Consider the following 576716-nt stretch of genomic DNA (forward strand, 5'->3'; position numbering starts at 1 on the left):
AATCTGGGTCCTAACCCATTAGATACTCTATAGGCATTCAATAGAAAATACAAAACAAAATCCCACTTCCTGGATGGATTTTCCTCAGGTTTTCACCTGACATATCAGGTCTGTTATACTCACAGACATTATGTTAACAGTTTGAGATGTTAGTGTTTCCTATCCAAATCTACCAATTATATGCATATCCTAGCTTCTGGGCCTGAGTAACAGGGAGTTTACTTTGGGCAGGCTTCTCATCCAGACGTTTAAACACTGTTTCCCATGCTTGTTCAATGAACCATAAACAATTAATGAACATGCACCTGTGGAATGGTTATTTAGACATTAACCGCTTACAGACGGTAGGCAATTAAGGTCACAGTTATGACACTAAAGAGGCCTTTCTACTGGCTCTGAAAAACACAAAAATAAAGATGCCCAGGTTCCCTGCTCATCTGTGTGAACGTACCTTAGGCATGCTGCAAGGAGGCATGAGGACTGCAGATGTGGCCAGTGCAATAAATTGCGATGCCTTACACAGCGGTATAGGGAGACAGGACGGACAGCCGATCATCCCCGCAGTGGCAGACCACGTGTAACACCTGCACAGGATTGGTACAGCCGAACATCACACCTGCAGGACAGGTACAGGATGGCAACAACAACTGCCTGAGTTACACCAGGAATGTACAATCCCTCCATCAGTGCTCATACTGTCCGCAATAGGCTGAGAGAGGCTGGACTGAGGGCTTGTAGGCCTGTTGTAAGGCAGGTCCTCACCAGACATCACCGGCAACAACGTAGCCTATGGTCACAAACCCACCGTCGCTGGACCAGGCACGACTGGCAAAAAGTGCTCTTCACTGACGAGTCGCAGTTTTGTCTCACCAGGGTTGATTGTTGTCAAAGGAATGAGCGTTACACCGAGGCCTGTACTCTGGAGCGGGATCGATTTGGAGATGGAGGGTCTGTCATGGTCTGGGGTGGTGTGTCACAGCATCATTGGGCTGAGCTTGTTGTCATTGCAGGCAATCTCAACGCTGTGTGTTACAGGGAAGACATCCTCCTTCCTCATGTGGTACCCTTCCTGCAGGCTTCCTCCAGCACAACAATACCACCAGCCATACTGCTCGTTCTGTGCGTGATTTCCTACAAGACAGAAATGTCAGTGTTCTGCCAAGGCCAGCAAAGAGCCCAGATCTCAATCCCATTGAGCACATCTGGGACCTGTTGGATCAGAGGGTGAGGGCTAGGGCCATTCCCCCCCAGAAATGTTCGGAAACTTGCAGGTGCCTTGATGGAAGAGTGGGGTAACATCTCACAAATCTGGTGCAGCCCATGAGGAGATGCACTGCAGTACTTAATGCAGCTGGTGGCCACACCAGATACTGACTGTTACTTTTGATTTTGACCCCCCCCCCCCCCCCCCCCCCCCCCCCCTTTGTTCTGCGACACATTATTCAATTTCTGTTAGTCACATGTCTGTGGAACTTGTTCAGTTTATGTCTCAGTTGGTGAATCTTGTTATGTTCATATAAATAGTTACACATGTTAATTAAGTTGTCTGAAAATACACGCAGTTGACAGTGAGAAGACGTTTCTTTTTTTGCAGAGTTTAGGTATTCCTGTTGTCCAGATGCAGTGTGATGGCAATTGCATTGACTGTGGACCTATTGGGGTGGTATGCAAATTGCAGTGGGTCTAGGATGACAGGTAAGGTGGAGGTGATATGATCCTTGACTACTCTCTCAAAGCACTTCATGATGACAGAAGTGAGTGCTACGGGGCAAGTTAGTTCAGTTACCTTTGCCTTCTTGGGTTCAGGAACAATGGTGGCCATCTTGAAGCATGTGGGGACAGGAGAGATTGAATATATCCGTAAACACACCAGCCAGCTGGTCTGCATATGCTCTAAGGATGCGGCTAGGGATGCCGTCTGAGCTGGCAGCCTTGCGAGGGTTAACACGTTTAAATGTCTTACAAACGTGGGCCACGGAGAAGGGGGGACCGCAGTCCTTGGTACGGGCCGCGTCGGTGGCACTGTATTATCTTCAAAGCTGGCAAGGAATGTGTTTAGTTTGTCTGGATGCAAGACGTCGGTGTCCGTGACATGGCTGGTTTTCTGTTTGTAGTCCATGATTGTCTGTAAACTCTCCCATATTCATCTCATGTCTGAGCTGTTATATTGCAACTCTTCATCCCTATACTGACGTTTTGCTTATTTGATTGCCTTGGAGGGAATAACTACACTGTATTTGGCCATATGCCCGGACATCTTTCCATGGTTAAATGCAGTGGTTCGCACTTTCAGTTTTGCACGAATGCCGCCATCTATCCACTTTTTTTGTTAGGGTAAGTTTAATAGTCACAGTGGGAACAACATCTCCTATGCACCTCCTTATAAACTCACTCAATGGATCAGCGTATGAATATATAATATTTTCTGAGGCTACCTGGAACGTGTCCCAGTCAGCGTGATCAAAACAATCTTGAAGCGTGGATTCCGATTGGTCAGACCATCATTGAATGGTCCTAGTCACGGGTACATCCTGTTTGAGTTTCTGCCTATAGGAGGGGAGAAGCAAAATGGAATTGTGGTCAGATTTGCCGATCGGAGGGCGTTGGAGGGCCTTGCATGCATTGCGGAAGTTAGTGTAGCAGTGATCCAGAGTTTTGCCAGCCCGGGCACTACAATCGATATGCTGATAGAATTTATGTAGCCTTGTTCTCATATTTCCTTTGTTAAAATCCCCAGCTACAATAAATGCAGCCTCTGGATATATGGTTTCTAGTTTGCATAGAGTTCAGTGGAGTTCTTTGAGGGCCATCGTGTTGTTGGCTTGGGGGTGGGGGGGGGGGTATCCACTGATCTGAGTCGTTAATCATGAAACATACACCCCCGCCTTTCTTCTTCCCTGAGAGATGTTTATTCCTGTCGGCACGAAGCACAAAGAATCCCGGTGGCTGTACCAACTCCGAGAGCCATGTTTCCGTGAAACACAGTATGTTGCTATCCCGAATGTCTCGCTGCAAAGCAGCCCTTGCCCTGATTTCGTCTTCCTTGTTCTCTAGAGACTGGACATTAGCGAGTAAAATTCTCGGGAGTGGTGGGTGGTGTGCGCGCCTCCGAAGTCTGACCAGAAGGACGCTCAGTCTACCTCTCCTGCGGCGACGTTGTTTGGGTCAGCCTCTGGAAACAGTTTGAATGCCTTGGGTGGTTTGAAGAAAGGATCCCCTTCGGGAAAGTCGTATTCCTGGTCGTAGTGCTGGTAAGTTGACGTCGCTCTGATGTCCAATAGTTCTTCTCGGCTGTATGTAATGAAACATAAGATTTTCTGGGCTAACAATATAAGAAATAATACAAACTAAATACTGCTTAGTTTCCTCAGGACTAGAAGCGAGGCAACCCTCTGTCGGCGCCATCTTGCAGTCGCTTTGTGCCCCCGGCCATTAGGGTTCTCAACTTACTGTTGAAATTAAGAATAGTAGAATACACAAGGTGAAAGTTCGAACACAACAATTTGTGTATCAGCAGTTTCTCTCTTGTTTTGTCACTCACTCAATTAACCATGTCAGCTGATAATTTTTAGATTGGTAAGTTAGTCTAGCCATTTATCTAAACTTGTGGTAATCATGGCCAAATACCAAGGGGCCCTGAACTCCAGGGGTTCCCCATTGCTTTTGTTAGTCACTCTCACTGAGATGTGTAGAACTGCAGAAAACATGCTGTAAAACTGCTAGAATTTCTCTGCTCTGTCATGTCGTTGGCCTGGGGGTAGGTTTATGACAGTCATAAATACCTCTTCCCCCCCTTTTCCTCTCTCTACCCTACTGATGTTACATTTGCAAAACCCTTGGTTAACAGAGATTCTGGGACCATCAGAAGGTGGGGGGAAATGAACTATATTCTGGTAATCCGACCAATTGAACATACATGTATGTGTTGGTACTTTATGACTATGATGTCAGTTCGGTTGTCATCTGAGACATTCTAATCAATGATAAGATGACAAACTCTACAGTGGATAGTCTGCACAGAGTTATCGGATTCACATGAAATATTTGTTCAATTGAAATGTTTGAATATGAAATTATTTGTGATGGGATGAAATGTGATTTTAGCTTCTAAAATGTGAGAATTGGGTTTTTATAAGGTTAGGGCTCTGCTCAATCAGTGGCCCGCCCCTATAAACATGCCCTCCTCTCCCTTCCTATATAAAGCCTTGACGACAATATAACCTCCTCTTCCGAGGATGTGAGGACGACGGTCCGATGTCAGAATGGTTCAGATAATAACTACAGAATGAACCCAACATCAGCGTGAGCTTTGGTTGCGAATGGTATGAATTTTGAACTCTTATTCACTACAGAAGTGATACCTCCCATCTGTTGAGTTAGCAACAGCAGCTGCAAACACAGGTTAGGAAAGAACAGACAGAGTATTCCATTACCACACAACGACGTTACTACAACATATCCAATTTACCAGCAGATACATTCTTCAAAGGACAAAGGACTCGGTTGGGTAACACGGCCTTCCATCTCCCACCAACCTACCGAAGCGCAGCTCAGAGTAAATATTTTTTGCATTTTCCTTTTCCAAATGGGCGGTAATTTAGAATGCATAAGATACTGTATTTATGATAGCACAGCTTCACCCTTTCTTCCTCAGTTTTCCTGCTCTGTCACTCAAACCCAGCGCCTTTTCTTTTGTGTAACAAGCTGTCATATCTGTTCCGCCCGCAAGGGACGTTTTCCTTTATGATGTAATTGGTAATCAAGTTATGATTTAATTATGTGTATGTGTAATTGTCTAATTAGTTAGGTATTTAGTAAATAAATAATTAAACCCAATTTTGTATTGCTGATTCAACTTGTTAGCCAGGGTTTGTGCAGATAACCAAGAATTTACAACTTTCAGATGAGACTGAATTAAGATGACGATTAATATTGACTGCTATTGATGTAAAATATTACTTGGTCTTTAAGAGTTCATTCGGAAGATAACAGTTCTATAAATATTATTTCATGGTGCCCCGACTCTAGTTAATTACATTTACATGATTATCTCAATCAGGTAATATTATTTACGGATACATTATTTTATAGAATAGCATGTCATATCACTTAATCCGGCATAGCCAAAGACATGACAGCTCCATGGCAAAATTAGCAGAATTGCATGAATGTTATAAAATTCAAAAATCCTCTCTCCCCCGATGACAACATGTGTAGAACTGCAGAAAATGTTTTTCTTTCCGCATTCAAACCAAAATGTTTTTTTCACTCCTAAAAGGCTAGAGCCAGCCCTGGCAATTCTTATCCGAATCCAACCAGAGAGGATATCCAACAATTATATTATTTTATCACCTACAACCTGCTATGGTGGAAGACCTAAAAAAATGTGACTACCTAAACCATCTAAACTGGAACAACAATCTCAGTAAAAGGTGAAAAAAAACGTACATTTGGGTGTTTAGAAATGTTGTTCTTATTTATCTTTGTGTAGTATAAAGATTAATGAATCAATAAACTGCATGAGGAAACAGATTTTAAAACAAACTATAATAAAAAAAATCTACTTGGAACAAAGCTTGCAAATATGACGAGGCCTCTCCCACATATTTACTCAACACGGTCGAGTAAAAACAACTCAAATGTCCTGTTCAGTTATGCTGAAATGTAGGTGAGGTGACACACATTCCTAACGCTGATCTGAATAAAAGCTATGGAAAGTTGCATACATTTCTAATGACTAAATGCACTCTAAACAGGATGGGAAAGTAAACACTAGTGTTTAAAATCTGAACACTTACGAGATATATAGTGCCTTCAGAAAGTATTCATACCTCTTGCCTTTTTTCTCACCAATCCACACACATTACCCCAACATGACAAAGTAAAAAAAATACATTGCAAATGTATTGAAAATGAAGTACAGAAATATCTAATTTACATTAGTATTCACACCCCTGAGTCAATACTTGTTAATCACCTTTGGTAGTGATTACAGCTGTGAGACTTCCTGGGTAAGTCTAAGAATTTAGCACAATGTTTTCAAATTATTAAATTCTTCAAGCTCTGATTTAGTTTCCCAGTGTCTGTTGGAATGCAGACGGAACCCGGTTTTCCTATTGGATTATGCCAGTGTTTAGCTCTCTTCCATTTATTTTATCCTAAAAAACTCCCTAGTCCTTGCCAATGACAAGCATACCCATAACATAATGCAGCCACCACCATGCTTGAAAATGTGTACAGTGGTACTCAGTGATGTGTTATGTTGGATTTGCCCCAAACATAATGCTTTGTATTCAGGAAATACATGTGATTTCTTTGCCATATTTTCTGCAGTTTTACTTTAGTGCCTTATTGCAAACAAAATGCATGTTTTGGAATATTTTTATTCTGTATAGGCTTCTTTCTTTTCACTCTGTCATTAAGGTTAGTATTGTGGAATAACTACAATGTTGTTGATCCATCCCCCTAAAAAATCCTAACACAGCCATTAACCTCTGTAACTGATTTAAAATCACCATTGGCCTCATCCAAATTGTAATTAATAACTTCACCATGCTCAAAGGGATTTATTTTTACCCACCTACCAATAGGTGCCCCTCTTTGTGAAGCATTGGGAAACATCCCTGGTCTGTGAATCTGTGTTTGAAATTCCCTGCTCGACTGAGGGACCTTACAGATAATTGTATGGGTGGTGTACAGAGATAAAGTAATTGAAAAATCATGTAAAACACTATTGTTGCACACAGTATAACACCATACACATCAATACACAATAAAGACATTAAACTACACATTCATATACACAACAAAATACATCTTATTATAAACAACAATACACGGAAAGCAAAACACAATAATAAAAATACATTCTTCAGCAAAAGGGTCCCCTAACAACCATCTGAAATGCCTGAGGCACCAATTCCTTCAAATTTAAAGTGTATTGTAAATAATTTGACACGTACGGTGCAATGAAATTAAAGGCTGATTTATCTAACTGGAGACACCAAAGGCTGCACTACCCATCCCAGATCCGGGAGAATTGTCATCAACTACACTAATTAGCATAGTGCAAAAAATATTACTAGAAAATATTCATATCATGAAATCACAAGTGAAATATAGTGAAACACAGTTTAGCCTTTTGTTAATCACCCTGTCATCTCAGATTTTGAAATTATGCTTTACAGCCAAAGCAAGACAAGCGTTTGTGTAAGTTTATCGATAGCCTAACATAGCATTATGTCCAGCAGGAAGCTGGAAGCAGGAAGCTTGGTCACGAAAATCAGAAAAGCAATCAAATGAACCGTTTATCTTTGATGATCTTCGGATATTTTCACTGACGAGACTCCCAGTTAGACAGCAAATGTTCCTTTTGTTCCATAAAGATAATTTTTATACCCAAAATACCTCCTTTCGTTGGTCACGTTGTGTTGAGAAATACACCGGAAAAAGCCGAAAAAAATCCAAATTATGTCCATAATATCGACAGAAACATGGCAAACGTTTTTTATAAATCCATCCAAGGTGTTTTTCAAATATCTATTCGATAATATATCAACCGGGACAATTGGCTTTTCAGTAGGAGCGAGAGGAAGAATGACTACCTCTGTCTTTTACGCAACAATCACTCTGAGAGCCCTCAGCTGGCCACTGACGCAATGTAGTCGTTTATGCTCATTCTTCAAAATAAAGGCCTGAAACTACGTCTAAAGGCTGTAGACACCTTAGGGAAGCCACAGAAAAAGGAATCTGGTTGATATCCCTTTCAATGGGCAATATGGATGCATAGAGAGACAAGGGTTTCAAAATAAGAGTCACTTCCTGATTGGATTTTTCTCAGGATTTCACCTGCAATATCAGTTCTGTTATACTCAGACAATATTTTTACAGTTTTGGAAACTTTCGAGTGTTTTCTATCCTAAGCTGTCAATTGTATGCATATTCTAGCCTCTGGTCCTGAGAAATAGGCGGTTTACTTTGGGAACGTTATTTTTCGAAAATTAAAAATAGTGCCCCCTAGTTTCAAGAGGTTAAGACCATATTAAACTCTCCCACAATAGAGTCTAGTGTTGCTTGTAGAGTTGATACATTCTTCTGTATATTTTCAAAGAAGTTTGTATCATCATTATTTGGACCGTATAGGTTAATAAGACATGTTTATTGTCCAAAAACATATTTAAAATAATCTACTAGAGGTCGACCGATTAAATCGGAATGGCCGATTAATTAGGGCCGATTACAAGTTTCCATAACAATCGGAAATCGGTAATTTTGGACGCCGTTTAATCTGTTTTTTTACTCCTTTATTTAGAATCATTCTTGTCAGTTAAGAACACATTCTTATTTTCAATGACGGCCTAGGAACGTTGGGTTAACTGCCTTGTTCAGGGGCAGAACAACAGATTTTTACCTTGTCAGGTCAGGGATTTAATCTTGCCACCTTACGGTTAACTAGTCCAACGCTCTAACCACCTGGCTCACGAGGAGCCCGCCTGTTACGCGAATGCAGTAAGAAGCCAAGATAAGTTGCTAGCTAGCATTAAACTGAATCAATCATAATCACTAGTTATGGTTGATGATATTACTAAGTTATTTTTCTTGTCCTGCGTTGCATAAAAATCGATGCAGTGCACATTCGCGAAAAAGGACTGTCTTTGCTCCAACGTGTACCTAACCATAAACACCAATATCTTTCTTAAAATCAATACACAGAAGTATATATTTGTAGACCTGTATGTTTAGCTAAAAGAAATCCAGGTTAGCAGGCAATATTAACCCGGTGAAATTGTGTCACTTCTCTTGCGTTCATTGCACACAGAGACAGTGTATATGCAACAGTTTGGGCTGCCTGGCTCATTGCGAACTAATTTGACAGAATTTTACTTAATTAATTGTGCGCCACCCAATGGGCCTTCCGGTCACGGCCGGCTGCGACAGAGCCTGGACTCGAACCCAGAATCTCTGATGACACAGTGCCTTAGACCATTGCGCCACCCGGGAGGCCAGATATGCATATTCTTGGTACCATTTGGTACCATTTGTAAGGAAACACTGAAGTTTATGGAAATATGAAGGGAAGGTAGTAGAACAAAATAGATTCAGTAAAAGATAATACAAAGAAAAAAAAACTGTCACTGTCTTTGTGTCTGTTTTTCCTTCACGGGTTTGACTTTGTGAGCACCTCTGGGTGTTAGCAAGTCCTCATGAGGCGGAGCTAGCATGTTGGAATAAACGGCTGTTTGTGAGAGGCTCCTGCAACTTTTTTGCAAAATAATCTAATTCAACCTACTTTATGGCACATTTTACTATACAAACATCTCTTTCTAATACAATACAGTAACTTTCTATGTGAAAATGCAGAGTAATAAGCGACCAAAGGACAATAAATCAACATCTTGGGTCTACTCCCCACCAAACAATGAGACAGACATGGCGGAAGGCACACGTGACACTTACAGAACTTACCAGGGCTTTGGGAGAACTACGTGTTGCCATAGCTGAGGATCTTAAGGCTACTATTGCTGAACTGGACACCAAAATCGAGAGCAGCATTTGAACAGTCCCTTCGCAGGGCCAGAGTATTGAGAAAGCATCTGAATTCAACACTGGTAGGATCGCCGAGTTAGAGAAGCTATGCACGTCATTGCAGGATAGTGTGCAGAGGCTTTCTGTGAAAGTGGTCGACCTGGAGGGCCGATTCAGACGTCAGGCTAGCTCTAGCCCCACCAACTTCTTCGCCAAGCTATTGAGGGATGCAATGGGATCGGAAGTTTTGGCTTTGGATGCCCAGCTGGACTGTGCACATCGCGCCCTTGTCCCAGTGCCTGGACCGGGCCAACGTCCTCGCCCAGTAATCATCTGTTGTCACAGTTTCAAGACCAAGGATCTTATCCTGCACGAGGCTCGAATGAGGGGTAACCTATTACATAAAGTGCACCCCTTCCGGGATTATGCGCCCGATGTGGCAAAGCATAGCGCCGGCTACGGAGATGTCATGACCAAACTCTATCTTCGCCCAGCCTTGCTCTTCCCTGCAAGACTCAGAATTACCCCTTCCGGTGAGAAGATTTGGCTCTCCTTGGTTTTGGACGCAGTGAAACCGTATTAAACGGTCTCAGCATGGGCTACCGAACATGTAAGATGCTGAGCTGACCAATGGAGGGTGGTCAGAGCTCTGATTTAACGTTAATTTCACTTTTATTCCGGCTGGGTCCAGAGTGATGCCTGTTTGGGTGACCTTCCAGGTTTGATCATTGACACTTTGATGGATATACTTATATTCCCCCAATTTTGTTTTGTTTCGTTATTTACTTTTAAATTCTTACATTATTCTTATTACCATGCCATTTATTTGTTGCTTGCAGGGGACTTGGGTGATGGTTGGAAGGGGCAGACGTAGATACCTGGATAGCAAGTTGCCGTTCTGCCTTTGTCATAGCCGTGGGCCGCTCTCCCGATTAGATTCCCACCAGCCCTCTGTGGTGCTTGGTGTAGGTGTGCGTACATATAATTATTATTTGTACTTTATTATTATTTTATCTCTTAGCATTTTAGTACTATTATGTATGTGTATATTTTAAATTAGTGTAGATTATTATTCTGGGGGTATGAATGTTTCTGAATGTATGTGTATGTGTGTGTCTGTATACTGTATATATATATATATATATATATATATATATATATATATATATATATATATATATATATATATATATATATATATATATATTGTATGTGTGTGTATATCTTTTCTTTTTTTTGATTGGGGGGTACATTTTATTTAGCAAAATCCTTGTTCCGATCTCCTAACCCACAATATGTAAATGTACTGCTGTCTATGTTGATTGCTGATGGTTTATGCTTAGACCGGCATTGCTTAGCAATATAATCTTGTAATGCTATATCTTGCTTATCTCAGGGATTGACCCAAGATGATGCTTAAGTGCCGTGCTTTTTTGGCATCGGCCAGACAATGTGTTTATTATTTTTATTTCCCCCCCCCCTCCTATTTGTGTATGCCTGTTAAATGTGGGTTGATGGGGGGGTAGGTAAATGTTGGGGAAAGTAGGGGGACAGGGTGGAGAGTAAAGGTGCTTGCCGGGGGGGAGGGGTTGGTTGGATACTGCTTGGGTGTAGTTGCTACATATGATGATCGTGATGGTTTGGTGAGGTTTCTTACCTTTTTATTGCGTTACATGACGGGCCATCCCCAGGTGGTGAAGGTAGGAAACACCTCTACTTAGCTGATTCTCAATACAGGGGCTCCACAAGGGTGTGTGCTCAGCCCACTACTATACTCCCTTTTCACCCATGACTGCGTGGCCACGCGCCCCTCCAACTCAATCATCAAATTTGCAGATGACACAACAATGGAATGCCTGATTACCAACAATGACGAGACAGCCTACAAGGAGGAGGTGAGAGTCCTGGCGGAGTGGTGCAAGGAAAATAACCTCTCTATGAACGTCAACAAAACAAAGAAGCTGATCGTAGAGTTCAGGAGACAGCAGAGGGAGCATGTACCCATCCACAGGGCCGCAGTGGAGAAAGTGAAAAAGTAACTTGTTTGTGTATAGCCGTGTATAAGACAACTGCTGGGACTGCCCAAGAAAAGCTCCTGATTGACATGTGTACTATGTTGCATTGAGTTGGTTGGAACCTCTCCAGCGTGCTGACCAATAAAGAAGGATTCATTTAACATAGACTTTGAGTGTCCCTGTGTAAGAATTTCCACAACAAAGCGCTATGAATAAACTGTCTCTCATGAGGACCGCCACAGGAAAGGAAGACCCAAAGTTACCTCTGCTGCATAGGATAAGTTCTGTAGAGTTCTCTTTCTCCCTCTCTCTCTTCTCCCAGAGGACCTGAGCCTTAGGACCATGCCTCAGGAGTACCTGGCCTGATGACTTCCTGCTGTTCCCAGTCCACCTGGTCATGCTGCTGCTCCAGTTTCAACTGTTCTGCCTGTGGCTATGGAACCCTGACCTGTTCACTGGACGTGCTACCTTGTCTCGGACATGCTGTTTTGGATTCTCTTCCGCAGTCTCTACTGTCTCCAACTCTAAATGATCGGTTATGAAAAGCCAACTGACATTTACTCCTGAGGTGCTGACCTTTTGCACCCTCTACAACCACTGTGATTACTGTTGTTATCTGACCCTGCTGGTCATCTATGAACGTTTTAACATATTGGCCATGTTCTGTTATAATCACCCAGCCCAGTTAGAAGAGGACTGGCAACCCCTCAGAGCCTGGTTCCTGTCTAGGTGCCTTTCTAGGGAGTTTTTCCTAGCCACAATGCTTCTACATCTGCATTGCTTGCTGTTTGTGATTTTAGGCTGGGTTTCTGTACAGCACTTTGTGACATTGGCTGATGTAAAAAAGGGCTTTATAAATACATTTGATTGATTGGTTGATTACCAGCCTCGGAAACTGCAGCCCAAATAAACGCTTAAGAGTTTCTCTGTCACACCCTGATCTGTTTCACCCGTCTTTGTGATTGTCTCCACCTCCCTCCAGGTGTCACCCATCTTCCCCATTATCCCCTGTGTATTTAGACTTAGGTTCTCTGTTTGTCTGTTACCAGTTTGTCTTGTTTGTTCAAGTCAACCAGCGTTTTGTGATGCCTGTTAACTCATTAGATTTAGATTTGATGCCTGTTAACTCATTAGATTTAGATTTATCAATGCGCATCCACTGTCCCACAGCCCAGCCAGTCAAATTATAAAACTATGACTATGGCATTACCCATAGTCAGCCTCCAGGATCCAAACAACCCGTTTTATAACTGTGCTATTGCCGTATAAATTAAGATGAGAGTGTTTGCCTTTGTTATGTCTAATGTACTGTCTTCACATTCTATAAGGTTGAGGAGTGCAGTGTCAACTCTACTATAGCATGAAAACGCAAGCCCCTGTGATGCATCTTTTTGTAATTAGACAGGCATGGTCTACCCTGGGCATCTCTCATAGGCTCTTTTGAGAACTGTGGTTGGTAACCAGTATGCCATAACCATGACTGACCTCTTCAGCAAATGGGTAATTGCTGAACCATTGGAGGGTAAATCGGGAACAGAGATCGCTTCAATAATCACCAACAAACGTATTGATTTTGGACTTGCGGACAACATCGTCACTGACCGGGGAAGGGAGTTTGCGAACGATGTACGTAGTCACTGACTGTCACTGATGACAAACGTTGGTTCTAACACTTAAGAATCATAGCCATGCAAGTGCTATGTCTGACACTTTTTCTTTCCCAGCTCAACAGATCCATATAGACAAGGTTTGCCCAGCAGAAACTGTGAGTAGCAGAAATGGAGATCAAGGATGTGAGTATACGAATGTATTAAAGTGTAGTAATTCATGTAATGTCTAACGCAAACTTCTCCCCTTGTACACAGTCTATTAACAGTGTAACAAATTCTCTCAATAGGTGAACCTACTTCCTGTATGTGTATTAATATCCTGGCTGCACAGCCAGACTAACAGCAGACATATCCATGAACATGTCCTGTCTTGTTACCTGAAAGTATGAAATGCAGATTGACTGACTTTACCACCTTTTTGAAATGACTGCACTCTGATTCATATTGTCATTTATTTGCAAAGGTATTTAAATCCTGATAAACTCTAAACCAAACAGGATGTTCAGAGAAGTAGGTCCTTGTTCCTCAGTGTGTGGGAGCTGATCCTGAGAAAGGGGACCATTACATTCCACATAATGATGTATGGATACATTGACTTAAGACTAATTTCCATGTCATTCAAAATGGCTGGCGCATGAGGTCTCGTGAGATACACGTATTTAACATATTCGACAGGTATTCAATGGCACTTCCAAGCAGATCAGAGTGTATGACTCAATGGGCCCCTGCCAAGGAATCGGGTCAGAGGGTCTGGACTTGCTGAGGTACTTCAACCCTCTCAATGAGTCAATTCCAAAACACATAGGAGGTTGTGGTATATTAACCCGTTACACTCGTGGAAATCGGCCTATATGGATAGGGCTAAACTGAAATGTTTCTTACAGAAGAAATATGAAAAGCATATGCATAACCATGGGAAAAGTTGAGATTTGGGGAAAGTATTAAATCAAAGGACACAATAAATAGCAGAAGCAGAAATATTAACGAAATCTGAAAACACTCTGAATACAATCAGTAAAGCATTAAGAATGTTCTTGGAATATTTCAAGTAGGTGCAACATAATAAAAAATACAAGTGTTTGAGGACTAACTGGCGTCTCCAAGTGGCCACACCTCTACAAAGTGTCCACAGTTCCGAAGTAATTTCAATGCACTTTTATGACTCAAAAAGTCTTCAACTATAAGTTGTTTTTTGCTTTCCTTGCTGTGCCGTTGAGGAAATAGAGCAAGCGCACTTGTAGTTTTGTTTGGGATATCCTCGCCATCGCACAATTACTGTTTATGCAATCGAGAAACAGTCCATTATAAACCACAATCTGGGTCAGGTGGGCATCATTTTAAAGCTTTTTCTATTGCCAACATGACTAGCGAAGTTATAAAATATGATATTAATTCAGGAAAACAGATCATAATTAGGTGCTGTGGTAGACAGGGGGGGGTTGGTCAAGAAGTTTACCCATATCAGACACAGAAGGATTAGCTCAGTTTCAAGGGTGTTTATTTAAATAATAAATCAAAAAGAAAATGATAGGTCTCCCCTATGAGACCCTCTCCGGGAAGCCGTCTTCTGGTATTCCGGGTCTGGCACAAAACTGAACTCTCTCTGCAACCGTCAAGAATAGCACAGGAGTCCTTTCTTCCCCCCATTCCCCCTGTGTGCTGCCCTTCTGGCAGCTTTATGGGCCTTGCACAGCTGGTGGATTCCCTTGATTGCTCACCAGCTCCCAATCAGCCCCAATTAGTCCTGCCTGGAGAGCCCGTCGAGACCTGGCACATCCAGCAGATGGAGCCATCGCCTCGTGATGTATACACCATCTGTTACCAGGCCTCGACGAGTCTCCCCATGGTGGCTAACCTGCTGTACGCCACAGTGCATACAGCAAGGAGCCATTATTAGAATTTTTTTAATTAATTTGTTATTTTTATTAGGATCCCCATTAGCTAACGCCGTAACGCTAGCTAATCTTCCCGGGGTCCAACAGCAACTGACAAGACATTACAAACAACCACAATCAAGACATCAAACATTCAACAAGTAGACAATAGAGATAATTAAAATACCTGACAGGAAACACATTTAACATTCAGTTGATACTCTCTATTTTCTGTCCAGTAATATGGTCTATCGCATTAGATGTTCTTTTATTTTTTTCTTGAAGGTGGATTTACTTTTTGCCTGAGAAATATGGATTGGTAATGAGTTCCATTCCACTATGGCGCTATACAAAACTGGAGATTCCTAAAGAAAATCAGTAGACTAGATTAGTAGTAATTTGTTTTTAACATGAAGCCATGAGAGATTCTGTTGCATTTGGATAATATTTATTCCCTTAGAGCAATGAAGAGATAATCTGGCAGCCCTGTTTTGAGCCATTCTGAGCTTTTATATATATCTTTCTTTATGAGTGCATTCATTATTTTGTATTTTATTTCACCTTTATTTAACCAGGTAGGCCAGTTGAGAACAAGTTCAGTTACAACTGCGACCTGGCCAAGATTAAGCAAAGCAGTGCGACAAAAACAACAACACAGTTACACATAAACAAACAGAGTCAATAACACAAAATAAAGATTTTTCTATTTATGTACAGTGTGTGCAAATGTAGAAGAGTAGGGAGGTAGGCAATAAATAGGCCCTAGAGGCTAAAATAATTACAATTTATCATTAATCCTGGAGTGATAGAAGTGCAGATGATGATGTACAAGAAGAGATACTGGTGTACAAAATAGCAAAAGGGTAAGTAATAATATGGGGATGAGGTAGTTAGTCGGGTGTGCTATTTACAGATTGGTTGTGTACAGGTACAGTGATCGGTAAGCTGCTCAGACAGCTGATGCCTAAAGTTAGAGAGGGAGATATAAGACTTGAGCTTCAGAGATTTTTGCAATTCTTTCCAGTCATTGGCAGCAGAGAACTGGGAGGAAAGGTGCCCAAAGGAAGTGTTGGCTTTAGGGATGACCAGTGCAACATACCTACTGGAGCGAGTGCTACGGGGAGGGGGGGGGGGGTGCTATGGTGTTGCTATGGTGACCAGTGAGCTGAGATAAGGCGGGGCTTTACCTACCAAAGACTTATGACCTGGAGCCAGTGGGTTTGGTGATGGATAAGTGTGCGTTCTCTAATTCTCTCCTTCTCTCTTTCTCTCTCTCGGAGGACCTGAGCCCTAGGACCATGCCCCAGGACTACCTGACATGATGACTCCTTGCTGTCCCCAGTCCACCTGGCTGTGCTGCTGCTCCAGTTTCAACTGTTCTGCCTCATTATTATTCGACCATGCTGGTCATTTATGAACATTTGAACATCTTGGCCATGTTCTGTTATAATCTCCACCCGGCACAGCCAGAAGAGGACTGGCCACCCCACATAGCCTGGTTCCTCTCTAGGTTTCTTCCTAGGTTTTGGCCTTTCTAGGGAGTTTTTCCTAGCCACCGTGCTTCTACACCTGCATTGCTTGCTGTTTGGGGTTTTAGGCTGGGTTTATGTACAGCACTTTGAGATATCAGCTGATGTACGAAGGGCTATATAAATAAATTTGATTTGATTTGATTTGGATAAGTAGTGAGGGCCATCCAACGAGAGCATACAGGCCGCAGTGGTGGGTAGTATATGGGGCTTTGGTGATAAAACGGATTGCACTGGGATAGACTACATCCAATTTGCTGAGTAGAGTGTTGGGGGCTATTTTGTAAATGACATCGCCAACGTCAAGGATGGGTAGGATAGTCAGTTTTACGAGGGTATGTTTGGCGGAGGCTTTGTTGCGAAATAGGAAGCTGATTCTAGATTTAAGTTTGGATTGGAGATGCTTAATGTGAGTCTGGAGAGTTTACAGTCAAACCAGACACAGGTATTTGTAGTTGTCCACATATTCTAGGTCAGAACCGTCCAGAGTAGTGATGCTAGTCGGGTGGGAAGCAATCTGTTGAAGAGCATGCACTTAGTTTTACTAGCATTTTAAAAGCAGTTGGAGGCCACAGAAGGAGTGTTGTATTGCGTTGAAGCTTGTTTGGAGGCTTGTTTGTTAGCACAGTGTCCAAAGAAGGGCTATATGTAAACAGAATGATGTTGTCTGCGTAGAGGTAGCTCAGAGAATCACCAGCAGAAAGAGCGACATCATTGATATATACAGAGAAACAGGACAACAGGCCCTCTGATTTGACACACTGAACTCTATCTGAGCAGTAGTTGGTGAACAAGGCGAGGCAGTCATTTGAGAAGACAAGGCTATTGAGTCTGCAGATAAGAATGCGGTGATAGACAGAGTCGAAAGCCTTCGCTAGGTCGATGAAGACGGCTGCACAGTACGATCTTTTAGCGATGGCGGTTATAATATTGTTTCGGAACCTTGAGCATGGCTGAGTGCATTCAGGTGTGTGCTACGGTGAATTTTCTTCATATCAGGTTCATTCTGTTACACCCAAGGTATGGCACCATGTCATCTTGTAACTGTACATCAAACATAGTGATCATAAACATTGACACTGTATGACAAGAGTTTTATGATATGGAAATGTGCACATTTGGACTCACGGGTGTTTTGCTTGCTTGTATGATGTCAACGTGGTATTTATTATAATCCTCAACATCTCATCTTTCAAAATGCATAGTCCTCTTAAATTTACAGCATTTGCCTCACTCAGACAACAAAACGCTCGCAAAAGTTGCCGGGTACAAGCACAAAGGGTTACATAACAAAATCCTGTATTTTATTGCAGCAATGCCTTCAGGAACATCTGGGATCTGAGTGAATGAACTGTCGTGTACCCATCACAATGGCGCCAGGCTCAAACGGATTCTGACAACTGGAGTCTTTTTTTCTTCTCCGTAAGTGTGTTCCAGGTTCTGAACCAAGAGTCTAAATGAAGATGTTCAATCAAATTGTTACTGATGTATTACAGATGGCAGAACTCGAGATTCACGGCCTTGTTGTGGAGACACAGGAACTTCGATAAGTCAGCCTTGTGGTTGACTCATCGTTGATACCATGCCGCGTCTCTGGCAGATTATGTGGCGACGAAGATGACATATGACAGGTATGTAATTAGAGTCCACCTCATAGTTGATGCATCATTTTGCAATTGGAATCCAACGTTGATGAATAATTTATTCATATTATCCAGAACACTTGCTCTCCACCGCCACCTCGTCATTGATGCCCTCACTGACGAAGACATTGAGGTAATTTTCTTGTCTGAAGAAATTATGATTTTCTTGATGATTCTGGGCAAGGACTTTGACGCAGACACCCACTTCTACTTTATTGTAGAAGTTATGTTCTGTGAGATAACGAAATGTGGTATTGGATGTTTTTGTGTGTTATAAATGTGTATGTTGCAGTCAATGCACTATCACTATATGCATTCTTATCTTAGAGGTCACAGTGTGGATTCTGCAGGATTCTGCAACCCATGTATGTATCGAATCATTTTGAAAGGGAAAGATGCAAATCCTTATTAAACTTAGTTTTTTATTTTGTACATATGTAATGCCACCATCATATTGTAACACCAGAACACCGTTCTTATGGTATGTCTCGCTCATCATGTCAAGTAAATCTCATCAATGTGTTATAGTTGCACATAGGATTTCATAACTTTGTTTTCTTAAAAGAAAGCTTATATTTCTTATTTTCTTCTCACTGTTTAGTGGTCTGCTTCTTGTTACTTTGTTAGCACTTATTCCTATCTCAAAGTAGCCTACGGCTTTGTTTACTTATATAATGATAAGGTCAGACACACACTGTATACACTAATCATTTAATGCACATGTATCAAACTCATTCCACAGAAGGCTGAGTGTGCATGTTTTCGGTCTAACCCGTGGCCTAGTGTCTGCAGGTGTTTTGTTTTTCCCTTTCAATTAAAACCTAGACAACCAGGTGAGGGGAGTTGTTTACTAATTAGTGACCTTAATTCATCAACCAAAAACAAGGGAGGAGTGAAAATCCACAGACACTCTGCCATTCATGGAATGAATTTGACATGCCTGATTTAATGGAAAGAACATTTCAGGAACCTTCTTCAGGAGGATTGAGGAAACCACATAGTGCTGAGTTTACACAGGCAGCCCATTTCTGATTATTCTCCTACTAATTGGTCTTTTGCCCAATTATTGTTTATGCCAATAGTTCAGAATTTGGCTGCCTGTCCTGAACCTTGGTTCATTCAATTATCCTAAATGGTTGGAAGTATGCAGAAATGTATGACTCATTTTGTTGGTCGCCCTCCAAATACATCTCTGCTGTTTTCAATCAAGATCTCAGCGATCACTGCCTCATTGCCTGCATCTGTAATGGGTCTGCGACCAAACGACCACCCCTCATCACTGTCAAACGCTCCCTGAAACACTTCTGAGAGAAGGCCTTTCTAATCGACCTGGCCGGGGTATCCTGGAATGACATTGACCTAATCCCATCAGTAGATGATGCCTGGTTATTCTTTAAAAGTGCCTTCCTCGCCATCTTAAATAAGCATGCCCCTCTCAAAAAATGTAGAACTAGGAATAGATATAGTCCTTGGTTCACTCCAGACCTGTCTGCCCTTGACCAGCACAAAAACATCCTGTGGCATTCTGCATTAGCATCAAATAGCCCCGTGATATGCAACTTTTCAGGGAAGGTAGGAACAAATATACACAGGCAGTTAGAAAAGCTAAGGCAAGCTTTTTCAAACAGAAATGTGCATCCTGTAGTACTAACTCCAAAAAGTTCTGGGACACTGTAAAGTCCATGGAGATTAAGATCACCTCCTCCCAGCTGCCCACTGCTCTGAGGCTAGGAAACACTGTCACCACCGATAAATCCACTATAATTGAGAATTTCAATAAGCATTTCTCTACGGCTGGCCATGCTTTCCACATGGCTACCCCTACCCCGGTCAACTGCCCGGCACCTTCCACAGCAACCCGCCAAAGCCTCCACCATTTCTCCTTTACCCAAATCCAGATAGCTGATGTTCTGAAAGAGCTGCAAAATCTGGACCCCTACAAATCAGCCGGGCTAGACAATCTGGACCCTCTGTTTCTAAAATGATCTGCCGAAATTGTTGCAACCCCTATTTCTAGCCTCTTCAACCTCTTTCATATCGTCTGAGATTCCCAAAGATTGGAAAGCTGCCACGGTCATCCCCTTCTTCAAAGGGGGTGACACTCTAGACCCAAACTGCTACAGACCTATCTATCCTACCCTGTCTTTCTAAGGTCTTCGAAAGCCAAGTTAACAAACAGATGACTGACCATTTCGAATCCCACCATGCCTTCTCCGCTATGCAATCTGGTTTCAGAGCTCGTCATGGGTGCACCTCAGCCACGCTCAAGGTTCTAAACGACATCATAACCGCCATCGATAAGAGACATTACTGTACCGTATTCATCGACCTGGCCAAGGCTTTTGACTGTGAATCACAACATTCTTATTGGCAGACTCGACAGCCTTGGTTTCTCAAATGATTGCCTCGCCTGGTTTACCAACTACTTCTCTGATAGAGTTCAGTGTGTCAAATCGGAGGGCCTGTTGTCCGGACCTCTGACAGTCTCTATGGGTGTGCCACAGGGTTCAATTCTCGGGCAGACTCTCTTTTCTGTATACATCAATGATGTTGCTCTTGCTGCTGGTGATTCTCTGATCCACCTCTACGCAGACGACACCATTCTGTATACTTCTGGCCCCTCTTTGGACACTGTGTTAACTAACCTCCAGACGAGCTTCAATGCCATACAACTCTCCTTCCGTGGCCTCCAACTGCTCTTAAACGCAAGTAAAACTAAGTGCATGCTATTCAATCGATCACTGCCCGCACCTACTTGCCCGTCCAGCATCACTACTCTGGACGGCTCTGACTTAGAATATGTGGACAACTACAAATACCTGGGTGGCTGGTTAGACTGTAAACTCTCCTTCCAGACTCACGTTAAGCATCTCCATCTCCAAAATTAAATCTAGAATTGGCTTCCTATATCGCAACAAAGCATCCTTCACTCATGCTGCCAAACATACCCTCGTAAAACTGCCTATCCTACCGATCCTCGACTTCGGTGATGTCGTCTATAAAATAGCCTCCAACACTCTACTCAACAAACTGGATGCAGTCTATCACAGTGCCATCCATTTTGTCACCAAAGCCCCATACACTACCCACCATTGCGACCTGTACGCTCTCGTTGGTTGGCCCTCGCTTCATACTCGTCTCCAAACCCACTAGCTACAGGTTATCTACAAGTCTCTGCTAGGTAAAGCACCGCCTTATCTCAGCTCACTGGTCACCATAGCAGCACCCACTCGTAGCACGCGCTCCAGTAGGTACAGTGCCTTGCAAAAGTATTCGGCCCCCTTGAACTTTGCGACCTTTTGCCACATTTCAGGCTTCAAACATAAAGATATAAAACTGTATTTTTTTGTGAAGAATCAACAACAAGTGGGACACAATCATGAAGTGGAACGACATTTATTGGATATTTCAAACTTTTTTAACAAATCAAAAACTGAAAAATTGGGCGTGCAAAATTATTCTGCCCCCTTAAGTTAATACTTTGTAGCGCCACTTTTTGCTGCGATTACAGCTGTAAGTCGCTTGGGGTATGTCTCCATCAGTTTTGCACATCGAGAGACTGACATTTTTTTCCCATTCCTCCTTGCAAAACAGCTCGAGCTCAGTGAGGTTGGATGGAGAGCATTTATGAACAGTAGTTTTCAGTTCTTTCCACAGATTCTCGATTGGATTCAGGTCTGGACTTTGACTTGGCCATTCTAACACCTGGATATGTTTATTTTTGAACCATTCCATTGTAGACTTTGCTTTATGTTTTGGATCATTGTCTTGTTGGAAGACAAATCTCCGTCCCAGTCTCAGGTCTTTTGCAGACTCCATCAGGTTTTCTTCCAGAATGGTCCTGTATTTGGCTCCATCCATCTTCCCATCAATTTTAACCATCTTCCCTGTCCCTGCTGAAGAAAAGCAGGCCCAAACCATGATGCTGCCACCACCATGTTTGACAGTGGGGATGGTGTGTTCAGCTGTGTTGCTTTTACGCCAAACATAACGTTTTGCATTGTTGCCAAAAAGTTCAATTTTGGTTTCATCTGACCAGAGCACCTGCTTCCACATGTTTGGTGTGTCTCCCAGGTGGCTTGTGGCAAACTTTAAACAACACTTTTTATGGATATCTTTAAGAAATGGCTTTCTTCTTGCCACTCTTCCATAAAGGCCAGATTTGTGCAATATACGACTAATTGTTGTCCTATGGACAGAGTCTCCCACCTCAGCTGTAGATCTCTGCAGTTCATCCAGAGTGATCATGGGCCTCTTGGCTGCATCTCTGATCAGTCTTCTCCTTGTATGAGATGAAAGTTTAGAGGGACGGCCAGGTCTTGGTAGATTTGCAGTGGTCTGATACTCCTTCCATTTCAATATGATCGCTTGCACAGTGCTCCTTGGGATGTTTAAAGCTTGGGAAATCTTTTTGTATCCAAATCCGGCTTTGAACATCTTTTTGTATCCAAATCCGGCTTTGAACATCTTCACAACAGTATCTCGGACCTGCCTGGTGTGTTCCTTGTTCTTCATGATGCTCTCTGCGCTTTTAACGGACCTCTGAGACTATCACAGTGCAGGTGCATTTATACGGAGACTTGATTACACACAGGTGGATTGTATTTATCATCATTATTTCGTCATTTAGGTCAACATTGGATCATTCAGAGATCCTCACTGAACTTCTGGAGAGAGTTTGCTGCACTGAAAGTAAAGGGGCTGAATAATTTTGCACGCCCAATTTTTCAGTTTTTGATTTGTTAAAAAAGTTTGAAATATCCAATAAATGTCGTTCCACTTCATGATTGTGTCCCACTTGTTGTTGATTCTTCACAAAAAAATACAGTTTTATATCTTTATGTTTGAAGCCTGAAATGTGGCAAAAGATCGCAAAGTTCAAGGGGGCCGAATACTTTCGCAAGGCACTGTATATCTCACTGGTCAACTCCAAAGCCAATTACTCATTTCGTCGTCTTTCCTTCCAGTTCTCTGCTGCCCATGACTGAAATTAATTGCAAAAATCACTGAACCTGGAGACTCAAATCTCCCTCACTAACTTTAAGCACCAGCTGTAAGAGCAAACCACTGCACCTGTACATAGCCAATCTGTAAACAGCCCATCTATCTACCTACCTCATCCCCATACTGGTATGGGTTAAAGAATGCTCCAGCCGTCTTTCAATCCTTTGTAGACGAGATTCTCAGGGACCTGCACGGGCAGGGCGTGGTGGTATATATCGATGATATCCTGATCTATTCCCCCACACGCGCCGCGCATGTGTCTCTGGTGTGCAAGGTGCTTGGTCGACTGCTGGAGCATGACCTATACGTTAAGGCTGAGAAGTGTGTGTTCTCCAATCGAGCCGTCTCCACCTCGGGGGTGGTGATGGAGTGTGACCGCGTTAAGGCCGTGCGTAATTGGCCAACTCCAACCACGGTAATGGAGGTGCAGCGGTTTTTAGGGTTTGCCAGCGGAGGTTTATCCGGGGTTTTGGCCAGGTGGCGGCTCACTGCTGAAGGGGGGGCCTGCGTGTTTACGGTGGTCGACAGATGCGGACAGAGCCATCAGTCGGTTGAAGGCGCTGTTCACTGATGCTCCCGTGTTGGCACACCCGGACCCCTCTTTAGCTTTCATAGTGGAGGTGGATGCGTCTGAAGCTGGGGTTGGAGCCGTGCTATCACAGCGCTCGGGTAGAGCGGCTGTTACGGTTGGAACCTGCGCCTCCACAGTGTCCTACAGGTCATAAGTACATGCCGCTTGGTGTTTGTAATCAATTGATTCGTGGGCTCACACGCTACCCTCTTCGGGTTATCCTGGTGGGGCGAGGACAGTGCGGGGTCTTAGGGGGCAGTACTGGTGGCCCACCTTAGTTAGGGACATGAGGTTCTATGTCTCTTCCTGTTCGGTGTGCGCTCAGAGTAAGGCTCCTAGGCACCTGCCTAGAGGGAAGTTACAGCCCCTCCCCGTTCCACAACGGCCATGGTCTCACCTGTCAGTGGACTTCCTTACCGATCTTCCCCCGTCTCAGGGGAACACTACGATCCTGGTTGTTGTGGATCGGTTTTCTAAGTCCTGCTGTCTCCTCCCGTTGCCCGGTCTCCCTACGGCCCTACAGACTGCGGAGGCCCTATTTACCCACTACGGGGTGCCGGAGGACATCGTCTCTGATCGGGGTCCCCAGTTCACGTCCCGAGTGTGGAGGGCGTTTATGGAGCGTTTGGGGGTCTCAGTTAGCTTGACCTCTGGTTATCACCCCAAGAGTAATGGGCAGGTGGAGAGATTGAACAGGGAGGTGGGTAGGTTTCTGCGGTCGTATTGCCAGGACCGGCAAGGAGAATGTGCGAGGTACGTCCCATGGGCGGAGTTGGCCCAGATCTCACTCCACCACTCCTCCACGAACGTGTCACCATTTCAATGCGTGTTGGGCTACCAGCTGGTCCGGGCACCGTGGCATCAGAGTCAGACCGAGGCTCCTGCGGTGGAGGAATGGGTGCAGCCCTCTAAGGAGACCTGGGGGGCCATCTAGGAATCCCTCAAGCAAGCCGGTGGACGGCAGAAGAGGAGCGCTGACCGCCACCGCAGTGAGGCCCCCGTGTTCACACCGGCGGACAGGGTCTGGCTCTCGACCCGAAACCTGCCCCTTCCGCTTGCCCTGCCGGAAGCTGGGGAGGATAAACGAGGTGTGTTATAGATTACAACTCCCTTCCTATTATCGCATTAACCCCTCGTTTCATGTGTCTCTCCTCAGGCCGGTAGTAGCTGGTCCCCTGCAGGAAGGTGAGGTGCCGAAGGTCCCTCCGCCCCCTCTGGACAATCGAGGGGTCCCCGGCATACACAGTACGTGCTGTTCTGGACTCTAGACGCCGGGTGAGGGGCCCGCAGTACCTCGTGGACTGGGAGGGGTATGTTCCGGAGGAGAGGTGCTGGGTACCGGTCACTGTTGAGGGATTTCCATCGCCTCCATCCGGAACGCCCTGCACCTCGCCCTCTGGGTCGGGGGGTACTCCCACCGAAGGTGGCTCCTCTTCCTGTTCGGGCGGCGCTAGGCGGTCATCGTCAACGGTCTACTAGCTGCCACCGATCCCTTTTCCCTTTTCTGTGTGTGGTAGTGTGTTTCAGTTTTGGTTTTTCTCCGGGCTGGTTTGGTCCTGGTTTTGGGCCGGTCGTTTATGTGCGCCCTGTATTGGCGTGTACTATTTTCTCTGTGCCAGAGATTAAAGCATTGTTCTGTTCCTTTTGCCTCCTGCGCCTGACTCCGCACCCACTACGCCTAAGTGCGTCACAACGTTTGGCCACTCTCCCATAAAACCCAGATTGGTGAAGTGCTGTAGAGACTGTTGTCCTTCTGACAGGTTCAATCTCAGCCAAGGAACTCTGTAGTTATGTTAGAGTGTTCATTGGTCACCTCTCTGACCAAGGTCCTTCTTGCCCAGTTTCTCAGTTCTAGGCAGTCTAGGTAATTCCGTATTCTTTCCATTTCCCAACGATGGAGACCACTGTGCTCTTGGAACCATTCAACATTCTAAAAATTATTTTATACCCTTCCCCAGATATATGCCTCATCACAATTCTATCTTGGAGACCTACGGACTTGTTCCTTGATATAGTTTCTGCTTTGATATGTACGTCAACCTTATGTAGACGGGTGTGTTTCTTTCCAAATCATGTCCAAACATTTTCATTGGCCACAGGTGGACTGCCGTCAAGTTGTAATGACATCTCAAGGACGATAAAAGGAAATATGGATGCAACTGAGCTCAATTTAGAGGGTCAAATCAAATCAAACTTTATTTTTCACATGACCTTAACCAACCCTTAACACAAGCCCTTAACCAACAGTGCAGTTCAAGAAGAGTTAAGAAAATATTTACCAAGTAGACTAAAATCAATGTAATAATAAAAAGTAAAACAATAAGAATATCAATAATGAGTTTATATACCGGGGGCACCTGTACCGAGTCAGTGTGCAGGGCTACATGTTAGTTGAGGTAATTTGTACATGTAGGTGGGGATGAAGTGACTATGCATAGATAATGAACAGCGAGTAGCAGCAGTGTACAAAAGGGGGGGGGGGGGGGGGGGGGGGTCAATGTAAATTGGCCGGTGGCAATTTTATTAATTGTTCAGCAGTTTTATGGCTTGGGGGTAGAAGCTGTTGAGGAGCCTTTTGGTCCTAGACTTGGCAATCAGGGAAAAAGTTCAATTTTTCATAGCAAAGGGGTGTGAATACTTTTGTAAATAAGATATTTGTATTGCATTTTCAATAAATTTAAACCATTTACACTGAACATTTTACAAAAACAAATTTACTGGAAGAACTGTGCAGATGCAACGTTTGGTAACAGAATTTTGGTAAAATCTCCCTCAGTTTATGTGGCCACGTTTCCCATCAACTCTGTAAAATATCTGCTCTGAATTAAGATGCAAAGATGTCTGCGGAAAAGAATGTCAGCTACGACATGACTTCACTTTGAAAAAATCTCTTTCGCTTATTGAACTATAGTAAGTGAAGTGGATTTACACCGGTAACAGAATTGCGGTAACGGAACTATATGATATGATTATTACTCTTCATGGCGATTTTTTTAACGTTCGGTGTTTGTTGGTAAGGATGCTAGTTACAGTTAATGGAAAGAGAGGGGGCTCATGTGCAGGTGTCAGTAAGAGCTGGAGGAGGTGACATTAACTGGAGAGAGAGATAAGACAGAGAGCAAGGAGTTGTCTAGACTGTTTTCACACTTGCTTTGACCACCAGATAACAGAAAGAAAGCAATTATGAGCTGAACATAACAGCATGCCAGTGGAAGGGAAAACTGGACTACTATTCCAACTCAGGAGACGTGCACACAATCCACCGCTTCTGAGTATATTACTCTCTGGATAATAAAGTAGACGAGCTCAGGGCGAGGATCTCCTTCCAGAGTGACATCAAGGATTGTAACATACTCTGTTTCACGGAAACATGGCTCTCTTGGGATATACTATCCTCATCTATAGAGCCAGCTGGGTTCTCAGTACATCAGACAGACAGGAATAATGAACTCTCTGGGAAGAAGAAAGGCGGGGGTGTATGTTTCATGATTAAATACTGGTGTGATAACATACAAAAACTCAAGCCCCTTATTACCTCCAAAGAGAATTCTCTTCAGTTATAGTCACAGCCGTGTATATTCCCCCTCAAGCTTATACCAGGACGGCCCTCAAATAACTACACTGGACATTATGCAAACTGGTAACCACATATCCTGTGGCCACATTTATTGGACTAGTAACCGAAAGGTTGCAAGATCGAATCCCCGAGCTGACAAGGTAAAAATCTGTTCCGGGTAGCCTCTGAGAATAACATCGACCAATACACGGATATGGTGACTGAGTTCATTAGGAAGTGTATAGGAGATGTTGTACCCACTGTGACTATTAAAACCTACCCAAACCAGAAACCGTGTATAGATGACATTATTCGTGCTGAAAGCTGAACCGCCGCATTTGACCATGGCAAGGTGACTGGGAATACTGGTTCCCAATTGGGGATCAACCCTCCCACGTTCAGCTGAAACGGTGGCGCATGGAACGCAAAAATATTCTTAAAAATATTTAACCTCCACACATTAACAAGTCCAATAGCTCAAATGAAAGATAAACATCTAGCCAGCAAGTCAGATTTCTAAAATGTTTTACGGCGAAAACATAGCACATATAAAACCACCACCAGACACAGCTCATTTCAATAGCCAAAACATGCAATCAACAAACGTAGGATTAAAAAATAAATCGCTCACTAACCTTTTGAAAATCTTCATCAGATGACAGTAATATGACATGTTACACAGTACATATTTTTTTTTTCAATAATATGCCATTTATATCCATAAATGTCCATTTACAGTGAGTTCACCTTCAGAAATTACTCAAAAATGCCCGCAGGAAATCTATGTAGCGCGGCAAGATAACGTAAATAGACATCATAAACTTTGACTAAATATACATGTTCTACATATAGTTAGAAAGATACACTGCTTCTTTATGCAACCGCTGTGTTAGATTTATTTTTAACGTTACAGAAATCGCACACTATTCCATATGCTGAGACAGCGCTCAGTTCCAAGCTACATTTCCACGTAATGTTGGAGTCAACAGAAACACAGATTTAAGCATAAATATTCCCTTACCTTCGATGGTCTTCGTTCAGAATGTTCTGGAAGGCTTCATACTTACCCAATACATCGTTTGGTTTCAAGTCTTGCGTCTTTGTATTAGCTACTGCTAATAACATCAGCTGAAATGCACCCAAAACGTCCTCTGGTCCGGAAAAGTTGCGCATCAAAACTTCAAAATTACACATTATATGTCGACTAAACAGGTCAAACTAAGTGCAGAAGCAAGCTTTATGATGTTTTAGACACGCAAAACAAACTTCAATTCAATCGGCCATCGTCTGCCCTTCTCTTGAGTGCTGGAACAAAGGAATGGCTGGGACCAATTCGCGCCCATACGCACAGCCTATTCTCTCGTGGCACGCACTAATTTCACTCCCATAGGGTCAATTCCCGCGGGATTTGAACGATTCAAAGCTCTAATGAAAGAGGACATCTAGCGGAAGAGAAAGAAAGTGTCCCCAGAATCATAACTGGTTGGGAAGGGTGGGGGCCATGACGTCAAAGTTGCTCCAACTTTCATGGCCACAAAAACTAGTTTGGAAGAATGCCTGCCCTGTGAGTTCTGCTATACTTACAGACATAATTCCAACGGTTTTAGAATCTTTAGAGTGTTTTCTATCCAATAATAATTTTTATTTGCATATATTAGCAATTTTTGACAGATTTTTTTTCCAGTTTACTAGGGGTACCCAATCTCTCCAAAGGGGGCGTATGTCTGCCATATCCTTAACAAATTAAAAAAGGCAAAACGTCAGTACAGAGACAAAGTGGAGTCACAATTCTACGGCTCGGACACGAGACATATATGGCAGGGTCTACAGACAATCACAGACTACAAAGGGAAAACCAGCCACATCGCGGACACTGGTGTCTTGCTTCCGGACAAGCAAACACCTTCTTCGCCCACTTTGAGGATAACACAGTGCCACCGACGTGGCCCGCTACCAAGGAAGACACTTAAGCGTGTTAACCCTCACAAGGCTGCCAGGTCAGACGACATCCCTAGCCTCGTCTGCAGAGCATGCGCAAACCAGCTGGCTGGAGTGTTTACGGACATATTCAATCTTTCCCTATCCCAGTCTGCTGTCCCCACTTGCTTCAAGATGTCCACCTTTGTTCCTGTACCCAAGAAAGCAAAGGTAACTGAACTAAATGACTATCACCCCGTAGCACTCACTTCTGTCATCAAGAAGTGCTTTGAGAGGATATTTAAGGAATAAATCACTGCTACCTTACCTTACACCCTAGACCCACTTCAATTTGCTTACTGCCCCAATAGATCCAGAGACGATGCAATCACCATCACACTGCACATTGCCCTATCCCATCTGGAGAAGAGGAATCCCTATGTAAGAATGCTGTTAATTGACTATAGCTAAGCATTCAACACCATAGTAACCTCCAAGCTCATCATTAAGCTCGGGGCCCTGGGTCTCAACCACGCTCTGTGCAAATGGGACCTGGACTTCCTGACAGGCCGCCCACAGGTGGTGAAGGTAGGAAACAACCAGTGGTGGAAAAGGTACTCACTTGCCATACTTGAGTAAAACTAAAGATACCTTAATAGAAACTGACTCAAGTAAAAGTCACCCAGTAAAATTCTAATTGAGTAAATGTCTAAAAGTATTTGGTTTAAAATATACTTAAGTATCAAAAGTACAAGTATAAATCATTTCAAATTCCTTATCTTAGCAAACCAGATGGCACCAATTTTTATTTTTGAAATTTACAGATAGCCAGAGGCACACTCCAACATTCAGACATAATTTACAAACAAAGAAGGTGTGTTTAGTGAGTCCGCCAGATCAGAGGCAGTAGGGATGACCAGCGATGTTCTGTTGATAAGCGCGTGAATTGGACCATTTTCCTGTCATGCTTAGCATTCAAAATGTAATGAGTACTTTTGGGTGTCAAGGAAAATGTATGGAGTAAAAAGTATAATATTTTCTTAATAAGGAATGTAGTGAAGTAAAAGTAAAAGTAGTCAAAAGTATAAATTGCGAAGTAAAGTACGGATAGCTACCTTTAAAGTATTTTTACTAAAGTATTTTACACGACTGGAAACATCAACTCCACTTCGTTGATCCTCAACACTGGGGCCCCACAAGGGTGCGTTCTGAGTCCTCTCCTGTACTCCCTGTTCACCCACGACTGTGTGGCCATGCACACCTCCAACTCAATCAGACAACACAACAGTAGTAGGCCTGATTACCAACAATGACGAGACAGCCTACAGGGAGGAGGTGAGGGCCGTAGGAGAGTGGTGCCAGGAAAATAACTCTCCTTTAACGTCAACAAAACAAAGGAGCTGATCGTGGACTTCAGGAAACAACAGAGGGAGCACCCCCCTATCCACATCGATGGGACAGCAGCGGAGAAGGTGGAAAGCTTCAAGTTCCTCAGCGTACACATCTCTGATGATCTGAAATGATCCACCCACACAGACAGTGTGGTGAAGAAGGTGCAACAGCGCTTCCTCAACCTCAGGAAGCTGAATACATTTGTCTTGGCCCCTTAAACATTCACAAACTTTTATAGATGCACAATTGAGAGCATCCTGTCGGGGTGTGTCACTGCCTGGTATGGCAACTGCACCGCCCATAACCACAGGGCTCTCCAGAGGGTGGTGCGGTCTGCCCAACGCATCTCCAGGGGCAAACTACCTGCCCTCCAGGACACCTACAGCACCCAATGTCACAGGAAGGGCAAAAAGATCATCAAGGACATCAATCACCTGAGCCACGGCCTTTTCACCTCGCTATCATCCAGAAGGCGAGGTCAGTACAGGTGCATCAAAGCTGGGACTGAGAGACTGAAAAACAGCTTCTATCTCAAGGCCATCAGACTGTTAAATAGCCATCACTTGCCAGCTTCCACCCGGTTAATCAACCCTGCACCTTAGAGGCTTTTGCCCTACATACATAGACTTGGACTCACTGGCCACTTTAATAATGGAACACTAGTCACTTTAATAAAATGTACATACCGCTTTACTCATCTCATCTATATATACTGTATTCTATCCTACTGTATTTTAGAAAATGCTACTCCAACTGTGCTTGATCTAATATTTATATATTTCTTAATTCCATTATTTTACTTGTAAATTGTTAGATACTGTTGGAGCTAGGAACACAATCATTTCGCTACACCCACAACAATTTTGGCTAAATATGTGTATGTGACCAATACTATTGGATTTGATCTGAACTATTATTATCCCCCCTCCTTATGAGGGAGAGAAATTCGAAAATACCTTAAAGATGTATGTGTTTTTGGTAACCGTATTTCAAGGCACAGGGCAAATTTTCTTAAACTTACAAAAGGCAAAATGTATCCAAAAGTAATTATAAGTGTTGATATTAGTTAGCAGGGGACTTTATCTCAACATTATTTTGTTTTGATGTATTTCTAATACCTTTTAAGAGTTTTTCTGGAATATGTTTTTCATCTGTTTGACCAGAAATCAAAGCCTCCTAATTTTTAGGACGGAAAATGGTTGATCAATGTATATAGGCCTTAATTAAAAAATACAATATATTCTCATCTTAGATTAGACACCCAATCTGACATGAGAATATGAGGTTCATGGATCCTTTTACATGGAAATCCTAGATTAGCACTCCTATCTTGAGATGCTTTATAAATATGGGATGTCTAACCTTAATTACCTGAATTAGGTGTTGATTGACTGAATCGGGTATTATCTTAAGTATCTGAACCAGGTGTGTTACAACAGGGTTGGCGCAAAAGCCTGCATACCCTCTAGTTCTACAGGAAGGGGGTTAGCTAGCCCTGGTTGACAGGAATCTCTCAAAACCTCTTTCTCATCTAAAAAACCTGTCCTTTCCTCAACTCATCTCCTTCATTACAGATCTGAAAGAACAGCCTTGCAGCCTAATGATGAGCTTCCATCAAGTATTTTCCAATCAGTGCAGATGAAGAGGAGGAGACGAGGAGAGGACCAATTTCTCACCAATTGAGATAGAATGTTGATACTTATTTTTTGGCTCTATTTCATCCAACAGCCTCGCTGTGTACCAGCATCTCATCCACCTGTGAGTTGTCACTAATCCAGCCGTAAATAAACAACCCCTCCATTAACGGCTTTGACACCTGGGTCGCCGAGCGGATGGGTGTTGACACCTGGATAAATGATCCTCTCTTTCTGCTCAGTTGATGCGGTGGCGAACACTCCGCTAGCTCCCGGCACCTGGAGCACAGCTGGTCCTGCTGGCACTGGTTCAAGCCCAAAGACAGGGGATCATGGGCTGGCGGTCATCAGCGGTCATTCGCAGTTGCGTCAGCCTCATCTGAGTTCTCTCAACGGCTGCACCCTTCACTCCGGCACCGCAGCCCCAAACCGCCATCTGCTCCCATCAGTGTCACTGTGGCCAGCGACCAGGAGATTAATGTGCTGCCTGTTAAAAGGTAATGCACGACTCATCTACCCACTGCTCGTGTTGGTGAAGTAAATGAAAGACTCCTGTTGCATTTTCGCATTCTGCGATTAAGATGGCTCTGCTGTTAACAACATCTTCAAAATTGCGCACTCGCTCCCAAAGGGTCATAAAAGACTATCAAAGCTGTGACAAGAAAAATGTAAAATGAAACCTTGAACTTAACTCATAACGTATATAACTAAATAGCGGGAAACAGATTGTACAGGGAACTTAAAAAAAAAAACACAACAACAAAATGGCCACTATACAACACATTCCCCAAGGTGATCAAAATATGGTTTCCAATTGTTCTTAAGGGTGAATGAGGCTCTCCAATTGATGGCTATACATTTTTTTGCAGCAATTAGATCTACATTACAAAATGTAGTCTGATACTAGGTTTTCATCCAATTGGCAACAGATTTTCATGTGAATATTCTGAAATATACATAAAGAATATATGCTAATTTCTCCACCAGTTGTGTGTTTCCACCAAACTGAAAAATCAGTGTGTGATGACAGTGCACACAAAATTTACTTTTGTTGCTTAAATTGTCATGTTCAATGCGTTTCCATCGCATTTTCAACTCTACTGATAGTTTTGTCACAAAAACTGTAAATGTGCCCAATCTGGTCTTGGTAAATGTGCTCTAGCCAGAAGCTTGCAGATACAGTGCGGGTAGGCTAGTCTACATGATGACATTGTTATAGATAAGAGTGATAATATTGTATTTGTCAAATGGCCGTCAAGCATCATCATGTCACCAGAATAAGACCCTCAATATTTATTGGACAGGAGCGTCAAGATTACTGTGCACTTTCACCACCCTGTGAAGTTCATCGTAACTTATTTATTCTGTAGCCTAATAAACTGCATGGTTTCCCAAGTCGTAGTGGAAGGAACACACACCATATCATCCCGTGACTCATTTACTTCAATATGATGGGTGTAATTTCAATATATGCGCAAAAAGGCTTTTCCTCCATCATTTCTCGCATAATTAATTTAACAGACACAAAAAGACCACCATGTTCGATCTTGGTGGGTTACTGATCAACTATATTTACGTATATTTCTCAACAGACATAATCACGGAGATGAATGGATATAAATTCCTAGACACAATGAAATGATAGCACATACTGTACATTATCCCACAATGGTGTCTGTTTGTTACAGGACTACAGCATATGTAATTGGGTTCCTTTGTGATTTTTGCATCTCCAACAGAGATGTGACATTTCTGGGTGCATTACATTCATTATAGGAGTATACACTCAAACAATTAGGGGGTCAACAAGGGTTCTTTTAAGATCCTCAAAGTTTTTCGAATATCCTTAGGGATCTAGGTGGTGGGGTTCATCGAGGAGCCTCCTTAGTTGTTGGGGGTTCCTGCAGGAACCTAACTGCCCAACTGAAAAATGATGGATTTGAATTGAAAGGACAGCAGCTGCAGGCAAAATGTAATGCATGATCTACATTTATATTGTTTTATGATGATACCATCTATCTTTTCATATTTGTGCAAATCTTTATAAAACAGAAAATTCAATGGATATCAATCCACAAACAGGTAAAACATATGTTGAAGGCTAGCAGTATTGGGTGCAGATGACTGAACTGCTCCCATTTGTGTCTGTAGGTATACAGTGGGGCAAAAAAGTATTTAGTCAGCCACCAATTGTGCAAGTTCTCCCACTTAAAAAGATGAGAGAGGCCTGTAATTTTCATCATAGGTACACTTCAACTATGACAGACAAAATGAGAAAAATCACATTGTAGGATGTTTAATTAATTTATTTGCAAATGATGGTGGAAAATAAGTATTTGGTCACCTACAAACAAGCAAGATTTCTGGCTCTCACAGACCTGTAACTTCTTCTTTTAGAGGCTCCTCTGTCCTCCACTCGTTACCTGTATTAATGGTACCTGTTTGAACTTTTTATCAGTATAAAAGACACCTGTCCACAACCTCAAACAGTCACACTCCAAACTCCACTATGGCCAAGACCAAAGAGCTGTCAAAGGACACCAGAAACAAAATTGTAGACCTGCACCAGGCTGGGAAGACTGAATCTGCAATAGGTTAGCTGCTTGGTTTGAAGAAATCAACTGTGGGAGCAATTATTAGGAAATGGAAGACATACAAGACTACTGATAATCTCCCTCGATCTGGGGTCTATGCAAGATCTCACCCTGAGGGGTCAAAATGATCACAAGAACGGTGAGCAAAAATCCCAGAACCACCTAGTGAATGACCTGCAGAGAGCTGGGACCAAAGTAACAAAGCCTACCATCGGTAACACATTACGCCGCCAGGGACTGAAATCTGCAGTGCCAGACGTGTCCCCCTGCTTAAGCCAGTACATGTCCAGGCCCGTCTGAAGTTTGCTAGAGAGCATTTGGATGATCCAGAAGAAGATTGGGAGAATGTCATATGGTCAGATGAAACAAAAATAGAACTGTTTGGTAAAAACTCAACTTGTCGTGTTTGGAGGACAAAGAATGCTGAGTTGCAGCCAAAGAACACCATACCTACTGTGAAGCATGGGGGTGGAAACATCATGCTTTGGGGCTGTTTTTCTGCAAAGGGACCAGGACGACTGATCCGTGTAAAGGAAATAATTAATGGGGCCATGTTTCGTGAGATTTTGAGTGAAAACCTCCTTCCATCAGCAAGGGCATTGAAGATGAAACGTGGCTGTGTCTTTCAGCATGACAATGATCCCAAACACACCGCCCGGGCAAAGAAGGAGTGGCTTCGTAAGAAGCATTTCAAGGTCCTGGAGTGGCCTAGCCAGTCTCCAGATCTCAACCCCATAGAAAATCTTTGGAGGGAGTTGAAAGTCCGTGTTGCCCAGCAACAGCCCCAAAACATAACTGCTCTAGAGGAGATCTGCATGGAGGAATAGGCCAAAATACCAGCAACAGTGTGTGAAAACCTTGTGAAGACTTACAGAAAACGTTCAACCTCTGTCATTGCCAACAAAGGGTATTGAGATAAACTTTTGTTATTGCCCAAATACTTATTTTCCACCGTATTTGCAAATAAATTCATTAAAAATCCTACAACTCTCAACCTGCTCCACTACAGCCCTGTCGATGAGAATGAGGGCATGCTCGGTCCTCTTTTTCCTGTAGTCCACAATCATCTCCTTTGTCTTGATCACGTTGAGGGAGAGGTTGTTGTCCTGCCACCACACGGCCAGGTCTCTGACATCCTCCCTATAGGCTGTCTCGTCGTTGTCAGTGATCATGCCTACGACTGTTGTGTCATCAGAAAACTTAATAATGGTGTTGGAGTCGTGCCTGGCCATGCAGTCATGAGTGAACAGGGTGTCATATTCATTTGTATAAACATGCTGAATTATAATTGGATGCATTTTACCACCATATGTGCTGTGCTATGATTGGTTAAGACCACCCAGATGGTTAAGTCATGGTCAGTTGATTATGGTTGGAGATACGTGAACATGCAAGTTGTAGCTAGCTAATAAAGATCTACGTTAAGAAATATCCTGTAGTACTGCATTTTGTTATTTTGTACAAAGCAAGACACAGGGAGTACAGTAGGGGACTGAGCACGAACCCCTGAGAGGCCCGTGTTGAGGATGTGCTGTTGCTGTTGTTTAATGAAGGAACACACTAAACACAAACACTACCAAAACAATAAACTTAACGAAAACCGAAACAGCCTATACTTGTGTAACCTAACACAGAACAATGACATCAGGACACTAAGGACAATCACCCACGACAAACTCAAAGAATATGGCTGCCTAAATATGGTTCCCAATCAGAGACAACGATAAACACCTGCCTCTGATTGAGAACCACTTCAGACAGCCATAGACTTAGCTAGAACACCCCACTAGCTACAATCCCCATACATACACACCACATACAAAAACCCATGCCACACCCTGGCCTGACCAAATAAATAAAGATAAACACAAAATACTTTGACCAGGGTGTGACAGAACCCCCCCCCTAAGGTGCGGACTCCCGAACGCACCTCAAAACAATAGGGAGGGTCCGGGTGGGCGTCTGTCCATGGTGGCGGCTCCGGCGCGGGACGTGGACCCCACTCAATCAATGTCTTAGTCCCTTCTCCTCGCGTCCCTGGATAGTCCACCCTCGCCGCCGACCATGGCCTAGTAGTCCTCACCCAGAACCCCACTGGACTGAGGAGCAGATCGGGACTGAGGGGCAGCTCGGGACTGAGGCAGCTCGGAACTGAGGGGAAGCTCAGGAGTGAGAGGAAGCTCAGGAGTGAGAGGAAGCTCAGGCAGGTTGATGAATCTACCAGATCCTGGCTGGCTGGTGGTTTCGGCAGATCCTGGCTGACTGGCAGATCCTGGCTGACTGGCAGATCTGGCAGATCCTGGCTGACTGGCAGATCTGGAAAAGTCTGGTCGACTGGCAGATCTGGAAGAGTCTGGTCGACTGGCAGATCTGGAAGAGTCTGGTCGACTGGCAGATCTGGAAGAGTCTGGTCGACTGGCAGATCTGGAAGAGTCTGGTCGACTGGCAGCTCTGGCTGCTCCATGCTGACTGGCTGCTCTGGCTGCTCCATGCTGACTGGCTGCTCCATGCTGACTGGCTGCTCCATGCTGACTGGCAGCTCTGGCTGCTCCATGCTGACTGACAGCTCTGGCTGCTCCATGCTGACTGACAGCTCTGGCTGCTCCATGCTGACTGGCAGCTCTGGCTGCTCCATGCTGACTGGCAGCTCTGGCTGCTCCATGCTGACTGGCTGCTCTGCCTGCTCCATGCTGACTGGCGGCCCTGGCTGCTCCATGCTGACTGGCGGCCCTGGCTGCTCCATGCTGACTGGCGGCCCTGGCTGCTCCATGCTGACTGGCGGCCCTGGCTGCTCCATGCTAACTGGCAGCTCTGGCGGCTCCTTGCAGACTGGCAGCTCCTTGCAAACTGGCAGCTTTGGCGGCATCCTGCAGACTGGCAGCTCTGGCGGCTCCTTGCAGACTGGCAGCTCCTTGCAGACTGGCAGCTCCTTGCAGACTGGCAGCTCCTTGCAGACTGGCAGCTCCTTACAGACTGGCAGCTCCTTGCAGACTGGCAGCTCCTTGCAGACTGGCAGCTCCTTGCAGACTGGCAGCTCCTTGCAGACTGGCAGTTCCGAACAGGTGGGAGACTCCGGCAGCGCTGTAGAGGCGGAAAGCTCTGACAGCGCTAAACAGGCGGGAGACTCCGACAGCGCTGAAGAGGAGGAAGGCTCTGGCAGCGCTGGACAGGCGAGGCGCACTGTAGGCCTGATGCGTGGTGCTGGCACTGGTGGTACTGGGCCGAGGACACGCACAGGAAGCCTTGTGCGGGGAGCTGCTACCGGAGGGCTGGGGTGTGGAGGTGGTACTGGAAAGACCGGACCGTGCAGGCGCACTGGAGCTCTTGAGCACCGAGCCTGCCCAACCTTACCTGGTTGAATGCTCACGGTCGCCCTGCCAGTGCGGCGAGGTGGAATAGCCCGCACTGGGCTATGCAGGCGAACCGGAGACACCGAGCGCAAGGCTGGTGCCATGTAAGCCGGCCCAAGGAGACGCACTGGGGACCAGCTGCGTAGAGCCGGCTTCATGGCATTAGGCTCGACGCTCAATCTAGCCCGGCCGACACGCGGAGCTGGAATATACCGCACCGGGCTATGCACCCGCACTGGAGACACCGTGCACACCACTGCATAACACGGTGCCTGTCCGATCTCTCTAGCCCCCCGGTAAGCACAGGGAGTCTGCCCAGGTCTCCTACCTGGCGTAGCCATACTCCCTGTTAGCCCCCCCCCAAAACATTTTTGGGGCTGCCTCTCAGGCTTCCATCCGCTACGCCGTGCTGCCTCCTCATATCTGCGCCTCTCAGCTTTCGCCGCCTCCAGTTCTTCCTTGGGGCGGCGATATTCTCCAGGCTGAGCCCAGGGTCCTTTACCGTCCAGTTCTTCCTCCCATGTCCATTTCTCCAGGTGGTGCAGCCTCTCCCACTGCAGCTGCTCCTGCTGCTGCTGCCTCTGTTCCTTCTCCTGCTGCACCTTGGTGCGGCTACACTCCCCTGGTTTAGCCCAGGGTCCTCTCCCGTCGAGGATTTCCTCCCATGTCCAGAAATCCTTACTATGTATCTCCTCTTTTCGCTGCTGTTGCTGCCTGTTGACACGCTGCTTGGTCCGTTGGTGGTGGGTGATTCTGTAACGGTTTTCTATATGAGAAGGAGAGTCGGACCAAAATGCGGCGTGTCTATTGCAATCCATGTTTAATGAAGGAACACACTAAACACAAACACTACCAAAACAATAAACTTAACGAAAACCGAAACAGCCTATACTTGTGTAACCTAACACAGAACAATGACATCAGGACACTAAGGACAATCACCCACGACAAACTCAAAGAATATGGCTGCCTAAATATGGTTCCCAATCAGAGACAACGATAAACACCTGCCTCTGATTGAGAACCACTTCAGACAGCCATAGACTTAGCTAGAACACCCCACTAGCTACAATCCCCATACATACACACCACATACAAAAACCCATGCCACACCCTGGCCTGACCAAATAAATAAAGATAAACACAAAATACTTTGACCAGGGTGTGACAGTTGCCTACCCTTACGACCTGGGGGCGGCCCGTCAGGAAGTCCAGGATCCAGTCGCAGAGGGAGGTGTTTAGTCCCAGGGTCCTTAGCTTACTGATGAGCTTTGAGGGCACTATGGTGTTGAACGCTGAGCTGTAGTCAATGAATAGCATTCTCGCATAGGTGTTCCTTTTGTCCAGGTAGGAAAGGGCAGTGTGGAGTGCAATAGAGATTGCAGCATCTGTGGATCTGTTGGGGCGGTATGCAAATTGGAGTAGGTCTAGTGTTTCTGGGATAATGGTGTTGATGTGAGCCATGACCACCAGCCTTTCAAAGCACTTCATGGCTACAGACTTGAGTGCTACGGGTCGGAAGTCATTTAGGCAGGTTACCTTAGTATTCTGAGATTTTTGAATTCTGAAACTATTTTTAGCAAGGGGGGTACTGAGTTGTCAATACTGGTCAGGTATATCAGGAGATCATCTAAAAATAAATGTAGTTTATATTCATGTTTACCAATACTGATAATTTTATGTTTGGGTCCTGTCTAATTCTTTCTGCAAGTAGTTCAATTGCCAGTGCAAACAGGAGGAGGAAAGAGGACATCAATGTTTTATGCCCCTTTCTAAACCAATTTCATCAGATAATGTATTATTTGTATATATTTTTGCTTTAGGATTAATATTCTATTTTTATTAAATGTATTATTTCAGCTGGAAAGTTGAAAGCTTCCAAAGTTTTGAATAAAAAAGGCCATTCAAGACGGTCGACTATTGATATCTATTTTTTTTTGCCGATTAAATAGAATATGTTATTGTATTTGTTTGTAAGTGTCTATTTTTAATAAACCCTGTTTGATTGATATGTATCAATTCTGGTAAGACTTTTGCCATTCTATGGCTTATGAGCTTTGTTATTATTTTATTGTCATTTATTACATTGATGGGTCTGTAATCAGCATGGGACTCCAGATTTTCCTGGTTTTAATATAACTGAAATAACTGTTTGATACATTGAACTAGGAAGCACTGAATTGAGTTTAAGTCGGAAGTCATTTAAAACTAGTTTTTCGACCACTCCACAAATAACAATAGTTTTGGAAAGTGCATACAACAAGTCATTTTTCCAACAATTGTTTACAGACAGATTATTTCACTCATAATTCAATGGATCACAATTCCACTGAGTCAGAAGTTTACATACACTAAGTTGTCTGTGCCTTTAAACAGCTTGGAAAATTCCACAAAATTATGTCATGGCTTTAGAAGCTTCTGATAGGCTAATGGACATCATTTGAGTCAATTGGAGGTGGATGTATTTCAAGGAATACCTTCAATCTCAATGCCTCTTTGCCTGACATTATGGGAAAATCAAAAGGAATCAGCCAAGGCCTCAGAATGTTTTTGACCTCCACAAGTCTGGTTCATCCTTGGGAGCAATTTCCAAACGGCTGAAGGTACCACGTTCACCTTTACAAACAATGGTACGCAAGTATAAACGCCATGGGACCACGCAGCCGTCATACCGCTCAGGAAGGAGACACATTCTGTCTCATAGAGATGAAAACGAGTAAAACGAGTCCTATATCAACATAACCTGAAAGGCCGCTAAGCAAGGATGAAGCCACTGCTCCAAAACCGCCATAAAAAACTCAGTTTGCAACTGCACATAGGGACAAAGATCGTACTTTTTGGAGAAATGTCCTCTGGTCTGATGAAACAAAATAGAACTGTTTGGCCATAATGACCATCTTTATGTTTGGAGGAAAAAGGGGGATGCTTGCAAGCCGAAGAACACCATCCCAACCGTGAAGAACGGGGGTGGCAGCATCATGTTGTGGGGGTGCTTTGCTGCAGGAGGGACTGGTGCACTTCACAAAATAGATGGCATCATGAGGCAGGAAAAGTATGTGGATATATACAGAAAACAACTACCCACAACTCAAGGGTGAAACCAGGCTGCCTAAGTATGGTTCTCAATCAGAGACAAAGATTGACAGCTGCCTCTGATTCGGAACCATACCAGGCCAAGCACATAGAAATACAAACATAGAACAAAACATAGAATGCCCACCCCAACTCACGCCCTGACCAACCTAAAATAGAGACATAAAAAAGGAACTAAGGTCAGGACGTGACAGTACCCCCCCCAAAGGTGCGGACTCCGGCCGCAAAACCTAAACCCATAGGGGAGGGTCTGGGTGGGCATCTGTCCTCGGTGGCGGCTCTGGCGCGGGACGTGGACCCCACTCCACCTTAGTCTGGGCCAAATTAGGTGGCGCCTTTGAAGCGGCGACCCTCGCCACCGACCCCGGACTGGAGACCCTTTCAGCAGGCCCAAATTGACGGGAGACTCTGGCATGGCCGGAGTGAAGGGCGACTCTGGCATGGCCGGAGTGAAGGGCGACTCTGGCATGGCCGGAGTGAAGGGTGACTCTGGCATGGCCGGAGTGAAGGGCGACTCTGCCATGGCCAGAGTGAAGGGCGACTCTGGCATGGCCGGAGTGAAGGGCGACTCTGGCATGGCCGGAGTGAAGGGCGACTCTGGCAGCGCAGGAGTGAAGGGCGACTCTGGCAGCGCAGGAGTGAAGGGCGACTCTGGCAGCGCAGGAGTGAAGGGCGACTCTGGCAGCGCAGGAGTGAAGGGCGACTCTGGCAGCGCAGGAGTGAAGGGCGCCTCTGGCAGCGCAGGAGTGAAGGGCGACTCTGGCAGCGCAGGAGTGAAGGGCGACTCTGGCAGCGCAGGAGTGAAGGGCGACTCTGGCAGCGCAGGAGTGAAGGGCGACTCTGGCAGCGCAGGAGTGAAGGGCGACTCTGGCAGCGCAGGAGTGAAGGGCGACTCTGGCAGCGCAGGAGTGAAGGGCGACTCTGGCAGCGCAGGAGTGAAGGGTGCCTCTGGAAGCGCCGGAGTGAAGGGCGGTTCTGGCAGCTCCTGACTGAAGGGCGGCTCTGGCATCTCCTGACTGACGGGCCTCTCTGGCAGCTCCTGACTGACGGGCAGGTCTAGCAGCTCCTGACTGACGGGCGGCTCTGGCAGCGCCGGAGTGAAGGGCGGCTCTGGCAGCTCCTGGCTGACGGGCCGCTCTGGCAGCTCCTGACTGACGGGCAGGTCTACCAGCTCCTGACTGACGGGCGGCTCTGGCAGCGCCGGAGTGAAGGGCGGCTCTGGCAGCTCCTGACTAACGGGCGGCTCTGGCAGCTCCTGACTGACGGGCGGCTCTGGCAGCTCCTGACTGACGGGCGGCTCTGGCAGCTCCTGACTGACGGGCGGCTCTGGCAGCTCCTGACTGACGGGTGGCTCTGGCAGCTCCTGACTGACTTACGGCTCTGGCAGCTCTTGACTGACGGGTGGCTCTGGCGGCTCCGGACAGGAGGGAGGCTCTGGAAGCGCTGGACAGGAGGGAGACTCTGGAAGCGCTGGACAGGCGGAAGAACCTGGAGGGAGGAGACGGAGAGACAGCCTGGTGCGTGGGGCTGCCACAGGAGGCCTGGTGCGTGGAGGAGGAGCCTGATGGACCGGACCGTGGAGGCGCACTGGAGGTCTCGAGCACCGAGCCCGGCAAGTGCGGCGGGGTGGAACAGACCACACTGGGCTGTGCTGGCGAACCGGGGACACAGTGCGTAGGGCTGGTGCCATATAACCCGGGCCAAGGAGACGCACTGGAGACCAGATGCGCTGAGCCGGCTTCATTACTCCTGGCTCGATGCCCACTCTAGCCCGGCCGATATGAGGAGCTGCGATGTAGTGCACCGGGCTATGCCTGCGCACTGGGGATACCGTGCGCCTCACGGCATAACACGGTGCCTGCCCGGTCAACTTCTGACCACGGTAAGTACGGGGAGTTGGCTCAGGTCTCCTACCTGACTTAGCCACACTCCCCCAATACATTTTTGGGGCTGCCTCTCGTGCCTGTTGCGCTGCCGTGCTAACTTCTCATATCGCAGACGCTCGGCTTTAGCTGCCTCCAGAGACAGCCTCCAGAGACAGAAAACAACTACCCACAACTCTAGGGTGAAACCAGGCTGCCTAAGTATGGTTCTCAATCAGAGACAACAATTGACAGCTGTCTCTGATTGGGAACCATACCAGGCCAAACACATAGAAATACAAACATAGAACAAAACATAGAATGCCCACCCCAACTCACGCCCTGACCAACCTAAAATAGAGACGTAAATAGGACGTGACAGTTAAAGCTTGGTCACAGATGGGTGTTCCAAATGAACATTGACCCCAAGCATACTTCCAAAATTGGGGAAAAATGGCTTAAGGACAACAAAGTCAAGGTATTGGAATGGCCATCACAAAGCCCTGACCTCAAACCTGTAGACAATTTGTGGGCAGAACTGAAAAAGTGTGTGCTAGCAAGGAGGCCTACAAACCTGACTCAGTTTCACCAGCTTTAAATCATTCTCTCTACTATTATTCTGACATTTCACATTCATAAGATAAAGTGGTGATCCTAACTGACCTAAGACAGGGAATTATTACTAGGACTAAGTGTCATAAATTGTGAAAAACTGAGTTTAAATGTATTTGGTTATGGTGTATGTAAACTTCCGACTTCAACTGCAGATGTGAGTGAGGGGTGGTTATAGCACTTCCTTCACATGTCCCATCAATTTAGACAAGTGTGTCAGGTAAGCATCATCTAATAAGGATAAACTATTTATAAACTATTTTTATCTGGACACTTTCTGTTTCTGATATTACAGGTATGCAAGTACTATCACTGTACCGTTTACACCTTCTGTATCCTGTGCATGTGACAAACAAACTTTTTATTTTATTTTGTGTGTGCTTACCACATGACCTCACATGTGAATCCTTAAAGAGATGGGTGGGACTAAAGTTTAAGAGGGTGTGAACGATGCTGAATGGGTGTAGACAAACAAGAGCTCTCCAGTAGGTGTACCATAACACTGAAGGGCCATTTTCTCAAAAGTGGGGTTACAAGTTTATCAACTTCCAAAGCAGAATTACTTTCCCATTGTTTCTCAACTGCAGTGTATGATGTTGCATTTCCTTGCACTGACTTTCTACTTTTATCCAATGTAAAAAACACAATTTCAAATTTTGCTACATAAGACCGAATCGAGGCGGTCGTTCATATATTTCCCCCTTTGAATTGTCTTTTCAGTGTCAATGTAGCCTATTGTTAAAAGAGGCTGCGAATTTTTGCAGCTTTTTGTTAAAAATCGCGCAAAATTTCAACGTACTGCTACTCATGCCAGGAATATATTATATGCATATGATTAGTATGTGTGGATAGAAAACACTCTGAAGTTTATAAAACTGGTTAAATCATGTCTGTGACTATAACAGAACGTGTTTAGCAGGCAAAATCCCAAGGAAAACTGTTCACAAAAAAAAAAAAAAAAAATCCTTCCGCCAGTCTCTGTATTGTCTATGGCAAGGGCAAATAGATAGGGCCCAGTTTACAATGCCTACAGCTTCCACACGATGTCGCCAGTACTGTCAATTGGTGAAATGAGGAATAGGCACTTCCTGTCTTCGGGTACACCGGAGGAAGTTATGAAAGAGAGAATGTGGACCATGATTTCAAAACGTGCTGCTATTGAATATAGATCGCCCCGTGATCAATTTGATCGATTATTAACGTTTACTAATACCTAAAGTTGGATTACAAAAGTAGTTTGAAGTGTTTTGTCAAAGTTTATAGGCAACTTTTTTAATTTAAAAAAATGACGTTGCGTTTTGGAACGGTGCTTTTTCATGGATCAGACGGGCTTCATAAATGGATCAGACGGGCTTCATAAATGGACCTTTTGGGTATACATGGATGGATTTAATCGAAAAAAAGACCCAATTGTGATATTTATGGGACATAAAGAACAACAAAGAAGCTTGTCAAAGGTAATGAATGTTTTATATTTTATTTCTGCGTTTTGTGTAGCGCCGGCTACGCTAATTATTTTGTTTACGTCCCCTTTGGGTATTTCGGGGGTTGCATGCTATCAGATAATAGCTTCTCATGCTTTCGCCGAAAAGCATTTTAAAAATCTGACATGTTGGCTAGATTCACAACGAGTGTAGCTTTAATTGAGTACCCTGCATGTGTGTTTTAATGAAAGTTTGAGTTGTATCGAGTACTATTAGTTGTCACTCTGAAATTTCCGCTGATGTTGATCCCTGTACATTTTGCGCTCATAGTTTTTTCATACTTCGACCACTTCTCAGAGCAGGGGGCTCTCCTCTTTCAACTCAGAAGGTTTCTTGTAGCTTTATTAAGGCGACTGTGAATTACATTCTTTGCGTTCCCTTCCATACCCACAGCACTGCCGGAAAGCGGAGCTGTGATCCGATCCCCCCCTCCCCCAGCGACCTCGAGTGGCCCTTGACCTTCCTTCCCCCCTGCCCCCAGAATGCGCATCTTGCTCTGATAATTCCACAGCTTGAAGACCATCATGTATCGGCATCTAGCGCTCTTCTGCTTCACGCCTTTCCTATGGCATCGCTCCAGATCCCCTGAAGATACACCCATGTCAAATTCCTCTGATATCAGTTTGACCACGCAACTGAAAAGGTCTCCTCACTCCTCGTCCGCCAGTAAGGACAATATCCTCATGTTGTTTCTGCTCATTCTGTTTTCTTGCTTGTCCAATTCATCTTCTAAGGTTTGCAACTTTCTTTAGAAAAAGGCACATTTTGTTATCTTGTTTGTTCATGCGTACAGCTGCTTTTTTTTCAGAGCGAATCTACTTTTGTAATAACAGTTTGTTTTGGTGTGCATTGAGAGCATTTTAACTATGTTTTCCTGGATAGTCTTTAACCTCTTGAACCTATAGGGGCGCTGTGTCATTATTGGATAAAAAGACGTGCCCGTTTTAAGCGCAATATTTTGTCACGAAAAGATGCTCGACTATGCATGGAATTGACAGCCTTGGAAAGACACAACTCTGACGTCTCCAAAACTGCAAAGATATTATCTGTGCGTGCCCCAGAACTAATGCAACAGGCGAAACCAAGATGATGTTTCATACAGGAAATGCCCCGGATTCTGAAGGCGCTGTGTTCCAATGTCTCCTTATATGGCTGTGAATGCGCCAGGAATGAGCCTGAGCTTTCTGTATATTCCCCGAGGTGTCTGCAGCATTGTGACGTGTTTGTAGACATATCCTTGGAAGATTGACCATAAGAGACTACATTTACCTGGTGTCCCGCCCGGTGTCCTGTGTGCGTAATCAGTAAGTCCATGCGCGTTCCATTTCTTCAGAATTGAAAGTAAACTGCCACGATGGATTTTTTCGTCGATAGATATGTGAAAAACACCTTGAGGATTGATTCTAAACATCGTTTGCCATGTTTCTGTCGATATTATGGAGTTAATTTGGAAAAAAGTTTGCGTTTTAATGACTTTTTTTTTTTCTCTTTTTTTTTTTTTCTTACCCAAACGTGATGAACAAAACGGAGTGATTAGTCGACACAAATAATATTTTTTGTAAAAACGGAACATTTGCTATCTAACAGAGTCTCCTCATTGAAAACATCTGAAGTTCTTCAAAGGTAAATTATTTTATTTGAATGGTTTTTTGTGGAAAATGTTGCATGCTGAATGCTAGGCTTAATGCAATGCTAGGCTATCAATACTCTTACACAAATGCTTGTTTAGCTATGGTTCAAAAGCATATTTTGAAAATCTGAGATGACAGTGTTGTTAACAAAAGGCTAAGTTTGAGAGCAAATAGATTAATTTCATTTCATTAGCCATTTTCATGAATAGTTAACGTTGTGTTATGCTAATGAGCTTGCTGATAGATTTACACAATCCTGGATACAGGGGTTTTTTCGTAGCTAAACGTGACGCAGAAAACGGAACGATTTTTCCTAAACAAATAATCTTTCAGGAAAAACTGAACATTTGCTATCTGAGAGTCTCCTCATTGAAAACATCTGAAGTTCTTCAAAGGTAAATGATTTCATTTGAATGCTTTTCTGTTTTTTTGTGTAAATGTTGCCTGCTGAATGCTAACGCTAAATGCTACGCTAAATGCTACGTTAGCCATCAATACTGTTACACAAATGCTTGTTTTGCAATGGTTGAGAAGCATATTTTGAAAATCTGAGATGACAGTGTTGTTAACAAAAGGCTACGCTTGAGAGCTAGCATATTTATTTCATTTCATTTGCGATTTTCATGAATAGTTAACGTTGCGTTATGGTAATGAGCTTGAGTCTGTATTCACGATCCCGGATCCGGGATGGGGAGATCAGAAAGGTTAACTGTTCATTGCTCTTGTTTGTGTTTCTAACTTGGTCCTTGTCTTTTCCTTGGAGGAAGTCATGACCTGCTGGATTCGTGTCACCACCCCGCTTTACCAACAGAATGGTTCGCTGTTGTACACAACTGATCACTCACACTCTCTCAGTTGGTTGGGGATATGTTGATTTTTCGATTTTAGAGGCTTAATTTAAAATGAGTTGTCTGGTTTCTACATATAACCATGAGCAACTCCTATCGGTACGTGCATGCGCCTCCCCTTGTTTTACATTTCAATAAAGGATTTCCCATTCACTCCTGATTGAATGCCTGTTATTACTCTTTGGCTGTGTTTACACACAGTCATGCTAAGAACCCAATTCTGATTTTCTTTCCATATCTGATCTTTTTGTCTGACTCTCCACACTCAGTTTAACATGTGACTCATCAGATTTGTGCCATCACACTGATGTAGCCTCTGAAATAGCACACAGACGCAATAGTAATTTCATATGATAGCATTTTCACATGCAAAAACCACACCCCAGAGCAAAATATATCAGATCTGAGGATCCAAGCAGAGGTCGTATATGATTGAAAACCACATAAGAATGTCGTATATATCGGAAATCTGATTTCATGTGGCTTTTTGCTGTTTACACATCAGGGAAAAGATCAGAACTGTATCAGAAATGCCAAAATATATTTTCCTAATGTGTAAACAGCAACAACTTCCGATTTATACCACCTCCATATGTGGATCTGTCTGGATGCTCAGATAAGATATTTTTGCTTTGACGTGTTTTTTTTGTGCACATTACCTGCTGTTACCATGACAACGGCCCCACAATTTAAAGAAACAGTGACAGGAAATGAGCATTGCATCTGTGTGCTACTTCAGAGGCGATATCAGTGTGAGTAGGCAAATCTGATATGCTCCATCCTGGTGGCACAGTGAACTAATTCCATGGATAGAGAAGAGAAGGTTAAAATCTCAGACACTGTGCCACCATAAAAAATAAACTATACAAGGTGTTAACAGTGTTATTAAAATGCTAAATTATGACTAAGCATTACATTCAATTCTTGACCTTCAGTTTCGATGCATCACAGGAAGCTGTAACATTAACTAGGCTTGCTCTGATAATAACAAACACACAAGCCATCCTTTCCAAATGATGAGTGATTGAATCATCATCCCCCTCCCTTTTCCCCTCTTGAATTGGTCCATAGTCCCAGACTAATTTTCATATCTAAAAGGAAGGCGCGATGAGCTGATATTCTTGTGTGTAAATGCTGAGCCGTGAGCCTGTGATCAAACTCCGCCATTGAGATGCAGATTTAAGCTTAGATCATCACTTAAGAGGATGCCGCAGAGGGTTTTCCCGCTCTTTGTGTGCCTTTAAACATCAGTGGTGTGTTCACTCTGAACCAAATGGAAGCAAATGGGACAACACTGGGCGTGGCCTAACTAAATTTGTACAAAAAGAAACTCTCGTTTTAGTTGTAAAATGTTTTGCTACGATGTGCAGTAATGAATACACCCTAGCTGTGGGCTAGGTGATAGAAGGCACACTGCAGGCAGCAGAATCCTCCTCATTGAAAGCAGCTGTTTCATTGGCTTTGTTTTGAGTCATCAACTAAACATGTTGCCGGTAAAAGTGAATATTATTATTATTTTTTTTGAATTTCACCCCTTTTTCTCCCCAATTTCGTGGTATCCAATTGTTGTAGTATCTACTATCTTGTCTCACTGCTACAACTCCCGTATGGGCTCGGGAGAGACGAAGGCTGAATGTCATGCGTCCTCCGATACACAACCCAACCAGCCGTACTGCTTCTTAACACAGCGCGCATCCAACCCGGAAGCCAGCCGCACCAATGTGTCGGAGGCTACACCGTGCCCCTGGCAACCTTGGCTAGCGCGCACTGCGCCCGGCCCGCCACAGGAGTCGCTGGTGCGCCACAGGAGTCGCTGGTGTTTTACTATGGTTCCCTGAATGTTTCCTGGTAGGTTTTATTAACGTTCTGAGAGGTAATTAAATCATGTTCTGAAAACATGTTTCAATAAGACTTTTAATAGTAGATAAAAAAACATGAGCTGGCTCACACCCAGAAAAAATAGTTTGTGTTGGGGTGCTGAGTAATGGCGAATAAATTATAAACTATCAAAAACAAAGAAAGTCGCACAATCCATATATAAACTCCCGGCAATTTAATGGGTATTTACCAACGTTTCGGCATCACTGTGCCTTCCTCAGGGTAATGTCATGAATACTTGAACCAGGTTATGTAGACAAACAGTGCAATTAGTTTAACTAATGACAATGGTGAGGAATGTGTCATATTGATTAAGTTTAAAATTAATGAGTGAAACTGTTAAAAAAAACAATAGTTTATGGCATATTAAATACATTACACTATTGTTATCATATAGAAACATAATTGAATACCGTATAACAAATTAGTATTTGTCAGTCTAGGTGATGTGGGTAAGGCGGAGTCAGGCGCAGGACACAGAGATGAGTAATAATAGTAACTTTACTCAAAATAATCTTCCAACAAGGAGAACGAAAATCCAGAATCACATAAACGAGACAACTGACAACAATAAACATGTACAAAACCATGATGGCTCCAGAGGGTTAAATACTGAAATAATTCAAACTTAATGGGAACCAGGTGTGTACAATAGACAAAACAAATGGAAAAAGAAATGTAGATCGGTGGACGCTAGAAAACCGGTGACGTCGACCGCCGAACACCGCCCGAACAAGGAGAGCCACCAACTTCGGGGGAGGTCGTGACAGTACCCCCCCCCCCCCCCTTGACACGCAGCTCCAGCAGCACGCCGACACCTGCCTCGGGGATGACCCGGAGGACGAGGCGCAGGACGATCCGGGTGGAGACTGTGAAATTCCTGCAGTAAGGAAGAGTCCAGGATGTCCTCCACCGGCACCCAGCATCTCTCCTCCGGGCCGTACCCCTCCCACTCCACGAGGTACTGAAGGCCGCTCGCCCGACGCCTTGAGTCCAAAATGGCTTGCACAGTATACGCTGGGGCCCCCTCGATGTCCAGAGGGGGTGGAGGAACCGCCCGCACCTCAGACTGCTGTAGTGGACCAGCCACCACCGGCCAGAGGAGAGACATATGGAACGAGTGGTTAATACGGTAATCAGGAGGGAGACTTTACATGGCCCCACAAACCGCGGACCCAGCATCCAGCAGGGCAGGCGAAGGGGTAGGTTTTGGGTCGAGAGCCAGACCCGATCCCCCGGTGCAAACACCGGGGTCTCACTGCGGTGGCGGTCGGCACTCGCCTTCTGCCGCCTGATGGCCCATTGCAGGCACATACGGGCAGTGTGGGCAGCGGAACCATGAGGAAACCTGTAGGAAACGTTATGCTGAAGTACTGAAATTCCCAGAGATTCCCAGAGATGTTTTCTGAACATTCTGAGAACATGGATGTAACTGGAACCATGAGGAAACCTGTAGGAAAGGCTTTTTGCCTGGTACACTCTGGAATTTTTAGAAGTCAGATGATGCTTGGGTCAAGGCCAGGAACACAGGCTTAGGCCTGGACTGGCAAGCATTTGAGCAACTGAGGAATCGTTCTGTAAAACAAATCAGAAAGGCTAAATCTGATTTATGTTTTATTTCATCTGGCTATCTCTTAAATATTACTTCTAAGCATATTCACAATGATGTTGATCTGGATGCTGATAGGGAAAACTTGCTGAATGATCAGAGAAATGGTAGTCAAAGCTTTTCTTTTAGACTATTTATAGAAAAATAAGTCCTGGATGCTCTTCTAGAAGTAGACAACAAGAAATCCACAGGGGCTGACCAATTGGATGCCGGTCTGCTTAAGTGTGCAGCGCCCATCATTGTTGGCTCAATAACCCACATTTCAAGGTCCTTGAGTCGCCTCCAGACCTCAACCCCATAGAAAATCTTTGGAGGGAGTTGAAAGTCTGTGTTGCCCAGCCACAGCCTCAAAACCTCACTGCTCTAGAGGAGATCTGCATGGAGGAATTGGCCAAAATACCTGCAACAGAGTGTGAAAACCTTGTGAAGACTTGCAGAAAACGTTTGACAATGACTGCCAACAAATGGTAAATAACAAAGTAGTGAGATAATCTTTTTTTATTGACCAAAATACTTAATTTCCACCATAATTTGCAAATAAATTCATTAAAAATCCTACAATGTAATTTTCTGGATTTTTTTTTGCTCATTTTTTCTGTCATAGTTGAAGTGTACTTATGATGAAAATTACAGGCCTCTCTCATCTTTTTAAGTGGGAGAACTTGCACAATTGGTGGCTGACTAAATCTTTTTTCGCCCCACTGTATATACACCATTGATCAATTTGTTAAGAAGGAAAGAAAATGTTTAACAAGGCACCCCTGTAAATTAAATGCATTCCAGTTGACTGACTACCTCATGAAGCTGGTTGAGAGAATGCCAATAGTGTGAAAATCTGTCATCAAGACAAAGGGTGGCTACTCTGAAGAATCTCAAATATAAGATATTTTGATTTGTTTAACTTCTTTGTGAATGGGGGGCAGTATTGAGTAGCTTGGATGAATAAGGTGCCAGGAGTATACTGCCTGTTACTCAGGCCCAGAAGCTGAGTAACATGGGACTTGTGACATGGGACCAGCGCTGATTGTTCTAATCTTGTTGTTCTCCATCTACTTCACTACAAGATGGAGGAGGAGAAGCAGATGACTTCCTTGGGAGGCAAGTTCCAGGTAGGGCAGGCCATTCAGATAGGAACAGATGACAAGGCAGGGACACATCCATCAGACCCGAGGAGCATCCAGCCACAGGAGTTGAGAATGAGAAAGTTCTAATTAGTGTTTTCCCCATAAATTGCGCAGAATTGAGATTTGCTTGCTAAGTATAGCCACCTCATTCCTATAATTCTCCACTAGCAAACAATTGTCGCATTGGAACTCTGAATTGTCAATGTTGTCCCGGACAAGAGCGTAATAAACACAGCTTCTACAGCCCTGGTAACATTTGTTAAGTATTCCAGGCGAAGCGGACTCCAATGCAACCTATCAGTAGTTATCAAGTGTCCGTTGTCACACTAGCTACATAGCCAAGGTCATTGATGATGAAAAAGGAATGATGATAGGTCAAAGGTGAACAAATGAATGTCAGACGTTTCATATGCTATGGTATGTTAATGTAATACAATCTTGATCTTTAAACACTCAATATGTTGTCATCTGCCACAGGACAACATCCTACACACCAAACGAAAATGTTTGTTATCTTCAAGCTTATGCAGGCCGCAACATTCCATTAATCCATCATTCTGGCAGTTTCATTTCGGGAGATGTTTGAGTCCCAGACAAAACGCTGGGATTTGAGGAATTATAGCAGGGGTTTGGCTCAGCAGACCATGCACAATCGGGTTTGCTGTACTACAGCTGCATTCATCTTAATGTCTGAGCTCATCTTTCTATCATGTCAAGTCCTGCAATCTCTCTGGCAGTGTCCGAAATCTGGCTTGCCAACTAATTGCTTAAACTGCATAACGTGCACCATTCATTCAGCTGTTGTCTAACACGTGGGTTTCGAAAGACAATTCTCTTCCTCAATAGTGTGCAGCAAATTCTACTATATGAAAAGCCTAAATGAGTATGACATCCTGGCATTTAAAGCATGCTCCATTAAAAAAAAAAAATCATATACTATAAAACACACATTTCCTGGAGAGGCTCAGACCGAGGCTGACCACTCTAGTCAACAGCCAGCCACATGTGTACTCAAGAACTGTCAAGGTCTGCAGCTGAACATTTAGACTTCCCTACAGAAGTCATTGATGTTCTTCAACATTTAGGGGATGTTTTCTCTACACACATCCGAGAATCAACTGCAGAACATCCACCATCAGACGCTTTGTTGTCAGGAGCGGCCTAGACTAGAAATAGACCCCAACACACTGTCAAGTTGTCTGGAAACATTCATGCCTGTCCTATGGTTAGTTGAGCTCCATGGAGTCTCCAGGAGTACCCTGCAACATCAAATGAATGAACAGAACCTCTATGTTAGAGCTAGGTATTCTGCTATCTCTGATTAATCAGCATGGGAAGACCATTAAGTCCAGGATTCCACATGCTGGTGACAGACTGATGAAGGGTAATCTGCACGCTATCTGGCACAGTGTGCAATGGCGAAGAATCGTGTCCTCCATGAGTCGGGTGGATGGGGCTGGAGTTTTGGCTAGGTTATTGCAGCTGGGTACGGTAGCTCGCACAACATATTCTGTGCCAGCTCCATTGTTCACATTGACACAAATCACAAGTTATTCAGTCTTGTGCTCTGTAGAGGATTATTATCAGGTCAACAGATGGTGAAAAGTGCTCTGAGAGCAGATATTGACCACAATCAGTAAAGACCTGAGGGCACACACCTAATGTGCTGTGAAATCTGTTGTGAACTTATTGTAATGTTTTTAAAATTGTATAACTGCCTTAATTTTGCTAGACCACTGGATGAGTAGCTGCTGCCTTGTCTAAAGGGGATCCATAACAAATACAAATACAATAAATGTCTTCCTGAATGATAGCAGTTATCACAAATTATTACAATATGTAATAATATTAATTTTGCATGATTCCTTGAATGTAACAGAAAAACACCAATGTTTTATTTGTTGCCATGTTCAGTTGACAATGTTACTGCCACGGTAAATCACCTTATATTCTTAGGTTCAACATTATGATATTTGGAGGTATGCATGGATTTTCATGGAAGCTAAAGTTATTTTTCCTTTGGAAACTGCATGTCATTTTTTTTAAACCAAATGGTTAATCTATGGTATTTTCTGAGGACAGATGACTGTGGGAAATGTTGCCTTACTATAGGGGAATTTAACTACTTGACTAAATTATACATGCGCCTGTTATTGCTACATCTATTTGTCATGATATCAACCTCATGGTAAGGTTTTTTTGAATCCCAAAACACAACGACATGTGTATCATTTATGCAGCCACAAATGAAGGCCTTAAATTGACAACATGTTTCTGTTTTGTACCTCTACTGCTGGAAACACAAAACAAGAATTGCTTTTGCTTTTTTCCTTGATGAAGATTCCAAGTGTTGGTGGCTATCAAGGTAAGAAATCATAACACAAACTACTTAGTCTAATTACAGTACCAGTCAAAAGTTAGGACACACCTACTCATTCCAGAGTTTTTCTTTATTTTTACTATTTTCTACATCGTAGAATAATATTGAAGACATCAACACTATGAAATCACACATGGAATCATGTAGTAATCAAAAAAGTGTTAAACAAATCAAAATATTTTTATAAATTTGAGATTCTTCAAAGTAGCCACTCTTTGCCTTGATAACAGCTTTGAAAATTCTTGGCATTCACCCAACCAGCTTCATGAGGTAGTCACCTGGAATGCATTTCAATTAACAGGTGTGCCTTCAATTAACAGGTGTGCCTTCTTAAAAGTCAATTTGTGGAATTTCTTTCATTCTTAATGCATTTGAGCCAATCAGTTGTGTTGTGACAAGGTATATTTGATAAAAGACAAGTCCATATTATGGCAAGATCAGCTCAAATATGCAAATAGAAATGACAGTCCATCATTACTTTAAGACATGAAGGTCAGTCAATATGGAACATTTCAAGAACTTTGAAACTTTTTTCAAGTGCAGTCACATAAACCATCAAGCGCTATGATGAAACTGGCTCTCATGAGGACCACCACTGGAAAGGAAGACGCAGAGTTCCCTCTGCTGCAGAGGATAAATTCATTAGAGTTACCAGCCTCAGAAATTGCACCCCTAAGAAATGCTTCAGAGTTCAAGTAACAGACACATCTCAACATAAACTGCGTGAATCAGGCATTCATGGTCGATTTCTGCAAAGAAAGCACTACACTGATGAGAGAGGTCATGTCCAGATGAGTTCCCACATTTGCCAGCATGTTTTAGAGTAGATTTAGAGTTAAACAAACTTAGATTTTTTTGACAGGGACAAATACAGGATGCTACCCTAAACAACATAACCTTCACTCTAAATCAAAACTCCAAACCTATAACCTGAGGTTGGAAGGAATTACCTGGAATTAACCTGGAATGCTTCCCACACCCAAGGATTATTATTCCCAAACTATACAGCAAATGCTCTGGCAAACAAGCAGAGACCTGAAAGCACTACTTACTTTCAAAAGCTTAGAAGAAAAATACATTACAATGACATATTTTAATTTATAAGGACTGACTGCTCAGGCTACCAAGCTTGATATAAAGACTTCAATTAGCACTGACGTGTGAAGCGAGGGGTGTCAAAGCCTTTGAACCCAACAAATGGCAGGCTACCCCACAGGCTATTTTGCTATTTGCCTTATGACTCCTGCATGCTTTGTTGACTATTGTTGGGGAATAATCAGAATTAGTTGGTAACATAGGTAAGATGTTTTATATTCATCATATGTTTGTAAGTTACTTCTCATCAGAATGGTTATTTTTGTATAATACTGTGGCCGGGTTTGCAGTTATCTGTTCTCTGTCAGGACTAAGTTACTTGGGCCGGAGAGAGGGGAGAGGTCAAGCGTGTATCTCTTGGCTCCACAATGTCTGTGTGCCAGTCAATGTGTCTCTGTGATCTTAGGGTGGATTTGATATATGCCTGTTGATATGAGGATTTGTTTTATGGTTCTGAGTTTGAGAAAATAACATAGTTTAGGAGACAAAGCTGAACGATAAATTATGGCCAATGCTGTCTGGCTATGTGTGTCTTTGCTATAAAGGTTCTCAGTTGCAATGTGTAAGGGACTCTCAGAGAATTCATTTATAGACACTGAATTGATCTGAGAGTCACAGGGTTGTGATGGAGCTCATATAATTAAAGATGGACTTTGTGATAACTCTGGTTTGTGTGTGGTTTGCTCTCATGATTTGGTAAATACAGGAAATTTCCACGACACTATGAACTTTCTTTATCCAACCGTGGGACAGACTTTGTTCCAACACTCTGGACTCTGACTCTCTATTGGTTACACAGACTTTTGACCTTCCATTCCATTCTAACCACCTCTTGCCGGCTTTGTATTCATGTTGCCTGATGAAATTGCTGTACAATATGATCTTGTTGCCATCTAACGCACATTCAGATGTCATAAATCAGCATTGTAGAGCTCTCCCTGTCCTATGCCGTGCCTAGATTGTATTACTGTTCATGATATCTGGAAATGTGGATGTACACCCTGGCCCATCTACTGTTGCTAGCTCCAGCTCTGATATCTGCTATACTGATTTATGTTCCCGTAAAAGCCTGGGATTTCTGCACATTAACACTAGAAGCTGATTACCTAAAATTGATCAATTGAATGTTTGGGTTTAAAGCGCCAATCCAGATGTGTTAGTCATTACTGAGACGTGGCTAAGGAAGAGTGTTTTGAATACTGAGGTTAACCTTTTCTGGTTATAACCTTTTTCGGCAAGACAGATTTTCCAAACGTGGGGGAGTGGATACCTTCAGTGCTCGGTTGTCTCCACCAGGTTTGACCCCAAACAATTTGATTTGCTGGTTTTAAGTATTACACTTTTAAATAGCTCTTTGTTGGCTGCTGCTGGGTGCTATCGTCATCCATCAGCACCGGCCTGTACCCTACCTGCCCTAAGCACTCTCCTGGCCCCTTACACCAAGTCTGAATTTGTCCTGCTAGGTGACCTAAATTGGGACATGCTTAACCCACCTGAGCAAGCACTAAAGCAATGGGACTCCCTAAATCTTTCTCAGATTATTGCCAATCCCACAAGGTATGACTCCAAACACCCAGAAAAGGCTACTCTTCTTGATGTTATCCTTAAAAATAATCCTGATAGGTATCAGTCTGTGTTTTCTGTAATGACCTTAGTGATCACTGTTTTACAGCCTGTGTTGGTAATGGCTGCTCAGGGAAACAACCTGTCCTGATTTGTCGTAGACACTTGTTAAAAAACTTTAATGAGCAAGCCTTCCTTCATGATCTGGCCTCTGTAAAATGTTATAGAATCAGCTTCATCCCCTCTGTCGAAGATGCTTGGACCTTCTTTTTTGGTATTTTCAGTGGTATTGTTAATAACAAACACGCCCCCATAAAGAAAATGAGAATTAAACACAGGTTCGGCCCCTGGTTCGACCGTGATCTTGCAGAGTTACTCCACCTCAAGTATTGCATTTGTAGAAAGGCTTGGCACACGTATACTCAGGCTGACTGGCTCTTGTTCAGGCAAATGAGAAATAAGTGCACTCAGGCTATCCGGAAGGCCAAAGTTAGTTACTTTAAGGAGCAGTTCTATCTCTATGGGTCTAACCCCAAGAAGTTCTGGAAAATGATTAACTTCTTGTGACGAGCAAACCCGTATCCGGGAGCGTAATCATAGCCTGAAATGCATTAGCATAACGCAACGGACATAAATACCCCTAGAAACTTTTCCTATTCATGAAAATCGCATATGAAATAAATATATTCAAACACAAGCTTAGCCTTTTGTTAACAACAGTAGGTGTACAGTGTTTCCTACGACACATTTGTGCGGCTGGCTAGCGAGTTGGATGTGCACTGTTTTAAGAAGCAGTGTGGCTTGGTTGAGTTGTGTTTCGGAGGACGCATGGCTCTCGACCTTCGTCTCTCCTGAGCCCCTACGGGAGTTGCAGTGATGAGACAAGACGGTAACTACTAACAATTGGATACCACGAAATTGGGGAGATAAAGGGGGTAGAAAAAAACCTGGAGAATAAACCCTCCTCACAGCTGCCACTGTCCCTTAAAGTTGATGTGGTTGTTACTGACAAGAAGCACATGGCTGAGCTCTTTAATCACCACTTAATTAAGTCCGGCTTCCTATTTGACTCAGCAATACCTCCCTGCCCGTCCAACATTTCCTCATTTTCTACCCCTTCTAATGCGACTGTCCCCGTTGCTTCTCCCTTTTTTTCCCCTGCCCCGCTACAAACTTTCTCCCTGCAGGCAGTCACTGAGTCTGAGGTGCTAAAGGAGCTCCTGAAACTTGACTGCAAAAAATATCTGGGTCAGATGGTTTAGACCCTTTCTTCTTTAAGGTTGCTGCCCCTATCATCACCAAGCCTATCTCCAACCATTTTAACCTGTCTCTTCTTTCTTGGAAGGCAGCCACGGTTCGTCCATTATTTAAAGGGGGAGATCAAGCTGATCCTAACTTATAGGCCTTTTTCTATTTTGCCCTGTTTATGAAAACTGTTGGAAAAACTTGTCAATCAGCTGACTATAGTATTCTCTCTGGTATGTAATCTGATTTCTGCTAAGGTTATGGATGTGTCACTGAACCTTAAAGGTCCTCAATGATGTCACCATTTCCCTTGATTCTAAGCAATGTTGTGCTGCTATTTTTATTGACTTGACCAAAGATTCTGATACGGTAGACCATTCCATTCTTGTGGGCCGCCTAAGGAATATTGGTGTCTCTGAGGGGTCTTTGGCCTGCTTTGCTATCTACCTCTCTGAGTGCAGTGTATAAAGTCAGAAAATCTGATGTCTCAGCCACTGCCTGTCACCAAGGTAGTACACCAAGGCTCAATCCTAGGCCCCACGGTCTTCTCAATTTACATCAACAACATAGCTTATGCAGTAGTAAGCTCTCTCATCCATTTGTATGCAGATGACACAGTCTTATACTCAGCGGGCCCCTCCCCGGATTTTGTGTTAAATTCTCTACAACAAGCTTTCTCTACCCTTAACCTTGTTCTGAACACCTCCAAAACAAAGGCCATGTGGTTTGGTAAGAAGAATGCCCCTCTCCCCACAGGTGTGATTACTACATCTGAGGGTTTAAAGCTTGAGGTAGTCACCTCATACAAGTACTTGGGAGTATGGCTAGACGGTACACTGTCCTTCTCTCAGCACATATCAAAGCTGCACTAAAGTTAATTCTAGACTTGTTTTCCTATATTGTAATCGCTCCTCTTTCACCCCGGTTGCCAAACTAACCCTAATTCAATTCACCATCTGGCATGACCAACCATGCCAGATTACGGAGACAAAATGTATTGATCGGCAGGTAAGAGTGCTCTCGAGCGGCTAGATGTTCTTTACCATTCAGCCATCAGATTTGCCACCAATGCTCCTTATAGGACACATCACTGCACTCTATATTCCTCTGTGAACTGGTCATTTCTGAATTCCCGTCGCAAGACCCACTGGTTGATGCTTATTTAAAAAACCCTCTTAGGCCTATCTGAGATATCTACTGCAGCACTCATCCTCCACATAAAACACCTGTTCTGCCAGTCACATTCTGTTAGCTATTCCCTAGCTAATCAAACAAGCTAAGCGTCAGTATAGAGACAAAGTAGAGATGCAAATCAACGGCTCAGACACAAGAGGTATGTGGCAGGGTCTACAGTCAATCATAGACTACAAAAAGAAAACCAGCCCCGTCGCGGACCACAATGTCTTGCTCCTAGACTAACTAAACAACTTCTTTGCTCGCTTTGAGGACAATATAGTGCCACCGACACGGCCCGCTACCAAAACCTGTGGGCTCTCCTTCACTGCAGCCAATGTGAGTAAAACATTTAAGCATGTTAACCCACGCAAGGCTGCATCCCTAGCCGCGTCCTCAGAGCATGTCCACTGGGTCCTGGACTTCCTGACGTGCCGCCCCTAGGTGGTGAGGGTAGGAAACAACATCTCCACCCCGCTGATCCTCAACACTTGGGCCCCACAAGGGTGCGTTCTCAGCTCTCTCCTGTACTCTCTGTTCACCCATGACTGCGTGCCTGGCACGCATCCAACTCAATCATCAAGTTTGCAGATGACACTACAGTGGTAGGCTTGATTACCAACAACGACGAGATGGCCTACAGGGAGGAGGTGAGGGCCCTCGGAGTGTGGTGTCAGGAAAATAACCTCACACTCAATGTCAACAAAACAAAGGAGATGAACAGCAGAGGGAGCACCCCCCTATTCACATCGACGGGACAGCAGTGGAGAAGGTGGAAAGTTTTAAGGTCCTCGGCGTACACATCACGGACCAACTGAAATGGTCCACCCACACAGACAGCGTGGCGAAGAAGGTGCAGCAGCGCCTCTTCAACCTCAGGAAGCTGAAGACATTTGGCTTGTCACCAAAAACACTCACAAACTTTTACAGATGCACAATCGAGAGCATCCTGTCGGGCTGTATCACCGCCTGGTATGGCAACTGCTCTGCCCACAACCGTAAGGCTCTCCAGAGGTTAGTGAGGTCTGCACAATGCATCACCAGGGGCAAACGACCTGCCCTCCAGGACACCTACACCACCCGATGTCACAGGAAGGCCAAAAAGACCAGCAAGGACAACAACCACCCGAGCCACTGCCTGTTCACCCCGCTATCATCCAGAAGGCGAGGTCAGTACAGGTGCATCAAAGCAGGGACTGAAAAACAGCTTCTATCTCAAGGCCATCAGACTGTTAAATAGCCACCACTAACATTAAGTGGCTGCTACCAACATACTGACTCATCTCTAGCCACTTAAATAATTGGGTGTAATAAATGTATCACTAGCCACTTTAAACAATGCCACTTTATATAATGTTTACATACCTTACATTACTCATCTCATATGTATATACTGTACTCTATACCATCTACTGCATCTTGCCTATGCCGTTCTTATTCATTCCCTTACACTTGTGTGTATAAGGTAGTTGTTGTGAAATTTTTAGATTACTTTAGATATTACTGCATGGTCGGAACTAGAAGCACAAGCATTTAGCTACGCTCGCATTAACATCTGCATGGTACCCAGAATAAACACATCCCTGGGTCTAATGAGTCTAAATTTGGGATTTTTGGTTCCGACTGCCGTGTCTTTGTGAGGCGCAGAGTAGGTGAATGGATGATCTCCGTATGTGTGGTTCCCACCGTGAAGCATAAAGGAGGAAGTGTGATGGTGTGGGGTTTCTTTGCTGGTGACACTGTCTATGATTTATTTAGAATTCAATGCACACTTAACCAGCATGGATGCCACAGCGTTCTGCAGCTATACGCCATCCCATCTGGTTTGCTTTTAGTTGGACTATCATTTATTTTTCAACAGGACAATAACTGGACACACCTCCAGGCTGTGTAAGGACCAAGAAGTAGAGTGATGGAGTGTTGCATCAGATGACCTGACCTTCAAAATCCCTCCACCTCAACCCAATTGAAATGGATTGGGATGAGTTGGACTGCAGAGTGAAGGAACTCCTTCAAGACTTTTGGAAAAGCATTCCAGGTGAAGCTGGTTGAGAGAATGCAAAGCTTTCCAACTTTGAAGAATCTCATAAAATATATTTTGATTTGTTTTACAATCTTTTGGTTACTACATGATTCCATATGTGTTATTTAATAGTTTTGAAGGCTTCACTATTTTTCTACAATGTAGAAAATAATAAACATAAAGAAAAACCCTTGAATCAATAGGTGTCCAAACTTTTGACTGGTACTGTATGTAAATTAGATTTCTGTGTTTCATTTTCAATACATTTGCAAAAAAATTCTAAAACAGGTTGATGTTTTCACAATGTCATTATGTGGTATTGTGTGTGGATAGGTGATAAAAAAATATATAAATTAAATCAATTCATTCGCTTTGGCTATCTACTTAGATTTCAGAGCTCTCACGTTAGTGTGCCAGACTGCAGAATTCGAACCCGTGTTAGTAAAAGTTGGCAAAAAAGCGTAAATTCTTGCCAGCAGCACAGTTGCAGTCACCAACGCTCTGGATAACATAAAAACAGTGTAACCAGCTCTGCTAGGGCAAGTAAAATGGTCTGTTTTCTCATTTGTGTCTGGAAGTAGCTATTCAATGTTAGCCAGTTAGCTTGGGTGCTTGACTGCTGTTGTTAGGTCAGCTATCTAAAGTTACATCTATGATCTTTGTAGTAATATTATATATATGTATCTCAGAGCCATTTGCTTTGCTATTTACAGCCTCATTTTAGCTAGCAAACATTGAACCTGGTTGGCAACATCCAGATCCATGCAGTGTAGTAACGTCATGATTTTGGATTATTGTTTAGCTCTCGTCTGAGTGTGCTAGCAAGCTAGCCAACATTATTCAGTTAGCTTGATTGCTGTTGTTAGGACAGAACGCTCGGATCAACCTTTAAAGAGATGGGTGGGGCTGAAGCTTAAGAGGGTGTGAACGATGCTGAATGGGTGTAGACAATGAAGAGCTCTCCAAAAGGGGAACCAAAACATTCAAAGGCCATTTTCTCAAGTAATCGTTGTTCTGATATCCAGAAGCTATTTTCGGTCATAAGAGACTGTAGCAGCAACATTATGTACAAGTTAAGTTACAAATAATGTGAAAAAGCGCAGTTGGTTAGGAACCCGTACAACGGCAGCCATCCCCTCCGGCACCATTACTATGAGTTTTTCCTATTCTTCAGATCCTCTCCAACTCTATCAGGTTGGATGGGGAACATTGCCGGACAGCTATTTTCAGGTCTCTACAGAAATGTATGACTGCGTTATAGTCTGGGCTCTGGCTGGGCCACTCAAGGACATGCAGAGACTTGTCACGAGCGCTCTGGAGCAGGTTTTCATCAAGGATCTTTCTGTACTTTGCTCCATTCATCTTTCCATTGACCCTGACTAGTCTCCCAGTCCCTGCCACTGAAAAACATCCCCACAGCATGATGCTGCCACCACCAGACGTGACGCTTGGTATTTTGGCCAAAGCGTTCAATCTTGGTTTAATCAGAAGAGAGAATCTTGTTTGTCATGGTCTGATAGTCTTTAGGGGCCTTTTGGCAAACTCTAAGCAGGCTGTCATGTGCCTTTTACTGAGGAGTGGCATCTGCCTTGCCACTCTACCATAAACACTTGAATGGTAAAGTCCTGCAGAGATGGATGTCCTTCTGGAATGTTCTCCCATTTCCACAGAGGAACTCTGGAGCTCTGTCAGAGTGACCATCGGGTTCTTGATCATCTCCCTGACCAAGGCCCTTATCCCCAAATTGCTCAGTTTGGCCGGGTGGCCAGCTCTCGGAAGAGTCTTGGTGGTTCCAAACTTCTTCCATTTAAGAATGATGGAGGCCACTGTGTTCTTGGGGACCTTTAATGCTCCAGAAATATGTTGGTACCCTTCCCTAGATCTGTACCTTGACCAAATCCTGTCTCGGAGCTTTACGGGCAATTCCAGTTTTTGCACTGTCTATTGTGTGACCTTTATATAGACGGTTGTGTACTCCAATCAAGTTGTGGAAACAGGATGCACCTGAGCTCAATTTCGAGTCTCAAAGCAAAGGGTCTGACTACTTATGTAAATAAATGTTTGTTTTTTATTTTGATACGTTTGCAAACATTTCTTAAAACCTGGTTTCACTTTGTCATTATGGGGTAATGTATGTATATTGATGAGGATAATGTTTTATATAATCAAGTTTAGAATAAGGCTGTAACGTAACAAAATGTGGAAAAAGGGAAGGGGTCTGAATACTTATGTAAATAAGGTATTTGTTTTTTATTTTGAATACATTCGCAAACATTTCTAAAAACCTGGATTCACTTTGTCATTATGGGATATTGTGTGTATATTGATGAGGATAATGTTTAATATAATGAATTTTAGAATAAGGCTGTAACGTAACAAAATGTGGAAAAAGGGAAGGGGTCTGAATACTTTCTGAATGCACTGTACATGTATATTATAGATGTAGGGGCTCATTCCAACACCCACCATACTTTATAATGGATAGTCTTACTAAAGACTGAAAATTGGCTCTTTTCCTATGAATTTTGTGTGTTTAAAATATTTTGTTAAAGACAAACAAAACGTAAAGAAAAGAAAATAGCAGCAGATACAATTTAAAGGCACAGTTAGTACAAATGTCTTCAAAGATTTTAGACGCAGATAGCAGCAGATAATGATTACATAGTACAGTTAGCAGATATATTTTCAGATATTAGCATTAGATATAATTTCATAATACTGTTAGCACATATACAGTATATAGTCCTACGGAATCTCTTTGATTGTGTCCCAAATTGAACCCTAAGCACGTATAGCGCCTATTGGCCCTTGGCAAAATTAATGCACTATGTAGGGAATAGGGTGCCATTTGGGATGAAGTATTTGGCTTCCAGATCAAATTGACTGATAGGCAGTGCATGGTGGTGCATGGTCAGTGACCTCAATGTCCTTGTCATTAATAGGTACTTGGCACTCCCCTGGAACTCACTAATGTGGCACTACCTGGCACTTCAGGGGACGAGAAGCAGAATGATGTAAGGGGTATTCTGGGCAAACAATGGTTAAATTGGGTCAAATGACAGCTCCAGATTAAGCTGCCAAAGGGCTCGTCTGACATATTTAAATACATCAAATGAGAGTCCTAAAACAACAATGGAAGCCCTGCTTCTACTGTAACATGTTTTACTAAGAGTTGCTTTATTTTGTTCTCCTGCAAAATTGGTAAAATGTCAGTTATGTTCCCTTGCCCTTCAACCATATACAAGTCTAGTCTGCCCATATGAGAAACGAGAAAGATTGCAATTCCTCAACAATTTGGCGAACCATGTGAACCAAACATTCCTTAAACTAAAAACTGTCTTTACCTCTACCATTTGGGGCGGCCTCTTCTGAACTTTGGCGCATTTTCAGCCGTGAGTACTTCCTCACGTCTCAGAGGAAAATGTCAGTGTTTGAAAGCGCCCCTCTGGTGACAGTCTCTCTGATTTAGTAGCGCTTGTATCCAGGGGATACACACGACCAATGCAGTCTCTTCTTCATTAAAAGTGCTAGTGGGAATGATCAAAGAGTAAGCCCATTATCTGTGGCTCAAATAAAAAGTGTCTGTGGGATTTGCCCTTAATACTTCATAGTTACCATGGGTTTACACACTGGGCTTGGCACCCCTGTATAGAACTTGTTCCCTCGTGTGTCATCTCTGAGAATGCTGTTCATGTATCTTTCCAAGAGGTCTATAACGATGTCGTATTATTGACATCATTTTCTGTCTGTAAGCTGGTTTTCTGCCTGAGTTGGTGGTTGATGACTTGGCAGCGTGGTAGGCACAGCTTGTCCAATAAATGAATCATAAAATTGAGGAGTAGCTGATAACTGTGAAACAAACATTCTGGATAATATAGAGAACATTGAACTATTTATTGATCAGCATTTTGATATGCTCAAAAAATAATCAGATACAGGGCTCACTGTTTCGGTGGCAGAGGGAAGGGAAGGCCCGCTCGATCGCAGCTATGCTAACTCACTACAAAATCAAGATTGCCTTGTTACAACTGGGTAGGGAACTGAAGAACACACCATTCTCTATTAATGAACAATTTCCCCATGAAATAGTGGAGAGGCAACGTAACCTGTTCCCACTTTCAAAAAGCCCAGAGCAGAGAAGCAGAATGTTTGTCCAGCGGTCGATAAATTGAATGTAAACAACCAAATGTTCAAGGACTCGAAGATTACAACGTGGCTGTGAGTGATAGGTACCTCCTGCTAAATTAATCTCCAATATACCGCATTACACAGTACAATTATGTATTCATTCGTTTTCCCAAAAATAATTTGCATGACTCTTGTTAATAATTTTTTTAATCATGCAGTATTGAACCGTGGCCCTTGTTTGCGGATCTAATGTCGAGGTAGGATAAAGGATTCTATAATTAAATCTATTGGAGTAGGCCTATACGACCCTAAAATAATTTGTCATTATCCATTTACATTACAAAAATCCATCTCAATGTTAAAAATGTAAAGGACATATTATTGTTCCGATACAAACCGGCAAATGGATTGGGTATTGTCAACAGGGTTGTTGTCTTTATTAGTGTGTGGCGGGCTGGTTAACACTGTGTTAACGGTAGAACCAACACAACAAATGGATTATGGAAGCACTAAGCAATAAGTATATTATATATTTCTATTTGAGCTATTTATGCTACCTTTTATATTCTTGATCCTAATGATACAGGCCTAGATGTAAAAAAGCCGAGGTGATAGAGCAACAACCCTGGAATAAAAACAAAATGTGTGTGGGTGGAGCGAGGGTTGGTGTTACCGGTTTACTCGCTCTGGATTGTCAGCAATTTGATTTGCATTTTAATGAGGGAAATAAGTATTCAACCCCCTCTCAATCAGAAAGATTTCTGGCTCCCACGTGTCTTTTATACAGGTAACAGGCTGAGATTAGGAGCACACTCTTAAAGGGAGTGTTCCTAATCTCAGTTTGTTACATGTATAAAAGACACCTACCCACAGAAGCAATCAATCAATCAGATTCCAAACTCTCCACCATGGCCAAGACCAAAGAGCTCTCCAAGGATGTTAGGGACAAGATTGTAGACCTACACAAGGCTGGAATGGGTTACAAGACCATCGCCAAGCAGCTTGGTGAGAAAGTGACAACAGTTGGTGCGATTATTCGCAAATGGAAGAAACACAAAATAACTATCAATGATAATGAGAACGGTGAGGAATCAGCACAGAACTACACGGGAGGATCTTGTCAATGATCTCAAGGCAGCTGGGACCATAGTCACCAAGGAAACAATTGGTAACACACTACGCCGTGAAGGACTGAAATCCTGCAGCGCCCGCAAGGTCCCCCTGCTCAAGAAAGCACACATACAGTGGGGCAAAAAAGTATTTAGTCAGCCACCAATTGTGCGTTTTCTGTAAGTCTCCACAAGGTTTTCACACACTGTTGCTGGTATTTTGGCCCATTCCTCCATGCAGATCTCTCCAGAGCAGTGATGTTTTGGGGCTGTTGCTGGGCAACACGGACTTTCAACTCCCTCCAAAGATTTTCTATGGTGTTGAGATCTGGAGACTGGCTATTTATTTATTTTACCTTTATTTAACTAGGCAAGTCAGTTAAGAACAAATTCTTATTTTCAATGACGGCCTAGGAACAGTGGGTAAACTGCCTGTTCAAGGGCAGAACAACAGATTTGTACCTTGTCAGCTCGGGGGTTTGAACTTGCAACCTTCCGGTTACTAGTCCAATGCTCTAACCACTAGGCTACCCTGCCACCCCTAGGCCACTCAGGACCTTGAAATGCTTCTTCACCAGCCCGGCTGGTGTGTTTGGGATCATTGTCATGCTGAAAGACCCAGCCACGTTTCATCTTCAATGCCCTTGCAGATGGAAGGAGGTTTTCACTCAAAATCTCACGATACATGGCCCCATTAATTCTTTCCTTTACACGGATCAGTCGTCCTGGTCCCTTTGCAGAAAAACAGCCCCAAAGCATGATGTTTCCACCCCCATGCTTCACAGTAGGTATGGTGTTCTTTGGATCTAACTCAGCATTCTTTCTCCTCCAAACACGACGAGTTGAGTTTTTACCAACAAAGTTATATTTTGGTTTCATCTGACCATATGACATTCTCCCAATCTTCTTCTGGATCATCCAAATGCTCTCTAGCAAACTTCAGACGGGCCTGGACATGTACTGGCTTAAGCAGGGGGACACGTCTGGCACTGTAGGTTTTGAGTCCCTGGCGGCGTAGTGTGTTACTGATGGTAGGCTTTGTTACTTTGGTCCCAGCTCTCTGCAGGTCATTCACTAGGTCCCCTCGTGTGGTTCTGTGATTTTTGCTCACCGTTCTTGTGATCATTTTGACCCCACGGGGTGAGATCTTGCGTGGAGCCCCAGATCGAGGGAGATTATCAGTGGTCTTGTATGTCTTCCATTTCCTAATAATTGCTCCCACAGTTGATTTCTTCAAACCAAGCTGCTTACCTATTGCAGATTCAGTCTTCCCAGCCTGGTGCAGGTCTACAATTTTGTTTCTGGTGTCCTTCGACAGCTCTTTGGTCTTGGCCATAGTGGAGTTTGGAGTGTGACTGTTTGACGTTGTGGACAGGTTTCTTTTATACTGATAACAAGTTCAAACAGTTGCCATTATTACAGGTAACGAGTGGAGGACAGAGGAGCCTCTTAAAGAAGAAGTTACAGGTCTTTGAGAGTCAGAAATCTTGCTTGTTTTGTAGGTGACCAAATACTTATTTTCCAACATAATTTGTAAATAAATTCATTAAAAATCCTACAATGTGATTTTCTGGATTTTTTCCCCCTCATTTTGTCTGTCATAGTTGAAGTGTACCTATAATGAAAATTACAGGCCTCATCTTTTTAAGTGGGAGAACATGCACAATTGGTGGCTGACTAAATACTTTTTTGCCCCACTGAATACTTAAATCCGAAATGGTTCTCTAGTAGATTATTAAGAAAGGCTCATCCTTCGTTCAAAATGTGCCTTTTTGCCTTAACACAGATTACAACTTCTAATTTATGACTAATTGAATATAACATTTTGTTTCATGTATCACTCTTAATTAAACAAGCAATACAAAGCTGGTTACAATTTCAGTTTTATCCTCCATAAAAGATAGAACAAATATACTGATGAATAAAAAACTATGGTAAAAATGTTTAGAAATGGTGGAGTTATTTCACATATGCAGCTCTCGAAAATATATGGCAATGTCTGCTCAATCGAAACTTGAACCAAATGATTGCATTATTACCACAAAATTGGAGGATGCAAGTGGAAGAGGGAGAAGGTAGGTAACTTTTTTCTCTGCCATATATTAAAGATTTGGCTTAAGTATAAAAATATACCAGTTTCATTGGAGGACCAAAAAGTTGACAGCTGCACCATATAGGTTGAAAAATAAAAGGGAAGAGATTTTCGAGGAGCCGATTCCATGGCACATGGTTTATGAACTGATACAAAAAACACAACTTGATTCAGAACCTCAAATTTAAATATTTAAATTATCATAGAAAATTCTTGCCACCAACAGAATGCAGAATGCTTTCGGAAAGTATTCAGACCCCTTCCCTTTTTCCACATTTTGTTACGTTACAGCCTTGTTCTAAAATCTATTAAATACATTTTCCCTCGTCAATCTATACACAATACCTCAGAATGACAAAACAAAACCAGGTGTTTTGCAAATGTATAACTATTCAGTCCCTTTGCTATGAGACTCAACATTGAGCTCAGGTGCATCCCGTTTCTACAACTTGATTGGAGTCCACCTGTGGTAAATTCAATTGATTTGGAATGCATGTCAGAGCAAAAACCAAGCCATGAGGTTGAAGGAATTGTCCGTAGAGCTCTGTCGAGGCACAGATCTGGGGAAGGGTACCAAAATAATTCTGTAGCATTAAAGGTCCCAAAGAACACAGTGGCCTCAATCATTCTTCAATGGAAGAAGCTTAGAACCGCCAAATTGAGCAATCGGGGTAGAAAGAACCCCATGTTCACTCTGACAAGGCTGCAGAGTTCCTCTGTGGAGATGGGAGAACTATCCAGAAGGACAACAATCTCTGCAGCACTTCGCCAGAGGGAAGCCACTCCTCAGTAAAAGGCACATGACAGCCTGCGTGGAGTTGGACAAAAGGCACCTCAGACCATGAGAAACAAGATTCTCTGGTCTGATGAAACCAAGATTGAACTCTTTGGCCTGAATGCCAAGTGGCACATCTGGAGGAAACCTGGCAGCATCATGTTGTGGGGATGTTTTTCAGCAGCAGGGACTGGGAGACTAGTCAGAATCGAGGGAAAGATGATTGGAGCAAAAAACTGTCTGAATATTTATGTTAATTAATGTGAAATTTCCTGCTATCAATTTGCAAAAATGTCTAAAAACCTGTTTTTGCGTGTAGATTGATGAGGGAAAAAAATCTCTATTTTAGAATACATAACAAAATGTGGAAAGTCAAGGGGTCTTAATACTTTCCAAAAGCACTGTATGGGGCTTACAACAATCTCAGCTCTGTAGATTTTGCTGTGAAGAGACAATCCCTCGATCATTTATTCTGGTATTGCCCCTATGTAGCTCGTCAGGAATGGTTAAAAAAATCACAACATTCACTTAAAATTAACCTTGCAAAGTAACCTTGTAGGACGATTTGGAAAGCCATAGTCAATAAATAATGTAATAATACTCGTAGGAAAGGTTACCTTTAGCTCACAATCTGTGGATACTATATGATTAGAAAGGTTCAAAATGTATGTAAAACATCACCAAAAGAGGGTGGTCTATGGTGACAGGTGGGATGAGCTGAGAGTGGCTGAGGGGTGGGATTAAAGAGCTTATGTTCGGTAATGTATTATTGTTATGTGATTGCTGTATATAAAATGTATGTACGTATATGATGCAAAGAGGATAATAAAAAATAAATCAAAATTACCTCCTTTTTATAGGCAATGTCATCATTGTCGGTGATCAGGCCTACCACTGTTGTGTAGTCAGCAAACTTAATGATGGTGTTGGAGTCATGCACACAGTCGTGGATGAAAAGGGAGTACAGGAAGGAACTAAGTACGCATACCTGAGGGGCCACCATGACCGAGTTGCTGCCATCCAGGACCTCTATACCAGAAAGTGTCAGAGGAAGGATCTAGAAATTGTCAGACTCGAGCCACGCAAGTCACAGCACGGCAAGTGATACTGATGCACCAAGTCTAAAACCAACAGGACCCTGAACAGTTTCTAACCCCAAGCCATAAGACTACTAAATAGTGAACCAAATACAGTGCCTTGCGAAAGTATTCGGCCCCCTTGAACTTTGCGACCTTTTGCCACATTTCAGGCTTCAAACATAAAGATATAAAACTGTATTTTTTTGTGAAGAATCAACAAGTGGGACACAATCATGAAGTGGAACGACATTTATTGGAAATTTCAAACTTTAACAAATCAAAAACTGAAAAATTGGGCGTGCAAAATTATTCAGCCCCCTTAAGTTAATACTTTGTAGCGCCACCTTTTGCTGCGATTACAGCTGTAAGTCGCTTGGGGTATGTCTCTATCAGTTTTGCACATCGAGAGACTGACATTTTTTCCCATTCCTCCTTGAAAAACAGCACGAGCTCAGTGAGGTTGGATGGAGAGCATTTGTGAACAGCAGTTTTCAGTTCTTTCCACAGATTCTCGATTGGATTCAGGTCTGGACTTTGACTTGGGCATTCTAACACCTGGATATGTTTATTTTTGAACCATTCCATTGTAGATTTTGCTTTATGTTTTGGATCATTGTCTTGTTCCGAAGACAAATCTCCGTCCCAGTCTCAGGTCTTTTGCAGACTCCATCAGGTTTTCTTCCAGAATGGTCCTGTATTTGGCTCCATCCATCTTCCCATCAATTTTAACCATCTTCCCTGTCCCTGCTGAAGAAAAGCAGGCCCAAACCATGATGCTGACCTCTGAGACTATTACAGTGCAGGTGCATTTATACGCAGACTTGATTACACACAGGTGGATTGTATTTATCATCATTAGTCATTTAGGTCAACATTGGATCATTCAAAGATCCTCACTGAACTTCTGGAGAGAGTTTGCTGCACTGAAAGTAAAGGGGCTGAATAATTTTGCACGCCCAATTTTTCAGTTTTTGATTTGTTAAAAAAGTTTGAAATATCCAATAAATGTCGTTCCACTTCATGATTGTGTCCCACTTGTTGTTGATTCTTCACAAAAAATACAGTTTTATATCTTTATGTTTGAAGCCTGAAATGTGGCAAAAGGTCGCAAAGTTAAAGGGGGCCGAATACTTTCGCAAGGCACTCATCCCAGAGTGTGGTTACAAATTTATCAACTGTTCCTCTTCTGCAGTGACCATTTTGTAGCTCTCAGTCTGTACTTTTATCCAATTTAAAATGTTATCACATATGTACATACAGTTTCAGAGAGTATTCATACCCATGAACTTATTCCACATTTTCATGTGTTACAGCCAGAATTCAAAATGGATTAAATAGATCTATTTTGTCACTCATCTACACACGTCATTTTTAGAGAATTTATAAAAACCATCTCATTTGGCAGCGATTACAGCTCTGAGTCTTTGTGGGTAAGTCTCTAAGAGCTTTGCACAGCTGGATTATACAATATTTGTACATAGTTTTTTTAATTCTTCGAGTTCTGTCAAGTTGGTTGTTGATCAATCAATCATTCAAATGTATTTCTAAAGCCCTTTTTACATTAGCCGATGTCACAAAGTGCTATACAGAAACCCAGCCTAAAACCCCAAACAGAAAGCAATGCAGATGTAGAAGCACGGTGGTTAGGAAAAACTCCCTAGAAAGGCAGGAACCTAGAGGCTCTGAAGGGTGGCCAGTCTTCTTCTGTCTGTCCGGGTCAGCAAGGGTGGTTTGTCGCTCCAGTGCCTTTTCGTTCACCTTCAAACCTCTGTGCCAGACTACACCCAATCATAGGACCCACTGACGAGATGAGTCTTCAATAAAGACTTAAAGGTTGAGACCAAGTCTGGGTCTCTCACATGGATAGGCAGACCATTCCATAAAAAATGTAGCTCTATAGGAGAAATCCCTGCCTCCAGCTGTTTGCTTCGAAATTCTAGGGACAATAAGGAGGCCTGTGACTTGTGACCATAGCGTACGTGTAGGTATGTACGGTAGGACCAAACCCATGTAATACTATGTGGGTTAGCAGTAAAACCTTGAAATCAGCCCTAGCCTTAATCATTGCCTTATTTCAGTCTCATTCTGAACATTGCAGACTTCTTGAACCTGCACAAACACGAGTCTTACATATCATTCCATATCACACAAATTGATTTGAATATTTATTTACTAGCAAACTAAAAGATAACACAGGATACACACAGTATAGGTTATTGATTAGAAACTTAATACGATGAAAATAGGTCCCTAGCGGACTAACTCAATATGACGAGTTCAAGAGAAGCAACACTTGGATAAATTTGGGAACTACCCTCACAGTAACCCTTGCCCCGAACTGCAGCACTTTGGGTAAGAAGTAATGCATGTATTTACATGTTGAAGGTTCATGTGGACCTTCTCCTTCGGATTGCTAAGTGTAAGTCTCTGATTGTCCCCAAGAGGTCACAATGTCTTTCTCCTTAGTTGTCTGTGTTTACTTTCACTCGTTCTGGAAGAGTGGTCTTCTGAGGACAGCTAATCAGCCGTGTCGATGGTCCCTAGAGTTGTGATGAGAGCAGTGTAGTCGACGATGGTTTGAAGAGAATGACCAGATGGTCCTGCTTAAATTAACTTTCTTAGATAAAGTACTTAGAACAGCTACTCAGCCGTAACATTGATTTTTAGGGGTTCCTTTGTCTTCTTCAACCTAGCTGCAGCTGGTGGTCCTAGTAGTCTGGTATGTAAATTCTTAACTCAATCTTTTATACCCTCAGGTAAAAAGGGGCGTTTTCGTCATGCGCACACACTCTCTGAGCTCTCTGGGGCGTGGCTATTTATGAGGCAAAGATTCATCATTGCTTTGATCTTGTTAGGAAACTAAAATCAAATTCCTATCTTAGCCTCATGGTGTTAGGGGGCAGTATTTTCATTTTTGGAAAAAAACTTTCCCATTTTAAACAGGATATTTTGTCAGGAAAAGATGCTAGAATATGCATATAATTGACGGCTTTGGATAGAAAACACTCTAACGTTTCCAAAAGTGTAAAGATATTGTCTGTGGGTATAACAGAACTGATGTTGCAGGCAAAAGCCTGAGAAAAATCCAATCTGGAAGTGCCCCAGGTTTTGAAAGCGCTGGGTTCCAATGACTCCCTATTCAGCTGTGAATGTACCATCAACAAGCTTACACGTTCTACGTATTCCCCAAGGTGTCTACAGCATTGTGACATAGTTTTATGCATCTCTGTTGAAGAATAGCCGTAGGCAGCCACATTGCGTAAGTGGTCACATGGTGGCTCCGAGAGAAATTCTCACGTAAAATACAGAGGTAGCCATTACTCCAATCGGTCAGAGTGAAAAACGAATTGTCCCGATTGATATATTATCGAATAGATATTAGAAAAACACCTTGAGGATGGATTCTAAACAACGTTTGCCATGTTTCTGTCGATATTATGGAGCTAATTTGGAATATTTTTCGGCGTTGTGGTGACCGCAATTTCCGGGCGATTTCTCAGATTTCTCAGAAGAACAAACAGAGCTATTTCGCCTACAAAAATAATATTTTGGGAAAAAATGAACTTTGGCTGTCTACCTGGGCGTCTCGTTAGTGAAAACATCTGAAGTTCATCAAAGGTAAACGATTTAATTTGATTGCTGTTCTGATTTCCGTGACAAGTTTAACTGCTCCTAGCAAGGCATAATGCTATGCTATGATAAACTTATACAAATGCTTGTCTAGCGTTGGCTGTAAAGAATATTTTGAAAATCTGAGATGACAGGGTGATTAACAAAAGGCTAAGCTGTGTTCCAATATATTTCACTTGTGATTTTCATGAATAGGAATATTTTCTAGGAAGATTTATGTCCGTTGCGTTATGCTAATTAGTGTCATATGATGATAACGGTCCCGTTCACGGGCTGGTCGTCACTACAGGTTAACAAAAAATATTCTCTTCATCCTTGATATTTCCTACAAAACGTAAAGGATGTAAACCTGATAAACACAGTGTGAAAGCTCTTCAAGTTACTGACAACACAAAATAGGCATTAATTTCCCATATTCTGTCTCTCATCATTCCCCTCTTGCCTAATTTACGACCGAGTGTTAAGGATTCAAAACCCCCCCTTCCCCTCTTCTGTGGGTAAGATGGTCTATTTACCAAGCTGATCTGAGGTAAATAGACTTGATTTAATCCTCAGCCAGGAGTCATGACAACAATTAAGGGTTTCCAATCTCTCCAAATGAATGTGGTGATCGATGGTGTCAAAACTAGCAGTGTCTGGTGGAAAGGAGACAAAGGATTTTGCCTGTGCTTAGCTCTATTCCATTTATTTTTATTTTAAAAAACTCCATAGTCCTTGCCGATGACAAGCATATCCATTACATGATGTAGCCACCACCATGCTTGAAAATATGAAGAGTGGTACTCAGTGATGTGTTGTGTTGGATTGGCCTCAACATAACACGTTTTTTTTTGCAATTTTACTTTAGTGCCTCTATGTTTTGGAATATTTCTATTTTGTGCAGGCTTCCTTCTTTTCACTCTGTAATTTAGGTTAGTTTTGTGAAGTAACTACAATGTTGTTGATCCACCCTTAGTTTTCTCCTATCACACCCATTAAAATCGGGAACGTTTTTAATTGTCCACATGATGAATATCCTGAGTGGTTTAGTTCCTATCCGGCAACTGAGTTAGGAAGGACGCCTGTATTCATACATTATCCAAAGTGTAATTAATAACTTCACCATGCTCAAAGGGATATTCAATGTCAGATTATTTTTTCAACCATCTACCAATAGTTGCCCTTCTTTGCGACACACTGGAAAACTTCCCTGGCCTTTGTGGTTGGACCTGTGTTTGAAATTCACTGCTCTACTGAAGGATCTTACAGATAATTGTCCAGTATGTGCGGAGTATAGAGATGAATTAGTCGTTCCAAAATCATGTTATACACTATTATTGCACACAGAGGGACTCCATGTAATTTATTATGTGACTTGTTAAACCCCTAGAGTCGATGTCAATCAGCATAATACAGAAAACCCCATTAAAATCCGTCAGTTTAAGCTAGCAATATCATTTCTTTTTGCATGGACTCTATACACCGCATCTGCCCATGTCGCCCTGCTGCATCTGCGGTGTTGTCAGACCATGAGACGTCCCATTAATGGGTCTTCTCACAAAAACGTCTATAGCGTCCAAACGGTTTGGCCTACAATGGAAAGATGAGATTCGCGAACATACATGTCGGTTGTTTTGCTCTAGGACGCACACAAGCCTTGACATAATGTGGTATCGTGTGTAGGCAAGTGACACAAAATCTCAATTTAATACATTTTTAATTCAGGCTGTAACACAAATTGTGGAAAAAGTCAAGCTGTGTGAATACTTTCTGATGGCACTGTATCTACCTCAATTACCTCGTACCCCTGTACATCTGCTCGATGCTGGTACTGTGTATATAGCCAAGTTATTGTTAATCATTGTGTATTTATTCCTTTATATTTTTGTGTTTGCATTGTTGGGAAGGGCCTGTAAGGAAGCATTTCACTAAGTCTACACTTATTATTTGCGAAGAAATGACAAATACAATTTCATTTAATTTGAATCGGTCTCTGTTACAATCAGGTAAAGAAGTGTTTTCATGAAAAGATGAAAGAAGACAACATTTAGGAAAGATGTCATATTCTGGTCTTTTCAGTTAACAAGGTTAAAACCAAATGAAGACCTCTCGATAGAAAGACATTAACAAGATGTTCTTGTGCAACCAGTATACAACTTGACCATGACATCATAAAAAACATCAGAATTACGTCATTGCAACCACTTTTGCACGCTGGGACACCTTTTCAATGTACAGTTTTTTTCCTGTTTTGGAATTGTGAAGTCCTAACCTTTTGGTTGGCATACTGCAACAATTTGCCTTTACCACAATGCAGTTTCTATGTTTATAAAATGCCTCAACCTATAAAACATACATTAGGTCAACATCATCATGAACGTGAACTTATGTCAATGTCATGCTCCCACATTGTACAGCAAGATGTAGTTATTTTGCCTAAAGCTTTGTTATAATCCCTATCCAAAACACAGACGCCTCAACCTTGCCGCCTATAATCGTCAATTATACTCCTTGTCATTCTATCAGCAGTGCACAAACTCCTGTAAATAAAAGTAGGACAAACTGTTTTCAAGAAGTTGTTGTCCTTTCCGCAAATCTCTGCCTAATCGTAATTGTTTGGGCATTCAATTTCCCTGTCAGGGGGCGGATGCTTGGTATGACAAGGCCCAAACAGAAGACAAGAGAACGACAAGGGAGCCGGTGGCAAACAAAATGGAGGAGAGCGACGTGCAACATAGCAGGTCATTTGGAACAGCTGTCGTAATTAGACGCTGCTCCTCAGTCCACATTGTTTGGGGGCCCTAATTAGGGAGTGACATTTGAGAGGGAGCCTCAGGGTGCAGTGTCATCCCTCCCCTCACTACCTTCTCCCTTCGCTTCGATACAACACAAACCACCACTAAATATGTCCATTAATCAGCAGATATTGCCATTAGTGCTTTCCCAGGGGGGTTTGCATCCAGAAACACAATGTAAAATGTGAAGATAACGAGTGGCTGTCATTGTGGGGGAGTTAATGTAAACATAGGTTTATGGTGATCTCAATTCGAGTGGATCGATGCTCATCAAATGAGTTGTGAGGTCACAAGCAAGCGTTTGAGAATTGATTTGTCCTGCCATACACGTTTAGAATGCTGTACAAATCATAGCTTCCAGCCACTGTCATTGTGCCCTTGAGCAAGGCACTTAACCCCCTACATATCTCCAGAAGCGATGCACTGTGATTGCTAGTGTTCTCCTACCAAAACAATGGGTCATGTGGGGTTCACTAGGGGGTTGGTACCCATGAAGCAAAAGACAAAATGAATGTGCAAGAAAGACAGTTGTATTCTACACTGTTATTACTGTACGATGAGTAACCTGCTGGACAGAGTGGCAATGCTGCCAATTTGGGATAAGTATGAGGGCAATATATAGCTTGGTTAGGGCTTGACTGGAGCAAGGTGACAATGGAACTGATGTAGGATTATGTGTTTAGTGACACCACATATGGCTCACTGACAACATTGAAGACAACTGACACCAGACTGAGTCTCTCACTGCCCCAGCTCTCTCAGTTCAATAATGAAGAGAGAGCGAAGTGTGTGTGTGTGGGGTTGAGGGCATGTTTTTGTGTGTCATAGCTCTGGTTGTGTGTATGTCAAATCAAATGCGCCGAATACAACTGGTGAAGACTTTAACGTGAAATGCTTGCCCTTCCCAACGCTGCAGAGTTTAAAAATAAAATAGTGACAAGAGGAAAAAATTAAATTGCACGAATGGAGCTACAGTATATACAGAGTATTTGTACCATATCAATGTGTAGAGGTAGTATTTAAGGTAGATATGTACATGAAGGCAGGGTAAAGTGACTACCCTTCAGGATAGATAATAATAAGAGTAAAATAAAGGACAGAGTAGCAGCAGCAAAACATTTTTTTTTAAACTTTACCTTTATTTAACCAGGTAGGCCAGTTGAGAACAAGTTCTCAATTACAACTGCACCCTGGCCAAGATAAAGCATAGCAGTGCAACAAAAACAACACAGACTTACACATGGGATAAACAATTGTACAGTCAATAAACAATAGAAAAATCTGTATACCGTGTGTGCAAACGTAAGAACGAAAGGCAATAAATAGGCCAATAGCGGCAAAGTAATTACAATTTAGCAATGTACACTGGGAGTGATATGTGCAGATGAGGATGTGCAAATAGAGATACTGGTGTGCAAAAGAGCAGAAAAAATAAAAACAAAAATATGGGGATGATGGTTGGATGGGCTATTTACAGATGGGCTGTGTACAGCTGCAACGACAGCTGACACTTAACATTATTGAGGGAGATATAAGACTCCAACTTCAGTGATTTTTGCAATTCATTCCAGTTATTGGCAGCACAGAACTGGAAGGAAAGGCGGCCAAATGAGGTGTTGGCTTTGGGGATGACCAGTGAAATATACCTGCTGGAGCGCATGCTACAGGTGGGTGTTGCTATGGTGACCAGTGAGCTGAGATAAGGCAGAGCTTTACCTAGCAAAGACTTATAGATGACCTGGAGCCAGCAGATATGACGACAAATATGTAGCGAGGACCAGCCAATAAGAGCATACAGATTGCAGTGGTGGGTAGTGTATGGGGCTTCAAGAACAAAACGGATGGCACTGTGTTGGAGGTGTTAGGAATTTTTTTGAATAATGACTAAACAATATCTACATTTTAAATAGAACTATAATTAATGAAACTTATACTCTGTTTTATTATATCTGATAATAATATAAATTCATAAGGGATTGTGGAGCATGAAACAGGGGGTAATTAAATAAAATAAATACCATTCCAGCCAGATTGGAGAAGACTGGAATTGTGGGTTTTTAAGTAAGCAAAAAGGGTTGTTAACCTATGGTTGAACCGACTCAACTTAGCTCTGGGATGTTTAGATAAGGCAGAGTGTTTTCCGTTATCTGAAACTGTCTTCTAAATAGTAATGGATGAAGGTGAAGTCTTCAGAAGTTTAATCTCGATTTAACTGTGTCTGGAGTGAGAGAGAGAAGGGGTGGTAATAAACTTTTGAACTGTTGGGAGAAAGGACGTTTTATAACCTATGACGTCATATTTTGTACATAAACTGTTGTTCGTGGTTACATGGCAGCGCGCTCCGAGAATAAATACTATAATTTTGATAAGACTGGTCTCTGTATATTTTATGCAAATAAGAATCTTACAAATTCTCATAAAATAGACTAAGTGGATTCAATTAATGAAAACACATTAACAGAGGCTATTATGTAAATGACATCGTCGAAGGATATGCAGTTTTACGAGGGTATGTTTGGCAGCATGAGTGAAGTAGGCTTTGTTGCAAAATAGGAAGCAGATTCTAGATTGGATTGGAGATGCTTAATGTGAGTCTGGAAGGAGAGTTTACAGTCTAGGCATTTATAGTTGTCCACATATTCTAAGTCGGAACCGTCCAGAGTAGTGATGCTAGCCGGGTGGGCAGGTGCGGGCAGCGATCGGTTGAAGAGCATGTATTCCTTTTCACTAGCATTTAAGAGCAACTGGAGGCAACGGAAGGAGTGTTGTATGGTGTTGAGCTCGCTTGGAGGTTTGTTAACACAGTGTCCAAAAAAGGGCCAGATGTATACAGAATGGTGTCATCTGTGTAGAGGTGGATCAAAGAATCATCCACAGCAAGAGCGACATCATTGATATACAGAGAAAATAATTGGGTCGAGAATTTACCCTGTGGCACCCCCATAGAGACTGCCAGAGGTCAGGACAACAGGCCCTCTGATTTGACACACTTAACTCTATCTGAGAAGTAGTTGGTGAACCAGGCGAGGCAGTCATTAGAGAAACCAAGGCTGTTGAGTCTGCCGATAAGATTGCGGTGATTAACAGAGTCGAAAGCCTTGGCCAGGTCGTTGAAGACGGCTGCACAGTGCTGTCTTTAACGTTGGCGGTTATGATATCGTTTAGGACCTTGAGCGTGGCTGAAGTGCACCCATGACCAGCTCGGAAACGGTACGGTGGGATTCAAAATGGTCAGTGAACTGTTTGTTCACTTGACTTTAGAAAGGCGGGTCTAGACTGTCTCCCCCTTTGAAGAGGGGATGACTGCGGCAGCTTTCCAATCTTTGGGGATCTCAGACGATACGAAAGAGCGGTTGAACAGGCTAGTAATAGGAGTTGCAACAATTTCGGCAGATAATTTTTAGGAAGAGAGGGTCCAGATTGTCTATCCCAGCTGATTTGTAGGGGTCCAGATTTTGCAACTCTTTCAGAACATCAGCTATCTGGATTTAGTTGAAGGAGAAATGGGGGAGGCTTGGGAAAGTTGCTGTGGGGGGTGCAGGGCTGTTGACCGGGGTAGGGGTAGCCAGGTGGAAAGCATGGCCAGCCGTAGAGAAATGCTTATTGAAATTCTCAATTATTGTGGATTTATCAGTGGTGACAGTGTTTCCTAGTCTCAGTGCAGTGGGCAGCTGGGAGGAGGTGCTCTTATTCTCCATGGACTTTACTGCGTCCCAGAACCTTTTGGAATTAGTGCTGCGTGATGCAAATTTCTGTTTGAAAAAGCTAGCCTTTGCGTATTGGTTCCTGACTTCCCTGAAAAGTTGCATATCGCGGGGACTATTCAAAGCTAGTGCAGTACGCCACAGGGTGTTTTTGTGCTGGTCAAGGGCATTCAGGTCTGGATCTGTTCTTAGTTCTACATTCTAGGGGCATGCTTATTTAAGATGGTAAGGAAAGCACTTTTAAAGAACAACCAGACATCCTCTACTGACGGGATGAGGTCAATATCCTTCCAGGATACCTGGGCCAGGTTGATTAGAAAGGCCTGCTTGCAGAAGTGTTTTAGAGAGTATATGACAGTGATGCGGGGTGGTCCTTTGACACATTACGGACGCAGGCAATGATCGCTGAGATTCTGGTTGAAAACAGCAGAGATGTATTTAGGATGATATCTATGAGGGTGCCCATGTTTACGGATTTGGCGTTGTACCTGGTAGGTTCCTTGATCATTTATGTGAGATTAACCAGTTACGGCGAGCAAACCCGGATCCGGGATCCTATTTATAGACCTAAGCTCATTACCATAACGCAACGTTAACTATTCATGAAAATTGCAAATTAAATAAATATGCTAGCTCTCAAGCTTAGCCTTTTGTTAACAACACTGTCATCTCAGATTTTCAAAATATGCTTTTCAAACATAGCAAAACAAGCATTTGTGCAAGAGTATTGATACCTAGCGTAGCATTTAGCGTAGCATTCAGCATGCAACATTTTCACAAAAACAAGAAAAGCCTTCAAATAAAATCATTTACCTTTGAAGAACTTCAGATGTTTTCAATGAGGACACTCTCAGTTAGATAGCAAATGTTCAGTTTTTCCAAAAATATTCTTTGTGTATTAGAAATCGCTCTGATTGGTACATCACGTTTGGCTACCAAAAAAACCTGTATCCAGGAGTGTATTTATCCCTGCAAGCTCATTAGCATAACGCAACGTTAACTATTCATGAAAATCGCAAATGAAATGAAATAAATATGCTAGCTCTCAAGCTTAGCCTTTTGTTAACACTGATCTCAGATTTTCAAAATATGCTTCTCAACCATAGGAAAACAATCATTTGTGTAACAGTAGCTAGCTAGCGTAGCATTTAGCGTTAGCATTTAGCAGGCAACATTTTCACAAAAACCAGAAAAGCATTCAAATAAAATCATTTACCTTTGAAGAACTTCAGATGTTTTCAATGAGGAGACTCTGTTAGATAGCGAAAGATTAATTGTTTAGGAGAAATCGCTCCGTTTGGTGCGTCACGTTTGGCTACCAAAAAAAAACGAAAATCCAGTCATCAATACGCTGAACTTTTTCCAAATTAACTCCATAATATCGACTGAAACATGGCAAACGTTGTTTAGAACCAATCCTCAAGGTGTTTTTCACATATCTCTTCGATGATATATCCTTCGTGGAAGTGTGCTTTCTGTCCTGAATCCCAGGAGAAAATGACCGCAACTGAAGATTACGCACCAATTTAGACAAAGGACACCGGGCGGACCCCTGGAAAATGTCGTCTCTTATGGCCAATCTTCCAATGATATGCCTACAAATACGTCACAATGCTGCAGACATCTTGAAGAAACGACAGAAAGCGCAGGCTCGTTCCTGCTGCATTCACAGACATATAAGGAGACATTGGAAAACAGAGCTTCAGAAATTCTGCTCATTTCCTGTTTGAAGTTTCATCTTGGTTTTGCCTGTAGCATGAGTTCTGTGGCACTCACAGATAATATCTTTGCAGTTTTGGAAACGTTAGAATGTTTTCTTTCCAAAGCTGTCAATTATATGCATAGTCGAGCATCTTTTCGTGACAAATGGGCACGTTTTTTTATCCAATAATGAAATAGCGCCCCCATAGATTCAACAGGTTAAGGGCATCTAGCTTAGATTGTAGGACTGTTATGCATATCCCAATTTAGGTCACCTAGCAGCACGAACTCTAACAATAAATGGGGGGCAATCAATTCACATATGGTGTCCAGGGCACAGCTAGGAGCTGAGGGGGTCTATAACAAGCATCAACAGTGAGGGATTTATTTCTGGAGAGATGGATCTTCAAAAATAGAAGCTCAAAATGTTTGGGCATAGATCTGGAGAGTATGACAGAACTCTGCAGGCTATCTCTACAGTGGATTGCAATTTTGCCCCCTTTAGCAGTTCTGCCTTGGCGGAAATGTTGTAATTGGGGATGGAAATATCAGAGTTTTTGGTGGCCTTCCTAAGCCAGGATTCAGACACGGCTAGCACATCAGGGTTGGCGGAGTGTGCTAAAGCAGTGAATTAAGAACTTAGGGAGGAGGCTTCTGATGTTAAAATTCATGAACCCAAGGCTTTTACTGTTGCAGAAGTCAAATGAGAGTGCCTGGGGACACACAGGGCCTGGGTTAACCTCTACATCACCAGAGGAACAGAGGAGGAGCAGGATGAGGGTACGGCTAAAGACTTTAAGAACTGGTCGTCTTGTGCGTTGGGAACAGAGAATAAAAGGAGCAGATTTCTGGGCGTGGTAAGATAGATTCAGGGTATAGTATACAGACAAGGGTATGGTAGGGTGCGAACCTAGGCATTGAGTGACGATGAGAGAGGTTGCATCTCAGGAGGCGCCAGTTAAGATGGGTGTGGTCTCCGCATGTGTGAGGGGTGGGACAAAGGAGCTATCTGAGGCATGTTGAGAAGGACTAGGGGCTCCAGCAGGCATCGGCTGTGTAGCCGAGATATCATAGGGTCCAATGAGCAGCAATAGATTAAACAGGGAACCTTTCGGTAGTCGATTACTACATTGAGCGAGCGGGCGACAAGGCGTTCAGGGAGCTAGCAGGCTGGGGATAGCAGACGGATCATCACCAAACATCCACGACGCATAGGCCGGTTGAGAGCACATCAGTGAGTGTGTAATGTGTGTTTGTGTAGTGTATGTGAATGTGTGTGGGAGTGTCAATGTAGTGTTTGCGAGGGAGTGTTTATATGGTGTGTAGTGTGCAAGTGTGGATGTATCGCTGTGCATCTGAGTGCACTGTACCAACCTTTGTGCATCTGTGCACTCAAGTATGTACAAGGGTTCCTTTGCTTGCTTCTAAGTTTGTGTGGATGGATTTGTGTCTGTACACACTTGCCAAAATGAAACGTCTCTACACCCATCCCTTGCAAACTATTTTTCCTTTGATCTCACTATCTAAGGCTGGGTGAAACAAACTTGTCTCTGTGTTTGGGTGCCACTATCCAAGGCCTCCTTTCAGCTGTATCTTTGCTGTCTCACACTTCAGAAAGGTCAACTGGCCGTAACATTTTCTTTCCCCTCCACTCAACGTTTATCCATTTAATTGCACGTTTTTTGTCATGGATGCTTCCCAAGTGTCACACAATTCCCTATATAGTGCCCTACTTTTGACCACGACCTACAGGGCTCTGTTCAAAAGTAATGTACTATGTGGGAAATATTTTTCATCAATGACCTGCCACTGGCATTAAACAAAGCCTGTGTTTCTATGTATGCTGATGATTAAACCCTACACAAGTCAGCAACAGCACAGCTAGTGAAATCACCGCAACCCTAAACAGACAGTTTTAGAATGGGTGGCTAGTAATAATCTAGTCCTGAACATCTCTAAAACTAAGAGCATTGCATTTGGCACGTATCATTCCCTAAATTCTAGTCCTCAGCTGAATTTGGTAATGAATAATGTGGTTGTTGAGCAAGTTGAGGAGATTAAATTACTTGGTGTTACCTTGGATTGTAAACATATTGATTCAATGGTTGTGAAGATGGAGAGAGGTATTTTTGACACCACACTCCACAAAGCAAGTAATGCAGTGTCTAATCTGATTTTATCTTGATTATTGCCCAGTCATAGAGTGGGTTGCGAAAGTATTCACCTCCCTAGGCATTTTTCCTATTTTGTTGTGTCACGGATGAATAGTAGTGGAAGGTAGGAGTCAGGTGCAGAGAGCAGAGGGTTCGAGAAAATAGGCACTTTATTCCAGCACAAACGGACATGCTCAAGCACAGGGTGGAAAACACTGACCAACCCAAAACTGTCACGACTTCCGCCGAAGTTGGCTCTCCTGCCTGTTCGGGCGGTGCTCGGCGGTCGTCGTCACCGTCCTACTAGCCACCACCGATCCCTTTTTTGTTTGTCTGTTGGTTTTGTCTTATTAGTTTCACCTGTGTGTATTTTAGTTTAATTGACATCCTTATATGTAGTAGGTTGTCCCGCCCTTGTTTTGTGCGGGATTGTTTGGATTCATGTATGTTGGTTAATACGTGTGTGTTATTTTCTCCGATAATATTTTGATCCTGTGTTGGATTATTTCACCCTGTATATTGGGTTGACCGTGTTTGGTTCACCGGAGAATAAAACTATCGACTCACTGTAACCTGCTCTCTGCGCCTGATTCCACCCACCTTGATAATACGTGACAAAAACACAAAACACAAAATAATCCCGCACAAATTAGAGCGGGCCTAACAAGCTTAAATAGGCTAGAAAATCAAGAAAACACAAATAGGGACAGGTGCAACTAATAAGACTAAACTAACAGAAAAGTAAAAAGGGATCGGTTGCGGCTAGTAGGCCGGTGACCGCCGAGCACTGCCCGAACAGGCAGGGGAGCCAACTTCAGCTGGAGTCATGACAGTACCCCCCGACGCGCGGCTCCGAGCCGCCACCGGCCACGAGGCGGTAGAAGTCCCTCAGAAGTGAAGGGTTCAAAATGTCCCCCACCGGTACCCAGCACCTCTCCTCCGGACCGTACCACTCCCAGTCCACGAGGTACTGTAGGCCCCTCACCCGGCGTCTCGAGTCCAGAATGGCACGTACTTTGTACGCCGGGGACCCCTCGATTACCAGAGGGGGCGGAGGGACCTCAGGCACCACCACCGGCCTGAGGAGAGACACATGAAACGAGGGGTTAATACAATAATAAGTAGGAAGTTGTAACCTATAACACACCTCGTTTATCCTCCTTAGGACTTTAAATGGCCACACACACTGCGGCCCCAGCTTCCGGCAGGGCAGGTGGAGGGGCAGGTTTCGGGTCGAGAGACTGTTAGTGTTCAAAAACTGGAGAGTTGAGACCAAATCACGGACGCTGGACAGAGTGGATTTCAGTTGTAACAAAAGACAGTTTTAATGAGTCAGAGATATCTTGTCCCGCAGTTTTACGTGCACGGACCTAGTTCACATAACTCGGCAAGGAGCCAGGTGAAAAAGAGGCCTTATACTACGGTTACATTCATTTTTATACATAGAATAAAGTAGGTGGAGTCTTGTCGTTTCGGTCTTCTTGACTGGTCGGAGGGTTGGAGGCGGGCCTTGCTCTAGCCAGAGCGGGCCCCATTGGTGCACAGCAAAAGTCCTTTGCTCTTGGGACCGGCCAGTTAGAGGGAGATGAGATGTGTGTTTATATAAGGAAGAGGGGGTCAGTCTTATGGCTGGGTGTATGTGTTCTTACGACGGAATGTCTTTGTTTATATGAGCTATGTGTATGAATATTTATATAACAAATCCCCCTCTTCACATCTATTAGACGTGAAAACTATAGCAGAAAGGTGGCGGTTGCAATCGTGGGTATACATAAGGTGGTGCTCCTAACCTTGTCTGGTTTGCATGGTGGGTCTGTAGGTGTAGTGCTACGTTTGGGACGGGAGTGATTGGAGGGAGTGATATCAGGAAAGGAGTTAGGGACATGTGTAGGGGTTGGTGTACGTGATGTGGCAGGGTGAAATAGTTGTTCAATTAACCATGTGAAAGTCCTAGGGTTACTCCAAATATCAGTAGGAATATCACAAATAAGGGACCAGATATCCCCAGCCTCACCCAGAGAGGGAGAAATATCCCTCTAACTGGGCGAGGTTCCCTTCTCAGGGGAGGCGGAGTTTGATGCCGCATCACCTGAGGAAGGAGTGTCTTCATTTGGAATCGAATTTAGGCCGCTCAAATCAGCTCTGACTTCAGTCAGTGTTCTAGAAGGAATTGGGGCTGGGGTGCAATGTGTAAGGCGGTGCCAAGGTGTGCCTGATTTACCTTTGACCTGGACTGAGTGTGAAGTAACCTCCTTCACTTCGTACGGTCCAGTCCACCTGGGTTCCAGCCACTTTCTCTTGTGGACTGTAACCCTCACCCAGTCACCAACCTTTACCTTCAGTAGTGGCGTGTCCCCCGGCAGCTCCCCCTCCTGGACCTTGTGAACCTGGGTAGAGAGTGCTGCAGAGAGAACCGTCAGTTTTTTCACATAATTAGACATTACAATTTGTTGTACATCAAGGGCGGGCATATGACCTCCCTCCCTTGGTGGACCATGCATGACTCTACCAGTCATTATCCCATGAGGCACATACTTTAGCTATCTTAGCTTTTGCTTTTGGTTTGACGTTCCACCAGATTTTGGGATTGGGGCCTGTACACAGATCCAAATCTGTGGGTTATGCCAAATCTTTCTTCCACCTGTCTCAGGTGTTTGTTAAATGTAAGCCATTTGTCAAATTTGATTTGTCTTGGGATGCCATACCTGGGTATTAGTTTGGTTTGTAGCCACTCAAAGACTGACCTAGCATCCTCCCCTTTTGTTAGTATTGCCTCTACCCATTTGGAGAACCTATCTACTATGACTAGGAGATAGAGTTTGCCTTTAGATAAATTTTCAGGGCCCATGTCGGTGTAGTCTATACTAATATCCTGAAAACATGCATTAGGTATTAAGTATGAGCCCATTGGTGTTCGATATGGTTTCTTTGGGTTGTGTCTGTCACAACCATTGCATTCGTCACAAAATAAATCATTGTCATAAAATAAGTCAGTCATATTTTTTATGTGAGGGTGCCACCAGATGTGCGAGGCCTTTTTGGAGGGTCTTTAGTTTGCCTTCGTGTGTGGGGCCATGTGTTTCTCATAAAAGTTCTGGGTCCATCAGTGTGGCCTGCTTCATGGGCATGGGCTGAGTCTGTATAGATATTCAGTCTTTCCTTTTCCTCAGGATGAGGACATGCGTCAATCCGATGATTTCAGCTAATTTGGCCGATGCTGGTTGAGGGATGATGGCTGATTGAAGGGTGACATCACGAGGTGAGCTGTTTTTTCAATAGCTTTTGCTACTGCAGCAACGTATCTGGAGCATGTTGACTGTCCTACCTCAATGTGGTCAAGTTTGAAGAGTAGTACATCAAGACCCTTCTCTCCCCCTCTTGTTTCTGGAATAGGACGGATGAGGTGAATCCTTCCCTTTCAGAAACATCCAAATGGAACTTGTTCTTGTAGTCAGGTGCAGTCAGAGCTGCTGCCGCTGATAGATCTGTTTTCAGGAGTGCTATGGCTGTTGATGCTTCAGCCGTCCAGGCCAGAGGTGCATGGAGGTTCCTTGATCGTAGGATGACCGGTGCTGCCACCCCCTCTGGGCCACACCCAATGGTACAACACCTGATAGGTGGGGTCAGGTGCATCATGTCTTCGTCCCAGTCTGCAGTGTAGAGGCAGTCATCAGTTTCTGTTGCATTGAGTGTGCAATGGATCTCAGCTTGGGGAGTCTTATATGGGTGCAGAGTGTAGATTTGAGCTTTCATTTGGTTGAACTTAAACTGGATGTGAGGGGTGGCAGGCCCTGTGGGTAGGCATTTTAGCCAGTACACTTCTTGGGCTTCAGACAGTGTGGTCATCGGCAGGAGTGGCATCCTCATCATTCTTACTGGGTGATCAGGTGTTGAAGTGGGAGGGTTGGTTGTAATCTTGCTGCTCCTGCTGCATGTGGCTAGATTCTGGGTGGTTGTATGCTGGCTGTTGCTGATGCATGGGTGTGGGTCCTGGTTGCTGATGTTGCAGAGGTGGGTTTCCCCCACTTCCTCTTGCTCTCCATTGCTGTTGCTGCGGGGAGAGTGGTTTCATGCAATCTCTGGCAAAATGACCGGGAATTCCGCAGTTAAAACACTGGTAGTTTCCCCCTCTGTGTTGTCCAGTGTAGGGACCCCGTCGAGCCCATACTGGGTGTTGTTGTTGCAGGATATACTGCTATGGGGGAGGGTATTGGGGTGGTTGGGCCCCCCTAGTGGCCGTGAGTGAGGCTGCCTGCTGTTGGATCATCTGAGCGACAGTCTGGGCCACTATTTGGGAGATGTCTGTTTTGGTTCCCGGCTCCTTCGTTTCTTCCGCCACCATCTGTTTCTTAGGTTTTTCTCCTTGTTGTGCTTCCTTCAATTGGAGTTTCAGGAGTTGTACCTGGAGGGACTGCACCTGGCTCTCAGCACCCCCTCTTTCCTTGTTGTGCTGGGTCACATGGTGGTGCACATGCGTATTGAATTGGGTCAGAGGAAGTGCAATCAACCCTACCGTTCCTCTGAGTTTGGTTTTAACATCTCCAGGACACCCGTTGACCACCATTTCCTTCCACATGCTGAGTGTGGTATCAGTGTGATCGAATGGTTCTTCGTGGACCGATCTCCATGTGGTCTTAGCCCTGTCCAGGTATGCTGCAGGTTGCTCACCTGGGTTGATTGTGAAGGAGGATAAGGTGGCATGGTTTCTTTCTGTAGGGTATGCTCTCCGTAGAACTTCCCATAATCTGGTACGGAAGTGGTCTATGGGCAGTGTTGGGGCCCGCCATCCAAGGTCAGCTGCTGTCATGAGGGCCTCCATGGTTCCGTGGTCGGTGGCTCTTGCTAGAAGTGCTTTCATGTCTCCTAGGCAGAGTTGCAGGCCTGACGTAAGTGTCTGCAGTTGAAGTAGCCACGCTGAAGCTCCTCCATGTAGGCTAGGCATCTGTCCCATCAGTGTTGTTAAATCAGTCATTTTCCAGGGCTGGTACTCCACAGTGTGTGCATCACCTGGTGTCGGTCGCAGGGGGTACTGTCCTGCCATCTCCTGCTCTCGCTCTCTTCTATCAGCAATTCTGGAGGACTGACGGAGTGTTTCGGACCCCATTGATTCGGTAACTTTGGTTACTGTTCCTCTCATTATGCCTTCCACACGGTAGGCTCCCTCTCTGTTGTTATCTTGGTTAGCTATTAGCTCCCTGAGTTCCTTAGCTCGAGCTATTGATGATTTCAGCAGCTCCTGCATCTTAGTCACGTTTGGAGCTCCCATCGGAGCTGGGGTGAGCACCATGTCAATTTCTTCTTCGTTTTCGATATCCATGTTCTGATGACAGTCCTCCCTATCCGTCTGATAGAAGTGGTTTGAATCTAATCTTGTTTGTAGGTGTCCTCTGGTTTCAGAGGTGAGAGAGTTCACAGAGGAGCATTGCGGCCTCCGTTCCTGGGGGAGGTCTCCTGCTCCTGGAATCCCAGTTTCGAACTGTTCACATACCATATGGCCAGCCGTTATCCCCAGGGTAATTTCCCCTTTTAACTCCCCTTGGTCTATTCTCAGAACTGGAGCCTGTATTGTGGGAGGTGCCCTGGGCAGCAATGGGTTGTGTGACGGACTCCGGTGATTTTGTCCCTTTGAGTATGGCGGGGGCTGCACTGCCTCCATTGTCAATTGTGGATATAGTGAGGGAGAAACGGCCACAGGGGGAGCCGTGGGCAAGTTCTCAGGCGGAGCTTTAACATCCCCCGACGCCACAATAGCCACGCACATCATGTCTGGTGTGTTTTTTGGTAGTACCCTCCTACTCTCCTGTATGGCCCATGTACCTATCTTGAGCTCCCCCTCCGCTCTCTCTCTCTCTCTTGTACCTACTTTTTTGAACCTGTGTATCTTGTTTCTCTCCGCCTCACTCGCCTTTGCATGCTCTACTGCGTCCTCTAATTCTGTCTGCATATCTTGGAGTTTCCCCCCTGTAGGTGGTCCTCCGCTAAAATAACCTGCTTGTGTCCATCTTATCCGTAATCCTTTCCACACTTTCTCCACTTTCCCATACTGTTCTTTACCTCCCGCTCTATCAATCATACTCTGATCTAAATATTAATTGAATTTTAGTTTGGGCGTGGTAGCTGCAGACATTTTATCTAGTTCGTCTGATGTGTATAATGCGTTATTTAGGTATATTCAATCCTTACTATGTGGTGTTTATTTCTATCGTTGTATGCTTAGATATACTGCTGTACTGGCAATGGCTTATCTCTTCTACCCCCACCCTCGCATACAAAGGGGGTTATCAGTATGTGACGCCCGCCACGTGTCTGTTTCTCCGGTATTTTATTTGAATTTGTTCAGCGATTCGTTTAGGTATTTTCTAAAAATGATTCGGCGATTTCCTTTTGGAACAATATATCAGTGAATATATGCGGTTCTATAACAATTTTCAGAGTAATTCTAGCTCTTTAGGAAATATAGATAGAATTTCTAGACAACTAAGAGTTGTTCAGTGAATTATTTAAATACTTTCTGTAAACAATTCGGTAAATTCCTTTATGAACTTATATCAGTAAATTCGAGCGATTCTATAGCAATTGTCAGAATAATTCTATATCTTTAGGAAATATGGATAGAATAGAAAAACCCAAAAATCAGTGTGTAGCTTTTAGCGTCTGTCAAACAAAGTCTGTACTAAGCTCGGCGGCTTATTTAAATACTTTCTAGAAACAATTCAGTAAGTTCCTTTATGAACTTATATCAGTAAATTCCAGCGATTCTATAGCAATTGTCAGAATAATTATAAACTTTAGGCAATATCAACAGGAATGAAAAAAAACGAAAATCAGTATTCCAGCCCGGCTGCTGTCAATCAAAGTTGCACGGCCATTCGATACTAAGGTGGCTTTGTCTATCAGCACGTGTGCCTAATAGCCCAGTTACGTATCCCAACCTACTCCGCGACAAACGTTTCTTTCAATTTAATTTCCCCCATCTCCAAATCGTGGAATGTCAACTCTGGTTCATATTATGTTTATTGTTTGATGTGCAATAGCCACCTCATTCCCGATCTCTGTCTTGTGGAACGCCAAACTTACATATCCTGTATCTACTCGACTACACCTCTTACAAAACCTATTAAATAATACACAGCTTTTTTAATAGGGCATTTTTCATGCAGATTCATTCAATCCAACCACACCTCCACAAGACCTATTCGATGTTATATGTATCAACAGGAGATTTTACTTGCAGATCCGGTTCATCCATAATTCAACTATAACCACACCTCCACAAGACCTTTATTCGATAGTACAGAACGTATCAAAATAGGACATTTTTACTTGCAGATTCGGTTCATCTATAATTCAACTATAACCACACCTCCACAAGACCTTATTCGATAGTACAGAACGTATCAAAATAGGACATTTTTACTTGCAGATTCGGTTCATCTATAACCACACCTCCACAAGACCTTATTCGATTAAAATAACTGAGTATAGGCCCATTAATAAGAATATATATATATATATATATATATTTTTTTTTTACAAAACAAGATATCTTTAATCAATGTCTTAGGTTCTTATGTAAAAAATGTGGGCACCGATTCATACTCACGCCCAGTACTTTCTGATCAAAATTTGGTTTAGGCTATAATACAATATGCAGATTTCGATATAACGGGCTCTGCTCACCTTTATATAGAGCGCTCCGATCAGATTTCCTGAGGCAAGATGAATGGCTGGGGAAGTCACTCTTCCGTCTGATTTTTTAGCCGTGATCAGTCTCGTCCTCTCACACTAACTTATAATAGATCGAATTCAAGAACAACCAAACTCTGCTACCAAGTTCTGTTAGTGTTCAAAAACTGGAGAGTTGAGACCAAATCACGGACGCTGGACAGAGTGGATTTCAGTTGTAACAAAAGACAGTTTTAATGAGTCAGAGATATCTTGTCCCGCAGTTTTACGTGCACGGACCTAGTTCACATAACTCGGCAAGGAGCCAGGTGAAAAAGAGGCCTTATACTACGGTTACATTCATTTTTATACATAGAATAAAGTAGGTGGAGTCTTGTCGTTTCGGTCTTCTTGACTGGTCGGAGGGTTGGAGGCGGGCCTTGCTCTAGCCAGAGCGGGCCCCATTGGTGCACAGCAAAAGTCCTTTGCTCTTGGGACCGGCCAGTTAGAGGGAGATGAGATGTGTGTTTATATAAGGAAGAGGGGGTCAGTCTTATGGCTGGGTGTATGTGTTCTTACGACGGAATGTCTTTGTTTATATGAGCTATGTGTATGAATATTTATATAACAAGACAGACCCTGTCCCCCGGTGCGAACATGGGGGCCTCACTGCGGTGCTGGTCAGCGCTCTTCTTCGGTCGTCCCCCAGTCTCAACGATTCCTGGTTGGCCCTCCAGATGTCCCTTGAGTGCTGCACCCATTCCTCCACCGCAGGAGCTTCGGTCTGGCTCTAATGCTATGGGGCCAGGACCTGCTGGTAGCCCAACACACACTGGAAGGGAGACATGTTCGTCGAGGAGTAGCGAAGGGACTTCTGAGCGAGCTCTGCCCATGGAACATACCTCGCCCACTCACCAGACCGGTCCCGGCAATACAACCGCAGAAACCTACCCACATCCTGGTTTACTCGCTCCACCTGCCCATTACTTTCGAGGTGGAAACCCGAGATCAGAATGACCGAGACCCCCAGCCTCTCCATAAACACCCTCCAAACTCTGGACGTGAACTGGGGACCCCCGATCAGAAACGATGTCCTCAGGCACCCCGTAGTGCCGAAAGACGTGGGTAAACAGAGCCTCCGCAGTCTGCAGGGCCGTAGGGAGACCGGGCAACGGGATGAGACGGCAGGACTTAGAAAACCGATCCACAATGACCAGGATCGTATTACTTCACTGGGATGGGGGAAGGTTGGTGAGGAAGTCCACCGACAAGTGTGACCACGGCCGTTGCGGAACGGGGAGGGGCTGTAACTTCCCTCTAAGCAGGTGTCGGGAAGCCTTGCTCTGAGCGCACACCGAGCAGGATGAGACAAAAGACCTCACGGAGTGTTTCGGACCCCATTGATTCGGTAACTTTGGTTACTGTTCCTCTCATTATGCCTTCCACACGGTAGGCTCCCTCTCTGTTGTTATCTTGGTTAGCTATTAGCTCCCTGAGTTCCTTAGCTCGAGCTATTGATGATTTCAGCAGCTCCTGCATCTTAGTCACGTTTGGAGCTCCCATCGGAGCTGGGGTGAGCACCATGTCAATTTCTTCTTCGTTTTCGATATCCATGTTCTGATGACAGTCCTCCCTATCCGTCTGATAGAAGTGGTTTGAATCTAATCTTGTTTGTAGGTGTCCTCTGGTTTCAGAGGTGAGAGAGTTCACAGAGGAGCATTGCGGCCTCCGTTCCTGGGGGAGGTCTCCTGCTCCTGGAATCCCAGTTTCGAACTGTTCACATACCATATGGCCAGCCGTTATCCCCAGGGTAATTTCCCCTTTTAACTCCCCTTGGTCTATTCTCAGAACTGGAGCCTGTATTGTGGGAGGTGCCCTGGGCAGGAATGGGTTGTGTGACGGACTCCGGTGATTTTGTCCCTTTGAGTATGGCGGGGGCTGCACTGCCTCCATTGTCAATTGTGGATATAGTGAGGGAGAAACGGCCACAGGGGGAGCCGTGGGCAAGTTCTCAGGCGGAGCTTTAACATCCCCCGACGCCACAATAGCCACGCACATCATGTCTGGTGTGTTTTTTGGTAGTACCCTCCTACTCTCCTGTATGGCCCATGTACCTATCTTGAGCTCCCCCTCCGCTCTCTCTCTCTCTCTTGTACCTACTTTTTTGAACCTGTGTATCTTGTTTCTCTCCGCCTCACTCGCCTTTGCATGCTCTACTGCGTCCTCTAATTCTGTCTGCATATCTTGGAGTTTCCCCCCTGTAGGTGGTCCTCCGCTAAAATAACCTGCTTGTGTCCATCTTATCCGTAATCCTTTCCACACTTTCTCCACTTTCCCATACTGTTCTTTACCTCCCGCTCTATCAATCATACTCTGATCTAAATATTAATTGAATTTTAGTTTGGGCGTGGTAGCTGCAGACATTTTATCTAGTTCGTCTGATGTGTATAATGCGTTATTTAGGTATATTCAATCCTTACTATGTGGTGTTTATTTCTATCGTTGTATGCTTAGAAATACTGCTGTACTGGCAATGGCTTATCTCTTCTACCCCCACCCTCGCATACAAAGGGGGTTATCAGTATGTGACGCCCGCCACGTGTCTGTTTCTCCGGTATTTTATTTGAATTTGTTCAGCGATTCGTTTAGGTATTTTCTAAAAATGATTCGGCGATTTCCTTTTGGAACAATATATCAGTGAATATATGCGGTTCTATAACAATTTTCAGAGTAATTCTAGCTCTTTAGGAAATATAGATAGAATTTCTAGACAACTAAGAGTTGTTCAGTGAATTATTTAAATACTTTCTGTAAACAATTCGGTAAATTCCTTTATGAACTTATATCAGTAAATTCGAGCGATTCTATAGCAATTGTCAGAATAATTCTATATCTTTAGGAAATATGGATAGAATAGAAAAACCCAAAAATCAGTGTGTAGCTTTTAGCGTCTGTCAAACAAAGTCTGTACTAAGCTCGGCGGCTTATTTAAATACTTTCTAGAAACAATTCAGTAAGTTCCTTTATGAACTTATATCAGTAAATTCCAGCGATTCTATAGCAATTGTCAGAATAATTATAAACTTTAGGCAATATCAACAGGAATGAAAAAAACGAAAATCAGTATTCCAGCCCGGCTGCTGTCAATCAAAGTTGCACGGCCATTCGATACTAAGGTGGCTTTGTCTATCAGCACGTGTGCCTAATAGCCCAGTTACGTATCCCAACCTACTCCGCGACAAACGTTTCTTTCAATTTAATTTCCCCCATCTCCAAATCGTGGAATGTCAACTCTGGTTCATATTATGTTTATTGTTTGATGTGCAATAGCCACCTCATTCCCGATCTCTGTCTTGTGGAACGCCAAACTTACATATCCTGTATCTACTCGACTACACCTCTTACAAAACCTATTAAATAATACACAGCTTTTTTAATAGGGCATTTTTCATGCAGATTCATTCAATCCAACCACACCTCCACAAGACCTATTCGATGTTATATGTATCAACAGGAGATTTTACTTGCAGATCCGGTTCATCCATAATTCAACTATAACCACACCTCCACAAGACCTTTATTCGATAGTACAGAACGTATCAAAATAGGACATTTTTACTTGCAGATTCGGTTCATCTATAATTCAACTATAACCACACCTCCACAAGACCTTATTCGATAGTACAGAACGTATCAAAATAGGACATTTTTACTTGCAGATTCGGTTCATCTATAACCACACCTCCACAAGACCTTATTCGATAGTACAGAACGTATCAAAATAGGACATTTTTACTTGCAGATTCGGTTCATCTATCATTCATTCATTCGTATGAAATTCTCATTGAATTTCCAACATCCATAATTGTGTCCTTTACGTGTTAAAACACAGCCACTATTTAACGTCACCTCTATACACAACCCAATACATATATAATTAGGACAGTTTTCTATGCAGATTTCAGAACAAATAGGGTCCCTGGAGGAATTTAACACATTGGTCAATCACAATTCACACATTCCTATTAAAATAACTGAGTATAGGCCCATTAATAAGAATATATATATATATATATTTTTTTTTTACAAAACAAGATATCTTTAATCAATGTCTTAGGTTCTTATGTAAAAAATGTGGGCACCGATTCATACTCACGCCCAGTACTTTCTGATCAAAATTTGGTTTAGGCTATAATACAATATGCAGATTTCGATATAACGGGCTCTGCTCACCTTTATATAGAGCGCTCCGATCAGATTTCCTGAGGCAAGATGAATGGCTGGGGAAGTCACACTTCCGTCTGATTTTTTAGCCGTGATCAGTCTCGTCCTCTCACACTAACTTATAATAGATCGAATTCAAGAACAACCAAACTCTGCTACCAAGTTCTGTTAGTGTTCAAAAACTGGAGAGTTGAGACCAAATCACGGACGCTGGACAGAGTGGATTTCAGTTGTAACAAAAGACAGTTTTAATGAGTCAGAGATATCTTGTCCCGCAGTTTTACGTGCACGGACCTAGTTCACATAACTCGGCAAGGAGCCAGGTGAAAAAGAGGCCTTATACTACGGTTACATTCATTTTTATACATAGAATAAAGTAGGTGGAGTCTTGTCGTTTCGGTCTTCTTGACTGGTCGGAGGGTTGGAGGCGGGCCTTGCTCTAGCCAGAGCGGGCCCCATTGGTGCACAGCAAAAGTCCTTTGCTCTTGGGACCGGCCAGTTAGAGGGAGATGAGATGTGTGTTTATATAAGGAAGAGGGGGTCAGTCTTATGGCTGGGTGTATGTGTTCTTACGACGGAATGTCTTTGTTTATATGAGCTATGTGTATGAATATTTATATAACAAGACAGACCCTGTCCCCCGGTGCGAACATGGGGGCCTCACTGCGGTGCTGGTCAGCGCTCTTCTTCGGTCGTCCCCCAGTCTCAACGATTCCTGGTTGGCCCTCCAGATGTCCCTTGAGTGCTGCACCCATTCCTCCACCGCAGGAGCTTCGGTCTGGCTCTAATGCTATGGGGCCAGGACCTGCTGGTAGCCCAACACACACTGGAAGGGAGACATGTTCGTCGAGGAGTAGCGAAGGGACTTCTGAGCGAGCTCTGCCCATGGAACATACCTCGCCCACTCACCAGACCGGTCCCGGCAATACAACCGCAGAAACCTACCCACATCCTGGTTTACTCGCTCCACCTGCCCATTACTTTCGAGGTGGAAACCCGAGATCAGAATGACCGAGACCCCCAGCCTCTCCATAAACACCCTCCAAACTCTGGACGTGAACTGGGGACCCCCGATCAGAAACGATGTCCTCAGGCACCCCGTAGTGCCGAAAGACGTGGGTAAACAGAGCCTCCGCAGTCTGCAGGGCCGTAGGGAGACCGGGCAACGGGATGAGACGGCAGGACTTAGAAAACCGATCCACAATGACCAGGATCGTATTACTTCACTGGGATGGGGGAAGGTTGGTGAGGAAGTCCACCGACAAGTGTGACCACGGCCGTTGCGGAACGGGGAGGGGCTGTAACTTCCCTCTAAGCAGGTGTCGGGAAGCCTTGCTCTGAGCGCACACCGAGCAGGATGAGACAAAAGACCTCACGGAGTGTTTCGGACCCCATTGATTCGGTAACTTTGGTTACTGTTCCTCTCATTATGCCTTCCACACGGTAGGCTCCCTCTCTGTTGTTATCTTGGTTAGCTATTAGCTCCCTGAGTTCCTTAGCTCGAGCTATTGATGATTTCAGCAGCTCCTGCATCTTAGTCACGTTTGGAGCTCCCATCGGAGCTGGGGTGAGCACCATGTCAATTTCTTCTTCGTTTTCGATATCCATGTTCTGATGACAGTCCTCCCTATCCGTCTGATAGAAGTGGTTTGAATCTAATCTTGTTTGTAGGTGTCCTCTGGTTTCAGAGGTGAGAGAGTTCACAGAGGAGCATTGCGGCCTCCGTTCCTGGGGGAGGTCTCCTGCTCCTGGAATCCCAGTTTCGAACTGTTCACATACCATATGGCCAGCCGTTATCCCCAGGGTAATTTCCCCTTTTAACTCCCCTTGGTCTATTCTCAGAACTGGAGCCTGTATTGTGGGAGGTGCCCTGGGCAGGAATGGGTTGTGTGACGGACTCCGGTGATTTTGTCCCTTTGAGTATGGCGGGGGCTGCACTGCATCCATTGTCAATTGTGGATATAGTGAGGGAGAAACGGCCACAGGGGGAGCCGTGGGCAAGTTCTCAGGCGGAGCTTTAACATCCCCCGACGCCACAATAGCCACGCACATGATGTCTGGTGTGTTTTTTGGTAGTACCCTCCTACTCTCCTGTATGGCCCATGTACCTATCTTGAGCTCCCCCTCCGCTCTCTCTCTCTCTCTTGTACCTACTTTTTTGAACCTGTGTATCTTGTTTCTCTCCGCCTCACTCGCCTTTGCATGCTCTACTGCGTCCTCTAATTCTGTCTGCATATCTTGGAGTTTCCCCCCTGTAGGTGGTCCTCCGCTAAAATAACCTGCTTGTGTCCATCTTATCCGTAATCCTTTCCACACTTTCTCCACTTTCCCATACTGTTCTTTACCTCCCGCTCTATCAATCATACTCTGATCTAAATATTAATTGAATTTTAGTTTGGGCGTGGTAGCTGCAGACATTTTATCTAGTTCGTCTGATGTGTATAATGCGTTATTTAGGTATATTCAATCCTTACTATGTGGTGTTTATTTCTATCGTTGTATGCTTAGAAATACTGCTGTACTGGCAATGGCTTATCTCTTCTACCCCCACCCTCGCATACAAAGGGGGTTATCAGTATGTGACGCCCGCCACGTGTCTGTTTCTCCGGTATTTTATTTGAATTTGTTCAGCGATTCGTTTAGGTATTTTCTAAAAATGATTCGGCGATTTCCTTTTGGAACAATATATCAGTGAATATATGCGGTTCTATAACAATTTTCAGAGTAATTCTAGCTCTTTAGGAAATATAGATAGAATTTCTAGACAACTAAGAGTTGTTCAGTGAATTATTTAAATACTTTCTGTAAACAATTCGGTAAATTCCTTTATGAACTTATATCAGTAAATTCGAGCGATTCTATAGCAATTGTCAGAATAATTCTATATCTTTAGGAAATATGGATAGAATAGAAAAACCCAAAAATCAGTGTGTAGCTTTTAGCGTCTGTCAAACAAAGTCTGTACTAAGCTCGGCGGCTTATTTAAATACTTTCTAGAAACAATTCAGTAAGTTCCTTTATGAACTTATATCAGTAAATTCCAGCGATTCTATAGCAATTGTCAGAATAATTATAAACTTTAGGCAATATCAACAGGAATGAAAAAAAACGAAAATCAGTATTCCAGCCCGGCTGCTGTCAATCAAAGTTGCACGGCCATTCGATACTAAGGTGGCTTTGTCTATCAGCACGTGTGCCTAATAGCCCAGTTACGTATCCCAACCTACTCCGCGACAAACGTTTCTTTCAATTTAATTTCCCCCATCTCCAAATCGTGGAATGTCAACTCTGGTTCATATTATGTTTATTGTTTGATGTGCAATAGCCACCTCATTCCCGATCTCTGTCTTGTGGAACGCCAAACTTACATATCCTGTATCTACTCGACTACACCTCTTACAAAACCTATTAAATAATACACAGCTTTTTTAATAGGGCATTTTTCATGCAGATTCATTCAATCCAACCACACCTCCACAAGACCTATTCGATGTTATATGTATCAACAGGAGATTTTACTTGCAGATCCGGTTCATCCATAATTCAACTATAACCACACCTCCACAAGACCTTTATTCGATAGTACAGAACGTATCAAAATAGGACATTTTTACTTGCAGATTCGGTTCATCTATAATTCAACTATAACCACACCTCCACAAGACCTTATTCGATAGTACAGAACGTATCAAAATAGGACATTTTTACTTGCAGATTCGGTTCATCTATAACCACACCTCCACAAGACCTTATTCGATAGTACAGAACGTATCAAAATAGGACATTTTTACTTGCAGATTCGGTTCATCTATCATTCATTCATTCGTATGAAATTCTCATTGAATTTCCAACATCCATAATTGTGTCCTTTACGTGTTAAAACACAGCCACTATTTAACGTCACCTCTATACACAACCCAATACATATATAATTAGGACAGTTTTCTATGCAGATTTCAGAACAAATAGGGTCCCTGGAGGAATTTAACACATTGGTCAATCACAATTCACACATTCCTATTAAAATAACTGAGTATAGGCCCATTAATAAGAATATATATATATATATATTTTTTTTTTACAAAACAAGATATCTTTAATCAATGTCTTAGGTTCTTATGTAAAAAATGTGGGCACCGATTCATACTCACGCCCAGTACTTTCTGATCAAAATTTGGTTTAGGCTATAATACAATATGCAGATTTCGATATAACGGGCTCTGCTCACCTTTATATAGAGCGCTCCGATCAGATTTCCTGAGGCAAGATGAATGGCTGGGGAAGTCACACTTCCGTCTGATTTTTTAGCCGTGATCAGTCTCGTCCTCTCACACTAACTTATAATAGATCGAATTCAAGAACAACCAAACTCTGCTACCAAGTTCTGTTAGTGTTCAAAAACTGGAGAGTTGAGACCAAATCACGGACGCTGGACAGAGTGGATTTCAGTTGTAACAAAAGACAGTTTTAATGAGTCAGAGATATCTTGTCCCGCAGTTTTACGTGCACGGACCTAGTTCACATAACTCGGCAAGGAGCCAGGTGAAAAAGAGGCCTTATACTACGGTTACATTCATTTTTATACATAGAATAAAGTAGGTGGAGTCTTGTCGTTTCGGTCTTCTTGACTGGTCGGAGGGTTGGAGGCGGGCCTTGCTCTAGCCAGAGCGGGCCCCATTGGTGCACAGCAAAAGTCCTTTGCTCTTGGGACCGGCCAGTTAGAGGGAGATGAGATGTGTGTTTATATAAGGAAGAGGGGGTCAGTCTTATGGCTGGGTGTATGTGTTCTTACCACGGAATGTCTTTGTTTATATGAGCTATGTGTATGAATATTTATATAACAAGACAGACCCTGTCCCCCGGTGCGAACATGGGGGCCTCACTGCGGTGCTGGTCAGCGCTCTTCTTCGGTCGTCCCCCAGTCTCAACGATTCCTGGTTGGCCCTCCAGATGTCCCTTGAGTGCTGCACCCATTCCTCCACCGCAGGAGCTTCGGTCTGGCTCTAATGCTATGGGGCCAGGACCTGCTGGTAGCCCAACACACACTGGAAGGGAGACATGTTCGTCGAGGAGTAGCGAAGGGACTTCTGAGCGAGCTCTGCCCATGGAACATACCTCGCCCACTCACCAGACCGGTCCCGGCAATACAACCGCAGAAACCTACCCACATCCTGGTTTACTCGCTCCACCTGCCCATTACTTTCGAGGTGGAAACCCGAGATCAGAATGACCGAGACCCCCAGCCTCTCCATAAACACCCTCCAAACTCTGGACGTGAACTGGGGACCCCCGATCAGAAACGATGTCCTCAGGCACCCCGTAGTGCCGAAAGACGTGGGTAAACAGAGCCTCCGCAGTCTGCAGGGCCGTAGGGAGACCGGGCAACGGGATGAGACGGCAGGACTTAGAAAACCGATCCACAATGACCAGGATCGTATTACTTCACTGGGATGGGGGAAGGTTGGTGAGGAAGTCCACCGACAAGTGTGACCACGGCCGTTGCGGAACGGGGAGGGGCTGTAACTTCCCTCTAAGCAGGTGTCGGGAAGCCTTGCTCTGAGCGCACACCGAGCAGGATGAGACAAAAGACCTCACGTCCTTCGCCAACGTGGGCCACCAGTACCTCCCCCTAAGACTCTGCACTGTCCTCTCGATGCCAGGATGACCCGAGGAGGGTAGAGTATGGGCCCAGTAAATTAACCTATCATGGACACCCAGGGGCACGTACTGATTCCCTGCTGGACACTGAGGGGGTGCAGGCTCCAACCGTGATGCCCCCTCGATCTCCGAGTCCACCTCCCATACCACCGGTGCCATGAGACATGAAGGTGGAAGGATGGTGGTCGGCTCGATGGACCGCTCCTCGGTATCATATAGGCGGGACAGCGCGTCGGCCTTCGTGTTTTGGGAGCCTGGCCGGTATGAGGTGGTGAAACGGAACCGGGTAAAGAACACGACCCATCAAGCCTGAGGCGGATTCAGTCTCCTCGCTGCCTGGATATACTTGAGATTACGATGGTCAGTCCAGATGAGGAAAGGGTGCTTAGCCCCCTCAAACCAATGTCTCCACTCCATCAGATCCTTGACTACAGCTAACAACTCCCGGTCCCCCATGTCATAGTTTCGCTCCGCCGCCGAGTAATGGGAGCAGCCACCTGACCAAAACACTGGATAAACCTCCGGTAGTATTTGGCAAACCCTAAAAACCGCTGTACCTCGTTTACCGTGGTCGGAGTCGGACAATTACGCACGGCTGTAACGTGGTCACACTCCATCACCACCCCAGAGGTGGAAGTGCAATAAACCAGGAAGGAAACGGCTTGTTTGGAGAACACACATTTCTCAGCCTTGACATACAGGTCATGCTCCAGCAGTCGCCCAAGTAGCTTCCGCACCAGAGACACGGCGAGTGTGGCAGAATAGATCAGTACGTTGTCGATGTACACTACCTCTCCCTGCCGTGCAGGTCTCGAAGAATCTCATCTACGAAAGATTGGAAAACGGCTGGAGCACTCTTCCACCCATATGGCATGACGAGGTACTCATAGTGGCCCGATGTGGTACTAAACGCAGTTTTCCACTCGTCTCCATCCCGAATACGCACCAGACTATACGCGCTCCTGAGGTCCAGTTTTGTGAAAAACTGTGCTCCTTGAAATGATTCCACCGCCATATCGATGAGAGGTAGTGGGTAACTAAACCACACTGTGATGGCATTTAGACCTCTATGATAAATGCACGGACGCAGACCTCCCTCCTTTTTCTTCACAAAAAAGAAACTCGAGGAGAAGGGTGAGATGGAGGGCCGAATGTACCCCTGCCCCAGAGATTCCGTGACATATGTCTCCATAGCCAACAGCTGGTGCAGGGGGAGCCTCCTCCTTCGGTACCCCTCGGCACGGCCCCCCCATCTCCATAGGAATGGGAGCAGGAGTGCTAGGTGGTGGATGAACAGGACCCTCTCCGAACACCCGCGGGCAGCCAGCAAATTGTCCAGCCGGATAGATATGTCTATGAGTTCATCAAGGGAGAGAGCGGTGTCCCGACACGCTAGCTCCCTGCGGACGTCCTCTCGGAGACTACACCGGTAGCGGACTATCAGGGCCCTGTTGTTCCACCCAGCCCCAGCGGCCAAGGTCCGGACCTCCAACGCGCACTCCTCTTCTCCTGCCTAAGGTGGAACAGTCGCTAACCCGCCGCTCAGCCCTCTGGAGGGTGATCAAACACGGCACGAAAGTGGCGGGTGAATTCTGGGTAGTGCTCCTTCGCCGAGTCTGGGCCATTCCAGACCGTGTTTGCCCACTCCAGAGCACGACCCGTCAGTCAGGAGACGATGACACTCACCCTCACGGTCGCCAGGTACAGTTCAAGTTGGAGCAAGAACCCCTGACACCCCGTCGCCGCTCCATCATAATCCCTCGGGAATGCAAGATGGACAGAGCGAGAGGCGAAGGTGGATCCAGCTCTGGAGGAACCGAAAGTGCAGAGAGAAGACCACTCCTCTCCCATCGGTCCATTCTCTCCATCATCTGGTACATCGCCGGTGGTATGGTGGAGGACACGTTCCTCCATCGATAGGAGGAGGTTGGAGGCTGCTCCTGCTGACTCCATATTTAAGGTGCGGGATTCTGTAACGCCCGGGTGTAGTGGGGAACAAGTCAGACACAGGAAGCAGAGAGTTCAGGGTAGCGCTTACTTTTAATGCACCACAACGGTGAACAGACGCCAACTTAACCTCTCTAGGGTACGTGGGACGCTAGCGTAATAAGTTTAACGATTAAATTCTTGTTAAAACAAAACACAGTGTCATATTTATAAAATGCTTTTCGGCGAAAGCATACCTAGCCCAGAACATAGCCCAGTTGACAAATTATTATAAACAGTGACCAGCCAAGCAGAAGCGTTACAAAACTCAGAAATAGAGAAAATGAATCCCTTATCTTTGATGATATTCATATGGTGGCAATCAGAAGACATTCATTTACTCAATAAATGTCTCTTTATATCCAAAAACCTCCGTTTTGTTAGCACGTTTTCTTCAGTAATCCACAGGCTCAAACTCAGTCAAAACAGACAAAAAAAATCCAAATTGTATCCATACAGTTCATAGAAACATGTCAAACAATGTTTATATTCAACCCTCAGGTTGTTTTTTAGCCTAAATGATCTATAATATTTCAACAGGACAATAACGTCGTCAATATAAAAGGTAAACAAGAAATGCAAATGCACCTGAAAAAGCTCTGCGACACGTTAGGGTCCACTCGTTCAGACTGGTCTTACTCCCTCATTTGTAAGAATACAAGCCTGAAACGATTTCTAAAGACTGCTGACATCTAGTGGAAGGCATAGGAACTGCAAATGGAGTCCTAAGTCAATGGATACTGTAATGGCATTGAATAGAATACTACAAAACCAAAAAAACAAATACTTCCTGAATGGATTTTTCTCAGGTCTTCGCCTGCTTAATGTTGCATCTCTAGGGGCGCTATTTCATTTTTGGATAAAAAACGTTCCCGTTTTAAGCGCGATATTTTGTCACGAAAAGATGCTCGACTATGCATATTCTTGACAGTTTTGGAAAGAAAACACTCTGAAGTTTCAGAATCTGCAAAGATATTGTCTGTAAGTGCCCCAGAACTCATTCTACAGGCGAAACCAAGATGAAACGTCAAACAGGAAATGAGCAGAATTTCTGAAGCTCTGTTTTCTAATGTCTCCTTATATGGCTGTGAATGCGACAGGAATAAGCTTAGACCTTCTGCCGTTTCCCCAAGATGTCGGCAGCATTGTGACGTATTTGTAGGCATATCATTGGAAGATTGACCATAAGAGACTACATTTTCCAAGTGTCCGCCTGGTGTCCTGCGTTGAAATTGGTGCGCAAAGCCAGGTGCAAGTATTTTTCCATTTGATTGAGAGGAGAAACCATGCTTCCACGAACGATATATCATCGAAGAGATATGTGAAAAACACCTTGAGGATTGATTCTAAACAACGTTTGCCATGTTTTCAGTCGATATTATGGAGTTAATTTGGAAAAAAGTTCGCGTTTTGAGGACTGAATTTTCGGGTTTTTTTGGTAGCCAAATGTGATGTACAAAACGGAGCTAATACACAAAGAATCTTTTTGGAAAAACTGAGCATTTGCTATCTAACTGAGAGTCTCCTCATTGGAAGCATCCGAAGTTCTTCAAAGGTAAATTATTTTATTTGAAGGCTTTTATGTTTTTGTTGAAATGTTGCGTGCTGGATGCTAACGCAAATGCTAACGCTAAATGCTACGCTAGCTAGCTACTTTTACACAAATGATTGTTTTCCTATGGTTGAGAAGCATATTTTGAAAATCTGAGATGACAGTGTTGTTTACAAAAGGCTAAGCTTGAGAGATGGCATATTTATTTCATTTCATTTGCGATTTTCATGAATAGTTAACGTTGCGTTATGGTAATGAGCTTGAGTCTGTATTCACGATCCCGGATCCGGGATGGGGAGATCAGAAAGGTTAATCAGTTCTGCAAACTTTAGAGTGTTTTCTATCCAAATCTACCAGTTATATGCATATCCTATCTTCTGGGCCTGAGTAGCAGGTCGTTGAATTTGGGCATGCTTTTCATCCAAAATTCAGAATGCTGCCCCCTACCCTAGAGAGGTTAAACAGTCCAGCAAAACTCCCAAACACACGGACAGCCGTGTACACATGTACATCGAAATAATCCCGCACAACCAGCAGGCAGGCTGGCTGGTAAAACAAGCCCAACCAATCACAGGTGAAACCAATAAACAGAAAAGGGGAAAAAGGGATCAGTGGCAGCTAGTAGGCCGGTGACGACGACCGCTGAGCGCCACCCGAACAGGAAGGGAAGCCATCTTCGGTAGGAGTCGTGACACCTGCACAAACTAGAGCGGGCCTAACAAGCTAATAGGCTAGAAAATAAAGAAAACACAAATAGGGACAGGTGCAACTAATAAGACTAAACTAACACAAAAGGAAAAAGGGATCGGTGGCGACAACCGCCGAGCACCGCCCGAACAGGCAAAGGAGCCAACTTCGGCGGGAGTCGTGTCATGTTGCCTTACAACCTGGAATTAAAATAGATTTTTTGTGGGTTTGTATCATTTGATTTAGACAACAGCCCTACTACCACTTTGAATGGTGCAACATATTTTATTGAATGATGCAACATATTTTTTATCGTGAAACAAACAAGAAATAAAACAAAAAAATGTACCCCAAGAGACTTGCCATATCTAGCCACTGGGATTTTTGCCCATTCAAGGCAAAACTGCACCAGCTTCGTCAAGTTGGATGGGTTCCGCTGGTGTACAGCAATCTTCATGTCATTCCACAGATCCTCAAGTGGATTGAGGTCTGGGCTTTGACTAGGCCATTCCAAGACATTTAAATGTTTCCCCTTAAATCACTTGTTTTGCTTTAGGAGTATGCTTAGGATCATTGTCCTGCTGGAAGGTGAACCTCCATCCCAGTCTCAAATCTCTGGAAACTGAAACCGGTATCCTTCAAGAATTTTCCTGTATTTAGCGCAATCAATCATTCCTTCAATTGAATTGAAACAATAGTTGTTGATGACTTTGCATATGCTATATAGGTCTAAATAGCATCATTGATGATATGATATTTGAGTGATAAAGTATAGTCCGATTTAATATGCTCCGTTAAACCAACCCTTTACTTCGATAGCAACAGTAAATATACAACGTTTTTAATTAGAGATTTCTCAACAATCATTCTCATGATAGCACATTTGTAAGTCAGTGACAAATATCACAGCTAACAAGGGTTGGGCTTGGTTACAACCCTGGATGGGAGACCAAAAGGTACTGTAACTGTAGATGGATCAATTCTCCAGTAGGAGTTGCTGCCCAGCCTAAAGTTTTTTTTTCTGATAGTGGATATAACATTGAAGATCTGATGGTGTTTAAAAGGTAATCCTGTGGTTGAAATTTCACCATCAAAACAACAGTTTTGATTACTTCAATTCCAATAACACAATCCACTGTCTCTTTCAAACAATCCCCTTGTACACAGCTAAATGCTACCTAATGTTACATATGAAGATTACACATGATCAGGCCTACTGTTGTGGCAGACCAGGGGGTTTGGTCAAGACGTTTACAATGATCAGACACAGACAGAGTTGGATTAGCTCGGTTTCAAGGATGTTTATTTAAATAACAATCAGCCCCTTGATTACTCATGGTGGGGTGATCCTCTCAATTGTGTACCTGGGAAAGGACGACCCCTAGTCACATGCATCCGTGTGGTACAACATCGGCACCTGGAAATCGGGCGTTACGAGAATCAGATGGGAGCACAGCGCTTAATTCAGGCACCTGAAAGCCGCTTCGGTCTCGCCCATCCATTTCACTGTAATAGGGAGGCAGTGCGGCCCTGCTTCTAGGAGAACACTACCGTGTTCCAATCGACGAGCTCCCTGAGCGCTTGTTTTTGTGCCGGGTCGAGATCCTCATTGCTCTGAACCACCACTGGTACCGTTGGCATCCTGGGTCCCGACCACAACACGGTTAAGGCTGTCCTCTTGTGCCACTTCTTCAACAGGTTCACGTGGTACATCTGTTGGGGTTTCCGTCTCCACGGCTGCCGTAAGCGGTAATTGACGGGTCCCAGCTTCTCTATCATCTCGTATGGCCTGTGCCATGTTGCCAGGAACTTATTTCCGGCCATGGGGATGAAGACCAACACCTTGTCTCCCACCTGGAATTCTCAGGGCTAGGTTCCCAGATTGCAGACCTGGGCTTGAGTGTGTTGGGCCTTCTCCATATGTTCACTGGCCATATGGCTGTAATCCGCTCCCTCATCGTCTCCGAGTGCTCTACCACACTGCGTAAAGGGGTCTGTTGGGCTTCCCACACCTCCTTGGCGAGGTTCATCCGTGGAGGAGTTAGAAAGGGGAAAAACCAGTGGAAGACTGGGGTACTTCTTGGATCGAGAACATTAGGTGGGGTAGTAGCTGGTCCCAGTTCTTCCCGTCCTGCTCAATGGCCTTCCACAGCATTTCTTTGAGCAATTTATTGAACCGCTCGATGAGCCCATCCGTCTGCGGGTGAAGACGGGGTCTGGATCTGCTTGATCTGCAGGAGAGCACACAAATATTTAATTAGGTGGGACATAAACTCAGCTTGGGCTATCAGGATCTCGTTTGGGATGCCCACCCGGCTAAAGAGATGGAACAGCTCCTCCTCATCCCAGGCAGAGATCCATTCCCGGGTCTTCTCCATTCCCAGGTGCACACCAACAGGTGGGTGTGGGCTAGCTGAAAAACGGTTCCCACGTACCGTCGTGGCAGCAACAGTACCTCCTGTTGGCACGACACCTGATACAAAATGTTATTCTTGATTTGGAAATGGGGGTATCGCCAGTCACTAACCCCCGGAAGTAGCTGTACATCCACGGCTATCACTTGGGTTGCGGCGGCAGCTTTCAAGTTCGAATCCTCCCACTGGGCAGTCTCGACTGGTCCCGCGAAATCGAGAAGAGGGAGGATGGGCCCCTCCAGTGGTTCACCAGGGGGGTTGGGTTCCGGCGCCACCTCTGACTCTGGACCCGTAGATACAGGTTTTTCAACCGCTTACTTCCGGGCTGCGCAGGCGACGGGTTGTCCTTGCTCTCATCTTCGGCCGGCTCATACATTTTTCCTCAGCTCGTGCGACCACAGTGCAGCGAACAGAGGATAATCTTGTCCCACAAGGAGGGGTACCGGCAACTCTGATACGGCACCCACCATCATCTGGCAGCTCCCTTGTGGCGTCACGATATTGGACCATCCGGTTGGATACCGCTTTGTGTCACCGTGGACACAGGAAATGGACATCTTAATACCACGTTCGGTATCCTGGTTCAGCAGGCTCGTGGTTACGAGCGTAACCATACTTCCGGAGTCTAATAGAGCTTTCTTGTCGTGTCCGTCGACCTAAACCGGGACCATGAGTGCCGTTGATTCGTCGTACTTCCAACAGGAGGTGACATAGTTCACTGCGGGGCCCACCTCACCTCCGGGGCTTGCTGATGGCATCAACTACCCTCGAGCCGGGCAATTCCACACTCAAAACACCTCCATTGGTCCCCATGTACCTGGGGTCGTCGGTGGCAGGTTGGCTCTACCCCAGCCGTCTCTCAACGGGTGTAAGGCCCTGCCGACTGTCGGTTTAGGGTACACGGCGGTGGGGCTGTCGTCCTGTCCACTCGGACGTGCCCCCAACTCGGCCCGGCTCCCACTCATTAGGGCCTCAGTGTGCTGATGCGTCTCCACTGCCTCCAGGAGGACCTCCAATGTCGCTGCCCTCTTCATGTTGTGGGCTAGCAGCCATAAGAAGCGATCCAGGACCACTTTGTCTAGAATAGAGAGGGTGGATACGTCGGTTAGGAGCCATGCCCTGTTGACACACAATAGGTCGCGGCTCGGGGGATGCGTCAATCATGAACCTCCAGTTGTGGAACAGTTGGGCACGATGGGCCAGGCTGTACACATAGAGGCTGAGTATCGCCTGTTCGTCGTTAAGGTCCCAATACGCCTTTTAGGCATTCCCTGGAGAGGAGCGGGGCCAGCAGACTTGCCCACTTTGGCCTTGGCCATCCAAACATACAGACGTATGTTTCGATGTCGTCATCTTCCGTTAGCTTGATTAAAAACTGGTTTGGATGTGATTCAGTAGGCACTCCTCCTTGTAGCTTCCTGATTTCCTCAACGAGGCAAACATTTTGTAGCCGCTGTTCCTTCAGCGTTCGTTCCCCGACGAACTGAGCTATCAGCATGACTATATGGGAGTAACCTCTCTTCCCCTAGCACCCCTCCCTGTGTGCTGCCCTTCTGGCAGCTTTATGGGACTCGTCCAGCTGGTGAGCATTCAGCCGATTGATTACTCACCAACCACAATAAGCCCCAATTAGTCCTGGCCGGAGACCCCGTAGAGACCTGGCACATCCAGCAGAGGGAGCCATCGCCTCGTGATGTCTCCAGGCCTCGATGAGTCTCCCCCTTGTGGCTGAACTAATGTTTCCCACACTGTAGAAATTATTGTTGAAAACAAGTCTAGTTTGGAACTGTTGCTGATATTTTTTGAGGCAAACACACTCAAATAGCAGGAAGCGGTCTACTGCCTGACTGGGAAAGCAGTAGATATTCTGATCCAGTTTGGCACCACATACCTATGCGAGTCCTATGTCGTACTTAAAAAACAAGTACAGAAACAGACTAATGCTGAGCATGACCTTAGTGTTGCACTGTCATAAAACTGAGCCCAGAATAGACATACTTGTTGAAAACTTCATCCAGCTATACACCTCGCATTAGGTGTTTGTGTATGTTTGTTTTCTGGTCTACATCTGTGTGACGTAATCAGTTTATTCCAGTTCAAAATACAAATTATATATTGTATTTTAACAGCAACAGTTCCAACCTAGACAGATAAGTAAGTGTGTTTTTAATGGGGGAAAACATGAATGGCTATTTATATGGGTATTTTATTTCATTGTTGTCTATATTGCATTTATTTTAGGTATAAGGGCAAATAAATGTACCAATATTTACTTATAATTTGGATCCCTGGCTTAAGTCCTCTTAAGGATTAGCCCCTTTTTTCAATTTTCTCCTAAAATGACATACCCATATCTAACTGTCTGTATCTCAGGCCCTGAAGCAAGGATATGCATATCCGTGGTACCATTTGAAAGGAAACACGAAAGGAATGTAGTAGAATACAACACAATAGATCTGGTAAAAGATAAAACAAAGAAGAAAACCAACCGTTCTTTTGTCTTTGAATCTTTGAAATGCAAGAGAAAGGACATAATGTATTATTCCATCCCAGGTGCAATTTAGATTTTGGCCGCTAGATGGCTTCAGTATATGTGCAACGTTTTAGACTGATCCAATGAACCATTTATATCTGTTCAAAATGTTCTATCAAGACTGCCCAAATGTGTCTAATTTGTTTATTAACCTCTAGCGTCGAGCAATCCCGTATCCGGGAGCGTAATCATAGCCTCAAGCTCATTACCATAACGCAACGTTAACTATTCATGAAAATCGCAAATGAAATGAAATAAATATATTGGCTCACAAGCATAGCCTTTTGTTAACAACACTGTCATTTCAGATTTTCAAAATATGCTTTTCAAACATAGCTACACAAGCATTTGTGTAAGAGTATTGATAGCTAGCATAGCATTAAGCCTAGCATTCAGCAGGCAACATTTTCACAAAAACAAGAAAAGCATTCAAATAAAATCATTTACCTTTGAAGAACTTCGGATGTTTTCAATGAGGAGACGTTCAGTTTTTCCAAAAATATTATTTGTGTAGGAGAAATCGCTCCGTTTTGTTCATCACGTTTGGCTAAGACAAAACCGAAAATTCAGTCATTACAACGCCAAACTTTTTTCCAAATTAACTCCATAATATCGACAGAAACATGGCAAACGTTGTTTAGAATCAATCCTCAAGGTGTTTTTCACATATCTATTCGATGATAAGTCATTCCTAGCAGTTGAGTTTCTCCTCTGAAGAAAATGGAAAAATACACTTCAGGTGGAGATTACGCAATAATTGCAACGGAGGACACCAAGCGAGCACCTGGTAAATGTAGTCTCTTATGGTCAATCTTCCAATGATATGCCTACAAATACGTCACAATGCTGCAGACACCTTGGGGAAACGACAGAAAGTGTAAGCTCATTCCTGGCGCATTCACAGCCATATAAGGAGACATTGGAAAACAGCGGCTTCAAAATCTGGGGCATTTCTGGTTTGAAATTTCATTTTGGTTTCGCCTGTAGCATCAGTTTTGTGGCACTCACAGATAATATCTTTGCAGATTTGGAAACGTCAGACTGTTTTCTTTCCAAAGCTGTCAATTATATGCATAGTCGAGCATCTTTTCGTGACAAAATATCGCGCTTAAAACGGGAACGTTTTTTTATCCCAAAATTAAAAGAGCGCCCCCTATATCAAAGAAGTTAATAACTTTGTTCAAAATGATGCACTTTCCTCAAACAATAGCATGGTATTATTTCACTGTAATAGCTACTGTAAATTGGACAGTGCAGTTAGATTAACAAGAATTTAAGCCTTCTGCCAATATTAGATATGTCCTTGTTAGCTCAACCGTCCCGTGGAAGGGACACCGACCCATTTCTCCCCTCTTGCTGCATCTCGAAATAACAGAAAAATGCTGTGAAAACCAGCGTGCTGCAGCACATTTCAATGGGTAAATAGAAGGGTTGGTTGTTTAGCAATGAAACCAACGTGTGGAACAAAACAGACAGGGTTGGCTTAGACTGTTAACAATATGTAAACTATATTTAGTATCCAAATGTTTATTGAAAACATAAATACATTTGCACAATGAGCACTTGTTGTGTCTCAAATACATAATTCCAGTTGATGTGTAGCTAGCTAGCTAAATTGAGCCATATTAGCATATCTGTCAAAACACCTCAAAAGTAGATATGGTATCAATAACAACATACAGCTAGCCACTTATGATTTTCCACAAGGCAGCTTCTTGTCATTGTTGCTAGCTAAGTGATCTTGCGCTCGTATCATTTTTAGTGACGTTGTCAGCCAACCCATCTATAGCATTCTAAAATGTTGCATGGTGGAAACAGGCAATTGAGTGCAGCGAATGAGGAGGACGACGATGAAGAAGGGGTGAGATGTCAGTCAGGCAGTTTATATGGAGCTCGAGATAAAACAACCGAAAAAAGGACAAAGTAGTAGAGACGCAGGACAGTGTTTCTCTGTTATTTCGAGATGAGCTAAAGGTGCAGCAAGAGGGAAGAAATGGTCTAAAATGCTGGCCATTACAATATTTTTAATTTTGACGTTTCTGGAACGATATTTGGTTGTGTTCAGACTAGCACGAGGGACAAGAAAGTAGCTAGCCACAATGAGGTTCGATTTGAGAAAAGGCATCTAACCTTGTAAGGTACCTAGGTATAAAGCTACTAGCTAGTTCAGTTTCTCTCACGATTGTAAAGCCAACAAAATGCTGATAAAAACAGCATATTATTGACGTAAAAGGTTAGCTGTTTTAGCCCAGTCTCTAGCTTATCCAGGGTCAGTGATACATAGAACAACCATGTACTGTCTATCTATGGGAAAAACTGCAAGCAACATTGCTAAAATTAAGCTCATAATATGTTACCTGTAATGTTAATCTCCTGTAGCCTAATTGTAATATTCTTACTTTCATTCTGTTCATACTGTAGGGTTGGATTTGCACTAAACTATTTCATATGTCAGCAAATCTGCTATGTGGTTTGCCTCATATACTGTACATTGTCTACTAGTATAATTTTAAATTGAGAACATATAGCAACATGTAAACAATGCTATTTAATGCTTCAGATGACAAGAGGTGCAATTGTAAATATCCATACTAATCATATTGGAGATCTTACTACAAAACATAAAGTAAATGTTAATTTCAGAATAACAGACACATTAGAGACACAACCCCTTCCCTCTTTATTGCAGGATTGTGATCTGTGACTAATTAATATTGGCACTAGTTCATGAACATTTTATTTGGGCCTTACCGCTTTTAGTCCAAGCAAACACATTGAAGAACAGAGTCGCTCTCCCCCCCAACAAATGTTGTTCTGAAGAGTCTATCCTATATCAGAGAGATGCAGTGCCTTCAGAAAGTATTCAGAACCCTTAACTTTTACCACATTTTGTTAGACATATTCTAAAATTTATTTTTTTAATCCTCAGCAATCCACACACAAGAACAAGTTTAGAATTTCTGGCAAATGTATTAAAATAAAAAAAAAACGGACACTTTATTTGTTAATCATTTCAGAAGCTAGGTGTATGTCGCGGGTCACTACTTCACAGGAGAGCCATTTGAACGTAAACTTTTTTGGTGGCAAAATGCCCTAAATGGAACATGTGCCTTAATAACAAACTTGTAAACCATATATAAATACAAATAAAATGGTTAAGTTACTAGCCTAGATGGTTTAACAATAGAAAAAGTCAGCAACCTTCCCACTATCAATGAATAATGATTGGGCTGGACATGCTGAGAGATAGCAAGCTTCCGTGTAGGTAATCCTGTCTAATGCAGCTTTCCCCAAAAAATAAATCTTGTAGTAGAACTGCATAAGTGTTGCTCTCTATTTTCTGGAGGAAAATCAGTGAAATTGAAATCAGTGGAATTAGAGTATGATAGCTAAGGAGATGTCACCTGATTACATGTTTAAACTAAAGGAAACCATGAAATCCATGACGTATATGGGTAAGATAGTCTAGCTAGCTACATGGTTGGTTAGCTACCTGCAGATTCATGCAGCGTAGTAATGTCATGAGTTGGGATTATGGTAATAAAAAAAAAACCTAGCTAGCTTGCAATATGTCTTAACAAAATACTCTACTAATTGTATGTATTTTTATTTAACCTTTATTTCACTAGGCAAGTCAGTTAAGAACAAATTCTTATTTACAATGATGACCTACCAAAAGGCAAAAGGCCTCCTGCAGATACGGGGGTTGGGATATCAAATACAAATATAAGGACAAAACACACATCATGACAAGAGACACCTAAGACAACAGCATAGCATGGCAGCAACACATCATGACCACAACATGGCAGCAGCCCAAAACAGGGTTCAAACATTATTGGGTACAGACAAAAGCACAAAGGGAAATGGTTACTAGAGACAATGGTTACTATTCAAGTAACAATTTAAATAGAATATCACTGCGACAACTGTTGATAGACATAGCTGGTAAATTCGCTCTCGCTATCTACTTTGATGTCTGAGTGTGCCAGAGCACAGAATAACTGACACATTACGAATGCTCAACACCCGGTGAATATGGCCAGTGCCAGTAAATGTTGGGAAAAACGTAAATTGTTGCCAGCAGCAGAGTTGCAGTTACCACGCTCTGGATAACATAAAAACTGCCTAAATCAGCTCTGCTAGGGCAAGTAAAATGGTGAGTGAGATGTTCTCTCATTTGTGTCTGGAAGTAGCTAGCCAACGTTAGCTAGACTGCTGTTGTTAGTACAGAATGCCCGGATCATCCCATAAAGAGATGTGTGGTGTGAATGATGCTGAATGGGTTTAGACAAAGAAGAGCTCTCCAGTAGGTACCCAAACATTTCAAGGTCATTTTCTCAAAAGTGAGGTTACAAGTTTATCAACTTTCAAAGCAGAATTACTTTCCAATTGTTTCTCAACTGTAGTGTAAGATATACCGTTTTCTAGCTCCGAGTCCCTATTTTTATCCAATATAAAATGTTGCTACATAAAACCAAATCTATCCGGTCAGTGAAATTTACTTAAGCATTCGGACCCTTTGCTATGAGACTCGAAGTTAGGTTCAGGTGCATCCTGTTTCCATTGATAATCCTTGAGATGTTCCTACAACTTGATTGGAGTCTACTTGAGGTAAATTCAATTGATTGGACATGATTCGTAAAGGCACACACCTGTCTATATAAAGTATATACAGTGCCTTGCGAAAGTATTCGGCCCCCTTGAACTTTGCGACCTTTTGCCACATTTCAGGCTTCAAACATAAAGATATAAAACTGTATTTTTTTGTGAAGAATCAACAACAAGTGGGACACAATCATGAAGTGGAACGACATTTATTGGATATTTCAAACTTTTTTAACAAATCAAAAACTGAAAAATTGGGCGTGCAAAATTATTCAGCCCCCTTAAGTTAATACTTTGTAGCGCCACCTTTTGCTGCGATTACAGCTGTAAGTCGCTTGGGGTATGTCTCTATCAGTTTTGCACACAGTTTTTGATTTGTTAAAAAAGTTTGAAATATCCAATAAATGTCGTTCCACTTCATGATTGTGTCCCACTTGTTGTTGATTCTTCACAAAAAAATACAGTTTTATATCTTTATGTTTGAAGCCTGAAATGTGGCAAAAGGTCGCAAAGTTCAAGGGGGCCGAATACTTTCGCAAGGCACTGTATATATATAATGTCAGAGCAAAAACCACGCCATGCATGAGGTCGAAGGAAATGTCCGTAGAGCTCCAAGACACGATTATGTCGAGGCACAGATCTGGGGAAGGGTACAAAACATTTCTGTAGCATTGCAGGTCCCAAGAACACAGTGGCCTCCATTATTCTTAAATTGAAGAATTTTGTAACTACCAAGACTCTTCCCAGAGCTGGCTGCCCGGCCAAACTGAGCAATCGGGGGAGATCGGCCAAGAACCCGATGGTCACTCTGAAAGAGCTCCAGAGTTCCTCTGCGGAGATGGGAGAAACTTCCAGAAGGACAACAATCTCTGCAGCACTCCACCAATCAGGCCTTTATGGTAGAATGGCCAGACAGAAGCCACTCCTCAGTAAAAGACAGATGACAGCCCAAGCTTGTAGCGTCATACCCAAGAAGACCTGAGGCTGTACTCACTGCCAAAGGGTCTGAATACTTGTAAATGTGATATTTGGAGGACCTTCAGACGAGTCTTGTGAAGCCTGTAGGTGTCCTAGAGCAAAACAATGTACATGTGTTCGTGAGAGTCTCACTTCGATTTTAGAAGGGGGGGACATAACCTGACGGGGGGGGGGGGGGGTCTGGTGGTCCTCACCCAGAATTGTTTTGGGTATCTAAAGCTAATTTAATGCAATTTTACACAAACCAATATGCTGTCTCCATTTAGAACAAAAAGTAGGCAAAAATGGCCACAGTCATCAAGCTAGGTAAGAGATCAATAAGACTGAACTAGATCAAAGGTGATTCAATAATACATATTGTGATGCATCCCCAATAGCCTAACAAATGAAAAACTCTTGAAAAAATACAGACTTTATATTCTCTATATTAAATACCAGCCAGGCTGACCAGCCCGAGCCACCTGCACGTCCGACCCCCACCAGTCTAGTCAATCACTCAACTCTCTCCCATCACAATTTCCTTCCAGTTTCACACCTTTTAGTTTTTTTTTTATTCACAAGGGAAAGGTCAGATGTTTTTTATTTCAACTTTATTTAACCAGGTAGGCCAGTTGAGAACAAGTTCTCATTTACAATTGCGACCTGACCAAGATAAAGCAAAGCAGTGGGACACAAAAGAGCAAAAGGGTAAGTAATAATATGGGGATGAGGTAGTCGGGTGTGCAATTTACAGATTGGCTGTGTACAGTTACAGTAATAGGTCAACTGCTCAGACAGCTGATGCTTAAAGTTAGAGAAGGAGATACAGTATAAGACTCCAGGTTCCGAGATGTTTGCAATTCGTTCCAGTCATTGGCAGCAGAGAACTGGAAGGAAAGGTGGCCAAAGGGAGTGTTGGCTTTGGGGGTGACCAGTGCAATATACCTGCTGGAGAGCGTGCTACGGGTGGGTGTTTCTATGGTGACCAGTGAGCTGAGATAAGGCGGGGCTTTACCTAACAAAGACTTATAGATGACCTGGAGCCAGTGGGTTTTACGACGGATATGTAGTGAGGGTTAGTTTTACGAGGGTATGTTTGGCGGCATGAGTGAAGGAGGCTACTCCTTCACTAAATAAACACCAACCTCAAATATACAGTAACATACAGAAACAGCTGTCTAGAACTGTGTCATTACCCACACCTGGTCCCCATTTCCTTGATTAGTAATTGTATAAGTGTGCCCTTCTTTCAAAATGGTCTTGTCGATTATTTTTCCCATGTATGTTGGTTGTGTAAGGACCTATGTGTTTAAAGAATGTCACGGCCATAGAGAGGCTTTTATTCTCTATTTTGGTTAGGCCAGGGTGTGACTAGGGTGGGCATTCTATGTTAATTTTCTATGTTTTGGATTTCTTTGTACTTTGGCCGGGTGTGGTTCTCAATCAGAGGCAGCTGTCTATCGTTGTCTCTGATTGAGAACCATACTTAGGTAGCTTTTTCCCACTGGGTTTTTGTGGGTAGTTGTTTTCTGTTTTTGTGTCTGTACCAGACAGAACAGTTTCAGTTGTCATTTTTGTATTTAGTGTTCAATGTCAATAAAATAATATGAACACGTACCACGCTGCGCTTTGGTCCTCATCTTCTTCCACCAACAGCCATTACAAAGAAAGAAAAAAAAATCACCTTTATTTAACCAGGTAGGCCAGTTGAGAACAAGTTCTCATTTACAACTGCAACTTGGCCAGGATAAAGCAAAATAGTGCGCCACAAAAAACAACTCAGAGATACACATGGAATAAACAAACTTACACACGCAGCACAGGCGTTGTCTCAGCTTGTTTTGTGCATAGTGAATTACGGGTCTCATCCCGTCCCATGTCTTCTACAAGGTTTCCCCTCAATCTTTTGATTGGGCACATCCCAGTGTTTTGTATATGTGTTTGTTTTGGGTGTATTAAAAACCCAGATGATGTATTGCTGTGCCTGTCTCCAAATCCTTTAAACCAGCATGACAACAAATGCTCCATATAATTAATTTCGTAGGACTAATAGTACTGTAGAGCTATTTTTACTTGCACACAATATAGCTGGGTCGCCCTGTCCTGTCCTTAGGGGTACCCTGCAGGGCCCCAAACCAACACACCCCCAAAAAAGAATATGGTCTTTTCCAGAATTCAGCCAGCCTTCACAAGACCATAACATATGCAAATATGCCCCCTTTAGTTTTTACACCTCCAGCAAAGGAAATACATTTCTGAGTGTATGTAATTCAGTTTCACTGGCATATACAGTTGAAGTCGGAAGTTTATATATTCTTAGGTTGGAGTCATTAAAACTTGTTTTCAACCACTCAACAAACTATAGTTTTGGCAAGTTGGTTAGGACATCTACTTTGTGAAAACTGAGTTGAAATATATTTGGCTAAGGTGTATGTAAACTTCCGACTTCAACTGTAGTATGTTCTATGGATGGCCTTAAACTGCAGTAATGTATGTCTGGGCATTCAAACATATCTGTATCCATTCCATCATCATCATCAATAGCTTTCTCCAGGTATTCCTCACATTTTTGTTTTACATGTTTTGTGTCATCAACAAAAGCCTCGATCAACTCTTGATACAGTTTGGAAATTAATTTTGGAGGTTTGTCAGTTAAAATAGCTTCTGACTTGTCCAGTGTTTGCTGCACAGAGAGAATAAAGTGTTCACCTCACCTTCATCACAGACTGGTCTTCCCTGACTGGCTGACCCTGCTGAGACCCGATCATCATCCTAGAATTATGTATGACAAAGAATTACCTTGGTGTAGATTTACACATTATATTATCCAAGACTAGAATCAATGTTTCCATAATTGTAATGACCATTATTCCCAGATCCCAGACTAACTTTAAGCTGCTGTAGGTCTACCCATCAACTCAAGATAGAACTTTGTATCATTCACTGATATTGTTAATATAAGCCTATTGCAAAATGCACCTGAGCTACGTAGACTGGTCTTCCCTAGCTGTCTGACCCTGCTGGGACGCCTGTCACCATCTGATCAAGTCAAGTCTTACTCAAGTTATTGGCGAGTTCCTCATGCTTGTGACATTATGCTAGCTAGCTATCTCCAGTTAGATCATTTGTTTTCACTTGTCGCATTTGTGCTTGTTGCATTTTCCCTATGCTTGTGTCATCGAACACTCGTCAGCTGCACGCTGCTCGTTCTAAAAATATAACTTTTGGTAATCAAAACAGTGGCAGCAAGTGCAGTAGAGATTCAGTTTGTCTCTGTGGATGGTTGTCCTCTGACAAATCAATGGTACGTTTCGGTGTTCCTCAAGGTTGAGTTCTAGGACCACTATTGTTTTCACTACATATGCTACCTCTTGGTAATATCATTCGGAAACACATTGTCACCTTTCACTTCTATGCAGATGACACACATCTGTGCATTTCGATGAAACAGGGTGAAACCCCAAAACTGCCTACCCTGGAAGCCTGTGTTTCAGATGTAAAGAAATGGATGGCAACAAAACAGAGATGCTGTTATTATGATGTAATTATTATAGTTCCTTGGCTGAGATGGGAGAACCTGCCAGAAGGACAAAAGTCTCTACAGCAATTTACCAATCTGGGCTTTATTGGAGAGTGGCCAGATGGAAGCCACTCCTGAGAAAAAGGCACATGACAGCACACCTGGACTTTGCAAAAAGGTCTTCAAAAAACTCTGAGGTCTGATGACACAACAATTGAACTGTTTGGCCTGAATATAAAGCGCTATATCTGGATAAAACCAGGCACAACTCATCACCAGTCTAACACCATTCCTACTGTGAAGCATGGTGGGGGCTGCATCATGCTATAGGGGATGCTTTTCAGCGGCAGGGACTGGGAGACTGGTAAGGGTAGAGGGAATATTGAACGGAGTCAAATACAGGCAAATCGTTGATGAGACCCTGCTTCAGGGTGCAAATTACCTTGGAGTGGGGGCAAAGATTTATGTTCCAACAAGACAATGACCCCAAGCATATAGCCAAAGCAACACTGGAATGGCATCATTATAAGAATCTGAAAGTCCTTGAGTGGCCCAGTCAAAGCCCATTGACAATTTGAGGAAAGACTTGAAGATTGCTGTTCACCGCCGCTCCCCATCTAACTTAATAACAGAGCTTAGGAAAATCTACAATGAATAATGGGAGGAAGTCCCCAAATCCAGATGTACAAAGCTGTAACTCAGGGGTGTGAATACTTATGTAAATTAGATACTATTTCTGTTATGTATAGTCTGCCACAGTGGACGTGTCATAATACCCATAAAAACACGTCAATGGTTCCAATGGTTTTTCCTACATTCATTTTTCACATTGTGAATTTTACTAAAAGTTTGAATTAATTGTGTGTTTGGTGTCAACGCTAGCTTGTCCAAGAGAGATTTGCGTGGTTAACATTTCTAGAGGCTCTGCTATGTAATTGCATGAGAAAAGAGTTTTGATGGGCCTCTATTAAAAAAAGGATGATCCCATCAGCTATAGGCTTGGCCTACTATATTTATTTCTCAACTTTCCTTATATTAAGCACTTAAAAAGAGGAAGATCCCATCAACTTTCTATAAGCTAGGCCCACTATATTTATTTCTCAACTTTCCTTTAAATTAAGCACATTAATCCGCTTTATAACCGGTGTTGCCTACCTGGCATATTTAAAAACGTAACTTCAGATAGCCTCCATTCTCTATTTGAGTGCAGGCTACTGATAACATGATATATTTTGTGGGCCATTCTAAATAAAAAATAATTTCACACAGTCTACATTAGTAGGCTATATGTAAAGACTAGATTACATTGAGAATAGTCTGATGGGTGAGAATATTATCAAGTGCTTGTCAAATTGTGAAAGAGACTGATGAAGTGTGTGCAGCCTGCGCAAGACACAGAGCAGAACACATGGCTTTCATGCAACTTTTTTCAAATAATCATTAGATTTGCATCATGCAGCCTTAGAATGTTTTAGAAATCAAAACATATAGCTTAAAGTTGGTATCACAACTAAAGCTGCACAAACAACTCAAAATTAAGCATATAGACCTGTTTCAAATTATCACTTTGTTAACCGCTCAACACAGAATAGCTGAAAATCATTTTGGAAACATATCCTTTCTATTTTATTCAGCTATGTACAATTGTATTCTTCTAACTATAAAATAATTGTAAGAAAATATTGTCTGCTAAATTAACTAATGTATCCCACAGCCATTTGGCATAGCCAGATCAAGGCCTAACATTCTTCTGAAATAGGCTGCATTTTCTTAAAATCCTAATGTTTCTTTGGACCTGACTAAAATAAATAATGGATTTATTACATTAATTTAGGTGTTCCAAAGGTCTGCATCAGTGGCTTGTAGGCTATGCATTGAAGCCCAGAGATGCTAAACCTGTTTATGTTAATTATTAATCAATTACCGTGAGACTGGCTGTTATTTCCATGATCGTTGCCTGCTGACTTCGCCACAGCCCTACATACAATATCTCCTCCATATTTCTATAAGGAAATGAGTAGCTGACGTAAAAAAAAACACACCATAACACATATGCCCAAACACACACAATCTTTCTCTCCTTCAAAACGTCTGTGACGTCTCACACACACACATTCTAAGCAAACAGAAGTGGCAGCCAATAACGGAAGCCCATTAATTGGCCATTTTTGGCATAATTTAATTGATGTGCCACCCGTCCTGTGTATTCACAGCAAGTGTGACATCCTATCCTAGAGATGAACCAAAATAGCCCCTCAATAACTAGGAGCTTCTCCTGAACACACGCACTACACAGACCTGAAGTCACAATATGTACATATTCCAATGTATCTATAGAAAGGGAGGTGGGGACAATGAGGGAGAGATGACTCACTTTATTGCTCAACTCGCAGACACTTTCATCCCCATATCCTGATATTGACACCCTGATAATAAATTATTTCTCACACATCATGCATTAGTTGTGACTTGTCGGATTCTAGGGCAAATTGTAGGCATGTATTAGCGTTAGGCCAACTGCTATTGTTTCTTCCCTCTATTGATATCATCATCACAGCCAGGATTAGGTTTGTGAGTGATATATAATTTCGCATCTATTTAATCACATCTGTCCTCATACGTATTGAATATAATCTAAAATATTAGAATATAATAATATAAATTAGAATACATGTTATCAATAAATCCTCTTTTCATTTTTGTAGGGGACTCATCACACCTAGCCTCGCCTAATCCCATGACAAATGGGAAGAGTAGAATTGATACTTATTTTTACACGTTGTTTTTTCCCTTCCAGTCTGCTCCTCAATTCTTGCCCTAATCCTTTCCGCTTCGCTCCACTTGCTTTGCAGTCAGTGCCTTATGTCTGTTGCTGCAGCAGTCAGATGAGACAAAAGGAACGCAATAGAGAGAGAGGATGGTCTGACGTCAGCTAGACACATATGACTTGCTTCGCCCTACCTCCACTGACCAGCAGCTTTGCGTTCTGCAAATGTATTTCATACACTGCACACTCAGCCTTAGTATCAAATCAACCACACGAGGAAATACTGGGCGACATTCTTTTCCCAAAGCCTACCGATCCTATTTTGGAAACCGTCAGATTTCTGCTGGGTAAAGCCCCATTTCGTTGGTGTTTATAATCTAAATTGAACGGAGGAATTATATTCAACTGGAAAGACGCAGACTGCAGCTGTTGCTGTAGGCAGAGTTGCGTCTTCTTCTGGCTCTCCCGCCATCCGACGCTTCTTTCACCAGGTGTTGCATTCATCCACCAACCCCGAAATGATGATGGGGGAGGGGCGCGTTGCGCGTAGGGTCTCCAGCTCTCGACGTTGATCTATTCTCATCAGAGCCTCTCAATGTGATGCCAAATCATTCAGGCGACGCGTCTGGTAATGTTGAAGATTACGGAAATCCTGGACTATATTCATTCCACTCTTCAGCTGACTGGGCACGCGAGACCATTACCTTAATGTAAGGAAAAACAAAATATGCTTCAAGATTTCGGTTTCATTCCATGAAACACTCATTGTTAAACGAATGGAAAAACCAGGAGCAGGACATGCTGCGTTAGAGACGCATGAGGCAAGCACACTTGTATACCTGTCAACAATATTACAGCATTATCTATATTCTGTGTCCTCTCATATGCAAACATGAGTGCACAGGTGTGTTAAACTAGCTTTTTTTGGGATGTGAATACTGTTCATTTTGCAGATGTTATAATGGTGTGGACCGTTGGCACATGGTGGCAGGCACTGTAGTTTCTGACACCTTGCCTAATTCATTATGCATGTGCGATTGAGCTGCATTGACAGTGATGAAAATTATCTTTATTCAAGAGACCACTTCTTGAATTTTTACGTGACTGCTGGGTGCGTGACAATGACCAACAAGTGCACTTTTTCAATTCAGCTCGACACACCCCAAGGAAACCATGCCAGCTCGATTCGATGTGCACAAGACATGTCCCCAGATTCGCTGAGCTTGGCTAACATCTAGAAAGCAGATCACCAACCACGTTGAAAACAATGGAATTGTCTGAAGTTCGATGTTCCAGTGCAAGCGAAGAACTCTACACCATCAACAGGACGCCAACCAGCAACAGCAGCACGCGACCCAAAAGGTTGTTGTGGCAGAACGCGGTTCGACACATCACTGAGCAAAGGTTCATCCATGAGCAGAGCGAAGCGAAAGGCATCACACCAGATGAGCACTACGACCAAAGCCTACGGAAACAGTCTGCGGGTAGAACCTCGGTAGGCGACAGACACAACAATGGGGGAACCAAAGTCTTCCCTGAGCGTGCGAGCAGTGACCTAGGATTTCTCCAAATCGATTGCGCTCCGAGCAACTCAGACTTTTTCTTGAACTGGGGCTACACATACAGAGGCGTAATATTCCCCACTCTACGTAATTCTTTCAAATCTCGGGACCTCGAGTGTCTGTACCAACGCTACTTTTTGGGCCAGCGGCGCAAATCGGTGGTGGTGATGAACATTTTGGATGTGGTGACCAAACTAACCCTGTTGGTTTTACATTTAACTCTTGCGTCTTCGCCAATGGATCCCATCAAAGGAATGCTCTTGGGCTTTTTTACTGGCATCGAAGTGGTCATTTGTGCCTTAGTGGTAGTCCGAAAAGACATGACCTCTCACAGCTATCTGCAATACAGCGGCGTGGTGACGTGGGTGGTCATGGCCACGCAGATTTTGGCGGCTGGATTGGGCTACGGACTCTTGGGCGATGGAGTCGGATACGTGCTTTTCACCCTCTTTGCCACTTACAGTATGCTTCCCTTGCCTCTCACTTGGGCTATTCTGGCTGGTTTGGCCACCTCAACACTCCACATTGTTGTACAGCTATTCATCTCCCCAAATGCACAGCTCTCCACAAATCAGGTATGTGACATAGGAATAAGTCTACTCCACCTGTTTCCTCCCTACACTTTTTGAATGAAATGAAAATGTATGTTTTATAAGTCAATCGCAATGTGGTCACCGCGCATGTAGATTAGGCATTATCATCCTATTTTAACAGTTGTCTTTCACATATCATAGTCGACTGAGCATTCTAGACTAGACCTAGTTTAATATTATTTAGACAGTAAGTGGTATTACAAAAACCTGAGCTGTGTTCGAATACTCATACGAACTGGACTATTTCCATAATGCAATTCTTCAGAAAATGGGCATGGCTTCACAACATTTTCAGATTTCAATAAAATGGCAGAAAATATGCAGACGAGAGCGGATACATTCATTGCTTTAACTAATTACGACAAATGTTAAGACAATGTTGAGAAATGTAATAAAGTAACGTTACATGTTATGTTGGCTGACAATTTGTTAGCTACGCTATCCTTACGAATCGCATAGCATTACAGAAGTATGTACTGGTATGTTAGCTAGTTAGCGAATGTTAGTTGGCTACTAATACATCAAACTTGCCAGGCAGTATATTAACTATCTAACTACCCAACGTTTATTGACATCATTCTTAGCTAAGTGGAATAGTCGTTGTGCGTTTCAATGGACATTGTTAATGATGTCTATCTACTTCGATTTCAGAGCACTCTCGCACAGAATAACTGATGAATTTACAAACGCTCAACACCCGTTGAATATGACCGGTGTCAGTAAACGTAATTAAATTGTTGCCAGCAGCACAGTTACAATCCCCAATGCTCTGAATAACATGAAAACAGCCTAACCAGTTCTGCTAAGGAAGTAGCTAGTCAATGTTAGCCAGTTAGCTTGGGTGCTTGACTGCCGTTGTGAGGTCAGTACGCTCGGATCAACCCTACTCCTCGGCCATAGTGTCTAGTGTGTGCTTTGAACTTTCTGAGAGCGAAATGCTCTGAATTTACAAATGGACATTCTGACAACGCCCAGGATTTACGAACGGCCAGAGCACGCTCTGGTACTCCAGATTGTAAATTCAAACACACCCAAAATCGTAAAACAGCATCAACTTCCTGCAGACAGGCGAAGCTCTAGTACGCTCAACTGAAACGATACCGATAAAATGAACTAATAGTATATAAGCAAAAAAAGAAACACCCTCTCACTGTCAACTGCGTTTATTTTCAGCAAATTTAACATGTGTAAATATTCGTATGAACATAACATAACATAACACATTCAGCTACTGAGACAAACTGAAAAAGTTCCACCGACATGTGACTAACAGAAATTGAATAATGTGTCCCTGAACAAAGGGGGGGGGGGTCAAAATCAACAGTCAGTATCTGACAGCTGCATCTCCTCCTCATGGACTCCACCAGATTTGCCCGTTCTTGCTGTGAGATGTTACCCCCACTCTTCCACCAAGGCACCTGCAAGTTCCCGGTCCATGACAGACCCTCTACCTCCAAATCAATCCCGCTCCAGAGTACAGGCCTCGGTGTAACGCTCATTCCTTCCGACGATAAACGCGAATCCGACCATCACCACGGTTGGGACAAAACCGCGACGGTTCAGTGAAGTTAACTTTTTACCCGTCCTGTCTGGTCCAGCGATGCTGGGTTTGTGCCCATAGGCAACGTTGTTGCCGGTGATGTCTGGTGAGGACCTGCCTTACAACAAACCTACAAGCCCTCAGTCCAGCCTATTGTGGACAGTCTGAGCACCGATGGAGGGATTGTGCGTTCCTGGTGTAACTCGGGCAGTTGTTGTTGCCATCCTGTACCTGTCCTACAGGTGTGATGTTCGGATGTTACGATCCTGTGCAGGTGTTGTTACACGTGGTCTGCCACTGCGAGGACTATCAGCTGTCCGTTTTGTCTCCCTGTAGTGCTGTCTTAGGCGTCTCACAGTACGGACATTGCAATGTAAGGCACGTTCACGCAGACGAGCAGGGACTCTGGGCATCTTTCATTTGGTGTTTTTCAGAGTCAGTAGAAAGGCCTCTTTAGTGTCCTAAGTTTTGATAACTGTGACCTTAATTGCTTAAGCTGTTAATGTCTTAACGACCGTTCCACTGGTGCATGTTCATTAATTGTTTATGGTTCATTGAACAAGCATGGAAACAGTGTTTAAACCCTTTACAATGAAGATCTGTGAAGTTATTTGGATTTTTACGAATTATCTTTGAAAGACAGGGTTCTGAAAAAGGGATATTTCTATTTTTTTGCTGAGTTTAATATGTAGTATATACACTCGTGAATTATGTAGTATACAGTATGTTGTTATGGGTACCCGAACACAGCTCTGGTCTATTTCAAGCACCAATTTGTAAATATCAGATTCTCTTAGTGTAAAATCTAATTAAAGCCGTTTAAACATATGTTATTTGAATTTTTGTATCAATATATATTTTCTTTATATCAATAAATAATATATAATAAGCATTATTTTAGACTGAAACCCAATGATCTTTAAGTGCCTTGAATGTCAATTAAGTATTGCGTGATTTATAAAGAAGTGGATCACAGATGCATAGCAAAGATTTTCTCCACATGCGGCCATGTTGCTCACCTGTGTATTCCAGTCTGTTGGAGCATGCACATGTAATCCTGCCCCCATGAAGGTCATTATCATAGAATGTTTTATTGAAAGAAAAAAAAAAAAATATATATATATATATATATAGTTGATTTTTTTTACATAAATGTTCTTGCTTTTATAACGATAAATACTTTTTTATATGAACAAATTCAATTATTGATATAAAAGAAATCAATGAATATATGTTAAAATGGCTTTCCATATCCAAATCTGGCCATTCATATAGCTTCAGCTCCGGTCGCTGTCCACTCCAGTCCACAGGTGCTGAAAGTGTTGCTTTTAATAAATTACATCCTCTCCAACGGTTTAGTGCCCCCTACTGGCGTTTATGACCTAATAAATGTGCAATGCTTTTTCCTGGGACAGGTGCTTCAATATCAGGCTGTTTTGGAGATCAATAAAGGTCATATTTATGCAAATTTAGGAGATACACTAAACTCATGTCAATGGCGGTTTAAATTAAATCCCATCATGAAAACATTGCAATACATGAGTCACTCATTTAAAGGATTTTAACCTGTTTTTTTTGTTGTATCTTTACTTGCGTTATCATCAAACTTAATGCCAAATAGACACTACACTTGCAAAAAGGCATTTTTATCCCAGATAGCTGTGTGTCTGAATATTAGTAATGCATAATGATTTGTACTTACTGCAGTGGGCTTAATCAGTCACACAGAGGGTTTCTTGATACTTAAATCTACTTTGGAACAAAAGTATACACCTCACACACATGGTTATGGGCTTAAAAAAAAGGAGACATTGTGCCATGTCAGATGAAGAATAGAAATGTATTACATTTTGAGTTTACATCCCAATATTACACTATGTACATCACAGAAGACTGAAGTATAACAAAACTGTTTCACATAGAAACACCAGATTTTATGAAAAATATTAACATTCCACCCATGAGGTCACTAGAGGGTGATTTGGTCATTTGACTGCAGGAAAGGGCTGCTGACTCCTTAATGAAGTTTGCATTGGGTTAGCTCTCCCCTTAGTCATATGAATATCTGTGATGATTTGACAATGCTGTCAGGGAAAGGGTTGGTCCACTTGTATCGCTCTGAGCTCAAACTAAAATGGGGGGTCTATAGTTCAAAGTTATCAGATAGTGCGGCTAGACATGGCAACCGGGATGTAAGGTTACTACCTAAATATTGTGTACCGGTACGTTAGTTTCACACTACACAATATCTCTCCACTATTGCGTTCTCATTGCACAATGACTAATGAATGAACAGAATGTATACTTTCCTAGAAGTAGGCCTACAGTGCATTAATTGCTAACTGCTGTGGAGATGTAAACAACAATAGAAGGGTTGCAGTTGACGTACGCCTCCTGACAGCCATGTTGAAAGACCACCGCATCAATTCTTTCAACAACAACAGCTGAGTGGCTACCCCAAGCTGCATGATAACAGTGCCTAAAATGAGTTAATTCATCACCACGGTCAATTTCTGTGCATTATTTGGCTGCTCTAACGAGGCAGGAAAGACAACATGATTACCTGCAATCATGAAACACCAAGGAGATAAGACAAGAACCTTTTGCCCGTCAAGACCAGCACTCAGAAAGCTGTCAGTACAGGTTCTACTCCGATTGTTTCATCACTGGTAAGTCTGATCCATTTTGAGTTTAGTGTAACTATTATGCTAACCAGGTGTAAACGACAAGACTAAGTTAGCTAGATAGATAGCTTGTAGTCTAGCTATTAGCATGTGTCTCTTACATAGAGTAAGACTTAAGTTTTGGGGAAGCAATTTTCTCACAATAAAAATGCACCTTTTATAATAAAGGATTGTATGCATCGATCATCAAATTTGCAGACTGATGAAAACCTACTATTCCTAATGTGATGAGTAGATTGGATCATAATGTTTGCTATTAATGAGTGTTTAGTGGCATAGGCCTATAGGCTATATCAGAGACATTTCCTTTGCATGCGAAAAATGTGGCTACACTACATGACTGGAGACATTAGCAGAATATTTTTTAATACGGTAGTATAGGCCTATTCTGCTGACACTGACGACAGATCAATATAAATCTAGGCCTATGAAAGGGGCCATTGCTAGAAGGGATACAGCTTTTGTAAAATTAATGGCAAAAGTATTTTTTTTGCATTTGAGCTAACCCTAACCCTTTTCTTAACCCTAACCTTATGCGCAAGTTCTGCTAGCCTGCTTCGAAAAGTCAAATCTGACATTCATTTTGCAAAGGCTGGAGACAAATTGTACAATATGACGTCCATATAGCCTGGAGGAAGACATTATTGTCCCAAGAAACAATACTAATTTGTTGAGAACTTTATTCATAAGAGGTGGGAAAATGTATGGACATTACAGAATAGGACAAAGGCCTCAATGAGATATGACAACCTGCTGTGTTGACTATTGGTTGTTTCATCCCAACAATAGATTTGATCTTTTTATGACACTTAAACACCTTAGTGAATTAAACACAAGCAAACAATCAAGAGCCCTGATGGGATAGGTGACCTGAAGAAGTGATATTCTGACATCAGGTCTGCTTCTCATGTGTTTATGTACTGTAGGTTCACCAGTTGACCTCTATCAAGACACCCATGTCGACTGGATTGCCACTGTGAAGATGAGCGACGCAGAAGTTTCTACTTCTACTACTTTGTCCTTATAAAAGGAAACATAAAATAATATATTAAAGGAAACATCCCTCAGTTATACAAGATGGTAGTCATATGCTGTGATTTGGTCAATCTGAATGATTCTGTTGTGCCATTTGAGTAGAGGACACCTTCACCTTGTCGTTATGACAAAAGTGCCCCCTTAAAACTGTAAGAATATATACAATTCAATTTGAAACCAATATAAAATACTATTGTTTATGATATTGTAAACGTACTGTACTATGTCGTCTTATGCAAACCATCTTCATTATCACAGTAGCATTTCCAAGTGCCACTCAGACCTTCTGGGGAAAAAAGTATCTGACATTAATTTTTGGTGGTAGTAGATGTGTATGTTGAAGCTAAGGATCCCATCTTCCCCTACTTCCAGACATTTCACTACCTAGATAACAAGGGTTGGATTTGCACTAAGCAATTTCATGTCAGCACAAGGCATGTACAGAATTGAGTGTAATGATTAGCCTCATATACGCTGAGTGTACAACAGTCTTTTAAATGTATTTTACCCTTATTTAAGCTAAGTTGACTGAACACATTCTCATTTACAGCAACAACCTGGGGAATAGTTACAGGGGAGAGGAAGGGGGATGAAAGAGCCAATTTGAAGCTAGGGATGATTAGGTGGAGGGTGCTGAGGGGAGGACGGCTGATAGTAATGGCTGGAATGGTATTAACCACATGTTTTGATCCAGTTGTATTTACTAAAGTGACTTAATTGTCCAAACGCACCGCCTCTTTCCCACTCTATTGCTATAGAATGTTCACAAATGCCTTACTATACGTCATTCCCAAACATTCTATACATTTGTGAAAATGACCATATCTAAACAAAAAGTGTCATTTTTCCTTGGGGTGTATAAGAACAGATTTGAATAAGATTTAATGTTGCTGAAATGCTTTCAGTTCCACTTTAAGCTTGCCATAACAAAGGGGTTGAATACTTATTGACTCAAGACATTTCAACTTTTCGTTTGTAATTACACTTAACAAAAATATAATTGCAACATGTAAATCTTGGGTCCCATGTTTCATTAGCTGAAATAAAAGATCCCAGAAATTGTCCATATACACAAAAAACAAATCTCTCATTTTGTGCACAAATTTATTTACAACCCTGTTAGTGAGCATTTCTCCTTTTCCAAGATAATCCATCCACCCGACAGGTGTGGCATATCAAGAAGCTGATTAAATATGTTTTCGTCGTTTTGAGGAGACCAAAGCGCAGCGTGGTGTGAATACTTTTAATTCTAGACGAAAAAAACACGAAGTACACTAAACAAACAAAATAAACTAACCAGACAACGTAACCGCTATAGAAACTGAGTGCTAACATGCAACATCAGACAATAACCCACAAACCACAATACAAAACAGGCTACCTAGATATGGTTCCCAATCAGAGACAATGACAAACACCTGCCTCTGACTGAGAACCATATCAGGCCAAAACACATAGAAACAGACTAACTAGACATGCAACATAGAATGCCCACTCATATCACACCCAGACCAAGCAAATAATGGTCAGAGTGTGACAAAATAGCATTATCATTACACAGGAACGATAAAAGGCCACTCTAAAATTTGCAATACCACAGATGTCTCAAGTTTTGAGGGAGCGTGCAATTGGCATGCTAACTGCAAGAATGTCCGCCAGATAATTGAATTCTCATTTCTCTACCATAATCCGCCTCCAATGTTGTTTCAGAGAATTTGGCAGTATGTCCAACTGGCCTCCGCAGTCCACGTGTATGGCATTGTGTGGGGGAGTGGTTTTCTGTTGTTAACAGAGTGCCCCATGGTGGCGGTGGGGTTATGATATGGGCAGGCATAAGCTATGGGCAGGCATAAGCTACGGACAACAAACACAATTGCATTTTATTGATAGCAATTGTAATGCACAGAGATACCGTTATGAGATCCTTCGTCCCATTGTTGTGCTGTTCATCTGGCTCTAGAAGGTTCTCGGACCGAGAAACAGCCTCGCACATTTGCAATGACTTCAATTCATTTTCACCATTACGAAAATTACGACATTTAGAAAAGTCCCAGAGTCGCAAGACTAGGTGCACTGAAACCGGCTCGGCCCATAGAGACGGACTCCAACGTTTCTGTCCGATAGCTCATTCAAGGACCCCGTAGCAAGGCATGGAAAAAAGTGGATTTTCAGCACCAATTAAGGTCTTGCTCGGGCACCAAATGACTGATCGAGCCGGAACTTGGGATTCGGGGTCACCTCACATAGGCGTACACAATGTCAGAACTGGACCCACAGCTAGAACGTAACTATGTGTTTTACGTTTTTATGATGTTTTAAACTGAAGGCGCTGTGAATTATGGGCCTGCTCTGAAATATGTGATAGTTGGCTTCTAAACGAGTTGGAAAAAGTGGGTTTGGTGTCAGATGGTATCAGTTTGGTGTCAGAATTACATCTAATTGACTGATGGACACTGACTTGCTAGTTGCCTTTGTACATTTGCAATATGTTTAACAGAGAGGGATCAACACTAAAAATGGGCACCACCATAGTCCCCAGACCGTGTCGAGTTCAACGAGACGCCCCGCTTGACCGTAGCGCGCTCTGAGTGCAGCAACCGTGAAAAAAGCAGGCTCAAAATGAAGCCTGGCCCTAAATTTCAGGAGGCTTTTGGGGGACAGCGGCGGAATCGTTAGGTTTAGAAGGACAATTCAACCACAGGAATGTTCCTAAGGTCACCTGATCAGTGCAAGCCTACCTTGACCATGTGGCATTAACAGTTAAACAGGGTTGTTTGATCTCACAGATTACAATGACTTCTCTCCCCATAGGAATACATTGCCTGCTCCCCTAAATTCAACCTGGAGCCTATGTGGGTTAATAATGCCTTATGAACCTGTCTTCAATGACAATCCATCAGGCCACTATGAGGTCTACCTGTGTCGATTCTAAGCTTCCTGGAACAGCCGGAAGTTGTTAAATTCACCCAAAAGGTGTTTTGATGTACATAACCTGCAAAGGTGAATATGACTGCCTTCAACCCTGTGTAGATCAGTCAATTCTTAACATAAAGACTTTAAACTCAGGATTCTGTAAGAGCATACCCCAAGCAAGATATTTCTTTACTTATTGCTTCCTGTGCCAACCGGAAGGGCTTTTAATTGGGGTCACAGTGCTTGTTTCGAAGTTGTTGAAAAAAGTCACATCTTTCCAAAACTTCATATGTGTGACTAGGTAACCCTCATGAACTGTAAATCAGTAATTTCTCCCAACAGATGTCAAAGAAAAACCTCACACACACACACAGCAAGGATGGAGTGACAAAGTGCGGTGCTTAAAGACACACAGAGCCTGCAATGGCATTACCATAATCTCTAGGCTGTGCCGAGTTCAACGAGATGCCCCTCTTGACCATAGCTCGCTCGGTCTAAGCACAGCGACCATGAGAAAAAGTTGGTCCAAAATGAAGCCTGGCCCTAAATGTCATTTGCTTTTGGGTGACAGTGAGATAACCGTTAGGGTGAGAAGCACAATTTGACCTCAGGTACGTTCCTGAGGTCCTCCCAATCTGTGCAAGCCTAACCTTGACAATTAAAAGAAGGTGTCTACATCAAACAGTTTTCACTGACTTCTCTCCCCATAGGAATACATTGCCTGCAACCCTAAATTCAACCTGAAGCCTATGTGGGTTATGAATGCCGTATGAACCTGTCTTCGATGACAATCCATCAGGCCACTATGAGGTCTACCTGTGTTGATTCTAAGCTTCCTTAAGCAACCGGAAGTGATTAAATTCACCCTAAAAGTGTTTTGATATACATAATCTGCAATTTTGAAAATCACTGCATTCAAATCTGTGTAGATCAGTCAATTCTAAACATAAAGACTTAAAACTCAGGATTCTGTAAGAGCCTACCCCAATGAGGATATGTATTCACGGTCAGCTTCCTATGCCAACCGGACGTGCCTTAAAATGGTGTCATAGGTGCTGTTTCGAAGGGTTAAAAAGGTCAGATCTTTTTAAAACTTCATATGTGTGATTAAGCAACCCTCATGAAGTGTAAATCAGTCATTTTTCCCAACAAATGTCAAAGAAAAGCTCTCTCACACACACACACACACACACACACACACATCAAGGATGTAGTGACAAAGTGCGGTGCTTAAAGACACACAGAGCCTGCAATGGCATTTCCATACTCTCAAGGCCGTGCCGAGTTCAACGAGATGCCCCGCTTGACCGTAGCTCGCTCTGAGTGCAGCGACCGTGAAAAAAGTAGGCCCAAAATGAAGCCTGGCCCTAAATGTCATTTGCTTTTGGGTGACAGTGAAGGTGAGAAGCACAATTCGACCTCAGGAACGTTCCTGAGGTCCTCCCAATCTTTGCAAGCCTAACCTTGCCCGTGTGGCATTAACCCTTAACAGTAAATAATTTTCTTTGATCTCACAGATTACAATGACATCTTTCCTTATAGGAATACATTGCCTGCTCCCCTAAATTCAACCTAGTCTATGTGGGTTAATATTGCCTTATGAACCTGTCTTCGATGACAATCCATCAGGCCACTATGAGGTCTACCTGTGTCGATTCTAAGCTTCCTGAAGCAACCGGAAGTGGTTAAAATCACCCTAAAAGTGTTTTTCCATACCCAAACTGATGTTTGATAGAAATAGTGAATTCAACCCTGTGTAAATTAGTCAGTTCTTAACGTATAGACTTAAAACTCAGGATTCTGTAAAAGCATACCCCAATGAGGATGTGTTTACTTTTAGCTTCCTGTGCCAACCGGAAGTGCCATAATAGGTGTCATAGGGGCTGTTTCGAAGGGTTATAAAAGTCACATCTTTCCAAAACTTCATATGTGCGATTAGGCAACCCTCATGAACTGTAAATCAGTAATTTCTCCCATAAAATTTCCAAGAAAAACTCACACACAGCTTGGACAGAGGGACACAGTGTGGTGCGTAGAGACAGACAGTGCCTGCAATAGTTACCTTTGTTCAAACAATTAAAGAACCGTCAGACCTAGAGTTCTGAAACTTTAGAAACCTGTTCTAGAGCTCAGGTCGATAGTGTGTGGTGTGTTATGTGGCTCTAGACAGTTCTCAGACCGAAAAACAGCCTTGTACATTTGCAATGACTTCAATTCAGTTTGACCATTACGAAAATGACGACATTTAGAAATGTCCCAGAGTCGCAAGACTAGGTGCATTGCAACCGCCTCAGCCTATATAGACGGACCCCAACGTTTCTGTCCGATAGCTCATTCAAGGACCCCGTAGTAAGGCATGGAAAAAAGTGGATTTTCAGCACCAATTAACCTGTTAGAGCTCTAGGGGCGCTATTTCATTTTTGGATAAAAAACGTTCCCGTTTTAAGCGCGATATTTTGTCACGAAAAGATGCTCGACTATGCATATTCTTGACAGTTTTGGAAAGAAAACACTCTGAAGTTTCAGAATCTGCAAAGATTTTGTCTGTAAGTGCCCCAGAACTCATTCTACAGGCGAAACCAAGATGATGCATCACCCAGGAATTAGCAGAATTTCTGAAGCTCTGTTTTCCATTCTCTCCTTATATGGCTGTGATTGCGCAACGAATGAGCCTACACTTTCTGTCGTTCGCCCAAGGTCTTAGCAGCATTGTGACGTATTTGTAGGCATATCATTGGAAGATTGACCATAAGAGACTACATTTTCCAAGTGTCCGCCTGGTGTCCTGCGTCGAATTCGGTGCGCAATTGCCAGCTGCTTCTACTTTACCATTTGATTCAGGGGAGAAAGCATGTGTCCAAGAACGATGTATCAATGAAGAGATATGTGAAAAACACCTTGATGATTGATTCTAAACAACGTTTGCCATGTTTTCAGTCGATATTATGGAGTTAATTTGGAAAAAAGTTTGCGTTTTGAGGACTGAATTTATGGATTTTTTTTTGGTAGCCAAATGTGATGTATAAAACGGAGCTATTTCTAATACACAAGGAATCTTTTTGGAAAAACTGAGCATCTGCTATCTAACTGAGAGTATCCTCATTGAAAACATCAGAAGTTCTTCAAAGGTAAATTATTTTATTTGAAGGCTTTTATGTTTTTGTTAATGTTGCGTGCTGGATGCTAACGCTAATGCTAACGCTAAATGCTAACGCGAAATGCTAACTCTAGCTAGCTACTTTTACACAAATGATTGTTTTCCTATGGTTGAGAAGCATATTTTGAAAATCTGAGATGACAGTGTTGTTTACAAAAGGCTAAGCTTGAGAGATGGCATATTTATTTCATTTCATTTGCGATTTTCATGAATAGCGATTTGTCCTAAACAAATAATCTTTCAGGAAAAACTGAACATTTGCTATCTGAGAGTCTCCTCATTGAAAACATCTGAAGTTCTTCAAAGGTAAATGATTTTTTTGAATGCTTTTCTGTTTTTTTGTGTAAATGTTGCCAGCTGAATGCTAATGCTAAATGCTACGTTAGCCATCAATACTGTTACACAAATGCTTGTTTTGCAATGGTTGAGAAGCATATTTTGAAAATCTGAGATGACAGTGTTGTTAACAAAAGGCTAAGCTTGAGAGCTAGCATATTTATTTCATTTCATTTGCGATTTTCATGAATAGTTAACGTTGCGTTATGGTAATGAGCTTGAGTCTGTATTCACGATCCCGGATCCGGGATGGGGAGATCAGAAAGGTTAAGGTCTTGCTCGGGCACCAAATGACTTATCGAGCCGAAACTTGGGATTTGGGGTCGCCTTACCTAGGCCTACACATAATGTCAGAACTGGACCCGCAGCTAGAACGTAACTACGTGTTTTACGTTTTTATTATGGTTTGAACAGAAGGCGCTGTGAATTTTGGGCCAGCTCTGAAGTATGTGATAGTTGGCTTCTAAACGAGTTGGAAAAAGTGGGTTTGGTGTCAATTGATATCTAATTGACTGATGGACGGTGACTTGCTGGTGACTTTTGTCCATTTGCAATATGTTTAAAAAGTGAGGTACCATCACCAAAGTGACATTCTGAAATCAAGCAATAGAGAGGAACAAGAATCACTGCCCGGCCATCCCGAGTTCATCGGGCCAGTCAATTTCGCATTCCTGCATTATTTTTGAGCATTACAAATTTGTGATGGTAAATGCCCATTGAAACATATTGCAAATGCACGTGCATTTGCAATATGATTCAACAGTGAAAAACAGCACCAAATGAACATGATGAAATCAACACAACGAGCGATGGAGAGGAACCACTATCACTGCCTGGCCATCCCGAGTTCATCAGGCCAGTCAATTTTGCATTTCTGCAGTATTTCTGAGCATGTCAAATTCGTGATGGTACATGGCAAATGGACATAACATCCTGATTTGGCACTTTCAAATCTTCCATATTGCATTTGGCCAAAAAAAGAAAGTGACTTTTGACTTCCTATGAAATCATATTGCAAATGGACAAAACATGTGCCTTATGCACAAGTAAAAAATAAAATATGACAAGTATATTGATACAGTTCTTATACATGTGTAATTGACACAAAAATCTAAAGAATTTTGAAAAAACGGTCCAGAAAGCACTTTTTTAAGGGGGTGATAAGTTTTTGAAAAAATGTTCAGTCTTTCAAAATTTTACTTTTGGGTCTTGACTTGTGTTACATTTGCAATATGAAAAATCACCGTGGAGGGCACTTGGCATTTTGCAATCAACTTTGAATGAAACGACGCCGAATTGAGTGGTATTGGACAGTGCCAATGACTTCCCATTCATTTTTGTACATTTCAGGGGGGTGTTCCCTTCCATAAGTATTCAGATCCTTTACTCAGTACTTTGTTAAAGAACCTTTGGCAGCGATTACAGCCTTGAGTCTTTTTGGGTATATGCTTCATGCTTGGCACACCTGTATTTGGGGAGTTTCTCCCATTCTTTCTCTGCAGATCATCTCAAGCTCTATCAGGTTAGAGTTGCTGGACAGAGATGTTCGATCGGGTTCAAGCCCGGGTTCTGGCTGTGCCTGAAGGACATTCAGAGACCTGTCCCCCCCAAAGCCGCTCCTGCGTTGTCTTGGCTGTGTGCTTAGGGTCGTTGTCCTGTTGGAAGGTGAACCTTCGCCCCAGTTTGAGGTCCTGAGTGTTCTGGAGCAGGTTTTCTGCACTTTTCTCCGTTCATTTTTGCCATGATCCTGACTAGTCTCCCAGTCCCTGCCGCTGAATAACATCCCCACAGCATGATGCTGCCACCACCATGCTTCTCCGTAAGGATGGTGCCAGGTTTCCTCCAGACGTGGCGCTTGGCATTCAGGCCAAAGAGTTCAATCTTGTTTCTCATGTTCTGAGTCTTTAGGTGCCTTTTGGCAAACCAAAAGTGGTCTGTCATTTGCCTTTGACTGAGGAGTGGCTTCCGTCTGGCCACTAACATAAAGGCCTGATTGGTGGAATGCTGTAGAGATGGTTGTCTTTCTGGAAGGTTCTCACATCTCCAGAGAGGAGCTATGTCAGAGTGACAATAGGACTCTTGGTCACCTCCCTGACCAAGGCACTTCTCCCCCAATTTCTCGGTGTGGCCAGCTCTAGGAAGAGTCTTGGTGGTTCCAAACTTCTTCCATTTAAGAATGATGGAGGCCATTGTGTTCTTGGGGACCTTTAATGCTGCAGAGATTTCTTGGTACCCTTTCCCAGATCTGTGCCCCGACACAATCCGGTCTCGGATCTCTACGGACAATTCCTTATGGCTTTGTTTTTGCGCTGACATGCACTGTCAACTGTGGGACCTAATATAGACAGGTGTGCCTTTCTAAATCATGTCCATTCAATTGAATTTACCGCAGTTGGACTCCAATCAAGTTGTAGAAACATCTCAATGATGATCAATGGAAACGAGATGTACCTGAGCTCAATTTCGAGTCTCATAGCAAAGGGTCTGAATACTTAAATGAGGTATTTCCATTTGTTTTATTGGTATTTAAACCTGTATTTAAATCTAAACCTGTTTTCCGTTCGTTATTATGGGGCATTGTGTGTAGGTTGAGGATTTTTCATTTATTTAATCAATTTTAGAATAAAACTTCTGGAAAAGGTCAAGGGGTCTAAATAGTTTCAGAAGGCACTGTAAATGTCTGCATCCTAAATAGCACCCTATTACCAACAGTTGAAGTCGAAAGATTACATACAATTTAGCCAAATACATTTAAACTCAGTTTCACAATTGCTGACATTTAATCCTTGTAAGGATCACCACTTTATTTTAAGAATGTGAAATGTCAGATAAATAGTAGAGTTAATGATTTATTTTAGATTTGATTTCTTTCATCACATTCCCAGTGGATCAGAAGTTTACATACACTCTATTAGTATTTGGTAGCATTTCCTTTAAATTACTTAATTTGGTCAAACGTTTAGCCTTCCACAAGCTTCCCACAATAAGTTGGGTGAATTTTGGCCAATCCCTCCTGACAGAGCTAGTGTAGAGTCAAATTTGTGGGCCTCCTTGCTCGCATATGCTTTTTCAGTTCTGTCGACGCATTTTCTATAGGAATGAGTTCAGGGCTTTGTGATGGCCACTCCAATACCTTGACTTTGTTGTCCTTAAGCCATTTTGCCACAACTTTGGAAGTATGCCTGGGGTCATTGTCCATTTGGAAGACCCATTTGCGACCAAGCTTTAACTTCCTGACTGATGTCTTGAGATGTTGCTTCAATATATCCACGTACTTTTCCTCCTCATGATGCCATTTATTTTGTGAAGTGCACCAGTCCCTCCTGCAGCAAAGCACCCCCACAACATGATGCTGCCACCCCCGTGCTTCACGGTTGGGATTGTGTTCTTCAGCTTGCAAGCCTCCCCCCTTTTCCTCTAAACATAACAATGGTCATAATGGCCAAACAGTTCTAATTTTATTTTATCAGACCAGAGAACATTTCTCCAAAAAGTACAATCTTTGTTCCCACATGCAGTTGCAAACCGTAGTCTGTCTTTTTTTATGGCGGTTTTGGAGCAGTGGCTTCTTCCTTGCTGAGTGGCCTTTCAGGTTATGTCGATATAGGACTCATTTTACTGTGGATATAGATACTTTTGTACCTGTTTCCTCCAGCATCTTCACAAGGTCCTATGCTGTTGTTCTGGGAGTGATTTTCACTTCCAATTATGTCAATCAGCCTATAAAAAGCTTCTAAAGCCATTACATTTTCCCAAGCTGTTTAAAGGGACAGTGAATTTAGTGTATGTTAACTTCTGACCCACTGGAATTGTGATTAAGTTAAATAATCTGTCTGTAAACAACTGTTGGAAAAATTACTTGTGTCATGCACACAGTAGATGTCCTAATCGACTTGTCCAACACTACAGTTTGTTAACAAGAAATTTGTGGATTGGTTGAAAAACGAGTTTTAATGATTCCAACCTAAGTGTATGTACACTTCCGACTTCAACTGTACATAGTGCACTACTTTTAACCAGAGCCTTGTGCACCCTGGTCTAAAGTAGTGCACTATATAGGGACTATGGTGTAATTCGGAAAATAGCCTATTTTCTCATTCACAGACCTGCTATTGTATTGACTTTGGTCAATTTTGGTCACATTTCATTAAGTCCACTTATTTGCTGTTAAATGAACACCCTCCTTTGCTTAATAACTGATATGGCTAAGGAAGGAGGGGGGATTGGCGCAGATGGTGAGCAACAGAATGAGTCAATACGATATCCTATCTGTCTGTCCCCTGCATATGTTCCATCAATAGTGCACGTGTCCATCATTCCCAGAACAGCGGAGTGCTGTTCCTGAGGAGCCCCATGTTTTAACCAATGATGACCCCTTCTTCTGCTCATTGCATTTCCCTTTCAAGGTCAAATGCAGCAGTTTACCTGGATGTAGGGGGTGAGTGTATGAGGGGATTGCATATTATCAGGAAAACGCTTCACTTGAAGCGCTCTGTCATTGCAGCCAGACCTGTGCTGAAATACTATTTTAAATAATTTCAAATAATTTATCTGGGATTGATTGAGCTTGTCTGTAGCAATGGAACCAATGGAAAAGGGCAAACCCTGCCCATCGAACTACAGGCAGAGTGAACGCTAAAGGTTTTTGAAATATTTGGTTGCCATGGCGCTGTGAGGTCGCCTAAGCAGGAGCTCCTGTACGTTTGTAAATATTTTGCAGTTTTAACTGTTTCTAAATAGAGTTTTTCTATAAATGGTAGTAACTTGTTGAGGGTTAACATTAAATATCTGGTGGTTACTGATGGAGTTGCAGGACTGGTGATGTCAAGTCTGTTTTAAGTGGCCTAGCTCAGCCTTCCTACAGAAATGAGCTGAACTCATAGATGTCAAAGTGCCTGATGAAGAGTTCCTGACATTTCTCCCTGGCTGCAGGCCTACCATCTATGCTCCCCCCACTTAAGCAACTGCCTATCCTTAGCGCCTCAATCGCCCAAGAATCTTCCCCAAAATCTGCTCAAGGTTCTGCCATCTGTTCTTGTTAGATTTTTAAAGTGACTTTGAAAAACGGCATATAAAATAAATATAATATTATTATAGGTTTGATAGTAGCAAGACGTGTTATATGGCAAGAAGGGTTTTAACCATTGATTTTAGCCTGTTGTAACATGTTTAGCCAGGTGAAGTGGAAAAGCATAGAAGGATTGCATGTATTTTGGAAACACTTTACTTGAAAGCAACCATTGTCAATACTACTACACAGTACTTGTCACAGCCAATCAGGACAGTCAAGCATGAATGCTTTTCATAACCTGTCCCAACGTGTGTTGCCAGGTGAAATGTTAAATTGTAATATCAAATCGTTGACCGCCTTATGCTTCTCAGTTGGTTTATATAATTTGGAGGGTGGTGTTAGCTTTGAGGTTAAAGAGGTAGGTCACTAACCGCAGGGTAAATATGTTGTGGAAGAGGAGGTAAAATTGCTTGCTAAGCAAGTAAAACATGTAAAGCCATGGTCTATTAATTAAATGTTGTCCCCCTGCCCAGGCAATCTGATACCTTTAAAAAAGTGTCATCCTTTTCCCTTTTAAGATAATCACAGATTGGACTTGATTAGATCTGGAAGAGTAATATGATGGAAACCTTCTCATACAACCCCCCCTCCCATTTAAGTATATTTAATGTAACATAAAATGTATTTAAAATACATATAGTACATATGTATTCCATAAATGCATGGGTATGATGATATGTGACCGACCGCCACAATTCAGTCTTATGTAGCAACATTTTAAATTGTGTTTTTTACATTGGATAAAAGACTAGAAAATTGTATATCGTACACTGTTTGGAACAATGGGAAAATAATTGTGCTTTGAAAGTTGAAACTTGTAACCCCACTTTTGAGAAAATAGCTCTTGAATGTTTTGGTACACCACTGGAGAGCTCTTCTTTGTCTACACCCATTCAGCTTTCTTCACACCTTCTTAAGCCTTAGCCCCACCCATCTCTTTAAGGATTCACATAGGAGTCCATGTGCAAAACAGAGTGAGTAGTTTAGTAAACAACCAAAAATGTCAAGACTAAAAGCGGTAAAAGTACCAGCCTACAATAACAAACTCGAGGCCTATATCCTAGTCTGACTTTGGTGCAAGTCATGTTCTTCACATTACTGTCTCTGGTAAACACACACAAAATCAAATACAATCAGAGTTTATTTGTCACATGCTTACGATACATAAGGTATAAACGGTACAGGGAAATGGTTACTTCCATAGTAGCAATATCAAAAACAAAGTGTCCAGATAATTAAAAAAAAAATATTTAAATAATTATTAGATAGTTTACCCGACACACTTGTCTAAATTGATGGGTCATGTGAAGAAAATGCTACAACCATCCCACACCCACAGCTAGCTAAGTGGATGGGTCGCTAATGTCTACACATGTTCATGAAATACGATGGCTGTAATCACCCCCAGACACACCTGGCTAACTTGATGGGTCATGTAATCATCTGGTGAAGTGGAGTCTCTTGTTTAGATTGTAGCTAGCTAGCTAAACAATGAACCGGCATAATCCCAACTCATACTACTACCAATACAAACATTTTCATAGCTGTAGTATGAATCTGCAGGTAGCTAAAGAGCTAACCAACTAGGTTCAATGTTAGCTAGCTAACATTAGGCTAACTAGCAATGCAAATGGATTTCTGAATCATTCATTGCCTCTTTTCATAGATGTTAATGCACTCATGAGTTCTTCAAGACTGGGGAGTCAAGGAATCCAGATTGCTCTCTATCGAGTTTGGAAAGGTTCAATGATAAGTGCGTCATCTTACTATGACCAGGGTCTGCCCCTGACATATATAATTGGCAATAAAACTGCCTAAATGTTGCATTCATTTTCTGCCGGGTCGTGTGATATATTCCCAGTTGAGGTTTGAATTGTATTGTTACAGGAAAAGGCTTAATTTAGCTTAAGACTTGCAGCCAAAAGTCTACTAGCTTTCTCACCCTCCGATTTGTTTCTGCAGCAAAGTTGTGTTCATTGCCATCTTCTGGCACCTTTCTGTTTGGAGCTGTCAAGTCAGATACTATACATGACAGCTCCATGGTCAGAAATGACTATGGGGAGCAGCTCAGTTGTCTGAATACACCTGTTTATATAGAGATATTAAAATACGGAGTCTTTCCATGAAAATATATTGTGTCTTGAAGAAAGAAAGTATAATTCCTTAGATGCCAGACATCTGAAATATTAAGCTCTGCAGCAAACTATATAAGATCAAAGGCCTGATCAGTTTGAGAGTGAGATGAAACATGATACCTATCTATCTGAGAATTTCTTACCTGATTTAAAATCTCATCCCACAACAAGTTGGTATTCTGAAAGATCTAATAGTCTTTTAGAGATAGAACTAAGGAAATTAAAATCAGATATGTTTGGACAGTAGATTGAGGCTAAACACATCTTAGTGTGATTTATAACGGTAGTTACAATTACAAGACGTCCTGCATCATCATTATCAGAACCATCAACCTGAACACAGTTTTCTATCAAATAATAACACCTTTGTTTTGTTAGTGGCTGAGGAGTGAACAACACATTAATAGAATAGGTTTCTTGTATTCGGGCGATATTAACCTTTTTGCATCTGATATATTGTAAGCATTTGGTGAGCTTGACAGCAGAATTCAAGCCATGGGATTTAATGACATTACGATGAGCTCACGGTTCATGTAGAATGTATGCATGTCAGAAATAACCAAAAATTGAATATACACCTACTTCAATATAAACAGAAAAAAGTGTTTACCATTATACATATTTGTGAACAAACTCTTGACAGCTGGGTTTTAACAATAATATAAATATTTTAGCCAGCTAACATTTGCAGCCTGAACCAAATAATTATCCAGCCAGCGAACTACGTGCCAGCCAGCTGCAGCTGTCACGTTCGTTATAATGATTGGACCAAGGCGCAGTGTGCATAGAGTTCCACGTATTTTAATTAATAGAAACTGGAACAAAACAAACAAGCACAAATGAAACGTGAAGCTACTGGTGTGTGCACACAGGCAACTAATTGTAGACATGATCCCACAAAGCACAATGGGTAAATGGCTACCTAAATATGATACCCAATCAGAGACAATGATAAACAGCTGCCTCTGAATGGGAACCATACCAGGTAATTCACCTAGATAACCCACCCTTAATCACACCCCGACCTAACCAACATAGAGAATAAACAGCTCTCTTGTCACGTTCTGACCTTAGTTCTGTTATTATATCTTTGTTTTAGTATGGTCAGGGCGTGAGTTGGGTGGGCAGTCTGTTTGTGTAATGCTCCGGGTGTCGTGGGTGTGGAGTCAGACGCAGGAGACAGAGAGTGCAATGCTGTGCTCTTTAATGCACCAACGCACCACAGGGTGCTCACAATAATAATGGCCCCAAACACGGGGAATGAAAAATGTACAACTGAAAATTCACGACCAGGAACAAACACGTTCCTCTACTACACAGCCGAAGGTTACAATAATTAATCCCGCACAACAAACAGGCGGGCCGGCTGTCTAAAGAAGCCCAACTAATCATCACAAACAGGTGCTACCAATAAACATTCAAGGAGGGGGAGGAAAGACAATCAGTGGCAGCTAATAGGCCGGTGACGACGACCGCCGAGCGCCACCCGACCGGGAAGGGAAGCCACCCTCGGTCGGACTCGTGACAGTTTGTTTTTCTATGTAGGGTTTTTGAGTTCGGCCTAGTATGGTTCTCAATCAGAGGCAGCTGTCAATTGTTGTCCCTGATTGAGAATCATACTTAGGTAGCCTGGGTTTCACTTTTGGGTTGTGGGTGTTTGTTTTCCGTGTGAGTGTTTGGTCCACACGGTACTGTTTTCGGTTTTGTATATTCACGTCATTGTTTGTTGTTTTGTTCGAGTGTTCTATTGTCTTTATTAAAAAAACATTATGGACACTTACCACGCTCATCAGAAGAGGAGGACGAAAACCCTTACATCTCTGGTCAGGAGCTTAGCCATATAACCAGTATGCCAACAGGCAAGTTAACAAATCAACCAATCCCCTCATACTAAGTTATGTAGTTCAATAACAAATAAACATGGTTAACGTTAGCTACTTATCTTAGCATTAGTTGTGTCCATCTTACTAGTTAAGATGGGGCTTCATGCGATAGGGTTTCCAAGGAAGGAGGGGGGCTGTAGTTGTCTGGTGTCTCTTTCTTTGTTTGAGACACTTTTAGGCTTCCCAATGCCTTAGTTGAGTGTCCTCGGTCACGTAGGTCCATGTTATTAAGCATTTTGAAGGTTCAGAGGCAAGTTGCCAGGAATTTATTACGATTTTGGACTTTTGAGATGGTACTCGGAACTACACTCGCATCTCTGCCAAAACACAACCGGAAATCGCTGAAAGTGACTTCCTGACAAAATTAGAAATGTCTAATTTCTGGAAATATAGCTAGACTCTTACATGAATGAACGCTTCACGGCAAACTGGAACCATTTAACTTTTTTTTTTAGTTTGGCCAATGTTGTGTCAAGTCACTTCGGTTCACACTGACTGTGGTGTGTGCAGAAAGTAGCCCTTCACTTTTTCCAACTGATATGTCAATTGTGCCTGCAAAAATCAGGGCATCAATGTTGAGAAAAGTGGCATAACTTTTGTAGTTCTCAATGGGTCTTCATATTCTGACTATCTCTGAAACTCATGTAGATAATACCTTTGATGATACAGTGGTAGCAATACATGGTTATAACATCAACAGAAATGCCAACAGGGGCGGTGTTGCGGTCTATATTCCGAACCACATTCCTGTAAAGCTTAGAGATGATCTCATGTTAAATACTGTTAAAGTAATATGGCTACAGGTTCAACCCCATTCTTGTGGGAAGCTGCTATAGACTACCAAGTGCTAACTGTCAGTATCTGGATAATATGTGTGAAATGCTTGATAATAAATGTGATATCAACAGAGAAGTATATTTTCTGCATGATTTTAAATATTGACTGGCTCTAATCAAGCTGCCCATTCAAGAAAAAACGTAAAACTGTAACCAGTACCTGCAACCTGTTTCAGGTTGTCAGTCAACTTACCAGGGTATTTACAAACAGCACAGTAATGGAATCATCTTCACTAATGCTGCAGCAATTTGCTTTAAAGCAGTATCCAAATCCATAGGACATAGTGATCACAATATAGCCATATCTAGGAAAACCAAAGTTCCAAAGGCTGAGCCTAATATAAGAGGTCAATAAGAGGTCATACAATATGTTTTGTAGTGATTCATATGTTGATGAAGTAAATCATATTTTCTGTGTGAGCAACCAGATGCTGCACTTTACACATTTAAGAAATTGCTTATTCCAGTTACTAATAAGCATACACCCATTTAAGAAAATGACTGTAAAAATGGTTAAATCCCCTTGGATTGATGAGGAATTGAATAATTGTATGGTTAAGATAGATAAGGCAAAAGGTATGGGAAATAAGTCTGGCAGCCCAACTGATAGGAAAAATTAGGAAGTCATGTGACTAAATAAAAATAAACTATAATATGAAACAAAAACAAAATTATATAAAAGAATGATAGTAAAAAACTTTGGAGCACCTTTAAATTACCTTTTGGGAAAAAAGGCAAACTCGGCTCCATCTTTCAATTGAATCAGATGGCTCATTCATCACAAAACCCACTGATATTGGCGACTACTTGAATTACTTTTTCATTGGCTAGATAAGCAAACTTAAGTATGACATGCCAGCAACAAACGCTGACACTACACATCCAAGTATGTTGACCAAATTATAAAAGACAAGAATTGTACTTTTGGGCCCCCCGAGTGGTGAAGCGGTCTAAAGCACTGCATCGCAATGCTAGCTGCGTCACTACAGAGCATAATTCTCAATTATAGTGGATTTATCGGTGGTGACAGAGTTTCCTATCCTCAGTGCAGTGGGCAGCTGGGAGGAGGTGTTCTTATTCTCCATGGACTTTACAGTGTGCCAGAACTTTTTTGAGTTTGTGTTGCAGGAAGCAAATTTCTGCTTGAAGAAGCTAGCCTTGGCTTTTCTAACTGCCTGTGTATATTGGATACTAACTTCCCTGAAAAGTTGCATATCACGGGAGCTGTTCGATGCTAATGCAGAACGCCATAGGATATTTCTGTGTTGGTTAAGGGCAGTCAGGTCTGGAGAGAACCAAGAGCTATATCTGTTCCTGGTTCTAAATTTCTTGAATGGGGCATGCTTATTTAAGATGGTGAGGAAGGCATTTTTTTAAATAACCAGGCATCCTCTACTGACGGGATGAGGTCAATATCCTTCCAGGATACCCGGGCCAGGTCGATTAGAAAGGCCTGCTCGCTTGCTTAAGTGTTTCAGGGAGTGTTTGACAGAGATGAGTGGAGGTCGTTTGACCGCTGACCCATTGATTGAAAACAGCAGAGGTGTATTTAGAGGGCAAGTTGGTTAGGATGATATCTATGAGGGTGCCCGTGTTTACGGCTTTGGGGTGGTACCTGGTAGGTTCATTGATCATTTGTGTGAGATTGAGGGCATCAAGCTTAGATTGTAGCATGGCTGGGGTGTTAAGCATGTCCCAGTTTAGGTCACCTAGCAGCACGAGCTCTGAAGATAGATGGGGGGGGGGACTATCAGTTCACAGCTGGGGGCATAGGGTGGTCTATAGCAGAGGTGAGAGACTTGTTTTTAGTCGTTTGGGTACAGACCTGGATAGTAGGACAGAACTCTGCAGTAGATTGTAACACTGCCCCCTTTGGTCGTCCTATCTGGTCTGAAAATGTTCTAGTTAGGGATGGAGATTTCAGAGTTTTTGGTGGTCTTCCTAAGCCAGGATTCAGACACGGCTAGGACATCCGGGTAGTAAAGATAAAATAAGTAGAAAGTACTGATGTCATTATTCTGTGAGCTGCCCCGTGCTAAAACCAGTTGAGAGCTGCACACTCTTGCTGCCGGCAGATGATATTCCGCTGAAACTAGGTTGTGTGCGTAGCATATGTGAATTTATTTCACGTGCTTTGCGATTGTGTAGTCAAATTTTGTGCATGATTTCTCTATTGTACTACATACACTATATTTACAAAAGTATGTGGACACCCCTTCAAATTTGTGGATTTGTCTATGTCAGCCACACCCGTTGCTGACGTGTATAAAATCGAGCACACATCCATGCAATCTCCCTAGAAAACATTGGCAGGAGAATGGCGTTACTGAAGAACCGTCATAGGATGCCACCTTTCATACAAGACAGTTCTAAAAATGTCTGCCCTGTGAGAGCTGGTGAAACTTCCTTTTTAAATATTTATTTCAAAAGAAACATTGAACATCTGATAGTCAAATCATAGAGTAAACGCAGGTGAGCTGGTTCTAATCTTTTCTGGTGTTTTGTGGTGAAAAACTGAGCGTGTCGAGCATAACTGGGGTCGAGCTGCTGCTTCTGCAAAAGCAAATGGGGATCCAAAATAAACAACCTAACAACATTGTTAGATAGGCTAGAATTGTTTCAAAAATTTAAATTTAAATATTTAAACAAGCTTCCATTCCCCCTGTCACAAAGCTTGGCAAAACTATATTTGGGGAGTTTCTCCCATTCTTCTCTGCATATCCTTTCAAGCTCTGTCAGGTTGTATGGGGAGCGTTGCTGCACAGCTATTTTCAGGTCTCTCCTGAGATGTTCGATCAGGTTTAAGTCCGAGCTCTGGCTGGGCCACTCAAGGACATTCAGAGACTTGTCCCCCAAAGCCGCTCCTGCGTTGTCTTGTCTGTGTGCTTAGGGTCGTTGTCCTGTTGGAACATTCATCCCAGTCTGAGATCCTGAGCGCTCTGGAGCAAGTTTTCATCAAGGATCTCTCTGTATTTTTTCTCTAGTCTTCTTTCCCCCGATCCTGACAAGTCTCCCAGTCCCTTCCACTGAATAACATCCCCACAGCATGATGCTACCACCACCATGCTTCACCGTAGAGATGGTGCCATGTTTCCTCCAGATGGGACGGCACAGCCAGAAGAGGACTGGCCACCCCACATAGCCTGGTTCCTCTCTAGGTTTCTTCCTAGGTTGTGGCCTTTCTAGGGAGTTTTTCCTAGCCACCATGCTTCTACACCTGCATTGCTTGCTGTTTGCTCGCTTGGCATTCAGGCCAAAGAGTTCAACCTTAGATTCGTATGGTCCGAGTCCGTTAGGTGCCTTTTGGCAAACTCCAAGCGTGCTGTCGTGTGTCTTTTACTGAGGAGTGGCTACCGTCTGGCCACTCTACCATAAAGTCCTGATTGATGGAGTGCTGCAGAGATGGTTGTCCTTCTGGAAGGTTTTCCCATCTCAACAGAGAAATTCTGGAGCTCTGTCAGAGGGACCATACCGTTCTTGGTCACCTCCCTGACCAAGTCCCTTCTCCCCCGAGTTTGGCCAGGCGGCCAGCTCTTGTCCAATCATTTTAATTTACCACAGGTGGACTCTAATCAAGTTCTAGAAATATCTCAAGTTTGAACAATGGAAATAGTATGCACTTCAACTCAATTTCGAGACACATAGCAAATGTTTTGTTTTTTACTTGTTATAAATGTGCAAAAATGTTTAAAAACCTCTTTTCAATTTTTCATTAAGGGGTACTGTCCCGTCTCCTCCCCAGTCATTTCAAAAGGTGGTAAAGTAATTAAGTTCAGTCAATCTGCATTTCATACTTTCAGGTAAAAAGACAGGATACGTTCATGGATATACATTCTTGGATTGGTCTGTTGTTAGTCCAACTGCACAACCATGATATGAATGCACACACAGGAAGTGTGTTCACCTATTGAGAGAAATTGTTAATAGACTGTGTACGAGGGGAGATGTTTGCAATAGACATTACATGAATTACTACGCTTTAATACATTCGTAAACTCACATTCTTGATCTCCAATTCTGCTACTAGCAGGGCAAATCTTCTGTCTATTTGGATCATTTGAGCTGATAAAGAAAAAGTGAACAAACAGCACTTGCATGGCTATGATTCGAAAGTGTTAGACTTTTCATGACCAATGTTTGACATCAGTGACAGTAAGACTACGTACATCATTTGCAAACTCCCCATCCCGGTCAGTGATGATTTTGTCCATAAGTCCAAAATCAAGAAGTTTGACTATTAAAGCAATCTCTGTTCTCTATTGTGTACTCCAAGGGTTCAGCAATCACCCATTTGCTGAAGAGGTTACTGGTTACCAGTTGCGTTTCTCTTCTCAAAAGGGATTATGAGATGCCCAGGACAGACCATGCCTGTCTAACTTCGATAGGATGCATCACATGCATTTTCATGTTATTGTAGAGTTGACACTTCTCAACCTGAGAATTAGAAAATATAGTACATTAGATATAGCACAGGCATCTTTCATGGTAATTTATAATAACATCAATATGCACAGTTATAAAATGGGTTGTTTGGATCCTGGATGCTGATTGTGGTGCTATACCTCCTTGCTATCAGCCAATCTCCACATTCCCTAAACCGGGACGGTTGTTGCTAATGTGCTCTAATGTGACTAGAATTACATTGTATACAACAGCCAACTTTCCGGGACATAGACATGTCTTATATGGGCAGAAAGCTTAAATTCTTGTTAATCTAACTGCAGTGTCCAATGAACAGTAGCTATTACAGTGAAACAATACCGTGCTATTGAGGAGAGTGCACAACAACAACACACTTTTTTCACTGCAACTGGCTTGATACATTCAGCTCTTAAGGTAAATAATAAACTTACATTCAGTAATCTTGCTCTGATTTGGCATCCTGAGGGTTCCAGAGATAAAATGTAGCTTAGTTTTGTTTGATCAAATCCATTTCTATATTCAAATGTAGGAACTGGGGTCTACAGTTTTACCCCACTGCTGTCTCTGGCTCCACACCCACCCTGCCCTGCTAAATCAAATCAAATCAAATCTAGATGTGTGAAGTTAGTGTATAAGCTAATGATCCATCATGTATGACATTTTTTATTACCATAGCATTTTTGTATGTTCTCAAAAATGTATCAATTGACCAATTCGGCACATTTGGGCAAACTCCTGGCAGACTTGATACAAAATATTGTGCAGTAATGTAATTCTTCACTGGATCAGTCCGAAACTGTGCACACACACTGCTGCCATCTGGTGGCCAAAATCTAAATTATTCCTAGACTCCTATCTGAAAGTTTGGCCTTTGACCTGCATTTCAAAGATGGAACAATATTTATTTTTTTGAAAACGCATGTTTTTTAGTTTGTATTAACTTTTACCAGATCCAATGTGTTGTATTCTCCTACATTAATTTCAAAGTGTTTCCTTTCAAATGGTATCAAGAATATGCATATCCTTGCTACAGGCAGTTAGATTTGGGTATGTCATTTTAGGCAAAAATGTATTCGATCCTTAAGAAGAAATTGATTTATCCATTAGATTGGTCAACGCCCATCCACTGTCCCACAGACCAGCTATTCAATTTATAAGCGGCATCACCACGGCCCCCTTTTGTAGGCCCGCAGAAAAATGTCCAAAGACAAAAAGAAGAGGAAAAATAATCTATTGTTATGACAGCCCATGTCAGCTAAAACATTTTAGATTGGTAAATTAGTCCAGTGGCTAGCTATATAGACTTGTAGTAATCATGATTGAGTTACCAACCAGGGGCCCACGTTGATTTTGTTAGTCACTCTCACTCAGATATCATATTGAAAGCTGCAAATATTTATCTCCACCCTATGTCAGAATGTGTAGAATTGCAGGAAATAAGCTGTAAAACTGCAATTTTTTCTCTCTGCCCCATGGCAAAACGTGACTGACATTTTTGGGATAAAAGTAGACTAGGAGCTAGAAAATGGTCAATCATACACTACAGTTTAGGAACAATGGGAAAGTAATTCTGCTTTGAAAGTTGATAAACTTGTAAAATAACTTCTGATAAAATGTCCCTTGAATGTTTTGGTATTCATACTGGAGAGCTCTTCTTTCTCTACACCCATTCAGCATCGTTCACACTAGAGGTCGACCGATTAATTGGAATAGCCGATGAACCTCTAGTGACACCCCATCCCGTGAACGGGACAGTTGTCATCATCTGACACTAATTAGCATAACGCAACGGACATAAATCTTCCTAGAAAATATTCCTATTCATGAAAATCACAAGTGAAATATATTGGAACACAGCTTAGCCTTTTGTTAATCACCCTGTCATCTCAGATTTTCAAAATATGCTTTACAGCCAAAGCTAGACAAGCATTTGTGTAAGTTTATCGATAGCTTAGCATAGCATTATGCCTTGCTAGCAGCAGGCAACCTTGTCACGAAAATCAGAAAAGCAATCAAATTAAATCGTTTACCTTTGAACTTCGGATGTTTTCACTCACGAGACTCCCAGGTACATAGTCATTTTTCCCAAAATATTTTTTTTGTAGGCGAAATAGCTCCGTTTGTTCCTAAGCTGAGAAATCAACCGAAAATGCGGTCACGACAACGCCGACATTTTTTCCATATGGACAGAAACATGGCAAACGTTGTTTATAATCAATTCTGAAGGTGTTTTTCAAATATCTATTCGATAATATATCAACCGGGACAATTGGTTTCTCAGTAGAAGCGATTGGAAAAATGGCTACCTCTGTATTTTACGCGAGAATTTCTTTGGGAGCATCAGGTGACCACTTGCGCAATGAAGCCGCCTACGGGTATTCTTCAACATAAATGCCTTAAACTACGTCACAATGCTGTAGACACATGGGGGAATACGTAGAAAGCGTAATCTGGTTGATAGGGCATTCACAGCTCAATAGGGACGCATCGGAACGCAGGGCTTTCAAAAGATGAGTCACTTCCGGATTGGATTTTTCTCAGGTTTTCGCCTGTAACATCAGTTCTGTTATACTCACAGACAATATTTTTACAGTTTTGGAAACTTTAGAGTGTTTTCTATCCTAAGCTGTTTTCTATCCTATATGCATATTCTAGCATCTTGTCCTGACAAAATATCCCGTTTAATTTGGGAACGTTATTTTTCCAAAAATGAAAATACTGCCCCCTAGTACCAACAGGTTAATTACGGCCGATTTCAAGTTCTCATAACATAAATTTGCCTATTTTTTATTTTTTATATGTATATACCTTTGTTTAACTAGGCAAGTCATTTAAGAACACATTCTTAATTTCAATGACGGCCTAGGAACGGTGGGTTAAATGCCCCGTTCAGGGGCAGAACAACAGATTTTCACCATGTCAGCTCGGGGGATCCAATCTTGCAGCCTTACAGTTAACTAGTCCAACACAATAACGACCTGCCTCTCTCTCATTGCACTCCACAAGGAGACTGCCTGTTGGGCGAATGCAGTAAGTCAAGGTAAGTTGCTAGCTAGCATTAAACTTATCTTATAAAAAACAATCCATCATAATCACTAGTTAACTACACATGGTTGATGATATTTCTAGATATTATCTAGCGTATCCTGCGTTGCATATAATCTGACTGAGCATACTGACTGAGCGGTGGTAGGCAGAAGCAGGCGCGTAAACATTCATTCAAACAGCACTTTCGTGCGTTTTGCCAGCAGCTCTTCGTTGTGCGTCAAGCATTGCACTGTTTATGACTTCAAGTCTATCAACTCCTGAGATGAGGCTGGTGTAACCGAAGTGAAATGGTTAGCTAGTTAGCGCGCGCTAATAGCGTTTCAAACGTCACTCGCTCTGAGCCTTCTAGTAGTTGTTCCCCTTGCTCTGCATGGGTAACGCTGCTTCGATGGTGGCTGTTATCATTGTGTTGCTGGTTCGAGCCCAGGGAGGAGTGAGGAGAGGGACGGAAGCTATACTGTTACACTGGCAATACTAAAGTGCCTATAACAACATCTAATAGTCAAAGGTTAATGAAATACAAATGATATAGATGGAAATAGTCCTATAATTCCTATAATAACTACAACCTAAAACTGTTTACCTGGGAATATTGAAGACTCATTTTAAAAGGAACCACCAGCTTTCATATGTTCTGAGCAAGGAATTGAAACGTTAGCTTTCTTACATAGCACATATTGCACTTTTACTTTCTTCTCCAGCACTTTGTTTTTGCATTATTTAAACCAAATTGAACATGTTTCATTATTTACTTGAGGCTAAATTGATTTTATTGATCTATTAAGTTAAAATAAGTGTTCATTCAGTATTGATGTAATTGTCATTATTACAAATACATTTTTAAAAAATGGCCGATTAATCAGTATCAGCTGTTTTGGTCCTCCAATAATCGGTATCGGTATCGGCGTTGAAAAATCATAATCGGTCGACCTCTAGTTCACACCCTCTTAATCTTTATCCCCACCCATCTCTTTAAGAATTCACATGTGAGGTCATGTACTAAACAAACAAAGATGTCAAGACTAAAGGCTGGTTTGTTTTTAAATTTAATCTGGAGTGCCAAAGTATTTTCTGGGCGATCGTAAACTCAGAGTGTTGTCAGATTGTCCGTTTGTACACCGTACACTCTGGCCGAGGAGTAGGGTTGATTCGAGTGTTCTGACCTAGCAGCGGCAGTCAAGCACCTAAGCTAACTGGCTAACTTTGGCTAAATTGTAAGCAACTTCCGTACACAAATGAGAGAACAGCTCACTCTGATAATTTTACTTGTCCTAGAAGAGCTGGTTAGGCTGTGTTTATGTTATCCAGAGAGTCGGTGACTGCAACTGTGCTGCTGGCAACAATTTAATTACTCTTTTTTGACAATGTTTACTGACACCGGCCATATTCAACGGGTGTTCGTTTTTTATTTTTTTATTTTTTTTTACATCTAGCTAGCTAGCTATACCATAATCCCACCCTGCATGTATCTGCAGGTAGCTAACCAACCAGGGTGAATGTTGACTGACATTAGACTATAACTAGCAATGCAATTGGCTCTGCGATACAAATAATATTACTACATAGATCATAAACGTAACATTAGCTAGCGAGCCAGCTAGCTAACAGTACACTTTAACTTGAAATCAAAATTACTTTCTGACAAAATTTGAAACATGTAATATTTGAAAATGTAGTAAGCTAGACTATCTTACTCATATACATGAATGCACTCTTCACCCTCTCTGTCACGGATGCAATGGTTGCCCTTAGTTTGAAGATGTGTTATCTTTTCAACTCTGTCTGCATATTTGCAATCAAACGCCAGAATTTTCTCCATTTCCTTAGCTATCATACTCTAATTCTACTGATTTCAAAACTCAGTCCCCCAGACAGGGGAGAGCAACACTTATGCAGTTCTACTACGTTATATAAATAAAAGCTGTGTTAGACAGGATTACCTACACATACTGACTAGCTCAAATAGACATAAACGTGCTACATGGCAGACCAATCCGAACTCATTTCTTGGCTAGCGGGAAGGTTGCTTACTTTTTCTATGGCTAAACCAACTAGGCTCATAATTTAACAATTTTATTTGTATTTACAGATGGAATACACATTTTTTTTATTATGGCACATGAAGGTTTACATGTTCCTTAAGGCATTTCTGCCAAAAAACACATATATATTACTTTCAAATGGCTTTCTTGTGAAGTAGTGATGCGCGACATACTTCTAGTTTCCTGAAACGAGTCACAAATTAATAGAAGTGACGTGACTTTCATTAACTTCTTAAGGTATAGGGGGCAGCATTTTCACTTTTGGATAAATAGCGTGCCCAATTTCAACTTCCTGCTACTCATGCCAAGAATATAAGAGATGCATATTATTAGTAGATTTGGATAGAAAACACTCTGAAGTTTCTAAAATTGTTTGAATCATGTCTGTGAGTATAACAGAACTTATGAAGCAGGCAAAACCCAGAGGACTAACTGTTCAGAATAGTTTTTTTTGAGGTCTCTGTCTGTTCAGTGAATTCTCATTGGGAAACGATATTTCTTAGGCACTTATTTTTAGTTCCTACCGCTTCCACTGGATGTCACCAGTCTTTGGAATTTGGTTGAGGTTATTCCTTTGTGCAATGAAGAAGTACGGCCATCTAGGAAATGGGTTGAGAGTTGAGAGTTGAGCAAGACTTGAAAAGTAGCATTAGTTTCCTCTCGTCCTCTATTGAGGTTATTCCTTTGTGCAATGAAGAAGTACGGCCATCTAGGAAATGGGTTGACAGTTGAGAGTTGAGCAAGACTTGAAAAGTAGTGTTAGTTTCCTCTCGTCCTCTATTGAAAACAGATAGACCCGTCTTCAATTGGATCGATTATTAACGTTTAAAAATACCCAAAGCTGTATTACAAAAGTAGTTTGAAATGTTTTGGCAAAGTTTACAGGCAACTTTTGAGATATTTTGTAGTGACGTTGGTCAAGTTGGAACCAGTGTTTTTCTGGATCAAACACACCAAATAAATGGACATTTTGGATATATATGGACGGAATTAATCGAACAAAAGGACCAATTGTGATGTTTATGGGACATATTGGAGTGCCAACAAAAGAAGCTCGTCAAAGGTAAGGCGTGTTTTATATTTTATTTCTGTGTTTTGTGTAGCGCTTGCAGGGTTGAAATATGCTACTCTCTTTGTTTACTGTTGTGCTATCATCATATAATAGCTTTCGCCGAAAGCCTTTTTAAAATCGGACATGTTGGCTAGATTCACAACGAGTGTAGCTTTAATTTAGTATCTTACTTGTGATTTAATGAAAGTTTGATTTTATATCATTTTATTTGAATTAGCCGCGCTGCATTTTCCCTGTCTTTTGGCCAAGTGGGACGCAAGCGTCCCCTATACCATAAGAAGTTCATGCGATGACTTACAAACAAGCTTTCACCGTTCTACCTACCAGAGATTTACCCCGATGCTGCCAGTGGCTTGCAGCTGTCAAGAATGATGCTTATGGTGACCAAAGATTATCAGAGGAATTTTCAAGCTGATGGGGAATCCATTTCAACAACAGCTGAGAAGTGATGGATATTCTTTTTATTTTCCAAAAGTTGTCTGCCTTTATATATTCATAGCATACATTTATATAAGATATACAGGGCTCTGTAGCATCAAACATATGTTTGACATTCAGATCTATACATACATTTACTGTGTCCAGTTGCAGGGGGTCCGTTTGAATTTATAAAATCCTATGTTATTAAAATATTTGTTTTGCTCCTTAAGTAATCCAACAAAGTGTACACCACCATCTTGCCTATTTCAAGTCTTCTCTCATTGTTCAAGTGTCCGCCCCAAAGTACCGCTATGATGACAGACAACTGTCTCGATCAAGGAGAGAAGACTTGAAATAGACAAAATGGTGGTGTATACATTGTTGGATTACTTCATGGAGGAAAAATAGTATTTATTTTAATAACAGAGCATTTTCTAAATTCAAACTTACCCCATGCAACTGGACACATTTTATGAGACTCCTGTTGCCACAAGTTGATGACAAATTATTCCAGTTGAAACATTTGGTTGAATGTCACCATTTAGCTAATGGTACATTAAAATATTATATATTTTTTATTCATGTTGATGAGAGGAATCACTTGAAACCATTGCGGTCTGGTCAGCCCTCAGGCCACATATCTACAACATAAATCCATGTGTACGTGTGAAAAAAGTGCGTGTGTCTATTCACAGTCCCCGCTGTTCCATAAGGTGTATTTTTTTATCAGTTTATTAATCTGATTCTACTGCTTGCATCAGTTACCTGATGTGGAATAGAGTTCCATGTAGCCATGGCTCTGTGTAGTACTGTGTGCCGCCCACTGTCTGTGAAGAGACCTCTGGTGGCATGTCTTGTGGGGTATGCATGGGGTGTCTGAGCTGTGTGACAGTAGGTTAAAGACACCTCAGTGTGTTCAGCATGTCAACACAAAAACAAGTAGTGAGGAAGTCAATCTCTCCTCCACTTTGAGCCATGAGAGATTGACATGCAAATTATTAATGTTAGCTCTCCATGTACATTTAAGGGCCAGCCGTGCTGCCCTGTTTTGAGCCAAATGTACTCAGTCCCTTTCTGTGGCACCTGACCACACGACTGGACAGGAGACCAGGTGTGACAAAATGTCACAGTCCTATGGCCTGTAGGACCTGCCTTGTTGATAGTGTTGTTAAGAAGGCTGAACAACACTTTATTATGGACAGGTTGCTACTGTTGCACTGACATGCTTTGTCCATGACAGTTTACAATCCAGTCTTACTCCAAACAGTTTAGTTACCTCAACTTGCTCAAATTCCATATTATTCATTAGAAGATTTAGTTGGGATTAAGGGTTTAGTGAATGATTAGTCCCAAATGTTTTTGAAATATTTAGGACTTCTTTCTTGCCACCCATTCTGAAACTGCATCTCTTTGTTAAGTGTTGCAGTAATTTCTGTCTCTGTAGTAGCTGACGTGTATAGTGTTGAGTCATCCACATACATACAATATGACAGGCACTAATTTGCAATATAGCCTAAGTCATTAACTTCTCCACTACAGTACCAGGCTTAAGCAGACACACAATGCGCGCAGTGATGTTGGCTGGTGGGGATAAAATACCAGGGTCAAATTCGAGTCCCAATCCGCCCCTGCACCATGCCTTAAAAAATGGCATTGTAAAATACTCTTCATTGTCATTTGATTGTAATATTTAAGTATTTTGTATTTATTAGGGATCACTGCAGTAAAATGTATTGATTCATGCTTTTGAAATGTCCTGACAATTATGATATTTAAAGGTGCACTATACAGAAATCGCTCTGCCATTTACTGGTTGCTAAAATTTGAATGTTTTGCCTAATTTCAGTTTGTGACAAAACAAGCAAGCATACTGTATATAATAATTTTACCACCTAAACCGCTGTGAAATGTTTTTTCTCTAACCAAAAATATTGTATTTTCAGCTGTTTGAAGCTGGTGTTGTAAAAGACGTAAAAACTAAACTTAAGAAAAGGAAGTATAGAAATAGCACACATAAAACAGATCTACCACAAATGACAGATCTATAACTTAGATTTATATGTGAATTTTGTCAGGTCTCCCAAAACGTTACATATTGCAGTGGGTGATGGGCTCAAACATTTGCTTAGTTGCAAATTATGAGATCATGTTTACCTTTTTTGGGGTAACTTCTTGGAAGAGGCTTTATAAAGAAAGGATGGATCAAAGGAAGTATAGGTAAGGGTGAAAACATGTTACTGTAGTTTCGTATTTGATTAATGATTGAATAAAAAACCTAAATATCACTGACAATGCCCTGGTTTTACAATATTAACAGACTTTTTCGAAAGATCAGACAGGTGTATCGGACAAATAATTTAAAACAGCACAATTTGAAGATTAATAAAAATTATGATCACTATCGTTGAATTTAGTACCTCTTTTTTCAGTTTGTGTGTCACGTCCTGACCTTAGAGAGCCGTTTTATTTCTCTATTTGGTTAGGTCAGGCTGTGATTTGGGGTGAGCATTCTATGTTGTCTATTTCTTTGTTTTTGGCCAAGTATGGTTCCCAATCAGAGGCAGCTGTCTATCGTTGTCTCTGATTGGGGATCATACTTAGGCAGCCCTTTCTCCCACCTTCTGTTGTGGGATCTTGTCTTTGGTTGTTGCATGTCTTTGTACTCCTAGCTTTACGTTCATTGTATTGTTTTGGTGGAACATTTAAGATTAAAAGAAAATGTACGCCTACCACACTGCACCTTGGTCTCATTCGAACGACGGACGTTACATTGTGTTTGTTATTCCTGTGGTTTTCGTCTTATTTCTTTTGACCTTTCCCATATTCATGCTCTCTATCCTCTTGTCTGACTTCCGCCTCTTTGGCCATCGGTCTCTGTTGGTCCTGTATTTCCGCTGCAGAAGTTGCTTTTGAAAGAAAAATATACAACTATTTAATAGATTAGTGAAAGGTTGATGGGCAGGTGAATGGAAAAGGAATGTTGAATGTTTGCTGTTTTTTAGGAAAATAATGCCAAAAGCTATTAGGCAGAGTTCACAACTCTCCAAGGTTTTTCTTTATTTTTACTATTTTCTACATTGTAGGCACTAGGCATGCCACCACCATATATGCATCAGATGACCTGGCTTCCACAATCACCCGGCCTCAATCCAATTGAGATGGTTTGGGATAAGTTGGACCGCAGAGTGAAGGAAAAGCGGCCAACAAGTGCTCAGCATTTGTGGGATCTTCAAGACTTTTGGAAAAGCATTCCTCATGAAGCTGGTTGAGAGAATGCCAAGAGTGTGCAAAGCTCTCAAGGCAAAGGGTGGTTACTTTGAATAATTTGTTTAACACTTTTGTTTACTACATGATTCCATGTGTGTTATTTCATATTTTTTATGTCTTCAATAGTATTCTACAATGTAGAAAACAGTCAAAATAAAGAAAAACCCTTGAATGAGTAGATGTCCAAACTTTGACTGGTAGTGTACATTGATTGGTACATACATTTCTATATACACATTTTAAATACATTTCAACATGTATTACAGAATGTATTAAATACATTATTTACCCAATTAAAAACAATTAAAAATATACAGTATATTTTAAACGTGTTTTTTCCCAAAAAGGTTTTCTGGGGGTAAGCCCGAGTGGGACTCAAACCTAGGACCCTGCGGCTGTCCGTCCAACACTTTAACCATTACGAATTAAACCGGAGTGAGCAATGAAAAATAGTCTAATTTAATTGTGATTGGAAAACTGAATTCCACTTATGCGAACTGCACTTATCAGTAGTCAACTATTCAAACATGGTGGTGGCATTCAAAGTGCCTAACTTTCTAACCTTTGGTACTCAATGTCAATATTGGCCATTGACATGCTCCGTATAGGGAAGGGATCAGACTCAATGTCATGTGGTTGCAATAACATCAGGCTGATGTCATGGTCAGGTTATATACAGATATTTTTAGTGACCAGAAAATAGACATCTTTACCTGGTTGTATTCTGGATATACACTGCGTATACAAAACAGAAAGAACACCTGCTCCATGACAGCTATGATCCCTTCACTTCAGTCAGTGTAGATGAAGGGGAGGAGACTAAGGATTTCTTCTTAAGAATCGGATCCTTTTTTTCAATTTCCGCTTAAAATGACATACCCAAATCTAACCGCCTGTAGCTCAGTACCTGAAGCAAGGATATGCATATTATTCAAGTCAAATCAACTCAAAGTTTATTTGTCAAGTGCGCTGAATACAACAGGTATTGGACCGCAGAGTTACAGTGAAATGCTTACTTACAGGCTCTAACCAATAGTGCAAAAAAGGTATTAGGTGAACGATAGGTAGGTAAAGAAATAAAATAACAGTAAAAAGACAGTCTATATACAGTAGAGGCTACATACAGACACAGGTTAGTCAGGCTGATTGAGGTTGTATGTACATGTAGATATGGTTAAAGTGACTGAATATACACTGCTCAAAAAAATAAAGGGAACACTTAAACAACACAATGCAACTCCAAGTCATTCACACTTCTGTGAAATCAAACTGTCCACTTAGGAAGCAACACTGATTGACAATACATTTCACATGCTGTTGTGCAGATGGAATAGGCAACAGGTGGAAATTATAGGCAATTAGCAAGACACCCCCCAATAAAGGAATGGTTCTGCAGATGGTGACCACAGACCACTTCTCAGTTCCTATGCTTCCTGGCTGATGTTTTGGTCACTTTTGAATGCTGGCGGTGCTTTCACTCTAGTGGTAGCATGAGACGGAATCTACAACCCACACAAGTGGCTCAGGTAGTGCAGCTCATCCAGGATGGCACATCAATGCGAGCTGTGACAAGAAGGTTTGCTGTGTCTGTCAGCGTAATGTCCAGAGCATGGAGGCGCTACCAGGAGACAGGCCAGTACATCAGGAGACGTGGAGGAGGCCGTAGGAGGGCAACAACCCAGAAGCAGGACCGCTACCTCCGCCTTTGTGCAAGGAGGAGCAGGAGGAGCACTGCCAGAGCCCTGCAAAATGGCCTCCAGCAGGGCACAATGTGTCTGCTCAAACGGTCAGAAACAGGCTCCATGAGGGTGGTATGAGGGCCCGACGTCCACAGGTGGGGGTTGTGCTTACAGCCCAACACCGTGCAGGACGTTTGGCATTTGCCAGAGAACACCAAGATTGGCAAATTCGCCACTGGCGCCCTGTGCTCTTCACAGAGGAAAGCAGGTTCACACTGAGCACATGTGACAGACGTGACAGTCTGGAGACGCTGTGGAGAACGTTCTGCTGCCTGCAACATCCTCCAGCATGATCGGTTTGGAGGTGGGTCAGTCATGGTGTGGGGTGGCAATTCTTTGGGGGGCCACACAGCCCTCCATGTGCTCGCCAGAGGTAGCCTGACTGCCATTAGGTACCGAGATGAGATCCTCAGACCCCTTGTGAGACCATATGCTGGTGCGGTTGGCCCTGGGTTCCTCCTAATGCAAGACAATGCTAAACCTCATGTGGCTGGAGTGTGTCAGCAGTTCCTGCAAGAGGAAGGCATTGATGCTATGGACTGGCCCGCCCGTTCCCCAGACCTGAATTCAATTGAGCACATCTGGGAAATCATGTCTCGCTCCATCCACCAAAGCCACGTTGCACCACAGACTGTCCAGGTCTGGGAGGAGATCCCTCAGGAGGTGATGTAGGGAGGTCATACAGGCACGTGGAGGCCATACTGTAACGGTTTTCTTCCGTCGAAGGAGAGGAGGACCAAAATGCAGCTCATGGTCTTTAATATGAGAAACTAAACATGAACACAATTACAAAACAACAAATGTGGCAAACCACGAAACAGACTATCTGATGCAGAGAACACAAACACAGGAAACAACCACCCACAAATCAAGCTACCTAAATATGGTTCCCAATCAGAGACAATGACTAACACCTGCCTCTGATTGAGAACCATATCAGGCCATACATAGAAACGGAGAAACTAGAATGCATAGAATAGAATAGAACAACATAGAATGCCCACCCAGCTCACGTCCTGACCAACACTAAAACAAGGAAAACACAAAAGAACTATTGTCAGAACGTGACAGTACCCCCCCCCCCCCCCCCCCCCCCCCCTCAAGGTGCGGACTCTGACCGCACAACCTAAACCTATAGGGGAGGGCCTGGGTGGGCATCTGGACGTGGACCCCACTCCACCATTGTCTTTGTCCACCTCCTTAGCGTCCTTTGAGTAGCGACCCTCGCCGCCGACCTTGGCCTAGGATCCCTAACAAAGGGCCCCACTGGACTGATGAGCGTCTCTGGACTAAGGGGTGCCTATGACTGAGGAAACTCCTCCGGACTGAGGGACAGCTCCGGACTGAAGGGCAGCTCATGACTGAGAGGTGTGTTCACCTATTGAGAGAAATTGTTAATAGACTGTGTACGAGGGGAGATGTTTGCAATAGACATTACATGAATTACTACGCTTTAATACATTCGTAAACTCACATTCTTGATCTCCAATTCTGCTACTAGCAGGGCAAATCTTCTGTCTATTTGGATCATTTGAGCTGATAAAGAAAAAGTGAACAAACAGCACTTGCATGGCTATGATTCGAAAGTGTTAGACTTTTCATGACCAATGTTTGACATCAGTGACAGTAAGACTACGTACATCATTTGCAAACTCCCCATCCCGGTCAGTGATGATTTTGTCCATAAGTCCAAAATCAAGAAGTTTGACTATTAAAGCAATCTCTGTTCTCTATTGTGTACTCCAAGGGTTCAGCAATCACCCATTTGCTGAAGAGGTTACTGGTTACCAGTTGCGTTTCTCTTCTCAAAAGGGATTATGAGATGCCCAGGACAGACCATGCCTGTCTAACTTCGATAGGATGCATCACATGCATTTTCATGTTATTGTAGAGTTGACACTTCTCAACCTGAGAATTAGAAAATATAGTACATTAGATATAGCACAGGCATCTTTCATGGTAATTTATAATAACATCAATATACACAGTTATAAAATGGGTTGTTTGGATCCTGGATGTTGATTGTGGTGCTATACCTCCTTGCTATCAGCCAATCTCCACATTCCCTAAACCGGGACGGTTGTTGCTAATGTGCTCTAATGTGACTAGAATTACATTGTATACAACAGCCAACTTTCCGGGACATAGACATGTCTTATATGGGCAGAAAGCTTAAATTCTTGTTAATCTAACTGCAGTGTCCAATGAACAGTAGCTATTACAGTGAAACAATACCGTGCTATTGAGGAGAGTGCACAACAACAACACACTTTTTTCACTGCAACTGGCTTGATACATTCAGCTCTTAAGGTAAATAATAAACTTACATTCAGTAATCTTGCTCTGATTTGGCATCCTGAGGGTTCCAGAGATAAAATGTAGCTTAGTTTTGTTTGATCAAATCCATTTCTATATTCAAATGTAGGAACTGGGGTCTACAGTTTTACCCCACTGCTGTCTCTGGCTCCACACCCACCCTGCCCTGCTAAATCAAATCAAATCAAATCTAGATGTGTGAAGTTAGTGTATAAGCTAATGATCCATCATGTATGACATGTTTTATTACCATAGCATTTTTGTATGTTCTCAAAAATGTATCAATTGACCAATTCGGCACATTTGGGCAAACTCCTGGCAGACTTGATACAAAATATTGTGCAGTAATGTAATTCTTCACTGGATCAGTCCGAAACTGTGCACACACACTGCTGCCATCTGGTGGCCAAAATCTAAATTATTCCTAGACTCCTATCTGAAAGTTTGGCCTTTGACCTGCATTTCAAAGATGGAACAATATTTATTTTTTTGAAAACGCATGTTTTTTAGTTTGTATTAACTTTTACCAGATCCAATGTGTTGTATTCTCCTACATTAATTTCAAAGTGTTTCCTTTCAAATGGTATCAAGAATATGCATATCCTTGCTACAGGCAGTTAGATTTGGGTATGTCATTTTAGGCAAAAATGTATTCGATCCTTAAGAAGAAATTGATTTATCCATTAGATTGGTCAACGCCCATCCACTGTCCCACAGACCAGCTATTCAATTTATAAGCGGCATCACCACGGCCCCCTTTTGTAGGCCCGCAGAAAAATGTCCAAAGACAAAAAGAAGAGGAAAAATAATCTATTGTTATGACAGCCCATGTCAGCTAAAACATTTTAGATTGGTAAATTAGTCCAGTGGCTAGCTATATAGACTTGTAGTAATCATGATTGAGTTACCAACCAGGGGCCCACGTTGATTTTGTTAGTCACTCTCACTCAGATATCATATTGAAAGCTGCAAATATTTATCTCCACCCTATGTCAGAATGTGTAGAATTGCAGGAAATAAGCTGTAAAACTGCAATTTTTTCTCTCTGCCCCATGGCAAAACGTGACTGACATTTTTGGGATAAAAGTAGACTAGGAGCTAGAAAATGGTAAATCATACACTACAGTTTAGGAACAATGGGAAAGTAATTCTGCTTTGAAAGTTGATAAACTTGTAAAATAACTTCTGATAAAATGTCCCTTGAATGTTTTGGTATTCATACTGGAGAGCTCTTCTTTCTCTACACCCATTCAGCATCGTTCACACTAGAGGTCGACCGATTAATTGGAATAGCCGATGAACCTCTAGTGACACCCCATCCCGTGAACGGGACAGTTGTCATCATCTGACACTAATTAGCATAACGCAACGGACATAAATCTTCCTAGAAAATATTCCTATTCATGAAAATCACAAGTGAAATATATTGGAACACAGCTTAGCCTTTTGTTAATCACCCTGTCATCTCAGATTTTCAAAATATGCTTTACAGCCAAAGCTAGACAAGCATTTGTGTAAGTTTATCGATAGCTTAGCATAGCATTATGCCTTGCTAGCAGCAGGCAACCTTGTCACGAAAATCAGAAAAGCAATCAAATTAAATCGTTTACCTTTGAACTTCGGATGTTTTCACTCACGAGACTCCCAGGTACATAGTCATTTTTCCCAAAATATTTTTTTTGTAGGCGAAATAGCTCCGTTTGTTCCTAAGCTGAGAAATCAACCGAAAATGCGGTCACGACAACGCCGACATTTTTTCCATATGGACAGAAACATGGCAAACGTTGTTTATAATCAATTCTGAAGGTGTTTTTCAAATATCTATTCGATAATATATCAACCGGGACAATTGGTTTCTCAGTAGAAGCGATTGGAAAAATGGCTACCTCTGTATTTTACGCGAGAATTTCTTTGGGAGCATCAGGTGACCACTTGCGCAATGAAGCCGCCTACGGGTATTCTTCAACATAAATGCCTTAAACTACGTCACAATGCTGTAGACACATGGGGGAATACGTAGAAAGCGTAATCTGGTTGATAGGGCATTCACAGCTCAATAGGGACGCATCGGAACGCAGGGCTTTCAAAAGATGAGTCACTTCCGGATTGGATTTTTCTCAGGTTTTCGCCTGTAACATCAGTTCTGTTATACTCACAGACAATATTTTTACAGTTTTGGAAACTTTAGAGTGTTTTCTATCCTAAGCTGTTTTCTATCCTATATGCATATTCTAGCATCTTGTCCTGACAAAATATCCCGTTTAATTTGGGAACGTTATTTTTCCAAAAATGAAAATACTGCCCCCTAGTACCAACAGGTTAATTACGGCCGATTTCAAGTTCTCATAACATAAATTTGCCTATTTTTTATTTTTTATATGTATATACCTTTGTTTAACTAGGCAAGTCATTTAAGAACACATTCTTAATTTCAATGACGGCCTAGGAACGGTGGGTTAAATGCCCCGTTCAGGGGCAGAACAACAGATTTTCACCATGTCAGCTCGGGGGATCCAATCTTGCAGCCTTACAGTTAACTAGTCCAACACAATAACGACCTGCCTCTCTCTCATTGCACTCCACAAGGAGACTGCCTGTTGGGCGAATGCAGTAAGTCAAGGTAAGTTGCTAGCTAGCATTAAACTTATCTTATAAAAAACAATCCATCATAATCACTAGTTAACTACACATGGTTGATGATATTTCTAGATATTATCTAGCGTATCCTGCGTTGCATATAATCTGACTGAGCATACTGACTGAGCGGTGGTAGGCAGAAGCAGGCGCGTAAACATTCATTCAAACAGCACTTTCGTGCGTTTTGCCAGCAGCTCTTCGTTGTGCGTCAAGCATTGCACTGTTTATGACTTCAAGTCTATCAACTCCTGAGATGAGGCTGGTGTAACCGAAGTGAAATGGTTAGCTAGTTAGCGCGCGCTAATAGCGTTTCAAACGTCACTCGCTCTGAGCCTTCTAGTAGTTGTTCCCCTTGCTCTGCATGGGTAACGCTGCTTCGATGGTGGCTGTTATCATTGTGTTGCTGGTTCGAGCCCAGGGAGGAGTGAGGAGAGGGACGGAAGCTATACTGTTACACTGGCAATACTAAAGTGCCTATAACAACATCTAATAGTCAAAGGTTAATGAAATACAAATGATATAGATGGAAATAGTCCTATAATTCCTATAATAACTACAACCTAAAACTGTTTACCTGGGAATATTGAAGACTCATTTTAAAAGGAACCACCAGCTTTCATATGTTCTGAGCAAGGAATTGAAACGTTAGCTTTCTTACATAGCACATATTGCACTTTTACTTTCTTCTCCAGCACTTTGTTTTTGCATTATTTAAACCAAATTGAACATGTTTCATTATTTACTTGAGGCTAAATTGATTTTATTGATCTATTAAGTTAAAATAAGTGTTCATTCAGTATTGATGTAATTGTCATTATTACAAATACATTTTTAAAAAATGGCCGATTAATCAGTATCAGCTGTTTTGGTCCTCCAATAATCGGTATCGGTATCGGCGTTGAAAAATCATAATCGGTCGACCTCTAGTTCACACCCTCTTAATCTTTATCCCCACCCATCTCTTTAAGAATTCACATGTGAGGTCATGTACTAAACAAACAAAGATGTCAAGACTAAAGGCTGGTTTGTTTTTAAATTTAATCTGGAGTGCCAAAGTATTTTCTGGGCGATCGTAAACTCAGAGTGTTGTCAGATTGTCCGTTTGTACACCGTACACTCTGGCCGAGGAGTAGGGTTGATTCGAGTGTTCTGACCTAGCAGCGGCAGTCAAGCACCTAAGCTAACTGGCTAACTTTGGCTAAATTGTAAGCAACTTCCGTACACAAATGAGAGAACAGCTCACTCTGATAATTTTACTTGTCCTAGAAGAGCTGGTTAGGCTGTGTTTATGTTATCCAGAGAGTCGGTGACTGCAACTGTGCTGCTGGCAACAATTTAATTACTCTTTTTTGACAATGTTTACTGACACCGGCCATATTCAACGGGTGTTCGTTTTTTATTTTTTTATTTTTTTTTACATCTAGCTAGCTAGCTATACCATAATCCCACCCTGCATGTATCTGCAGGTAGCTAACCAACCAGGGTGAATGTTGACTGACATTAGACTATAACTAGCAATGCAATTGGCTCTGCGATACAAATAATATTACTACATAGATCATAAACGTAACATTAGCTAGCGAGCCAGCTAGCTAACAGTACACTTTAACTTGAAATCAAAATTACTTTCTGACAAAATTTGAAACATGTAATATTTGAAAATGTAGTAAGCTAGACTATCTTACTCATATACATGAATGCACTCTTCACCCTCTCTGTCACGGATGCAATGGTTGCCCTTAGTTTGAAGATGTGTTATCTTTTCAACTCTGTCTGCATATTTGCAATCAAACGCCAGAATTTTCTCCATTTCCTTAGCTATCATACTCTAATTCTACTGATTTCAAAACTCAGTCCCCCAGACAGGGGAGAGCAACACTTATGCAGTTCTACTACGTTATATAAATAAAAGCTGTGTTAGACAGGATTACCTACACATACTGACTAGCTCAAATAGACATAAACGTGCTACATGGCAGACCAATCCGAACTCATTTCTTGGCTAGCGGGAAGGTTGCTTACTTTTTCTATGGCTAAACCAACTAGGCTCATAATTTAACAATTTTATTTGTATTTACAGATGGAATACACATTTTTTTTATTATGGCACATGAAGGTTTACATGTTCCTTAAGGCATTTCTGCCAAAAAACACATATATATTACTTTCAAATGGCTTTCTTGTGAAGTAGTGATGCGCGACATACTTCTAGTTTCCTGAAACGAGTCACAAATTAATAGAAGTGACGTGACTTTCATTAACTTCTTAAGGTATAGGGGGCAGCATTTTCACTTTTGGATAAATAGCGTGCCCAATTTCAACTTCCTGCTACTCATGCCAAGAATATAAGAGATGCATATTATTAGTAGATTTGGATAGAAAACACTCTGAAGTTTCTAAAATTGTTTGAATCATGTCTGTGAGTATAACAGAACTTATGAAGCAGGCAAAACCCAGAGGACTAACTGTTCAGAATAGTTTTTTTTGAGGTCTCTGTCTGTTCAGTGAATTCTCATTGGGAAACGATATTTCTTAGGCACTTATTTTTAGTTCCTACCGCTTCCACTGGATGTCACCAGTCTTTGGAATTTGGTTGAGGTTATTCCTTTGTGCAATGAAGAAGTACGGCCATCTAGGAAATGGGTTGAGAGTTGAGAGTTGAGCAAGACTTGAAAAGTAGCATTAGTTTCCTCTCGTCCTCTATTGAGGTTATTCCTTTGTGCAATGAAGAAGTACGGCCATCTAGGAAATGGGTTGACAGTTGAGAGTTGAGCAAGACTTGAAAAGTAGTGTTAGTTTCCTCTCGTCCTCTATTGAAAACAGATAGACCCGTCTTCAATTGGATCGATTATTAACGTTTAAAAATACCCAAAGCTGTATTACAAAAGTAGTTTGAAATGTTTTGGCAAAGTTTACAGGCAACTTTTGAGATATTTTGTAGTGACGTTGGTCAAGTTGGAACCAGTGTTTTTCTGGATCAAACACACCAAATAAATGGACATTTTGGATATATATGGACGGAATTAATCGAACAAAAGGACCAATTGTGATGTTTATGGGACATATTGGAGTGCCAACAAAAGAAGCTCGTCAAAGGTAAGGCGTGTTTTATATTTTATTTCTGTGTTTTGTGTAGCGCTTGCAGGGTTGAAATATGCTACTCTCTTTGTTTACTGTTGTGCTATCATCATATAATAGCTTTCGCCGAAAGCCTTTTTAAAATCGGACATGTTGGCTAGATTCACAACGAGTGTAGCTTTAATTTAGTATCTTACTTGTGATTTAATGAAAGTTTGATTTTATATCATTTTATTTGAATTAGCCGCGCTGCATTTTCCCTGTCTTTTGGCCAAGTGGGACGCAAGCGTCCCCTATACCATAAGAAGTTCATGCGATGACTTACAAACAAGCTTTCACCGTTCTACCTACCAGAGATTTACCCCGATGCTGCCAGTGGCTTGCAGCTGTCAAGAATGATGCTTATGGTGACCAAAGATTATCAGAGGAATTTTCAAGCTGATGGGGAATCCATTTCAACAACAGCTGAGAAGTGATGGATATTCTTTTTATTTTCCAAAAGTTGTCTGCCTTTATATATTCATAGCATACATTTATATAAGATATACAGGGCTCTGTAGCATCAAACATATGTTTGACATTCAGATCTATACATACATTTACTGTGTCCAGTTGCAGGGGGTCCGTTTGAATTTATAAAATCCTATGTTATTAAAATATTTGTTTTGCTCCTTAAGTAATCCAACAAAGTGTACACCACCATCTTGCCTATTTCAAGTCTTCTCTCATTGTTCAAGTGTCCGCCCCAAAGTACCGCTATGATGACAGACAACTGTCTCGATCAAGGAGAGAAGACTTGAAATAGACAAAATGGTGGTGTATACATTGTTGGATTACTTCATGGAGGAAAAATAGTATTTATTTTAATAACAGAGCATTTTCTAAATTCAAACTTACCCCATGCAACTGGACACATTTTATGAGACTCCTGTTGCCACAAGTTGATGACAAATTATTCCAGTTGAAACATTTGGTTGAATGTCACCATTTAGCTAATGGTACATTAAAATATTATATATTTTTTATTCATGTTGATGAGAGGAATCACTTGAAACCATTGCGGTCTGGTCAGCCCTCAGGCCACATATCTACAACATAAATCCATGTGTACGTGTGAAAAAAGTGCGTGTGTCTATTCACAGTCCCCGCTGTTCCATAAGGTGTATTTTTTTATCAGTTTATTAATCTGATTCTACTGCTTGCATCAGTTACCTGATGTGGAATAGAGTTCCATGTAGCCATGGCTCTGTGTAGTACTGTGTGCCGCCCACTGTCTGTGAAGAGACCTCTGGTGGCATGTCTTGTGGGGTATGCATGGGGTGTCTGAGCTGTGTGACAGTAGGTTAAAGACACCTCAGTGTGTTCAGCATGTCAACACAAAAACAAGTAGTGAGGAAGTCAATCTCTCCTCCACTTTGAGCCATGAGAGATTGACATGCAAATTATTAATGTTAGCTCTCCATGTACATTTAAGGGCCAGCCGTGCTGCCCTGTTTTGAGCCAAATGTACTCAGTCCCTTTCTGTGGCACCTGACCACACGACTGGACAGGAGACCAGGTGTGACAAAATGTCACAGTCCTATGGCCTGTAGGACCTGCCTTGTTGATAGTGTTGTTAAGAAGGCTGAACAACACTTTATTATGGACAGGTTGCTACTGTTGCACTGACATGCTTTGTCCATGACAGTTTACAATCCAGTCTTACTCCAAACAGTTTAGTTACCTCAACTTGCTCAAATTCCATATTATTCATTAGAAGATTTAGTTGGGATTAAGGGTTTAGTGAATGATTAGTCCCAAATGTTTTTGAAATATTTAGGACTTCTTTCTTGCCACCCATTCTGAAACTGCATCTCTTTGTTAAGTGTTGCAGTAATTTCTGTCTCTGTAGTAGCTGACGTGTATAGTGTTGAGTCATCCACATACATACAATATGACAGGCACTAATTTGCAATATAGCCTAAGTCATTAACTTCTCCACTACAGTACCAGGCTTAAGCAGACACACAATGCGCGCAGTGATGTTGGCTGGTGGGGATAAAATACCAGGGTCAAATTCGAGTCCCAATCCGCCCCTGCACCATGCCTTAAAAAATGGCATTGTAAAATACTCTTCATTGTCATTTGATTGTAATATTTAAGTATTTTGTATTTATTAGGGATCACTGCAGTAAAATGTATTGATTCATGCTTTTGAAATGTCCTGACAATTATGATATTTAAAGGTGCACTATACAGAAATCGCTCTGCCATTTACTGGTTGCTAAAATTTGAATGTTTTGCCTAATTTCAGTTTGTGACAAAACAAGCAAGCATACTGTATATAATAATTTTACCACCTAAACCGCTGTGAAATGTTTTTTCTCTAACCAAAAATATTGTATTTTCAGCTGTTTGAAGCTGGTGTTGTAAAAGACGTAAAAACTAAACTTAAGAAAAGGAAGTATAGAAATAGCACACATAAAACAGATCTACCACAAATGACAGATCTATAACTTAGATTTATATGTGAATTTTGTCAGGTCTCCCAAAACGTTACATATTGCAGTGGGTGATGGGCTCAAACATTTGCTTAGTTGCAAATTATGAGATCATGTTTACCTTTTTTGGGGTAACTTCTTGGAAGAGGCTTTATAAAGAAAGGATGGATCAAAGGAAGTATAGGTAAGGGTGAAAACATGTTACTGTAGTTTCGTATTTGATTAATGATTGAATAAAAAACCTAAATATCACTGACAATGCCCTGGTTTTACAATATTAACAGACTTTTTCGAAAGATCAGACAGGTGTATCGGACAAATAATTTAAAACAGCACAATTTGAAGATTAATAAAAATTATGATCACTATCGTTGAATTTAGTACCTCTTTTTTCAGTTTGTGTGTCACGTCCTGACCTTAGAGAGCCGTTTTATTTCTCTATTTGGTTAGGTCAGGCTGTGATTTGGGGTGAGCATTCTATGTTGTCTATTTCTTTGTTTTTGGCCAAGTATGGTTCCCAATCAGAGGCAGCTGTCTATCGTTGTCTCTGATTGGGGATCATACTTAGGCAGCCCTTTCTCCCACCTTCTGTTGTGGGATCTTGTCTTTGGTTGTTGCATGTCTTTGTACTCCTAGCTTTACGTTCATTGTATTGTTTTGGTGGAACATTTAAGATTAAAAGAAAATGTACGCCTACCACACTGCACCTTGGTCTCATTCGAACGACGGACGTTACATTGTGTTTGTTATTCCTGTGGTTTTCGTCTTATTTATTTTGACCTTTCCCATATTCATGCTCTCTATCCTCTTGTCTGACTTCCGCCTCTTTGGCCATCGGTCTCTGTTGGTCCTGTATTTCCGCTGCAGAAGTTGCTTTTGAAAGAAAAATATACAACTATTTAATAGATTAGTGAAAGGTTGATGGGCAGGTGAATGGAAAAGGAATGTTGAATGTTTGCTGTTTTTTAGGAAAATAATGCCAAAAGCTATTAGGCAGAGTTCACAACTCTCCAAGGTTTTTCTTTATTTTTACTATTTTCTACATTGTAGGCACTAGGCATGCCACCACCATATATGCATCAGATGACCTGGCTTCCACAATCACCCGGCCTCAATCCAATTGAGATGGTTTGGGATAAGTTGGACCGCAGAGTGAAGGAAAAGCGGCCAACAAGTGCTCAGCATTTGTGGGATCTTCAAGACTTTTGGAAAAGCATTCCTCATGAAGCTGGTTGAGAGAATGCCAAGAGTGTGCAAAGCTCTCAAGGCAAAGGGTGGTTACTTTGAATAATTTGTTTAACACTTTTGTTTACTACATGATTCCATGTGTGTTATTTCATATTTTTTATGTCTTCAATAGTATTCTACAATGTAGAAAACAGTCAAAATAAAGAAAAACCCTTGAATGAGTAGATGTCCAAACTTTGACTGGTAGTGTACATTGATTGGTACATACATTTCTATATACACATTTTAAATACATTTCAACATGTATTACAGAATGTATTAAATACATTATTTACCCAATTAAAAACAATTAAAAATATACAGTATATTTTAAACGTGTTTTTTCCCAAAAAGGTTTTCTGGGGGTAAGCCCGAGTGGGACTCAAACCTAGGACCCTGCGGCTGTCCGTCCAACACTTTAACCATTACGAATTAAACCGGAGTGAGCAATGAAAAATAGTCTAATTTAATTGTGATTGGAAAACTGAATTCCACTTATGCGAACTGCACTTATCAGTAGTCAACTATTCAAACATGGTGGTGGCATTCAAAGTGCCTAACTTTCTAACCTTTGGTACTCAATGTCAATATTGGCCATTGACATGCTCCGTATAGGGAAGGGATCAGACTCAATGTCATGTGGTTGCAATAACATCAGGCTGATGTCATGGTCAGGTTATATACAGATATTTTTAGTGACCAGAAAATAGACATCTTTACCTGGTTGTATTCTGGATATACACTGCGTATACAAAACAGAAAGAACACCTGCTCCATGACAGCTATGATCCCTTCACTTCAGTCAGTGTAGATGAAGGGGAGGAGACTAAGGATTTCTTCTTAAGAATCGGATCCTTTTTTTCAATTTCCGCTTAAAATGACATACCCAAATCTAACCGCCTGTAGCTCAGTACCTGAAGCAAGGATATGCATATTATTCAAGTCAAATCAACTCAAAGTTTATTTGTCAAGTGCGCTGAATACAACAGGTATTGGACCGCAGAGTTACAGTGAAATGCTTACTTACAGGCTCTAACCAATAGTGCAAAAAAGGTATTAGGTGAACGATAGGTAGGTAAAGAAATAAAATAACAGTAAAAAGACAGTCTATATACAGTAGAGGCTACATACAGACACAGGTTAGTCAGGCTGATTGAGGTTGTATGTACATGTAGATATGGTTAAAGTGACTGAATATACACTGCTCAAAAAAATAAAGGGAACACTTAAACAACACAATGCAACTCCAAGTCATTCACACTTCTGTGAAATCAAACTGTCCACTTAGGAAGCAACACTGATTGACAATACATTTCACATGCTGTTGTGCAGATGGAATAGGCAACAGGTGGAAATTATAGGCAATTAGCAAGACACCCCCCAATAAAGGAATGGTTCTGCAGATGGTGACCACAGACCACTTCTCAGTTCCTATGCTTCCTGGCTGATGTTTTGGTCACTTTTGAATGCTGGCGGTGCTTTCACTCTAGTGGTAGCATGAGACGGAATCTACAACCCACACAAGTGGCTCAGGTAGTGCAGCTCATCCAGGATGGCACATCAATGCGAGCTGTGACAAGAAGGTTTGCTGTGTCTGTCAGCGTAATGTCCAGAGCATGGAGGCGCTACCAGGAGACAGGCCAGTACATCAGGAGACGTGGAGGAGGCCGTAGGAGGGCAACAACCCAGAAGCAGGACCGCTACCTCCGCCTTTGTGCAAGGAGGAGCAGGAGGAGCACTGCCAGAGCCCTGCAAAATGGCCTCCAGCAGGGCACAATGTGTCTGCTCAAACGGTCAGAAACAGGCTCCATGAGGGTGGTATGAGGGCCCGACGTCCACAGGTGGGGGTTGTGCTTACAGCCCAACACCGTGCAGGACGTTTGGCATTTGCCAGAGAACACCAAGATTGGCAAATTCGCCACTGGCGCCCTGTGCTCTTCACAGAGGAAAGCAGGTTCACACTGAGCACATGTGACAGACGTGACAGTCTGGAGACGCTGTGGAGAACGTTCTGCTGCCTGCAACATCCTCCAGCATGATCGGTTTGGAGGTGGGTCAGTCATGGTGTGGGGTGGCAATTCTTTGGGGGGCCACACAGCCCTCCATGTGCTCGCCAGAGGTAGCCTGACTGCCATTAGGTACCGAGATGAGATCCTCAGACCCCTTGTGAGACCATATGCTGGTGCGGTTGGCCCTGGGTTCCTCCTAATGCAAGACAATGCTAAACCTCATGTGGCTGGAGTGTGTCAGCAGTTCCTGCAAGAGGAAGGCATTGATGCTATGGACTGGCCCGCCCGTTCCCCAGACCTGAATTCAATTGAGCACATCTGGGAAATCATGTCTCGCTCCATCCACCAAAGCCACGTTGCACCACAGACTGTCCAGGTCTGGGAGGAGATCCCTCAGGAGGTGATGTAGGGAGGTCATACAGGCACGTGGAGGCCATACTGTAACGGTTTTCTTCCGTCGAAGGAGAGGAGGACCAAAATGCAGCTCATGGTCTTTAATATGAGAAACTAAACATGAACACAATTACAAAACAACAAATGTGGCAAACCACGAAACAGACTATCTGATGCAGAGAACACAAACACAGGAAACAACCACCCACAAATCAAGCTACCTAAATATGGTTCCCAATCAGAGACAATGACTAACACCTGCCTCTGATTGAGAACCATATCAGGCCATACATAGAAACGGAGAAACTAGAATGCATAGAATAGAATAGAACAACATAGAATGCCCACCCAGCTCACGTCCTGACCAACACTAAAACAAGGAAAACACAAAAGAACTATTGTCAGAACGTGACAGTACCCCCCCCCCCCCCCCCCCCCCCTCAAGGTGCGGACTCTGACCGCACAACCTAAACCTATAGGGGAGGGCCTGGGTGGGCATCTGGACGTGGACCCCACTCCACCATTGTCTTTGTCCACCTCCTTAGCGTCCTTTGAGTAGCGACCCTCGCCGCCGACCTTGGCCTAGGATCCCTAACAAAGGGCCCCACTGGACTGATGAGCGTCTCTGGACTAAGGGGTGCCTATGACTGAGGAAACTCCTCCGGACTGAGGGACAGCTCCGGACTGAAGGGCAGCTCATGACTGAGAGGTGTGTTCACCTATTGAGAGAAATTGTTAATAGACTGTGTACGAGGGGAGATGTTTGCAATAGACATTACATGAATTACTACGCTTTAATACATTCGTAAACTCACATTCTTGATCTCCAATTCTGCTACTAGCAGGGCAAATCTTCTGTCTATTTGGATCATTTGAGCTGATAAAGAAAAAGTGAACAAACAGCACTTGCATGGCTATGATTCGAAAGTGTTAGACTTTTCATGACCAATGTTTGACATCAGTGACAGTAAGACTACGTACATCATTTGCAAACTCCCCATCCCGGTCAGTGATGATTTTGTCCATAAGTCCAAAATCAAGAAGTTTGACTATTAAAGCAATCTCTGTTCTCTATTGTGTACTCCAAGGGTTCAGCAATCACCCATTTGCTGAAGAGGTTACTGGTTACCAGTTGCGTTTCTCTTCTCAAAAGGGATTATGAGATGCCCAGGACAGACCATGCCTGTCTAACTTCGATAGGATGCATCACATGCATTTTCATGTTATTGTAGAGTTGACACTTCTCAACCTGAGAATTAGAAAATATAGTACATTAGATATAGCACAGGCATCTTTCATGGTAATTTATAATAACATCAATATACACAGTTATAAAATGGGTTGTTTGGATCCTGGATGCTGATTGTGGTGCTATACCTCCTTGCTATCAGCCAATCTCCACATTCCCTAAACCGGGACGGTTGTTGCTAATGTGCTCTAATGTGACTAGAATTACATTGTATACAACAGCCAACTTTCCGGGACATAGACATGTCTTATATGGGCAGAAAGCTTAAATTCTTGTTAATCTAACTGCAGTGTCCAATGAACAGTAGCTATTACAGTGAAACAATACCGTGCTATTGAGGAGAGTGCACAACAACAACACACTTTTTTCACTGCAACTGGCTTGATACATTCAGCTCTTAAGGTAAATAATAAACTTACATTCAGTAATCTTGCTCTGATTTGGCATCCTGAGGGTTCCAGAGATAAAATGTAGCTTAGTTTTGTTTGATCAAATCCATTTCTATATTCAAATGTAGGAACTGGGGTCTACAGTTTTACCCCACTGCTGTCTCTGGCTCCACACCCACCCTGCCCTGCTAAATCAAATCAAATCAAATCTAGATGTGTGAAGTTAGTGTATAAGCTAATGATCCATCATGTATGACATGTTTTATTACCATAGCATTTTTGTATGTTCTCAAAAATGTATCAATTGACCAATTCGGCACATTTGGGCAAACTCCTGGCAGACTTGATACAAAATATTGTGCAGTAATGTAATTCTTCACTGGATCAGTCCGAAACTGTGCACACACACTGCTGCCATCTGGTGGCCAAAATCTAAATTATTCCTAGACTCCTATCTGAAAGTTTGGCCTTTGACCTGCATTTCAAAGATGGAACAATATTTATTTTTTTGAAAACGCATGTTTTTTAGTTTGTATTAACTTTTACCAGATCCAATGTGTTGTATTCTCCTACATTAATTTCAAAGTGTTTCCTTTCAAATGGTATCAAGAATATGCATATCCTTGCTACAGGCAGTTAGATTTGGGTATGTCATTTTAGGCAAAAATGTATTCGATCCTTAAGAAGAAATTGATTTATCCATTAGATTGGTCAACGCCCATCCACTGTCCCACAGACCAGCTATTCAATTTATAAGCGGCATCACCACGGCCCCCTTTTGTAGGCCCGCAGAAAAATGTCCAAAGACAAAAAGAAGAGGAAAAATAATCTATTGTTATGACAGCCCATGTCAGCTAAAACATTTTAGATTGGTAAATTAGTCCAGTGGCTAGCTATATAGACTTGTAGTAATCATGATTGAGTTACCAACCAGGGGCCCACGTTGATTTTGTTAGTCACTCTCACTCAGATATCATATTGAAAGCTGCAAATATTTATCTCCACCCTATGTCAGAATGTGTAGAATTGCAGGAAATAAGCTGTAAAACTGCAATTTTTTCTCTCTGCCCCATGGCAAAACGTGACTGACATTTTTGGGATAAAAGTAGACTAGGAGCTAGAAAATGGTAAATCATACACTACAGTTTAGGAACAATGGGAAAGTAATTCTGCTTTGAAAGTTGATAAACTTGTAAAATAACTTCTGATAAAATGTCCCTTGAATGTTTTGGTATTCATACTGGAGAGCTCTTCTTTCTCTACACCCATTCAGCATCGTTCACACTAGAGGTCGACCGATTAATTGGAATAGCCGATGAACCTCTAGTGACACCCCATCCCGTGAACGGGACAGTTGTCATCATCTGACACTAATTAGCATAACGCAACGGACATAAATCTTCCTAGAAAATATTCCTATTCATGAAAATCACAAGTGAAATATATTGGAACACAGCTTAGCCTTTTGTTAATCACCCTGTCATCTCAGATTTTCAAAATATGCTTTACAGCCAAAGCTAGACAAGCATTTGTGTAAGTTTATCGATAGCTTAGCATAGCATTATGCCTTGCTAGCAGCAGGCAACCTTGTCACGAAAATCAGAAAAGCAATCAAATTAAATCGTTTACCTTTGAACTTCGGATGTTTTCACTCACGAGACTCCCAGGTACATAGTCATTTTTCCCAAAATATTTTTTTTGTAGGCGAAATAGCTCCGTTTGTTCCTAAGCTGAGAAATCAACCGAAAATGCGGTCACGACAACGCCGACATTTTTTCCATATGGACAGAAACATGGCAAACGTTGTTTATAATCAATTCTGAAGGTGTTTTTCAAATATCTATTCGATAATATATCAACCGGGACAATTGGTTTCTCAGTAGAAGCGATTGGAAAAATGGCTACCTCTGTATTTTACGCGAGAATTTCTTTGGGAGCATCAGGTGACCACTTGCGCAATGAAGCCGCCTACGGGTATTCTTCAACATAAATGCCTTAAACTACGTCACAATGCTGTAGACACATGGGGGAATACGTAGAAAGCGTAATCTGGTTGATAGGGCATTCACAGCTCAATAGGGACGCATCGGAACGCAGGGCTTTCAAAAGATGAGTCACTTCCGGATTGGATTTTTCTCAGGTTTTCGCCTGTAACATCAGTTCTGTTATACTCACAGACAATATTTTTACAGTTTTGGAAACTTTAGAGTGTTTTCTATCCTAAGCTGTTTTCTATCCTATATGCATATTCTAGCATCTTGTCCTGACAAAATATCCCGTTTAATTTGGGAACGTTATTTTTCCAAAAATGAAAATACTGCCCCCTAGTACCAACAGGTTAATTACGGCCGATTTCAAGTTCTCATAACATAAATTTGCCTATTTTTTATTTTTTATATGTATATACCTTTGTTTAACTAGGCAAGTCATTTAAGAACACATTCTTAATTTCAATGACGGCCTAGGAACGGTGGGTTAAATGCCCCGTTCAGGGGCAGAACAACAGATTTTCACCATGTCAGCTCGGGGGATCCAATCTTGCAGCCTTACAGTTAACTAGTCCAACACAATAACGACCTGCCTCTCTCTCATTGCACTCCACAAGGAGACTGCCTGTTGGGCGAATGCAGTAAGTCAAGGTAAGTTGCTAGCTAGCATTAAACTTATCTTATAAAAAACAATCCATCATAATCACTAGTTAACTACACATGGTTGATGATATTTCTAGATATTATCTAGCGTATCCTGCGTTGCATATAATCTGACTGAGCATACTGACTGAGCGGTGGTAGGCAGAAGCAGGCGCGTAAACATTCATTCAAACAGCACTTTCGTGCGTTTTGCCAGCAGCTCTTCGTTGTGCGTCAAGCATTGCACTGTTTATGACTTCAAGTCTATCAACTCCTGAGATGAGGCTGGTGTAACCGAAGTGAAATGGTTAGCTAGTTAGCGCGCGCTAATAGCGTTTCAAACGTCACTCGCTCTGAGCCTTCTAGTAGTTGTTCCCCTTGCTCTGCATGGGTAACGCTGCTTCGATGGTGGCTGTTATCATTGTGTTGCTGGTTCGAGCCCAGGGAGGAGTGAGGAGAGGGACGGAAGCTATACTGTTACACTGGCAATACTAAAGTGCCTATAACAACATCTAATAGTCAAAGGTTAATGAAATACAAATGATATAGATGGAAATAGTCCTATAATTCCTATAATAACTACAACCTAAAACTGTTTACCTGGGAATATTGAAGACTCATTTTAAAAGGAACCACCAGCTTTCATATGTTCTGAGCAAGGAATTGAAACGTTAGCTTTCTTACATAGCACATATTGCACTTTTACTTTCTTCTCCAGCACTTTGTTTTTGCATTATTTAAACCAAATTGAACATGTTTCATTATTTACTTGAGGCTAAATTGATTTTATTGATCTATTAAGTTAAAATAAGTGTTCATTCAGTATTGATGTAATTGTCATTATTACAAATACATTTTTAAAAAATGGCCGATTAATCAGTATCAGCTGTTTTGGTCCTCCAATAATCGGTATCGGTATCGGCGTTGAAAAATCATAATCGGTCGACCTCTAGTTCACACCCTCTTAATCTTTATCCCCACCCATCTCTTTAAGAATTCACATGTGAGGTCATGTACTAAACAAACAAAGATGTCAAGACTAAAGGCTGGTTTGTTTTTAAATTTAATCTGGAGTGCCAAAGTATTTTCTGGGCGATCGTAAACTCAGAGTGTTGTCAGATTGTCCGTTTGTACACCGTACACTCTGGCCGAGGAGTAGGGTTGATTCGAGTGTTCTGACCTAGCAGCGGCAGTCAAGCACCTAAGCTAACTGGCTAACTTTGGCTAAATTGTAAGCAACTTCCGTACACAAATGAGAGAACAGCTCACTCTGATAATTTTACTTGTCCTAGAAGAGCTGGTTAGGCTGTGTTTATGTTATCCAGAGAGTCGGTGACTGCAACTGTGCTGCTGGCAACAATTTAATTACTCTTTTTTGACAATGTTTACTGACACCGGCCATATTCAACGGGTGTTCGTTTTTTATTTTTTTATTTTTTTTTACATCTAGCTAGCTAGCTATACCATAATCCCACCCTGCATGTATCTGCAGGTAGCTAACCAACCAGGGTGAATGTTGACTGACATTAGACTATAACTAGCAATGCAATTGGCTCTGCGATACAAATAATATTACTACATAGATCATAAACGTAACATTAGCTAGCGAGCCAGCTAGCTAACAGTACACTTTAACTTGAAATCAAAATTACTTTCTGACAAAATTTGAAACATGTAATATTTGAAAATGTAGTAAGCTAGACTATCTTACTCATATACATGAATGCACTCTTCACCCTCTCTGTCACGGATGCAATGGTTGCCCTTAGTTTGAAGATGTGTTATCTTTTCAACTCTGTCTGCATATTTGCAATCAAACGCCAGAATTTTCTCCATTTCCTTAGCTATCATACTCTAATTCTACTGATTTCAAAACTCAGTCCCCCAGACAGGGGAGAGCAACACTTATGCAGTTCTACTACGTTATATAAATAAAAGCTGTGTTAGACAGGATTACCTACACATACTGACTAGCTCAAATAGACATAAACGTGCTACATGGCAGACCAATCCGAACTCATTTCTTGGCTAGCGGGAAGGTTGCTTACTTTTTCTATGGCTAAACCAACTAGGCTCATAATTTAACAATTTTATTTGTATTTACAGATGGAATACACATTTTTTTTATTATGGCACATGAAGGTTTACATGTTCCTTAAGGCATTTCTGCCAAAAAACACATATATATTACTTTCAAATGGCTTTCTTGTGAAGTAGTGATGCGCGACATACTTCTAGTTTCCTGAAACGAGTCACAAATTAATAGAAGTGACGTGACTTTCATTAACTTCTTAAGGTATAGGGGGCAGCATTTTCACTTTTGGATAAATAGCGTGCCCAATTTCAACTTCCTGCTACTCATGCCAAGAATATAAGAGATGCATATTATTAGTAGATTTGGATAGAAAACACTCTGAAGTTTCTAAAATTGTTTGAATCATGTCTGTGAGTATAACAGAACTTATGAAGCAGGCAAAACCCAGAGGACTAACTGTTCAGAATAGTTTTTTTTGAGGTCTCTGTCTGTTCAGTGAATTCTCATTGGGAAACGATATTTCTTAGGCACTTATTTTTAGTTCCTACCGCTTCCACTGGATGTCACCAGTCTTTGGAATTTGGTTGAGGTTATTCCTTTGTGCAATGAAGAAGTACGGCCATCTAGGAAATGGGTTGAGAGTTGAGAGTTGAGCAAGACTTGAAAAGTAGCATTAGTTTCCTCTCGTCCTCTATTGAGGTTATTCCTTTGTGCAATGAAGAAGTACGGCCATCTAGGAAATGGGTTGACAGTTGAGAGTTGAGCAAGACTTGAAAAGTAGTGTTAGTTTCCTCTCGTCCTCTATTGAAAACAGATAGACCCGTCTTCAATTGGATCGATTATTAACGTTTAAAAATACCCAAAGCTGTATTACAAAAGTAGTTTGAAATGTTTTGGCAAAGTTTACAGGCAACTTTTGAGATATTTTGTAGTGACGTTGGTCAAGTTGGAACCAGTGTTTTTCTGGATCAAACACACCAAATAAATGGACATTTTGGATATATATGGACGGAATTAATCGAACAAAAGGACCAATTGTGATGTTTATGGGACATATTGGAGTGCCAACAAAAGAAGCTCGTCAAAGGTAAGGCGTGTTTTATATTTTATTTCTGTGTTTTGTGTAGCGCTTGCAGGGTTGAAATATGCTACTCTCTTTGTTTACTGTTGTGCTATCATCATATAATAGCTTTCGCCGAAAGCCTTTTTAAAATCGGACATGTTGGCTAGATTCACAACGAGTGTAGCTTTAATTTAGTATCTTACTTGTGATTTAATGAAAGTTTGATTTTATATCATTTTATTTGAATTAGCCGCGCTGCATTTTCCCTGTCTTTTGGCCAAGTGGGACGCAAGCGTCCCCTATACCATAAGAAGTTCATGCGATGACTTACAAACAAGCTTTCACCGTTCTACCTACCAGAGATTTACCCCGATGCTGCCAGTGGCTTGCAGCTGTCAAGAATGATGCTTATGGTGACCAAAGATTATCAGAGGAATTTTCAAGCTGATGGGGAATCCATTTCAACAACAGCTGAGAAGTGATGGATATTCTTTTTATTTTCCAAAAGTTGTCTGCCTTTATATATTCATAGCATACATTTATATAAGATATACAGGGCTCTGTAGCATCAAACATATGTTTGACATTCAGATCTATACATACATTTACTGTGTCCAGTTGCAGGGGGTCCGTTTGAATTTATAAAATCCTATGTTATTAAAATATTTGTTTTGCTCCTTAAGTAATCCAACAAAGTGTACACCACCATCTTGCCTATTTCAAGTCTTCTCTCATTGTTCAAGTGTCCGCCCCAAAGTACCGCTATGATGACAGACAACTGTCTCGATCAAGGAGAGAAGACTTGAAATAGACAAAATGGTGGTGTATACATTGTTGGATTACTTCATGGAGGAAAAATAGTATTTATTTTAATAACAGAGCATTTTCTAAATTCAAACTTACCCCATGCAACTGGACACATTTTATGAGACTCCTGTTGCCACAAGTTGATGACAAATTATTCCAGTTGAAACATTTGGTTGAATGTCACCATTTAGCTAATGGTACATTAAAATATTATATATTTTTTATTCATGTTGATGAGAGGAATCACTTGAAACCATTGCGGTCTGGTCAGCCCTCAGGCCACATATCTACAACATAAATCCATGTGTACGTGTGAAAAAAGTGCGTGTGTCTATTCACAGTCCCCGCTGTTCCATAAGGTGTATTTTTTTATCAGTTTATTAATCTGATTCTACTGCTTGCATCAGTTACCTGATGTGGAATAGAGTTCCATGTAGCCATGGCTCTGTGTAGTACTGTGTGCCGCCCACTGTCTGTGAAGAGACCTCTGGTGGCATGTCTTGTGGGGTATGCATGGGGTGTCTGAGCTGTGTGACAGTAGGTTAAAGACACCTCAGTGTGTTCAGCATGTCAACACAAAAACAAGTAGTGAGGAAGTCAATCTCTCCTCCACTTTGAGCCATGAGAGATTGACATGCAAATTATTAATGTTAGCTCTCCATGTACATTTAAGGGCCAGCCGTGCTGCCCTGTTTTGAGCCAAATGTACTCAGTCCCTTTCTGTGGCACCTGACCACACGACTGGACAGGAGACCAGGTGTGACAAAATGTCACAGTCCTATGGCCTGTAGGACCTGCCTTGTTGATAGTGTTGTTAAGAAGGCTGAACAACACTTTATTATGGACAGGTTGCTACTGTTGCACTGACATGCTTTGTCCATGACAGTTTACAATCCAGTCTTACTCCAAACAGTTTAGTTACCTCAACTTGCTCAAATTCCATATTATTCATTAGAAGATTTAGTTGGGATTAAGGGTTTAGTGAATGATTAGTCCCAAATGTTTTTGAAATATTTAGGACTTCTTTCTTGCCACCCATTCTGAAACTGCATCTCTTTGTTAAGTGTTGCAGTAATTTCTGTCTCTGTAGTAGCTGACGTGTATAGTGTTGAGTCATCCACATACATACAATATGACAGGCACTAATTTGCAATATAGCCTAAGTCATTAACTTCTCCACTACAGTACCAGGCTTAAGCAGACACACAATGCGCGCAGTGATGTTGGCTGGTGGGGATAAAATACCAGGGTCAAATTCGAGTCCCAATCCGCCCCTGCACCATGCCTTAAAAAATGGCATTGTAAAATACTCTTCATTGTCATTTGATTGTAATATTTAAGTATTTTGTATTTATTAGGGATCACTGCAGTAAAATGTATTGATTCATGCTTTTGAAATGTCCTGACAATTATGATATTTAAAGGTGCACTATACAGAAATCGCTCTGCCATTTACTGGTTGCTAAAATTTGAATGTTTTGCCTAATTTCAGTTTGTGACAAAACAAGCAAGCATACTGTATATAATAATTTTACCACCTAAACCGCTGTGAAATGTTTTTTCTCTAACCAAAAATATTGTATTTTCAGCTGTTTGAAGCTGGTGTTGTAAAAGACGTAAAAACTAAACTTAAGAAAAGGAAGTATAGAAATAGCACACATAAAACAGATCTACCACAAATGACAGATCTATAACTTAGATTTATATGTGAATTTTGTCAGGTCTCCCAAAACGTTACATATTGCAGTGGGTGATGGGCTCAAACATTTGCTTAGTTGCAAATTATGAGATCATGTTTACCTTTTTTGGGGTAACTTCTTGGAAGAGGCTTTATAAAGAAAGGATGGATCAAAGGAAGTATAGGTAAGGGTGAAAACATGTTACTGTAGTTTCGTATTTGATTAATGATTGAATAAAAAACCTAAATATCACTGACAATGCCCTGGTTTTACAATATTAACAGACTTTTTCGAAAGATCAGACAGGTGTATCGGACAAATAATTTAAAACAGCACAATTTGAAGATTAATAAAAATTATGATCACTATCGTTGAATTTAGTACCTCTTTTTTCAGTTTGTGTGTCACGTCCTGACCTTAGAGAGCCGTTTTATTTCTCTATTTGGTTAGGTCAGGCTGTGATTTGGGGTGAGCATTCTATGTTGTCTATTTCTTTGTTTTTGGCCAAGTATGGTTCCCAATCAGAGGCAGCTGTCTATCGTTGTCTCTGATTGGGGATCATACTTAGGCAGCCCTTTCTCCCACCTTCTGTTGTGGGATCTTGTCTTTGGTTGTTGCATGTCTTTGTACTCCTAGCTTTACGTTCATTGTCTTGTTTTGGTGGAACATTTAAGATTAAAAGAAAATGTACGCCTACCACACTGCACCTTGGTCTCATTCGAACGACGGACGTTACATTGTGTTTGTTATTCCTGTGGTTTTCGTCTTATTTCTTTTGACCTTTCCCATATTCATGCTCTCTATCCTCTTGTCTGACTTCCGCCTCTTTGGCCATCGGTCTCTGTTGGTCCTGTATTTCCGCTGCAGAAGTTGCTTTTGAAAGAAAAATATACAACTATTTAATAGATTAGTGAAAGGTTGATGGGCAGGTGAATGGAAAAGGAATGTTGAATGTTTGCTGTTTTTTAGGAAAATAATGCCAAAAGCTATTAGGCAGAGTTCACAACTCTCCAAGGTTTTTCTTTATTTTTACTATTTTCTACATTGTAGGCACTAGGCATGCCACCACCATATATGCATCAGATGACCTGGCTTCCACAATCACCCGGCCTCAATCCAATTGAGATGGTTTGGGATAAGTTGGACCGCAGAGTGAAGGAAAAGCGGCCAACAAGTGCTCAGCATTTGTGGGATCTTCAAGACTTTTGGAAAAGCATTCCTCATGAAGCTGGTTGAGAGAATGCCAAGAGTGTGCAAAGCTCTCAAGGCAAAGGGTGGTTACTTTGAATAATTTGTTTAACACTTTTGTTTACTACATGATTCCATGTGTGTTATTTCATATTTTTTATGTCTTCAATAGTATTCTACAATGTAGAAAACAGTCAAAATAAAGAAAAACCCTTGAATGAGTAGATGTCCAAACTTTGACTGGTAGTGTACATTGATTGGTACATACATTTCTATATACACATTTTAAATACATTTCAACATGTATTACAGAATGTATTAAATACATTATTTACCCAATTAAAAACAATTAAAAATATACAGTATATTTTAAACGTGTTTTTTCCCAAAAAGGTTTTCTGGGGGTAAGCCCGAGTGGGACTCAAACCTAGGACCCTGCGGCTGTCCGTCCAACACTTTAACCATTACGAATTAAACCGGAGTGAGCAATGAAAAATAGTCTAATTTAATTGTGATTGGAAAACTGAATTCCACTTATGCGAACTGCACTTATCAGTAGTCAACTATTCAAACATGGTGGTGGCATTCAAAGTGCCTAACTTTCTAACCTGTGGTACTCAATGTCAATATTGGCCATTGACATGCTCCGTATAGGGAAGGGATCAGACTCAATGTCATGTGGTTGCAATAACATCAGGCTGATGTCATGGTCAGGTTATATACAGATATTTTTAGTGACCAGAAAATAGACATCTTTACCTGGTTGTATTCTGGATATACACTGCGTATACAAAACAGAAAGAACACCTGCTCCATGACAGCTATGATCCCTTCACTTCAGTCAGTGTAGATGAAGGGGAGGAGACTAAGGATTTCTTCTTAAGAATCGGATCCTTTTTTTCAATTTCCGCTTAAAATGACATACCCAAATCTAACCGCCTGTAGCTCAGTACCTGAAGCAAGGATATGCATATTATTCAAGTCAAATCAACTCAAAGTTTATTTGTCAAGTGCGCTGAATACAACAGGTATTGGACCGCAGAGTTACAGTGAAATGCTTACTTACAGGCTCTAACCAATAGTGCAAAAAAGGTATTAGGTGAACGATAGGTAGGTAAAGAAATAAAATAACAGTAAAAAGACAGTCTATATACAGTAGAGGCTACATACAGACACAGGTTAGTCAGGCTGATTGAGGTTGTATGTACATGTAGATATGGTTAAAGTGACTGAATATACACTGCTCAAAAAAATAAAGGGAACACTTAAACAACACAATGCAACTCCAAGTCATTCACACTTCTGTGAAATCAAACTGTCCACTTAGGAAGCAACACTGATTGACAATACATTTCACATGCTGTTGTGCAGATGGAATAGGCAACAGGTGGAAATTATAGGCAATTAGCAAGACACCCCCCAATAAAGGAATGGTTCTGCAGATGGTGACCACAGACCACTTCTCAGTTCCTATGCTTCCTGGCTGATGTTTTGGTCACTTTTGAATGCTGGCGGTGCTTTCACTCTAGTGGTAGCATGAGACGGAATCTACAACCCACACAAGTGGCTCAGGTAGTGCAGCTCATCCAGGATGGCACATCAATGCGAGCTGTGACAAGAAGGTTTGCTGTGTCTGTCAGCGTAATGTCCAGAGCATGGAGGCGCTACCAGGAGACAGGCCAGTACATCAGGAGACGTGGAGGAGGCCGTAGGAGGGCAACAACCCAGAAGCAGGACCGCTACCTCCGCCTTTGTGCAAGGAGGAGCAGGAGGAGCACTGCCAGAGCCCTGCAAAATGGCCTCCAGCAGGGCACAATGTGTCTGCTCAAACGGTCAGAAACAGGCTCCATGAGGGTGGTATGAGGGCCCGACGTCCACAGGTGGGGGTTGTGCTTACAGCCCAACACCGTGCAGGACGTTTGGCATTTGCCAGAGAACACCAAGATTGGCAAATTCGCCACTGGCGCCCTGTGCTCTTCACAGAGGAAAGCAGGTTCACACTGAGCACATGTGACAGACGTGACAGTCTGGAGACGCTGTGGAGAACGTTCTGCTGCCTGCAACATCCTCCAGCATGATCGGTTTGGAGGTGGGTCAGTCATGGTGTGGGGTGGCAATTCTTTGGGGGGCCACACAGCCCTCCATGTGCTCGCCAGAGGTAGCCTGACTGCCATTAGGTACCGAGATGAGATCCTCAGACCCCTTGTGAGACCATATGCTGGTGCGGTTGGCCCTGGGTTCCTCCTAATGCAAGACAATGCTAAACCTCATGTGGCTGGAGTGTGTCAGCAGTTCCTGCAAGAGGAAGGCATTGATGCTATGGACTGGCCCGCCCGTTCCCCAGACCTGAATTCAATTGAGCACATCTGGGAAATCATGTCTCGCTCCATCCACCAAAGCCACGTTGCACCACAGACTGTCCAGGTCTGGGAGGAGATCCCTCAGGAGGTGATGTAGGGAGGTCATACAGGCACGTGGAGGCCATACTGTAACGGTTTTCTTCCGTCGAAGGAGAGGAGGACCAAAATGCAGCTCATGGTCTTTAATATGAGAAACTAAACATGAACACAATTACAAAACAACAAATGTGGCAAACCACGAAACAGACTATCTGATGCAGAGAACACAAACACAGGAAACAACCACCCACAAATCAAGCTACCTAAATATGGTTCCCAATCAGAGACAATGACTAACACCTGCCTCTGATTGAGAACCATATCAGGCCATACATAGAAACGGAGAAACTAGAATGCATAGAATAGAATAGAACAACATAGAATGCCCACCCAGCTCACGTCCTGACCAACACTAAAACAAGGAAAACACAAAATAACTATTGTCAGAACGTGACAGTACCCCCCCCCCCCCCCCCCCCCCTCAAGGTGCGGACTCTGACCGCACAACCTAAACCTATAGGGGAGGGCCTGGGTGGGCATCTGGACGTGGACCCCACTCCACCATTGTCTTTGTCCACCTCCTTAGCGTCCTTTGAGTAGCGACCCTCGCCGCCGACCTTGGCCTAGGATCCCTAACAAAGGGCCCCACTGGACTGATGAGCGTCTCTGGACTAAGGGGTGCCTATGACTGAGGAAACTCCTCCGGACTGAGGGACAGCTCCGGACTGAAGGGCAGCTCATGACTGAGAGGTAGCTCATGACTGAGAGGTATCTCATGACTGAGAGGTAGTTCATGACCGAGGGGTAGCTCATGACCGAGGGGTAGCTACTGTAAGATTAGTGAATGCCTTGCGGCCAGAGGCCGAGCAATTGCCGTACCAGTGATGCAACTAGTCAGGATGCTCTTGATGTTGCAGCTGTAGAACCTTTTGAGGATCTCAGGACCCATGCCAAATCTTTTTAGTTAGGCTTTATCGTGTCCTCTTCACGACTGTCTTGGTGTGTTTGGACCATTCTAGTTTGTTGTTGATGTGGACACCAAGGAACTTGAAGTTCTCAACCTGCTCCATTACAGGTGGGACAGGTGGGAGGAACCGGGTTCTGTTTTTTACTAGATCTAATGTGTTATATTCTCCTACATTAATTTCCACAAAACGTCCAAAGTCATTCTACAACAACCATCCCGGTTTAAGGACACCGATCCCATAGAGATTAAAGAAGGATTGTTAAGCCTTGAGACATGGATTGTGTATGTGTGCCATTCAGAGGGTGAATGGGCATGACAAAAGATTTAATGGGGTATGGTAGTATTTTTATTTTATTTTATTTTATTTCACCTTTATTTAACCAGGTAGGCTAGTTGAGAACAAGTTCTCATTTGCAACTGCGACCTGGCCAAGATAAAGTGTAGCAATTCGACACATACAACAACACAGAGTTACACATGGAATAAACAAAACATACAGTCAATAATACAGTAGAACAAAAGAAAACAAAAAGTCTATATACAGTGAGTGCAAATGAGGTAAGTTAAGGAAATAAATAGGCCATGGTGGCGAAGTAATTACAATGTAGCAATTAACACTGGAATGGTAGATCGGCAGAAGATGAATGTGCAGGTAGAGATACTGGGGTGCAAAGGAGCACAATAAATAAATAAATACCAGTATGGGGATGAGGTAGGTAGATCGATGGGTTGTTTACAGATGGGCTATGTACAGGTGCAGTGATCTGTAAGCTGCTCTGACAGCTTGTGCTTAAAGCTAGTGAGGGACTCCAGCTTCAGAGATTTTTGCAATTCGTTCCAGTCATGGGCAGCAGAGAACTGGAAGGAAAGACAACCAAAGGAGGAATTGGCTTTGGGGGTGACCAGTGAGATATACCTGCTGGAGCGCGTGCTACGAGTGGGTGCTGCTATGGTGACCAGTGAGCTGAGATAAGGCGGGGCTTTACCTAGCAGAGACTTGTAGATAACCTGTAGCCAGTGGGTTTGGCGACAAGTATGAAGTGAGGGCCAACCAACAAGATTGTACAGGTCGCAATGGTGGGTAGTGTATGGGGCTTTGGTGACAAAACAGTGTGTTAGATTGCATCCAGTTTGTTGAGTAGAGTGTTGGAGTGTTTTATAAATGACATCACCGAAGTCGAGGATCGGTAGGATGGTCCGTTTTACGAGGGTATGTTTGGCAGCATGAGTGAAGTATGCTTTGTTGCGATATAGGAAGCCGATTCTAGATTTAATTTTGGATTGGAGATGCTTAATGTGAGTCTGGAAGGAGAGTTTACAGTCTAACCAGACACCCAGGTATTTGTAGTTGTCCACGTATTCTAAATCGGAGCCGTCCAGAGTAGTGATGCTGGACGGGCAAGCAGGTGCGGGCAGTGATCGATTGAAGAGCATGCATTTAGTTTTACTTGCGTTTAACCTTTCTGATCTCCCCATCCCGGATCCGGGTTCGTGAATACAGACTCAAGCTCATTACCATAACGCAACGTTAACTATTCATGAAAATCGCAAATGAAATGAAATAAATATGCTAGCTCTCAAGCGTAGCCTTTTGTTAACAACACTGTCATCTCAGATTTTCAAAATATGCTTCTCAACCATTGCAAAACAAGCATTTGTGTAACAGTATTGATGGCTAACGTAGCATTTAGCGTAGCATTTAGCATTAGCATTCAGCTGGCAACATTTACACAAAAAAACAGAAAAGCATTCAAATAAAATCATTTACCTTTGAAGAACTTCAGATGTTTTCAATGAGGAGACTCTCAGATAGCAAATGTTCAGTTTTTCCTGAAAGATTATTTGTTTAGGACAAATCGCTCCGTTTTCTGCGTCACGTTTAGCTATGAAAAAACCCCTGTATCCAGGATTGTGTAAATCTATCAGCAAGCTCATTAGCATAACACAACGTTAACTATTCATGAAAATGGCAAATGAAATGAAATAAATATGTAGTCTTTTATGGCCAATCTTCCAATGATATGCCTACAAATACGTCACAATGCTGCCGACATCTTGGGGAAACGGCAGAAGGTCTAAGCTTATTCCTGTCGCATTCACAGCCATATAAGGAGACATTAGAAAACAGAGCTTCAGAAATTCTGCTCATTTCCTGTTTAACGTATCATCTTGGTTTCGCCTGTAGAATGAGTTCTGGGGCACTTACAGACAAAATCTTTGCAGATTCTGAAACTTCAGAGTGTTTTCTTTCTAAAACCGTCAAGAATATGCATAGTCGAGCATCTTTTCGTGACAAAATATCGCGCTTAAAACGGGAACGTTTTTTATCCAAAAATGAAATAGCGCCCCTAGAGATGCAACTGGTTAAGAGCAGTTGGAGGCCATGGAAGGAGAGTTGTATGGCATTGAAGCTCGTCTGGAGGTTAGTTAACACAGTGTCCAAGGTGGGGCCAGAAGTATACAGAATGGTGTCGTCTGCGTAGAGGTGGATCAGAGAATCACCAGCAGCAAGAGCAACATCATTGATGTATACAGAAAAGAGAGTCGGCCCGAGAAGTTGATGCCAGGCACACCAGTTTGTGTCAAGAACTGCAACGTTGCTGGGTTTTTCACGCTCAACGTTGTTATAGTGTGTTTATCATGAGCACCTGAACCATGCTGTTTTGAAGTGATTGCTTTAATTCAACATTGATTTAAAAAAAACTATGTGCATGCAGTCAGCTCCAGTGTGTAATTTTGTAATTTCAATGGTTATTTTCAGCAGGAACTGATAAATGTATTTATTTGCAGTGCACACGATTTAAACACTGATATCATATTTCACTATTATAGGGAGTTTTTAAGTGATTATTTTCTTTATCTCAAAACACATTGATTATGGTCTAGGTGCATAGTGAGTGCTTTCATGCCTATTTCACAGTGAGGTTTGATTTCAGTACTGTAGTAAAAGACAGTTCAGGACATATTGAGTGTAGTTTTAGGCTTAGAGTGAATGATTTCAGGCTTATTTTACATTGAGGGCGATTTGAGGCTGGATTACCTCCAAGCGGTCTATTCATAGCCGCTCGCAAACGTCAGCCTGCCCGCTCCTCGGGGTCAGCGTTTAATGAGATTACTGGGGTGTAGAGAGACTTTAGGGTTTAGAGGGACAGTGTTCCTCTACTCACTGCCACACAGAGTGCATCTCCACTGGCAGAATCAACTCAGGGGTGGCCCCTAAGCACTGCTCTCGTCAGATTTTAACCTTTCAGCTAGCTTATCCTGAAGATTAGTGAATGAAAACAAAACTGACCCTAGGTCAGGTCAGTTACTACCACTAAAATCAAATCAAATCAAATGTTATTTGTCACATACACATGGTTAGCAGGTGTTAATGTGAGTGTAGCGAAATTGTTGGTAATCAAGCCTACCACTGTTGTGTCGTCCGCAAACTTGATGATTGAGTTGGAGGCGTGCGTGGCCACGCAGTCGTGGGTGAACAGGGAGTACAGGAGAGGGCTCAGAACGCACCCTTGTGGGGCCCCAGTGTTGAGGATCAGCGGGGTGGAGATGTTGTTACCTACCCTCACCACCTGGGGGCGGCCCGTCAGGAAGTCCAGTACCCAGTTGCACAGGGCGGGGTCTCGAGCTTGATGATGAGTTTGGAGGGTACAATGGTGTTAAATGCTGAGCTGTAGTCAATGAACAGCATTCTCACATAGGTATTCCTCTTGTCCAGATGGGTTAGGGCAGTGTGCAAATTGGAGTGGGTCTAGGGTGTCAGGTAGGGTGGAGGTGATATGGTCCTTGACTAGTCTCTCAAAGCACTTCATGATGACGGAAGTGAGTGCTACGGGGCGGTAGTCGTTTAGCTCAGTTACCTTAGCTTTCTTGGGAACAGGAACAGTGGTGGCCCTCTTGAAGCATGTGGGAACAGCAGACTGGGATAGGGATTGATTGAATATGTCCGTAAACACACCAGCCAGCTGGTCTGCGCATGCTCTGAGGGCGCGGCTGGGGATGCCGTCTAGGCCTGCAGCCTTGCGAGGGTTAACACGTTTAAATGTTTTACTCACCTCGGCTGCAATGAAGGAGAGTCCACATGTTTTGGTTGCTGGCCGTGTAAGTGTTGTCCTCAAAGCGGGCAAAAAAGTTATTTAGTCTGCCTGGGAGCAAGGCATCCTGGACCGTGACTGGGCTGGTTTTCTTTTTGTAATCCATTCTCTACCAAGAGAATTCTCTTCGATTATAATCACAGCCGTATATATCCCCCCCAAGCAGACACATCGATGGCTCTGAACGAACTTTATTTAACTCTTTGCAAACTGGAAACCATTCATCCGGAGGCTGCATTCATTGTAGCTGGGGATTTTAACAAGGCTAATCTGAAAACAAGACTCCCTAAATTTTATCAGCATATCGATTGCGCAACCAGGGGTGGAAAGACCTTGGATCATTGTTACTCTAACTTCCGCGACGCATATAAGGCCCTGCCCCGCCCCCCTTTCGGAAAAGCTGACCACGACTCCATTTTGTTGATCCCTGCCTACAGACAGAAACTAAAACAAGAGGCTCCCACGCTGAGGTCTGTCCAACGCTGGTCCGACCATGCTGACTCCACACTCCAAGACTGCTTCCACCACGTGGACTGGGACATGTTTCGTATTGCGTCAGACAACAACATTGACGAATACGCTGATTCGGTGTGTGAGTTCATTAGAACGTGCGTTGAAGATGTCGTTCCCATAGCAACGATTAAAACATTCCCTAACCAGAAACCGTGGATTGATGGCAGCATTCGCGTGAAACTGAAAGCGCGAACCACTGCTTTTAATCAGGGCAAGGTGTCTGGTAACATGACCGAATACAAACAGTGCAGCTATTCCCTCCGCAAGGCTATCAAACAAGCTAAGCGTCAGTACAGAGACAAAGTAGAATCTCAATTCAATGGCTCAGACACAAGAGGCATGTGGCAGGGTCTACAGTCAATCACGGACTACAGGAAGAAATCCAGCCCAGTCACGGACCAGGATGTCCTGCTCCCAGGCAGACTAAATAACTTTTTTGCCCGCTTTGAGGACAATACAGTGCCACTGACACGGCCTGCAACGAAAACATGCGGTCTCTCCTTCACTGCAGCCGAGGTGAGTAAGACATTTAAACGTGTTAACCCTCGCAGGGCTGCAGGCCCAGACGGCATCCCCAGCCGCGCCCTCAGAGCATGCGCAGACCAGCTGGCCGGTGTGTTTACGGACATATTCAATCAATCCCTATACCAGTCTGCTGTTCCCACATGCTTCAAGAGGGCCACCATTGTTCCTGTTCCCAAGAAAGCTAAGGTAACTGAGCTAAACGACTACCGCCCCGTAGCACTCACTTCCGTCATCATGAAGTGCTTTGAGAGACTAGTCAAGGACCATATCACCTCCACCCTACCTGACACCCTAGACCCACTCCAATTTGCTTACCGCCCAAATAGGTCCACAGACGATGCAATCTCAACCACACTGCACACCGCCCTAACCCATCTGGACAAGAGGAATACCTATGTGAGAATGCTGTTCATTGACTACAGCTCGGCATTCAACACCATAGTACCCTCCAAGCTCGTCATCAAGCTCGAGACCCTGGGTCTCGACCCCGCCCTGTGCAACTGGGTACTGGACTTCCTGACGGGCCGCCCCCAGGTGGTGAGGGTAGGCAACAACATCTCCTCCCCGCTGATCCTCAACACTGGGGCCCCACAAGGGTGCGTTCTGAGCCCTCTCCTGTACTCCCTGTTCACCCACGACTGCGTGGCCACGCACGCCTCCAACTCAATCATCAAGTTTGCGGACGACACAACAGTGGTAGGCTTGATTACCAACAACGACGAGACGGCCTACAGGGAGGAGGTGAGGGCCCTCGGAGTGTGGTGTCAGGAAAATAACCTCACACTCAACGTCAACAAAACTACGGAGATGATTGTGGACTTCAGGAAACAGCAGAGGGAACACCCCCCTATCCACATCGATGGAACAGTAGTGGAGAGGGTAGCAAGTTTTAAGTTCCTCGGCATACACATCACAGACAAACTGAATTGGTCCACTCACACAGACAGCATTGTGAAGAAGGCGCAGCAGCGCCTCTTCAACCTCAGGAGGCTGAAGAAATTCGGCTTGTCACCAAAAGCACTCACAAACTTCTACAGATGCACAATCGAGAGCATCCTGGCGGGCTGTATCACCGCCTGGTACGGCAACTGCTCCGCCCTCAACCGTAAGGCTCTCCAGAGGGTGGTGAGGTCTGCACAACGCATCACCGGGGGCAAACTACCTGCCCTCCAGGACACCTACACCACCCGATGTCACAGGAAGGCCATAAAGATCATCAAGGACATCAACCACCCGAGCCACTGCCTGTTCACCCCGCTATCATCCAGAAGGCGAGGTCAGTACAGGTGCATCAAAGCTGGGACCGAGAGACTGAAAAACAGCTTCTATCTCAAGGCCATCAGACTGTTAAACAGCCACCACTAACATTGAGTGGTTGCTGCCAACACACTGACACTGACTCAACTCCAGCCACTTTAATAATGGGAATTGATGGGAAATGATGTAAATATATCACTAGCCACTTTAAACAATGCTACCTTATATAATGTTACTTACCCTACATTATTCATCTCATATGCATACGTATATACTGTACTCTATATCATCGACTGTATCCTTATGTAATACATGTATCACTAGCCACTTTAAACTATGCCACTTTGTTTACATACTCATCTCATTTGTACATACTGTACTCGATACAATCTACTGTATCTTGCCTATGCTGCTCTGTACCATCACTCATTCATATATCCTTATGTACATATTCTTTATCCCCTTACACTGTGTACAAGACAGTAGTTTTGGAATTGTTAGTTAGATTACTTGTTGGTTATTACTGCATTGTCGGAACTAGAAGCACAAGCATTTCGCTACACTCGCATTAACATCTGCTAACCATGTGTATGTGACAAATAAAATTTGATTTGATTTGATTTGACTGTAGACCCTGCCACATACCTCTTGTGTCTGAGCCGTTGAATTGCGATTCTACTTTGTCTCTATATTGACGCTTAGCTTGTTTGATTGCCTTGCCAACACTTTGAGCACAGGGAAGAATAAGGGAACAAAGGCCCAAGGGTGGACTATATGATCAAGGACTTAATCGTGGAACGACTAACTCCCCTTTCACAACTGCACTATAACTGTATGTGGATCTTGTATTATTATTTTGTAAGTCAATGTTGTGTAGTTCTAAAAGATGGTGAATCAGTTGTTCGGAATTATAACGGTAATTGATTATCTACATAGAAATGACGTTTCTCTATTCTGATTGTTCAGATATCAGCTCATTGTAGGAAGAGAAAAGTCAGGAAGTCGTGGAGTTGATGAAGATGGTCAGTTCTAAATTAAATATGCAAAAGAGTAATCCGTCTCCATCCGGTGTTTGTCTACAGAGTGTAATCTATCCAATCTCTAAAGAACCCTCAAACAACAATCTCTAGTAGCACTTGGGAAAATCCTACATACAATCTTAGGAATTAGGCCTCACTGTTAAAGTTTAATAATCGGCCTATGTGGCATTGATATGAGTCAGAAACAGTTATTCTAATGTCAACATTGACTACAAAGTGTAGATAGAATCATTTTGGTCAGACTTATCTAAAACTGAGTTTGGAACATCCATCCATCACACCGGGTAAATGAAGGTTGTGTTTTGATTTGACGATGTCCATTTGCCCACTAACATGGGGTGAACAGCTGCAGTGATTTCTCTCTATCCAATAACATAAACAGTGAGACAGATCTGCCCAGCAACTCTGACTGTACATAAGACAAAAATGTTGCGCATTATTTTACTTAAAAATACTGCACCAAACACCTTAGTTAGATGTAAAATTGCACAACGGAAACATCCTCAGCCAAAACGTAAAAATGTAATGCGGATTTTGAGGAAGTGAAATAGGCTTCTACAGTGTCTCATGGGTACAAACATTAACCAAACGCAGACTCGGTCAGTAAACACACCTCCAAGACTAAAATCTAGTTTTTGAATGGGCAACAAAAAAACACACGTGCCAATCGTCGTGTTTAGTGGTTCTTTAAGCGGACAACCGTACTTGCTTATAGACTGTGGGGATGGGTGGCAGTTCATCAAGACCCACGCCTCTCAGTTTACAAACTGTGCAGGGTCAGCAATTTTAGCTGAAAATAAAATTGACATATTTAGACTTTAGGATGACTCTGAGAAGCCACGGTTTGAAACCCAACAACATGTATTTGTATGTCAATTTCGAAGGGAGGGTGTGGGTCTGTAACAGGAAATGACCAACATGCCATCCCCACCAGGAATACAATGATAGCACAAATATCAACAGTTATGTTTGTTTTCAGTTAAGTCAGTTGTCATTGCCTGTTTCCTTCTCTGCTTTCTTTGGCAGAATTTGGGCAAGGATTCTCAAAGGACATCTAGTTAAACAGTATATATGTATATATTTATTACCTTTATATAGAAAGTATGACGGTTAGGTGGAATTTGTTGTTAGTTTAATGAAGAAAAAAGGAACAGCTTTCCTATATCATATTATACAGTGCCTTCAGAAAATATTCTCTACCCTTGGCCTTGACTTCTTCCACATTTTGTTGTGTTACAGCCTACATTTAAAATGGATTACATTTACATCATTCTTTATCACTGGCACAAATTTTAACAAATTAATTACGCATTTAAAGCTGAAATGTCTTGAGTCAGTAAGTATTCAACCCCCTTGTTATGGCAAGCCTAAATAATTTCAGGAGTAAACAGTCACTTAATAAGTTGAATGGACTCACTCTTCATGTAAAAACAATGTTTAACATTATTTTTGAATGACTACCTCATCTCTCTTCCTCACACATAAAGTGGGGCAAAAACGTATTTAGTCAGCCACCAATTGTGCAAGTTCTCCCACTTAAAAAGATGAGAGAGGCCTGTAATTTTCATCATAGGTACACTTAAACTATGACAGACAAAATGAGCAAAACAAATTCAGAAAATCACACTGTAGGATTTCTAATGAATTTATTTGCAAATTATGGTGGAAAATAAGTATTTTGGTCAATAAAAAAAGTTTCTCAGTACTTTGTTATTTACCCTTTGTTGGCAATGACAGCGGTCAAACATTTTCTGTAAGTCTTCACAAGGTTTTCACACACTGTTGCTGGTATTTTGGCCCATTCCTCCATGCAGATCTCCTCTAGAGCAGTGATGTTTTGGGACTGTTGCTGGGCAACACAGACTTTCAACTCCCTCCAAAGATTTTCTATGGGGTTGAGATCTGGAGACTGGCTTGGCCACTCCAGGACCTTGAAATGCTTCTTACGAAGCCACTCCTTCATTGCCAGGGTGGTGTGTTTGGGATCATTGACATGCTGAAAGACCCAGCCATGTTTCATCTTCAATGCCCTTGCTGATGGAAGGAGGTTTTCACTCAAAATCTCACGATACATGGCCCCATTCATTCTTTCCTTTACACGGATCAGTCGTCCTGGTCCATTTGCAGAAAAACAGCCCCAATGCATGATGCTTCACATGCTTCACAGTAGGTATGGTGTTCTTTGGATGCAACTCAGCATTCTTTGTCCTCCAAACACGACGAGATGAGTTTTTACCAAAAAAGTTATATTTTGGTTTCATCTGACCATATGACATTCTCCCAATCTTCTTCTGGATCATCCAAATGCTGTCTAGCAAACTTCAGACGGGCCTGGACATGTACTGGCTTAAGCAGGGGGACACGTCTGCACTGCAAGATTTGAGTCCCTGACGGCGTACTGTGTAACTGATGGTAGGCTTTGTTACTTTGGTCCCAGCTCTCTGCAGGTCATTCACTAGGTCCCCCCGTGTGGTTCTGGGATTTTTGCTCACCGTTCTTGTGATCATTTTGACCCCACGGGGTGAGATCTTGCGTGGAGCCCCAGATCGAGGGAGATTATCAGTTGTCTTGTATGTCTAATAATTTACTCCCACAGTTGATTTCTTCAAACCAAGCTGCTTACCTATTGCAGATTCAGTCTTCCCAGCCTGGTGCAGGTCTACCATTTTGTTTCTGGTGTCCTTTGACAGCTCTTTGGTCTTGGCCATAGTGGAGTTTGGAGTGTGACTGTTTGAGGTTGTGGACAGGTGTCTTTTATACTGATAACAAGTTCAAACAGGTGCCATTAATACAGGTAACGAGTGGAGGACAGAGAAGCCTCTAAAAGAAGAAGTTACAGGTCTGTGAGAGCCAGAAATCTTGCTTGTTTGTAGGTGACCAAATACTTTTCTCTCATTTTGTCTGTCATAGTTGAAGTGTACCTATGATAAAAATTACAGGCCTCTCATCTTTTTAAGTGGGAGAACTTCCACAATTGGTGGCTGACTAAATACTTTTTTGCCCCACGGGACTGAGATGTAATTTGTGGTTTAGTACGGTACCCTACGTCACCACCATTGCTCCAGACCAGCACAAGGGGGAGTTTGAGCACTGATTATGCTTTTGGGTCCTAATGTGTCTAACTGAATGTGTCTCTAAATGAATGGGCGACATAAACCTTAATAGAAACGGATAATTGTGCACGTCTTCAGAATTACTTACTAAAACTGTTGTTACACTACGGTTTTTATTATTTTATTTTGTTAGGATTATTTTGCTCTTACTGCATGCCCCTCCCGACCAGTCATGTTGTACAGCGCTTGAGTGGCGCAGCGGTCTGAGACACTGCATAGCTACAGATGCTGGTTCAATACCTGTGGTGAGCTCGACTGGGAGACCCATGTGATGACTGTAGGTTTTTTTGTTTCTCTTCCTCTAAAAACAGAAATAAATCATTCTAAATAGCAAAATGGCTTTATTTTACAAATTAGTAACAATGTCTCACCCCATGTTCAAGAATGGCCTTTTTCTCACTCATTTTACATTATTTGAAAACAAAATAATCTCCAAAATATTGTAATTTTTTTAAACAAAGCGATTATTATTATTAATTTATAATTATATAAAAGCCCATTGGATATTATCACAGATATATTATTAACCCTGTTATTAGCAGGACAATATACACTACCGTACAAAAGTTTGGGGTCACTTAGAAATGTCATTGTTTTTGAAAGATAAGCACATTTTTTTGTCCATTAAAATAACATCAAATTGATCAGAAATACAGTGTCGACATTGTTCATGTTGTAAATGACTATTGTAGCTGGAAACTGCTGACTTTTAATGGAATATCTACATAGGCGTACAGAGGCCCATTATCAGCAACCATCACTCACTCCTGTGTTCCAATGGCATGTTGTGTTAGCTAGGCTAATTGATCATTAGGGAGGAAAATGCAATTATGTTAGCACAGCTGAAAAATGTTGTTCTGATTAAAGAAGCAATACAACTGGCCTTCTTTAGACTAGTTGAGTATCTGGAGCATCAGCATTTGTGGGTTTGATAACAGGCACAAAATGGTCAGAAACAAAGGACTTTCTTCTGAAGCTCGTCAGTCTATTCTATAAAATCAGACATTGAGCATGGTGAAGTTATGAATTACCTTTGGATGGTGTATTACCCAGTCACTTCAAAGATACAGGTGTCCTTACTAACTCAGTAGCCGGAGAGGAAGGACACCATTCAGGGATTTCACCATGAAGGCAGTGGTGACTTTAAAACAGTTAGAGTTTAATTGCTGTGATAGGAGAAAACGGAGGATGGAACAACGACATTGTAGTTACTCCACAATACTATCCTAATTGACAGAGTGAAAAGAAGGAAGCCTGTACAGACTAAAACTATTACAAAAACATCCTGTTTGCAACAAGGAACTAATGTAATTCTGAAAATACAAACGGTTATGTTTGGGGCAAATCCAATACAACACATTACTGAGTACCACTCCATATTTTCAAGAATAGTGGTGGCTACATTCGGTTATGGGTATTCTTGTAATCGTTAAGTACTTGGGATTTTACAGGATAAAAAAGAAACGTAATGGAGCTAAGCACAGGCAAAATTTTAGAGGAAAACCTGGTTCAGTCTGTTTTCCAGCAGACACTGGGAGATAAATTCCATTTGCAGCAGGACACTAATCTAAAACACAAGGCCAAATCTACACTGGAGTTGCTTGTCAATAAGACAGTGAATGTTCCTGAGTGGCTTAAATATACTTGAAAATCTAGGCAAAACCTGAAAATGATTGTCAACAACCAATTTGAAAGAGCTTGAAGATTTTTGAAAAGAATAATGGGCAAATGTTGCACAATCCAGGTGTGAAATTTTTAGAGATTTACCCAGAAAGCCTCACAGCTGTAATCACTGCCAAAGGTGCTTCTACAAAGTATTGATTCAGTGGTATGAATACTTATGTAAATTGTATATTTCTGTATTTCATTTTCTATAAATTAGCAGACATTTCTAAAAATATGTTTTCACTTTGTTATTATGGGGTATTGTGTGTAGATGATTGAGGTAAACAAAAATATATTTATTCCATTTTGAATTCAGGCTGTAACACAACAAAATGTGGGAAAAGTCAAGAAGTATGAATAGTTTCTGAAGGTACTATTCCTATTGTTTCCCCTTGCCTACCTCTGTTGCACTCCACCAGAAAAATTTGAATTCCATTGGTGACTGGCTTTGTAGTCGCAGATGTTGCTTCAGGGGCCCTACTATGTGTGTATTGCTTAAGGAGCTAGGTAAAAAAATGCACTTCATTTTCTATTTGTTTTGCTAGGAGAACATTCTTTAATCACTCTTAGTGTTTGTTTGTTCTGTGTATTTTTACATATTGCATTTCAGAATGATATGGCAGATCTCATGTTTGAAAAAAAATAAAAGGAGCAATATTAAAGCACTATTGTTGTTATGTGTTTATACATGCTAATAGCCCTAGTTTACTCTTAACCCCTCCACTGTGATAGCTAATGTGTGGTGAGCTTTCACCCAGGTGGGTGTCACACATTGGTAGTGAATGAGTGAGTCCCTTCCCCATACAATATAAATGCATTGAGCATCTAGTAAAGCAGTCAATACATCCAGTTTACTAAGACATATTTTCAGAGCCAATTTCAAAATAGGCCGAAAACCTTGTGTGCCTACGTACATAATAAGTGCTCATGTTGAGTATTAGTTGTTGACTGCATGTATTTAATTGACTGGTCTTAATATTGTGTTGTCCTTAATCACCATACCATAATGATCTTTATCTTTCGATATCCATATTCGCCCTGGCCCGATCAAATGCTTGATTAATTTATATTTTTTAAAGAATACACACGTCTTCTTTTGCCTGCGTCCCAAATGGCACCTGTTACAGGTTTTGGTTTTTCAATTTAAGTTTCTGAGATGCACAGGGCGCACCGATTTGTGTCGCCTTGTTAGTCACTATGTGGTACACCTGTGCTGGCTTGTCCATCTCGTTAGTTGTTTTACCCCCATGTTTTTCAGAAACCCTCCTAAAACCACACCTGTTTTGTTTTGTTGTCAGTGACTCTTTGTTAGTTCCCCTTCTGTTTGAGCGACATTATTTATTTATTGATGGGGAATGTAACAGCACCCTATTCCCTATATAGTGCACTACTTTTGATCAGGGCCCTATGGAATACCCTCTCTTGGGTATTCATTTAGTATTCACAGTAGCTACAGCAACAGTATTGTGCAATAGTTTTCACGAGAGTTGTTAGCAGTAATTGAACCCCTATTGACACATCTAATACAATAGGAAAGCTCCAGGGCTGGATGGCATACCAGTGAATATACACCAAACCTTTTTTGATATACTCAAAGGGCCATGTTTAACATGTTTTAACCACTCCTATATACATGGTAGATTTATCAAGGTCTAATTTCATTATTACTGAAACAAGATCAAAGTGGTGTATATATTAAGATCTAGTCCAATCCTAATCAGACAGGTTTTTTTACATGGACGATACATTGGAGATAATATAAGACAAGTACTGGAAACAATAGAGCACTCTGAAGTATCTGGGGAAACTAGGCCTGGTTTTCATAACTGACTTTGAATAGGCTTTTGATAAAGTACAACTGGAGTTTATATATAAATGCCTGGAATATTTCAATTCTGGAGAATCTCTTATAAAATAGGTTAAACTTATGTGTAGTAACCCTAGGTGTAAATAGTAAATAATGACATCTCAAAGTTTTAAACTGTCAAGAGGAGTAAAAAAAGGTTGTTCACTATCGGCATATCTATTTATTATTACCATCGAAATGCTAGCTGTTAAAATGAGATCCAACAATAATATTAAGGGATTAGTAATCCATGGCTTAAAAACAAAGGTTTCATTGTATGCTGATGATTCATGTTTTCTTTTAAATCCACAATTAGAATCTCTCCACAGCCTCATAGAGGATCTAGATACTTTTTCTAACCTATCTGGATTAAAACCAAATTATGATAAGTGTACTATATAAAGTATTGGACCACAAAAAAAGTACTTAAAACGTTACCGTGTAGTTTACAAATAAAATGGTCTGACGGGGATGTGGACATACTCGGTATACAAATCCCAAAATAAATAAATGATCTCACTCCAAAACATTTTTATAGATAAGATATTGCTACCATGGAGAGGAAAATACCTGTCTATTTGTGGAAAAATCACCCTGATTTAGCTCTAGTCCGAGCGACCAGCTTCTTAAATTATATGAGCAAAAAATATTAAATTTGATTTGAAATGGCAAGCCAGACAAAATTAAAAGGGCCTATTTATATAATTAATATGAATTCGGAGGGCAGAAATTATTAAGCATTAAAGCTCTCACTAAAGGCATCAGTCATACAAAAGTTACTTAAATATGAAATTGGTCTAGTAAGAATGTCTCAGCCCATGCTCAAGAATGGCCTTTTTCCCTTTATTCAGATTACAACCGCTCACTTTCAATTATTTGAAAACAAAAATAATCTCCAAAATATTGTTATTTTTTAAACAAGCCATAGAAAATTGGTTGCAACTTCAGTTTAATCCACCTGAAAAGACATAACAAGTAATACAACAAATATTGTGGTTAAGATCAAATATACTAATTGATAAAATAAAAAAAATAATAATAAAAAAGGTATAATTTGTGTAAATTATGTCATAAGTAGGACTGGTGGAGTTATGTCACACATGCAGCTAACACAGACATGGAAATATCTGCTCTACCCAAAATTACAACCAACTAATTGCAGCATTACAACAAAAATGGAAGAGACAAGTGGAAAGGGGAAAAAGTAAGGAACTTGTCTGTCGGCCCTGCATTAAAGACCAAAATTGGTTGAAAATTGTGATTAAATAAAAATATATACCAGTTTCATTTAAGGACAAAAATATTGACAGCTGTGCCATATATATTACAAAATAGTTGGGAAGAGATTTCCGATGTACCGATTCCATGGCACATCGTTTATGAATTGACACGCAAGATGTTGGCGAATTCAAAGCTTAGAATTGTTCAATTTAAATTATTATCCAAAATTCTTGCGACCAATAGAATGTTATAATATATATATGGGGGATACAATTTTCCCAGCTCTGCAGATTTTGTTGCGAGGAGGCAGAGTCGTTAGATCATTTATTTTGGTGCTGTCCATGTGTAGCTCGTTTTTGGTCACCGGACCAGGAATGGCGGAAGAACTGCAACATTTTCCTAGAGCTAACGGTGCAAATAGCAATTTGAAAAGTCCTAGTCAATTATTTTAGCAAAAATGTTTATTTAATTTACAATCTGTAGAAGCTATGAGAATAGGAAGGTTCAGCACTTTTGTGAAGCATCACAGCACAGTTGAATGGTGTTAAAAGATGGATGGAAGGGGTTGAATGGAGCTGAAGGGTGGGACAAATTTTTTAAATTTATTTTATTTCACCTTTATTTAACCAGGTAGGCTAGTTGAGAACAAGTTCTCATTTGCAACTGCGACCTGGCCAAGATAAAGCATAGCAGTGTGAACAGCCAACACAGGGTTACACATGGAGTAAACAATTAACAAGTCAATAACACAGTAGAAAAAAAAGAGAGTCTATATACATAGTGTGCAAAAGGCATGAGGAGGTAGGCGAATAATTACAATTTTGCAGATTAACACTAGAGTGATAAATGATCAAATGATCATGTACAGGTTGAGATATTGGTGTGCAAAAGAGCAGAAAAGTAAATATAAACAGTATGGGGATGATTTAGGTCAAATTGGGTGGGCTATTTACCGATAGACTATGTACAGCTGCAGCGATCGGTTAGCTGCTCAGATAGCAGATGTTTGAAGTTGGTGAGGGAGATAAAAAGTCTCCAACAACAAGATAACAAATGTAAAACATACGGGGTCTGTAAAATGTATATAGATTCAGAACTTTTGTGAAATAGCACAAATATCTGGCAAATCAAAATCAAACTGGATTGACATCAGAAATAGAGGAAGGCCAGGACTAAAAACAAACAAATTATACCTGTAAAATGTGTATTGTATGTATAAGCTGGACTTAGAAGCCTAAATGTTATTGTTTATTAGTTTACTCCAATTGGGGGAGGGGTGTTAGGATTTGCGGCAAATAAGGAAAGAAGGTATATTCTAAAAATATGTATGTGTATATAACCAGTGAGAGCTGGTCAAACTTTTAGCTTTTTGCCATTCTCAGTGCAGGTGGTACATAAAGACCTGAAATCCTTAGATCAGAAAAAGCCTGCAGGTCCTGATCTTTTGAATCCCTGCTTTTTAAATCTGGCAGCTGATTTCATAGCTGAACCACTTACATATCTGTTCCATCTAACCCTGGAATGTAATGAAATTCCAAAGATCTGGAAATCAGCATTTGTCCTACCACTTTTAAAAGGGGGAGATCCAACTCTTTTAAATGATTATAGGCCAATCTCAAAGCTGTCACCCCTGGTGAAAATACTTGAAACCCTTGTGAGTGAACAGCTAAAATAGTTTTTATTTACCAACTCTATTTTATCAATGTACCAATCGTGCTTCAGGAAGAAGCATAGCACAATTACAGCAGCCATGAAGGTTTTAAATGATATCACTGAAGCCCTTGACAAAAAACAGCACTGTGTCTCACTTTTTATTGATCTCTCTAAGGCTTTTGATACAGTGGATCATGCTATACTAAGGCAGAGATTGTCGAGTGTAGGTCTTTTCGGAGCGTGCAATTTCATGGTTTGCTAACAATCTGTCTGATAGAACTCAGTGCACTCAATTTGATGGGCTCATGTCTGTTAAATTGTCTGTCTGTAATGGTGTGCCCCAAGGCTCTGTACTTGGTCCTCTCTTATTCACTATTTATATAAATGATTTAGACAAAAATGTCCAAAATGAGCAACTTCATTTTTATGCTGATGATACTGTTTCTTACTGTTGTGCCTCATCTCTTGTAAAATGCTTTTTATACTCTTTAGCATACCTTTTGTCAATTGAAGCTTATCCTCAATACTGACAAAGCTAAACTAATGGTGTTTTCTAAAGCAAGAAATAGACCTCTGAACTTTTCACCTATTATTACCTTCAGAGCATTAAGATTGAGACTGTAACCTCATATTCAACAATTTACAAAAAAAATTGAAGCTGAAATTGGAATTTTATTTTAGGAATAAGGCATGTTTTTCTTTTGAAGCCAGAAGGAGGCTAGTATCAGCTACATTTATGCCTTTACTAGACTATGGGGATATTTTATATATGAATGCTTCCGCTCAGTGTTTGAGATTAATTGACACCCTTTACCATGGCACTTTGAGATTTATTTTAAACTTCAAAACCCTTACACACCACTGCACTTTGTATACCAGGGTTGGCTGGCCTTTTCTAGTCACTCGTAGGCTCAGTCACTGGTATACTTTTATTTACAAAGCCATTTTGGATTTACATCCTTTTTATTTGGGCATTTTTATTGTTCAGAAATGTGGTGGGTACTCTCTTCGTTCGCTGGACTTTATCCTGCTAACTGTTCCAAATGTCCGACCTGAATTTGGTAAAAGGGTTTTTATGTACTCTGCGCCATCGTCTTGGAACGCCTTACAAAATACTTTTAAACTGGAAGAACTTGTTCCGATTGGTATTTTTAAATCACTGATGAATGCTCTTGAGACTAATTCCCTGACCTATCGCTGTTTTTGGTTTTTACTAGATTACTTGTAGTTGTTCATGTTGTTTGTCTGTAATTTTTGTAATGACTTGGTGCTGCCTATCTTGGCCAGAGCGCTCTTGAAAAAGAGATTTTAAATCTCAATGAGCCCTTCCTGGTTAAATAAAAGTTTAACAATAATAATAAAAAAATATGCATATAGGTATGTATATATATATATATAAATACACTGCTCAAAAAAATAAAGGGAACACTTAAACAACACAATGTAACTCCAAGTCAATCACACTTCTGTGAAATCAAACTGTCCACTTAGGAAGCAACACTGATTGACAATAAATGTGTGCTGTTGTGCAAATGGAATAGACAACAGGTGGAAATTATAGGCAATTAGCAAGACACCCCCAATAAAGGAGTGGTTTTGCAGGTGGTGACTACAGACCACTTCTCAGTTCCTATGCTTCCTGGCTGATGTTTTGGTAACTTTTGAATGCTGGCGGTGCTTTCACTCTAGTGGTAGCATGAGACGGAGTCTACAACCCACACAAATGGCTCAGGTAGTGCAGCTCATCCAGGATGGGACATCAATGCAAGCTGTGGCAAGAAGGTTTGTTGTGTCTGTCAGCGTAGTGTCCAGAGCATGGAGGCGCTACCAGGAGACAGGCCAGTGCATCAGGAGACGTGGAGGAGGCCGTAGGAGGGGAACAACCCAGCAGCAGGACCGCTACCTCCACCTTTGTGCAAGGAGGAGCAGAAGGAGCACTGCCAGAGCCCTGCAAAATGACCTCCAGCAGGCCACAAATGTGCATGTGTCTGCTCAAACGGTCAGAAACAGACTCCATGAGGGTGGTATGAGGGCCCGACGTCCACAGGTGGGGGTTGTGCTTACAGCCTAACACCGTGCAGGACGTTTGGCATATGCCAGAGAACACCAAGATTGGCAAATTCGCCACTGGTGCCCTGTGCTCTTCACAGATGAAAGCAGGTTCACACTGAGCACATGTGACAGACGTGACAGTCTGGAGACGCCGTGGAGAATGTTCTGCTGCCTGCAACATCCTCCAGCATGACCGGTTTGGAGGTGGGTCAGTCATGGTGTGGGGTGGCATTTCTTTGGGGGGCCGCACAGCCCTCCATGTGCTCGCCAGAGGTAGCCTGACTGCCATTAGGTACCGAGATGAGATCCTCAGACCCCTTGTGAGACCATATGCTGGTGCGGTTGGCCCTGGGTTCCTCCTAATTCAAGACATTGATAGACCTCATGTGGCTAGAGTGTGTCAGCAGTTCCTGAAAGAGGAAGGCATTGATGCTATGGACTGGCCCGCCCGTTCCCCAGACCTGAATCCAATTGAGCACATCTGGGACATCATGTCTCGCTCCATCTACCAACTGTCCAATTGAGCACATCTGGGACATCATGTCTCGCTCCATCCACCAACTGTCCAGAAGTTGGCTGTTGCTTTAGTCCAGGTCTGGGAGGAGATCCCTCAGGAGACCATCCGCCAGCTCATCAGGAGCATGCCCAGGCACTTGGAGGCCACACACACTACTGAGCCTCATTTTGACTTGTTTTAAGGACATTACATCAAAGTTGGATAAGCCTGTAGTGTGGTTTTCAACTTTAATTTTGAGTGTGACTCCAAATCCAGTTGGTTGATAAATTTGATTTCCATTTATAATTTTTGTGTGATTTTGTTGTCAGCACATTCAACTATGTAAAGAAAAAAGTATTTAATAAGAATATTTCATTCATTCAGATCTAGGATGTGTTATTTTAGTGTTCCCTTTATTTTTTTGAGCAGTGTATATATATTTACCCCAAAATATATATGGGGGATTGGAAATGATGCAGACAATTACATTGATGGAAGCGAAAATATGACATCTCAGCGCGAATCATGTTTAATCCAACACCCCTAAGTCTCTTAAACCAATACAATGATATAGAAACAATTCAACAGCTCTGTTCATTAAATGTCTGCCTGAAGCTCTCTGAATGTTTCACCACACTGAACACACCCCAGATACACCAGAGATAAGTGAGTCAATCAGCTTGCAATGCTGTAACTGGCCAGATCAGATACACCAATCAATTTCACCATATAGCACTCCTGCAACAGTCTGCTTGCTTAGCTTGACTCTCTTGGGATGGGAAACCCTCCATGTCTACAGGCCTATGTCCCTCATGTATCTGTATTAGCACTACTTTCCCTAAGTGAGCTAGTATACCTTATGGGTGGAGAGAGTAAGCTCTACCTAATCTCACTAGAGTAAATTATACAGCCCTTGCTAGATAGGCTTCAAGGAAATGTAAGATCACTGACCTAGGGAAAATAAACTAGGGTTGAAATCTTAGCTTGAATTCCCAGGTTGGGAGTAATGCAGGGCTCTCAACTTCAATAGCCACTGTAAATCCCATATTTGTACTGTGTAAAAATGTATCATAGTGTACTTCGTAGAAGCTAGTACAGCAGAGTCCCTGCACATCTTCCGAAAACATCTAAAACCCTGTATATGGATATATTTTTCATAACTTTACCACCCAAATAAACCTTACCCATAGCTAGATTGTGCTTGTGTTCTGTTCTGGTATAAAATGGCCTTTCCATAGTCTGCATATGATGTGCTGAATTTTGCTCAGGATACCTCGTCATACAGTTGATCACAATAATGCATTTCCATCGCTGCGTACACAAAATGTATTGGCATTCACATACTGATTAAGAGGCATTTGTATCCTTATTGATTATTTATTGTCAGCTTAGATGTCAATCCAATTCGCGGTAGGCCTGGTAAAAAGCCAGGCTGGAATACAGGGAATGTCAGGACACAGTTTGGCAGTCCCACGCTATATGATTTGACTGCAATACAAGGATGGTATCTGCATCAACAGTGTAAATATCATCTGCATAGACAACGTGGTCTTAGGGCAATTTGTATTATTCTATTCTGTAGCGGACAGCAGTGGTTTATGGTGAAGTGATGAGAGTTCCGTCTGCGAACATCAAAACCAGTGTCTGCTCTCCGCCCAAGGGGGAATTTCTACTTATTCTATTGGTCTAAGACATTGGTTCATTTCCCCTTCCTATCCCGCGTGTTACACACTGAATAGGACGCCATTTGAGGCACAGACTGGGTATTTCTGCAACCTGGCTGGGAGACATGGTTTGCAATGTAGAAATATTTTCTTGACAGTTGTCATTGGGCATAGGCGTTAAGTGGAAGTTAAGCCAGGAACCAATTCATGTAGAATGCAAATGTCATTCTGTCTGGTCCGTTGAGCACTCTTATGGCAGATTGCAATGGTAAGCTACACCGCTGAAATATTTATGTGATGGGGGATCGTCTGTATTCCCTGACAGAACTGGCAGTTTGCCTAACCTACTCATCTCAAAGGTAGCGACTTCATAATTAGCGCACTAGTGTAGCCAGCCAACAATCTGCTAGCAGCTAGAATAACACTGGACACTAGCTGTAACACCTGACCTGGTCTAGTTTCACACCTGTAAAAACAACGACCATTCTTTTCACAGTTTATCATTGGTGTACGAATTGTTACCTTGTTGCTAGCTGCTAATACTATGTTGCGTGATGGAAACATCCTGGTCTTGCCTTCACAGATGGAGGATTATGTATGATGTGTACAAAAGCTTAACAAGACATCCAGATCACTGGCATTCTTCTTCTTTAATGAAGATATCTGTGCTGTTGGCCTTTGCAGCGAGAGACAAGGCTTGCTCTTTCCAAAATAACATGGCCGCTGCTGTAATTGCCATGGCATGGACGGTTTTAATTTTGTCCTCTGACGGGGACGGTGATCATGAGGGAATTATAGTAGCAAATTGAATGTATGATGGCTCCCTCGGCGCCTCACAACAACATGCTTAAAGATTGTCTGGTTTTTTGTGCTGTTTATGTCATACTGCCGCCTTGAGAGTGTGTGTGTGTGTGTGTGTGTGTGTGTGTGTGTGTGTGTGTGTGTGTGTGTGTGTGTGTGTGTGTGTGTGTGTGTGTGTGTGTGTGTGATTGCATTTGCTAGGTGCTGGTTTTCTTAAGAGCGGTTTTGTACACAAGGACAGAATTGAAGATGGCCAGAAGTGGTGGCGGAACATCCTTGGGAAAGACAAACTCTTGTGAATGCATTGCATTGTCGGCAGTGGTGACCCTGCCTAAACAAACCAATAGCTAGCTGTCTTTCGTAATAAGTGTATTTTTTTCCTCACCATATTCATTTGAACAGTAAAACATTTTATTTTGGTTCTTAACTCCAGCATTTTATATTTAAAATCAAATTATGAGGCGACAGTCCAGAATGACAATTTAAATAGTGCCTTCGGAAAGTATTCAGACCCCTTGACTTTTTCCACATTTTGTTACGTTACAGCCTTATTCAAAAAATGACAAAATAGTTTTTCCCCCCTCATTAATCTACACACAATACCCCATAATGACAAAGCAAATATTACAGCATCGAGTCTTTTTGGGTATGACGCTACACACTTGGCACACCTGTATATGGGAAGTTTCTCCCATTGTTCTCTGCAGATCATCTCAAGCTCTCTCAGGTTGGGTGGGGAGCGTTGCTGAACAGTTATTTTCAGGTCTCTCCAGAGATGTTCGTTCAGGTTGTAGTCCGGAATCTGGCTGGGCAACTCAAGGACATTCAGAGACTTGTCCCAAAGCCACTCCTGCGTTGTCTTGGCTGTGTGCTTAGGGTTGTTGTCCTGTTGGAAGGTGAACCTTTGCCCCAGTCTGAGGTCCTGAGCGCTCTGGAACGTTTTTTTTTTATCGCTCTGTACTTCGCTCCGTTCATCTTTGCCTAAATCCTGACTAAATCAAAATCAAATCAAATGTATTTATATAGCCCTTCGTACATCAGCTGATATCTCAAAGTGCTGTACAGAAACCCAGCCTAAAACCCCAAACAGTAAGCAATGCAGGTGTAGAAGCACGGTGGCTAGGAAAAACTCCCTAGAAAGGCCAAAACCTAGGAAGAAACCGGGCTATGTGGGGTGGCCAGTCCTCTTCTGGCTGTGCCGGGTGGAGATTATAACAGAACATGGCCAAGATGTTCAAATGTTCATAAATGATAAATAAATAATAATAATCACAGGCAGAACAGTTGAAACTGGAGCAGCAGCACGGCCAGGTGGACTGGGGACAGCAAGGAGTCATCATGCCAGGTAGTCCTGAGGCATGGTCCTAGGGCTCAGGTCCTCCGAGAGAGAGAAAGAAAGAGAGAATTAGAGAGAGCATACTTAAATTCACACAGGACACCGCATAGGACAGGAGAAGTACTCCAGATATAACAAACTGACCCTAGCCCCCCGACACAAACTACTGCAGCATAAATACTGGAGGCTGAGACAGGAGGGGTCAGGAGACACTGTGGCCCCATCCGATGATACCCCCGGACAGGGCCAAACAGGAAGGATATAACCCCACCCACTTTGCCAAAGCACATCCCCCACACCACTAGAGGGATATCTTCAACCACCAACTTACCATCCTGAGACAAGGCCGAGTATAGCCCACAAAGATCTCCGCCACAGCACAACCCAAGGGGGGGCGCCAACCCAGACAGGAAGATCACATCAGTGACTCAACCCACTCAAGTGACGCACCCCTCCTAGGGACGGTATGAAAGAGCACCAATAAGCCAGTGACTCAGACCCTGTAATAGGGTTAGAGGCAGAGAATCCCAGTGGAAAGAGAGACCATGGGTAGGCAGACCCTTCCATAAAAATGGAGCTCTATAGGAGAAAGCCCTGCCTCCAGCTGTTTGCTTAGAAATTCTAGGGACAATTAGGAGGCCTGCGTCTTGTGATCGTAGCGTACGTGTAGGTATGTACGGCAGGACCATATCAGAGAGATAGGTAGGAGCAAGCCCATGTAATGATCTGTAGGTTAGCAGTAAAACCTTGAAATCAGCCCTTGCCTTGACAGGAAGCCAGTGTAGGGAGGCTAGCCCTGGAGTAATATCATCACATTTTTTGGTTCTAGTCAGGATTCTCGCAGCCGTATTTAGCACTAACTGAAGTTTATTTAGTGCTTTATCCGGGTAGCCGGAAAGTAGAGCATTCCCGTAGTCTAACCTAGAAGTAACAAAAGCATGGATGAATTTTTCTGCATCATTTTTGGACAGAAAGTTTCTGATTTTTGCAATGTTACGTATATGGAAAACTGCTGTCCTTGAAACAGTCTTGATATGTTCGTCAAAAGAGAGATCAGGGTCCAGAGTAACGCCGAGGTCCTTCACAGTTTTATTTGAGACGATTGTACAACCATTAAGATTATTTGTCAGATTCAACAGACGATCTCTTTGTTTCTTGGGACCTAGAACAAGCATCTCTGTTTTGTCCGAGTTTAAAAGTAGAAAGTTTGCAGCCATTCCACTTCCTTATGTCTGAAACACAGGCTTCTAGCGATGGCAATTTTGGGGCTTCACCGTGTTTCATTGAAATGTACAGCTGTGTGTCATCCGCATAGCAGTGAAAGTTAACATTATGTTTTCGAATGTCATCCCCAAGAGGTAAAATATATAGTGAAAACAATAGTGGTCCTAAAACGGAACCTTGAAGAACACCGAAACGTACAGTTGATTTGTCAGAGGACAAACCATTCACAGAGACAAACTGATATCTTTCCGACAGATAAGATCTATACCAGGCCAGAACTTGTCCATGTAGACCAATTTGGGTTTCCAATCTTTCCAAAAGAATGTGGTGATAGATGGTATCAAAAGCAGCACTACGGTCTAAAACCAGACTGAAGCATTTCTTATACATTGTTTGTCTTCAGGAAGGCAGTGAGTTGCTGCGCAACAGCCTTTTCTAAACATTTTGAGAGGAATGGAAGATTCGATATAGGCCGATAGTTTTTTATATTTTCTGGGTCAAGGTTTGACTTTTTCAAGAGAGGCTTTATTACTGCCACTTTTAGTGAGTTTGGTACACATCCGGTGGATAGAGAGCCATTTATTATGTTCAACATAGGAGGGCCAAGCACAGGAAGCAGCTCTTTCAGTAGTTTAGTTGGAATAGGGTCCAGTATGCAGCTTTAAGGTTTAGAGGCCATGATTATTTTCATCATTGTGTCAAGAGATATAGAACTAAAACACTTGAGTATCTCTCTTGATCCTATGTCCTGGCAGAGTTGTGCATACTCAGAAAAACTGAGCTTTGAAGGAATATGCAGATTTAAAGAGGAGTCCGTAATTTGCTCTCTAATAATCATGATCCTTTTTCTCAAAGAAGTTCATGAATTTATTACTGCTGAAGTGAAAGCCATCCTCTCTTGGGGAATGCTGCTTTTTAGTTAGCTTTGCGACAGTATCAAAAAGGAATTTCGGATTGTTCTTATTTTCCTCAATTAAGTTGGAAAAATAGGATGATCGAGCAGCAGTAAGGGCTCTTCGATACTGCACGGTACTGTCTTTCCAAGCTCGTCGGAAGATTTCCAGTTTGGTGTGGCGCCATTTCAGTTCCAATTTTCTGGAAGCTTGGGTTCTATATACTAGGGAGCTAGTTTCTTATGAGAAATGTTTTTAGTTTTTAGGGGTGCAACTGTATCTAGGGTATTGCGCAAGGTTAAATTGAGTTCCTCAGTTAGGTGGTTAACTAATTTCTGTCCTCTGGCGTCCTTGGGTAGACAGAGGGAGTCTGGAAGGACATCAAGGAATCTTTGTGTTGTCTGTGAATTTATAGCACGACTTTTGATGTTCCTTGGTTGGGGTCTGAGCAGATTATTTGTTGCAATTGCAAACGTAATAAAATGGTGGTCCGATAGTCCAGGATAATGAGGAAAAACATTAAGATCCACAACATTTATTTCATGGGACAAAACTAGGTCCAGAGTATGACTGTGACAGTGAGTGAGTCCAGAGACATGTTGGACAAAACCCACCGAGTCGATGATGGCTCTGAAAGCCTTTTGGAGTGGGTCTGACTTTTCCATGTGAATATTAAAGTCACCAAAAATGAGAATTATCTGTTATGACTACAAGGTCCGATAGGAATTCAGGGAACTCAATGAGGAACGCTGTATATGGCCCAGGAGGCCTGTAAACAATAGCTATAAAAAGTGATTGAGTAGGCTGCATAGATTTCATGACTAGAAGCTCAAAAGACGAAAACGTCATTTTTTTAGTTGTAAATTGTCATTTGCTATCGTAAATGTTAGCAACACCTCCGCCTTTGCGAATATGGTCACTAGTGTAACCAGGAGGTGAGGCCTCATTTAACACAGTAAATTCATCAGGCTTAAGCCATGTTTCAGTCAGGCCAATCACATCAAGATTATGATCAGTGATTAGTTCATTGACTATAATTGCCTTTGAAGTAAGGGATCTAACATTAAGTAGCCCTATTTTGAGATGTGAGGTATCATGATCTCTTTCAATAATGACAGGAATGGAGGAAGTCTTTATCCTAGTGAGATTGCTGAGGTGAACACCGCCATGTTTAGTTTTTCCCAATCTAGGTCGAGGCACAGACACGGTCTCAATGGTGATAGCTGAGCTGACTACACTGACTGTGCTAGTAGCAGACTCCACTATGCTGGCTAACAGCCTGCTGCCTGGCCTGCACCCTATTTCATTGTGGAGCTAGAGGAGTTAGAGCCCTGTCTATGTTGGTAGATAAGATGGAGTCCGTCACTCCTCAGCAGGTCAGGCTTGGTCCTGTTTGTGGGTGAGTTCCAGAAAGAGGGCCAATTATCTACAAATTCTGTCTTTTGGGAGGGGCAGAAAACAGTTTTCAACCAGCGATTGAGTTGTGAGACTCTGCTGTAGAGCTCATCACTCCCCCTAACTGGGAGGGGGCCAGAGACAATTACTCGATGCCGACACATCTTTCTAGCTGATTTACACGCTGAAGCTATGTTGCTATCATTTTCTAAGAGTCTTTAGGTGCCTTTTGGCAAACTCCAAGAAGGCTGTCATGTGCCTTACTGAGGAGTGGATTCCATCTGGCCACTCTACCATAAAGGCCTGATTGGTGTAGTACTGCAGAGATGGTTGTCCTTCTGGAAGTTTCTCCCATCTCCACAGAGTAACTCTAGAGTTCTGTCAGAGTGACCATTGGGTTCTTGGTCACCTCCCAGACCAAGGCCTTTCTCCCCCGATTGCTCAGTTTGGCTGGGCGGTCAGCTCTAGGAAGAGTCTTGGTGGTTCCAAACTTCTTCCATTTAAGAATGATAGAGGAGGCCACTGTGGTCTTGGGGACCTTCAATGCTGCAGAAATGTTTTGGTGCCTCGATACAATCTTGTCTCGGAGCTCTACGAGCAATTCCTTCGACCTCGGCTTGATTTTTGCTCTGACATGCACTGTGGAACCTAATATAAACAGGTGTGCGCATTTCGAAATCAATTTAATCTACTACAGGTGGACCCCAATCAAGTTGTTGAAACATCTCAATGATGATCAATGGAAACAGGATGCACTTGAGCTAAATTTCCAGTCTCATAGCAAAGGGTCTGAATAGTTATATAAATAAGGTATTTCTGTTTATTATTAATAATACATTAGAAAAAATGTTTAAAAAAAACGTTTTTCATTGTGTCTAAATTGATGACAATTCTACATTTTTTAAATACATTTTAGAATAAGACCGTAACAAAATGTGGAAAAAGTCAAGGAGTCTGAAGACTTTCCGAAAACACTGTTTTACCAGTCAGACATAATGGCATTTTATGTTTCTAGACCCCCCATTTGAATAAGTCAACTGAGTGTATCTAGATGATTTGGCTAGATGAAGCTTGTAACTCTACAAATCCTTTGGATGCGTTTTGGGTCATGTCTTGCCCAATACTAACTGAATGGTGAATGATCTATTCTATGTGCGCTATTTCTATGCTTCCCGTTCTTAAATGTGGTCTTTTACATTTGGCTCACTCTAAAGGTTTGTGAGCATATGCAAATAAACACTTGAAACAGTCTGTACACTGTGTGCAGACACGCACACAAGCACACACTCAGGCATCCATTCACATGTACGTCATGTGCCCTATCTTAAGAAGACTTTCCTTGTCATGTTGTTTTGGCCCTTCCTCTTTGTCATTGAACAGGAAAAGAGAGAGATGGTAGCAGGTGTTGGTGCTTGTCCAGGCTTGTCAATGCCTGCTTTGGGGGATAGATACCCAATCTCTTGAGAAGCACTTGTCTCACATTGTATACAACCAGTAATGGTTCAAATGTATTAATGATGGCATCAGGTTTCATCAGGATTTTGTTTTCTTCTATGGGGGCGTTTTGAGTCTCTATTTATTTCTGGCGTCTCGGATATTTCCTGGTGTGAAGTTGAGAGCTTAATTTATTTCATGAACACCTGACTCAACACAACAAAGCAGTATGGTAAATTTAGATATTTCACAGCAGTATAAAATTACATATGATTAATTCGTTTTATGACAAATAATTTCTTGTGGATGAAGTGGAAAGGCAGGCAATGTCACAATCAATTTCAATCTGACACCACTTAACCTGATTCATTCCTTTTGAATCATAAGTAATGTGATATGTTGTAGTTTGAGGTTGTGTGTATGTGTGTATGTCTATTTTAATCTATTGTTATTAAATAAATAAATGTTTTGTCGATTGAACACCTACTGTAGACTTTATGCTAATTTGAGATGATGATGATGAAGGTGAACTTGCGACATTGGATCAGATTGAAATTACAAGACAATATCCTTATGAAAGTAGATACACGGTAAAGGGAAAATCAAATCAAATTTTATTGGTCCCATACACATGTTATTGCTGGTGTAGCAAAATGCTTGTGTTTCTAGCTCCCTACAGTGCAGTAATATCTAACAATACACGCATCTAAAAGTAAAATAATGTAATTAAGAAATATAAGGACTAGCAATGTCGGAGTCCAGAGTATAAATGTATATACACTGTGGACATTAGACATTATGTGGATAGAATATTATATGTGCAACAGTATAGCTTCTGGCCCTCTCCTCGCCCCTACCTGGGCTCAAACCAGGGACCCTCTGCACACATCAACAACAGCCACACTCAAAGCATCGTTACCCATCGCTCCACAAAAGCCACGGCCCTTGCAGAGCAAGGGGAACAACTACTTCAAGGTCTCAGAGTGAGTGACGTCACCGATTGAAACACTATTAGTGCACACCACCGCTAACTAGCTAGCCATTTCACATCGGTTACACTCACCCCCCTTTTGACCTCCTCCTTTTCCGCAGCAACCAGTGATCCGGGTCAACAGCATCAATGTAACTGTATAGCTTCCTTGCCTCTCCTCACCCCTACCTGGGCTCGAACCAGGGACCCTCTGCACACAGTCACCCTCGAAGCATCGTTCCACAAAAGCCACAGCCCTTGCAGAGCAAGGGGAACAACGACTTCAAGGTCTCAGAGCGAGTGACGTCACCGATCGAAAAGCTATTAGCGCGCACCACCGCTAACTAGCTAGCCATTTCACATCGGTTGAATATATACTGAACAAATATATAAACGCCACATGCAACAATTTCAGTTAATGAAATCAGTCAATTTAAATAAATTCATTAGGCCCTAATCTATGGATTTCACATGACTGGGCAGTGGCGCAGTCATGGGTGGGAATCACCCACTGGGGAGGCAGGCCCAGCCAATCAGAATGCTTTTTTCCCAACAATAGAGCTTTATTACAGACAGAAATACTCCTCAGATGAATCAGCAGTCCGGGTTGGCTGGTATCAGACAATCCCGCAAGTGATCAAACTGGATGTGGAGGTCCTGGGCTGGCGTGGTTGCATGTAGTCTGCGGTTGTGAGGCCTGTTGGACGTACTGCCAAATTCTAATTCATGCTAATCGCATGCTTCCTCAAAACTTGAGATATCTGTGACATTGTTTTGTGTGATAAAACTGCACATTTTAGTGGCATTTTATTGTCCCCATTACAAGGTGCACCTGTGTACTGATTAGGGCTGGATGGTATACAGTATTTTATGATATACCGGTATTGATGCAGGGACTGGTTTGGGTTTTTACTTTACCTTCAATACCAGTATTTGAATGTTTGGTTTGTTAAATGTGATAAGTCATGTGTAATGTCAATTTTTATAGTTTACTTCGCTACTTGAGTCATCTCTCGCCACTCTTTCTCTCTGTGCCACTTTCCACACTGACCTAGCCACGCCCCCTGTCACTCAAGGAGCACATTTGATGTTCCTCAACCATGAGACACTTGCGTTCAGTCTGCCTGGTCAATGCAGCACATGCAACAATGGTGGTGACAACAGTGTTGTTTTCACTTTGCTTCTTAATATAAATCCATACATTTTCACTGACACGTAAAAGCACTCGTTACATTTTGAATGCTTAGCAGGACAGGAAAATGGTCCAATTCACACACTTGTCAAGAGAACATCCCTGGTCATCTACTACCTCTGATCTGGAGGACTCGCTAAACACAAATGCTTTGTTTGTAAATTATTTCTGAGTGTTGGAGTGTGCCCCTGGCTATCCGTAAATAAATAAAAAACAAGAAATTGGTGCCATCTGGTTTGCTTAATATAAGGAATTTGAAATTATTTATGCTTTTACTTTTGATACTTAAGTACATTTTATCGAATACATTTACTTTTTATACTTAAGCATATTTAAAACCAAATACTTTTAGACTTTCTCAAGTAGTATTTTACTGGGTGACTTTCACTTGAGTCATTTTCTATTAACCTACCTTCACTTTTACTCAAGTATGACAATTGGGCAGAAATTATAAAAGTGCTGAAATTTGTTTTAGTTGAAGTTTAATTGAATTGAGAAAGACTCATTGAAGTCACTTAGAATGTATGTGTTGCCACCCTAGGGTCACGCACTACTCATAAAGGAAATGTAGAACTTTTATTATAAAAAAACTAAAAATACCATTAAAAACGTCATACCGTCCATTTAAAAAAAAAAATACTGTGATACAAATATTTTGGCCATATCGCCCGGCCCTAGTACTGATCATATTGTATAATCAGCGTTTTGATATGTCACAGCTCTCAGGTGCATGGATTGTCTTGGCAAATGAGAAATGCTCAATAACAGGGATGTAAACAAATGTGTGCACCAAATCTGAGAGAAATTCTGGGATCTATTATTTCAGCTGATGAAACATGGGATTTTCTCCAGGATACCGTATTCTGGGCTCCGAGTCTTACTGTATCCTGTGAGGAACAAAACTGAGCTCCCTCCGTTATCGCTGGGACTGAGCACGACTATACCGGAGTAACCTCTGTTAAAGCAACATCTTGAAGCAAGAGGGGATAGCAGACTGGGATAGGGAGAGATTGAATATGTCTGTAAACACTCCAGCCAGCTGCGCATGCTCTGAGGACGCGGCTAGGGATGCCGCCTGGGCCGGCAGCTTTGGGAGGGTTAACACGCTTAAATGTCTTACTCACGTCAGCCACAGGGAACAAGCCCACAGACCTTGGGAGCGAGCTGCATCGGTGGCAGTGTGTTATCCTCAAAGTGGGGGCGAAGAAGGTTTTTAGCTTGTCCGGGAGCAAGATGTCGGTGTCCGCGACGTTGCTGGTTTTCTCTTTGTAATCTGTGATTGTCTGTAGACCCTGCTACATACGTCTGGTGTCTGAGTTGTTGAATTGCAACTCCACTTTGATTCTGTACTGACGTTTTGCCTGTTGGATTACCTTACGGAGGGCATAACTGTACTGTTTGTATTCTACCATATTCCCAGGCAGCTTGCCGTGGTTAAATGTGGTGTTTCGTGCTTTCAGTTTTGTGCGAATGCTGCCATCTATCAACGATTTTCGGTTTGGGTAGGTTTTAATAGTCACAGTGGGAACAACCTCCCCTATACACTTCCTGAATAACTCAGTCACCGTGTCCGTGTATGTTATTCTCAGTGGCAACCCGGAACATATCCCAGTCCGCATGATCAAAACAAGCTTGAAGCATGTTCAGACCAGCTTGAATAGACTTTAGCACGGGTACTTCCTTTTATAGGAAGGGAGGAGCAGGATGGAGTCGTGATATGATTTGCTGTAGGGAGGGAGGTGGACGGGAGTAACAATGGTAAAGAGTTTTTGAGAGCTACAAACAATGCGTTTATAGAACCGTTTTCCTGAAATTTGCATTGTTAAAATCCCCAGTTACAATAAATGCGGCCTCAGGATATGTGGTTTACTGTTTGCACAAAGCCCAGTGTAGTTCCTTGAGGTCCATCATGGTATATACACGGCTGTGGCTATAACCAAACATAATTCTCTCTTCTTTAAAAAAAAACATTTAAAACTATTTTTAAGCTTTATTTATGGATTTTCAGATATAACAACAAAAACAGCACAACCCCATCCATCCACTCCCTTCCACCCTTCACTCCCTTTCTCCCTCCAAACAAACCCACCCACTAAGACAGCTATAAAAGTAAGTTAAATAGGAAAGAAACAGTAACAATCATTAATAGAAACAAAAGCAATGGAAAGAAATTCAATTAAAATTCTCATCAGCACAAATGGCCACTTGAACAGACATGACTGCTTACCAAAATATGCAAGTTCCACTAAGTAAAAGACAGGTTCTCCACTTATTGTATTAATGGGGACCAGGTTTAGTCGAACTTCTGTCCTGACCTATGCACAGTGTACCTAACCTTCTCCAGAGATGACATCACCTCCTTAACCCACTGCATAAAGGAGGGCGGCTTTGCAGACGTAAAGTGAAAGAGGACAAGGTGGTGAGCTAGCAGTAGCTTGCGTGGTAGCTTTCTGGTCTAGGGGAAGTACCCCAAAAATGCCAGTGACCGGGTTGGGGCTAATAGTTGTATTACACTTACAGTATGTGAGAATGCCTCAAAAATGGGGTCCCAGAGGCCACTCAAAGATTGGCATGACCAAAACATGTGTCCCACAGTTTCTGGACTCTGGTGGCATCTCAAACACTTGGTGTCAACATTTGGGTATATTTTTGGCAATCTGTCATTTGAGTAATGGGGATGGTGCAAAACCATAAACTTAAACCTTAGACCATGCCTTATGCTAAATACTTTGTTGCCATATATCATCGGGTAGCTCGCCACCTATGTCTTGCTCCCATGCAGGTTTTGTATTTGCAAAGGAAGGTGGATTAATGTTCTGTATTATGTCGTATATTCTGGAGATTGTGCCCTTCAGATAAGGGTTAAGATCTAAGCACCTCTCGACTGGACACTTAGTAGGCTCGAGTGGAAATGAAGGGAAGTATCTTCAAAAGTGGGTATTGGGAACATTATGGTCAACCCTTAGAGTATCGAATGAGATGAATATGTTATCAACAAATAGGTCACAAAAAAATGCCAGAACTGGAATGCCGTGTCAATCTGTGACGCAGGGAAGAGATGATTAGATGTTAATGGAGAGAAGCCACTTGCTTGTTTATGGCTAAAGTGATATCGGAATTGGGACCAGATTTTAAGGGAGTTCTTAACAATAAAGTTCAAAACATGGGTGTCAAGGTTTATGGGCATTGGGGAGCACAGGAGTGAGACTGGAGAAGATGGAAGGTTTGACTGTAACTCCATGATGGGCCATCCGTGTTTTGAAATGTAGAAACCCCCAAAAACACATTTAGATACATTTTCTGACCAGTAGTAGTGTAAAAAGCTTGCCGGCTTAGGTCTCTCTAGATATTAATTAATTAATGTGACCTTCTAATGAAATGGGAAGAGATCTTGTGAAATCCTGCTTAGTGCTCTCCAGGAGTTTTCTGACGTTATGTTTAAGCAGAGCCTTAAATGAGCGTGTGATCTTTATCCCCAAATAAGTAAAGACCTGGTGCTCCACTTAAATGTGAAATTGGTATACCCAATTCCTTCTGCTAACTGATTAATGGGGAGGAGCACACCTTTTGTTAACTTATAACCAGAGAATGTCCCAAAACCTTGTAGCATGTCCAATAGAGAGGGTATACACTCCACAGGGTTAGATGTATAAAAGAAGACTGTCTGCATATAAGGACACCTTGTGAGTTATGTTGCCCCTTAATCCTCTCCTCCACCCGCAGGGCGATAGCAAGAGGTTCAATAGCCATATTAAAGGGGATAAATAGCAACCCTGCCTGACCCCCCTGTGGCAAGGGAAGTAGCTGGAGGTAACATCGTTGGTGCAAACAGAAGCCACTGGGGAAGAGTACAACATCTTAATCCAGGAAAGGAATGACAGACCAAACCAAATCTCTATAGTACTGTAAATAGATATACCCACTCAACCCGGTCAAGGAGAATGCTTTATAAAATTCCATAAGGAAGCCATCAGGCCCAGAGTAGCTTCATCATCACTTATTGTGGCATCAATGTTGGTTTGTTCATCTGAATTGAGACCGGGGATGTCCAGTTTGTCTAGAAATGCATGCATACGAGATGTGTCAGGAAGAGCTTCTGATGAGTAAAGAGTAGAGTAGAATTGCTTAAATTGATTGTTGATTTCTTTGGATTGGTAGAAGTTAAATCTCCTACAACACAGATTTCAGGTATTGTGCTGCTAGCAGCGGATTGTCGAAGCTGGTGAGATAACAACTTGCCAGCTTTCTCTTCGTGTTCATAGAATTGCCTCGACTTAAACAGAAGCTGCTCAGTTTGTTTGGTGGAAAGATTGTCAAATTCCGATTGGTGTAGCAGTCTCCATTTGTAGAGTTCAGGAGTCGTAGAAGAGATATACAGTGCCTTGCAAAGTATTCATCCCCTTTGCGTTTTTCCCATTTTCTTGCATTACAACCTGTAATTTAAATGGATTTAATTTGGATTTCATGTAATGGTCATACACAAAATAGTCAAAATTGGTGAACTGAAATAAAAGAAAATTGCTAGTTTCCAAAATAATTTAAATAAATGTACAACTGAAAAGTGGTGGGTGCATATGTATTCACCCCCTTTACTATTAAGCCACTAAATAAGATCAGGTGCAACCAACTACCTTCAGAAGTCACATAATTAGTTAACTTTTTATGGCTGCAGGGGTAGTATTGAGTAGCTTGGATGAAAAGGTGCCCATTGTAAACGGCCAGCTAATAGATGCATATTATTATTAGTATTGGTAGGAAAACACTCTAAAGTTTCCAAAACTGTCCGAATATTGTCTGAGTATAACAGAACTGATATTGCAGGCGAAACCCTGAGTAAAATCAAAACAGGAAGTGGCCTCTATTTTGAAATCTCCATGTTCCATAGCCTCCCTTTGCTGGATTTAAAGGGATATGAACCAGATTCCTTTACCTATCGCTTCCTCAAGGTGTCAACAGTCTTCAGACATAGTTTCAGGCTTTTATTTTAAAATGAGCCAGAACGATAACATTGCGTCAAGTGGTCACATGAGTTTGGATAGCTATTGCTTTTCCCTCTCCTACTGTTAAAGACATTTGCGGTTGATATATTATCTATTATCTATTTAAAAAACGTTTGACATGTTTCTGTGGACATTATGGAAACTATTTGAAATCTTCGTCTGCGTTGTCGTGACCGCTCTTTCCTGTGGATTTCTGAACATAACGCGACAAACAAACGGAGGTATTTGGATATAAAAATTTATTTATTTAAAAATAAAAATTATTTATTGAACAAAAGGAACATTTGTTGTGTAACTGGGAGTCTCGTGAGTGAAAACATCTGAAGATCATCAAAGGTAAACGATTAATTTGATTGCTTTTCTGATTTGTGACCAAGCTTCCTGATGCTAAGTGTACTTAATGTTTTGTCGTGCGATCGATAAACTTACACAAACGCTTGGATTGCGTTCGCCGTAAAGCATCATTTCAAAATCTGACACGACAGGTGGATTAACAAAAGGTTAAACTGTGTTTTCCTATATTGCACTTGTAGTAAAATGTATTTAATGTAGCGCTATGCTATTCAGCGGTTGATAATGACACTTATCCAGATGGGGGATTGCAGCCATAACAAGTTAAATAAAGTCCACCTGTGTGCAATATAAGTGTCACATGATCTGTCACATGATCTCAGTATATATACACCTGTTCTGAAAGTCCCCAGAGTCTGCCACACCAGTAAGCAAGGGGGACCACCAAGCAAGCGACACCATGAAGCTCTCCAAACAGGTTAGGGACAAGGTTGTGGAGAAGTACAGATCAGGGTTTGGTTATAAAAAAAAATCTGAAACCTTGAACATCCCACGGAGCACCATTAAATCCATTATTGAAAATGGAAAGAATATGGCACCACAACAAACCTGCCAAGAGAGGGCCGCCCACCAAAACCCACGGATCAGGCAAGGAGGGCATTAATCAAAGAGCCCAAATATAAACCTGAAGGAGCTGCAAAGCTCACAGCGGAGATTGGAGTAGGTCTGGAGACTGGCTAGGCCACTCCAGGACCTTGAGAAGCTTCTTACGGAGCCACTCCTTAGTTGCCCTGGCTGTGTGTTTCGGGTCGTTGTCATGCTGGAAAACCCAGCCACGACCCATCTTCAATGCTCTTACTGAGGGAATGAGGTTGTTGGCCAAGATCTCGCGATACATGGCCCCATCCATCCTCCCCTCAATACGGTGCAGTCGTCCTGTCCCCTTTGAAGAAAAGCATCCCCAAAGAATGATGTTTCCAACTCCATGCTTCACAGTTGGGATGGTGTTCTTGGGGTTGTACTCATCCTTCTTCTTTCTCCAAACACGGCGACTGGAGTTTAGACCAAAAAGCTATATTTTTGTCTCATCAGACCAGATGACCTTCTCCCATTCCTCCTCTGGATCATCCAGGTGATCATTGGCAAACTTAGGACGGGCCTGCACATGCGCTGGCTTGAGCAGGGGACCTTGCGTGCGCTGCAGGATTTTAATCCATGACGGCGTAGTGTGTTACTAATGGTTTTCTTTGAGACTGTGGTCCCAGCTCTCTTCAGGTCATTGACTAGGTCCTGCCGTGTAGTTCTGGGCTGATCCCTCACTTTCCTCATGATCATTGTTGCCCCACGAGGTGAGATCTTGCATGGAGCCCCAGACCGAGGGTGATTGACCGTTATCTTGAACTTCTTCCATTTTCTAATAATTGCACCAACAGTTGTTGCCTTCTCACCAAGCTGCTTGCCTATTTTTCCTGTAGGCCATCCCAGCCTTGTGCAGGTCTACAATTTCATACCTGAAGTCCTTACACAGCTTTCTGGTCTTGTCCATTGTGGAAAGGTTGGAGTCTGTTTGATTGAAGATGTGGACAGGTGTCTTTTATACAGATAACGAGTTCAAACAGGTGCAGTTAATACAGGTAATGAGTGGAGAACAGGAGGGCTTCTTAAAGAAAAACTAACAGGTCTGTGAGAGCCGGAATTCTTACTGGTTGGTAGGTGATCAAATACTTATGTCATGCAATAAAATGCAAATTAATTACTTAAAAATCATACAATGTGATGTTCTGGATTTTTGTTTTAGATTCCTTATCTATGATAAAAATTACAGACCTATGCTACATGCTTTGGAAGTAGGAAAACCTGCAAAATCGGCAGTGTTATGTTCCCCCCTCTCCCCCTGACCAAACCCATCCACTTGGGGGAAAAAAATATACAGTTGTAGTCAGAAGTTGACATACACCTTAGCCAAATACATTTAAATTCAGTTTTCCACAATTCCTGAATTTAATCCTTGTAAAATGCCCTGTCTTAAGTCAGTTAGGATCACCACTTTATTTTAAGAATGTGAAATGTCAGAATAATAGTCAGAATTATTTATTTCAGCTTTTATTTCTTTCATCACATTCCCAGTGGGTCAGAAGTTTACATAACCTCAGTATTTGGTCGCATTGCCTTTCAATTGTTTAACTTGGGTCAAACGTTTCGGGTAGCCTTCCACAAGCTTCCCACAATAAGTTGGGTGAATTTTGGCCTCTTCCGACTGACAGAGCTGGTGTAACTGAGTCAGGTTTGTTGGCCTCCTTGCTCTTACACGCTTTTTCAGTTCAGCCCACAAATGTTCTACGGGATTGAGGTCAGGGCTTTGTGATGGCCACTCCAATACCTTGACTTTATTGTCCTTAGGCCATTTTGCCACAACTTTGGAAGTATGCTTCGGGTCATTGTCCATTTTGAAGATCCATTTGCGACCAAGCTTTAACTTTAACTGATGTCTTGAGATGTTGCTTCAATATATTCACTTAATTTTCCTCCCTCATGAAGCCATCTATATTGTGAAGTTCACCAGTCCCCCCTGCAGCAAAGCACCCCCACAACATGATGCTTCCACCCCCGTGCTTGAAGGTTAGGATGGTGTTCTTCGGCTTGCAAGCATCCCCCCTTTTCCACGAAACATAACGATGATCATTATGGCCAAAAAGTTATATTTTTGTTTCATCAGACCAAATCAAATCAAATGTATTTATATAGCCCTTCGTACATCAGCTGATATCTCAAAGTGCTGTACAGAAAGCCAGCCTAAAACCCCAAACAGCAAGCAATGCAGGTGTAGAAGCACGGTGGTTAGGAAAAACTCCCTAGAAAGGCCAAAACCTAGGAAGAAACCTAGAGAGGAACCAGGCTATGTGGGGTGGCCAGTCCTCTTCTGGCTGTGCCGGGTGGAGATTATAACAGAACAACCCAGACAGGAAGATCACATCAGTGACTCAACCCACTCAAGTGACGTACCCCTCCTAGGGACGGTATGAAAGAGCCCCAGTAAGCCAGTGACTCAGCCCCTGTAATAGTGTTAGAGGCAGAGAATCCCAGTGGAAAGATGGGAACCGGCCAGGAAGAGACAGCAAGGGTGGTTCGTTGCTCCAGAGCAAGGTATGTACGGCGTGTAGGTATGTACGGCAGGACCAAATTAGAGAGATAGGTAGGAGCAAGCCCATTAAATGCTTTGTAGGTTAGCAGTAAAACCTTGAAATCTGCCCTTGCCTTGACAGGAAGCCAGTGTAGGGAGGCTAGCACTGGAGTAATATCATCACATTTTTTGGTTCTAGTCAGGATTCTAGCAGCCGTATTTAGCACTAACTGAAGTTTATTTAGTGCTTTATCCAGGTAGCCGGAAAGTAGAGCATTGCAGTGGTCTAACCTAGAAGTGACAAAAGCATGGATTCATTTTTCTGCATCATTTTTGGACAGAAAGTTTCTGATTTTTCAATGTTACGTAGATGGAAAAAAATCTGTCCTTGAAATGGTCTTCAAAAGAGAGATCAGGGTCCAGAGTAACGCCGAGGTCCTTCAGAGTTTTAATTGAGACGACTGTACAACCATTAAGATTAATTGTCAGAATCAACAGAAGATCTCTTTGTTTCTCAGGACCTAGAACAAGCATCTCTGTTTTGTCCGAGTTTAAAAGTAGAAATTTTGCAGCCATCCACTTCCTTATGTCTGAAACACATGCTTCGAGCGAGGGCAATTTTGGGGCTTCACCATGTTTCATTGAAATGTACAGCTGTGTGTCATCCGCATAGCAGTGAAAGTTAACATTATGTTTTCGAATGTCATCCCCAAGAGGTAAAATATATAGTGAAAACAATAGTGGTCCTAAAACGGAACCTTGAAGAACACCAACATTTACAGTTGATTTGTCAGAGGACAAACCATTCACAGAGACAAACTGATATCTTTCCGACAGATAAGATCTAAACCAGGCCAGAACTTGTCCGTGTAGACCTATTTGGGTTTCCAATCTCTCAAAGAATGTGGTGATCGATGGTATCAAAAGCAGCACTAAGGTCTAGGAGCACGAGGACAGATGCAGAGCCTCGGTCTGATGCCATTAAAAGGTCATTTACCACCTTCACAAGACCAGAGGACATTTCTCCAAAAAGTATGATATTTCTCCCCATGTGCAGTTGCAAACCTTAGCCTGGCTTTTTTATGGTGGTTTTGGAGCAGTGGCTTCTTCCTTGTTGAACAGCCTTTCAGGTTATGTCGCTATAGGACTTGTTTTACTGTGGATATAGATACATTTGTACCTGTTTCCTCCAGCACCTTCACAAGGTCCTTTGCTGTTGTTCTGGGATTGATTTGCCCTTTTTACATCCTTCTCCTGAAGGTAGTATAATTTAACCACTATGGGTCTGGGCAGCTCCCCATTCTTCGGTGCGGACTGTATGCTTCTTTGCGCACGATCAAGGGTGGGGGCATGATCAAGGCCTAGAATTTCCTGTGGAGTTTGGCTATGGACAGGGTTGGCCGGATTCCGCCTACGGTCTCGAGTCCCTCTCTCACGTCAAAATTTTTACCGTTCCGGCTGTCTGTTCTCGAGGTCCTCAACCTTGGTAGTGAGTTTGACGACATCTGATGACAGCCAGGTGACTTGCTCTTCCAGTGTCACCACTTTGTCAGAGTAATACTTGCCCCATCTTCCAGGCTAGTCAGACGGGTGTCATGTCTCGCCAAGTCTTCGTTAATGGAGTCAATCTTTATGTTGACCCCGGTTTTCGAGAATAACTATTTGTGCAGATAGGTCGTTGGTTAGTGACTCCACCTTAGCCAGCACAGTCTGTTCAGATTTAATGATAGCCGCCATTACCATGTCTAGGTCGGGGGGGATCAGAGTCCGTGTCAGGTGAGCCCAAGGCTTCAGCAGAGGCCTGCTCCTTTGTGGCTCGCGGCCGTTGTCGTCTCGACATTTTACGATTAAAAGGCCAAAAATGTCAGATTAGTAAATTGGGTTCGATTTCATATGAAATGTTACAAAATGAACACGGTGGGGGAGGTGTTGGTCAAGTATTAATAGTAAATTGTTTGCCCTGGATTGGAGCCCTGAGAAAACGCGTCTTCACATGTTGCTGCTCACCAGCATTCTCTTGAGAGTTAAAAAGGTTGGCATTGGATTGTGAGGCATTCTAGGTTGGGTGAACAAAAGGACTTGAGTTCCTGTAAGTTATCACAATCAAACCATGAGTAATTAATCATGAAACATACACCACTGCCTTACACTACCAAACATTAGTGAGTAATATACTCGGAAGCGGTGGATGGTGTGCACGCCTCCTGAGTCGGACTAGAAGTCCACTCCGAATACCTGTTCTCCGGATCCAATTCAGGACATTGGTATTTCTGGTTGAGTTACCGCCAATTTGTATCCAAAAGTTATTTCTGTCTGTATGTAACAACGGCAAAATATTCTGGGCTAATAATATTAGAAATAATTCTTCAAGGTTGCTTAAGATCTAGAAGCAGAGCTGCCATGTCTGTCTGAAGGGCATGTATGTGGTAGGCCTATCTGGCTTACAATGCATTCGGAAAGTATTCAGACCAATTCACTTTTTCCACATTTTGTTACACTCTACAGCCTTATTTAAACATGCATTAAATGATTTTGTTTCCTCAATCTACACACAATATCCCATAATGACAAAGCAAAAACAACTTTTCAGAAATGTTAGCAAAAAATAAAAGAGTAAAACAATCAAATATATTTTTTACATAAGTATTCAGACCCTTGCAAAAAGGGGGATGAAAGATCCCAGAAATGTTCCCAAGAGCTTATTTCTCTCAAATTTTCGGCACAAATTTGTTTACATTCCTGTTAGTGAGTGTTTCTCCCTTGTCAAGCTAATCCATCCACCTGGTAGTCTTGGCATATCAAGAAGCTGATTAAACAGCATGATCATTACACAGGTGCAACTTGTGTTAGAGACCACTCTAAAATGTGCAGTTTTGTCACAGAACATCATGCCACAGATGTCTCAAGTTTTGAGGGAGTGTGCAATTGGCATGCTGACTGCAGGAATATCCTCCAGAGCTCTTCCCGGAGAATTTCATGTTCTCTTTTGTACCATAAGCCACCTCCAATGTCGTTTTTGGCAGTACCTAAAACCGGCCTCGTAACCACAGACCACACCAGCCCAGGACCTCCACATCTGGCTTCTTCACCTGTGAGCTCGTCTGAGACCAGCCACCCAGACAGCTGATGAAACTGTGGGTTTTGCACTACCTGATAATTTCTGCATAGACCATCTCAGTGAAGCTCATCTGCATGCTCGTCCTCACCAGGGTCTTTACCTAACTGCAGTTTGGCATCGTAACTGACTTCAGTGGACGAAAGCTCACCTTCGATGGCCACTGGCACACTGGAGAAATGTGCTCTTCATGGATAAATCCCGGTTTCAACTGTACCGGGCAGATGGCAGACCTTGGTGGTGGGGGATTATGGTATGTTTTATTTGAACTTTTATTTAACTAGGCAAGTCAGTTAAGAACAAATTCTTATTTACAATGACGGCCTACCCCGGCCAAACCCGGACATTGCTGTGCCAATTGTGTGCCGCCTTATGGGACTCCCAATCACGTCTGGATGTGATACAGCCTGGAATCAAATCAGGATCTGTAGTGACACCTCTTGCACTGAGATGCAGTGCCTTAGACCACTGCAGGCATAAGCTATGGGCAACAAACACAATTATATTTTATAAATGGCAAATAGAGTGCACAGAGATACTGTGACGAGATCCTGAGGCCCAATGACGTGCCATTCATCCGCCGCCATTGCCTCATGTTTCAGCTTGATAATGCACGGCCCCATGTCTCAAGGATCTGTACACAATTCCTGGAAGCTGAAAATGCCCCAGTTCTTCCATGGCCTGCATAATCACCAGAAATGTCCCTCAATGAGCTTGTTTCGGGTGCTCTGGATCGATGTGTACAACAGCGTGTTCCAGTTTCCGGCAATATCCAGCAACTTTGCGAAGCCATTGAAGAGTGGGACAGCGCTCCACAGGCCACAATCAACAGCCTGATCAACTATGTGAAGGGAATGTGTCGCACTGCATTAGCCAAATGGTGGCCACATCAGATACTGACTGGTTTTCTGAACCATGCCCTTACCTGGCTTTAAAGGTATATGTGCCTAATGAATGTATTTCATTTGACTGATTTGAACTGTAACTCTGTAAAATCTTTTAAAATGTTTATATTTTTCTTCAGTGTAGCATGGCATTCTATTTGTCTATTTGCAAATTTCTAAGGATTTGGCTGTCTAACCAGACACTGACATTCACAGCTCTCTGGGTGAGGTTCTGACTTCAAGTCTCCAGTGGTTGTTGAAGTCCCTTCCATCTATGTAATGTATTACAGGTTATGGACACGTGAAGTCAGGTGGCAGGAGGGGTGGAGTGCATGACAATCCATCCTGGATATGACAGAGTTTGCCTCAACCCATGGGTCCAGCAGGCAGATGTGTAACTACAGGCAGATGTGAGATGCATGAGGATGGCACTATTCTCATACCACACTGTAGTATGACCAATTCAAAGCTTCCTCCAGGAGGAAGCTTTGCATCGGTGAGTAGCCTACAGAGTAATCTAATACTAGTGCAATTGTTGAATTTGAACAAAGTGTTTTGATAACTTTCAAGTGTAACAATTCCATGTAAAATAAACCATTCTTTACATTGTGCTAATAATAAAATAATAATACATGTATTTTATATCACCATTTTCATTACAAGTAGGACCTCAAAGTCCCTTTTAAAAACAAAATAAACATAAAATGATTTAACAAAACAAATGTAGGTATCTGGCAGTTCTTGGGCGAAGGTCTTCCACAGCTTTAGATGCTAGGTAGTATCATGAGAGGTGGGAGCATTGATGATACAGCCACAGAGAGAAGTAGAGACATCTGACACACAGGCCCTGGATAACAATGTGTACACTTTAATCTTCTTTTGTCATTCACAGCCGTTACATATACTGTCCTTATCAGCATTTTGTTGAGTGGTGCTGGAACTACCTTGCCAAACATGTCAGTCATCATACCTGCCTGTACAACCTGGTCTCAGTGCATTTCACATTAATATGTGGATGGCCAACAACCATTCCGTATGATGTTACGAATTACATGTTAGGAATTAGCAAACATACAATATTTTACAAATTTGCAAAACGTACACAGATTTAATGGATTTTCTAATATAATATGTTACGAATTTGCAAAGAGTATGATACGAATTCTAGCTAGGTGGCTAACATTAGCTAGCTCGCTAACGTTAGCGAGGGTTAGAGGTTAAGTTTAGGAATTAGGTTAAAGCATTAAGGTTAGGGGAAGGATTTGCTAAAAGGTTTAAGGTTAGGGTTAGCTAACATGCTAAGTAGATACAAAGTAGCTAAAAAAAGTAAGCAGTTGAAAAGTTGCAAAAGTTGTCCTTGATGACATTTTAACTTGCAACCTTTGGGTTGCTATACATTTGTGTTAAACGACCACCAATCCACCCTGGCCAACCAACCTTTTTTCATTTTTTGTAACTATTTCAAGCAGTAAAATGAGATAATAATACACCTTATGGAACAGCGGGGACTGTGAAGCAACACGAACATTGGCACAGACACATGCCCACACACATGGATTTTGTGTTGTAGACATGTGGTAGTAGAGTAGGGGCCTTGGGGCACACACTTAATGTGTTGTGAATGTATTTTATTGTTTTTAAAATTGTATAACTGCTTTTATTTAGCTGGATCCCAGGAAGAATAGCTGCTGCCTTGGCAGGAACTAATGGAGATCCATAATAAATAGAAATAGAAATCTGTGTTACCTAACCACACCAAACGTAACATATACTAAATGGAGTGTCTTGGTTTTACGTACAGAATAGAACATTAGGCTATATTCAGAATACAACACTATCAACAAGGCAGGACCTACAGGCTCTAGTTTTGTCACACGTGGACTAATAACGTAAAATGAGCAAGAAAAAGACCATTCTTCAACATGGGGTGAGACATTGTTAGTAATTTGTAAATAAAGCCAGTTTGTTTTTTAGAATTATTTATTTCTGTTTTTAGAGGAAGAGAAACCAAAAACCTACAGTCATCTCATGGGTCTCCCAGTCGAGGTCAGCACAGGTATTGAACTGGCATCTGTAGCAACACAGCTTGTACTGATATGTAGTGTCTAAGACCATTGCACCACTCAGGGGCTGTATAATGTGACCGGTCGGGAGTGGGCTACACTACTACAGTAAGAGCAAAATAACCCTATCAAAATAAAATAGTAAAAACCTCAGTGTAACAACAGTTTTAGTAAGTAATACTGAAGTTGTGCACAATTATCAGTTTATATGTAGGTTTATGTCGCCCATTCATTGTCAGTTAGAGACACAGTAGGACCCAAAAGCATAATCAGTGCTCTAACTCCCCCTTGCGCTGGTCTGGAGCAATGAAATGGTGACGTAGGGTACCGTACTAAACCACAAATGACATCTAAGTCCCGTGGTGTAAGCTTGCAAATTTTAAAGGAGGAACCACTGTAGCTAGCCAACTACAGCTAAGTTACAGTCACGTCACACAACAGTAGCTGCATTTGCATTTGTTTAAGCTGTTTTCCAGTGACATTTATTTGAAACATCCATAACAATGAGCTAATTTCACCTGGCATAGAAAATGTGTTCTCTCATCAGGACACTGTTGTTCAGAGGAGCTAGCCAACAACACAGCTAACACAATCACTTTAAACTGAAGTTGGAAAGCCTGACAAGGTTCAACACATCTCTGCTGTTGAAAACTAAATGTTCCCCCTGCTTTTTTTTTATACTGGAGATCAAGTTTATAAATTGCCTGGATGACAGTAGATTGCGCAGTCTGATGGAACAGAGTAAATAGGAATTTTATCATCATAGATTTAGCCGGTGGTAACTTGTGGAATAGACACCGGCTGGAATGCGGTTTTAATGAAATCAGCATTCAAGATTAGAACCACCCGTTGTATATGTAGTAACAGTGACTGGTATAATTCACCTCTGTGTCTCAGTGTAACGTCTGCTTCCAACTCACACTCTCAAACATGTAGATCCCCTGAACGCAGTTCACTATCCAGCCCACTTTCCAGCTTACACTCTCAAAAACATAGATCCCCTGAACGCAGCTCACTCTCCAGATCCCAATCACCTGTTTTCTGATCACCTGTTCACACACCTATATGTCATCATCACACACTATTTAGTTCAGTTCTTTGCACCCCATCACTGTGAGGTATTGTTTGTTATGTGACACACTTCTAGTCGGAGCGGTGGTTGTCCCGTAATGTTTTTAATGTAAAATGTTTTTTTTTGTACTGTATGTGTGTTTATAGTTTTGTTTAATGTTGTGTTAGTGTATGTAAGTTGTTTTGTCTGAAACGTTGTTCCCCCTGCTGCTATTGGACCAGGTCTGTCTTGGTAAAGAGATATTATCTCAATGAGAAAAACCTGTATAAATAAAGGTAACATTTTTTTAAATGTAATCCTCCCTTGTATGATTGTTTTGGCCTGCCTCACTAACAGCCTATTCCCTGCCTGTACTTTAGCCTATTGGATTTCCTGTTATCAACCTATTGCCTGATCTCCCGGATGACGTTACTAGCCTTTTCTCTGTCTGTACTGTTGTTTTTCTGGACCCCCTGTGTATATGACCTTCTGCCTGCCCCTGGACCCAGCTACCCTGTGGTCCTTTACCAACAAACACCTGCTGCACCCTGCGCTTGAAACCAGCTCTCTGTCTCCCCTCGTGTTCATTAAACTCTGAAGAGTTTCCTGAACCATGTCTGCAGCATGGATGCCGCTGTGTTCTAGTAAAGGAGGTCCGACCTGATTCCCAATGTTAAAATATGGTTCTGGAGGGGGGTTTTAAAATGTTCACCGCCAGGGAAAATATTTTTCCCTTGCCGAGTTTAAAATAGCCAAGTAAATGGTATACATTAATGTTGTGTGCTGTTAATGCTAAAATAATGCTTTGAATTTAAAAACCGGATCAGTATATCGAAACTTTATATTATTATTGTTTGTATTTCAAATTGATGTTTGGCATTCTCTTAGAACAGATAATTGAACTGGCCACTCCCCTTATAGTCTCGCTGTGACGTCCGTTCCTGTCAGCTGATTTGTGGTTTATGTATGTTCTCTTCGTGCACTTTAGACCACAGGTCTTTTTTAAGTTGAGTCTTTATTGGTCAGTCTGTTTTTTCATTACAGTTAATTATCAATTTTGTCTATTTTAAAGCACTTTGATTTATTTTTTTGTCATAATTAGCATTTAGCAAATTTGAGGAATAGGTTCAATTGTAAATGTCCCAGCCTGGTAAATGGTTGAGTGTACCCCAGGTGACCTCAGTCACACAATTGTCCTCAATTAACAGTGTGTAAAACAAGTACCATACCAAACTCAGCACCATAACACTCCTGGCCACACTACAATACATTATTTGGATTCACAATAGGCCTACAGTAACATCAAATTGACAAAACCCCACACGATACAGTGTAAATCACAAGGAAAACAAATGAAATACCCTATGGTAAAAGTTGTCAGTCAGTTTAGTCTGTCACTAAAACTCCAGTTGAGAAAAACAGCAGAGAACAACGGAGACTTGGCTTTTAATTGTAATCCTATGAATTGTTATTGGATCCGGTCATAGCATGCCATGTCCGGAGTAACTTTTTGGGGCTGTAGCATCATGTTCAAGGGTCCTCGGAGGGGACGACTCAGTTTGAGCTCTCCAGTGGACTCTTGCACGGCAAGAACTCAGAACTCGTGAAGGTGCTTGTCCCAGTGTTTGTGCTGGGTCCCTACAACCATCGTCTTCAAGGTTCGATGTACCCTCTCTTTGAGGTTGGTCTGTGAGTGATAGTCCGTGGTCAACTTCTGTTTCAGGAATTGGAAACCTTGGTCAGACAGGATGTAATTAGGCACTCCCCAGTGTGTCAGGATCTCTTTCGTGAGGATGTTAGAGATTGTCCTCGCTGTGGCCCGGCGAAGGACAAATAGCTCCACAACAAAAACAAAAACAAGCATGTACACATTCTGATTCGAGCTTCTAGGAATTGGACCCATCAAATATACTCCTTAACATTTACAAAGGTAGGGTAAACACTGTTTGCTGCAACTTGCCGGCAGACTTCTGTTTTGTACATTTGACAAACCTGACAGTTTCGGGTGTGTGACTTTACATCCAGGCTCTGATTTGGACAGTACAGTAGTGTTTGCAACCACTTGTAGGTTTTGAACTTGCCGGAATGACCAGCTAACGGGTCTTCATGGAAATGATGCAGCATGTTCTACATCTTCCAGGATGATCTGGTACAGAGCCTGTACTTCTGGATCATCCTTTTGGGCCTTCCACATGGCCTCATCAGAGATGGGGAAGGCAGTTTTGGGTGAGCTCTGTCAATCTGGACACCACTGAAGTACATTAAATCTATTCCCAACATGACAGGAAAAGCAAGGGTCTTGGAAGGCAGAATAACAGAAGGAATCCTATAGGAGTGGTTAAACAGGCGGCACTCAACTTCACTCCATCCGTGTGGTCATTTAGCCTCATTATCAGCCAGATACAATGGACCTTCTGTCCAAGGCTTCATGTTGTCTTGTGGACCGTTCTCACCTCCTTCCATAGCTTCTCATTGATGACCCGGTGTCCATGATGGCTCTTCCTGTCCAAGGGCATATGGTCAGGGGTAACACCAACTGGTGTGGTACTCCCACATTAATAAACAATTTAGTAGTCATTAGTAAAGTATTTTTGCAGTACCTAATCAAATACTTTTTTTTCTTATTGTGACCAGTGTAATTTTAACCTTTGTTTAACTAGGCAAGGTAGTTAAGAACAAATTCTTAATTTACTACCCCAGCCAAACCTTCCCCTAACCTATGACTCCCGATCACAGCCGGTTGTGATACAGCCCAGGATCAAATCAGGGTCTGTAGTGATGCCTCTAGCATTTAAATGCAATGCCTAAGACTGCTGCGCCAGTCGGGAGCCCGTACGCACATATGCTGCAGCAATGGTGCCTTCTTCAGTGTTGGAAGTAAATGCTCATATGCTCCAACAAATACCTTTATTGGTTAAAAACATTTTGATCGCACGTAGATCAACATCAGAAGCCTGTATTGTCGACCAACAATGAGTGTGTACTTCATCATTACATGGATTTTTATAACCCATGAAAAGTGATGTGTGTTACAACTAATAAGCCTGTTGAGCCATGTTCAATGTTCTTCTCTATGTCTCCCTCAGGTGGTGGCCCAGGCAGTGTTGTTCATGTGTATGAACACGGCTGGGATCTTTATCAGCTACCTGTCGGACCGTGCCCAGCGCCAGGCCTTCCTGGAGACCAGGAGGTGCATCGAGGCCAGGCTCCGTCTGGAGACAGAGAACCAGAGACAGGTAAAACCATTGGTCTTGGTTCACCGAAAGGATTATGTATGTAACAAGTGACTGAAAGAAAACAGTCACTGTAAGACATACAACCATACAGTCTTAGAAGAAAAGGCGCTATCTAGAACCTTAAAAGGTTCTTCGGCTGTCCCCATAGGAGAACCTTTTGAAGAAACCTTTTGGGTTAACCTATCTCCAGGAGTGAGAAGTATACTTCTTTTGTCTATCTGTTGTCGTCTAGTACTGTCTTTCTGCTAGCTAGGGAAATCTACTTTACGTGCTGACTTAGTCCCACCCTTGAGCTCCATTCAACCTCTCCCATCTATCTCTCAACATCATCCATTTTGGATTTGTATTTGCCATATATCTTTCAACGGTGCTGTGATGCTTCACAAACAAATTGAATCGTTCTATTCTCATAGCTTTTACAGATTGTAAATAAAAAATACTTTTTTTGCTGAAACAATTATTATATTATTGATTGATTGACTATAGCTTTTCAAATCACCCAGTATTGCTGTCTGCAGCGTTAGTTCTAGGCAAATGTTGCAATTCTTCAGCCATTCCTGGACCTGGTGCACAATCTCTAATATTAAGGAAGTCTTGAGGTTCTGATCGCCTGAGTTGGAATACCTCATGATAAGATGTAGAACACGCTATTTACCAAGAGAGTTTCGTAGCTGTCTATTTACCACCACAAACCGATGCTTGCACTACAACCATGCTCAACGAGCTGTATAGGGCCATAAGCAAACAAGAAAATGCTCACTTCTAGTGACTTTAATGCAGGAAAACTTTTTTTTTACCTCATTTCTACCAGCATGTCACTTGTGCAACTAGAGACAAAAAATCTCTAGATAACCTTTACTCCACACAGAGATGCATACAAAGCTCGACTCCATTTGGCAAATCTGACCATTACTCTATCCTCCTGATGCCTGCTTACAAGCAAAAACTTAAACAGGAAGTATCAGTGACGCATATATCAGTACATTCACACACTGTCTGTTTTTCTTAGAGGCAACAGAATAGTAGTCTTAGAACTCTCATGTGACTGAGATTTAACGCTGACAGTCGATTTACGATGGCTTGGTGATAAGACAACATTCCATTCCATGATTAGTGTCTGTGTGCCTGTCTGTCAGTGCAAGGGAGACCAAATCTCCAGTTTATTTATCCTATATGGCAGATGAATACTGGACTCCATCATTCTGAGGGAAGGGCTTAGTATCCTATGTTGCATTAGTATTTTTGTATAAACAAGAAGTAATTGAACTAGAGACATATATTTGGCTTCATATAAATGTTGATGTCTGTTGCATGAGAACACAATGTACCTTTGTATAATTTCAAGTATCTGTTGTTCATCACAAGGACCCAGGAATACTATAAAGAGTTCTGTTTTATTTGGGCTTTAACTCCACACCATTGGTTGACCGTTAACACTCCATTACTGCAGGAATGAATAAAGTTACATTGTTTTGAAGAAATGTCAAAGTCTCTCCTTTGATTAGAATAATTACAACGACATAAGCTTCCCAGTAAAGCATTAAAAACAATCAAGCAACCCAGAAAAGTGCTAAAAATAGCCCATATTAACATATGTAGCCTAAGAAATAAGGTTCATGAAGTCAATAACTTGCTTGCAGCAGACATTCATATTCTGACTATCTCTGAAACTCACTCAGATAATAGTTTCGATGATACAGTGGTAGCAATACATGGTTATAACATCTAACGAAAAGACAGAAATGCCAACAAGGGCGGTGTTGCAGTCTATATTCAGAACCACATTCCTGTAAAGCTGAGAGAGGATCTCATGTTAAATACTGTTGAAGTAATATTCAAGCTCATTCTTGTGGGATACTGCTATAGACTACCAAGTGCTAACAGTCAGTATCTGTGAAATGCTTGATAATGTACAGTATGTGATATCAACAGAGAAGTATATTTTCTGGGTGATTTTAAATATTGACTGGCTTTCATAAAGCTGCTCACTCAAGAAAAAAATTAAAACTGTAACCAGTGCCTGCAACCTGTTTCAGGTTATCAGTCAACCTACCAGGGTAGTTGGAGGAATTAAATCCACATGTATTGATCACATCTTTACTGATGTTGCAGAAATGTGCTTTTAAGCAGTGGTCACAATATAGTAGTAGGATTGCACATTTTGGGGACTATTCAGAGGTGGAAACTTTATGTGGGAATTAACGGAAATATATGCAATATATTGGATATATATATCATATGGAGAAAGAAACATAAACCTTTTACCTTATCATAAGTCGACATCATTTCAAAGATGAACTCCTTCCAATAGAAAAAAATTAATATTTTAGTTACGAATTGAACTTTAATTAAATGAGTTGACTCTTCACATGGGATGATTTCATTGAACAACAAAAGAAAGGGATAATGAATGATCCCCAATGATCCATCGCATCCCCCAAAAATGTTTTCAACATACATCTGTAAAATGATACTAAAGCTTTGGTTGTCTTCCTCTCAGCCTTTCATGTCTTCTCCCTAGACCTCCTCAATGTCCACCTCTTGAACATCAGACTCTGAAGCCTCATCTTCAATGTCACTTTCCAGCCTTGTTGAGGATGGCTCGTTGTCAGGCTCAAAAAGCCTCAAATTTGCCTGAATGGCTACCCATTTTTCAACCCTTGTATTGGTCAGCCTGTTGCGTGCTTTGGTGTGTGTGTTCCCAAGCAAGGACCAGTTGCACTCTGACGTGGCTGATGTTGGTGGGATTTGGAGGCAACAGGGGAAAGAGCCTCAGATCCACAAAGTCCCTTCCACCAGGTGGCTGATGAGCTATGTTGGCACAACTTCCATATTGCATCTCCATCCCAAAGCCCTTGCTTGGAAGTGTTTTTCGCCAGACTGCCAAGAACCTTGCCCTCATCCAGGTTAAGGTGGCGAGACATGATAGCGATGACACCTTAGGCCTTGTTGATCTCTGCCACAGACAGGATGCTCTTGCCAGCATACTTGGGGTCCAACATATGGGCTTCAGGCAGAAGTCGTCATGCTTTTTTGATGTATTTCAGGACTGCAGTTTCATCTGCTTGGAGCAACAGTGAAGTGGGCAGGGCAGTACGGATTTCTTCTTTCACATCTGCAAGCAGTTTGAACATCGGACAGGATGGCATTGTCTCCCTCAATCCGTGCAATGGCTACTGCTATAGGTTTCAGGCTGCTTACCAATCTCTCACCAAATACATAATGCAGGAGGATCCTCTTGATGGGGCTGTCCATATCGGCAGACTGTGATATGGCCAGAGACACCTTCCCCTCCAGGAGAATGTCAAACATGATGGACAGCTTCAATTTGGTGCTCTTATTCTTCTCACTTTGCTTGGTAAGGTAGACTGCTGCTATAACTTGATTACCCTTGGCTTTCATGTAGAGTGTATGCATTGTTTTCAGTGCCATGATGTCCTTGAGGAGCAGATTAAATGCAAGAGAAGCACAGCCAATGGGTGTGATGTGAGGGTAGGACTCCTCCACTTTAGACCAAGCAGCCTTCATGTTCGCTGCATTGTCACCAGTGCAAATACCTTCTGTGGTCCAAGGTCATTGACTGCCTTCAGCTCATCTGCAATGTAGAGACTGGTGTGTCTGTTGTCCCTTGTGTCTGTGCTCCTGTAGAATACTGGTTGAGGGATGGAGATGATGTAGTTAATTATTCCTTTCCGACAAACATTCGATCACCCATCAGAGATGATTGCAATACAGTCTGCTTTCTCTATGATTTTCTTGACCTTCACTTGAACTCTGTTAAACTCTGCACTCAGCAAATGTGTAGATAAGGCATGTCTGGTTGGAGGGCTGTATGCTGGGGGCGAAGAACATTCAGAAATATTTTCCAATACACATTTCCTGTGAGCATCAGATGAGAACCAGTTTCATACACAGATCGAGCATGACATTCATCAGCATTTCTCTGTCTACGTTCCTCCATTGAGTCATAAATCATCTGATTCCAGGAGGACCATGAGCTGTTGCTATCAATAAAGTGTCTGATTCTTCATTTTCACCTCAAATAGAAGTAGAGGGACTTTTGTCAGAGGTTGCTTGTTGTGAGCGCTGAGGGAACTTTATGCACTTGGCCAGATGATTATGCATCTTTGTTGCATTCTTCACATATCATTTGGCACAGTATTTGCAAATGTACACAGCTTTTAGTTATACATTAGCTGCAGTGAAATGTCTCCACACATCAGATACTGCCCATGGCATTTTCCTGTAAAGATTAGAAAAAAATCTGTAAAAAATAAACAAATACAATTCCATGTACAGATAAATAGTTAACCTTTCTGATCTCCCCATCCCGGATCCGGGATCGTGAATACAGACTCAAGCTCATTACCATAACGCAACGTTAACTATTCATGAAAATGGCAAATGAAATGAAATAAATATGCCATCTCTCAAGCTTAGCCTTTTGTAAACAACACTGTCATCTCAGATTTTCAAAATATGCTTCTCAACCATAGGAAAACAATCATTTGTGTAAAAGTAGCTAGCTAGCGTAGCATTTAGCGTTAGCATTAGCGTTAGCATCCAGCACGCAACATTTCAACAAAAACATAAAAGCCTTCAAATAAAATCATTTACCTTTGAAGAACTTCTGATGTTTTCAATGAGGAGACTCTCAGTTAGATAGCAGATGCTCAGTTCTTCCAAAAATATTCTTTGTGTATTAGAAATAGCTCCGTTTTGTACATCACATTTGGCTACCAAAACAACCCGAAAATTCAGTCCTCAAAACGCAAACTTTTTTCCAAATTAACTCCATAATATCGACTGAAAACATGGCAAACGTTGTTTAGAATCAATCCTCAAGGTGTTTTTCACATATCTCTTCGATGATATATCGTTCGTGGAAGTGTGCTTTCTCTCCTGAATCCCAGGAGAAAATGCCTGCATCTGAAGATTACGCACAAATTTAGACAAAGGACACCGGGCGGACCCCTGGAAAATGTAGTCTCTTATGGCCAATCTTCCAATGGTATGCCTACAAATACGTCACAATGCTGCCGACATCTTGGGGAAACGGCAGAAGGTCTAAGCTTATTCCTGTCGCATTCACAGCCATATAAGGAGACATTAGAAAACAGAGCTTCAGAAATTCTGCTCATTTCCTGTTTGACGTATCATCTTGGTTTCGCCTGTAGAATGAGTTCTGGGGCACTTACAGACAAAATCTTTGCAGATTCTGAAACTTCAGAGTGTTTTCTTTCCAAAACTGTCAAGAATATGCATAGTCAAGCATCTTTTCGTGACAAAATATCGCGCTTAAAACGGGAACGTTTTTTATCCAAAAATGAAATAGCGCCCCTAGAGATGCAACTGACGGGTTAGGGTTCCCTTTTGGGAACGACCCCTCCCACGTTCAGCTGGAACGTGGCGCATGGAACGCAAAAATATTCTTAGAAATATTTAACCTCCACACATTAACAAGTCCAATACCTCAAATGAAAGATAAACACCTTGTTCATCTACCCAGCATGTCAGATTTTTTTTATGTTTTAAGGCGAAAACACACCACATATTTATATTAGACCACCACCGAAACGAAGACAAGAGGCAGCCATTTTGTCCCAGAAAATATGAAATTATAAAAGCAGGATTAAAAAATAAATCATTCACTAACCTTTTGAAAATCTTCATCAGATGACAGTAATAGGACATGTTACACAGTACATTTTTTTTTTCAATAATATGCCATTTATATCCGTTAATGTCCATTTACATTGAATTCATGTTCAGAAAATACTCAAAAATGTCAGCAGAAAATATAGGTAGCGCCGCAAGATAACGTAAATAGACATCATAAACTTTGACTAAATATACAGGTTCTACATATAGTTAGAAAGATACACTGCTTCTTAATGCAATCGCTTTGTTACATTTCTTTTTAACCAGTTAGAGCTCTAGGGGCGCTATTTCATTTTTGGATAAAAAACGTTCCCGTTTTAAGCGCGATATTTTGTCACGAAAAGATGCTCGACTATGCATATTCTTGACAGTTTTGGAAAGAAAACACTCTGAAGTTTCAGAATCTGCAAAGATTTTGTCTGTAAGTGCCCCAGAACTCATTCTACAGGCGAAACCAAGATGATGCATCACCCAGGAATTAGCAGAATTTCTGAAGCTCTGTTTTCCATTCTCTCCTTATATGGCTGTGATTGCGCAACGAATGAGCCTACACTTTCTGTCGTTCGCCCAAGGTCTTAGCAGCATTGTGACGTATTTGTAGGCATATCATTGGAAGATTGGCCATAAGAGACTACATTTTCCAGAGGTCCGCCCGGTGTCCTTTGTCTAAATTTGTGCGTAATCTTCAGGTGCGGGCATTTTCTCCTGGGATTCAGGAGAGAAAGCACACTTCCACGAACGATATATCATCGAAGAGATATGTGAAAAACACCTTGAGGATTGATTCTAAACAACGTTTGCCATGTTTTCAGTCGATATTATGGAGTTAATTTGGAAAAAAGTTTGCGTTTTGAGGACTGAATTTATGGATTTTTTTTGGTAGCCAAATGTGATGTATAAAACGGAGCTATTTCTAATACACAAGGAATCTTTTTGGAAAAACTGAGCATCTGCTATCTAACTGAGAGTATCCTCATTGAAAACATCAGAAGTTCTTCAAAGGTAAATGATTTTATTTGAAGGCTTTTATGTTTTTGTTAATGTTGCGTGCTGGATGCTAACGCTAATGCTAACGCTAAATGCTAACGCGAAATGCTAACTCTAGCTAGCTACTTTTACACAAATTATTGTTTTCCTATGGTTGAGAAGCATATTTTGAAAATCTGAGATGACAGTGTTGTTTACAAAAGGCTAAGCTTGAGAGATGGCATATTTATTTCATTTCATTTGCGATTTTCATAAATAGTTAACGTTGTGTTATGCTAATGAGCTTGCTGATAGATTTACACAATCCTGGATACAGGGGTTTTTTCATAGCTAAACGTGACGCAGAAAACGGAGCGATTTGTCCTAAACAAATAATCTTTCAGGAAAAACTGAACATTTGCTATCTGAGAGTCTCCTCATTGAAAACATCTGAAGTTCTTCAAAGGTAAATTATTTTTTTGAATGCTTTTCTGTTTTTTTGTGTAAATGTTGCCAGCTGAATGCTAATGCTAAATGCTACGTTAGCCATCAATACTGTTACACAAATGCTTGTTTTGCAATGGTTGAGAAGCATATTTTGAAAATCTGAGATGACAGTGTTGTTAACAAAAGGCTAAGCTTGAGAGCTAGCATATTTATTTCATTTCATTTACGATTTTCATGAATAGTTAACGTTGCGTTATGGTAATGAGCTTGAGTCTGTATTCACGAACCCGGATCCGGGATGGGGAGATCAGAAAGGTTAACGTTACAGAAATCGCTCACTATTCAATATTCTGAGACGGCGCTCAGATATAAGCAATATTTCTCCACTATGTTGGAGTCAACAGAAACACACAATTTCAGCATAAATATTCCCTTACCTTTGATGGTCTTCGTTCAGAATGTACTGGAAGGGTTCATACTTACCCAAAACATTGTTTGGTTTCAAGTCTTGTGTCTTTGTATTAGCATCTGCTAACAATATCAGCTGAAATGCACCCAAAATGTCCTCTGGTCCGGAAAAGTTGCGCATCAAAACTTCAAAATTACATATTATATGTTGACTAAACAGGTCAAACTAAGTGCAGAATCAAGCTTTAGGATGTTCTAAACGTACAAAACAATTTTCAATTCAACCGGTCATTGTTAGTTCTCCTCCGGAGTGCTGGAACAAAGGAATGGCTGGGACCAATTCGCGCCCTAACGCACAGGTATTTTCTCGCGGCACTCACTCAATTCACTCCCATAGGGCCAAAACTCGCGCGATTTGAACGATTAAACGCTCTACTAAATGAGGACATCTAGTGGAAGACATAGAAAGTGTCCCCAGATCCATAGCTGGTTGGGAAGGGTGGGGGCGATCACGTCAAAGTTGCCCCAACTTTCATGACCACAAAACTAGTTTGGAAGAATGCCTGCCCTGTGAGTTCTGCTATACTTACAGACATAATTCCAATGGTTTTAGAAGCTTTAGAGTGTTTTCTATCCAATAATAATTATTATATGCATATATTAGCAATTTTTGACAGATTTTTTTCCAGTTTACTATGGGCACGCAATTCCTCCAAAGGGGGCAGTATTCTGCCTAGCCCATTAAGCAGTTAGATTAATCAACTTCATTGTATGAAACTTTTAAAAATAAAACATGTATGGAAACAGGTGAGTTAACGCTACTCAGTTAGCAAAAACGAACTAGCAGAAATTGTTAACAAGTTAGAAATGATTTAAACACACTTTGTTGTAGGCTACTATTTACTAGTTAACAGAAAATCATGTAATGTCCGATAAAATATATTCACCCCACCAGTATTGTAATCAAAACTTAACTGAAAGCATGTAGTCCTTGGCTCAGACAGTGTAGTAGTGTGGGCTCAATAGCATCTCATTGTGTGCAAGATCTTGAGAATCAGCTGTACGTGTGATGGAAGAATGCACTGTGCATGCAGTGTGTTGCAATACCATTGAATTGGGGATGGTTTAACCTGTTGTGTCGAGCAATCCCGTATCCGGGAGCGTAATTATAACCTCAAGCTCATTACCATAACGCAACGTTAACTATTCATGAAAATCGCAAATGAAATTAAATAAATATATTGTCTCACAAGCTTAGCCTTTTGTTAATTTAACAACACTGTCATCTCAGATCAAAATATGTGTCACGGTTTTCTATATGTGAAGGAGAGTCGGACCAAAATGCAGCGTGTAGATTGCGATCCATGTTTTAATGAACAAACGTAAAACACGAATCAATACAAACACTACAAAATAAAGAACGTGATGAACGTAACGAAAACCTAAACAGCCCTATCTGGTGAAAACACATAGACAGGAACAATCACCCACAAAAACCCAGTGAAACCCAGGCTACCTAAATATGGTTCCCAATCAGAGACAATGACGAACACCTGCCTCTGATTGAGAACCATATCAGGCCGAACATAGAACTAGACAAACTAGACATGAAACATAGAATGCCCACTCAGATCACACCCTGACCAATCAAAACATAGAAAATACAAAGTAAACTATGGTCAGGGCGTGACAGTACCCCCCCCCCAAGGTGCGGACTCCGGCCGCAAAACCTGAACCTATAGGGGAGGGTCTGGGTGGGCATCTGTCCGCGGTGGCGGCTCTGGCGCTGGACGTGGACCCCACTCCATGACAGTTTTAATCCCCCTCCTAAACGTCCCTAAATAGGTTACCCACCACAATGATAACATGGGACAGAGGGACAGCTCGGGACAGAGGTAACTCGGGACAGATGGGTAGCTCAGCACTGAGAGGAAGCTCAGCACTGAGAAGAAGCTCAGCACTGAGAGGAAGCCCAGGCAGGTAGTAGAAACTACCAGAACCTGGCTGGCTGGCGGTTTCAGCAGATCCTGGTCGACTAGCAGATCTGGAAGAATCTGGTCGACTGGCGGATCTGGGAGAATCTGGTCGACTGGCGGATCTGGGAGAATCTGGTCGACTGGCGGATCTGGGAGAATCTGGTCGACTGGCGGATCTGGGAGAATCTGGTCGACTGGCGGATCTGGGAGAATCTGGTCGACTGGCAGATCTGAGAGAGTCTGGTCGACTGGCAGATCTGGAAGAGTCTGGTCGACTGGCAGATCTGGAAGAGTCTGGTCGACTGGCAGATCTGGAAGAGTCTGGTCGACTGGCAGATCTGGAAGAGTCTGGACGACTGGCAGATCTGGAAGAGTCTGGACGACTGGCAGATCTGGAAGAGTCTGGACGACTGGCAGATCTGGAAGAGTCTGGACGACTGGCAGATCTGGAAGAGTCTGGACGACTGGCAGATCTGGAAGAGTCTGGTCAACTGGCAGATCTGGAAGAGTCTGGTCGACTGGCAGATCTGGGAGAGTCTGGTCGACTGGCAGCTCTGGCTGCTCCATGCTGACTGGCTGCTCCATGATGACTGGCAGCTCTGGCTGCTCCATGCTGACTGGCTGCTCCATGCTGACTGGCTGCTCCATGCTGACTGGCGGCCCTGGCTGCTCCATGCTGACTGGCGGCCCTGGCTGCTCCATGCTGACTGGCGGCCCTGGCTGCTCCATGCTGACTGGCAGCTCCATGCTGACTGGCAGCTCTGGCTGCTCCATGCTGACTGGCTGCTCCATGCTGACTGGCGGCCCTGGCTGCTCCATGCTGACTGGCGGCCCTGGCTGCTCCATGCTGACTGGCGGCCCTGGCTGCTCCATACTGACTGGCGGCCCTGGCTGCTCCATGCTAACTGGCAGCTCTGGCGGCTCCTTGCAGACTGGCAGCTCTGGCGGCTCCTTGCAGACTGGCAGCTCTGGCGGCTCCTTGCAGACTGGCAGCTTTGGCGGCATCCTGCAGACAGGCAGCTCTGGCGGCTCCTTGCAGACTGGCAGCTCCTTGCAGACTGGCAGCTCTATGCAGACTGGCAGCTCCTTGCAGACTGGCAGCTCCTTGCAGACTGGCAGCTCTATGCTAACTGGCAGCTCTATGCTAACTGGCAGCTCTATGCTAACTGGCAGCTCTTTGCAAACTGGCAGTTCTGAACAGGCGGGAGACTCCGGCAGCGCTGTAGAGAAGGAAGGCTCTAACAGCGCTAAACAGGCGGGAGACTCCGACAGCGCTGGAGAGGAGGAGGGCTCCGACAGCGCTGGACAGGCGAGGCGCACTGTAGGCCTGATGCGTGGTGCTGGCACTGGTGGTACTGGGCCGAGGACACGCACAGGAAGCCTGGTGCGGGGAGCTGCTACCGGAGGGCTGGGGTGTGGAGGTGGTACTGGAAAAACCGGACCGTGCAGGCGCACTGGAGCTCTTGAGCACCGAGCCTGCCCAACCTTACCTGGTTGAATGCTCACGGTCGCCCTGCCAGTGCGGCGAGGTGGAATAGCCCGCACTGGGCTATGCAGGCGAACCGGAGACACCGAGCGCAAGGCTGGTGCCATGTAAGCCGGCCCAAGGAGACGCACTGGGGACCAGCTGCGTAGAGCCGGCTTCATGGCATTAGGCTCGACGCTCAATCTAGCCCGGCAGACACGCGGAGCTGGAATATACCGCACCGGGCTATGCACCCGCACTGGAGACACCGTGCGCACCACTGCATAACACGGTGTCTGTCCGGTCTCTCTAGCCCCCCGGTAAGCACAGGGAGTCTGCCCAGGTCTCCTACCTGGCGTAGCCATACTCCCTGTTAGCCCCCCCCCAAGACATTTTTGGGGCTGCCTCTCAGGCTTCCATCCGCGTCGCCGTGCTGCCTTCTCATACCAGCGCCTCTCTGCTTTCACCGCCTCCATTCTACGGTAACCTTCCTCGCACTGCTCCAGCGAATCCCAGGCGGGCTCCGGCACTCTCCCTGGGTCGGCCGCCCACCTGTCGATCTCCTCCCAAGTAGTATACTCCATACTGTACTCCTCCTTGGGCTGTTCCTGTTGTTTCTTCTCCCGCTGCACCTTAGTGCGGCTACACTCCCCTGGTTTAGCCCAGGGTCCTCTCCCGTCGAGGATTTCCTCCCATGTCCAAAAATCCTTATTGCGCTTCTCCTCGCGCTGCTCCTGCCTGTTGACACGCTGCTTGGTCCGTTGGTGGTGGGTGATTCTGTCACGGTTTTCTATATGTGAAGGAGAGTCGGACCAAAATGCAGCGTGTAGATTGCGATCCATGTTTTAATGAACAAACGTAAAACACGAATCAATACAAACACTACAAAATAAAGAACGTGATGAACGTAACGAAAACCTAAACAGCCCTATCTGGTGAAAACACATAGACAGGAACAATCACCCACAAAAACCCAGTGAAACCCAGGCTACCTAAATATGGTTCCCAATCAGAGACAATGACGAACACCTGCCTCTGATTGAGAACCATATCAGGCCGAACATAGAACTAGACAAACTAGACATGAAACATAGAATGCCCACTCAGATCACACCCTGACCAATCAAAACATAGAAAATACAAAGTAAACTATGGTCAGGGCGTGACAATATGCCTTTCAACCATAGCATTTGTGTAAGAGTATTGATAGCTAGCATAGCATTAAGCCTAGCATTCAGCAGGCAACATTTTCACAAAAACAAGAAAAGCATTCAAATAAAATAATTTACCTTTGAAGAACTTCGGATGTTTTCAATGAGGAGACTCTCAGTTAGATAGCAAATGTTCAGTTTTTCCAAAAAGATTATTTGTGTAGGAGAAATCGCTCCGTTTTGTTCATCACGTTTGGCTGAGAAAAAAAAAACGAAAATTCAGTCATTACAACGGCTAACTTTTTTCCAAATTAACTCCATAATATTGACAGAAACATGGCAAACGTTGTTTAGAATCAATCCCCAAGGTGTTTTTCACATATCTATTCGATGATAAATCACGCGTGGCCGTTTGGTTTCTCCTCTGAACCAAATGATAAAATGCACGCACCTGGAGATTACGCAATAGTTTCGACGGAGGACACCCAGCGGACACCTGGTAAATGTAGTCTCTTATGGTCAATCTTCCAATGATATGCCTACAAATACGTCACAATGCTGCAGACACCTTGGGGAAATGACAGAAAGTGTAGGCTCATTCATTGCGCATTCACAGCCATAAAAGGAGACATTGGAACAAAGCGCATTCAAAATCTGGGTCATTTCCTGTTTGAAATTGAATCTTGGTTTCGCCTGTAGCATCAGTTCTGGGGCACTCACAGGCAATATCTTTGCAGATTTGGAAACGTCAGAGTGTTTTCTTTCCAAAGCTGTCAATTATATGCATAGTCGAGCATATTTTCGTGACAAAATATCGCGCTTAAAACGGGAACGTTTTTTTATCCAATAATGAAATAGCGCCCCCAGAGTTCCAAGAAGTTAACCAAAATATGCCACAAGACCTAGAATGTGTATCCCACAAAGGTTCACTGTTATAAGTTAACTTTTTTTATGAATTCAGGAAATTTACCGGAAAGTTTCCGAACCTTTGCAACCCTATATTGTAGCCATATCTAGGAAATCCAAAGTTCCAAAGACGGGGCCTAATATAGTGTATAAAAGGTCAAACAATAAGTTTTGTTGTAATTCTTATGTTGATGATGTCTGTGGTGTGTAATGAGGAGCAGTCAGACGCTGTACTTAACACATTTGTGAAATAGCTTTTTCCAATTACTAATTAGCATGCACCCATTAAGAAAATGAATAAAAACGGTTAAATCCCCTTGGATTGATGAGGAATTTAAAAATGATATGGTTGAGAGGGATGTGGCAAAAGGTATGACCCAACCGATTGGCAAACGTATTGCAAATTGAGAAATCATGTGACTAAGCTAAATAAATAAAAAAGAAGAAGAAACAAAAATAAATGATATAAAGAATGATATTAAAAAGCTTTGGGGCACCATAAATTACATTTTGGGAAAAAAGGCTAACTCAATTAATTTAATCAAATGGCTCATTCATCACAAAACCCACTGATATTGCCAACTACTTTAATTCGTTTTTTATTGGCAATATTAGCAAATTTAGGCATGACATGCCAGCAACAAATGCTGACACAGCATCCAAGTATATCTGACCAAATTATGAAAGACAAGAATTGTACTTTTGAATTCCGTAAAGTGAGTGTGGAAGAGATGAAACAAATATTGTTGTCTATCATCAAGGTCAAGCCACCGGGGTCTGACAACCTGGATCTAAAATTACTGAGGATAATAGTGGATGATATTTGCCATATTTTCAATTTATAGGAGATATCCCTGTTTTTCTCCCACGTCAACAACAACAGGCTGACTACACCGCTCGCGTCGCGTGCGCGAGCGCTGCAAAAATAATTTTAGAAATCTAAATGATTCAATTATTGCACCCACACTGCTCGCGCGCGCCATCGAGTGTCTGTATTGCCAAGCGCTAAAATAGAAGTCAGTTCTCTCCCATCTCCTTATTGGTTTATAGAAGCAGATACCCACATGCCATCTCCAAATTGGTTATACCCACGTGGGTGACAAAGACAAACAAGGTCAGTGGCGGTAATGCACCTGATTTATGAATGTTGCCAATTGCAATATAAAGTCAAGAGAAGAAAAAGACTGGAAGGAGGAGAGATGACTAGAAACGATTCGGTTGACTGTCCCCAAATGAATATAATTGGTTCAGAGTTTGTTTTGATATTTTAACCTGTGTGTCATGATCACGTTTTGTGTGGGGGGACAAAATACATTTATGCACGATGGCCGGTTTGGGTTCCTTGTAATTAGGCTATTTTCAAACACTCTCCCCCCTCCCCACCCCACCCCCTTTCTCAACAAGCCTAGAGTCACTCGCCATTTGAATGCTCTCTCCCTTTCATTCTAAGACATGTGGATTTGTTTGCATAGCTAGCTAGCTAGCCAGCCATTTCATACAGCTACTGCAGCAGTCTACTAGCTTACCAATGGACACACAGAATGTCGAATGATGGGGTGAAATATAACGTCAAACTCCAAAAAGTATTTGTATTGAAATAATGTATGGTAACGTTGAGCAATTTGTCAAGTTTCTGTGATGTGTTCTGTCGGTTCCCTTACTAACGTTTGCTAAACCAAAGCTAGTTTGACACAATTGCAGCTACAGCTAGCCGCAATAGTTTCAACCTTGTGAAATTGTTTTGTAATAGCCAATGTATGTAAGAAAGTATTTCACATAGCAGGACATCTAACATCTAGTTAACGTCATTCGTTGTATGCGCAGGTTGCGTTGGACAATGTTGATGGCAGTCCGACCTACAGGGCAAGAGGCAGGGCTAGAGGGAGAGCCAGGGGCAGAGGACGGAAAGGCAGAGAGACAGAAATGAGGATGAGGAGAGGCTTTTTGCTCTCCGACATGATAGAATGGCTGCCACACAAGTTTATATTATGTTGAAAGTGCCCTATATATTTAACAAAAATAAAGTATTTATCCTTGAATAGTTCATGCATGAGCTGAATACATTTAGGTTTTTGATATTTCTCCACACATACTACTTTCAATAGAAACATGATCTAGTTTCAACTAATTTGCAATAGAAAGTAGTGTTGGAATTGGCTTTGAATTAATCGTAAACCTTGACCATACATATGAGAAATACCTTTAGTTGGGTGTGGAGAGAAACATCATTCTGCCTTACTGATTTTAGGTTTTTGGGATTTCTCCACACATACTAAACTCAGCAAAAAAAGAAAAGTCCTCTCACTGTCAAATGCATTTATTTTCAGTAAACTTAACATGTGTAAATATAACAAGATTCAACAACTGAGCCATACACTGAACAAGTTCCACAGACATGTGATTAACAGAAATAGTAAACGACGATAAACACATCTGTTCATTTAGGAATTCCTTATCAGGGAGGTGGGTGAGGCTGATGTTTCGCAGAGAGCCAGGTTTGGTTTTTGATGTCCTAGAGATTTACCGGTGGCGGAATGGTGGCGGAATGATGAGGGGCAACTGCAGGGAGATGACTACAGTCAGAGAGAGGATGCGTTGTGGTCAGGGAGCAGACCTCTGTGTAAACCAGTTGCCACATTTCGCCCATTACTGCCTAGAAAACTGATATTTACGTTTTCACAGGCGTTATAGGGTTGACAGTGGCTGATGCAGCAGAGCATGGAGATGAAGCCCGGGTGCACCGGCATGATGATAAACACAGTTTGTGATGTGGCAGCATGGTGCCTTTGGTGCAGGAAACTGAGTTGTCATCCCCAGTTGCTGTATTTGGAGAATCAGGGACACTTTCCCTGATCGTTAAATTTAGGTTAAAAAAATTAAGAAATCCCGATTCACAGTACACTGGGTTCCACCCTGCGCGCAAGAATGTTGTGTCTGTTGTCAAGACACTTATTGGCATCATGTCACTTGCTGTGAACACAACCTCTCCCTCAGTTTGCATTCTCCACACACAAACACCTGGCAGGTGCATCTTCAGGACATCAAGAACGTTCTTACTGGGCACACCATGTCGTCATATCAAACATTGTAAAGGTTCTTAGTTTATTTCTCACCCAAAAGTGTCATCACTACACAACAAAGTTTAAATGGGGAAATGTCCGATTTTATTTATATATATATATATATATATATATATATATGTATGAGTGTGCTTGAATAAATACATATTTCACATTCATTTGTTTGCATATGTTTTTTTCCGGAGATAAAGTTTCAAAAGGAACACTTTTAGACAAGGTTTGTCTATGTCGAAAATTGGTTACCGTTGACATAATTCTGCTGTTGAAATGTCACCCTCGAAACAACAGTTAACTCCAAGCCTTGCTATTCAAGGAGACATGGGGGTGTCCAGTGAAATGTGAAATAAGACAAAGGCATGAAATTATTAGGTTAGGGTACCGATATTCCAGAAGTGTTTTCGACTGGGATATAAAACACATAACTACCCATGGACAAATAAACGCAATAACATATTTAAAGTGGTAATCAGTGAGTCGTTCATGACCCCAGGCTTCCCTCCGCTTCTTGTGTTGTTTATTTATAAACAGTCTATGGTTGTGGGAGAGTGCATAGATGCGAGAGAGAGCGCTTGGGCATGAGGGAGCATGCGTGAGAGAGCTTGAATGTAAACAACAGAGTAGTCAGCTGCTAGCTAGTGGTAGCAGGGACAATGTTTTCAGAAAGGTTCTACTGAACAAGCATCATCATTAGTATTGGATCTGGATCAACTCGAACCAAAAAGAGGTCAGTGTTGGGTTTCGTTACAAATGAAATAACAAAAGAGGTGCGTCCTGGGGGGTCGCAGTCGACTCGCTGATTCCAGGATTTCAGATGCAATGTGAACATGATCAAATGCAAGTTAACCCTTGGCTACAACATAAATTCAGAATATAACCAGATCAAAAACACCTATGATCCAGAACCTTGTGTCACCTAACAAGAAATAAAAGATGTGTGTCAGCCCAGACATAATATACACCCCTAGAGGCAGGTATAGCCCCATGAACACAGGGATTTTAGGATTAGTGTAGGGTAAAGAGGCCAACAACATCTTATAATAGAGCTATGGCTGACATGTGGTCCAGGTAAGGCATAGCAGCATAGATAGATGGATCTAGGTGTGTAAAGACCTCTATAGATTTAATCTGAACTAACTGTTTAAAGGCCAACTGTCATCACCTGATCACCCCATTCAAATGACCTCACATGTACACCACCGACCACCATCTAAATCAAAATAAGGTTCAGGTGTACAGCAAGGGGTTTGGGGATGGGGATGGTCTGCTCTGTGTTTCAATAGGCTATAATCATATCACTCCTAAACCAATAATTTGTTTGCAAGTTGTGATGTCACATTTTTTGACGAGCCTTTGGCAAATTGAATGGGGTAATCATGTGATGACGGTGGGCCTTTAATGAAAAATGTACTCTCAAAAGTAAGGCCATGTTTACAGTTTAAAGTAAACCTATGAAAATTGTCTGACATTGTAGGCCCTCTGCACAGCATTAGATCAATTCCCATTCATTCGCTATGCCAGCCAAACAGAGTTTAAGCTGTCCATGTGTATGTTCCTGTCATCAGTCTTTGTGTGTGGCCTGGTAGATGGAGAAAGTGCTGCATCAGTTTTGGTGTTGGGACTGGGAGGCAGGCAGGGAGGTCGCCCCCTAGTTGCTTGATAGTGGAGGAGAGGGGTCTTTAGAGAGGTCCAGCAGCAGGGGTCTCAGTCCATCAGGGCCTTTAAAGTTAATCTAGAGATGTATTCCAACAGATAAGTCAGAAGAAATATAATTGTTACTATGAGGAGCAAAGAATTCTGTAGTGCAAAAACTAAATAAAACTGCTTCTTTCAAATTCTGTCATTGTAATGTACTTGGTGTAAAATGGTTTGTATGTATGTGGGTTGTTATTAATACAGTCTTCTATAGATATAAATCAACATAATTTGCATTGTGTTATGAAATATGTACTTTCAAGGACAATTTGTGTACAACAGAACAAATACGGTTGTGCATCTCCTCCCTCAATGGTTTAGAGAAAGGACATAGGATGGTTTACAATATACTGTAAATACACTTAGAAGTACCTGTTGACAACATTTGTCTTGCATCCCATGTCCTTGCCTACTTCTCAATTGTATATGATAGAAGAATTTCCAGGGTCACTCCCCTCTGACCGTCTTCTCCAATATAGGTTTTGAAAAGGAGGCAAGGAGAGAGAGAGGATGTAAGCAATTCAGGAAATGTGTTTGGCGAATGTGTGAGTTCGAACAGGTGCGTGGGGCAGACTTGAAAAGTTCTGTTGTTCAAAACTTCCTTCTCTACCCTATCGACTTCAAATAGAATGGGGACTTACATCTGTGTTCTGCCTGTCTGGTCTGTCCTGGTGGAAGTTGTAATAGAGTGCTGCCAGCAGTGTTCTGGCCTCAGACTGATAGTGAAAGGAAAAACGCTTGCTGGCGTACATTAGAATATGGTTCTGGTAGCACTCAAGATCAGCTGTTGATCTCTAAAAAAATCACAAAAAAAGAACAAAGAGAAGTCATAATGAATGCGTCATGAAATCAACTCAATTGTAATCCTCCTTTGGCTGTGTGCATGTCAACCAAGTCAAGGAGACCAATTTTTTGCCATTATTTTCAGACAGCAAAATGTTTGTGGCCAACAAAAAGTCCCATGCTTCATTGTGGGCTATGACTTCCTATTCCAGACGCATTTACAGTGCCTTGCGAAAGTATTCGGCCCCCTTGAACTTTGCGACCTTTTGCCACATTTCAGGCTTCAAACATAAAGATATAAAACTGTATTTTTTTGTGAAGAATCAACAACAAGTGGGACACAATCATGAAGTGGAACGACATTTATTGGATATTTCAAACTTTTTTAACAAATCAAAAACTGAAAAATTGGGCGTGCAAAATTATTCAGCGCCTTTACTTTCAGTGCAGCAAACTCTCTCCAGAAGTTCAGTGAGGATCTCTGAATGATCCAATGTTGACCTAAATGACTAATGAGGATAAATACAATCCACCTGTGTGTAATCAAGTCTCTGTATAAATTCACCTGCACTGTGATAGACTCAGAGGTCCGTTAAAAGCGCAGAGAGCATCATGAAGAACAAGGAACACACCAGGCAGGTCCGAGATACTGTTGTGAAGAAGTTTAAAGCCGGATTTGGATACAAAAAGATTTCCCAAGCTTTAAACATCCCAAGGAGCACTGTGCAAGCGATAATATTGAAATGACCATGTTCAGAAAATGCTCCAAATTGTCCGGAGGAATTATAGAAAGCTACGCCAGATAACAGAAATACTCATCATAAACTTTGACTAAAGATACATGTTCTACATATACAGTAATTAAAAAGATACACTGGTTCTTAATGCAACCGCTGTGTCACATTTTTTTTTAAAGTTACGGAAAAAGCCTAACATTGGAATATTCTGAGACGGCGCTCAGACGTAACAATATTTCTCCGCTATGTTGGAGTCAACAGAAATACAAAATTACAACATAAATATTCCCTTACCTTTGATAATCTTCGATCAGAATGTAGTGCAAGGAGTCCTTGTTCAACAATAAATCGTTTTGTTTCATAATGTTCAATTCTAGTGTCCATGTAGCAGCATTTGCTACCACTTTCAGCTCAAATGCCCAAAAAATGACTTCTGGTCCAGGATAATTTTGCATCAAAACTTCCAAATTACATATTACAGGTCGACGAAACTGGTCAAACTAAGTGCAGAATCAATCTTCGGGATGTTATAATCATACAGATCGAATATCATTCCAACCGGGACATCCATGCTCATCTGAGGCTGATTGGAACAAAGGAAGCACTCTAACGCATACGCGCCTTCAAGCACATGAAAATCTTTGCGACACTTACTACTTTTCTTCACATTAGGTCAAAGTTCACAGCACATGCTCCATTACACTTTCTACTGAATGAGAACATCTAGTAGAAGACATAGGAAGTGTTTCCAGATCCATAACTTGTTGGGAAGGGAGGGGGCGATGACGTCAAAGTTGCCCCAACTTTCAGGATTTCAAAACTAGTTTGGAAGATTGCCTGCCCTGTGAGTTCTGTTATACTCACAGACATAATTCAAACGGTTTTAGAAACTTCAGAGTGTTTTCTATCCAATATTAATAATAATATGCATATATTAGCAATTCAGGACAGATTTTGATGCAGTTCACTATGGGCACGCAATTCATCCAAAGGGGAAATACTGCCCCCTATCTCTAACAAGTTTTAACACTAAATTTGTGGAATGGTTGAAAAATGAGTTGTAATGACTCCAACCTAAATGTATGTAAATTCCCAATTCAACTGTAGCTAGACTATCTTACCCGCATACATCATGGTTGGACGCTTCTCCCTGTCACGGATGCCATGGTTGCCCTCTGTCTCCTATCATACTCTAATTCCACGGATTTCAAAACTCGGTCCTCCATAAAGTGGAGAGCAATATATATTTTAACCTCTAGCGACGAGCAATCCCGTATCCGTAATCATAGCCTCAAGCTCATTACCATAACGCAACGTTTCCTATTCATGAAAATCGCTAATTAAATTAAATAAATATATTGAAACACAAGCTTAGCCTTTTGTTAACAACACTGTCATCTCAGATTTTCAAAATATGCTTTTCAACCAAAGCTACACAAGCATTTGTGTAAGAGTATTGATAGACTAGCATAGCATTAAGCCTAGCATTCAGCAGGCAACATTTTCACAAAAACAAGAAAAGCATTCAAATAAAATAATTTAGCTTTGAAGAACTTCTGATGTTTTCAATGACGAGACTCTTAGTTAGATAGCAAAAGATTATTTGTGTAGACGAAATAGCTTCGTTTTGTTCATCACGTTTGGCTAAGAAAAATACCGGAAAATGCAGTCACTTACAACGCCAAACTTTTTTCCAAATTAGCTCCATAATATCGACAGAAACATGGCACACGTTGTTTAGAATCAATCCTCAAGGTGTTTTTCACATATCTATTTGATAATCTATCAGTGGTGGCAGCTGGCTTCTCAACAGAAGCAAACGGAAAAATACTGCAGCTGGAGATTACGCAATAATTGCAACGGAGGACACCAAGCGACCAGCTGGTAGATGTAGTCTCTTATGGTCAATCTTCCAATGATAAGCCTACAAATACGTCACAATGCTGTAGACACCTTGGGGAAAACGTAAGCTGACTCCTAGCTCCTTCACAGCCATATAAGGAGTCATTGGAATGAGGCAGTTTCAAAAAAATGCGGCACTTCCTGATTGGATTGTTATCTGGGTCTCGCCTGTAACATCAGTTCTGTGGCACTCACAGACAATGTCTTTGCAGTTTTGGAAACGTCAGAGTGTTTTCTTTCCAAAGCTGTCAATTATATGCATAGTCGAGCATCTTTTCGTGACAAAATATCTTGTTTAAAACGGGAACGTTTTTCATCCAAAAATTAAAAGAGCGCCCCCTATATCGAAGAAGTTAAAAAAGCTGCGTTAAACAGGATTACCTACACATACTAACCAGTTCAAATAGACAGAAGTGTGCTATATGGCAGACCAATCTGAACTTCTCTCGGCATGTCCATGTCGTAATTTTAAGAATGTTATTCATATTTACAGATGGCATGAAAGTTCACAAGTTCCAGAAGGCCTTTCTGCGGAAAAAAATGCATTTTGATTAAAAAAATAGATGAGACAATCTGGATAAAAAATATACACTAAAAATAATATCAAATATATTTTTTATATCCAAAATAAAATATTTAAAGATACAAATACATTTGTGCAAGCATCCTTACTTGGGTGGATGCCAACCAGTGTCTAAATAGCATAGGAAGTTCAAAGATACAAGTCTATGACATCCTACATTGCATGCATGTAGAGAAGTACAATAAACCCATGCTAGCATTGGGTTAACTCACCCATTCAAGGATGCTTGCTGTGCCTCTCGAACTGATGTGGACCTCAAAGGGTGGAAGGGGATGGAAATCTTCACCTGATCCCTGGTTGTGGAATGGGCACCGATCCACAGGTAGCACATTGTCAGATATATTAAACTGACTTCATTAGTGATGGAAGCATGCTTGACAATGATGTCATCCTCGCAAATCACTTGATGTGGGTCAGGCGTTTCTGTGGATGGAGGTGCGTCTGTGGATGGAGGTGCGTCTGTAGCAGAAGACTCTTATAAAAGGATGGAGTCATGCACTGTCTCTTTCACACTGATGACCTGTAGTCTATCAGTGTGCAGCTGTGGATGGAGAGATCCACTCATTCTGTTTTAACACATAGAAAATGTAGATGCACATTTAAATGTATACATGGCTAAAGGCTTAGAATGATAAACATACCGCACACAAAGTGCAGAAATGTATTCTTTGTTCGAGCTACTGTCCCAAGAATCTTCAAACTCGTCAGACTCATCAGAATTTTCATTCACCTGTGATTCCTTAGAGGGACTCCAGGTCTCATCAGCACCACTCTTGTCTTCACCAATTTCATCATCCCAATCGATGCAATCGCAAATAAGACAGAATAATAATATAATGGCAAATTGTAAATACAAACAACAAAAGTAAGAACACTAGCTCATCACAAATACTAAGAACAATCTTACACACTATTCATTAGGTTATTGACCTATGGTCTCTTCAGAGATGCTCATATTTATCAGACTAAATAGAAGTGATAGAACATAACAAAAAAAGTAAATTCACTGAAAAACATCTGTACAACATTGGTAATACACATAGGGTGATAATGTCTGGGAATAGTTAACGGGGGAAAAAAAACTTGTGTAGCCTGTTTTCGCCTTTTGTTACCTTCATGGTGCTCGCATCTAGCTCAACCACTCCAGGCTCCTCCAGAAACTCATCCCTTCTTCAGAAAAAGAAAGTTGTTTATACTCTAATCATACTAATCATTACTGGTAAACATGTTGAATACTAGAGAGAGAGACATGACAGTACAAGAGAGATACACCCCCACATAGGCTACTCAAAGAAGGCAGGCACAAAGATAGGGCCATAACACAGAAACCAACCATGAATGATGCACACACAAGAAAGTTCACACTACTCAATAGCCATCATTGAAAGGAATAGGAACAGGGTGTCTAGCTAATCCTATTGAAATGAAGCATGTGTTCTCACCCATCTGACAGCATGGATGCCACTCCAATACTTGATAAAGCAGGCAGAGGTAACACTTCCCTTAGAGCGGATTGTGTTGGGGCCTTTCCATAACTAGATATTACATTTTGCGCATGTCCCATTATTATATCTGGCTAGCTAGCTAAGTTTTGTGAATACTAGCTAGCTACTTCACAAAACCTAGCTAGTGAGCTTGCTTGTCAACTCTCCACCAAGTACACAATGTTAGCTAGCTACCTAACATGTTTTCAGTAATGTTCTGTAATAACGTTAGTCACTTGGAAGTCTCAAAAAGGCGAAGCATGTATTGCCGAGCACCATTACAGCTGCTAACGTTACAGTAGAGCACCATTACAGTTTTATCACACTCTAACAGAGAAATGCACATGAGACGTTGGCTAGCCGCCAACGCAAGATAATACAAAAAAACATAACTGTAATGGCAGATCTCCTCCTCTTCGTCTGAAGAGGTGTAGCAAGGATCAGACCATTAAGCAGTGTGGTAAGTGCCCATGTTTTAATAGAAAAGACTGAACACTATGAAATACAAAAACAATAAAGTGAATATAAACGAACCGAAACAGTTCCGTGTGGCACAAACACTGACACAGGAAACAAACACCCACAAACCAACAGTGAAACCCAGGCTACCTAAATATGGTTCTCAATCAGGGACAACGATAGACAGCTGCCTCTGAGAACAATAATCAGGCCAAACACAGAAATAGAAAAAACATAGAAACACAAACAGACTGCCCACCCCAACTCGCGCCCTGACCATACTAAATAAAGACAAAACAAAGGAAATAAAGGTCAGAATGTGACAGTACCCCCCCCCCGAAGGTGCGGACTCCGGCCGCAAAACCTGAACCTGTAGAGGAGGGTCTGGGTGGGCGTCTGTCCTCAGTGGCGGTTCTGGCTCGGGACGTGGACCCTCGCCACCGACCCTAGAAATGGGTCCTGAATAGGCGGGAGACTCCGGCAGCACTGGAGTAAAGGGCGATTCTGGCATCGCCTGGCTGATTGACGGCTCTGGCGGCTCCTGGCTGGCTGGCGGCTCTGGGGGCTCCTGGCTGGCTGGCGGCTCTGGCGGCTCCTGGCTGGCTGGCGGCTCTGGCAGCTCCTGGCTGGCTGGCGGCTCTGGCAGCTCCTGGCTGGCTGGCGGCTCTGGCAGCTCCTGGCTGGCTGGCGGCTCTGGCAACTCCTGGCTGGCTGGCGGCTCCTGGCTGGCTGGCGGCTCTGGCGGCTCCTGGCTGGCTGGCGGCTCTGGCGGCTCCTGGCTGGCTGGCGGCTCTGGCGGCTCCTGGCTGGCTGGCGGCTCTGGCAGCTCCTGGCTGGCTGGCGGCTCTGGCAGCTCCTGGCTGGCTGGCGGCTCTGGCAACTCCTGGCTGGCTGGCGGCTCTGGCAGCTCCTGGCTAGCTGGCGGCTCTGGCAGCTCCTGGCTGGCTGGCGGCTCAGGACAGAAGGGAGACTCTAGCAGCTCAGGACAGACGGGAGGCTCTAGCAGCGCTGGAGTGGAGGAAGGCTCTGGCAGAGCTGGACAGGCGGGAGACCCTGTAGGCAGAAAACGGAGAGACAGCCTGGTGCGGGGGGCTGCCACCGGTGGGCTGGTGCATGCAGGTGGCACTGGATAGACCGGACCGTGCAGGCGCACTGGACCTCTTGAGCACCTAGCCTGCCTTACCTTACCTGGTTGAATGCTCCCCGTAGCCCGACCAGTGCATCGAGGTGGAATAGGCCGCACTGGGCTGTGCTGCCGAACCGGGGACACCATGTGTAAGGCTGGTGCCATGTATGCCGGCCCAAGGAGACGCACTGGAGACCAGATGCGTGAAGCCGGCTTCATTGCACCTGGCTCGATGCCCACTCTAGCCCGGCCGATACGAGGAGCTGGAATGTACCGCACCGGGCTATGCACACGCACTGGGGAAACTGTGCGCTCCACCGCATAACACGGTGCCTGCCCGGTCCCTCTCTCTCTCCGGTAAGCACAGGAAGTTGGCGCAGGTCTTCTACCTGGCTTCGCACACTCCCTGTGTGCCTTCCCCCCAATACATTTTTGGGGCTGCCTCTCGGGCTTCCTTGCCAGCCGTGTTCCCTCGTATCTCTGGCTCCTCTCTCCGGGCTGCCTCCGCTCTCCTGGCTGCCTCCACCTGTTCCCATGGGAGGTGATCCCTTCCAGCCAGGATCTCCTCCCATGTTCATTCCTCCTTTTTACCACGCTGCTTGGTCCGTTGGTGGTGGGTAGTTCTGTAACGGCTGTTGGTGGAAGAAGGTGAGGACCAAGGTGCAGCATGGTACGTGTTCATGTTATTTATTAAACTGAACACTAAATACAACAAGTAACAAAAGAACAACCAAAACAGCTCTGTCAGGTGCAAAACATACTAAACAAGAAAAAACTACCCACACCACACATGTGGGAAAAGGCTACCTAAGTATGGTTCTCAATCAGAGACAACGATAGACAACTGCCTCTGATTGAGAACCACACCCGGCCAGACAACACAGAAAATCCAAAACATAGAATATTAACATAGAATGCCCACCATAGTCACACCCTGGCCTAACCAAAATAGAGAATAAAAGCCTCTCTATGGCCAGGGCGTGACACCTATATTGTATTGTAGATATGTAGTGGCTTAATAATGTTCTGTTTTATATTTAGTTTCAGATGTAATGTAGCTGCCCTTGAAGCTGCCCTTCTTTTCAATTTCCGCCTAAAATGACATTCCCAAATCTAACTGCCTGTAGCTCAGGACCTGAAGCAAGGATATGCATATTCTTGATACCATTTGAGGAAATGTGAAATTAATGTAGCAGCACATTACACAATAGATCTGGTAAAAGATAATACAAAGAAAAAAGCACATGTTTTCTAGTTCTATTTTTGTTGCATCATCTTTGACATGAAATAGAAAAGCCACACATTCAGCTAGGAAGCTAGATGTGGTTTACATGGTGTAAACAGTGTATGTGCAAAGTTTCAGACCGATAACTTCAAGAATGAGCAAGCTACATGACATTTAGTATGAAGTCATCCAGGTGTCCCTCACGATTTGCCCAAATGTACCCAAGTGGCCTCCCAAGTTTCCGAATTGGTAAATTGATACATTTTCAAGAACATAACTATAGAAGACAAAAATGCTATGCTAATAAAAAATAAAAGTGTACACACTCCCAGGAATGTCCTACATGATGGATCATTAGCTTCCCTACATAAAATGTACAGGAGACATGACAAGAATGCTGATCCAATATCTCCAAACACAGAAGTGAAATATTTAAGATAAGGGCCAAGTTAGTAGCCAACACTGATCTAATGTCATAAGTGAGCACACCACAAACCACACAAATAAAAAATAATAAATGTACAGACAATTTACAATTGCAGTATTTGGAACACCCTCTTCACAAGATTGTGCTGTTGGTCCCAAATCCCAAGTTTCTTTCTGCTGTAAAGCACTTACCGTCCTCTTACCGCTGGGTATTCACACCTCTAGATGGCCGGGCGGGGGTTTGTTGTGGAGGCAGAGAGAGCAGCAGTCAGACTAAGTGGGGGATGGAGGACTTGAAGTCAGTCTTTACCGCTATTGAAGATAATAAATAATAAAAAATCGGTAATAACTCAAGTTTATTACTTACTTTATTGAACCTTTATTTTAACAATACATCAATTAAACAATACGTCTATAAACTTATATAGAGTAGGGGAACACTGTGGTGAAGTGTGTGTACCAATTTCTTTAAATTAACCTTTATTAAGCATAGTCAAGTTAGTACAAATTCTTATTTACAATGAAGCCTACCCCAGTCAAACCTGATGAAGATGGGCCAATTGTGAACTGCCCTATGGGACACCCATTCACGGCCTGACGTGTTGCAGTCTGGATCCGAACCAGGTGTTAGACGACTGTGCCACTCGGGAGCCCAATGTGTATTGTATGTTGACTTTGACATGTTGTGGTGTTCGAGTGCCTTGCTTGCTATTCATACACATTTCATTAGGGATTATATATATATAAAAACATAAAAAAAAGAAACATCCCTTTTTCAGGACCCTGTCTTTCAAAGATAATTCGTTAAAATCCAAATAACTTCACAGATCTTCATTGTAAAGGGTTTAAACACTGTTTCCCATGATTGTTCAATGAACCACAAAGACACTAACAGCTTACAGTAGGCAATTAAGGTCACAGTTATGAAAACTTAGGACACTAAAGAGGCCTTTCTACTGCCTCTGAAAACCACCAAAAGAAAGATGCACAGGGTCCCTGCTCATCTACGTGAATGTGCCTTAGGCACAAGGAGGCATGAGGTCCATACTATGAGACGCCTAAGACAGCACTACAGGGAGACAGGACGGACAGCTGATCTTCCTCGCAGTGGCAGACTTTGGGTAACAACACCTTCACAAAATGATCAGTACATCCGAACATCACACCTGCGGGACAGGTACAGGATGGCAACAACAACTGCCCAAGTTACACCAGGAATGCACAATCTCTCCATCAGTTCGCAGACTGTCCGCAATAGGCTGAGAAAGGTTGGACTGAGTGCTTGTAGGCCTGTTGTAAGGTAAGTCCTCACCAGACATCACCGGCAACAACATCACCTATGGGCACAAACCCACCGTCGCTGGACCGGACAGGACTGGCAAAAAGTGCTCTTCACTGACGAGACGTGGTTTTGTCTCACCAGGGGTGATGGTCAGATTGGTGTTTATCGTCGTAGGAATGACCGTTACACCGAGGCCTGTACTCTGGAGTGGGATCAATTTGGAGGTGGAGGGTCCGTCACGGTGTGTCACAGCATCATCGGACTGAGCTTGTTGTCATTGCAGGCAATCTCAACTCTGTGCATTACAGGGAAGACATCCTCCTCCCTCATGTGGTACCCTTCCTGCAGGCTCATCCTGACATGACCCTCCAGCATGACAATACCAGCCATACTACTCGTTCTGTGTGTGATTTCCTACAAGACGGGAATGTCAGTGTTCTGCCATGGCCAGCGAGGAGCCCGGATCTCAGTCCCATTGAGCACATCTGGGACCTGTTGGATCGGAGGGTGAGGGCTAGGGCCATTCCCCCCAGATATATCTGGGAACTTGCAGGTGCCTTGGTGGAAGAGTGGGGTAACATCTCACAGCAAGAACTGGCAAATCTGGTGCAGTCCATGAGGAGGAGATGCACTGCAGTACTTAATACAGCTGGTGGCCACACCAGATACTGACTGTTACTTTTGATTTTGACCCCCCCTTTGTTCAGGGACGCATTATTCCATTTCTGTTAGTCACATGTCTGTGGAACTTGTTCAGTTTATGTCTCAGTTGTTGAATCTTGTTATGTTCACACAAATATTTACATATGTTAAGTTTGCTGAAAATAAACGCAGTTGTCAGTGAGAAGACAATTATTTATTTGCTGAGTTTACATGTACTGTATATATATATATACACAGTGCCTTGCGAAAGTATTCGGCCCCCTTGAACTTTGCGACCTTTTGCCACATTTCAGGCTTCAAACATAAAGATATAAAACTGTATTTTTTTGTGAAGAATCAACAACAAGTGGGACACAATCATGAAGTTGAACGACATTTATTGGATATTTCAAACTTTTTTAACAAATCAAAAACTGAAAAATTGGGCGTGCAAAATTATTCAGCCCCCTTAAGTTAATACTTTGTAGCGCCACCTTTTGCTGCGATTACAGCTGTAAGTCGCTTGGGGTATGTCTCTATCAGTTTTGCACATCGAGAGACTGAAATGTTTTCCCATTCCTCCTTGCAAAACAGCTCGAGCTCAGTGAGGTTGGATGGAGAGCATTTGTGAACAGCAGTTTTCAGTTCTTTCCACAGATTCTCGATTGGATTCAGGTCTGGACTTTGACTTGGCCATTCTAACACCTGGATATGTTTATTTTTGAACCATTCCATTGTAGATTTTGCTTTATGTTTTGGATCATTGTCTTGTTGGAAGACAAATCTCCGTCCCAGTCTCAGGTCTTTTGCAGACTCCATCAGGTTTTCTTCCAGAATGGTCCTGTATTTGGCTCCATCCATCTTCCCATCAATTTTAACCATCTTCCCTGTCCCTGCTGAAGAAAAGCAGGCCCAAACCATGATGCTGCCACCACCATGTTTGACAGTGGGGATGGTGTGTTCAGCTGTGTTGCTTTTACGCCAAACATAACGTTTTGCATTGTTGCCAAAAAGTTCAATTTTGGTTTCATCTGACCAGAGCACCTTCTTCCACATGTTTGGTGTGTCTCCCAGGTGGCTTGTGGCAAACTTTAAACAACACTTTTTATGGACATCTTTAAGAAATGGCTTTCTTCTTGCCACTCTTCCATAAAGGCCAGATTTGTGCAATATACGACTGATTGTTGTCCTATGGACAGAGTCTCCCACCTCAGCTGTAGATCTCTGCAGTTCATCCAGAGTGATCATGGGCCTCTTGGCTGCATCTCTGATCAGTCTTCTCCTTGTATGAGCTGAAAGTTTAGAGGGACGGCCAGGTCTTGGTAGATTTGCAGTGGTCTGATACTCCTTCAATTTCAATATTATCGCTTGCACAGTGCTCCTTGGGATGTTTAAAGCTTGGGAAATCTTTTTGTATCCAAATCCGGCTTTAAACTTCTTCACAACAGTATCTCGGACCTGCCTGGTGTGTTCCTTGTTCTTCATGATGCTCTCTGCGCTTTTAACGGACCTCTGAGTCTATCACAGTGCAGGTGCATTTATACGGAGACTTGATTACACACAGGTGGATTGTATTTATCATCATTAGTCATTTAGGTCAACATTGGATCATTCAGAGATCCTCACTGAACTTCTGGAGAGAGTTTGCTGCACTGAAAGTAAAGGGGCTGAATAATTTTGCACGCCCAATTTTTCAGTTTTTGATTTGTTAAAAAAGTTTGAAATATCCAATAAATTTATGTTTGAAGCCTGAAATGTGGCAAAAGGTCACAAAGTTCAAGGGGGCCGAATACTTTCGCAAGGCACTGTATATGGCTACAGATGTAGTGGGGTTTTTACATATTGCATTTGTTTTAAACATGAACATGAAAAAAAGATGAAGACCATGTCTCACCAGTCACTGGTACAGAAATGGTTGAGAAATGCTGTATTGTACGTGTGGGTTTTTGTTGTCAATGTTTATATTACCCCCTTACAAATAGGCCCATTTTTACCAGATTTTTTCCTGCATACAACTTTTATACCTACCTGGCGCATGCCGGCATGCCGGGGACGAGTGGTTGTGGTGGTCTTAAGATGAATGCACTAACTTGAAATATATAAGAGTGTGTGCTAAATGAGTCAAATGTAAACTGGAGACCATTCAGACTGTTGGATAGGAGCCAAAGATAATTAGTCCATTGGAGAACCAGAGACAGGTAAGACCACTGAAACCATTAAGGATAGAGATAGAGCCAGAACCAGAGACAGGGAAGACCCATGAGAATATTGTGTGGATACTAGACAAGCAGGAAATGAGAACCAGATAAACAGGGAACTATAACCAGACAGGCTGGGAAACCAGAGGCAGAGACTGGAGAGTGCAGACAGATTAATCTGGAATGATTAGAGAGCTGTTGATAACTACGAACTTGGAACTCAATCAATTATAGTTCAGTACTTAAATTGTGACAGGGTCATACTAGAAAACTACAATGTATGCTTCCCTGCTCTGTAAGCCCCTACCTACATAGAATACAGCACATACAAGGGGATGGACAAGTAGCTCTCTAATGATCCATGTCTACACACCCACTGTGTAAAAGCAGTTACCAAGATACATGCACACACACTCGCTCACATTATGCATAAACACACACACACATATACACACATATTCCGATTATTGTTTACTGTACAGAGAGTGGATCTATCATTGCTTGGTCAGAGATAGCCGCAGAAAGCTTTTAAGGCATAGTATTTCCTGGAACTACGCTGCCAAAGATAAACCACTGGATCTTTTAATGGAGCAAAACAAAGCCATCCTTGGAAGCAGCCACAGATAATGTGAACAAATAAGTGTCTCATCTGTGTGAATGTAATCTTAAGGACACAAGGGCTAGCAATGTGCATGCCCTGCCCACCTGACGAGCTCTACTTTTCAGTCATCCATTTCCTGTGTTTGAGGGGTGCAAAATCCATTTGTCACTTAAATCTCGCTGGATTGATTGGTTTAATTTTACTCTGGCGACTCTTTCCCACTCTTGCTTGTGACATTCATTTTAACCATTAACATAGCAACCATGGAAACCAAATCAAATGAATGTGTAGACTTTACAGTGAAATGCTTACTTATGAGCCCGTGTACAACAATGCAGAGTTAAAAAGTAAGAAATGTGCAAAAGAAAACAAAGTTACACAGTAACATCCAATTGAGGTGTCTTTTGAGTCGTAACCCACCATAAGAGTTGAGTGGTAAGCACACAAAAAAATATGAAAATGCACAAGAAATGTCAACCCGCTACCCACCTGGACCTTTGCCGTGACCCACAGTTTCAGAACCACTGGTCTAGACAGCTAGGCATTTTAGCAATGAACCATTGCTAATGTTTGGTCCACTGCATCTGCATTGTAACCAATGCTCCAGGGTTTGGGGGCAGGGGTTGGGTTGGAGAAGTAAGCTCTGTGTGCGCTCTAGTGGACATCATCTCTAATTTTGCCACTAAAAGCCAAGCCACCATCCCCCTCTCTCTCTCTACTTGCACTCTAACTATAGCAACCTCCCTCTCACTGTCTGTCTGTCTCTCTCCCACTTCCACTGTCTCATCCACCACAGCCATCTTTCCTTACTTCCTCTCCCTCACTGTTCCTCTCCCTCTGTCTCAACTTGTCTTCTCTACAGTTTAAAGGGGTTACCATGAATTTGACAGTAATTTACAGGCAGCTCAGTGGCAAGTTAACCTCCTGTAATATACAGTACCCGTCAAAAGTTTGGACACACCTACTCATTCAAGGGTTTTTCTTTATTTGTACTATTTTCTACATTGTAGAATAATAGTGAAGGCATCAACACTATGAAATAACAAATATGGAATCATGTAGTAACCAAAAAAGTGGTAAACAAATCAAAATATATTTGGAGATTCTTCAAAGTTGCCACCCTTTGCCTTGATGACAGCTTTGCACACTCTTGGCATTCTCTCAACCAGCTTTGCCTGGAATGATTTTCCAACAGTCTTAAAGGAGTTCCCACATATGCTGAGCACTTGTTGGCCTCTTTTCGTCCACTCTGTGGTCCAACTCATCCCAAACCATCTCAACTGGGTTGAGGTCGGGTGATTGTGGAGGCCAGGCCATCTGATGCAGCACTCCATCACTCTCCTTCAAATGGCCCTTACACAGCCTGGAGGTGTGTTTTGGGTCATTGTCCTGTTGGAAAACAAATGATAGTCCCACTAAGCGCAAACCAGATGGGATGGCGTACCGCTGTAGAATGCTGTAGTAGCCATGCTGGTTAAGTGTGCCTTGAATTCTAAATAAATCACAGACAGTGTCACCAGCGAAGCACCCCCACACCACCACACTTCCTCCTCCACATGGGAACCACACATGTGGAGGTCATCCGTTCACCTACTCTGTGTCTCACAAAGACACAGCGGTTGAAACCAAAAATCTCTAATTTGGACTCATCAGACCAAAGGACAGATTTCCACCGATCTAATGTACATTGCTCATGTTTCTTGGCCCAGGCAAGTCTCTTCTTCTTATTGGTGTCTTTTAGTAGTGGTTTCTTTGCAGCAATTCGAGCATGCAGTCTCCGCTGAACAGTTGATGTTGAGATGTGTCTGTTACTTGAACACTGTGAAGCATTTATGTGTGTCACGCCTGCTCCCGCCCCCCATCCCTGGTGCTTCTCGTCTCCCATCGTCTATCCTTACAATTTGGGCTGCAATTTCCGAGGCCGGTAACTATAATGCACTTGCCCTCTGCAACGGAGGTAACTCTGGGTCTTCCTTTCCTGTGGTGGTCCTCATGAGACCCAGTTTCATCATAGCACTTGAGGGTTTTGCGACTGCACTTTAAGATTTATTTGAGCAGTTCTTGCCATCATATGGACTTGGTCTTTTACCAAATAGGGCTATATTCTATATACCACCCCTACCTTGTCACAATACAACTAATTGGCTCAAACACATTAAGAAGGAAAGAAATTCCAAAAATGTACTTATCAAAGCATGTACGTATCAAAGCAAGTACCGTAAAATGTACTGTATTATACTGAGAAAAAAAAAGCTACCATAATCAGAATGAATTAATTGAGGAGAGGGGTTTGTATTTCACAGTATTTTACTGTAATTGAAATGCAAGCATCTTCGCTGCTAGGTAAGGTGTTCACACATTACAGCATATTAATGAACATTTGGGGTTTTACAGGATATTCAGACCCCTTCACATTTTCCACATATTGTTACGTTACAGCTTTCTTCTAAAATTGATTTAATAAAAACATTTCCTCATCAATCTATACACAATACCCCATAATGACAAAGCCTTCAGAATTTTTTTTGCAAATTAAAAACTGATCTAACATCTTTGGAGAGACCTGAAAATAGCTGTGCAGCGACGCTCCCCATCCAACCTGACAGTTTGATAGGATCTGCAGAAAAGAATGGGAGGAACTCCCCCAAATACAGTTGTGCCAAGCTTGTAGCGTCATACCCAAGTAGACTTGAGGCTGTAATCGCTGCCAAAGGTGCTTCAATAAAGTACTCAGTAAAGGGTCTGAAAACTTATGTAGAATGTAATATTTCAGTTTTAACATTTTTAAACATTTGCTAAAATGTCTAAAAATCTGTTTTTGCTTTGTCATTATGGGGTATTGTGTGCAGATTGATGGCGGGGTAAAAACTATATAATCCACTTTAGAATAAGGCTGTAACATAACAAAAAGTGTAAAAAGTCAAGGGGTCTGAATACTTTCTGAATGCACTGTATAGCACTTGCACTTCTAGAGGCCTTAACAAAGGCTTCCAACTGGCAGCGACTACAGGCCAAAAGAGACCAAAAGGACATGGCAAAATGCTCAACCATTTAAGGTTTAACACTAGCTGCCTTCAAATCTGTACATTTGAAATTGATGGGGCACTGTAACCACATAGGAGTTACATTTGTACAGCATTCTTACTCACTGGTGCAAATGTAGCTTCTTACAAGGCACATCTCAAAATATGTTGAGTTAAAAGTTTTTTTTTTACCTTTATTTAACTAGGCAAGTCAGTTAAGAACAAATTCTTATTTTCAATGAGGAACAGTGGGTTAACTGCCTGTTCAGGAGGAGAATGACAGATTTGTACCGTTGTCAGCTTGGGGATTTGAACTTGCAACCTTTCGGTTACTAGTCCAATGCTCTAATGACTAGGCTACCCTGCCGCCCCAGGGTGCTCCATACTGTATTCTGTGGGGTGGAGACCTCAACTGGAGTTGCGAATAAAGGGAGTGACCATTGAACAAGTTGGAGAAGTTAACTCCTAGGAGTAACATTGGATGGTCAGTTATCAAGTCACATTGACAAAGTTGATGGGGAGAGGCATAAACATAAAAATATGTTTTTTGACACAAAGATCAACTGTACTAGTTGTTCAGGTTTGATTTTGTCCCATCTTACTTACTGTCATACTGTAATATGATCAGGTGGTGCAAAGAAAGACCTAGAAAAGCTGCAGCTGGCTCAAAACAGAGCAGCACACCTTTCCCTGAACTGCACACACAGAACTAACATCAACAACATGCAAGCCTGTCTTTCATGGTTGAGGGTTGATGAGAAATGTACTTCTTCTCTTGTAGTCTTTTTAAGAAACATTTGTGTGTTGGAAGTGCCTAACCACTTGTATAATCTATTTGCGTACATTTAAAAACGGACAAGCTAATATTTAAAGTTGGCCTTTTCTACAGAAACAGATGGTGCATTACTCTAAGCAGTAGGAAGCAGATTATTCAATCAACCTTTTTATCTGTGCTTGATTATGGTGATATTATTTGTCAAGGTGCATCTGCTACTACTCTTGGTGCCCTTCGTTTTGTTACAGGTGACAGTTTTGATACTCATCCCTGCAACCTGTATCAAAAGATTGGCTGGACTTTCCCATAGATTTCTACGCAGGGCCCGACTTCATAAACTTCCATCTTATCTATTTTTTCCGTTAAAGTATATACACCTGAGTTGCCTAACACCTTCACAGGATTGGTTAAGTCTTGAGGTTGAAGTGTACCTGTGATGAAAATTACAGGCCTCTCTCATCTTTTTAAGTGGGAGAACTTGCACAATTGGTGGCTGACTAAATACTTTTTTTGCCCCACTGTATATGTGTGTATATACAGTATATAAAGTCACTTTAATAATAATAACTAATAACTCTACCTACATGTTCATATTACCTCAACACCATTGCCCCCACACATAGACTCTGTACCGGTACACCCTGTATATAGCCCCGCTATTGTTATCTACTGCTGCTCTTTAATTATTTGTTATTCTTCTCTCTCACTTTAATTTTTTAGGTATTTTATTGAAACTGCATTGTTGGTTAAGGGCTTGTAAGTAAGCATTTCACTGTTGTATTCGGCGCATGTGACAATTAACATTTGATTTTAATTGCAGATTTCCAAGGCTGGTAACGCTAATGAACTTATCCTCTGCAGCAGAGTTAACTCTGGGTCTTCCTTTCCTATGGCGGTCCTCACGAGAGCCAGTTTCATCATTGGCTTTATGGTTTATGCAACTGCACTTGAAAAAAACGTTCAAAATTATTGAAATGTTTAACCAGGCCTACCTGGTTAAATAAAGGTGAAATAACATTTTTTAAAATAAAGTAATGATGGACTGTCATTTCTCTTTGCTTATTTGAGCTGTTCTTGCCATAATATGGACTTGGTCTTCTATCAAAAAGGGCTATCTTCTGTATACCAACCCTACCTTGTCACAACACAACTGGTTGGCTCAAATGCATTAAGAAGGAAAGAAATTCCACAAATTAACTTTTAACAAGGTACACGTTAATTGAAATGCATTCCAGGTGATTACCTCATGACGCTGGTTGAGAGAATTCCAAGAGTGTGCAAAGCTGTCATCAAGGCAAAGGTTGGCTACTTTGAATAATCTCAAATGTAAAATATATTTTGTTTAACACTTTTTTGATTACTACATGATTCCATGTGTAATTTCATAGTTTTGATATTTTTACTATTTTCTACATTGTAGAATAATAGTGAAGACAAGGAAAAACCCTTGAATGACTAGATGTGTCCAAACTTTTTACTGGTACTGTATTGTGTGTGTCGTATTGTACAGGGCGCATTTGAAAATGAGACCTAGGTCTCAATATATCTTCCCTATTAAAAAAAAACATACATTCCCCACCAGACACACCACTATGGGTTTCTTCACGGTACCCAAACCAAAAACAGACTTAATGCGTCACTCAGTTATGTATAGAGCCATCGTGTAATGCTCTACCACCAAGTTTAGCTTTAAAAAACAGATAAACAACAGATATCACAGTGCCTCTCCTCCTCTTTATAAAGATCTAATTTAACTGTGCTGTATTTAAGAATATGTATATCGGAACACTTTGTCATTTTAAAAACATTTAAATGTTTTGGAATGGCCTAGTCAAAGCCCAGACCTCAATCCAATTGAGAATCTGTGGTATGACTTAAAGATTGCTGTAGACCAGCGGAACCCATCCAACTTGATGGAGCTGGAGCAGTTTTGCCTCGAAGAATGGACAATATTCCCAGTGGCTAGATGTGTCGAGCTTACATGCTGCAAAAGGTGGCTCTACAAAGTATTGATTTTGGGGGGGTGAATAGTTATGCACGCTCAAGTTTTCTGCTTTTTTTGTCTTATTTCTTTTTTGTTTCACAATTAAGAAATATGTTGCATCTTCAAAGTGGTCGGCATGTTGTGTAAATCAAATGAGGCAAATCCCCCCAAAACTATTTTAATTCCAGGCAACAAAATAGGAAAATGCCAAGGGGGGTGATCCTAATGGGGATCCTAATCAATTAAACAAAACCATAGCTCTGTTTTCCATAGCATCTCCCCTCCTCTCGTTCTCCCATCTCTCCGCCTCTCTGCAGGTGCTCTCTGTGTTGAGAGCTCTTTGCGACTACAATAAAACACTCAGGCCGTGTCAGCAGTTTATGGCAATGCAAGTGGAGACTGAGTTTTAGCTCCTTTACTGGAAACACTAAGACTGTATCAGTAGAGTTTATGGCAATTCAAGTGGATACTGAGTTTTAGAGAAAGGGACTCAGTCATCACCATGAGAGGAATACTTAATGGTTTAATATTGTGCTGCGTTTTGTCTTTCAAAAGCCTTGTGTTATAGTTCATCAAATGTGACACAGGTGCACTGCAAAGAATATGCCGTAATTTCCGTCTCATAATTCAAAGAAGCATGGAGGAATTAGTGGAACGTGCGTGGAGAGAGTTGAAATAAAAAAAATGTAAAGGTCACAGAGGATCATGTCAACGAGCTCAGAGAAAAATGTTGCGTGCCCAAAATGTGGAATTGAGAGCAATAAATTAAATGTCGAGCACACATCTCCTTGCTCTGCTCTCACGTTACCAAAATATGATAGGCACACTTATTGACCAATCATAGTGCTGTTTTGTGTTATAATGACATTGATTGGCTAGCTAAATGGAAGGCAGGACCCATACAACCTGATGTTTACATCCCCAGGTTGGTACCTAGCCATTTGCAACATGGTGGACTCCCAGGAAGTCGCTTCTTCTCAGGTAAGAGCTAGATAGCTAATTCCACCTAATTCTATTTCAGTAGGTTTTTGATGATCTCATTATTTAAAGATTTGCCAGTGGATACCTGTAATGGTACACTCGGTAATTTCCAGTTCAGCTTTAAACCGTTTTCTGATGTGATGTCCTTCCTTTGGATTTCATCACTCAATTATCTAGCAAATGTCTACCATATAGCTACTGTCACACACTGTATTCATCCTAGCTACGGTACTATCATTTGGCTTGCTATATTAGCCAGCTCTAGATACGAGTGCAAAATGTATATTTTTATATTATCTAGAAAGGTTTTAAAAAGTCCATAAATTAGGTAGCTAGCTAGCTAGGTTGGAAACTCCTAGGGAAGAGCTAGCTAATCTAGTTTGCTAGCTAACTAACTCACACCATCAGCTGAGTACATTAATATAGCTAATGATAGGTTTCTAGAAAATAAACAATATATTTGCTAGTTATATTTTAAAGGTTTAAGCACATAATTCTCAGACAGAATTTTAGCAGATGCTCTTATCCAGAGCGACTTACAGGAGCAATTAGGGTTAAATGCTTTGCTCAAGTGAACATCAGATTTTTCACCTGGTCGGTTTGGGGATTTGACCAAGCGAACTTTTGGTTACTGGCCCAATGCTCTTAGCTGCTAGGCTACCTACCGCCCTAGATAGAAAAACAGGTAACTGCCATAACAATGGAAAAACTTGAGTAAATTAGGGAAAGCAGGTGCTTCTACACAGGTGTGGTTAATTAAGCAATTAACCTGTCTAGGACTGGGGTTCCGCTTGTTCCGGTAGCGGAACCCCTCGCCAACAGCCAATGAAATTGCAGGGCGACAAATACAAACATACAAGTATTAGGCACCATTTTAAAAGATACAATTCTCGTTAATCCAGCCACAGTGTCTGATTTAAAAAATGCTTTACAGCGAAAGCTCCACAAACGATTATGTTAGGTCACCACCAACTCACAGAAAAACCCAGCCAAAGAGAGGAGTCACAAAAAGCACAAATAGAGATAAAATTAATCACTAACCTTTGATGATCTTCATCAGATGACACTTATAGGACTTCATGTTTTGTTCAGTAAAGTTCATATTTATATCCAAAAATCATATTTTACATTGGCGTGTTATGTTCAGTAGTTCCAAAACATGCAGTGATATTGCAGAGAGCCACATGAATTTACAGAAATAGTCATTATAAATGATGATGAAAATACATGCATGATACATTAAAATATAGATACACTTCTCCTTTAATGCAACCGCTGTGTCAGATTTTTTTTTTACTTTACGGAAAAAGCATAATCTGAGTACGGCGCTCAGAGCCCAAAACAGCCGCCATGTTGCGCAGTCAACAGTAGTCATAAATAGCATTATAAATATTAACTTACCTTTTATGATCTTAATCAGAATGCACTCCCAGGAATCGCAGTTCCACAATATATATTTGTTTTGTTCGATAATGTCCATCATTTATGTCCATTTATGTCCAAATAGCTTCTTTTGTTAGGGCGTTTGTTAAACAAATCCAAAAGAGCGTTTAGGTCCAGTCGGACGAAAAGTTCAAAAAGTCATATTACAAGTCGAAGGAACTTGTCAAACTAAGTATAGAATCAATCTTTAGGATGTTTTTATCATAAATGTTCAATAATGTTCCAACCGGAGAATTCCATTGCCTGTAGAAAAGCAATGGAACGAGAGATACCTCTCATGTGAAATGCGTGTGACTGAGAACGAGGCTGCTGCCAGACCCCTTAGTCAAACAGCTCTCATCCGGCCCCCCTTCACAGGAGAAGCCTGAAACAACGTTCTAAAGACGGTTGGCATCTAGTGGAAAATAACCCATATCCCACTGTGAATTCGATAGGGGCTGAGTTCAAAAACTACAAACCTCAGATTTCCCACTTCCTGTTTGGATTTTTTCTCAGGTTTTTGCCTGCCATATGAGTTCTGTTATACTCACAGACATCATTCAAACAGTTTTAGAAACTTCAGAGTGTTTCCTATCCAATACTAATGATAATATGCATATATTAGCATCTGGGACTGAGTAGGAGGCAGTTTACTCTGGGCACGCTATTCATCCAAAAGTAAAAATGCTGCCCCATATCCCAAAGAAGTTTTAACATCCCATCATGATTAGGGTCATGTATTAAAATGCTGGGCAGGCCATAGGATGCCCCCCCATAGGATGACAATGTCCCAATCCACAGGGCACGGGTGCCTAAATGGTTCGATGAACATGAACACAATGTAAACCATATGCCATGGCCGTCTCAGTCACCAGATCTCAACCCAATGTAACACTTATTGGGCAATTCTGGAACAGCACTTTCCACCACCATCAACAAAACACCAAAGGATGGAATTTCTCACGTACGGATGGTGTCACATCCCTCCAATAGAGTTCAGACACTTTTAGAATCTATGCACCATTGAAGCTGTTCTGGCTCATCGTGACCCAAGGCTCCATCAAGACACTTCATGTTGGTGTTTCCTTTACTTTTGCAATTACCTGTAGATCCACACATGTTATTGTCTATATCATGCAGAATTGTCATCTCATTCTTACTTAGTGATTTTGTTCTATAATACAAACGTGGATGATTTCTGTCCCAGGTAGATGCAAAAATCTGTTAACTTTCGCAAGGAAGAAAAACGTGCACAGAGTTCCGTCCCCTGGGACTAGCTTTGTAAAAATCCAGTAACTTTCCAGAAAACTCGGTTGGAATATTCCCGGAATAAGCAGGCAAGCACGCATTTTGAGAGAGCGCAGGCAAGTATACCATGAACAGGGAGATGCTGTGCTCGACACTTCATTTCTTGCACTCAATTCCACTTTCGTAGCACGCAACATTTTTTGTCTGAGCTCTTTGCTCTCTCTCAGCTCCTCAACATGATCCTCTGCACCCTCAAGACTTTTTATCTGAACTCTTAACTCGATCCACCTGTGCTCAACATGCATTCGAATTGTGAGAGACGGAAATGACGCCATAAAAGAAGCACAATTTGCTAAGGTCTGTAGCATACACATGCTTTTAGAATGGTGACCCGTTTATATTGTGTTGTAAATGAATTGATGCAACGGCACAAAGAAGCATTGAAAGAGAGTGACTCTGTTGGAACTGATCTGTGACCCGCTCGCACCTCCCCTGTTAAGAGGGGAATAAGGCAACCTCATAGTTACACACAAGAAAACTGTATTGCCACAGGGAATAGATGTGGGAAGGATGTGGTTCTGTAATACAGGAGATAAACAGTAATGAATAGGCTGTAGACAATTAGCATAGCATGAGCATGAATCCAATACAAGAGCACTGGTAAGGACTGTATAGATCAAGGGTAGACAAGCAGACATTTTTTAATTTTTTATTTAACTAGGCAATTATCATTAATTACGAACAGTAAATCGTAAACACACAATAACAACAACTCACTTTTGTACACACTCCATCCCACAAGTCCAAGTGAAGAGACACTGGCTTACACAGTCAGAACAGCTGTCAGGTGTCCTTCCCCCTAACAACTTTCCCCTTAGCAACCTATCAGGGCCCAGGTCACACAGGTCAGAGAGAGTTTAAGAGGCAGGTTCAGCTCAGGGCTGTGAGGTGCTGATAATAGTCACAGGCAGGGAATTCATAACAATCATTATTATGTTGCAATTTTCTTAGGTCTGTAGCAGAGAAATGCTTTTGGTTATGCTTTCTAAGAAGCATTCGTTTATATTGCGTTACGAATTTAATAAAATCACATACACATATTTAGCAGTTATTGCGAGTGTAGCGAAATGCTAGTGTTCCTAGCTCCAACAATGCAGTAGTATCTAACAATTCACAACAATAAAAGTAAAATAATAATATATAAATATTAGGATGAGCAACGTCGGAGTGGCATTGACTAAAATACAGTAGAATAGAATACAGTATATACATATGAGATGAGAAAAGCAGTATGTAAACATTATTAAAGTGACCAGTGATTCCATGTATATGTATATAGGGCAGCAGCCTCTAAGGTGCAGGGTTGATTAGCCGGGTGGTAGCCAGCTAGTGATGGCTATTTAACAGTCTGATGGTCTTAAGATGGAAGCTGTTTTTCAGTCTCTCAGTCCCAACTTTGATACACCTGTATTGACCCCGCCTTTTGGATGATAGCGGGATGAACAGGCGTTGGCTCCGGTAGTTGATATGCTTGATGATATTTTTGGCCTTCCTATGACATCGGTTGCTGTAGGTGTCCTGGGGGGCAGACAGTGTGCCCCCGGTGATACATTGGGCAGACCGTACCACCCCCTGAAGAGCCCTGTGGTTACAGGCTGTGCAGTTTCCATACCAGGAAGGATGCTCTCAATTGTGCATCTGTAAAGGTTTCTGAGGGTCTTAGGGGCCAAGCCAAATGTATTCAGCCACTTTAGGTTGAAGAGGCGCTGTTGCGCCTTTTTCACCAGATCGTCAGTGATGTGTGCGCCGAGGAACTTGAAGTTTTCCACCTTCTCCACTGCCGTCCCGTCGATGTGGATAGGGTTGTGTTCCCTCTGCTGTTTCCTGAAGTTCACGATGAGCTACTTCATTTTGTTGATGAAGACGGAGAGGTTATTTTTCTGGCACCACTCCGCCAGGGCCCTCACCTCCTCCCTGTCTCATCATTGGTGGTAATCAGGCCTACTACTGTTGTGTTGGAGGCGTGGATAGCCACGCAGTTGTGGGTGAACAGGGAGTGCAGGAGGGGGCTGATCACGCACCCTTGTGGGGCCCGAGTGTTGAGGGTTAGCGAAGTGGAGATGTTGTTTCTTACCTTCACTATGGTGCTATGGTACTATGGTGTTGAAGGCTGAGCTGTAGTCAATGAACAGCATTCTGACATAGGTATTCCTCTTGTCCAGATGGGATAGGGCAGTGTGATGGCGGTTGCATCGTCTGTGGATCTATTGGGGTGGTATGCAAATTGAAGCGGGTCTAGGGTGACAGGTAAGGTGGAGGTGATATGAAAATATATCACGCCGTAGTGTTATAAGACTTGCTATAAGCATTCATAAAAGCTCAATGTCTCTTTTAATTGCATATAAATACTATAAATCCATTAATCATAATGCATCACACACCTGTATGAAAGTACATTATGAAAAATGTATGATGCATTTATAATGCATGTATTTTTAAACATATATTAAAGGCCCATGGTTTCTTATGAGAGCATACTTAAATGCATACATGCTTATGGCATTTATAAGGCGGGTGGCTATTAGATATTTTATTTTTTATTCGGATGCTGTTTTTTAAAAGGGAAATCAGCCATCGCTACATTTTTTAAAAACGTATAAATTAATGACATACACCCATTAATTCTTGAAGAATATAACTTATAAATACCGCATGATCGTAGTTCAACTCTTGTACTCTATCTAAACCCCAAATATAACCTTTTTTTACTCCAATGTTTGAAACACTGTATGGCCTAAAACTTAAAACTATAATTTTAACACCATGGATGGTCAGTCCCTGCATCTGTAGCTCTGTTGTTTTAATTTTTTTTGAGTTACATTTCTCCCCCGGTTATGCCCAAAAAGCTACGAATATTTACCAGGATGCTCCTTTTCTTTACAGGAAAGGCTGGTGTTGTCCGTTTTACCCCGGTTTGTGGTATTGGAGATGATCAACGACATGACAAATGTGGATGACGAGCACCTCCAGCACCAGTTTCACAGAATCTATATCCATCGCTATGAGAATGTCAGGTAAGGCTGTGGCTATTCTGGCTTAAATTGGTGCTTTTCAACATTATGGGAATAGGTCAGTTTTGGGCTGCACCACTACCACATATCTACAGTACAAAATCCATGTGTACGTGTGTGTATAGTGCGTATGTTATCGTATGTGTGTGTTTGCATGTGTCTGTGCCTATGTTTGTGTTGCTTTACAGTCCCTGCGGTTCCATAAGGTGTATTTTTATCTGTTTTTAAAATCAATTTTACTGCTTGCATCAGTTACTTGATGTGGAATAGAGTTCCATGCCGTCAAATCAAATCAAATCAAATCAAATTTTATTTGTCACATACACATGGTTAGCAGATGTTAATGCGAGTGTAGCGAAATGCTTGTGCTTCTAGTTCCGACAATGCAGTAATAACAAGTAATCTAACTAACAATTCCAAAACTACTGTCTTGTACACAGTGTAAGGGGATAAAGAATATGTACATAAGGATATATGAATGAGTGATGGTACAGAGCAGCATAGGCAAGATACAGTAGATGGTATCGGGTACAGTATGTACAAATGAGATGAGTATGTAAACAAAGTGGCATAGTATAGTATAAAGTGGCTAGTGATACATGTATTACATAAGGATACCGTCGATGATATAGAGTACAGTATATACGTATGCATATGAGATGAATAATGTAGGGTAAGTAACATTTATATAAGGTAGCATTGTTTAAAGTGGCTAGTGATATATTTACATCATTTCCCATCAATTCCCATTATTAAAGTGGCTGGAGTTGAGTCAGTGTCAGTGTGTTGGCAGCAGCCACTCAGTGTTAGTGGTGGCTGTTTAACAGTCTGATGGCCTTGAGATAGAAGCTGTTTTTCAGTCTCTCGGTCCCAGCTTTGATGCACCTGTACTGACCTCGCCTTCTGGATGATAGCGGGGTGAACAGGCAGTGGCTCGGGTGGTTGATGTCCTTGATGATTTTTATGGCCTTCCTGTGACATCGGGTGGTGTAGGTGTCCTGGAGGGCAGGTAGTTTGCCCCCGGTGAATAGAGTTCCATGCCGTCATGGATCTATGTAGTACTGTGTGCCTCCCATAGTTTGTTCTGGACTTGGGGACGGTGAAGAGACCTCTTTTGGCATGGGTGTCTGATTTGTGTGCCAGTAGTTAAAAATAGCTCTCTGTGTACATCAAAGGGCCAGCCGTGCTGCCCTGTTCTGAGCCAATTGCAATTTTCCTAAGTCCCTTTTTGTGGTACGTGACCACTTGACTAAACAGTAGTCCAGGTGTGACAAATCTAGGGCCTGCAGGACCTGCCTTTTTGATAGTGTTAAGAAGGTAGAAACTAGGGCCTGTAGGACCTGCCTTGTTGATAGTGTTAAGAAGGTAGAAACTAGGGCCTGTAGGACCTGCCTAGTTGATAGTGTTAAGAAGGTAGAAACTAGGGCCTGTAGGACCTGCCTTGTTGATAGTGTTAAGAAGGTAGAAACTAGGGCCTGTAGGACCTGCCTTGTTGATAGTGTTAAGAAGGTAGAAACTAGGGTCTGTAAGACCTGCCTTGTTGATAGTGTTAAGAAGGTAGAAACAAGGGCCTGTAAGACCTGCCTTGTTGATAGTGTTAAGAAGGTAGAAACTAGGGCCTGTAGGACCTGCCTTGTTGATAGTGTTAAGAAGGTACCGTAGCTCTTTATTATGGACATACTTCTCACCATCTTAGCTACTGTTGTATCAATACTGTCCTTCCAAAGTTGTGGAAAAATGGCTTAAGGACAACAAAGTTAAGGTATTGGAGTGGTCATCACAAGGCCTTGACCTCAATCATACAGAAAATGTGTGGGCAGAACTGAAAAAGTGTGTGCGAGCAAGGAGGCCTACAAACCTGACTCAGTTACGCAAGCTCTGTCAGGAGGAATGGGCCAAAATTCACCCAACTTATTGTGGAAAGCTTGTGGAAGGCTACCCAAAACATTTGACACAAGTTAAACAATTTAAAGGCAATGCAAATACTAGTTGAATATATGTAAACTTCGGAAAAATGTATTTGGCTAAGGAGTATGTAAAACTTCCGACTTCAACTGTATATCCCAAATGGCACCCTTATACCCTATGTAGTGCACTACTTTTGACCAGGGCCCACAGGGTAGAATTGACCCGGTAGAATTAGGAATTCCCCATGGCAGCTGTCTAGGCCCCTTACTGATGACATGCCACTGGCCTTGAGTAACGCCAGTGTGTCTATGTATGAGGATGACTCAACACTATACATGTCAGCTACTACAGCAATTGAAATGCCTGCAACATTTAACAAAGAGTTGTAGTTAGTTTCAGAGTGGGTGACAAGGAATAAATTAGTACTAAATATTTCAAAAACGAAATGCATTGTTTTTGGGAAAAATCTTTCACTAAACCCTGAAAGAAATAATGTGGAAATTGAGCAATACTAAACTGCTGGAGTAACTCTGGTTTGTAAACTGTCATGGTCAAAACATACTGTATGCTTGGGGTCATTGTCCATTTGAAAGACCCATTTGCGACCAAGCTTTAACTTCCTGACTGATGTCTTGAGATGTTGCTTCAATTTTCCATCATCATGATGCCATCTATTTTGTGAAGTGCACCAGTCCCTCCTGCAGCAAAGCGCCGCACAATATGATGCTACCACTCCAATGCTTCACGGTTGGGATGATGTTCTTCGGCTTGCAAAACTCCCCTCTTTCCTCCAAACATAACGATGGTCAATATGGCCAAACAGTTATATTTTTGTTTCACCAGACTAGGGGACATTTCTCCCAAAATTACGATCTTTGTCCCCATGTGCAGTTGCAAACCGTAGTCTGGCTTCTTTGTGGCGGTTTTGGAGCAGTGGCTTCTTCCTTGCTGAGCGGCCTGTCAGGTTATGTCGATTTAGGACTCGTTTTAATGTGGATATAGATACTTTTGTACCTTTTTCCTCCAGCATCTTCACAAGGCCCTTTGCTGTTGTTTTGGGATTGGTTTGAACTTTTCGCACCACAGTATGTTCATCTCTAGGAGACAGAACGCATCTCCTTCTTGAGCGGTATGATGGCTGCGTGGTCCCATGGTGTGTACAGATGAACGTGGTACCTTCAGGCATTTGGAAATTGCTCCCAAGGATGAACCAGACTTGTGGAGGTCTACAATTATTTTTCTGAGGTCTTGGATGATTTCTTTTGATTTTCCCATGATGTCAAGCAAAGAGGCACTGAGTTTGAAGGTAGGCCTTGAAATACATCCACAGGTACACCTCCAATTGAATCAAATTATGTCTATTAGCCTATCAGAAGCTTCTAAATTTTCCAAGCTGTTTAAAGGCACTGTTAACTTAGTGTATGTAAACTTCTGACACAGTGAAATAATCTGTCTGTAAACAATTGTTGGAAAATTACTTGTGTCATGCACAAAGTAGATGTCTTAACTGACTTGCCAAGCCTATAGTTTGTGAACAAGAAATTTGTGGAATGGATGAAAAACTTCCAACTTCAACTGTAGACTAGGACAGCCGTTGTTCATCCTGAAAGTGTAGGACTGTGATGACAATTGAATATCAGACAAGAGGCCTATTTGGATCAAACTTAATTTCTTCCACATGAATTTCATTCACATTTGTTATTACGACGCCCCCGCATTGCCCAACAATGCATCTCCTCTAGACGAACTCAATGCATATTCTGCACACTTCGATAATAACAACACCGTACCATGCATGAGGGACCTAAACGACCCAGAGGACTGGGTGATTTCGCTCTCCGAGATCAACATGGTGTTGGGCTGGACGATATTCCATGGTGCATTCTCAGAGCATGCGCATATCAGATGGCAGGCATATTCACGATAATTTTCAAACTGTCTTTGTCCTAGTCTGTAATCCCCAAGTGTTTTAAGATTACTTCCATCATTCCTGTTCCCAAGAACTCATTCTTTATTTTGTAAAACTGCCCCAAGAGATCCATAGACAACGCAATTTTAATTGCACCCACCTAGATAAGAGGAATACTTGGTGAGAATTATGTTAATTGACTACAGCTCAGCATTCAACACCATCGTCACCAAGCTTAGAATCCTGGCACTGAACTCCTCCTTCTGCAACTGGATCCTGGAATTCATGACAAGCCGATTAGGTGAGGTTAGGACAACATCTCCTCCGCCCCGCTGACACTCAACACAGGGGCCACACAGGGGTGTGTGCTTAGTCTCCTCCTGTACTCCTTGTTCACCCAAGACTGCGTGGCCACGCACAGCTCCGACACCATCATCAAATTTGCTGACAGCACAGCGGTGGTAGGCCTGATCACCGGCGACGATGAGACAGCCTACAGGGAGGAGATCAGCGACAGTGCCTTTTCCCCCTCAGGAGGCTGAAAAGGTTTGGTATGGGCCCTCAAATCCTCAAAAAGTTATACAGATGCACTATTGAGACCATTTTGACTGTCTGCATCACTGCTTGGTATGGCAACAGCACTGTCCTCGATCGCATGGCACTATGGAGGGTGATACTAACAGCCCAGTACATCACTGGGGCCGAGCTCCCTGACATCCAGGAACTATATCAGGCGGTGTGAAAGGAAAGCCTCTAGCCACCCATAGACTGTTCTCTCTGCTTCCTCACATCAAGTCTGACACCAACAGTTTCCTGAACAGATTCTATCCCCAAGCCATAAAACTGTTTAATAGCTACATGGACTATCTGAGTAGACTCTTGTACATTATTGTTTTACTGTGTCTATGCACACGCACATGACTCTACTCTCTCTCTCACTCACACACACTGACACAGAAAAACATGCACACACATTTATACTGACTCCACACACATGCACACATACAGTCATAATTTATGCTGCTGCTACTCTGTTTATCAAAAACTCAGAAAAAAGAAAAATGTCCTCTCACTGTCAACTGCGTTTATTTTCAACAAACTTAACGTGTAAATATGTGTATGAACATAACAACAGAGACATAAACTGAACAAGTTCCACAGACATGTGACTAACAGAAATTGATTAATGTGTCCCTGAACAAAGGGGGGGTCAAAATCAAAAGTAACAGTCAGTATCTGGTGTGGCCACCAGCTGCATTAAGTACTGCAGTGCATCTCCTCCTCATGGACTGCACCAGATTTGCCAGTTCTTGCTGTGAGATGTTACCCAACTCTTCCACCAAGGCACCTGCAATTTCCCGGACATTTCTGGGGGGGAATGGCCATAGCCTTCAACCCTCTGATCCAACAGGTCCCAGATGTGCTCAATGGGATTGAGATCCGGGCTCTTTGCTGGCCATGGCAGAACACTGACATTCCTGTCTTGCAGGAAATCACACACAGAACGAGCAGTATGGCTGGTGGCATTGTCATGCTGGAGGGTCATGTCAGGATAAGCCTGCAGGAAGGGTACCACATGAGGGAGGAGGATGTATTCCCTGTAACGCACAGAGTTGAGATGGCCTGCAATGACAACAAGCTCAGTCTGATGATGCTGTGACACACCACTCCAGACCATGACGGACACTCCACCTTCAAATCCACCCCGCTCCAAAGTACAGGCCTCGGTGTAACACTCATTCCTTCGACGATAAACACAAATCTGACCATCACCCCTGGTGAGACAAAACCACGACTCATCAGTGAAGAGCACTTTTTGCCAGTCCTGTCGGGTCTAGCGACGGTGTGTTTGTGCCCACAGGCGATGTTGTTGCCGGTGATGTCTGGTGAGGACCTGCCTTACAACAGTCCAGCCTCTCTAAGCCTATTGTGGACAGTCTGAGCGTTCCTGGTGTAAACTCGGGCCGTTGCTGTTGCCATCCTGTACCTGTCTCTCTAGTGTGATGTTCGGATGTACCCATCCCTGTGCAGGTGTTGTTACACATGGTTTGCCACTGCGAGGACTATCAGCTGTCCGTCCTGTCTCCCTGTAGCGCTGTCTCACAGTACAGACATTGCAATTTATTTCCACATCTGCAGTCCTCATGCCTCCGGCATGTTCACGCAGATGAGTCAGAAGAAAGGCCACTTTAGTGTCCTAAGTTTTCATAACTGTGACCTTAATTGCCTACCGTCTGTAAGCTGTTAGTGTCTTAATGACCGTTCCTGTCATGTATTGTCATGTTGTGTCTTGTTTCTGTCCTTTCCCTTCACCCTGTCTCCCTCTGCTGGTCGTTATTAGGTTACCTTTTCTCCCCCTCTTTCCCCCAGCTGTTCCTTGTCTCCTCCTAACTACCTCGTCACCCCTTTTCCCACCTGTTCCCTTTTTCCCTCTGATTAGTCCTCTATATCTCTCTCTGTTTTTGTTTCTGTCTTTGTCGGATTCTTGTTTGTGTTTCTCATGCCTGAACCAGACTATCGTCGTGTTTGCTGCAACCTTGTCCTGTCCTGTCGGAATCTGCCTGTCCATCTGAGCCTACGTGTGTGTCATCATTAAAGAAACTCTGTTTTGTTAATTCGCTTTTGGGTCCTCATTCACGCACCTGACAGAAGAATCCGACCAAGAATGGACCCAGCGACTTCGGATCCTCTCCACTCAGCCGTCGAGATCCAGGGAGCGATGCTAGGCAGACACGAGCAGGAATTGTCTGCTGCTCGACATGCCGTTGAGACCCTGGCCACCCAAGTCTCCAACCTCACAGAACAGGTTCACCATCTCCGCCTCGATCCACCGGCCACTTCCAGGGCTTTCGAATCTCCGGAGCCCAGAATCAATAACCCGCCGTGTTACTCTGGGGAGCCCACTGAATGCCGCTCGTTCCTCACCCAGTGTGATATTGTGTTTTCTCTCCAGCCCAACACTTACTCCAGGAGCACTGCTCGTGTCGCCTACGTCATATCTCTCCTTACTGGACGGGCTCGTGAGTGGGGCACGGCAATCTGGGAGGCAAGGGCTGAGTGTACTAACCAGTATCAGGACTTTAAGGAGGAGATGATACGGGTTTTTGATCGATCTGTTTTTGGGGAGGAGGCTTCCAGGGCCCTGTCTTCCCTATGTCAAGGTAATCGATCCATAACAGACTACTCTATTGAGTTTCGCACTCTTGCTGCCTCCAGTGGCTGGAACGAGCCGGCTTTGCTCGCTCGTTTTCTGGAGGGTCTCCGCGCAGAGGTAAAGGATGAGATTCTCTCCCGGGAGGTTCCTTCCAGCGTGGATTCCTTGATTGAACTCGCTATTCGCATTGAGCGACGGGTTGATCTTCGTCACCGAGCTCGTGGAAAGGAGCTCGCGTTCTCCGTTGCCCCCCTCTCCGCATCACTACCATCTTCCTCTGCCGGCTCGGGTGCTGAGCCTATGCAGCTGGGAGGTATCCGCATCTCGACTAAGGAGAGGGAACGGAGAATCACCAACCGCCTCTGTCTCTATTGCGGTTCTGCTGGTCATTTTGTCACTTCATGTCCAGTAAAAGCCAGAGCTCATCAGTAAGCGGAGGGCTACTGGTGAGCGCTACTACTCCTGTCTCTCCTTCAAGATCCTGCACTACCTTGTCGGTCCATCTACGCTGGACCGGTTCGTCAGCTTCCTGCAGTGCCTTAATAGACTCTGGGGCGGAGGGCTGTTTTATGGACGAGACCTGGGCTCGGGAACATGACATTCCTCTCAGACAGTTAAGGGAGTCCACGGCCTTGTTCGCCCTGGATGGTAGTCCTCTCCCCAGGATTCAGCGTGAGACGCTACCTTTAACCCTCACTGTTTCTGGTAATCATAGCGAAACCATTTCTTTTTTAATTTTTCGTTCACCTTTTACACCTGTTGTTTTGGGCCATCCCTGGCTAGTTTGTCATAATCCTTCCATTAATTGGTCTAGTAATTCTATCCTCTCCTGGAACGTCTCTTGTCATGTGAAATGTTTAATGTCTGCTATCCCTCCTGTTTCCTCTGTCTCTTCTTCACAGGAGGAGCCTGGTGATTTGACAGGGGTGCCGGAGGAATATCACGATCTGCGCACGGTATTCAGTCGGTCCAGGGCCACCTCTCTTCCTCCACACCGGTCGTATGATTGTAGTATTGATCTCCTTCCGGGAACCACTCCCCCCCGGGGTAGACTATACTCTCTGTCGGCTCCCGAACGTAAGGCTCTCGAAGATTATTTGTCTGTAGCTCTTGCCGCCGGTACCATAGTCCCCTCCTCCTCTCCCGCCGGAGCGGGGTTTTTTTTTGTTAAGAAGAAGGACGGGTCCCTGCGCCCCTGCATAGATTATCGAGGGCTGAATGACATAACAGTGAAGAATCGTTATCCGCTTCCTCTTATGTCTTCAGCCTTCGAGATCCTGCAGGGAGCCAGGTTTTTCACTAAGTTGGACCTTCGTAACGCTTACCATCTCGTGCGCATCAGGGAGGGGGACGAGTGGAAGACGGCGTTTAACACTCCGTTAGGGCACTTTGAATACCGGGTTCTTCCTTTCGGCCTCGCTAACGCTCCAGCTGTCTTTCAGGCATTAGTCAATGATGTCCTGAGAGACATGCTGAACATCTTTGTTTTCGTTTACCTTGACGATATCCTGATTTTTTCACCGTCACTCCAGATTCATGTTCAGCACGTTCGACGTGTCCTCCAGCGCCTTTTAGAGAATTGTCTTTTTGTGAAGGCTGAGAAGTGCACTTTTCATGCCTCCTCCGTCACATTTCTCGGTTCTGTTATTTCCGCTGAAGGCATTAAGATGGATCCCGCTAAGGTCCAAGCTGTCATTGATTGGCCCGTCCCTAAGTCACGCGTCGAGTTGCAGCGCTTTCTCGGCTTCGCGAATTTCTATCGTCGTTTCATCCGTAATTTCGGTCAGGTGGCAGCCCCCCTCACAGCCCTTACTTCTGTCAAGACGTGCTTTAAGTGGTCCGTTTCCGCCCAGGGAGCTTTTGATCTCCTCAAGAATCGTTTTACATCCGCACCTATCCTTGTTACACCTGACGTCTCTAGACAGTTCATTGTCGAGGTTGACGCGTCAGAGGTGGGCGTGGGAGCCATTCTTTCTCAGCGCTCCTTCTCTGACGACAAGGTCCACCCTTGCGCGTATTTTTCTCAAACTCCGTCGCCGCGCGCTTGTCCCAGGAACCTTCTTTTCGTTCCCGTTCCTACTCGTCTGGCCGTTCTTCAGTGGGCTCACTCTGCCAAGTTAGCCGGCCACCCTGGCGTTCGGGGTACGCTTGCTTCCATTCGCCAGCGCTTTTGGTGGCCCACCCGGGAGCATGACACGCGTCGCTTCGTGGCTGCTTGTTCGGTCTGCGCGCAGACTAAGTCCGGTAACTCCCCTCCTGCCGGCCGTCTCAGGCCGCTTCCCATTCCCTCTCGACCGTGGTCTCACATCGCCTTAGATTTTGTCACCGGACTGCCTTCGTCAGCGGGGAAGACTGTTATTCTTACGGTTGTCGACAGGTTCTCTAAGGCGGCTCATTTTATTCCCCTTGCTAAGCTTCCTTCTGCTAAAGAGACGGCACAAATCATCATCGAGAATGTTTTCAGAATTCATGGCCTTCCGTCAGACGTCGTTTCGGACAGAGGTCCGCAATTCACGTCTCAATTTTGGAGGGAGTTTTGCCGTTTGATTGGGGCTTCCGTCAGTCTCTCTTCCGGCTTTCACCCCCAGTCTAACGGTCAAGCAGAACGGGCCAATCAGACTATTGGTCGCATCTTACGCAGTCTTTCTTTTCGCAACCCTGCGTCTTGGTCAGAATAGCTCCCCTGGGCAGAATACGCCCACAACTCGCTTCCTTCGTCTGCGACCGGGCTATCTCCTTTTCAGAGTAGCCTCGGGTACCAGCCTCCGCTGTTCTCATCTCAGTTCGCCGAGTCCAGCGTCCCCTCCGCTCAGGCTTTTGTCCAACGTTGCGAGCGCACCTGGAAGAGGGTCAGGTCTGCACTTTGCCGTTATAGGGCGCAGACTGTGAGGGCTGCTAATAAGCGTAGAACTAAGAGTCCTAGATATTGTCGCGGTCAGAGAGTTTGGCTCTCCACTCAGAACCTTCCCCTTAAGACCGCTTCTCGCAAGTTGACCCCGCGGTTCATTGGTCCGTTCCGTATTTCTCAGATCATTAATCCTGTCGCAGTTCGACTTCTTCTTCCGCGATATCTTCGTCGCGTCCACCCGGTCTTCCATGTCTCCTGTGTCAAGCCCGTTCTTCGCGCCCCCGCTCGTCTTCCCCCCCCCCCCCCCCCCATCCTTGTCGAGGGCGCACCCATCTACAGGGTCCGTAGGATTTTGGACATGCGTCCTCGGGGCCGTGGTCATCAGTACCTAGTAGATTGGGAGGGGTACGGTCCTGAGGAGAGGAGTTGGGTTCCCTCTCGGGACGTGCTGGACCGTGCGCTGATCGATGATTTCCTCCGTTGCCGCCAGGTTTCCTCCTCGAGTGCGCCAGGAGGCGCTCGGTGAGTGGGGGGGGTACTGTCATGTATTGTCATGTTGTGTCTTGTTTCTGTCCTTTCCCTTCACCCTGTCTCCCTCTGCTGGTCGTTATTAGGTTACCTTTTCTCCCCCTCTTTCCCCCAGCTGTTCCTTGTCTCCTCCTAACTACCTCGTCACCCCTTTTCCCACCTGTTCCCTTTTTCCCTCTGATTAGTCCTCTATATCTCTCTCTGTTTTTGTTTCTGTCTTTGTCGGATTCTTGTTTGTGTTTCTCATGCCTGAACCAGACTATCGTCGTGTTTGCTGCAACCTTGTCCTGTCCTGTCGGAATCTGCCTGTCCATCTGAGCCTACGTGTGTTTCATCATTAAAGAAACTCTGTTTTGTTAATTCGCTTTTGGGTCCTCATTCACGCACCTGACAGTTCCACAGGTGCATGTTCATTATTTGTTTATGGTTCATGGAACAAGCATGTGAAACAGTGTTTAAACCCTTTACAATGAAGATATGTGAAGTTATTTGGATTTTAACGAATTATCTTTGAATGACAGGGTCCTGATAAAGGGACATTTATTTTTTTGCTGAATTTATATCCTGATGCTTAGTCACCGTACCCTTATACTGTACAAACAGTTCCTTCAGAAAGTATTCAAACCCCTTGACTTATTCCACATTCTGTTGTGTTAAAGGCTGAATTCAAAATGGATTAAATATGTTTTTCTCTCACCCATCTACACACAATACCCCATAATGACAAAGTGAAAACATGTTTTTAGAAATGCTTGCAATTGTATTGAAAATGAAATACATAAATATCTCATTTATATAGAAATACATGTTAAAGTTACCTCTTTCAGGGTAACTCTGTATGAGCTTTGCAAACCTGGATTGTACAATATTTGCCCATGATTATTTTCAGAACTCTTCAAGGTCTGTCAAATTGGTTGTTGATCATTGCTAGACAACCATTTTCAAGCCATGCCATAGATTTTTAATTTAAATCAAAACTGTAATTCGGTCACTCAGGAACATTCACTGTCTTCTTGGTAAGCAACTCAATTTAGGTTATTGTCCTGCTGAAATGTGAATTAATATCCCAGTGTCTGGTGGAAAGCAGACAAACAGGTTATCCGATAGGATTTTGCCTGTGCTTAGCGCCATTCAGTTGTTTTTTATCCTGAAAAACTCCCCAGTTTACAAGAGTATAAGCATATACCCATACCATTATGCAGCCACCACTATGCTTGAAAATATGGAGTGGTACTCAGTAATGTGTTGTATTGGATTTGTCCCAAAAATTACAATTTGTAGGTCAGTGACCAAAAAATCTGAATTTAATCCATTCTAAATACAGGCTGTACCTATGGTTGCACATTTTGGGGAATATTCAGAGGTGGAAACTTCCCGTGGGAATTAACGGGAATATATGGGAATTAATGGAAATATATGCAAATTAATATTAATACCATTTAAATGTAGCTGTTTTTTTTTTGCATTGGATATCTTTACCATATCATATGGAGACAGAAACCTGTTACCTTATCATAAGTAGACATAATTGCAAATGAATAAAACAAACAATTTAGTTACAAATCAAACTTTAATTAAATGAGAAGACTCTTCACATGGGATGATTTCACTGAACAACAAAAGAAAGGGAATATTGAATGATCCCCAATGATCCATCGCATCTCCCAAAAACGTTTTCAACATACATCTGTAAAATTATGTGTGTTTCCAAACAAGGACCAGTTGCGCTCTGAGGCGGGATGATTTTGGTGGGATTTGGGGAATGGTGGAGGCAACAAGGGCAAGAGCCTCAGATCGACAAAGTCCCTTCCACCAGGTGGCTGATCAGATATCTTGGCACAGCTGCCATATTGCATCTCCATCCCAAAGCCCTTGCTTGGAAGCGTACATCGCCAGACTGCTCACAACCTTGCCCTTATCCAGGCAAAGGTGGCGAGACACGATAGTGATGACACCATAGGCCTTGTTGATCTCTGCTCCAGATAGGATGCTCTTGCCAGCATACTTGGGGTCCAAAATGTACGCTGCGGCATGTATGGGCTTCAGGCAGAAGTCTTCATGCTTTTTGATGTATTTCAGAACTGCGGGTTCCTCTGCTTGGAGCAGCGGTGAAGTGGGCAAGGCAGTACGGATTTCTTACATCTGCAAGCAGGGTCTGAACATCAGACAGGATGGCATTGTCTCCCTCAATCCGTGCAATGGCTACTGCTATAGGTTTCAGGAGTTTCAGGCTGCTTACCACTCTCTCCCGAAATACATCATCATCAATGATCTTGATGGGGCTGTCCATATCGGCAGACTGTGATATGGCCATTTCTTGGAGAGACTCATTCCCCTCCATGAAACTGTCAAACATGATGACAACACCACCCCAACGAGTGTTGCTGGGCAGCTTCAATGTTATGCTCTTATTCTTCTCACTTTGCTTGGTGAGGTAGATTTCTGCTATGACTTGATGACCCTTCACATACCGAACCATTTCCTTGGCTCTCTTGTAGAGTGTATCCATTGTTTTCAGTGCCATGATGTCCTTGAGGAGTAGATCCAATGCATGAGCAGCACAGCCAATGGGTGTGATGTGAGGGTAGGACTCCTCCACTTTAGACCAAGCAGCCTTCATGTTTGCAGCATTGTCTGTCACCAGTGCAAATACCTTCTCTGGTCCAAGGTCATTGATGACTGCCTTCAGCTCATCTGCAATGTAGAGACTGGTGTGTCTGTTGTCCCTTGTGTCTGTGCTCTTGTAGAATACTGGTTGAGGGATGGAGATGATGTGGTTAATTATTCCTTGCCCACGAATATTCGACCACCCATCAGAGATGATTGCAATACAGTCTGCTTTCTCTACGATTTGCTTGACCTTCACTTGAACTCTGTTGAACTCCAGCAAATGAGTAAATAAAACATGTCTCTGGTTGGAGGGGTGTATGCTGGGTGAAGAACACTCAGAAATCTCTTCCATTACACATTGCATGTGAGCATCAGAGGTGAACCATTTCTCTGACTACGTTCGTCCATTGAGTAAAAAAAAGCTGATTCCAGGAGGACCATGAGCTGTTACTATCGATAAGGTGTCTGATTCATCATTTTCAACTCGAATAGAAGCAGAGGGACTTTTGTCATCTGGCACTTGGCCAGATTATTCTGCATCTTTGTTTCATTCTTCACATATGATTCGGCACGGTATTTGCAAATGTACACAGCTTTTCCTTTTACATTAGTTGCAGTAAAATATCTCCACACATCAGATAGTGCCCGTGGCATTTTCCTGTAAAGATTCGAATTTGTTTTGTAAAAAACAAACAAATACAACTCCATGTACAGATAAATAGTTAAGCAGTTAGATTAAACAACCCCTTTGTAAGATCTTTTTTTTTTAAACGAAACATGTATGGAAACAGGTGAATTCACACTCCTCAGTTAGCAGGCTCAAGCAAGCTAAAACCCACATGGTAGCAAAAACTAACTAGCATAAATGGTTAATAAGTTAAAAATGATTTAAACACTTTGTTGTAGGCAACTATTATCTTGTTAACAAAAAAAATCATGTATGTCATATAAAATATATTCACCCCACCCAGTGTTGTAGTCCTTGGCTCAGACAGTTTAGTAGTGTGGGATCAATAGCATCTCATTAGTGTGCAAGATCTTGAGAATCAGCTGTACATGTGATGGAAGAATGCACTGTGCATGCAGAGGGTTGCAATTCCATTGAATTGGCGATAGTTTAACCAAAATATGCCACAAGACCTAGAATTGCCATATGTGAATCCCACAAAAAAAGATTCACTGTTATAAGCTAACTTTTTGAACAAATTTAAGCAAAATTACCAATTTCCCATGGAACATTTCCGGAAAAATTGCAACCCTGTAACAAAACAAAATGTGAAAAAAGTCAATGGGTGTGAGTACTTTATCTAATTCTATCATTCCGGGATGCCTGCACATTGTAAATATGGTATTGGAACTGAACTACTCTTACTTTCTCATGTACTTATTTCTTAATTTTATTTCTCGTTTTTGCTCTACCTTATCTTATTTTTTAATGTTACATTGATATTGGTTACTGCATTGTTGTGTTGGGAGCGTGCAAGATTGGCATTTCAGTATTATTCTGCATTTAACATCAAAACTTCAAACTATCACTCACAATTTACGCCATTAAACAAGGACATATTTTGGAGAACTGCAGAATTTCATTGCCTAAACTCTAATATAAACAATAATAATAAATGGTAAGATTTTGAACATTGTGCCTTCTGCTCATATCCAGAAAAACAGTTATACAAATAGAGTTTTGATTAACCAACCACCCTAATATCACCAGGTTATGTCACGGTATGAGTAGAACATTGTTGCGTGTGTATCAATTACAAATTTGACACTAAAGGGAAGAAAATTATTTCCTTATAGTTTTGGACCATGTCTCTGTGTGAATCTTAAATGCTCTGGGCCCTGCATTTGTCAAATGATTTTAAGTGGAAGTGACAGCATTTTAGCAACATTTCATCTTATTAGAACCTGTTTAGATACACCCCCAGGAAGAATATGACTCTTTTATTAAATTTTTTTTGTCAAGCGTACACTATAAATTTGTCATGACTCTCCTGTGAGGATTCGAAGATCCGGTTACAATGGATCATCGTTTACCAGATCCCTTTCACCCACAGAGGGGAGGAGGGATTGATGTGGGGTGTTTTGTGACACCTCACGCCCGGTCATAAATTGTATGCAGCAGAGGACTTTTTCTGCTCTTTAGTAGTGGTGATTGGATTGTCTCTTAGTTACAGAGACATTTTGCTGCCCCAAAAGTGAAAACTGGGACAATATTTCTAGCATCCGGATGTGGGGAATGATCTATGGAAAAGTAATGTTGATTTTGTGATGGTATAAAATATTGTAACTTGAACAGCATACACACTGTATATGTCAGGTTTTTATCCTTTATGTTGTGTAGGAAATGTCAAAGATGAGGAGAATACTTATCTTAAAACTTCTTGACGCTACCAATCCCTATAGCGGGATATTTTCCATCTGCAACTGCTGAATAGCATAGCGCAACAGTCAAATAATATTACTAGAAAATATTCATATTCATGAAATCACAAGTGCAATATTTTGAAACACAGCCTTTTGTTAATCACCCTGTCGTCTTAGATTTTGAAATTATGCTTTACAGCGAAAGCAATCCTAGCATAACATTATGTACACTTAGCATCAGGAAGCTTGGTCACAAAAATCAGAAAAGCAATCAAATTAATTATTTTCACTCACGAGACTCCCAGTTACACAGCAAATGTTCCTTTTGTTCCATAAAGATTATTTTTATATCCAAAATACCGACGCTTGTTTGTCGCGTTATGTTCAGAAATCCACAGGAAAGAGCGGTCACGACAGCGCAGACGGAAATTCCAAATAGTCTTCCTAATGTCCACAGAAACATGTCAAAAGTTTTTTATAATCATTCCTCGGGTAGTTTTTAAAATATATATTTGATAATATATCAACCGAGTGTGTAGCTTGTTCCATAACAGCGGGAGGAGCAATGGCCGGTTTACTCAATTGCGCACCAACTCACTCTGAGAGCCCCCACCTCTCCACTTACGCAATGTGATCCTTCACGCTAATTTTTCAAAATAAAAGCCTGAAACTATGTCTAAAGACTGTTGACACCTTAGGGAAGCCACAGAAAAAGGAATCTGGTTGATATCCCTTTAAATAGAGGATAGGCACGCATAGGAACACAGACATTTCAAAATAAGAGGCTCTTCCTAATTGGATAATCGTCAGGCTTTCACCTGCAATATCAGTTCTGTTATACCCACAGACAACATTTTTACAGTTTTGGAAACTTTAGAGTGTTTTCTATACTAATCTGTCAATTATATGCATATTCTAGCATCTGGTCATGAGAAATAGGCCGTATACTTTGGGAACGTTATTTTTCCAAACATAAAAATAGTGCCCCCTAGCTAAGATAGAAAACTAAAAGCACGTTTTGATGATACTTTCCCCAGTAAGTAGCCATGCCCGAGGGACCGCAGATAGCGTGTCAGCATAATGGAAACATCCCTTTTTACCAGAGTATATAAAGGATGAGTTGAGAATGAACATATCAGACCAGAAGGACTCAAGCTGCAGCTTAGATCTCGATTGGTTATGACCCTGAAAATCAACACGAGGTGAGGATGACAAAGTAGCCTCTCTAACAATCGATGTCACGGCTGAGTAGCTATTCTAAGTACAGTATCTAAAAAAGTACATAGGACCATCTTGTTACTCTCTTTAAATTGTCATTGACTGCTCTCATCACCCTACTGGGGATCATCAACATGGCTGATTAGATGTCTTCAGAGGACCACTCTTCCAGAATGGGTGAAAGTAAACACCATCCTGTTAGTCCTTCTTAAGACAACAGGACAAGGCATTGAAGCCATGGACAACTAAGAAGAAGGACATTGTGACCTCTTGTGGACAATTTGAGAGAAGGCCCAACGGCCCTTTTCACGAAGGCCTGGTTCCAACAGAGATACACGACATTCAAACTCGTAAATACATTCATTATTTCTTTACCACAGGCCAAAGTATTAGGATTACTGTGAGCATAGTGAGCAAGTGTTGTCTCTCTTTCTCCCTTTACCCCTCTCTACTCATCCCTCTTTTGATAATTATTATTATTTTTTAAAATTTTACCCCTTTTTCTCCCCAATTTCGTGGTATCCAATTGTTGTAGTAGCTACTATCTTGTCTCATTGCTACAACTCCCATACGGGCTCGGGAGAGACAAAGGTTGAATGTCATGCGTCCTCCGATACACAACCCAACCAGCCGTACTGCTTCTTAACACAGCGCTCATCCAACCAGGAAGCCAGCCGCACCAATGTGTCGGAGGCTACACCGTGCACCTGGCAACCTTGGCTAGCGCGCACTGCGCCTGGCCCGCCACAGGAGTTGCTGGTGCGCAATGAGACAAGGAGATCCCTACCGACCAATCCCTCCCTAACCCGGACGACGCTAGGCCAATTGTGCGTCGCCCCACGGACCTCCCGGTCGCGGCCGGTTACGACAGAGCCTGGGCGCGAACCCAGGGACTCTGATGGCACAGCTGGTGCTGCAGTACAGCACCCTTAACTACTGCACCACCCGGGAGGCCCCTCTTTTGATAATTAAGCAGTCATGTTGTCGTTAGTGCACAAGGGACCTGTTTCCATCATATTAAGTTTCTAATCAATAACCTATACCATGTGTGTGTGTATCCTGTGTTATCAATTAGTTAGTAAATAAACAAATTATCAATAAAGTTTGGGTTTGTGCAGATGCAAGGGGTATGAGACTGATATGAGGTAATCAGTAATAAATTACTGTTATCAATATATATCTTATCTATCATCTAGAGTTTAATTCGGAAGATGGTAACTTGTTAACCAATGTATTCCGTGGTGCCACAAATCCTAATGAGTTAATTGTTACATGATTCATTTAATCAAGTAACAATTAAACATAGTTAGTTGATTCGATATGTCACAGTCATCAGATTAATGAAAGTCATGTCACAACAAATTCATAGAATTTTTGGGAATGAAGTACAGTAATTTGTGAAAATTATATGGAAATATAGAGTGGGAAAGCGGTCGTGGATTTGGCCAATTAAAAGACACTGCAGTAAGGAAAAAGGAAACCGCACACTGCTCTTGATAGTATCACTGATATTTAATAAGCTTATGTACTGTATCGGCCTTCGTCAGCTTATGCAAATATCTTGAAATTTGCACCCTTATGTAGACCTAGCCCTTCCCACATCCGTTCTACACATCGAATGGGGTTGAAGGCAAAGGGAAAAACAAATAAGTGCTATCAAATATATCAATATGCATTTCATAAATATTACAAAAGTGTATGAATAAGAGGTATGAAACACGTCTGTAAAATCACAATGAGAACATAGCAAGTTTACATTAGTCATTGGGTACATCATACGAAAAACAGAGAAATCTTAAATAGGCACAATTCATAATTCCTCATCTTAAATTCACTATTGATCGTGACACTCAACGTGTTCATTACCTTGATATGTGGATTGAGAAATCAAATGGAACCCTGTTTACAACTCTGTATAGAAAAGAAATGGACAGAAATACTCTATTGCAGGGGGACAGCTTCCATCCTGAGCCATTAAAAAGGGGACTTCCAAGAAGCCAGTTTTTCAGACTGCGCCGTATATGCCACTCCACAGATGATTATCTAGAAAAAGCAGCGGAGATGCGCATTAGGTTTCTAAGAAGAGGCTATTCGCCACAATGTGTGGATGAAGCTCTTAATTTGGCATTGGAAAAAAAACGAGATGAACTGTTATAAAAAAGACCCGCTAAAGAACACTCCGTAATGTTCACAACTACATATACGTTGAACTCGTGAAAAGTGGGAGGTGTGGTCAAGAAACACTGGCATATTCTATCATCGGACCCAGTTTTGCCGGCTGAATTTAAAAATCCACCACTTATTGTGTATAGGAGAGGTCGCAATTTACGCGATAAATTGGTTCATGCCAACTGCCAGCCACAAAAGACAATCAGCCAGGCCCTTTTACGCCTTCTACCAAATGGGAGCTATAAATGCAGAGGATGCGCACAGTGCAACAATATGATGAAGTGTGAATGTTTCTGCCACCCACACACAGGAAAATTGTTCCAAATAAATGACATCATTACGTGTTCCACCACCCATGTTATCTACATGATTAAATGTCCATGTGGGCTGTGCTATGTCGGTAAAACCTCTCGTTCTCTCAAACAAAGAGCACAAAAGTTCAATCAGGAGAAACGACAGGGATTATCTAGTCGCAGTACATTTCGATGACCTGAAGCATAACATTTCTACCTTTAGATTTTGTGGCAGAGAGAAAGCTAAGATATCAGACAGGGGAGGTGATATTAATAATATTCTGAGTAAAAGGGAATGTTTTTGGATTTTCACCGTCCAGACATTATTTCCTAAAGGGCTTAATGATGAAATGCCTATGTACAGTGAGGCAAAAAAGTATTTAGTCAGCCACCAATTGTGCAAGTTCTCCCACTTAAAAAGATGAGGCCTGTAATTTTCATCATAGGTACACTTCAACTATGACAGACAAAATTAGAAAAAAAATTCCAGAAAATCACATTGTAGGATTTTTAATCAATTTATTTGCAAATTATGGTGGAAAATAAGTATTTGGTCACCTACAATCAAGCAAGATTCTGGCTCTCACAGACCTGTAACTTCTTCTTTAAGACGCTCCTCTGTCCTCCACTCGTTACCTGTATTAATGGCACCTGTTTGAACTTGTTATCAGTATAAAAGACACCTGTCCACAACCTCAAACAGTCACACAAACTCCAGTATGGCCAAGACCAAAGAGCTGTCAAAGAACGCCAGAAACAAAATTGTAGACCTGCACCAGGCTGGGAAGACTGAATCTGCAATAGGTAAGTAGCTTGGTTTTAAGAAATCAACTGTGGGAGCAATTATTAGGAAATGGAAGACATACAAGTTAATCTCCCTCGATCTGGGGCACCACGCAAGATCTCACCCGTGGGGTCAAAATGATCACAAGAACGGTGAGCAAAAATCCCAGAAACACACGGGGGGACCTAGTGAATGACCTGCAGAGAGCTGGGACCAAAGTAACAAAGCCTACCATCAGTAACACACTATGCCGCCAAGGACTCAAATCTGCAGTGCCAGACGTGTCCCCCTGCTTAAGCCAGTACATGTCCAGGCACGTCTGAAGTTTGCTAGAGAGCATTTGGATGATCCAGAAGAAGATTGGGAGAATGTCATATGGTCAGATTAAACCAAAATATAACTATTTGGTAAAAACTCAACTCATCATACCTACTGTGAAGCATGGGGGTGGAAACATCATGCTCTGGAGCTGTTTTTCTGCAAAGGGACCAGGACGACTGATCCGTGTAAAGGAAAGAATGAATGGGGCCATGTATTGTGAGATTTTGAGTGAAAACCTCCTTCCATCAGCAAGGGCATTGAAGATGAAACGTGGCTGGGTCCTTCAGCATGACAATGATCCCAAACACACTGCCCGGACAACGAAGGAGTGGCTTCGTAAGAAGTATTTCAAGGACCTGGAGTGGCCTAGCCAGTCTCCAGATCTCAACCCCATAGAAAATCTTTGGAGGAAGTTGAAAGTCCATGTTGCCCAGCAACAGCCCCAAAACATCACTGCTCTAGAGGAGATCTGCATGGAGGAATGGGCCAAAATACCAGCAACAGTGTGTGAAAACCAAGTGAAGACTTACAGAAAACATTTGACCTCTGTCATTGCCAACAAAGGTATATAACAACGTATTGAGATAAACTTTTGTTATTGACCAAATACTTATTTTCCACCATAATTTGCAAATAAATTCATTAAAAATCATACAATGTGATTTTCTGGATTTTTTTTCTCATTGTCTGTCATAGTTGAAGTGTACCTATGATGTAAATTACAGGCCTCTCTCATCTTTTTAAGTGGGAGAACTTGCACAATTGGTGGCTAAGTAAATACTTTTTTGCCCCACTGTATGTTATGTTGTGAATTTGAACATGAATTATGTCCCTATTATAAATGTCTCTGTTTTTCGTATGATGTACCCAATGACTAATGTGAACTTGCAATGTTCTCATTGTGATTTTACAGACGTGTTTCATACGTCTTATTTATACACTTTTGTATAATTTATGAAATGCATATTGATATATTTGGTAGCACTTATTTGTTTTTCCCATTGCCTTCAACCCCATTCGATGTGAAGAACGGATGTGGGAGGGGCTAGGTGTACATAAGGGTGCAAATTTAAAAAAATTCACAAAAGCTCTGACCAAGGCTGATATGTCAGCTTATTAAATATCAGTGATAAGAGCAGTGTGCGGTTTCCTTTTTCCTTCATCTTGTTCAATTGTTGCCATGCACCTGCAAATTAGATTGCTCAGATGTGCGAGTGCCTTTTGAATTTTGAAATAAAAAATAATAAAAGCATTTATCTTTTTCAGGACTGGTGTCTGCGCAGACCGGTGCACCATAGCCAATCAGAGCTACAGTAGGCCTATATCCAAATAAGCCATTTGCCACACAGGCCTGCCATCATTCACTTTGAACTGGACTGTTTGTTTACGGTCAGTAGCAACAGTGCGACTAGATCATTAAAACGCAATGGCCAAAAGCCACAAAATATACCTGGATGGATTTCTGCAAATATGTAAATACCACGGGAGTCCTCATATATTTTGGAACTTCAGTCCTATTGTTCAAACAACAATGAAAAGGTAGGCTCTCTCTCCCTCAGTTCAGTTGCCTATGCACATCAACAACAATAAGATCAACAATTACCGCTAGCCAGAGCGAGATGAGCTAAAATCTAATGAGGGAACATTAGATAAACCCTTTCAAACTTTTTCAGCTAGTTGTCCGTAAAAAATTGCACTGATAAACCATGGGGAATAGTAGACTGCTCGTTCTTCTGCAGTTTGCCTGCCAATGCATGCTTGTCACAACCCACATTTTGACAACTAAATGGGAACTTGCATTCCTGTCCACCCAAAATACATTCCCTAAGAAATATGCTAAATGTGGATAACATTCGTTCAAGCATCTCTAGCTGTAGCCACCTAAAAACGATATGAGGGGGAAAAGTCTGTCACCCACCCACTCTTCCAATTACATGACATTCTCCCAGCATCTGTCTAACTAGCTCATTTTAGGCTCTGTGTTTTTAGCTTGCTAAATAAATAGCTAGCTGCATAAATTGATACACTAGCCCAGTGGTGTCAAACTCAATCAGCACACGGGCCATATTGAAAAACACAATGCATTTTCGGGCCAGACAGCCTATTTTTTTTAAATAAAAATAACTTCCAACTGCGACCCAAACTGGACATTATTTTATTTGTTATCCACGTATGTCCACTTATGATGTATATAGCATTTTCACATATTAAAACTAAAATAGTTATCCAGCCTTTGCCACAATGCTTGCAGATGTGAAATAAATAACAAAAATGTAGCTAAATGTTGGTGTAACATTTAAACTTAACTTATGCCTGCCCATACCACAACCTCACCGCCACCATGGGGCACTCACAGCATTGTTGTGTGGTGCACTCAAAATGTACTGTAGTCTATTGCTCAAAGGTTGCTAAAATTGGCCTACATGTTTTCCCTTTGAATGGCGTTTTGTTTTTTGGTTATTCATTGTCAAGCTTTAAAAACTTAAGCTAGACTGTGGCATGTGTCTGTACACTTTACCTCCGCTGCGTGCTGTAAATGGGACACATAAAAGCAGTGCAATTACAGTTGAATTCACTGATGCAAGCACATCAGGCTGCAATTTCATGCAGTAGATGACTGATTAATTTACAGTTTACTCGCTTGTGTGTCCTATTCGGCCCTCAAGCCTTGTGTTTGACACATGTGCGCTAGCCTATTAGCCACATCACAACCACCTTGTGATCATTGCTTATGTTAGTTTGATTGTATTGACATTTTCAGCCTTAGTTACAGTCGTCCGTTTTTAACAGCATCCAACAATGTCTTAATGTATGTCATGGAATTTTGAGTCAAATAGAACCGATTTTTAAAACCTCTTATAATTTGGAAAGTTTTGACTGATGTGATTGTCAATTTGCAAAGTACGCTAAACAAAAATATAAACGCAACATGCAACAATTTCAAGATTTTACTGAGTTACAATTCGTATAAGGAAATCAGTAAATTGAAATAAATATATTAGGCCATAATCTATGGATTTCACTTGACTGGGAATACAGATATGCATCTGTCGGTTACAGATACTAGGTGTGGATCAGAAAACCAGTCAGTGTCTGTTGTGACCACCATTTGCATCATGCAGCACGACACATTTCCTTCGCATAGGGTTGATCAGGCTGTTGATTGTGGCCTGTGTAATGTTGTTCCACTGCTCTTCAATGGCTGTGCGAAGTTGCTGGATATTGGCGGGCCTGGAACATGCTGTCGTACACGTCGACCCAAAGCATCCCAAACGTACTCAATGGGGTGATATGCCTGTTGAGTATGCAGGCCATGGAAGAACTGGGACATTTCCAGCTTCGAGGAACTGTGGGACAGTGGGACCGTGCAATATGATGCTGAAAAATGAGGTGATGGCAGCAGAAGAAAGGCACGACAATGGGCCTCAGGATCTCTTCACGGTATCTCTGTGCATTCAAATTGCAATCAATAAAATACTATTGTGTTTGTTGTCTGTAGCTTATACCTGCCCATACCATAACCCCACCGCCACCATGGGGCACTCTGTTCACAACGTTGACATCAGCTAACCGCTCGCCCACACAATGCCATAATGTATGTCATACTGCCATCTGCCCAGCACAGTTGAAACTGGGAATCCTCCATGAAGCAAACTGCAGTCAGACCAAGATCCTGGTGAGGACGACGAGCAAGCAGATGAGCTTCCCTGAGATGGTTTCTGACAGTTTGTCGAGAAATTCTTCAGTTGTGCAAACCCACAGTTTCATCAGCTGTTCCGTTGGCTGGTCTCAGACGATCCTGCAGGTGAAGAAGCCGGATGTGGAGGACCTGGGCTGGTGTGGTTACACATCATCTGCGGTTGTGAGGCAGGTTGGACATACAGGCAAATTCTTTTAAACAAATTTGGCGGTGGCTTATGGTAGAGAAATTAACATTCAATTCCCTGGCAAAAATTCTGGCATTCCTGCGGTCAGCATGCCAATTGCACGCTCCCTCAAAACTTGAGATATCTGTGGCATTGTGTTGTGTGACAAAACTGCACATTTTAGTGGCCTTTTATTATCCACAGCACAAGGTGCACCTGTGTAGTGACCGTGCTGTTTAATCAGCTTCTTGATATGTCACAACTGTCAGGTGGATGGATTATCTTGGCAAAGGAGAAATGCTTACTTACAGCAATGTAAACAAATTTGTGAACAACATTCGAGAGAAATAAGCTTTTTGTGCATCTGGAACATTTCTGGGATCCTTTATTTCAGCTCATGAAACATGGGACCATCACTTTACCTGTTGCGTTTATATTTTTGTTCAGTATAATTAAAATGCTGTTTAGTTCCATAATGCTCCTGTGTTGTCTCAATTATGTTTCCAGTTAGATTCAGTTCCTCTTTATTTTTTTAAAGAAGCAGGAAGGCAATATCTCAACCAAGTCAATCATATAAACATGGGATCATATAAATGTGATCTTGGTTGTAGTTTATAATGTGGTATTATTTACATTTACAATTTAGTCATTTAGCAGATGCTCTTATCCAGAGTGACTTACAGTTAATGCAATCATCTTAAGATAGCTAGGTGAGACAACCTTATATCTCAGTCATGGTAAGTACATTTTTCCTCAATAAAGTCAGTGCTCGAGGGAAAAAAGTCAAGTGTGAGTGTTAGTTCACAAAGGGCATATATAGAGATTTTTTTAAATGACGAGGCAGGGGTGAGGAGGGGTTTATAAAAAGGTAGGGTTTTAGATGTTTTCGAGAGATGGGCCTAACTTCAGAGGGAAATTGGTTTCACCATTTGGGTGCCAGGACAGAGAAGAGCTTTTTACTTGGATGAGCGGGAGCTGCTCTCCCATAAGGGTGGGAGGGCCAAGAGACCAGAGCTGGCAGAATGGAGTACTTGGGTCAGGGTGTAGGGTTTGAGCATAGCCTGGAGTTCGGGAGGGGCAGAGATTCCGTTTAGATTTGTCTTAACGTTTCATCCAAAAGCGAGGAGGGACCACGTTGGACCATTTTGATCTGGATTTAAATCAATTAAAATCTGTACCCTTTTGACTATTTTCTCACTAAATGATCTGTAGATTTTGAAGTGTAATGGTGACAATGTGACTTCTCCATATTCTCTACAGCATTCTTTTCGCAGACGTTAAAGGATTCACGAACCTCTCGACGACGCTATCGGCACAAGAGCTGGTGCGAATGTTGAACGAGCTCTTTGCACGCTTCGACCGTCTTGCCCATGTGAGTTTACTTTATGCTTATGCTAATTTCATTTTCAAACGTGACTTTATGACGGCAAGAACTGACATTTAGGGAAAAATCTACGCACAAGGAGACATGAATAATCATGCTTTGTTCTAGAATTTGCTAAAATACTACAGAAGAATGCAAATGCAGTAATACTCTTGGGTCCCAATTTATATTGATAGCATGAATGAATGACAGGCTTGCAGGTATGGTGCTATGCAATTATAGAAATGTGTTTTGCACTTCTGGCTAAGGTGTCATTTTCAAGCCCCAGAGCTGTCATTAATGATACAAATACAGTGTAGAAAGCTGAATTTAAATGGAACATGCAATGCTTTCAAAGGGTAATACCCGTAATTAAGTCCAATGACTGGATTGAAAAACAGGTCAGATAGAGGGCAGTTTAATGGACAAGCGTAATGTTTACGTGAATGTCAGTTATTTTAACGTAATTCAGGGAATGAATTCAGAGTTGAGTCAATGTCCTTGTGCATGACGCACAGAGTCTGCTTGGCCTATAATGTCTCTTTATTATAAAGTCAAAGTTGTTGTCCAGACATTTCTGGTGCAAGACATGAACAAATGCATGCATGAGTATACTGTACATTCCTGTACAATTCAATGATTATTCAAGCATTCTCATGGAGCAAGAGGTGTTGATCAAATCAAGATCCTTCTGAGTTTCCCACGGATTCCAGTCTAACTCCATTCTCTCTCACTCTCACTCTTTTCTAGGAGCACCATTGTCTGAGGATTAAGATTTTAGGAGACTGCTACTACTGTGTGTCCGGTCTTCCTGAACCTCGACAGGACCACGCTCATTGCTGTGTAGAGATGGGCCTCAGCATGATTAAGACAATCAGGTAAAAAAAAAAAAAGCCCACTTTTAGGCCTTGCTACACTTGTTGCCGTGCAACCTATAGGATTTTTCAGTTGAATGTGTGGCAATTATTGTGTTCTAGCACGCTGGGTTGATGTTTCTAGTTGTCTCGAAGCTGTTTGAATCTGTAACATAATGGTTCCTGATACACCGTAGGCTTGTGTGCTATAAAAAACCCTTGATAATACTGTAATAATCTGAAGCAATTATCAGCAGACAAAAAATAATCACTAAAAACAGAGGTCCTCCCAAGAAGAAATATTAGATACTGAATGCTAAAATAATAACAAAGATTATAAGCAATAGAATGGCAAAAGATTTACCAGACGTGATATGTATCAATAAAACAGGGTTTCAGTTTAATACAATATGCAAAAAATAGATAAAGTTTTATCAATAATGTCTGTTAATGCTGAAAATGCGTTCCACCATCTTGAATGGGCTTTTCTATTCAAAACAATGGAAGCTTTCAACTTTCCAGCTGAAATAAAAAAAATGTCATAAAAATCTTTTTTAAATGTGCTAAAGCAAAAATATGCACAAATAATACATTATCTGATGAAATTGCTTTAGAAAGGACACAAGACACTGGCAATTGAACAGTTTGCAGAAAGACAGGACCCAAATGTAACAGGTATTGGGTAAACATGCATATAAACTAAATTCATTTTCAGATAATCTCCTGATACACCTGACCAGTATTGAAAACTCAATGACCACTTTGCTAAAAAAAAAGAAATCTGAATACTCTAAAATCTCAGGATATAAATTAATGTGGACCCTCCCCCCCAAAATAATGGCAGTGGGAAAAAGAAAAATAATAATCTACAGCCATCCTTTAAGTGGACCACAAAAAATATGAAATACTTAACAATGCTTAATAAGTAGCCCAAGTTCATAGCTAGGATTTTACCCTGATCATGAAAATGTGTCTGGGACGGCAACAACATGGTGAATTCGTGTAGTGTATGCCCATGACAAATATTGTTAACGTTACAAGCCTGATACTTACGATAGCAAAGATAACTTGTGTCTGTGCGGATTATTTGTAGCCAACAAGCTAGCTAAACACCTAGCTACCGTTAGCTAGTTAGGAATATAGCTAAGCTAGCTAAACTCAGCAAAAAAATAAATGTCCTCTCACTGTCAACTGCGTTTATTTTCAGCAAACTTAACATGTGTAAATATTTGTAGGAACATAACAAGATTCAACAACTGAGGTATAAACTGAACAAGTTCCACAGACCTGTCTAACAGAAATGGAATAATGTGTCCCTGAACAAAAGAGGGTTCAAAATCAAAAGTAACAGTCAGTATCTGGTGTGGCCACCAGCTGCATTAAATACTGCAGTGCATCTCCTCCTCATGGACTGCACCAGTTCTTGCTGTGAGATGTTACTCAACTCTTCCACCAAGGCACCTGCAAGTTCCCGGACATTTCTGGGGGGGGAATGGCCCTAGCCTTCAACCCCCCGATCCAACAGGTCCCTGATGTGCTCAATGGGATTTAGATCCGGGCTCTTTGCTGGCCATGGCAGAACACTGACATTCCTGTCTTGCAGGAAATCACACACAGAACGAGCAGTATGGCTGGTGGCATTGTCATGCTGGAGGGTCATGTCAGGATAAGTCTGCAGGAAGGGTACCACATGAGGGAGGAGGATGTGTTCCCTCAACCCCTGCACAGAGTTGAGATTGCCTGCAATGACAACAAGCTCAGTCTGATGATGCTGTGACACACCGCCCCAGACCATGACGGACCCTCCACCTTCAAATCAATCCCGCTCCAGAGTACAGGCCTTGATGTAACACTCATTCCTTCGACGATAAACACAAATCCGACCATCACCCCTGGTGAGACAAAACCGCGACTCATCATTGAAGAGCACTTTTTGCCAGTCCTGTCTGGTCGCTGTCTGGTCGTTTGTGCCCACTGTTTGTGCCCACAGGCGATGTTGTTGCTGGTGATGTCTGGTAAGGACCTGCCTTACAACAGGCCTACAAGCCTTCAGTCCAGCCTCTCTCTGCCTATTGCGGACAGTCTGAGCACTGATGGAGGGATTGTTCCTGGTGTAAAATCGGCCAGTTGTTGTTGCCCATCCTTTACCTGTCCTGTGCAGGTGTTGTTACACATGGTTTGCCATTGCGAGGACGATCAGCTGTCCGTCCTGTAGCGCTGTCTTAGGCGTCTTACAGTACGGACATTGCATCTTATTGCCCTGGCCACATCTGCAGTCCTCATGCCTAAGACACGTTCACGCAGATGAGCAGGGACCCTGGGAATCTTTCTTTTGCTGTTTTTCAGAGTCAGTAGAAAGACCTCTTTAGTGTCCTAAGTTTTCATAACTGTGAACTTAATTGCCTACCGTCTGTAAGCTGTTATTGTTTAATCGATCGTTCCACAGGTGCATGTTGATTAATTGTTTTTGGTTCATTGAACTTTCATGGGAAACAGTGTTTAAACCCTTTACAATGAAGATCTGTGGAGTAATTTGCATTTTTATGAATTACAGTTTCTTTTTTTGCTAAGTTTATGTACGTGAAGGTAGAGTTTTTAGTTTGACTACGCATAGATCATTACAGAGAGTAGCAGCAGTGTAAAAGGGGGGAGGGAGGGTAGCCATTTGATTAGATGATCAGTAGTCTTATGGCTTGGGGGTAGAAGCTGTTTAGAAGTCTCTTGGACTTGGCACTCTGGTACCGCTTGCCATGCAGCAGCAGAGAGAACTGGCTATGACTAGGGTGGCTGGAGTCTTTGACCAATTTTAGGGCCTTCCTCTGACATCACCTGGTATAGAGGTCCTGGATGGTAGCAAGCTTGGCCCCAGTGATGTACTGAGCCGTACGCATTACCCTCTGTAGTGCCTTGCGGTTATGCAACCCGTCAGGACGCTCTCGATGGTGCAGCTGTAGAACCTATGCCAAATCTATTCAGTCTCCTGAGGGGGAATAGGTTTTGTCATGCCCTCTTCACGACTGTCTTGGTGTGCTTGGATCATGTTAGTTTGTTGGTGATGTGGACACCAAGGAGCTTGAAGCTCTCAAGCTACTCCACTACAGCCCCGTCGATGAGAATGGGGGCGTGCTCGGTCCTCCTTTTCCTGTAGTCCACAATCTTCTCCTTTGTCTTGATCACGTTGAGGGGAGGTTGTTGTCCTGGCATCACACGGCCAGGTCTCTGACCTCCTCCCTATAGTCTGTCTCGTCGTTGTCGGTAATCAGGCCTACCTCTGTTGTGTCATTTGCAAAATTAATGATGGTGTTGGATTTGTGCCTGGCCATACAGTCATGAGTGAACAGGGAGTACAGTAGGGGACTGAGCACGCACCCCTGAGGGGCCCCTTTGTTGAAGATCAGCGTGGCGGATGTGTTGTTACCTACTGTTACCACCTAGGGGCGGCCCGTCAGGAAGTCCAGGATCCAGTTGCAGAGGGAGGTGTTTAGTCCCAGGATCCTTACCTTAATGATGAGCTTTGAGGGCACTACGGTGTTGAACGCTGAGCTGTAGTCAATGCAATGAATAGCATTATCATATAGATGTTCCTTTTGTCCAGGTGGGAAAGTGCAGTGTGGAGTGCAATGGATATTGCATCATCTGTGAATCTGTTTGGGAGGTATGCAAATTGGAGTGGGTTTAGGGTTTCTGTGATAATGGTTTTGGTGTGAGCCATGACCAGCCTTTCAAAGCACTTCATGGCTACAGACATGAGTGCTACGGGTCGGTAGTCATTTAGGCAGGTTACCATAGATTTATTGGGCAAAGGGACTATGGTGGTCTGCTTGAAACATGTTGGTATTACTGACTCCGTCAGGGACAGGTTGAAAATGTCAGTGAAGACACTTGCCAGTTAGTCAGCGCATGCTCGGAGTACACGTCCTGGTAATCCGTTGACCTGTTTAAAGGTCTTACTCACATAGGCTGCGGAGAGCGTGAGCATACAGTCTACCCGGAACAGCTGATGCTCTCATGCATGTTTCAGTGTTACTTGCCTCGAAGTGAGCATAGAAGTAATTTAGCTCGTGCTTCCCTTTGTAGCCTGTAATAGTTTGCAAGCCCTGCCACATCCGACGAGTGTCAGAGCCGGTGTTATACGATTGGATCTCAGTCCTGTATTAACACTTTGCCTGTTTGATGGTTCGTCGGAGGGCATAGCGGGATTTATTATAAGCTTCCGGCTTAGTGTCCCGCTCCTTGGAGTCAGCAACTCAAATTAAATGTATTCATAAAACCCTTCTTACATCAGCTGATGTCACAAAGTGCTGTACAGAAACCCAGCCAAAAACCGCAAACAGCAAGCGTAGAAGCACCTAGAAAGCCATAACCTAGGAAGAAACCGAGAGAGAAAACTCATCCATTTTATTATCCTGCGATTGTACGTTGGCCAATAGTACCGATGGCAAAGGCAGATTAGCCACTCGTTGCCTGATCCTTACAAGGGACCCCGATCTCCTTCCGCGAAACCTCTGTCTCTTTCACCTGGTAATGACGGGGATGATGGCCTGTTCGGGTGTCTGGAGTAAATCCCTCTTGTCCAATTCATTAAAGAAAAAATCCTAATGGGCTGGACGATTCTCTTCTCATCACTCATCTTGAAAAAAAAGTATACTTCGAAATCAATGAATCTGCCATAATTACCACAAAGATAACATTGAATGATTTTTTATTTAAACGTAAAAATGTGTGTACATCTGTAAGTTGTTGTTTGTATGTTTGTATTTGGAATGAAAAATATATAATACTGAGTCTTACAATGATTGTCACATAGTAGTAAAAGTATTTTCAAAGGCTTTCACAACATTTTTGTTGACTATGCGTATTTAATGGATAATGATGTACAAGGGTAAAGGTATTTTTTTCTGGTAAATAGGCAGTTTGTTTGACCTCTTGTTTGATATTGTCCTGCCAGAGCATATGTGAAAATAGATAGTGTTTGAAACAGAAGAGATGGCGAGAGAGAGGAAAGAAAGAAATGGAGAGGGAGATATGCACAGTATGTGTCCGCATGTATGTGCGAGCTAAGCTACTAGAGTGATGTAGTAGACCATTAGAATGAATCCGCCAACCATCCTTTTAGAGAATGGAGGGCAAACAAGAAGCAGGTCGCTCGCTAAGAGCCTCTTGGCTGATGGCCCCTTTATTGCAGCATCAGTGCCACTGGTGACACTGCATCCCAAATGGCTCCCTATTCCCTACATTGGGCTCTGTCAAAAGTAGTGCACTTATGAGCCCTGGTCAAAAGACATACACTATATAGGGAATAGGGGTGCCATTTGGGACGGAGACCAAGCATTTTCAAACTCTATCAGCAGCCACAGCTACAACAATTTCATCAGTGTCTATGGCAGGGTGAACTTCAAAACCTATTTATTTTATGCACCTGGGCTGAATATCATTGAGTGCCTGTCAGCTCACATTCATCATAGTTATTATAAGGCATGAAATAGGATGAAATGAGACTTGCCAAATTGTAATTGTATGAAAATGGGTTTGGAAATATATTGTTATTTTTCACACTGTGGTGGAAACTGTAAATATTAGTAATGCATTAATTACATGGCGTATGAAATTATAAACAAAGACATTAGAAGGTGAGATAATGCTGCACAAATCGATTATTGTTGACTTTATTCAGTTTTATCACAATATACAACATAAAATGGGACTATTTCCGGTTGAATTTTGGAACACTGAATTAATTATCTTATTTTTCCATTGATAATTTGAAGTAATGTTGTTTCAGTCACAGTGATTGTGCCAAATCAAATGGTTTGCTAAATACGGGAAAAATAAGGTTTAGTTTCTTATATTTACCCACAACACAATTAAAAATATCAGAGATAAATAGTTTTTACTTTATTACCTTATATTTATGATTTCATATTTTCTGTAAAGTGTGTTGTGACTTTGTTAAATGCACTTGAAAGCAATTATGATTATATAGGATAATATTGTCTTTATAGTCTACTGGAAAAGATAACAGTAAAGAAGGTCAACAAATAAATAGATACCATATTGTTTATTTCCTCCCTCTAGATATGTAAGATCACGCACAAAGCATGACATCGACATGCGAATCGGGATCCATTCGGGATCGGTCCTGTGTGGGGTGCTGGGACTGAGAAAGTGGCAGTTTGACGTGTGGTCGTGGGACGTGGACATCGCCAACAAGCTGGAGTCAGGGGGGATCCCTGGGTGAGATGACAACTATGAAAGTATTATATCCAATCTGCATTTCAAATTGAATTTCGACATCTATAAACTTCCATAGACATCTGCTATTCTATGACCACAGATGAGTTTCCCTCTATAATTCCATATGATACAATATACATTATTGTCCATTTACATGGAAATTCAGCATACAAATACACAAACACAACACATATATTACATGCAGTACGGAAAACTGGAAAGTTAGTACACAAGTCACACATTTACATTTTCACGTATTCAAAGTCTCTGTGGCCTATTGTCCGACAACGTATTAGGTTCTATGCATCATAGAATGTGTGTGTGTGTGTGTGTGTGTGGGGGGGGGGGGGGGGGGGGGGGTCTCAAAGGTCTAATGTCTCAAAGTGGTCTAATGTCAGTATGAGTCCAAAGTATATTTTTTTGCCAAGTTATTCCATGGTAAATACCAGGTAACCTTTTTCTGCGAAAACTCTATACAGTGCATGCCTTTTGGCCGGCCTCGAGGGAATTCCCTGCAGTGTGCGATTATCCCAACCCCTGAGAAAGTCCATCAGCAAATGAGTGTCCTACAGTGGGGATGAAATCCATGTGCCCTTTAGAAATACTTTTACCGTGATTGGTTTACAAACAAAGGGACATTGGATGTGATTGGCTTTTGGTGACATGTTTTTTTTGTGGATGAAATCTACAATTTAAAGGGGAAGTCAAGCCGAGGGTCATATTGTGACATTTTGCTCCTCACCTCAAGGAAATGTGATGCGACTATACTTATCGTTGTTGAATCTAAAGCTTCAGGCAACATCTGCTGTTGGAATTTATGATGACAGTGGGTTATGATCCTTCCTCTGCGCTTAATGTAATTCAATTGCGTAATATGTTTATAATGAGGATTATTCCTCAAAATATTCTATGTATCGTTGCGCTGCGGAGATACAGGACTAAATATAAAATGCAAAAGGGGAAGTGGTTAGATACATGGTTATATGGCTTTAGACTCTTAGGTGAGGGCCTGTAGTTGATCTGTCTATTAGGTTAAACATTGTTTGCTACTACATTCGTCTCAAACCCAGTATTGATGCATGGGTAAAATCAATGGGGAAGCCAAGCCAGGAAAAAAATGGAACGGGTGTTGTAATTATTGCGTTGTTTTATCTATAACCCGTTAGTTCATATGCCACTGTCATATATAATGCAGAAACAACAAGAAGACAACAGACACACAGTGGCAGAATAACATCAATCTTGCATTTGTTTCATCCCAAAACCGGAGTGGAACATCTGTCCGATGAAGTCCACAAAACATATTGCATTTAGATGACCTACAGCATGGTCAAGTTCATGTTTCCGACATTTTCGGATTGCTAAACAACTATTGATTTAGAACCACAGAGATTTACCACAAGTGGCGAAGGAAACAGAATCTGCCTCTGCTATTCCAGCACCATTTAAAGTTCAACATTTTAAAGTCATCAAATCACTTATGCTTAGTCTAATACAGTGACAACTTAAAGATATCAAAAACGATTTTGTCTAATCAACCTAAGCTAAATATCGTTTGTCTGTCCATGACACTCATTTTATGTGTGTGTGTGTGTGTGTTTGTAAGTAGAAAAAAACATGTCAACTCACCCTACTGGTAGAAGAACAGCATGCCATGTTGTCAAAACTGTCATACCGACACATTTTCATAGTTTCCCTTCGAAATTTGACGTATTATGGATGAACATCTGTTTTTTATGCATTCACTCTGTGTGGTTACAGGATTAAAACAGAACCAACTCAAAGGGTTAAATGAAGGTATTCATTCTGAGTGGTTAGGTTAGGGCTATGGTTTGAAGAAGGCTTAAATCAAAATAACTAAAAAAACAATTACCCTCAAGTATTCTCGTGGTTTGACCTACTGAGTAGCGCAGCGGTCTAAGGCACTGCATCACAGTGCTTGAGGCATCACTACAGACCTGGGTTTGATCCAAAGGCAGTGCGACAACCGGCCGTGACCTGGGGACCCGTGAGGTGGTGTACAATTGGCCCAGCATCAGACGAGTTTAGCTGGCCAGGATTTCCTAGTGGAGTGGTATAAGCAGTGCTCTCCAGCTCCGAGCATCACAAGTTAGCTCCCAGTGTTGGGCAATAGTTTTTCTTTTGTGAGCACTGAAGAAGGCATATATTGACGTTCTGGGGACCTTTTCAAACGTCCAATATCGCTGTCTATTCCTAGTGATCAGTCTGGTCATAGTGTACACTCTTTTAGTTTTTGTTGTCCTAGACTAGGCTACCTGACTAAAATAATTGCTTGCCTAACTTCCTTTCATGGGGAACGATGAGACAGCTAGTTAACGTTAGCCTAGGCTACTATGTGAACACCCTATCAAATTAGTGGATTTGGCTATTTCAGTCACACCCATTGCCGACAGGTGTATAAAATCGAGCACACAGCCATGCAATCTCCATATACAAACATTAGCAGTAGAATGGACTAACTGAAGAGCTCAGTGACTTTCAATGTGGCACCGCCATATGATGCCACCTTTCTAACAAGTCAGTTTATCAAATTTATGCCTTGCTAGAGCTGCCCCGGTCAACTGTAAGTGTTGTCATTGTGAAGTGGAAACGTCTAGGAGTAACAATGTCTCAGCCGTGAAGTGGTAGGCCACACAAGCTCATAGAACGGGTCTGCCGGGTGCTGAAGCACGTAGCGCGTAAACTAAACATTGTCTGTCCACAGTTGCAACACTCACTACCGAGTTCCAAACTACCTCTGAAAGCAACGTCAGCACAAAAACTGTTCTTCGGGAGCTTCATGAAATGGGTTCCATTGGCAGAGCAGCCTAACACAAACCTAAGATCACCATGCGCAATGCCAAGCGTCGGGTGGAATGGTGTAGACTCTGGAGCAGTGGAAATGCGTTCTCTTGAGTGATGAATCACTCTTCACCAGTCTGACGTACAAATCTGGGTTTGGTGGATGCCAGGAAAATGCTACCTCCCCCAATGCATAGTGGCAACTGTAAAGTTTGGTGGAGGAGGAATAATGGTCTGAGGCTGTTCATTGTTCTGGCTGTGCCCCTTAGTTCCAGTGAAGGGAAATCGTAACACGACAGCATACAATGACATTATAGACAATTCTGTGCTTCCAACTTTGTGGCATCAGTTTGGGGAATGCCCTTTCCTGTTTCAGCATGACAATGCCCCCATGCACAAAGCGAGATCCATACTGAAATAGTTTGTCGAGATCCGTGTGGCAGAACTTGAGTGGTCTGCACAGAGCCCTGACCCCAACCCCATCGAACACCTTTGGGATGAATTGGAATACCGACTGCGAGCCAGGCCTAATCACCCAACATCAGTGCCCGACCTCACTAATGCTCTTATGGCTGAAAGTCCCCTCAGCAATGTTCCAACATCTAGTGGAAAGCCATCCCAGAAGAGTGGAGGCTGTTATAGCAGCAAAGTGGGAAACAACACCATATTAGTTCCCATGATTTTGGAATGAGATTTACGACGAGCAGTTGTCCACATACTTTTGTTTATGTAGTTTAGCTTCATGTTGAACTTCTACCCTCTCAGGCCCAGGGCACAATGTATGAATTTATGGTTGGGAATTAAGTAAAACCACAAGTACAGATCTCCATCCATGGCTAATTTGGGAAAGGGGCAATTTTAGTTTGCTAGCTAGCCTCCGGAGGACAACGACACAACGAGTTGCAACAATTCAAATTTTTCTGTCAATGAACTTTTTGGGGGGCACCAGGACCATTCACAATTGAGCTCACTCAATTTAGCTCAACACTGATTGGCTATTATTTTATGCTTTTTTTATCAAGGGAGGCCAAACACTCGTGTTGAAGTAACAATGTTAATTGCAATGACAGCTCAAGGCAGGCAAGGGTCGATAATCTAGAGTAGCGGCAAAGGTGCAGGACAGCAGGCAGGCTCAGGGGCAGGCAGAGTGGTCAGGCAACCGGGCTCAAAGTCAGGACAGGCAAGGGTCAAAACCAGGAGAACAAGAAAAAGATAGATTGGGGAAAACAGGTGCTGAGAAAATGCTGGTCAAACTGGCACAGACAGGCAGAAAACACAGGTATGAATACCTAGGGGATAAGTGGGGTAGATGAGCGACACCTGGAGGGGGGTGGAGACAAGCACAAGGACAGGTGAAACAGATCAGGGAGTGACATCTACGATGATACACTTAAATGTGTGCAATTGTTGTGAATGGAATAATTGGAAATTAGTAGTTTTGACTGTATTGTTCAGGAGCTGTTCATTTTACAACCAAATAATGGTAAAATGTGTTTTCCTTGCCTCCAGCAGACAAATCAAACATTCTGGACCTCACTGTTACGTTTATTGTTAACAACCTATGTAATTGAATTGCTCATTAAATGTAACGATAGAGGCAAGTGTGACTTGACAGCATGGTCATCAGTATCACACTATTTTGATGTTCTGTCAACAAAATGTCCCCTACAGTATCTATCCACTAACCCTAACCTTAACCCTAACTGTAACCCTTGTAAGCAATTTCATATCAACAGATGCTCAGTTGATAGTTTGTTGACAATTTGAGCAGCATAGACCATATCAAAGTAAAGTGTACGTACTGGCCATCTAATGAGAACCTCGTCCTCAGACGAATCCACATCTCCAAGGCGTCCCTGGACTGCCTGAATGGTGACTACGAGGTAGAGGAGGGCCATGGCAAGGACCGCAACGAATTCTTGCGCCGCCACAACATCGAGACGTACCTGATCAAGCAGCCCGAAGAGAGCCTGCTCACGCTGCCCGAGGACATCATGAAGGAGGCGACCAGCACCGACCGAAGAGTCAGCAGCGCCACCTTCAACCAGGGCTCCTGGAGTCCCGAGATGCCCTTCGACAACATCGTGGGCAAGCAGAATGTAAGTCCTGATCGTTCCCTAACCGTGTTCATGTAGCTAGCTGTCTATGGGAATTACTGGGTCAATTTATTTGTCTGCCTTTTTTTGTTTTGTGAGAGTGAGCAAGCAGAATGTATGTGGTGGTAGCCATGGTGGTAGGGATGTGACAAATGTAAAATTCCTCTTAATGTTTAAACTGCCATATCTTTTGTTCAAATGTTTTAAAAACAAATATAAATTGACTCAAGTTCACAATTCAGATGTGGTTCTGTGTATGACTGCTAGGGGGCAATGCAGTTCAATTTACCGTGTTCTTGACTACTACCTACTTACCGGTCGTCACTAGTTACCACAGCCACAAAGTCAGCAATCCTGCCTATATTGCTACAATTTATCTACTTACAATGTAATTTTACACCCAACCTTAACCCTAACATTAACCACACTGCTAACCTTATGCCTAACCCTAACATTAAATTAAGACCACTTGTTTTACGATATAGCTATTTTTGACTTTGTGGCTGTGGGAACTTGTGGAAATTGTACCAGACGGAGCTCATTGTACTCTACTCAATGTTCTCAGATGTCAGTACGTACTTCATGTCCCACTTCTCATCAATGTGATGGCTTGATGCAGTAATGAATGACAGCGTGTTCATAGACAACAAATCTGGTTCTAGATATGGGTATTGAAGACAGCATCCTCTACCATTGACAATGGCTGCATATCAACTTCAATCATTTCTGTAATCGGCGCTGTGGTTTTCCCACTCCGTCCTGCCAGCAGCGGGTTGGGTCATTCCTTTCAGCATTGTACCTGTACAGCGTATCTCCTCCAACTAATGTTAATGCATTGTTGCATTAGGTATTTGTTTACTTAAAATGTTTCTCTTTATGATGATAAAGGCTTGTTAGTGCACTTATCACAAAACTACCACTATGATTTAAATTTGTTAAAAGTGAAAGAAAAAAAATTCAGTTAGAGATTGTTAACGTTTAGAAAAAATACCTAATGTTGTTAAAATTTTTAAACGTTTGCACCCCTAGGAGCCATGTATTGTGGTAAGTTTGTAATGTGTCTCATTTGCCTGTATATTTTTGAGAATGGACAACCAGAATGTAGAGTGCCTTCAGAAAGTATTCATACCCCTTGATTTATTCCACATCGTTGTCTTACGGCCTGCATTCAAACTGGATTAAATTTATTATTTTTTTCACCCACCTACACACAATAGCCATAATGACAAAGTTCAAACATAATTTATTGAAAATTAAATGCAGAAATATCTATTTTACATAAGTATTCACACACCTGTTAGAATCACCTTTGGCAACGATTACTGCTGTGAGTTTTTCTGGGTAAGTCTGAAAGAGCATTGCACATCTGAATTGTACAGTATTCTTTAAAAAAAGTATTTAAGCTCTGCCAAATTGCTTGTTGATCATTGCTAGACAACCATTTTTTTAAAGTCTTGTCATAGATTTTCAAGCAGATTTATGTCAAAACTGTACCACAGTTATTGTCCTTATCAAAGGTGAATTCATCTCCCAGTGTCTGGTGGAAAGCAGACTGAACCAGGTTTTCCTCTAGGATTTTGCCTGTTTCTATTTTATGCTGAAAAACTCCTATGCTTAAAAATATGGAGTGTGGAGTTCAGTAATGTGTTGTATTGGATTTGCCCCAAACATAATGTCACGGATCCCCCCCAGTACTGCTGCTTATTCTGCTCACCTGTTTGAGGTTGAAGTCACCGGTCTTCTAGGTTGCACTGAACTGTCATTACGCACACCTGCGTCCAATTACTCACTGATTGTGTTTGTATAAATGTGCCCTTTGTTTCCCCATCTGGCTGTCGATTATTGTTCCCATGTCCGTTGGACATGTGAGTACCTATGCGTTGTCTCAGCCTGTGCTGCGTGTCTTGTCTATTACGGGTCTCGTCCCTTGTCGTCTTCGAGGTTTCCCTCGCTCTTTTGTTTGGGTACGTCCCAGTACTTGTTTTGGGTGTATTAAAAACCCAGATTGTGTATTCTTGTGCCTGTCTCCAAATCCTTCATACCAGCGTGACACATAGCACTTTGTATTCAGTACAAAAAGTTAATTGCTTTGCCACATTTTTTTCAGTATTACTTTGGTTCCTTGTTGCAAACAGGATGCATGTTTTGGAATATTTTTTATTCTGTACATGCTTTCTCCTTTTCACTGTGTCAATTAGGTTATTATTGTGGAGTAACTACAATGTTGTTGATCCATCCTCAGTTTTCTCCTTTCATAGCATTGAAGTGTCCTTCCTGAGTTAGGAAGAACGCCTGTATCTTTGTAGTAACTGGTTGTATTGATACACAATCCAATGTGTAATTCATAACGTCATGTTCAAAGGGATATTCAATGTCTTGTCTGTTTTTTACATTTTCTTTTACCCATCTTCAAATTAGATGCCCGTATTTGCGAGGCATTAGGAAGCCTCTCTAGTCTTTGTGGTTGTATCTGTGTTTGAAATTCACTGCTCGACTGAGGGACCTACAGATATGTGGAGTATAGAGATGAGGTAGTCATTCAAAAATCAAGTTAAACACTATCAGTCCATGCAACTAATAGTCCCTGCAACACCATTAAGTTTGCCGATGACACAATGGTGGTAGGCATGATCACCGACAACGATGAGACAGCCTACTGTGTTGCAAGGACAACAACCTCTCTTTCAACGTGATCAAGACAAAGAAGATGATTGTGGACTACAGGAAAAGGAGGGCCGAGCACTCCCCCATTCTCATCGACGGGGCTGTAGGGGAGCAGGTTGAGAACCTCAAGTTCCTTGGTGTCCACATCATCAACAAGCTATCATGGTCCAAACACACCAATACTGTCGTGAAGAGGGCACGACAACGCCTATTCAACAACGCCTATTCCCACCGAGGAGACTCTACCTGTAGGGTTCTGTATTCATTTTCTTAGTCAACCTTGTGTTCTGTTTCTTTGTGTTCTTGGACGTAGCCATTGATTTCACCTGTGTTAATTACTCACCTGGTCTCATCAGCTCCTTATTTAGTTCAGTTCATTCTGTTTGTGCCTTTGTGAGGTATTGTTCGTTTTGTCTCTACAAAGCCTTTTCCTAGCTCGTTTGTGAGAACCAGTTATAACCTTCAATCCTAGTTTTGATTCACCTGCCTGTTTGCCTACCTGTGTATGACCATTGCCTGCCTGTGATCACGATTCCTGCCTTCTGAGAAGGCGAAATAAACACCTGCCGCGCTCTGCACGTGAATCTACACCTTTTCTCCCTGAGTATTCATTACAGAATACCTCACCCAAAAACCGGAATGGATTCAGCGGTGCCTAACCCAGCAAGAGAAGTGTATGAAGGAAATCTGCCATCTTCTCCACCAGCCTATCCCTAACCCTCCAATTCCCTCCTTCATTCATATCCATGCCTGAAAAATTTGACGTCGGGGATTTCTGATGCTATGCAGCAATTGCATTGAGCACAACCCCATTTACTTCGCCACTGACAAGAACAGGGTGGATTGTGTTGTCTCTACTCGCAGGCAAAGCCCTGGATTGGGCCACCGCCATATGGACTGAAACAGCACAGAACTCGGATCCGAGACCCATTTCCACACCCTCTTCAAAGAGGTATTCCATCACTCTCCCTCTGGTCGTCCTAAAGGAGACCTTCTCATAGAACTTCAACAAGGATGCAATTTAGCTGCCGAGTATGCCCTCAAGTTACGCACAATGTCTGCAGGGAGTCGATGGCGAGAGGCTGCTTTACTTACCGTCTACTGAAGAGGGCTCAACAGAGAACTTCAGGCGGAGCTGGCCTGTAGAGGTGACCTTCAGGCTTTAAATCAATACATTCTTATGTCCATCTCCATCGACCACCTCATCGCCAAAGACCGCCAAAGAACTCTGTAATCCAGGAACCTGAAACCTTCTTTCCATGATTCCGTCATTCCTTCTGAGTCTGCCAGAGGCCATGCAGTTGGGCAATGCTACCCTCCCGTGTATCGAACATCAAAGACGGATCCAAGAAGTGTTCTGCCTATACTGTGGAGGGAAAGATCATCTACTCAGCCATTGCCCTGTTCTCCCCAACGGAGAGATGAGAAGGGTCCCTCCGCTGCCATGCAGGTAGGCGTGTCCTTATTTCTAAACATCTCCCAGAAGCAATTCTCCATCCCAGTATTGATAACCGTGAAGGGGGTTACTAAATACGTAGAGTGATAGATTCGGGAGCAGCATGTAATTTTATCGATCACCAGCTAGTACAAGAGCTTGACATTGATCTAACACCTGTCACCCCTCCCTTAAGGATTAACACCCTGGACGGGCAGCCATTGGGCATGGGCTTCATTACGCACCTGACACAGAGCATCACCCTCCAGATTGGAGTCTTCCACACCAAAAACATTAAACTCATGGAACTCTCATCCCCCAAACAGCCACTCATCCTCAGACACCCCTGGCTATGTCGTCACGACCCTGCCATCTAGTGGCGACATGGTGAACTACTGTCCTGGTCTTCCACCTGCTTGAGGACTCTGCCTCTGCAGTGGCACCCACCATACCATCTGAATATGCCCAGTACTGCAATGTTTTCAGCAAAATCAAGGCCTCCCCTCTGCCACCACATCGCCTAGGGGACTCCCCACCGAAGGGCCGTGTTTACCCCCTATCTATCCTGGAAAATGAGGCAATGAACTACATTGATGAAACACTCAAACGGTTTAATTTGTCCTTGTTCCCAGACTGAGTCCAGCTTCGTTGGAAAAAGGACAGTGGTCTCTGACCATGTATTTATTTTTTACCTTTATTTAACTAGGCAAGTCAGCTAAGAACAAATTCTTATTTTCAATGACGGCCTAGGAACGGTGGGTTAACTGCCTGTTCAGGGGCAGAATGACAGATTTGTGCCTTGTCAGCTCGGGGCTTTGAACTTGCAACCTTCCGGTAACTAGTCCAACACTCTAACCACTAGGCTACCCTGCCGCCCCATTGGTACTGTCCCACCGATCAACGACTGACTTCGGCGTAGTGAGCGGGTATGGGAGACCGCTCACAGGCATCTGCAGGAAGCCTCTAATACCCAGAAACGCTTTGACGACAAATGCCGCCGACCTACGCCAATCTTTCACCCCGGACAGCGTGTGTGGCACTCTACCAGAGGCATCCGGCTCCGCCTCCTCTGCAAAAAGCTCTGGCCTTTCAAGATCAACCCTGTCACGTACCGCCTCCAGTTACCCCGTCAGTATAATATATCCTCGTCCTTCCATGTGTCTCTGTTAAAACCGGTCACCTACAGTCCTCTTTATCCTCCAGTCTCTACCCGCAGTGTGTGGGGGGGGGGGGGGCTTTCATTTTTGTTCATTGATTTCACCTGTGTTAGATACTCACCTGATGAAACCAGGTGAGTATTTAGTTCAATTCATTATGTTTGTGAGGTATTGTTTGTTTTGACTCTACTAAGCCTTTTTCCTAGCTCATTTGTGAGAACCAGTTATTAATTTGTATTCATTACAGTACTGGTATTGTTGTTTTACTGCTGCTCTTTAATTATTTGTTACATTTATTTCTTATATGCTTGTAAGCATTTCACGGTAAGGTCTACCTGTTGTATTCGGAGCATGTGACAAATACAATTTGATTTGACTTGTTAAGCACATTTGCACTATGGAACTTATTTAGGCTTCCTTAACAAAGGGGTTGAATACTTAAGACATTTCAGCTTAATTTGTAACAATTTCTAAAAACATAATTCCACTTTGACATTATGGGACCTGTGTAGGCCAGTGACACAAAGTCTCAATCGATTTTACTTTCAGGCTACAACACAACAAAATGTGGAAGAAGTTATATGTGGTGGTACACATGACCATGCGGTGCTAGCCATGTATTGTGGGAACTTGTTTGTGAGAATGGACCGACAGAATGAAAGTGAACTGCCCCTACCGTGTGGCTTTAGCCATGAATTGCATCGTATGTGTGTGTGTATATGAATCACCAGAACGTAAGTGGACCATGTGACCATATCATTGTGAGCGTTAACAGGCGAGGAAATGTGATTTAACCACAACCTTTGACCATTTTGGCAGTGTATTTTGATTGTGTGTTATTGTGGTCTGAATCAGTCATTTTTTTGCCTCAGAATATGGTCCACAATGTTACACACAGTCTCAGCTCGATATGTATCCAGATTTGAATATTAGAATAAGTGTTGAATTCAGTCGAATCAGAAAGGAGTGTCGGTAATAAATCTGTGGCACTGTCTTGTTGGTCCCGGAGGGTTCTCTGTTTGATTGGATCGTTCCAGGCAGTTTTTTAAAAACTCATGTTAAACGTGTAGTGTTGTAGTACCCTATGGAGGTTCACCTGGCTGTAACTCAATGCTGGGGTTCGAGTATGTCATGTTAAACGTGTAGTGCTCTAGTACCCTATGGAGGTTCACCTGGCTGTAACTCAATGGCGGGGTTCCAGTATGTCATGTTAAATGTGTAGTGCTGTAGTACCCTATGGAGGTTCACCTGGCTGTAACTCAATGCTGGGGTTCTAGTATGTTATGGTTTCGCTTGACTGGCCCATTTGTTGCATGAATACTCCTACTCCTCAGTGTACACACAAGCACGCGCACACACACAGACAGTTTACTGGCTCTTGCACATCTGCGTGGGGCCGTTCTGTCTGTTCAGCAGCTAAACACCAATTGAATCTGATCTACAGTAGATCTAGCTGTTGCCACCTGCTCATATCCCCCATATAATCTACTATTACATCATGCATTAAAGGCTTATATTATCATTATCATACATATCGGTCTTAGCATACAGGTGGTCACTTGTTAGAGAGATGTCACACACATTCTATGCTGATGGGGCCAGTATGTAAGAACTACCAACTGAAAGGAGATCTCTGAGTATTTTATTGATAGATTGAAATGAAAATGGAGACAGAGGGAGGGAGATGTAGAGTAGCGGTGAGGCTGGGATTCCTACCCACGCTAATGTTGATGGCTATGTGCTGCAGGCGGCGTTACCCACTAGGCCAGCCTTAAGCTCAATTGAACAGAAGGACGCATGGTGAGAATACAGAACGACCCCATACTGTCATAATAGGACAGAACATCAAGTGTCAAGTATTCCACTTTGCACATTGAATGTACAAGTTCTATGCAGAAGATTATATTCTTCAACAGTGACTTGACTTTACTGTACTGTACCTCTGTGGAGATGGTTTTCATGATGTAGCCATCGTGGCTGCGTTTCAATTCAATGGAATGTTATTCCTGCTAAGATCTGACTCCTTTGTTTCTCACACAATGAGATGCTGTCGGGAACAGTCATTTGAAAAGGCTCTGTCTTTGCATATCAAAGGCTCTTCTGCTGCAACTTGATGTATCTTTTATGTTGTCACGTCCTTCGCTGTGGGCTGAAGTTATCCCTTGTGTGTTTTTTGCCCTCCGGGCTCTCACCCCCTCTTCCTCCGTTTAGTTTGTCTGTTTTCAGCGTGGTTGAGAGTCTGAGCTGGCTGAACATGCTGCTGGGGTAAGAACGTGTGTGCGCACGCAAAACTACATGTTCTCTTGTTTCTGTACTTGTTATACATACGAGTAGTTTAAACGGCTGCTCTCCGACATCCTGCCTTATTGCGACAGTGCAATTACATGCTTGTCATGTCACCGATACCATTTTGTACACAAGACACAGTAGGTTGTCTTAAAAAATCCAGGAAACAAATCCCAATATCAATATCACTGCCTTGGCATACATTATGAGCATGCTGTTGGCTTCAGTTTTAAGAAATGGCTTGGAGCTGTTGTCAATTTGTATTTACCTTTTATTTAATCAAGGATCACCATTGAGTGTCTCTTGCAGGGAGCCCTGCATATAAAATACATCAATCTAATACAAAATACAGCACAACACATATTGCACAGACAAACATAAATATATACAGTACACAGTGGGTGGCAGGGTAGCCTAGTGGTTAGAGCGTTGGACTAGTAACTGGAAGGTTGCAAGTTCAAACCCCCGAGCTGACGAGGTACAAATATGTCATTTTGCCCCTGAACAGGCAGTTAACCCACAGGCCGTCATTGAAAATCTGAATTTGTTCTTAACTGACTTGCCTAGTTAAATAAAGGTTAAAAAAAAACAGTCAACTAAAACACACATTCTTCATTATATTCTCTGTCTGCTTCCTGAACTGCCCTATGGACACTTCTCAATGTATTTTGGAGATCATTCCAAACATGCAGACTTAACTATTTAGACACCAATTACTGGCTGACTTAACTATTTAGACACCAAAGGAGTCTAGTTAACCAACCCTGTGAACGTGTTTGATAACTTGTAGTTTTTAATCTTAACGGTGAGGTAAGTCAGAAGCTTGTGGAGCAGGGCTTTGTAAACAAAGAGAGCGTAATGATGTGATCTACGTGACTTCAAAGAGGTCAAGCCAGCCTTTTGGTAAAAGAATACAGTGATGGGTAATTTAAATTGTCTTATTTGATCAAATTAAGGGTGCTATCAAAAATGTCATCCAGATGTTTAAGAGAGGCATCTGCATTTTGATAAAAAGTATGACCATAATCAAGGTTGACTGCACAAATGGCTTACTGCTGACAAGAGAGAGACAAGATCTGTTTCTGTTTTTTTTTAAAGCCCACTTTAAATCTTAGTCTTTTAACAAGCTCATTCGTATGTTTAAAATGATAAATCATTGTCAATCCAAATAAAGGTATTTGTATGCAGGGACTCGTTTTGATTACAGAACCATCCGATGAGTGAAGATGTAATCCATTTGAGACAATCTTACGAGAACCTGAAAACAACATGTATCTAGTTTGCCCGTATTAAGCATGAGTTTTAAAATCAGTAAGGTCTTCCTGCACAACTGCAAACTCAGACTATAGCCTTCTCACAGCCAGGTAATTGCGTACTGTGGCAGACCAGGGGGTTGGGTCAAAGCGTTTACACAGATCAGACACTGACAGAGTAGGATTAGCTCAGTTTCAAAGGTGTTTTTTAAAATAATAGGTCTCCCCCAAGAGAACCTCTCTGGGATACTGTCTTCTGGGCTCCGGGTCTTGCTGTATCTTGTATCCTGTTACCTCTGGTACTGTCCCCAACTATACGGGAGTCCTTTCCTCCCCTTAATGTCTCCCCTGTGTGCTGCCCTTCTGGCAGATTTATGGGACTCGTACAGCTGGTGAGAAATCAGCCCTAGATTACTCACCAACCCCAATTTGTCCTGGCCGGTCGAGACCTGGCACGTCCAGGAGAGGGAGCCATTGTCTTGTGATGTATACATCTGTTACCAGGCCTCGACGAGTCTCCCCCTGGTGGCTGACCTGCTGTACGCCACAGTACGTAATAGTATCATTCACATATAGATTTTTTTTTCTTACAGATTGACCAATAGCATTTATGTAAATAGTGAAGAGAACAGGTCCTAGTATTGGACCCCTGTGGAACACCTTTATTTTCTTCAAGAAATATGGACTTAAACCCATCAATCACGATGACATGAGTTCTGTCACTCAGATAATCAGGAAACCAAGAGCAGGTGTCAGAGCCCAGGCCAATCGAAGACAACTTGTTCAATAAAATAACATGATCGAGAGCATCAAACACTTTTGACAGGTCCATAAACAAGGCAGCACAATTCATTTTAATGTCCGAAGCATTGACAAGGTCATTAACAACTGATGTGGTTGCTGTGATAGTGCTGTGCCCTGGCCTAAACCCTGATTGGTTTATATTCAAAATACCATGCTTAGATAAAAAAAGAGCAAAGTTGCTTATTTACCAAGGGTTTGAGAATCTTGGTTAGATGTGAAAGCCAGGAGATGGGACGATAATGATCAAGATCTCTACTATCCCCACCCTTATGGAGTGGCAGCACATATACAGTTTTTCATACTTCTGAAATATCACATTTTATTGGCCATATACACATGGTTAGCAGATGTTATTGCGGGTGTAACGAAATGCTTGTAATATTTACTGATCATTTACGGATATTTGCTGGTAACAATTGTTAGATTTATAAGGCTGTCCTTGCATTTTGTTTGTCTACGTTCAATCTCATTTGCTTCTGGACAAGAGGAATACCTATGTGAGAATGCTGTTCATTGACTACAGCTCGGCATTTAACACCATAGTGCCCTCCAAGCTCGTCATCAAGCTCGACACCCTGGGTCTCGACCCGGCCCTGTGCAACTGGGTACTGGACTTCCTGACGGGCCGCCCCCAGGTGGTGAGGGTAGGCAACAACATCTCCACCCCGCTGATCCTCAACACTGGGGCCCCACAAGGGTGCGTTCTGAGCCCTCTCCTGTACTCCCTGTTCAACCTCGACTGCGTGGCCAGGCACGCCTCCAACTCAATCATCAAGTTTGCGGACGACACAACAGTGGTAGGCTTGATTACCAACAACGACGAGACGGCCTACAGGGAGGAGGTGAGGGCCCTCGGAGTGTGGTGTCAGGAAAATAACCTCACACTCAACGTCAACAAAACTAAGGAGATGATTGTGGACTTCAGGAAACAGTAGAGGGAACACTCCCCTATCCACATCGATGGAACAGTAGTGGAGAGGGTAGTAAGTTTTAAGTTCCTCGGCGTACACATCACAGACAAACTGAATTGGTCCACCCACACAGACAGCATCGTGAAGAAGGCGCAGCAGCGCCTCTTCAACCTCAGGAGGCTGAAGAAATTCGGCTTGTCACCAAAAGCACTCAACTTCTACAGATGCACAATTGAGAGCATCCTGTCGGGCTGTATCACCGCCTGGTACGGCAACTGCTCCGCCCACAACTGTAAGGCTCTCCAGAGGGTAGTGAGGTCTGCACAACGCATCACCGGGGGCAAACTGCCTGCCCTCCAGGACACCTACACCACCCGATGTCACAGGAAGGCCATAAAGATCATCAAGGACAACAACCACCCGAGCTACTGCCTGTTCACCCCGCTATCATCCAGAAGGCGAGGTCAGTACAGGTGCATCAAAGCTGGGACAGAGAGACTGAAAAACAGCTTCTATCTCAAGGCCATCACTGTTAAACAGCCACCACTAACATTGAGTGGCTGCTGCCAACACACTGACTCAACTCCAGCCACTTTAATAATGGGAATGAATGGGAAATTATGTAAAATATATCACTAGCCACTTTAAACAATGCTACCTAATATAATGTTTACATACCCTACATTATTCATCTCATATGTATACGTATATACTGTACTCTATCATCTACTGCATCTTTATGTAATACATGTATCACTAGCCACTTTAACTATGCCACTTTGTTTACATACTCATCTCATATGTATATACTGTACTCGATACCATCTACTGCATCTTGCCTATGCCGCTCTGTACCATCCTCATTCATATATCTTTATGTACATATTCTTTATCCCCTTACACTTGTGTCTATAAGGTAGTAGTTTTGGAATTGTTAGCTAGATTACTTGTTGGTTATTACTGCATTGTCGGAACTAGAAGCACAAGCATTTCGCTACACTCGCATTAACATCTGCTAACCATGTGTATGTGACAAATAAAATTTGATTTGACAAAGCATCCCTATACAACTCCGTATCTATAGCTACAAGAATGTCCCCAAGTTGTGAAATAAGATTCCTTTCCCTTTTCACTGTCTAACGATGTCGTCTGAGCGACTCTGATTCTCCACACCCTATTTCATGCCTCGCCCTCTCTATTGGCTCTTCATGACGAAAGCCACTGCCACAAGGCTTTCACCTTAAAGAGCTTGCATTTTGTGTGACAGAACTTGCTATTCACTACTGCAAACTGAGGAGGCCAGTGTTTCCTGCCACATCGGTGAGAAACAATGCATTAGTGGATGTGTTGTGGTAGTGCTTTACATTAAGGTTTTCCTGCCTGCCTTTCTCATTTACCTCATGGCCTTCGATAGGAAGGACAGGATGCATTTGCAGCATAATGTTGCCACCAACCACGTTTGCTCAGATCTGTGGTTGTGAAAGAAAGAAGGCATGAAGGGAAGCTATTTACAACCATGGTAACATAACCAGGGGTAGAAAGACAAACAAATGTTAGGAGCTGAATCATGAAATCAAATGAAGATAGTGTTCTGAATGGAGGTGCTGATTAACAGTAGTCTGGCTGATATCAAACTCGAAGTCCTCCTGACTTCAGAGTCTGGAAATGCTTTTTTGATGTTGTTGGTATAATGCATCAATAGTGAAGGGGATATTTTTCAGAGCTGATCTGATTGGTCAAAAGGCCAATTAGTGAAGAAGAAAAAAATATCAGAATTGGGCTGTCTAAACGCAGCCTTTGTCATGCTTGTGCTCAATGACTGAAACTATTGTTAGTATGCTCTACATTTATTTGACACGTCATCGACAGGCATTATTATGTTTCCATTTTTGCTGAATGTTGAGATTTATTTGCAGGCTCTGCTAGTTTATTGAACTGATATTGTTGTCTCTTTTCTTTTGATTGGCTGTTCTTTGACAGTTATTTGGCTGATTGGCTGGTCATTCACAGAAATGTAGGTTTACTTTATTTTTTTTGTATGTCTAGGCCTAGGGCAATGTGTCAAAAACAGGCATATATGGCTTGATGTACAGTCGTGGCCAAAGGTTTTGAGAATGACACAAATATTAATTTCCACAAAGTTTGCTGCTTCAGTGTCTTTAGATTTTTTTTGTCAGATGTTACTATGGAATACTGAAGTATAATTAGAAGTATTTCATAAGTGTCAAAGGCTTTTATTGACAATTACATGAAGTTGATGCAAAGAGTCAATATTTGCAGTGTTGACCCTTCTATTTCAAGACCTCTGCTATCTGCCCTGGCATGCTGTCAATTAACTTCTGGACCACATCCTGACTGATGGCAGCCCATTCTTGCATAATCAATGCTTAGAGTTTGTCAGAATTTGTGGGGTTTTGTTTGCCCACCCACCTCTTGAGGATGGAACACAAGTTCTCAATGGGATTAAGGTCTGGGGAGTTTCCTGGCCATGGACCCAAAATATCGATGTTTTGTTCCCCGAGCCGCTTAGTTATCACTTTTGCCTTAAGGCAAGGTGCTCCATCATGCTGCATTGTTCGTCACCAAACTGTTCCTGGATGGTTGGAAGAAGTTGCTCTCGGGAAGATGTGTTGGTACCCTTCTTTATTCATGGCTGTGTTCTTTGGCAAACTTCTGAGTGAGCACACTCCCTTGGCTGAGAAGCAACCCCACATATGACTGGTCTCAGGATGCTTTACTGTTGGCATGACACAGGACTGATGGTAGCGCTCACCTTGTCTTCTCTGGACAAGCTTTTTTCCGGAGGCCCCAAACAATCGGAAAGGGGATTCATCAGAGAAAATGACTTTACCCCGGTCCTCAGCAGTCCAATCCCTGTACCTTTTGCAGAATATCAGTCTGTCCCTGATGTTTTTCCTAGAGAGATGAGGCTTCTTTGCTGCCCTTCTCGACACCAGGCCATCCTAGAAAAGTCTTTGCCTCACTGTGCGTGCAGATGCACTCACACCTGCCTGCTGCCATTCCTGAGCAAGCTCTGTACTGGTGGTGCCCCGATCCCACAGCTGAATCAACTTTAGGAGACAGTCCTGGAGCTTGCTGGACTTTCTTGGGCGGCCTGAAGCCTTCTTCACAACAATTGAACCGTTGTCCTTGAAGTTCTTGATGATCCGATATATTGTTGATTTAGGTGCAATCTTACTGCAGCAACATCTTTGCCTTTTTGTGCAAAGCAATGATGATGGCACGTGTTTCCTTGCAGGTAACCATGGTTGACAGAGGAAGAACAATGATTCCAAGCACCACCCTCCTTTTGAAGCTTCCAGTCTGTTATTGAACTTAATCAGCATGACAGAGTGATCTCCAGCGTTGTCCTCGTCAACACTCACACCTGTGTTAACGAGAGAATCACTGACATGATGTCAGCTGATCCTGTTGTGGCAGGGCTGAAAGGCAGTGGAAATGTATTTTGGGGATTCAGTTCATTTGCATGGCAAAGAGGGACATTGCAATTAATTGCAATTCATCTGATCCCTCTTCATAACATTCTGGAGTATATGCAAATTGCCATCATACAAACTGAGGCAGCAGACTTTGTGAAAATTAATATTTGTGTCACTCTCAATTTTGGCCACGACTATGAGAAAGTTAGACCTTGTAAAATGTATGACTCGATTAATGAATGATATGAATTGAATGGGTGCATATGATTGTAGAATTGTGTCTGGATGTCTCAAAAAGTCAAATAATATCTTCACCTTTGTGCTAAAGTTTCAAAGCACTATCATTTAACGCCATTTCGGGTATAGCTAAACAGCTACATGCAGTCTGTGCCGTTTAGATCATGAGCTAAGCCTGATATGCAATCAATCCTTTTGTAATGATCGCCAATGATTGTCACTAGAAGAATCGTCAGGTACTATGAAATAAATGGTGCCCATTAGAACACACAGCAATAGCCAGCCTCCAGGAATTAACTTTTAATAGGCTCTCAATGTAATGGATTTCCATAGCCACATCAAGAACTCGGTTGAAGTGCGGTGATGGCATGAGGGATTTGTTGGAATATGAAGATCAATTGGTCAGACATTTCACTGAACACACACCTACAGACACACACACATGCACACACACACACACACACACACACACACACACACACACACACACACACACACAAACTCAGAGATGACTACATGTTAATGGCTTCACAAAAGGTAATTTGTTCATGGGTGTCATCCGTTGTCTGGTTTTCTAGATAGCTAATGATGGAAAGCTAATGTGCGGTGCTTAGAGAAGTTAAGTGAGTCATTTAAATATTGAACTTCACATAAATCATCTCTTTCTACCAGGACATATGTAGTTTACTGAGCCACCCAGCAGTTAGTAGAAAGCATTTTAGCAGTTGGCATCAGAAACAGACTGGCCATAGGGCAATTCAGGCAAATGCAAGAGAGGATGGCTCATCTTTAGCCCAGTGGGCGTGTCTAATGGGAGGGGGGGGGGGGGGGGGGGCTGGTCCCAGTCTGTCCCTGGTTAGCAGTCATGTTGCATTTCATATCTGTTTCTTTAACCAATGACAACTGGCTGACTTTTCAAAATGGTTAAAACTTTATTCTACAACGAGTTGGTATTTGTATTCATATTTATTAAGGATCCCCATTAACTGCCGCACCAATATTTCGGAGGAAACACCGTTCAACTGATGACCGGGTCAGCCTGCAGGCGCCCGGCCCACCACAAGGAGTCGCTAGAGCGCGATAAGCCAATTAAAGCCCCCCCCGGCCAAACCCTCCGCTAACCCGGGCGACGCTGGGACAATTATGTGCCACCCTATGGGACTCCCGGTCACGGCCTGGGATCTAACCCCAGGCTGTAGCGATGCCACAACAGCCCTCTTCTCAGTTGGGGGGGCAGGTAGCCTAGTGTGTAGAGCGTTGGGACAGTAACCGAAAAGTTGCTGGATCGAATCCCAGAGCTGACAAGATAATAATCTGTCATTCTGCCCCTGAACAAAGCAGTTAACCCCCTGATCCCCAGTAGGCTGTCATTGTAAATAAGAATTTGTTCTTAACTGATTTGCCTGGTTAAATAAATAAAAAGAACAGCGGTGCTGCGCCATTCGAACTTCACATAATATTTGCCCTTCATATCTTCTTTTATTTATATAAAAAAAATGTAACATTCAAAACATATGAGATATACTTGCAGTGAAGCCGCTCAACTACATCCAGAGCGACACACAGAAGCAACCAGGCTCAAACGCCCTGCTCAAGGGCACGTCGACAGATCTCCCACAAGGTTAAAAATGGGCACCCGAACCAGCTCCCAAACGCCAGGCCACCAGCTCTCCAAGTCCCCCCCCAAGTCCCCACCAAGAAAGACTCTCAGGGTTGGATGTGGATGTTCCTCCAGCTACCTCTCCCTGTCCTAATCAATCAACTGCCTGGGCACAGCCTGGACCATGACGGCCCACCTCCGCTGGGTCGTGCTCTCTGAATCAGAGTTCTGTCCCTTTGGCTGTTGTGGCCTGCACGCAGCCGGCGTCTCAGCAGCCCTCTTCTCAGGCGAGTTCTGTGGCTCTGGCCCCACAGTCAGCTTCGAGACACGGCAGAGGCCGGATCAGTACGGCTATTGTTTCGGCTACGTTTCGGGTACTCTTCCACAAGCATCCCACAATAAGTTGGGTGAATTTTGGCCCGTTCCTCCTGACAGAGCTGGTGTACAGTGGGGAGAACAATTATTTGATACACTGCCAATTTTGCAGGTTTTCCTACTTACAAAGCATGTAGAGGTCTGTAATTTTTATCATAGGTACCCTTCAACTGTGAGAGGCAGAATCTAAAACAAAAATCCAAAAAATCTCATTTTATGATTTTTAAGTAATACATTTGCATTTTATTGCATGACATAAGTATTTGATACATCAGAAAAGCATAACTTAATATTTGGTACAGAAACCTTTGTTTGCAATTACAGAGATCATATGTTTCCTGTCGTTCTTGACCAGGTTTGCACACACTGCAGCAGGGATTTTGGCCCACTCCTCCATACAGACCTTCTCCAGATCCTTCAGGTCTCGGGGCTGTCACTGGGCAATACGGACTTTCAGCTCCCTCCAAAGATTTTCTCTTGGGTTCAGGTCTGGAGACTGGCTAGGCCACTCTAGGACCTTGATGCTTCTTACGGAGCCACTCCTTAGTTGCCTTGGCTGTGTGTTTCGGGTCGTTGTCATGCTGGAAGACCAAGCCACCACCCATCTTCAATGCTGATTGAGTGTGTGGACAGGTGACTTTTATACAGGTAGCGAGTTCAAACAGGTGCAGTTAATACAGGTAATGAGTGGAGAACAGAAGGGCTTCTTAAAGAAAAACTAACAGGTCTGTGAGAGCCACAATTCTTACTGATTGGTAGGTGATCAAATACTTATGTCATGCAATAAAATGCTAATTAATTACTTAAAAATCATACAATGTGATTTTCTGGATTTTTGTTTTAGATTCCGTCTCTCACAGTTGAAGTGTACCTATGATAAAAATTACAGACCTTTACATGCTTTGTAAGTAGGAAAACCTGCAGTGTATCAAATACTTGTTCTCCCCACTATAACTGAGTCAGTTTTGTAGGCCTCTATGCTCGTACCCTCTTTTTCAGTTCTGCCCACTAATTTTCTATAGGATTGAGGTCAGGCCTTTGTGATGGCCACTCAAATACCTTGACTGTGTGGTCCTTAAGCCATTTTGCCACAACTTTGGAAGTATGCTTGGGGTCATTGTCCATTTGGAAGACCCATTTGCGACCAAGCTTTAACTTCCTGATGTCTTGAGATGTTGCTTCAATATATCCACATCATTTTCCTTTCTCATGATGCCATCTATTTTGTGAAGTGCACCAGTCCCTCTTGCAGCAAAGCACCCCCACAACATGATGCTGCCACCCCCGTGCTTCACGGTTGGGATGGTGTCTTCAGCTTGAAAGCCTCCCCCTTTTTCCTCCAAACAAATGATGGTCATTATGGCCGAACAGTTCTATTTTTGTTTCATCAGACCAGAGGACATTGTCCCCTTGTGCAGTTGCAAACCGTAGTTATGGCTGTTTTGGAGCAGTGGCTTCTTCCTTGCTGAGCGGCCTTCAGGTTATGTCGCTATAGGACCAGTTTTACTGTGGATATAGATACTTTTGTGCCTTTTCCAGCATCTTCACAAGGTCCTTTGCTGTTGTTCTGGGATTGATTTGCACTTTTCGCACCAAAGTATGTTCATCTCTAAGAGACAGAACGTGTTTACTTCCTGAGCGGTATGACGGCTGCTTGATCCCATGGTTTTTATATTTGCGCACTATTGTTTGTACAGATGAACATTGCACCTTCAGACGTTTGGAAATTGCTCCCAGGGATGAACCAGACTTGTGGAGGTCTACAATTTTTTTCTGAGGCCTTGGCTGATTTCTTTTGATTTTCCCATGATGACAAGCAAAGAGGCACTGAGTTTGAAGGTAGGCCTTGAAATACATCCACAGGTACACCTCCAATTCACTCAAATGATGTCAATTAGCCTATCAGAAGCTTCTAAAGCCATGACATCATTTTGTGGAATTGTCCAAGCTGTTTAATGGCACAGTCAACTTAGTGTATGTAAACTTCTGACCCACTGGAATTGTGATACAGTGAAATAATCTGTCTGTAAACAATTGTTGGAAAAATGACTTGCACAAAGTAGATTCCTGACCGATTTGCCCAAACTATAGTTTGTTAACAATAAATTTGTTGAGTGGTTGAAAAACTATTTTTAATGACTCCAACCTAAGTGTATGTAAACTTCCGACTTCAACGTTATCTACAATACAAAATCCATGTGTACGTGTGTGTAGAGTGCCTGTCTTATCATGTATGTGTAAGCTTGTGTCTGTGCCTGTGTGTGTGTTTCTTCACAGTCCCCCACTGTTCAATAAGGTGTATTTAAAAAATAATCTCATTCTACTGCTTGCCTCAGATATCTGATGTGGAATAGGGTTCCATGAAGCAATGGCTCTATATAGTACTGTGCACCGCTCATAGTCTGTTCTTGACTTGGGGACTGTTATGCCACCAGAGGTCTCTTGTCTTTTGGGGTATGCATGGGTGTCTGAGCTGTGTGACAGTAGGTTAAAGACACCTCAGTGCATTCAGCATGTCAACACAAAAACAAGTAGTGAGGAAGTCAATCTCTCCTCCACTTTAAACCATGAGAAATGTACATGCATATTATTAATATTATCTATCCGTGTTCATTTAAGTGCCTTAGACCGCTACACCACTCGGGAGCCCAAAACAACTTATTTTGTATATTCTCCCCAATTTTGTGATATCCAATTGGAAGTTACGGTTTTGTCCCAATGCTGCAACTCTGGGACATATTCGGGAGAGGTGAAGGTTAAGAGCCGTGAGTCCTCCGAAACACAACCCAGCCAAGCCTTACTTCTTCTTGAAACAATGTTCGCCTAAGCCGGAAGCCAGACGCAACAATGTGACAAAGGAAGCACCGTACACCTGGCGACGTGTCAGCGTGCATTGAGCCCGGCACGCCACAGGAGTCACTTGCGAGCAATGGCACAAGAACATCCCTGCCGGCCAAACCCTCCCCTTACCTGGATGACGCTGGGCCAATTGTGCGCCGCCCCATGGGTCTCCCGGTTTCTGGCCGGCTTCGACAGCGCCTGGACTCGAACCAGGATCTCTAGTGGCACAGCTAGCACTGCGAGGCACCTCCAAAACATATTTCTGTCGCTGGATTCGTACGAGGCAGATGCTCACGTCCATCCACCATCCCGGTCCACAAGCAGTTTAGTCAACTCAACTTGCTAATTTCCTCATGATTTATTACAAGATTTTGTTGATGTTTAGGGTTTAGTGAATGATTTGTTAAGTGTGGCACTTTTTGCACTCACTTTAGTACTGATGGGTGTAGTGTTGAGTCATCCTCATACATAAACACACTGGCTTTACTCAAAGCGTGTCATGTCATTAATAAAGATTGAAAAAAGTAAGGGTCAATTCCTGATTCTACCTGGATTATGTTGGAGAGGCTTCCATTAAAGAACACCCTCTGTGTACTGTTAGACAGTTAACTCTTCATCCACATTACAGATGGTGGTGTAAAGCCATAACACATGTTTTCCGGTGGAAGACTATGATTGATAATGTGAAAAACCTCAGTGAAGTCTAACAAAACAGCTCCCACAATCTTTTTATCATCAATTTCTTTCAGCCAATCATCAGTCATTTGTGCAAGTGCCGTGCTTGTTGAATGCTCTTCCCTATAAGCTTAAAGAAAGTCTGTTGCCAATTTGTTTACCATAAAATAGCATTGCATCTGATTAAACAAAATGTTGTCAAAGTTTACTAAGGATTGGTAACAGGCTGATTGGTCGGCTATTTGAGCCAGTAAAGGTGGCTTTACTATTCTTAGGTAGGGGAATTACTTTTGCTTCCCTCAAGGCCTGAGGGCACACTTTCTTGTAGGCTTAAATTGAGGATATGGCAAATAGGAGTGGCAATATCGTCCATTATGATCCTCAGTAATTTTCCATCCAAGTTGTCAGACCCCGGTGCCTGGTCATTGTTGATAGACATTTTTTTTCTTCACCTCTTTCACACTCACTTTACGGAATTCAAAAGTACAATGCTTGCTTGTCTTTCATCATTTGGTCAGATATACTTGGATGTATAGTGTCAGCGTTTGTTGCTGGCATGTAATACGTGAGTTTGCTAATCTTGCCAATGAAAAAAATGACTAAAGTAGTTGGCAATATCATTGGGTTTTGTAATGAATGAACTATCTGATTCAATGAATGATGGAGCGGAGTTTGCCTTTTGTCCAAAATGTCATTTAAGGTGCTCCAAGGCTTTTTACTATCATTCTTTATGTCATGTGTCTTTGTTTCATAGTGTAGTTTCGTTTTATTCAGTTTAGTCACATGATTTCTCAATTTGCAGTACATTTTCCAATCGGTTGTGCAGTCAGACTTATTTGCCCATCCTTTTGCCTAATCCATCTCAACCATACAATTTTTCAATTCCTCATCAATCCACGGGGATTGAATCGTTTTTACAGTAATTTTCTTAATGGGTGCATGCTTATTAGTAACTGGGATAAGCAATTTCTATCATGACACAAGGCGAGACCCAAATGCAGGCACAGGAGGCAGGTGGTTAGTCTTGCCCTATTGGATTAATACATATTGTGAAGCAATAGAATGGTCGTGGGCAGGCAAAGGGGTCAAAACCAGTTCAGAGTCCAAAGGGTACCGAAGGCCAGGCAGAATCAAGTTCAGGGCAGGCAGGATGATCAGGCAGGCGGGAAAGTAGTCCAGAGTCAGGCAGGGGTCAAAACCGGGAAGATTATCAAGAAGAGAATAGCAAAAGGAGTACTGGAAAAACACACTGGTTGACTTGACTAACATACAAGACGAACTGGCACAGAGAGACAGGAAACACATAGATAAATAAACTATGGAAAATAAGCAACACCTAGAGGGGGTGGAGACAGGAACAGGTGAAACAGAACATTTCATAAATATGTCCAGTGCAGCATCTGGTTGCTTCTCATTACATGCCACAGACCAACACATTTACATCAACAACATGCGAATCACTACAAAACTTTTTGTATGACCTCATACACTATATTAGGCCTGGCCTTTGGAACTACTGTATTGTGATCACTACATCCGATTAATTTGGATACTGCTTTCAAGCAAATTTCTGCAGCCTTAGTAAAAATGTGATCAATACATGTTGATGGTTTCATTCCTGTGCTGTTTGTAACTACCCTGGTTGGTTGACTGATGACCTGAACCAGGTTGCAGGCACTAGTTACAATCTGAAGTATTATCTTGAGTGGGCAGCCTGAAGAAAGCCAGTCAATATTTAAATCACCCAGATAATATACCTCTATTGATATTACGTACAGTATCAAGCATTTCACACGTTATTCAGATGCTGACTGTTAGCACTTGGTGGTCTAGAGCAGCTTCCTTTGGGTGGGGCAGTTGGACCTGTAGCCATATTACTTCAATAGTATTTAACATCAATGCTTGTGCTTCTAGTTCTGACAATGCAGTAATAACCAATGAGTAATCTAACCTAACAATTCCAAAACTACTACCTTATACACACAAGTGTAAAGGGATAAAGAATATGTACATAAAGATATATGAATGAGTGATGGTAAAGAACGGCATAGGCAAGATGCAGTAGATGGTATCGAGTACAGTATATACATATGAGATGAACAATGTAGGGTATGTAAACATTATATTAAGTAGCATTGTTTAAAGTGGCTAGTGATATATATTTTACATCAATTTCCATCAATTCCCATTATTAAAGTGGCTGGAGTTGAGTCAGTGTGTTGGCAGCAGCCACTCAATGTTAGTGGTGGCTGTTTAGCAGTCTGATGGCCTTGAGATAGAAGCTGTTTTTCAGTCTCTCGGTCCCAGCTTTGATGCACCTGTACTGACCTCGCCTTCTGGATGATAGCGGGGTCAACAGGCAGTGGCTCGGGTGGTTGTTGTCCTTGATGATCTTTATGGCCTTCCTGTGACATCGGGTGGTGTAGGTGTCCTGGGGGGCAGGTAGTTTGCCCCCGGTGATGCGTTGTGCAGACCTCACTACCCTCTGGAGAGCCTTACAGTTGTGGGCGGAGCAGTTGCCGTAGCAGGCAGTGATACAGCCCGACAGGATGCTCTCAATTGTGCATCTGTAAAAGTTTGTGAGTGCTTTTGGTGACAAGACAAATTTCTTCAGTTTCCTGAGGTTGAAGAGGCGCTGCTGCGCCTTCTTCACGATGGCGTCTGTGTGGGTGGACCAATTCAGTTTGTCTGTGATGTGTACGCCGAGGAACTTAAAACTTACTACCCTCTCCACTACTGTCCCATCGATGTGGATAGGGGGGTGCTCCCTCTGCTGTTTCCTGAAGTCCACAATCATCTCCTTAGTTTTGTTGACTTTGAGTATGAGGTTATTTTCCTGACACCACACTCCGAGGGCTCTCACCTCCTCCCTGTAGGCCGTCTCGTCGTTGTTGGTAATCAAGCCTACCACTGTAGTGTCGTCCGCAAACTTGATGATTGAGTTGGAGGCGTGCGTGGCCACGCAGTCGTGGGTGAACAGGGAGTACAGGAGCGGGCTCAGAACGCACCCTTGTGGGGCCCCAGTGTTGAGGATCAGCGGGGTGGAGATGTTGTTGCCTATCCTCACCACCTGGGGGCGGCCCGTCAGGAAGTCCACTACCCAGTTGCACAGGGCGGGGTCGAGACCCAGGGGCTCGAGCTTAATAACGAGGAGGGTAATATGGTGTTAAATGCTGAGCTGTAGTCGATGAACAGCATTCTCACATAGGTATTCCTCTTGTCCAGATGGGTTAGGGCAGTAAGCAAATTGGAGTGGGTCTAGGGTGTCAGGTAGGGTGGAGGTGATATGGTCCTTGACTAGTCTCTCAAAGCACTTCATGATGACGGAAGTTAGTCGTTTTGCTCAGTTACCTTAGCTTTCTTGGGAACAGGAACAATGGTGGCCCTCTTGAAGCATGTGGGAACAGCAGACTGGGATAAGGATTGATTGAATATGTCCGTAAACACACCAGCCAACTGGTCTGTGCATGCTCTGAGGGCGGGGCTGGGGAATGCCGTCTGGGCCTGCAGCCTTGCGAGGGTTAACACATTTAAATGTTTCCTCATGTCGGCTGCAGTGAAGGAGAGTCCGCATGTTTTGGTTGCGGGCCATGTCAGTGGCACTGTATTGTCCTCAGAGCGGGCAAAAAAGTTATTTAGTCTGCCTGGGAGCAAGACATTCTGGTCCGTGACGGGGCTGGTTTTCTTTTTGTAATCTGTGATTGACTGTAGACCCTGCCACATACCTCCTTGTGTCTGAGCCGTTGAATTGCGACACTACTTTGTCTCTATACTGACACTTAGCTTTTTGATTGCCTTGCGGAGAGAATAGTTACACTGTTTGTATTCTGTCATGTTTCTGGTCACCTTGCCCTGATTAAAAGCAGTGGTTTGCACTTTCAGTTTCATGCGAATGCTGCCATCAATCCACGGTTTCTGGTTTGGGAATGTTTTAATCGTTGCTATGGGAATGGCATCTTCAATGCACGTTCTAATGAACCCGCACACCGAATCAGCGTATTCGTCAATGTTGTTGTTCGCCGCAATGCGGAACATATCCCAGTCCATGTGATGTAAGCAGTCTTGGAGCGTGGAATCAGATTGGTCGGACCAGCGTTGAACAGACCTCAGCGCGCGAGCTTCTTGTTTTAGCTTCTGTCTCTAGGCAGGGAGCAACAAAATGTCGGGGTCAGCTTTTCCGAAAGGAGGGCGGGGGAGGGCCTTATATGTGTCGCGGAAGTTTGAATAGCAATGATCCAAGGTTTTACCAGCCCTGGTTGCGCAATCGATATGCTGTTAAAATCCCCAGCTACAATGAATGCAGCCTCAATATATGTGGTTTCCAGTTTGCAAAGAGTCAAATAAAGTTTGTTCAGAGCCATCGATGTGTCTGCTTGGGGGGGAATATTTATAATCGAAGAGATTTCCCTTGGTAGATAATGCGGTCGACATTTGATTGTGAGGAATTCTAAATCAGGTGAACAGAAGGATTTGAGTTTCTGTATGTTGTTGTGACCACGTCTCGTTAACCATAAGGCATACGCCCCCGCCCCTCTTCTTACCAGAAAGATGTTTGTTTCTGTCGGCGCGATGCGTGGAGAAACCAGCTGGCTGCACCGATTCCGTTAGCGTCTCTCGAGTGAGCCATGTTTCCGTGAAGCAAAGAACGTTACAGTCTCTGATGTCCATCTGGAATGCTACCCTTGCTCGGATTTCATCAACCTTGTGGTCAAGAGACTGGACAATGGCGAGAAGTATGCTAGGGAGTGGTGCGCGGTGTGCCCGTCTCCGGAACCTGACCAGCAGACCGCTTCGTTTCCCTCTTTTAAGACGTCGTTATTTTGGGTCGCAGGCTGGGATCCAATCCGTTGTCCTGGGTGAAAGGCAGAACACAGGATCCGCTCCTGGAAAATCATATTCCTGGTCATACTGATGGTGAGTTGACGTTGCTCTTATATTCAATAGTTCTTCCCGACTGTATGTAATGAAACCTAAGATGACCTGGGGTACCAATGTAAGAAATAACACGTAAAAAAACAAAAAACTGCATAGTTTCCTAGGAACGCGAAGCGAGGCGGCCATCTCTCTCGGCGCCGGAAGTCTTATAACATGAGATCCTCTCTAAGCTTTATAGGAATGTGGCTCTGAATATAAAATGGCCACACCTCCACCTTTGGCATTTTTGTATTTCCTGTAGATCTTATAACCATGTATTGCTACCACTGTATCATCAAAGATATCATATAAGAGAGTTTCAGAGATTGTCAGAATATGAATGTGATCTGTTACTAGCAAATTATTGATTTCATGAATCTTGTTTCTTAAGATACATGTGTTATCGTGGGATATTTTTTGCACTTTTCTAGGATGCTTGATTGTTTTTGTTGCTTTACTGGGAATCTTAGCAGATGTAGACATGCTCAGGTTATTTATCCCTGGTCGTTCCTCTTTTCAGTTCGCTGCTGCTAGCGACTGGAACGAGCTGCAAAAAACACTCAAACTGGACCGTTTTATCTCCATCTCTTCATGAACACTCTTACTGACAGTTGTGGCTGCTTTGTGTGATGTATTGTTGTCTCTACCTTCTTTACATTTGTGCTGTTGTCTGTTCCCAATAATGTTTGTACCATGTTTTGTGCTGCTGCCATGATGTGTTGCTACCATGCTGTGTTGTCATGTATTGCTGCCATGCTATCTTGTTGTCTTAGGTCTCTCTTAATCTAGTGTTGTGGTGTCTCTCTTGTCGTGATGTGTGTTTTGTTCTATATTTGTATTCTATTTCTAATCCAAGCCCCCGCCCCACAGGAGGTCTTTTGCCTTTTGGTAGGCAGTCATTGTAAATAAGAATTTGTTCTTAACTGACTTGCCTAGTTAAATAAAAAATATAAATAACAAATATGTTAGTACAGGGTGAGCTGCACACAGTGGACTTCTTGATATGGCACACTGCCTCCGTGCTAACAGTATAACTCTGGTTCATAGGCACATGATTTCTGCGTACAATAGCTGTAGGATCAGCAGAGGCATTCAGGATAGTAAGAGGGACATTAATTAGGTTACTTACATTGTCTTCCAGCTCCCCTGGGATAATGTACATTTGCTGAAGCATTATGACAACTCAGCGACACAATGGTAGATATTAAATGAGCTGGGCTTGGGTCAATGATAAGTCATTGTCTCAATGCAGCCTTATGAAAGTTCCCAAGTAGATCAGTTGGTAGAGCAAGTAGGGTTGCAAAGGGTCGGAAACTTTCAGGTGAATTTCCTGAATTTTCCCGGAAATTTTCAATGGGAAGTTAAGCCTGGGAATTTGGGGAATTTTGCTTAAATTCATCAAAAACTTTAGCTTAAAACATTGAACCTTTTTGTGGGATACACATAAGGCAATTCTAGATCTTGTGGCATATTATTGTTAAACTATCCCCAATTCAATAGAATTGTAACCCTCTGCATGCACAGTGCATTCTTCCGTCACATGTGCAGTGCACTTTTCCATCACATGTACAGCTGATTCTCAAGATCTTGCACACTAATGAGATGCTATTGATCCCACACTACTACACTGTCTGAGCCAAGGACTACATGCTTTCTGGTAAGTTTTGATTATAATACTGGGTGGGGTGAATAGATATTATATTACATAGATTTTTTTTTTGTGAACTAGTAAATAGTAGCCTAAAGCAAAGTGTTTTTAAACCAATTCTAACTTGTTAACAATTTATGCTAGTTAGTTTTTGCTACCATGTGGGTTTTAGCTTGCTTGAGCCTGCTAACTGAGGAGCGTTAATTTTGTTTAATTTTAAAACATTTATCTTACAAAGGAGTTGTTGAATCTAACTGCTTAACTATTTATCTGTACATGGAATTGTATTCGTTTTTTTAGCTCATTTAATGCCATGGGCACTATCTGATGTGTGGAGACATTTCACTGCAGCTAATGTAGATGGAAAAGCTGTGTACATTTGCAAATACTGTGCCAAATCATACGTTGGCAAGATCATCCTGTCTGGTTCAGAGAACAAGGCCTATGGTGTCATCACTACCGTGTCTCGCCACCTTGGCCTGGATAAGGACAAGGTTCTTGACAGTCTGGTGAAATACACTTCCAAGCAAGAGTTTTGGGATGGAGATGCAATATGGCAGTCGTGCCAACATATCTCATCAGCCACCTGGTGGAAGGGACTTTGTGGATCTGAGGCTCTTTCCTCTGTTGCCTCCATCATCCTCCAAATCCCACCAACATCAGCCACCTCAGAGCACAACTGGTCCTTGTTTGGGAACACACACACCAAAGCATGCAACAGGCTGACCAATACAAGAGTTGAAAAATTGGTGGGCATCTGGACAAATTTTAGGCTTTTTGAGCTTGACAGCGAGCCATCCTCAACAAGGTTGGAAAGGGACACTGAAGATGAGGCCTCAGAGTCTGATGTTCAAGAGATGGACATTGAGCAGGTCCAGGGAGAAGACATGGAAGCCTGAGAGGAAGACGACCAAAGCTTTAGTATGATTTTACAGATGTATGTTGAAAACGTTTTTGGGAGATGCAATGGATCATTGGGGATCATTCAATATTCCCTTTATTTTCATGTTCAGTGAAATCATCCAATGTGAAGAGTTAAATCAATTCCTAACTAAATCGTTTTAAAAATGTCTATTGGAAGGATTTAATAATTTGCAATTATGTCTACTTATGATAATTTAAAAGGTTTATGTTTCTGTCTCCATATGAAATGGTAAATATATCCCATGCAAAAAACATATATTTAAATGGTATTAATTTTAATTTGCATATATTCCCGTTAATTCCCACGGTAAGTTTCCACCTCTGAATTTTCCCCAAAATGTGCAACCCTAAGAGCAAGGCACTTGCAACACAAGGTTTGGGAATTCGATTACCATGGGAGACAAGTGTGAAAATGTATGTATTCACTACGGTTAATTGCTTTGGATAAAAACATCTGCTAAATGGTATTCTATATTCTTCTAAGGGAAACGCATTGCGCCAATTGGGTTAACTCACTTGGTGGGAATTGTAACGTGGCTCATATTGAGAGGATCGCTATAACACTTAAACATTGATTCTTGAAGAATGTAAATGCCTCATGAGTTTAGTTTAACTGTCATACACCAGGAAATTATTGGAAGAAAGTCCGCTAGGACAGCAAGAGAGGGGAGGTGAAGAAACAGAGTGAGGATAGAAAGGGATGTAGGAAAGCAGGAAAGGAAACGAAGCAAGAAAGGATGAATTAAGGGATATTGGATAGGAGGAAAGAATAGAAGGGATCTTGGAGAGTGAATGGATTCCGACTGAGGCTGATGCAAAACTTACTGAGATCGACTCAACTTCTACTGATTCAACTCCTACTGACACAGACTGACCTACTGAGACTGAATCAACTCTTACTGAGATTGACTCAACCCCTACTGAAAAAAAACTCCTCTTTAAAATGCTTAAGGGTATAGGGGGCAGCATTTTCACTTTTGGATAAATAGCGTGCCCAATTTCAACTTCCTGCTACTCATTCCAGGAATATATGCATATTATTAGTAGATGGGATAGAAAACACTCTGAAGTTTCTAAAACTGTTTGAATCATGTCTGTGAGTATAGCAGAACTTATGTAGCAGGCAAAACCCCATGGACTAACTGTTCAGATTTTTTTCTTTTTGCCTCTAACTGTTCCCTGTGTTGTCTTATCCATGGGATATTTCATAGGAACCTGTTTTCAGTTCCTACCGCTTCCACTGGATGTCACCAGCCTTTGGAATTTGGTTGAGGTTATTCATTTGTGCAACGAAGAAGAAGCACATCCTGGAACAACGTTACACTATTGAGAGTTGCGCAAGACTTAAAAAGGAGCATGGTTTGTTTACTTGCTGTATTGAACACTGATAGCCCCGTCTACAATTTGATAGATTATTAACGTTTTAAAATACCTAAAGTTGTATTACAAAAGTCGTTTGAAATATTTTGGCAAAGTTTATAGGCAACTTTTGAAATGTTTTGTAGTGACGCTGCATTTTTTGGCAGCTGTTTTTTCTGGATCAAACGTGTCAAATAAATGGACATTTGGATATATATACTGTGTATATATATATATATATGGATGGAATTAATCGAACAAAAGGACCAATTGTGATGTTTATGGGACATATTGGAGTGCCAACAAAAGAAGCTCGTCAAAGGTATTGCATGTTTTCATTTCAGCGTTTTGTGTAGCGCCTGCAGGGTTGAAATATGCTACTCTCTTTGTTGACATTGTGCTATCATCAGATAATAGCTTCTTATGCTTTCGCCAAAAAGCTTTTTAAAATCTGACATGTTGGCTGGATTCACAACGAGTGTAGCTTTGAGTATCTTACATGAGTGATTTAATGAATGTTTGATATTTATATCATTATTTGACTTTTCCGCGCTGCATTTTCCCTGTTTTTTTTCCAAGTGGGATGCAAGTGTCCCCTATACCATAAGAAGTTAATGAGAACGACTTAACTCCTACTGACAATGACTCAACTTTTACTGAGAGACTCAAATCAAATCACATTTATTTATAAAGCCCTTTTTACATCAGCAGATATCACAAAGTGCTTAAACAGAAACCCAGCCTAAAATCCCAATAAGCAAGCACTGAATATATAAACTCAGCAAAAAAGAAACGTCTTTTGCGTTTATTTTCAGCACACTTAAGTTGTTTAAATATTTGTATGAACATAACAAGATTCAACAACTGAGACATAAACTGAACAAGTTTGTTCCACAGACATGTGATTAACAGAACTGGAATAATGTGTCCCTGAACAAAGGGGGGTCAAAATCAAAAGTAACAGTCAGTATCTGGTGTGGCCACCAGCTGCATTAACTTCTTGACGCTACCCATCCCGTTAGCGGGATCATTTTCATCAGCAACCGCTGAATACCATAGCGCCACAGTCAAATAATATTACTAGAAAATATTCATATTCATGAAATCACAAGTGCAATATTGCAAAACACAGCTTAGCCTTTTGTTAACCCACCTGTCATCTCAGATTTTGAAATTATGCTTTACAGCGAAAGCCATCATAGCGTTTGTAAGTTTATTGCTAGCATAACATTATGTACACTAAGCATTAAGTAGCTAGGTCACGAAAATCAATCAAATTAATCGTTTACCTTTGATCTTCGTATGTTTTCACTCACGAGACACCCAGTTACACAACAAATGTTCCTTTTGTTCCATAAAGATTTTTATACCCACAATATCTCAGTTTGTTTTTCGCGTTATGTTCCGAAATCCACAGGAAAGAGCGGTCACGACAACGCAGACGTATATTCCAAATAATATCCATAATGTCCACAGAAACATGTCAAACGTTTTTTATAATCAATCCTCAGGTTGTTTTTAAAATGTATATTTCAAAATTAAAGCCTGAAACTATGTCTAAAGACTGTTGACACCTTAGGGAAGCCATAGAAAAAGGAATCTGGTTGATATCCCTTTTAAATGGAGGATAGGCATGCATAGGAACAGAGAGGTTTCAAAATAAGAGGCACTTCCTGATTGGATTTTCCTCAGGTTTTCGCCTGCAATATCAGTTCTGTTATACTCACTGACAATATTTTTACAGTTTTTTGAAACTTTAGAGTGTTTTCTATCCTAATCTGACAATTATATGCATATTCTAGTTTCTGGGGCAGAGAAATAGGCAGTTTCAAAAGGGTACATTTTTTTGCCAAAAACGAAAATACTGCCCCCTACACGCAAAAGGTTAACTTCTCTGGGATATGTGGGACAGTAGCGTCCCAACTGGCCAACATCCAGTGAAAATGCAGAGCGCCAATTTCAAATAAATTACTATAAAAATTTTACTTCCATGAAATCACACATTCAATATACCAAATTAAAGCTACACTTGTTGTGTATCCAGCCAACATGTCAGATTTCAAAAATGCTTTACGGCGAAAGCAAATGATGCTATTATCTGAGGATAGGACCCAAGCAAGCAAACAAACACAGACCATCATATTTCAACACTCCAGGCGCAACACAAAACGCAGAAATGAAGATATAATTCATGCCTTACCTTTGACGAACTTCTTCTGTTGGCACTTCAATATGTCCCATAAACATCACAAATGGTCCTTTTGTTCGATTAATTCCAAAATGTCCATTTATTTGGCGTGTTTGATCAAGAAAAATCCCGGTTCCAACTCTCAAAACATGACTACAAAGTTACCTGTAAGCTTTGTCCAAACATTTCAAACTACTTTTGTAATACAACTTTAGTTATTTTTTAATGTAAATAATCAATAAAATTGAAGACTGGATGATCTGTGTTCAATACCGGAGGAAAACAAAGCTCAGCTAGCTTTCAGGTCACAAGCCTCTAACAAAGAGTACACTTCCCTCTACCCTCATTCTGAACAGTGTTACTTCTTCATGTCTCAAAGGAAAAACCTCAACCAATTTCTAAAGACTGATGACATCCAGTGGAAGCAATAGGACCTGCAAGAAGCGATAGGACCTCCATTCCCAATGAAAACTCATTGAAAACATAGTGACCTTTTCAATGGGACCTGGTTTTCAATGGGACCAATGGCACCTGGTTTGTCCTCAGGGTTTTGCCTGCCAAAGAAGTTATGTTATAGTCACAGACATGATTCAAACAGTTTTAGAAACTGCAGCGTGTTTTCTATCCAAATACTAAAACTATGCATATCTTAGCTTCTGGGCAGTTTAATTTGGGCACGCTTTTCATCCAAAATTCCGAATGCTGTCCCCTATCCTAGAGAAGTTAATTACCTACCATCTGTAAGCTGTTCCACAGGTGCTTGTTCATGAATTGTTTATGGTTCATTGAACAAGCATGGGAAACGGTGTTTAAACCCTTTACATTGAAGATCTGTGAAGTTCTGAAAAAGAGACGTTTATTTTTTTGCTGAGTTTATATATACAGTATATCCATAGAAATGATGCTGGTGCATAGTGTCATGTACTGTCATGTTGTGTCTTGTCTCTGTCCTTTCCCTTCACCCTGTCTCCCTCTGCTGGTCGTTGTTAGGTTACCTTTTCTCCCCCTCTTTCCCCCAGCTGTGCCTTGTCTCCTCCTAACCACCTCGTCACCCCTTTTCCCACCTGTTCCCTTTTTCCCTCTGATTAGGTCCCTATATCTCTCTCTGTTTCTGCTCCTGTCCTTGTCGGATTCTTGTTTGTTGTGTTTCATGCCTGAGCCAGACTATCGTCATGTTTGCTGTAACCTTGTCCTGTCCTGTCGGAATCTGCCGGTCTAGCTGAGCCTACCTATGTTTGGTTATTAAAGAAGCTCTGTTTAAGTTAGTTCGCTTTTGGGTCCTCATTCACTCACCATAACAGAAGAATCCGACCGAGAATGGACCCAGCGACTTCGGATCCTCTCCACTCAGCCGTCGGGATCCAGGGAGCGATGCTAGGCAGACACGATCAGGAATTGTCTGCTGCTCGACATGCCGTTGAGACCCTGGCCACCCAAGTCTCCAACCTCACAGAACAGGTTCACCATCTCCGCCTCGATCCACCGGCCACTTCCAGGGCTTTCGAATCTCCGGAGCCCAGAATCAATAACCCGCCGTGTTACTCTGGGGAGCCCACTGAATGCCGCTCGTTCCTCACCCAGTGTGATATTGTGTTTTCTCTCCAGCCCTACACTTTCTCCAGGAGCACTGCTCGTGTCGCCTACGTCATATCTCTCCTTATTGGACGGGCTCGTGAGTGGGGCACGGCAATCTGGGAGGCAAGGGCTGAGTGTACTAACCAGTATCAGGACTTTAAGGAGGAGATGATACGGGTTTTTGATCGATCTGTTTTTGGGGAGGAGGCTTCCAGGGCCCTGTCTTCCCTATGTCAAGGTAATCAATCCATAACAGACTACTCTATTGAGTTTCGCACTCTTGCTGCCTCCAGTGGCTGGAACGAGCCGGCTTTGCTCGCTCGTTTTCTGGAGGGTCTCCGCGCAGAGGTAAAGGATGAGATTCTCTCCCGGGAGGTTCCTTCCAGCGTGGATTCCTTGATTGAACTCGCTATTCGCATTGAGCGACGGGTTGATCTTCGTCACCGAGCTCGTGGAAAGGAGCTCGCGTTCTCCGTTGCCCCCCTCTCCGCATCACTACCATCTTCCTCTGCCGGCTCGGGTGCCGAGCCCATGCAGCTGGGAGGTATCCGCATCTCGACTAAGGAGAGGGAACGGAGAATCACCAACCGCCTCTGTCTCTATTGCGGTTCCGCTGGTCATTTTGTCACTTCATGTCCAGTAAAAGGCCAGAGCTCATCAGTAAGCGGAGGGCTACTGGTGAGCACTACTACTCCTGTCTCTCCTTCAAGATCCTGCACTACCTTGTCGGTCCATCTACGCTGGACCGGTTCGTCAGCTTCCTGCAGTGCCTTAATAGACTCTGGGGCGGAGGGCTGTTTTATGGACGAGACCTGGGCTCGGGAACATGACATTCCTCTCAGACAGTTAAAGGAGCCCACGGCCTTGTTCGCCCTGGATGGTAGTCCTCTCCCCAGGATTCAGCGTGAGACGCTACCTTTAACCCTCACTGTTTCTGGTAATCATAGTGAAACCATTTCTTTTTTAATTTTTCGTTCACCTTTTACACCTGTTGTTTTGGGCCATCCCTGGCTAGTTTGTCATAATCCTTCCATTAATTGGTCTAGTAATTCTATCCTCTCCTGGAACGTCTCTTGTCATGTGAAATGTTTAATGTCTGCTATCCCTCCTGTTTCCTCTGTCTCTTCTTCACAGGAGGAGCCTGGTGATTTGACAGGGGTGCCGGAGGAATATCACGATCTGCGCACGGTGTTCAGTCGGTCCAGGGCCACCTCTCTTCCTCCACACCGGTCGTATGATTGTAGTATTGATCTCCTTCCGGGAACCACCCCCCCCCCGGGGTAGACTATACTCTCTGTCGGCTCCCGAACGTAAGGCTCTCGAAGATTATTTGTCTGTAGCTCTTGACGCCGGTACCATAGTCCCCTCCTCCTCTCCCGCCGGAGCGGGGTTTTTTTTGTCAAGAAGAAGGACGGGTCTCTGCGCCCCTGCATAGATTATCGAGGGCTGAATGACATAACAGTGAAGAATCGTTATCCGCTTCCTCTTATGTCTTCAGCCTTCGAGATCCTGCAGGGAGCCAGGTTTTTCACTAAGTTGGACCTTCGTAACGCTTACCATCTCGTGCGCATCAGGGAGGGGGACGAGTGGAAGACGGCGTTTAACACTCCGTTAGGGCACTTTGAATACCGGGTTCTTCCTTTCGGCCTCGCTAACGCTCCAGCTGTCTTTCAGGCATTAGTCAATGATGTCCTGAGAGACATGCTGAACATCTTTGTTTTCGTTTACCTTGACGATATCCTGATTTTTTCACCGTCACTCCAGATTCATGTTCAGCACGTTCGACGTGTCCTCCAGCGCCTTTTAGAGAATTGTCTTTTTGTGAAGGCTGAGAAGTGCACTTTTCATGCCTCCTCCGTCACATTTCTCGGTTCTGTTATTTCCGCTGAAGGCATTAAGATGGATCCCGCTAAGGTCCAAGCTGTCATTGATTGGCCCGTCCCTAAGTCACGCGTCGAGCTGCAGCGCTTTCTCGGCTTCGCGAACTTCTATCGTCGTTTCATCCGTAATTTCGGTCAGGTGGCAGCTCCTCTCACAGCCCTTACTTCTGTCAAGACGTGCTTTAAGTGGTCCGTTTCCGCCCAGGGAGCTTTTGATCTCCTCAAGAATCGTTTTACATCCGCTCCTATCCTTGTTACACCTGACGTCTCTAGACAGTTCGTTGTCGAGGTTGACGCGTCAGAGGTGGGCGTGGGAGCCATTCTTTCTCAGCGCTCCCTCTCTGACGACAAGGTCCACCCATGCGCGTATTTTTCTCATCGCCTGTCGCCGTCGGAACGTAACTATGATGTGGGTAACCGCGAACTGCTCGCCATCCGGTTAGCCCTAGGCGAATGGCGACAGTGGTTGGAGGGGGCGACCGTTCCTTTTGTCGTTTGGACTGACCATAGGAACCTTGAGTACATCCGTTCTGCCAAACGACTTAATGCGCGTCAGGCGCGTTGGGCGCTGTTTTTCGCTCGTTTCGAGTTCGTGATTTCTTATCGTCCGGGCTCTAAGAACACCAAGCCTGATGCTTTGTCTCGTCTCTTCAGTTCTTCAGTAGCCTCCACTGACCCCGAGGGGATTCTCCCTGAGGGGCGTGTTGTCGGGTTGACTGTCTGGGGAATTGAGAGGCAGGTAAAGCAAGCGCTCACTCACACTCCGTCGCCGCGCGCTTGTCCTAGGAACCTTCTTTTCGTTCCCGTTCCTACTCGTCTGGCCGTTCTTCAGTGGGCTCACTCTGCCAAGTTAGCCGGCCACCCTGGCGTTCGGGGTACGCTTGCTTCCATTCGCCAGCGTTTTTGGTGGCCCACCCGGGAGCATGACACGCGTCGTTTCGTGGCTGCTTGTTCGGTCTGCGCGCAGACTAAGTCCGGTAACTCTCCTCCTGCCGGCCGTCTCAGGCCGCTTCCTATTCCCTCTCGACCGTGGTCTCACATCGCCTTAGATTTTGTCACCGGACTGCCTTCGTCAGCGGGGAAGACTGTTATTCTTACGGTTGTCGATAGGTTCTCTAAGGCGGCTCATTTCATTCCCCTTGCTAAGCTTCCTTCTGCTAAAGAGACGGCACAAATCATCATCGAGAATGTTTTCAGAATTCATGGCCTTCCGTCAGACGTCGTTTCGGACAGAGGTCCGCAATTCACGTCTCAATTTTGGAGGGAGTTTTGCCGTTTGATTGGGGCTTCCGTCAGTCTCTCTTCCGGCTTTCACCCCCAGTCTAACGGTCAAGCAGAACGGGCCAATCAGACTATTGGTCGCATCTTACGCAGTCTTTCTTTTCGCAACCCTGCGTCTTGGTCAGAACAGCTCCCCTGGGCAGAATACGCCCACAACTCGCTTCCTTCGTCTGCGACCGGGCTATCTCCTTTTCAGAGTAGCCTCGGGTACCAGCCTCCGCTGTTCTCATCTCAGTTCGCCGAGTCCAGCGTCCCCTCCGCTCAGGCTTTTGTCCAACGTTGCGAGCGCACCTGGAAGAGGGGCAGGTCTGCACTTTGCCGTTATAGGACGCAGACTGTGAGGGCTGCTAATAAGCGTAGAACTAAGAGTCCTAGATATTGTCGCGGTCAGAGAGTTTGGCTCTCCACTCAGAACCTTCCCCTTAAGACGGCTTCTCGCAAGTTGACCCCGCGGTTCATTGGTCCGTTCCGTATTTCTCGGGTCATTAATCCTGTCGCAGTTCGACTTCTTCTTCCGCGATACCTTCGTCGCGTCCACCCGGTCTTCCATGTCTCCTGCATCAAGCCCGTCCTTCGCACCCCCGCTCGTCTTCCCCCCCCCCCCCCCCCCCCCCCATCCTTGTCGAGGGCGCACCCATCTACAGGGTCCGTAGAATTTTGGACATGCGTCCTCGGGGCCGTGGTCACCAGTACCTCGTAGATTGGGAGGGGTACGGTCCTGAGGAGAGGAGTTGGGTTCCCTCTCGGGACGTGCTGGACCGTGCGCTGATCGAGGATTTCCTCCGTTGCCGCCAGGTTTCCTCCTCGAGTGCGCCAGGAGGCGCTCGGTGAGTGGGGGGGTACTGTCATGTACTGTCATGTTGTGTCTTGTCTCTGTCCTTTCCCTTCACCCTGTCTCCCTCTGCTGGTCGTTGTTAGGTTACCTTTTCTCCCCCTCTTTCCCCCAGCTGTGCCTTGTCTCCTCCTAACCACCTCGTCACCCCTTTTCCCACCTGTTCCCTTTTTCCCTCTGATTAGGTCCCTATATCTCTCTCTGTTTCTGCTCCTGTCCTTGTCGGATTCTTGTTTGTTGTGTTTCATGCCTGAGCCAGACTATCGTCATGTTTGCTGTAACCTTGTCCTGTCCTGTCGGAATCTGCCGGTCTATCTGAGCCTACCTATGTTTGGTTATTAAAGAAGCTCTGTTTAAGTTAGTTCGCTTTTGGGTCCTCATTCACTCACCATAACACATAGTTTCGCCAGTACCAGAAAAGCTGTCTGTCTCGTCCTGACAAGTTCATTATCTATGGGCTGGTGGAGATTGCATATTAAGACACTCTCAGTAAGAATTGCATTGTTAGTTATTCTCAGTATGAGTTGAGTCATTGTCAATAGGAGTTAAGTCAATGTTAGTAATATTTGAGTTTGTCTCAGTAGGAGTTGAGTCATTCCCAGTAGGAGTTAAGTCAGTCTCAGTAAGGGTTAGAAGTTGAGTCATTCTCAGTAGACGTTGTATCAGTAGGAGTTTATTCAGCAGATCAGTGTCAGTAGGAATTGAGTCATTGTCAGTAGAAGCTTTGTTAAAGAATGTTGTGGAGTTTTGAATATTTTTAATATATAATAATTTTTATATATAATAATTAGGAAATGGTGTGTATGCTATTTCCATGTTTGTCACTCAACATTTTTTTACAATGTTTTTGTTAATTTGGTAAGATTAATTTGTTGTTGTTTCTTTTGTATTGTTATGTGCAATATACTGATCATTAAGTATTCTAGACAACTGTATTCTACCCGTGTGTACGTGAGCTTTTTTGTTGTTGTCACAGCTGTTGCCGTCACAGAAATATTTAAATGAATGTGTCTGAGATGCATTCACTTCTGAGCCTGTCTATTTAATCGAGACTATTGCATTTTGGTTTAGCTTGAGTTTTACAATTTCTGTATGTATGTTTTCTTATTTTTGTAACCAAATTTAAACAGGACAGGTGTATTATATTTGCATGTGCTTTCCCCTAGACTCTGGCTGCCCTAACAAGAAATTCTATAAATCTGCTTCCAAACCATCTTGCACAAGCTTTGCATATCCACTCTGGTCCTGAGGAAATTAACAAGGGTATAGAGAGTGCCATCGACTTACGGAGTGGTGATAAGTTGAGAAGAGAGCATATCAAGCCTTTCTCACTGATGTTTAAAGACTCCAGCCTGGAAGAAAAGGTAGCTGGGGTTAAGACAGATTTCCTCTTTTAATTTAACATCTATAGTAGATATCAATTTCAGGATCATTTATTTTTTTTATTTTTATCATGAGTAAGCTAAAGGAACTTCACCTACCAACTCCCTCACTAATATAGAAGCATGTTTTTCATTTCTTAAGAAACATAAAACTGCACACTTGCATGGGTCACGTCACATTAATTTTTGAGAGAACAGTATATAAAAGCAATCAAAAGAAATACATTGAGAAATATTTTATTTGTATTCAAATTTCTGCAAGTTTCTAACTTCTACTTTTAAGTAAAATTGTCTCTTAGTCTCCTATTGACATCAATGCATGACTAAGTGAAAATGTTATTTAAACTGAAGTTAGGAGTCACGCCACAATGATTATTCTATTGCTTAAAATTGGATTGATCAATACAACACATAACAATAGTCTTATAGGTTGGGATTCAAACCAATGTCGATAAATGACATCGCACTACGATTGACTGTGAACCTGTGATTCAGATGTGTAACTGCGGTACCAGCCAACATATATTACACACACACACAGTGGAAGTTGGAAGTTTACATTCACTTAGGTTGGAGTCATTAAAACTTGTTTTTCAACCACTCCACAAATTTCTTGTTAACAAACTATAGTTTTGGCAAGTTGGTTAGGACATCTACTTTGTGCATGACACAAGTAATTTTTCCAACAATTATTTACAGACAGATGATTTCACTTATTCACTGTATCACTATTCCAGTGGGTCAGAAGTTTACATACACTAAGTTGACTGTGCCTTTAAACAGCTTGGAAAATTCCAGAAAATTATGTCATGGCTTCAGAAGCTTCTGACGGGCTAATTGACATAATTTGAGTCAATTGGAGGTGTACCTGTGGATGTATTTCAAGGCCTTTACCTTCAAACTCAGTGACTCTTCGCTTGCCGTCACGGGAAAATCTAAAGAAATCAGCCAAGACCTCAGTAAAAATGTGTAGCCCTCTACAAGTCTGGTTCATCCTTGGGAGCAATTTCCAAACGCCTGAAAGTACCACGTTCATCTATACAAACAATAGTACGCAAGTACTGGTGCACTTCACAAAATAGATGGCATCATGAGGCAGGAAAATGATGTGGACATATTGAAGCAACATCTCAAGACATCAGTCAGGAAGTTAAAGCTTGGTCGCAAATGGGTCTTCCAAATGGACAATGACCCTAAGCATACTGAAAAGGTGTGTGCCTAGAAACCTGACTCAGTTACACCAGCTCTGTCAGGAGGAATGAGCCAGAATTCACCCAACTTATTGTGGGAAGCTTGTGGAAGGTTACCTTAAAAGTTTGACCCAAGTTAAACAATTTAAAGGCAATGCTACCAAATACTAATTGAGGGTATGCAAACTTCTGACCCACTGGGAATGTGATGTTACAAATAAAAGCTGAAATAAATAATTTTCTACTATTATTCTGACATTTCACATTCTTAAAATAAAGTGGTGATCCTAACTGACCTGAGACAGGGAATTTTTACTAGGACTAGATGTCAGGAACTGTGTTTAAATGTATTTAGTTAAGGTGTATGTAAACTTCTGACTTCAACTGTGGGTGCAGTGACGTGGTGTTTTACAGGGTCAGCCATAGCAGGTCAGCACACCCAGGAGCAATTTAGGATTAAGTGCATTGCTCATGGGCACAGCAACAGATTTTCACCTTGTCAGCTAGGGTATTCAAAGCAACAACCTTTCAGTTACTGGCCCAACACCCTAACAGCTAGGCTACCTGCCACCCTAAATGTACAAACTGCTGTTTCCAAACGCTAACGTGTGGCACAAATCCCATTCAAGTCCTGGTACCGATATTAGAATTTTTCACAGATTCTGTTCAAATAATCTGTAAGTGATTTTGTTGAGCTTCACAATCAATTTTAGGTTCTTCGTATGATTTGGAAATGATGCTCTAAATATGCTAATATCGGCACCATGACTTGAATGGAATTTGTGCCACAAATGCTTAAACGTTTCCATTTGGAAACAGTGCCAGGGAAAGTAGGTGTTCTGATTTGTTTTCTGTTACCGCAGTTATACTTCCGATATAGTATAAATATTCAATTGCTGTGCAATGTTGTTGATCTGCATTGGTTTGAATACAAGCCTTTAGTCCTCATTTTGCAGCATGGCATATTTTGGCTTCTGTTAGATCAGATCTAGCATCTGCATACATTATTTGAAAACTATCCTAAAGGTGAAATATAATTCAATTCAGAAATACCTTTTAAACTGCACAGATCTTATACTTACAGTGTATTTGGATCAATGACTAATTTAAATAATTCAGAGAATAACTTGATCATTTTTTTTACTGAATTTTAGGGTAGGTAGCTAATTAAAGTGTTTTTTACCAAAAGGCTGATTGACTTTTCCAAGAATGAAGAATCCCTTTAAGTTTACTCATGACCAAATATCCATGCCATGGACCTGTTCTCCTTTAATACCTTGTTGAAAAAGTTGACATGTTCAGCTTTTTTGCTGTTTATTTTTCCTTCTTACTTTTTGTTCCATGACTAAAGTCACTTTTCTACACCCTTGGCCTTTTGAGTTGACCTTTTCAGTTGACCTTTGCCCCTTACCCGTGTGTCCCTTTTATTGTGCAACCATCTTAAGCTAAACATTTCAAGTCCCCACCCCTTTTCGGTTAGTTTCTGCCCCATGCCCAGTGAGTTGCTTTTGAATGTCCTTATTTTTGGTCTAATTGTGACAAACATGAAGCATCCTCTTTCTAATTTCTCCAGCACCCTTTGAGGAAGAGACAGAGAGAAAGGGGGCAGTGTGTCAAGTTTAAAATAGTTTTTTTGTGTTTTTATATTATTTTTTATTTCTATTCATTTAAAGATTTACAAAGTAGTTTGTTTTCAGATCTGATTTACTGATTTTTATTTAGTATAAGTTTTATGAAAAAAAAAAAAGTTTCTATTTCATTTTTATATTATTTAGTTTTAGTGTTAGGGACAGAAAGTTTGCCTATGTGTGGGTGACTAGGAGCCATTTATGTGTTTTTGCTTTTCTGGGGATGTCACATCTTGCCACTCTGGGGCAGTAATGCATAAGGGAATTTGTCAGGTCATAGGGTAGACTCAGCGAGATGCACAAAGTAAACAGTAGTAGTGGGTCAATGTCCACAGTAAGAGGCTAAACTTCTCCACTCTCTTGGTCCCGGAGCTACCGTGTTGTAGCAGCGGGAAGTCCACCCTCTCACCTGCGCAGATACTGTGTGACTGTGAGAGTCTTGTGTCATGCTCAACTCATTGGGTGTGTTCGAGTAGTAATGCTAATGAAGGCAACTCTAGACGAAAGTCGAGGAGTGAAGGGGAAGGTGCATCTGCGACAGTCAAAAGTCGGACACTGTAGGGGTTTTCCAACCGCCAGGATTGGATCAACAAGGCTGTGTCAATTTTGCTATTGTTTATAAAGGGTTTTCTTTATAAATGTAGAAATAAACTCACACTCACAAACTGAAAACATAATGTGTGTACAATTAATTTGTTAGAGAGAGGTCTCGAATATCATTTTATTTGTATCCCCTGTTCTGCCCGTAGCTTTAGAATTGAGGTGGTTACGGTTTCAGTCACATCTTTGGTCACATGGGTCAACCAAAAACACCCTAAATATTGGTTGACAAATAATGACTCACACTAACCAGACGTTGGCTGCATGGTGCAGTTGGTGAGAAGCAACTGTAGTGACTTGAAGGCGACTTCATCAAAAACTGCATGACCTGATCACATGGTTGTCACGTTCATGCAGTCAACATGTAGGCACAAGTTGGAAAATGTTTATTCCCATAATGCAAGACACTTTGAAAGGCAGTGACCAACGATGGTCACCGACTAGACAAGATATATCCGCTCGAACTTGCCCAATATCTGCTTTGCTGCTCTTGGCAACATCATCTTGTTGAGTCTACCTTTAAATTATAAAGTCAATGGGCTCGTTCGAGCATATCACTTTTGTCAAATTGGTCACTGCCTTTCAAAGTGTGTTGCATTATGGAGATACAGTCGACATGTAGGCGCAAGTATAAACTTTACAAAAACCATGTGATCAAAGGTCATGAAGTTGTGCCTGCAAGTTTCTGCAGTTGCTCTTCACCAACTTCATCCTGCAGCCATGGCTTACATTGTGGGAGGTTCTATAGTCAACCAATCATTAGGGTTTTCTTGTTTGACCCATGCAAATGTGATCAAAGACATGGGCCCAATCCCTAATAGACCCCTAAACCCTACGCCTTTTGCACTTGTGGAGATCTGAGAGGATTTGACAGGTGTAAGAAATATGGTAATAGCCCTCTGATAGACTATGTGGAAGTTTCACTATGTTGCTTATATATACACACACACCCACACACACACACACGTTCATACTCACCACATACACTGCTGCTACTGTCTATCTATCCTATTGCCTAGTCACTATACCCCTACTATATGTATATAGCTACGTCAATTACCTCGTACCCCTGCACATCGACTCGGCACTGGTACTCCCTCTATATAGCCATATTTTTTTTAAATTGTTATTGTTATTCGCAGTGTATTTATTCCTTGTCACTTTCTTTTTTTAAATGATTTTTACTAAGTCTTTATCTTTAACTCTATACTGTTGGAACAACACGTGTAGTTTAGGAAGCATGTGACAAATAATCTCCACAAGTGCATAGGGAGTAGGGTTTAGGGTTTAGTTTGTGATTGTGTCTGGATAGATACAAATGAATATGATATTTGAGTCTCTTTCACCCTCTCACTAATTGATTGTAAAATGTACACACATATTATTTCAGTTTGTGAGTGTGTGATATGGGGGTACTTTTATAAACAATGGCAATACTACCATTTTGATCAGAGCTTTGCTGTTGGAAAACCACATTAGTGTCCGACTTTTGGCTGTCGCACCTCCCCCGATTTCACTCCTCAACTTTCGTTTACAGTCGGTTGCTTGAGCCTTATCATTCAAACGCGTCCAATCTCAATAGGACGTGCCAGATTCAGAAGCTTGAAAATCCCATTCGAAAAATAGTTAGAAAACCCCATTTGAATTTTGCCCAACAAATGTTTATTTTTATTTTTAAACTGAACAGTTTTTTCTTTTTTCTTTTCTTAAAATAATTTTTCGTTTTAGTTTCAGTTGTATACTGAACAAAAATATACACGCAACATGACCCATGATTTCATGAGCTGAAATTAAACATCCTGGAAATGTTCCACAGGCACAAAAAGCTTATTTCTCTCAAATGTTGTGCCCAGATTTGATTACATCCCTGTTAGTGAGTATTTATCCTTTTCCAAGATAATCCATCCACCTGACAGGTGTGGCATATCAAGAATCTGATTAAACGGCATGAACATTACACAGATGCACCTTGTGCTGGGGACAATAAAAGGCCACTCTAAAATGTGCAGTTTTGTCACACAACACAATGCCACAGATATCTCATTTTTGTTAGGCATGCTGACTGCAGGAATGTCCACCAGAGTTTTTGCCAGATAATTGAATGTTCATTTCTCTACCATAAACCGCCTCCAACATCGTTTTAGAGAATTTGGCTGTACGTCCAACCGACCTCAGGCCACGTGTAACCACACCAGCCCAGGACCTCCATATCTGGCGTCATCTGCACCTGAGACCAGCCAACCGGACAGCTGATGAAACTGAGGAGTATTTCTGTTTGTAATAAAGCCCTTTTTTGGGGAAAAACTCATTATGATTGGCTGGCCTTGCTCCACAGGGGGTGGGACAGTCTCTCAAGTGGGTGGTCCTATGCCCTCCCATGCCCAACCATGGCTATGCCCATGCCCACCCATGGCTATGCCCCTGCCCAGTTATGTGAAATACATAGATTCAGGCCTAATGAATTTACTTCAGTTGACTTATTTCCCTATTTGAACTGTAACTCAGTAAAATCATTGAAATTGTTGCATGTTGTGTTTACATTTTGTTCAGTATAGTTAATAGTTAACTATAATAACCTAATAGGGTGTCATGGTGCGAGAGGTCAAAGGGCAAATCCAGTCGTTATAGGACAGAGATTTCTCATACATGTCAGCCAGCTCTGCATGGTAACTCACCGGCAACGATATGTGAAGGCGTGGACAGTATATTAGCTAGCAGATGCTACTAGTATTTAGCATCGCTTGCCACCGCTGCTAATGCTAACAGCCCTTGCAAATACATTTGTTTTGACAATATTGCCAAACATAACAAACTGTACACACAAAATCCAAACACCATTCGTACATGGAGTTTTCCTCTTTGTTCAGTGACCTTAACTAGTTGTGGTTGTGGTGGTTTAGTATCTTGCTTCTTGAATAATCACTTTACAGTACCCAACCTCTGCCTCATCCCCAGAATCCCCAGCTAACCTCCTTCTGCTCTCCTATTTCTACCTCTCTTTCTCTAACGCTTGTGGTGGAACTGTGACGTGACTGTGTCTGTCGTGGTATTGAAATGTGGAGCTAGAGATTTTCGTATGGCCTTGTATGTCTCTTAAACCCCTCTCTCTTCTTTTCTTGTCTTTCCTTCTCCCTTCCCTTCACTGTGCAGTATTCCCAAATGAGGGACGAAGTGTTCAAGTCCAACCTGGTGTGCGCCTTCATCGTGCTCATCTTCATCACGGCCATTCAGAGCCTGCTGCCTTCTGCCAGGTAATAGAGGGACAGCTGTAGGATTGCAGAATTCCGGTAACATTCCTAAAGTTTCTAGTAATTGCTCAACCTGGATTTCTAGAAAACCTGGGCATTTTTGGAAAGTTACCAGAATATTGCAACACTGAACTCCTAGGGGTGGGGGAGAGGAAAGTGGATGAGGTCGACTCCTGATATATACACTTAGAATAAGGACACTACTTATAAGTGCACACTCATTTGAAGTGCGCTACAGTTTTCCATTCCCAATTCAATAACATTTTTAATTGGTTTGGATAATGGCGTGCTCTAGTTTGTTTCACTGGTCTATTGTCTTACGTCTGAGTGATGACTCCACCCATGGCAATGCGGTTGAGTAAGAATGAAGAGACAATGGCACATAGTCTTGACAGTCTCGAACTATCAGGAGTCGTCTATAGTTCAATCAAATCCCATAATGTGATTAATGCTTTCCCGCCTTCAACGTTGCTGCAACGATCACATCACCAACTCTTTTCACTGTTTTCACCTGTATTTAATTGAAACATTATACTGTCGCCATACATTTTTTAGCGGCCTTAGTGTTATTGCCCAGGGATGCTATTGGATCACTCTATCTACCTTCCATTGCTCATGTCTGCAGGATGGTTACCATGGTGATCCAGTTTTCCGTGCTCATCGTCCTGCACTCATTCCTAGTCCTGGTGACCACGGCGGAGGACTACAAGTGTCTGCCGTTGGTCCTGCGAAAGTCCTGCTGCTGGATCAATGAGACCTACATGGCCCGCAACGTCATCGTCTTTGTCTCCATCCTCATCAACTTCCTGGCGGCCATGATCAACATTGTGAGTTTAGCCAGACATTTACACAGCAGATGTGCATAAAGATGGTTGCCGGCCTCCATTCTCTAACCACAAATGCCTGTTTCCTAAGTTAGGTTTATTGTAGCTTGCTCTCCGTTACTGTTCTTTAAAAAAAAAAGATCTGCATTTGCACAGTATACAGTTGTGGCCAAATATATTGGCACATTTGCAATTTACTTAAATAATTCTCTATTCTCAAATAAGTTTAAAAAAAGTCAAATAAAATGTTTTGTCACACGCGCCGAATACAACAGGTGTAACCTTAACGTGAAATGCTTACTTACAAGTCCTTAACCAACAATGCAGTTCAAGAAAGAGTTAAGAAAATATTTACTAAATAAAAAAATAAAAATAAAGTAACTCATTAAAAGAACAATAAAGATGCTATAAACAGTCGGAAGTCGGAAGTTTACATACACCTTAGCCAAATACATTTATACTCAGTTTTTTCACAGTTCCTGACATGTAATCCTAGTAAAAAGTCCCTGTCTTAGGTCATGTCAGAATAATAGGAGAGAGAATGATTTATTTCAGCTTTTATTTCCTTCATCACTTTCCCAGTGGGTCAAAAGTTTACATACACTCAATTAGTATTTGGTAGCATTGCCTTTAAATTGTTTAACTTGGGTCAAACATTTACAGTAGCCTTTCACAAGCTTCCCACAATATGTTGGGTGACTTTTTGCCCATTCCTCCTGACAGAGCTGGTGTAACAGTCAGGTTTGTAGGCCTCCTTGCTCGCACACGCTTTTTCAGTTCTGCCCACACATTTTCTATATGATTGAGGTCCTTTCATGATCTGGACGGACTATAAGAACTTGGTCTCCATTCAAGAAGCCAAAAGTAGTTTTTTAACAGGTTCGATTTCACACTGGCCTATCGCCCAGGATCCAAGAATCAGAAAGCAGACACCTTGTCCCGGTAACACAATGTCTCTAACGAGGAGAGGAACTCCGAGCCCAACATCCCCAGCTCATGCATTGTGGCCCCTGTGATATGGAGTATTGGGACCACGGTATGACAAGCCGGGAACCAAGAATCTGACTCCAGCACGGGTCCCACTTTATGTTCCACGATCAGCCCGTTCTCAAGTGCTACAATGGGGACACTCCTCTAAATTACCTGGGCATCCAGGGGTTAATCAGACACTGTGTAACGGTTTTCTTCCGCTGAAGGAGAGGAGGACCAAAATGCAGCGTGGTTAGTGTTCAACATCTTTAATATCGACGATAAACGAGAACACTACAAAATACAAAACAACAAAAGTGAAAATCAAAACAGTCCTATCTGGTGCAATGACACAGACAGAAGACAATCACCCACAAAATACCCACATAATATGGCTGCCTAAATATGGTTCCCAATCAGAGACAACGATAGACAGCTGCCTCTAATTGAGAACCAATCTAGGCAACCATAGACCTACAAACTACCTAGAAAGGAAACAGCCCCATAAACATAAAAAAAACCTAGACCAGGCAAAAACACATAAATCCCCCATGTCACACCCTGACCTAACCAAAATAATTTAAAAAAATCTAAGATAACTAAGGCCAGGGCGTGACACACTGGAGTTCCTGAGGCAGAAATTCTGGAGGCCCAACATGATTGAGGATGTGAGATCCTATGTTGCGGCCTGTTCTACCTGTGCCCAAAGCAAGTCCTCATTACAGCGACCGACTGGGTTGCTCCAACCTCTGACCATCCCGAGCCGGCCCTGTTCCCACCTGTCCGTAGACTTCATCACAGTGTTACCTCCATCTCAAGGGCTTACCACTAATCAGGTGGTCATGGATCGGTTCCCCATTTCCTCGCCTTACCCAAGTTTCCCTCAGCGAAGAATACCGCTGATCTCATTATTACCCATGTCTTTCGACTACACAGACTTCCCCAGGACATTGTCTCAGATTGTGTGCCCCAGTTCGTCACACGGTATTGGAAGGCCTTCTGCTCATTGTTGGGGGCGTCGTTGAGTCTCTCCTCTGTGTTCTAATGGTTAAACTGAACAGGCCAATAAAGAGCTGGAGAAGTTCCTCCGCTGTTTCGTCTCCACTCAGGCCAGCAACTGGAGCAAGTTCTCGTCTGAGCGGAATATGCACATAACTATGCACGAACTCGTCCCCTGGACTGTCACCATTCGCGTGTGAGTTCGGCCTCTTCCTGAACAAGAGGCCGAAACGGAGGTGCCATCAGCCGAGGCGTTAATTCGACAATGTCACCGCACCTGGATCAGAGCGTGATCCTCCTTGCTCCACTCTTCTGCCCAACACCAACGCCAGGCAAACCGGCACCAAAGGCCTGTTTGGCTCCTCCGACTGGGTCAACAGGTGTGGCTCTCCACCCGTGATCTTCCCTTAAGGGTGGACTCGCGGAAGCTTGCTCCACGCTACATAGGACCATTCAAGATCCTGAGTCGCATCAACCCAGTCACCTATTGTCTCCAGCTTCCCAGGTCTATGAGGGTCTGTCCATCCTTTCCTGTCTCAAGATGGTAAGGATCAGTCCCTTCTCTCCCCCCACACCTGCCCCTCAGCCCCCTCGACTTGTGGATGGCCGCCTAGCCTACACTGTCTGGCATCTGTTCCGAGGAGCGGGCTTTGGTGCCTGCCCGGGACAAACTGGATCGGGATTTGTTTGGGACTTCAACAAACTACATGGTGGTCATCCTGGCTCCACGGCTGGAGCTGCTCCTCGAAGGGGTGGTACTGTCATGGTTCCACCTGTCACCAGAGGGCTGCAGAGACCGTCCTAGAGACATTAACGACACGCAGGTGTGTCCTATTACTCATTATGATATCCCTTTTAAAAGAGGTGTGTTTTTTCTTGTTTCCTTTGCAGTAGCTTGAATTGTTTGCCATGTGTGTTTGTTTCCTGAGTGAGTTTGAGACTTAGTTTTTTTTTTCTTCAGTGTACTGTGATCCTGAAGCTACTTTATCAGTAAAGTATTTATGTTTATCCTTAACCACTGATTCCTTGCCTGGTCTCTTCTCTACACCTGTGTCCAACCTCACAACGTTACAGCTTTACAGCACAGTCAGAGCTGGTTTGGTAAGGGGTTCTCAATAGTATTGGGCCAGTTCAATTCTACGAATGGTTCTTTGCCCAGCAATAGATTCACAGCTGAACCTACTGACCGCAATTTACCTTCTGCAGGCAATGTTCTTCTCTTTTCAGGATCAGAGCAACATTGCTTGCAAGTCATTACTTCCATCAAAGCTTGTGAAATACTCATTAGTCTGCGAGGTTGCAAGGTCTACGTACTGTATGCTTTTAGCACATACAGTGTACAGCCTAGAGGCACACAACAGTGAACTGATTGAGAAAGAGTTTTGTAGCTGTAGAATAAAGAAAAGCAGCATGAACATGGTGAAATAGGGAAAGCAGGACAACTAATACATATTCTGCTGTTTACTCATTTACCTTGCTCTTATCAATTTATAAATGACTGTGTGTAATTTATATTGGGGGAAAAACAGCAAGTAGATGTTTTTCTACTTGGAACCAACATGTTCACACAACCTTATTCATGGTTTCCTCATGTGTAAAGGTGGTGGATTTAAGTCAGGGTCAGAATACAGCATATCTGTAGACATACCTCAATTTCTGTAAACTCCACTCCAAACGGAATATCTGGCTAGCACATGTGTTAGCCCTTGCTTAAGTTCAAGGTCAGAATATGTGTAGAGAGAGAAAGTACATAAAAAGGGAATGAAGTTCCTTTTACTCACGCATAACTTGGGTCAGAATTTCCCCCCAAATCTCTCTGCCTCTCTGCTGCATGTAGGCTATCAGCCAGCCATACCGAATATTGATGATGTAAATCAGGGATCATCAACAATTTTCTTGAGTGGATGGTTAGGGGGCCTGAAAATAATTACAAATAATTTGTAAACTGCAAATTGACCGCAAGAAGCACAAACAAATACAATATTTGACTAAAACACAATGTCAAACCTTTCTTTCCTTTGTCCTTCACATACATTGGAACATATTTTCAAAATTAAAATTAATTGGAGCTGATATGCTGGTGTTTTTACAGTGTTTTGTGTTTGTATAGGTTGGAACGTGAGGGTCCAAATTAAAATCACCTGAACTGAAAAACCGTGTGCGAGCAAGGAGGCCTACAAACCTGACTCAGTTACACCAGCTCCGTCAGGAGGAATGGGCCAAAATTCACCCAAGTTATTGTGGGAAGCTTGTGGAAGGCTACCCGAAACATTTGACCCAAGTTTAAAAAATGTAATGCAATGCTACCAAATACTAACTGAGTGTATGTAAACGTCTGACCCACTGGGAATGTGATGAAAGAAGTAAAAGCTGAAATAAAAAGTGGTGATCCTAACTGACCTAAAACAGGGAATTTTTACTAGGATTAAATGTAAGGAATTGTGAAAAACTGAGTTTAAATGTATTTAGTTTAGGTGTATGTAAACTTCCGACTTCAACTGTAGGTGGCTTGCTACAGACACTTGACTGGTGACCGCATATCAAGCCATGCATGTTTGGATATCTCCGGGTGCCTGTGAGCTCCATTCAGGGCTGACCAGGATGGGTTAGGGATGTGGGTGGTGAACTTGACAATGTCACGATGACTTGGGGGCAGTGTGGTCCTAACAACAATGACAACGGTATACAAAATATATATACTTGATGAGTGGTAGGGCAGGTGCTCGTGCTCTCTACACGTGCCTGTATTTGAGTATTCATTCACTGATCGAGTATGCATATACACTGATTATTTATAGAGACAATAATGTACAACACTGATCTCTCTCTATTCCTCTCTTGCAGCTGTGGTGTGATTTTGACAAGTCCAGCACCTTCAGCAACCAGACCTTCAACACATCCACCCCCATCCCTGACATCTGCTTCTACCCTGAGGTAAATGTACTAGACAGTAATACTTTACATTAAGTTGGTTTTATACCTGTGTAGTACCACTAACTACAGTACTAACAATATGGTATTAACATGGCATTTTTTAGTATTTCAGGGGAACACTTCACAGGTTGAAACTAAGTTAACATGTTATCCAGCCACGTAGGCCCAGGTGTGCCTGGGCCCACCCACTGGGGAGCCCATCTACTTGCCAATATTCCAAATGGGAAATTTTTTGAATTTTTACCTAAACATGCAAACACCCTCAGATAGAATTCATAGCTAGCAGTGCATCTAGAAAGTCTGATGGACGAATTTGGTTTAGGCGGATGCCAGGAGAACCCTACCTGTCCGAATGCTTAGTGCCAGCTGTACAGTTAGGAGTAATGGACTGGGGCTGATGTCATGGTTCGAGTTAGGCCCCTTAGTTCCAGTGAAGGGAAATCTTAACTCTACAGCATACAATGGCATTCTAGACAATTCTGTGCTTCCAACTTTGTGGCAACAGTTTGGGGAAGGCCCATTCCTGTTTCAGCATGACAATGCCCACCTGCACAAAGCTATGTCCATACAGAATGGTTTGTCAAAATCAGTGTGGAAGAACTTGACTGGACTGCACAGAGCCCCGACCTCAACCATTGAACACTTTTGGGATGAATTTGAACACTGAATGCGAGTCAGGCCTAATCAGTGCCTGACCTCACTAATGCTCTTGTGGCTGAATGGAAGCAAGTACCCGCAGCAATGTTTCAAAAATATTGTGGAAAGCATTCCCGGAAGAGCGGAGGCAATGCCATTTCAACTCCAGTTTTTAATGCCCATGATTTTGGAATGAGATGTTCAACGAGCGTTTCCACATACTTTTGGTCATGTAGTGTATATCTTCTCATCACTCAAGTCCGTGGCTTGCGTCAATGCCATTTCAACTCAGGAAATGAATAGGACTTTAATTCACAACATTGAAATCAAAATCCCGATATAAATGAATTGGCAATTTCCAGCTCATGAAATAAAATAATTTAATTTCCTGAACTTAACTGTTTTTGTTCATTAAAGGGGAAATCTGAGACAGCTGAAAGGAAGGGGAGGAGAATTCATACAGCTATTAACATAGCCGCGGGAAGTAGGGGTGCTAAAGAATCGGAATGAAAAAAATTACAATAATATAATACATACAGTGGCTTGCGAAAGTGTTCACCCCCTTGGCATTTTTTCTATTTTGTTGCCTTACAACCTGGAATTAAAATAGATTTTGGGTGGGGGTTTGTATCATTTGATTTACAGAACATGCCTACCACTTTGAAGATGCTAAATATTTTTTCCTGTGAAATAAACAAGAACTAAGACAAAAAAACAGAACTTGAGCGTGAATAACTATTCACCCCCCCAAAATCAATACTTTGTATAGCCACCTTTTGCAGCAATTACAGCTGCAAGTTTCTTGGGGTATGTCTCTAAGCTTGGCACATCTAGTCACTGGGATTTTTGCCCATTCTTCAAGGCAAAACTGCTCCAGCTCCTTCAAATTGGATGGGTTCCGCTGGTTTACAGCAATTTTAAGTCATACCACAGATTCTCAATTGGATTGAGGTCTGGGCTTTGACTAGGCCATTACAAGACATTTAAATGTTTCCCCTTAAACCACGTGAGTGTTGTTTTAGCAGTATGCTTAGTGTCATTGTCCTGCTGGAAGGTGAACCTCCGTCCCAGTTTCAAATCTCTGGAAGACTGAAACAGGTTTCCCTCAAGAATTTCCCTGTATTTAGCGTCATCCATCATTCCTTCAATTCTGACCAGTTTCCCAGTCCCTGCCGATTTAAAAACATCCCCACAGCATGATGCTGCCACCACCATGCTTCACTGTGGGGATGGGGTTCTCGGGGTGATGCGAGGTGCTGGGTTTGCGCCAGACATTTTCCTTGATGGCCAAAAAGCTCAATTTTAGTCTTATCTGACCAGAGTACCTTCTTCCTTATGTTTGGGGAGTCTCCCACATGCCTTTTGGCGAACACCAAACGTGTTTGCTTATTTTTTTTTTTAATTAAGCAATGCCTTTTTTTCTGGCAACTCTGTTGTAAAGCCCAGCTCTGTGGAGTATGCGGTTTAAAGTTGTTCTATGGACAGATACTCCAATCTCCTCTGTGGAGCTTTGCAGCTCCTTCAGGGTTATCTTTGGTCTCTTTGTTGCCTCTCTGATTACTGTCCTCCTTGCCTGGTCCGTGAGTTTTGGTGGGCGGCCCTCTCTTGACAGGTTTGTTGTGGTGCTAAATTCTTTCCATTTTTTTAAAATGGATTTAATGGTGCTCCTTGGGATGTTCAAAGTTTCTGAATGTTTTCTATAACCCAACCCTGATCTGTATTTCTCCACAACTTTGTCCCTGACCTATTTGTAGAGCTCTTAGGTCTTCATGGTGATGCTTGCTTGGTGATGCCCCTTGCTTAGTGATGTTGCAGACTCTGGAGCCTTTCAGAACAGTGCCTTGCGAAAGTATTCGGCCCCCTTGAACTTTGCGACCTTTTGCCACATTTCAGGCTTCAAACATAAAGATATAAAACTGTATTTTTTTGTGAAGAATCAACAACAAGTGGGACACAATCATGAAGTGGAACGACATTTATTGGATATTTCAAACTTTTTTAACAAATCAAAAACTGAAAAATTGGGCGTGCAAAATTATTCAGCCCCCTTAAGTTAATACTTTGTAGCGCCACCTTTTGCTGCGATTACAGCTGTAAGTCGCTTGGGGTATGTCTCTATGAGTTTTGCACATCGAGAGACTGACATTTTTTCCCATTCCTCCTTGCAAAACAGCTCGAGCTCAGTGAGGTTGGATGGAGAGCATTTGTGAACAGCAGTTTTCAGTTCTTTCCACAGATTCTCGATTGGATTCAGGTCTGGACTTTGACTTGGCAATTCTAACACCTGGATATGTTTATTTTTGAACCATTCCATTGTAGATTTTGCTTTATGTTTTGGATCATTGTCTTGTTGGAAGACAAATCTCCGTCCCAGTCTCAGGTCTTTTGCAGACTCCATCAGGTTTTCTTCCAGAATGGTCCTGTATTTGGCTCCATCCATCTTCCCATCAATTTTAACCATCTTCCCTGTCCCTGCTGAAGAAAAGCAGGCCCAAACCATGATGCTGCCACCACCATGTTTGACAGTGGGGATGGTGTGTTCAGGGTTCAGAGCTGTGTTGCTTTTACGCCAAACATAACGTTTTGCATTGTTGCCAAAAAGTTAAATTTTGGTTTCATCTGACCAGAGCACCTTCTTCCACATGTTTGGTGTGTCTCCCAGGTGGCTTGTGGCAAACTTTAAACAACACTTTTTATGGATATCTTTAAGAAATGGCTTTCTTCTTGCCACTCTTCCATAAAGGCCAGATTTGTGCAATATACGACTGATTGTTGTCCTATGGACAGAGTCTCCCACCTCAGCTGTAGATCTCTGCAGTTCATCCAGAGTGATCATGGGCCTCTTGGCTGCATCTCTGATCAGTCTTCTCCTTGTATGAGCTGAAAGTTTAGAGGGACGGCCAGGTCTTGGTAGATTTGCAGTGGTCTGATACTCCTTCCATTTCAATATTATCGCTCGCACAGTGCTCCTTGGGATGTTTAAAGCTTGGGAAATCTTTTTGTATCCAAATCCGGCTTTAAACTTCTTCACAACAGTATCTCGGACCTGCCTGGTGTGTTCCTTGTTCTTCATGATGCTCTCTGCGCTTTTAACGGACCTCTGAGACTATCACAGTGCAGGTGCATTTATACGGAGACTTGATTACACACAGGTGGATTGTATTTATCATCATTAGTCATTTAGGTCAACATTGGATCATTCAGAGATCCTCACTGAACTTCTGGAGAGAGTTTGCTGCACTGAAAGTAAAGGGGCTGAATAATTTTGCACACCCAATTTTTCAGTTTTTGATTTGTTAAAAATGTTTGAAATATCCAATAAATGTCATTCCATTTCATGATTGTGTCCCACTTGTTGTTGATTCGTCACAAAAAAAATACAGTTTTATATCTTTATGTTTGAAGCCTGAAATGTGGCAAAAGGTCGCAAAGTTCAAGGGGGGCGAATACTTTCGCAAGGCACTATAAATGTTGCCAACAAAACAAGAAACTACCGTTTCTTTCGCAAGGCACTGTATACTGAGATCATGTGACAGATCATGTGACACTTTATTTAACTAATTATATGACTTCTGAAGGTAATTAGTTGCACAAGAACTTATTTGTTTTTTAAACAAGTCGTTTTTTTCATTTCACATCACCAATTTGGACTATTTTGTGTATGTTCATTACATGAAATCTAAATAAAAATCAATTTAAATTGCAGGTTGTAATGCAACAAAGTAGGGAAAAAGCCAAGGGGGATGAATACTTTTGCAACGCACTGTATATATCGTTTCATTATATATTTGTTTTAGTTACAAAAGTATTGCACTGGGCCTTTACTAGTCCTGCAAATGTTTTTTATCTCAGCACCCCAACCACCAAACATCTACCCGCGGCTATGGCTGTTTACAAACAATGGAGTAAAACGTGCTTATATTTTGGCCTTTGATGAGGTGCAGTACAACATCACAAACTAAGCTCATGTGGCATTTATAGTTATATTCTTCAAGAACGAATGGCTATATAAAATGTATTTAAAAGTCCAAAAATGTATGTACCAATTCCAGATTACCCCTGTAAGTGTTGTGTGTGTCAATGTTTTCCTCCACAGTATTTTGTGTTCACGGGGGTGCTCGCCATGGTGACGTGCGCGGTGTTCCTGCGACTGAACTCGGTCCTAAAGCTCGCTGTGCTCCTGGTCATGATTGCTATCTACTCCCTACTCACTGAAGCCTTCTACACCTCCCTGTTTTTACGCTACGACTATGTCCACCACAACACAGAGTGAGTGATGTAACATTACAGTGTATCTTAACACCAAAATGCCTTCAATTGTTTGCTCCCAAATATAAGCATTATCTACAATAATTTAGTCAATTAAGATGGTGCGTACCTTTCCCAATCATTTGGGAATTTGTTATACAGTACGTAGATGGATACACGACAAATGTCGTGGTACTTGGACTTATCTTGACATTAGACGGCTTTTGATGACCCCACAGGGAGCTAACCCCCCGTGTTTTAGCACAAGCTCGCTACCCTTTTCTCTCTGTTTCTTTGTCTTACATTGGCCATTGAAACCACTGTTAGTGACTTTCACTGTGGCTGTATTAACCACTCACACGGCTGCGAAGTGAGCGGAATTAGATTCCCATCTCAATGCCGCCTGTACTATTTCATCGCATGTTGGTCCGCTAACCCCACAATAGCTGTTTTAATGACAGGTTTCAAGCCTGACATCAAAGCAGACGTACAAATTCCTACATTTTGATCGTATCTATCACCCATTGTCAGATTAGTACATAACGCATCATCCATCCGATCCACATAATCACACATTCCTTCTTTCGGAACCTGTGTACAGTTACTAATTTTACTCACACTCGAAACAATATATTCCCACCTGTGGTTAAGAATCCCTCAATTTCGTAATTTGCTATCCCCGAGTCACATGCTTCGTGTACAGAGGACCAAGCCGACATTCGATATTCCTGTGCGAGTGTTGGCAACACGGCTCCTGGCAAAGCGAGTATTCAATATGATCGTAATCACCAGCATGAAACCCCAAAATTCAACCCTCTTTCCTCAGGAAACTGATACATCCCTCTTTTACTGGATCCGGTGCCTCTTTCATAATATTATGCATTTCGCTCATGCTCAGTGGCTGATGATGCTGAATTTTGATCCGTACTGGGGATATGCATCATCGGGAATAGGGTTATACTCCCATGGTACTATTTGTCCCGGATAAAATGTAACCGGGGTCGCGTGTGTTCGTACTGGGCGCACATTTCTATGATAACCTAGATCATGCTGATCCACTATCCAGTAAGGGACTACTATATCTGGACTCTTAATGCACATGTCCTCTGCCTCTCGCAACCCATACGGCTCTTTTTTTATTTTTAAGAGAGAGGTATAATGGTGGCTTCCAGATGTGACCTGTTGTCACCTTATAGCATGGGACGAACGGCGGAGGAGTGGCAATTGCATATACTCCTCCACATATTTTGATACTGTTGAAGCGCAACCCTGAGTTGTTTTATTTGTTTTTGTCTGTCCTCAAGGACTTCCTCTAATTCCTGGTTTAGGTTTTGACTCTTTTCTAGCGCAATAGCCAATTCCTGCTTTTATTAATTTAATATATGGGCATTCCCTTCAGATACGGCCAGTTTTTTATTCGACGCCTCTTTCTTGTCTACCGCCTGTACCATTTTACATCGAAAGTCTCCATTTTTCACTTTTTCCATCTTTATCCACTGCTGATAAATTGGCCAGCATCCCGGAGTCGCCTCTGCACTGTTGACGTTAAGACTGGTGTTTTGCGGTATTATTTAATGAAGCTGCCAGTTCAGGACTTGTAAGGCCTCTGTTTCTCGAAATAGACACTCTAATGTACTTGTCTTTTTGTTCAGTAGTGCACCGGGGCCTCTCACTCCTCTTTCTATTCTGGTTAGAGCCAGTTTGCGCTGTTCTGTGAAGAGAGTAGTACACAGTGTTGATGAGATCTTCAGTTTCTTGGCAATTTCTCGCATGGAATAGCTTTAATTTCTCAGAACAAGAATAGACTGACGAGTTTCAGAAAAGTCCTTTGTTTCTGGCCATTTTGAGACTGTATTCGAACCCACAAATGCTAGTTTAAAGAAGTCAATTTTTTTGTTTCTTTAATCAGCACAACAGTTTTCAGCTGTGCTAACATAATTGCAAAAGGGTTTGCTAATGATCAATTAGAATTTTAAAATGATAAACTTGGATTAGCTAACACAACGTGCCATTGGAACACAGGAGTGATGGTTGCTGATATTGGGTCTCTGTACGCCTATGTAGATATTCCATTCAAAGTCAGCCGTTTCCAGCTAAAATAGTCATTTACAACATCAACAGTTTCTATACTGTATTTCTGATCAATTTAATGTTATTTTAATGGACAATAAATGTGCCTTTTCTTTCAAAAACAAGGACATTTCTAAATGACCCCAAACTTTTGAGTGGTAGTGTATTAGGGCCTACAAAAGGGGGACCCTTGGGACGCATGCTGCCCGCAGGCTGCCAGTTGCCCAACCTTGCTTCTGGTGTCTCCACTCTACATCTGCTAGTTAGTGGAGTAACACACTCATACATCTTTTTATTTTCCAAGAGGCCATTTAGTCTGCGACAGCAGGCTAAAAGCTCCCTTCTAAATGACTCTGAGACATTGAGTTACAATCTTTTTCCACTTCCAAGTATTTGTCCGTAAAACACTGAAGCTCTACTATGGCATGGTGGCATCTCAGAAACTTTGAATATCTCAAAATAGAGGCCTTACATACAATATTTTGATCTTTGACTGTTGATGTGCTCCACGAACTCCTGTCACGAGCTCCGATCCCTCCTGCTCCTCAACCTGTTGTTTCGGCCTGTTGTTTCCAAAGTTTTTATTTGTTTTGATTTTATTTTGTTCATAAGTGTTTGTCAACACCCGCTGCCAACTAGCTAGGTTGCAATTGAGTCATATGTCCTTATCCGAATGGCCTGTGCTTCCTGGATCTTGCCTGCCAAAGATGTCGTCTCCACCTGCTTCTCCTCCTCCATCTTGTAGTGAAGTAGACGGAGAACAGCAAGAGGATTGTTTCAATCAGCGCTGGTCCCATGTCACAAGTCGTACAAACCAAAGGCAGTGGCATGCTGCTAAGCGAACTGGAGTGTCTGCAAGATGTTTGAAAGCAGATTGACATAAGAAAATTGAGTCTGCCATAGTTCATGTGGGATTCAACTACATTATGAAGGGCAGCTCAGAACAGCTGAAGATGGATTTACAAGAACTGATTGGGTCTCTGCTTGACACCAACAAATGCCCCATTATATCTGGCCTGTGACCTCCCTAAATTGTGGCATTCAACGTTTCAGCAGACCTTTTACCCTCCATAGCTGGCTACTAGACTATTGCAGCTCTGTGGGTGTAACATTTAATGGCAATTTTGATACCTTCTGGAAACAAAGCTCATATTATAAGGAGGATGGGATCCACCCAAATCATTTGGGTTCCTGGATCCTTTCACCACATTATAAGGCTGCGTTGAGACAATAACTTATCAATGACCCAAGCCCAGCTCAGTTAATCCCTTCCATTGTGTTGCTGAGTTGTCACAATGCTTCAGCAAATGTACATTATCCCAGGGGCGTTGGAAGATGCAATGTAAGTGACCTAATTTATGTACCTCTTACTTCCCTGAATGTCTCTGCTGATCCTATAGCTATTGTGTGCAGTAATCATGTGAACCAGAGTTATACTGTTAGCATTGAGGCGGTGTGCCCTAGTAGGATGTCCACTGTGTGCAGCTCACACTGCACTAACATAAATAACATGAGAATGTCTGCTACATTTCCCAGTAATGCAATGAAAATAATCAGGTATCCCAGAAAAGTGCTAAAAATAGCCCACGTTAACATACAGCTTAAGAAACAAGGTTTTTGAAATCAATAATTTGCTAGTAACAGATGACATTCATATTCTGACAATCTCTGAAATGCACTTAGATAATACCTTTGATGATACAGTGGTAGCAATACATAGTTATACCATCTACAGAAAAGACAGACATGCCAAAGGTGGAGGTGTTGCTGTTTATATTCAAAACCACATTCCTGTAAAGCTTATAGAGGATCTCATGTTAAATTCTGTTGAAGTAATATGGCTACAGATTCATCTGCCTCACCTAAAGCCCATTATTGTGGGAAACTGCTATAAACCAACAAGTACTAACAGTCGCTATCTGGATAGAATTTGCGAAATGCTTGATAATATATGTGAAAGCAACAGAAATGTATATTTTCTGGGTGATTTAAATATTGATTGGCTGTCCACTCAAGAAAAAGCTTCAAACTCTAACTTGTGCCTGCAACCTGGTTCAGGTTATCAGTCACCTACCATGGTAGTTACAAACAGCACAGGAATGAAATCATCAACATTTATTGGTCAGATCTTTACTAATGTTGCAGAAATTTGCTTTAAAGTAGTATCCAAACCCATCGGATGTAGTGATCACATTATAGTAGCCTTATCTAGGAAAACCAAAGTTCCAAAGGCTGGGCCTAATATAGTGTATGAGGTCATACAATAAGTTTTGTAGTGATTATTAAGTTGATGATGTAAAAAAATATTTGCTGGTCTGTAGTGTGTATTGAGGAGCAACCCGACACTGCACTTGACACATTTATGAAATTGCTTATTCCAGTTACTAATAAGCATGCACCCATTAAGAAAATGACTGAAAAACTGTTAAATCCCCATGGAATGATGAGGAATTTAACAATTGTATGGTCAAGAGGGATAAGACAAAAGGAATGGCAAGTCTGGCTGCAGAACCTATTGGCAAAAATACAGGAAATTCAGAAATCATGTGACTAAACTGAATAAAAAGAAGAATCTACACTATGAAACAAAGCATAAAGAATGATAGCAAAAACCTTTGGAGCACCTTAAATGACATTTTGGGTATAAAGGAAAACTCACCTTCATCATTCATTGAATCAGATGGCTCATTCATCACAAAACCGACTGATATTTTAAATTGCTTTAATTATATTTTCATTAGCAAGATTAGCAAACTTAGGCATGAAATGCTAGCAACAAACACTGACACTACATATCCAAGTATAACTGATAAAATTATTAAAGACAATCATTGTATTTTTAAATTCTGTAAAGTACTGTAAGTGTGGAAGATGTGAAACAATTATTGTTCTCTATCAACTATGACAAGCCACCGGGGTCTGACAACTTGGATGGAAAATTACTGAGGATAATAGTGGATGATATTGCCACTCCTAGTTGTCATATCTTCAATTTATGCTTACTAGAAAGTGTGTGCCCTCAGGCCTGGAGGGAAGCAAAAGTCATTCCTCTACCCAAGAATAGTAAAGCCCCCTTTACTGACTCAAATTGCTGACCAATCAGCCTTTTACCAACCCTTAGTAAACTTTTGGAAAAAAGGGTGTTTGACCAGATACAATGCTATTTTACTGTAAAGAAATGGACAACAGACTTTCAGCATACTTATAGGGAAGGACATTCAACAAGCACGGCACTTACACAAATTACTGATAATTGGCTAAGATAAATTGATGATAAAGAGATTGTGGGAGCTGTTTTGTTAGTCTTAAGTGCGGCCTTTGACATTATTGATCATAGTCTGGTGATGGAAAAACATATGTGTCATGGCTTTACACCCCCTGCTATATTGTGGATAAAGAGTTGCATGTCTAACAGAACATAGACGGTGTTCTTTAACTTCTTATGGTATAGGGGACTGTTGCGTGCCACTTGGGGAAAAAAACAGGGAAAATGCAGCGCGGCAAATTTAAAAAATTATATAAAATCAAACTTTCAATTAAAGCTACACTCGTTGTGAATCCAGCCAACATGTCAGATTTTAAAAAGACTTTTCGGCGAAAGCATAAGAAGCTATTATCTGATGACAGCACAATGTCAACAAAGAGAGTAGCATATTTCAACCCTGCAGGCGCTACACAAAACGCTGAAATAAAATATAAAGCATGCATTACCTTTAACGAGCTTATTTTGTTGGCACTCCAATATGTCCCATAAACAACACAATTGGTCCTTTTGTTCAATTAATTCTGTCCATATATATCCAAATGTCCATTTATTTGACGCGTTTGATCCAGAAAAAAACAGCTTCCAAAAAACACAACATCACTACAAAATATTTCAAAAGTTGCCTATAAACTTTGCCAAAATATTTCAAACTACTTTTGTAATACAACTTTAGGTATTTTTAAACGTTAATAATTGATCAAATTGTAGACGGTGCAATCTGTTTTCAATACAGGAAGTAAACAAACCATGCTCCTGTTTACGTCTTGTGCAACTCTCAATAGTGTAACGTTGTTCCTGGATGTGCTTCTTCTTCATTGCACAAATTAATAACCTCAACCAAATTCCAAAGACTGGTGACATCCAGTGGAAGTGGTAGGAACTGAACACAGGTTTCTAAGAAATATCCCATGGCAATGACAATTCAGGGAACAGACAGAGGCAAAAAAAAAAAATACCTGAACAGTTAGTCCTCTGGGTTTTGCCTGCTACATATGTTATACTCACATACATGATTCAAACAGTTTTAGAAACTTCAGAGTGTTTTCTATTCACATCTACTAATAATATACCTATTGTATATTCCTGGCATGAGTAGCAGGAAGTTGAAATTGGGCACGCTATTTATCCAAAAGTGAAAATGCTGCCCCCTATAGAGATTAACTGAAGCCTCTCCAACATAATCCAGGTAGAATCAGGATTTCCCCAGGGCAGCTGTCTAGGCCCCTTACTTTTTCAATCTTTGCTAATGACCCGTCACTGGCCTTGAGTAAATCCAGTGTGTCGATGTATGCAGATGACTCAACACTATACACTTCAGCAACTACAGTTATTGAAATCAATGCAACATTTAACAAAGAGCTGCAGTTAGTTTCAGAATGGGTGACTAGGAATAAGTTAGTCCTAAATATTTGTGTATTGTGTTTGGGACAAATCATTCACTAAACCCAAAACCTCAACTAAATCTTGTAATAAATATTGTGGAAATTGAGAAAGTTGAGGTGACTAAGCTCCTTGGAGTTACCCTGGAGTCTAAAATGTCATGGTCATAACATGTTGATACAATAGTAGCTACGATGGGGAAGTAAGTTTAGCAGGTTCTACAGGTTCTGGTTTTGTGAAAGGTGGACCTCGGAAAATTACAATTGGCTAAGAACAGGGCAATATGGCTAGCCATTAAATGTACACAAAGTGGAAGAGAGATTGACTTCATCACTACTTGTTTTTGTAAGAAGTGTTTACATGCTGAATGCACCGAGGTGTCTGTTTTAAACTACTGTCACACAGCTCGGACACCCATGCATACCCCACAAGACATGCCACCAAAGGTCTCTTCACAATCCCCAAGTCACGAACAGACTATGTGAGGCGCACAGTACTACAAAGAGCCATGGCTACATGGAGCTCTATTCCACATCAGGTAACTGATGCAAGCAGTAGCATGAGATTAATAAACTGATAGAAATACACCTTATGGAACAGCAGGGACTGTGAATAGACACACACACAGGCACAGACACACGTACACATAAGAGAAGCACTCTAAACACACAAACACATGGATGTTGTACTGTAAATATGTGATAGTGGAGTAGTGGCCTGAGTGAACACACTAAATGTACAGGCGCGTTGTAGGGAAGCGCACTGTACTTGGCTTTAACTTGAGCCGACATCCGCATAGTGTTTACTGTGACTGCGATTCCCTGTGAACGTTGGGAACATTACCTACTCTTTTGCTATTTTACAATACGTCTTGGATTGCATTCTGGCTACTCTACTTGAACTATTCTGTAACTTTTTTTCCTAAGTAGAATTATTTTGAAAACGTATTGTTTCCACAGAAACTTCCTTGGGACTAAAGAGACCTCGTTGCTTCTGATGGCTATGTTCCTCCTTGCTGTATTTTACCACGGGCAGCAGGTAAGATGATTTTTGCATATTCACTAATGTAATTATTAAGTTATTAGCTAATCCTATTATAAAGACACATTAGCTGTTATGGGTTTTCAACAGAACCAATTATGCACTATGGGTGTGATAGATGTGAAAAAGTGCTTCCTGGTATATACAGAGTCAGCAGCTGATGAGGAGGACACATTTCTTTTGAGCTCAATCTACTGAATAGCATCCTTTGATCTCTTTGATCACTTGGTCTGCGCTGGTCAGAGACAGATGGGAGATGAGAATAATTCAACGTCCTTTGTACTGTCGCCATATGAAATTGAAAAAAAGAAATGCCCCCATTTGAAGATCTTCAATGTCATTGAGACACTCTTGTCAATGGCTTTCTTTGATTTTAGCGCTTTGTCGGTTTGTTGAGTCAAAAGCGTCTGTTACGTTTTTAGATGCATGGATAAGGCAGAGAGACTAAGTCGTGGGTTCGGAATTGATGCTTTACAGGACAGCTTCTACCTGAAAAACTGGAAGGATTCACATGTAAAGTTATACATATGATCGGTATAGTCTGTGTGCCAAATGAAAAGGAATCTTTGATAATAAAAATAATCACAGTATTTAAAAAAATTATATACTGTATGTGGTTGTATATTTTTATAGAAATAAATCAAATTACCTTTTGTCAAATTCTAGATAAATTCTAGATAAATCAATATGGACAGAATGTAGTCAGATGTACCAGCTTCGTTACTCCACTATAATTAAGGTAGCTGGATATTTATACACAGACCACAGACCAGGGCTTAATAAACCGTTTGACAAAGCCCCTCCTAATAAACTCTTATTAAAAGTTGATTTGTGGAATTTCTTTCCTTCTTATTGCGTTTTAGCCAATAATTTGTGTTGTGAGGAAGATAGCCCTATTTGGTAAAAGACCAAGTCCATATTATGGCAAGAACAGCTCAATTAAGCAAAGACAAACAACAGTCCATCGTTACTTTAAGACATGAAGGTCAGTCAATCCGGAACATTTTAAGAATGTTGAATGTTTCTTCAAGTGCAGTTGCAAAAACCATCAAGCGCTATGATGAAACTGGCTCTCATGAGGACCGTCACAGGAAAGGAAGACCCAGAGTTAACTCTGCTGCAGAGGATAAGTTCATTAGAGTTAACTGAACCTCAGATTGTAGCCCAACTAAATGGTTCACAGAGTTCAAGTAACAGACATATCTCAACATCAACTGTTCAGAGGAGAATCCGGCCTTCATGGTCTATTTGCTGCAAAGAAATCACTACTAAAGGACACCAATAATAATAAGAGACTTGCTTGGGCCAAGAGACACAAGCAATGGACATTAGACCGGTGGAAATCTGTCCTTTTGATCTGATGAGTCCAAATTATACATTTTTGGTGACACTGTCAGTAATTTATTTAGAATTCAAGGCACACTTAACCAACTTGGCTACCACAGCATTCTGCAGCGATACCCCATCCCACCTGGTTTGCGCTTAGTGGGACTATCATTTGTTTTTCAACAGGACAATGACCCAAAACACACCTCCAGGCTGTGTAAGGGCTATTTGACCAAGAAGTAGAGTGATGGAGTGCTGCATCAGATGACCTGGCCTCCACAATCACCCGAGCTCATCCCAATTGAGATGGTTTGGGATGATTTGGAACACAGAGTAAAGGAAAAGCAACCAACAAATGCTCAGCATATGTGGGAACTCCTTCAAGACTGTTGGAAAAGCATTCCAGTTGAAGCTGGTTGAGATAATGCCAAGAGTGTGCAAAGCTGTCCTCAAGGCAAAGGATGGCTACTTTGAAGAATCCAAAATCTAAAATATATTCCGATTTTTTTTGTACACATTTTTGTTTACAACACGATTCTATGTGTGCTATTTCATAGTTTTGATGCCTTCCTTATTATTCTACAATGTAAAAAATAAAGAAAAACCCTCAAATTAGTAGGTGTGTCCAAACTTTTGACTGGCACTGTATATGTTTACATTACTTATTTTATTGATTTCCCACCATTTTGTCAGAAGACAACCATTTTATAAAGTATGAAAATGTTTTCTTTCCAAAAAAAGTGTGTAATCATATCCTCATATTTGTATATGTTTTATGATACTTTTATTGTGTACTAGATCATATGGGTTGAAAATAGTTTTCTTCTCAGACAAACAATTCCAGGTGAAAGCCAAAGGTCATAGCTTTCTAAGGGGGTGGCGGACACACAACTGCATTAATAAAATATTTCCTTCTTGCTATATTGATGACTAACGCCATAGTGAAACATTGCAAAACGTTTGTCAGCTCAACTGTTAAATTAGAATTTTAGAATAGAGGAGAGGCGCTGTGATACAAGGTGTTTTTTTAATCTTTTTTTTATGTTAAACTTCTCTTTTGGCCTTGAGTAACCTCTGATGGCAGAGCATTACACGATGACATGGCTCTATAAAGTACGTAACTGAGCGACGCATTAAATCTGTTTTTAGTTTGGGTACCGTGAAGAAACACCTCAACCCTCAACCAATGAAAGACAGGCATGCATGTTGTTCATGTTAGTTCTGTGTAAGGGAAAGGTGTGCTGCTTTGTTTTCAGCCAGCTGCAGCTTTTCTAGGTCTTTCTTTGCTGCACCTGATCATATTACAGTATGACAGTAAGTAAGATGGGACAAGATCAAACCTGAACAACTAGTACAGTTGATCTTTGTCAAAAATTGCAGAAAATCTTTTTACAACAGACATACCCCTCCCCATCTTCACAACAACTTTGTCAACATTACTTGACCATGATAACTGGCCATCCAATGTTACTCCTAGGAGTTCAGCTTCTCCAACTTGTTCAAGGGTCACTCACTTTATTCACAACTCTAGTTGAGGTGTAGGTCTAAGAGAATGCTTTGTTCCAAGTACATTGCTTTTGGTTTTAGATGTATTTAAGACCCGTTTATTGTTAATTACCCATTCTGATAGTAACTCCTTGCTAAGAGTCTGTGATCTCACTGGCTGTAGTTGCCTATGTGTAAAGTGTGTAATCATCAGCATCATTTTAGGTTCATGTAAGACAAGTGGCAAATTACTTGTAAAAATAGAGAAGAGTAACGGCCCAAAGAAACTGCCCTGAGGGATACAGCACTGTGACAAAGCCTCTAGACAGCTCAGCGTTGTTGCTCTGTATAATGTGGAAGGGCATCTTTGCACCTCGAGCTGCCACTTGCTGCATTGCAGGAGGTACTTCTCCTCTCATTGCCATCAAATCATAAGCACCTGTGTGAATTATAATATGTTTGGCCCCATTTCATTTGTTGCTTGACAGACTTTTCATGGCACTTGCTGTTTCGGCACTATAGCTGTCTGACTAACATGCCAGGGAATAGCAATTTCTCATAAAATGAAGGCCATAGAGTGCTCTGCCTGTGTGCTGCTGTTGTGGGATGTAGTGTCTGGAGTGATGTTCTTTGGGTGGAGTGGGGTGGAGACCACAGGTGGCCTTTTGTTGTATTCCTGCCATGGCATCTGCTGGCGCTGGTGCTCTGGGGCTGTGATGTGAGGATGTTGGGGAGGTGCTGGTGTGGGAGGATGAGTTGTTCTGGGTCTGGTTACTGACCTCTTGTGTGAGTTCCTGAGGTTCACTTTGAGAAGAAGTTTTACTGCTGATGAGGGGATGTGAGGGTTGTAGTAGGTTCCAGTTGTTCTCTTAGAGTGTGGATGATGGTGTCTCTGTATTGTAGCAATTCTGTGACTGCTGACAACTTCCTTTGTAGCTCCTCCCTGATGTCAGCTACCTCTCTCCTCATGATGCTCTCGACCATTGCCAGTTTCTCTCTCAGCTCTTCCTTATCCTGCCTCCGAACTGTCGCCCCATTATTAATCTCATTCACCTCTACTTCCAAAGGCTTGGGACAGATGGGATAGGTTGTATCTCTCCATGTCTGCTAGGTTGACTTAGTTAGATATGAGGGTGGGGGGACTTTTAGAATTAACTGATTTCCTATCAGGTCTGTCAACTGATTGAAGTGTATCAGAGTGCCATTCTCTTTCAATGTGTCTGCTAGCTCTTTCAGTGATGGAAACTCATGTATATAGAGGACAAGTTCAGCTTCTAGGCCTTGAATCATTACGGTGCCATTGTTGTAGGTCTCAATGGTGCAGAGTCAAGATGTCGACCATTCCTCTCTTTCTAACATGCCCAGTGCCTACATGAGGCAGAATACTGCAGTGTGCTCAGTGTAGAAGAGCGGGTCAGAGATTGCATTATTTTCTCCAATTAGGGTATGATCAGCAAACAATGTATCTGGATTTTCCCTCAGCAGCTTTTTATTTTATTGTATTTATGAAATGTGTTTAGGGTGTAGATCAGCTTTAATATTGAAGATAGATTGTGGCTTCTATCAATGTAATTATCTGCACATTTTCAATCCCCTATATATATATATATATGTGTGTGTGTGTGTGTGTGTGTGTGTGTGTATGTGTGTGTGTGTGTGTGTGTGTGTGTGTGTGTGTGTGTGTATATATATATATATACACACACACACACACACACACATACATATATATATATATATATATATATATATATATATACACACATATATATGTATGTATACAGTGCCTTGCGAAAGTATTCGGCCCCCTTGAACTTTGCGACCTTTTGCCACATTTCAGGCTTCAAACATAAAGAAATAAAACTGTATTTTTTTGTGAAGAATCAACAACAATCATGAAGTGGAACGAGATTTATTGGATATTTCAAACTTTTTTAACAAATCAAAAACTGAAAAATTGGGCGTGCAAAATTATTCAGCCCCCTTAAGTTAATACTTTGTAGCGCCACCTTTTGCTGCGATTACAGCTGTAAGTCGCTTGGGGTATGTCTCTATCAGTTTTGCACATCGAGAGACTGAAATGTTTTCCCATTCCTCCTTGCAAAACAGCTCGAGCTCAGTGAGGTTGGATGGAGAGCATTTGTGAACAGCAGTTTTCAGTTCTTTCCACAGATTCTCGATTGGATTCAGGTCTGGACTTTGACTTGGCCATTCTAACACCTGGATATGTTTATTTTTGAACCATTCCATTGTAGATTTTGCTTTATGTTTTGGATCATTGTCTTGTTGGAAGACAAATCTCCGTCCCAGTCTCAGGTCTTTTGCAGACTCCATCAGGTTTTCTTCCAGAATGGTCCTGTATTTGGCTCCGTCCATCTTCCCATCAATTTTAACCATCTTCCCTGTCCCTGCTGAAGAAAAGCAGGCCCAAACCATGATGCTGCCACCGCCATGTTTGACAGTGGGGATGGTGTGTTCAGCTGTGTTGCTTTTACGCCAAACATAACGTTTTGCATTGTTGCCAAAAAGTTCAATTTTGGTTTCATCTGACCAGAGCACCTTCTTCCACATGTTTGGTGTGTCTCCCAGGTGGCTTGTGGCAAACTTTAAACGACACTTTTTATGGACATCTTTAAGAAATGGCTTTCTTCTTGCCACTCTTCCATAAAGGCCAGATTTGTGCAATATACGACTGATTGTTGTCCTATGGACAGAGTCTCCCACCTCAGCTGTAGATCTCTGCAGTTCATCCAGAGTGATCATGGGCCTCTTGGCTGCATCTCTGATCAGTCTTCTCCTTGTATGAGCTGAAAGTTTAGAGGGACGGCCAGGTCTTGGTAGATTTGCAGTGGTCTGATACTCCTTCAATTTCAATATTATCGCTTGCACAGTGCTCCTTGGGATGTTTAAAGCTTGGGAAATCTTTTTGTATCCAAATCCGGCTTTAAACTTCTTCACAACAGTATCTCGGACCTGCCTGGTGTGTTCCTTGTTCTTCATGATGCTCTCTGCACTTTTAACGGACCTCTGAGACTATCACAGTGCAGGTGCATTTATACGGAGACTTGATTACACACAGGTGGATTGTATTTATCATCATTAGTCATTTAGGTCAACATTGGATCATTCAGAGATCCTCACTTAACTTCTGGAGAGAGTTTGCTGCACTGAAAGTAAAGGGGCTGAATAATTTTGCACGCCCAATTTTTCAGTTTTTGATTTGTTAAAAAAGTTTGAAATATCCAATAAATGTCGTTCCACTTCATGATTGTGTCACACTTGTTGTTGATTCTTCACAAAAAAATACAGTTTTATATCTTTATGTTTGAAGCCTGAAATGTGGCAAAAGGTCGCAAAGTTCAAGGGTGCCGAATACTTTCGCAAGGCACTATAAATGTTGCCAACAAAACAAGAAACGACTGTGAAGCTTAACAGGGCTATAGTGCCACTAACAAAGATAACTACCCACTCTGAAAGGAGGGAAAAAGGGCTATCTAAGTATGATTCCCAATCAGAGACAACGATAGACAGCTGTCCCTGATTGAGAACCATACCCTGCCAAAACATAGAAACACAAATCATAGAAATAAAGGACATAGAATGACCACCCAAATTACACCCTGACCAAACCAAATAGAGACATAAAAAGGCTCTCTAAGGTCAGGGCGTGACACAATTGGTTGGGCGCCCGTAAAACTGCTGCCATTTCTTCCTGCGCCAACAAAATTATAACAACTCTTTTATAAAATAAAATCAGTATTTTCCTTCATATCTTAGTAGGTATGGGTTCTGTTCTAGTTTTGTCGTCGTCTTTTATCATTTTCTTCACCAACGGTCCTAATGTAAAAGTCCATCCTTTTCTCAACGTCTCTCTCCCTCTTTTTTTCCATAAGGCCTCCCGTTAACCAGGTCCACTCTCCCATTGGCTACAGCTTAACAAGCGACCCTATTGGTCAAAACCTAAACTTAAAAGTAAACCAAACTATTCACATTAAATAAATATTTATTCAAAAAGAAGTGCATTAACATTACAATTTTGGAGCAATTCAATCACCTTTTAAATATAATACCAATTAATTATAACAAATAAACTCTGATTGGTTTTAACGAGAATAAACTCAATACCTAGTTCAAACAAGGGTATTACACTAGAATTAGAAAATTAGGGTGCAGAAATGTTATGCTCTTAGTGTAACCATTATTTAACTAGGCAAGTCAGTTAAGAACAAATTCTTCTTTACAAGGACAGCCTACTCCTTCCTCCCTGTCGGGGAATTGAACCCCGGTCTCCCACGTGCCCGCACGACACGGCATTCTTTAGCTAAATATCAAATCAAATTTATTTATATAGCCCTTCGTACATCAGCTGATATCTCAAAGTGCTGTACAGAAACCCAGCCTAAAACCCCAAACAGCATGCAATGCAGGTGTAGAAGCACGGTACTGTAGAAGCACTGTACTGCCAACAGTCACGTTGTACAGCTCCATATTATCCATACCATCCTAACAGAAACCCAAAGGGTTTTTCAATTTTCTTGGAATAGAAACACCATAATATTAATCTGATTAATTAAGCAAGTACCAGTCAAAATTTTGGACACACCTACTCATTCCAGGATTTTTCTTTATTTTTACCATTTTCTACATTGTAGAATAATATTGAGGACATCACAACTATGAAATAACATATATGGAATCAGTTAAGAACAAATTCTTATTTACTTTGACAGCGTACTCCTTTTTCCCCTTCGGGGAATCGAACCCCTGTCCCCTGTGCGCCTGCGTTCTCTAGTATAGACATGTTCTGCTCTCCTTTAAGTAAGGAATTAGGCACTTTCCATGCTTACTACAGTATGTATTGTTGGCTATGTTTACTTTATCAGACTGCACAGTGTCCTAATAAACAAATGCAGGTGGCTTATATATTCAAAAGCCTTTAAATGCTTTATTATCCAAATGTAAAAGCATATACTGTACAGTACTGTATTTCTTCATCAGCATATTTATGCTTTCGTTAATAAAATAACGATAAAATACTATTTCAATATACAGATGTTGTATACAAATCTAACTTTCTTTAAATCACACATGTGATTTAAAGAAAGCCAACGTGTCAGATTTTAAAAAGGCTTTTCGGCGAAAGCATCAGAAGCTGTTATCTGATGATAGCCCAATAGTTAACAAAGAGGGTAGCATATTTCAACCCTGCAGGCGCTACACAAAGTGCATAAATAAAATATAAAACATGCATTACCTTTGACGAGCTTCTTTTGTTGGCACTCCAATATGTCCCATAAACATCACAATTGGTCCTTTTGTTCGATTAATTCCATCCATATATATCCAATTGTCCATTTATTTGACGCGTTTGATCCAGAAAAAAACATCTTCCAAAAAATGCAACGTCACTACAAAATATTTAAAAAGTTGCCTATAAACTTTGCCAAAATATTTCAAACTACTTTTGTAATACAACTTTAGGTATTTTTAAAACTTTAATAATCGATCAAATTGTAGACGGGTCTATCTGTGTTCAATACAGGAAGATGACAAACCATGCTACTTTTCACGTCTTGCACAACTCTCAACAGTGTTACCCAGTTCCTAGATGGCCTACTTCTTCATTGCACAAATGAATAACCTCAACCAAATTCCAAAGACTGGTGACATCCAGTGGAAGCGGTAGGAACTGAAAACAGGTTCCTAAGAAATATAATTTGCCAATGAGTACTCTGTGAACAGACAGAGACCAACATAAAAATAATTCTGAACGGTTAGTCCTCTGGGTTTTGCCTGCTACATAAGTTCTGTTATACTCACAGACATGATTCAAACAGTTTTGGAAACTTCAGAGTATTTCCTATCCAAATCTACTAAAAATATGCATATATTATATTCCTGGCATGAGTAGCAGGAAGTTAAAATTGGGCACGCTATTTATCCAAAAGTGAAAATACCTTAACTTCTTGGATATAGGGGGCGCTATTTTAATTTTTGGATGAAAAACGTTCCCGTTTTAAACTAGATATTTTGTCACGAAAAGATGCTCGACTATGCATATAATTGACTGCTTTGGAAAGAAAACACTCTGACGTTTCCAAAACTGCAAAGATATTGTCTGTGAGTGCCACAGAACTGATGTTACAGAAAAAACCCAGATAAAAATCCAATCAGGAAGTGCCGCATTTTTTTAAACCGCCTCATGGCAATGACTCCTTATATGGCTGTGGAGGAGCTAGGAGTCAGTTTACGTTCTCCACGTTTTCCCCAAGGTGTCTGCCGTATTGTGACGTATTTGTAGGCATATCATTGGAAGATTGACCATAAGAGACTACATCTACCAGGTGGTCGCTTGGTGTTCTCCATCGCAATTATTGCGTAATCTCCAGCTGCAGTATTTTTCCGTTTGCTTCTGATGAGAAACCAACTGCCATGAATGATTTATCATCGAATAGATATGTGAAAAATACCTTGAGGATTGATTCTAAACAACGTTTGCCATGTTTCTGTCGATATTATGGAGCTAATTTGGAAAAAAGTTTGGCATTGTAGTGACTGCATTTTCGGGTTTTTTTCTTAGCCAAACGTGATGAACAAAACTGAGCTATTTCTCCTACACAAATAATCTTTTTGGAAAAAATAACATTTGCTATCTAACTGAGAGTCTCGTCATTGAAAACATCCGAAGTTCTTCAAAGGTAAATTATTTTATTTGAATGCTTTCCTTGTTTTTGTGAAAATGTTGCCTGCTGAATGCTAGGCTTAATGCTATGCTAGGCTATCAATACTCTTACACAAATGCTTGTGTAGCTTTGGTTGAAAAGCATATTTTGAAAATCTGAGATGTCAGTGTTGTTAACAAAAGGCTAAGCTTGTGTTTCAATATATTATTTCATTTCATTTGCGATTTTCATGAATAGGAAGCGTTGTGTTATGGTAATGAGCTTGAGGCTATGATTACGCTCCCGGATACGGGATTGCTCCACGCTAGAGGTTAAGAAGTTTACCTCTCTATAGCGTCCCACCTGGCCAACATCCAGTGAGATTGCAGAGCGCCAAATTCAAATACAGAAATCCTCATCATAATAATTCAGAAAAGATACAACTATTTTACATAGGTTTAAAGATTCACTTCTTGTGAATCCAACCACGGTGTCAGATTTCAAAAATGCTTTATGGCGAAAGCATACCTTACAATTATTTGAAAACATAGCCCAGCAGAAAAATCATTACAAACTGTGACCAGCCAAGTACAAGAGTTACACAAGTCAGAAATAGAGAGAAAATTAATCACTTACCTTTGATGATCTTCATATGGTTGCACTCAGAAGACATTCATTTATTCAATTAATGTTCCTTTTGTTTGATAAAGTGTCTTTATATCCAAAAACCTCAGTTTGGTTCGCACGTTTTTTTCTTCAGTAATCTTCAGTAATCCACAAACGCAGTCACAACAGGCAGACAAAACAATCCAAATAGTATCCATAAAGTTGGTAGAAACATTTCAAACGATGTTCATAATCAATCCTCAGGTTGTTTTTAGCCTAAATAATCGATAATATTTCAAACGGACAATAACGTTGTCGATATAAAAGGTCAACAAGAAAGGCACTCTCTCGGTCGCACACATGAAAAAGCTCTGTGACACCGCACGGTCCACTCATTCAGACTGCTCTTACTCCCTCATCTTTCAGAATACAAGCCTGAAACAATTTCTAAAGACTGTTGACATCTAGTGGAAGGCATAGGAACTACAATTTGAGTCATAAGTCAATGTAATGGCATTGAATAGAAAACTACAAAAATTAACAAATCCTACTTCCTGAATGGATTTTTCTCTGGTTTTCGCCTGCCGAATCAGTTATGTTATACTCACAGACTCTATTTTAACAGTTTTGGAAACGTTAGTGTTTTCTATCCAAATCTACCAATTATATGCATACCCTATCTTCTGGGCCTGAGTAGAAGGCAGTTTAATTTGGGCATGCTTTTCATACAAAATTCCAAATGCTGCCCCCTATCCCAGAGAAGTTTATGAAGGAAAACAATTTAGAATCCTCCAATCCTCTTATGCTGTAGCCTTCTCCCGACCATCACGTTGTACAGCTCCATATTTTCCAACACTGAGGGTTTCATTTTTTTGTTTTTCTCAGAATAGAAACACCATAATATTCATCAAATGTATTCAGCCAAATTTCTTAAAATCAATCCCATGTACTATGTTATTACATAAAAGGTTTTAAATTCTCTAGTAAGGCCAATATGGGAGACTATCAAGTACTTCTCAAAGATGCCCTCTGGTTGTCAAACTAGCACTAACTTGCATTAACGTAAAACATTTCTGACAATTAAATACGTGCCATAGAATGCTGCAGCAGCCCGCAAGGTTTTTTCTGCAGTATGACGCAACCTTTAAAGGAGGAACCACTGTACCAACAACCCATCTTGACCACCAATGTCTGTTTGATGTCACAAAGCTGTCCAGTACTTTAAAAATATCCTCTCCTGTTGTTCTGGTTTCCAGTGGTTAGCAGAAGAGGATTTCTTCCTTATTTGATCCCCCATAAACGTAATGGACATTATACCAGGAGCTGTGCCACTCCCGCCACGTCTGTTGACTCATCCAGCTGTAATGGATAGAATTCACTGGCTTGTATGCGAAGCAGTAATTGTTTCAAAACATCTCCTGCTATGTCCCTGATGCTACCTAAGACAGGGATTTTTTACTAGGATTAAATGTCAGGAATTGTGAAAAACTGAGTTAATGTATTTGGCTAAGGTGTATGTAAACTTCCACTGTAATTTCTTGGGTCACCCCAAAATGTTTATTTTCATTTTACCTGAATCGTTCTTTTTGTATCCACTTTACCATAACCTCACATAAATGTCTGCACACACAAATTAATAGTGATTCCTCATTATATATTGTCCAATTTTCTGGCTTCTGTGATATGCTGTATTCTTGAGGCATAACACAGTTCTATTGTATGGCATGATCACATGAAATTCTAACTATCCTGACCTTAACCCTAACCCCACAAACCAAGTTTTCCCTACTAAATGGTGACAGAATGAGGAGACATTCTGTTTCTATTCAATGCAATTCAGTTCAGTGGTGGTCCTGTGTGGCTCAGTTGGTAGAGCAACAATGGTGTCACGCTCGGTATGAGAGACGGACCAAGGCTCAGCGTGATTAAAGTTCCACATCTTTTACTAAAGAGAATCTTCCAAACAAAACAATAAACAAACAACGAAACGTGACATCGGTGGTGCTACATGCACATACACAAAACAATATCCCACAACCCAGGTGGGAACAATGGAGAACTTAAGTATGATCCCCAATTAGAGACAACGACAATCAGCGGCCTCTAATTGGGAACCATACAACAAAACAATCATAGAAATAGGAAAACTAGAACACCCCCCTAGTCACACCCTGACCTACAACACCATAGAGAACTCCGAGGGCTCTCTGTGGTCAGGGCGTGACAAATGGACTGTTATGGATCGTGAGCTCGTATCCCGCTGGGGCCACCCACATGAAAATGCATGCACACATTACTGTAAGTCGCTTTGGATAAAAGCGTCTGCTAAATATTATTGATGAAGATGCAGAATAATTTGTGATTTTATCTGAACTTTCCTTAACATTGTACCTGTTGTGGCACTGATATTTATTTTTTCCCCCATAGCTGGAATACACTGCCCGGCTGGATTTCCTCTGGCGTGTCCAGGCCAAGGAGGAGATCAACGAGATGAAGGAGCTCCGGGAACACAACGAGAACATGCTCCGGAATATTCTGCCAAGTCACGTTGCCCGCCATTTCCTGGAGAAGGATCGGGATAATGAGGTCAGCTGGAATTATTCCTACCTTATTTTTGTCTGATAGACTGTTCGGGATATGTTCAACTTAATAATGTACCGTATTTATGGTATTTTTAATAACTAATGACTTGTGTGGTCCTGTTTAGCTCAGTTGGTAGAGCATGGTGTTTGCAATGCTAGGGTTGTTGGTTCATTTCTTGATGGGGCCACTCATATGAAAATATATGCAGAGCATTGCTGTAAATTGCTTTTGAAATATTATTTCAGTATTGGGGTCATACACAACCCAGTTTCATTTGTTTTACCTCTACTTGAACCAAACTCAAGTTACGTTACATTTGTGATTTGGAGCATGAAGAGGAGTTTTCACTTCTTTACTCAACCAAAATGACACTATTGACATATTTACCTATCAAGAGCTGTCGTCAAATATTCATCACAATTGGTTCCATAAACCTCAATGTATGCTAAGTACATATGCCCATTGAGAGCCGTAATTGATTTTCCGACAAACTTCAGACCGAAACGCAGAAAAGGGTGGCGGTGGTCTGAACTGTCAGCCTTCAGGATGCTTTCACGAAGTGCAGAGAGAGTAGATTCAGTCAGCCTGAAATCTTTATAAAACAAGACACACTTTTATTCATGTTTCCTTCTTTTAATTTCATGGTAGTAACATGTTAGTTGGTGGGAGATAACCCATTATTCCACACATCCCCATATATGAGTCAGGGACTCAGTGTTGAAGGCTTCCGAATGTGAAAGGAAAGTTTTGAAGAAGATACGTTTTTATTTATTTACAGGGTTTACCTCTGAATTCACTCTTGAATTTTAACCTTAAAACACATACAAAAAATACATATAAACACATACAACCTGGTCTTAGAGCGTTTAATATAATTCTGTATGTAAATCTGTGACACTCCATTTAATATGATATTCTATGTTTCATATGGTTACATAAGATGGTTACTTAAGGCAAAAACGAAAGAAGGGCGATTGGCATTTCAGCTATTTAGCACATTTTCAACTGCTTACTACTTTTTAGCTACTTTGCAGATACTTAGCATGCTAGATAACCTTAACCTTAAACCTTTTAGCTAACCCTTCCCCTTTAACCTAACCCCTAGCCTAGTTAAAGTTATCGAGCTAGCTAACGTTACCGACCTAGCCACCTAGCTAGAATTCTTAACGTATCATACATTTAGCAAATTCGTAACATATTGTTTGTTTTCCAGATTTGTAACATATTGTATGTTTTGTAAATTTGTAACATATAATAAAATGTAGTGTCTCGGATTTACATACAGAATCATACAACATGCTCTGAGACCCGGTTTGTAGTCAAAGAAGCAGTGGAAATTTGAACATGAAAATATTGGTTTGGCAAACTCAATCAAAAAAGCTAATCGAAACCTCTACAACACACAAAGGTTATAACATTCTGGATATGGCAATATATAGATAACATTTGGTTATGATCAGTTTGTATAGGCTACTTCCCACAGTCAAATTCAGCATGGGTCAACAACAGGGATCATCAACTAGATTCAGCCGCGGGCTGATTTTTTTCTTGAGCGGATGGTTGGGGGGCCGGAACAGAATAAAAAATGATTTGTAGACTGCAAGTTAACTGCAAGAATCCCACACAGATATATATAATATTTGTCTAAAACATAATCATTTAAAACCTTGCTTAAATTTATATACGATCACATCTCTCGATTATGCGTGGAAATACTTGGGAACAGATTTCCAAAATTAAAATAAATTGGAGCTGATTTCCTGGTGATTTTACAGTATTTTATGTCCAACAATGAACATTTTAAATAAAAAAATAAACAAATGACGGAGTTTTTTGCTCTGAATACTTTGGTTGGGGGGCCAAATAAAATCACCCACGGGTGGCAGTTGACGAACCCTGGTCTACAATATTGCTACATTGTTAAAGTATTGGGACACAGCCAAAGCACCGTTCTGTTACCAAGCTTCTCCGGTTAAGATATATTACAGTATTACAGTCTGACATCAAACATTAACAACAAGACACGTCGCCGTATATCTGCCTCAAAACAGATCTTAGCCACTGCTTCCAACCACAGTTAAATCTTCTTTACCAGTTTGCTTTATTTTAACGGATGGCCTAATTTCAATGTTTAGTGGCTGATGAGCACTGAGACGTTTTATCTCTACTTTTTCTTCATAACGCACATTTTTAAAATGATAAGATAATCAACATGATTTGTGTTTCATGGTATCTTTTCAGCTACTGTAAGTTGACACACATCAGTCCAATCAAAGTTACCGGAGAAAATATGTTGATTTATCTGTGACCAATGACCTTGAGCCTTCTTGGACTGGCACTGCCAAGGGCCACCCAAGCGGGCAGAAGCTGCCTGGTCCTCAGTCAGCTTTCCCAGTAGGTGCTGCTGTGTTGTTAGTGACATCACCCTTAAGCAAATCACACGAAAACAGAGAAGATCAACAACGCCAACGGTCTGTGGTTTCTCTGGCTGCCCAGAAGGCATGGAGGGAGGCTGAAACAGCTGCATTCTGAAGCTGCCTTACTCAAAGACAATTTACCGAAACAATAATATTATATGGGGAGTTGAGTATGCTTCTTTATTATCAGAATTCAATGATTTTGTGTACATTATTTGCTAACTGGTATGATATAATATTGTGCTGCGAGTGAATGTCAGAATTATATGCAAAACAGAGGCATTTGCTGGATAGTGGTTGCTCTGAATGATGTGTTGCCACTGCAAAGAAGACACAATTATGTCCCAGGCGTGAAGTTTCCCCTAGATGCAAATCTACAAACCAGGGAGTCACGAATGGAACGCAATGGGTTGTTTTTATGGAGGATTGATTGATTGATAGAGAGAGAAACTATGTATCAATTAATCAGTTCAAGTCAAAAACATTTTTGGGGGTATCAGACAAATAAAATACAAATAGTTAAGTTTAATTTAGAGCAAAATGGTATAGTATATCTAAAATCCTGTATGCACAGGAGCAAAGAGCATCCACTAAAAAATTAATCTCATTAAGCCAGAGATTAATTAATTAAACCATAATTGTTCAATTGCCCACATATGAAAAATATACATATATACATAACCTGTTACTAAGTTAACACAATTATTTTACAGTACCATTGTTTAATAAGCTTGAACTTTGACCCACGACTGCATAAATGAATTGCGAATGTAGTATCATTCAAAGGACTGCTAACTTGTATAGCTATTTTTAGTCTACATATTATTCTATCTGAATGAATGCCTTGCCTACATCAACTAGCATATTTGTGATGTATTAACATTGCACCCTAGTGGTGATGATTTGACAGTACCTCATAATTTGCATCCCTGCAAAGGGCAAGGGTAAAACTAGATGAGTTGGTGAAACGGATTAGCATACGACTGGAAAGCATTGAGCTTTCCGTGCAAGTATTCAAGGAAGCACTAACTAACTTAAACTTTCATCACAGCCATGTTGATTACAAACAAAACAGCTTTGTTGCATTTTGTAACTCGGGATTACATATTCGGTTGTCGTGGAAAAGACGCATGCAGTTCAGAGCCAACCTGGATACTAAAGAAATCCTAAGGGAAATCGAATCCCGAGGGAAGTATGAACAGCTTTATGCTATGGATGTACAACATCCTCCATCGTGGAAAGATCCGGCTACCTCACAAAATAATTCTAACCCGACAGGAAAAAGAAAATGGGTAAAAGTAATGTATAATATCCCCAGGTGTAAAATAGTAAATCGCGGCTACTTCTCAGAGAATTTCGAATTATCAAGAGGAGTTAAACAAGGGTGTCCACTGTCACCATTTCTCTTCGTTATGGCCATTGAAATGTTAGCGATTAAAATCAGATCAAATAGCAACATTAGAGGATTAGAAATCCAAGGCTTAAAAACAAAGGTGTCCATGTATGCCGATGACTCAAGTTTTATATTAGCTAGATCCCTGCAATATCTCATTGAAGATCTAGATAACTTTTCTGGACTCTCTGGACTAAAACCTAATTATGATAAGTGTACAATATTACGTATTGGATCTTTTAAAAATACAAATGTTACATTACCCTGCAGTTTACCTATAAAATGGGCTACTGGTGAAGTAGACATACAAGGTATTCAGATCACAAAATATACATGAGCTCTCCACAATGAATTTCAATAGAAATGGTGTAAAAATAGACAAGATCCTGCAACCATGGAGAGGTAAATACCTGTCTATTTATGGAAGAATTGCCCTGATTAACTCCTTAGTCATATCTCAGTTTACTCACTTATGGTGCTGCCTACTCCTGATTCGTTTTTCAAATCATACAAGCAAAATATATCTTGCTTTATCTGGGACACTAAAGCAGACAAAATAAAGAGTGCCTATCTATATAATGAATATGAATTGGGTGGGTTGAGATTATCAAATATAAAAGCACTAAACCTCTCTCTAAATGCTTCACTTATTCAAAAGTTTTACTTGTACCCTAAATGGTTCTCAAATAGATTACTAAGAAAAGCGAATTTGTTGTTTAAAAAATGGCTTTTTTGCCTTTGTGCAGATTGCCATGTCTCATTTTTGATTAATTGAAAATGATACTTTTTTCAAAGTATCTCTCTTTCAAACAAGCATTGCAGAGCTGGCTACAATTTCAGTTTCATCCCCCTGAAAAGATTGAACAAATATTACAACAAATATTATAGCTGAACTCAAATGTGCTGGTTGATAAAATACCTGTATTTATGGGAAATATGTTTGATAAGGGTATTTTGTTTTTAAATGATATTGTAAATTGGGATGGTAGAGTTATGTCCTTCATGGAGTTATCAGAATTGAATGAGAATGTCTGCTCAATCCCAGAGTACAACCAATTGATTACAGCATTACCCCAAAAATGGAGGAGGCAGGTTGCAGACGGAGGAGGCAGGTAAATACTCTTTCTGCCAAATATAAGGAAACAAAACTGCCGGAGGAATAAAAGCATAGCATAAATAGGAAACTATATCAGTTTAATTAGAGGACCAGGATGTTGACAGCTGTGTCATACAGATTGCAAAATAGTTGGGAAGAGATTTTTGAAGTACCGATTCCATGGTACAGGGTTTATGAGTTGATATATATAACACGAGGCAAAATTCAAGACTTTGTGCTTTTCAGCTAAAATAATTATATAGAATTCTTGCCACCAACAAAATTTTGAATATTTGGGGCATTCAATCGTTGAAGCTCTGCAGATTTAGTTTTTACAGCTAATGCCGGTTTTCCTGAGCCTGAGGCCGTGCAGGTGTTTGTACACGTGCATATACACACACTCTCATCAAATGCACACGTGCACAAACACGGACGGACACACAGTGTACAGCACTCAAACATATTCAGTTGACCTTGCTGTTATGATTTTTGTTGTCCTTGTTGTTTTTTGCATGATTGTTTTCTGTTTTCCTTTGTCTTTCTCTTTTGTTCATTTTGTTGGTCGTTGGTGCATGGTGGGGGGTATTGGGGGTGGGGAATGGAATATTTTTTTTAAATTATTATTATTATTATTTATTGATTTCTTTTGGGGGGGGGGGGTCTCGGATGGTTGAGGGACAGCTCTTGGGGAACTGTGGGGGGGGGGGGGGGGGGGGACCTCGGAGGGCTGGATGGGAGCTTGGGCCGGTGGCTAATGGATCGCTGGTTCAGGTCCCCATTTTTTATTTATTTTTTTAGATCTGTAGACTAAGGTGGGCGTTGACCCTGGTTGCTTCTGTGTGTCGCTCTGGATGGGAGTCTGTTAGATGACTAATGTGATGTAGTTGTTGAGTGGCTTCACTGCAGGTATATTGTATGTTTTAAACATTACATAAAAAAAAATACAAAAAAGAACTAGATGTGTGACTAAGTATTGTTAATCTACAAGACTAATTTAAATTAACTTAGACCCTTTCCTGCAATCAAATTACCAAATCGCCTCATGGGTGGAATGTCATTCATATTTTTCATGATTTATAATTAATGATTACAAATCCAGTGTTTCATTGTCGAACGGTTTTGTTATATTTCAGTCTTCTTTGAAGTATATAAAATGTCATATTGGGATGCAAACTCAAAAATGAGCAAATATCTCTATATCTGACTTGGTACAGGTGTCTTATTTTTTTGAAGCCCATTACCATGTATGTGAGGTTTACACTTTTGTTTCAAAGTAGATTTGTTGAAGACTACCAAGAAACACTGTGTGACCCTGATTTAGCCCACTGCAGTAAAATGTTAACACGAGAACCAACACAGCCATTTTTTTTAGGTATGATGTGCCATTAAAATTTGACCGTTGTAAAAGTATATTTATGGAAAAATTGCTCTGATAAACTCTTTAGTCATATCTGAGTTTACTCACTTACTTATGGTGCTGCCTACTCCTGATTCATTTTTCAAATCATATGAGCAAATCACATGTCCCCTCCATCCTTGACCTTTTCCAAATAAGTGTATATAACTACCTGACGTTGTTAGAATTCCATGATATGTAATTTTCAATGGCTTTTCCCCTGCCCCTCTTTCTTTAAACATACATTGTCCGCATTTTGTTCCACAGGAGCTTTACTCCCAGTCTTACGATGCTGTGGGTGTGATGTTCGCCTCCATCCCGGGCTTTGCCGACTTCTACTCCCAAACAGAGATGAACAACCAAGGAGTGGAGTGTCTGCGCCTCCTCAACGAGATCATTGCCGACTTTGACGAGGTGGGGAACTGCAACATTGTCCTTTTCACTGTCCCGCAAAAAAGTACTTTTTTTGTAATTTGTTTTGTTTCATTGATCGTAAATGGGTTAGACAGGGTGATGAGACTATATACACTGCTCAAAAAAAATAAAAATAAAAAAGAAACACTTAAACAACACAATGTAACTCCAAGTCAATCACACTTCTGTGAAATCAAACTGTTCACTTTGGAAGCAACACTGATTGACAATAAATTTCACATGCTGTTGTGCAAATGGAATAGATGTAACGGATGTGAAACGGCTAGCTAGTTAGCGGTTGTGCGAGCTAAATAGCGTTTCAGTCGGTGACGTCACTTGCTCTGAGACCTTGAAGTAGTAGTTCCACTTGCTCTGCAAGGGCCGCGGCTTTTGTGGAGCGATGGGTAACGATGCTTCATGGGTGACTGTTGTTGTTGTGTGCCGGGTATGGGCAAGGGGACGGTCTAAAGGTTATACTGTTACATAGACAACAGGTGAAAATTATAGGCAATTAGCAAGACACCCCCAATAAAGGAGTGGTTCTGCAGGTGGTGACCACAGGCCACTTCTCAGTTCCTATGCTTCCTGGCTGATGTTTTGGTCACTTTTTAATGCTAGCGGTGCTTTCACTCTAGTGGTAGCATGAGACGGAGTCTACAACCCACACAAGTGGCTCAGGTAGTGCAGCTCATCCAGGATGGCACATCAATGCAAGCTGTGGCAAGAAGGTTTGCTGTGTCTGTCAGCGTAGTGTCCAGAGCATGGAGGCGCTACCAGGAGACAGGCATGGGGTTTGTATACCACTTTGAAGGTGCTAAATATTTTTTATTGTGAAACAAACAAGAAATAAGACAAAAAAACGGAAAACTTGAGCGTGCATAACTTTTCACCCCCCCCCTCCCCCCCAAAGTCAATACTTTGTAGAGCCACCTTTTGCAGCAATTACAGCTGTATGTCTTGGCACATCTAGCCACTGGGATTTTTGCCCATTCTTCAAAGCAAAACAGCTCCAGCTCCTTCAAGTTGGATGGGTTCCACTGCCGTACAGCAATCTTTAAGTCATACCACAGATTCTCAATTGTATTGAGGCCTGGGCTTTGACTAGGCCATTCAAGACATTGAAAGGTTTCCCCTTAAACCACTCAAGTCTTGCTTTAGCAGTATGCTTAGGGTCATTGTCCTGCTGGAAGGTGAACCTCCATCCCAAACTCAAATCTCTGGAAGACTGAAACAGGTTTCCCTCAAGAAGTTCCCTTTATTTAGCGCCATCCATAATTTCTTAAATTCTGACCAGTTTCCCAGGCCCTGCCGATGAAAAACATTCCCACAGCATGATGCTGCCGCAACCATGCTTCACTGTGGGGATGGTGTTCTCGGGGTGATTTGAGGTGTTTGGTTTGCTCCAGACATAGCATTTTCCTTGATGGCCAAAAATATCAATTTTAGTCTCATCTGACCGGAGTACTTTCTTCCATATGTTTGGGGAGTCTCCCACATGCCTTTTGGCAAACACCAAAAGTGTTTGCTTATTTTGTTCTTTAAGCATTGCCTTTTTCTGGCCACACTTCCATAAAGCCCAGCTCTGTGGAGTGTACAGCTTAATAAGGTGTTCCTATGGACAGATACTCCAATCTTTGCTGTGAGCTTTGCAGCTCCTTCAGGGTTATCGTTGGTCTCTTTGTTGCCTCTCTGAGTAATGTCCTCCTTGCCTGATTCGTGAGTTTTGGTGGGCGGCCCTCTCGTGGCAGGTTTGTTGTAGTGCAATAATATTTCCATTTTGTTAATAACAGATTTAATGGTGCTCCGTGGGACGTTCAAGGTTTCAGATTGTTTTTTATAACCCAACCATGATCTGTACTTCTCCACCACTTTGTTCCTGACCTGTTTGGAGAGCTCCTTGGTCTTTATGGTGCCGCTTGCTTGGTAGTGCCCCTTTCTTAGTGGTGTTGCAGACTCTGGGGCCGTTCAGAACAGGTGTATATATACAGAGATTATGTGACCGATCATGTGACACTTAGATTGCACACAGGTGGACTTTATTTAACTAATTATGTGACTTCTGAAGGAAATTGGTTGCACCAGATCTTATTTAGTGGCTTTTTGAAACAAGTCATTTTTTAAATTTTGAATTCACCAATTTGGACTAATTTGTGTACAGTATGTCCATTACATGAAAAACAATGTTTAATCAATTTAAATTGCAGGTTGGTATGCAACAACATTGGAAAACGCAAAGGGGGATGAATACTTTTGCAAGGCATTGTATTTGAGAATGCTATTCATTGACTACATGTCAGCGTTCAACACCATATTGCCCTCAAAGCTCATCACTAAGCTAAGGACCCTGGGACTAAACAACTCCCTCTGCAACTGAATCCTGGACTTCCTGACGGGCCGCCCCCCAGGTGGTAAGGGTAGGTAACAAAATATTTGCCATGCTGATCAACACAGGGGCCCTTCAGGGGTGTGTGCTCAGTCTCCTCCTGTACTCCCTGTTCACCCATGACTGTATGGCCAAGCACGACCACAACGCCATCATTAAGTTTGCCGACGACACAACAGTGGGCCTGATCACCGAAAACAATGAGACAGCCTATAGGGAGGAGGTCAGAGACCTGGCAGTGTGGTGCCAGGATAACAATAGTGGACTACTGGAAAAGGAGGCCCGAACACGCCCCAATTCTCATCGACGGGGATATAGTGGAGTAGGTTGAGAGCTTCAAGTTCCTTGGTCCACCAACAAACTGTCATGGTCCAAACACACCAAGACAGTCGTGAAGAGGACACAACAACGCCTACTCCCCCTCAGGAATGAAAAGATTTGGCATGAGTCCTCGCTAGTCAAACTATCAAAATAAGCAGGGAAGGCCAGCGACTCAAAAATGTTGTTGGGATTTTGCAGTTGACAGTTGTGCTAGTCAGATGCAATGGTATGAAATGTTTTAAATTAAAGGTATCACTCTGCTTCAACAGAGTACAAAAATTAGTTTGAGATCTTTCACTAAACTATTCATATCGTTTTACAGAGAATTCTGGTGGAATGGGTGGTATCTGACAATGAGATTCTGTTCTAAATCTGCCATAGAACCGTGTTATTCACGGACGGTGTCAATGTCACCAAACGAGGCCAGAACAAGACACAAACCAGCTGCAGTCGACTAATAACTCGCCTCTTTGGACAGGAATAGACGTGCCTTTTCCCGACTTGAAACTTGCCCCAAGATACAGCACATACTTAGGTAGCAGCTGCAAAGCTGCACAGTGGATGGATGAAGAAACACTTTTATGTGATATGGCATTGCTTTATAAGTTGCTAATGGGTTGTTTGGTATAATGAGTTGCTTACTCTGTCAATCAATCACGCGATTGATTGACCAAATCTTGTTTACCCTTTGGTGTAGTGATGCGATATTGAGCACAGTTAATTAACAATGGACTACTTGTGTTTCTTCTCTCCCCTGTTTGTCTTTGTGTTTGTGTAGCTGCTTGGTGAGGAACGTTTCCAGGACATTGAGAAGATTAAGACTATCGGCAGCACATACATGGCAGTCTCCGGACTGTCACCAGAAAAACAAGTGAGCAAAATCAACATTTTGTGGTTTAGTAATTCGTGGCCATATCCTGACTTGCATAAAAGCTATATATTAACACTGACACCATTGATTTGTGCTGTTACCTTGTACATGCTGTATGTGTAGGTGCAGTACAAAGATATGGACAAATTGTGCACAAGGTGTAACAAGACATAAAACGCAGAACTTGACCCTTATTTCTAAAGAGGGGGTATTTTATCTGTACATCATCATGTGTGGCATAATTCTGACCCCATTTGACACTGGTAACACGATAATCTCAATCTGTGATTCAGTTTGCACTGTCAATCTGGTTTGCGTTCTCTCTGATGTCACTCTGATTCTTAGCAATGTGAGGACAAGTGGGGTCATCTGTGTGAGCTGGCCGACTTTGCCATCGCCCTGAATGAGAGCATCCAAGAGATCAACAAGCACTCCTTCAACAACTTTGAGCTAAGAATTGGTAAGAAATCCCAAGTGCTCCCTCCCTGGCAACAACTCAAAATGAATAGACTATGAAAGTGTTTGAAATTCATTAACACACTGTAGTTTTGTCTCTAGGTGGAGCTAACTCTTCTACAACTCTCACTCGTCTTTCTTCTCGATTTCCCTTCTCCGCTCAATCATCTCATATTCCTATTTTTCTTCCTCTTCCTCCTTTTCCATCCCCTTCTCTTCATTTTCGTCATCTTCCCCGTCCTTCTTTTTCGCAGGCATGGCACATGGCTCGGTGGTGGCGGGTGTGATAGGCGCCAAGAAGCCCCAGTACGACATCTGGGGCAAAACAGTGAACCTGTCGAGCCGCATGGACAGCACAGGCGTGAGTGGCAAGATCCAGGTGCCTGAGGACACCTACCTGATCCTGAAGGAGCGAGGCTTCGCCTTTGAGTACCGTGGCGAGATCTACGTGAAGGGCATCAGCGAGCAGGAGGGCAAGATCCGCACACACTTCCTGATGGGCCGTGTGCAGCCCAACCCGCTCATCATGCAGCCGCGCAAGCTCCAGGGCCAGTACTCGCTGGCAGCCGTGGTGCTGGGCCTGGTCCAGTCACTCAACCGACAAAAGCAGAAGCAGATCCTGAACGAGAACAACAACTCGGGCATCATGAAGGGCCATCACCACTACAACAGGAGGACGTTGCTGGCCCCTGGGGGGGCAGAGGTTGGCCATGCCGAAGTGGCAGATAAGACTGAGTTGCCCTGAAGAGGCCCGCTGCAAAAAGGCAGGGAGGGAGGGGACTTGACAGGACTGTGCTTTCTGTTTTCATCCGCCTTCATTGCATCGATTTGTCCATTCATCCATCTGTCCAGCCATCAATCTATCTATCCTTCTGACAATTCAATGTTCTGCCTACTATACCCCCTAACCCCTTGCCTGGTGTCAATGTTTCTGTTTTGTATTTATTTTATATAAGAGAACACAATAAAGGAGTTAAATTTTTTATAGATAACTTGTGTCTGGTGACTTTTTTATTTTGTCAGTGCTTGACATTCATACAACAATCCTTGCCCTTGCAGTTTATTTTCTGCTCAGACGTAAGTAGCTGGACCGTGTGTTAGAGCCGGACTGGATTGTGAACCTGCATGACACCCATCTCCCAGGAGTGTTGTCTACGGAGACAGGCATTTAGAGTTGCAAAAATCTGTTACCTTTGCTAAAATTCCCCCTCCCTACCCTTTGCCAAAATTTTCAGGTTTTCAATGTGTCTGACAATGGTGGTAAGATCAAAACATCACTTCAATAGAAAATATAAACATTTACAAGTTGGCATGTTGGAGTTTATTATTTTATCCCTGTTTATACCTGGTTCTAACTGGTAACCTTTCCTGATCTTTCCTGGTCCACATTCTGATTGTGCCTGTTAGCACCAGGTTTAAAAGGGGCTCTAAATATCATCTCCTAATCTACACAAAACATCCTAATTGTTTTGACTGCTTTGAGAGCTTTTAAAAACACACATTCTATCTGCTGCAATGGGGCTAACTGATCTAGGATCAATCACTTCATTGAAAATTAGTTTAGAGGCGTAGAGTGCAAGAGGCTGCTGCTGACTGAGCCACCTATTGGATAGATGAGTTCCGTTTGTGCTATGTCTCTGATAATAGTGAGGCATTAGTTCATTGTGATGAGGGAAATTAACAACTCAAATGAGTCCTGTGAGAATCACCTCCCAACCCACTGGGCACACACTGGTTGAATCAACATTGTTTCCACGTCATTTCAATGAAACAACGTTGAACCAATGTGGAATAGACATTAAATTGTCTGTTTCCCAGTGGGAAATAACTATTTTGATTGTATTCAACATTCTAGCACTAGAGGAGTGCACAGGTAACATTATTCTCAGCTCAATGATAATAAAAGTATTGTTGATAGTCAGCTTTGCAAAAATCCCTTATAATCCTGTTTACATGGATACATCTGAAATGAGGCTACCTGATGGGATTTAAATAAATGAAGAAATTCGGCAATCAAAATCAATGCTCTACCACAGTGAACATGTTCATTTTGCGAAGGCTATTTGATTCTGGACATAAAACTTTTGTATGTGAAAACTATTTGTAAGATGCATACTTTCAGTTTTTCTGAATATACTTCACTCATGCATAAGAGGGAGGCTTGCGCTACTGAAGCTGGCACATGCGCAAATCAAATACACTGCTGGAACACCGATTAATATACTGTTTACATGTCCTAATAATTTTAAAGATTAACCAGGTGTTTTAATCAGCGTATGCTTATTTCAATTTTGAAATTACGCCGATTTAGGGTTATTTCAATATTCGGAAAACTGCCATAATCAGTTTAATATCGAATTATTAGTGTGCATGTAAATGTACTCCATGATTGTAAGCTTATTGATGAAGGTTTGCTGGCTAAGGTTATTGCAGTCCGAGTGTCTACGGTTCAATCTCAAGTGGCTCCTTTATTATGGTCTATTTTCACAGTTTGTAGTTAAGTGTTAACTCCAAGTGTAATACAGTATTTTACTAAATACACAGATATTTATAATGATGGGGAGCAGATACCAGTTTATTTTCTCCTGTAGCACTGAAGTATTCTGAAGGGGGACCCTAACTATTCCACTAGATGGCAGTAGATGATCACTCCAATGCCCTCTCTTACATCCCAAATGTTCTGTTTTCCACAAGCTACAGCTGACAGAGAAGGGACCTGAGGAGTAGATACACTTGCTTCAGCTAACCAAAGTCCTGGTGAGCAGCTAATTAGTCGAATCAGGTCGATCTCTCTCAGGTCAATCAATCTCAATCTCTCCAGAACCAGGATTGGGCTGCCCAGTTCTAGATCAAATTAGGCTACTTAATAATGTGATATTATTAAGTAGCGTAAGTATGGCAATGGTACACACTCCTCTCACTAAAAAGCCCATAAAGCCTTGTTCAAACGTACCTTGTGTTTTCCCATCCCTCTGAATCCATCAAGTGAGTCACTCCTCTGAATGACTATAGCCGTGGTTACACCTTGCATTGATTGCTGTTACTTACAACGTCATTCTAGTCACATTAGCGCACGTTGGCAACAACTGTCCCGGTATTGGGATCTTAAGAGGTTAAAGGTCAACATCCCCATACTGTTCACATTTCTGTCATGTAAATGTTGTAGCTTAAACAATGTATATGGGAAATATCCAGTATTTTCTTCATTACCATGCTGATGATTTCAAATTTTATTGGATTCATTTTAATCGGTTAAAGACATTGAATACATGTTGTTGAATATATTTACTACATTTAGTGTGGGGGTTTTTTCTCTGAAAAGTATGTTTATTTTAAAGTTATATGATTTAGTTCATGTAGATACATTTCAATGTTGTTTAACACACAGTAACCAAAAACCTGAACATGTTTGCATATTCATACAGAATTGTTTGCCAGAAGTTCACAAGTTGTCACAAAATGTATCGCAACAGTTTGCCCCAAAACTAATTTGGCACAACTGTTTTCCAGAAGCCTGTTTTCTCGGTAAGGGATCACATTTAGTTAAGTTTAGTATGTCCTAGTGTCACGGCCGTCCTCCTCTTCATCTGAAGAGGAGAGGCGAGATGGATCTGAGGACCAATACGCAGCGTGGTAAGTGTCCATGGTGAATCTTTAATAAAGAAAGACTGAACACTATGCAAAAGAGTAACAAAAACAATAAACCAAATACGACCGTGAAGCTACAAAATGAGACCTGTGCTGACACAAGCCATTAACATAGACAATCACCCACAAACAAACAGTGCAACCCAGGCTACCTAAGTATGATTCTCAATCAGAGACAACTAATGACACCTGCCTCTGATTGAGAACCATACTAGGCCGAAAACATAGAAATGCCCCAAAACATAGAAAAACAAACATAGACTGCCCACCCAACTCACGCCCTGACCATACTAAATAAATACAATACAAAGGAAATAAAGGTCAGAACGTGACACCTAGCATGCAATGACTAAATCAAGCTTGTGACTCTACAAAATTGTTGGATGCATTTTCAGTTTGTTTTGGTTGCGTTTCAGATTATTTTGTGCCCAATGGAATTTAATGTTAAATAATGTACTGTGTCATTTTAGAGTCACTCTTATTGTAAATAAGAAAACAATATGTTTAAGTGGCTCCAAACGTTAACCTTGTGTCTTTATTGACCTTTTATTTCAAAATTTGCACTCACAAGGGTCTGACAGTGTCAGTCCAACACACACAAACACTCCATCATTTGCTCACTCACACATAATATGCACATACATTTATACTGACTCTACACACACCCACTCACATACAAGCTGCTGCTACTCTGTTATTCTGCTGCCACTCCAGTGTAAATATGACATTCCCTGTATATACAATGCTTAATTACTTACCTTATTTCCTATTCTCATTTCTCATGTTTTTTCTAGTAATACGTTGTTATTGATTATTGCCTTGTTGGGTTTTCAGTTTGCAAGAAAGGCATTTCACTGTACTTGTGCATATGACATTGAAAATTGAAACTAATATTGACATTTAACCTGCGAATGAACTTTTATATATAAATGAAAACATCCCCAAACAGCAAAATCTTTCATGTAAGTTTAAAATATAAACATAAATTGATGTCCATTTGATACATTTATGAGGTATAAAATATAGAAATGTAGTGTTCAGCAGTTATCAAACTACATACGGTAACTAGGTACTACATCATTTGGGTTCAGTAGCTATCCGTTTTGAGCAAGTGATAGCTAATTGTATTGTTAACATGACAAGCAAATCTGCAGATACTGAGAGTGAACATGTATCCAAATTGAAAGTGATTTGGTACAATGAACAAGTGACTGTGAATTTGTTTGTTGTACTCAGTCAATTGAAAATGTGCTTACAGTTTTGAAATATGAGCATTGTGATCTGTTTTGATTTTGTGCTTAGACTTGTGAAAATGTATCACATACTTGTGCACCAAAGTGTTTGAAAAAGAAGGCTCCAAGAAGTCCAGACAACTGCTTGTTGATTCCCCATTGGGGCATGTGAATGCTCTGGTTGTCTAAGCCTACCTCTAACCAGTTACAATTAGGAGCCCATCAACCATCAGCAGACAATTAAGTATGCTAAGTTGAGAGCCTTTGAGAAGGTCTTTAAGATCAATCAAATGTATTTATAAAGCCCTTTTTACATTAGCCGATGTCACAAAGTACTATACAGAAACCCAGCCTAAAACCCCAAACAGCAAGCAATGCAGATGTATGTCACGGGTGTCATTGGAAGTAGACCAAGGTGCAGCGTTGTGAGAGTACATTTTCTTTTATTTAAATAAAATGTCACCAACAAAACAAGAAATAACAAAACAACCGTGAAGCTTAACAGGGCTAAGTGCCACAAACAAAGTTAACTACCCACACTGAAAGGAGGCAAAAAGGGCTACCTAAGTATGATTCCCAATCAGAGACCACGATAGACAGCTGTCCCTGATTGAGAACCATACCCGGCCAACACATAGAAACACAAATCATAGAAATAAAGGACATAGAATGTCCACCCAAATTACACCCTGACCAAACCAAAAAGAGGCTCTAAGGTCAGGGCGTGACAATGTAGAAGCACGGTGGCTAGGAAAAACTCCCTAAAAAGGCAGGAACCTATGAAGAAACCTAGAGAGGAACCAGGCTCTGAGCGGTGGCTAGTCCTCTTCTGGCTGGGCCGGGTGGAGATTATAACAGTACATGGCCAAGATGTTCAAACGTTCATAGATGACCAGCAGGGTCAAATAATAATAATAATAATCACAGTGGTTGTAGAGATTGCAACAGGTCAGCAGCTCAGGAGTAAATGTCAGTTGACTTTTCATAGCCGATCATTCAGAGTTCGAGACAGTAGAGACTGCGGAAGAGGGAGAGATTTGAAAACAGAAGTTCCGGGACAAGGTTGTACGTCCGGTGAACCGGTCAGGGTTCTGCCGCAGGCAGAACAGTTGAAACTGGAGCAGCAGCACGGCCAGGTGGACTGGGGACAGCAAGGAGTCATCAGGCCAGGTAGTCCTGAGGCATGGTCCTAGGGCTCAGGTCTTAAAAGAGAAAAAAGAGAAAGAAAGAGAGTTAAAGGGAGTGTACTGAAATTCATACAGGACACCAGATAAGACAGAAGAAATACTCCAGATATAACAGACTGATCCTAGCCCCCTGACACATAAACTTTTGCAGCATAAATACTGGAGGCTGAGACAGGAGGGGTTTGGAGATACTGTGGCCCCGTCCGACGATACCGCCCGGACAGGGCCAACCAGGCAGGATATAACCCCACCCACTTTGCCAAAGCACAGCCCCCACACCACTAGAGGGATATCTTCAAACCACCAACTTACTACCCTGAGACAGGGCCGAGTTTAGCCCACAAAGATCTCCCCCACAACACAAACCCGAGGGGGGCGCCAACCCGGATAGGAAGATCACATCAGTGACTCAACCCACTCAAGTAATGCACCCCTCCTAGGGTGGGCATGGAAGAGCACCAGTAAGCCAGTGACTCAGCCCCCGTAATAGGGTTAGAGGCAGAGAATTCCAGTGGTGAAAGGGGAACCGACCAGGCAGAGCAAGGGCGGTTCGTAGCTCAGGTGCCTTTTGGTTCACCTTCACACCCCTGGGCCAGACTACACTCAATCATAGGACCTACTGAAGAGGTGAGTCTTCAATAAAGACTTAAAAATTGAGCTCTATAGGAGAAAGCCCTACCTCCAACTGTTTGCCTTGAAAATCTAGGGTCAATAAGGAGACCTGCATCTTGTGACCGTAGCGTACGTGTAGGTATGTAGGACCAAATCAGAGCGATAGGTAGGAGCAAGCCCATGTAATGCTTTGTAGGTTAGCAGTAACACCTTGAAACCAGCCCTAGCCTTAACAGGAAGCCAGTGTAGAGAGACCACCACTGGAGTAATATGATCACATTTTGTGGTTCTAATCAAGATTCTAGTAGATGTGTTTAGCACTAACTGAAGTTTAAAGTAGAGCATTGTAGTAATCTATTCTAAAAGTGACAAAAGCATGGATACATTTTTCTGCATTATTTTTGGACAGAACGTTTCTGATGAAAAAAGCTGTCTTGAAACAGTCTTGATATGTTCGTCAAAAGAGAGAGGGTCCAGAGTAATGCCGAGGTCCTTCACAGTTTTATTTAAGACAACTGTACAACCATCAAGATTAATTGTCAGATCCAACAGAAGATTGCTTTGTTTCTTGGGACCTAGAACTAGCATCTCTGTTTTGTCAGAGTTTAAAAGAAAAACATTTGCCGCCATCCACTTCCTTATGTCTGAAACACATGCTTCTAGCGATGGCAATTTTGGGGCTTCACCATGTTTCAATGAAATGTACAGCTGTGTGTCATCCGCATAGCAGTGAAAGTTAACATTATGTTTTCGAATGACATCCCCAAGAGGTAAAATATATAGTGAAAACAATAGTGGTCCTAAATTGGAACCTTGAGGAACACCGAAATGTACAGTTGATTTGTCAGAGGACAAACTATTCACAGAGACAAACTGATATCTTTCCGACAGATAAGATCTAAACCAGGCCAGAACTTGTCCGTGTAGACCAATTTGGGTTTCCAAGAATGTGGTGATCGAATGGTATCAAAAGCAGCACTAAGGTCTAGGAGCACGAGGACAGATGCAGAGCCTACGGGACAGATGTGTGCCTGCAGGAGCAGTCATGTAATATACACTGACTCCACCAAACATTAGAAACACCTTCCTAATATTGAGTTGCACCCTCTTCTGCCCTCAGAACAGTCTTAATTCATTGGGGTATGGACTACAAGGTGTCAAAAGCGTTCCACAGGGATGCTGGCCCATGTTGACACCAATGCTTCCAACAGTTGTGTTAAGTTGGCTGGATAAACTTTGGGTGGTTGACCATTGATGACACACGCAGCTGAAAAACCAGCAGCATTGCAGTTCTTGACACAAACCTGTACTTCTGCCACCAACTACCATACCCCGTTCAAAGGCACTAAAATCTTTTGTCTTGCCAATTCATCCTCTGAATGTCACACATATACAATACATGTCTCAATTATCTCAAGGATTAAATTTTTTTTTTTAGCCTGTCTCCTCCCCTTCATCTACACCAGTGGAGGTTGGTGCCGTTTCAGAGGAGGGAGGGTGATAAAACAAATTTGAGCATGAATATTGGATGACTGTCATTCATATTCCATTCACACAGCTCAATGTTACATTGATAGGTTAATTAAGGCTACTATATGATAGAAACATTTTCCCTCTAACCATACAAGACACTCACATTTTCCATATACATACCCATCATGAGTTTTCTACAACCTAACTTTTGAATGAAAGTTTACAACATAGGTGCATAAGTCCAAAGAAATTTGAGTAATCAAGGTGACACATTGACACATTCAAAAAACTACCTTGCACAATCTTGCCTGCATCTAGCTGATCTAGGGTGTAATCATAATCATAGTCCAAGAATTGCAAACTAGAGTTTCTATGGGACAAATGCAGGTATGTTTATCCACATTTTGTTTCATTCCATTTAAGAAATGTTTTTCAACAGAATCGGAGGAATGAATACACCCCTAATCACACATAAACACAGTTCACTTTCATAGCAGCCACAAATAAACACCATCATCCCTTTACTCGTTGGATATTTCCTTCTTGCATCTACACACTCTCCTCTAATCTTTTCACTTCACTTGTGGACTTTAGTGCACAATAAATCAGTCTGTGACCAGGTGAAAAAACATTTCAGAGCCAAACCTTCATATCATAACTACTAACTGCTACACAAAGCCTACATTGTTGTCACCATATTAGCTAACGTCAAGTCAACATAGATACTATAACTAACGCGTCAGTAAACCTGCTACAATCACGCAGTACAGTGTACAGTTAGCTAGCAGTAAACAGAAATTGAAATAGAAAATAAACACAAAATATTGCTGTTTCTCTCTCTCTCTCTTGCTTCTTCATTTTAGAAGAATTGCATTTGTTCAAAACTGTTCTGCTATTGTCTTTCTCTTTTTTTAAGTCAACTACTCACCACATTTTATGAAATGTAGGTGCTAGCCAGCTGTAACTTATGCTTTCAACACTAGATTATCCTCTATTGCTTTGATTGGGAGGACAATATGTCAGTTCCTGCTGCAAGAGCATACTTATTGTGTAAGTCTATGAAAGGGGGTGAGAACCACGAGCCTCCTAGGTTTTGTATTGAAGTCAATGTACCCAGAAGAGGATGGAAGCTAGCTGTCCTTCAGCTACACCATGGTGCTACCCTACAGTGCTGTTGAGGCTACTGTAGACCTTAATAAATTATTTGGTGATGTGAATACAGTGGTTCCGCCTTTAAAAGTTGCGAGCTTACACTGCGGGATATAGAGGTAGCCAGCGTCACGGCGTCATTGCTCCAGACCACCGCAAGGGGAAGTTAGAGCACTCATTATGCATTTGGGTCCCAACGTTTTTATATGACCAATCACATTGAGTGATTCCAGTGACGAATTTGACGCGAGCCACCCATCACTGGTGACTTTCTTCAGCAAAGATGGCTGACAAAACAATACGGTGGAAGCAAATGTAAGTTATTATAATGTCATAACGAGTCAATCAAAACATTTACAATTGAAAATAATATGTTAGTTAATGTAGAGACAATCTATTGTGCATATTTTTTGCTGTTAAGTTAATTTCCCGAAAATCGCTATTTAGCATGTTTTTTTTCTCAGTCATATCCAATACCAGGTGTATCAAACTCCATTCTTCGAATGATGCTGTGTCTACATGTATGTATTACAATTATACAATTATACACTTCAACGGGGTTTACCACTCCTGGGACATCAATGATTACACATTGTAACTATGCAATAGACTAGAAACATGATTTAAGTAAAGGCTGATTTGTAATTCAAGTATACAGAAAAAAACAGTACACTTCCTATGCATATCTAACTCCCTTCATCTTCATTAATCTGAGGAGGTTCTCCCAGCCATGTGGACGATTGAGAACAGGGCAGCAAAGTTTGTTTTTCACCAGAGCGGTTTAGAGCATATTACTATTTGCCCATGAATAACCAGACCTTCATACAAACTTGCTATGCTGAATTCTTGACACACAATCGAAGGTACTGCCATATCCTGCCAGCACTCCAACAAGCGAGCCACTCAGACGGGAAATGACACGTGGAAGAGGGCGAGGAATGAGATGGGAGTAACAATCCAGCCTATTTGCTTTGAGACCGGCATAATAATGTAATGAAACAAGCAGGGAGCAGGTTTCGAACCCTCAACATTCTAGCCCGAAGTCCAGTACGCTATCAACTGTGCCCAAATGTATTAATTGGGGTTGGGTCCGATTGTGGTTAAAAACACTTTATCATTTGGAATCTTTAACATGTGGAAAAGGGAAAAAGTATTATTATTAGTTTTTCACACGCGTAGCAAGCTGTGAATTCTGCTGACAGCGTTTCTAGGATGGGCCATTAGTTGAACTATAGACTATTCAACCTTTACTAAAGAATTGTCTAATAGCCAAGTTAGGTGTGAACCCCCCTCCCCCAATTTGAGCTACAGTTGAAGTCGGAAGTTTACATACACCTTAGCCAAATACAAATACAAAATATTTCACAATTCCTGACATTTAATCCTAGTAAAAAGTCCCTGTCTCATGTCAGTTAGAATCACCACTTTATTGTAAGAATGTGAAATGTCAGAATAATAGTAGAGAGTAGGATTTATTTCAGCTTTAATTTCTTTCATTACATTCCCAGTGGGTCAGAAGTTTACATACACTCAATTAGTATTTGGTAGCATTGCCTTTAAATCATTTAACTTGGGTCAAACGTTTTGGGTAGCCTTCCACAAGCTTCCCACAATAAGTAAATTACTCCTGACAGAGCTGGTTTAATTTAATCATGTTTGTTGGCCTACTTGCTCGCACAAGCTTTTTCAGTTCTGCCAACACATTTTCTATGGGATTGAGGTCAGGGCTTTGTGATGGCCACTCCAATACCTGGACTTTGTTGTCCTTAAGCCATTTTGCCACAAATTTGGAAGTGTGCTTGGGGTCGTTGTCCATTTGGAAGACCTATTTGCGACCAAGCTTTAACTTACTGACTGATCATTTGAGATGTTGCTTCAATATATCCACATCATTTTGTTTCCTCATGATGCCATCTATTTATGAAGTGCACCAATCCCTCCTCCCCCTTCTTCCTCCAAACATAAAGATGGTCATTATGGCCAAACAGTTCTATTTTTGTTTCATCAGACTCGAGGACATTTCTCCAAAAAGTAAGATCTTTGTCCCCATTTGTCACGCCCTGACCTTAGAGAGACTTTTATGTCTCTATTTTGGTTTGGTCAGGGTGGGATTTGGGTGGGCATTCAATGTTCTGTTTTCTATGTTTTTGCCGGGTATGGTTCTCAATCAGTCTATCGTTGTCTCTGATTGGGGATCATACTTAGGCAGCCCTTTTTCCCACCTTAGATTGTGGGATCTTGTTTTCGCATAGTTGCTGTCTAGCCATGCAGAACTTTGCATTCGGTTTTGTATTTTGTTGTTTTGTCGGAGTTCAGTATTAAAAATCATGAACGCTTACAACGCTGCACCTTGGTCCAATCCATCTTTAAACGATCGTGACACATACAGTATATTCTTAAAAGTAGCCATGCTTTGCCTTGATGACAGCTTTGCACACTCTTGGCATTCTCTCAACCAGCTTTATGAGGTAGTCACCTGGAATGTATTTCAATTAACAGGTGTGCCTTTTTAAAAGTAATATTTTGTCATTTCTTTCCTTAATGCGTTTGAGCCAATCAGTTGTGATGTGATAAGGTAGGGGTGGTATACAGAATTTAGCCCTATTTGGTAAAAGACAAAGTCCATATTATGGCAATAACTGCTCAAAGAAGCAAAGAGAAATGACAGTCCATCAATAATTTAAGACACGAAGGTCAGTCAGTCAAGAAAATTTAAAGCACTTTGAAAGTTTCTTCATGTGCAGTTGCAAAAATCTTCAAGTGCTATGATGAAACTGGCTCTCATGAGGAGTGCCACAGGAAAGGAAGACCCAGAGTTACCTCTGCTGCAGAGCAAAAGTTCATTAGAGTTACTCGCACCTCAAATTGCAGCCCGAATAAATGCTTCACAGTGTTCAAGAAACAGACACACCTCGAATCAAATCAATTGTTATTGGTCACATAACCATATTTATCAGATGTTATTGCGGGTGTAACGAAATGTTTGTGTTCCTAGCTCCAACAGTGCAGTAGTATCTAACAGTTCACAACAATACACAATCTTAGTCCCAGTTTTGATGCACCTATACTGACCTCGCCTTCTGGATGATAGCAGGGTGAACAGGCTGTGGCTCGGGTGGGTGATGTCCTTGATGATCTTTTTGGCCTTCCTGTGACATTGGGTGCTGTAGGTGTCCTGGAGGGCAGGTATCTGCCCCCGGTGATGCGTTGGGCAGACTGCACCACTCTCTGGAGAGCCCATCGGTTGTGGGCCAGGCGGTGATACAGCCCGTCAAGATGCTCTCAATTGTGCATCTGTTAAAGTTAGTTAGGGTTTTTTCAGCCTCCTGAGGTTGAAGAGGCGCTGCTGCGCCTTCTTCACTTCACTGTCTGTGTGGGTGGACCACTTCAGATCATCAGTGATGTGTACGCCGAGAAACTTGAGGCTTTCCACCTTCTCCACTGCAGTACTGTCGATGTGGATAGGGGTGTGCTCCCTCTGCTTTCCTGAAGTCCACGATCAGCTCATTTTGTTTTGCTGACATTGAGTGAAAGGTTATTTTCCTGGCACCACTCTCCCAGGGCCCTCACCTCCTCCGTCTAGGCTTCCTCATCATGGTTGGTAATCAGGGCTACTACTGTTGTGTTGTCAGCAAACTTGATGATTGGCCACGCAGTCAGGGGTGAACAGGGAGTACAGGAGGGGGCTGAGCATGGACCCTTGTGGGGCACCTGTGTTGAGGATCAGCAAAGTGGAGGTGTTGTTTCCTGCCTTCACCAACTGGGGACGGCCCTTCACGAAGTGCAGGACCCAGCTGTGGCTTAATGATGAGCTTGGAAGGTGCTATGGTGTTAAATGCTGAGCTATAGTCAATGAACAGCATTCTTACATAGGTATTCTTCTTGCCCAGATTGGATAAGGCTGTGTGCAGTGCGATGGCGATTGCATCGTCTGTGGATCTATTTGGGCCTTAAGCAAATTGAAGTGGGTCTAGGGTGTCAGGTAAGGTAGAGGTGATATTAACTAGCCGTGGTTTTCCCTTTGTATTATGTGATTGTCTGTGCACCCTACCACATACGTCTGAGCTGTTGAATTACGACTCCACTTTGTCTCTGTACTGACATTTTGCCTTTTTTGATTGCCTTACCGAGGGAATAACTACACTGTTTGTATTCGGCCATATTCACAGTCACCCTGCCATGGTTAAATGTGGGGGTTTGTGCTTTCAGTTTGCACGAATGCTGTACGGTTTCTGGTTTTGGTCAATTTTAATAGTCACAGTGGGTACAACATCTCTTTTACACTTCGTGATGAGCTCAGTCACCATATCTGTGAATTTGTTGATGTTATTCTGAGAGGCTACCCGGAACATATTCCTGTCCACGTGATCAAAACTATCTTGAAGCATGGATTCTGATTAGTAAGACCAGCGTTTAATAGACCTTAGCACGAATACTTCCTGTTTGAGTTTCTGCCTATAGGAAGGGAGGAGCAAAATGGAGTCGTGATCAGACTTGGCGGGGGAGGGCCTAGTAGGCGTTTCGAAAAGTTGAGTAGTAGCGGTCCAATGTTTTCCCAGTGCGAGTACTACAGTCAATATGTTGCTCGAACTTCGGTAGAAATTTCCTCTGATTTGCTTCGTTAAAATCCCCAGCTACAATAAATGCTGCCTCAGGATATCAAAATCAAATCAAATCAAATGTATTTATATAGCCCTTCGTACATCAGCTGATACAGTGCCTTGCGAAAGTATTCGGCCCCCTTGAACTTTGCGACCTTTTGCCACATTTCAGGCTTCAAACATAAAGAAATAAAACTGTATTTTTTTGTGAAGAATCAACGTGGGACACAATCATGAAGTGGAACGACATTTATTGAATATATCAAACTTTTTTAACAAAACAAAAACTGAAAAATTGGGTGTGCAAAATTATTCAGCCCCTTTACTTTCAGTGCAGCAAACTCTCTCCAGAAGTTAAGTGAGGATCTCTGAATGATCCAATGTTGACCTAAATGACTAATGATTATAAATACAATCCACCTGTGTGTAATCAAGTCTCTGTATAAATGCACCTTCACTGTGATAGTCTCAGAGGTCCGTTAAAAGCGCAGAGAGCATCATGAAGAACAAGGAACACACCAGGCAGGTCCGAGATACTGTTGTAAAGAAGTTTAAAGGCGGATTTGGATACAAAAAGATTTCCCAAGCTTTAAACATCCCAAGGAGCACTGTGCAAGCGATAATATTGAAATGGAAGGAGTATCAGACCACTGCAAATCTACCAAGACCTGGCCGTCCCTCTAAACTTTCAGCTCATACAAGGAGAAGACTGATCAGAGATGCAGCCAAGAGGCCCATGATCACTCTGGATGAACTGCAGAGATCTACAGCTGAGGTGGGAGACTGTCCATAGGACAACAATCAGTCGTATATTGCACAAATCTGGCCTTATGAAAGAGTGGCAAGAAGAAAGCCATTTCTTAAAGATATCCATAAAAAGTGTTGTTTAAAGTTTGCCACAAGCCACCTGGGAGACACACCAAACATGTGGAAGAAGGTGCTCTGGTCAGATGAAACCAAAATTGAACTTTTTGGCAACAATGCAAAACGTTATGTTTGGCGTAAAAGCAACACAGCTGAACACACCATCCCCACTGTCAAACATGGTGGTGGCAGCATCATGTGTCAGTCTCTCGATGTGCAAAACTGATAGAGACATACCCCAAGCGACTTACAGCTGTAATCGCAGCAAAAGGTGGCGCTTCAAAGTATTAAATTAAGGGGGCTGAATAATTTTGCACGCCCAATTTTTCAGTTTTTGATTTGTTAAAAAAGTTTGAAATATCCAATAAATGTCGTTCCACTTCATGATTGTGTCCCACTTGTTGTTGATTCTTCACAAAAAAATACAGTTTTATATCTTTATGTTTGAAGCCTGAAATGTGGCAAAAGGTCGCAAAGTTCAAGGGGGCCGAATACTTTCGCAAGGCACTGTATCTTAAAGTGCTGTACAGAAACCCAGCCTAAAACCTCAAACAGCAAGCAATGCAGGTGAAGAAGCACGGTGGCTAGGAAAAACTCCCTAGAAAGGCCAAAACCTAGGAAGAAACCTAGAGAGGAACCAGGCTATGTGGGGTGGCCAGTCCCCTTCTGGCTGTCCTGGGTGGAGATTATAACAGAACATGGCCAAGATGTTCAAATGTTCATAAATGACCAGCATGGTCCAATAATAATAAGGGAGAACAGTTGAAACTGAAGCAGCAGCACGGCCAGGTGGACTGGGGACAGCAAGGAGTCATCATGTCAGGTAGTCCTGAGGCATGGTCCTAGGGCTCAGGTCCTCCGAGAGAGAGAAAGAAAGAGAGAAAGAGAGAATTAGAGAGCACACTTAAATTCAGACAGGACACCGAATAGGACAGGAGAAGTACTCCAGATATAACAAACTGACCCTAGCCCCCCGACACATAAACTACTGCAGCATAAATACTGGAGGCTGAGACAGGAGGGGTCAGGAGACACTGTGGCCCCATCCCAGGACACCCCCGGGCCAAACAGGAAGGATATTTGTTTTCCAGTTTGCAACAAGTCCAGTGTAGTTCTTTGTGTGCAATCATGGAATCATCTTGACGGGGAATATACATGGCTGTGACTATAACCGAAGACAATTCTCTTGGGAGGTAATACGGTCAGCATTTCAACAATTGTTCAGAGGAGACTGCGTGAATCAGGCCATGGTCAAATTGCTCCATGACACCACTACAAAAGGACACCAACAAGAAGAAGATACTTGCTTGGGCTAAGAAACATGAGCAATGGACATTAGACCGGTGGAAATCTGTCCTTTTGTCTTATGAGTGGTTCCCACCGTGAGGCATGGAAGAGGAGGTGTGATGGTGTGGGGGTGCTTTGCTGGTGACACTGTCGTGATTTATTTTAGAACTCAAGGCACACTTAACCAGCATGGCTACCACAATATTCTGCAGCGATACGCCATCCCATCTGGTTTGCACTTAGTGGGGACTATCATTTGTTTTAACTTGAAATGAAAACGACTTTCTGACAAACGTATAATATCTGGAGGTAGTTAGTCTCTTACATATATACATGGATGGACGCTTCTCCCTCTCTGTCACGAATGCCATGGTTATCCTTAGTTTGAAGATGTAATCCGGAGACAGGTGTTTTATACAACAGCCTTCTATGTATTCTCTTTTCAATCCTCTCTGAATATTTGCAATCAAATGCCTCTCCTCCGGAGAGTGGAGACCAACACTTTTACAGTTTAACTAAGTGATATCATTAGAAAAAGCATTACCTACACCTAATGACCAGCTCATGTTATAGACAGAAGCGTGCTACCTGGCAGACCAATCCGAACTCATCTCTCGGAATTTCCAGCCCACCCATTATCTCAGCCAATCATGGCTAGAGGGAAGGTTCCTTACTTTTCCGTGGCTAAACCAACTAGGCTCGTAATATTACAATTGTATTCCCCAAAACGTATTTTGATTAAAAAACAACAACTTTTAGGTTCAAATGCCTATCCTGTGAAGTAGTGACACGTGACATACGCCTAGTTTCCTGAAACGCAATCTATATTTTTTTGTACACAATGTTTGTTGTTGTTATGAACCCACTGTCTGCAAGTCATCTTGATGTTGTCATGTTTTGTAGTATACTGTTGAATACTCTACTCCACACTGTAGTATCCCTTGATTATGTAGTGCTTACTATAAAATGTTGTACTATACTATAGATTACACTATACTATACTGTAGAATACACTCCACACTGTAGGACCTTTCTTTTTGCTGAAGAACGTGTTGTTTCATATGATTGGGTTTTGCTTTCATATTTTGTTTGCTTTTCATGTATTGTGTAATTAATGTGTATATAGATAGGCTATGTATAGCATAATTGTTGTTTATTGATGTGTTCATGTACGGATTCCGCAAAACAGACCGTGGTTCTCAGACTACCTGCTTAAATAAAGGTTAAAAAAATAATAATTAAAACGTTTCATCATAAAAATATTTCTCAATCGCATAAAGCAATTTTTGGATCTGTGTTCAAATGCATCTAGAGCAGAACAGCAATAATCAACTTCTAATAATTTACTTGCCTTAGTATCTGACATGCATATCTTAGACCACCTTTTGCAAAACATTAAATACAAATGTCATCAGTGAATAAAAACATTTACTGTTAAATGTTTTGTTGACAAAATATTAACACATTGTTTAAGAAGATAAATGAGTCCACTTGTGTTCACTGTTTCCAGCAATCAGCAGGATGACCACATATAAAATATCCAACTGACAATGGGATGATTTTGCGTGACAATAGGGACTGTCTAATTGTTATGATTTTTAGTAATATTGCGAACATGCAGACATGCAGAGAATGAAGGGTTACTTCTACGTAACTTTGGGTTACTCCTAAGTAACTTTGGGTTACTCCTAAGTATGTGTTGTGTGTTATTTGGTGTGAAGCTAGCCACAATAAGGATTAGATACAATAGTGGAATTTGTGGTTTGCCTTCAAAATAAAGTATGTAATTGACAGTGATGTGCCATACTTTTATTTTGAAGGCTATCCACTATTGTGACTAATCCTTTTTGTGGTTAGCTTCACATAGATGGGTCCGACCACCATTAATCAAATAAGATCTATCTTATAAATTAGGGTTATTTTAGATGATGACACCAAGCTATATAGTTAGCTAGCTAACTATAGCTACTGAAACAGGTGTCGTGTTATTTGACATGCCAAATACTATTTTTTGACATACAAAGACCCAAATGGCGTTCCATGGAAATTCTGGTTGAGAATGAAACGACTGAACAAATGAACAGCGAAACAGCACAGCAAGTAAGTGAAATAAATAGGTTTTGATTATGTTTTACTGGTAATGGGGAAATGCGTAAATGCCAACAAAATAACCTTTTGGTCAGTGTGGTGTGTGTGTGTAACCTTTATTTAACAAGGCAAGTCAGTTAAGAACCAACTCTTAGTTACAATGACGGCCCGGACGACGCTGGGCCAATTGCGCGCCGCACTATGGGACTCCCAATCACGGCCGGATGTGATACAGCCTGGATTTGAACCAGGGACTGTAGTGACGCCTCTTGCACTGAGACCGCTGCGTCCATGTGTGTGTGTTAACTATTTAACTGTACTTGAATGCTTAAAAGGCCGCTAAAATTGTAAATATCGGTTATCGGTATCTGTATCAGGTTTTTGGGCAAGGAAAATATCAGATATCGGTATTGGCAAAAAATGTAATATCGGTGCATCACTATATTGAATACCTGGAATTGGATTGTGATGATACCTATGAATGAATCCTGCACACAATGTACTTATTTTGTATTTTATATCAGGAATAATAATTTATTTGATGTGTTTGAAATTGTTTGGTGAAATATGCATAAAAGCAGAGTAATTTCCCATAAGTCTACACCTTTTTTAGTTGTAGTTCCAATTTTTATTACATGATTTAGTGACTGCAAAAAAATGTATTGATATCCTGGAATTTTTAAAACACTGATTTACTTTCTGTTTTGTCTACATGGACTCAAGAGATACAGATGTAGGATCTTAATTTGAACCAGTTTGCTACAGCAGGAAAATAATCCTGCAGCAAACCAGAAATGTAAATTATTATGTGGATTATAATTAATGGACATTTCTTTGCAGGGGTTGATCCAGTTTTCGTTAGGGTAAATCAAGTCTGACATTTTAAAGTGGAAATTACAAACTTTTAAATCCTTTTTAAACCTTGAATACATTACAAGTTAATATTTTGTTCTATGCAGAAAATTCTCAGCAACACAAGAGTGATCAAATTAAGATCCTATGTCTGTAAGTATAGTTGTGTTAATATTTTTGCTGGCAGTTGTGTTAATTTGATTCATGGATTTGCAATTCTTACTGTATAATATAGTTTTGATTAATGCATTTATGTTTCGAGAAGGTAACTACATTTTGAAAATGCATTTATCGTTTTGCACATGGCCACAGAGTTCTGTGTCTTGTGAACTCTTTTTGCTGCACGATTGAGAAACTGGAATAGCACATACTGTACTATAGAATTTTGCACTAAATTGCAATAGACTGTCCAATAACAAATTTTACCATAGTGTACGTACTATAGTTTACCATAGTATACCGTGATGTGTACTATGGTAGGCCTACAAATAAATGTATTTGGGCTATAATAACTTATTTCTCTACTGTTCAATGACCATCATGTACAAAATTTATGTGTTGTACTGTAAATAGGAACCTATTGAACAAATCGGATGTGTCACAGTGGAAAGCTGGAAATCATTCCGTGAATAAGATAATTTTATGTATGTAAATAAATAATTTTTAACACTCTCATACCCACATAAAAAAAAATACTATAGTTTACTATGGAATAGTACAATACTTACTTTAGAATTATGTAGTAAACTTTATTAAACTCTAGAATACTACACTACACACTGAATAGATGCTCATATTTAATGCAGGTTATTAAACAAAGTAGAAGCGTTGAACCTATCTATTCAGACTCCTACATGTACCTACCTACTTGCAAGTTATGGAAAATGTGCTCTTTTAATATTTGTCCATTAGGTTTCCTCAAGGAGAAAGCCCCGACTTCTATGTCAAAGATAATAAAACAAAATGACTATAGTAATTCATGTCCACTAAAACACAACAGCATACTACAGTAACGTCTGCAAAAACATTGCAGTAAATAGGCATACTACAGTATACCACAATAAAGTGTGCAACAATACTACATTGAATACTTTAGTATAATTTATCAATATCAATAATTCGATGATACATTTTTTTTATTGACATAGAAAGTACATTAATATATGGTAAAATGGCTTTCCATAATAGTACTGCCACAGCAGCATAACATTTGATTAACACTTGATAACACTTGACTTGACATCATCATTAGTATTCGGTCTGGTTGGCTGATACAGGCAGCAGAGCGAGGCAGAAAGATATGGAGAGGAGCAGCTGTATCAACAACCCTCCGACTCAACTCCATCCCTTCTTCAGCCAGGAGTTGAACTCAAATCTCAACATCACACCCATGATAACACACCTTTACATGTTTATTACAATTTTAAAGGAAGCAAAATGTAGAAACACCCCAGGCACTTCCTATTTTCATAAATTCTAAAATATTTGCCTGATTTCAGTTTATTTGACACAACAAGCAATAAACAAGCAAAATAGATAATCATTGTACCATCTACACCTCTGTGAAATATTTTTTCAATAATCCAAAATCTATTTTTGTTGGGTGAGGGTATTACACAACTGCTAAATGGACATTTAAAAATGACTCGTAGATTTCCACGTGACCTTTGAATGGCTTTGCATTGTTTTAATCCAGTTTGTAACCATACAGCGTTCAAACATTTTGTGGGACTTGAATGTGACTTTCTCAAAGCCAAAACAAGAGGATTTGTCATCCCGGGTGAGGACTTCATCGTTTCAGACTGTCCACTCCGTGACTCATTCACACAGAGTTAGCATTAAACACTAAATGCAAAGAGGCTTGTCAGTCAGTGTTACACAACAAACACGCTGAGAAGCAGCCTTTTAAGTTGTTTCCAACAGTTCTTTTTAAAGAGACGGAAAACTCATTTGCCCTCCTCTCATATGTTCTAAATTTAGACCAATCACAGTGTCGGAGATTCAGATGAAGCAGATGAGATAGATCTAAACACACATTAACTGTCCCTCAATTATCTGGAGCACCATATTTATAAGTTGAAGACAGGGAAAGAGTCAGTCTAACTCTACATGTTGTGTACTCCAGGCACTTAACATATTACTGGGTTTCATTACAATTTTGCCCGAGGTATGAATCTCACTGGTTGATTCTCTACGTATACAGTGTTTATGGTTTAGAGTAAAATGTTTGCTTTTGATTGCTTAGAATACATGTGGACAGCCAGGAACACAGTGCTGAAAATGCTAATAGCAAATACCAGCTATAAAAATACAGAAACATATTAATAGATTTTCGACATGGTGTGATCGACAAGCGGAGATTGCTAGATTGATTCTCTCTCAACCACTTTTCCACTGAAATATTATTTCTTTATACAAGCTGATATCAATATATTGTCAACTGAAGAGTGGGTTTTGAGTGCATAAATTGAATGATGAGTAAAGGCCATTACCGGTTTTGACTTATTATATAATTTGCAGGGCTGTATTGGTAACAAATATGGGGAGATTAATGGCATCAAGTAAATGCCAATACGAACAAAGTCACCCTAGCGCAATTGGTGTGTAAATGCTATTTTCCATATAGAAAGGGATCGTGATTGGACAGTATTTACACTCAAAAATTGGAAACAATTGGGGGAAAAAAGTGTTTTACTTTATTTTGACAGGGAGTCAAAGCTGAGACCAAGATCTCTTTTTCAGATGAGCCCTGTATAATACAACAATACACATTGAAATACAATATACACGTTACCACTCCACTATGTCTCCCTGTCATGGCTTTTGCGCCATCAGTACAGATACCAACCCATCTTGAACACCAAAGTCCATTTGATGTCACAAAGCTGTCCAGTACTTTAAAAACATCCTCTCGTGTTGTCCTGGTTTCCAGTGGTTTGCAGAGGCTGTCTTCCTTAATTGACCCCCCATAAACGTAACAGATATATACCAGGAACTGTGCCAGAACCGCCACATCTGTTGACTCATACATGTGTAATGCATATAATTCCCTGGCTTGTATGCGAAGCAGTAATTGTTTCTAAACACCTCCTGCCATAACACTGATGCGTGGTGAAACAGTGTTGTTTGATGAAGTCATTGTCTGTATAGATTTTTTGGACTTTTCCCCCAGCATTGTCCCAGCCATATCGCGGCAGCAGGAAGAATTAAGTCCTACACAATAGTATGGTGCTTGCCTGTCCTAGCCACTCGGTAGCTCACCATATAAGACGCCTCTAGCCCCTTCTTATTAATGGTATCTGTTGCTTTTATACATGTCTTACTACTCGAAAGTCATCTTTATTCTCGCTCAAAAAACTCCCGTGGTATCAGGAATCAAGGTAAGACCCAGATGCAGACATGTTGAATTGGTTTAATGTTCCAACAGGGACAGGCAATCGACAGGTCAAGGCAGGCAGGGGTCAGAAAACCAGAGGTGAGGAAATGGTACCGGACGGCAAGCAGGGTCAGGGTCAGGGTAGGCAGAGGTCAACAATCCAGAGGTGGGGCAGAGGTACAGGTCGTCAGGCTTAGGGGCAGGCAGAGTGGTCAGGCTGGTGGGCTCAGAGTCAGGACAGGCAAGGGTCAAAACCAGGAGGGCAAGAAAAAGAGACTGGGAAAAGCAGGAACTGAGAACAAAAAAGCTGCTTGACTTGACAAACAAGACAAACTGGCACTGAACAAATGGAGAACACAGGTATAAATACACAGGGGATAATGGGAAAGATGGGCGACACCTGGAAGGGGTTGGAGACAATAACAAGGACAGGTGAAACAGATCAAGGTGTGACACGTGGTTTATTTTTCAAATTGTCATGTTTAGTTTCTAAATGTCTGCTCAAGAGTGAAGGTTTTCCATGAGAGAGTAATGGTTAATGTGACTGGATGTTAATTATTTGACTAGGCTACCTGTATTTGACATTGTGTTGTTATTTCGCTGAACACTAGATGGTTTAATTTTATTTCTGGCAGTGAAACAAGGCTACTCAGGTGAGAGAAAAAACCTCACCCAAATGTATAGCCCCGTTGGAAAATATAAAAGTACTGTGTAAAAATGTGAAGACTTTATTATTATATTTAAAAAAAAATGTGAATCTTTTATTTGGTGTACCACCAACGGCATTCCCAGTTTGGGAATACCTGGTATAAAGGAAGACCATTTTAATTCTTAATTTATATCCCTAAGAGTCTATTGACACACCTGTGTGTTAATAATCTCATTAACATAATAATAATAACAAAATCCCCATCAAAATCTGTCAGTTTAAAAGTGATATGTTTTTTTGCTTGGCTGCGTCTCAATCCACCCATTCTGCCTATGTCGGCCTTACACATCTGCGGTGGAATGTGGCAGAGCTACAACACTGTTTGTCAGACCAGGAAAGTTTGTTTTTCTCATGGAAGGGGTCTGTAGCGTCCGAACGGACTCTCACTCCCCACAACTGTCACGGAACTCACCTGAAGGTAAACCCGTAACGGAAGTATGGAGGTCGTTTTGTGTCCCAAAAACTAAAATATTTCCTGAGCTTTCTTACAGCTCCTAGATATAGGACAGATAATTGAAAACCTTTTTACTTATATTTTTTGGGGACTGTCTGTTTATCAAATGTATGAATGTGTTTCTATGGGCTATTGTAGTAAAGCCTAAATGCAATACTTTATCAAATAATTGTTTTATATTCTGGGGGGGATAGCTACAGCAATCCTAAAATTCTAAATCAAATAGCTGAATGATCTATAGTATGACCATCTTAAAACAATTCCATATGCTTCGAAGAACATCCTTCACTGACTTCTTATTACATTTTTTTGATTTTCGTCAACACAGATACCCATAAGTGGGGACACAATCAATGTGGGCACCATCCAATGTACATACTGTATGCAGAAATCATCAGATTTATGCTTTGTGGAAAATAACATATACTTAGTTTTACATGCATTAATTAATGACCAATTACATTTCAACAATGGCTTTCTTCAAAGTAGAAAAGGCAGATTGTAGTTCTGAAAGATACTTGTCAACAGAAGGGGCAACATAATACACAATGGTATCATCCGCATACAAGTGGAGGTTACAGTTTCTTACAGACAAACCAATATTGTTTACATAGACAGTAAAAAGTATGGGGGCCACCTTTAGTAATATCAAGGAAACCTGACTTACCACCATCAGAAGAAACACATTGTGTCCGGTCTGTCAGGTTGTTTTCTATACAAATGCAGGCTGCCCAACCCAGGCCAATTTCAAAAAAAGATTCACAGATTTTCTCTAGGCCAGACAGTTTAGAGATCAAGCAATAATTATGCCAGAGGGGTCACCACTTTTGTGGAGAGGGATCACAAGGGCAGCCTTCCTGACCCTAGGGATAGCACCTGAGATAAGTGTCAGGTTAAACATGTGTCAAAGATTCCACAATTAGGGGAGCAGAAAGCTGCAACAATAAAGGATCAAGCCAATCAGCCCCAGTGGATTTCTTTAATTACATAAATCTTAAAGCGCCCATCAGCAGTATAAAAATAACAAAGCATCCTCCCCACCTGGTTTCAGTAAACAGCTGAGGGATGGGACTGGAGAAATGTAACACTCACATTAATAGAGAGAGCTATGGATGCAAGGACTGACCCTCCATGACATCAACATTATACTTTTAACCATGTTTTGAGGCTTGACAGCGTTTCTTTATATTTACTTTGTTTTACAAACATTGGAGTAAATCAAACTTATATTATGGGTTCTGATGAGGTACGGCAGTAGAAATAAGCTCATGAGGCATTCATAAGTTGTTTTGTTCAAGAATCATTGTTGTCCAAAAATAGATGCAGCAACTGCTGATTGACACGTTAAAGCAGAGTGTCAGGCACATCACAAGTAGAGAGTTCTTGAAATGAAAACAAAGATTCACTAGATTTTCCATCATACCAACTAGAGGATGAGCGAGGGAAGAGCAGTCGATTGACTGATCAAGGTAAAATAAAACACAATTTAATTCAAATAAAGGGTCTGCAGAGATAAAATGCTAATTAAAAGCATCACTTATCTCCTTTTTTTCAGTAACGATGCTAGACCCTGACATAACTTGCTTAGGCAGGGAGGGAGATTAATTTCGACACTTCAGTGCATTAGGGTGAGACGGATCATCAGCAGAGTCTGAGATAGAACTTAGAAAGTAGCATAATTTAGAATTCTTAATTGAGGAGGTGCATCTATTTCTCAATTGCCTGAAAAGCTGCTGCCAATCAGTCAAGTTTTTCTAAGCTTGGCTCAGGGCTAATTTCTCATCATAACAAGATCTGAAAGTTCTATAGTGAACCAGGGATTTGCTCTATTTAAAGGTGTTTGTCTGCCAGAGAGATACAAATAGATGAGAACAATTCTAGAGCTAATTCAGGGTTAAGCTTGCAGCTGATAGAGGACAAGTCTGAGTGTAATACATACTTTACAAGGATAAGTGTTAATCTGTTTGGTATCTAATAGGACAGTGATCACTGAGATCCACCCCCCAAAATTATAAGAAAATCATCAGCATAGACACCACTGGACAAGTACTTGTGCAAGCTATTTGTCAGAACTCGGTCAAACTCGGTCATAAGTGAGGATTTTGCTGGATTTCTTTTTACATTAGTGTGGGTTTTGCAATCAGTTGAGTTGAGTCAGGCTAAAGCTGCTCTCCTCTGTAATTAAATGATCCAGTCTTTTGAGACAACGAGTTGTGTACACTTCCCAAGTGTATAATTCTTCCTCTTTCACTATGGTGAACATAGCACAGGTCTCACATTTTATGGCTCTACTGTCTATTTCCAGATTCGACTCTAGATTCGGGTCAGAAACGACGGTCCCGGCTACGTGAGTCAGACCTAGCCTGGGCTAGCCTGCTAACATTATCTCCAGGAGACAGTAAAATCCAGCCAAAAATGGTGTGCTAAGAACTGCACTAACACCGTGGACACTTAAAACACTTAAAACAAAAGGTTTTAAAGGTATAAAATGTGTCTTAACAATATAAAACTTACAAGTGTTTTAAAAAGTAGAAAACACAGAAGCACTGTATCGCCACTCCAAACTTTCTTCTTCCTACATAAAGTGGGCTACACTTCAATGGACAGTGTTAGAGAAAGCCTAGCAGTAGGTCTGGCCTGTGCATCAGATGGCATTACATTTAGAATGATAAAGGTGATTGGCGACATCAATGAAAACCATCATTTTCACAAGAGAAAAAATACGTCATAGAATATAGGTTGTATGAGTAGACTATGTAGTGACCATATACCTTAGATTCCCAAATAAACCCCTTGACGCTACGCCCCAGTCACTTGTTTATGTTATGTGTATGACTGGATAGGTGTCTGCAATATGGCAACAAATCCACCTAGTCTACCAGAGGCTACCACAATGTTGCTTACATCTACCCAACCTTCTCAGATGCCTAGGGAGTAGGGGTTGATTAGGGATCAAGGGATTAATAATCAGATAAAGTTAGTGGCACATTTTTAGGAACATTGGTATGCACATCAATTGTACCCCAGTAAGCAAGGTCTAAACCTGTTTTATTTGGCGCATGTGACAAATACAATTTCAATACCCCATTTTACTTCCACTCTTATTTGAGCTACTTGTACTTCCTTTACTACACCAAGAGAGACCACTGTTTAAAGAGAGAATGGGAGAAGTGTTTTGGGGGGCCAAAATAGCAGGATTCTAGCCTGGATTGTTATAATTTACACTTCAGAGCTGTCTCTCTCCCCAAAAATAGTGCAGCCACCTGCTTTGGCTCCATTGCTTGTCTTTAGCTCGCTTCTTTAGCTCGGATTCTGTGAATTTCATTGGCCCGCCGGATCTCCATGGCAACCACATTCTTGCTACTACTGCTGCTATGCTGGTTTACCACTCTGTGGACATTCACTGATCCGTCAATAGCTATACTGAATTAATGCACATTGGTGAGATGCGATGTACACAACAGGAAAGAGATTATGACAGTTGTGTGTTTGTCGACAACATTACAACATTTGTAAACGAGATCTGAGAGAAAGTATGATGTGTGTGAACTGCCCGGCTTCCAGCTGGGTTCAGAGTCACAGAGTGAAAGCCTGACAGAGTTTGAGCCCGTGAAGGGCTCCAATCCAGGCTGTGGGTGGTTTGAGTATAAAATAATAATAATACATTTTCAGTGTGGCCCGCCGGACCTCGTTGAAGACCGAATGCGGCCCCCGAGGCAAAATTAGTTTGACATGAGCACCTTTTAATTTGATCTCTCTCTCTCTCCCTATCGCTCTCTGCCTCCCTCCCTCACTCACCCTCTCTCCTTCTCTCCCTCCCATCTCTCTCTGTTGTATACACTGAGTGCACAAAACATTAGGAACACCTTCCTAATATTGAGTTGCACCCCCTTTTGCCCTTGGAACATCCTCAAATTCTTGGGGCATGGACTACAAGGTGTTGAAAGCGTTCTACAGGGATGCTGGCCATGTTGACTCCAATGCTTCCCACAGTTGTGTCAAGTTGGCTGGATGTCCTTTGAGTGGTGGACCATTCTTGAAACAAATGGGAAACTGTTGAGCGTGACAAACCCAGCAGCGTTGCAGTTATTGACGCACCAAACCGGTGTGCTTGGCACCTTCTACCATACCCCGTTCAAAGGCACTTTTGTCTTGCCCATTCACCCTCTGAAAGACATTGTTACGGATATAGTTATCCTGCGTGTCTGTGTGTATCCTGTGTGTGTATTTTTTCACTCCTTCTCCCCTCACAGGTGGCAATCATCACTCCCCAATCAGTCACCAATCAATCATCAATCAGAAAACACACCTCCTCCTGTTTCCTTTACCCTATCACATCCCCTTCCCTTGGTTTAAAAACCCTGTCCCATGTTTCCTCTAGAGCTCAATCTCTCTGTCAATGCCATCTGTCTGTAGGTCTCGCTGTGTTTCACTCTCTCCTACTATGTCTCTCAATCTCCCTCTCTTTATGTTTTGAGCTCTATTTTGTTTGAGCACCTCCATATCACTTTGTCCCCACCTGTGAGTATTATTTTTGTTATGTTGTTTGATGGTGGGAAAAGGGGTTACTAAGACAAGTCGCCCATGGGCATACACCACCCGTAGTCAAACTTTGTTTAAAATCACTAGTTAGAACTGGGCGGACCACCCACTGTATTTTAGTTAGTTAGTTAGCTGTATTGAAGTAGGCTAGTCTAGCTTAGAGGTATTTTTGGATGCTTATTATTTCTTTCCTTGGGTCCAGCTCAGCCCCTTTTCCTGCCCCCCTTTACCGTGTGTTTAGAAATAAACCCTGAGTGTTTGACGGTAACTTAGTTGTCTGTGGTTATTTCATTCTCACTGTTACTTTGTCACTGTTACGCTTTGCATGAGTTATGTTACGGGTCTCGTTACCATCCCCCCCCTAGACTGCCGGGCCAAAGGGATTCATAACAGACATACATACACAATCCATTTCTCAATTTTCTCAAGGCTTTAAAATCCTATTTTAACCTGTCTCATTCCTTTCATCTACACTATCCTTCTCCCCTGTCGACGTCATTTACTGTCACGAACTCCACTAACTCCTGTCATGAATTTGGTAACCGCCTGCGCCTCGACCTGTTTCGGCCTGTGTTTATTTAGTTCTATTTTGGTCATTACTGTTCGTGTCAACACCTGCTACCAACTAGCTAGCTAGGATGCAATGGAAACCACTTCACCTGGAATAGCTAGCGAAAGTTTCCAGCACTGTAGAAGCTGTGTTTATTACACTCTTGTCCGGGTCAATATTGACAATCCGGAGATCCAATGCAGCAATTGTTTTCTTGCGGAGGATTATAGAAATGGCTGTCATTAGCAAGCAAATTTCAATTCTATTCAAACTTATGGGGAAATCGCAAATTAGAACTTTCCCTTTCTCAACTCCTTTGGCTGGACACCGCTTGGGCCTGACTGATGTATCCTCGCCTTGTCATCTGTCCTAACCCGAATGGCGTGTGCTACCTGGAATTTGCTTGCCAAGGAAGTCATCTCCATCTGCTTTTCCTCTTCCATCTTGTAGTGGAGTAGATGGAGAACAGCAAGAGGATTGTTCCAATCAGACTGGAGTGTCTGCGATAGGTTTGGAGCAGATTGACATAAGGAATAGCTTTGCCGTAATGGTGCCTGATCGAACTGTGCCTTCATCTCAGGAATTGCTTGGGTCTGTACTGACTCCAACTACGCTGACACGAGCAGCGGCATTGTTGTTGAGGTTGGCTCCTTTCCCTCTCTCTGGATCTGGCCTGCTGTGGGAGTTGTGGACTTATCGCCGAGAGCAGCAGACATATGCTATCCTGCTTCTCGTGGGCCTGTAAAAGGTTGGGGTCATTGTCCATTTGGAAGACCCATTTGTGACCGAGTTTTAACTTCCTGACTGATGTCTTGATGTTGCTTCAATATATCCACAGGATTTTCTAGCTTCATGATGCCATCTATTTTGTGAAGTGCACCATTCCCTCCTGCTGCAAAGCACCCCCACAACATGTCGATATAGGACTCATTTTTACTGTGGATATAGATACAAGCTGTTTAAAGGCACAGTCAACTTGGAGTATGTAAACTTCTGACCCACTGGAATTGTGATACAGTGAATCATAAGTGAAATAATCTGTCTGTAAACAATTGTTGGACAAATGTAGATGTCCTAAACGACTTGCCAAAAATATAGTTTGTTATTAACAAAACATTTGGAGTGATTGAAAAACAACTTTAAATATCATGTGCAGTTCTACCTCTGATAAACTTCTGATAAAATTTTGTCACGAAAAGATGCTCGACTATGCATATAATTGACAGCTTTGGAAAGAAAACACTGACGTTTCCAAAATTGCAAAGATATTGTCGGTGAGTGCCACAGAACTGATGCTACAGGCGAAACCAAGATGAAATTTCAAACAGGAAGTGACCCAGATTTTGAAGGCGCTGTGTTTCAATGAGTCCTTATATGGCTGTGTATGGGTCATGAATGAGCTTAGACTTTCTGTCGTTTCCCCATAGTGTCGACAGCATTGTGACGTATTTGTAGGCATTGATTGACCATTTTACACTACATATACCAGGTGGTCGCTTGGTGTCCTCCGTCGCAATTATTGCGTAATCTCCAGCTGCATGTATGTTTCTGTTTGCTTCCGAGGAGAAACCCAACTGTCACAAATGATTTATCATTGAATAGACATGTGAAAACACCTTGAAGATTGATTCTAAACAACGTTTGCCATGTTTCTGTCAATATGGCGTTGTAATGACTGAATTTTCGTTTTTTTTTTTTCTTAGCCAAACGTGATGAACAAAACGGATTTCTCCTACGCAAATAATATTTTTGGAAAAAATGAACATTTGCTATCTGAGAGTCTCCTCATTGAAAACATCCGAAGTTCTTCAAAGGTAAATGATTTTATTTGAATGCTTTTCTTGTTTTTGTGAAAATGTTGCCTGCTGAATGCTAGGCTTAATGCTATGCTAGCTATCAATACTCTTACACAAATGCTTGTGTAGCTATGGTTGAAAAGCATATTTTGAAAATCTGAGATGACAGTGTTAACCTGTTGCGTCTACCAAACCCGAATCCGGGATTCTATTTACAGACCTAAGCTCATTACTATAACGCAACGTTAACTATTCATGAAAATCGCAAATGAAATGAAATAAATATGCCATCTCTCAAGCTTAGCCTTTTGTAAACAACACTGTCATCTCAGATTTTCAAAATATGCTTCTCAACCATAGGAAAACAATAATTTGTGTAAAAGTGGCTAGCTAGTGTAGCATTTAGCGTTAGCATTAGCGTTAGCATCCAGCACGCAACATTTCAACAAAAACATAAAAGCCTTCAAATAAAATAATTTACCTTTGAAGAACTTCGGATGTTTTCAATGAGGAGACTCTCAGTTAGATAGCAGATGCTCAGTTTTTCCAAAAAAGATTCTTTGTGAATTCGAAATAGCTCCGTTTTCTACATCACATTTGGCTACAAAAACGAAAATTCAGTCCTCAAAACGCGAACTTTTTTCCAAATTAACTCCATAATATCGACTGAAAACATGGCAAACGTTGTTTAGAATCAATCCTCAAGGTGTTTTTCACATATCTCTTCAATGATATATCGTTCGTGGAAGCATGGTTTCTCCCCTCAATCAAATGGAAAAGTACAAGCAGCTGGCGTTTGCGCACCGAATTCCACGCAGGACACCAGGCGGACACTTGGAAAATGTAGTCTCTTATGGTCAATCTTCCAATGATATGCCTACAAATACGTCACAATGCTGCTAACACCTTGGGGGAACGACAGAAAGTGTAGGCTCATTCCTTGCGCAATCACAGCCATATAAGGAGACAATGGAAAACAGAGCTTCAGAGATTCTGCTCATTTCCTGCTTGACGCATCATCTTGGTTTCGCCTGTAGAATGAGTTCTGGGGCACTTACAGACAATATCTTTGCAGATTATGAAACGTCAGAGTGTTTTCTTTCAAAAACTGTCAAGAATATGCATAGTCGAGCATCTTTTCGTGACAAAATATCGCGCTTAAAACGGGAACGTTTTTTATCCAAAAATGAAATAGCGCCCCTAGAGATCCAAGAAGTTAACAAAAGGCTAAGCTTGTGAGTGAATATATTTCTTTCATTTCATTTGCGATTTTCATGAATAGTTAACGTTGCGTTATGGTAATGAGCTTGAGGCTATGATTACGCTCCCGGATACGGGTTTGCTCGACGCAAGAAGTTAACATATGTATCTTTAGAAACTAGGTTCATGAAATCAATAATTTGTTAGTAACAGATCACATTCATATTCTGACAATCTCAAACTCACTTACATAATACCTTTGATGATATAGTGGTAGCAATACATGGTTATACCATCTACAGAAAAGACAAAAATGCCGAAGGTGGAGGTGTTGCCATTTATATTCAGAACTACATTCCTGTAAAGCTTATAGAGGGTCTCATGTTAAATACTGTTGAAGTAATATGGCTACAGGTTCATCTGCCTCACCTAAATCCCATTATGGTGGGAAGCTGCTATAGACCACCAAGTGCTAACAGTCAGTATCAGGATAACGTGTGAAATGCTTGGTAATGTATGTGATATCAACAGAGGTATATTTCCTGGGTGATTACAATATTTTCTGGCTTTTATGAAGCTGCCCACTCAAGAAAAAGCTTCCAACTGAAACTAGTACCTGCAACCTGGTTCAGGTTATCAGTCATCTGACCATTGAAGTTACAAACAGCGAAGGAATGAAATCATCCACATATACAGTGGGGAGAACAAGTATTTGATACACTGCCGATTTTGTAGGTTTTCAATGCATCCCTATTGAACAGTGAATGGGCTATCAACCAGATTACTCTTTCTCCGTATTCCCGAAGGTGTCTACAGCATTGTGATGTAGTTTTACGCATTTATGTTGAAGAATACCCGTAAGCGGCTACATTGCGCAAGTGGTCACCTGATGGCTCCCATAGTGACTCTCGCATAAAATACAGGTAGCCATTATTCCAATCGAAATTATATATGCTGTTTGTACATGGTTCACTGACTTTTGGGTTCAGAAGCCGACTTCCTATGATCAAATATGGCAAATGGACATAACATCTTGATTTTGTACTTTCAATACTTATATATGCCATTTGGACATTTCTTATGCCATTTGGACATGGTTCACTGACTTTTGGGCTCTGGCTGACTTCTTATGATCATATATGGCAAATGGACAAAACATAGGCCTTATGGACAAAGTCATTAAAATAATACAAATGTATGTCCAAATGTTTACTACATATGTATAATTGACTAAGATTTTGAAGATTTCACCCTTGAGACCTGACTTTGTGACCATTTCCCATATGAAATCCAACGGTGGAGCGCGCTTGACACCTTTAGGATTTTTGGAGCATGACACTTGGCATTTGCCATGTTTCGATTGGAATATGTTATTAATACTGGAGTGAAAGATGTGCAGATGATGATGTGCAAGTTGAGATACTGGGGGGCAAAGGGGCAAGAGGGTAAGTAATACTATGGGGATGAGGTAATCGGGTGTGCCATGAGGTGTGCTATTTACAGATTGGCTGTGTACAGGTACAGTAAGTTGCTCTGACAGCTGATGCCTAAAGTTAGAGAGGGAGATAAGACCTCAGCTTCAGAGATTTTTGCAATTCGTTCCAGTCATTGGCAGCAGATAAATGGAAGGAACGCCGGCCAAAGTAAGTGTTGGCTTTGGGGATGACCAGTGCAATATACCTAATTGAGCTGTAATCAATGCCAAAGGTGATTCTAACATGTATTGACTCAGGTGTGATATACAGTGCCTTGCGAAAGTATTCGGCCCCCTTGAACTTTGCGACCTTTTGCCACATTTCAGGCTTCAAACATAAAGATATAAAACTGTATTTTTTTGTGAAGAATCAACAACAAGTGGGACACAATCATGAAGTGGAACGACATTTATTGGATATTTCAAACTTTTTTAACAAAGCAAAAACTGAAAAATTGGGTGTGCAAAATTATTCAGCCCCTTTACTTTCAGTGCAGCAAACTCTCTCCAGAAGTTCAGTGAGGATCTCTGAATGATCCAATGTTGACCTAAATGACTAATGATGATAAATACAATCCACCTGTGTGTAATCAAGTCTCCGTATAAATGCACCTGCACTGTGATAGTCTCAGAGGTCCGTTAAAAGCGCAGAGAGCATCATGAAGAACAAGGAACACACCAGGCAGGTCTGAGATACTGTTGTGAAGAAGTTTAAAGCCGGATTTGGATACAAAAAGATTTCCCAAGCTTTAAACATCCCAAGGAGCACTGTGCAAGCGATAATATTGAAATGGAAGGAGTATCAGACCACTGCAAATCTACCAAGACCTGGCCGTCCCTCAACTTTCAGCTCATACAAGGAGAAGACTGATCAGAGATGCAGCCAAGAGGCCCATGATCACTCTGGATGAACTGCAGAGATCTACAGCTGAGGTGGGAGACTCTGTCCATAGGACAACAATCAGTCGTATATTGCACAAATCTGGCCTTTTATGGAAGAGTGGCAAGAAAGCCATTTCTTAAAGATATCCATAAAAAGTGTAGTTTAAAGTTTGCCACAAGCCACCTGGGAGACACACCAAACATGTGGAAGAAGGTGCTCTGGTCAGATGAAACCAAAATTGAACTTTTTGGCAACAATGCAAAACGTTATGTTTGGCGTAAAAGCTCATCACCCTGAACACACCATCCCCACTGTCAAACATGGTGGTGGCAGCATCATGGTTTGGGCCTGCTTTTCTTCAGCAGGGAAAGGGAAGATGGTTCAAATTGATGGGAAGATGGATGGAGCCAAATACAGGACCATTCTGGAAGAAAACCTGATGGAGTCTACAAAAGACCTGAGACTGGGACAGAGATTTGTCTTCCAACAAGACAATGATCCAAAACATAAAGCAAAATCTACAATGGAATGGTTAAAAAATAAACATATCCAGGTGTTAGAATGGCCAAGTCAAAGTCCAGACCTGAATCCAATCGAGAATCTGTGGAAAGAACTGAAAACTGCTGTTCACAAATGCTCTCCATCCAACCTCACTGAGCTCGAGCTGTTTTGCAAGGAGGAATGGGAAAAGATTTCAGTCTCTCGATGTGCAAAACTGATACATACCCCAAGCGACTTACAGCTGTAATCGCAGCAAAAGGTGGCGCTACAAAGTATTAACTTAAGGGGGCTGAATAATTTTGCACGCCCAATTTTTCAGTTTTTGATTTGTTAAAGTTTGAAATATCCAATAAATGTCGTTCCACTTCATGATTGTGTCCCACTTGTTGTTGATTCTTCACAAAAAAATACAGTTTTATATCTTTATGTTTGAAGCCTGAAATGTGGCAAAAGGTCGCAAAGTTCAAGGGGGCCGAATACTTTCGCAAGGCACTGTATTTCTGTATTTCATTTTCAATAAATTTGCAAAAAAATGCTAACGTGTATGGGGTAATGTGTGAGCATGTTAATTTATTTAATCCATTTTGAATTCATGCTGTAACACAACAAAATGTGGAATAAGTCAAGGGATTTGAATACTTTCTGAAGGCACTGTATACGTGTACACTCTTCAGTGGTGTTCTGTGGGTGTCCCTGAGTAGGCTGATACCTGCCGCCCCGACTACCTCAGGCCTTGTGGGCCTAGTGGTAGTGGTTAGAGCGTTGGACTAGTAACCGGAAGGTTGCAAGTTCAAACACCCGAGCTGACAAGGTACAAATCTGTCGTTCTGCCCCTGAACAGGCAGTTAACCCACTGTTCCTAGGCCGTCATTGAAAATAAGAATTTGTTCTTAACTGACTTGCCTAGTTAAATAAAGGTAAAATAAAAGGCTGATACCCCATATAATGGTAAGGCTGTACTGCGCATACAGCATGTCCTCAATGCTTTAACTAGCCAGCTATCTTAACTGCTGGGAGAAAGCTAGCTAATGTAAGCTTACTCCCACCATCAGAGTTCACCTTAGCTAGCACAAATCAAATCAAATTTTATTGCTCTCATACACATGGTTAGCAGATGTTATTGCGAGTGTAGCGAAATGCTTAGTTAGCTAGCTAAGTGGAATGTGGCTAGGTTTCTAGAAAATAATAACTAACTATATAATTGGTAGCTATATTTTAACTTCTTGCTCCTACTTGAGACGCAGATGTCTCAACTAGGCACCTGGAAATGCGCTACGCTAAATGCTAAATGTACTCGTTAAAACTCAAACGTTCATCAAAACACACATGCAGGGTATTGAATTAAAGCTACACTCGTTGTGAATCTAGCCAACAAGTCAGATTTTTAAAATGCTTTTCGGCGAAAGCATGAGAAGCTATTATCTGATAGCATGCACCCCCCAAAATACCAGCACGACACGTAAACAACAGATTTTGCGGTACCCGGCGCTACTCAAAACGCAGAAATAAAATAAAACATTCATTACCTTTGATGATATTCTTTGTTGGCACTCCTATATGCCCCATAAACATCACTATTGGGTCTTTTTTTTCGAATAAATCGGTCCATTATTACCCAAAATAGCCATCTATGGAAGCTGTGTAAATCAGAAAAAAACATTGTTTTAAAACGCAGCGTCATTTTTTTAAATTAAAAAAGTTGACGATAAACTTTCACAAAACACTTTGAAATACTTTTGTAATCCAACTTTAGGTATTAGTAAACGTTTATAATCTATCAAAATTATTACAGGGCGATGTGTATTCAATAGCTCCTCGTCTTCAAATCAATGGCTGACAATGTGCACTTCAAAACATCCTGGCGGAGACCGGAAGAAATGGAATCCAGTTAGTTGGATTTACCAACAAAAAACTCCCCGGATAATGACGACAATGGCGAGTGTTCAGAGTGTTTTCTATCCACACATACTAATCATATGCATATACTATATTCCTGGCATGAGTAGCAGGACGCTGAAAAGTTGCGCGATTTTTAACAGAATGTTCGAAAAAGGAGGGGGTAGGATGAAGAGGTTTTAAAGACTAGCTAGTTATAGACTATTGAACACTTTTTGTCCCCCCAAAATTCACGCTGCCTGTTTGATGTATTGGTCACTGAAAGTTGGCAAAACAAATGCTCCTCCTAATTTTCCTGCAAAAGGCTGTGTTGGTTTCATATACTTTGGCTGATTAGGCTTGTACACATTTACATGAGTGTTTCATTAGCTAGTTAAGTTACTGACTAAGTACATTGTTATTCATGTTTTTGTTTATTCAGCATTACTTTCATCGTTATCACTACACACATACAATTTATCATGTTTTCATTATATTCTCAGAATCCATATAAAACGTAAGAAATTCTTTGGTACTCACACAGACCTTTAAGGATCACCCACAGAGGATTGGTCAGATGTTCACACAGAACTGGTCAGATGTCCACACAGAACATCAGAACATAATTAAAAGGTTACTCACACAGAGTCAACCTACCGTGCTCACACAGAACGCTCCTACAAAGATTACCTAGTGATCCCATAACAAAATACACAGAGTAACCCAGGGCATACCTGGCTAGCACATTTAAAATAATTGGAATTCACCACCTCTGAGGGTCACTTAGACAGTCACAAAGACACTTTCAGAACGAGGTCCTTCTTCCAAATAGGGCTTCACCAAGTACCGTTTTTCACACAGAACGCACAGTCACCCTGGCCCATCACCCCCACAGACCGCACCAATCCCCACTGTGATCAATTCAGTGTCCGGACGGCTCTAGGTCGCCCGCAACCGACCAATGATAGGTGGCTTTGAGTCGACTGACTCTCAGATCATCCTCCGCTGACTCGGCCCAGCTTACGCCTCCAAGGTGCCCCCCTCACAAAGGAATACACACTCAGCATACGTAACAGAGGCTTATTTAAAAACTTGACTTCAAGTGCGGTTCGCTCACCTCTTTCTTAAAAAATACTAAGTTCGAGATGTTTCATACACTGGGCTCGCTGCCTCTCAGATCAAAGGTGGGTCCATCTGTTTTGTTCCTGAAGTGTGGTTTCCCTGAGATCCCAAGTTTGAGGGATCCCTCGTGCATGATTTGCCCAGATCTTCAGGAGGAGTCACCGAGTGAAGATTCACGTCCCATCCCCGTTGCCAAATGTCGTGGCATTTTTCTGCTTTACCAAATGAGGAGAGAGTTACAAACTTCATACAGCATTCAGAGTTACACTTAAACTACATATTTTTAATAAGAGCTTTGCAATAGCCCTTTGACTTTCAATTATGCGCTATCTCTAATGAACCATTGAAAAGTACCACCAGAAAAGTACAAAGATATTTTATAGCCAAGATACACCCCTCTCAACTTACATAACGAACCACAGATCTTAGAAACGGTTCACAAAGTTTCAGATTTGTATGAAATATATCTATAAAACATAGCAGACAGTTACTGCTGTGTCAACAGTTCTCATTGTAAAGACCAGTGTCTGGCACCCTCCTACTCCAAACTGGAACCCGTCTCACCCTGGTACGGTATAGCATGATAACATTACCTCATGTTATCTGGAATGCTCTTTAGGCTTTATTACCCAAAGACATTGTAAATCTCTTCTGTCAGTGCTATCTCATAGAGGCCCAAACTCAGTGGAACACACACACAATACTGTATTTTGTCAAATGTAACAACTATTATAATGTAATACAAGCATTAAACATAATCTTGCAATTTTCCACGACACAGGCCAGGGCCCAAATTCACAAATAATCTCAGAGTAGGACTAATGATTTTAGGATCAGTTTTGCCTTCATACCGTGTACAGTTACATTGACAAGGGGGAGGTTAACCTAGATCACTATCCGTACTCTGAGATGCTTTGAGAATATGGGCCCTAGAAGAACGCTGTTTTACAATATTTAACACAGAGGTTGTTTCACCACAGGACCCTAGAGCAGGATTTTGCTGCAGGATTTTGTTCCAACTATGCTGTTGTTCTGGGAATGATTTGTACTTTTCACACCAAAGTACGTTCATCTCTAGGAGACAGAACGCTTCTCCTTCCTGAGCAGTTTGACGGCTGTGTGGTCCCATGGTATTTATACTTGCATACTATTGTTTATACAGATGAACGTGGTACCTTCAGGCGTTTGGAAATTGCTTCCAAGGATGAACCAGACTTGTGGAGGTCTACAATGTTTTTTTCTGAGGTCTTGGCTGAATTCTTTTGATTTTCCCATGATGTCAAGCAAAGAGGCACTGAGTGTGAAGGTAGGCCTTGCATTACATCCACAGGTATATCTCCAATGGACTCAAATTATGTATATTAGCCTGTCAGAAGCTTCTAAAGCCATGATATCATTTTCTGGAATTTTACAAGCTGTTTAAAGGCACAGTCAACTTAGTGTATGTAAAATTCTGACCCACTGGAATTGTGATACAGTGAGTTATAAGTGAAATGATCTGTCTGTAAACAATTGATGGGAAAATTACTTGTGTCATGCACAAAGTAGATGTCCTAACCGACTTGCCAAAACTATAGTTTGTTAACAAGAGTGGAGTGGTTGAAAAACAAGTTTTAATGACTCCAACCTAAGTGTATAGAAACTTCTGACTTCAACTGTAATTTGATTTGTTATTCCAATTAGTTGATTTTTTTAATTGTTTTTTTTTTAGGATGCATGAATCATGATGTGAGTCATGAGTCCAAAGCGGGAATTACTGGTTCCCTGGGGCCCTTTGGTAAATATGCAAATTGATTTTCTTCACGTGCCTGCCTGTAAAAGGAAAAAAAGATGTTGTAATGGATGACAATTACTTCAAATAATTAGAAGTTTTCCCCACTTTGAGTGATATATGTGTATTGCTGTTGTTGTTTTGTTTGTATTGCTGTTTTATTTTATTTGTTTTTCTCTTGCTTCAATAGCAAATCTCACCAGATTGGGTCTGCTGGATGGTTTGTATTTGTCCCTAAGAATTAGCCCTCTGACTCCCTAGACTGTAACGCTGCAGTGAGATTGGCAAGATGATAGGGGAATATAAGCCAACATGGGAGGGGGCTCATCTATGTGTTGTTATTCTAAGCTAAACTATTCTTCTGGTCTGTCCTCTCTCGAGGTTATGGCGAAGGTGACCAGAGATGGTCTCTAGATGCATGAAAGATAATTCGGTTGAGAACAGAGTTTGAACCTCAACACCCCCTCTAACTGGCTGAAAATGGTGCTCAGTGTGGTCCTTCACCACTTCTACCCTGAGACCTGAGTCCGAGCCAGCAACCTGTACACAGCAGTCGAAGCTATTAACCGCCTTTTCTCTCAGGAGTGTGACATGAGTCCACTTGGAGTGAGCATGGAGAGATTCTGTCCCATCTTCTCTCATGCTGCAGGTGTACTGGTGGTAAAATGGACAAGACATAATGGACTGTATAGGACAGTGGCGGCTCAGCTGAGAGACATTATCAAGGGCCATCCACTTTAAACATGTGCCATTAAAAACACGAACTGAAACACTATCTGAAGAAGAACATGTGATTTTCTTATAACTAATTTCTGTGTTCATGCAAGTGGATGACTGTACAAATCCTCACTTGTTTTGAGAACAAACTAAATATATCTGTTTCAAGGTCTCACCTTAGAGAGAAGAAGCCTCGTGAGATATTGGTCTGTCACATGTTATGAACCAGTATTGGTCTGTCACATGAACGAAACAAACCGGTAATGATGAATTAATTATGCTAAATCATGAAAATATAACTTGCCTGTTTATAGCCGTATATAAGACAACTGCTGCGACTGTCCAGGCAGAGCTCCTGATTGACACGTCTACTATGGTGCATTGAGTTGGTTGGAACCTCTCCAGCGCACTGACAATAAACAATGATTCATTTCAAGATTGACTTCTAGTGTCCCTGTGTAAGAATTTTCACATTAGTTTTGATAATAGTGTGATGAGACTTTTACAGGGAGGACAGAGCATGAGTTTGAGTGAACGCAATCCAATCAACCAGTGGCCTTGGATAATGTTGTCACACACTGCCATATTGAAGTAGGTGCATCAAGTATAATGTAAACTCACCCCATTCCGTACAAATGTGCGTAACCGCGACTTTCAAACGAGGCTGCAAAGAAAATGAATGGGACTGTGTTGACTTCAAAATCTGGGGTGTGAACTAGGTTTCTATTCAAGCGTTTATCAACATGGTAATGGCTCTCTATATTATTGGAGAATGTTGAAAAAACTGACTCTCCGTTACATCATGACGTGTCATGCCATAACGTACAGCACGCATATAGCAACTATTTGTCTTACAATCTCTCTCCACCAGGTGTAGCACTTCTCTCATCGTTTAAAAACAAGAAATGGACAGTGACGGGGGTAATTTTGTGGGTCCTCACTGTAAGCAATCATGACTCTCAAAGCCGCTGTTAACTTCTGAAGATAACTTTAGCACCGCCCTAAAATCCTGATTCAAATTCGACACAAACCTTCAAATAGGTATGTCATGACACATTATATAAACTCTTTATAGTGTTTTATTTACATTTTAGAGGCGATAAGTTGGACAGATTGAGTGAAAAAAAGCAGTTTTCCCACACAACATCTCTCCTTCTCACTACCACGCATTAGTTTCGCTTCCCCACCCGCCATTTAAAAAAAGACCCGAAGGAGCTTATTGCTTTCTTGAATTATGCAGAAATGGGCAGCGTGGGGGTCATGTAATCGATTCTGTTGGAAAGGGGAGAAATTGTGCTTTACAATGGTATTGACATTACAGTTGATCTGGAAGTATTACGTTTTTTTGGGCGCTAAAGTAAGGTCAATTGTGCGGATCAAGGCGATGTACAAAAGTGAGTGAGTTTACGTTACAATTATGAGTGTAGCTTACTTCTCTGTTCTCTGGAGAGATCACAGGTAGTTGGTCAGAATGCTCTGGAGGTCCTCTGCCCATTCTGTCTCTGTATCACATGGAAAGAGACGGATAGGGTTAGTGAGTGTGCTAGAAAAAGAGCCCTCACCCCTGACATCCCACTGGCCAAGGGCCTCTTGCCTAGTATCATGCAATGTAAAGGAAAACAATAAAATTATTACTTACTAACACAGAGTGCTCCATATTCCTGCTGGTAGCAAGCCTGCAAACCTGGATGCAGAGAAATGTACTGCCTTGTTGTATAGTTGCATGTATCTCCTTCAGGCTCCAAAGAATCAGATGACAAACCTGCAGAGATAAACTAAATAAAATGGTACCTGCATTTAGGATTCATGTTTCAGTTTGCCTACTTCACATTCATGTCTGTAAATAGAGCTATAGGTAGCCGCTAAGATGCCTGTGATTGTTGAGACCTAATTTTACACTCAAAATTCTTCAAAGATGGATGATGTCGATGATAGCTAGATAATGGTTTATGATCATTTCAGTTTAGTTAATTAGCTAGCTAGCTAAGTGTAACACAGAGATTGTGGCTGTAAAAACACAGCTAGTTTAAGACACACTCACTAATGTTAGCTTACCATGCTTTTCTGGCCAGCTGAACATTCCTCTCATCGATCCCGGTCGACTCCTTGCGTGCTGCCTTTTCTGTCTTCTTCTAGGTTCAAAACTATATGACTGTAGTCCAGTACCTTATTGTCAAAAGCAACCCATGCATAACACAGCCATCTGGTGCAGTCAATGGCACACTGTTCCAAAACTATTCACCTGTTTCTATGTCAAGCAAGGATAATGTTCCATTAGATATTTTTGTGTCTTTTTATGGTGGGCACAGCCGCATACAATTGTAAAAGAAAAAGTGACATTAATACATAGCAATATGCACTACACATTATATTTTGAGGGGTTTTAATGTGATACATGGCTTTAAATGTTGAACACCTTTTTGTCATGCTGAACGCAGCCAAGGCAAATGCAATCAAGTACGCTCTGTGGCATTGATCAACCAACGGTGTGTTAGATACCCTCATATGTCTGTTTGAACTACTGACACACAGCTCGGACACCCATGCATTGCCCACAAGACATGCCACCAGAGGTCTCTTCACAGTCCCCAAGTCCAATACAGACTATGGGAGGTGCACAGTACTACATAGAGTCATGACTACATGGAACTCTATTCCACATCAAGTAACTCATGCAAGCAGTAAAATTTGATTTAAAAATGGGACAGTGGGGACTGTGAAGCAACACAAACACAGTCACAGACACATGCATACAAACACACAATAACATACACTATACACACTGATTTTGTGTTGTAGATATATGGTAGTAGAGTAGGAGCCTGAGGGCACACATTTACTATGTTGTGAAATGTGTTGTGACTGTTTTGTAATGTTTTAAAAAATGTATAGCTGCCTTAATTTTGCTGGACCCCAGGAAAAGTAGCTGCTGCCTTGGCAGAATGAAAGTGGGATTAATTATTTAAATAATGATTTATCTTTATGTGTGCATTTATTTATTAATAGATTTTTCTCTTACGGCAGGTTTGATCCTCCATATGGGGCGATCCAAATAAAGTGAAATACAAGTTGAGCTTAGTTGACAGTCTACAGACCATCTACTGCACATTCAAATATTTATCAACTGATGAGCATGTTCAGTGCATTAACTAACACTATTGTAACCTTCTGTATATATGCATTGGGACCATCTAAATAAAGTGAAAGACAGTCAAGTTAATATGCAATAATCACTCAACACATAAAAATAGGCAACAGTTGTTGGGATGACTGAAATTACCTTTTGACACTGGAGCACATGGGAAAGTAAATCAAGAGGGGAAACAAGCAATCACGAAGCTTAAACTTTTCTGTTGGTGATGAAGGAATGCATCAGAGGCATGATGTTAAAATCAATCTTTTAAATAACAAAATCACAACATTGTCTATAAACATTGTCTATTGTCTATAAACAGTGTAAAAACAAAGGGGGGTGTCAATGTAAATAGTCCGGGTGGCCATTTGATTAATTGTTCAGCAGTCTTATGGCTTGGGGGTAGAAGCTCTTAAGGAGCCTTTTGGACCTACACTTGACACTCCGATAGCGCTTGCCATGGGGAAGTAGGGAGAACAGTCTATGACTTGGGTGTCCATGACTTTGGTAAATGGAGTCTTTGACAATTCTTTGGTTTTGAGAGAGATTCGTCAACCTGGCTCTGAAAGCTAGATAGTCTACTAAGTAATCTTGATCATCTGGCAAGAAGCAACAAGGCAGAATTGAGGGACTAGGACATAAGGACAATGAGAAGGAGGGAAAATGGAGGATAAAACCAACAGAAAAGGGAATTGATTTGGGGGATTTCTGTAGGATTTCTAAAGGAAAGTCTTTATTTTCTTTTCAATGGCTTGAACAAACAAAAAAGCACAAAGGCAAGGTAGGATTGATCTGGACATATTTAATGGCTTTACATTTTCGTTATAAAATGTGCAGTATTTACAAAGTTGAATGCATCAATGCTCAAATTTAAAAAATAACAATGGCAATAGTAGCAGGAGCTTGGCCCATTCCATTTGATCTACAGCAGAACAGAACTCTGAACTTTCTAAACAGCCTCACAAACAAAAGCTGATATGGGAAAATCCAGACACATTGTTTGCTGATACCCAAATTAAAGACGAATACAATCTCTGACCTGCTCTTCTATAGAGTGTCAAGTCCTGGCCTTAGTTCCTTTTTTATGTCTCTGTTTGAGGTTGGTCAGGGCGTGAGTTGGGGTGGGCATTCTATGTTTTTGTTCTATGTTTTGTATTTCTGCTTTTGGCCTGGTATGGTTCCCAATCAGAGGCAGCTGTCAATCGTTGTCTGATTGAGAACCATACTTAGGTAGCCTGTGTTTCCACTATGATTTGTGGGTAGTTGTTTTCTGTATTGGCCTGACAGAACTGTTTCGTTTCTTCCATTCACGTTGTTATTTTGTTTTGTGTGTTCAGTTAATAAATTAACATGGACACTTACCACGCTGCATATTGGTCCAAACCTTCCTACTCCTCCTCAGACAACGAAGATATTCGTTACATAGAGGGCTTGCAGTTGCGTCACAAATGACCTAGCAACCATACTATATACATTTTTTTCGATTCATTAAAACTTCAGTGAAAAAGTCAATTTTGTGCTCATTATATTATCACGCACTGACTTATCTGCAACAAGTCCGTTTGGTGGAACACCACTGGTGGGAAAGTATATTTTATATATGCAGATTTTAGAAAATTCACATGAAAATCTGTCGCCAATTGGATGGAAACTTTTTGGAAACAAAAATACTGTTTAAAAGTCACACAACGTGTAAACCTATTGCAACTGGAGCAGACCAACCCTGCTGGGTGTGCAGGATTCGGTTCCAGCCCAGCACTAACACACCTGCTGCAATTTATCAATCCTAATTAGTTGATATTTAAGTGTGCTTTTGCTGGGCTGGAATAGAAGTCTGCTCAGCCACTAGATAAGGGATCAATAGAGCAAGGCTGGCAACCTCTGGTGTACACTTTCTTTTTTCACCCGAAATTATGCTTAAGTATTAATAGCCAACTTGTTACTAAGATGTCTAACCTTTACATCAAATCAAATTTGTCACATGCACCATGAACAACAGGTGTAAAGTAACAGTGAAACGCTTACTTACGCACCCTTCCCAACAATGCAGATTGTTTTTATAATAGTAGAATTAAAATAAATACATACAATAATAATAATAGAAAAATAAATAACATTCTGAATGAATAGAAAAATAATAAACACAAGGAATAAATACTCAATGAGTAAGAATAACTTTGCTATATACACAGGTTACCAGTGCCGAGTTGATGTGCAGGGGTACGAGGTAATTGAGGTGAGTAGGGATAAAGTGACTAGGCAACGGGATAGATAACAGTAACAACAGTGTATGTGATGAGTCAAAAGAGATAAGTGCAAAATGGGTCAATGCAGGGCCTCCCGAGCGGCACAGTGGTCTAAGGCACTTCATCACAGCTGTGCCACTAGAGATACCAGACCGGGTCTGGCTCTCCACCCGAAACCTGCCCCTCCGCCTGCCCTGCCGGAAGCTGGGTCCACGGTTTGTGGGGCCATTTAAAGTCCAGAGGAGACTGAAGGAGGTGAGTTACAGGTTACAGCTTCCCCCCGATTACAGTATTAACCCCTCATTCCATGTGTTTCTCCTAATGCCGGTGGTGGCTGGCCCGCTCCAGGAGTCTGAGGTACAGGAGAGTCCAGGCTCTGTCGCAGCCGGCCGCGACTGGGAGACTCATGGGGTGGAACACAATTGGCCCAGTGTTGTTCGGGTTTGGCCGGCAGGGAAGTTATTGTCCCTTCGCGCACTAGTGACTCCTGTGGGGTGCAATGCATGCTGACATGGTCACCAGGTGTACAGTGCTTCCTCTGATGCATTAGTGCAGTTGGCTTCTAGGTTAAGCAGGCGTTGGGTCAAAAAGAAGTGCGGCTTGTCTGGGTTGTCGGAGGACGCACGGCTCTTGACCTTCGCCTCTCCCAAGTCCATATGGGAGTTGTAGTGATGGGATAATTGGATACCATGAAAAAGGGGTAAAAAAATATATACACAACCGTTCAAAAGTTTGGGGTCACTTACAAATGTCCTTGTTTTCCATGAAAACATACATGAAATGAGTTGCAAAATTAATTGCAAATATAGTGAAGACGTTGACAAGGTTATAAATAATGATTTTTAATTGAAATAATAATTGTGTCCTTCAAACTTTGCTTTCATTATAGAATCCTCCATTTACAGCAATTACAGCCTTGCAGACCTTTGGCATTCTAGTTGTCAATTTGTTGAGGTAATCTGAAGAGATTTCACCCCATGCTTCTTGAAGCACCTCCCACAAGTTGGATTGGCTTGATGGGCACTTCTTACCTACCATTCGGTCAAGCTGCTCCCACAACAGCTCAATAGGATTGAGATCCGGTGACTGTGCTGGCCACTCCATTATAGACAAAATACCAGTTGACTGCTTCTTCCCTAAATAGTTCTTGCATAGTTTGCAGCTGTGCTTAGGGTCATTGTCCCTTTGTAGGATAAAATTGTCTCCAATTAAATGCCGTCCACTGGGTATGGCATGCGTTGTAAAATGGAGTGATGGATCTTGAAGAAGGAAGGCTCTTTTACCCTGTACAAATCTCCCACTTTACCACCACCAAAGCACCACCAGACCATCACATTGCCTCCATCATGCTTGACAGATGGCTTCAAGCACTCCTCCAGCATGTTTTCATTTTTTTCTGGGTCTCACGAATGTTCTTCTTTGTGATCCAAACACCTCAAACATAGATTTGTCTGTCCATAACTGTTTTTCAATCTTCCTCTGTCCAGTATCTGTGTTCTTTTGCCCATCTTTAACCCTTTATTTGTATTGGCCAGTCTGAGATTGTCACGACTTCCACCGAAGTCGGTTCCTCTCCTTGTTCGGGCGGCGTTTGGCGTCACCGGTCTTCTAGCCAGCATAGATCTATTTTTCATTTCCATTTGTTTTGTCTTGTTTTCCTACACACCTGGTTTTCATTTCCTCATTAATTGTTGTGTATTTAACCCTCTGTCCCCCCCCCCCCCCCATGTCTTTGCGTGGAATTGTTTGTTGCAAGGGCTTGTACACATGTTTACTGGTGCGCGTCGGGTTTTGTACCCATGTTTGTAATTTCTTTATGCCGTCGGTTTTGCAATTAAACTGCTCCGGCTTTTACCTAGTTCTGCTCTCCTGCGTCTAACTTCCCTGCCACCAGTTACACACCATCTACAGAATTCCACACCAACATTTGGAGTCAGCAGGAGCATGGGGGTCAAAGAGCGCGTCCAGGAGCAATCGGCGATATTCCACCATCCTGGCGCCGCCATGGACCGCGTTGTCCAAACCATGGACCGCTAGGAGAGAGAGGAAGTTCCTCAAGCACCTCCACTAGCACATCCAGGGCCTCCGCTACTCGTCTCCCCTTCACCCGGTCCCAGTGGGATTCGTCTCGCCCTTCCCCTGGAGTACGACGGGACGGCTGCACGCTGCCAGGGTTTCCTATTACAGCTAGATCTCTACCTGGCAACCGTTCACCCGGTTCCTTTGGGCCATGAGAGGGTGTCCGACCCTCGTCTCGTCCCTCTCAGGGAAAGCCCTGGACCATTTCGAGGATTTTGCCCGCCGTTTCCGGGCGGTCTTTGACCACTCGCCCGAGAGTAGAGCGGCAGGTGAACGTCTCTACCATCTGAGGCAGGGGACGAGGAGCGCCCAGGAGTTTGCCATGGACTTTCGGACCCTGGCTACCAGCACGGGATGGAGCGACAGGGCCCTGAGTGACCACTATCGCTGCAGTTTGAGTGAGGACGTCAGTCGGGAGTTGGCTTGCAAAGACACCACGCTCACCTTCGACCAGCTGGTGGACCTGTCCATTCGGTTGGATAACCTATTGGCTACCTGCGGACGTCGAGAGCGGGGTCTGCTGGTTCCATCCCCCAGCACCACCGCTCCGATGCCCATGGAGCTGGGAGGTGCTGTGCACAGGGAGACCGGAGGAGGTTCCTTGTCATGCACCATCTCAGGCCGTAGAGGTCACACTTCCGGTCGATGCCGGATAGGTTCCTCTGGGGATCGAGGCAGCAGGCAGGGCACTCTGGTGTCACCCTACGTGAGCCGGCACCATTCTCACCCCGAGCCTTCTGTTGCACACATGTTTTTTTGTATGTCACATTTCCTGAATTTTCCCCGCATTCCCAGCATAAGGTGCTTGTCGATTCAGGCACGGCTGGGAATTTTATAGACAGATCGTTCGCCCATAGTTTAGGGATCCCCATTGTTACCATGGCTGTGCCCTTCCCCTTCCAGACCAGGTTTCCACCGTGCGCATTCCCCCTGCATATGCTGATTTGGCTCTCGACTTTTCCAAAAAGAAGGCAACTCAATTACCACCCCATTGATGGGGGGATTGTGTGATAAATCTCCTGGTAGATGCCACACTTCCCAGGAGTCACGTGTATCCCCTCTCACAGGCGGAGACGGGGGCTATGGAAACATATCTCTGAATCCCTGCGTCAGGGGAGCATTTGGTCCTCCACTTCACCCGCCTCCTCAAGTTTCTTTTTTGTGAAGAAGAAGGAGGGAGGTCTGCGCCCGTGAATTGACTATCGAGGACTAAACCAGATCACTGTGAGGTATAGTTAGCCGCTACCTCTCATAGCCACAGCGATTGAGTCAATGCACGGGGCGCGCTTCTCCACCAAACGAGATCTCAGGAGCGCTTACAACCTGGTGCGTATCCGGGAGGGAGACGAGTGGAAGATGGCTTTCAGTTCTACCTCAGGGCATTATGAGTACCTTGTCATACCGTACGGGTTGATGAATGCTCCAAGTCTTTGTAGACAAGATTTTCCAGGGACCTGCACGGGCAGGGTGTAGTGGTGTATATTGAGGACATTGTGTTATACTCTGCTACACGCGCCGAGCATGTGTCCCTGGTGCGCAGGGTGCTTGGTAGTCTGTCGGAGCATGACCTGTACCTGAGAAATGCCTGTTCTTCCAGCAGTCCGTCTCCTTCCTAGGGTACCGCATTTCCACCTCAGGGGTGGAGATGGAGAGTCACCGCATTCAGCCGTGCGTAATTGGCCGACTCCCACCACGGTAAAGGAGGTGCAGCGGTTTCTAGGGTTTGCCAGTTACTACCGGAGGTTTATCCGGGGTTTTGGTCATGTAGCAGTGCTCTCTCAGCGCTCGGGCACGCCACCAAAGCTCTGCTCCTGTGCCGTCTCGAGGAAGCTCAGCCCGGGGGAGCGAAACTATGACGTGGGGGACTGGGAGCTGTTCGCTGTCGTCAAGGCTTTGGATTCCACACCCATACTCCCGGCCTCCAGCCTGGTGGCGCCGGTAGTGTGGGAGCTGGACGCGGACATTGAGCAGGCGCTACGTGCAGAGCCCACTCCCCTCGAGTGTCTCGCTGGGCGTCTGTACGCTCCGTCTGCTGTCTGTAACCGGCTGATCTATTGGGCCCACACGTCACCCTCCTCTGGTCATCCAGGCATCGGTCGGACGGGGCACTGTCTGAGTGGGAAGTACTAAGGACGTGAGGGTTTATGTTTCCTCCTGCTCGGTGTGCGCCCAGTGTAAGGCTCCTTGGCACCTGCCCAGAGGTAAGCTACGCCCCTTAGCCATTCCACAACGGCTTTGGTCGCACCTGTCGGTGGATTTCCTTACCGATCTTCCTCCCTCAAAGGGTAACCGCACGATCCTGGTCGTTGTGGACCATTTTTCTAAGTCCTGCCGTCTCCTCCCTCTGCCCGGTCTCCCAACGGCCCTAAAAACTGCGGAGGCCTTGTTTACAAACGTCTTCCGGCACTACGGGGTGCCTGAGGACATAGTGTCTGATTGGGGTCCCCAGTTCACGTCGAGGGTCTGGAGGGCATTCATGGAGTGTCTGGGGGTCTCGGTCAGCCTTACCTCAGGTTTTCACCCCGAGAGTAATGGGCAGGTGGAGAGAGTTAACCAGGATGTGGGTAGGTTTCTGAGGTCTTATTGCCAGGACCGGCGGGGGGAGTGGGCGGCGTTCGTGCCCTGGGCAGAGATGGCCCAGAATTCGCTCCGTCACTCCGCCACTCCTCCACTAACCTCTCCCCCTTCCATTGTGTACTGGGGTATCAGCCGGTTCTGGCTGTTTGGCATCAGAGTCAGACCGAGGCTCCGACACGTGGATGAGACATGGGATGCCGCTCAAGTTCACCTTCAGCGCGCCGTGCTAAGCCAGAAAGCCAGGGCAGGCCATCACCGGTGTTCGCACCGGGGGACCGGGTCTGGCTCTCGACCCGAAACCTGCCCCTCCGCCTGCCCTGCCGGAAGCTGGGTCCACGGTTTGTGGGGCCATTTAAAGTCCAGAGGAGACTGAAGGAGGTGAGTTACAGGTTACAGCTTCCCCCCTATTACAGTATTAACCCCTCATTCCATGTGTCTCTCCTAATGCCGGTGGTGGCTGGCCCGCTCCAGGAGTCTGAGGTACAGGAGGGTCCTCCACCCCTTCTGGACATCGAGGGGGCCCGGGCGTACTCCGTTCGATCCATACTGGATTCGAGGCATCGGGCAAAGGCCTTCAGTACCTTGTGGACTGGGAGGGGTATGGTCCTTAGGAGAGATGATGGGTTCTGGTGGAGAACGTGTTGGACCTTTCTATGCTGCGGGAGTTCCACCGTCTCCGTCCGGATCGCCCTGCACCTCGCCCACCTCGCCCTCCGGGTCGTCCCCAAGGCCGGTGTCGGCGCGCTGATTGAGCCGCGCGTGTTTTGTCTTGTTTTCATTTCCCTCATTAATTGTTGTGTATTTAACCCTCTGTTCCCCCCATATCTCTGTGTGGAGTTGTTTGTTGTAAGTGCTTGTACTCATGTTTGCTATTCCTTTATGCCGTTGGTTTTGCAATTAAACTTCCCCGGCTATTACCTAGTTCTGCTCTTCTGCTTCTGACTTCCCTGCCTCCAGTTACTCCAGTTAGGCTTTTTCTTTGAAACTCTGCCTAGAAGGCCAGCATCCCGAATTCTCCTTTTCGCTGCTGACGTTGAAAATTGTGTTTAGCGAATACTCTTTAACTTCTTATGGCTGCAGGGCAGTGTTGAGTAGCTTGGATGAAAGGTGCCCAGAGTAAATGGCCTGCTCCTCAGTCTCAGTTGCTAATATATGCATATTATAATTATTATTGGATAGAAAACATTCTGAAGTTTCTAAAACTGTTTGAATGATGTCTGTGAGTATAACAGAACTCATATGGCAGGCAAAAACCTGAGAAGAAATCCAAAAAGGAAGTGAGAACTTTGAGGTTGGTCGATTTTCAACCCAGGCCCTATTGAATTCACAGTGGGATATGAATGCAGTTGCACGTCCTAGTGCTTCCACTAGATGTCAACAGTCTTTCAAAACTTGAATGAGGCTTCTACTATGTTGTGGGACTGAATAAGAGCTGAATGAGTCAGGTTACTAGCAGAGAGCCATTTCCTGGTAACGCGCATCTACATGATATCGACCTGCGTTCCGTTGCTCCTCTAGACACAAAGGAATTCTCCGGTTGGAACTTTATTGAAGATTTATGATAAAAACATCCCAATGATTGATTATATACTTAGTTTGAAATGTTTCTTCGACCTGTAATATAACCTTTTGAAGTTTTTGTCCAAAGTAATGCTCGACCTGCACGAGCGTTTGGATTTGTATACCTAACGCACTAACAAAAGTATTTACTTGGACATAAATAACGGACATTATCGAACAAATCAAGCATTTATTGTGGAACTAGGATTCCTGGGAGTGCATTCTGATGAAGATCATCAAAGGTAAGGGAATATTTATCATGTAATTTCTGGTTTCTGTTGACTCCAACATGGCGGCTAATTTGATTGTTTTTCAGAGCTCCATCTCAGATTATTGCATGGTTTGCTTTTTCCGTAAAGTTTTTAAAAAATCTGACAAAGCGGTTGCATTAAGGAGAGATATATATATATAATTCATGTGTATAATGTGTATTATCATCTACATTTATAATGAATATTTCTGTTGAATCAATGTGGCTATGCAAAATCACTGGATGTTTTTGGAACGCGCCAATGTAAACTCAGATTTTTTTTTTTTAAATATGAACTTTATCAAACAAAACATACATGTATTGTGTAACATGAAGTCCTATGAGTGTCATCTGATGAAGATCATCAAAGGTTAGTGATTAATTTTATCTCTATTTGTGCTTTTTGTGACTCCTATCTTTGACTGGAAAAATGGCTGTGTTTATTCTGTGGCTTGGTGGTGACCTAACATAATCGTTTGTGGTGCTTTTGCTGTAAAGCATATTTGAAATCGGACACTGTGGTGGGATTAACAACAAGATAACCTTTAAACGGTATAAGATTTGAGGAATTTTAATTATGACATTTCTGTTGTTTTGAATTTGGCGCCCTGCACTTTCACTGGCTGTTGTCATATCGATCCCGTTAACGGAATTGCAGCCATAAGACGTTTTAATGAAGCTGCCATTTGAGGACTTGTGCGGCGTTTGTTTCTCAAACTAGACACTCTAATGTACTTGTCCACTTGCTCAGTTGTGCACCGGGGCCTCCCACTCCTCTTTCTATTCTGGTTAGAGCCAGTTTGCGCTGTTCTGTGAAAGGAGTGGTTCACAGTGTTGTACGAGATCCTCAGTTTCTTGGCAATTCTTGGCAACTCAGTTGTGGGTGAACAGGAAGCACTGGAGGGGACTAAACACACACCCCTGAGGGGCTCTCAGTGTTGAATGATGAGCTGTAGTCAATGAACAGCATTCTCACATAGGTGTTCATTTTGTCAGGGTGGGAAATGGCAGTGTGGAGTGCAATAGAGATTGAAGTGGGTCTAGGGTGTCTGGGATGATCGTGTTGATGTGAGCCATGACCAGCATTTCAAAGCATTTCATGGCTACAGATGTGAGTGCTACGGCGCGATAGTCATTTAGACAGGTTACCTTGGAGTTCTTGGGCATTCTGCTTAAAACATGTAGATACTAGACTGAGTCACGGAGAGGTTGAAAAATGTTAGCAAAGACACTTGCCAGCACATGCACTGAGTATGCATTCTTGTAATCCGTCTGCCCCTGCGGCCATGTTTAAATGTCTTACTCACATTGGCTACAGAGAGCATGATGACACAGTCGTCCGGAACAGCTGCTGTTCTCATGCATAGTAAAGTGTTGCTATCCTCAAGGCACGCATAGAAGGTATTTAGCTCGTCTGGTAGGCTCGCATCACTGGACAGTGGGCGGCTCTGTTTCCCTTTGTAATCCTAATCCGTGATAGTTTGCAAGCCCTGCAACATCCAATGAGCATCAGAGGCGGTGTAATAGGATTGGACTATAGTCTGTATTGTTGCTTTGCCTGTTTGATGGTTCGTCAGAGGGCGTAGCGGGATTTCTCATAAGCGTCCGGATTACTGTCCCACTGTTTGAAAGCGGCAGCTCTAGCCTTTAGTTCAGTGAGGATGTTGCCTTTAATCCATCACTTCTGGTTGGGATATGTACAGTCACTGTGGGGACAATGCCTGTGATGCACTTATTAATGAAGCTGGTGACTAATGTGGTAGACTGAATAATGAAGTGGCTTAATGTCCACTTCATCGGATGACTTCTGTATTGAGAGCCTCACTGGTACCTACTATTTGAGTTTTTCCTTGTAAGCAGGTGGATAGAGTTATGGCCAGATTTGCCAAATGGTGAGGGAGAGCTTTGTATGCATATCTGTGTGTGGAGTAAAAGTAATCTAGAGTTTCTCCCCCTCTAGTTCCATAAGTGACATGCTGGTAGCAAGTCGAAAAAACAGGATTTCAGTTTTCCTCTATAAAATAAAAATGTGTACAAATTAATTAAAAATTAAAAGCTGAAATGTTCTGAGTCAATAAGTATTCAACCTGTTTGTTATGGCAAGCCTAAAATGGTTCAGGAGTTAAAATGTGCTTTAACAAGACATAATAACTTGCATGGATTCACTTTGTGCAACAATATTTAACATGATTTTTGAATTACTTTATCTCTATACCCACACACACAATTATGTATACGGTTCTGCAGTCAAGCAGTGAATTTCAAACACAGATTCAACTAGTTTCGATACAACAGTTTAATGGCTGTGATAGGAGAAAACTGAGGATGGATCAACAATATTGTAGTTACTCTACAATACTAACATAATTGACTGAGGGGAAGGAGGGAAGCCTGTACAGAATATAAATATTTTTAAAAAAGCATCCTGTTTGCAACAAGGCTCTAAAGTAATACTGCAAAAAATGTGGTAAAGCAATTCACTTTTTGTCCTGAATACAAAGTGTTACGTTTGGGGCAAATCCAACACAACACATTACTGAGTACCATATTTTACCATATTCTCCATATTTTCAAGTATAGTGGTGACTGCATCATGTTATTTTATTTTTTATTTTACCTTTATTTAACCAGGCAAGTCAGTTAAGAACAAATTCTTATTTTCAATGACGGCCTGGGAACAGTGGGTTAACTGCCTGTTCAGGGGCAGAACGACAGATTTGTACCTTGTCAGCTCGGGGGTTTGAACTCGCAACCTTCCGGTTACTAGTCCAACGCTCTAACCACTAGGCTACCCTGCCGTTATGGGTATGTTTGTATTCATTAAGGACCCAGAGTTTTTCAGGATAAGAAAATTGGAATGGAACTAAGCACAGGTAAAATCCTAGAGAAAATATAAATTGACCTTTCAGCAGGACAATAACCTAAACCATAGGAGACCAAATATACACACCAGTTGCCTACCAAGAAGACAGGGAATGTTCCTGAGTGGCCGTGTTACAGTTTTGACATGAATACACTTGAAAATCGATTGCAAAACCTGAAAATTGTCGAGCAATGAGAATTTTGAAAATAATAAAATGGGCAAATGTTGCACAATCCAGGTGTAGAAAGTTTTTATAGACGTACCCAGACACAGCTGTAATCGCTCCCAAAGTCACACCCTGATCAGTTTCAGGTCTTTTGCAGACTCCATCAGGTTTTCTTCCAGAATTGTCCTGTATTTGGCTCCATCCATCTTCCCATCAATTTTAACCATCTTCCCTGTCCCTGCTGAAGAAAAGCAGGCCCAAACCATGATGCTGCCACCACCATGTTTGACAGTGGGGATGGTGTGTTCAGCTGTGTTGCTTTTACACCAAACATAACGTTTTGCATTGTTGCCAAAAAGTTCAATTTTGGTTTCATCTGACCAGAGCACCTTCTTCCACATGTTTGTTGTGTCTCCCAGGTGGCTTGTGGCAAACTTTAAACTACACTTTTTATGGATATCTTTAAGAAATGGCTTTCTTCTCGCCACTCTTCCATAAAGCCCAGATTTGTGCAATATACGACTGATTGTTGTCCTATTGACAGAGTCTCCCACCTCAGCTGTAGATCTCTGCAGTTCACCCAGAGTGATCATGGGCCTCTTGGCTGCATCTCTGATCAGTCTTCTCCTTGTATGAGCTGAAAGTTTAGAGGGACGGCCAGGTCTTGGTAGATTTGCAGTGGTCTGATACTCCTTCCATTTCAATATTATCGCTTGCACAGTGCTCCTTGGGATGTTTAAAGCTTGGGAAATCTTTTTGTATCCAAATCCGGCTTTAAACTTCTTCACAACAGTATCTCTGACCTGCCTGGTGTGTTCCTTGTTCTTCATGATGCTCTCTGCGCTTTTAACGGACCTCTGAGACTATCACAGTGCAGGTGCATTTATACGGAGACTTGATTACACACAGGTGGATTGTATTTATCATCATTAGTCATTTAGGTCAACATTGGATCATTCAGAGATCCTCACTGAACTTCTGGAGAGAGTTTGTTGCACTGAAAGTAAAGGGGCTGAATAATTTTGCACGCCCAATTTTTCAGTTTTTGATTTGTTAAAAAAGTTTGAAATATCCAATAAATGTCATTCCACTTCATGATTGTGTCCCACTTGTTGTTGATTCTTCACAAAAAAATACAGTTTTATATCTTTATGTTTGAAGCCTGAAATGTGGCAAAAGGTCGCAAAGTTCAAGGGGGCCGAGTACTTTCGCAAGGCACTGTATATATATATATATATATATATATATATATATATATATATATATATATATATATATATATATATATATAGGGCACTTTTGTCATGACATGTTGAAGGTGCTCTCTACTCATGGCACAACAGAATCATTCAGATTGACCAAAGCACAGCATATGACAACCCTGTATCATGGAGGGATGTCTACTTTCATATCTCAAAAAAGACAAAGTACTGTAGTAGAGGTAGAAAGTGCTGCTTTGCTCATCTTCACAATAGCAATCCAGTTGAAAAGGATGTGTTGATATTGGTCAGCTGGTGGACTTCCAGTACAATAACAACTGAAAAGGACACCTGATGTTAGAATATCACTTCTGGTCAACTATACCATCAGGACTCTTGATTTGTTTGGTTGTGTTTAATTCATTCAGGTGTTTGTTTTTATTTAACTAGGTAAGTCAGTTAAAACCTCTCTGAGATATGTGGGACGCTAGTGTCCCACCTGGCCAAAAGCCAGAGAAAATGCAGAGCGCCAAATTCAAATAAATTACTATAAAAATCTAACTTTTATGAAATCACACATGTAAGATACCAAATTAACCTTTTGCGACCTGCAAACCCGTATCCGGGAGCGTAATCATAGCCTCAAACTTATTAGCATAACGCAACGGACATAAACACCCCTATAAACTTTTCCTATTCATGAAAATCGCAAATGAAATGAAATAAATATATTCAAACAAGCTTCGCCTTTTGTTAACAACACTGTCATCTCAGATTTTCAAAATATGCGTTACAGCCAACGCTAGACAAGCATTTGTGTAAGTTTATCATGGCATAATGCTATGCTAGGCTCTGCTGGCAGCAGGCAACATTTTCACGAAAATAAGAAAAGCAACCAAATTAAATCATTTACCTTTGAAGAACTTCAGATGCTTTCACTCAGGAGACTCCCAGTTAGATAGCAAATGTTCCTTTTTTCCAAAAATATTATTTTTGTAGGCGAAATAGCTCCTGTTTGTTCATCATGCTTGGCTGAGAAATTGACCCTAAAATGCTACAACTATAACGCAAAGCTTTTTTCAAAATGTATTCCATAATATCGACAGAAACACGGCAAACGTTGTTTAGGATCCGTCGAGGCAGTTGGTTTCTCATAAGAAGCGATTAGAAAAATGGCTACCTCAGTATTTTCTGCGGGAGACACCATGTGACCACATGCCATATATGGTCCCTTACAGCCATTCTTCAAGGGAAATGCCTAAAAATACGTCACAATGCTGTAGACACCTTGGGGAAAACTGGGAAAACATAAGCTCATTCGTAGCTCATTCACAGCCATATAAGGAGTCATTGGCATGAGGCGGTTTCAAAAAACGTGGCACTTCCTGGTTGCCTGTAACATCAGTTCTGTGGCACTCACAGACAATATCTTTGCAGTTTTGGAAACGTCAGAGTGTCTTCTTTCCAAAGCTGTCAATTATATGCATAGTCGAGCATCTTTTCGTGACAAAATATTTTGTTTAAAACGGGAACGTTTTCATCCAAAAATTTAAATAGCGCCCCCTAAATCCAACTGGTTGTGAATCCAGCCAACATGTCAGATTTCAAAAAGGCTTTTTGGCGAAAGCAAACGATGCTATTATCTGAGGACAGCACCAAAGTAAACAAAGAGAGAAAACATATTTCAACCCTGCAGGTGCGACAAAAACCGCAAAAATACAAATATAAATCATACCTTACCTTTGACGAGCTTCTTCTGTTGGCACTCCAATATGTCCCATAAACATCACAAATGGTCCTTTTGTTCGATTAATTCCATCGATATATCTAAAATGTCCATTTATTTGGCGCATTTGTTCCAGAAAAACACTGGTTCCAACTTGTGCAACGTGACTACAAAATATCTCTGCCAAAACATTTCAAACTACTTTTGTAATACAACTTTAGGTATTTTTTAAAGTAAATAAATCGATAAAATTGAAGGCGGGAGGATCTGTCTTCAATACAGGAAGAAAACAAACTGACGCTACCTTTCTGGTCACGCGCCTCTAACAGTACACTTGAAGTGACCCTCGTTTTGAACAGGGCTACTGCTTCATTACTCAAAGGAAAAACCTCAACCAATTTCTAAATACTGGTGACATCCAATGGAAGTAGTAGGAACTGCAAGAAGGTCCCTTAGAAATCTGTATTCCAAAATAAAAAGTAACCTGAATCGTTTTTCCTCTGGGTTTAGACTGCTACATAAGTTCTGTTATACTCACAGACATGATTCAATGTTTTCTATCCAAATCTACTAATAATATGCATATCTTATATTCTGGGGATGAGTAGCAGACAGTTGAATTTGGGCATGTATTTCATCCGGACATGAAAATACTGCTCCGTCACCAAGAAGTTTTAAGAACAAATTCTTATTTACAATGATGGCCTAACAAAAGGCCTCCTGCTGGGACAGGGGCTGGGGTTAAAAATAAAATAGAAGTTATAGAATAGAAGTTGGACGTTTACATACACTTTAGCCAAATACATTTCAACTCAGTTTCACAATTCCTGACATTTAATTCTAGTAAAACATTCCCTGTCTTAGGTCAGTTAGGATCACCACATTATTAAAAAAATGTGAAATTTCAGAATAATAGTTGAGAGAATGATTTCCTCTTATGTCTTTCATCACATTCCCAATGGGTCAGATGTTTACATACTAATTGAGCGTATTCGGTAGCATTGCCTTTAAATTGTTTAACTTGGGTCAAACGTTTTGGGTAGCCTTCCACAAGCTTCCCACAATAAGTTAGGTGAATTTTAGCCCATTCGTCCTGACAGAGCTGGTGTAACTGAGTCAGGTTTGCATGCCTCCTTGCTTGCACACGGTTTTTAACCTTTTCGGGATAGGGGGCAGCATTTTCACTTTTGGATGGATAGCGTGCCCAGAGTGATCAGCCTCCTACTCTGTCCCAGATGCTAGTATATGCATATTATTATTAGTATTGGATAGAAAACACTCTGACGTTTCTAAAACTGTTTGAATGATCTCTGTGAGTATAACAGAACTCAAATGGCAGGCGAAAACCAGAGAAAAATCCAACCAGGAAGTGGGACATCTGAGGTTTGTAGTTTTTCAAAGCTTGGCCTACCGAATACACATTGAGATATGGATGAGGTTGCACTTCCAAGGGCTTCCACTAGATGTCAAACGTCTTTAGAAAGTGGTTTAAGGATTCTACTATAAAGGAGGGGCTCATTTGTCCTCTGAGTCAGTGGTCTGGCAGAGAGCCTTGGTCTCATGACGCGCGCTCCCGATAGAGTTACTTCTCGTTCCAGTGCTTTTTCTGAAGACAAAGGAATTTGGTTGGAACATTATTGATGTTTTATGTTAAAAACATCCTAACAATTGATTCCATACATCGTTTGACATATTTCTAAAGGACTGTACCAGAACATTTGTCTGGATGAAGTGCCTGCGCCTCATGAAAATTGATTACTGGGCTGAACACGCTAACAACAAGTGATATTTGGACATAAATGATGGAACTTTATGGAACATATCAGTCATTTATTGTCGAACTGAGATTCCTGGGAGTGCCTTCCGATGAAGATCATCAAAGGTAAGTTAATATTTATGGTGTTGTTTCTAACTTTGTTTATTCCAAAATGGCGGATATTCCTCTGGCTGTTTTGAGTTCTGAGCGCCGTTCTCAGATTATGCTTTTTCCGTAAAGCTTTTTTGAAATCTGACACAGCAGTTGCATTAAGGAGAAGTCTATCTTTAATTATGTGAATAACACTAGTATCTTTTATCAATGTTTATTATGAGTATTTCTGCAAAATTGGAATCAAAACATTACTGCACGTAAGGCGCCAATGTAAACTGAGATTTTTGGATATAAATATGCACATTATCGAAGAAAATATTCATGTATTCTGTAACATGATGTCCTATGAGTGTTATCTGATGAAGATCAAAGGTTAGTGATTCATTTTATCGATATTTCTGCTTTTTGTGACTCCTATCTTTGGCTGGAAAAATGGCTGTGTTTTTTCGACTTGGCGGTGATCTAACAACCATATGTTGTGCTTTAGCTGTAAAGCATTTTTGAAATCGGACACGGTGGGTAGATTAACAAAATGTTTATCTTTCAGTTGCTGTATTGGACTAGTTAATGTGTGAAAGTTACATATTTCCCAAAAATATTTTTGAATTTCGCGCTAGAAAGGTTGAGTTCTGCCCACAAATGTTCTATAGGATTGAGGTCAGGGCTTTGTGATAACCACTCCAATACCTGGACTTTGTTGTCCTTAAGCCCTTTTGCCACAACTTTGGAAGTATGTTTGGGGTCATTGGCCATTTGGAAGACCCATTTGTGACCAAGCTCTCCTGATTGATGTCTTGTGATGTTGCTTCAATATATCCACATCATTTTCCCAACTCATGAAGCCAGCTATTTTATGAAGCTCAACAGTCCCTCCTGCAGCAAAGCACCCCGACAACATGATGCTGCCACCGCTATGCTTCACGGTTGGGATGGTATTCTTCGGCTTGCAAGCCTCTCCCTTTTTCCTCCAAACATAACGATGGTCATTACGGCCAAAAAGTTATATTTTTGTTTCATCAGACCAGAGTACATTTCTCCAAAACGTAGGATATTTGTCCACATGTGCAGTTGCAAACCATAGTCTAGCTTTTTTTAATGGCGGTTTTGGAGCAGTGGCTTCTTCCTTGCTGAGCGGCCTTTCAGGTTATGTCGATATCGGCACGTTTTACTGTGGATATCGATACTTTTGTACCTGTTTCCTACAGCATCTCCACAAGGTCCTTTGCTGTTGTTCTGGGATTAATTTGCACTCTAAAGCCATGACACAATTTTCTGGAATTTTCCAAGCTGTTTGAAGGCACAGTCAACTTAGTGTATGTAAACTTTTGCCCTAATGGAATTGTGATAGTGAATTATAAGTGAAATAATCTGTCTGTAAACTATTGTTGGAAGAATTACTTGTGTCATGCACAAAATAGATGCCCTAACCGACTTGCCAAAACTATGTCTGTTAACTAGATACAGTGCCTTGCGAAAGTATTCGGCCCCCTTGAACTTTGCGACCTTTTGCCACATTTCAGGCTTCAAACATAAAGATATAAAACTGTATTTTTTTGTGAAGAATCAACAACAAGTGGGACACAATCATGAAGTGGAACGACATTTATTGGATATTTCAAACTTTTTTAACAAATCAAAAACTGAAAAATTGGGCGTGCAAAATTATTCAGCCCCTTTACTTTCAGTGCAGCAAACTCTCTCCAGAAGTTCAGTGAGGATCTCTGAATGATCCAATGTTGACCTAAATGACTAATGATGATAAATACAATCCACCTGTGTGTAATCAAGTCTCCGTATAAATGCACCTGCACTGTGATAGTCTCAGAGGTCCGTTAAAAGCGCAGAGAGCATCATGAAGAACAAGGAACACACCAGGCAGGTCCGAGATACTGTTGTGAAGAAGTTTAAAGCCGGATTTGGATACAAAAAGATTTCCCAAGCTTTAAACATCCCAAGGAGCACTATGCAAACGATAATATTGAAATGGAAGGAGTGTCAGACCACTGCAAATCTACCAAGACCTGGCCGTCCCTCTAAACTTTCAGCTCATACAAGGAGAAGACTGATCAGAGATGCAGCCAAGAGGCCCATGATCACTCTGGATGAACTGCAGAGATCTACAGCTGAGGTGGGAGACTCTGTCCATAGGACAACAATCAGTCGTATATTGCACAAATATGGCCTTTATGGAAGAGTGGCAAGAAGAAAACCATTTCTTAAAGATATCCATAAAAAGTGTTGTTTAAAGTTTGCCACAAGCCACATGGGAGACACACCAAACATGTGGAAGAAGGTGCTCTGGTCAGATAAAACCAAAATTGAACTTTTTGGCAACAATGCAAAACGTTATGTTTGGCGTAAAAGCAACACAGCTGAACACACCATCCCCACTGTCAAACATGGTGGTGGCAGCATCATGGTTTGGGCCTGCTTTTCAGCAGGGATAGGGAAGATGGTTAAAATTGATGGGAAGATGGATGGAGCCAAATACAGGACCATTCTGGAGGAAAACCTGATGGAGTCTGCAAAAGACCTGAGACTGGGACGGAGATTTGTCTTCCAACAAGACAATGATCCAAAACATAAAGCAAAATCTACAATGGAATGGTTCAAAAATAAACATATCCAGGTGTTAGAATGGCCAAGTCAAAGTCCAGACCTGAATCCAATCGAGAATCTGTGGAAAGAACTGAAAACTGCTGTTCACAAATGCTCTCCATCCAACCTCACTGAGCTCGAGCTGTTTTGCAAGGAGGAATGGGAAAATATTTCAGTCTCTCGATGTGCAAAACTGATAGACATACCCCAAGCGACTTACAGCTGTAATCGCAGCAAAAGGTGGCGCTACAAAGTATTAACTTAAGGGGGCTGAATAATTTTGCACGCCCAATTTTTCAGTTTTTGATTTGTTAAAAAAGTTTGAAATATCCAATAAATGTCGTTCCACTTCATGATTGTGTCCCACTTGTTGTTGATTCTTCACAAAAAAAATACAGTTTTATATCTTTATGTTTGAAGCCTGAAATGTGGCAAAAGGTCGCAAAGTTCAAGGGGGCCGAATACTTTCGCAAGGCACTGTATTAGTGGAATGGTTGAAAAAGGAGTTTTAATGACTCCAACTTAAGTGTATGTAATCTTCCGACTTCAACTACATATCTATTTTTACCAGAAAGGTGAGATTTTAACCTTTGAATATGTAGCATTACTAGTTATTGTTTATGGCCCTCTCATGATAAATAATTAATTTTGGGGATTACATTTAACTGGTTTCAACAGTCACAAGAACAGCAGGCCAGACAGATACCAGTGTGCACTCTCAAAGCATGTGCAGAACAGCTGGCAAGTGTCTCAGACATTTTCATTCTCTCCCTTTCCCAGTCTGTATTATCAACATGTTTCAAGCTGACCACCATTTTCCCTGTACCCAAGAGTTCCAAGGTAACCTGCCTAAATTACTATTGTCATGATGCACTCACATCTTATTACGAAGTGCTTTTAAAAGGCTGGTCAAGATACATCCCACCATCCCAGACACCTTAGACTCACTCCAATTCACATGCCACCCCAACAGAACCACAGATGATGCAATCTCAAATGCACATAACACTGGCCTGACTATGTAAGAACTGTTCAAAGTTATTGTTGTCTATCAACAATCACAAGCCACCGGGCTCTGACAATCTGGATGGAAAATTACTGAGGATAATAGCAGATATTGCCACATCTTTAATTTAAGCCTACTAGAGAGCATGTGCCCTCAGGCCTGGAAGGCCTGGAATGACAAAAGTCATTCCGCTACCCAAGAATAGTTAAGCCTCATTTACTGTCTCAAATAGCCAACCAATCAGCCTATTACCAACCCTTAGCATACTTCTGGAAATAAATAGTGTTCGACCAGATACAATGCTATTTCACAGTAAACAAATTGACAGAATTACAGCATGCTTATAGGGAAGGACAATCAACAAGCACAGCACTTACACAAATGAGAAATGTATTAAATGATTGTGGGGGCTGCCTTAGACTTCAGTGCAGCTTTTGATATTATTAATCATAGTCTGCTGCTGGAAAAACGTGTGTTTTGGCTTTACAACCCCTGCTATAATGTGGATAAAGAGTTATTTGTCTAACAGAACAGAGGGTGTTCTATAATGGAAGCCTTTCAAATATATCCCAGTAGAATCAGGAATTTCCCAGGGTAGCTGTTCAGGCCCCTTGCTTTTTTTCAATTTTTACTAACGACAAGCCACTGACTGAGTAAAGCCAGAGAGTCTATGTATGCTGACTCCTCAACACTATACACGTCAGCTACTGAAATGACTGCAACACTCAACAAAGAGCTGCAGTTAGTTTCAGAATCGGTGGCAAGGAATAAGTTAGCCGTAAATATTTCTAAACCTAAAAGCATTGTATTTGGAACAAAACTCACTAAACCCCAAACCTCAACTAAATCTTGTAATAAACCATGTGGAAATTGAGCAGGTTGAGATGACTAAACTGCTTGGAGTAACCCTAGATTGTTAACTGTCATGGTCAAAACATATTGATGCAGTAGTAGCTAAAATGGGGAGAAGTGTGGTGCCAGGACAACAACCTCTCCCTCAACCTCAGTAAGACCAAGGAGCTGATCATGGATTATAAGCAAAAGAGGGTTAGAGAGCTTTAAGTTCCTTGGCATCCACATCACTAAGGACCTACCATGGTCCACACACCCTCAGAGTCGAGAAGGCGAAACTGCAGTGCCTCTTCCCCCTTAGGAGGCTGAAAAGATTTGGCACGGGCCCTCGGTTCCTCAAAAAGTTAGTTGCACGATCGAGAGCATCAAGACTGGCTGCATCAACACTTGCTATGGCAAATGCACCGCCCTTGATCGCAACGTGCTACAGAGGTTGGTGTGGACAGCCCACTATATTACTGGGGCTAAGCTCCCTGCCATCCTTGACCACTATATCAGGCGGTGTCAGAGGAAGGCCCACATTTTTTTGCAAGACTCCAGCAACCCAAGTCATGGACTGTTCACTCTGCTACCATCCAGTAAACGGTACTGAAGCATCAACTCTCAGACCAACCGGCGCCGAGACAGATTCTACCCCCAACCCATAAGACTGCTAAATAGTAAATTAATGAAACCATAACTATCTGCACTGACGCTATGAATACTCACTAGACCAGAGGTGTCAAACTAATTCCGCAGATTATTCAGTGTCTGCAGGGTTCCTTACTAATTAGTGACCTGAATTAATTAATCAAGTACAATCCTCAGACACTCGGCCCTCCATGGAATGAGTTTGAAACGTGCACTAGACTGTCAATACACACTAACGGTCAGGGGGAGGCCGGGCAACAACTGCAGAGAGTGTGAAGTAACATGCATAGACCCAAAATTGTCCTTTCTCCAGGGAAACGACCCAGGACTTTTATTCAATAAAATAAATAAGAGAATGCGCCACAGCGCTGGGTAACAATAAAACCAAAACATAACCTAGCTCGTCTTTGAGCCATTCTACACAGGTATTCTGGTCCCCCACTGCTACTGGACACACTACATTGACAGTCCCTCACACATGCACTACATACACTAAACACACACGCATACCGACAACATCACACACTCTTACACTCAAAATTTGCTACTGCCTAATCTACCTCAGACCTCTACACATTGATTTGGTACTGGTACTCCCTGTATTTTATTTTACTTTTCAACTCTGCGTTGTTGGGAAGGTCTCGTAAGTAAGCATTTCACGGTAAAGTCTACATCAGTTGTTTTCAGCGCATGTGACATAACATTTGGTTTGATTTGTCACCACTCGCCAGTGACTTGATAAGCCGATTGTGGCCTGGCTGCTTAATATGACTGGTAGGTACTACTTGCTACCTTCATTGACAAACACAGCGTTGGAACTTAGCTAGCAAGTGATTTGAGCTCTGATCAACAGCATGTAGCTTGTGCTTTAATTTAGATAGTTTGAAAGCTTGCAGATGATGACATTGTAGACATGTTGTTCTCAGAAATCAGTCCTAAGCACACAGCCAGACTTTCGACTTGATACTGTATGCAGCACTGACTCGTTTTTCATGCACTTTTTTACTTGAGAGAAACTGCACCAAACACCTTCACTAGATGTAAAAATTGTGCGACTAAGACCTCTTTGATTTATCTTAGACTAATTCTGACTACTTTGTGGAAGTGACTTTTGATAAAGGGGCTATGTTGTTGCTACAGTGACTCAGGAGTGACATATAGTACCTGCCAGAGTATGATATGGGAACACACCCACATCAAACCACACCCTCAAGTGTGTTCATATTATCACCTGAAGCATGCGCAGAACCATGTAAACACGTGCACGAGGTAGGTAAGTATGCATGCATCTTGTGCGCATGCTTCAGGTGATAGAAATGTAACGTTACTTTCCTGTAGATACAGTGTGTTTGTCAAGTATTCAGACCCTTTGATTTTTTTACACTTTTTGTAACTTTACAGCCTTATTAAAAAAACGTATTAAATAAAGAAATCCTCAATCTACACACAATACCCCATAATAACACATTGAAAATAAGTTTAGAAATGTTTGCAAATGTATTAATACTAAAAAACATACCTTATTTATAAGTATTCAGACCTTTTGCTATGAGACTCGAAATTGAGCTCAGGTGGATCCTGTTTCCATTGATCCTTGAAATGTTTCTGCAACTTGATTGTGGTAAATTGAATTGATTGGACATGATTTGGAAAGACCTGTCTATATAAGGTCCCACAGTTGACAGTGCATGTCTGAGTAAAAACCAAACCCATTAGGGTGAAGGAATTGTCTGTAAAGCGCTGAGACAGGATTTTGTTGAGGCACAGATCTGGGGATGGGTAACAAATAATGTCTGCAGCATTGAAGGTCCCCAAGAACACTGTGACCTCCATTCTTAAATGGAATATGTTTGGAACCACCAAAACTCTTCCTAGAGCTGGGTGATCTGCTGCCACATGCTCACCTGTGGAGCTCAATGGAAGTGGTTATTCTTGGAAGAAAGTGCTATTTTGAAAGAACTCACCTCTTCAACTTAATTTGACAAAGGTAAGTATTTTTGGAAACCTCAATCTGCTCTTTGATACCATATATAGAAATGTCTTACCTTTGTATGTGACTCTGTAGGAGGAATAGAAAGTATTTTATTTGCTCCAGCTGAAAAAAAGAGCATATCCTCTTAACTGCGTATTACACATTCTAGAAGGGTACAAGGTGAAGACCTAGATACAGACACTGGAGGCAGATGGTTTGAGTCTGATATTCATTATAATCCATAAGGGTAGGCAAGAGACTGGTCAGGGACAGGCAAAAGGTCAAACCAGTTCACAGTCCAGGAGGCACAGTGTGGCAGGCAGGCTCGAGTTCAAGGGAGGCAGAATGGTCAGGCAGGCAGAATTGTTTTTATTTATTTTTTATTTCACCTTTATTTATCCAGGTAGGCAAGTTGAGAACAAGTTCTCATTTACAATTGCGACCTGGCCAAGATAAAGCAAAGCAGTTCGACACATACAACGACACAGAGTTACACATGGAGTAAAACAAACATACAGTCAATAATACAGTATAAACAAGTCTATATACGATGTGAGCAAATGAGGTGAAATAAGGGAGGTAAAGGCAAAAAAAAAAGGCCATGGTGGCAATGTAAATACAATATAGCAAGTAAAACACTGGAATGGTAGATTTGCAGTGGAAGAATGTGCAAAGTAGAAATAAAAATAATGGGGTGCAAAGGAGCTAAATAAATAAATAATAAAATAAATACAGTAGGGAAAGAGGTAGTTGTTTGGGCTTAAGTATAGATGGGCTATGTACAGGTGCAGTAATCTATGAGCTGCTCTGACAGTTGGTGCTTAAAGCTAGAGAGGGAGATAAGTGTTTCCAGTTTCAGAGATTTTTGTAGTTCGTTCCAGTCATTGGCAGCAGAGAACTGGAAGGAGTGGCGGCCAAAGAAAGAATTGGTTTTGGGGGTGACCAGAGAGATATACCTGCTGGAGCGCGTGCTACAGGTGGGTGATGCTATGGTGACCAGCGAGCTGAGATAAGGGGGGACTTTACCTAGCAGGGTCTTGTAGATGACATGGAGCCAGTGGGTTTGGCGACGAGTATGAAGCGAGGGCCAGCCAACGAGAGCGTACAGGTCGCAATGGAGGGTAGTATATGGGGCTTTGGTGACAAAACAGATGGCACGGTGATAGACTGCATCCAATTTGTTGCGTAGGGTATTGGAGGCTATTTTTTAATGACATCGCCGAAGTCGAGGATTGGTAGGATGGTCAGTTTTACAAGGGTATGTTTGGCAGCATGAGTGAAGGATGCTTTGTTGCGAAATAGGAAGCCAATTCTAGATTTTACTTTGGATTGGAGATGTGGGATGATGTGGGTCTGGAATAGAGTTTACAGTCTAACCAGACACCTAGGTATTTGTAGTTGTCCACGTATTCTAAGTCAGAGCCGTCCAGAGTAGTGATGTTGGACAGGTGGGCAGGTGCATGCAGCGATCGGTTGAAGAGTATGCATTTAGTTTTACTTGTATTTAAGAGCAACCTGTGGCACCCCCATAGAGACTGCCAGAGCTCCGGACAGCAGACCCTCCGATTTGACACACTGAACTCCATCAGATAAGTAGTTGGTGAACCAGGCGAGGCAATCATTTGAGAAACCAAGGCTGTCGAGTCTGCCGATGAGGATGCGGTGATTGACAGAGTCGAAAGCCTTGGCCAGATAAATGAATACAGCTGCAGAGTAATGTTTCTTATCGATGGCGGTTAAGATATCATTTAGGACCTTGAGCGTGGATGAGGTGCAGCCATGACCAGCTCTGAAACCAGAGTGCATAGCAGAGAAGGCATGGTGAGATTCAAAATGGTCGGTAATCTGTTTTTTGACTTGGCTTTCGAAGACCTTAGAAAGGCAGGGTAGGATAGATATAGGTCTGTAGCAGTTTGGGTCAAGAGTGTCACCCCCCTTTTGAAGAGGGGGATGACTGCAGCTGCTTTCCAATCTTTGGGAATCTCAGACGACACGAAAGAGGTTGAACAGGCTAGTAATAGGGGTGGCAACAATTTCGGCAGATATTTTTAGATTGTCTAGCCCGGCTGATTTTGTAGGGGTCCAGATTTTGTAGCTCTTTCAGAACATCATTTTCAGAATGGTCAGGCAGGCACAGAGTCCAGAAACAGGACAGACTGGAGCATACCTTAAAATAGAAATTCATCTGCAGTCAAAATGACTGAGTGTTAAACTAAACCCCTTGATCGCAGTTCCTCAAAAAGCACAATCTGCTAATCAGCCTGCTCGCTGTAGTTAATCACCACTGCCACCAGTACTTGAACATGACCAGATTAACATTCCTCCTCTTTGTTCTGCAGTGCATGTCACTTTGCACGCCACTGTTTGTTACTAGCCCAGCATTTCCCATCCCCGGGACCCCAGGGGGTGCATGTTTTGGTTGATGATTAGTTGCTTTGAATCAGCTTTGTAGTGCTAGGGCAAAACCAACATGTGCACTCCTTGGGGTCCCAAGGACTGATTTTGGGAAACCCTGCACTAGCCTTGTCAAGTTTTGCATCCCTCATCCTCCCCTTCTATCTAATATCTCATAGGTTCTTCCAAGTATCTCCTGAGGGGGATTGCCATCACCACAGCAGCATAACTACCACGGCCTGATGATGAGACTCCAATCCAAACTCTACAGTCCAAACCCTCGATCCTTCTCCAGCCCTTGGCTTTCTGGTCCATTGTCATTCCCCTCCTGAATCCTCATTTTTTTCACATTTTTCTTTTGTGTTATTGACTGTACGTTTGTTTACATGTCACTCTGTTGTTTTTGTCGCACAGCTTTGCTTTATCTTGGTCAGGTCACAGTTGTTAATGAGAACTTGTTCTCAACTGGCCTACCTGGTTAAATAAAGTTGAAATAATGTAAAAGAATCATTCACATCCATTCCATTTCCTCAGAAAATATTCTAAACCAATTTCAATGTCTGGTCCTTCAAATAATGAAATTATATCAGCTGGGCTTCAATGGTAAATTTGAGAAATATTTAAACCTAAAAGGAGTGTTGTATGCTACATATGTAACTTTATTTAAAGTGTATAAAAAGTTGGATTTTATTTAGTCCTATTCTTTAACTTTGATTATTGGTTGAGATATGAATGCAACATATAAATTATTAACTTGAAGATTCGATTTGAAATCAACCAAAGCTTGAAACCATAGACCTTTATGTAATGTCTAGTTGAACCCTGGGTTAAAGTGAAACAATAGCTGTTGATTTCAACAAATTCTACAGAATGTAGGGCTGTTAACTGATATAAAGTATGGTTTTATTTGTTCTCTTAAACCTACCCTTGACTTTGGCAACAACAGTAAATCTATTTAGTAAGAGATATCTAAGTAATCATTCTAACGATGGCACATTGGTACAAGTTCATGACAAATGTCAAAGCTTAGCAGCGCTGGCCTTGGTTAAAGCCTTGGATGGGAGATTGAATGCATAGCTGTAGATCAACTCTCCAGTAGGAGGTGCTTCCCTGCTTATTTTTTTCTGAAGGTGGATCTTGAGAATCTGAAAGGTACAAATTCAACAGGTTATACAAGCTTTGTCTGGGGACAATAAAATGCCACTAAAATGTGCAGTTTTGTCACACAACAATGCCACAGGTCTCAAGTTGAGGGAGCTGCCTGCGGGAATGTTGACCAGACGTGTTGGAAGATAATTTAATGGTAATTTCTCTACCATAAGCCGCTTCCAAAGTTGTTTTAGATCATTTGGCAGTACGTCCAAACGGCCTCACAACTGCAGACCATGTGCATGGCATCATTTAGGCAAGCAGTTTGCTGATGTCAACATTGAACAGAGTGCCCCATAGCTGTAGGGTTATGGTATGGGCAGGCATGCGCTACCAACAATGAACACAATTGCATTTTATTGATGACAATTTCAATGCACAGAGATACCATGAAGAGCTCCTGAGGCCCATTGTTGTGCGATTCATCCGCCGCCATCACCTCATGTTTCAGCATAATAATGCACGGCACCATGTTGCAACGATCTGTATACAATTCCTGGAAGCTGAAAATGTCCCACCTTAGAATGTTCTGGATCAATGTGTATGACAGTGTGTTCCAGTTTCCTCCAATATCCAGCAACTTCAGACAGTGATTGGAGTGGAGTGGGACAACATTCAACCCGACACAATCAACACCCTGATCAACTCTATGCGAAGGAGATGTATGGTGCTGCATAAGGCATATGGTGGTCACCGGATACTGTTTCTGATTCTGATTTTAAGGTGTCGGTGACTAACGTTAAATCTATAGATTAGGGCCTAATGAATTCATTTCAATTGACTGATTTCTTTATAGCTCAGTAAAATCTTTGAAATTGTTGCATGTTGCATTTGTATTTTTCTTCCAAATAGGTTACGCATCACAATATGTTGACAAATTAAGTTGAAACAACATTGATTCAACCAGTTTGTGACCAGTGGGAAGTCTGATCGTTGACAATGACAGCCAACTCCCTGAGGATCAAGGAGTTGAGGGTGTGTTGTTCCAAGGGTTCAGGTGTGGGGATGCAAGGTGTAGAATGCATGGCTAAGCAATACAGGGAGATAAAAATTTGTGTGTAAAAGATGTGAGAGAGAGCGTAGGATTATATAGAAGCCCATTTAAAAGGAATAGTGTGTGTGTGTGTGTGTGTGTGTGTGTGTGTGTGTGTGTGTGTGTGTGTGTGTGTGTGTGTGTGTGTGTGTGTGTGTGTGTGTGTGTGTGTGTAAGGACCAACGCTGGAGTAGAGAAGCAGGTAGGGGGAGTCAAACATTTAATCAAGAACAGACATGGACCAAGACATGGACAGCGTCAGCACACAGGTATACAAGGTCATATGACAATCAATGCTGAAGCTGGGAACAGAGACGGGGAACCAGACAGATATAGGGGAGGTAATGACAGAGGTGATTGAATCCAGGTGAGTCCAATAATCGCTGATGTGGGTGACAGGGGGAAGGCAGGTGTGCGTAGTGCTGGCGAGCCTGGCGCCTTCGAGTACCAGGAACGGGGAGCAGGAGCAGGCGTGACAGTATACATCTTTGTGTGTAGACAGGCAGGCATGGTCACTCTGTGATCCCTCAGACCATTGCTATGGCAGATGGCATGCAGCTCTTTGTGGTCACCCCAGGAAACCACTCTGGGGAAGGAGGCAGTTGCCATGGAGACATGACCGATGCTTCGAGGTTGTTGCAAGAAGAGGCCGGTGGGGCAGACATACAGTGCCTTGCGAAAGTATTCGGCCCCCTTGAACTTTGTGACCTTCATGACACAATCATGAAGTGGAATGACATTTATTGGATATTTCAAACTTTTTTAACAAATCAAAAACTGAAAAATTGGGCGTGCAAAATTATTCAGCCCCTTTACTTTCAGTGCAGCAAACTCTCTCCAGAAGTTCAGTGAGGATCTCTGAATGATCCAATGTTGACCTAAATGACTAATGATGATAAATACAATCCACCTGTGTGTAATCAAGTCTCCGTATAAATGCACCTGCACTGTGATAGTCTCAGAGGTCCGTTAAAAGCGCAGAGAGCATCATGAAGAACAAGGAACACACCAGGCAGGTCCGAGATACTGTTGTGAAGAAGTTTAAAGCTGGATTTGGATACAAAAAGATTTCCCAAGCTTTAAACATCCCAAGGAGCACTGTGCAAGCGATAATATTGAAATGGAAGGAGTATCAGACCACTGCAAATCTACCAAGACCTGGCCGTCCCTCTAACCTTTCAGCTCATACAAGGAGAAGACTGATCAGAGATGCAGCCAAGAGGCCCATGATCACTCTGGATGAACTGCAGAGAGCTACAGCTGAGGTGGGAGACTCTGTCCATAGGACAACAATCAGTTGTATATTGCACAAATCTGGCCTTTATGGAAGAGTGGCAAGAAGAAAGCCATTTCTTAAAGATATCCATAAAAAGTGTTGTTTAAAGTTTGCCACAAGCCACCTGGGAGACACACCAAACATGTGGAAGAAGGTGCTCTGGTCAGATGAAACCAAAATTGAACTTTTTGGCAACAATGCAAAACGTTATGTTTGGCGTAAAAGCAACACAGCTGAACACACCATCCCCACTGTCAAACATGGTGGTGGCAGCATCATGGTTTGGGCCTGCTTTTCTTCAGCAGGGACAGGGAAGATGGTTAAAATTGATGGGAAGATGGATGGAGCCAAATACAGGACCATTCTGGAAGAAAACCTGATGGAGTCTGCAAAAGACCTGAGACTGGGACGGAGATTTGTCTTCCAACAAGACAATGATCCAAAACATAAAGCAAAATCTACAATGGAATGGTTCAAAATTAAACATATCCAGGTGTTAGAATGGCCAAGTCAAAGTCCAGACCTGAATCCAATCGAGAATCTGTGGAAAGAACTGAAAACTGCTGTTCACAAATGCTCTCCATCCAACCTCACTGAGCTCGAGCTGTTTTGCAAGGAGGAATGGGAAAAAATTTCAGTCTCTCGATGTGCAAAACTGATAGAGACATACCCCAAGCGACTTACAGCTGTAATCGCAACAAAAAAATACAGTTTTATATCTTTATGTTTGAAGCCTGAAATGTGGCAAAAGGTCGCAAAGTTCAAGGGGGCCGAATACTTTCGCAAGGCACTGTATATACGATGTGAGCAAATGAGGTGAGATTAGGGAGGTAAATGGAAAAAAAAGACCATGGTGGCGAAGTAAATACAATATAGCAAGTAAAACACTGGAATGGTAGATTTGCTGTGGAGGAATGTGCAAAGTAGAAATAGAAATAATGGGGTGCAAAGTATGAGGATTCTGTGTTATGCAATATAGCCCGTTACCATATATGTGATTGAATATTATCTGCTGTTGGCTTGTGTGGATGTATGTGTTATGCAACATAGCTGACTTGAGACATTGTTAACAGTTTCAGGGCCATGGGCCTTTCTCATGATGGAAAAATACAGAATATCATGAAGACAGGAACTGTGCAATGAGTTGGGGGGGGCACATTCAGAACGTAGTGTTGCGAGAACAAACGGTATTTTGTTAGATAACAGGAGCCAGGTGCCTGATAACTGTATATTCTACACAGCTACAGCGACTGACCGCTGAAGCGCTTAAGGGGCTGGGACCAGCCTCTGCGCCAACAATCAACGATAGGCTGGGTGAGTCTAAACCCCGCCCAGTCTCTACTGTGACAGGCCGGCTTGAAAGCAGGAACTACTTCTGTCATCAGAGTATATTATAATATCTTTGTCAGGAACAAGTCAGTTCTCTGTTTGCCCTGCGAGGTGGGACAGAGAGCCCGTATATACGAAAATTGCATTTACCACTTATTGCTTAGCTAATAAAAAATACATAGTATATAATCGGTGACTCAATGTCATATTTATCCGGATACCAGATTCGAATTAACGCGACTCTAACAAAAGGAGAAAAATAAATAAATACAGTCGGGGAAGAGGTAGTTGTTTGGGCTAAATTATAATGGGCTAAGTACAGGTGCAGTAATCTGTAAGATGCTCTGACAGCTGGTGGTTAAAGCTAGAGAGGGAGATAAGTGTTTCCAGTTTCAGAGATTTTTGTAGTTTGTTCCAGTAGTTTGTTGACAGCAGAGAACTGGAAGGAGAGACGGCCAAAGGAAGAATTGGTTTTGGGGGTGACCAGAGAGATATACCTGCTGGAGCGCGTGCTACAGGTGGGTTCTGCTATGGTGACCAGCGAGCTGAGATAAGGGGGGACTTTACCTAGCAGGGTCTTGTAGATGACCTGGAGCCAGTGTGTTTGGCGGCGAGTATGAAGCGAGGGCCAGCCAACGAGAGCGTACAGGTCGCAATGGTGGGTAGTATATGGGGCTTTGGTGATAAAACAGATGGCACGGTGATAGACTGCATCCAATTTATTGAGTAGGGTATTGGAGGATATTTTGTAAATCGAGGATTGGTAGGATGGTCAGTTTTACAAGGGTATGTTTGGCAGCATGAGTAAAGGATGCTTTGTTGCGATATAGGAAGCCAATTCTAGATTTAATTTTGGATTGGAGATGCTTAATGTGAGTCTGGGAGGAGAGTTTACAGTCTAACCAGACACCTATGTATTTGTAGTTGTCCACATATTCTAAGTCAGAACCTTCCAGAGTAGTGATGCTGGATGCTTAATGATGGGAATCCAAGTACCAGGTGAACAAGTGTTTTTATGACTTGTGTAGGATTGCCTTCATGTTCTTGCATCTACTATGCACTGTGATTTAACTCAGGCAATATGGCTTCAGCAATAGGGTCTCAACAAAACTCTGCATGCATGCATGAAGTGCAGTGTCTGCATGCATGCATGAATGTGTGTGAGTGTGTGGTAGACGAAAGAGAGAGAGAAAATGTGTGGGCTAATGAACATGTTGGGTTCTGTGTGTCACCATCTGTGTGTATGAATTTTACCCTCTTGCCAATTTGTTTTGCTAAATGCTCAACAGACACATATTTCCCTAAAATCAATGAGGTTTAATGTAAGGAGTTACAGTAATATTGTACTTTTCATATGTCTTAACAGCTGACATAACTTGTCATAACCTTTCATAATATGGTCATAACACTGTCATGACACATATGTAGACCTGTTGTGACATTGCATTATTTTATGGCTGGTTATGACACCTACATAAGTGTCAAAACCCACTAAACCTGCCACACAAGCTAACCCATTCCATTACATCATAGCCTACTTGTAAACAGTATGCTTGTTATATAACATTTTCTGAAATTGACCATATTCAATTATAATTGTATTGTGCACACAGTGATGTCAGGCATGTACCTATGCTAATGCTCTGTTGCTGATGACTGGGATGAATGCAGGAGCAAAACAAGACACCCTCTTTGGCCTTGTCTAGACTTGACAGTTAATGCAATTTTTGTATTCTGATGACGCTGGGCCAATTGTGTGCTATGGGACTCCCAATCCCAGGCTGGAATCAAACCATGATGTCTGTAGTGACGCCTCTAGCACTGAGATGCAGTGTCATAGACAGATGCGCCACTCGGGAGCCTCCATTGTTAGAGTGGAGACATGAGCATATCGTCATTATATACAGATCTCTTTATTTTTAAAATGTTCTTAACTGTAGAATAATAGTGAGGAAATTAAAACTAGTAAATAAAACATATGGAATCATGTAGTGACCAAAAAAGTGTTAAACAAATATATTTTAGATTCTTTGAAGTAGCCACCCTGTCACGATCGTCGTAAGGAGCGGACCAAAATGCAGCGTGGTATGTGTTCATGATGATTTTTTAATTAAAGAAAGCACTGAACACTGAATACAAACTATACAAAACAATAAACGAATAACGACCGTGAAGCAATAATGAGAACTGTGCTGACACAAGCAACTAACATAGACAATCACCCACAACCCACAATGACAAAACAGGCTACCTAAAATATGGCTCCCAATCAGAGACAATGACTAACACCTGCCTCTGATTGAGAACCATATCAGGCCAAACATGGAAACAGACAAACTAGACATCCAACATAGAATGCCCACTCAGATCACCCCGTGACCAAACAAAACATAGAAACATGCAAAGCAAACTATGGTCAGGGTGTGACACACCCTTTGTATTGATGACTTCTTGCACACTCTTTGCATTCTCTCAACCAGCTTCACCTGGAATGCTTTTCCAACAGTCTTGAAGGATTTCCCACATATGCTGAGCACTTGTTGGCTGCTTTCCCTTCACTCTGTGGGCCAACTCCTCCAAAACCATCTAAATTGGGTTGAGGTTGGGGGATTTTGGAGGCCAGGTCATCTGATGCAGCACTCCATCACTCTCCTTCTTGGTCAAATAGCCATTACACTGGAGGTGTATTGGGTCATTATCCTGTTGAAAAGCAAATAATAGTTCCACTAAGCGCAAACCAGATGGGATGGCGTTTCACTGCAGAATGCTGTGGTAGCCATGCTGGTTAAGTGTGCCTTGAAATTCTAAATAAATCACTGACAGTGTCACCAGAAAAGCACACCCATACCATCACAGCTCCTCCTCCATGCTTCACGGTAGGAACCACACATGCGGAGACACGACAGTTGGAACCAAAACTCGCAAATTTGGACTCAGACAAAAGGACAGATTTCTACCGGTCTAATGTTCATTGCTCATGTTTCTTGGCCCAAGCAAGTATCTTCTTATTGGTGCCTTTCACAAAGTCTCCTCTGAACAATTGATGTTGAGATGTGTCTGTTATTTGAGATGTGTCTGTTACTGTGAGCATTTATTTGGGCTATTTGCAATGCCGATTGGGTCTTAAGCATGTGGTCAAAACGCAATCTTTTTAATGCAACGTGTGTAAAGTAAGCAGGTGCAGGCGCTAAATTAACGCATTCACGCGTTAAGTTAACGTCTTCACGTGCTAACGCCTATATGCGTCAAATAAGCGTGTGCAAATGTACTTGCAGGCGGTCCAACATGTGCTAAATAAACAGCTGCAAGCGGTCCTGCACACGTCAAATTACGGCCTACAGCTGCTAAATAAACACCTACACACACTAACTTAACGCATTCTGTAATATGCTAATTTCACTATTAAAAGCCCTGCCGAAAAAAACATGCAAACTGTAACAGCCACAGAAACATATTGGACTAAATTAATACTAACAAGATAAATTACATTCTAGCAAGATTGTTGCTTGAATGCAGGGTCAGGCGTACATAGATTAGACAACGGAGATACTCCAAAAACATCCTGCTCAAAATCCTGGTAGTTGTCGATTTTTGGAATATGTTGTCTCTAGTTTGCTTTATTATTGACTAAAGGAAGACAAGCTACCTAAATGTGGTTTATCAGCTAGTACTGAAGCAGGACACGTTTTTGAGTTGTGTTTTTAAAATAAACTACTGCAGCATAAATACTGGAGGCTGAAACAGGAGGGGTCAGGAGACACTGTGGCCCCATCCGAGGACACCCCCGGACAGGGCCAAACAGGAAGGATATAACCTCACCCACTTTGCCAAAGCACAGCCCCCACACCACTAGAGGGATATCTTCAACCACCAACTTACCATCCTGAGACAAGGCCGAGTAGAGCCCACAAAGATCTCCGCCACGGCACAACCCAAGGGGGGGACGCCAACCCAGACAGGAAGGTCACATCAGTGACTCAACCCACTCAAGTGACGCACCCCTGTAATAGGGTTAGAGGCAGAGAATCCCAGTGGAAAGAGGGGACCCGGCCAGGCAGAGACAGCACGGCCAGACTACACTCAATCATATGACACACTGAAGAGATGAGTCTTCAGTAAAGACTTAAAGGTTGAGACCGAGTTTGCGTCTCTTACATGGGTAGGCAGACCATTCCATAAAAATTGAGCTCTATAAGAGCCCTGCCTCCAGCTGTTCTAGTGACAATTAGGAGGGACAATTAGGAGGCCTGCGTCTTGTGACCGTAGCGTGCGTGTAGGTATGTACGGCAGGACCAAATCAGAGAGATAGATAGGAGCAAGTGTAACAGTACAAATTTAGACCGTCCCCTCGCCCATAGCCGGGCGCGAACTAGGGACCTTCTGCACACATCAACAGTCACCCTCGAAGCATCGTTACCCATCGCGCCACAAAAGCCGCGGCCCTTGCAGAGCAAGGGGAACTACTACTTCAAGGTCTCAGAGCAAGTGATGTCACTGATTGAAACGCTACTTAGCGCCCACGCTAACTAAGCTAGCCGTTTCACATCCGTTACACTCACCCCCCTTTTGACCTTCCTCCTTTTTCCGCAGCAACCAGTAATCCGGGTCAACAGCATCAATGTAACAGTACAAATTTAGACCGTCCCCTCGCCCATACCCGGGCGCGAACCAGGGACCTTCTGCACACATCAACAGTCACCCTCGAAGCATCGTTACCCATCGCTCCACAAAAGCCGCGGCTCTTGCAGAGCAAGGGGAACTACTACTTCAAGGTCTCAGAGCAAGTGACGTCACTGATTGAAACGCTACTTAGCGCCCACGCTAACTAAGCTAGCCGTTTCACATCCGTTACACAAGCCCATGTAATGCTTTGTAGGTTAGCAGTAAAACCTTGAAATCAGCCCTTGCCTTGACAGGAAGCCAGTGTAGGGAGGCTAGCACTGGAGTAATATGATCAACATTTTGGTTCTAGTCAGGATTCTAGCAGCCGTATTTAGCACTAACTGAAGTTTATTTAGTACTTTATCCGGGTAGCCGGAAAGTAGAGCATTGCAGTAGTCTAACCTAGAAGTGACAGTTGATTTGTCAGAGGACAAACCATTCACAGATACAAACTGATATCTTTCCGACAGATAAGATCTAAACCAGACCAGAACTTGTCCGTGTAGACCAATTTGGGTTTCCAATCTCTCCAAAAGAATGTGGTGATCGATGGTATCAAAAGCAGCACTAAGGTCTAGGAGCACGAGGACAGATGCAGAGCCTCGGTCTGATGCCATTAAAAGGTAATTTACCACCTTCACAAGTGCAGTCTCAGTGCTATGATGGGGTCTAAAACCAGACTGAAGCATTTCGTATTCATTGTTTGTCTTCAGGAAGGCAGTGAGTTGCTGCGCAACAGCCTTTTCTAAAATTTTGAGAGGAATGGAAGACTCGATATAGGCCAATAGTTTTTTATATTTTCTGGGTCAAGGTTTGGCTTTTTCAAGAGAGGCTTTATTACTGCCACTTTTAGTGAGTTTTGTACACATCCGGTGGATAGAGAGACGTTTATTATGTTCAACATAGGAGTGCCAAGCACAGGAAGCAGCTCTTTCAGTAGTTTAGTTGGAATAGGGTCCAGTATGCAGCTAAGGTTTAGAGGCCATGATTATTTTCATAATTGTGTCAAGAGATATACTACTAAAACACTTCAGCGTCTCTCTTGATCCTAGGTCCTGGCAGAGTTGTGCAGACTCAGGACAACTGAGCTTTGAAGGAATACGCAGATTTAAAGAGGAGTCAGTAATTTGCTTTCTAATAATCATGATCTTTTCCTCAAAGTTCATGAATTTATCACTGCTGAAGTGAAAGCCATCCTCTCTTGGGGAATGCTGCTTTTTAGTTAGCCTTGCGACAGTATCAAATAGGAATTTCGGATTGTTCTTATTTTCCTCAATTAAGTTGGAAAAATAGGATGATCGAGCAGCAGTAAGGGCTCTTCGGTACTGCACGATACTGTCTTTCCAAGCTAGCTGGAAGACTTCCAGTTTGGTGTGGCGCCATTTCCGTTCCAATTTTCTGGAAGCTTGCTTCAGAGCTCGGGTATTTTCTGTGTACCAGGGAGCTAGTTTCTTATGAAAAATGTTTTTCGTTTTTAGGGGTGCAACTGCATCTAGGGTATTGCGCAAGGTTAAATTGAGTTCCTCAGTTAGGTGGTTAACTGATTGTTGTCCTCTGGCGTCCTTGGGTAGACAGAGTGAATCTGGAAGGACATCAAGGAATCTTTGTGTTGTCTGTGAATTTATAGCATGACTTTTGATGTTCCTTGGTTCGGGTCTGAGCAGATTATTTGTTGCAATTGCAAACGTAATAAAATGGTGGTCTACAACATATCAGCTTTCGAACAGGGTAGACTAATGTGCACGATCATTTCATTTTTGGAATATTTACATTCCATCAAAGCCTATTAGGGTAAAATAACTTCAGGCATTACCCAGTACTATATAGTACTGCTTCAAAGGAATAGTGTTCCGATTCCTTCTGCTTTATTTTCACACAATTGTGTCTTGCAGAAGGGAACTATGATGAGGAGCTTGGAGTGGGCAAGGGGGAGGCTGATGAAACAGCAGAGAAGACCTGATTCATCAAGTATCACAGTTAATTCTGATAATTCTCACCTGGTTGGCATGCACAACACGACAAGGTATTCAACATTAAGCCCAATAAAATATAACATTTTATTAAAACATGTATCCCAATTTACTAGTCAAGCAACGTTGAAATGTTATGAACTACAAACAATCTATGGTTCTTTGAGTCAATGAATCAATTGAAAGTGACTACAATTAGAAATTATTTCAAAACCACTGTGCCAGTAAAGGAGACAAAAAAAGGAATCTGCTTATATGGTTCTGTTTACATTTTTTCAGACACTTCAATCCGACACTTGTTAATGTTTGATGTCAGGCAAAACGTCTTCAGCCACCGTAGGATGGAGAGCCGCTGGTTGGCATTTTTGACTGCAGTGTCTGTGGGTGTACCAGGAAAAGATGTTAGAAGTTAGGTTCCCATGATATTGAAGCTTCTTACCATCTCCACTGTAAATTATACATTTTACGTACGTCATATTTTATAGATCTGCTTTCAACACCATCCTGACCCACAAACTGGTTAGCAGACTCAGGCCTCTGGGTGCAAACCCTGTAATACCAAATACATTTTTTATATTATCACAAGAATGTGTATCCCCAGAATGGACCCAACAACTAAACAAACTGACGACACTACCATGGTACACCTAATCACCAGTGATCATGAGTACATGAAGGAGCTGTGGGATCTGACATAATGGTGATAGGACAAGTCTCAGTGTAGGCAAAACAAAGTAGATGGTGATACTTGACCATTTTCCCATCTACTGTACATTGACATGGAGATGATCAGCAGCTTCAAGTTCCTGGGCACTAATCTTTTCTGCCCTCAGTCACTTCACACAAAAAGTCCCACCAGTGCTTCTCCACTACCCTCATCAACTTGCTGCACCATGACCTGTGTACCAACTACAGTGTCTGTTTTTATTGCCATAACACATGTAAATGAAATGTCCATATTTACTGTAAGATGTATTTATGGTAACATAGTCCCTTAAAATACAGTTCAAGTCGGGAATTAGCATACACGTCAGCCAAATAAATTCATGTTAACTCAGTTTTTCAGAATTCCTGACATTTAATCCTAGTAAAAATTCCCTGTTTTAGGTCAGTTAGGATCACCACTTTAATTTGAAATGTCAGAATAATAGTAGAGATTTATTTCAGCTTTAATTTCTTTCATCACATTCCCAGTGGGTCAGAAGTTTACATACACTCAATTAGAATTTGGTAGCATTGCCTTTAAATTGTTTAACTTAGGTCAAAGTTTCGGGTAGCCTTCCACAAGCTTCCCACAATAAGTTGGGTGAATATTGACCCATTTCTCCTGACAGAGCTGGTGTAACTGAGTCAAGTTTGTCGGCCTCCTTGCTCGCACAAGCTTTTTCAGTTCTGCCGACAAATTTTCTATGGGATTGAGGTCAGGGCTTTGTGATGGCCACTCCAATACCTTGACTTTGTTGTCCTTTTTAAGCCATTTTGACACAACTTTGGAAGTACGCTTGGGGTCATTGTCCATTTGTGATCAAGCTTTAACTGATGACTTGAAATGTTGCTTCAATATATCCACAAAATTTCCCTTCCTCTTGATGCCATGTATTTTGTGAAGTGCACCAGTCCCTCCTGCAGCAAAGCATCACCACAACATGATGCTGCCATCCCCAGTGCTTCACGGTTGGGATGGTGTTCTTCGGCTTGCAAGCGTCCCCCTTTTTCCTCCAAACACAATGATGGTCATTATGGGCATTTTTATTTTTATTTCATCAGACCAGAGTACATTTCTCCAAAAAGTATGACCTTTGACCCCGTGTGTAGTTGCAAACCGTAGTCTGTTTTTTTATGCGGTTTTGGAGCAGTGGCTTCTTCCTTGCTGAGCGGCCTTTCAGTTTATATTGATATAGGACTTGTTTTACTGTGGATATAGATAATTTGGTACCTGTTTCCTCCAGCATCTTCAAAGGGGTCTGAGCTGTTGTTCTGGGATTGATTTGCACTTTTCGCACAAAAGTACGTTCATCTCTAGGAGACAGAACGTGTCTCCTTCCTGGGCGGTATGATGGCTGCGTGGTCCCATGGTGTTTATACCTGCGTACTATCGTTTGTACAGATGAACGTGGTACCTTCAGGCATTTGGAAATTGCTCCCAAGGATGAACCAGCCTTGTGGGGGTCTACAATTTTTTTTCTGAGGTCTTGGCTGATTTCTTTTGATTTTCCCATGATGTCAAGCAAAGAGGCACCGAGTTTGAAGGTAGACCTTGAAATACATCCACAGGTACACCTCCAATTGACTCAAATTATGTCATTTAGCCTATCAGAAACTTCTAAAGCCATTACATAATGTTCTGGAATTTTACAAGCTGTTTAAAGGCACAGTCAACTTAGTGTATGTAAACTTCTGACCCACTGGAATTGTGATACAGTGAATGAATCTGTCTATAAACAATTGTTGGAAAAATAACTTGTGTCATGCACAAAGTAGATGTCCGACTTGCCAAATCTATAATTTGTTAACAAGAAATTTGTAGAGTGGTTGAAAAGCGAGTTTTAATGACTCCAACCTAAGTGTATGTAAACCTCTGACTTCAACTACACGTACCTTCTCGAACTTCTCTCTGAAGTCATTTTCCGCCATTTCTTTCAGTTCTGGCACAGGAGGTTGTAGGCCGCACACTTGCCGGTATAGCCTCTCTGAAATACATTTTGGCTATACTCCCCCATGTACCAGACAGACAGCAATCATGCGGCCCACCTGCTTGTATACGCAATACGTGTTGTCACACAAAAGACAAACAGTAAATACAGGACACATTACATAACATGCAAAAATCAAATGTCTTACTCAAGTCATACATATTTCCATAAACAAACGTGTCTTTGTTGGTGTAAGTGTAACTCACCTTGAGAGTTGCTAGAAAGGCATTTTTGCCAGTCAGGTCCCTCAAATATTGCAGAGGAATTGTCACGTTCTGACCTTAGTTCTTTTGTTATGTCTTTGTTTTAGTATGGTCAGGGTGTGAGTTGGGTGGGTTGTCTATGTTAGTTTTCCTATGACTTGCTATTTCTGTGTTTGGCCTGGTATGGTTCTCAATCAGAGGCAGCTGTCAATCATTGTCCCTGATTGAGAACCATATTTAGGTAGTCTGTTTTCTATTGTGTTTCGTGGGTGATTATTTTCTGTTATCTGTTGTGTGTCTGCACCAGCCAGAACTGTTTTCGGTCGTTCTCTTTGTTAGTTTTGTTATTTCCGTGTTCATTTAATAAATATGGGCACATACCACGCTGCACCTTGGTCCTCCTCTTCTTCCCACGAAAGCCGTTACAGAATCACCCACCACCTAAGGACCAAGCAGCGTGGTAACGGGCAGCAGCAGCAGAAGCGAGATCTGGACTATGTTATAACATGGGACGAAATAGAGAGGTGGTCGGTCGACCCAGGGAGAGTGCCGGAGCCCGCCTGGGATTCTCTGGAACAATGTGAGGAGGGATACTGGAGAATGGAGTTGGCACGGCGGTCAAGGAAGCCCAAGAGGCAGCCCCAAAAATGTATTGGGAGGGGCACATGGTGAGTGTGGATAAGTCAGGTAGGAGACCTGTGCCAACTCCCTGTGCTTACCGTGGAGAGAGAGGGACCGGGCAGGCACCGCGTTATGCCGTGAGGCGCACGGTGTAACCGGTGCGCAGGCATAGCCCGGTGCGATACATAGCAGCGCCCCGTATCGGCCGGGCAAAAGTGGGCATCGAGCCAGGTGCCATGAAGCCGGCTCAGCACATCTGGTCTCCAGTGCGTCTCCTCCGGCCGGGGTACATGGCACTAGCCTTACGCATGGTGTCCCCGGTTCGCCAGCACAGCCCAGTGCGTGCTATTCCACCTTGCCACACTGGCCTGGCAACGGGGAGCATTCAACTAGGTAAGGTTGGGCAGGCTCGGTGCTCGAGAGCTCCAGTGCGCCTTCACGGTCCGGTCTATCCGGTGCCACCTCCACGCACCAGCCCTCCGGTGGCATCCCCACGCACCAGGCTGTCTCTCCGTCTCCTTCCTACAGGTGCTTCCGCCTGTCCAGCGCAGCCAGAGTCTCCCTCCAGTCCGGATCTGCCAGAGTCTCCAGTCTGTCCTGAGCTGCCAGAGTCTCCCGTATGTCCTGAGCTGCGAGTCTGTCCTGAGCTGCCAGAGTCTCCCGTCTGTCCTGAGCTGCCAGAGTTTCCCGTCTGTCCTGAGCTGCCAGAGTCTCCCGTCTGTCCTGAGCTGCCATTGTCTCCCGTCTGTGCTGAGCTGCCAGAGTCTCCCTTCTGTCCTGAGCTGCCAGAGCCGCCAGTCAGCCAGGAGCTGCCAGAGCCGCCAGTCAGCCAGGAGCTGCCAGAATCGCCCTTCACTCCGGAGTTGCCGGAGTCTCCCGCCTTTCTGGTGCTGCCGGAATCTCCTGTCCATTCGGGACCCGTGGCTTGGGTCTCCAGTTCGAGGTCGGCGGTGAGGGTCGCCCCTCTTTAGAGGCCACGGAGGCGGGCTAAGAGGCGGACAAGGACGATGGCGGACAGACACCCACCCAGACCCTCCCCTATAGGTTCAGGTTTTGCGGCCGTAGTCCGCACCTTTGGGGGGGGGGGGGGGGGGGTGTACTGTCACGTTCTGACCTTAGTTCTTTTGTTATGTCTTTGTTTAGTAGACACCCACCCAGACCCTCCCCTATAGGTTCAGGTTTTGCGGCCGTAGTCCGCACCTTTGGGGGGGGGGGGGGGGGGGGGTGTACTGTCACGTTCTGACCTTAGTTCTTTTGTTATGTCTTTGTTTAGTAGACACCCACCCAGACCCTCCCCTATAGGTTCAGGTTTTGCGGCCGTAGTCCGCACCTTTGGGGGGGGGGGGGGGTACTGTCACGTTCTGACCTTAGTTATTTTGTTATGTCTTTGTTTTAGTATGGTCAGGGCGTGAGTTGGGTGGGTTGTCTATGTTCGTTTTTCTATGATTAGCTATTTCTGTGTTTGGCCTGGTATGGTTCTCAATCAGAAGTAGCTGTCAGTCGTTGTCCCTGATTGAGAACCATATTTAGGTAGCCTGTTTTCTATTGTGTTTCGTGGGTGATTGTTTTCTGTTATCTGTTAGTTTTGTTATTTCCGTGTTCATTTAATAAACATGGACACATACCATGCTGCACCTTGGTCCTCCTCTTCTTCCACCATCAACGGCCATTACAGGAATGGATGGCACTCATTAGCAGCCGGGGAAAATCTCTTGAGGGACCACCCTCACCAGCTACCCCTTTTCCGTCAGCATCCCTAAAAACCATGTCTATTTTTGCCTCCGGATTAAAGCATCTCATTGCACCCTAAACGTTGTCCCTCATCACATTAATTTGGTTGGAATCAGGAGCAAAAGCAGAGTCAACCTTGCTGCTCATTGACTTCAGCAGTGTTTGGAGGTCAACACTAAAAATAGAAACATTCATAATAACAGCCGAGATACTTCCCACATTTGATCTGTAATAAGACATTGAATTATTTACAGGGATGACTTACTCATTGTCATCATCACCAACATCAACAGACGAGTGTGGTGAAGGTGGACAATAAGCCTCAGGTAATGGTGGAGGGGAGGCCACAGGAGGGTGGTATAGGGAGGGGGGCACAGGAAGTTGCGCTGGTGGAGGGGGGGCCACAAGAAGTGGTGCAGAAGATGGGGGAAAAAAGTCTGACCACCCAGTCTGCGGTAAGGACGCCGCTAAACGACTTCTGTCCCTCCGTCAAGGCCCCCATAGTGTAGCCTCGTTTGTAGAAGTAGTCTGTAAATGTCATTTAAAGGCTTATACATTTCATAAACATGGAGAAAGCAATAAAGCTGTCAAACATGGGGTGATTGCGTTCTGAAAAGGATTTACAGAAAATAATGTAGCCGCATGCATCACTCACTATAGAATGTAATCAATGTGTAGCTCAAGAAAACATTTCAAGGATGCATGTAGCTCTATTTTTTAAATAATATTTTCATTATGTATTACATTCAGCAAGCAGACAGTGCTGTTTTCTCCTCCATGGTCTGTCCTAACTCTGAAGGGAACGCCATATCTGGAGACAGCATTCATGAAGCAATCCATTACAGTACTGCTGCAATTGTTGCTGGAAGCACAGAGAAACACAACGGGACGGCTGTACCCATCAATGCTGCCATGTATGACTATCCTCCACCTAAATCAGAAAACACAGCACTGGTTAATACAAAATCTGAAGACACATTAAATATACAAACATCACCATCCTCCTTTTCCACTTAAATACTGCATCAGGTTCCTGCAGTATATAACAAAGCATCAGACAAAATATTAAATTAACATCCAAAATGTGGAATAATGTTCATGAACAATCTACCGCGGATCACAACTAAACTCACCAAAAAAAGAAACGTCCTCACTGTCAACTGCGTTTATTCTCAGCAAACTTAACATTTGTAAATATTTGTAGGAACATAACAAGATTCAACAACTGAGACATAAACTGAACAAGTTCACAGACATGTGACTAACAGAAATTGAATAATGTGTCCCTGAACAAAGTAGGGTCAAAATCAAAAGTAAAAGTCAATATCTGGTGTGGCCACCAGCTGCATTAGGTACTGCAGTACTCCTCCTCATGGACTGCACCAGATTTAACAGTTCTTGCTGTGAGATGTTACCCCACTCTTCTACCAAGGCACCTGCAAGTTCCCGGACATTTCTGGTGGGAAAGGCCCTAGCCCTCACCCTCCGATCCAACAGGTCCCAGACGCGCTCAATGGGATTGAGATCCAGGCTCTTCGCTGGCCATGGCAGAACACTGACCTTCCTGTCTTGCAGGATATCATGCTCAGAACGAGCAGTATGCCTGGTAGCGTCATGCTGGAGGGTCATGTCAGGATGAGCCTGCAGGAAGGGTATCACATGAGGGGGGATGTCTTCCCTGTAACTGTCACGCCCTGACCTTAGAGATACGTTTTATTTCTCTATTTGGTGAGGTCAGGGTGTGATGTGGGGTGGGCATTCTATGTTTTGTATTTCTTTGTGTTTGGCCTAGTGTGGTTCCCAATCAGAAGGAGCTGTCTATCGTTGTCTCTGATTGGGAATCATACTTAGATAGCCTTTTTACCACCTATGTTGTGGGATCTTGTTTTTGTACAGCTCTTGTAGCCTACGGAACAGTACGTGCATTTTGGTTTCACTTTGAATATTTTGTTGCTGGTTCTCATTGAAATAAATATGATGACCACAAATTACACTGCGCCTTGACCGCCCCAGACCATGATGGACCCTCCACCTCCAAATTGATCCCACTCCAGAGTACAAGCCTCGGTGTAATGCTCATTTCTTCGACAATAAACGTGAATCCGACTATCACCCTTGGTGAGACAAAACCGTGACTCCTGTCTGGTCCTGCGATGGTGAGTTTGTGCACATAGGCAACTTTGTTGCCGGTGATGTCTGCCTTACAACAGGCAAACAAGCCCTCAGTCCAGCCTCTCTCAGCCTATTGCGGACAGTGTGAGCACTGATGGAGGGATTGTGCGCTCCTGGTGTAACTTAGGCAGTTGTTGTTGCCATCCTGTACCTGTCCCGCAGCTGTAATGTTCGGATGTACCAATCCTGTGCAGGTGTTGTTACACGTGGTCTGCCACTGCGAGGATGATCAGCTGAGACAGGATCAGCTGTCCATCCTGTCTCCCTGTAGCTCTGTCTCCGGTGTCTCACAGTACGGACATGGAAATGTATTGCCCTGGCCACATCTGCAGTCCTCATGCCTCCTTGCAGCATGCCTATGGCACATTCTCGCAGATGAGCAGGGACACTGGGCATCTTTATTTTGGTGTTTTTCAGAGGCAGTAGAAAGGCCTATTTGGAGTCGTAAGTTTTCATAACTGTGACCTTAATTGCCTACCGTCTGTAAGCTGTCAGTGTCTTATCGACCGTTACACAGGTGCATGTTCATTAATTATTTATACAAACAAAAATAACTTAAATAAATAGGGAGCTGATGGGACCAGGTGAGAAAAGCACACAGGCGAAATCAATGAACAAAAATGAGACAGGACACAAATAAAAAGAACACAAGGTTGATTAAGAATAGAAAAGCAGAACCTTACACCTCCATATGTCCTCAATATAAGCATGTTTGTTAATTTCATGATGCAGATATTCTATCAATCACAGAAGTAGCAGAATAAAACAATTATTCTCCACATGAGTGGTGTATGGTATCAAGGGCCTTTGCTCGCTAAACTGAACTGTTAATTGTTGATGAACAAGTTGCTGATGAACGATTTGAGATGTTACAATGTACAAATTCTCACCAGTGATAAAGATGTTTGTGTCTATCACAAAGAATCATCTACCTTATCAGTTTGTGGTTTCCATCAAGGTGCCATTACGAGTTTGGTCCAGCAACACGGTATGACCTTCTATGCAGCCGCCCTTGGGTTAACACGAAGCATGCTGTCACTCACTCTGCGACTTTGCACCCGGAGCCCTTAATTGTGCTCAAACAGCCTCAGCCGTCCAAGTTTGTCGTTCCCAGCCACCAAGTCCTTAATCTTTTCATCCAGAGCCAAGTCTGACATGTCAGAATATAACGGTGCATGTGACAGATTGAAGTGTCTGGAAAAAAAAAAGGGGGGGGGGGAAGAGTAACAATGGACATGGATGAGGAAATGTATATCATCATAGTCATTTTAAAATCCTGTCTTGATTGTAGTCATTCCAAATGGTTTGATTGGTAAGAAACTGGAAACCATGCATCTAAAGTCTGTAGTTTATAACATTACTCCCAAGCAAAACTGACCTTAGACAACGTTTGACTGTAGATCGGGACACATGTAGTAGAATATCTACCATTTGAGACACACTGAAAGCACAGGACTTTAGAAACCTCAGTTGCTCTTGAGTGATGGCATAACAAGGTGCACCTCTAGCTCCTCTCCATGTCCGAGGAGCCCAGTACCGGAACTGGCTGTAACAATAATATAACACTGTGTTTAGGCTACTTAATGTATTGTGACACCGCCCACCCCCCTCATTCCAAAAACAAAAACTTTCAAATTATTGTAACTGTCACAAATTGTGGCCAAGTCATGTTTTTATAATATTGGATTTTAAAGCCAGGACATGAATAGAAATATTAACCAAGAACGAATACAACAGGCAGCAGGAGAACAAAGAGTGAAAACAGTAAGCTCAACCACACCCACTACGCTGCTTACCTTGTTGTGCATGTCAGCCAGAGGTACAAATCTCCTGAATGAACTGAGATAATGGATGAAATCGGTCATCTGCTGAAGCAACATTTATCAGCCCCCCCTAGCCCACTCAAGGCTCCTCTGCATGGTTTCCATTCTGAAAGACAACAGTTTTGTGAAAATAGAGACCATGGATGATTAGAGACCATGGATGACCATACGATTCCTGTTCAAACAGTGCTATAGTACTAAAGTTAATGTTCCTAGTTTATGTCAGACTTTGTTATATTCTACATCACAGGCTAAGATTAAATATTAATATTTCAAAGGGTATTCAAAAGTAAAATATGTGCAGTTGGAAAGTTGATATGTTGTAGATATTAGCAAAGTTTTTACAGGGTGGTCCTAGGTCAAATGAGCTTTGTGAGCTTTGTAAATATTTGCATGCTAGTCGCGAACGAGCGCAGCTAAGGCTAGGTGGCATTGAAATTATAGCTAGCCAGCCAGCCTTTCTAAAGTTAAGGAAGTTCCTTCTCGCCATCTTCAATTGTGATGTTGTTGCATCAAACTGACTGAACACAGATTTAATGAAAGGAGGAGCTAGGGAAATTGGCTGGTAAAATCTGCATATTAAACAACGTGTTAAGTTAGCGTGTGTAGGTGTATATTTAGCAGCTGTAGGTGTTAATTTGACGTGTGCAGGACCACTTGTAGCCGTTTATTTAGCACATGTTGGACTGCCTGCAAGCAAATTTGCACGCGCTTATTTGACATGTATAGGCGTTAACTTAACGCATGAAAACGTTAACTTAATGCGTGAACACGTAATTTAGCGCCTGCACCTGCTTACTTTGCATGCATAGCATTAAAAAGATTACCTTTTGACCACGTGCTTTAAGACCCAATCGGCGTTCCATACCAGTAGGCCTAGTAAATGTACTGTTCTTTGGGACTGGGGGGCAGTATTGAGTAGCGTGAATAAAAAGGTGCACAGAGTAAACTGCCTGCTCCTCAGTTCTAAAAGCTAGAATATGCATATAATTAGTGGATTTGGACACTCTGAAGTTTCTAAAACTGTTTGAATGATGTCTGTGAGTAAAACAGAACTCATATGGCAAGCAAAAACCTGAGAAAAAATCCAACCAGAAGGTGGGAAATTTGAAGTTTGTAGTTTTTCAAGTCATTGCCTATCGAATATACAGTGTCTATGGGGTCATATTGCACTTCCTAAGGCTTCCACTAGATGTTAAGTCTTTAGAACCTTGTTTGATGCTTCTACTGTGAAGGAGGGGAGAATGGGAGCTGAATCAGTCAGAGGCTTGCCAGAGTGACATGAGCTGATCACTGATCCCCCCCCCCTCCGTCACAGTAGAAGCATCAAACAAGGTTCTAAAGACTTAACATCTAGTGAAAGCGACCTGTGTTCCATCGCATTTCTACAGACAAAGCAATTCTCCGGTTGAAACATTATTGAAGATTTATGTTAAAAACGTCCTAAAGATTGATTCTATACTTCGTTTGACATGTTTCTGCAAACTATAATATTACTTTTTGCCTGGACTTGCCCGGGCGTCGTGAGTTTGGATTGTGTACTAAACGCGCAAACAAAAATGAGGTTTTTGGACATAAATGATGGACTTTATCGAACAAATCAAACATTTATTGTGGAACTGGGATTCCTGGGAGTGCATTCTGATAAAGATCATCAAAGGTAAGTGAATATTTATAATGCTATTTCTGACTTCTGTTGACTCCACAACATGACGGGTATCTGTATGGCTTTGTTGTCTGAGCGCAGTACTCAGGTTATTGCATGGTGTGCTTTTTCGGGTAAAGCTTTTTTTAAATCTGACACAGCGGTTGCATTAAGGAGAAGTGGATCTAAAATTCCATGCATAACACTTGTATCTTTTAGCAATGTTTATTATGAGTATTTCTGTAAATTGATGTGGCTGCAAAATCAGCGGATGTTTTGGAACTACTGAACGTAACGCGCCAATGTAAACTGAGATTTTTGGATATAAATATGAACTTTATCGAACAAAAAATATTTGTATTGTGTAACATGAAGTCCTGTGATAATCATCTGATGAAGATCATCAAAGGTTAGTGATTCATTTTATCTCGATTTCTGCTTTTTGTGACTCCTCTTTTTGTCTGGAAAAATGTTTGTGTTTTTCTGTGACTAGGTATTGACCTAACAATCGCTTGGTGTGCTTTCGTCTTAAAGCCTTTTTGAAATCGGACACTGTGGCTGGATTTACAACAAGTCTATCTTTAAAATGGTGTGAATACTTGTATGATTGAGGAATTTTAATTATGGGATTTCTGTTGTTTTGAATTTGGCGCCTTGCACTTTCACTGGCTATTGTTGAGTTGGGACGCTACTATCCCAAATATCCCAGAGAGGTTAAAATCCCCCGTCATTGCGTTACATTAATTTCTGTTAATGCATGTATTCATTACAGTTTTTTTCAGTTTTTATTCTTGTAATGGAAACAGTTGTTTGTGGAGTTCACAACCTGCTACACATGTGAGTAACAAGTTTTGGTTAACCTTTCTGATCTCCCCATCCCGGATCCGGGATCGTGAATACAGACTCAAGCTCATTACCATAACGCAACGTTAACTATTCATGAAAATCGCAAATGAAATGAAATAAATATGCTAGCTCTCAAGCTTAGCCTTTTGTTAACAACACTGACATCTCAGATTTTCAAAATGTGCTTCTCAACCATTGCAAAACAAGCATTTGTGTAACAGTATTGATGGCTAACGTAGCATTTAGCGTAGCATTTAGCGTTAGCATTCAGCAGGCAACATTTACACAAAAAAACAGAAAAGCATTCAAATAAAATCATTTACCTTTGAAGAACTTCAGATGTTTTCAATGAGGAGACTCTCAGATAGCAAATGTTCAGTTTTTCCTGAAAGATTATTTGTTTAGGACAAATCGCTCCGTTTTCTGCGTCACGTTTAGCTACGAAAAAACCCCTGTATCCAGGATTGTGTAAATCTATCAGCAAGCTCATTAGCATAACACAACGTTAACTATTCATGAAAATGGCTAATGAAATGAAATTAATCTATTTGCTCTCAAGCTTAGCCTTTTGTTAACAACACTGTCATCTCAGATTTTCAAAATATGCTTTTGAACCATAGCTAAACAAGCATTTGTGTAAGAGTATTGATAGCCTAGCATTGCATTAAGCCTAGCATTCAGCATGCAACATTTTCCACAAAAAAACAGAAAAGCATTCAAATAAAATAATTTACCTTTGAAGAACTTCAGATGTTTTCAATGAGGAGACTCTGTTAGATAGCAAATGTTCCGTTTTTACAAAAAAATATTATTTGTGTCGACTAATCACTCCGTTTTGTTCATCACGTTTGGGTAAAAAAAAAAAAAAAAAAAAAAAAAAAAAGAATTCATTAAAACGCGAACTTTTTTCCAAATTAACTCCATAATATCGACAGAAACATGGCAAACGATGTTTAGAATCAATCCTCAAGGTGTTTTTCACATATCTATCGACGATAAAATCCATCGTGGCAGTTTACTTTCAATTCTGAAGAAATGGAACGCGCATGGACTTACTGATTACGCACACAGGACACCGTGTTATGGTGCGTGAATGAGGACCCAAAAGCGAATTAACGTAAACAGAGCTTCTTTAATAACCAAACATAGGCAGGCTCAGATGGACCGGCAGATTCCGACAAGACAGGACAAGGTTGCAGCAAACATGACGATAGTCTGGTTCAGGCATGAAAAACACAAACAAGAATCCGACAAAGACAGGAGCAGAAACAGAGAGAGATATAGAGGACTAATCAGAGGGAAAAAGGGAACAGGTGGGAAAAGGGGTGACGAGGTAGTTAGGAGGAGACAAGGAACAGCTGGGGGAAAGAGGGGGAGAAAAGGTAACCTAACACGACCAGCAGAGGGAGACAGGGTGAAGAGAAAGGACAGAAACAAGACACAACATGACAGTACATGACAGTACCCCCCCACTCACCGAGCGCCTCCTGGCGCACTCGAGGAGGAAGCCTGGCGGCAACGGAGGAAATCATCGATCAGCGCACGGTCCAGCACGTCCCGAGAGGGAACCCAACTCCTCTCCTCAGGACCTCCCAATCTACTAGGTACTGATGACCACGGCCCCGAGGACGCATGTCCAAAATCCTACGGACCCTGTAGATGGGTGCGCCCTCGACAAGGATGGGGGGGGGGGGGAAGACGAGCGGGGGCGCGAAGAACGGGCTTGACACAGGAGACATGGAAGACCGGGTGGACGCGACGAAGATATCGCGGCAGAAGAAGTCGCACTGCGACAGGGTTAATGATTTGAGAAATACGGAACGGACCAATGAACCGCGGGGTCAACTTGCGAGAAGCGGTCTTAAGGGGAAGGTTCTGAGTGGAGAGCCAAACTCTCTGACCGCGACAATATCTAGGACTCTTAGTTCTACGCTTATTAGCAGCTCTCACAGTCTGCGCCCTATAACGGCAAAGTGCAGACCTGACCCTCTTCCAGGTGCGCTCGCAACGTTGGACAAAAGCCTGAGCGGAGGGGACGCTGGACTCGGCCAACTGAGATGAGAACAGCGGAGGCTGGTACCCGAGGCTACTCTGAAAAGGAGATAGCCCGGTCGCAGACGAAGGAAGCGAGTTGTGGGCGTATTCTGCCCAGGGGAGCTGTTCTGACCAAGACGCAGGGTTGCGAAAAGAAAGACTGCGTAAGATGCGACCAATAGTCTGATTGGCCCGTTCTGCTTGACCGTTAGACTGGGGGTGAAAGCCGGAAGAGAGACTGACGGAAGCCCCAATCAAACGGCAAAACTCCCTCCAAAATTGAGACGTGAATTGCGGACCTCTGTCCGAAACGACGTCTGACGGAAGGCCATGAATTCTGAAAACATTCTCGATGATGATTTGTGCCGTCTCTTTAGCAGAAGGAAGCTTAGCAAGGGGAATAAAATGAGCCGCCTTAGAGAACCTGTCGACAACCGTAAGAATAACAGTCTTCCCCGCTGACGAAGGCAGTCCGGTGACAAAATCTAAGGCGATGTGAGACCACGGTCGAGAGGGAATGGGAAGCGGCCTGAGACGGCCGGCAGGAGGGGAGTTACCGGACTTAGTCTGCGCGCAGACCGAACAAGCAGCCACGAAGCGACGCGTGTCATGCTCCCGGGTGGGCCACCAAAAACGCTGGCGAATGGAAGCAAGCGTACCCCGAACGCCAGGGTGGCCGGCTAACTTGGCAGAGTGAGCCCACTGAAGAACGGCCAGACGAGTAGGAACGGGAATGAAAAGAAGGTTCCTAGGACAAGCGCGCGGCGACGGAGTTTGAGTGAGTGCTTGCTTTACCTGCCTCTCAATTCCCCAGACAGTCAACCCGACAACACGCCCCTCAGGGAGAATCCCCTCGGGGTCAGTGGAGGCTACTGAAGAACTGAAGAGACGAGATAAAGCATCAGGCTTGGTGTTCTTAGAGCCCGGACGATAAGAAATCACGAACTCGAAACGAGCGAAAAACAGCGCCCAGCGCGCCTGACGCGCATTAAGTCGTTTGGCAGAACGGATGTACTCAAGGTTCCTATGGTCAGTCCAAACGACAAAAGGAACGGTCGCCCCCTCCAACCACTGTCGCCATTCGCCTAGGGCTAAGCGGATGGCGAGCAGTTCGCGGTTTCCCACATCATAGTTACGTTCCGACGGCGACAGGCGATGAGAAAAATACGCGCAAGGGTGGACCTTGTCGTCAGAGAGGGAGCGCTGAGAAAGAATGGCTCCCACGCCCACCTCTGACGCGTCAACCTCGACAACGAACTGTCTAGTGACGTCAGGTGTAACAAGGATAGGTGCGGATGTAAAACGATTCTTGAGGAGATCAAAAGCTCCCTGGGCGGAAACGGACCACTTAAAGCACGTCTTGACAGAAGTAAGGGCTGTGAGAGGAGCTGCCACCTGACCGAAATTACGGATGAAACGACGATAGAAGTTCGCGAAGCCGAGAAAGCGCTGCAGCTCGACGCGTGACTTAGGGACGGGCCAATCAATGACAGCTTGGACCTTAGCGGGATCCATCTTAATGCCTTCAGCGGAAATAACAGAACCGAGAAATGTGACGGAGGAGGCATGAAAAGAGCACTTCTCAGCCTTCACAAAAAGACAATTCTCTAAAAGGCGCTGGAGGACACGTCGAACGTGCTGAACATGAATCTGGAGTGACGGTGAAAAAATCAGGATATCGTCAAGGTAAACGAAAACAAAGATGTTCAGCATGTCTCTCAGGACATCATTGACTAATGCCTGAAAGACAGCTGGAGCGTTAGCGAGGCCGAAAGGAAGAACCCGGTATTCAAAGTGCCCTAACGGAGTGTTAAACGCCGTCTTCCACTCGTCCCCCTCCCTGATGCGCACGAGATGGTAAGCGTTACGAAGGTCCAACTTAGTGAAAAACCTGGCTCCCTGCAGGATCTCGAAGGCTGAAGACATAAGAGGAAGCGGATAACGATTCTTCACTGTTATGTCATTCAGCCCTCGATAATCTATGCAGGGGCGCAGGGACCCGTCCTTCTTCTTAACAAAAAAAAACCCCGCTCCGGCGGGAGAGGAGGAGGGGACTATGGTACCGGCGGCAAGAGCTACAGACAAATAATCTTCGAGAGCCTTACGTTCGGGAGCCGACAGAGAGTATAGTCTACCCCGGGGGGGAGTGGTTCCCGGAAGGAGATCAATACTACAATCATACGACCGGTGTGGAGGAAGAGAGGTGGCCCTGGACCGACTGAACACCGTGCGCAGATCGTGATATTCCTCCGGCACCCCTGTCAAATCACCAGGCTCCTCCTGTGAAGAAGAGACAGAGGAAACAGGAGGGATAGCAGACATTAAACATTTCACATGACAAGAGACGTTCCAGGAGAGGATAGAATTACTAGACCAATTAATGGAAGGATTATGACAAACTAGCCAGGGATGGCCCAAAACAACAGGTGTAAAAGGTGAACGAAAAATTAAAAAAGAAATGGTTTCGCTATGATTACCAGAAACAGTGAGGGTTAAAGGTAGCGTCTCACGCTGAATCCTGGGGAGAGGACTACCATCCAGGGCGAACAAGGCCGTGGACTCCCTTAACTGTCTGAGAGGAATGTCATGTTCCCGAGCCCAGGTCTCGTCCATAAAACAGCCCTCCGCCCCAGAGTCTATTAAGGCACTGCAGGAAGCTGACGAACCGGTCCAGCGTAGATGGACCGACAAGGTAGTGCAGGATCTTGAAGGAGAGACAGGAGTAGTAGCGTTCACCAGTAGCCCTCCGCTTACTGATGAGCTCTGGCTTTTACTGGACATGAAGTGACAAAATGACCAGCAGAACCGCAATAGAGACAGAGGCGGTTGGTGATTCTCCGTTCCCTCTCCTTAGTCGAGATGCGGATACCTCCCAGCTGCATAGGCTCAGCACCCGAGCCGGCAGAGGAAGATGGTAGTGATGCGGAGAGGGGGGCAACGGAGAACGCGAGCTCCTTTCCACGAGCTCGGTGACGAAGATCAACCCGTCGCTCAATGCGAATAGCGAGTTCAATCAAGGAATCCACGCTGGAAGGAACCTCCCGGGAGAGAATCTCATCCTTTACCTCTGCGCGGAGACCCTCCAGAAAACGAGCGAGCAAAGCCGGCTCGTTCCAGCCACTGGAGGCAGCAAGAGTGCGAAACTCAATAGAGTAGTCTGTTATGGATCGATTACCTTGACATAGGGAAGACAGGGCCCTAGAAGCCTCCTCCCCAAAAACAGATTGATCAAAAACCCGTATCATCTCCTCCTTAAAGTCCTGATACTGGTTAGTACACTCAGCCCTTGCCTCCCAGATTGCCGTGCCCCACTCACGAGCCCGTCCAGTAAGGAGAGATATGACGTAGGCGACACGAGCAGTGCTCCTGGAGTAAGTGTTGGGCTGGAGAGAAAACACAATATCACACTGGGTGAGGAACGAGCGGCATTCAGTGGGCTCCCCAGAGTAACACGGCGGGTTATTGATTCTGGGCTCCGGAGATTCGAAAGCCCTGGAAGTGGCCGGTGGATCGAGGCGGAGATGGTGAACCTGTTCTGTGAGGTTGGAGACTTGGGTGGCCAGGGTCTCAACGGCATGTCGAGCAGCAGACAATTCCTGCTCGTGTCTGCCTAGCATCGCTCCCTGGATCTCGACGGCTGAGTGGAGAGGATCCGAAGTCGCTGGGTCCATTCTTGGTCGGATTCTTCTGTGCGTGAATGAGGACCCAAAAGCGAATTAACGTAAACAGAGCTTCTTTAATAACCAAACATAGGCAGGCTCAGATGGACCGGCAGATTCCGACAGGACAGGACAAGGTTGCAGCAAACATGACGATAGTCTGGTTCAGGCATGAAAAACACAAACAAGAATCCGACAAAGACAGGAGCAGAAACAGAGAGAGATATAGAGGACTAATCAGAGGGAAAAAGGGAACAGGTGGGAAAAGGGGTGACGAGGTAGTTAGGAGGAGACAAGGAACAGCTGGAGGAAAGAGGGGGAGAAAAGGTAACCTAACACGACCAGCAGAGGGAGACAGGGTGAAGAGAAAGGACAGAAACAAGACACAACATGACAGTACATGACACACCGGGCGGGACACCAGGTAAATGTAGTCTCTTATGGTCAATCTTCCAATGATATGCCTACAAACACGTCACAATGCTGCAGACACCTCGGGGAATATACAGAAAGCGCAGGCTCATTCCTGGCACATTCACAGCCATATAAGGAGACATTGGAACACAGCGCCTTCAGAATCCGGGGCATTTCCTGTATGAAGCATCATCTTGGTTTCGCCTGTTGCATTAGTTCTGGGGCACGCACAGATACTATCTTTGCAGTTTTGGAGACGTCAGAGTTGTGTCTTTCCAAGGCTGTCAATTCCATGCATAGTCAAGCATCTTTTCGTGACAAAATGTTGCGCTTAAAACGTGCACGTCTTTTTATCCAATAATGACACAGTTCAAGAGGTTAATTTTATAACTATTAACAGTTTTGAAAAAAAAAATATTGTATTTTGTTTGGCATGCTCTATGTGAGCAATGAGCATGTGTCTGGCGTCTCTTTCCTGATAATGTTGGAATATTTGATTTCTGATTGTCATAACTCACCATGTCCACCACTAGTAAGCTGAGCTCATCTTATTTTCTTCACCTCACACAGTAAGTCAACAATTTGTATCTTTTTTAAAAATCTGTTGTGAATGATAGGTCCTCATTATTTGAAAAATCTTTCCAACATTCCCGGCCTCAAAAATCACCCAGCCTCGGTCTGAAAGAGCAAAATATCATGATCTGATGATTCCATATATTCAGTGGTGTCACGCTCTTCAAAATGGGTAGACCAAGTCGCAGCTCGATGTGGGTTCATCATAATTTATTAGAATATGAACCAGCAACAAAAACAATAAAGAGAAACAAACAAACGAACGTACAGCATTGTAGGGCTCAAAAGCAACAATACATAAACAAGATCCCACAAACAACAGGTGGGATAAGGCTACCTAAATATGATCCCGAATCAGAGACAATGATAGACAGCTGCCTCTGATTGGGAACCATACCAGGCCAACATAGAAATACAAAAACTAGACTACACATAGAAATAATAAACTAGAACACCCCCCAGTCACGCCCTGACCTACTCCACCATAGAAAATAAAGGCGTCCTATGGTCAGGACGTGACAAGTGGAAACATCATAAAAAACAGTGCCCGGAATTGGCTAGTTGATATAATGTTGCAAGTTCGCTAGTGACAGTTTGGGCCGACACGGTTGATGATTTCAAACAATGTTGCACTTCACTAGCAATAGCTCAAGTCAAGACAGACAAAAATGAGGCAGACAGGCCAAGAAGAGAGAAGAATGTGAAGTATTTTCTACTTTTTTTATATGTTGACTTTAGGCCTATGTATTTTACTTAGTTGACGTTGAAATTATAGGCTTACTGCTGCATTGGCTTATATGTGTCCATATGGCAGAGTCTGGTGCTCTCGCCTTAGTTGAATTTGAACTTTTACAGTTTTATCGTTTACTTCACATTTTTATGATTACAATGATTTTGAAAATTATTTTGAGAAACTAAAACGTTATTAATGAAATGAGAGCTGCCCCAGAGCTGCCTATCGGACGAGCTAAACTACTTTTATGCTCGCTTTAAGGCAAATAACACTGAAACATGCAAGAGAGCACCAGCTGTACTGGAAGACTGTGTGAACACGCTCTCCGCAGCCAATGTGAGTAAGACCTTTAGACAGGTCAACATTCACAAGGCTGCAGGACCAGACGGATTACCAGGACGTGTACTGCGAGCATGCACTGACCAACTAGCAAGTGTCTTCACATATTTTCAACCTCTCCCTGGCCGAGTCTGTAATACCAACATGTTTTAACCTCTTTCAGCTAGGGGGCACTATTTTTACGTTTGGAAAAATAACGTTTCCAATGTAAACGGCCTATTTCTCAGGCCCATATGCTAGAATATGCATATAATTGACAGATTAGGATGGAAAACACTCTAAAATTTCCAAAACTGTCAAAATATTGTCTGTGAGTATAACAGAACTGATATTGCATGCGAAACCTGAGGAAAATCAAACCAGGAAGTGGCTTCTATTTTGAAAGCTCCATGTTCCATTGCCTGCCTTTGCTCCATTTAAAGGGATATCAACCAGATCCCTTTTCCAATGGCTTCCTCAAGGTGTCAACAGTCTTTAGACAGTTTCAGGCTTTTATTTTGAAAAATTAGCGAGAAAGATAACATCGCTTCAGGTGTTCGCATGAGTTTTGCTTGCGCAACAGAGCTTGGGCAGCCATTGTCTCTCCCTCTCCTACTGAAAAAGAGACAGTGCCAGTTGATCTATTATTGATTATATATTTTAAAAACATCCTGAGGATTGATTATAAAAAACGTTTGACATGTTTCTGTGGACATTACGGATACTATTTGGAATTTTCGTCTGCGTTGTCGTGACCACTCGAGCCTGTGGATTTCTGAACATAACGCGCCAAACAAACAGAGGTATTTTGGATATAAAAATAATCTTTGTGGAACAAAAGGAACATTTATTGTGTAACTGGGAGTCTTGTGAGTGAAAACATCCAAAGATCATCAAAGGTAAGCGATTAATTTGATTGCTTTTCTGATTTTCATGACCAAGCTACTGTGATGCTAGGTGTTCCAATGTTTTGTCTAGTGATCGATAAACTTACACAAACGCTTGGATTCCTTTCGCTGTAAAGCATATTTTCAAAATCTGACACGACAGGTGGATTAACAAAGAGCTAAGCTGTATTTTGCTATATTGCACATGTGATTTCATGAATATAAATATTTTTAGGAATATTATTTGAATTTTGGCGCTCTGCAATTCAGCGGTTGTTGATGACAATCATCCCGCTAACGGGATGGCTAGCGTCAAAAAGTTAAGCAGACCACCATAGTGCCTGTGCCCAAGAACACTAAGGTAACCTGCTTAAATGACTACCGACCCGTAGCACTCACGTCTATAGCCATGAAGTGCTTTGAAAGGCTGATCATGGCTCACATCAAAACCATCATCCCAGAAACCCTAGACCCACTCCAATTTGCATACCGCCCCAACAGATCCACAGATGATACAATCTCTATTGCACTCAACACTGCCCTTTCCCACCTGGACAAAAGGAACACCAATGTGAGAATGCCATTCATTGACTACAGCTTAGCGTTCAACACCATAGTGCCCTCAAAGCTCAACACCTCCCTCTGCAACTGGATTCTGGACATTCTGACAGGCCGCTCCCAGGCGGTAAGAGTAGGCAACAACAAATCTCCCACGCTGATCCTTGACACTGGAGCGCCTCAGGGGTGTGTACTTAGTCCCCTCCTGTATTCCCTGTTCAACGACGACTGCATGGTCAAACACGACTCCAACACTATCATTAAGTTTGCGGACAACACAACAGTGGTAGGCCTGATCATCGACAACGATGAGACTGCCTATAGCAAGGAGGTCAGAGAACTGGCAGTGTGGTGCCAGGACAACAACCTCTCCCTCAATGTGAGCAAGACTAAGGAGCTGATCATGGACTACAGGAAAAGGTGGGCCGAACAGGCCCCCATTAACATCGACAGGGCTGTAGTGGAGCGAGTCGAGAGTTTCAACTATCATGGTCCAAACATATCAAGACAGTTGTGAAGAGGGCACGACAAAACCTTTTCCCCCTCAGAAGCCTGTACAAATTTGCTATGGGTCCCCAGATCCTCAAAATATTCTACAACTGCACCATACAGCTGCACCAACTCTCGACATCACCGCTTGGTATGGCAACTGCTCAGCATCTGACCGTAAGGCGCTACAGAGGGTAGTGTGAACGGCCCAGTACATCACTGGGACCAAGCTTCCTACCATCCAGGACCAACATGGCCTTGCGAAAGTATTCGGCCCCATTGAACTTTGCGACCTTTTGCCACATTTCAGGCTTCAAACATAAAGATATAAAACTGTATTTTTTTGTGAAGAATCAACAACAAGTGGGACACATTCATGAAGTGGAACGACATTTATTGGATATTTCAAACTTTTTTAACAAATCAAAAACTGAAAAATTGGGCGTGCAAAATTATTCAGCCCCTTTACTTTCAGTGCAGCAAACTCTCTCCAGAAGTTCAGTGAGGATCTCTGAATGATCCAATGTTGAACTAAATTACTAATGATGATTAATACAATCCACCTGTGTGTAATTAAGTCTCCGTATAAATGCACCTGCACTGTGATAGTCTCGGAGGTCCGTTAAAAGCGCAGAGAGCATCATGAAGAACAAGGAACACACCAGGTAGGTCCGAGATACTGTTGTGAAGAAGTTTAAAACCAGATTTGGATACAAAAAGATTTCCCAAGCATTAACCTGTTAGATCTCTAGGGGCGCTATTTCATTTTTGGATAAAAAACGTTCCCGTTTTAAGCGCGATATTTTGTCACGAAAAGATGCTCGACTATGCATATTCTTGACAGTTTTGGAAAGAAAACACTCTGAAGTTTCAGAATCTGCAAAGATTTTGTCTGTAAGTGCCCCAGAACTCATTCTACAGGCGAAACCAAGATGATGCATCAACAGGGAATTAGCAGAATTTCTGAAGCTCTGTTTTCCATTGTCTCCTTATATGGCTGTGATTGCGCAAGGAATGAGCCTACACTTTCTGTCGTTCGCCCAAGGTCTTAGCAGCATAGTGACGTATTTGTAGGCATATCATTGGAAGATTGACCATAAGAGACTACATTTTCCAAGTGTCCGCCTGGTGTCCTGCGTGGAATTCGGTGCGCAATTGCCAGCTGCTTGTACTTTACCATTTGATTCAGGGGAGAAAGCATGTGTCCAAGAACGATGTATCAATGAAGAGATATGTGAAAAACACCTTGATGATTGATTCTAAACGTTTGCCATGTTTTCAGTCGATATTATGGAGTTAATTTGGAAAAAAGTTTGCGTTTTGAGGACTGAATTTTCGGGTTTAAGCATTTCACAGTAAGGTCTACACCTGTTGTATCTGGTGCATGTATTTGAAATGAGAGCATGAACAGCATGTGGTACATGCACAGTTAGTTCACACAATGTCAGCACAGGTGAGCGAGTACAGCTTCAGAGGCTGCAGCCACCGCTGTCAAACAGTACACCAGACCTCTTACCACACTATCTCAGTGCTTAGAGCAGTAACCAACAAGTCTCTGTTTCCCCCCATGATCTTGTGTTAGTACAGATGACATTCACCCATTCTTCTCACACACAAACAGGTTAAAGTGTTCAGAATGATCAGGAAGTCCCAAACAGGGTGAGGTAGTCATTTCTATAAGTTGTTTCTATTTTGTCAGGGAAGCCAGTCCTTCAGGGGTCCTTTTAATCATTCATAGCCATCTTGTGATGCTAAATTAGATCGGAGAGAGGCTGGACAACCTCAGCATAGTCATAGTCAACTACCCTGACATAGCAGTCAGGGACATCATGTGGTTTTTGGTGTCAGAGAGAATAGCTTTCACTCTCTCTGGACTCAGCTGCTTGCCATTGGGGGTGATATCATGTCCCAAATACTTTACAGTTTGGGAGACAAGTTGAAACATTTACTGTGTGGCCATTGTCTGCTAGAAAAATGAACAGAGCTTGTGTCGGTTTCACACACCTCCAAGGTATTTGAGCACAATAATAAGTCATCAAAATACTGTATTAGAGTGCTCCCCTCAGGGGGAATGAAACCCTCCAGATTTTCTGATAATGCAGCTGAAAACATTGCGGGTGACTCGGTGTACCCCATATACGCCAACGTCCATGTGAATCTCTTTCTGAGAAACGTGAAAGCAAACCAGAACTGTGACTCTGGTGCAACTGTAATACTAAAAAACGCATTAGCCTGAACCACAACAAAAAAAACAATTAGCTGTGGCGGGAACTGGAACTGCTGACTACAGTGTAGTTGGGTTGGGAACGTCTGGGGCACAACAAAGACTGCACTTTTGACTGGCCTCAAATCCTGAACGAAACACCAATCCCCTGAGGCTTTTCTTATTGGCAAGATAGGTGTATTGCAAGGTGACTCTGGACACAGGACTAACGCTCCCTTCGCTACCAATGAAGCATGACAGGGGTAATACCCTTGATTGCTTCTTTACTGAGTGGATACTATGCTTTGTAGGGTCGATGAGTGCTTTTAGGTGTAACCACAAAGTGATATTGGTCCTTTGGCCATAGGTAGTTGTTAAAGGAATTTTTATCAATGATGACTAATTATGTATACATTTCAATCAGGACTGACTAATCAGAACACTATTATGTTACTGTATATGTACTAATCAGAATACTATTATGTTACTGTATATGTACTAATCAGAATACTATTATGTTAATGTATATGTATGAATTTTCTTTTTAATCCTAGTACTGAATATAATGTGTGTAAATATAATCAAGAATTAGAACAATGACTGTCTGTACCATGGTAGAAATGAATGAACTTGTAGCCAGTCTGGCTAGAAGGCTTATCTACACAAGCATGACCTTGGCTCGGTCATATATTATCTTAATAGGAAGAGACATGTGAGAACCATACAGCCATTGTACTAGAGCAGAGATGACACGGGGCTGGTACTGAAACTAATGACGTCATTTTAAGTATATAACCTGTGGTAGAAATGTGTAAGGAGCAGTACTCTCGTGAATAAAAGCTGCTGGTTGACTTTAAGACTGGGCTCTATCAATTTTACACAAATAAGGGTCATACAAATCCTTATGAATTGACAGAGTGTTTGATTTTAATTGGGTATTAAAACAGAGGAATTTAATTCCTGCAACAGTAGTCGGGGACCCCTCTCAAGAGGGGTGAGTCTTCACTCAACAACATGATATTTGTTGCGAATGGAGGTTGGTCTAACCCATGCACACCCCTCTCAACTGGCGTATCCCAGTTGAGCGGGTAACAATATGTCAGTGTACTGGGTGAGTAAGTTGAGCCTTCTTCCCCCATTATCCAATAGGTTGTACCTATCACACCTTTCATCCAAACCCCAGTATCCTCCCGCTCAGCCAAGTCTGATTTAGTAAGGGACACATGAGGAACACTGTTCTCAAAGAGGTAGAGTTCTTTCTGTGGAGGGGTTAGATTAACCCCTAAGGTACAGAAATCACTGCCACGGTACATCACACTGCACTGACTCATCCTTAACTTTTTTGGGACAGGGGGCAGTATTTTCACGTCCGGATGAAAAGCGTGTCCAAAGTAAATGGCCTGCAACTCAGACCCAGAAGCTAAGATATGCATATTATTATTAGATTTGGATAGAAAACACTCTGAAGTTTCTAAAACTGTTTGAATCATGTCTGTGAGTATAACATGACTTATTTGGTAGGAAAAACTCAGAGGACAAACCGTTCAGATTTTGTTTTTTGAAGTCACTCTTTTCAATGGGTTTCATTGGGAATCCAGATTTCTAATGGACTTTCCTGCAGTTCCTGTCGCTTCCACTGGATGTCAGTCTTTAGAAATTGGTTGAGGTGTTTCCTTTGAGAAATGAAGAAGTAACACTGTTCAGAATGAGGCTCGAGGGAAGTGTACACTTTGTTAGAGGCGCTTGACCTGAAAGCACGCTCCACTTTGTTTTCCTCTGGTATTGAACACAGTATATCCAGTCTTCAATTTTATTGATTGTTTACATAAAAAAATACCTAAAGTTTTATTACAAAAGTAGTTTGAAATGTTTGGACAATGCTTACATGTAACTTTTGAGATATTTTGTAGTCACGTTTCCCAAGTTGGAACCGGTGTTTTTCTGGATCAAACGCGCCAAATAAATGGACATTTTGGATATATAATCGACGCTACCGTCCCACATATCGCAGAGAGGTTAACACTCCCTGAGAGCCACAGCCTTTCATATCCCAAATCTCTTGTCAATGGTGAGAAATGGGAAGTGTAATGTAACTCTGTTTCAGACATGAAACTATCCCCATGGCCACAATGGGTTTTAGCCATTGAGAAGACACACGCAATATTGGGCACCTCATTATCAACATCTCATAAATAGCACCAGTCACACAGTTCTTCCATCAGCATCAACTGCTCCCCCTCATGTATAACTGTCAGCCCAGTGGGCCCACGCGTTATGTTAATACCCAACTTACATAGGAGGTCTCTGCCCTTTAGATTGACAGGGCAGCGATCAGAGAAGAGGAAATCATGCTGACTTTTCTCCTCACAAAAGGAGACTGGCAAGGGCATAGTTACGTGTTCCCTGAAGGGGAGACCTGATGCCCCAACTGTTTTAACTGTTTCACTAGACATGGGAGGTTTACTCATAGCCTTACTGTTAAAGACAGACATTGCAGCCCCAGTATCAACAAGGAAAATTAACTCACCATTGACGCAAGCCTCCACTATTGGCTCTTTTTTGGGGTGGTATGGCTCTTTAAAAATAGTTGCTCCGGCTGTTCTTTCAATTGTATGTAATCTGTCCCTGTGTCCTCCTCACTTCAATATTCTTCCTCGTGTTCATTGCCTGCTCCTGGATTGTACAGCGTCATCTGTGCAGGAGGGCCCGTCTGCCATTGGTCAGGCTGATCTCTTCCTTGTGGGCCCCCTTGGGACCTCCACTGTTGTTGAGATTGAATAGAAGCGGGTGGCCCTGGTTGCCATTGCTAAGCAGGGGGATACTACAGTTATGTGGTGCCTTGGTTGCCTTGTCCTCTAGTGGCCCCCCTTGGGGTTTCCATGCCTCTTGATCTGCCCCTGCCTCTGCCTCTTCCACCAGCCGGAGCACCAGATTGGGGTGACTGGTCACACTGAGCGGAGAAATGACCTGGCTGGCCGCAGGTGAAGCAGTTCCCTTTCTTGGGATTACCTCCTCGACCTCTTCTTCTAGCTTCTTCTAGTCCCTGCATCAGCTGACACCTGGCCCTGGTAAAAAGTCAATTGAGCAGCCTGGAGTCTTTAACTTTTCTCCTCTTTTTTATTCTCTTCCTTCTGCTCGCCCTGCTGCCGCTCTGTGTGTTTACCGTGTTGAATTGCTGTGACCAATGGCTCCGTTTCCCAAATGATGCATGTGGTTCTAACTGATTTCTGGAGATCTGAGCTAAGCCCTCTCACCAGAGAGTCATCCAAAAGGTCTTGATATGCCTGTTCTCAGGGATGGATGCCACAGTGCAGTCTGAAACAGGTTCCCAGTCTCTTCCTGTAGGAATCGAGTGACTCTTTTCTCTCCACCGTGCATTCACAAATCTGTGTCCACTCAGTCTTTGCAGGGTAGAGCGCATCAAGTCTTCCCATCAGCTGTTGTAATTGGGCAGGGAAGGTTCCCTGCTCAACCCAATTATTATTGGAATCAAAGTTACCTTCAACATCCCCCTCTTTCTGCAGATGTGTTCCACTTCTGATGCTGAAGGTTTATACTGGCCCACCATGAGAGTGAGATCAGCCACAAACTTCCCAGTATCCTTACTGGGATCAGGCAGGTCTTCAACAATGTAATTTTATTTCATCATGTCTCCATGTTTTCTGGATCCACACAATTGGCTGCCATTCATCGCTCTCGCCGCTGGCTGTGGCTGAGGGTTTGGATATGCCATCAGGGGGAATTGTTTATACATGCCTGACTTTCCAGATTTTGTCTGGTCTTGTGTCTTTTGCTCAGCCTTCCACTTCTCCTGTCTTCTGGTTCTGCTGGCTGGATGAGAGCTCGTTGCGGCACCGTCATCAGTCTTTCCCCAAGAGCAGAAGCTTTAAAGGTTCCTCAATGATGGCGCCGACAGAGATGGTCACCTCGTTTCGAGTTCTTAGGAAACTATGCAGATTTTTTTTTAATGTATTATTTCTTATATTTTTACCCCAGGAAATCTTAAGTCGTATTACATACAGCCAGGAAGATCTGTTGGATATAACAGTAACGTCAACTTACCAACATTACGACCAGGAATACAACTTTCCATAAGTGGATCCTCTGTTCAGACCACCACCCAGGACAATGGATCTAATTCCAGTAGGCGATCAAAAATGCCACAGAAGGGGCAGACAAAGCGGCCACCTGGACAGGCTTCGTAGACATGCACATCGCACACCGCTCCCGAGCATATTACTAGCCAATGTCCAGTCTCTTGACAACAAGGTAGACAACATTTGACCAATGGCTCCCTTCCAGGGAGACATCAGAGATTGTAAAACTCTCTGTTTCACGGAAACATGGCTCTCTCAGGATATGTTGTCGGAATCGGTTCAGCCACCGGGCTTCTCCATGTGTCACACCGACAGAGATAAACACCTCTCTGGGAAACAAAGGGGTGTATGCTTAACGACTCATGGTCTAATCATAACAGGGTAGCCTAGTGGTTAGAGCATTGGGCTAGTAACCGAAAGGTTGCAGGTTCGAATCCCCCAGCTGACAAGGTACAAATCTGTCAATCTACCCCCTAGGACACAGGTTCTGCTAACAGAACCCCCCCCCCCCCCCCCTCCCAAACATTCCCCTGAAATGCAGCACAGGAAATTTTGAAATATTTAACTTTCACTCATTAACAAGTCCAATACAGCAAATGAAAGATAAACATCTTGTTAACCCATCATGTCCGATTTTTTAAATGTTTTACAGCGAAAACACAACATATATTTGTTAGATCACCACAAATTCCAAAAAAACACACAGCCATTATTCCCAGCCAAAGATAGTCACAAAAGCAGAATTAGAGATCAAATTAATCACTAACCTTTGATAATCTTCATCAGATGACACTCATATGACATCATATTACACAATACATTTATGTTTTGTTCTATAATATGCATATTTATATCCACAAATCCATTTACATTGGCGCCATGTTCAGAAATGCCTCCAAAATATCTGGAGTAATTACAGAAAGCTAACATAAATACTCATCATAAACTTTGACGAAAGATACATGTTTTACATATAATTAAAGATCCACTGGTTCTAACTTGTTAAGGCTCGGGACAATTCTGCCCCCTTTGGAAGAATTGCGTGCCCATAGTAAACTGAAAAAAAATCTGTCTAAAATTGCTAATATATGCATATATATATAATATATATAATATATATATATATAATTATTATTGAATAGAAAACACTCTAAAGCTTCTAAAACCGTTTGAATTATGTCTGTAAGTATAGCAGAACTCACAGGGCAGGCAATCTCCCAAACTAGTTTTGGGAGCCTGAAATTTGGGGCAACTTTGACGTCATCGCCTGCACCCTTCCCAACCAGCTATGGATCTGGAGACACTTTATATGTCTTCCACTAGATGTCCTCATTCAGTACAGCATTTAATTGTGCAAATCCCGCGAGTTTTGGCCATTTGGCAGCCAAAAGACTGAGTGTCCCGAGAAAATACACGGTGGCCAGAGCACGCTTTTTGGAGAGACGGTCCTTTGTTCCAGAATGCCAGAGAAGAAGCACGAATCTCCGATAGATTAGATAATTGTTTTGTACGTTTAGAACATCCTAAAGCTTGATTCTGCACTTAGTTTGACCAGTTTAGTCGACATATAATATGTAATTTTGAAGTTTTGATGCGCAACTGTACGGGACCAGAAGTATTTTTGGATAGATTTCAGCTGGAACTTGAAGCATATGCTAATACAAAGACACACAACTTGAAACCAAACAATGCTTTGTGTAAGTATGACTCCTTCCACTACATTCTGATCGAAGACCATCAAAAGTAAGGGAATATTTATGTTGTAATTTTGTGTTTCTGTTGACTCCAACATAGCGGAGAAATATTGCTTACGTCTGAGCGCTGTCTCAGATTATTGAATAGTGAACGATTTCTGTAACGTTAAAAATAAACTTGACAAAGTGATTGCATTAAGAAGCAGTGTATCTTTCTAACTATATGTAGAACATGTATATTTAGTCAAAGTTTATGATGTCTATTTATGTTAACTTGCGGCACTATCTATAATTTCTCCGGACATTTTTCTGAACATTTTCTGAACATTAAGTCAATGTAAATGGAGATTTATGGATATAAATGGCATATTATTGAAAAAAATATAAATGTACTGTGTAACATGTCCTATTACTGTCATCTGATGAAGATTTTCAAAAGGTTAGTGAATGATTTATTTTTTAATCCTGCTTTTATAATTTTATATTTTCTGGGACAAACTGGCTGCCTCTTGTCTTTGTTTCGGTGGTGGTCTAATATAAATATGTTGTGTGTTTTCGCCGTAAAACAGAGAGGAGAGAGAGGAACACCTCGCTTTAACAGGTTTGAACCTTTTAGGGATAGGGGGGAGCATTTTCACTTTGGATGAATTGCATGCCCATAGTGAACTGCCTCCTACTCTGTCCCAGATGCTAACATGTGCATATTATTATTACTATTGGATAGAACGCCCTCTGTAGTTTCTAAAACTGTTTGAATTATGTCTGTGAGTATGACAGAACTCATAGGGCTGGCAAACTTCCAAACGGGAAGTGGAAATTCTGGGGTTGGTTGATTTTCAACTCATTGTTTATTCACATCCAAATAAGATATGGATCTGTTCGCACTTCCTAAGCCTTCCACTAGAAGTCAACAGTCAGTAGAACGTGGAATGAAGCCTCTAGTGTGATTTATTGCGGAACTAGGATTCCTTGCACTGCATTCTGATGAAAGATCATCAAAGGTAAGGGAATATTTATGATGTTATTTCGTATTTCTGTTGACTCCAACATGGCGGAGAAATATATTTACGTCTGAGCGCCGTCTCAGATTATTGCATGGTATACTTTTTTCGTAACGTTTTTTAAAATTCTGACACAGCGGTTGCATTAATAATTAACCCACTGTTCCTAGGCTGTCATTGAAAATAAGAATTTGTTCTTAATAATCGATCAAATTGATGACGGGGCGATCTGTATTCAATAGCAGCAAGTCAACAAGTCATGGACGATTTTCTCTCTTTCATAACCATCCACAGTGTAACCTCTGACAGGAAGTGCCTATTCTTAATTTCACCAAGGATTAACTTCAACCCAATTCCCAAGACTGGCGACATCGTGTGGAAGTTGTAGGAACTGTAAGCTGGGCGCTATCTAATTTCCCTTGACATAGACAATACAGGGGCTGGCGGAGAGATTTTTTTTTTCTTAACAGTTTTTCCTTGGGGTTTTGCCTGCTACACAAGTTCTGTTATAGTCACAGACATGATTTAACCAGTTTTATAAACTTCTGAGTGTTTTCTAGCCACACATACTAATCATATGCATATGCTATATTCCTGGCATGAGTAGCAGGACGTTGAAATGTTGCACGCTTTTTATCAAAAAGTTGAAAAAAGGCACCCTAACCTCTAAGAGGTTCTGACTTGCCTAGTTAAATAAAGGTAAAATAACACACAGGAACTCAAGTCCTTCTGTTCACCCAATCTAGAATTCCTTACAATCAAGAGCTGGCATTTTACCTACCAAGAAAATTCTTGTCAGTTATAGTCACAGCTGTGTACATTCCCCCTCAAGCAGACACCAAGACGGCCATACACAAACTGGAAACTATATCCTGAGGCTGCATTTATTGTAGCTGGGGATTTTATCAAAGAAAATTTGAGAACAGGGCTACCTAAATTCTACCAGCATATTGATTGCACTACACGCATGCGCAATACCCTTAACCACTGTTACTCTAACTTCCGCGATGCATACAAAGCCCTCCCCCGCCCTCCCTTTTGATAATCTGACCACGACGCCATCTTGCTCCCTCCGTCTTATAGGCAGAAACTCAAACAGGATATATCACTGCCAAGAACAATTCAATGCTGGTCTGACCAATCAGAAGCCCCACTAACAAGGACTGCGCCCCCCCCCCCCCCCCTTCTCCGTGGCTGGCATGAGTAAAACATTTAAGCGTGTAAACCCTTGCAAGGCTGCTGACCCAGACGACATTGATAGCCGCGTCCTCAAAGCATGCGCAGACCAACTGGCTGGTATGTTTTAGGACATAATCAATTGCTCCCTATCCCAGTCTGGTGCCCCCACATTCTTCAAGATGGCTACCATTGTTCCTGTATTCAAGAAGGCAAAAATAACTGATCTAAATGACTACCACCCCGTAGCACTCACTTCTGTCATCATTAAGTTCTTTGAGAGACTAGTGAAGGATCATATGACCTCCACTTTACCGGCCACCCTAGACCCACTTCAGTTTGCATACAGCCCCAACAGGTCCACAGACAACGCAATTGCCATCACACTGCAAACTGCCCTATCCCATTTGGAGAAAAGGAATACCTTTGTAAGAATGCTCTTCATTGACTACAGCTCAGCATTAAACACTATAGTGCCCTCCAAACTCATCATCAAGCTGGAGGCCCTGTGTCTCAACCCCACCCTGTGCAATTGGGTCCTGGACTTTCTGATGGGCCGTCCCCAGGTGGTGAAGGTAGGAAACAACATCTCCACTTCGCTGACCCTCAACACTGGGGCCCCACAAGGGTGCATGCTCAGCCCACTCCTGTACTCCCTGTTTACCCACAAACTCAATCATCAAATTTACAGATGACACAACAGTAGTGGGCTTGATTACCAACAACGACGAGACAGCTTACAGGGAGGAGGTGAGGGCACTCAGATTGTGGTGTCAGGAAAACTACCTCTCACTCAACGTCAACAAAACAAAAGGAGATGATTGTGGACTTCAGGAAACAGCAGAGGGAGCATCCCCCTATCCACATCGAAGGGACAGCAGTGGAGAAGTGGACCCTCGGTGTACACATCACAGACAAACTGAAATGGTCCAACTACAGACAGTGTGGTGAAGAAGGCGCAACAGCACCTCTTCAACCTCAGGAGGCTGAAGAAATGGGCTTGTCACCCACAGCCTGGTACGGCAACTGCACCGCCCCCAACCGCTAGGCACTCCAGAGAGTGGTGCGGTCTGCAAAACGCATCACCGGGGGCAAACTACCTGCCCACCATGACACCTACAGCACCCAAGATCACAGGAAGGCCAAAAAGATCATCAAGGACATCAACCACCCGGGCCACTGCCTGTTCACACTGCTACCATCCAGAAGGCGAGGTCAGTACAGGTGCATCAAAGCTGGGGCCGAGAAATTCAAAAACAACTTCTATTTCAAGGCCATCAGACTGCTAAACAGCAATAACTTCTCAGAGAGGCTGCCTACATTGAGATCCAATCACTGGCCACTTTAATAAATGGATCACTAATCACTTTATACAATGCACTCTAAATAAGGCCACTTAAATCATGTTTCAATACCTTACATTACTCATATCACATACTGTATTTTATACCATCTATTGCACCTTGCCTATGCCACTCGGCCATTGCTCATCCATATACTTCCATCTACATATTCTCATTCACCCCTTTAGATTTGTGTATTAGGTAGTTCTGGGAATTGTTAGATTACTTGTTAGATTGCACTGTCGGACCTGGAAGCACAAGCATTTCACTACACTCGCATTAACATCTGCTAACCATGTGTATGTGACAAGTAAAATTTGATTTGAGTTGGAGCTGCTGCTGGTGTCATCTACCACGGAGGTCCTTTGGTCCCAGTCTGGGTAAAGGGATATGTTGCCTCCTTTCCATTTCCCCCAGAACGAGCACCTTCAACTGTGTTCTTCCTGCCTGCTTCCTTCCTGCCCCTCACATCATGCTAGTGATACCAGCAGCCAGATGGTTCATGAAATCTACTCCTGGAGAGCCTTGGACAGGCGTAGGCGGGGTTGTAGGAGCAGGGCCATGCGGCACAGTTGGCATGAATGGGTCTGGCAGCAGAGCGTTCGGCAGGTCTACCAGGGGCAGAGGGGGAGAAGGTGTTGGAGGCAGTCCTTCAGGCAGCGGCAATGCTGGTTAGAGTTGAGGGGGAGAAGAATAGGGAGTGGGAAAATCCCTCTCGTCGTCTTTTCTATTCTTCCTAAGACTCGTCTTTGTTATCTTTTCCCTCTTACTCAGTCTGAACTATCATATTTTGGCGGGGTTTTTCCCGGAATGGGTCTTGCCTTCGGGGATGTCTGTCTGCCTCTCTCTCCCACTTTCCGAACTTAGTTTACTCTATTCTGTCCTTTTTCGTCCGCTTCTTTCCCTCATATTTTGTTAATCTCTCCCTTACGTCATCTAACAGTGTCACTCTTAGTGTCCCTGTCAATGGAAAAGCACCTTCCCTGTGCCATAATTGAACCTGGTCCAGAACGTTCCTTCCCCACTTATCTGCCATAATCTTCAGGGGTCCCGTCAAGGGGTCTGGCAGGCCACCACCTTTGAGTCCTTGTACTTCCATTGTGGTTTCTGGTCACTCGTTCACTCACAGAAAAAACACACATAAACAAATGTGTTTATTATTTCTTTCTTATCTTAACCTTTCCATATGCAGAGTAAAATTCATATCTCCAAAAATATTGTCTAACGGGGTGTTGCCTCCAAACAGGAATAGCCCCTACTGCAATTACTGTGGGGTAGATCCTTCTATGTCTATCCAAATATGCAAAACTACCTACTGAATACCCGCGCCTCGTATCAAGTTGTGTAACGCGGCCCCGCATTATTTCATATTTTCTAACTTCAACTTCAGGGGAGATGACAGGTATAACAAAATGTTCACAATAACATCTAACAACGGTCACCCAGGGCATGCCCTCTAAGAACACAATAAAGCAAATGCACGGTGTAACATTTTACTCACCAGAAACTCTTGCGAGAAGTTTATTTACGCCCTGGGCTTTTCATCTCACCCAACCTCACCAGTCCTGCTGTGATTAAACCAGTCAGGACCCTGGACTTTTGTTTTAGCCCTCATCTGTCCAGTTAATAAATGTGTCTAAGGATTAACTCACTTACAAACGCCCAATCAACCTAGCTCAGTCCTGCTAGTCACCCCAGCCATGGCCTCTCTTTCTCAGAGTGCCACCCTCAACAGGGGCTTCAACCTATTGAAAATGTTCAAGCTCACCTCTCTCAATGTTCCTATGTTCGGGATGTGGTATCCACCCACCCCACTCCCCTTCAGATCCTTAGGCAGGTGTCAGTCAGAGACTCCAGTCACCCAAGTTATAGACTGTTTTCTCTGCTACCGCATGGCAAATGGCAATGGAGCGCCAAGTCTAGGACCAAGAGGCTCCTCAACAGCTTCTACCCCAAGCCATAAGACTGCTGAACAATTAATAAAATCACCACCGGACAATTTACATTGACACACCAACCCCCTTTTCGTACACTGCTGCTACTCACTGATTATTATCTATGCATAGTCACTTCACCCCGACCTCCATGTACAAATTACCTCAACTAACCTGTACCCCCACACTAACTCACTATCGGTGACCACTGTATATAACCTCATTATTGTTATTCTTATTGTGTTACTTTTTTATTATTACTTTTTATTTTAGTGTATTTGGTAAATATTTTCTTAACTCTTCATGAACTGCACTGTTGGTTAAGGGCTTGTAAGTAAGCATTTCACGGTAAAGTCCACTCTTGTTGTATTCGGCGCATGTGACAAAAAGTTTCATTTGATATGAATTAGAGAATACGTTTTCCCCCACACAGGAAGGTTCCTGTCTTTTTCCGTGTCTAAACCTACTGGGCTGGTAATTTAACAATTTTGTTCATATTTACATATGGAATAAGTTTACTATTAAGGCACATGAAAGTTCGTATGTTCCAGAAGGCATTTCTGCCAAAAACCACAGACCCAGGGCCCCGAGCTTAGTGATGAAGGCTGAGCTGTAATCAATGAACAGCATTCTTACATAGGTATTCCTCTTGTCCACGTGGGATAGGGCAGTGTGCAGTGCGATGGCGATGGCATCCTCTGTAGATCTGTTGGGGCGGTATGCAAATTGTAGTGGATCTAGGGCAAGGCTCTCCAACCCTCTTCCTGGAGAGCTACCATCCTGTACGTTTGTACTCCAAACCTTATCTAGCACACCTGATTCTAATAATTAGCTGGATGATAACCTGAACCAGGTTAGTTACAACTGGGGTTGTAGCGAAAACCTACAGGATGGTAGCTCTCCAGGAACAGGGTTGGAGACCCTTTGTCTAGGGTGTCAGGTAAGGTGGAGGTGATGGGATCCTTAACTAGCTTTTCAAAGCACTTCATGATGACAGAAGTGAGTGGTCATGCTCTGAGGACGCAGGTTGCCGTCTGAGCCAGCAGCCTTGATAGGGTTAATACGCTTAAATTATTTTTTTTGGTCTTGTGAACGGAAACTTGAGTTCTGATAATTTTTTGCAATTTCTGGTGCTTTTACAGTGACACTGAGGCCGTACTGATTACAGTTTTAGACAGTAGCCAATAGGGTATTGTGGCTATTTGAGCATAATGTAGGCCTACCTACAGTGAGGGAAGAAAAGTATTTGATCCACTGCTGTTTTTGTACGTTTGCCCACTGACAAAGGAATTATCAGTCTATAAGAGTGCTCCTAATCTCAGTTTGTTACCTGTATAAAAGACACCTGTCCACAGAAGCAATCAATCAATTAGATTCCAAACTCTCCACCATGGCCAAGACCAAAGAGCTCTCCAAGGATGACAGGGACAAGATTGTAGAACTACAGTACACACGGCTGGAATGGGCTACAAGACCATCGCCAAGCAGCTTGGTGAGAAGGAGACAACAGTTGGTGCGATTGTTCGCAAATGGAAGAAACACAAAATAACTATCAATCTCCCTCGGCCTGGGGCTCCATGCAAGATCTCACCTAGTGGAGTTGCAATTATCATGAGAATTGTGAGGAATCAGCCCAGAATCACACGGGAGGATCTTGTCAATGATCTCAAGGCAGCTGGGACCATAGTCACCAAGAAAACAATTGGTAACACATTACGTCGTGAAGGACTGAAATCCTGCAGCGCCCGCAAGGTCCCCCTGCTCAAGACAGCACACATACATGCCCGTCTGAAATTTGCCAATGAACATCTGAATGATTCAGAGGACAACTGGGTGAACATGTTGCGGTCAGATGAGTCCAAAATGGAGCTCTTTGGCATCAACTCAACTCGCCGTGTTTGGAGGAGGAGGAATGCTGCCTATGACCCCAAGAAAACCATCCCCACCATCAAACATGGAGGTGTAAACATTATGCTTTGGGGGTGTTTTTCTGATAAGGGGACATGACAACTTCACCGCATCAAAGGGACAATGGACAGGGCCATGTACCGTCAAATCTTGGGTGAGAACCTCCTTCCCTCAGCCAGGGCATTGAAAATGGGTCGTGGATGGTTATTCCAACATGACAATGACCCAATACACACGGCCAAGGCAACAAAGGAGTGGCCCAAGAAGAAGCACATTAAGATCATGGAGTGGCCTAGCCAGTCTCCAGACCTTAATCCCATCGAATCTGTGGAGGGAGCTGAAGGTTCGAGTTGCCAAACATCAGCCTCAAAACCTTAATGACTTGGAGAAGATCTGCAAAGAGGAGTGGAACAAAATCCCTCCTGAGATGTGTGCAAACGTGGAGGCCAACTACAACAAAAGTCTGACCTCTGTGATTGCCAACAAGGGTTTTGCCACCAAGTACTAAGTCATGTTTTGCAGAGGGGTCAAACACTTATTTCCCTCATTACAATGTAAATCAATGTATAACATTTTTGACATGCTTTTTTTTCTGGATTTTTTTGTTGTTATTCTGTCTCTCACTGTTCAAATACTTTTTTCCCTCACTGTACAAAACCAATGGAGCAAATGCCATAACATTTTCGCATGGAAATAGATTTAGATTTGTATGATATAGCCTTTATGTGGTATGCAATGCAGGCAATTGAACACCAATTTTGATCTATAAGCTGCAAACTAATGGGGCAAACTCAGTGAAGTTCAATCTCTTTCATTTCTGCACTGACTAGCATTTATTCTGAGCGGCAGTCCTGGAGGAGGTACACAGCCGCGCACAGCTTGCAGGGAACATTGCCTGCCATGTACGTCTCTTGTCTGAGCCATTGAATTGCGACTGCACTTTATCATTTTGCCAATTTGATAACCTTATTGCGGTCATAGCTGATCTGATTGTACACATCCACCTTCCAAGTCACCTTGCCGTGGTTTCAGTGTTGCACGAATGCTGCCAGTTTTTGGTTTGAATAAATTATAATCCTCACAGTGGGAACAACATCCTTAATGCACTTCCTGATGAAGTCAGTCACCGAGTCATTGTTTACGTTGATACTATTTAAAGAGGCAACCCGAGACAATATCTAAATGCAAATATTGGGGTAGGGTGTTGCACCCACCCCAAAACATAATGTAGGCTACACTGTCCCGTGAATGTTCTACAAAATGATTCTGTTGTCCTGCATTTTAGTATTTTAAATGTGGTCACCCTAGCAGTTACCCCAATTCTGGCTTCAACTTCTACTCATCTACCCTGGGTTCTTTCTGTAATTATGACCCAATTTTCAGGGTATTCAAGAGGAAACACCAGCATTACAGAGACAAGAGAGAGGGGGTCCTGGCAAGATTAAGGCAAAGGGAAAACCAGATCACCTCTGATCGCCGATTTGCTACCATCAGGACTCTCATAACTGCAATATTCTCTGCATTTCTGAAACATGCATATCCGACAAGATACTCCCCATGGCTATCCAACTCAATGGATTCTCCATTAACTGAGTGGACAGGACAATGGAGTCAGGGATATTGAGAGGGGGAGGGGTTCGCCTCTTTATTAACAGTCAGGGAGTTTTCAGTTGTTATTGTAACTGTTGTATACATTCCACCTCAGGACAAGAAAAATAACGAACTCAATGAAATGTACAAGGCTATAAACAAGCAGGAACACGTACATCCGCAGCTTGCTTTTCTTGTGGTTGGCGTCATTAAGAAACATCCATTAAAACGTCTCCGAGGCCACTAGGGGAGATAAGTCCTAGGCCACTGTTATTCTACCCAAAAGCAAGTATACAAGTCCCTCCCTCGTCTGCATTCGGAAAATGAGACAATGACTCTGTATTCCTGTTTACAAGCAGAAGCTCACACAGGAAGTACCCGTGACTCGCACCGTTGAGAAATGGTCAGCACAATCAGAGATTATTCTACAGGATTGCTTTGCCAGTGCTGATTGGAATATGTTCCGAGACTCCATCGATAACATCGACGAGCTGACCACATCTGTCACCAACTTCATTAGGAGATGCATCGGTGATGATGTTTCCACAGTGAAGGTTCGCTGCTTCCCAAATCAAAAGCCCCTGGATTAACACTGAGGTTAGCTCTAAACTAAATGAGTGGGCTACCCCACACAGGGCTACCACAGACAACCCTGAGGCTATGGCTAAGGGCAGGAACAAGAAGTCACGCTATGATTTCCGCAGAGTCATCAAACGAGCAAAAGGACAATATACATTGCCTTCGGAAAGTATTCAGACCCCTCGACTTTTTCCACATTCTATTACATTACAGCATTATTCTAAAGTAGATTTTTTTAAATTCTCAAATCAATCTACACACAAAACCCATAATGACAAAGCAAAAACAGGTTTAGACATGATTGCTAATTTATTAAAAACTGAAATATTGGTATGATGCTACAGGCTTGGCACAGCTGTGTTTGGGGAGTTTCTTCCATTCTTCTCTGCAGATCCTCTCAAGCTCTGTCAGGTTGGATGGGGAGCGTTGCTGCACAGCTATTTTCAGGTCTCTCCAGAGATGTTTCATCGGGTTCAAGTCCGGGCTCTGGCTGCCTTTCTAATATACAGTGTAAATGGGGTCATATTGCACTTCCTAAGGCTTCCACTAGATGTCAACAGTCTTTAGAACCTTGTTTCAGGCTTCTACTATGAAGGGGGAGAGAAAAAGAGTTGATTGACTAAGAGGTCTGGCAGAAGGCCACGCATTTCTAAAGACAAAGGAATTCTCCGGTTGAAACATTGAAGATTTATGTTAAAAACACCCTAAAGATTGATTCTATACATCGTTTGACATGTTTCTACGAACTGTAATACAACTTTTTGGACTTTCCGTCTGAACTTTCGCCTGGACTTGCCCTTCGTCATAAGTTTGGATTTGTGAATTAAACGTGTTAACAAAAAGTAGATATTTGGACATAAATTATGGACTTTATCGAACAAAACAAACATTTTATTGTGGAACTGGGATTCCTGGGAGTGCATTCTCATGAAGATCAAAGGTAAGTGAATATTTATAATGCTATTTCTGACTCCACAACATGGTGGGTATCTGTATGGATTGTTTTTGTGTCTGAGCGCCGTACTCCAATTATTGCATGGTATGCTTTTTTTGTAAAGATTTTTTTAAATCTGACACAGCGGTTGCATTAACTTCCATCCTTTTAGCAGGATAATTGTCATCAACAACCGTTGAATAGCATAGCGCCACATTCACATAATATTACTACAAATATTTATATTCATAAAATCACAAGTGCAATAATCCACATTTCGTCTCATATTTTGAAAATATGTTTTACAGCGAAAGCAATCCAAGCGTTTGTGTAAGTTTATTGATCGCTCGATAAACATTAAGTACACTTAGCATCAAGTAGCTCGGTCACGAAAATCAGAAAAGCAATCAAATTAATCGTTTACCTTTGATGATCTTCGGATGTTTTCACTCACGAGACTCCCAGTTAGACAACAAATGTTCCTTTTGTTCCATAAAGATTATTTTATATCCAAAATACCTCCATTTGTTTGGCCTGTTATGTTCAGAAATCCACAAGAAAGAGGTCATGACAACGCAGACTAAAATTCCAAATAATATCCGTAATGTCCACAGAAAGTTTTTTATAATCAATCCTCAGGTTGTTTTTAAAATATATAATCAATAATATATCAACCGCAAATGTCTTTATCAGTAGGAGAGGGAACGGCAATGGCGGTCCGAACTCAGTTACGCGAGCAAAATTCGTGACCACCTGACGCGATGTTATCTTTCTGGTTCATTTTTCAAAATAAAAGCCTGAAACTATGTCTAAAGACTGTTGACACCTTGAGGAAGCCATAGGAAAATTAATATGGCTGATATCCCTTTAAATGGAGCAAAGGGAGGCTATGGAACATGGAGTTTTCAAAATAGAAGCCACTTCCTGGTTTGATTTTTCTCTGGGTTTTGCCTGCAATATCAGTTCTGTTATACTCACAGACAATATTTTGACAGTTTTGGAAACTTTAGAGCGTTTTCTATGCTAATCCGTCAATTATATGCATATTCTAGCATCTGGTCCTGAGAAATAGGCTGTTCACTTTCGGAACGTTATTTTTCCAAACATAAATATAGTGCCCCCTAGCTTCACGAGGTTAAGGAGAAGTATATCTTTAATTCTCTGCATAACACTTGTATCTTTTAGCAAAGTTTATGATGAGTATTTCTGTAAATAGATGTGGCTCTCTGCAAATTCTCCGGATGTTTTTGAGGTACAACATTACTGACATAATGCTCCAATATAAACTGAGATTTTGGGATATAAATATAAACTTTATCGAACAAAACATACATGTATTGTGTAACATGAAGTCCTATGACTGCCAATTTATGAAGATCAAAGGTTAGTGATTCATTTTGTCTTATTTCTGCTTTTTGTGACTTCCTCTCTTTGGCTGGAAAATGGCTGTATGTTTTTCTGTGACTAGGCTCTGACCTAACATAATCATATGGTGTGCTTTCGCTGTAAAGCCTTTTTGAAATCGGACACGATGGGTAGATTAACAAGAAGTTAAGATTTAATTTGGTGTATTGCACTTGTGAATAAATGAAAGTTAAATATTTCCCAAAAATATTTTTGAATTTCGTGCTCTGCCTTTTCAGCGGATGTTGTCGATCCAAGCCTTAAAAATTAAGTCCAAAAAGTTCAATCTTGGTTTCATCAAACCAGAGAATCTTGTTTAAAATGGTCTAAGAGTGTTTAGGTGACTTTTGGCAAACTCCAAGCAGACTGTCATGTGTCTTTTATAGAGGAGTGGCTTCCGTCTGGCCACTCTACCATAAAGGCCTGATTGGTGGAGGGCTGCAGAGATGGTTGTTCTTTTGGAAGGTTCTCTAATCTCCACAGAGTAACTCTAGATCTCTGTCAGAGTGACCATCGGGTTCTTGGTCAACTCCCAGACCATGGCCGTTCGCCTCCGATTGCACAGTTTGGACTTGCGGCCAGTTCTAGGAAGAGTCATGGTGGTTCCAAACTTCTTCCATTTAAGAATGATGGAGGTCACTTTGTTTTTTGGGACCACCAATACTGCAGTGATCTTTTGGTACCCTTCGCCCTGATCTGTACCTCGACAAATCCTGCCTCGTAGCTCTACAAATAATTCCTTCTACCACATGGCTTGGTTTTTGCTCTAATATACACTATCAACTGTGGGACCTTATATAGACAGGTGTGTGCATTCCAAATCATGATTGTAGTCCACCCGCCTAGAAGGCCAGCATTCCGGAGTCGCCTCTTCACTGTTGACGTTGAGACTGGTGATTTTGAAACTAATGTATTTGTCCTCTTGCTCAATTGTGAACCAGGACCTCCCACTCCGACTCTATTCTGGTTTGCGCTGTTCTGTGAAGAGAGTAGTACACGGCGTTGTACGAGATCTTCAGTTTCTTGGCAATTTCTCACGTGGAATAGCCTTAATTTCTCAAAACAAGAATAGACTGACGAGTTTCAGAAGAAAGGTCTTTGTTTCTGGATATTTTGAGCCTGTAATCGAACCCACAAATGCTGATGCTCCAGATGCTCAACTAATCTAAAGAAGCCCAGTTTAATTGCTTCTTTAATCAGAACAACAGTTTTCAGCTGTGCTAACATCATTGCAAAAGGGTTTTCTACTGACCAATTAGGCTTTTAGAATGACCGCTTGGATTAGCTAACACAACATGCCATTGGAACACAGGAGTGATGGTTGCTGATAATGGGCCTCTGTACGCCTATGTAGATATTTTATTTAAAACAATTCCAGCTGCAATAGTAATTTACAACATTAACAATGTGTACACTGTATTTCTGATCAATTTGATGTTATTTTTATGGACAAAAATGTGCTTTCAAAAGCAAGGACATTTCTAAGTGATCCCAAACTTTTGAACGGTAGTATATATATATATATATATCCATTGATTCTTGAAGAATATAAGTTATAAATGCATCATGAGCTTAGTTCAACTGTCACACTCCATGAGAACCCCGCTCTGTCTATTAATCTGAGAGTGATTACATTTCTCCAGGCCCATCCCTCAGTTTTTTTTACCAAAACAGAGGCAGGATGACCATTTTGTTATTGTTTCGTCTGTGTATTTGCCCTTTAAACATCTGCACAATATCAAGATATCAAAGTGTCACCAACAAAAAGGTAAACAATAGGCCTATAGCTAATGCAGCCTATGGCATTCATTTTCACACGTAAATACCACTTTTCAGTAGTGCTCAAAGCATACCATTCCATGAGTGCAGCATTTATTTTTCAACTTGAATCAATGAGCCCAATCAGTCCTCCACGACAACAAATCGTAAACAACAGAGTAGGGTTGGCTAATAAGTCCTTAGTTTTGGGTCATGCTCAGGTATAACTTCTATATTTCCAAGTCTAATTCTTGAAGATCAAGGGGTATAACATTTTTTGAAATGTGTGGAATTCTTATAGACTTTGGTTTTTAATGTAAAGATAATTTAATCATAATATTATATGTAGTAGAAAGCGATGGGTTAGAAGAAGCCTACATAACCAACACAAAGTAAAATTGAACACCCCTATTTGGCCAGCTATGAAAACTTTAACATTGATTTATCCTGCAATAGCTGTTCAACATACATTTTTGTCATGCCTCTTAAGGGGAAAGTAATCTAAAAGTAACGGAATGAAATCAGATTACATTACTGAGTTTGGGTAATCCAAAAGTTACATTGCTGATTACAATTTTGGACAGGTAACTAGTAACTATAACAGATTACATTTAGAAAGTAACCTACCCAACCCTGTAAGCTAATTAGATGACAATTCATACAATAACTGTTACTCTGTCATAAATACATCAGCAATTTCTACTATGATTCAAATGTTGAAATAATACAATGTATTTTACTCCATTACATTTTAAACTCTCATCAAGATGGATTGGGTGCACATGCTTCTTCCTCTGTCTCGTCTGTTCAGCTATCACTGAGCTAAAGGCTATGGCTGAGTCCCAAATGGCACCCTATTCACTATATATTGCACAATTTTTATCCAGGGCCCATAGGGCCCAAAAAGTAATGGACTACTGGACTAATGGACTACTGGTATGTAGGGTATAGGGTGCCATTTGGGACTCAGACCATATGAGATCCCAGGTAATCCAATGGGAAGCATTTAGGTAGCATATTAGTTGATCCATGTTGCCTTGAAGGGCATGAAGGTAAATCATTGAGTTCTGGATAGTAGTTTAAGAAAATCTTGTAGACTTAAGAGAGCACACATTTCTTGACAATGCTTATACAATTTGAATTCCACTCTTTTCAAATCTAGTGTAATTTTAGATTTTTAAAGCACCTTCATGTCATGCAATCATTGATGCAGTGGTAAAATAATATCTTTACACTCCACAACACCACTGCCTGCAAGATACTCAATTTACATCAGATCTTCCACTTCAAACCCTCATGAATGGACCGTACAGTACAAATGCCCTACATTGACATTAAAAGCAGCACCACCTTAGAAATTCTCAAAGGAAAATCAACTCGATCGCGTTTAGTTTTTGCTTCAAAGGGCCGAGATGGGTAAATAAAGAAATCCCTTAAAATCAGTGCAAGTCTGGCCAGCCAGCTGCGACAAACAGAAACGCTACGTTTCCCAAATATTGATCGTGTTTCTGTTTGCCTTGCGTGTATAGATTTTCTGTTAAAAATGAAAGGGGCAAGTGCTTAATTTCTGCAGAGGGAGCTTGGCTGCTTCAACTGGGGTGGTAGGCAGGCAGGGGAGCGAGAAAGAGACAGGGGAGCAGAATGTGGCCCAAGCAGAGTTGCTATGGAAACCGTTTGCACGTTAGAAGAAGAAACATGTATGGAATAGATGGGACGAAGAGAGAGGGAGGGATGAACTAAGCGTGGGCTTATTTCTGTGAGAGGGAAAGAGAGCTGGGGCTGATTCTCTATCATTTCACACCTTGTAATTTGACCTTTTGCGGACCTTTTGGAGAGAAATTCAGCCTCAATGTGACTAGACAGTATTAAAAAAATACTGGACCACTGTGACCACAGTTTGACCAATATTTGACCAGAAATCAACAAATACATGGATGTGGCCTGTACTCACATATGCATACATTTTATTTCCCATTATTCCACGTCTATTAATTTGCACCAACTACCCACAAAAATACATCACCAAAAGGTCTTGTTGAAATGATATTATTTTGTAAGAAAAAAAATATACATAAACTCTGCAAAAAAAGAAATGTCCCTTTGTCAGGACCCTGTCTTTCAAAGATAATTTGTAAAAATCCAAATAACTTCACAGATCTTCATTGTAAAGGGTTTAAATACTGTTTCCCATGCTTGTTCAATGAACAATAAACAATTTATGAACATTCACCTGTGGAACGGTCGTTAAGACACTAACAGCTTACAGATGGTAGGCAATTAAGGTCACAGTTATGAAAACTTAGGACAGTAAAGAGGCCTTTCTACTGACTCTGAAAAACACCAAAAGAAAGATGCCCAGAGTCCCTGCTCATCTGCGTGAACGTGCCTTAGGCATGCTGCAAGGAAGCATGAGGACTGCAGTTATTGCCATGTCCGTACTATGAGACGCCTAAGACAGCTCTACAGGGAGACAGGATGGACAGCTGATCGTGGCAGATCATGTGTAACAACACCTGCACAGGATCGGTACATCCGAACATCACACCTGCGAGACAGCCCGAGTTTACACCAGGAACACACAATCCCTCCATCAGTGGTCAGACTGTCCGCAATAGGCTGAGAGAGGCTGGACTGAGGGCTTGTAGACCTGTTGTAAGGCAGGTCCTCACCAGACATCACCGGCAACAGCGTCGCCTATGGGTCCAACCCACCGTTACTGGACCAGACAGGACTGGCAAGAAGTGCTCTTCACTGACGAGTCGCGGTTTTGTCTCACCAGGGGTGATGGTCGGATTCGCAATTATCGTCGAAGGAATGAGCGTTATACCGAGGCCTATACTCTGGAGTGGGATCGATTTGGAGGTGGAGGGTCCATCATGGTATGGGGCGGTGTGTCACAGCATCATTGGACTGAGATTGTTGTCATTGCAGGCAATCTCAACGCTGTGCGTTACAGGGAAGACATCATCCTCCCTCATGTGGTACCCTTCTCGCAGGCTCATCCTGACATGACCCTCCAGCATGACAATGCCACCAGCTCATTCTGTGCGTGATTTCCTGCAAGACAGGAATGTCAGTTTTCTGACATGGCCAGCGAAGAGCCCGGATCTCAATCTCATTGAGCACGTCTGGGACGTGTTGGATTGGAGGGTGAGGGCTAGGGCCATTCCCCCCAGAAATGTCCGGGAACTTGCAGGTGCCTTGGTGGAAGAGTGGGGTAACATCTCACAGCAAGAACTGGCAAATCTGGTGCAGTCCATGAGGAAGAGATGCACTGCAGTACTTAATGCAGCTGGTGGCCACACCAGAATCTGACTGTTACTTTGATTTTGACCCCCCTTTGTTCATTTTGACCCCCCTTTGACACATTGTTCAATTCTGTTAGTCACATGTCTGAGGAACAGTTTATGTCTCAGTTGTTGAATCTTGTTATGTTCATATAAATATTTACAAATGTTAAGTTTGATGAAAATTAACACAGTTAACAGTGAGAGGACATTTCTTTAACACATGTAACACATTAGATCTGGTAAAAGATAAGAAAAAATAATTGTAATTAATATTTATCATCTTTGAAATGAAAGAGGCCACAATGTATTATTCCAGTTTAGGCACAATTTAGATTTTGACTACCAGATGGCAGCAGTGTATGTGCAAAGTTGTAAACTGATCCAATGAACCATTGCATTTCTGTTCAATATGTATCAAGTCTGTTCAAATGTGCCTAATTTGTTTATTACTAACTTTTCATGTTCAAAATTGTGCACTCTCCTCAAACAATAGCATGGTATTATTTCACTGTAATAGCTACTGTAACTTGGACAGTGCAGTTCGATTAACAAGAATTTAAGCTTTCTGCCCATAACAGATTTGTCTATTTTCTTGTTACCAACAACATCATGCTAATCACATTAGTGCACATTAGCTCAACCCATGGGGGGGGGGGGGGTCACCGATCCCATAGAGGTTCAAAGTAGCTACTTGTCAGAACAAGTCTTCTGGATATGTGTAGTATATAAAACATCAGTGTCTATTTTTCCCAACAGTTTAACATCCAGTATAAACAGTATTTCACACCCAGATAAAAACTTATTTTTCGAGTATTAACATGTGAAATGGTGCTGCTAAGGTTGCCTATGTATGAGATTGAGATTGTGATGTGATTGATCGGATATGAAAAGCCAACTTACATTTACTCCATCTACAACCACTGATTATTATTATTTGACCCTGCTGGTCATCTATGAACGTTTGAACATCTTGGCCATGTACTGTTATAATCTCCACCCGGCCCAGCCAGAAGAGGACTGACCACCCCTCAGTGCCAGGTTCCTCTCGGTTTCTTCCTAGGTTCCAGCCATTCTAGGGAGTTTTTCCTAGCCACCATGCTTCTACATCTGCATTGCTTGCTGTTTAGGGTTTTAGGCTGGGTTTCTGTAGGGCACTTTGTGTCATCGGCTGATGTAAAAAGGGCTTTATAAATACATTTCATCGATGTCATACCCATTCAAATACAAGGGTGGGTCAAAATTATTCCCAAGATATGGTATGGGAAAATGAAGTGCATTGTAACACCAGAACTAGTGGCAACTGAGCTACCACCAACTTGAAAGAGACAAAACATTGCATGGTGTTGTCATGACTCTCTCTCCTTGGTAAGGATCAAAGGTGCCCAATTAGCTCGGCACATGGCTGACAGATAGCCAGATCCACCTCTCTCCCACCAGAGGGGGGAGTTGCGCCGGTTTTATGACATAACAGCCGGCCGTAAACTTTCTGCAGCATGTGAAGAGAGACTTTGCCACCAAAACTTCAACATCAAATAATGGACAATGAAACAATATTTCTCACAAATGTTGAGAACATTGAGATGGAAAATGGAAAATTAATGTCTATTTTGTGATGTCATTAAAAAATATATATATTTGTATTTATTTCACCTTTATTTAACCAGGTAGGCAAGTTGAGAACAAGTTCTCATTTAAAATTGCGACCTGGCAAAGCAGTTCGACAAAATGATCAGAAAGACGTTGTAAGGGAAACATTGTAACAAGTAGGCACCTGGAAATGCAAATGCACTACGCTAAATGCTAAATGTACTCGTTAAAACTCAAACGTTCATTAAAATACACATGCAGAGTATTGAATTAAAGCTACACTCGTTGTGAATCTAGCCAACAAGTCAGATTTTTAAAATGCTTTTCGGCGAAAGCATGAGAAGCTATTATCTGATAGCATGCAACACCCCAAAATGCCTGAAGGCGACGTAAACAAAATAATTAGCGTAGCCGGCGCTACACAAAAACGCAGAAATAAAATATAAAACATTCATTACCTTTGATGATATTCATTGATGGCACTCCTATATGTCCCATAAACATCACAAATTGGTATTTTTCCCGATTAAATCCGTCCATGAATGCCCAAAATATCCATTTGTATAGCCTGTCTGCATCAGGAAAAAAGCTCTCTTCCAACACGCAACGTCATGTTTAAAAATTATATAAGTTGCCTATATTCTTTGACAAAACACTTCAACCTACTTTTATAACCCAACTTTAGGTATTTGTAAACGTTAATAAGCGATCAAATTGATCACTGGGCGATCTGTATTCAATAGCAGCTACTCAAGAAAACAGTGTCCATTTTTCAATCTTCCAAAATCGATTGAGGTAGGCTGGATGGAATGACGGATCTATTGGTAATGTCTCAAAGGATTTTTGTCAATGAAAATGACGTTTTTGGCGACATCGTGTGGAAGCTGTAGGAATTGCATCCGTCTCCATATTAAATTTGGTTTCCTTTAAACAATTCATGAAAGGGGCGCATGGATACTTTTTTCAGCTTTCAGTGAACAGTTTTTCTTGCGCTTTTCGATGAAACACACGCTCTGTTATAGTCACAGCCGTGATTTAACCAGTTTTAGAAACTTCAGAGTGTTTTCTATCCACACATACTAATCATATGCATATACTATATTCCTGGCATGAGTAGCAGGACGCTGAAATGTTGCGCGATTTTTAACAGAATGTTCGAAAAAGGAGGGGGTAGGATGAAGAGGTTACACAGAGAGACTTTGCCACCAAAACTTCAACATCAAATAATGGACAATGAAACAATATTTCTCACAAATGTTGAGAACGTTGAGATGGAAAATGGAAAATTAATGTCTATTTTGTGATGTCATTAAAAAATATATATATTTGTATTTATTTCACCTTTATTTAACCAGGTAGGCAAGTTGAGAACAAGTTCTCATTTACAATTGCGACCTGGCAAAGCAGTTCGACAAAATGATCAGAAAGACGTTGTAAGGGAAACATTGTAACTATAAGAGCTTTCACAATGTATCAGATTTACATCTAAACGTTGTAAAAATGTAATTATTAAATATGAAACAATTTTTGAAAAGATAGAAATGTGATTTCAGCCTTCTAAATGAGATAATGGCTTTTCATAAAAACCTGGGCCCAGTCAGTAACCACGCCCACATGAGCACAGACATTGTGTCAACATGGAACCGAGGCCTAAGTGCTTAAAAGGACTTGCTGAGAATTTAAATACAGACCAGAGAACGTGAGGACGTGGTCCACATGTAGAAATGGTTAAAACTACAAGACCAGAAAATGGTAAGACCCTCTGAAACTCTCGACGAGTGAAGGTAAAGACAAGAACAGGGGTGTGCAACTCCAGTCCTTGAGGGCCTGATTGGTGTCACACTGTTTCTCCATCCCTAGAAATCAGGCCCAGGACTGGAATTGCTCACCCCTGGACTAGACCAAACATTCAGTCTTCAGGTGGGTACGTAAAGTGGTCTAGGACAATTTGACCAAATTGTGTGGGACACCTGAAGTATCCATTCTAAGAACACTCCAATACAAAGAGGCCGACAACTAAGATATTGTTACCTCTGGTGGACAACAAGAGACTTACATCAAACTACTCCCCATAGACGGATTGAGTGGTTTCAACAGAGAGACGAAATAGACATTTACAGAAATATATATATTGCATTGCCAATCCGAATATTCATAGTGCCAAATATTCATAGTCCGTGAGCGTAGCTTCCAAATGTATGATAAGTTGACTCTTTTTGTCTTCCTCTCTCTTTACCACCCCTCCCTTTCCATTGTGTAACCAAACTGTCATGCTTTTGTTAGTCCACTTGTCCACCTGTTTTCATTGCATTATGTTAGTGATCATTAATCTATGCGGTGCGTGTTTTATGTATTTCTGTGTGATTATTTAGTTAAATATTTATTTACTAAGACAATTTGTGTTATGGCTGATTCATCACTTCATCAGGTTAGGGTTTGTGCAGATATCCAGAATTATGCAACTATGTATGTAACTTGGTAAACAACTTTTTCCGTGGTGCCCCAAATTCCTAATGAGTTAATTGTTACATGATTCATTTGAGTAATAATTAAACATAGTATGTAATTATTCAATAAATAGTAGTCATCACATTAATGACAGCCACGTCATGACAGTGTGTTTTAACACCACTTAAGTGTTGTGAAACTACTTGCCATGGACTGGGAGTGTCATGGTCGTCGTAACGAGGAGACCAAGGCGCAGCGTGATTGGAATATATATATGCATATATATTGTACTTCACATAGCTGTATAAACAGTTAATCTAACATATTTCATCAATCACCTATATCTACAAACAGTGTGTGGGCAGTTAATATTCATTTCTCTGACATTAGGGTTAAAAGTTCAAGGTTAAAAGTTTTTTGGGGTAACTTTATTTACTTTACTACATTCCTAAAGAAAATAATGTACTTTACTCCATAAATTTTTCCTGGCACCCAAAATTATTCTTTACATTTTGAATGCTCAGCAGGACAGGAAGAAGGTCCAATTCACACACATCAAGAGAACATCCCTGGTCATCCCTACTGCCTCTTATCAGGCAGACTCACTAAACACACATCCTTAGTTTGTAAATTATGTCTGAGTGTTGGAGTGTGCCCCTGGCTATCCGTAAATTAAAATAAAAATGTTGCCGTCTGGTTTGCTTAATATAAGGAATTTGAAATGATTCACACTTCTACTTTTGATACTTAAGTATATTTAAAACCAATTACTTTTAGACTTTCACTCAAGTAGTATTTTATTGGGTGACTTTCACTTTAGTCATTTTCTATTAAGGTATGTTTACTTTTACTCAAGTCTGACAATTGGGTACTTTCTCCGCCACTTGTCGTCATGCACAGTGTTCAACGGCACTAACTGGATGTTGAACTGCACTAATTAAAGATTCTACACAATCGTCTTCCATTGAATGTCAATTTGCCTGAAGCTTTTGATATCCGTTCATCATGATCCATTACACCTGATGGCACAAAAAGCTTAACACTAGTATAGAAATATACTTTTCTTTCTTCAAACATGCATACAACATTGTGTAAAATTAGAATTACCCACAATCCTCTAAAAACAGAGTCACGTGGCAACATAAGAAATGTAAGGTGATTTAAAGCCAAAGACATTCAATGAGTTCAATCACTCAAAATTCTCTCTCGTTGGACCATACTGACCAACCAACCACCTGACCATCCGACCACCTGACCATCCGACCACCTGACCATCCGACCAAACTGATCGTTTTTAGCAACATATTGAGTTGGATTTATTTTTAGATTATTTTGGTATCATGAAATTGAAATGACTTGCACCCAAAACATATTTTAAAATATTTCTGTATGTTGACACTTTTTATTGAGATTGTAATTTCAAAACTGAGGCTATACAGAAAGGTGGGAGAAACAGATTGAAGAGTTGGCGCGGAATTTAACCCCGGTCTTCAGTGGGGAGAGAGTGTCTAAGCCGGGTGCATTAACGCTTGCATTCATTTTTATTTAGAATGTTTAGTTTCTTTGTCATTTGAAATTAACCGCAGAATAATTTATTATAGTGTAGCTGTGTGGGTAAAATACCAACAAAATGTACCATGTTACAGCTCCTGCTCTTCCTAATCTGTCTAAATAAAAACATTGTGGAAAAAAATATATACCCTTATTATCAATCAATATTTAGGCTATAAATCATTTGCATTTCTAAACCACTGATTATATAATAATACATTTGTGTTTTGATGTTGCCTTTTACATGCACTGAAACCCCAAAAAGTGTTTTCACAACACTCTTTAAAAAACTACTATCAGGTTTCAGAGTACTTCATTTCTGTTTCAAAACACATTCTTTGTATTTAAGCACTTGTATTGGGTTTACATTCAAACCCCCTCCAAACACCAGAGCTCAGCTTAGGTGTACTACTTTTCATGGTTTCATTACAGAATCATGGTGTTTTGAGACTTAGTATTTTTACAGTGTAATACACTGGGGGTATGTTTGAATGTTTATATACAGTAAAACAACTTGGCCATGAAGTTTCAGTAGATTAGGAACTGATTCCATTGTAAAGTCATACAACACAATTATATCGTATAAATTAACAGGCTCAAAACAAATATATATAGCAAAAAAATCAGATTATGAAAAACAAATAAATATAATCACATCACAAATCTTTCGGAAAAGTGCATATGCCTGTTTTCTGTAAAGAATCATTTGAGTACAGATTGTAATACAAAATGTGTGTTTTGTCTGAGTGATTGTTCAGTGATAAATGGGAAAATCAGCAGTGTGGTAAAAGGGCCTGAAAAACCATCTATTTAATAGTGATGGGGACAGATTCCCATCTAATACATCAGAATATCGTAGTTAAAATACTAAATGGTGAGCCTACCATTAAATCCAATAGCAAAAATACAACATACACATTTCAAAACTACTCTTTTTCAAGTGCTGAATAGAAAGAATATATGGTAAACACTTTTCCATACAGTATTTGACTAACTTGCACAATTGTTTATAATTTGTATCCAATGGCAGATGGTGAGCATGTTGAGCAATGTCATTCTTACAGTTGAATTATCCTTATACAGTACATACGTAGGACAAATCCTCAGAAATAGGGGTGTTGTAAAACAGTTGGCTACTTTAAAAATGTAGCAGTGTTTTATGCCATTTCTGCTCCGTGCAACATTATACAAGAGCACCTGTTTTTGATGTGACATGTCAACAGTATTGCCTGCCTCTCTGCTTATGGTATATCAATGAAATTCAGATGAGTGGAAAATATTGTTGTTTATAACCCAGGTATTTCAGCAGTGCATTGTACACTACACTATGATTCCAAATAGTAGCACGAAGTGACTCTTCACACTTTGTCCTACGATGTAGTATTTAACGCCACATTAATATATGATTAGATATTTACCTTCAAACATAAATTGATGCCAAATCAATACATTTGAGGTACAAATATAAACATGTACAGTATTCAGCAGTTAACAAACTACACTGAAAAAAATATATATTAAAAACATGCAACAATTTTAAAAAATTCAATGAGACACTTCATATAAGGAAATCAGATAATTGAAATACATTCATTAGGCCCTAACCTATGGATTTCACATGACTGGGAATACAGATATGCATTTGTTGGTCACAGAGACCTTAAAAAAAAGTAGTGGTGTGGATCAGAAAACCAGTCAGTATCTGGTGTGACCACAGTTTGCCTCATGCAGCACGACACATCTGCTTCGCATAGAGTTGATCAGGCTGATGATTGTGGCCTGTGGAATGTTGTCCCACTCCTCTTCAATGGCTGTGTGAAGTTCCTGGATATTGGTGGGAACTGGAACAAGATGTCATACACGCTAATCCAGAGCATCCCAACATGCTCTATGGGTTACATGTCTGATGAGTATGAAGGCCATTGAAGAACTGAGACATTTTCAACATCCAGGAAGTCTGTACAGATCCTTGCGACGTGGGGCAATGCATTATCATGCTTGAAACATCAGTTGATGACGGCGGATAAATAGCATGACAATGAGCCTCAGGATCTCGTCACGGTATCTTTGTGCATTTAAATTGCCATCGATAAAATGCAATTGTGTTTGTTTTCCGTAGCTTAAGCCTGCCCATACCATAATCCCACCGCCACAATGGGGTACTCTGTTCACAACTCTGACATTAGCAAATAGCTCGCCCACACGACTTCATACTTGCTCTCTGCCATCTGCCCGGTACAGTTGAAAATGTGATTCATCCGTGAAGAGCACACCTCTCCAATGTACCAGTGGCCATCGAAGGTGGGGCCACTGAAGTTGGTTACAACAGCAAACTGCAGTCAGGTCAAGACCCTGTTGAGGACAAAGACTATGCAGAGGAGCTTCTCTATGACTGTTTGACAGCTTGTGCAGAAATTCTTCGGTTGGGCAAACCCAGTTTCATTAGCTGTCCTGGTGCCAGTCTCAGACGATCCCGCAGGTGAAGAAACCGACTGTGGAGGTCCTAGGTGGGCGTGTTTACACGTGGTCTGCGGTTGTGAGGCCGGTTAGATGCACTGCCAAATTCTCTAAAATGATGTTGGAGACTGCTTATTATAAATTAACATTAAATTATCTGGCAACAGCTCTGGTGGACAATCCTGCAGTCCACATGACAATTGCATGCTCCCTCAAAATGTGAGACATCTGCTGCATTGCGTTGTGTTGTGCACATTTTAGTGTGGCCTGTTATTGTCCCCAGCACAAGGTACACCTGGGGACTAATTATGCTGTTTAATCAACTTTTTGATATGCCACATCTGTCAGGTGGATGGATTATCTTGGCAGTTTGATTAAGTGATAGTTACAATTTTGTCTTTTGTTAACAGTATAAGTATGTGTATCAAGGAAATGCAGATAATGAGTAGAATATATTGTTTTTACAACGGATGGGTCTAATCCAGAATGATGATTGGTTAAAACCGAATTCCAGCTGGTGTCTATTCCACAAGTTACCACCAGCTAAATCTATGATGTTAAAATGTCTATTTACTCTGTTCGATCTGACTGCGCAATCCACTGTCTCGTCAGCCCAGCCAAGCAATTTATAAACTTGATCTCCACTATAAAAAGCATCCAGAAATTATCTCACATTTCTTTTAGACTAACATTTAGTTTTTCAACAGCAGAGATTTGCATAAACCTTGGTGTCTCTCTCCAACATTTGCAACATTGTTTCAAAATTGAAATTCGATCTCCATCTCATCTCCTTAATTCAGGGATTTCCTCATCGTCGAGTCAGAGAGAGGAAGGGATTTCCTTCCTCGTCGAGTCAGAGAGAGTCAGCATGGCACACTTGTCCTCCAGAAAGTGGAGAGCAGGAGCAACACTTTTGCAGTTCTTCATAATATCTTTAATAAATGCTGTGGTATAAATTATCTACACATACTGAGCAGCTCATGTTAAAGACAGAAGCATGCTACATGACAGACCAATCCGAACACATCTCTCGGCATGTCCAACCCATCCATTTTCTCAGCCAATCATGGGTAGAGGGAAGGTTCCTGGCTTTTTATGTGGCTAAACCAACTAGGCTGGTAATTAATTTTTCTTTGTTTGTATTTACAGAGGGCATACACGTTTGTTAAGGTACATGAAAGTTCAAATGTTCCAGAAGGCATTTCTGCCCAAAATGCATTTTGATTAAAAAAAATACATGTATACGTTCAAATGCCTCTCCTGTGAAGTAGTGACATGCAATATACGCATAGTTTCCTAGAACGAGTCATAAATATACACCTTTACAGTCTTTAGCAGTTATCAAACTATGTCCGTTAACTAGGCACTACATAATTTGGGTTGAATAGTTAGTAGTTTTGGGCAGTTTGATTAAGTGATAGAAAATTATATTAAAGAAAAGTGAATATTGCATTTTGAAAAGCAGTTGTGTGCTTATGTGCCACATACTTTTGTGAAATTGCACCAAAGAGATTGAAAAAGAAGGCTCTGTGAATTCCGGACAACTGTGCTTGTTGATTTCTCACTGGGGCAGGTGTAATGCTCTGGTGGTCTAAGCCTACCACTAACCAGTTTGATTACAATGTTGGATTTCAACCCGGATCCAATTGCAAAACAGTTTCAATAAGCTCCCCAAATATAATTGTATGTTTTAGTTATCAATGTGGTAAAGAGCTCAGAGAAATTAAATGTCACGATATGCCTTTCTCATATTGATATCAAGATTGAAATAGCGATATTGGTGCCCAACACTAATATCTAGGATTTAAAATGTAATCCTTATTTCTAGAAAACAGAGAGAGGGAGATCCTTTTTGATCTTAAAAATCAAATCTATGTTCATCGTACTCAAAACCAGGCTACAAGTCCAATTACAAAGGGTCTAGAGAGGGACCATCTTGTCTTAGGGTGACGGCAAATTAACTGTTTATGCAGATTTAACCCTTGCAATGGCTTCTGGGGGTGATCTACTGTACCTCGTGATTCTAAATGTGCACTTCACATTTCCATATCATAAAATTAATGTCATATACAGTGTCAACATTTTTGATCACTTGGTTTGATGTACTCAGTCAATTGAAAATGTGAGTTTTAAAACATGTGCCAATTGATTTGTGTGCGTTTTGAAAAATGCACCGTTTTGATGTATGTGATTAGAGTTGTGAAAATATTCCACATACTTGTAAAAATTGCACCAAAGTGATGAAAAAAAGTAACTTCCAAGGCTCTGTGAAGTCCAGACAACTGCTTGTTGATTCCTCATTGTATCATAACACAAGGCGAAACCCAGATGCAGACACAGGAGGGAGATGGTTGGAGTCTTAGACGTTTAATAATCCAAAAAGGAGTAGTCAAGAGAATGGTCGTAGACAGGCAAAAGGTCAAAACCAGTTCAGAGTCCAGGAGGTACAGAGTGGCAGGCAGGCTCAAGGTAAAGGCAGGCAGAATAGTCAGGCATGCAGGTACAGAGTCCAGAAACAGGCAAGGTTCAAAACCGGGAGGACAAGAAAAAAGGAGAATATTAAAGGCAGGACAACAGGAAATACACCACAGACAAACTGGCACAGAGAGACAGGAAACACAGGTATAAATACACTGGGAAAACAAGCGACACCTGGAGGGGGTGGAGACAATAACGAGGACAGGTGAAACTGATCAGGGGGTGACACACCTCGCCAGGCCTAACAATGCCCCTAACCAGTTTGATTAAAATGGTTGGAGTTCAACCCAGACACCATTCCAAAAACAGTCTCAATAGGCTTCCCAACCAAGCCCATACCTTAAACACTAAAACGGTTTCAACATGCCTCTTGCCTCTTAACCCACAAACTTGATCAAAAGTCACAACCGGCTCCCCAAATAGCCTAATACACTACCACTAATCAAGGGTATAACCGAACAACAACTCAACTCGATCAAAAGCACCAAGTATTTTGTCTTACGTAAGGGTTCCCGAGTCACGCAGTGGTCAAAGGCACTGCATCTCAGTGCAAAAGGTGTCATTACAGACCCTAGTTTAAATCTGGGCTGTATCACAACCGGCCGTGATTGGGATTCCCATAGGGCAGCACACAATTGGCCCAGCATTATCCGGGTTTTGCCAGGATAGGCAGTCATTGTAAATAAGAATTTGTTCTTAACTGACTTGCCTAGTTATATAAATTTTACATAAAAAAACATATAGCCCTATACACTACTCACAGGATCACAACAAGACCCTCACACACCTCTACAGGGCAAGAAAAAATAACCACAGACTCTGCCATCTGAAATGTTCCACTCGAGCCCCAACATAAGCGTTTTTAGAGTAGAACTTTCCAGATCCACATCACCAGCCCCTCCCCAACAATACCAATACACACAAACACAAAAACCTCCCTCCTGATTAGCCCATCACAACTTCAAGCATTCTCACAACTCATTCTGATTACAGATATTGGACAATGGGGTATGGGTGTCATGCCCAGACATGGAACCCTCATCCTATCTAACCCATCACATCAAACCCCACCGTGTCACCATAGGTCCCAATACAATAGCACCTTGATCAACACAATAGCCTCTGTCACCCCACCAACACCTTTCACAACATGTCTGCACACAGACACTAGGACCCCGTCTCACATCCACAATACTGTAATCAGAACAGTGCTGGGCTCAATTTCCTTTGAAAAATGTCAGGTGCTGGGCTAATCCCCATTTGGCATCATCAACCATCTGCCACACGGTGTAGAGAATGATGTCACACACTGTGAACACTCTTGCTTTAGACAGGTCCGATAAGATGTCATCTATTGTTGGTGGGGGGAATTGACTTGTCTTTAGTGCTTTGTTCAGTGGTATAGGGTCTACATATTCTCAGTTTACCATTCGGTTCTTCACGCATATCCAGTCGGTGCTGTTCTCCACAGGTGTAATACTCATTCTGAAGCTGAAAGCTGCTCCGCTCTTCTTTCAACAGCTTCATCACTGCAACTGGAACTCGTCTTTTAGGTAGCTTCTGGTTCATTTTGATCTTGTAGTTTCCTTCCAGACAGCAATCACCCGTGAAGACATCTGAATATTATCTCTTTATGTTCTCTATAGTCCATTGACCCCCTGTGTCCGTACCCTCTGTCACAATGCCATCCACAGTCAGAATGTTCTCAAACTGCACTTTCACTAGGTTCATGGCCTGAACTGCTTTAATGCCTATTATTGGCGCTTGTCAACCACCATAAACTCTAGACGGTACAGTTTCTTGTTTTGTGGATTTCTCAGTTTAATCTTGCATTTGCCCAGTGGCTGTAGTGTGCTCTTGTTGTTCATCACTAGGACTTGGTTTGTTTTCTCAATTTGTGTGACCGGGTTCAGTAGATTTATTGGGATAATATTACAGCTTGATCCACAATGTCACTAGTTCTTTGCCAATGAGCATTGCTGCAAACAACTGACTAGTCTGTACTGTGTTTTATTGTGTTTACAGTCTCTGTAGTAACACTCAGAATCTCCAAATATTTATCCTCTGTCTTAATCACGTTTTGCGCTGATTTTCCTTACCCTTGCTTTTACGTGCAATTTTGCAGCAAAATGATTGTCCATCCCACACTTTTTACACTGCTTTCCAAAAGCTGGGCATTTCCTCTTATTTCTCTCATGCTTTTTCCCACAGAATTTGCATGAGATTGCATATTTGTCCTTTTCTTTCTTTGCTCTGTTTCATTCCAAGCACTTCCTCAAATGTATTACCTTTAATTGTTTTACTGTTCTCATGTGTTCGCACTGTGTTAACAACCCTCCAGGCAAGCTTCAATGCCATACAACTCTCCTTCCGTGGCCTCCAATTGCTCTTAAATACAAGTAAAACTAAATGCATGCTATTCAACCGATCGCTGCCTGCACCTGCCCGCCTGTCCAACATCACTACTCTGGACGGCTCTGACTTAGAATACGTGGACAACTACAAATACCTAGGTGTCTGGTTAGACTGTAAACTCTCCTTCCAGACCCACATCAAACATCTCCAATCCAAAGTTAAATCTAGAATTGCCTTCCTATTTCGCAACAAAGCATCCTTCACTCATGCTGCCAAACATACCCTTGTAAAACTGACCATCCTACCAATCCTGGACTTCAGCGATGTCATTTACAAAATAGCCTCCAATACCCTACTCAACAAATTGGATGCAGTCTATCACAGTGCCATCTGTTTTATCACCAAAGCCCCATATACTACCCACCATTGCGACCTGTACGCTCTCGTTGGCTGGCCCTCGCTTCATACTTGTCGCCAAACCCACTGGCTCCATGTCATCTACAAGACCCTGCTAGGTAAAGTCCCCCCTTATCTCAGCTCGCTGGTCACCATAGCATCACCCACCTGTAGCACGCGCTCCAGCAGGTATATCTCTCTGGTCACTCCCAAAACCAATTCTTTCTTTGGCCGCCTCTCATTCCAGTTCTCTGCAGCCAATGACTGGAACGAACTACAAAAATCTCTGAAACTGGAAACACTTATCTCCCTTACTAGCTTTAAGCACCAGCTGTCAGAGCAGCTCACAGATTACTGCACCTGTACATAGCCCACCTATAATTTATCCCAAACAACTACCTCTTTCCCTACTGTATTTATTTATTTATTTGTATTTATTTATTTATTTTGCTCCTTTGCACCCCATTATTTTATTTCTACTTTGCACATTCTTCCACTGCAAGTCTACCATTCCAGTGTTTTACTTGCTACAGTGCCTTGCGAAAGTATTCAGCCCCCTTGAACTTTGCGACATTTTGCCACATTTCAGGCTTCAAACATAAAGATATAAAACTTTATTTTTTTTGTGAAGAATCAACAACAAGTGGGACACAATCATGAAGTGGAACGACATTTATTGGATATTTCAAACAAATCAAAAACTGAAAAATTGGGCGTGCAAAATTATTCAGACCCCTTAAGTAAATACTTTTAGCGCCACCTTTTGCTGCGATTACAGCTGTAAGTCGCTTGGGGTATGTCTCTATCAGTTTTGCACATCAAGAGACTCAATTTTTTCCCATTCCTCCTCGCAAAACAGCTCGAGCTCAGTGAGGTTGGATGGAGAGCATTTGTGAACAGCAGTTTTCAGTTCTTTCCACAGATTCTCGATTGGATTCAGGTCTGGACTTTGACTTGGCCATTCTAACACCTGTATATGTTTATTTTTGAACCATTCCATTGTAGATTTTGCTTTATGTTTTGGATCATTGTCTTGTTGGAAGACAAATCTCCGTCCCAGTCTCAGGTCTTTTGCAGACTCCATCAGGTTTTCTTCCAGAATGGTCCTGTATTTGGCTCCATCCATCTTCCCATCAATTTTAACCATCTTCCCTGTCCCTGCTGAAGAAAAGCAGGCCCAAACCATGATGCTGCCACCACCATGTTTGACAGTGGGGATGGTGTGTTCAGCTGTGTTGCTTTTACGCCAAACATAACGTTTTGCATTGTTGCCAAAAAGTTCAATTTTGGTTTCATCTGACCAGAGCACCTTCTTCCACATGTTTGGTGTGTCTCCCAGGTGGCTTGTGGCAAACTTTAAACAACACTTTTTATGGATATCTTTAAGAAATGGCTTTCTTCTTGCCACTCTTCCATAAAGGCCAGATTTGTGCAATATACAACTGATTGTTGTCCTATGGACAGAGTCTCCCACCTCAGCTGTAGCTCTCTGCAGTTCATCCAGAGTGATCATGGGCCTCTTGGCTGCATCTCTGATCAGTCTTCTCCTTGTATGAGCTGAAAGGTTAGAGGGACGGCCAGGTCTTGGTAGATTTGCAGTGGTCTGATACTCCTTCCATTTCAATATTATCGCTTGCACAGTGCTCCTTGGGATGTTTAAAGCTTGGGAAATATTTTTGTATCCAAATCCGGCTTTAAACTTCTTCACAACAGTATCTCGGACCTGCCTGGTGTGTTCCTTGTTCTTCATGATGCTCTCTGCGCTTTTAACGGACCTCTGAGACTATCACAGTGCAGGTGCATTTATACGGAGACTTGATTACACACAGGTGGATTGTATTTATCATCATTAGTCATTTAGGTCAACATTGGATCATTCAGAGATCCTCACTGAACTTCTGGAGAGAGTTTGCTGCACTGAAAGTAAAGGGGCTGAATAATTTTGCACGCCCAATTTTTCAGTTTTTGATTTGTTAAAAAAGTTTGAAATATCCAATAAATGTCATTCCACTTCATGATTGTGTCCCACTTGTTGTTGATTCTTCACAAAAAAATACAGTTTTATATCTTTATGTTTGAAGCCTGAAATGTGGCAAAAGGTCGCAAAGTTCAAGGGGGCCGAATACTTTCGCAAGGCACTGTATATTGTATTTACTTTGCCACCATGGCCTTTTTTTTGCCTTTACCTCCCTTATCTCACCTCATTTGCTCACATCGTATATAGACTTGTTTCTACTGTATTATTGACTGTATGTTTGTTTTACTCCATGTGTAACTCTGTGTTGTTGTATGTTTCGAACTGCTTTGCTTTATCTTGGCAAGGTCGCAATTGTAAAGGAGAACTTGTTCTCAACTTGCCTACCTGGTTAAATACAGCTGAAATAAAAATAAAATACAAAAATGTGACAACTCAGCAGCTATACATATCTGCATACATTTTTCTAATGTCAGGGTTTCCTCTCTTAGCAGTCTTTCTCTAAGATGGGAGTTCCATGTGCCACAAACCATTCTATCACAGATCAAGGAGTAATTAATATCACTGAAATTGCATGCCCTGGTTAGCACTATATATATCACACGTTTATCAATAACGATATCAGATCCTTGATTTCTTACAAAGAAAATATACCTTAAGTATCATTCAATTTTGGGTTGCAATGTGCCTCAAATACAGTTGAAGTCGGAAGTTTACATACAAAATACTTAACCAAATACATTTAAACTCAGTTTTTCACACCTCCTGACATTTAATCCTAGTAAATATTTCCTGTCTTAGGTCAGTTATAGTTTATTTTAAGAATGTGAAATGTCAGAATAATAGTAGAGAGAATGATTTATTTCAGCTTTTATTTCTTTCATCACATTCCCAGTGGGTCAGAAGTTTACATACACTCAATTATTATTTGGTAGCATTGCCTTTAAATTGTTTAACTTGGGTCAAACGTTTCGGGCAGCCTTCCACAAGCTTCCCACAATAGGTTGGGTCAATTGTGGCCCATTCCTCCTGACAGAGCTGGTGTAACTGAGTCAGGTTTCTAGGCCTCCTTGCTCGCAAACAGTTTTTCAGTTCTGCCCACAAATTTTCTATAGGATTGAGGTCAGGGCATTGTGATGGCCACTTCAATACCTTGACCTTGTCCTTAAGCCATTTTGACATACCTTTGGAAGTATGCTTGGGGTCATTGTCCATTTGGAAGATCCATTTGCGACCAAGCTTTAACTTCCTGACTCATGTCTTGAGATGCTTCAATATATCCACATAATCTTCCACCCTCATGATGCCATCTATTTTGTGAAGTGCACCAGTCCCTCCTGCAGCAAAGCACCCCCACAACATGATGCTGCCATCCCCGTGCTTCACTGTTGGGATGGGGTTCTTCGGCTTGCAAGCATCCCCCTTTTTCCTCCAAATGTAACGATGGTCATTATGGCCAAACAGTTATATTTTGTTTCATCAGACCAGAGGACATTTTCTAAAAGTACCATCTCTGTCCCCATGTGCAGTTGCAAACCGTAGTCTAGCTTCTTTATGCGGTTTTGGAGCAGTGGCTTCTTCTTTGCTGTGCGGCCTTTCAGATTATGTCGATATGGGACTCGTTTTACTGAGGATATAGATACTTTTGTACCTGTTTCCTCCAGCATCTTCACAAGGCCCTTTGCTGTTGTTCTGGGATTGATTTGCACTTTTCGCACCAAAGTACGTTAATCTTTAGGAGACAGGACGCATCTCCTTCCTGAGCGGTATGACGACTGCATGGTTCCATGGTGTTTATACTTGCATACTATTGTTTGTGCAGATGAACGTGGTACCTTCAGGCATTTGGAAATTGCTCCCATGGATGAACCAGACTTGTGGAGGACTACAATTATTTTCTGAGGTCTTGGCTGATTTCTTTTGATTTCCCCATGATGTCAAGGAAAGAGGCACTGAGTTTGAAGGTAGTCCTTGAAATACATCCACAGGTACACCTCCAATTGACTCAAATGATGTAAATTAGCCTATCAGAAGCTTCTAAAGGCATGGAATTTTCCAAGCTGTTTAAAGGCACAGTCAATTTAGTGTATGTAAACTTCTGACCCACTGGAATTGTGATACAGTGAATTATAAGTGAAATAATATGTCTGTAAACAATTGCTGGAAAAATTGCTTGTGTCATGCACAAAGTAGATGTCCTAACGGACTTGCCAAAACTATAGTTTGGTAACAAGAATCTTTCCACGACTTCGCTAGGTTGTTTGTGTTCAAGCATAATGTCGATGGTGGATTTAATCCAAGTGCGCTCTCCATCTTGCAACACAGTTTTTCTCTCTGCTGTCAGCTACTTTGGCGGCCTTCTTTCTAGCTACGTAGGATAATGCTAAAACAATGTAGTCTCTCAGATTAATAGACAAGGAAAGTTTGAAGGGGGATAGAGAGACAGCTATGCGATAGTAAGCATATGAGGAAGACGAAATGTACAAGAATTAGAAGTTTCAGTGTATGCTGATTGGTGACACCACATTTGAATTAGTGTGTAAGATAGGCCGATCTAGATCTGTCTCCGGCTGATATTATGTGTCTCTATCTTGCATAGCATATGTTCAGATGGTATGGCAGCATAGCCCTACAAATGATAGATTCATATAAAAATGACCCTCATTTCAAGTCAACACATCTCTCTGTCATCATTGTTCCCGTCTTGCACAATTCACACATCTCCGCTGGCATCACATCAGCTCCACTGGCCTCTCTCTCTTCCCCTCTCCTCTCTCTATTCCTGATAGCTCTTCTACCGAACGAGTAGCCTATAGCTCAATGCAAGTCACAGGAATAAAACTAATAGTTAAGGAGACAAGAAAAGTATAACGTAGGCTGCAATGTTGAAAATGAACTGGCCAGAAGTAGCTCTGGTGTAATATGTGATTGGCTGGTGGTGATGAATGAATAGCCTAAATGGCTGAACTGATGCATTTCAAATGTACAGGACAGACTCCTGCTGTAGATACTGGTGTGGGTGATGTGTTCTTTTTTGCCATTTTGTGTCCTAGCAAGTGTGACTGTGCAGGATGTCAGCATATCCATTTGTGCGCCAGTTTTAAATTATGCTATCATTCAAAATGCCAATGTTAAAATGTAACTGCACCCCAAAAATGTATGGGCATTATGATGATAAATAAAGATATTTACAAATAATATTTACAAGTGTTCTAACGAAATATCCACATTTAAACTATTGAAATATCTAATAAATGCAATTCTAACACAGTGTTTTCATTACATTACAGAATGATTTGATTGAAGAAGTCAGTGATATAAGGACATACAAATAGACATAATTTAAAAGTAAATGTAGGTCTAAATGCATTTTACTTCGCAATTTGCAGCTTAGGCTACTATGTTAAATCAACATGAGAATAACTGTTTATTAGCCTATTCAAAATTGTAAAACGTAATCAGGGCGTGTGTAACGAACTGTGCCCACAACCTGTCTCCTGGCCTGTACACAAACGATAAGAATTACAGCTGGATAGACAGTTGTCCTGTCAATTCAGCACCACAGAGTTAACCTGGTAACTGGGACATGAAAAACACAAGCCAGAGGCAATTCTAACAGAAATAAGTTTTAATTTATAGTCACATATTTTACACGTACCTGTCACGCGCATTTGTTCGTTACTCAAGGCCTTAGTTATGCGTTCACTAGTCACAGCTGTTCTGCAGGCGTTCATTACTGCAGGCATTAGTTATGCGTTCATTAGTCACAACCATTCGGCAGGTGTTCTATATCTAAATATATCTACACGTGGACGTGTTCATTTCTTAATGTAATGTCTTGATGTGTTAACGTGGTCAGAAAGCAGAAATGTGTCTCCATTGACAGTTGATGTTCATGACGGTTTAATAGGCGCTTGGTTACTTACATGTTAGGTGACTTATTGAGAGGAATCCGTAGCTACATTAGGCTCCATTTTGTCCCCTTTTTTATCACTCGTGTGTGTGTGCACTGTGTAAATACATGTGTGTGGCTGTCTGTGCTTCTCCCTCCCCTCTCACTCTCTCCCTCACTTGCTCACTCTCTTTCTTTGTGTGTGTATGTACTGTACATGTGTGTCAGATCCATGCTGTTCTCTCTCTCTCTCTGTCTCTCTGTCTCTGTCTCTCTCTCTCTCTCTCTCTCTCAATTCAATTCAAGGGGCTTTATTGGTATGGGAAACATGTTGACATCTCTCTCTTTCTCTCTCTCTCTCTCTCTCTCTCTCTCTCTCTCTCTCTCTCTCTCTCTCTCTCTCTCTCTCTCTCTCTCTCTCTCTCTCTCTCTCTCTCTCTCTCTCTCTCTCTCTCTCTCTCTCTCTCTCTCTCTCTCTCTCTCTCTCTCTCTCTCTCTCTCTCTCTCTCTCTCTCTCTCTCCCTCCCTCTCTCTCTCTCTCTCTCTCTCTCTCTGTGTCCATGTGTCAGTCTGTGCTGTTCTCTCACCACATGCTTGCCCTTCCTTCTGCCTCATCTATCAGCTGCTCTTCCAGTCAGTTGGTGGACCTCTGCAGTGGCTACACTAGAGACTGTTGCTAGGCGAGAATCTGCACCGTGGATGATGCATGAAGATTTTGAACCAATGAGGTGGAGATGCGAGACAGTGGGCTGATGCTAAGTTTTTCATGTAATTTCGATTGATTTTTCAATGGGTTTGACACCAAAGCAAGTATCAATCTAATAATTATATCCGGGGCCTGTGATTGTATACGAATTGTACTGTAGGTTGTACTAAGGTGATTTGTAGGAGGGAAAACATTGACAAGGATGTAGAAAATATGTATTTTAGGCGTATTTTCCAGACGTTGTCATCACGTGCATTTCAGGTGCTGAATGAAAGGTTAAAATACGTATTTTCCGGACATCGAAAATATATCTTTTATAAACATAAAAAATAAGTATTTTTTGGGTCATTGATTTTTGGATGAAATTTCAACTGCTATACATGATCAATAAGCATTATATTGTAAGGGAACATTTTATTGTCTGAAGAGATAGCCTTGAATTGTACACAGTATGCATCTTATCTCACTCTATCTTGGTTCGTGCAGGTGACTGTGACCTCCTCCTCTCACCAATTGTTAGAACGCCTAGAATATGTTCTGGAAATTAAGATAGGAGACATTGCTCAGTTTCTTGGGAAACTGAACCCGTGAGATAACAGCCAGTCACCTGCAGGAACCAACCCTATGAACCATGCCTATGTAGCTTTTGTGTAGCAGTACATAAGAGGACTGAAGGGACCGCCCTTGTAGAGCTTGTGGTAGACTTGTACTTTGTATGTGTGTTTGTTGTAACTTCTCCGGTTAACTGATAATAAAGAGTAATTCATTTATTATTGACTTCAGGTGTCCCTGGTGTTGAATTTCCACCACAATAATTGTTCTCACCTCTTAATAGGAAAGAGGTGCCAACTGAAGATTGTAACAAATGTTGTATTATTGCTCTCATACCTATTATGTTAGCTTTTACAAAACCTTAAAACTAACAGCGATGATGTTGAACATTTTCCAAACTACAGAATAAAGCAATAGACCACTTGAACTACAATAACACTGGCGGTTACAGATTTTTTTCTTTCTTGCTATGACTGTGATATGTTGTTGTTTATCTACCTTAGTTGATAGCAGCGTCTGCTAAAGGACCAAAATGTTTTTGTAAAAAACGAACGCTTGCAAAGCATGATGGGTATTATTGAAATGAGCTCCTCTCCCAAATAAGTACAGTCGGTACTGACCCAGATCCAAATCTGAACGAATCATAGACATCTAGGCTATGTTTCACAAGTTTGAACATCACAGTACAGTACAGCACAGTTTAGTACTGTAGAGCCCAGTAGAACACAGAGTACATTACAATATGGTATGGTACGGTACAGGACAATATTTTTATTCCATTTAGTAGATAGTACAGTTTAGTTCAGGAGAGTACATTAGAGTAAAGTAGGGTACAGTACACAACTTTTTTTTTGCTGCTCGATGTATTGTACTGTACTGAACTTAACTGCACTAGACTCTACTTTTTTTACTGTACTGTTTTTGTAGAAGCACCTTTCCCTTAATGTACATTAATTCATATATAACTAAATAGCAATACATGTATTTATAACATAGTAGTTACATGTAAATATTAGGTAATTACACTGTAATAAGGGCAAGACCTTAAAATGGTTTTCTAGCAATGATCAACAACCAGTTTGACAGAGCTTGAATAATGTTTTAAAGAATAATGGGTAAATGTTGCACAATCCAGGTATGGAAAGCTCTTAGAGATAAACTCCAGAAAGGTGCTTCTACAAATGATTGACTCAGGGGTGTGAATACTTATGTCAATGTATTTAATTTTCAATATATTTGCAAACATTTCTCAAAACATGTTTTGACTTTGTCATTATGGGGTATTGTGTGAGAAAAATAATAACACTTTGCCTTTATTGTACATAAATTATATGTAGCAAAATAAACTCAGCAACAAAAGAAACGTCCCTTTTTCAGGACCCTGATTGTTCAATGAACCGTAAACAATGAATTAACATGCACCTGTGGAACGGTCATTACGACACTAACAGCTTACAGACGGCAGGCAATTAAGGTCACAGTTATGAAAACATAGGACAGTAAAGAGGCCTTTCTACTGACTCTGAAAAAAACAAAAGAAAGATGCCCAGGGTCCCTGCTCATCTGCGTGAACGTGCCTTAGGCATGCTGCAAGGAGGCATGAGGATTGCAGATGTGGCCAGGGCAATAAATTGCAATGTCCGTACTGTGAGACGCCTAAGACAGCGCTACAGGGAGACAGGACGGACAGCTGATCGTCCTCGCAGTGGCAGACCACGTGTAACAACAGCTGCACAGGATCAGTACCTGCGGGACAGGTACAGGATGGCAACAGCAACTGCCTGAGTTACACCAGGAACACACAATCCGTCATTCAGTGCTCAGACAATAGGCTGAGAGAGGCTGGACTGAGGGCTTGTAGAACTGTTGTAAGGCAGATCCTTACCAGTAATAAACGGCAACAACGTCGCCTATGGGCACAAACTCACCGTCGCTGGACCACACAGGACTGGCAAAAAGTGCTCTTCACTGATGAGTCATGGTTTTGTCCCACCAGGGGTGATGGTCAGATTCACGTTCATCGTCAAAGGAATGAGCATACACTGAGGCCTGTACTCTGGAGCAGGATCGATTTGGAGGTGGAGGGTCCGTCATGGTCTTGGGCGGTGTGTCACAGAATCATCGGATTGAGATTGTTGTCATTGCAGGCAATCTCAACACTGTGCATTACAGGGAAGACATCCTCCTCCCTCATGTGGTACCCTTCCAGCTGGCTCATCCTGACTTGACCCTCCAGCATGACAATGCCACAAGCCACACTGGTCGTTCTGTGCGTGATTTCCTACAAGACAGGAATGTCAGTGTTCTGCCATGGCCAGTGAAGAGCCCGGGACTCATTCCCATTGAGCAAGTCTGGGACCTGTTGGATCGGAGGGTGAGGGCTAGGTCCATTCCCACCAGAAATGTCTGGGAACTTGCAGGATCCTTGGTGGATGAGAGGGGTAACATCTCACAGCAGGAACTGGCAAATCTGGTGCGGTCCATGAGGAGGGGATCAAATCAAATCAAATGTATTTATATAGCCCTTCATACATCAGCTGACATCTCAAAGTGCTGTATAGAAACCCAGCCTAAAACCCCAAACAGCAAGCAATGCAGGTGTAGAAGCACGGTGGCTAGGAAAAACTCCCTAGACAGGCCAAAACCTAGGAAGAAACCTAGAGAGGAACCAGGCTATGTGGGCTGGTCAGTCCTCTTCTGGCTGTGCTGGGTGGAGATTATAACAGAACATGGCCAAGATGTTCATAAATGACCAGCATGGTCAAATAATAATAATCACAGGCAGAACAGTTGAAACTGGAGCAGCAGCACGGCCAGGTGGACTGGGGACAGCAAGGAGTCATCATGTCAGGTAGTCCTGAGGCATGGTCCTAGGGCTCAGGTCATCCGAGAGAGAGAAAGAAAGAGAGAAAGAGAGAATTAGAGAGGGCATACTTAAATTCACACAGGACACCGGTTAGGACAGGAGAAGTACTCCAGATATAACAAACTGACCCTAGCCCTCCTGACACATTTACTACTGCAGCATAAATACTGGAGGCTGGGAGGGGAGGGGTCAGGAGACATTGTGGCCCCATCTGAGGACACCCCCGGACAGGGCCAAACAGGAAGGATATAACCCCACCCACTTTGCCAAAAGACAGCCCCCACACCACTAGAGGGATATCTTCAACCACCAACTTACCATCCTGAGACAAGGCCGAGTATAGCCCACAAAGATCTCCGCCATGGCACAACCCAAGGGGGGAGGCACCAACCCAGACAGGAAGATCACATCAGTGACTCAACCCACTCAAGTGACGCACCCTTCCCAGGGACGGTATGAAAGAGCCCTAGTAAGCCAGTGACTCAGCCCCTGTAATAGGGTTAGAGGCAGAGAATCCCAGTGGAACGAGGGGAACCGGCCAGGCAGAGACAGCAAGGGCGGTTCGTTGCTCCAGAGCCTTTCCATTCACCTTCCCACTCCTGGGCCATACTACACTCAATCATAATCCACTGAAGAGATGAGTCTACAGTAAAGACTTAAAGGTTGAGACCGAGTTTGCGTCTCTCACATGGGTAGGCAGACCATTCCATAAAAATGGAGCTCTATAGGAGAAAGCCCTGCCTCCAGCTGTTTGCTTAGAAATTCTAGGGACAATTAGGAGGCCTGCGTCTTGTGACCATAGCATACGTGTAGGTATGTACGGCAGGACCAAATCAGAGAGATAGGTAGGAGCAAGCCCATGTAATGCTTTGTAGGCTAGCAGTAAAACCTTGAAATCAGACCTTGCCTTGACAGGAAGCCAGTGTAGGGAGGCTAGCACTGGAGTAATATGATAACAAAATGTGGTTCTAGTCAGGATTCTAGCAGCCGTATTTAGCACTAACTAAAGTTTATTTAGTGCTTTATCTGAGTAGCCGGAAAGTAGGGCATTGCAGTAGTCTAACCTAGAAGTTACAAAAGCATGGATAAATTTTTCTGCATCATTTTTGGACAGAAAGTTTCTGATTTTTGCAATGTTACGTAGATAGGAAAAAAGTTGTCCTTGAAACAGTCTTGATATGTTCTTCAAAAGAGAGATCAGGGTCCAGAGTAACGCCGAGGTCCGTCACAGTTTTATTTGAGACGACTGTACAACCATTAAGATTAATTGTCAGATTCAACAGAAGATCTCTTTGTTTCTTGGGACCTAGAACAAGCATCTCCATTTTGTCCGAGTTTAAAAGTAGAAAGTTTGCAGCCATCCACTTCCTTATGTCTGAAACACATGCTTCTAGCAAGGGCAATTTTGGGGCTTCACCATGTTTCATTGAAATGTACAGCTGTGTGTCATCCGCATAGCAGTGAAAGTTAACATTATGTTTTCGAATAACATCCCCAAGAGGTAAAATATATAGGGAAAACAATAGTGGTCCTAAAACGGAACCTTGAGGAACACCGAAATTTACAGTTGATTTGTCAGAGGACAAACCATTCACAGAGACAAACTGATATCTTTCCGACAGATAAGATCTAAACCAGGCTAGAACTTGTCCGTGTAGACCAATTTTGGTTTCCAATCTCTCCAAAAGAATGTGGTGATCGATGGTATCAAAAGCAGCACTAAGGTCTAGGAGCACGAGGACAGATGCAGAGCCTCGGTCTGATGCCATTAAAAGGTCATTTACCACCTTCACAAGTGCAGTCTCAGTGCTATGATGGGGTCTAAAACCAGACTGAAGCATTTCGTATTCATTGTTTGTCTTCAGGAAGGCAGTGAGTTGCTGCGCAACAGCCTTTTCAAAAAAATTTGAGAGGAATGGAAGATTCGATATAGGCTGATAGTTTTTTATATTTTCTGGGTCATGGTTTGGCTTTTTCAAGAGAGGCTTTATTACTGCCACTTTTAGTGAGTTTGGTACACATCCGGTGGATAGAGAGCCGTTTATTATGTTCAACATAGGAGGGCCAAGCACAGGAAGCAGCTCTTTCAGTAGTTTAGTTGGAATAGGGTCCAGTATGCAGCCTGAAGGTTTAGAGGCCATGATTATTTTCATCATTGTGTCAAGAGATTTAGTACTAAAACACTTGAGCGTCTCTCTTGATCCTAGGTCCTGGCAGAGTTGTGCAGACTCATGACAACTGAGCTTTGAAGGAATACGCAGATACGTAATTTGCTTTCTAATAATCATATTTTCCTCAAAGAAGTTCATGAATTTATCACTGCTGAAGTGAAAGCCGTCCTCTCTTGGGGAATGCTGCTTTTTAGTTAGCTTTGCGACAGTATCAAATAGGAATTTCGGATTGTTCTTATTTCCCTCAATTCAGTTGGAAAAATAGGATGATCGAGCAGCAGTAAGGGCTCTTCGGTACTGCACGGTACTTTCTTTCCAAGCTAGTCGGAAGACTTCCAGTTTGGTGTGGCGCCATTTCCGTTCCAATTTTCTGGAAGCTTTGCTTCAGAGCTCGGGTATTTTCTGTGTACCAGGGAGCTAGTTTCTTATGAGAAATGTTTTTAGTTTTTAGGGGTGCAACTGCATCTAGGGTATTGCACAAGGTTAAATTGAGTTCCTCAGTTAGGTGGTTAACTGATTGCTGTCCTCTGTCGTCCTTGGGTAGACAGAGGGAATCTGGAAGGACATCAAGGAATCTTTGTGTTGTCTGTGAATTTATAGCACGACTTTTGTTCCTTGGTTGGGGTCTGAGCAGATTATTTGTTGCAATTGCAAACGTAATAAAATGGTGGTCCGATAGTCCAGGATTATGAGGAAAAACATTAAGATCCATAACATTTATTCCATGGGACAAAACTAGGTCCAGAGTATGGCTGAGACAGTGAGTGGGTCCAGAGACATGTTGGACAAAACCCACTCAGTCGATGATGGCTCCGAAAGCCTTTTGGAGTGGGTCTGTGGACTTTTCCATGTGAATATTAAAGTCACCAAAGATTAGAATATTATCTGCTATGACTACAAGGTCCGATAGGAATTCAGGGAACTCAATGAGGAATGCTGTATATGGCCCGTTAGGCCTGTAAACAGTAGCTATAAAAAGTGATTGAGTAGGCTGCATAGATTTCATGACTAGAAGCTCAAAAGACGAAAAAAAATTGTAAATTGAAATTTGCTATCGTAAATGTTAGCAACACCTCCGCCTTTGCAGGATGCACGGGGGATATGGTCACTAGTGTAGCCAGGAGGTGAGGCCTCATTTAACCCAGTAAATTCATCAGGCTTAAGCCATGTTTCAGTCAGGCCAATCACATCAAGATTATGATCAGTGATTAGTTAATTGACTATAATTGCATTTGAGGTAAGGGATCTAACATTAAGTAGCCCTATTTTTAGATGTGAGGTATCATGATCTCTTTCAATAATTACAGGAATGGAGGAGGTCTATATCCTAGTGAGATTGCTAAGGCGAACACCGCTGTCAGGATTTGGCCAGGGTTGTTCTGGTATTGGTCACTAGATGCCCCCATTGTGCTTTTTGACCATTTTGTTTTCCCTTGTTCCCAGTTATTATTTGCAACTGTGCCTCATTTCCCTTGATTGTATTTAAACCCTTAGTTTTCCTAATTTCTTTGCTCTGTGTTTGAATGTTAGCACCCAGCCCCAGCGATGCTGTGAACTTTTGTTGCTCCAGTTGGACTCTCTTGTGGTACTCTGTTTTTGTTCTCGTTGATTTATTTTTGATTATCTTTGAGGCTTTTTTCTGCTGTACCTACCACCTTGTGGATTTACCTTTTGACTTGGAGGATTACCTTTGTTCTCTTGGAATTACTTTTGACTGTGGATTTATATTTTTGCCTGAAGGACTTTCCTTTTTACTTTATTAAAACACTGTCTCAAGTACTGCTGTGTCTGCCTCATCTTCTGGCTTCTGCCGACTATTAGCGGCTCAGTTTGCTAAGTGACTGTTTCCCACACCGGAGATCCGAGTTCGTAACCGGGTCCTGACACACCGTCATGTTTAGTTTTGCCCAACATAGGTCGAGGCACAGACACGGTCTCAATGGGGATAGCTGAGCTGACTACACTGACTGTGCTAGTGGCAGACTCCACTATGCTGGCAGGCTGGCTAACAGCCTGCTGCCTGGCATGCACCCTATTTCATTGTGGAGCTAGAGGAGTTAGAGCCCTGTCTATGTTGGTAGATAAGATGAGAGCACCCCTCCAGCTAGGATGGAGTCCGTCACTCCTCAGCAGGTCAGGCTTGGTCCTGTTTGTGGGTGAGTCCCGGAAAGAGGGCCAATTATCTACAAATTCTATCTTTTGGGAGGGGCAGAAAACAGTTTTCAACCAGCGATTGAGTTGTGAGACTCTGCTGTAGAGCTCATCACTCCCCCTAACTGGGAGGGGGCCAGAGACAATTACTCGATGCCGACACATCTTGCTAGCTGATTTACACGCTGAAGCTATGTTGCGCATGGTGATCTCTGACTGTTTCATCCTAACATCGTTGGTGCCGACGTGGATAACTATCTCTATACTCTATACACTCACCAGTTTTAGCTTTAGCCAGCACCATTTTCAGATTAGCCTTAACGTTGGTAGCCCGGCCCCCTGGTAAACAGTGTATGATCGCTGGATGATTCGTTTTAAGTCTAATACTGCGGAGACGGAGTCGCCAATGACTAGAGTTTTCAATTTGTCAGAGCTAATGGTGGGAAGCTTCGGCGTCTCTAACCCCGTAACGGGAGGAGTAGAGACAAGAGAAGGCTCGGCCTCTGACTCCGACTCACTGCTTAATGGGGAAAACCGGTTGAAAGTTTCTGTCGGCTGAATGAGCGACACAGGTTGAGCATTCCTACAGCATTTCCTTCCAGAAACTGTGAGAAAGTTGTCCGGCTGTGGGGACCGTGCGAGGGGATTTTTACTAACTTTACTATCTGTACTTACTGGTGGCACAGACGCTGTTTCATCCTTTCCTACACTAACGATTGCGTCTGAAGCTGGGCTTGTAGCACAGCTATCCTCGTCGTAAGGCGATCGTTCTCCTGTATATGAGTACAGCGACTGCAATTAGAAGGCATCATGTTAATGTTACGACTTAGCTTCGGCTGTTGGAGTTCCTGACGAACCATGTCCAGATAAAGCGTCTGGGGTGAAAAAGTTGAATGAAAATAAAAAGTTGAGGGAAAAACCAAAAATATAAACGGTAATTAAAAAGTAAAAACCTGACAACAGGTAGCAAAGTAAAGTTGGCAACAAAACGCACAGCAACACGTAAATAAGTCTGCAAGTTGTGACCGGAAATGGCGTCCTGATCAGAGATGAACTGCAGTACTTAATGCAGCTGGTTGCCACACCAGAAACTGACTGTTACTTTTGATTTTGACCATCCCTTTGTTCAGGGACACATAATTCCATTTATGTTAGTCACATACAGTGAGGGAAAAAAGTATTTGATCCCCTGCTGATTTTGTACATTTGCCCACTGACAAAGAAATGATCCGTCTATAATTTTAATGGTAGGTTTATTTGAACAGTGAGAGACAGAATAACAACTAGAAAATACCAAAAAACGCATGTCAAAAATGTTATAAATTGATTTGCATTTTAATGAGGGAAATAAGTATTTGACCACCTCTCAATCAGAAATATTTCTGGCTCCCAGGTGTCTTTTGTGAAGGTAACGAGCTGAGATTCGGAGCACACTCATAAAAGGGGGTTTGTTACCTGTATAAAAGACACCTGTCCACAAAAGCAATCAATCAATTAGATTCCAAACTCTCCACCATGGCCAAGACCAAAGAGCTCTCCAAGGATGTCAAGGACAAGATTGTAGACCTACACAAGGCTGGAATGGGCAACAAGATCATCGCCAAGCAGCTTAGTGAGAAGATGACAACAGTTGGTGCGATTATTCGCAAATGGAAGAAACACAAAATAACTGTCAATCTCCCTCGGCCTGGGGATCCATGCAAGATCTCACCTCGTGGAGTTGCAATGATCATGAAAACGGTGAGGAATCAGCCCAGAACTACACGGGAGGATCTTGTCAATGATCTCAAGGCAGCTGGGACCATAGTCACCAAGAAAACAATTGGTAACACACTACGCTGTGAAGGACTGAAATCCTGCAGCGCCCGCAAGGTCCCCTGCTCAAGACAGCACATATACATGCCCGTCTGAAGTTTGCCAATGCACATCTGAATGATTCAGAGGACAACTGGGTGAAAGTGTTGTGTTCAGATGAGACCAAAATGGAGCTCTTTGGCATCAACTCAACTCGCTGTGTTTGGAGGAGGAGGAATGCTGCCTGTGACCCCAAGAACACTATCCCCACCGTCAAACATGGAGGTGGAAACATTATGCTTTGGGGGTGTATTTCTGATAAGGGGACCGGACAACTTCGCCGCATCAAAGGGACGATGGACGGGGCTATGTACCGTCAAATCTTGGGTGAGAACCTTCTTTCCTCAGCCAGGGCTTTGAAAATGGGTCGTGGATGGGTATTCCAGCATAACAATAACCCAAAACATACGGCCAAGGCAACAAAGGAGTGGCACAAGAAGAAGCATATTAAGGTCCTGGAGTGGCCTAGCCAGTCTCCAGACCTTAATCCAGACCTTAATTCCATAGAAAATCTGCCGAGAGAGCTGAATCCTTAATGACTTTGAAGAAGATCTGCAAAGAGGAGTGGGACAAAATCCCTCCTGAGGTGTGTGCTAACCTGGTGGCCAACTTCAAGAAATGTCTGACCTCTGTGATTGCCAACAAGGGTTTTGCTACCAAGTACTAAGTCATGTTTTGCAGAGGGGTCAAATACTTATTTCCCTCATTAAAATGCAAATCAATTTATAACATTTTTGACATGTGTTTTTCTGTATTCTTTTGTTGTTATTCTGTCTCTCACTGTTCAAATTAACCTACCATTAAAATTATAGACTAATAATTTCTTTGTCAGTGGGCAAACGTACAAAATCAGCAGGGGATCAAATACTTTTTTCCCTCACTGTATCTGCGGAACTTGTTCAGTTTATGTCTCAGTTGTTGAATCTTGCTTTGTTTATACAAATATTTACACATGTTACGTTTGCTGAAAATAACCACAGTTGACAGTGAGAGGACTGTTTTTTTGCTGAGTCTAGTAATACATTTATTTATAATATCGTAGTTACACGTACATATTATATAATTACACTGTAATAAGGGTTTAGCGGTATATGTTATTACACAAGTGGAACAAGGATTTGTAATTACAAATCAGCTTGTCGGAGGTAATTCCACGTGTAATTACTCATGATTTATGTATAGGTAATTACAAGATGTCTTGTTCCAAATGTAACTAACGTGTTCTCTAATTACACTTTGGCAGTCTCCTGTGAGGCATCATGTTAACAATGCATCTTATTATGTAACCTTGTTACATGTAACTACATAAGCCACTTACACCAAAATAAACTAGGCTAGGACTCTGTCAGCTGTGGTAACAATGCACAACCTATCATTAACTACAGCTTAAGTTATCTTATTTCCATATTATTTGGCTTAATGGATATACTGAATCAAATGTAAGAACAATGTATTTACAATGGATATGCATGTTACTATAATGTACCTACCCAGGAGGAAGCAACTTAATGTAAAGTGAAACACATAAGGGTATAACCTTAGTATTTACAATGTACCTGCCTTTGAAAGGGGATTTAAGGGTTTATTTCTCTGGCTTCAATGGTGTAAGCTAAATGTTGTTCAAGATAATATAATGTTAATGTAGGTACTTCTGAGCAAACAGCTTTAAGTAAAGTGAAACACAATAGGGTAAACCGTTTTATTACAATCATTGGGAAAAGACACTTCAATGTAGAATAATGTTGTTACAGCACCTATAAGTGTAATTACAATGTACTTTCAATGCAAGTACATATTTTACAGTTATTACAATGCTGTTATAAAGAAAAGTATCGTAACTACAATGTTTCTACACAGGAATAAGCAACCATGTAAAGTGAAACACATTGTGAATGTAGTTACTATGTTACAATTTAGGCAGACACCCAATATAACACTGCATCTCAATCTAGGAAAAACATTGTTACAGCACCTTTAAGTGTAATTACTATGTACTTTCAATATTATTGAATACTTTGTAATAACTGACATTTTGATATACCAAACAATGTCATTAATAAAGAAAAGTATTGTAATAACAATGTTTCTACACAGGAACAAGCAACTTAATGTTAAGCGTAACACATCATGAATTACTCATGTAATTACTATGTAGTAGCTAATACTTTTTACAATTTATGTAGACACCCAGTAGAGTACCTGTAGTTGTGCTCAATGGGAATCCATCTCAATTTAGGAAAAACGTTGCTGCAGCAACTTTCAGTGTCTTTGCTATGTACTTTTAATATTAAACATTTGGCAGGGTATATCACAATTTCAGTTATTATACTAGTATTGTATTGTAATTACAATGTTTATACACAGGAACGAGCAACTTAATGTAAATTCAGAGGTTATCTTTACATAGTGTACATAGTGTACTCTCCACTGCACGTCTGGAGCAAACGTCAACCACTCACTATATTTTGTTTTTTATAAAAACATGTACAGCCAGAACATGCTGTATCCTTAACATTTAAACATCAATGTGTGCAATAAATCACGTTTATAGGGGAGATGAAGCAGTTCCGTGCGCCTCGTTTCCGAAAACAGGCATTCTTAAAAATAAAATAAAAAAAGTGAGTGATGTGGTGTGTTTGAGTGTGCATAATCAGTGTCTATTTGAACTTATATAAGTGATAGGGAGCAGTTCACGACGCCTCTTCTCTTTTATAGCGTTGCTCTTCTCTGCGGTTGTATTTTTGCTGATCCTTTTGGCGTATTGGTTGAGCGTCTCTTTAGAGCTGTCAAACGAAGGACCTCTGACGCCACGAGCATGATCTCTGCCAGAGGGGCACTCATTACCACAGTCTTGCGATCCACGCCGTCACTGTGGAAGGCAGTGGATATGCTTCCATTCTTTCTGTAGGTCGCCAGGACTTTCTTGTACCTTTTTGCTATGTCTTCCAGGGTTTTGGCTGTTAACATAAAGCAATTTATTAATGTGCTTGCTGAAAACTGAACATAATAGTATTTATTCTAAACATACATATTTATATCTTCTGCCATAAACTAAATTAAAGCTAGAAAACCAAATCAACTTCATCATACACCAATGATTGAGGATGTTGAATTAGAAAACACGATAACACTTATCCTTAAGTTGATGTTATATAGTAATAACTAGATAGTAATGCTGTTAGTAACAACAATATAGGTAAATAGTAAGTGCAATGTAATTAGAGTTTGGTGATGCTATTACAGGACGCCTCCCCCTGAGTCACTCCTCCCCCATACCTTGTTCCACCTGTGAAATAACCTATGGCTCTAAACAATATTACCATGTAATTACATAGTTGCAATTCCAATAAAACAAAATATTTTTAATAACATAATTACTATCTAGTAATTAATACTAAGTAGTTACTATCGCTACTCAGGTAATTTGCTAATTGTGTACTTTAAACCATGTCAAATATGCCATATGGCTTTTGCCAGGGGGCTTTTGGGCCCAAAATTATAGTGTGGAGTAACCTTAATTAAGGTGTTGGAAAACCGAGTGGTAGTAGTAATGTAAATTGCCAGCTGGCTCCACTTGTGCTCAGGCACAGAACAAGCTGTTTAAATGATGTGATAACTCAACCTTGGGGCTGTGTGAACACTGTATTTATATAATGATTTTGTGGTTAACTCTTGTCTTCTCTATCCGATGCTTTAAATGTTTATTTATTTATTTAACCTTCATCTAACTAGGCAAATCAGTTAAGAACAGATTCTTATTTACAATGACGGCTTACTCCGGCCAAACCCTAACAATGCTGGCCCAATTGTGCACCGTCCTATGGGACTCCCAATCACGGCCAATTGTGATACAGCCTGGAATCTAAACCAGGGTCTGTAATGACATCGCTTGCACTGAGATGAAGTGCCTTAGACCACTGTGCCACTCGGGAGCCCCATCATGTTGGGTGACCGTCCGGTTGGTGTGTTTTAGCCTTAAAGTGACAACTGCCCATATACATTATGCCTAAAACTTGCTCTTAAAGACAAGGTTCCACGCTAAAATATCCACAAAAGTAACAACGTGGGTCATTTACAAAACCCCTAAGCAGTTGAAATTTACCATAAGTACATATTCATTTTTGTGTTTTAATGCACAATGCACTATTGTATGACAGGACGGAAGAACCAAGCAACTAAACAAGGCTAACTCATGCTAGCTCAAGTTTACCATCTAACGCTTCTTTGCCGGCTAGCCTGTGCAGGAGTGAGCTAGCTGAACTACAAACTGATTTGATTTAATTAACAGGAATATGTGTTGACATAAACAGTAGGTACTGTATGTGTTAACATGTATGCAGACTATAGTATGCTTTTGTCAAAAAAGCTGACAGCAATTCAAAGACGTATGCAATTTTGCTGGGAGAGAGAGGGAGCTGGCCACTTTTGTTCGCCTTACAATTATTGTAACTTTCCGACGTAACCTTGGGATTTTTCGTGGGTGTGGAGAAATGTTGTTACATTTCTACTCTATGGTAGTATTGAGAGAACTTTACATTTTAAAAAAATGCATTAGTGAATATGCATGCCATATTATATATTTGTAATTTATTTAACCAGGTAAAGCCCATTGAGGCTAGAAACCTCTTTTGCGAGGGCGACCTGGCAAGAAGGCAAAACAAGAAGATAGCGTGTCCATAAAATGTAACAGAAAAATAGAGAAAACACACAAAAGACAAAGTGTCACAAGTTAAAGATACAACTGCAGTCATCACAAACATTGTTGACGATTAGGGTCTTAAAAACAGGAAAAGACACTAACTCCCCTAACTTTAAAATCTTCTGAAGCATGTTCCAAGGTGAAGGGGCATTATGTGAAATTCTATTTTTCCCCATCTCAGTTCTAACCTTAGGAGCAGACAAGGACAGCAGCGACTGTGAACGAAGACTGTATTGAGTGACTGATCTGGTCAGTAAGGAACAGAGATACAAAGATACATCCTATCAATGCTTTGTACACAGAAATGCCCCAGTGCTTTAGCCTCCTGGTGGAGGGCTAGGTCCATTGCACTATAGCATACAAATCACAGTGATGGGTGAGTGATCTAGCGTTGGTGATACATCTTAAAGCACCATGATACACTGTGTCCAGAGTTTTTAAGGTACTTGCTGAGGCCTGCATATAGACAATATCACCATAATCCAGCACATGTTTTTTTTTTTAAAGTGCTTTGAACAAGATCCTTTCTGACTAACATTGAAAAGCAAGATTTGTTCCTGTAATAGCAATCCAATTTCAACTTCGGTTTCTCGGTCAAGGCATCAATGTGCTGTTGAAAATTCAACTTTTCATCTAACCAAGTCCCAAGATACTTATAGGAGGTGACTATCAATTTGCCTGCCTGTTATAGTTCAAATCTGCAAGTGACTCCATCTGTTAACTTTCAGGGAAGAGAAAACCATAAATTATGTTTTCCTTTCGCTAAGCACAAGTTTCAATTGGAAAAGCTGCCTTTGAATAACATCAAAGGCCAACTGTAAACCCTGAAAAGCATTCTCAATATTAGATGCGCTAGAATAAATAATTGGGTCATCAGCATACAGGTGGAGATTGGCAGAGTCAACAGTCTTCCCTATATCCTTTATATACAGTGCAAAAAGGATCGGACCTAAAATTGAGCCCTGGGGAACTCCTTTTGCATGCCTTCGAAACTCAGATTTCCTACCCACCTAAGCTACACACTGTGTTCTGTCAGAAAGGTAGTTTTGGAACCAATCCAATGCATCAACACTTAAACCAACCTTTTTTAGTTTATAAAACAGTAGGGCATGGTCAACAGGCCTTCGATAAGACAATAAAAAGTGAAACACAGTGATTTTTCTTGTCCTGAGCATCTAGAATATCACCTACAACCTTACTTACAGCAGTAACAGTACTATGCTTGGCTCTAAAACCCGACTGGAATTGAGATAAAACTTAGTTATTATAAATAAAGTCTTTGAACTGTGAGTTCACCAGGTTTTCCAAAACTTTTGCCAGTGCAGACAGCTTAGTTTAGAAAAAGTGTCTGATGCTTGTTGATTTCAATGAATACACTATTTAAATGTGTACTGTGCCATGACACACCTCTGCGTTTAGCTGTGTCTTTTTTTTTGTCATTTTTTTTTTTCTTCTTTTTTTCCATTTTCACTGTCAGTGGATGACGAGCTGTCGGAGCTTGAAAAATCAGAGCCGACTCACACATCTTGTCAACATTGTCCCCTGAAACATGATGGGAGAGTTAGTCAAATGTTACAAAACAAACCTTTTCCAGTTACACGTGAAGATAAAGATTGCTGAACCTGACTGTGCAGTGCATGCAGCACACCGACAACCCACCACAACCAAGTCATTTTTTTATTTGTGTTACGGTAAATAATCAATAGGGCTATCAAAGCATTGAATTGAATCCCTCCATGTCGCACTCACTGGCACACACACGCGCTACGGTTTGGTATTGATAAGATTTAATTGATTTAAACAATGAGCACGTGCCAATTTAGAAGCATATCTCCCATACCCCATACATTAATAGTTATTTAGAGTAATTGGAATATTTAGAGTAGTGAAAGAAAGAAAAAAAAAGAAAGAAAACAAATGGTATCAAAATGGGAGTTACGCAGCCCTTAAAGTACTCGGGAGCTGTTTTAATTTGAAATGACAAGCAATAGAACTCAGCAGACTTAACAATGGCCAGCCTGGAATGTTGAGCAAATTGAATAGGAGTCTATTGGAACTTTCGGGTTATTATAAGGTCTGTAACATAAAAAGTAAAAGTAGTATCAAGAAGAAAAGTCATAGCTGGAAATAGCATGTAACCCTGGACTGAATACTGTTTCAGTAGTGATACTAGTTTAAGCTGTTTTTAAAGTAGATAGGGTACACAGAAAGTGGGCGGAAGAGGAGTAATAATATTAAGTATGCAGAATAACAAGAGTGTTCTTGCTTTCAGCAATCTCCATGAGATTACAGTGGTTTATGAAAGTATTCATTTTTCCTATTTTGTTGCCTGGAATTAAAATGGATTTTTGGGGGGTTTGTATCATTTGATTTACACAACATGCCTACCACTTTGAAGATGCAAAATAGTTCTTATTGTGAAACAAACAAAACTTGAGCGTGCATAACTATTCACCCCTCAAAATCAATACTTTGTAGAGCCACCTTTCTCAGCAATTACAGCTGCAAGTCTCTTGGTGTATGTCTATAAGCTTGGCACATCTAGCCACTGGGATTTTTGCCCATTATTCAAGGCAAAACTGCTTCAGCGCCTTCAAGTTGGATGGGTTCCGCTGGTGTACAGCAATCTTTAAGTCATACGACAGTAACGCTCGTTGAAATGGGTAGACCAAGGCGCAACGTGATTTGGGTTCATCATATTTATTTTAAATGTGGACCAGCAACAAAACAATAAATACAAACAAACACGCACGGAAAGTGCAGAGAGCTAGCACCGAGCGCACCAGGCTGTGAATGCGCACTGGAGACACAGTGTGTATCACCGCATAACATGGTGCCTGAACGGTCACACGCTCCTCAAAGCGAGTGCGGGGAGTTGGCTCTGGTCTGGAACCTGGCGTCTTGGTTGCGTACCCCGGAGTCGTCGTGATGCTCCCCTGCTGCGTCCGTCTGCTCCCATGGAAGGCGATCCTTCCCGGGCCATGATTTCTTCCCACATCCAGGATCCTTTACCGTCCAAAATATCCTCCCATGTCCATGATGTCTGCTCCTCCTGGCCACGCTGCTTGGTCCATTTGTGGTGGAATCTTCTGTAACGCTTGTCGAAATGGATAGACCAAGGCGCAGCGTGATTTGGGTTCATCATATTTATTTTAAATGTGAACCAGCAACAAAACAATAAAGAGAAACAAACAAACGGCCGACCATACAGCCTTGTAGGGCTCAAAAGCAGCAAGACAAAAACAAGATCCCACAAACAACAGGTGGGACAAGGCTGCCTAAATATGATCCCCAATCAGAGACAACGATAGACAGCTGCCTCTGATTGGGAACCATACCAAGGCAACATAGAAATACAAAAACTAGACTACACATAGAAATAATAAACTGGAACACCCCCCAGTCACACCTTGACCTACTCCACCATAGAAAATAAAGGCTTTCTATGGTCAGGACGTGACACACAGATTCTCAAATGGATTAAGGTCTTGGCTTTGACTAGGCCATTCCAAGACATTTAAATGTTTCCCCTTAAACCACTCGAGTGTTGCTTTAGCAGTATGCTTAGGGTCATCGTCTTGCTGGAAGGTGAACCTCCGTCCCAGTCTCAAATCTCTGGAAGACCGAAACAGGTTTACAGGCCACTCTTCCGTAAAGCCCAGCTTTGTACGGCTTAAAGTATACGGCTTAAAGTGGTCCTATTGACAGAGATTCCTATCTCCGCTGTGGAGCTTTGCAGCTCCTTTATGGTTATCTTTGGTCTCTTTGTTGTCTCTCTGGTTAACGTCTCTTGGGTAGGGGGCAGAATTTTGACGTCCGGATAAAAAGTGTGCCCAAAGTAAACTGCCGTCTATTCAGGCCCAGAAGCTAGGATATGCATATGATTGGTAGATTGTTAACTGTTAAAATTATGTCTGTGAGTATAACAGAACTGATGGCAGGCGAAACCCCGAGGACAAACCATCCCAAAAAGAACATTTCAGCCTATCACTATTTGAATGGCTAGCACTTTTATTATAAGGCCAAGTCCTCACAGATTGCAGATCCTAGGGCTTCCAGTAGATGTCAACAGTCTTTAGAAAGAGTTTCATGCTGGTTTTGGAAAAATGAGCCGGAAATTGTAGTTTTTCTAGGTGGCTCCCATTTTGGCTGTAGTGTTTCCAAGTGCGTGGAAGAGAGCGATATTAGTGGTATTTTTCTCCGGAAAAGACAACGATTCTCCATAACGATTCTCCGTTATATCCCCACAAAGTAGAGTGATTGTTTGGAACGGCATGATGTGTCATTTGTGTTCATGGTTAAAATAGATCAACTTATCTGAGTTTGAGTGGAATTGTCTATTGCGATCTTCTTTTCCTTGTGTATCACAACATTTGTATCTGAGTCTATAGTCAAAGCCCCGAAGGCTTGTTTTTTGATCGATAGGGTTTTGAATGAGAGCGGGGGTAATTTGATTGTTTACGTCCTCGCTAATTGTGTTAACCTGTTCTCCGGCAATTCTACGACCAGTGAATTATCTTTTTACTCTTCCTCAATTTTTTGGCCCTTTTGTACTTCTATTAGCATATCTAATATCTAATTAGCATATCTTCTAGATAGTATTGGTCTACGTTTTGATTGTCATTGAACCCTTTGTTACCCTTGTGCCCTGACACCGTTGTTGTGCTTCATCTCTCACCGCTCCTATCCCTAATGACACACATACCCTCTGACTGGAGTGAGTGCTCATATTCAATATTAAAAATTGAGATGTCATGGCTCTAAGAGCGGCTCACTTTTGATGCTGTACTCACATGTTCTTTGAGTTCTGAGACTGGCAAACCAACGTGGGTTGTAGGGCCCAAGTAGTTAATTTCATTTTTTTTTATTTAACCATTATTTAACTAGGCCTGTTGCACTGAGATGTAGTGCCTTAGACCGCTGTGCCACCTGGGAGTTAATGAAGCTGGAATGCATGTTTGACAGAAACATTTGTTTGAATGGGAGTAGCTCTTCCTTTCCTGTTTCAATGAGTTGGCCAAAGTAAGCTGAACGAAGCCTATGATAGCATGCTTGTGGGTGTTCATTCCGAGCTTGTTTGACTGTGTTAGCCAGCAAGCTGTCGTGTTTGCGAGTCGCAGAACCACTGAATTCTATTTTCAAAGCAGTGGCAAGTTTCATGTAGTCGTTTTGCACTGTTTTGCACCGGAGGACCTGAGCCCTTGGCAAAGTGGGTGGGGTTATATCCTTCCTGTTTGGCCCTGTCCGAGGGTATCATCAGATGGGGCCACAGTGTCTCCTGACCCCTCCTATCTCAGCCTCCAGTATTTATGCTGCAGTAGTTTATGTGTCAGGGTCAGTTTAGGGTCAGTTTTTTATATCTGGAGTACTTCTCCTGTCTTATCTGGTGTCCTGTGTGAATTGAAGTATGCTCTCTCTAATTCTCTCTTTCTCTCTTTATTTCTCTCTCTCGGAGGACCTGAGCCCTAGGATCATGCCTCAGGACTACCTGGCATGATGACTCCATGCTGTCCCCAGTCCACCTGGCCGTGCTGCTTCTCCGGTTTCAACTGTTCTGCCTGCGGCTACGGAATCCTGACCTGTTCACCGGACATGCTACCTGTCTCAGACGTGCTGTTTTCAACTCGCAGGAGTGGTAGAGATACTCATAATGATCGGCTACGAAAAGCCAACTGACATATACTCCTGAGGTGCTGACTTGCTGCACCCTCGACAACTACTGTGATTATTATTATTTGACCATGCTTTTAATTTATGAACATTTGAACATCTTGGCCATGTTCTGTTATAATCTCCACCCGGCACAACCAGAAGAGGACTGGTCACCACTCATAGCCTGGTTCCTCTCTAGGTTTCTTCCTAGGTTTTGGCCTTTCTAGGGAGTTTTTCCTAGCCACCGTGCTTCTACACCTGCATTGCTTGCTGTTTGGGGTTTTAGGCTGGGTTTCTGTACTTTGAGGCATCAGCTGATGTACGAAGGGCTATATAAATACATTTGAATTGATTTTGATTTGATTTGCACGTGTTGCTGTCATAGACCGATAAACAGGTAAAGCTTGTCAGTACCCGTAGCATTTAGGTAGCCATCCAAGGCGTCCTCTACGTCTGATAAGAACGTCTCAGTGTCGTTTGGCTTCCCTGGAGCGTGGTCAAAGTTGCAGACGTTCTTGACAATTTTGTAAAGAAGTTTTGTCCCAAGTGAAAAAAGAGGGAAGACTTCATCTTGTGGGGAATTTTGGGCTGAAAGGCCAAGCGAAGCCAAGCTTTGGCATTGTTGGCGAGGAGGCGCCATGTTACTCTGTGCTGAATGGCCAAGAGGAAAAGACTGAGGTACACCTGAGAGAGGTAAAGTCTGAAACCTTCTGTCGTCTTCACTCCTTTGTGGACCGAGCTCTGATTGTGAGCTTGGTTGCTTGGTTGGGTAGTCATGATGTATCGGGTGACTGTTCTGAAGTTCCTCCAGATGGTACCTAAGGGTGGTATTCTGCTGCATAGCAAAGATCACTTGGGCACTTACGAGTACTTATTTTACACAAGTGTGTCGCACTTGCTCCGTTCAGCCTCATACTTATCTGTCATGGTTTGCAGGTAGAAGTCTTGAGTGCGGAGTGAGAGATTCAGTGATGAGATTTCCTCCGCTTGCTTAGAGATACATTTTTCATTCTTCCTCACCTGTGTTCTCTCATCGTTAATTTGGTCAGCGACTTCAATGAGTTCCGCTCATCCAACTTGGTCAATGTGTTCATTAACTAATTGTCTTTGGTCTGCAGCATTCAGACTAGAACATTATTGCTTTGAGTGTTGTTCATCAAAACTGCATGCATGTTACCAAGTTGAGCGCACCTATTTATAGCTAACTTTTCAGATTTATCTGCTTTGGCGTGGACTTCGTCGTATTTATTTATGGCTAAATCGATTTTGTTCAAGAGTTTGTGCTCGTTCGTCATCATAAGTTTATGCCATTGCTTTTACTTGTTCCGTTCTCAAACGCAATTCCTCGGCTAGTAGTATATTTTCTGTTTCGGCTTTTGTCATTAGTTTCCTGGTTCTCTCCATTTGTCCCTTCATCTCAACTGTTTGTTGCTCGTGCTTCTGCTGTGCACTGCGGTACTGGACGGAAGTCAATCTCTGCTGCCGGCCATACATCAGGGCTAAACTGGAGAGAACCTTTACAAGGCCTGTGCCTGATGATTTATATTGGAGGGTGTTTTTGGGGGCCACCCTCTCTGACAGCTTGCTCATTATTATTCCTTGTTTTTAGTTTGGGTTTTGACGTTAATAAATCATCAACCCTGGATCAGTAACGTGGTAGTTGGACTTCAATGAACTTGCAAAACAAACCTTAAATGATTTAGCAATGTTAATGATTAATCATACCTGTATAGGCTATCTGGGAATGAAACTTCAATTAACCTGAAAGCATTGCTGTATCTACAGTACGAGTCAAAAGGTTTGGACACAGCTACTCATTCAAGGGTTTTTCTTTATTTGACTATTTTCTACATTGTAGAATAATAGTGAAGACTTCAAAACTATAAATAACACACACGGAATCATGTAGTAACCAAAAAAGTGTTAAACAATCAAAATGATAAATTATTTTGGAAGCTACATTACATTACGATTCACATATAGC

The 576716-nt window shown here is 42.1% G+C and overlaps 1 protein-coding gene and 1 long non-coding RNA gene across 3 annotated transcripts; one reads left to right on the forward strand and one right to left on the reverse strand.

Moving 5' to 3' along the window:
• The first annotated feature begins 123741 nt into the window (after window positions 1-123741).
• adcy8 (adenylate cyclase 8 (brain)) lies at window positions 123742-409121 on the forward strand. Of its 2 annotated transcripts, XM_021612604.2 has the most exons (18): window positions 124818-125687; window positions 240847-240996; window positions 284573-284703; window positions 309939-310050; window positions 310792-310919; window positions 316971-317129; window positions 321763-322030; window positions 359473-359670; window positions 366257-366357; window positions 366980-367181; window positions 371991-372080; window positions 376813-376985; window positions 384639-384717; window positions 397227-397385; window positions 403952-404098; window positions 407581-407673; window positions 408019-408133; window positions 408384-409121. In XM_021612604.2, the coding sequence occupies exons 1-18, from the start codon at window positions 124818-124820 to the stop codon at window positions 408872-408874; spliced, it is 3666 nt and encodes a 1221-aa protein (XP_021468279.2). In that variant the 3' UTR covers window positions 408875-409121. The 2 variants fall into 2 exon arrangements, with proteins under 2 accessions (XP_021468280.2, XP_021468279.2); XM_021612605.2 differs by lacking the exon at window positions 359473-359670 and having other exon boundaries at window positions 123742-125687; window positions 408384-408874.
• Window positions 409122-488368: 79247 nt separating this feature from the next.
• On the reverse strand, window positions 488369-491668 carry LOC110529115. Its single transcript, XR_002474328.2, has 3 exons — window positions 491231-491668; window positions 489104-489182; window positions 488369-489010 (listed from the first exon to the last, which is right to left on the reverse strand). It is a non-coding gene; the product is annotated as an uncharacterized LOC110529115 (long non-coding RNA).
• Window positions 491669-576716: the final 85048 nt, after the last annotated feature.

Source organism: Oncorhynchus mykiss, chromosome 8, assembly GCF_013265735.2.
Source record: "Oncorhynchus mykiss isolate Arlee chromosome 8, USDA_OmykA_1.1, whole genome shotgun sequence".
In the NCBI taxonomy this organism is placed as follows: Eukaryota; Metazoa; Chordata; class Actinopteri; order Salmoniformes; family Salmonidae; genus Oncorhynchus; species Oncorhynchus mykiss.

What these genes read in the sequence shown, in the direction of transcription:
- adcy8 (XM_021612604.2), top strand. Translation starts at nt 124,818, where the DNA reads ATGGAATTGTCTGAAGTTCGATGTTCCAGTGCAAGCGAAGAACTCTAC. An exon ending in CATCGCTATGAGAATGTCAG is followed by an intron (nt 284,704 to 309,938) that starts GTAAGGCTGTGG and finishes TATTCTCTACAG; the next exon opens with CATTCTTTTCGCAGACGTTA. An exon ending in TATTTTACCACGGGCAGCAG is followed by an intron (nt 384,718 to 397,226) that starts GTAAGATGATTT and finishes TTTCCCCCATAG; the next exon opens with CTGGAATACACTGCCCGGCT.